Source organism: Myotis daubentonii, chromosome 11 (genome assembly GCF_963259705.1).
Source record: "Myotis daubentonii chromosome 11, mMyoDau2.1, whole genome shotgun sequence".
NCBI classification, from domain to species: domain Eukaryota; kingdom Metazoa; phylum Chordata; class Mammalia; order Chiroptera; family Vespertilionidae; genus Myotis; species Myotis daubentonii.
In genome coordinates this window covers 77,563,872-78,089,783 of record NC_081850.1, presented here as the reverse complement: position 1 = coordinate 78,089,783, position 525,912 = coordinate 77,563,872, and the positions used below count along the sequence as shown (strand labels likewise).

Genomic DNA, 525,912 nt, shown 5'->3' with positions numbered 1-525,912 from the left:
GGCCCCGCCAAGGCCTTAGGGTGAGTTAATGAAATGTTCGGCCGTATAGAGCAGGCTGATTTTCAAGCTGATCATTTTGCATGGCCCGCAAACGATGTTGTAAACACTCGAATGTGCCTTCGCAGGGAAAAGGTCCCCACCCCAGCTGATTTCCTGGCCGCGTTGATTTCCGCATCAGCACAGTGCCCGGCCCACAGGGGGCGCCCGAGGCTGTGAACTGCGAGCACGGCCCAGGAGGCAGCTGGCCCGGCTGAGGCGCTGCAGATTCCTCCTGCTCCAGCCACCAGTTCTGTGGCAGTACTGCCAGGTATGTGGCTACTATAAAGGTAACAATAGCATTCTATAAACACGGGAAAACAGAAAATACGAGAGGAAAAAACTACTAAATGTCGGCATAGAACACGACGATCCTGTCTCGTGCCGGAGACACAGGCCCGGTGGTCAGTGCTGGCCTCTCAGAGGAGGTGACATGGGAGCAGAGATGCCAAGATCTGGGGGCAGAGGGAACAGCAGGGGGAACGGCAGGTTGCAGCTCTGAGGCAGGAAGGAGCTCAGCGTGGGTGAGGATGCCATTGGGGTGGTGCCTGGAGAGCAGGGGAGAGGGTGCAGGCAGAGAACCGGGGAGCCCTGAGGGCCAGAGGAAGGCACGGGCTCAACTCTCTCCTCGCCCTGAAGGCACCACCATAATGATCCAAAGGACAGTGCCTGAGGTCCATGGAACTTTCTGGCAAAGAAAAGATCATCTCTCTTCTGTATAAGCTCTTTAGAGAGAGTTCCCTGCGGCAGGACTGGGTGTGACGAGGCCTAGGGTGCCAGTTTTACTGAGGGAGCCTCGACAACTGCTCCCGACAGGCCCCCCTCAAACACGCCAGGCCTGTCCCACCCCCGAGCCCCTGTCCTGGCTGCTCCCTGTGCCGGGAACACACTCTCCCATGGCCGAGTCCTCGCCCAGATGTAGCTCACATGTCAGCTTCATGAACGAACGACAGTCACTCCACCTGCATGGGCCTCAGTCCCCCCCCCCCCCGCATAATGAGGAGGGGCCCTCGATCTCAGGACTGCTCCAAACATTTTAGATAATTAACTCACTTATTCCTCACAATATTCCATTAACGTGCGACTATTATTACCTTCACTTTTCAGTTGGGGAAACTGAGGCACTGAGCAATCCCGTAACGTGTCCAAGGCCACTCAGCCAGGATGTGGGGGCTCAGGACCTGGACTCTGCAGCCCACCTGGCCACTGTGCTCCCTGCCTCTCCTGGGGGAGGCCCAGGTGTGAGCAGGGGAGGGCGCAGGGGCTCAGGTGGGCCCTACACCTGCGACTCAGAGGCCTCATCTAGGAAACGCCACGACGGGGCGGGTGGCTGCGAGGACGAAAGGAACAGGACGCATCTCTAGCCTCAGCTCCCGGTCTGAACAGCGGAGGGAAGACCGCTGGCCACGTCTGTCCTCTCGTGGGCACCGTGCTATGACCTGTACAGGAAATGTCCCCCCAACGCATCACCATTCCCGTCAGACACACGGGGGAACTGAGGCTCGGGAGTTGGATCCTTCAAGGTCCCTAGGATAGGAAAGCACAGCCGGGCTCTGGAGTCCATTCCTAAACCACCAAACTTTACTAGAAGGTTTGCAAACTCAGCCAGCTAACCTCCTTGCTCTCCTAACCATGCCCCCAACTCAGGGTCACCCTGTCTGCTCCACATCCCACAATGACTGAAAACATACCACTCTCCTCTGCCCGGCCCAGGGCAGGCATCACTAATCCACTACAGAGCTCATCAATCGCTCGCTGCCATCCTTTCCGTTTGCTCCCTGACATACAGCCTCGGCCAGGCGGCACTGCAGGCAGCCACTTCGGATTGATGAGAGCTGCCAGCCGAGAGGAAACCTGCTGGCCACCCTTGACCCCACCTAATCAATCACCTTGCAGAAGGGACTGCTGGAGCCAGAAAAGGGAAGAGGCTTCTCAAGGCTACAGGATGATCCAGTCACGAAGCTGGGCCTGGGACCCTGAGCCCTCACTGGTTTCTGGTCCCAACCGCTCTTCTTGATGAGCAGGGCCTGAGTTAACCCTTCATGGCCTGGTGGTCCTTGCAGATGTCACACAAGGCAAGGCGTCACCATCACCCATCCCCACGCCCCCAGCTGGTTTGGGTCCATGTCAGTGTGCCGTGGGCAATGGCTGCCTGGACAGGTTTGTGGGTGAGCCGCTCCCAGAGGCCCCTCCATGTGCCCCCATCCGGGGCAACGGGACTGCTGTCCCCGACACCCCACCCCCACCGCCACCCCCACAACATTTTGGGGAAGAGCAGCTACTCACCACTGCTGGACTTCCTTCTCGGTGACTGCAAGAGAAAACAGAGAAGGAGCCGTTTAGTTCAGGGAGGTGTCCCAGGGGATGGGCAGGCGCTGGGAGCCCCATTCCTGCCCTCCCACCCCACCCCACAGTCTGTCTGCCCGTGTCGGTGCACCGCTAGCTCTGACCAAGGACACACCCCGGGAACAGACCCAGTCAGGAGCTCTGTGTCTGACCGCAGAGCAGGGGACAGCACTGGCCTGGTTCCCCTGGGCTGCTGGCAGGACGGCCAAGAACAGTCTCTTAGACCAGGGGTGGCTTCTCCCTGCCCTCATGGGGTGCCGTGACCCCGGTGAACATGTAACATACATTCTTCCCACCTGGTGAACATGTAACATACACTCTTCCCACCGGGTGAACATGTAACATACATTCTTCCCACGGGGTGGACATTTAATACACATTCTTCCCATCTCTCAATCCCGGGGACAGCACAGTCAGAGAAGGTGCTGGCTTCCCCAGGCACTTGGCTGCCCAGCCTGCATGGGGGGGGGGGGGGACAGAGAGGCGGAGCCCCCCTCAGCCCAGCAGCACCCAGCACCTGCCCCCGTGGCCCGTCCCTGCCGCCCCTCGCAGTGGTCAGCCCCGAGTCCTTCCACAAGCGAGATGAGAACGGCGCCGTGAACCAAAAGCTGCAACGAGCCAAATCAAGTGGCTGAACCTCCCGCCAGGCCCAAATAGTCATTCTTAACTGAACCATGAAACAAACAAAAGAAATGTTTTTTTCTGGAAAGTACTGAATCAGTTCACGTTGGAACCAAACCAATGTTCTCTGTAAAATCACTGAATGAGAAGATCTAACCACTTTCCGCGAGGCTGACCTCGGGAGAGCAGCGCCGGCTCCCGGGCCTCGGTTTCCTCGTTTGCAAAGTGGGAAGAATAGGGACACGTCCCACAGTGACTGCCACAGGAGCTGTCCTGAGACGTCAATCAAAACAGGTGTGAAAGCTCCTGAATCCCGGCAGAGGGCCTGGGAACGTGCCCCATACAGGCTGTGGAATGAATGTGTGAGTGAATGAATGAATGAATGAATGAGTGAATGAATGAATGAGTGAATGTGTGAATGAATGAATTGTGAATGAACAAATGAATGAATGTTTGCGTGAACAAGTGAACACATGAGTGAATGAATGAATGAATGAATGAGTGAATGAATGCATGAACTAATGACTGACGGCGTGGACAAACAAATAGACAGGAAGGCAGGTGTTAGGTGGAGGTCGGGTGAGTAAAGAAACTGGAATCCTTCCCAGGGAAGGGGAAGAGGAGGCCCCAGGGGTGTCCCTGATCAGACTGGAGACCACCTTTCACAAACGGCTTAACGCACACTTTCAACAAGTGCCAAGGCCCAAGTGCCCACTGCAAGCCCAGGTCCGTGCAGGGTGCCCAGGGCCTTGGTGCTTTTGCTCGGCAGCCCTGATAACAGAAGCGGGAATGAGGGAAGAGAGCATTACTCTGGCCTGGCTCCAAACAGGGAAACTGAGGCACAAAGGGGCCAGCACGTGCCGTGGTAAGGAGAGGGTCTGAACTCAGCCGCCTGACCCACAGCCTGGAAACTTCCACTAGGCCTCTCCTCATCAGCACTCCTCTCCCACAAGCACAGTGAGAGACGGAGGCCTGGCCACCAGCAGGCCACTGATACAGGGAGAGGCAGGCACTGACGGGAGATGCTGGTGACCTGGAATGGCAGACCTGGTTAAAAAAAAAATTGCAATTTTCCAAGAAAGTTTTGGCAGAGGATAGGGGCTGGGTGGGGGTCAGGCAGAGAGGGAAGGCGCCCTGTTCTAACAGGGCGGGACTGCCGCCCACACCCGGCAGTGAAGGGCAGCAGGGGCGGAGGGACTAAAACTCAAAGAGACAGAAGAGACTCATCACAGCACAGCCAGGAGCGTAGGGGCCTGGACTCTGGAGTCAGACTAGACCATCTGGGTTCAAATCCAGCTCCACAGCTTACGAGCTGTGTGTCCTTGGACAAAGTACTTCCCCTCTCTGAGCCTCAGTTTCCTCGTCTGTAGAATGGGCTTATTGTAAAGAGTAAACTGCTTGGTGCTCTTCACCTGCACAAAAGGTATGATCCCATTTTCCTGATAAGGAGACTGAGGTTCAGATGGTCAGCTAACTTGCCTGAAGTCACCCCAGGTCACCCGGCCAGGAAATGAGAGGGCCTCCAGAGCCCAGCATGGGTGCCCAATTAAGTGCCCCCCTCCAACTTGAATCAGCCAGTGATCCGTGTGACCTTGTGTGGCCTTGTGTGACCTTGGCATCATGTGGCATAAACAGCAGGAGCTGGGTGACAAGGGCTTGGGTAGTGCGGCCTTCCAGGGGCAGAGAAGGCTTCCCAGGAATCGCCCAGCTCAGAAGTCCTCCCCGTCCCCTGAACCCACACCGTCACCCAGCAGCCTTCCCTCCTCCCCCAGGGGACATGGTTGGCCTGGGGGCAGAGCGGGAAGGTGTCCCTAGTCTAAAGGTGGGGACCTCCGCAGTTGAGGGATGCACAGCCACTCACTGCACTGTTATTTCAATGTTTCTCTTGATTTTTCCAAATCAAAAGTGGGGAAGAGATGTTTGTTCTCATCAGCACACAACCCGTGTGCCCCCATCCCCAGCGCCAGAAGGGCCGGGGTCCTGTCCAGGGTGCTGACCCTGAGCAGCGCCGACCACCACAGGCCCTGGGAAGGAAGAGGGGTCCAGGGACAATTGTGGGGTCCCTCTGCCTCCACCCTCCATCCAGACTCCCAGGCTCAGGCTTCCCAGCGAAACCTCACTGCCCCCCCTCCCCGCACCCAAGTCTCCATCCATGTGTGAAATTAACAGGCAGCATTGCCCTGGGCGGGTCCATGCTCCAGGCTCAGGGTTCAGGGCACAGGGCCGGGTGGAAAGGCAGGCCAGCCCAGTGCAGCCAGCGCCCACCATGTCCCCTGACCACCCCCAACCCTGCAACCCCTCAAGCTCCACTAACGAACCCACCTCCAGGCCTTGGTACCTGCTGTTCCCGCTGCACCTACGCGGCACCCAGTCCCCGCTCGGCACCCCTTTCCCAGGAAGCCCTCCTGACCCTGTGGCCCCTCTGGGAATCACTGCTTTACATACAGTCTGTCTTCCCACAGGCCCACCGCGGGGGGTCAGACAGGGCACTGCCTGGGGGTTGGGTGGGTGAGGTGGGGAGGGGGCAGGGGTAAGCAGAGCGGTCCGCAGGGCTGACTGCGGCCTTGGGTACCGACCCACAGGGCTGAGCCTTGGTTTGTTCATCTGCGAACGGACAAACCGCCTCTGCATCACAGGAGGGTGCACGACGTCTGGCACCGAGTAGGTCCTCATTAGAAGCACTTTTTGCCCTCATCGTCCCAGCTGGACGCTAAGCCCCAGAGGCTGAGCCACTCCCGGCAGGTCCTAGGGTCGCCCTCGGAGCCAGGCCAGCGTCCTGCCGCGGGAGGCAGGGAGCAAAGCCTTGTTGATCTCCACCCCGTCACCAAGCCACCAGCCGGGCTGGGCCACATCCTAACACCCGCATCTCACAACATGATCACCCTCAGTTACAACGGGCTCTGGCCAATTTCAAACACGAGCCGCCTTTCTCTGCACCCTCCGGCCTCCGGCAAGGCCCCAAGCTGGTTAGGAATCCGGGATTTAAGCGGATGTGGGCCAGCCTCTAGTGGACGGCCCCGCTCCACGTGGTGGCACCGTGGGAGGCTTGGGGTGGGCATCCTGTCTTGGCTATTTGTAGGCTGGGTGACTCTGAACAAGGTGCTTAACCTCTCTGAGCCTCAGAGTCCTCATCTGAAGGATGGGCTATGAACTCCTTCCAGGCAGGGCCATGGGAGGGGCTCTGGAGAGGTGGAGAGACAATTCCCAGCTGGGAGCAGGCACAGAGCCCGGAGGAGCGAGGGCTGGGCATCCATCCACCCCCTCCCACTGACTTCCAGAGAACCAGGGCCGGCTGCCCGGCCCGCGCCCCCAGTGCCCACCCCGAGCCCCTGAGGCCCATGCCCGCCCCTCCTCCCCCGCAGCCCGTCTGCCAGGAAGGAGCACGGAGCCGTCCCCGGAGCCCAGGATAAGCGTGAAGTCTGATTTTGATTTCCCCAGAGCAAAACAGCTCTCTCCTGAGTGCCGCTCAGCTCAGACTCGGGGAACAGACAGCAGGGCTGGCGCCCCCACAGAGGGGCTGGTTGCCGGGGACCCAGGGCAGACTTCGAGCACTTTCCGCCGCTTCCGCCACCCTCCTGTGGCCAAGCCAGACCCTGTTCCCATCTCTAGGGACAAAGACTACATCCAGGGTCAAGTGTCGTCATGTGCCCCCAACCCCCATCACAGCTCCCGGTCAGCAAGGGGGCTCGGGTCCGATTGACACAGAGAGAGAGGGGTGGCCACTTGGGCCCGGCCACCAGCAACCCCGTCACTAACCCCCTCAGTCTGAACACCTCTGACCACGGGCTGTCGCCCTTCCACAGGGCAGGGCCCCTCGGACACTGCTCCTCAGGCCCCAGGCCTCTTTGCTCAAACTCCCAATACTGGGGTCCTTGAGTCTCGCACGTGCACCCTGTACCCCTCACTCCAGGCTCCGCTCAGATGGCCCAGGGTTCCCCACACTCCACGTGCCCAAAGGGACGACACCCTCCTCAGCCCAGCCCTCCTCCTCCTGGGTCCCCCTCCTGTGGACACCCCTCTCCCTGCCCCACCCGACAGTCCCACCCTGACCACACCCCAGCCTCCCACCTGCATCTCCCCCTCCCACCTATTCCCCTCCCAGCAGCTGCCAGCACCCCTAGTTTAGTCATGTCCCTGCCCTTGTAGCCAAGCTGCTTCAGAGGGAGGGGCCCTGCGGTGGACCCCGAGGCACCCTCCGCCCCAAGCTGCCTGCCCCTCCTTCCATCCCAGGCACACTTGTTCCCCCCCCCCACAGGGGCAGTTTCCTGTAGAGAAGGCGGCATAGCATGAGGGTCTCACAGGACCGGGGTTCCAGGGTCTGCCATTCCCTGGCTGCATGACCGGTCACGTCCCCTGCCTCAGTTTCCCTGTCTGTGAAAGGGGGAATGGCTTGTCCCACTCACAGGGCACATTGCCTGGTTGTGCTCCCTGGGAAGTGCCGCACGCAGGCGGTGGGGGAAGGACAAGAATGAGAGTCACATGCCTCTGGTCCAGGTGCCCCAAGCTCCCCCGCCCCACATCACTCCCCACCCCCAGAGGCGACAGACCCTCACATCACAGCCCCAGAGGCGAGTCCCAGCAGACCCCACAGAAACCCACTGGTGTTCTGGGAGGGGCAGGGGACTCCAGGCTTCCCACCTCGGCCAAGCCCTTCCCCTCAGGACTGTAGACTCCTGCAATCTCCAGGCACCCATTGGGGCGTAAGACTTGGGGTGCACAGCCCAGCTTCTGCACCCCACATACTGACCTGCAAGTCAAGGACCAGGAACCCCACCTGCCTGTGCACCCCGCTGAGGACGCTGTGGGAGCAGAGGGTGGGTCACGCCCTGGGGCAGGCAAGCTGGGCAGCCCCAGATGCATGAGCGTTGGGTGACCTTGGATGGGTGACCTTGGACGGTGGTGGCAGGCTCATTGGCAACATGGAGTCCCCCGGCAGAGCTGCCAAGACCAGATATAACGCAGACCCTGCACAGGGGCCTCTGAGAGCATGGTCGCTGTGGCTGTGGTTTTTGAAAAATATATTTTTTATTGATTTCAGAGAGGAAGGGAGAGGGAGAGAGAGAGAGAGAAACATCAATGATGAGAGAGAATCATGGATCGGCTGCCCCCTGCATGCCCCCTACTGGGGATGGAGCCCACATCGGGGCATGTGCCCTGACCGGAATCGAACCGTGACCTCCTGGTTCATAGGTCAACACTCAACCACTGAGCCACGCCGGCCGGGCTACTGTTGCTGTGATTATTACGCGACGCCTCTGCCAGGGGGGGAAGGAGAGAGACAGCCCTCCCCGAGCCCCGTTCCCGTTTCCCATAAATGCCCAGCTGGAGGGTAGTGGCCTGCGTTTCATCAGAAAGGGGACCTGGCCGCCTGCCTAGAACCGCCTAGAACTCCCGGGTACTCGGGGCTGAGCGCTCCCCTCTGGGCTCCAGGCCCCTTCTCCCCACGCGGGAGGCAGCGGCCCCGCCTCCTTAGCCCTCACTGCCTCCACCGGCCGAGGGCTGGCCAGGCCCAGCAGCCGCAGGGAAGCGGGGTGGGGTCCTGCCCGCTGGGCTCTCACTGCCCCCCTCTGAGCAGGTGGGACCCGAGGACATCGGACTGCCACCCACAGCCCATCCCTGTAAGACCTGGGGGGCTGCGTGGCTGCTGGCCCCACCCCAGGCCCTTCTGGGCAGAACTGCACGGAGCCTCAGGAGCCCGGGTCCCAGCTGGGGCCGGCCGGGCCAGCGGAGTCCCCGCTGCTGAGACCTGCCCTCTGCCACCTGAGCTCGGGCCTGGCCACACTGCCAGCCTCTCTCCCACCGAGGCCTCCGTGCTAACGGGGACCACGCACACCCTCGCTGAGCCCTGGCCTCCTCCTCCGTCCAGGCCTGCTGGTAGCAGGAAGCAGGTCAGAGGCACTGGCCCAGCGCGCGCCGAGTCCTGGGCACGGAGACCCGGGCCACCGTGATGATGGCGAGGAGGAGAATAGGCTTGGGGGCAGCGGGAGAGGCGGGGCGGGGCTGTGGCACGAAGATGGGAACGTTCCTCCGACACTGAGCGAAACAGGTGTGAGAGGCAGCTCCGCGTTGCTGAAACCCCAACTCAGCCCCAGACCCAGGGCGCCCCGCGGCTGAGCTCCTGCATGCGCCTCTGCTGGGAGGCAGGTCCCCGCCAGTCCACGGGGCTGAAGGAAGTGGCCGTCAGAGGGGCATGGCCAGGGGTGGAGGAGAGGGGGGAGCCAGCGCCATCTGACCCCCGAGCCTGGGCTCAAGGAGGCTTGAGCCTGGAGATGACCATCCCCAGGAAAGGGGCCACCCACGGAGCCCCCGCAGGCCATGGCCAGCACTGGGGGGCATGAGACCCGGGGTGCACAGCCCAGCAGGGAACAGCGGCTCCTGCCTGCCTGTCATCAGAGCGCCCTGACGGCACTCCCTGGACAGCCCGGCCCCGGCCCATCGTCCTCCTGGGCGCGGGGACCCTCCTCACCTTCGGGTTTGCCGAGCACAGCTTGAATCTTTGTGGATTTCCCTGGCAGATGTGGGAAGGCTGTTCGCACCGACCCCCCCCCCCCACCACCACCACAGGTGGGCTGAAGGGCTTCATTCCAGAGAGAGCCTGGTGGCCAGCAGCCAAGGTGCCCCTAAAGCAGCCCGCAGAGCCCCTGGGGGCCGGGGCCGGTGCCCCCTGGAGGGAGGGGCAGAGACCCAGGCAGCCGCCAAAAGCAGGGCCTAGCTCCTGTCTGTTCTGGCGCAACTGCTCCCACACTTTTTGCCTTCTGCTCCACCCTTTACAGGTGTCTGCTTTACTCTAAAAATAGAGTTACAAAATACATCGCATTTAATTCCTACGACAGTTAAATAATTTCCCCCAAAATTCTCAAGGAAAACGCAGGACCACGCACTTTGTCTCGTGGCTCCAGGAGCAGCAACAGGAGGAGAGCTTAGGCGCTTAGCTTACCGTGTGCCCGTCCGGCGCAAAGCACTCTGCGTGCATTAACCCCGTTCCGCGCTCCAGGCCTTGGATTATCCCCATTATACAGATTAGGAAACTGAGGCTCCCAGAGGTGAAGCAGCTGGCCCAAGGTGGAGTCAGGTCCACAGGAAGGCGCTTTTTCTGAGCTGAGTCCTTCGTTAGCCCCGTGTGACCTTGGGAAGCTGAATTCGCCTCTCTGAGCCTCATTTCCTCATCTGTAAGATGAGGGGGGGCGGGCCTGACAATACCTTCCTTACGGGGTGGCTAGAAGGGGCAAACTGGATTTCTCACCCCTCCATCCGTCCAACAGTCACCGAGCACTCCCAGCGGGCCAGGCCCTGGGCTGGACTGAGGCTACATACAGGGGCGGACGCAGGTCCTCTCAGAGGCACCCAGACCAGGTGGGCCTCCAGCTGTGCAGGGCCCTGATGCGGACCCCGGCCTGACATCTGTCCGCCTCCAAACTGTGAATGCCAGAGGGGCCGGAAACGCTCCCGGCCAATCTGCCCCGTGTCCTAGCGCCTGTGGGCCTGGCACGAGACAGGGGTCCCACGAACAGGTGCGGAGTCAGGGAGTGAGGGTGGCCAGAGGGCACGGGGCCTCCTGCCCTCCGCCCACAGCTGGCTGGTCCTCCTTCCCCAGCCGCACAGGGAGCAGGGAGCAGGGAGCAGGGCCCGGGAGGGCCGCCGGCTCCTCTCCTCTGTCGTGACGGCTGCTCTTAGTTTTAATTGAGATCCTGTCCTGCTCGGGCCCAGCGAGGGCCTCCGGCACAGGCAGCCTGGAAACAATAACCGCCCGACGTGGGCACGTGGGCACGTGGGCGACGGAGCCGCGGAGGGAGGCAGGCCCGCGGCCGGCGAGGCTTTGAGCCATGGAGCTCCTGTCTGCCCGGCTCATACACCATATATTTTTGAACAGAAGGGAGGCATGCGCTTTCCCCCACAAGTGCCGAAAATAGCCCAGCTCCCGTCTTTGAACAGGAGCCTTTTGGTTCCTCAAAGAGACAGGAGCGGAGGGCCTGGGAGGAGGGGCCGTGCTGGCTGTGGGACCCTCCTGGTCTTCCCAGTCCTGGAAGGTGTGAGGGGCCTGGGGGCCTGGCTCGGCCAGTCCTGCCGGGGGCCAGCCACCCAGCACCTGACTCCTCAGGGCCCCCCACAAACCCTCCATCCGCAGCCCAGGAGGCAGGCGTGGGCTGGCGACAAACAGAAAGCCAGGACCCAAGATGGATGAGAAGGAAGTTCGTTAGCTCCTTCGCGGATGTATCCGATTTTTCATTCGTTCCAACAAATGGCACCAGGCTCTCTTCCAGGAGCTGGGACACAGCCGAGACCCAGGCTGCCCGAGCAGCTCGATGGGAAGGGGAGGGCTAAACATGTCCTCACCAGCAGGTAGCGGGGTCACTGGTACGAGGTGAGTGTGGGCGAAGGTGGGTCCTGCCCTCAGAGGGACGAGGAAATGGAAGGGTCCCCCAGGGCCCGGACCCCACTCCTCCCGGCAGCAGCACACAGGAGACGTGTCCCCCTGGCTGTGGAGGCCACCAGGGCTCTGAGCTGGGATTCCAGAGCCTTTGGCCAATGTCTTCACACTCATTCCACCCCCCATGCTGGGAGGCCGGGTTAGCATCTCTGCCCACTTAACAGACGAAGCAAGGGGGCTCGATGGAAAGGGCCTGGCCGAGGTGCCAGAGCTCACGAGGGCAGCGGGGGTTTGCGCCCCGACCCGCTGGTCCCCGAGCAGGACGGCCACACCACATGGCCGGTCTGACGAGCTGCCCGGTTCCGAGGAGGCTCAGAGTAGGAAGTGGTCACAGGGCTGCAATGTGGAGACTGGGGGACTTGAGCCCAGCCTGGCCGGCCTCCAAACCTGGGGACCCTTCTGTTCCCACAGCAGCTCCTCGGTTAGAAAAATAAAGAGGCCACTTTCTGTCCCCGAAAGGCCAGAGCGGTGGGGGAGGCAGAGGCTGCTGGAGAGAGAGAGACGGGAGCGGCTTCCTATGGAAGCCCGGCCTGGAACGAAAGCAGGGAGCTATTTCTGCCTCGGGTTAAACATTCCTCAAATCCACATTCCTCCAGCCTCCTCCTTCCCCTGCCAGGGAGTGCAGGCACGGTGGCCCGGCTGCCCGCCAGCTCCCTGGGCCACCAGGGAGACCAGGAATGCCACCGCCAGCAGCTGCCCTGCGTCCCTTCCCGGGCACCCCCAAGCTGGGCACCGCCCGCTGGGAGACACCGTCTCACAGAGAGTGGGACTCGGAGACGGGCAGCCGGAGGCCGCAGCAGGTCAGGCTAGAACCAGGACCCAGACTCTGACCCCCTGGCAACTCCCCTGCCCATCAGGCTGCAGGTCAAGGGCTCGGGTGGGTTCCATCTGGTCAGCCAAGGAGCAAAACAAAGCAACACCCGGTGGAGCACACAGGCCTGCCCTGTCGAGGCTCCCGGCCGGCGCTGCCCAAACCCAAATCCCCCAGGTGTGTCCCAACCCTCAGGGAGCTCACAGGCGCCCAGGGCACTGCGGCCAGACCTCCAGATCCCACAGCCCCACCCATCACTGCGCCCCGCACCCCCCATTGCACCCATGAGGACACAGACACTTTGGAGGCACCTGGGCCTTGCCAGGCGCGAGCAGGCAGGTCGGCACAGGACGGCCAGGGGCAGCCTCGCTCTCCACAGCCTCACCCTCGGCTGCCCTCTGCCTCCCAGCCCGCAGGCTCCCGAGAGCAGGGAGGGTGCCAACACTTCCTGACGGCTCACTCTCCTGGACTCACAGGCTGGGAGGACTGGGCGAGGCCGGCACAGCACCGGCACGAGTTTGGCACCCCAGGCTCTGCCGGGATGGGGCAGAGGCTGAGAAGGCCTCAGAGGCCCGAGTACCGGGCAGTGCCCACTGCCTGTTCCTGCTGCCTTCCCACAGGCGCAGCTCTGCCTCCTCCCAGAGAAAGCCAAGCCCAGGCCGCCCCGAATCCCCTACGGGAATCAGAGCACCCGGGACAGTAGGGCCCGGTGCTCACAGCCAGAAGGATCCCACCTCCCCTTTGGCCAGGAACCCAGGATGCTGGGCCAGTGTCTGCCGCTCAAGCAGCTGCTTGAATGCCTCCCGTGATGGGGCGCTCACTACCCTCAAAGCAGGTCTAAGGTTACAAGGCTCACGGAGGTCGTGGGAGGCAGGCAGGGGGTGGGAAGAGCATGGCTACGTCCAGATGAACATCAGAGCCTGAGCCCCAGCTCGGCCCCTGAACCTGCCTGGGCCCCTTTGCTTCATCTGTGAAATGGGCATATAGTCCCCACGCCCAGGGCTGTGGCGAGACCACACGGGGGAAGCTGTACTCAGGCCGCACTTGGTGATGGGAGTCGACATTATTGTCATTCCTCCCGCTGATATCTCCCCCTGCCGAGGGCAGGTGGGCTCCTGGCGACCAGCGAGGCAGGGCAGAAGGCAGGGAAGTGGCAGCCACGTCACCTGGCCCCCAGCAGGCAGCTGAGCAATCAGGTTTTTCTTCAGGCTCCCAGCCTGTCTGTGGCCCGCCCTCCCCCCCATGCATGTCTACATTCACAACCTACACAGAGCTGCCTGTGCACACACCGTGCACACGCTGGGCACAGACATGCCAGCTCACCCACTCCTGGCACATGCCATGACCCCGTCACTCACACTCAGAGCATGCCCACGGGAACCAGGGCTCACACGATTCTCAGCACCCCCCCACCGCACACCCACACCAGACACCCACACTCACGCTCCCCGCACACCTCCACAGCGGCTCCTCAGCAGCCCCCACCCTCGCAGGGCCCCTGGCCACCACCCAGGGGCAAACTCCAGCCGCACCACTCACCAGACGTGTGGTCTGGGGCCAGCTCTGGCCCCCTCCGAGCCTCAGTTTCCTCATGTGTAAAATGGGAACGACCCGGGGCTGCTGGGAAGGGTCTGGGATGCATGCACGTGAGCACTGAGCTGGGCCCGGATCACACGAACATGCCATGAAGCACCATGGTGACCGCCTCTGGCCCGTTCGCATTTGATCACAGATCCGGCGTCACCACCGAAGAGCTGAGGGGGGCACCCGAGACAAGCCACCATCCCGGCGTCTCTATGGCAGCGGTTCTCAGCCTGGGCTGCACATTAGAATCACCTGGGAATCTTTTTAAAATCCTGATTTCTGGGCCTCAGAATTTCAAGGCCCAGAAATCAGGATTTTAAAAAGATTCCCAGGTGATTCTAATGTGCAGCCAAGGTTGAGAACCGCTGCTGTAGGAGGTAATCCTGTCCCAGCTTGCAGGTGAGAAAACAGACGCAGGAAGAGACTGCGAACTGAGCCTGGTCACCAGGCACCAGGGTCCAAGCTCACTCCATCAGGGCCCAAGAACAGCTTCCCCCGGAAGTCTCACCATCTGGCAGCCTGAGCGTGTACAGAAAGGGAAACTGAGTCCCCGGGAGCCGGTGACTCTAGAACAGGGGTCCCAGACTTTTTAAACAGGGGGCCAGTTCACTGTCCCTCAGACCGTTGGAGGGCCGGACTATAGTTTAAAAAAAACTATGAACAAATTCCTATGCACACTGCACATATCTCATTTTGAAGTAAAAAAAAAAAAAAACGGGAATACAATATTTGTATTTGCATGTGGCCCCCGGGCCGTAGTTTGAGGACCCCTGCTCTAGAGTCACTATTTGGGCCGCATCGGTTCTGGGACTAAAGCCCAGGCAGGTGTCTCTCCAGCCCTCTAAGCCCACATCCACGCGGGACCCTAAAATCCGGCATCCAGAGCAGGCCCGCCTTCCCAACAGGAAGAGCGGGGGCCTGTGTGCACGCAAGCAGCCACCCACCGACACAGAGGCTATCCGCGGGTGCCACTCACTCCCCATTCAGCTGAGGGCCTGTGGCCGCGCACCCTGGGCCATGCACCTGTCTCCTGACTCCGAAGGCCAGGCCGCCTCCTCCATGTAGGAGCGTTAACTGAGCACCTACTACATGTCGGTCCCTCTGTCCACCTGTGGGAAAAGGCGCTCAGAGCGGGGAGGAGCTCGGCAGAGTCCCACAGCCAGGAAACGACCAGCTGGCCATCGAGCCTTTAGCACCGCTGCCCTGACCCTCAGCTGGGACTCCCACCCCCATTTGAAGTTACCTGGGACCTTGGCCGTGAACTTCTGACCGTCTCTTTCCTGCCAAATAGACCACACCCCAGGCATGCAGCGTTCCCCCTTGTAACGACAGCAAAAGGGACAATCTGTTTACTCCATTACCTGACAGCAAGCGATATTTAGGACCAGATGAGCCAGATCTGAAGAAGCGTCAATGACAACAGCAAGACATCCCCACCTCGACCCCAACGGCCGACCCATCACGGCGCAGTGGGGGCGCCCCAATGGGAGGCACCGCCCTGGGTTCCCGCTATGTGACTTGGGGGTGAGATTTCACCCTCTGGTCCTTGGTTTGCCCATGTGTCAAACAAGGGCCTTGGACTGCGTGATCCCAAAGCCTCCTCCAGCTCAGAGATCCTGGGATTCCACTTAACGCAGTGGTTCTCAACCTTCTGGCCCTTTAAATACAGCTCCTCATGTGGTGACCCAACCATACAATTATTTTCGTTGCTACTTCATACCTGTCATGTTGCTACTGTGATGAATCGTCATGTAAATATCTGATAGGCAGGATGGTCTTAGGCGACCCCTGTGAAAGGGTCGTTCGACCGCCAAAGGGCTCGCGACCCACAGGTTGAGAACCGCTGGCTTAACGGCAATCAAGGAAATGGGCCTGAGACGGTGAGCTGCCTGCTTCTCCCCCATCGCGTTGGCAACGACAGGGAGAAACAGTGCTGCTCGGGGCTGGCCAGGATGCAAGGAAAGAGGCGCCTCGTTTGCATTTGCTCAAAATATAAAGGGGAACACGCTTTCCGGAGAGCAAGTTAAGTTTCCAATCACATGCCTTCTAAGACGTCCCAGCCCTTCCACCCCCCACCCCCCCCCCCCCCGTGGCGTCCTTGTGGGGAATTTCTCTTTAAGAAGAGATACGTGCAGAGATGCTTGTGCGTATCATAAACGCAACTTAACAGCCAAGGCAGGGATTTAAGTAAACGTTTCGTTCACGTGCTGCACCATTTAAGGGTCATGCTTTAGCCCCGCCTGGCGTGGCTCAGTGGTTGAGCGTCGAGATCTCGGTTCGATTCCCCGTCAGGACACAAGCCCAGGTTGGGGGCTGAATCCCCAGTGGGGGGGGGGGGGTGCAGGAGGCAGCCACCCAATGATTCGCTCTCATCATTGATGTTTCTCTCTCTTTCTCTCTCCCCCTCTCCCTTTCTCTCTGAAATCAATTAAAAAAATGTTTAAAATAAAAAGTAAATAAAAGTCATTTTTTTAGATGAATGGTTAATGGCATAGGCACACAATCTCAGTCGTCAGGTTTTAACAAGTTAGAAAATGAAGAGTATATAATCCCAAATATACAAAATAATGAAACCTCTGTACGGCGTCCTATTTAGTCTTCCTCCTAAATAGACGCAGAATCTGTCCCTGGCATCATCGCCACCGGCACCATCATCACGCGCCTGGATCGCCCTCTCCTGCCATCCACCCTCTGGACCACAGGCAAACACCATCTCCAAACCCAGATCGGACATGTGTCCACACCCCCATCCGTGCCCCCACATCTGAAAACTGTCCAGATCCCTTCCTATGGGGCCTGGGCGAGGGGCGACATGAGCCCGGCCCCAGGCCAACTGCGTCTCCCACTGCCCACGACCGGCCCCAGAGGGGCTCAGGCCTGGCCTTGGGAGCAGAGGAAGCCGGGTCCAATGCCAAGGCCACGGCCAGGAGAAAGTGCCTTTACCTGACACGTGAGAGACGCAATGCCAGAACGCGCTGGGGCACCGGTGGACAGGAGGGGCCAGGGCACCTTTAACAGGGAGCTGGAGGAGGCAGGTGGAGCTAGGACAGGCGGGAGTGGGAGGCCTGGGCTCTGTGACCCCGGGCGAGTCCCTGCCCCTCTCCGGCCTCCTCCACTTCTCTCAACAAGGGGTCAGGCCGCAGACCACTTAGCCCGCTCTGCTCTGGAGGGCGGAGGACTTGATCCTAAAACCAGTTGCCACCAGGAGAGCTTATAGTTCCCCTCAGAACCAGGCTCCATGCTAAACTCTCCGTGTGCCCCGAATCCTCCCCATCTTTGGGGCCACTCTGATGCCCCCCATTTTCCAGAGAAGAGAAGTGAAGCTCCATGAGACGGGGCTCACCCAAGCAAAGGACCAGAACCCCTGCCCATCCGCCCCCCAAGCCCTCCTTCCACCCCCGAGGCTGCTGTCAAGCAGTCCCCAACTCCCCCCCCCCCCTTTTAAATTTACTGATTTTAGGAAGAGGGCGAGGGGCGAGGAAAGGAGCGAGAAAGAAACATCGACTTGTTCCACTTCCTGGTTGGTTCTTGCACGTGCCCTGACTGGGAGTTGAATCCGGAACCTTAACGTATGGGGACGACGCTCTAACCAACTGAGCTACGTGGACAGAGTCCCCCATCCCTTTCTGACCCACATCCTGGACCTCAAAGCACTCTCCCATTTGGACCCACGGAGTCACATGAGCAGGTATTACAGAGGCTCAGAGAGGGTGAGCGACTTGCCCGAGGTCACAGAGCCTGAGGGGGACCCAGCCCCGTTCTCCGGGATACTGAGTTCTTTCCTAACAATAGACCTGCTGTTTCCTGCCCAGATGCCCAACTGAGTGTCAGAGTCTGACCTCGATCCCTCTTGCTGCTGCCGCCCTGTTAGCCGTGTGGACGGGAAGCGGCCTCCGTGACCTTACCCCATGCACGCAGGATGACAGGGGCCCCAGCCCCGCCTCCCCCTGGGCCTTCCCTTTCCTGGTGGCTTACCCCTGCTCACCAGCCTCACCAAGGAGCTGGAAGAACGTGGGCCGGACCTCAAAAACACACCCAGCTGTGGGGCCCTCCACACCCCACCTCCATCATGTGTCCCTAGATGGGTGCCTGATGCGGCCTCCCCGCCAGGGCTGGTGGAGCAGAGCTGGGTGGAGGGAACGATGATCAGAGACTATTCCTTATCCGACACGAGGGGCCTTCCTGGGACCTCCCCAAAGCCAGAGACACCCTGGAGCTCAACCAGTGACAGACACCCCGCATCTCTCAACCCGATTCCTGGCCCCAAGCAGGGGTGCCGTTCTCTGCTCTGGGGTGCAGAGGCCTTAGCTACCGACTGAGGACGAAGCTCGTCTCCTCCACAACCTACCACACACCGGGACCACTCTGGGCATCGGGACAAAGGCCAAAGAGACTCACGGGAGGCAAGCGAGGCCAAGGCAGAGCCCGGCTGTCCACGCAAGAAGAAGGAAGTGGGTGGAGGGCCCTGGGGAGCACCGTGGGGAGAGGAAGAGGAGGGGAGGTGGGAGAGGCTTCTGCCTCTTGGGGAGGCTGGCTTGGGCCCAGGAGCCTTTAAATGGATGCAGCTCAGACCAAGGCAGACGGCTGGAGCGCTCCGGCTCGGTGTTTCGGGGAGCCCGGCTGGTTCCCTCCTGAGGGCAGGAACGACACCTCTGGTTCACGTCTCCCTCTCCGTGCCCAGCACAGAGTGAGCGTTCCTCAAAAGGCAGGTCAGGGCAGCCTAAAAATTAACAAGTGCCTGAGGCAGGGGGTGGGGGGGCCTCGGCGGACAAAACAAGATCCTGTTAAGATTCGGGCAAACTGAGCCCGGCCGGCCGGTGTGGCTCAGTGCTTGAGCGTCGACCTATGGACCAGGAGGTCATGGTTCGATTCCCGGTCAGGGCACATGCCCAGGTTGCGGGCCTTTTCCCCAGTGTGGGGTGTGCAGGAGGCAGCCAATCAATGATTCTCTCTCATCATTGATGTTTCTATCTCTCTTTCCCCCTCCCTTTCTCTCTGAAATCAATAAAAATATTTTTTTAAAAAAAGAAAAAGATTTCTACGTGTGCCAGGCACAAAGACCAGGGCCGTAGGAAGACTCCTCTGTGGACCGATGAACCTCGTCCAGAAGATACATCTAAGGCCAGTTCAAGGTGAAGCTGAATTGTGTAGTCAAAACAATATTAGTGACGGTCACCAACATGCCTCCTTGCACCTTTGACAGATGTTTGTCGTCGTTAAGGATGGCTCCTCACTAGGCTGTGTGTGAATTATCCTGTTGACGCTTACATCCCCTAGGTGTCAGGCACCTTGAGCAGACCCATTCTGCTGATGAGGAAACTGAGGCTCAGTTAAGTGAGGAGCTGGCCATAGTCTGGGCACACAGGGCACACATAGTCTGGGCAACAGTCTCACCAACAAGCTGGAAGAAAGGGGGCCAGACCTCAAAAAGACCAGGTTTCGGGCCACACTACTGCTCTGAGTCCCTCCGAGTGCTCTGCGATATGAACTGTGTGGGGAAGGGTGAGGACTGGGTTATAAGGCACTGACGACTTACTGAACCTTATCTGCAGAGGATAAAAATCTCTGCGGTGGCAGGCACGAAAGACAGAGGGCCATGGCCAAGCCGAATCCAGATGTGTCTAGTCAGGGCCACACAGCTGGAGCTTGCAGACCGTCTCCTGCTCCTCACACACACAGACCAGCAGGACAGTCTTTCCCAGGGGCAGGAGGTACAGCTGGACCCTCTGGGGGACCCTCTGGGCCCCAAGCGGTGCTGCAGCCAGCTGTGCTGTGCCCGAGGTGACCTTGGACACCAGGGGATGCCCACACACGCCACAAACCCCGGAACCAGTGTGGGTCTTCGTGGCGTTCCTGGGAACCACGATCTACATGACAAACACTTGTCAAAGATGCCAGCTGCTGGGCCCAGACCAGACCCAGAGACAGCGCGCGTGGCATTTAACAAGCGCTCCAGGAGACTCTGACATGTGAGCCTCCTTCCCAAGCGCTCCTCTCCTGACCCCACACACTGAGTCCCCTGAACAGAGAGCAGATGGCTCCACTCCACATCCAAGGAAGCCCATCTGGCTTCCGTTGAAGTAAGCGAGGCATGCGGCCCGCCGGCTGCGAGTTTGACATGCTTGGAGAGGCTGTCTCTGGCCTTCTGCTGGGAGACCTCTCATCCAACAAATACCTGTGGACCTACTAAGTGCCAATGCAACCAAACAGACCAGGGCCTGCACTGGGGGAGCTGTCATCGGCCAGGAAGACACACAGGAGACCAAGAGGCCACCACCAGTCCCCCAGCCTACCCCTAGGAAGGGCTCTGGGAAAAGAACCCGGCTAGCTCTCTCCCTGAGAGAAACTGTTCCATGTCTCCAAAGGCCGTTAAAAATAGCCCAGCCCAGCACCTCCAGGCCAGTTCCTAACGGATCCGCACTGACTCGACTTCAAAGGTGGCAGATGTGCCCAGAGAGAGGGGGGTCGACAAAATGACTGCCCAGGCCCCTTCCCATCCAGAATCCACCAACATGGCTTATAGCAGAAACCAGAAGGGGCACCAGGAAAAGCCCCCGACTTCCCGGCGTGAGCACTGAGATAACTTTGGAGACACGGAGACCTGAGTTCAAGTCGCGATGCCGCCTAGTACCTGGCCGTGGGGTCTTGGCATGCCACGCGCCTGTCTGAGCCTCGGTTTCCTCATCTGCAGCCGTGCCCAGGGCGGCATCGAGGATTCACTGTGTTACCAATGCAAAGAGCTCAGCGTGTGACGTGCCCACGAAGCAGAGAACCTGGCTCCATGCGGCTCTCAGGTGGCTTCCCTGCACCACCATGAGGGAGACACCCCGGTGCAACCCAAGCCACGTCTCCTGGCACAGGAGCCCGGAAGTCCCACCTGCAGCCTGCCTGCTCACAGGTGCTGACGGTGCCTAGAGAAAGGCCCAGCAAATCGCACAAAACAGCAGCCAAACTGGGAGGGCCCACCTCGGAAAGGGTAGGAGTAGCCAGGAGGGAGTCCGAGTCCTCGGAGCTCGCCCCTGAGAGGGGCAGCTCCCGGGATCTGAGCTCCTTGCTGCAGATTCTACTGGAGAGGGGCCAGGACCTGTCAGCAGACCAGCACCCACTCAGGAAAGCCCCTTTGTTCCAAGCACACCGGTGCCAGGGCCATGGACCTGAAGCAGGGGCTTGGACAGACCTGCAAACGTGCCCAGAAGGATGGAGGGGGGGGGAGAGAATGTGTGCGCGCACACGAGTGCGCGCTTGGGGAGCCGGAAGCAGAGGTTGTGCAATGCACCATCAGAACCTGCCTCCATCGCCTCCATCAACGCGGGCTGGCTGTCGATCTGCTGACTCCAGGGAGGGTGCAGAGGGGCTGGACCCACGCAGCTGCCCACGTTGGGATCTGAATTCCAACCCAAGCCCAGGGCCCCTGCACAAGCCCTACCAGAGGATGCAGCTGTCCCCCCTCCCACCGCCCCCCAAGAAAAGCCGGTGGCCAGGACCCCGTGCCATCAACCCCCAGCATGCCAGAGCATCCCCGAGGCTGCGGGAAGAGAGGAGTCTGTAGGGAGAAGCTGTGGCGTGCGGAGCTGCACAAGTGCAGAGAGACACTGGGGCAGATCCAGAGAAGTCAGAAATGGACAGACCCTCCCCCCAGGGGTGCTCCCAGGGGGTGAAATGCTGACATGGACCAGATCACCGGGGGCTGTATAAACCCACTTCCCAGTTTGGCAGATAGAGATAGAAGCGGGAGAGTGACACAGGAGCCAGAGAATTCAGCCGGAAAATCCAACAGGGCGCCCAGGACCCTCGGCCGCCCCCGCTGCCACCAGCTCTCTGACAAGTCTCCTCCCCCCACCCCTACCCCCCCCCCCCCACACACACACGATGGGGCCAGGGAGGGGGCGACAGGCCAACCTCGCAGTGGCAGCAGCAGTGGCATCGTGATGCATGAATCACCCGCCCCGCCGCGCTAGTGCCATCGGCTCGGCGCAGCCAGAACCACCGCGCCACCAGGCGCCCCCTGCTGGGACCACCACCCTGGCCCACGCGCGCCCTGCCCTTTCGGACAGCCGCAGAGAGGGGGCTGCGGGTGGGTTGGGGGCTCTCCCTCCCGGCCTGGGGGTGGCTCCTCGCACCCTGACAGGCGACATGCGCCCCAGGTGTCGGGGGCGGGATGCCTAGAACAATAGGGCCAGGTGTGGGGCTGGGAGCTCGGTCCGCGGGCTTCCTCGGTGGCCCCGGCAGAGGCAGGGCAGGGAACGACCGAGGGGAGGGTGGCGGCGTGGACGCGGTGGGGAGCGGACCTGGGGCGGGGACCAGGGCTTTGGGGGCGACCAGGCGTGCAGGAGGGGCGCTGGGCGGGGGGTCCCGGGCGCGCACTCACAGTAGGTCTTCCTGGTCAGCTCCTCCACAATCTCGGGCTTCAACTTGCTGTTAGATTTCCCCATCCTCGGCGGCCGCGGCCCCTGCCCCCGGGCCGGACCCGGCGGGGCGCCCAGCAGGAGCGGATCGGGCAGGCGCGGGCCGGGACGGCCGGGGCGGGGCGCGCGGAGGCCGGCGGGCGGGCTGGGCCGGGCCCGGGCCGCGCCTTTGTCTGCGCCGAGCCCGCGCGGCCCGGGCTGGGGGCTCCGCGCGCGGCGCTCCGCGGCCGGTGGCACCTCGCGGCCCTGGACGCCGCGCGGGGACCGGGGCGAGCGCCGCCGCTGGGCAGGCCGGGCCGTGGGCCGCCGCCCTCTCTGGGCGCCGCGGCGCGGGCTGCGCTGGGCTGGGCGCCGACGCGGCCTTGGTGCTGCCGGTCGTCCCTGGTTACTGGGCTCCGCGGCACATGCTCGCTGCTGCGCTGCCTGCGCCGCCGCCCCTGCTTCCCCGCCTCCCGCCCGCACCGGCGCGCCAGGGGTGGGCCCGGAGCCGCCACTCAGCGCTGGCGCCACCTCCCGCCCCCGCACCCCCGCCCCCCCGCCCCCCGCCGGGCCTGCGCCCGCGAACCGCGGCCCCGCGAGCACCGAGTCCAGGCGATGGAGGGGCTCCTCTCGCCTCGTCGTGTCCCGGGGCGGAAGCGGGAGGCCAGCCCTCCGCCCCCCTTAATCAATCTCGAGCGCTCCAGTCACCACCACCCCCCCAACACCCCCCCCTCCGCCACACACACCCCAAGGAGCCGGGCGGGGTGGGCCCTAAAGATCTGCCGTGAATGAGGCCAAGTCTCTCTCCGCCTGGCGGGATTCATTCATTCGACCCGGATTCGCTGGGCGCTGGGGACACGCAGTGAGCTGGACTGGACGGGCGCTGCTATGCAGGATGGCACACATTATGTGCGGCACCTACCACCGCCCGGGGGAAGGTGACCTCCAAGCCCTGGGGGCGGGAGGGGGCGGGGGTGGGAAAGTGATCAAGGTCCAGAAAACCGGGAGGAGGGAAGGAGGCCGGTGCCCACAGGGAGCGCTTTCCTGCTCTGAGCCCCCAGGGGCGGGCAGGTGAGCCGAGAGGCAGGAGAGAAGGGGGAGGGCCAGGGGCAGGCCTCCCCTCTCCCCCAGGAGCTGGGCCTCTGGAATTCCAGCTTTCCCTGCTTCCCTGGCCTCCATGTGCTGTGTGCTCCCAGCAGGCAGAGGCTGGGCAGGAGTTGAGGCCAGGCCAGAGGCCAGGGCTCCGCCTGGCTGGACAGAGACTAGAGGGCTGGGAGAGGTGTGGCCACCCCATCCGCAATGTCAGGCGGTGGGACTGCGCCCTGTCCCAGCTTTATCGCTTTTTCTCCTTAGCAACCAGCACAGCCTTCACAGCTTTCCTTCCTCCTGTGTTCGCGGTCTCCTCCACTAGAGCCCCCTGAGTGCAGGGATTCTCCTCTTATTAAGGCACCTGACTTGCAGCAGCTGCTCCACCAACCTCGGGAATGAGGGAGAAATGGCAGAGCTGGGGGGTGGGGGACAGGCGAGCTTGGGAGGAGGCAGGGCTGAGGTTTGCACAGGGTCTCGCTTTCTCCCCACGTTGGCACAGTGTTCAGACCTCAGGGGGTTCGGGAAGCACAGAGGAGCTGGGGGGGACCATGAAACTCTGCTTATGGCCCACAGTGTTTCTCAGCCCCCAAACGCTGCCCCCCTACCTCCAAACATACTCCCCCCCCCCCCAGCTTTCCCCCACCGCCTTGCCTGGGCCCAGCCCAGGCCCCAGGAGGCCTTCAGATGAGGGAGCGCCTACTGTCCCCCCAGAGCTCATTCTATAAAGGAAGTGGGGAGGGCACGGACCCCAGGAACCGGGGCTGGGCCACAGCTGAAGGGACCCAACTATGAGGACACTGGCCCAGAGTGGACACCAGTGAGGAACCCGCAGCAAGGGGCTCCTGGTTGGCCAGACAGCCTGAGCGCCCTGCCTGGGAAGAGGGGGAGCCTGCGTGGGCACCTGGCCAGGGTGACAGCGACCGCGTAGCATTGAAGACCTACAGAAATCAGGTGCTCCTGAGTATTTCTTGCCCACGCCCATGTGCCAGGCGCTGTCATGGCCAATGTGGCCATGTCATTGGAGAGCTCACAGGCCTCCCCGCTCCCCTTGGCCTGCCTCACTGTAGTCCCAAGATCACCCAGGTGACAGACTCCACAAGGGGAACGGAGAGGGCACCGGGGATCATACCCAGAAACACCTGTTGGGGGGAGTCAGGGAGGTTCCCCGGGCTGCCGTGGAGTTTACGGTTCATCCAGGGGAAAGCGAGGTAACAATAACCTGCCAAGAGTGTATCTGTAGGGTCGCTGTTGTCCTGTGCACCAAAGGATTGCGGTTCAATTCCCAGTCAGGGCACATACCTGGGCTGGGATTTCATCGCCAGTCGGGGCACATGGGGGAGGCAACCAATCATGTTTTTCTCTCACATGAATGTTTCTCTCTCTCCACCTTCCTCTCTCTAAGCATGTCCGTGGGTGAGGATTATAAACGAAACAAAAACACAACAATAACCAAAATGCAGGAGTAAATATAAAACGTCAGAGGTGAAAACATCCAAATGAATCAGGGAAGGGGGGCGGAAGTGCTGGGTGGGAGGGGGAGACGTTGAGGGCAGGAGGCCTCAGGAGAGACGCTATTGGAACAGGGACCTGAAGAGAAGGTGAGTCTCCACAGCTCACCAAGGGCCGCCTTCTCTCCCACCTCTCCACTCGGTTCCTCTAGGGCCCTGGTCGGCAAACCGCCACTTGCGAGCCACATGTGGCTCTTTAGCCCCTTGTGTGTGGCTCTTCCACAAAAGACCACGTGCGGGCGCGCACATACAGTGCGATTGAAACTTCGTGGCCCGTGTGCAGAAGTCAGTATTTTGTGAAAGAGCCGGTATTTTGTGGAAGAGCCACACCGAAGGGGCCAAAGAGCCACATGTGGCTCTGAGCCACGGTTTGCCGAGCCGCAGTTTGCCGACCACTGCTCTAGGGAACGCCTAGACCTGGGGTCCTACAGGAAACTCCCACGCACACGCACATGCACACACACGCGCACACTGTGGCCACTGGAATGTGACCAGTCCCTGGGCAATGTGCCGAAAGCATAAAATACACACCGGCTTTCCAAGGTTTGTACAAAATAAAGAGAACAAAAAATAGCTCATTAATATTTTTTAACAATTTGATTACCTATTAAACCAGTGATGGAGAACCTTTTGAGCTCGGCGTGTCAGCATTTTGAAAAACCCTAACTTAACTCTGGTGCCGTGTCACATATAGAAATTTTTTGATCTTTGCAACCATAGTAAAACAAAGACTTATATTTTTGATATTTATTTTATATATTTAAATGCCATTTAACAGAGAAAAATCAACCAAAAAAATGAGTTCACGTGTCACCTCTGACACGCGTGTCATAGGTTCGCCATCACTGCATTAAACAGATAGTTTTTTATATGATGGATTAAAGTATTACTCAAACTTATTCCACCTGCTTAATATTTTTTAAGTGCCCACTGAGCACTTAACGACACGTGTGGCTCCCCCGCATAGTGTGTCTGCGGGACAGCACTGTCTTAGACAAGTTTCAAGTCTCCTTTAAACATCACCTCCGTGGAACCTTCCTGGACCCCCAGGGGAGCTCAGGTCCCAGTGTTTGCAGCCACCACGGTCGTGGGGCTTTGCAGCACTTCCTTCCACAGACCTCCTGAGTCACATACAGAACAGAGATGTGGAGGGAGGCATGCCCAGGGTAGTCAGCTGCCAGGGGTGAGGTGGGGAGGGTGCTGGCCCCGTGGAGGGGGAGGGGAGAGGAGGACGGGTCCCACTGAACCCCCAGCCTGGAGCACGAGGCCCGGGTTTAGTCCGGGTCCTGTCCCTCTGCACTGTGTGGGTTTTGGCAAATCCCTTCCCATCTTCTCATGGGGAAGGGTTTATACGGATCTAGAATGCTTTGCACAAGCCACGACAGAGTCGATACCTTTAACCTAGTATGAACGCTCTAAGCTCGTAAGAAAAAGATGAGCCCTCGATAGAAAGTTGGGGAAGGGACCTGAATAGGTGAGACAAAAGCAAGTGTCCACAGGAGAGACATTCCTTACGAGTCAAAGAAGCAAATTGGGAAAGATGACAGCGTTAATGCTCAGACCCAGTATTGGCGAAGGAGCGCGAAAACGGGCATCCCGGCCCTGCCAGGCAGGGTGCTGTGGGTACAAGCTTTCTGAAGAACAGCTTGGCAGTAAATACCCGTGGCCTCTGACGCGGCAATTCCACTTCTAGGAAATTGTCCTCAGCCAACAATTAGAGATCTATATGAACGGACGTCAAGGCTCAGCGATGCTACTCCAGCAGCATTGAAACCACAGCAGCAAGTGGAATCGACCTACGTATGGGCAATGGGGGTGAGGCTGTCGTCCATGGCATCCTCATCCTGTCAGCAATGTTAAATACAGCGCGCCGACACCACGTCACCTGGCGTAGGTCCGTGTGCAGCACTGGAAGCGCAAAACACTTTCAAAAACCTACAGAATCAGTCCTGGCTGGTTGCTCAGTGGTTAGCAGTGGTTCTCAACCTTCTGGCCCCTTAAATACAGATCCTCATGTTGTGACCCAACCATAAAATTATTTTCGTTGCTACTTCGTACCTGCAATGTTGCTACTGTTATGAATCGTCATGTAAATATCTGATCTGCAGGATGGTCTTAGGCGACCCCTGTGAAAGGGTCGTTCGACCGCCAAAGGGGTCGCGACCCACAGGTTGGGAACCTCTGGGTTAGAGCTCGGCCCCTGGACTGAAGGGTCTGGATTCAAGGGCATGTACCTTGATCCTGGCCTGGGTCTGGGCATGTGCAGGAGGCAACCAGTCGATGTGTCTCTCTCACATCGATGTTTCTCTCTCCCCCCTCCCTCCCTTCCACTCGCTCTAAAAATCAATGGGTGAGGATTAACTAAAAACCTACAGAATCATCCCTACTATGTAGGGGGCGGGGGCGGGGATCTGCATACATCGCTGTGATTTTTTTAATATATATTTTTTATTGATTCAGAAAAGAAGGGAGAGGGAGAGAGAGATAGAAACATAAATGATGAGAGAGAATCATTAATCGGCTGCCTCCTGCACGCCCCCTACTGGAGATGGAGCCCGCAAGCAACCCAGGCATGTGCCCTTGACCAGGAATCAAACCGTGACCTCCTGGTTCATAGGTTGATACTCAGCCACTGAGCCACACTGGCCGGGCCGTTTGCTTGTTTTTTAAGTCCTCACACGAGGGTATTTTCCCCTACTGATTGCTAGAGAGAGTGGAAGGGAAGGAGCGGGGGAGAGAAACATCGAAGTGAGAGAGACACATTGATTGGTTGCCTCCCACACGTGCTGCTACCATGGCTGGGGGACCTGCAACCGCGATACATGCCCTTGGCCAGGAATCGAACCCAAGACCCTCCAGTCCGCAGGCCAACACGCTCCACCGCCGAGCCAATCCGGCGGAACCCACTGTTCCACCAGCTCCACTCACTCCCCTGGGAGGAATGATGTGGCGCAGTGCAGAGAGCATTCCCTCCAGGCAACGGCGAACCTGAGCCTGCTGAGGGCTAAGTGGGTGCAGGTGAAGCCGCTCGCCACTGCTGGAGAGGCCCTCCGGCGACCGGCTCCTCCGCCATCTCGGACGCCCCGCAGCGCCTGGCCCACCTCGGGGGTTGGAGAGCCATGCGCCCAGGGCAGCTCAGCTGGGCAGCCCTGCCCCCATGGCACGCCACCCTGGGCAGTGGATGCTGGGGTGTTGCGAGGAATCCGAGTCCAGCTGGGCTCAGCGGGAGCCCGGACACCACACAGACCTCAGTGTTTGCGTAGGAAGAATTCTCTGGTCTTTTCCGCCCATCTGGCCCACGGGGTGGCAGCTGCCTCATGCACCCCAAGTAAATCACTACCCACTCGGGCACATGGCGACTGGCAAGACCAAGCTCCCGGGGTGGCCAGGAGCTGGTCATCCTTCCACATCGGGCTCCCCACCTCACTGGGCCTCTGCACAGCCTGGTCTCCGAGGGGCCTGTGGAAGTGGCCCAATGCTTCCTCCTGTGGAGGGAAGCAGGGTGGGGCAGTGGTTAGCACAGGCCCTGGAGCTGGACCATACTAACGGGTCGTGTGGCCTTAGGTATGTTACTGAATCTCCTTAAGCCTCAGTTTCTTTATCTGGAAAAATGGGTGTAAGAAAAAAAGTGGGGCCTGGCCGGCATGGCTCCCTGTCCATCTATGAACCAGGAGGTCATGGTCAGGGCACACGCCTGGGTTGCGGGCTTGATCCCCATTGTGGGGCATGCAAGAGGCAGCCGATCAATGATTCTCTCTCGTCATTGCTATTTCTCTTTCTCTCCCTTCCTCTCTGAAACCAATAAAAAAATGTATTTTTTAAAAAGTGGTTGTGGCACCTCCCCACAGGGTCCTGATGAGAACTGAGGCGATGTATGTACAATACTTACCACTATTCAGTAAGTACCGGCTATTATTATCGGCGGATAATGTATTTGTCTTAATATAATTATTGTTATTGACACAGGAACAAAGAAATCACCTACTTGAACTCCCGAGTAAAGGCCCGCGGCCCGGAGCCTGCGCTCGTCCTGGCTGTGGACCCGGGGTCAGGCGCGTGGCCTCTCCGAGCCTCGGTTTCCTCGTTGGTAAGTCGGGACCTCGAAGGCCTGGGAGCCCGCTGCCTCGCGGGGCTGTTTGTGGGCCTGGAGGCCGGCTTCCCAGCTGCAGGGGGCGCAGGTATCACACGGAGCAGCTCGCACGGATTGGCGAATGAGACACAGGTGCAAAGCCCCTCGGCCTGGGCTCTCTCGGGCCCTGGGAGCGAGAAGGCATCTCCCGCTGCTGGAGCCTACGACCACCCGCTGACCACCCGCTGACCACCCGCCGTCAGCCCACAGCAGCGTCTGGTCCCAGGGCCCTCACTGCCCGGGGAGCCTGGGGAGACACCGCCTTTGACCCTCACCTGCCTCGGTGAGGCTGTTGGTGGGGTCCCAGCGTGGGCAGCTGGCCGCACCCTTCTGCTGTCCCAGCTGGAGACAGCGCCCCCCAAGGGCCAAGGGGAGCCGGCCGTGCTCTAGTGCTTGTCATTTCCAACCCCACGAAGGCTACTCTCTGGGTCGGAGGGAAGGTCGGAAACCCTTGCTTGCCCTGAGCCAGCTGAAGCGAAGGGGGGTGTATCCGAAGGGCAGGCGATGAGCCAGGGCACCCCTGGAAGGGCCGGCTCCTCTGCCTCGGGGGGCAGGGACTTGGTGATGTGCCTACAGAGTGCTCCTGACCCAGGAGTTTCCAGGAACCGCGTCTCCGGCTGCCTGGGATCGCCACTTCCTCCCTCTCTGCAGCCCTCGTCCTGGGAGGCTGCCTGGTGGCCATGCCAGGGTCTCGGCCACAGGAGATGGGGGTGGGCGGGCAGCTTGCCAGGCAGTTCCTCCAAGGCCCCTCCCAGTGCAGGAGGGAGCCCCCCGCCAACCCCCCAGACGAAGAAAGTGGTTGCTTTTCCCCACAGATTGGGGAACGAATGTCGGGGGAGGGACAGAGTCCTGTAAATGCCCATTTCCCTGCGGAGGGCTCCCCCTGAGCTTCCCCGGGCCTCCTGCCGCAGCCAGGGCCTCACATCCCGCCAGGTGCGCCCAGCCCGTCCTGGAAGAGGACCTGATTGGCCCAAAGGAGTCAGAGGTTTGCCATGGTCCAATCCGCCATGGCCCTCGAGGGTGAGGTCAGACACCCCAATACCAGTGACCACATAATTCGAGGGTCTTCAAAGCTGGAGCCAGCACTTTGGGGATCACCGATGTGTTCACAGGTGGGAGAGGACGACGCTGTGGCCGTGGCTTCTGCCAGGTGCATGGAGGGCTCTCCCAGGGCCAAGGTCAGACACGCCTGGAGCAGGAGCAGGGAAGAGGGCAGCTTTTCTGGAGGCCACGCCCTGGAGCCCATCACCAGCCGGAGGTGGGGGTGGGGGGGCAGGGAGCTCTCACCTGGCCTAACCCCGGCTCATCAGCAACGTGTCTGTGGGTTTCTGCGCCAGAACCAGCCCCTCCTCTCTCCAGGGAGGCCAGGGCGCGGACTTCCCTGAGACCCCAGGGTCGGCCCAGGGAGCCCTGCTGGCCTCCGGCCTGGCCCAGCTCTCCCAGCCCCACACACGTCAGCTCTGCGCCCACCCAGGGCCCCAGGAGGGCCGGGCAGGGGCCAGAGAGGCAGAATGAGGTAAAGGAGGCACCAGCTGAGTGTTGGGAGGGGGAGTTTCCTGGTCTCCCAGCCCCTCTCCTGGGGGCTTCATTTGTAAAGGAATGGCCTCTGCCCCCTCCGCTCAGCAATGCACCCAGAGCTGGGCTGCCTCACCCATCCGGTTAAACGTAGGCTGGGGGCAGGGCAGGGGGCACCCCTCCTCACTCCATCCCAGGTGGCCAGCGGGCAGCAGCTTCCAGGTAGGAGGCGGAATGTCAGCCTCTCTCACTTTCCCGCCCACCCGGGCCCCTGCTCCTGGGGCCCCTGAAGGAAACCTGCCAACCCCAGGCTGACCGCAGGGCCAGCGGCCACTGGTGCCCCTTCGAGGGAAGGGGCGGTGTAGCTTTTGGTTCCTTCTAAATGGTCTGGGGCTTGGGGGTGACCTACAGGCCAGTCCTTAGCAGCCTGTCTCTGAGGGCGGGAGCCAGTGCAGACTGAGGGGGAGGCCTGCGGCACTGGGCCCCGAACCCCTAGTGGCCCTGGATTCTCCCTGCTCTGCTGCGTTTCTCAGCAGGCCCCGCAGGCCCCTAACAGCACATCCAGCTGAGTGACTCAGGCAGAATATTAACGAGGCTGCGCCTACTCCTCTGGCGGGGCCTGCGGAGCGTTCACAGGCGCCTGGAGACTCCTTACGGGAGGTGAAACGGCTGGAGAGCCAGAGGCCACCTGCTGACGTGAGGCCTGGGCAGCACCAGTCAGGCCCACCAGGAGGGGGGGAGGGCACAGGAGCCCCCTGCCATTCTAGGCGGGGCAACTGGCCTCTTTCTCAAAATCATCAGCATCACCCCAGGCTCAGCGGGGAGGTCCTTCCTTCCAGTCAAGCCCACGGCGTGGGTGGAGAGGACTTGGCTGTGACTGCGCCTGGGCCCAGGTCCGGCCGTGCTGTGTGGCCGTGGGCAGATAGGTCAGCTGCCTGGGACCTCGCCTTGGAGGCCTCATCTGTGGAACAAAGGAGATGAGCTAATGGGGGCATGGCTGATTCGGCCCCTCTCGAGTTCCCAGAGCTGGGTCTGGTCAGGGCACCCCTGACAGGCTGGGGAGATCACACTTGGCTGCGTGCCTGGGGACTTGATGATGAATGACTCTCGTTAGCAGATTCTCAGGAAGGACACTGTGTATAAATCATCCCCTCCCTCCTGTGACAGCCCTGCTACTTCCTCTGCTACCTACCAGGAGCCTCTGGGACCCTCAGGGGAGACCGGAAAGGCTCCTCGGGCTCCCCTGCTCCTCTTGCGTCTGTCTGAGGGTTTAGCTGTGGACACACGAGATAGTGGCAGGAAACCTGACCTAGACTGGCCAGAGCAAAACAAGAACTTGTTGACCTATGTACCCAGGAGTCTGGCAGTACCTACTGCCTTCAGGCAAGGCTTGATCCAGGCGCACAGGCTGTGAGAGAATCCGGGTTTCCTCTCCCTGTTTCTGGCTCTGCTTCCTGGGTGTTGGGGCCGCTCTCAGGAAGGCTCTCCACTGTGGCTGCAGGCGGCAGCGCGGGCTTCCCACTTGGTGTTCGCCTCTTGCTGAAAGGGACCCACTTCCTACAACTCCACAGGAAAAAGCCCAATTCAAAGACGGGAGTGCTGAACACAGGCTGTGTGAAACAGGCCAGTCACAGAGACAAATGCTGTGAGATTCCACTTACACAAGGCATCTGGAGTGGTCAGGTGCACAGAGACAGAAAGTAGGATGGTGTTCACCAGCGGGTGGCCGGCCTTGACAGTGGCGGTGGGAAGAGAAGTGGGTGGACTGGGACCGCAAGCCAGCATGGGATGGGGGAAGGAAAACTGTGGAAGGCCAATGTGGCTGGTGCGGAATCGGGGCACTACATCCGGGGAGCCGAGGGTGAGCATCTGGATAGAGGAGTCCCACCGTGTCACAGGCTGCGAAGACACAGCAGGTAATGACCGAGCCAGAGTGGTGGCAGGTGACTGGCCAGCGGGAGCCAGACCGCAGGCGCTGGGGGTCCCGGGAAGCAGAGCCGCTGGAGAGGTGAGGCCTGTCAGTGGGGAAGGAGCTGCTGCTTCGGTGTTTTCGTTTTTTTTAATATATTTTATTGATTTTTTTACAGAGAGGAAGGGAGAGGGATAGAGAGTTAGAAACATCGATGAGAGAAACATTGATCAGCTGCCTCCTGCACACCCCCTACTGGGGATGTGCCCGCAACCAAGGTACATACATGCCCTTGACCAGAATCGAACCCGGGACCTTTCAGTCCACAGGCCGACGCTCTATCCACTGAGCCAAACCAGTCAGGCTGTTTTGTTTTTAATCTTTATCATTGAAAGTGTTACATAAGTCCCCCCCTCCCCCTGCATTGACCTCTTCCAGCCCGCTCCCCACTCCCCCACCCCCGCCCCAAGGCCTCACCACCCTACTGTCTGTGGCCAGGGGTTATGCTTATATGCATACAAGTTCATTGGTTGATCTCTTCTCGCCCAGGTTTTTTGTTTTTTAACGGGAAAAACTTGAACATGCTTTATTGCTGACGGGGAGGGGCCGTTAAAATGGAAAGAGTGAAAAAACAAATAAAATGGAAAGGGTGAGAGGGAAGGAGGAGAGGAAGTAAGTGGAGGCAATGCTCAACTCTTCCCCACGGCCGACGCCTCTCCCCACAGTGCACCCTGATATCGTCCTCCCACCAGGGGTGTGAGCCCGACTCACCACTGACGGATGTGCCCTGGGGACCCCAGCGTACAGTGCCGTGCGGCCTCAGCGCCAGGCTGGCTCGCAGACGCCCTGAGCACATGCAGGAGTGTGGGTTTGATGAGGAGCCTGGGCTCAGTCCCTGCAGATGTTTTAATGAGCAGATTCCTCATTTGGATGAAGGTCAGCATTCCCTTGCAGTGGGGGCATGGCGAGCTGTGAGGCACAGCTCCTGAGTGGTCACGTGGACCCCAGAAACCCAATCGCCAAACTGCGGAGGCAGCTTCTCTTTGTGGGGGGCAGTGCTGAGGGGCTCCCAGGAATTCTCGGAAATGCCCCACACGGCTCTGCAGGGAGGGCAGGATTGACAGCCGGGGCTGCCAGGCCAGCTCAGCTGCGGAAGTCAGCACTTTGCTCACTCACACCTCTTCCCAGCCTCATTGTCACGTAGCCCGAGGGAATGTGCAGCCATCAATCTGCAGACCTGACAGGTTCCTGGCCGGCCAAGGGCAGGGCACCCAAAGGCAGCTGCCCCCAGCGAAGGAGGTGAAGGATCCCCGTGGGCGCTGGGAGGGCTTGGCGAGGGTCGGTAGTAGGCCTGGAGGCTCCCTGCTCTCAGCAGGCATATTTGGGTCAGTGTCAGCTCCTGACTTGCCTGCTCTGCCATTTCATTAAAGAAACCTGCAGCCGAGTGCACTGTGGTCAAACTCACAGGCTGGGCCTTCCTAAGGCCGAGCCGGTCCTGGGCGGCTCCGTGGCCACAAGCTCACGTGGTCGCCCAGATGCTGCACCTCTCACTGGAAAGCTCTCGCTTGGCCATGGGGAGGAGGAAGCCAATGCTGACCACGGGGAGCAGGTCGGGCAGGTGCCCCCACGAGCCCATCTCGCTCCCTCACAGGATCCTTCCCCCCTGCAACTCCCTCAGGCAGGCCAGGGGCCAGGTGGAGTCTTGCTGAATGACTGAGCCAAGTCAGAGGAGGAAGTGGGGTCACATCAGTGGTTCTCCAAGTGCGATCCTGGCATCACCTGGGAGCTGGTGAGCAACGCAACTTCTCAGGCCCACAGAGGACCTCCTGCCCCCAGACGGGCTGCTCTGGGGCACGAGGCGGCTCAGGCTCGAGGAGCTCTGGGTGAGATGGTCCCCAGGACCTTCCTGAGCTGCCTCAGTATCCCTCACGCTGCAGCCTGGCCTAACTGCTGGGCTCCCCACTCCCACATGCCTCCTCCCAGACACCTTGGTGATGCAACGCCTCCTGCTGGGCAGGCGCAGTGGTGAGGCATGCCACCGACGGGCATCCTAGGCTGAGTTTGAGCCTCTGCTAGGGCGAGCTGAGGAGCACCCCAACATTAAATACAGCAGCAGTAACCAACAGAGCCCTGGCTGTACCGGCACGGGCCAGGCCCGACTCGATCCTCAGCAAGGTCGGAGTCAGGAGCCCAGGATTCTCTTCTTGGCTCTGACACTGAGCAGCTGGCTGACCTGGGTGTGTGCCTGTGTGCCTCACCAATCTCTCTAGATCACAATGTTTGTAGCGTTACAGCAGTGCTTCGGAGGGATACACAGCAGCAGTGCGCTGCGAGAAGCCGGACTCACGCCAGCTGCACGATCCCGGGCACAAGGGGGCTTGACGGGGTGATGAACACGTCCCGGGTCTATTACGGGGGAGGCTACAGACTGTATATGCATTTGCCAAAACCCACTCCACCGCACATTTAGAAAGGGGAGTTTTACTGTATGTAAGTTAGACCTCGATGGAAAACATTCCTAATAAAATAGGAGGTTGGGCTCAGATGACTTCTACAACGCTGAGTCTAAACCTTGGATTTCTGACTCTACATGGGCTCTTACGGGGCTATCTGATGAGTGCTGGCAGGCGGGGTGCATGCCAGCCTGTCCCAGTGTGGGCTCTTCAGCTGGCAGCGTGCCCGGTCCTGATTCGGAAGGGACTCCCTGCCCCCGGTGCAGGCAGGACATCCGCAAGCCACAACGGATGCTCGGTCTGCTCCAAATCGCAGCCTCTGGGGTGGGAGTCAGCGCGTTTCAGCAGCAGCTGCCACACACCTGAGATCCACGGAACTCCGCTAGTAGGTGTCACTATTGTCAGTGGGAGCGGGTGGGAGGCAGTTAACTAATTTAATGAACAAAACTTACAAAGAAGAAAATTACGAGAGGGAGGTGGAGACAGCAGCTGGAGTCAGTGACTCCCTGGATCACAAACATGCATTTCCGTCAGAGAATCTTTATTTTACGTGTCTGCATCACAGCGAGAAGCCATCCCCAACAGCACCGGATCGGAAGCCCCACCCATCCTGTTTACATAAATGCCCTTCAATGACCATTGTTAAAAAATACTGAAAGTGCCTTCTGCACCCCAATCTAACAAGGAAAGCAAATGATATGTACAGGCATTGTCTCCCCCAGATGTAACTTGATTCTGGATTCGATGTGTCTGACGTCTTTTGTGGTCAATGACGAGGAACTCCAATTCATGATCTATCAACACCCCTTGTCCGCACAGCGCCACGGCCTCTTTGGTTAATAAGCATCTTACATGCGAGGGGGCTGGCCCTCAGGCCCCATCTGAGCTGCGATCCCACCATGAAACCTCGCACCTTGCCTCAGAGCAGCTTACTCTTGGGAGTGGGTCACTTTTCCTATTTTGCTTGGACATTTACTGACTTTGTCCAGAACTCCCCCTTCCCAAAGGCCTGGGGAGTCTGGAGTGCTCAGGTCATTACATTACAGGCGGTAGCAATGCAGGTGGATCCCTTCTTCCAAAATATATTTTTACTGATTTCACACAGGAAGGGAGAGGGATAGAGAGAAACATCAATGAGAGAGAATCACTGATCGGCTGTCTCCTGCACACCCCACACTGTGGATCGAGCCCGCAACCTGGCATATGCCCTGACCGAGAATCGAACTGTGACCTCCTGGTTCATAGGTTACACTCAACCACTGACCCACACCGGCCGGGCACAGGTGGGTCCCTTTTAAAGACTTCCTGCCAAACACCCTAGAGAAACAGGCGCACAGAGCAGATCTGAGAGCCGCTGGCGTGTTCCCACGAACGCCTTTGTGATGTACCAAGAGGCACCGAGTCAGAGCCTAACTTCTTTAGTGGGGAAGCCATTGATTTAGTGACTCCTGAGGGGGAAAGCAGCGGGTCCCAGGCCCCCGGGACCCTGCACATTGTGAACTGGTTCAGAGGCCCAACGGGGAGCGTGGAGTGGAAGGGGTGGAGTTGGCAGTGGGCAGCATGGAGGCTCTGCTGTCCCCCAGGGGTATGGAGCAGGGCCAACCTCATCAGACTCTCTGATGGGCCCGGCCCGCTGGGAGACAACACTTCGGATGGGGAAATGGCCAGATGCCACTTGTAATAACAACGGGCATCGTGTCGCTCCTCTGTAGGCTGTAAGGGCCGCTCCTTGCAGTAGACTCGTAAGTGCTGGGACATACACCGGAATGCAGGCAGAACCCCACATCCGGGCCAAAGCAATGATACACGAGTTAGTGCGACCTCCTGGTAAAACTCTCCTGAGCTTCGCCAACTCATCCCTCCAGAGCTTCCGGGAGAAAACGCTGCAATGCACCAAAGCCTGCAGCCTGTATTCCCAGGACCGAGCCTCCCTGGAATCAATAGATGTGGGCGGGGGCGGGGGGTGGAGGAGAAGGAGAGGGGGAGGGGAGGCAGGCTGTGGAAGGAGAGCAGAGATCTTGATGAGACGGTGCCGCGGAGGAAATCCTGCCACGACAGACACGTGGAGTGGACTCACGAGACCTAAAGCTGCCTGGCTGGCTGGCCACGTCCAGGGGAGAAAGCGCCTGGCAAGTTCACGCAAGTGGTTTCTTGAGGGAAAGCTGGACTGACTCGGGCTGTGACCTGAGCAAGCACCTCCTGCACTCGAGCAGCTTCCCTGGCAGGACGGGCAGCGGCCTCCGGCATCGCTCGGCGGCACTGCGTTGCTACTAACATTTTAAAGTCTGGAGGGGCCAGAACTAGGCTGATGGCATCTCTGGCCACTGGTAAGAGCCAGGATTGAGAGACCAGTGACCTTTGTTGTGGTCCAAGAAGTAATTTTCTACAAAAGACACGGACTTTGTTAAAGGCAAACAGAGCCTGCACTTCCTGAACCTTCCCCGCAGCAGGGTTCCCAGTCTGCGGCAGGTTTCTGAAAGGAAGCCTGGATACTCGTGTGGGCAGGGCAGGGAGGGAGCAGAGTGAAGCTATAAACACGAGGGCTCTGTGATGTGCACCCGTCCTCCCTGCCCAGCCGAGACTCTGGGAGGCTCATGGAGCCGGGACCTGAACTCGGGCGGCAGGAAGGCTGTGGCTGGAGAGCCACTGTGCTTCGGACCCCAGCCAGTCACCCTGACTCACGTGCCTGCTGGTCCCAGCTGTGAAGTGACAGAGGAAGGGAAGAAATGTTCCCGGAACAGGACAGACAGCGTAAGTCATTCTGAGAAACTTCACCTACCACCTGCCTTCCCCGTCACGGGCTGGGTTTGGATGTTCCCTAATCGTCGGCCTGACTGTAGACCTTCCGTGTTACATGCAGGACACGGCAGATGTGCTGTGTGGTGGGAAGGCCGTGGCAGCCTGTTTCCAAACCACTGCCCCCTCTCCCTGTGCTCCTGCCCCGAAGGGCCAGCATGGAAGGGAAGGGGGCCCCGCAGGTGCTGCGAGAGCCCAGAGGCGGCTGGAGGTAGGCATGGGCTTTAAAGGACGCCCCATCCCACAGAAGCCAGCCCTCTGGCTCGGCCCGAATGTGGCTGCTGAGGATGGGAGCTGCGAGGGGGCAGGAGGCAGGCGCAGTGCGGGCTGGCCGCACACGTTCCCGTCCTCCCCTGCTCCTCACGCACTCGCTTCCTCCGTGGAGACCTTTCAGGAGGGAGTTTTCATCTCACTTTGGTTCTTGCCAAGAAATCTATGACTGAGTTAAGAACATCTGCTTGCAGGACAAGCAGCGAACCCCCCCCCCCCCCCCCCGCCCAGGGAAGCACCCTGAGCCTGGGTTGAGACACTTCTGCAGCTGGGATTGCTGGGACAGGAAAACAAAGCTTTAAAGATATTCCCATCTTCTCTACAACGCCCGGCCCCGTCACACAGCTCCAAGTGAAAAGAGAAAGAGAACTGACCCTCAGATGAATACTTAGGCTGTACTTCCGTCCTGGAGACGGGGAGACGCGTGGCCCCGCCCCGAGGACTGCAGAGCAGGACCAGCCCGAGGGCCAGGCCGAGCACAGAGGCCACTGAGAGTGCATGAGGAGGACGCTTCCTCCTCCCGGGCCAGCAGGAAGGGGAAACGGCACAGCAGAGGGAAAGCAACTGTTTTTGAGGAAAGACTTCAGGTTCCCAAACCTGGGATATGGAGCCACCCCTAAATCTTGTGGTTTCTGACCGACCCTCCAAGCCGGAGGTAAGCAAACCACCACCAGGGACTGTCCCTGTCCACCTGCCAGGAGGCCCCGCACGCCTGGCACCCGAGCAGGAGGAAGCCGTCCTGCGTGGGAATGATCACGAAGCCCTCCGCCACAACCGGCCTTCGGAGCGGCCCGGCTTCCAACCGCTTAGGTGCAATGCTGTTCCCTGGGGGCAGCGCCCGTGTTGGTCCCCACACTCGGAGAGTCCGCAAGGGAACCCGCGTTCCTGTGAGACGCCTCCCGGCCCTGAGCCTAAGCCGCCAGTCACACTTGCCCACACACTCCAGACGAAGGCGGGGCAGCTGGCCACCTGCTCTGTCTAGAACCCTCTGGCTTATGGGGAAAGCTTGGTGATGATGATCACACCTCCTTTCCTGCCCCAGCTGCTCCTGAAGGAAAGTTCCCCCCCTTTCCCCAGACTCCCATCACACCAGGTGGACACGAACCACGAGGAGAGGGAACTTTTCTGGATGTTCAAGAAAACCCTACAGAATGCTTTTGAGCTAAAAATATATTTCTGTCCATCCTTTAGGCAACACAGAACATCCTTCCATCACCATTCCCCCTCTACCTGCCCCCCGCCCCGGGCTGTGACACCCAGCCCCCCACGCAGAGCCCCTTGGATACAGCTCCCAGAGCTGCTGGTTCCTAGACCCTTTCAGGATCTGGGAGAAAGGCCTGAGCCACCTTTGGGGACAGGAGTTTGGGGCAGGCTCTGCATACTAATCAGTTTTGACCCTGCTTTCTAGAATCACCTAATTTCATTTGTTTTTGTCTCCAAAAGCTGTAGCAACCCTCTCCATCCCCTGTAAGCCTGTACTGTGATGACACAGATGTTGACTTCCTCCCCACCCACCGTCCATTCTGATGTGCTACACACTGGGGGTCACACTGCATATACCCTAAGAGCTCCCTCCCGATTAAAAATATATAAATCAAAACCAAGTCTTCCTTTTATTCTCCTCCTCGCTACACTCCCTCCGCAGCGTGCCCACCTGAAGGAGAAGTCCAGCTGCCCACGACCAGCCACAGATCAGTTTCCATAAAAGAGTAAAAAAGGGCTTCCGTGGCACTGCTCCCAGCGCGCTGTGGTGTCACTGTCGGGAAGTGCCAGCTGCTCTCGCTCACCAAGAGGACTATTAATAAATTAAGTGTCTTCTTTGCGGGGCCAGCCTCGAGCGTGCTCCATCACGCGGCGCACTCCCAGTTGCCCTGGGGCTCCACCGAGCCGTTGGTCACCTTCTTGACTTTCTTCATGTTCTCCATCACCCCCGACGTCGTCACGCTGCACAGGGAAACAACAAGGAGCGCGTCAGCGGGAAGCGGGGCCGTCTTCGCCACAGCACCTCCCAGGGGTGAAGGGCTGGCTCTGGAGTCAGAGCGGGGCTTGAATTCCGACCGGCTCTGGCCACTATGGAACCTTGGCCAAGGCACCTGAGCTCTCCGTGCTCCAGTACAAGAGCAATTCCCGCATCCCAGAACTACCGTGAGGGCAATGAGGCTCTCCAAGGCGCCCAATCAGCGCACGGCGGCTGTTATCGCTACAATCAGCGCCAGCCGGTCATGGCTCCACGGATTTCCACGTGGCATGCACGTCCTCTACCAGCCACGAGACTGCCCCGTTACAGTGAACTCTGAAAAGAAAGCTGGCCCGAGGCAGACACTCAAGTCACCAGCCACACGGGAGCATCCCGAGTCACGGGACAGGAGCCCGGGTGCGGCGGCCCTTCCAGGCCCAGCCCAACACTAGATCTTTCTGCAGACCCAGGCCCTGGTCCCTGCAGGCCGCGTCATCAATGAGCTCAGTCTCCGCCTCCCCATGCCTCCCGGGCAGGGTCTATTCTCTGTTGGTCCCTGACACTCAGGAGGGGCCGTGGAGCCCTTCACTGAATCCATGGATCAAAACTGGAAGCACGGCCCTAGCCGGTTTGGCTCAGTGGATAGAGCAACGGCCTGTGGACCAAAGGGTCCCAGGTTCGATTTTGGTCAAGGGCACGTACCTTGGTTGCAGGCTCCTCCCCTGCCCGGGCCCTGGTGCACGAGGCAACCAATCAATGTGTCTCTCTCACATCGATATTTCTGTCTTTCCCTCTGTCTTCCACTCCCTAAAAATCAATGGGAAAATATCCTCGGATGAGGATTAACAACAAAAAATGGAGGCAGGCTAGCCCTTCCCCTGGAGTGGAGCGCAGCCTCTCGTGTGGTGGGTCCATGGGAAGACAAGATGTGAGCTGGGCAGGTTCTACGCTTGTGTATCTGCGAAGGACACGGTGGCCCCACAGCAGGAGGCGTCGAGCAAACGTACTGAGCTCCTCCTGGCGGGACTGGTTTTAGTGCAGTGACACTGTCTGTATGACACTATTATGGTAGATACAAGTCATCACACATGTGTGCAAACCCCAGAATGCACACCGCCAGCACGGTCCCTAAGGTAAACTATGGGCTCCGGGTGACAAGGACTGTCAATCAGGTTCATCGGCTGGAACACATGCGCTGCTCTGGAGGAGCTGTTGCTAATGCGGAGGCTGTGTGAGGCCAGGCCAGGATGCTTATGGCAAATGGCTGTATCTTCTGTTCAATGTCGCTGTGAACCTAAAACTGCTCTAAGAAACAGCCTGTTAGAACAAACATGCCTGGCCCAGCATCTCCTAAGTCTCCTCTGTCCCCGTCCGGACCCACAGGAAGCTCCTGACCAATAAAATAAATGCAATCAATCAACTCAACCGACTCTCCGAGGACCCTGCCCATCCCCCCACCAACTACCCTCCACGTGGCACCCCCAGAGTCTGTCCAGGGGAGGGCGCCAGCACTGAGGAGTCACAGGCAGAGCAGGTGATGGGGGGTTGACTGTGTGACCTGAGGCAGATCAAGATGGATGGCAGTGATGCCCGTGGGCACAGCAGACCTCTGGGAAGGCCGGCCCGGCCGCTGCTGCTGAAGAGTGCGAGTCGTCCCTGGGCAGCTCAGCCACTCAGCAGAAACGGAGGCAGGAGGTCAGACTGACACCTGCGGCCGCCCAGGCAGGGGCCTCACAGCTGTGAAGGCACCTCCAGCACGGCCTCATGTTGATGCCAACACTGAAGGGGGGACAAGAGCTGAAGAGCCCCCATCGGCCCAGCCCTCTGCACGGAAACGGCTCTCAGAGGAAAGGTCTCTACAAGCGTGGGGAGCGATGAGCAGCGGGGTTTTCACCTAAACTCCCACTCGGGACAGGCACAGCCTCTGGAGATGCGCAGATCGCAGTCACCGCCACTCACCTCACAGGGAGGTCTCCAGAGGCGAGGCCTGCTCTTCTTGCCTCTGCTCACGCCTCCTCTGCCCATCTAGCACCTTCGTGTCCTGGCTGGTGACGTGCCCTTCTGTGGCTCCAGTGCACGCCTGGACCTCAGGACTGTCTACAGCCTGTCCCACTGTCCCCGCAGGAGACTGGGCGCCCGGAAGGCCGGGCTTCTGTTCCGGCTGGTGCTTCACAGCTGCCCGTAGGGCACACGGCCAGGCTGGCCTCTCTGGCTGCCCAGCCCAGTGCCCATTCCAGCAGGAGCTGTCCTGCTTCCAGTGCCTGCTCAGGGAAGTGCATCTCTGAGGCAGGTGGCCAGCAGCTGGGGAGCTGGGCTGAGGCCAGGGACCAGTGCTATGGCCCTAAGGCCGATGCTCCCTGTGGGATCAGTACCGGAGTCTGTGGAGGACTGGCAGGAGAGTGGAGCAGAGGTGCCCGAGACAAGGAGCAGGGAGCTCCGACAGAGGCGGAGAGAGCACAGGGCCTAATGCACACAGGCAAGAGGAGAATGTTGCTTTAGACACCCACTGCTCCCACTGCCACCCAGGTCACAGTCACATGTGGCGTGAGAAAGTGGCCCATGGACACAACTATTTCTTTAACCAAACTGAACCAGAAACTATAAGCAAACTAGCAATTGCTTTCTGCACTGGAAGGTGGAGGGGCCTGGCTGAGAGACAATCCCGTCATCTCCCATAGTCCTGTGCCCACGGTGGGTGCCGACCCCCTCGGGTGCTCACAGGGAGCAGTCCTAGGAACCCACACACACGTTTCCCACTTCTCAGGCTGACAGACATAATTCAGAGCACGCAGGACACGCACAGCACACGGGCAGCTGCTAAGTGCTGAAATCGCAGCCAATATTTAACATGTTGAATTTTGTATGATAAATTTTGTTACCAAAATTGGTCCAAAGAGATGTTGAAAGAAAGAGGAAAAAGACAAAGTCAGTGTTACCTCTGGTGCGCCCTCATCTTGCAGGTTCGGAGGGAGGAAAAGGGGTGAAGCTCCCAGCCCCACCCCCTGGGAGAGACTCACTCCCCAGATGCACTCGGCCCCTCAGCTGGGCCTCAGATGAAGGAGGTGAGGGCAGGGGCGGGAGGAACTCCCCAGAATCTCCCGGTGGCCGCTCCCGTGCTGCAGCGTCAGACCCACCAGGAAGAGTGTGGATCTGTTGGGGGCGGGGGCTTGAGGATACTACCTCCTAGAGGTGCTGTTCTGTGACAAGGTTCAGACCAGCTCCCTTCTTTGGGAAGCCCCTCCGTGTGGACGGCAGGGAGCTCCTGACCTGCGGGGAAACCAGGCGCGGGCTCGCTGCCTCTGGCTGGTTGTCTGTGGAGGGCTTAGGGGTACTGAGCACTCCCACTGCAAGTGGCGGAGGGAGACGACAGCCCGGGCGGCTGCCCTGAGCGGCTGCGATTAGCCTTTGCGCACCTGCAGGGGAACGGGAGGCAGCTGCGCCAGAGCGTCCGGCCCAGCCTGCTCTGCTGTCACGTCTTATAAATTCCTAGAACTCTCAGCAGCAGAGTCTTAGCCAAGAGAGAGCCCAGAACAATTTCCTTGCGGATTTAAAGGTACTTGACCTCAATCCGCTCCTAAACATCTATTCTAGCTAAACTGGGCTTGCGCTCCCAGGGAGTGCACCACCCTAAACAAACCCTTGGCTGGGTTTGCCCCCTCTCTGCTGCTACACAGGGAGAACCCATTCACTGGCACAGGACGGCTCCACTAAGGCACTGACACAGTGTGACCAGAGTACTGTCACCCTGTGACGGGTGTAAACGGAGGCAGCCCGAGGACATCCCAGCCTTCCCAAGTCTTACCAGAAAAAAGAACAGGCTCTCTAGCCCCCATAGACGGCGCTCTGTCTGGCCACGCCCTCTCCTTTCCTCCTGACTACAGCCCCAGACCCTCTGCAAAAAGACTACCCTGTCAGCAAATACTGTCAGCGAGAAACCAGAACCAAAACAGAACTCTGCCACGAGACAGACCTTCCCAACGCATCCACACTTCCAGACCAGCAGCTGGCGGGCGGGATGTGGGGACAGGAACTCTACATGGCTGGCGAGAACACCAACTGGGACAGCCATTTCAGACCACAGCCCAGTCAAGCGGAAGATGTCAGGAGCCAGCCATTCGGCTCCTAGCTGCCCACATCGGAGAACCAGCCAGGGTCCCCAGCAGGGATGGACAAATCCCCCAGACCTCGGGTTACTTCCTGCTGCTGCTCCTCACCAGACTGGCTCTCACTTGAGCCTCTTCAACCAGTCACTTGCTCAGACCTGCAACTTCCAGAAGAGGCACATGTGATGCTTCTCCTGCCTTCCCTCCAACAGGCATTTCTTCCTCTGCACAGGGAGGGCTGTTTGGAGCCCAACAGCAGGATCTGCCTTCGCTCCTTGTTCTCACAGTGGAGCTGAGCACCAGGAGCTCTCCCAGGCTGGCAGCCTGGCAGCCTGGCAGGGCCCAGTGGGCCAAGGCTCAGCCTTTGAACTGGGAAAAATCAAAGGCCACCCTGGCTGGAGGCAGTGCACCGGAAACTCACCCTCAGGCCAATCCTCAAACACAACCCGCCTGGCCCCTCACAGGTAACAGCACAATATTCCTAATCACTTCTCCAAAGTGACTGCCTTTCCCAGAAACAGCACCCTGGAGGCCCTCACCCTGAGACTCAGAAGCCGGTTAACGCAGATCTAGGTCAGTGGTGGTGCTGCTGCAAAGAGCCACTTGCTATCCGAGGATAAAGGACGTCTGACCTTCACTAGCAGGCTTATGAGATTCGGATGATCACATTTTCAGACACAGGCTCCCAACGGCAGGGGCCAGCAGGAAGAGGGCTTGCCCGTCCTCAGTAGTTTGGAACAGGCCCAGCATGTCCCCAAGTTCATGCCACCCAGTTACCGAGCGCAGTGTCCATTTCCTCCTGCTAAAAATAGAGGGCCCACCTCTGGGGCAACCACATGTGCAGCAGCTGCTCCAATTCACACCCTGCTGCTCTGTGTTAGGCAACGGGGCGAGGGAGGGAGGGGGGGAGGAGATTTCTTACACAGATTCCATTTCCAGGTCATCGTCTTCCTGAGAAAGCTGTAGGTAGGGGTTATCTGAAGCTGGGCGGAACTTGTACCCGGTGAGAACAAAGAACACCAGAGTGGCCAATTCGTCCATGAGCTGCAAATTAAAAACCCCAAACAAAGGATGAGCTCCACTGTTTTTCGGAAAGCAGTGGGACTAAACAAGCTGACCCCCACCCCCGCCCGGCAACCTGCCACTCCATAGCCACTCCTCACACCCGAGCTGGCTGCTAGAGAGCAGTTTCCTCCCAAGCTGTGCTGAGGCCTCAGCCAGGCATTCTGCCCAGAGATGACACCTAAGACTCCTGGCTTTACCTGGAGTGCCCACTGCTATGTTTTAAGGGTCATTATATACTCCCACTTCCTACAGTGCCTAACGCATCAAGAGTACTTAAGGGAACAGTCTCCAGACCATTCGATGGCCTGCCCTAGTAGCGAAGCCAGTTCTAGTCACTGCAAAGATACGTCACTACTGAAATTATAACCATGGGCAAAGGAGAGGAAGGTCTGCATTCTAAGCTACTCTAAGTCCTGTAACTGACGGAGACTGTCGCATCTGGGCTTTAATTGCAGAGAGTAAACCTGACTCTCTCTGCCTGAGGCTCTTTTCTTCAAAGACTCTTCGCATTAACGCTAACATCAATAATGCAATGACCTCCAGATTTCTCCTGCAACCCAGCAGCTCTCCTGGCCAGGAGCCGGAATTGCAGCCCGGAAGAGAACGAGGCCTCACCGGGCGCTGCCGGGTGCACCGTGACTTTAGGTTGCAGCCTCAGGCTGTCTCCGGGACCAGCATACCTGATAGAGCCACTTCCACTGGAACGGAACAGCGAATTTGAGGAAAAATGCAATGATCCTGGTGAAGTATATGTAACATACGATCTAAGAAAGAGGAAAGAAACAAGAACATCAACACAGAAACTTGGCACCACTTTCTTCCGACAATGTGCTTTCAAATTAACTACAAAACAGACACAGAATGACCCTGCTGGTCACCCTGAGAAGGCAGCACTTCTCGCTCTCTGGGTGCCCACAGTTCTGGAAACTGCCACCCCTACGGGAGGGCGAACATTTCAGGATGGCTGCTGATTCCAACACCCAGGGGGTCATGTTTTCCCTCCCTGGATGGGGGTTTTCCAGCAGCAACAGCAAAATAAAGCCACAGGAAGTGCTCACTTTGTCTCTGCAGCAGAGGCTGGGACGCCAGGGGTCACACAGCACAAATGCCAATAGTCCTAAGTCCTCTAGCGGGGAGGGGCCGCTGAGAGTGCGACTCACGGGCCACTCGAGTGTGGCCTGCTCCCCGGGACCAGGAAAAACATGTCCAAAGGGAAGACGACTCAGAAACTTTGTTAGGGGTCAGGAAGCAAACTCTAGAAGACCCATACCTTAAATATTCCAAGAAATTATGTTTCTAATAATCTAGAGTAAGTCCCGCCTTTGGTGCTAATGCTTGTATGAGCCCTTCGTGTTTGTCTCAGTTCTGTGTTTAGGTGTGACCCCATTTTTGTAAATGAATAAAAAAGTCCCATCAAAGGAGCATCTAATCCTAGGAGAGAACCTAGAGAAAGAGGCACTCAGCTGCCAACAGTGACCACCGAGGGGAGGAGGCTCGGGGTCAGAGAGGGCAGCGCTGTGTTTCTATAATCCTGCACTGTGAACACATCAAGCAGGGACTGCTTTTCTGAGTACGTAAAGCCAGATTTAAAACTAAACTTTAGAAAGAAGCAAGCAGACACTTAATTCCCAGACCCAAGGACACAACCTGGAGTGAAGCCACAGCCCCAGGCAGCACCCGCCTCGTGCACCCACCCTCCTGAGGAGCCCATTTGCTCTACTCGTTATGTACAGACTGAGGGGTTTTACTCACCAAGACGTAATAATGTCTGAAGAGTTTCAGCTTTGCTAAGTTAATAGCAGCTAGGGAGAAGAAAGAACAAAACAGAGGCTCGTTAACCTTTCTCAGTTAAGGGGCCGCGTCTAACACAGGAGCAATGCCCGGGCACATCTGTATTTCTGGAAATGCCACCGCTGGGCCGGACTCCCCCAGTCACCAGGAGTCAGGGATTGTGGGGACAGCAGGGGGGCCGCAGCTCCAGTGCACGGGCAAACCCGCACATTGCCCCAGTCCTGGATTCAGCAGCTTCAAACCGGCCATGCCAGTGTACTGACCCACAGAAACCAGCAGTCACTACAAATCAGGGCCCCTCCCCCCGCCAAGCCATCATTAAACATTTCAGCTCTGCCAATGTGGCTGACAGAGCTGCCCCCACTAGGACCAGTCTCAGCTGGGTCCCTGAGCAATCTGGGGGAACCTCCCACTAGTTCAGGGTGTAAATTCAATTAACAGGGGTGCATCTTGCAAATTTAAATTTCACTTAGATTTTCAGTAAGTGCCTTGTAACAAGCCCTTTAAATACAACCTCCCTGGCTGTGTCCTACCTTCATGCTCAAGGTCAGGGAGCCAGGATAGCTAACTTCCTGCCACTGCCTACGGCCATGAAATATTAATGACCGCAGAGGGTAGCCTGGCTCCCTCCCCAATGAGCAATCCTTTCATTCATCATAAACCTTCCTACAAGAGGCAAATTAATTTTGCTTAATAGCACTCAATTACTGGTTCCATTAAGATGGGCCTGTGTACAGTGGAGGTTCACATTTCCTCTTCCTCCCCACTCAGCCTCATGATTAGTGGGTGACAATCAAGCTTAGGCTTCCAAAAGAAATTCCCCGAATCCTAAATAATCTTCAAGGTGATTATCAGCTACCAGTGTCTGTATGAATCTCTTCTGAGAAACCACATGCACCGATGAAAGATCAGAAACTCGTTCCGGGAAACCCTGACTCCCCGAATGGGAGGCGATCACACCCACCTCGAGCCTGCAAAGGCCGCGCGCGCAGCACATTTGAAGAAGCTCCAGGAAAGCACGCAGATCAGCACAGGCTCTTAACTAGTGACTTCTCTGGCTGCCTTGTCATCTTTTAAATGAAATCTCTCTGGTTCTCGGCCATATTTCATTCGCTCTGACTCTGGGCCAGGCCCGGGATGCAACAGCGACCATGGCAGCGTGGGCTTTGGCCCAGGGCTGGCTGCCCTTCCTCAGGAAAGAGCCGCCACACCCCGAGGCACACACTCACTTAACACCAAGCGCGCAGAGTACCGGGAGCGTGTGCCATGAACAGGTGCTCGTCCTCGCCTGGGGGTGGGAGCGGAGTCGCAGAGGGCAGGTATTACACAGGGAAGTGTGGAGTAACTAAACTCCCAGAGGCTTAAAGCTTCACTCATTTGTAGGCTCGAGTGTTCCTTTTGTTTCTGTGTGCGTCTCCTGCTCCCCCCGGCAGTGGTCAATGAAACAGCCGCTCACCCACACACCCAGCCAGCCTCCGGGAACAGCCCTCCCCAATAAGCAAAACGGTTCTTGAACACGGACACTCAATCCTCCTCTTCGTGAAGAACTGAGAAAGAACAGCACAAGCAGACCATCTAAATAACAAAAGTGCTTTAAAAGTCTCCTGGGAATTTTGCTTGTTGAAATAAATCCTGACAAATGAAACTCCTGCCCTTGAAGGCTCACCAAGACCCATCAGCCCGAGGAGAGGGGAGGGAAGGGAAAAGGAGAGGAGGGCAGGGGAGGGGAGGGGAAGGAAGGGGGAGCGAGCTGCCCCCACTAGGACCAGAGCTTTCACTCCCAGATTTCAAGGTGCCGTGAGAGGAACATGCACGGCTGCCATAGCCACACGTGGGGAACGCGCCCGGACCAGGGGCACAGGGTGAAAGGGAGGGTCCCAGAGGAGGTCGTGTCTAAGCAGAGGCCTGAGCAGGGCTCAGTGGGGAACAAGAGTGGTGAGACCAAGTGGAGAGAATGCTCAGGAAGAGCCATCACCCACGGGGACAGGGCAGAAGCCGGGAGAGGCCAAGCAGCAGGGCTGGGCTGAGAGGAGGCCGGAACCGAATCAGCTGGCCCCCTTGTTGGCCAAGGGCCCCACAGAGCCTCTGAAGGGTCTGAAGCAGGGCAGTGCCTTGATCACACCTACACTTTAGAACACTCTCTCTGGAGAAAGGATGGACAGAACCAAAAAGGAGCCCAACTGAGGTCAAAACCCTTGGATTGTGGAGGCCCCTCCAAAAGGTGGTGAGGGATTTCTCCGTGCACAGCAGTGGGCGGGCGGGGAGCCAGGCTGATCCCGCCTGCTGGCTGGCTGGGGAGATGGAAGGACAAGGCGATGAGGCTGAGGACCAGAGAGAATTCTTCAGGTGAAGTCTGATGGCCCACTCCGTCACAGGGAGAGAAAGCAAGGGTGGGGAGAGAAAGCAGAGGGGTTCCAACAACGTGGGCAGTGAGGGAGGGAGTGGAAGGCGCTGTCCTAACATCTCCCTGGTGTCACATGTATCACGTCACCTGCAGGCTGACTGTGAGGCTGGCATGAACCACTCTGCACCCAGAGGAGTCATCAGCCCGGGCACGGATGTCACGCCATCCAGGACACGCGCTGGGACTGACAAATGGGCCTTGGGAACAACCAGTGTTGTCTAAGAAACGCAGCCACAACAAGCAGAGCTCCCAAACGCACCAGTGTGACAGTCACGTGCAAGACTTCTGTCTACAAGACTGTGGGCCTTGGGGTGAGGCTCCCGGGGCCCACATGGGTGTTGTAGTCACAGCTGAGGCAGTGAAGGGAGGGAGGTGGCTAACTCATTGCAGCAAGAAGCAGGAGTGGGTAACAGGGCAGGACCTGCCGCCTCCTGGCTGTCACCTCAGGGAAGCCTCCTAACCTCTCTGAGCCTGTTTCCTCATCTGTGAAACCAGAACACCAAGGCCTGCACTGGGGCTGCTGGGGCAGCACAGGGCGACCACCTGGGGAGTGGCTGAGGCCACAGGGTCAGGATTACATTAGGATTAACCGGATGGATCAAACACCAAATGTGGCGTTTACTGTGTTCCGGTGGCTGCCCCTAGGCACAAATCCAAGCTGGAACCATGGCGACCTGGGACTGCCAGCGGGCCGGGGGCTCCCCGGACGTGCCCGGGATGCCCGCTCCAGGAGGGACACTTCACCAGCTGACCAAACGGGCACTGACGCGGCAGGACACAGCCTGGGATCCCAAACCTCCCAGCTTCTTCCAGAAAAGCCTTCCCGGGAGCTCAGAACGCTGACAGCTGGCCGTTCGCTGGCCACAGCGGGCTGGGCCCGGGGAGGGAAAGGCTCACAAGTCTGGGCTGGCTATTTCTGACCCACCACGAGGAACAGCAAATATGGTAAAAGAATGAGCACGGCGAGAAGAAAATGCCTCGGGCAGGAGCCAGGAGCCCTACATTCCAGGGCCGGCACCAGCATCACACAGGGTGCGAGGCCGGCTGGCACGCCTCAGCAGCGTCTCCTCTTTATGGCAGTGCTGCTGCTGCTGCTTTTTTCTTTCTTTTTTTAATATACAGGCAGTCCTCAGGTTACATCGGACTCAACGTATGTCGTTTCGTGGTTAGGTCGCCATCTCCCATTTATTTATAAAAAAGTTTCGCCCTAACCGGTTTGGCTCAGTGGATAGAGCATCCGCCTGCGGACTCTAGGGTCCCAGGTTCAATTCCGGTCAAGGGCATGCACCTTGGTTGCGGGCACATCCCCAGTAGGGAGTGTGCAGGAGGCAGCTGATGAATGTTTCTCTCTCATCGATGTTTCTAACTCTCTATCCCTCTCCCTTCCTCTCTGTGAAAAATCAATAAAATATATTAAAAAAAAAAAGTTCCATCATTTCAACGTATGTACATATGTGCTTTATGTTTTTTATTATTTATTTACCACAAGTAAAAGTCAGGAATTGTTATCTTTCTTTTAAATTTTTTTTACTGTTTCACTTCATTACTGCTGTGTCTCTGCTCCATGTGAGTGACGTAGGTGCTTACGCAGGTGGGTTCCGACTTATGGCGAAAATCATGTTAGGTCGCCGTAGGAACGGATCTCCAACATAACCCGAGGCACCTACTGTATTTTAATTGATTTCAGAGAGAAAGGGAGAGGGAGAGAGAGATAGAAACATCAATGATGAAAGAGAATCACTGATCGGCTGCCTCCTGCACATCCCACACTGGGGATCGAGCCCGCAACCTGGGCATGTGCCCTTGACTGGAATTGAGCCCGGGACTCTTCAGTCCGCAGGCTGACGCTCTATCCACTGAGCCATAGGGCTATGGCAGTGCTTCTTAACCTCGTGAGCACAGAATCACCCACTTCACTGAAAACCTCCCGGGGAACAGGGAGGAGAGATGGGGCAGGGAGGCAGAGTATGTGCACCTGCTTCAGGAGCTCCTGCAGGTTGACCTGCTGGGGGATCCCTCTTCCTCCCACCACTCTCAAAAAAATGGCCAGATGGGAAAAAAGGGGACATATGTAATACTTTCAACATGAAGATTAAAAAAAAAAAGGATTTTTTTGCACATGCTTTTTAATGACGAGAACAGAACAAATGCCCACTGAGGCAGAAAGTGCCCAGCCCTTTTGAATGCTAACAAGTCAGTGCTCTCTCTGACCCAGCAGCAAAAGAGCAAAGACCCACCATCCAGGGGGGGTGCCTCCCCCTCCCCCTCCCCAGACTGCACCTTTCCTCCCTAAACCAAAGAGCAGCCCAGCAGGCTGGCAAGAAGACAGCCGCCATCCCCTACCTCCCAGCACTCCCTGGATGGTGTGGGAACCGTGACAATGAGAACAATGGCGCTGGTCCTCACCACCTACTAGGTGCTAACTGTGTGCCAGGCACCGGGCTGGTCACTGGGATTCATCTCACTAATCCTCACGCAGCCTCTAAGAGGGAGGGCAGCCGCACAGGTGACAGACAGAGGCCTGGGGTTAGGCAATTACCAGGGTCACACAGCTTATAAGTGGAGAGGCCAGTCCTCAAATCCAACTCGCCTACACTCTGGGCTAAGAGAAAGGCACCCACAGCTCTGTAATCCACTGGCTGCTCAGATGCAATCACGGCTCAAAATGCCAGGCAATGCCTAGGGGCTGCCAGCCATCCATCTCGAGGAGTTAATCCTAAGTGATTTATGGGACACAGAGCAAAGGCCCACAGCTGCCACTTAAAGGGTAAAAAATTTCCAAAACAATCTTTCCCTGGTGTGAGGAAAGCCTCGAGGCTTAAAAACATCCCTATTTACCCATCATCCTTTTCTCCTGCTTTCTCCCTGCTGCACTGCAGAGGGACTTTTCAATCAAACACAAACATAAAAGAAATGATGACGGCAAAGCAAATGGCATCACTGATTGCTGTGACTTGCTCCCACCCTCGGCACTTCCACAGTCTGCTGAGGCTGGGGCTCGAGCACACTGCACAGCGGGGCAGGCAGCTTCTCACGTCAGGGTCCAGCACAGCCCTGAAAGCTGACCTGGGACCACAATGGCCCGAAGTGTCCATTCCGGAGAGTGATTAGCCTACAGGGTGCCATCTGGCCTCCACTAAGAGGATACCCCACTAATCCATCTCACAAACACGGGATCCTGAGCAAATATGAAAAAGGCTGTGATAAAGGATAAAGTTTCTTGATTTTCAAACTGTCACATGAAAAGTGGTTCAAAATACATTTCCAATATACATTTAAATACTTATTAAAAATTGATTTCAGAGAGGAAGGAGAGGGAGAGACAGAAACATCGATGAAGGAGAAACATTGATTGGCTGCCTCCTGCACACCCCACACTGGGGATTGAGCCAGCAACCCAGGCATGTGTCCTGACCGGGAATCGAACTGTGACCCCCTGGTTCAATAGGTCGACACTCAACCACTGAACCACACTGGCTGGGCTTAATGCGGTAACTTCTTACATTCGTGTAAGCTTCACAGCTTTCAGAGTGTTCACTGGGAAGCTGGCAGGCAGCATCACCACACTGTCTGTGGCAGCCAGGCGTGGGCAGGCTCTCTGTAAAGGACTGGAGAGCAAGCGTTTTAGGCCTTGTGGGCCGACGGTCTCTGCCGTAACTCATCGACTCTGGCGCAGTAGCAAAAGACAACACATACAAACGGGCACGGCTGTGTCCCAACAGAACTATTTACAAAAACAGGTGGGGCACTTCTCCTTTCTCGTCAGTGGGTTTTTCATTAGGTTTGTTTCTATAAAAACATCCAAATAAAACGTTTTTTGGCATTAGCTGCACAGAACAAATGGATTTCTGAAATAGTCACAAGAACCTGACCAAGGAAGCTTGAAATGAGCTCAACAGCACAGGAAGAAAGGATGAGGCAGCCTTTCAGGCCCATTCATGGTCGTCATGACAACAAGAGACTCAAGATGCTTCATCCCTAATACATGGTTCTCAAACCTTTGGTCTCAGGACCCCTTCACACTTTTAAAAATTATTGAGAACCCCCAAGAACTTGTTTATGTGGGTAAAATCTATCAATATTTACCACATTAGAAATTACAACAAAATTTAAAAATCTATCCTAATAATAGACAAACATGGTAATTGACTGTACCTTCGCTATGCCCCCCATTGGCTAATCAGCGCTATATGCAAATTAACCAACAAAGATGGCGGCTAATTTGCATACCACAGGCAGGGCAGGACGGCGCCATCCTGCCTGCCCCGCCGCCATCTGGGCCTACTATTTGCGACCCGGGGCGGTGGGGCGGGACAGCGCCATCCCGCCTGCCCTGCTGCCATCTGGGCCTGCTATCTGCGACCTGGGGCGGTGGGTGTCCGTTTGCGACCCGACCCGGGACGGCCGGGCGGTGCAGCAGTGATCAGCCAGCCCACCCGGCCTCCATACGGGCATCCTGTGTGCGACCCGACCCGGGGCAGGCGGACAGGGCAGCAGCAATTGGCTGGCCCGCCCAGGCTTCCCATGTGTGACCCGACCCAGGGCGGTGCCCCAACCCCCAGATCGGCCCTGCCATGTGCGCAACCTGGGGAGGCGGGACAGGCACCAAGGGATCGGGCCTGCCATCTGCAGGTGGTTATCTCCTGAGGGGTCCCAGACTGTGAGAGGGCACAAGTGGGGCTGAGGGACACCCCCCCACCCCCCTCCCCACCAGTGCACAAATTTTTGTGCACCAGGCCTCTAGTATATATATAAATATATATATATATAAGCCTAAGTAACTGGCCCACTGCTAGCTATGATGAGCACTGACCACCAGGTGGCAGACGCTCAACTCAGGAGCAGAAACCACAGACATGGAAACATGGAACAGACTGATGAATCTCAGAGGGAAGGGGGGAGGGGGGAGGGGGGAGGGCAGGAAGAGTTTAACCAAAGATCTTATATGCATACTAGAGGCCCGGTGCAGTGGGGTCCCTTGGCCTGGCCTGCACGCTCTCGCAATCTGGGACCCCTAGGGGGGTGTTGGAGAACCGGTTTTGCTGGATCCCCACAGGCCAGGCTGAGGGACCCCACTGGTGCACGAACCCATGCACTGGGCCTCTAATATTTAATAATTCATTTAAAAGTGACAAAATTCATAAATAATATTTTTCTTAACAAATAACGGAAATTTTCCTGAGAAGCGTGGGACTGTTCCCCACTTTTGTCACTGTCTCTCCTGTCTGGCTGAGTGAACACAGTGGATTCCCAGTGTGCTGGGAAGGAGTGTTTGGTTGAAGGCGATGGAGAAAGTACGGCCTTAGGAGAGATGCAGGCCCTGTCAGGTAGCTGTGAGCAGTCTTTACACTAAAACTTGACAAATGGCAGGTGCTGAAAGATGGAGGGGACTCTGAGACTGTAGCCATGAACTTTCATGCTGTCACACTGACCCCTCTGGTCCATGCTGCACTCTGAAGGGACCGCTGGTGTTCACGCGGCGGTTGTGTGACATGCGCTGATCCGGTGAAGAATACTGTCCCACTGTGCTCGGCACATCTTGGGCACATGCAACTTTTAACATAAATACTTTCTTTACAGTCACTTTTGTTAATGTCAGCCCTGCCCCCGTCAGAAGTCTTTTAAGACCAGAGCTGTTGAGCCTGCAGTGGTGGACCCAAGTTTTCCTAAATTAAAAACTGTGCTTTCGAGAGAGAACTAGGTCACTGGCAACAAATACTTGTAGTTGTTTTCCTGAAGTGACATGCTTACTTTGATCATTTGCAAGAAAATGTCAGGTCCTTTGTGCTTCCTAAGGGTGACGATTGGGTGTTCACATCCTCGTGTGAGATGTGCCCCCCTCAAACCTTGTTACTGCACGGGCACATTACCCATCTGACGGAAAAGGAAAAAAAGTCTGCCAAAACGAAGTCTGGGTAACCACAATATGACTGCCATCATTCTTCCAAATACCAGAGATGTCCCAAGAGGAGAGTGGCCAGTGCAGCCTGCCACTCAGACCCCTGCCCAGGCTTCCTCAGATAGCCGCCAGCTGCGGCACGCAGCACAAGTGCTTCCCGCACACGGTCCGCCCATCACACAGGATGTGAGAAGACAAACTCATGCGGTGTCCACTATCCATCAAGGCCACTCTTGGAACGAGCCTTTCCCACCCCCTGCAGGCAGGAGGCAATGAAGAATGCACTGGCCCCTCACATACTGTGGTGCGCTGCCTTGAACCCCCCTCAGTGCCAGCTGTTTGACCCACTTCTGCTTTTGCACCATCGGTGCAAATGTCCACAGCGAAAAAGGCTGAGCATGTCTTATTAGAAAAGCAGTTTTGGCCCCAAGGACCCTCTTGTGAACTGCTGCTCTGACAAATACTTACGGCTACCGCAGCTCACAACCAAGCCTCCATAAACCCAACTAGCCAACTGCTATCGGCTTACATGCTTTGGAAGCTCACGTATAAAGGCTAAAATTTCTCAGAATATGTCCTCTAAATTTTCCTCAGAAACAAGGAAAAATAGGTGATCAGGAGCAGAAATCGTGAATGAATGTACAGTGCACACCCCCAAGCCAGTCCTCTAAGGTAGCGACACTGGAGAGGAGCTGACAGGGATGCAGGCGCAAGAGCAGTGCCAGCCAGGAAAGCCTGGCAGGCGAACAGCGGCCCACAGCTCGGTGTGCCGTGTGAGACTCAATTACACTTCCTCCCGGAGGACACAGCCAGCAGTGACTCAAAATGACAGGACCTGACAGAGGCGGTGTGTGACAAGAGACAAAGACACAGCTTAAGGACAGTGGGCAGCTTCATCCTTACGTTTCCCTCGGGTTCAGTCAAAAGGAATCCAGACACAAAGAAGTAAACAGAACCCAAACAAACAGCCCCTGCACGCCGAGTGCAGCCCCGGGCCCAGGATGACTGTACACAGCACCTCCCCTACTTGCAGTTAGTCAGCCTGGACTGCACTTACACTGAGTCTCACGCCCAGGTCAGTGTCAAGGTCACGCAATGAGTCAGTGGAATAATGAGCCTAAGAACAGGTTCCATGCAGCAACTGCTTCCAAATCCCGGAGACCTTCCTGCCCCTGGCCTTCACTTTGCCAGTGGCCTCTAGGATGGGCTAGACCTCGGGTGGGGTGAGCTGAGGGGCACAGCGGGTCGGCCACAGTATCCCGGAACCTCGGTCAGTCAGCCACGGGCTCACTCCAGCTGTCTGGCACCGCCTGCGCCTGTCCTGGAGTGGACGGACACACAAGCACAGCCACTCTGCAGTCATACTCAGGCTGGCTCCCAGCACTGGGGGGCAGGGTGGGGATGGATGTGTGCTGTTCCTGTGAGTTCTCTGCAGGGCAGACCTCAGCCTTGGGAACAGGCCGCCCTGACTCTGGAAGTGTCACAAGCATAAGCATTTTTCAAAGCACAGACTGAAATATGCATTTGCGGATTAGCTTAAATGCATCCCGTGGCCTAAATCAACTCAGAAGACATCCCTATTCTAATCTACTCTGTCCCCTTTCAAAGGGCTCGCGGTATTTGCTGATGAGGAATGGGTGCTTTAACAGTATGTCATCCTGAGAATGGTGAATGAGTCCTGGTGTGCTTGCGTGACTTCCTGTTTTCATATTCGCTCTCTGCTGTCACCTGGTGGAACAAACGAGGAGCTGCCTCATGTGCCCCAGGTGAGGACCAAAGCTTTCCTTTCTCTTTACTACAGCTGCTGGGGGACAAGACAGACCCATCCTGGGCTTCCCCTGCTGTGCTATCTACCCCGCCAGAGCTTAGTAAGTCTTCAGCCAATGACCAACCTCTCATGGAATGAACGGCCACAGAGACGTTATCCCCACGCCTTCTAAACGCAAGGTGGCGAAGGCAGAGACAGAGGGGCCAGAATGACGGAGGTGAGGAAGAATGAAGTGGGGAAGGATGAAGCCAGGAAAAAAAGCACAGATTAAATTTATCAACCAAAAACATTGCCCTTGGGATTCTCAAACATTTGCAGCTGAACAGCCAAACAGTCAAAAAACAAGTCCAAAATATTGAACTGTATAGAGATGACAAATAAAATGTCTCATATCAATATAATAAATTAAGAGAAAGACCTATTCATTAAGTTAAAAAAATAAAGCAACTTATAATGTGCATTAAAGAAGAAACAAAAAACAAGAATAGCTCCAAACTATAATTATACCCAGAAGGTGGGTTCTTATTTTCTGCTTTGGATTTTTCTGTTTGTAAGGTGCTTTACTTAAATTCTAATTTATTTTTTGCAATTCTCCTCTACCCCCTTCCCAGAAGGCAGGGAGGCTCTGGGAGTTCCATGGCTTGGAGGAAGGCTACGCAGCACGATATAAGCAGAAGACTTGTGGGTAGGCCTTGGGAGAGGGGCTCTGAGCACTGCCCAGGGCTCCCAGTCTAGGCAGGACCCTCACACAGCAGGCTGCGCTGAGCAAGAGCGTTACACGGGCCCGAGAGCAGGAATCGCAACAGAAGCTCTTTCGGCCAAATCAGGAATACTCCCGAATGCTGTGCCCTAAGAAACGCAGGATTGTGCCCAACACTGGTGTGAAGCCTTAATCAGGTTTCATTCACTTTTAAGAAATGACCTGACATTAATTGAATAGCAAATGTGAAATAAGATTGGCACCTACTATCTGTTTTCCACATTTCCTAAACGGAACCCACATTACTTTTATAATCAGAAAACAGATCAGCAACAAAACTTACATTTAACAACAAATGAATAATCTGCCTTAAAGAACATCACTATCAGCCCTAGCCGGTTTGGCTCAGTGGATAGAGCGTTGGCCTGCGGACTGAAGGGTCCCAGGTTGGATTCCAGACAAGGGCACATGCCTGGGTTGTGGGCTCGATCCCCAGTAAGGGGCGTGCAGGAGGCAGCCGATCAATGATTCTCTCTCATCACTGATGTTTCTATCTGTCTATCCCTCTCTGAAATAAATAAAAATAAATACTTTTTTTAAAAAAACTAGGAAAGAAAAGGTATAAGATCCTTAAAAAAAAAACACCCACTTGGCAACAAATATAAAATTTAAAAAAAAAATAGAACATCACTATCAGCGCTGAGTGGTGATCTCATGGACCCAGAGGCGGCTCCCACCTCTGAGAGCAGTGCTCCCAACCCCACCCCCAACACTGGACGGCCTGCAGTCGTGGACATTATTCCAACAAGCCCAGGTACACACAAGACATTTTCTCTGTGGCTTCTGACGTAGCAGGCGTGGTTGGAAAATCAAGGAGACGCAAAAGGGCCTTAATGGCACAACCATTTAAAAAGCAGAGTTTCATGGCTCTTTCCGGCAGCAGGCTCACTTTCAATTAATACCAACACGTCCACTTTGGAAACGTGTTAAGCCAGCAGGGATGGATGCTCCGCACAGAGCCATCCCATCCATAAACCACCGGTCTCACAGTGAGTGCTGCCTGCTCCTCCCAAGACAAGATTCCTCTTTCTGACGCAGTTTTGAGAAGGTGGAAATGACAGGAACCAGCTTAGAATAAGCAGTGGTCCCCCCCAAGCCTCCTCACCCAGCAGGGCTCTGCACTGTGCGCATCTGCGTCGTCTTCACCAAACATCCGTCGGCAGCTCTACAAGCCCCCAAGCTCCCCAAGCGGGCACCCCCATTCTGCTCCTGGGGAGACAGCCCAGAGACATGCCCTTCCTCCTCCACCTCCCAGCAGTGCCCAGGCGCGTGGTTTTGGGGAAGGCTGAGCAGCCGGAAGAGAGCTCCAGGGAACTTGCCTTTTCCATCTGTTGCCGATGCTTCTTGTAAATGCCTGATTGACCTAAAAACAAACATTTGGGGAACAAAAGGTTAGCTAACAAATCTGCACTCCTCTCTACTTCCAGGGCCAGTAACTTGAGGCCTTGAAATCCTCGATTATAAACTCAAAGGGTTAAAATGGACGATTTTAGACTCTTCCTAACCATGTGATCCTCGATCATCACCACTTCAGCACGTATGGTGCCTAAGCCTAAGGTACAGATGCCCTGCTGACCAAAACCTGTCTGGCAGAGGCCTGGGCATGAGGAGACAAACATTCCTGATCTCTCTAATCTCATTCCTACGACTACCCCCACCCCCCATCCCCCACTAAGACAATGGAGCATCATGGATCTCACCTGCTCCCTGGAGAGAATGGGTCTGAAAGTCTAGGTCTAGGAGCTGTGCACACGGCTTCATACAAACTCAGTCTGTCACTGACTAGAGATTTGTAACTTGGCTGAAAAATGCAGGCCCCCAGGGAGTCTCTTTTCCGGCTGGGATGTGCTGGTAACTAATGACCGTCATTACAGTTTTGGCAGGAGAACATTAAAATGATTAAAGAAACTGCAGATCAGAGTTCTAGGTAGAGTCCACCCAGGGAAAGACCGTCTTAAGGATGAGCACAACACAGGCAGCTATGGGCCAGGGGGAAGACGGTCAGACCCGACTGGAGTCCACCACTCTCCACTTGACGGTGAATGAATTACTTCTCCTAAAACCCCCGTGGTCTGCCCACTTGTGAGAACTGAATGGAGCAACACCTGAAAGTAAGTAGCACAAAGGTGACATCAAACCAACGCTGCTGGATTGGAATGTTTTGTGTGTTTTTTAGATATAGTAGGAATTTATAACTAGGATGCTCAAAAATGACTGATTTGAGACTCAGCATTTAAAAATGAATGTTTTTATGTGACAAAAATTAAAGTTAAACAAATACATTAGACATTAATTATGGTAAAGGATATGGTGTAAGAATGGGAGTAAGAACCATTTGGTTCCCAGTGGAACCACCAGCTCAGAAGATCTTAGTTATGATCAAGCAGGATGATGCAACCTCTGAGATAATTAAAAGTGAGTAAACCACGACAGGTGTGTTTCTCAAATAGTTTGCCACGTAGCTGTCCATGTCTGTTACAGCTACTGAGCAAATGGGTTGGCACGAATCCTTAATGTGTACATCAAGCATGTCAAACTCGTGGCCATGGCCATAGGCCTCGATTATTTAAACGAGGCATAATGAGGCATTAAGAGATCAATACATCTCATTTACTGGTAATGTCTCCAATTGATCTAGAGCAAGTAGCAAACTCTCGGCCCACAAGGAATATTTTTGTGGTATGTAAGAAATGTTTTAATAAAAATTTTATAACTTAATTTTCACAATATCGTGTTGCATTCATTTTCCTTATGTACCTTACGCACAGGCGCACCATTCTCTCCACTAATACTAGCAGCGAATATTTTAGCCCATTGCCACGTCATTAGTCTGGTATTGACTTGTTTGCTATGCACAACAGGAAATATTTCGCTTTCGGAGAACAAGAAAAATAGGTTTATTTGCATTTCGCTTATTAATTTGTGCAGTTATTCAGTGTCTGGTTAAGTTAATGTTCAAGAAAAAATATTAATTTTTATTAAAATGTTCTATTATTTTATGTTAACAATTACTCATTTACTTCAGCCCTTTGTGTTCAGCATGTCTCTACTGAAATAAACCTACGTGTCTATGAAAATTGAAGCTTTTGTCTTTTTGCGGCCCACAGACACTTAAACCTAGCTTATGTGGCCCGTTAGCCTTTGAGTTTGACATGCTCGCTCTAGAGCCTCCAGACCATCCACAACCCTTCCAAACACTGTGCACTTCATGTCCAAATATGGCTGCTTCTTAAATCTCCTCTCTGGTACTTGACGTTTCTCTTGCACAGCTTTTCAGAATATTTACCTGACAGAAGCCTGCCTGCGGCATCTGCTTGTTAGTGCTGTAAGGAGCAAGTGGCAGGCAGCGTGTCTGGGTCTCCCGTGCGCCCTTGGCCCTTCTACTTTGCTGAGTGGCAGGTGTGAGTAGTCTTACTCTGTTCCCGAGCAACAGGCTGCTCTCTTTCTTTCTTTTGAAATGTTTGTGTCTAACTGATGATATACGCTGGGGGACATGATCTCAAATGCTCCCAGGACACTTCCTGCCTGAAGACAATGCTGGCCACCTGGTCACAGACACCTGAGTTAACTTATTCCTGGGCAGGATGTGAGGAGGCTGCAGAGATAAAATAGCTCATTCGAATTCTCTTCTCTGCTCAATTATTACCTGTACACGCGTGATATATGGAATGAGGGTTAAGTACTCCCACGTGCTCTCTCCCACCAAGATGTCGTCTCTGTGCTTGCTCCTGAGCCAATTAAGAGTGAATCTAATTGGCTGGAATGAGGACTACACTCCACTGACACCATGTCCTAAATAATCAGAGTAAGTGAATGACCTATAAACCCAGGATCCTAAAAAATATTAACTTAAGTGCATGAGGCATTGCAGTGTGGAACACCTCACCTCTAATACGAAGCAGGAAATCTACTGTTTTTAAAGTTTATTCCAAAATAATTCATTGCTTTCAAGGAGCATGGAACTGGATCGTTATAAGGGGAATGTCTTATTTTTGCTAGCCTTTTCCCTCTACTTGTTTCCCAGTGGACCAAGAACTGCCTTCAGTTTGCATGAGGCTTAATGAGGACATTTTCTCACCAAGCGCTGACTTGGCCTCACACTTCTTTACAAGCTCTGCATCCAACGCCTGCCATTTCCAGGAGTAAAGCCACCATTCTTGAGGACGTCCAAAATGTTTACATGCTCAGAACTAGCACTAGGTGTTTTTAAAAAAAAATGGTTTTATTGATTCAGAGAGGAAGGGAGAGGGGGTAGAAACATCAATGGTGAGAGAGAATCACTGATCACTGCCTCTTGCACGCCCCCTACCAGGATGGAGCCCGCAACTGGCTTGATACCCAGTAGGGGGCGTGCAGGCCTGTGGCCCTGGAACCTGCTGCGCCTGGTTTACGAGTCAACCCTTAACCACTAAGCCACCTGGGCTGGGCACTAGCACTGGATTTATGTTAATGAACTTCCTTCGTTCCCATCTACCTTGGCAAGGAGAGCTTACTTATGGGCGTTCTTCAACTCCTTTCCTTCCAAATCCATGCCATTTACATTGCTGCTAAGCTCTCCTCTCCAGACTCTATTGCCAGCCTGCGCTACAAACCAGCCAGGCTGCCAGACTAGCTCCATCAGGATCCCCTGGGGAACCTGACAGGACACAAAAGCCAGGGTCCTGAGATGATTCAGATGGTCTGGGACCCAGAAAGCTGTGTGTCTTACACAGATGCCCGCGTGACTCCCAGTTTGGGAACGGCTGGCCCAGCTGCCGGGTTTGACAGACAAGCCTCCCCCCTGTGGGTACTCACCACACCACTGGGAAGAGGATGGCCCCACAGCACAGCAGGTCCACCAGAAACAGAGAGTCCTTCCACAAGGCGTACTCCGTGGTCCCCTCCTCGGTGGATTCTATGATGATGTAGGCCACGTTTGCCAGGACCTACAGGGCAGAGAAGTCAGTGAGGCCCCAGAACACCGGTAGATTCTCACAACAGCAGCCCCAACAAGGGGGGGAGGGGGCACTGGGGCCAGTAGACCCCCAACCTTTGGCCACAGCAGCACTCCCACTGCTCTCTCCCACCAAGACGCCGTCTCTGCTTGCTCCTGAGCTTGTGGCTGCTCTGGCCACCTGAGTAAGGTGGAGCGACGCCAGGCGATGTCCCAGGTAGGTCCAAGGACACAGCTTCTGCCTGGCTCTCTAGAGAGACACCTGTGGAGCCCAGAGCCTTCCTGTAGTAAGTCCGCCTGCCGGGAGTTGCCATGTTGAAGAGACCAGGCAGAGAGAGAAAAAGAGCCCAGGAGCCCCCGCCCCATGTGATCAAGTCTCTCCAGCCCAGAAGGCGGCAAGTGGCCTCTGTCTGCTGTAACTGCTGGGACAGCGAGTCAGACCTACCCAGCTAAGCCTCTCCCGACTGCCGAGCACAGAACGGAGACTGAATGCGGGCTGCTGTACAGCAGCGGCTACCCAGGCCGGGTGGTTTTTCCAGCACCCTAGGCCTCGCAGTTACCAGGCAGGCGCTGCACTTTACTCCTGTTCAGCCACGTGCCCAGGCTCCTCAGTGACAGTACCTCTGCTAAGTGCCAGGTGATGTCATCAGAGACCAGAGCGGCAAGAGTGGCGGATTTCAGCCACTGGCTGAGGAGCCACGTCGCCCTCCCAGGAGTAACTCCAGTCCAGGTCCTCTGTCCAGCTGTGCTTCCCACGGAGGTCCAGCTGCATCGGTGCTCTACTTCCATCCCCAGTCAGGGCTCTGTCTCGTGTGCTCAGTCTGTTGTTAAGCTCTCTGCGTGCTCTGAAAAGTCCTGCGGCTGCCTAAACTGAGACGGCAACACCTAGAAACCTGCGGTGTACTCAGCATACGGGGAACAGCCTAGGAGATGTTCTTTCAAAGACCACTGCTAGGTGTGGAGGCAGCGCTAATCCCACCCCCACCCCCCACGAGGCCGAGCTCCCAATCCTCGGCCTGACGTGCTGTTCGCAACGGTCATGTTCCACTTGAACAAAAATGCAAAATCCGCTGCGCGATTGGGAAGTCTCCAAGTGCAGTCTCTCTCTGTCGAGGACGCACGCAGCTCAATCACCGCAGAAGCATACACCACTGGACACTAACGCAGTGACCCCGAAACACCAGTCTCCCACGGACACGCAGCGTCGGGCTCCTCCCGAAGCCCAGTCTATCCTCGCACCTGTCTCTGAGGCTCCGTCTGCGAAGACAGAGCGGAGAACAGGCTTCCACAGCCTGAGCTCCTAACTGCACGTATCCTCGGCTTCCAGTCCCCGAGGTGCTGTGGGCAGCAACGGGCAATAACGCTCTTGCAACGCCATTCTGTGCAGCACTCACTTCTTACGCAGAAATGTGCAGTGGCTCCCATGGCCGGAAAGCAGCAGTTTTAACTTTTCAGGCTGCTGTTCAAGGCCTTCCTAGGCTAGTCTCCATGTTGAAATTGACAGTTTCTGGTTAAATGCCGTTTCTTCGAGTGACCTGCCACATAACCCTGTGAGCTACTCCTCCGGACAAACAAATGGGGGGCAGGGGGAGGACTGAGCCCGGCCACCACACCGTTAGGCCGGGAGGAAGTTCACACTGAAGGGGAGGGAGCGGCCACAGGAGGAAAAGGGGCTCAGGGGGCGGTGTGGCAGAGTGGGCAGCGGCCCGGGCTTGTCACTCACGAGCTCTGGACCCTGGCGGCTCATCAGCCAAGACCTGGGTACTCAGCACCTCCGTCCACTGGACAGCACCTCCTGCTGCTGCCACTGCCCCTGGGCCTCTGTCATCTTTGTCATCGTTCTTTCCTTAAGCGTCGAGGCAAGGCCCATCCGCACACAAAGCCTCCCAGGTCATTAGAGTCTGGATGACCAGTCTCCCTTGGAACCTTCAGTAACTGGTGTGTGCCATTGGTTTGGCGGTAACGTGTATCCCTTATTACTGATGTGAAGTGGCTTTGCTGCCGGAGCTGAGCGGGCTGGCCTGCGTGCCCGGGGCTGGCCTCTTCCCTCCCTCACCTGCCACATGGACAGTGTGCTCCGAGATGAGCCCGGGTGACGAGAACAACTTTATGGAGCAGGCGCACTTCGGCCGAGCAGAGCAGCTGTGCATCGCTGCTAGGACCGCTGTTTACTAGGGCCCTTTCCGCCCGGCTCTGCTCCAAGGCTCCTCTCCTGCGGGCTCACTGGTGAGGCCCCAAGAAATGTTTGCCAACATCTACCTTGTGGGAACTCACTGGTGTCATTCAGAATTTTAAAATAATTTAACATGCCGAAACCGGTTTGGCTCAGTGGATAGAGCGTCGGCCTGTGGACTCAAGGGTCCCGGGTTCGATTCTGGTCAAGGGCATGTACCTTGGTTGCGGGCACATCCCCAGTGGGAGATGTGCAGGAGGCAGCTAATCGATGTTTCTCTCTCATCGATGTTTCTAACTCTATCTCTCTCCCTTCCTCTCTGTAAAAAATCAATAAAATATATTTTAAAAAAATAATAATAATTTAACAAAATCGCTATGTACTGAGTTCCTCTGCTAAGAGGCCCATTTGGTTACAGGACACACGGGTGAGGAAGAGAAGCCAGCAGGTCCCCTAACTTTTCAGCAGCCCTCTACTAAGGGACAGATGTCCATGTGCTGGTTAAAGATGACTGACAGTCAAACATCTCCCAGTGCCGTGGCCTGAGGCCTAGGCCTGTCCACATTCAGAAACCGAACCCCCCATGGGGAAGCTGGCGTTTCTGTGTGGGCCACCCCCGCTCCCAGAAAGGCCTGGAGCGGCTAAGTGGGGGACAGAGCAGCACAGCGGAGGAGCGTCCCTCACCTGGAGTGGGATGACAATCATGAAGATCTTTTTGTCTTTATCGGAAAGGATATGCTTGATGAAAGCCCAGCCAGTGCCAATGAGCGCGATGGTGATGAACAGCAGGGCCCCTTTCAAACTGAAAAAGAAAAATGTCACAGACACAAATGGGTCTCTTTGGAGTCCCACCCTGCAAGTTAGACTCCACAGCTCATGCTATGGTTTCACGTGCTTCTTGCAAAAGACAGGTGGCCAAATCCAGGAAGTTCGTCTTAAGTGAGCAAGTCTTCCGCACACAAATAGTTAGCTATGCAGCCCACCACCTGAGCAGCCCCCTCCCAGGGGCCCGCAACAGCCCCGAGTTCTCAAGTGTGGACAGCTACCCGTCCACCACACCCCTTTGGCATGGCAGGAACCCAGCCAGGCTGCACAGGAGGGCGGGCCAGTCAACCTGAGCCAGGTCTCTTCCCCAACACCTGATATGTCACGTCCCGGTATGAGTACGTTACGAGTCACCCTGCACACTTACAGGTGAGTGATGTAGTACACGACAGCCCAGCCTTCCATGGGGTAGCCCTGGGAGGAGATGTAGTGGTAGTCGATCTGCAAGCGAACGGCATTTCAGAAAGGGCAATGGCCGGCCCCCGCCCAGTGCAGTCAAACGGAAATCCACAGAGACCTCATGATAAAGTGTCCAGTGACTCACTTGTCAATTCACAATAAAGCACATGAGTGCGCGAACAATGTCAACCAGCTTGAGAAACTGACACGTTTCAGTGTCACTAACGCTCAGCCTGGGTCCCTCTCTTGAGGCAGGTGATTCCCCCGGGGAAATGGCTGCCTCATCTCTTCTTTGCAATCTCCATGGTCCAAATGCCACAGGTCTTCTCAGTGTCCCACCCGAGAACTTTACCTCTCACCACCCAGTCACTCAGTAAAAACCTACATGGAATCACCCAGCTTAGAAAACTGTTTTTTTGGGGGGGAAGAAAGTCTGTGAATTTAGAGCTACCTGAAGCCAGCATCTCATTTTAATTAAAGGGGCACGTTTCAGAAGTGCACTGACATGCTCCTGGCAGAACTCACAAAGGGGACACACGTGTCTTACACATCTTTCATCCTATCATACTCGGCTACCTGGATATTACAGTCACTCAAGGATCCCATCACTCATCTACATGGTTCAAAAAAAAAAAAAAAAAATCAGCTCAGATCCAAATAAAAAATTACCCAGATACCTGTCCTCTCTTCAGACTAAGTGGCTATTGCTACTTTTCCCTGACGGCGTTGTAAGTGCAGCAGTAGGTAGTGCACATGTGGAGACTGTCACCTGCGGGTGCCTCGTAGGCCTACACACTGGGGAGCTGTGACCTTACTCTCAGGGGCAGGCTCATGGCATCAGCATCGGGGCAAAATAGTCAAAGCTCAGTTCAATGTTATGCCTGTGGGTAGAGCATCGATTTTCTCTCAAATAAGAGTGCCAACACTGGACTTGCAATCAAATGGGAGCACGGGGAAGGTCTGGAAGAGGGAGCTGTGGACACACTTCAGCAGGTGGCAGTCTCATCTCAAGAAATGACCCAACCCACCCACCCACCCACCCACCCAAAGAAATGAAAACAAGCCTGTGTCCGAGGGAAACTCCGGGCCTGCGCTGCTATCAGACGGTGCCTGCGTCTGGTACTCCAGGCTCTGATGCTTTACGCCCATGACCAGCCGCCCCCTCCCGTCAGAGGCTTCCTGAGAAAGGCGTTCTTTCCCTTTGGTTTCCCACGGATCTATCCCTTTCCCCAGACTGATTTTCCTGATCATACAGCATTGAACATCATTTCATAAATGACCCCAAAATACCCATACGTACTGCATGGAAGACCAAAGAAAGAGACTTGGTGAAAGGGAGGGCCGCCATCAACCAGTGAATTTTAAATACATCGTTCCTATAAAAACAGAGAGAAAAGAATGAAAGAAATATTCCATTCTCCCACACGACAGCTTGAAGCCTCGGGCATCAGACGTTTTTATAAGAAGGCAGTAATGTAATCTAAGCAAACCCCAAACGTGAAGCCTTTTTAAAAAGTCCTTTCTGTTGCAGAACAGGCCTTGAAGGAGCCCAGAGGCACCTCTACCCCCGAAGCCCGCACTGCAAATGGAACTGAGTCATGCACGGGAGCCTGAAGAGTCTGAGACCGCGAAACAGAAATCAGAACAGGCTTTCTCCCCAGAAACCATTGGGGAAGGCCACAGGAAGTGGACTGGATGGATCTGCGGACACTGAAACCCCAGTGAACAGAGGGGAGGAGCTACAGCTCACCGGGAAATGTGCAGCCCCGCGGAGGCGGTTCAGCGCCAGGTGACAAGGAGGGCTGTGCCCTCTTCGCTCCCCTTCAAGGCTGGAACCTGCCCAACACCCCAGGCCAGTGGGATAAAGCACCCACTTCCACCCCACCCCCAGGCTCACTCAGGTGCCTGTCCACCTTTGGGCTGCTGAGCACCACGTTCCACTACCCTCCCCCACCTCCCCCAGGACTTAACCAATAGGACACACAAGACCATTCTGGAGAAAAAGTTAAGTCTATTAAAGAACACAGACTTCAGTAAGAGCCACGGGAAACTCCAACTCGGGTATCAAGACACTCGGCAAAGCCACAGCAGTACAAAATGTGGACAGTGGGACATCAGACAAAAAAAATCAACAGAACAGATATCACCATGTGAAAAATGCTAATAATAATATCCATAGATAGTATAGTTTACATAAATTAAAAATACATGCAACATTGCCCTAACCGGTTTGGCTCAGTGGATAGAGCATCCGCCTGCGGGCTGAAGGGTCCCAGGTTCGATTCCGGTCAAGGGCATGTATGTACCTTGGTTGCAGGCACATCCCCAGTGGGGAGTATGCAGGGGGCAGCTGATAGATGTTTCTCTCTCATCGATGTTTCTAACTCCCTATTCCTCTCCCTTCCTCTCTGTAAAAAATCAATAAAATATAAAAAAAAATTTAAAAAAATACATGCAACATGAATAAACATTACTAATTTATAAAAGTGCACGAATATCAGAAAACACATAATAAACACTTTTGAGTGGTTGGGAAGGAATGAGAGAAGGGATAGGAAATGAAGGGAAACGAAGGAGAGGGCCTTGCAAGGATGATAAGGAGGGTGTGCCCTGAACTGACACATGCTGTTTCCAGAATGATTTCCTCTCCGGTAATTTCCTGTCCCAGTGCCCAAAAGTCAAAAAGGAAGTCAAGGCCAGAGTAGTTTGTCACTGTGAATAGCAATTAGATTTACCACAAGGCAAAACTGCCCAGTCACCCCGCCCCCGCCATCCCCCCACCCCACCCCCACCCCCCAGCAACCTCGACTAGCTAGCAGTCCTAGTTAAAACCTCCCTGCCTCCCGCCTGGGGCCGTGATGTGATAGAAAGAACACAGGCTCCAAAGCCACACAGAACTGGCTCCAATACTGGTTCTATTCCGATGACCTTCATCCCTCTAAACCTCAGTAACCTCTTCTAAAAATGGGGCTACACCTGCCTACCTCAAGGAGCTGTGGAACATTAGCTAAAATAACCACCACCAGGTGCCTGACTCAAAACGACCAGCTTCCCTCCACTGCCCCGGGGCTCTGGGCCCAAGGCAGACAGCACAGAGCTGAGAGGAGCCATGTATACACAGCAGGACATCTGGGTTCCAGTCCCAGCTCTGTAGCTGACTGCCCATGGCTCTCGCTTCCCCTGTCAAGGCCTCAATAAACCCAGGCAGAGATCTCTCAACTCCTTCCAGTGGGAGGGGCTGCAAGCCTCTGAAAGGCAGCGGCAGCCACGGAGTCACATCCTTTCCATGACTTAAATTTCCAACTTCACATGACCCGACCCGCTGTAAGACTCCCAGGGAAATAAGAGGATGGGGTGGGGGGCGGAAATCATACATTTTGTATGTATACTATACTTCAATAAGAAGCTTAAAACATGTACAAAGCAGGTCAGCCTCATTTACCACACATTTAAAACTGCTGCCAGTTTTTATGATTCAAGTGAACCAGTGCCCATGACTGTTGTATCACTAAGTAAAGGGAATGAAAGCACCTCCCATGTGCCTCACATCTGCAGAGCAGCCTGATGTGCAAACCCCTCCTGCATATAAATCTCCAGAGCTCAGCTCTCGGAGGAAGCCGGCGCAGGACTCACTGCCAGTTTCACAGCTGAGGGAAAGGACCGAGCGCGAAGCAGGCACACAGGCGGCAACAGCGTTCACACTGGCAATCAGCTCTTGCTCCCATTTCTCACTTTTCTAATTAAAGCAAAGGCAAAACTTTCTTTAAACAAAACAAAACCCTTCTATGGCCTAACTTCATAGGATTCTTGTCATCTTATTCACGGCTGCTGATCGTCTAGTCCAAGTGACTAGGTGGGGTCCTTCCCAGGTAAACAAAAAGCTCGTTCCGTCTGGCGGTGGCAGGGTGTTACAGCTGCTCCCCGCTGAGCATGTCCAGCACACAGGCCGCAAGAGATGTCAGAGGCATCAATGTCTGCCCCAACGCTCCAGAGAGGTATTTGGGGTCCTTGATTATTATATAAATTTACCTTAACCCATACTGCAATGCCATATCCACACGCCATCATTTACTTAGCTTATGGGCCTTATCCTATAACAAAATTGTATCCTTTAACTGAAAATTATATTTTGCTTCTCAATTTTGGGGGAGAGACAGAATTAAACATTAGCTCCACCTACATGCAGCTTGCAGCTGGTCTCCTCAAGAGCCAAGCACAGGAAGTGAAAGCCACAGGGGTTTCGGCAGAAAGGCCAACAGCCAGGCAGATGGGCTTTGAAGAGGATTTCTCCAGTGACAAGCCCAGGTCAGTATCGGAAGGTCAGCAGCTCTCCCAGCCCAGCTCTGAGCTGAGGCCTCTGTACGAAGTGGTAATTCATGCTCTCGGCCAGGCAGTGGGTCCCTGTCCCTCACCTGTTCTCAAGAACAAAGAGGCCCTGACTGGGACCAATGTGTTCACGTGGAGTGCTGCACTGTGATCTCTTCACTATGGAAACGCTCAGCTTATATACATTTTATTTTGCTTGTATATTATTGAAATCTCTGGATTTGCCTTTTAAGCAAAACAATGGGAAGTGAGCAAACACCAAGGTATGCAAAGCTCCTGCAGCGTCCTACGTTTCAGGGAAGATGCCCTTTGAAGAGAACAAAATGGCCGGTGCCAATCCTGCCCAGGTGCAGAAGCCAGCAAAGGTGAAATTGTACAAATACCAACCCACTCGAAGCTGAAGGACTTAAGGAAGTAGTATTTTACCGTCGTTTTCGAAGGATGTGAATCCAGATGGTCCCAGAAAGGAAAAAGAAAAAGGCCATAGAAATGTATAACTTAGGGAGAGGGATTTCTCCTGCAGAGAGATAGCTCTCAGGATTCTTCTCCGTGATCTCAATCTGAAACCAACATGAAATTTATTTTTACTTTTCAGGAACAGATCATTTCACATCCAGCACTTTGTAATCTTAGCTGTTTAACTTAAGCTTAAGAGTGAATACCAGTAGAGAACAAACACATTCTTAGTGCACTGGCTGAAATGTAAACACACCCAATTGCTTTATAGTCCTTGTTTATGAATCCTCTGCTAAAGTTCCTGCCCACTGGCCACACTTTTCTTTTACTTTGCTTAAGTGGTCTTAAGATCTATTCTTATAGAGAAACTAGAGGCCCAGTGCACGAAATTCATACACAGGAGTGGGGGAGAGGGGATGTCCCTCAGCCGGGCCTGCGCCCTCTCGCAATCCACTCAGGTAGGGTCCCTAGGCCTGGCCGGTAATCAGGGCCTATCGGGACTTTCCTTCCCCTGGCTGCTGGCAGCTGGCCCCGCCCCCACCACTGCTTGCCACCTTTGCGGCACTGCACACTGGCCCCCCCTTCCCCCCTGCCACCAGTCGCCTCCCTCTGCGGGCAACAAGCATGGGATACGATTGTTTGGCTGGCCTGGGCCTCCCTCTGTGGGGCGGTCGATCTTGGGGCCCCCAGATCGATTGCCCCGCAGAGGGAGGTCCCACCCACCTGCCGCAGTGCCACTGGCTGGGTAGCCTGGGCCTCCCTCTTTGGGGTGATCAATTGTGGAGCCTCCCATCGATCACCCCACAGAGGGTGGCCTGGCACCCGCCTTGGCTGGCCTGCTGCCAGTGCATGTCATACATAGCGTGGTTGTCCGGAAGGTCATTCAGATGGTCGTTCTGCTGTTTGGTTGATTTGCATACTAGGCTTTTATTATTATAGATAAATGTCTTCCATATTACACGGCTGACAAAACTCATGTGGAACAGTTTCCATATGGTACTCACATCAAGGTTGAATGAAAACTTGTCATTAGACTGCATTTTAGGTCCAGTGCATTTATGCAAATAAAGACTGTAGAGGCCTTCCTGCTCATTGGTGCTGATGTTAAAGGAAAACTGAAAAGTGAAGGAGAAAAAAATCAAAGGGTACCCAAATCCTCAGCTAAATTTTTAAGTCTTAGAAAGAAATCATGAATACTATGAATAGAAAAAAAGATAGCTTCAAGAAATCAAATTCTCCCAGAGCAGAATTTAAAGATGTTTTCTTGTCCTATGATTCCCTCCCAAAGTTGTTATAGCAACTTTCAAGCTAACAGAAAAGTTGACAAAATTATACAGCAAATACCTATATACCCACTACCTAGATTCCACAATGAACGTTTTACTATCCTTGCCTTACCACACATCTATCCATTGGTGATGGATTTTGGCAGAAGTCTTCCAAGGCAACCTTAGAAGATGCAGTTATCTAGTTTTCAAGCCAACGTATTATTTAGGTAAAAATACTCCTGACAACTGAAGGAGGTTCATTTAATACTTGACAAGGTAAGGAACCAATATTCCACCCTGGCTGATGTGGCTCAGTTGGTTGGGCGTCATCCCATGCACTGAAGGGTTGCCAGTTCGATTCCCGGTCAGGGCACATGCCAGAGTTGTGGGCTCAATTTTGGGTAGGGAATCTATAGGAGGCAGCTGGTAATGTTTTCTTTCACACTGATGTTTCTGTCCCTGTTCCTTCTGCTCTCTCTAAAAACCAATTACAAATCTTTAAAAACAAAACAATTTCCCTCATTAAAATTTACACCTGTGGTTTTAAGCAACAGTAATAAATGCTACATTTTCTATATTCAGACATGTTTTTCTTATATTTCATGTGTCCAAATGAAGTTTAAAGTAAATCAAAAGAAATCATACATGTATGTAAGATCATAGAAGTAACTCCTGAGTCTATCCTAGAGAATTTTTCTATAAGCCTAAATTATGTGGCTTAGGGCTACATATACAGATGGTAAACTATAAAGGAAGGTGAGGACATGATTATAACATTTTCTTCACAATCGGGGTTACTCTGGAGTTGGGAAGGATATGGAGTTTGTGAGGTACTAGCATGATTCCATCTCTTGTCCCAGTGATGGTTACAACGGTGATTACTTACAACTATTTGTATTCATCACCAATATAGGTACTAACACTCTCTTGTATATATACTATACCTTACAATTTAACAGGCGGGGAGGAAAAAGAGACACCTGAGAAGAAGCTGGAAATAAAAGGCCAAGAATATTCAAGTTGAAATTGTTAAACCACGTCCCAAACTCATTCTTGTAAACATCGGACATGTATTTTAGTCCACACAGGTAGCCAGAATAGAAAATGTTTCTAAACATATTAACTTCCTAGTTCTCAAAGACTCAGATGAAGTTAAGAAATATTTTAAAAAATCAATATAATTATTAAAGAGATCAGAGTTGGCACTTGACCCTTAAGGAGAAAACAAAAATAAAGCAAAAATGTCCATTTTAGAGTTGGAATAAGCTCCGACAGTCGCTTTCCTGCTCTGGGGATGAACGATCATCCTTGTTCTGCGGATGGAGCAGAAAGGTTCAGGTGACTTCACTGGGCAAAACGGGGAGAACACTGGGCAGGAGAACAGGAAGGAGTCACCTACGACTCCTTTGCAAGGAGAGGGGAAGCGGACAAAAGGCAAGCAGCCCGGAACTGCCTGTTTTATGCTTCCCGGGGACCCTACAAACTGGCCATTTCCACCCATGTTCTCATCAGCAGTGTCCGCTGCTTTGCCCTGACACTCACCTGACACACGCATTAGTAACTGACAATGTATACATCCGATATGCTTTCCTTTTGAATTACTTTTTAAAGGCTTTTTACAAAAACATTCAAACACTTATTTTATGAACAAGCATTTTAAAGTGAGGGAAAAAAGAGAGAAAAGTACCTTTTGTATTTTCTTAAGGAGGCAGTAAAGCAAAGTGGTTAAACACATGGGCCTTGGAGTCAGAAAAACCTGGGTTTGAGTCCTCCCCTTAGGCAAGTTACTTAACCTCTCTGAGACTCAGTTTCCTCATCTGTAAAAGGGGAATAATAACAGTACCTACTTCATAGAGTTGTTGGGAGGATGAACTGAGATAATGATAACATAAAAGTATTTAGCACAATGCCTGGCATTCATTCATTCATGTCCATAATTACTGATGGAGAGCCTATTAGAGGCCAGGTCCAAGGTTAGGAATTTCATATACATCAGTAATAAAACAGAAAATCCCTGCCATATGGTTACCTTCTACAGGGAGAGACTGACAAACATAGTAAGTAGTTACAGCAAGTTGGAAACAAGAAGTGCGAAGGGAAAAGAACGGAGTGGGGAGGGCGAAGGGGAGTGGCTGCATTTAAAACACGGTGACTGGGGAAGCTTTGCTGAGACAGAGGTGTTTGAAAGACTTGAAGGAGAAAGAAATTAATCAAAAGGGTTCCAAGGGACAAGTGTTCCTCCCAGTGGGGACAGTTAAAGCAGAGCCTGAGGCTTCATCTTTCCTAGGAGCAGCAAGGTGGCCGTGTGCCTGGAGCAGAGTTAGCAAGGGGAGGGGAGGGGCAGGGAACAGGAGCAGAGGATAGAAATGACAGCGGCCGACCTGTGGGTTTGCAGACAAGTGGAAGGACTTGGGCTTTCCCTCTGAGACAGCCGAAAGCTGTGGAGGATTTGGAGGTGGCTACTCCACAAGCTCTCAGTTAGCTATTAATACCAATGGCTACTAAACTTAACATATAAAAATTGTTAGGCAATATAAGCCGCTATAAACCAGAACAGAGGATGCAGGGGTGGGGGACTTCCACGGTGATAAAAGCAGAGCATCTGGCAGAGTGGATTACATGGCCGCCTGCATTTGTCAACACTGATTGAGCTGTACACTCAAGACCTGTGCACTCACTGTAAGCAAATTATACCTCAATTAATGAAAACGGGCTAGGAAAGAGGCAGTGACTTTTACAAAGTAATAATAAAGGTTATTTGCATAGCGCTTTACAGAGCACTTTAAAAAAATGATCTGCCTAGCAACCCTATGAGACGGTCCCACTGTTTTTCATTCTTAGATGATTAAAGAGCGAGGAGCCAAAGTGAAGTGTTGTCCAAGGTCACCAGCTAGTAAGCTGGTGCTGAGATCCAGTCCAACCTCCTACCACATACATGGGCTGTGATGCCGCCACAAACACTCACATGCAGTTAATGATGGTGACAGCGTTGCGGGTCACTCATGGCCTCTGAGTCTCAGCGAACTCATCTAAAATTACATCATCACCCTAAAGGATCACCCACGGTCCTCCTGGAGCACTCAGAATGGGAGTCGGCGTAGGATTAGAGGCAGAGTTGTGGGGACAGCCAGGCAGAACTGGGTTGGAATCTGGGCCTTAACACTCATATTGGACATTCGTGAAGTTATTCCTTCTTAGAGACTTATTTGCTACGCGGCGGGTGATAATATCCACCCTGTAGGTTTGTTATGAAGAGAGCTACTGTATTCAAGTGACTGATACATAGCATGCCTAATTATTCCTAAATTCAAAATGCTTTTGCTTTTAAAAATTCACTCTTTACATGGTAGAGATCAAGCTTTACTCAAAGAAGATACATACCCGAAATGAAAGTGCCCTGCCATTATTACGAACAGAAAAGGATTTCTCTTCCATTGCCTAGAAAGACATAACAACCTGCTTTAGGACACTGGCAGGAAAAGCAAGCTAATAAACATAAACATAAAGACTTAAACACGTTTTTCTGAAAGCCTACATTTGCAGACCTTTAAAAGCTTCCTAAAAATAACATCCACCATCCTTTCGATGTCTGAAATCCCCTTGCACAGAGAATGTTGGTTCTTCCTCACCCACTGCCTCTACTCAGCTGTCTTCTGCCTCTTCACTAACCCCACTCCTCACCCCGCCCCCCAACTTCCTGCTGGAGCACTTCTCTACTACTAAAGCTTCAGCAAGACCTAGGGTGCCAACCCAGGTCACACCCTGACCATCCCTGGACTCCACTCCCGATTTCAAGTGAGTAACAGGTTGCCATTGGTCCAGTGGATGAAGTAATGAAAAGAACTACTGACATGCAACACACGATGAACTGAGAATACTTACGCTGAGTGAAAGAACACAAAAGAGCACGCACCGCATAACCCATCTGCGCAGTTTTGTGAAACTAATCTACGGGGACAAAGCAGTGGTTGCCAGGGGACAGGAGCATGGCAACGGGCAGGAAACACTTTTGGGGTGATGGGTAATGTTCACTAACTTTATTGTGGTGATAGCTTCACAGTGTACACATAAACCAAAACGTATCAAATTGCCATTTTAAATATGGTCCTCCCTCCTGATCTGCAGGGGATACATTCCAAGACCCCCAGGGGGTGCCTGAACCTGCAGATAGCACCAAACCCCAAATATACTATGTTTATGCCTTTTCCTATACACCCATACCGATGAGAAAGTTTAATTTATAAAGTAGGCAGTTTCCAAGACAGGTTCATTCTTACTGTAGATCTTAGCAACCTCCCCACGGCTTTTTTTTTCTCTTTCCTTATTAAGTCAAGAATGTTCACCTCTTCACGTAAAGGAAGCTCCTCTTTGGCGTATCTGAATGGCCAGCACCACGACACTAGCACAATGGGGCCAACAGTAAGTGAAATAAGGGTGACCCGAACACCAGCACTGTGACACCGTGACAGTGGATCTCGTGAGACAGCTGTCTACGGCAGGAGCAGCATATGCAGCCAGCTCTGTATTACCTAAGATCCCTCTCTCTGCTCCCAAATATGTACCTTTTACTTCAAACAGGCCAGTGCTCAGCACCTGCTATGCTCATTTCCACTTCCAGTCTTTGCTTATGACAGTCTTCATCCCATTCCATCTCTTCTTCCCCAAACAAATCCAGCAAACTTCAAACCCTGGTGAAACTTCCTTCCAGAGGGTTCTCCAGATAGCTCGCTTCCCTCTCCACCCACTATCTGGCCCTTTAGCACTTAAGTGCTGTACAATGCAGCACCCAATTTCACTGTTAAGTTGTTTCAGTGTGCCAACATTATGTCTCCAAACAGAAGGCAGCTCCCTGTACATTAGGCATGTATATGAATGTACCTGTGTATGTGTATGTTTAAAAAGAGATCCATACATGCACACATATACAAACAAAAAAGCTGAGCACAAATGGGTGCTTAGTTCTTACCTTTGAATTCTCTGTACTTCTTTTAGACTTTCCACTCTCTAGAAGCAGAAATATTGAAAAGGTATTACTGTAGGATTCACTCATATGTATATCATAGCATCATTTTATGAGACTCTAGCTTGTCTAATATCAAATAATTCAAACAAACAAAAAAGGTGAGACCATATGCTATCTTGTGGACTGTCATCTCTCTTTTTTTAAAAAAAAAAAAGAAGCCGAAACCGGTTTGGCTCAGTGGATAGAGCGTCGGCTTGTGGACTGAAAGGTCCCAGGTTCGATTCCGGTCAAGGGCATGTACCTGGGTTGCGGGCATATCCCCAGTAGGAGATGTGCAGGAGGCAGCTGATTGATGTTTCTCTCTCATCGATGTTTCTAACTCTCTATCTCTCTCCCTTCCTCTCTATAAAATATCAATAAAATATATTTTTTAAAAAAGATTTTTTTTTTTATTGATATTTACAGAAAGAGGAGAGGAGAGGGAGGAGGACAGGGAGAGGAAGAAAAAGAAACATCAATTGCTGCCTCCTGCATGCCCCTGACAAGGGATAGAGCCCGAAACCCGGGCATGTGCCCTGACTGGAAATGGAACCAGCAACAATTTGGTGCCCAGGATGACACCTTAACAACAGAGCCACATCGGCCAGGGCTGGACTGCCATCTCTTTAAATCTCAAAATAATTCTTGAGCTGTAGAAGCAGCAAACTGGAAGTTATTATGTTATAAATGTATCTAATAAGTGAAAATATTCAGTACCAACAGGGAACTCATCTGATAATCTAGTGTATGTTACTGCCAGAGATGCCACATGGCCTGACTTTTCTAACTATCTAGGTAATTATGTTTGAAAACAGGTCACTGTTTGAAATAAATATATATGAGATCTATTTACATACATGGAAAAATTAACAGCCTAGCAAGAAGTGTTAAGATTGCTAATGGCTTCTTTCATGGACCAAAGAGGGCACCTGGGCCTTATTTTTACTTAAGATACTCTTCATGAGGAAGGCAGAATCCCAAACTCCCTGCAGGAAGGGAGAGGGTTTCAGAAGAAAAAGAAGGAAAGGAGTGTTTCCTGCTCAGGAAATGGTCACTGTGCATGAGGAAGCTGGATGCGGGGATGGTGCAGACATGAAACCACACCGTCACACAAATGCAGTCTTTCTGCAGGTCTTCTAGTTTGGGTTAGAGTTTTGACAAAGTAAAAAAAGAAGTGTAAATACAATAAATATTATTAATATTTATTAATAAATAAAATGCAATGAATATTAATTTGTTTTTAAAGACAAACCTGACAGTTAATAAAAGAGGTGGTAAATATAAATTGGTTAGTCAACATAGGAAAAAAGTGCAACCTAATAACAACAGCGAACACAAAAACAATGCCCTTTTGCCTTTCACTAACATTCACACACACCGTACTGGCTAGGACACGGTGATATGGGCACTATTCCCCCATGTTTTCTGATAGGAGTAGATAAACCCACACAACTCATTTGGAAAGGAACTAAAAATATGCACCAACAGACATATTCAGATCCTTTGAATCAGGTATTCCAATTCCGGGAACCCATCCTAAAGAAAGTTCTATTATCTGAAAAAAGTTTTACGAACAAAGAAGTCCAATGCAGCAATATTTATAATAGCATCAAAATGAAAATATGCCTCCTTAAAGGGAGAGGTTGAGTAAATTATACTACCCATTTAACAGATATGTGATAAGTATAAAATATCTTTAAGTGAACAGGGATGCTTAAAGTGGTACCTGTAACCGTGAATTTTAAATGTCCTCCACTTAAGAAACAACCTTAGGTAAAACATCAATTACTAAAATTTTAACACTGGGTGTACCGGTAAGGAGAAATGACTTTTCCTTCTCCACCTTCTCCGTATTTTCCACTTTTCTTTAATGATTATATATTTTACCATAAAATAATGCTTAGATCATGTTTGTTTTTATTTAGGAACCAAAAAGAATCGACCAAGCTGGGCAGTGAAGGAAAGGCTAGCTCCACCTCACGTTTACCTCGTCTCGTCTCAGTCTGGCTGCCTGCTGAAACCGGAGGGACACCAGCCTCCTGGCTCTCATCGCTGCTGAGGATGATCTTTGGTAACTGGGTACCAGCTTCTGGTGGAGATTTTATTTTCACTCTACAGTCAAATAAGATAGAAGGGGAAAGTTCAAGGTAATGCTTATGGACCTTTAAATGTTGTACATTAGGCACGGCTTCAAGCTCTAAATTCATTATGTCATGTAATCCTACGATGTAGATTCTATCACCTGCATCTTACAGATGCTGAAACGGAGGCTCGGGAAAGTTAAACACCTTGCCCAAGAGCAGTAAGCTAGTAGGGAGCTGGCGAGGATCCAGGCAGTCTCCCCCCCAGGGATGAAATTCTTGGCAACCACGCAATTCTTTTTTTTCTTGAGTTAACATTGCTTCTTTTTTGTTTGTTTGTTTGTTTTATTTATTTATGTATTGCTTAAAGTATTACAAAGGGTATTACATATGTGTCCTTTTTTAACCACGCAATTCTGATGTACATTTTTTCCCACTAAGTACCTGTGATATGGTCAATAAATTGGTGTACAAGGGAAACAGAATGAGATAAAACCAATGAAATGGCCTGGCTGCAGTGGCTCAGTGGTTGAGCACTGACCTATGAACCAGGAGGTCACGGTTCGATTCCCATTCAGGGCACATGCCTAAGGTTGCAGGCTCAATCCCCAGTAGGGGGCGTGCAGGAGGCAGCCAATCAATGATTCTCTCTCATCATTGATGTTACTATCTCTCTCTCTCTCTCTCTCCCTCTCTCTGAAATCAATAAAAATATATTTTATAAAGAACAATGAAATGTTCAAGTGAAGTCTAGGGAACTGGGAGCTGCACGCCTAGAATGCATCTCCTCCCTTCTCCTCCCTGAACAGACCCCACTGCTGTTACCCGCCCTGCACGGGGGCCAGTGAGTTTCCAAGCCTGAGTGACACGGGACCTAAACTGGACCATCCAGCTGAAGGGAAGCACTTCTAGTTCTGCCTGGGGAGAAGCCATCCTGTCCCTCCCTTACTGAGATGGGAGTAAGACCCCACTTTACGGAACACACCACACCATTTCGTGCTATTCTGCCTTGGCATTTACGTGGGAAATGTTCTTCCCTGCCTTATTCACTGGTGAAGTCTCCTCACTAGAAGGTGGGTCGGGCCCCAGTTACCTGAAGCCTTCCCTCTCTCCCACATCAGTCTCTCTGGCCCACCTCTCTGCTTTGCTGTGTTCACTGGGATGGCCGTTGTCTCCCTCGCCCTGTGGTTAATCTCCAGCACTCAGCAGTCTTTGGCAAATGGTAGATACTCAGTGAATGTTAGCTCAATGACCAAATTCCCCCCAACTTTACTCTAGGGTTTTACTGAAGGAATTATTAGAATTACTTACTCACTTCTGGAGAAGTTTAGGATTAGAAGGGGGACAGAGACAAACTGTTTCCTGAAAATACAGTAATTCACATCTTCATCCTAAGAAAGGAAGACCCAATTATACATCACCTTATTCATTCACACTAGAACAAGGAAAAACGTTTTCAGGAACAGGACAAACAAGGGGCCCCCCCTCCACTGCAAACAGCACAACCGTGGGTGTACTGATACCCGGGAGCCCCGGCAGCCGCCACCTCAAGAAAAAAGCCCACCAACAAAAGCAGTGCTCCCACCGGTGTCCTGAGCTGTAGTGAAGAGTGTGGCCAGTCACGCATTCAATGCTCACCAGGGAAGAAGAAAATCCGTCATTCTTGGAACGGTCGAGGCTGAATCCAATCTAAGAGGGTAAAGAGCATAGAGGTAAATGCCCACACGATGGCCTGGCCTCCTCTCGGTTTTCATGGCGTTCATTTGCAAGAAGAGTCACTAATTACTAAAATTATTCACGAATTACAATTTAAATGTTAAAAATAAAATTATCTGGTGCCTGTTCACAAGTTTTATTTTCTCCATATTCTGACACTTCTCACTCAAGTACGGGGCAAAGCTTTCATCTAAGAAACAGAGAAGGGCCAACCCTTGCTGTCCGGGGAAGACACTCACAGTCAGGTCCTTGTCTGTGGCTCCTTCAGTCACTGAAAGGCTGATGACATTAACCACCATGGACCCATCCTTGAAGAATCCAAAGGTGTTTAGATGAACCTTATGCCTCACGTCATCCTAAAAAGATTTGCAGAGGTGGAATTAGTAATAGGGAGAAGTTAACTTGATTATTTAACCTATTTGTTTGCTTGAAAAATTAGTCTAGTTTCCTGCTAGCTAACCAATGTTTCCATATACTTAGGAAAATATACAGCTGTGGTACCTGATCCTGTTTCAAAGCTGAAGATGACTCATCAGAAATGCATAAGATATCAACAGTTTTGCAGAAGGAAGCACATAATGGATACAATTCATTTTGACATATTTGTAACAGTCCTGACTAGGTGGTCAGTTGGAATGTGAATTCCATGGAAGGAGGAACAATGTTTTAAGTCATCCTCACATACTGCCTGCTAGTCCAAGGCCCAGCATCTAGTAGGCACTCAAAAAACATACTGGCCCTGGCTGGTGTGGCTCAATTGGTTGAGTGTCATCCAAATGCACCATAAGGAAACCAGTTCGCCCTGGCCAGTTTTTTTCAGCAGTTAGAGTGTCACCTCACTGACCAAAAGGTCTGGGATTCAATGATTGATGTTTCTCCCCCCCATCCCTTCCTCTCTCTCCAAAATCAACAAAAAACACATGAAGAAAAACATGCTGAAGGGGATGGGGGGAAGTAGCCAAAACTGCTCTAAGGATACGTTTTTATAAACCTGCTTATAAACTGTGTGCAACTGGCTCCTCCCACTGCAGGCTGACCGGGCACCCCTGCACATTACTTTTCTAATCTGTAATTCATTGTTTTTACATAGGTTCCTGTGAATCTAAAAGTTATGCTACACGATGGGTTTCAGGAAACAAAGCCTTATATGCAGAAGGAATCCCAGGAGCTTGTCAGGTGGACACAGGATCATCCTGAGGTTTGTTGAAACTGAACGACCTGGGCAAATGCCTTGCACACCTGCTTGAAATCGTCTCAAAGGGGTGATTTCAATCCCAACTAAGTCAATAAATTTTAAGGCTTATAAAGACTAACTGGAACTTTAGGCAAACAGTCAGTCAGGAGGGTCTATGGGAGGAGTTAGGGCGTATGTGGAAGTTCTCCCACCCTAGTAACTGAGAGACCCCTAAGGGAAGAATCCTATCTAATAAAAGAGAAACATGGTAATTGGCGTACGACCACTACCCTTCCCATTGGCTAATCAGGGCGATATGCAAATTAACTGCCAGCCAAGATGGCGGCCGGCAGCCAGGCAGCTTGAAACTAACATGAGGCTTGCTTGCTTCAGTGACGGAGGACTCCAACGTTCCCTGCCTGCCGCTGCAGGCCTCTGAGCTGCAATTCTAAGCAACTATGTAACAAATATAGAAGCTAAACAAAACCCCAGAAACCTGCCAAAACCGGTTTGGCTCAGTGGATAGAGCGTCAACCTGCGGACTGAAGGGTCCCAGGTTCGATTCCGGTCGAGGGCATGTACCTGGGTTGTGGGCACGTCCCCGGTGGGAGATGTGAAGGAGGCAGCTAATCGATGTTTCTCTCTCATCGATGTTTCTGGCTCTCTATCTCTCTCCCTTCCTCTCTGTAAAAAATCAGTAAAATATATTTAAAACAAAACAAAACCAAAAAAACCCACCAGAAACCTGCTTTAGTCCACCGGGCTTCAGCCAGCAGGATCGCAACATTGTAAGCAAAGGCCAGAAACCTACTTTCAGCAGAGGAGACCTAAGAGCTGGAGCCAAGCCTCAAAGCTAAAGCTGGCCCAGAATAAAAAAAAAGAAAAAGAAAAAAAGGAGTGGTTGGGAGCTTCAGTCACCCCCAGCCTGAAAACAGCCCTCAGCCCCTCACCCAGACTGGCCAGGCACCCCAGTGGGAACCCCCACCCAGAAGGCTGTGTGACCAGCTGCAAACAGCCATCATCCCCTCACCCAGGCTGGCCAGGCACCCCAGTGGGGACCCCCACCCTGAAGGATGTGTGACCAGCGGCAAACTGCCATCATCCCCTCACCCAGGCTGGCCAGGCACCCCAGTGGGGACCCCCACCCTAATCCAGGACACCCTTCAGGGCAAACCAGCTGGCACCCACCCGTGCACCAGGCCTCTAGCCTATATAATAAAAGGGTAATATGCCTCCCAGCACTGGGATCAGCATGACAGGGGGCAGCGCCCAAACCCCCTGATCGCCCTGCGGCTCTGTGTGTGACAGGGGGCGGGGCCATAACCTCCCCATCGGCCCTGCCCTGAGTGCGAGAGTGGCGGCACCCCAACTCCCTGATCAACCCTGCTCTGTGGGTGATAGAGGGCGGCGCCCCAACCCCTTGATGGGCCCTGCTCTGTGCGTGACAGGGGGTGGCGCCGCAACCTCCCCATCGACCCTGCCTTGAGTGTGACAGGGCATGGTGCCCCAACCTCCCAATCGGCCCTACCCTGAGCGTGACTGAGGGTGGCATCACAACCTCCCGATCGCCCTGCTCTGTGCATGACAGGGGGCGGTGCCCCAACTCCCCAATCGGCCCTGTTCTGAGCCTGACCAGGGGCTGTACCTAGGGATTGGGCCTGCCCTCTGCCACCCGGGAGCAGGCCTAAGCCAGCAGGTCGTTATCTCCCGAGGGGTCCCAGACTGCGAGAGGGCACAGGCCGGGCTGAGGGACCCCCCTTCCCCCCGAGTGCACAAATTTTTGTGCACCGGGCCTCTAGTTGTTTATAATAGAGCTCTATGGTTCTCCTTCCCTTAACTTTCTTTTCCCTTCTATAAATACCCCTCCATCTTGGCACAAAGGCCAAGTGTGCATGTGGCCTGCCATGTCTGCATGCATGGGGCTGCAACCCTTTCTTTTTCCTGAATAAATCCTTTCCGGTGAGGAAGCGCCTAAGCCAGTGGTTCTCAACCTGTGGGTCACGACCCCTTTGGGGGTCGAATGACCCTTTCACAGGGGTCGCCTAAGACCATCCTGCATATCAGATATTTACATTACGATTCATAACAGTAGCAAAATTACAGTTATGAAGTAGCAACAAAAATAATTTTATGGTTGGGGGTCACAACATGAGGAACTGTATTAAAGGGCCAGAAGGTTGAGAATCACTGACCTAAGCATATTATTTTTCAACTGAGAAGGCCAACAGACCATGGTATTGTTAACAGTGAAATGCTCGGTCTCTGGGACCCCATCTTGTTGGGCCTGTGCTGCTCCCATGGCCCTCAGGCTAGTTGGTTCTGCTGAGACATACTAATCATTAGAGGAATTCTGCTTGGGGCTTTAGTTTTTACAAAAACAGCTCCTTCCATTTCCCCTTCCCTTCACATAAAAGAAGCCTAAACTCTGTACTTCCTTACGATGGATTTGAGGAACTACAGGGCCTCCATCTTCTTGATTGGCACCTTCTCCATCAATAAGCTTTTCCTTCCTCCAGACTCTGATGTTTTGAGTTTTGGCCTTTTGAAGTGTTGGGCAAGCGGACCATGGGCCCGTAACAGTATTAGTGAAGACTCTACAAAGATAGCCACAAGTTTCACATTGAGAATTATCTGCCTAAATCAAATCGCCTTCACTAAGTTTGCAAGAAGCTAACAGTTATTACGTAATTGCTAAATGCTAAGCACTTTTCTAAAACTTACATTTGGTTCTTCCTCAAATCTGATAGTCTTTTTTGATAGTGGTTTTGCTTCTTGCTCATATTTTTAAATTTCATCCTTTGTTTCTTTCCATTTTAAATATCACTCTTTTACAACATACTGAGGTGTCTGGGGTCTAATTCTGCCCTTTGTCCTGGTCTCTGCTGATGTTCACAGCAGGCTGTTTCTTTGTGTGAGTGGTAAGTATTCATTCCTAGACTTGGATCTTCCGGATATCAGAGACAGCCTAACTCAGCGGTTCTCAACCTGTGGGTCGTGACCTCTTTGGGGGTCGAACGACCCTTTCACAAGGGTTGCCTAAGACCATCAGAAAACACACATATAATTACATATTGTTTTTGTGATTAATCACTATGCTTTAATTATGTTCAATTTGTAACAATGAAATTGGGGGTCACCACAACATGAGGAACTGTATGAAAGGGTCGCAGCATTAGGAAGGTTGAGAACCACAGGTCTAACTGCAAACACCAACGGCCTAGGCAAGGCCATGGAACAGATCTTCAGCAGAACAATCAGAAACCACCCCTCCCACCACCACACACACAGCTAGTACACACATCTTACTGCCATTTTATTTCCTAGCCCACTCTTCCATTCAAGCAACATAGCTCTTTCAGAGTCCCATATTCAGGGCTGAGGACAGGGACACAGTTCTAGCTCCACTCCTGCCTCGTTCTAAGGCTCTGGCTCCTCCTCCTCCTCACCAGCTGTTAACATCCAAGACTCTAGGGTCCAAGTTTCTGCCATGCTTCAGGGCAGCCCTGACGTGTGCTCTTTTACCCACTGGAGCTTCAGCCCCTTCTTGCCGCCTTTTTATTTTTTATTTTTGGCCCCTGGGCCTTTTCCTTATTTTCCTAGGAGCCCAGCTATGCATTTAAAGCATGTTGGCCAGACTTCCACTTCCTGGTAGGATGGAGTAACTTGCAGCAAATTAGCATTCCCAGGGAGAAGCAGAAAAGCCAGCTAAGATAATAGAAGTCATTTGCTGAGAGGCATCAGAGAGCAGAAAGACCAGAAAAGCTAAGGTTCATGACCTTCCTCAGGACTGTGAGAGTGATTAGCCCCTACAGAAAGTGATCTGAGTGACTATTTTCTCAATTCTCCCAAGGGTGTTACAGGGCTACTGCTATCTTAGAAGTACAGAAAAGAAATTAATTCAACTACATAGGATGGATGTCTTAGGACATATGAAAAATAATATAACTGGAGCCCTGGCCAGTTTGGCTCAGTGGACAGAGCATCGGCCTCTGAACTGAAAGGCCCCAGGTTTGATTCCTGTCAAGGGCACATGCCTGGGTTGTGGGATCGGTCCCCAATGGGGGACTTGCAGGAGGCAGCCGATCCATGATTCTCTCTCATCATGGATGTTTCTTTATCTCTCTCCCTCTTCTTTCCTCTCTGAAATCAATAAAAATATTTTTAAAAATAATAATAATATAACTGGAGCCACTGAAAAGTGGAGCTGGAGCTGCCATCCCAGGGGAACTGCCTTCTTGATATTGGTTCGAGTAATGATTTTTTTGGATAGAAAACAAAGGCACAGGTAACACAGCAAAAACAGAAACATGGGATTGCATCAAACTGAAAAGCTTCTGCACAGCAAAGGAAACAATTACAATAACACAGTGAAAAGGCAACCTACAGAATGAGAAAAATATTTGCAAACCACATATCTGATAAGGGGTTAATATCCAAAACACATAAGGAACTCAAACAACTCAACAGCAAGAAAACAAATGACATGACTTTAAAATGGACACAGGATCTGAATAGGCATTTCTCAAAAGACATATAAATGACCAGCAGGTATGTGAAAAGATGCTCAACATCCCTCATCAGGAGGGAAATGCACCTCATACCTGTTACAATGGCTACTGTGGAAAGACAAGAGTTGATGAGGATGTGGAGAAAAGGGAACCTTCTACACTGTTGATGGAAATGTAAATTGGAACAGCTGGTATGGAAAACAGTATGCGGGTTCCTCAAAAAATTAAAAATAGAACTACCATATGGTCCAGCTATCCCACTTCTGGGCAAACATCCAAAGGAAATAAAATCACTATCTCAAAGAAATAGCTGCACCCCCATGTTCACTGCAGCATTATTCACAATAGCCAAGATATGAAAACAACTTAAGTAGTTGTCACGGGATGAATAATAAGAAATACACACACACACACACACACACACTGGATTATTATTCAGCCTTAAAAAGAAGGAAATCTTATCCTTTTTGACAACGTGGCTGAAACTGTCTAAGTGAAATAGGCCAGACACAGAAAGGTAAATACTGCATGATCTCACTTACATGTGGAATTGAAAACTGTTCCTGAAGCAGAGAGGAGAATGGTGGTTACCAGAAGCAGGGGGTGGGAGAGGATGGTGGAGGGCATGGAGAGATGCTGGTCAAAGGGTATAAAGTTTCAGATATGCAGGGTAATTTCTCAGATCTAACATACAGCATACTGCCGGGGTCCAACCCCAGCGGGTCCAGGGGTCCCCAAAGGCGTAGACGGAGTCGGCGAAGAAGGAATGACACGGAGACGGCGTTCAGTTGATCAGCAGCCTAGCCAGGATCTCCAGCCAAGTTCTGGTCTGGATCTCCAGCCAAGTTCTGGTTCGGATCTCCAGCCAGGTTCTGTCCAGGTCCATGTTGTCTTGCTAGGTTCTCCAGCCAGGCTCCGTCCAGGCTCTCCAGCCAGGCTCAGTCACCAGGTTCTAGTCAGGTTCTCTTGCCATGTTCTATAGTTAGGTTCAGTCCAGGATCTTTTGCCATGTTTTCTCCAGCGAAGTTCTTCTGTCTCCAGGCTCCGTGTAGGTTCTGTCTTCTGAATTCTCTTCTAGGCTCTGTGTCTTTCTGTCTTGTTACATCTGTATTTATACCAGTTGATTCAATACCATCAATCTCTATTCCAAAGGTTAGGGCGTTTCTTATCTCCATTCCAGGGAGTAAAGATTATGTAGCTTAAGCATGATTGTTCGTAGTTAAAGTGATTAATTACCCGCCTGGCACTTAGTTGAGGGGTTTTATTCCCTCCCTAACTTCAGGGGAAAATCCCTACCTGGGGATTCAACCTTTCTCGGAGAGGTGACCTTGGTTAAAACACAGCGCCAAGAAGGTGAGCAAACATATTAAGAACCGTATGCCATATATGCCAGGTCCCTTGAAACAGCAAGGATGGACCGGCTCCCGGCAGCATACTGACTACAGTTAACAATGCTGTGTTGTTGTATACTTTAAATTTGCTTAGAGAAATCTTAATTGTTCACACACAAAAAAGTAGCTATGTGAGGTGATGATATGTCAATTGGCTTAATTGTGGTAATAATTTCACAATGTATATGTATATCAAACTATCACATTGTATATCTTAAATACATGCAATTTTTATTTGTCAATTACACCTCAATAAAGCTGGACAAAATATTAAATGCAAAGAGCAGAATCCAAACTATATACAGGAAGAGCTAAATTTGTAAAAAAAATTTAAAAATTAAAAGCCAAATATTTACATTTATTTATTTATAAAAGGTCTGAAAGAAATCCACCAAACTACCATTGGAGTGGTAATAATTTTCTAGTTTTTTATATTTTCTACATTTCTAACAAATAATTACCAAAAATCAATCTTTTTGTTTAAGTATTACTATTTGCCAGTAATACATGCAGGACCCTCACCTAACCCACGCCCCATGTCCACTTTCAGGTATCATGTCACCATTCCAAATAAGAGAAGCACGGAAGTGACTGCACTCCTCAACCGCCCTCCACTCCCTTCCGAGCAGCCTGTCCTAACTTCCACTGCTCTGTGATGCCGCCTCTATTGCACATCATGTTCTCATTAAGATGAGTTTCTCTATGTGCTTCCTATTCTGTCCCACCAGTCAGCCTGAAGTATTATATGGCTTATTGTTATGAAACTGGGTAAGGCAAGACCTCTCTCCTCCTCATTTAGATCTGTGTTGGCTATTTCAAACTTCTGGTGGCCAGAAGGGAGTACTAGAGGTGGGGGTTCTGGGGTGCTAGTAATGTCCTGTTTCTTGAGCTCGGTGCTGGTTACATGGTTGTAAAAAAAATTCACCAAGCTGCACACTATGAACTAAGAAACTAAAGAAAGGAAGGGCAATGAGACTAGAGAAGAGGCTGCTCACAGATAGACTGGCAGCGTCACGAAGGACTGTGAGCTCCCCCTTAAGGGGGAAAGGGTGCCCCTGATGGGTTCAAAGGGGAGTGGCATGACGGGATTGGGCTCTTAGGCAGATACTTCAGCTATAAAGCAAAATGTGAGCTGGAGGAATTCTGGGACACAAGTGTGAGGAGACTGCACTGGTCCATGAGATATAAGGATGGCTTGGACCGACGAGTTCAGGTGACGAGTTCAGGTGACGACAGAGCAGGGGACGGATTGGGGGGTGGGGGGGGGTGGGGGAGGGAGCTACTTAGAACACCCATCTATGAGAAGTGAAGAACACAGTTACTAAGACAATCTGGACGAGTATATAGGCTGAGAGTGAAGGGAGTGGAAGGGTGAGTTGTTTCTTAGGTGCTTATGCAACCCCTACGAGGAGATGCAGTTGGCAGTTGGATACACTTGCCCAAAGCTCAGAAGAAAGGTCTGATCTGGAGATGAAAGAAAAAATCCCTCAAGACAACTACAATTTTGGCACATTTTCTCCTTTTTCCTTAGTTTCAAAACAGTTGTTTTACACTGACAAGTCTGCTCTTAACTAAACAGCAGAACATACATACTTTTGCTTTAACTCCCTAAACAATTTCACATTAAATTACTTTAAAACAGGCCGTTCTTCTTGGGAGAAGGCCCATAGGCAGCAGCCATGGCGCCCAGCCGAAATGGCATGATCCTAAAGCCCCACTTCCACAAGGACCGGCAGCAGCGCGTTGCCATGTGGTTTAACCAGCCCACAGATGCAAGGCCAGGCAAGCCAAAGTGCTGCATCCCCCTCTGACCCATCCCCCTCTGACCCATCCGAGCCATAGTGAGATGCCCCACCCCAGGAACCACCCTTCAGCTTGGAAGGGTTAAGGGCGGCTGGCATCCACAAAAAGGTGGCCTGGACCACTGGGATCTCGGTGGGTCCCTGCAGGCCAACGTGCAGCGGCTGACAGAGTACCGCTCCAAGCCCATCCTCTTCCCCAGGAAGCCTTCGGCCCCCAAGAAGGGAGACAGTTCTGCTGAAGAACTCAAATTGGCCACCCAGCTGAGCGGACCAGTCATGCCCATCCGGAATGTCTACAAGAAGGAGAAAGCCAGGGTCATCACAGAGGAGGAGAAGAACTTCAAGGCTTTTGCCAGTCTTCGCCTGGCCCGTGCCAATGCCCAGCTCTTTGGCATCAGGACAGAAAGAGCCAAAGAAGCTGCAGAACAGGATGTTGAAAAGAAAAAATAAAGTGCTGTTGGCAACCAAAACTGTGGTACATCTACACAATGGAATACTATGCTGCTGTAAGAAGGAATTCTTACCATTTGCAACAGCATGGATGGAGCTGGAGAGCATTATGCTAAGTGAAATAAGCCAGTCAATGAAAGAAAAATACCACATGACCTCACTAATTTATAAACTGATGAACAAAAATAGATACAGAGGCAGAGCAGCATCGAACAGACTGTCAAACTATAGTGGGAAGGCTGGGGAGGGTTGGGGGGGTGGGAGGGGGGGTAAGAGACCAACCGAAGGACTTGTATGCATGCATATAAGCATAACCAATGGACACAAGACACTGGGGGTTAGGGGAGGTCGGGGCAATGTCAAGGGGGGGAAAAAAGGAGACATATGTAATACTTTAAGCAATAAAACAAAATAAAAAATTACTTTAAAACATAAAGCAAGTGGAGTAATGATACTTCAATTTTTCTCATAAACGGAACTTCAGAAAATAAATATGGTCGCTCTTTTAAATTTTATTTATTGATTTTAGAGAAAAGGAGGGAGAAAGAGAAATCAGTTTGTTGTTGCACTTATTTATGCCTTCATTGATTAAATCTTGCATGTGTCTTGACCAGGGATCGAACCCTCAACCTTGCTGTGTGGGGACACCTCTTGAACCAACTGAGCTACTCGGCCAGGGCTAAATGTGGTCACTCTTGACTGAACTAGCTGAAGGTCACATACCTGGCCACTTCCTTATTTTAAAGTTCACCCAACTGGCAGTCCACAGACTGTACTGGTACATGAATGTTTAGATGGGGCCAACAGTGTTTTGTTTTTGTTTTTTAATTTGAATTAATTTCTGGCTAACTTCACATAAAAGCCTAAATTTCTAGTTTTTCTCTTTATTTTTTAAAGAGATTTTTATTGATTTCAGAGAGGAAGGGAGAGGGAGAGAGATAGAAACGTCAATGATGAGAGAGAATCATTGATCAGATGCCTCCTGCACACCCCACACTGGGGATTGAGCCCACAATCTAGGCATATGCCCTGATCGGCAACCAAACCCTGACCTCCTGGTTCATAGGATGAAGCTCAACCACTGAGCCACGCCAGCTGGGCTATAGCTTTTCTTTCAAAAACAAAAACATAACACCACAAGACCCAGCACGTCTAGGCCACATTCCAATGCAGCCACAACCCGCTGGAACAGAGACGCAGCAGCCACCGCAGAAGGAAGGAGCTGGCCATTCTCTCTATCTCACACAGCCAGCTCAATTAAAAAGTATCTGCGTAGCTTCGAATAGCATCCATGGTTGTGACCTCAGTAAGCAAAAGTAACTTTAGGCATCCATGATCAGTTCCTCACTAACACAGGAACACAACAAGAATAATACCACCTACCATTTACTGACTGCCTACTATTCATGGTAGGAGACACTACCAAGGAAGCTTAATATTTAATTTCTTGGATCATTGTATATAGAGAGCAATTCACAAAATGAATAGGGTCAAATTCTCTTAGACAACAAAAATATGACAGCTTAAGCATATGAGGATAGAATTACAAAAAGCCTGAAAGAAAATGCAAACACAGAAGTCTGAGGTCCTGGCAATCAGGGCTGGCCTCTTGGACAGGCACCGAGGGCTGCTCAGCCAGTACAAGTGGTCGAATGCAAAGAACACGGATGCCAGGTTCAAAGTCGGCCTCCTCCTCTTATGTAACCCAAGTTCTGATTTTCAAATTTATAAACCAGGGATAACAGCATTTTTCTCAAGGGGCCGCTATGAGGAGCCAATGAATAAAAACCATCTACTATTTAGCATTTAAAATTTAGATTCTGTAGGACACCTCATTTTCCCCACGTGAGCCCAGAGCAGTTGTCACTGAACTGGTGGTCCCAGCCTTTCTGTGCACAGAGCAATCTCATATGCATACTAGAATTCTGGTGGCATACTTAAGAGGGATGCAAGATTTAACACAACACGGAGTGTGTCAACAGCATCTACCCCAGTGCCACTCTCCCCAGCTCTCTTCCTATCTTCACTCCGAGTTGCCCTGGGTGAGCTGTGGGCTGTCCTGCCCAAGCTCCTCCATGCTCACAAGGCCAAGATGCTGGGCTTGACCTCATGCTGCTGCAGCGGCACACTGCACCCTTTTCCAACTGCACAGACACAGCACACTCAGAAGACCCCCATCAGTAGCAAACATTAGTTTTACGTACTGATCAGTTTTGGAGACATGTCAAGGAGGCATTTGAAGTTTCCCAGGATGGACCAGCTAACAGTCAGTGGGCTTGAGATGAGGCACAGCAGCGATAATTTAATTTCCCAAAACTTTTCAGATATTTTTTTTTTTGGGGGGGGGGCTAAAATTCACAACGCAGTCTGTGCAGTGGAGCTGCAGGCACTGCACCTAAGGCCGGTGTGATCAGGTGGATCCCGATCTACGGGCAGTGCTTCTGGAGTGTTTTTACAAAGAGATATCTGATTTATCTACTTACAAACACCACTACATTGCTAAGGTATTCTCTAAAAGTTACTACTCAAAAACAAAGTAACACCATGTTACTACGAAGGCAGCGCTTTGAAGCGAAGTTGAATGTATATTGTATTAGTTTCCTAGGGCTGCTGTAACGAATACCCCCAGACTGGGTTGCTTTAAAACAACAGAAAGTTAGATTCTCACAGTTCTGGAGGCTAGATGTCCAAAATCAAGGTGTAGGCATGGCCGCTTCTACCTCTTTATCTCTCTCCCTTCCTCTCTCTCTGAAATAAATAAAAACACTTAAAAAAAATTAAGATCAGGAGTTCTGAATTTGGATTCATAAGCTTGAGGGACAGGGCCTTTAGATAAGTTTCAGCAGGATTATAAAGCCCTAGAAATTCCAAGAAAGTTTCGTCTAAGCAGTTACCTGCACTTTTCTGGGGGAAAGGTTCTATAACTTTTAGCATATTCTCAAAGAGAGTCAAGATTCACCTAACTGATTAAAAGAAGAAAAAAAAAACTCACCTAACTCCCTGCGGCTGAGAACCATTTCAATCAAGATCATGTGTATTTACAAACCCAAAGTATGGCCATGCTTTTTAGCAGATTCTGTATTCCTGAAACTCCACGTTCACAAATAGAACGTGTTTAATAAGACAAGTTTTCTACAATCCCACAGCTGCGTATTATGAAAATCACGCACAAGGCTTAGGGTCGTAATTTAGTTTCCTATTCTCCAGATAGATTAACCTGCCGAGCCGCCTGGAAGCACCTTTTATAGCCTTCGATGACTCTGAGTTGTGAGTTACGAAGCAGGGTCCCAGGGATCATTCTAGGACCAGCAAAAACCTCTTCCCTAGACAGACAGGACAGGAGCGACGGACAAGACAGGGTCTCGCATTAGAAACATAGTTTTAATGCTGGTTTTTAAGTTCTCGGTCCTATGTTTCAGGCGAAACTTGAAAATCCCTCCTCCACTTGGATCAGACCAGAGAGCGCCCTGAGCCGAACCCGGAAACTGCGACTAAGATTCCGGGTACCTTCTAACCGCCAGGCACAAGGGGATGGAAAAGCGGAGGCCGCGGACAAGTCAAGCCGGGGTAAAAGCTGGAGGAAGAAGAGCAGGCTGCTGTCAGCGGGGACCTCGGGACGCCAACGGGGGTTGCTAGCGCGGCCTTCCGGGTCCGCAGAGTTTCGCCGCAGTTCCGCCCCTTCCCCGGTCCGCCGGCGTCTCCCGGCCCCTCCCAGACGGCGCGAGGACCCGCGCCGTTCCCCAGCTCCCAACAGACCTCCCCACAGAGAGGCCGCGCCGGGGGGCTAAGGGGGGGGGCAATTGCTCAGAGCCTCCCCCGCCCCCCCGCCAAAGTTGCCTCCAGCCGGGGGGAGCGGCCTCTGCCTCCGCCCCCCGGCCCGGCCCCGCCCGGCCTTACCTTCAGCGCCAGATGGTGGACGCGGCCCAGGCCGGGCTCCACCAGCAGCTGCAGCAGCCCCAGTAGCGGAAGCCACCGGAGGCCCGCGAAGAGCCGAGGACAGCGGGAGCCCGAGGGGCCGAGGGGCGCCGGGGCAGCCATGTTTGTTCCAACATCACCAGCTGCTTCCGCTCCCTCCAAGCACTTCCGGGGTTAAAGGGCAGCGGCCGCCGGAAGGACCTGGAAGTAGAGGGCGGGGCGCGGCGGCCTCCGGCGCGTACCGGTGGCTCTCCTGCTGGAATGCGGGGCCGGGTCAGGCGCCGGGGGGCCGTTCAGTCGGCTTTCCCGGTGCGGATTTCGGTTTAGCTAGAAGAGGTGGGACCTCCAGGAGGACCCAGGGCGGTTGTCATGGGAACAACCGGACCACACCTACCTCCCGCCGAGCTTTGAAAGCGACCTGGACCTGCGAGCCCCGGACCGCGGGGGAACCCGGCTCTCCGAGGGTGGGGATCTCTTAAAGCGGCCGTGGCACCTTGCCTGGTGGTTCATTGGACTGATTTCACAGGCTGCATTGACTCGGTGGGAAATGCCAAGTTCCTGGCTTGTTAGAAGTCCCTTGATGGTTATTTTTTGGAGGCCCTTCACACTCAAATTTCAAACGAAATGGTTGCAGTAATATGATTTATTAAGAAGCCCTTATCAGGTACTTGGTTAGGCCTTTTGTCGGCATTATTGCATTTAATTCTCGGAACAGTCTAATGAGGTAGGCGGTAGGTGTAGCCCCACTTTACAGGTAAGCAAACTGAGCCTCTGAAAAATTAAGTCATTTGCCCCAGGTTGGCGGAGAACCACACGGCAACCTTTAACTACTATTTTATGTTGCTTCATGCTGTTTCATCCGACCACTAGAGTCAGAGTGTCAACATTTTTCTCTTAATTCTGTGTGGAAACTTTTCTTTGCTTTTAACCTGTGGAATTTATGGAGAGATCCTTTTTCTTTTAATCCTCATCCTAGATGTTTACTAATTTTAGAGAGAGGAGAATGGCGGTGGGATGGGGAGTGGAAGAGAAATATCGATGTGAGAGAGAAACCCAGGACCTGGGAATGTGCTCTGACCAGGAATAGAATCTGTATCCTTTCTTGTACAGGAGGAGGCTCCAACCCACCGAGCCACCCGGCCTGTGGAAGGAATGGAAAGATTCAGTAGTTGGTTCCCTCCTCTCACCATTTTTATTAAGTAGGTATAGAAGAACATGCTTATTAAAGTTGCTAATAGACTAGCCAGCTTTGTTTAGTTTTTAGATTTTTTTTTCCAGCTTGCCACACAAGTAATGCTTGCTCTTTGTGTGAAGTCATTTAAGCTAAAGAGGAGAAAATAAAAACCACCCAGAATCCCAGTACTGGGCGACTGTCAGTGTATTAGTGTGTTTCATGACAGAGTCAGATTCTTAAAAATTTTTAACTGGAAATAGGAACTGAAATTAACATGTTTTAATGGAGCTAAAGTGCTGCTGCACTCAGGTAAAAAAAAAAAAAAAATACCAGTTGGGAAAATACAGAATAGGTAGGGGTGGAGGGCTGGAGAAAGGAAGGAACCTAAATCTTTTAGCTGTGTGCAATCTTTTTTAAAAAAATATATTTTATTGATTTTTTTACAGAGAGGAAGGGAGAGGGACAGAGAGTTAGAAACATCAATGGGAGAGAAACATCAGCTGCCGCTTGCACACCTCCTACTGGTGATGTGCCCGCAACCAAGGTACATGCCCTTGACCAGAATCAAACCTGGGACCTTTCGGTCCACAGGCCGATGCTCTATCCACTGAGCCAAACCAGTTAGGGCTACCTGTGTGCAATCTTAGTAAAGTCATGAATTCTTCCCTTGAGTAAAAAACAACAACACGGTAATGTACAAGTCCTGTCACACCCTCTGCCAGGACAAAAGTAGGGCACTAATGTGGCTCCAGGAAGATAGAAAGGCAATGTTTACTAGGTGGTGGGTGGTGAAGAGTATCTGTTCTTTCTCCAACCTCTGGTCTTTGACCATATATTACTAATATGTAATCTTTCATCTTTGAACAGAATTTTCATCTGACCTTACTACCCCATTTTACAGACAAACTTATTTTGTGAATCCACACAGCAAGATAATCATAGTTAAATATATTTATTGAGTGGTTAAGTTTGCCAAGTATTCTGCTGGTACTTTATATATACACTAGAGGCCCGGTGCACGAAATTCGTGCACGGGAAGGGGGGGGGGGGGCGGGGGGCAGTGGAGTTCCTCAGCCCAGCCTGCGTCCTCTCACAATCTGGGACCCCTCGAGGGATGACGGGCCTAAACTGGCAGTTAGACATCCCTCTCACAGTCCAGGACGCTGCATGCACCAGTGACCATACTTTTCATACAGGTGAAAGGCATCTTGCTGTTGTATGGGCAGCTACATCATTTTGCCCTGATTATAAAAAGTAGTGCATAATATGATCCTTCTGAGGCAGTAGTACCAGGTAGATGGTACATCTACCACCTTATGAGTGAAAAAAACTGAGGCAGAGAGAAGTTAAGTAATTGGCATTGTCACACAGTTATAAGTATCAGAATCAGGGCTGACCACAAAATGTGCAAGCCAGAGTCCATGCATGTCATCACTGAATCATCCTGTTTTTTCAGTGTTAGAGTAGCCTTGCCAGGTTTTAATTTTTAAATCTATGAGACTATTCCCAATATATAGGGTAGGGTCCCTAGGCCTGGCTGGCAATCAGGGCCATCTGTGGGGCAGCCGGCAGGTGGGGCGGTGCCCCCCCCCCCCCGCTGGCACCCACCTTGGCTGGTGACCTGATTGCCCCCAACTGCCCTCCCCTGCTGTGACCCGCCTCCTCTGCTGGGACCTGCCTCCTGCATGCCAGGCAGTGGAGATGCCGGAACCAGCCTCCGCTGTCAGTACAGAGCCGCTGGACCTCCAGGCCACCGGGCCTCCTCTGTGCACACAGCCATCTTGTGGCAGCGTCACTTAAGGGTGTGACACCACCTAGGCTTGTAATATATAGGATAGGATAGGATTGTGTGATTTAACATCACAAAAACCTTGTAAGCTATTTCTTTTTAAAAGATGAGACTTGGTTAGATTAATTAATTCAAGGGTGTGTTGCTGATTTTTATCAATGACCCAGATAGAACTCTCATTCAGGACCCGCCCACAAAGCCCAGTACTGAATCGGTCCTGCACTGTGGCAGAAAAATCATTTGCATATTAGGCTGGAAGGGTCCCTAGACAACCAACAGATCCCTCTACCTTGTTTAACAGCCATGAAAACAAATCCGAGGGACTTCAATGACTGGCTCAAGATCACACATACAGCGGCGTAATTTTTTAAAATATATTTTTATTGATTTCAGAGAAGGGGGAGAGATAGAAACAGCAATGATGAGAGAGAATTACTGATTGGCTGCCTCCTGCACGCCTCCTGCTGGGGATCGAACCCTGGACCGTTTAGTCCGCAGGCTCACACTCTATCCACTGAGCCAAACAGGTCATGGCATAGTGGCATAATTTTTGGCAGGCACCTTTAGTAACCAGGACTGGAGCCTCAGCTGCTTCAGAGTTGGACCTGTGCTTCTCACACTATACCATGGCTTTCTAGTTCTTATCATTTTAATTTTTTCAAAAAGTTAAAAAGCCCAGAATCTGAGTAACTAATGTGTTAGCAAATAAAATTTTCCAGAAAGCATTTTAAAAATCAGCAGTCTGAAAGAACATGCTAGGAATGTGATCCTTTCTTTTATGTATCAAGAGAAATACCAAAGACAGTTAACTGATTCTCACTTCAGTATGAAACTGGTTGTTAAAGGGAAAGGTAGTTTTTAAGTGCAGTTTCATTTTTTTTTAATATATTTTATTGATTTTTTACAGAGAGGAAGGGAAAGGGATAGAGAGTTAGAAACATCGATGAGAGAGAAACATCGATCAGCTGCCTCCTGCACACGCCCTACTGGGAATGTGCCCGCAACCAAGGTACATGTCCTTGACTGGAATCGAACCTGGGACCCTTCAGTCCACAGGCCGATGCTCTATCCATTGAGCCAAACCGGTCAGGGCAGTTTCATTTTTAAAGGCAGTTTGCAATGCTTTGAAATATTGTTTACTTTTTAAGTGAAGTACCATTTTTGAGAATCCCTTGTTTTAAATTTGAATGTAATAATAGGCTTTTAAAAACGGAATGACCAGGAATAGTCTTAATTTCATTTAATAATATAATAGTGATCAAACACTTAAATAGTTTACAAAATAGAAGACTTCTGGCTTTTAGTTTCTGGAAAACAAATTTTAAGGGCTTAAAGCTGGTTCTTATTCCTTGCTTCTTTTCACTCAGAAATCATTATGTGAGTTTTACAGAGTTACATACCAGTGGTATCTGCGAGGTTGAGGAGGTATAGTTTTCTCAGGGGTTTGGTTGTGCCGGTCATTAGTTTGAAATTGAGAGAAATCAAAGGGGGAACACTAATTATACAGAGACTTAAAATGACGTACTTTTTAGACAGTTTTCAAATTCTGTGAAAACTGCTCTGTTGGTAATTCTGTTTAGACGCATGATCTGTTTCAAGAAAAGATCATTTGCATACTCCTGCTACTGTAACTGGAAACAGACATGTTCAGTAACAGAACAAGTTCTGCCTGCTTGTCCTAGGCAACATTTTCCAAGGGGCGTTACACTGTAAGGTATTGGCTGGAAAGGCCTGGAGGGGCCGGAAAAACTGTTCTCCTAAACCTGGCTTTCAGCCTTGTTCTCTTTAGTCAAGTGCATTTATTTTTTTTTCTATTTCCTCTAACTTTGCAGGATCCACCAAAGGTTGCCACTAGTAGCAGAATTTGTAGTTTGGACCTAATGTGATTAATAATATTGGGCATATTTTAAGTAATTAAAGGGTTAATATTCTCCAGTTGTAATAAGGTATAATTGCCATTTGTTTTCTTATCAAAAGAGTTGATATTTCAAACCCAAATCTCTATGAAGACAGTATAGGAGACTAGAGATCAAATTGGAGCCTAGCAATACATTTATTTTTATTTATTTAATTTAAAATATACATTTTTATTGATTTTAGAAGGAGAGAGGAAGGGAGGAAGGAGAGAGGAACACTAACCAGTTGATGGGTTGCCTCCTGTATGCACCCCAAACGCCCCAACGGGGGCTGAGACCTGCAAACCGGGTATGTGCTCTGACTGGAAACAAACTGGTGACCTTTTGATTCATGGGACGTCGCTCAACCGAGCCACACCGGCCAGGCCCTGGCGAAACATTTAGAAGTCAACTGTCACTTTCATTCTCTGACTAGAAATGTCATTCCTTGCAGCTTGGGGGAAGCCCATGGCATTTCCTTGCAGAGAGTGAGCTTCATGGAAAGGCTCGGCCCCGACACATCTCCAATCCTGGGGGCTGGGGGAAAAGTTAAATTTACTTCCCCTATTCTGTAACTTGTTCAGCCACAGGACAGCTGGGTTTTCCTGATTTTGTGCACATCTTTATAGACCTTCAGGGGAAGTCCATTATCAGGCTCAAAAATTGGTTGCAGTTTTAAAATTCTCCTCCATAGAGTCCCTACTTTTATCCCACTCCAACTTTTTCCAGTTGACTGCTTTCTTGGGTCCTTAGTAAGTAGTTCGAATGCTGAACAAATGGGAAATTTTAAGCTGAAACTGATGGAAGCTATTTGAAAAAAAAAAAAAATCCTGAGAATTTCAATAGGAATAATACTTCACCAATAGACAACAATCAATTGTAGTTTAATCAAGCTGTCTTGCTGCATCAAAGGTGCTTAAAGGACTGATTTCCTTGATGCAATAAGTAAAAATTCTCCAGAAAACAAGAGGAAGGGAAAGGGAACCAATACGTATGCCCTCTGTGCTAAGCATTTTGCATGGGTTTTTTTTCTTTTCATTTTTGCAGTAACCTTTGAAGTAAGTAGTAGTATTTCCATTTTATAGAGGGAACTGAAGATTAAAGCAGAAAAATAGTTCAACCAAAGCTCTACATAGCTATCTAAATCTAGCTAACACCAAAGCCTGTGTCCCCACCAGCTCCCTCATTTCAGCCTCATAACAGTCTATGACAGTGATGGCGAACTATCACAGACTCATTTTTTTGGTTGATTTTTCTTTGTTAAATGGCATTTAAATATATAAAATAAATATCAAAAATATAAATCTTTGTTTTACTATGGTTGCAAATATCAGAAAATTTCTATATGTGACACGGCACCAGAGTTAAGTTAGGGTTTTTCAAAATGCTGACACGCCGAGCTCAAAAGGTTCGCCATCACTGGTCTATGGGGTCCCCATTTTATGAACAAGGAAACTGAGGCGCACACAGAGGGTCTAGGTAACTTTCAGAAGGGGACACACCTAAAAAGTAGTAGAACACTAGGATCCCAGTTTAACAATTACAAAACCTGCCCGTGACCGCCCCTGAATTGGGTGTTTATTAATTGCAAGCACCATTTACAATGGCCAAAAAAGCCCTAATAGAATTGTTTGCCTCTAGCACCACAGCAGCCTATCCAGACACCTTCTCCCAGTGCCAGTCATGTCCAGGTGACGGGATTATTCCGTGGAAATTTCCGTTGTCTCCCACCAAGATCATAACCGTGTGAATCAGTGCTTGGTAGATGTTACTGACGTGAAGCAGGGGTACAGAGCCTGCCTGACCCCTGGTCACCCCAGCGTTTATGTGGACAGGGTTTAGAATCCCTCTTGTGAAAACTGATTCCTAAGCAGGTCAGGTCACAGTAATTTCTCAATAGTGGTTATTCCTTGTCTTGGAATCACTCCCTCTTGTTATTAGGAAAAGTGAATAGATCCAGTTCTTTCTAAGTAATACTGTGCTGTATTTATCTTTTTCTCCGCTGGCTTATTTCTCTTCATCCCAAACCCTGTTTGTTTCCATTGTTTCAAGATCGGTGGTGTTTTTCTCCTTTATTTTTTAAAGATTCTGACTATTCAAACCTTTTCGAGTTGCCACCCAAACTTAATGAAGTTAGATATTTGCAATGTGGTATAATTAGCCCAGTTCCATATGTCTGCTGCTGTGGCTTTTAATGGGTTTCTGTAAGTACTTCCTGCTTACTCATCTTAAAAGGTTTTCATCTTAATGTGGTCTCTCTTTCACTTCTGCTGGCCATTCCTCCTTTTCCCCTTTTCTTTTTCTTCTTTAGATCAGCAGGTTGTTTTCCTCCTGATTAGCAAATTGTACAAGTGGTCACTGTTTCTGAAGTCTCCAAGAACCCAGCTGAGAGATTGGATCATTGTATTAGGTCATAGACAGCCTGCTTTTTTCACTTCACAGTTTCCAGATAGCAAACTAAACTCTGCAAGGTTTTGAATTTCTAACCCCTCCAACTCACCCTCACCGTTAATCCGCTTGGGAGGTAGGTGGCTGGCCGTTCTGATTATTTTATATCTCGCAGTCTCGGGAGGAAAGAGTTCCTAGACCTGGTAACAGTGAGAGCAAAACATTTAAACACGCACAGTAAAAAAACGAGGGGGTTGGAGGGAACTTACAAAAGACAGACGCAGTTTTGACAGGTTACACGTATTCTCTGTCCAACCAAGGAAGTAGGCCTGGAGGTTCATCTACCAGTTTTCCAGCTCCACCCTTCCATGGCAGAGAATGACAAACTGGTTGCAGGTGGGGGGAGGGGGCGGTAGGTATCGGGAAGATGCCTCGGGAAATATTTCTAAAATGGGACCCGCTTTAGGAGTCAGAGTTACCCAGGAAAGTCAGAGCCCTAAGTGAGGGAGAGAGGGCCTAGTGATTCGGAGGGAAGAGCCGGAGCCCCTGTAATTCTCCCAGCTTGTCGAGAATGTTTGTGTAGGTCTTCGGGGTACAGGGAGAAGGAGACAGTGTCTACTTAAGAACGAGCTCGCAGTTTACCAGCACAGGCCTGGGGCTAGGTGCTCATCTTGGTCCTCGCCTTCACCCCCGGAGACGGTGCGCTACCTCCGTTTGGCAGGCGGGGGCTCTGCGCGCCTGGAGAGGTGGAGTCCTGGTCCCCGGGCCCTCCAGCGAGTGCGCGCGGGAAGCTGGGTTGGAACCAAACACTCATCTGTGGACCCAGGGCCTCTGTTTGTACCCACGAAGCTGCAACGCGATTTCACGTCTCAGCGTTTCTTGGCTGAACAGGTTGGAAACCACTGGTTTCAGATTAGAAATCACTGGTTGTGCGCCCCTGGGTTACCGCCCCAGCCACTCGAAGCTCCTCGGTCGCTCTCGACTCGACGTCCCTATCTGCACCGCACGCAGACATCACTACGCCGGACCCCACGCCCACCGCGCAGGGCTCCCAGGCTCCCCGGCGGTGCGGGAAGCGCATCCCGGGCGACCCCGGGTCGGCGCTCATGGCTGCCGGGGAAAAGCACCGGCAAGTGCGAAGCGGGGCTCCGCGCAGAGGAGCAGCCAAAGGCCCCGCAGGGCACCGGCAGTAACAGGGGCCGCTCTGTCCGAAGACCCGTGGCCGGCCCCAGAGCGGAGTGCGGTGGCTCCTAAGTCATTTTTAAAAATCGGCGGGGACACGCCTTCCGGACCCCTGGGCGACGGGGCCCCGGCGGCGGGCTCGGGAGGGAGGCGGGCCGGGCGCGTGCGCGAGCTGTCAGGAGGCCCCGCCCCCTCCCCTGGCGCTCGGCCCCGCCCCGCCCCGCCCCCTCCGCCCGCCCTCTCCTCCCCTCACTCCCGGGCGTGGGGCGGGCGGGCGCTGCGGCTGCCGGGGCTGCCGCTTCCTCGGGCCATTTTGCTGAGGAGCGACCGGGAGGAGGAGCCGCCGAGGGGACCCGGCGAGGAGCCGTGAGGCGGAGAGGGCGGCGGCGGCGCGGGCCCGGGCTTTCCTCGATCGCGGGGATCTCGAAGGGCGAAGGGATCGCCGGGGAGGGGGACCGGAGAGCCGCGCCCGCCGCGCGGCGCGCCCCTTCCCGCCCCCTGCACCATGAGCTGGGGCACCGAGCTCTGGGTAAGTGCGGGGCCGGGCCCGCGGGCTGCGGGGAGGGTGCCTGGCGCGCCGGGGCAGGGCACGCGGGCCGGGCCGGCCCGGGAGGCGATGGCGCGCGGTCGGGGTCCCCGCGGCCTGAGGGAGGCGCGGGGCCGGGTGCCCCTCGTGGGCCTCCGCCCGAGCGGGACGCGCGAGCCAGGCGGGGGGAATCGGCGGGCGGAGCGGGTGGGGGTCCCCCGGCGGCCTGAGCTGGGGGCGCGGGTCGGGGTGCCGGCGGCCGGAGGCCCGCGGAGCGTGGGGGGTAGAACCTTAGTCCCTCGGGTGAGCGGCGGGCGCGCCCCGGACCTGCCTCGTTGGGGGCGTGGAAGCCTCGGGTTTGGGGGACCGCGTTCTTTCCCGGGGCGCCCAGCCCCGAGTTCCTAGGGCTGCGTTCTCTGCGGGAAGGTGCGGGTCGACCGGCGCTCCTTCCGGGGGCGGGGCCGAGCCCCACGACCTGGGTTGGGGTCCGCGGGGGCGAGAGCCGGCGCCTGGCCTCCGGAGGCGGCTCGGGGCACTGGTAGTTCCCGTCGGGGCGCCCCCACCCTGCACTGAGGTGGCTGCGGCGGCGGCGGAGAGGGAAGTGGCCGGCGTGGGGGAGAGCCCCCCGAGGGGCACGCGCGGGGTGAATCTTCCAGCGGGAGGGCGGCGGGAGGGGCTGCACCGGATCCTCCGCCCGCGGTGCGGGGTCACCGGGGGCCTGGCGTCCGGAAGCCGGTGCCCCACCGGGGCGAGCCGGGAGGCCTGGCGGTGCCCAGGGTGTGGGATGGAGCTCGGCCCGGCCCCCTCTGGGTTCCTGGGGGATCACTGGGCGAGGGACGGGCAGCCCGCGTCCGGGGGGAGGAGGAAATCTCAGTCCTGCACTGAAATGTTCTAGACGAGGCACCTCCACGGCGCCGGGAAGGGCCCCCCTTCGGAGCCCCTGGTGGCGGGTGTGGAGCGGGGGGGGGGGGGGGGGGACGACACGGGGATCTCACCTCCCAGGACAAGGTTAGGGCACAGGCGCGCAGGCACCCTCCCTGCGTTATCTTTTTGACTTAAATTGTTCTTACATAACCATTTCGGAGGCTCCGAAGCAGCTACGGCTATTCACCAACATCCCGAGGGCAAGAGCCCCCTTAAATGAAGATGACTTATTCTATAAACATCCTCTGTCGAAAGGAACCCAAGATGTTGGCTGATGTTTACAAGTATTCAGTTTTAAAATAAAATAACAGATGGTTTAAAGTATGTGCACACACCTACCGAGGCAGAACCTGCTATTTTATACTTGGTGCTTGCCTTCACTTTAGACTTTAGAGCTAGTCCCGGGCATTTCTTTCTTTCCTCTTCTATTCCTGCTCCACTCCCGTCGGCTCTTTTCAGCTTATCTGGGGTGGGGGAGTAAATCAGAAGTAATTTGTATCAAGAGAATGGAAATATTGGCACGATTTTTTTTTTTTTACTTGTTCAAACTAGAGAAAGGGGTTCTGGGGGAAACTACAATGTATTTCTAGGTAAAATAGGGGCCGGTGGGCATTTATGTGCACTGGTGGGTGCTTCACAGTGCTGCTGGTGAATGTTCTCGAAGGTGATCCACAAGAGGGAGGTGGCTGAGAAGGGAAATGATGAAGGAGGCCCGAGTGCCTGCATTATTCTATACACTTCTTCTTTGAGGCGGAGCGGTGGGAGGGAAGGCCAAAACAAGGAGCTGTTGAAAATAAGTGGGAACTGGAATGTATATGAGTGACATGAAGTCTTGGATTTGCTTCAAAAGAAGTTGGGGTGGTAGTGGATGGGCGTGTTGATGAAAGAAAGGGGGCATGCGTAGGTCATTGTTGAAGCGGGGTGATGGGGACAGGCGGGCTCATGGATCTGTGCTTTCTACTCCACACACTTGAATTTTTCCAAAAAAAAACTGACTAGAAAAGATGTTTAAGGGAGGTGTGTCAGCTACTTGAAATTTTTTCACTTGGTAAGTTTATGAAGAAGAATGAGTCAGTGAGCAGTTGTATATATGCGAGTATATGTCGGTGAAGAGTTTTTGTTGCTAAAAGGCATTCCCTAGAACAGTGGTCGGCAAACTCATTAGTCAACAGAGCCAAATATCGACAGTACTTCTTCAAAATAGACTCGCCCAGGCCGAAAACCGACTTCTGCGCATGGGCCATGAAGTTTCAATCGCACTGTACGTGCGGGCCCACATGTGGTATTTTGTGGAAGAGCCACACTCAAGGAGCCAAAGAGCCGCATGTGGTGCGCCAGCCGCCGTTTGCCGACCACTGCCCTAGAGTATTGGCCTTTGCTCTGGAGTGGCTTAGAGTTCAATGGAGAAAAAGGAAAGAATTCACTTGTTGGCACTAAGAGGGGTGCAGAAGTTTGAGCTTTAAGATCAAGTGCCAAGAAGTATGAGGGCAACAAAATGTCTATTTTCAGTCGCCTTATTTTATTAGTATTTGAGTGGTTTTGTAAAATGGAATAATGAAGGGTTCTGAGAAACAAGCTCCAGTTCTCCAGTGGTGAGAGACTCGGGGCCGTGCGGTGTGTTGGGCCGTGTTGGTGGCCCAGCCCAGGGCAGTGATTGAGGGTTTTCCTTGAATGGTGGCTTCGGGATTGTGCACATGTGTAATGAGATAATGATGGGGCGCTTGAGCCTGACTTGGCAGAATTATGCTTCTGGAGAGTCAGAGCCCTGGTTTGGGTGGCCGTGAGTTATTTGGAACAGGTGGTTGCAGCTTGCATAGATCTTCACAAATTCCTCCAGGTGCGCACACATTTTAGGACGTTAGTCCAAGTCCACATAGGCTTTTAAAAACGGCAGGTTTCTGCCAAAACCGGTTTGGCTCAGTGGCTAGAGCGTCTGCCTGCGGACTAAAAGGTCCCGGGTTCGATTCCAGTCAAGGGCATGTACCTGGGTTGTGGGCACTTCCCCAGTGGGGGATGTGCAGGAGGCAGCTGGTCGATGTTTCTAACTCTCTATCTCTCTCTCTTCCTCTCTGTAAAAAATCAATAAAATATATTAAAAAATAAAAACGGCAGGTTTCGAATGTGCACTTCACATGAAAGGCTTACTCTTTAGCCACATCCTGCTTTGTAGAGGGAATAAAACCTCTGCACTCTCTCTCTCTTTCTCTCTCTAACACTGATATAGGAGTAAACTTTCATATTCTAGGAAATTTTTAGAATCATGAAATGTCAGGAAGTTATCATACAACTATAAAAATGAACTCAAAACCCATAATTTGTAATAACTTTATTTAGCTTAGTTTGTATGTCAGTTGGGGCTATTTTGTATCAGGTCAAAGTATAAGTGGCTACTTTAAGGGGATTAGGTCACAATAGCATGGTTTCTGTACAGCTCTTCATAACAATGCCTTTGCATCAAAGTTTAAAAGTTTTTATTGAACAGCTACTATGTGCAAGTTACCTATCTGAATCTAAGCCACATTATATACATTGAAGGCTAACCACTTATTTCAGTGCACACATGCAAAGTAGGTCTTAACTCTAGCCTACAACATCAGAGTCAAAAGAGGGATCTACATTTGTAAGAAGAACTAAATGAATGTACTCAAGACTTTGTTTAAAAAGTAAGGTAGTAGGATAAATAGGTTGTACTGATTTAATGACGTTGTGACTGGTCATTGGAGAAATGGCAAAGCAACAGTTTTTTACATTTTAATGTTGTTTTTCTTACCTGCTTATTTGAAAGAAGTGACAAGTTATGGAAGTGTCAGTTCAACTTTTACTGGCTTACTCATTAATGTGAAGTGTGAATAAATCTGTTGGAAATTTTAGCTTTCTGCATAATTATTCTACTCTTTGCAGCTGGCCAATTACTTGGTGACAGAAGTTACTTTTATCTCCTACTGCCCTCTCCACCATCTTTTTAAAACACTTTTATTTATTGATTTGAGAGAGAGAGAGAGGCATCAACTTGTTGTCCCACTTATTTCTGCATTCATTGGTTGATTCTTGTATGCGCCCTGACTGGGAATCGAACCTGCAACCTTGGCATATTGGGACAATGCTCTAACCAACTAAGCTACCTGGTCAGGGCCTCTGCCATCTTAATTTCTTTATTTTGGTGCTAATAAGAAATGAAGGAGCCCAAAGTAGTAAAAGCAAGAAAGTGAACAGAGAGACCTGAATAAGACGTGTTGGTTAACATAGTAAGAAAGCACCTGTGTTGATTGTATGTAATTTTTTTTAACCTGTGCTTTTAGGACAATGCCAGGCATACAATGCGCACTCAGCAATGTGTTGACTATGGTGACTGATTGTGGTGTGCACTTTTCAGAGGCAGCAGTCTCCCACTACTATACTGGGAACAATGCCTGACTCATATAGTAGGAGTTTGATAAATATTTATTGAATAAATGAATGAATCCCTTTTTCCTCCTTTTGTTTTAACATTTGCTTTTTTTAAAGTAATGGGGGAACAGTTCTCACACCTTCTGCACTTTGGGGGTTGTAAACATTTTGTATAATTCTAGGCACCTTTCCCTTCAATAGGCTTTATTTACTCAGAGGGGTTTTAGTTTCAGAACAAATTGAGTGGAAGGTACAGAGATTTCGCATAGACCCCTGCCCACGAATATTCACGTCTAGGCCCCCTTTACACCGTTAGAGTAGTGCTTGAAGACTTATTTCTTTGCTGTTGATCATGCTGCTAAAGCCTGCTATGTATGTATGTGTTTATAGAAGAATGTGTTAAAACTTGTAACTGATTATTTTTTAATCTTGAAGTAATGGACTATGAATAGTTTCCGGTTTGGGAGAATTACATCTTATTACATCTTCTTGCTGCAGAACACTGAACAGTGTGCAGTACTGACAGCAGTTCATAGCTCTCTCTGCTCTTTATTTTTAACACTTCAGAGATGTGTTTGGGATCAACACAGCAAGACCAAGAGGGGAGATAGTTACTCCTGGAACTCTGGTGAACGGAGCAAAAGAGCCTCCTCGGAAGATAGATTAAATCAAGTTTAATTCTGTCATCCCTCCCTCGCCATTGAAACAAGCTTGCACAGTTTTTTCTGGTTAGTGAATATTAAACCTAACCTGGGAGGTCTGGCGACTTTGTGGTTGATATTTACATATCAGTCCGTTGCCTTCACTTTATACTTTAGAGCTAATCCTGAACATTTCTTTAAATTGCCATTTGGGTAGGGAAAGCTATATTTCAAGCACCATGAGGCAGTTTTGTAAGTGTCTGTGCTTACTGGGTGACCACATTATAACTCTTGCTTTACATTCCTGTGACATGAAAAGTGCTTCTTTGAAGGACTGTTCAAGTATCACTCACTCCCTGGCTAAAGCTAATATTGTGTTTCCTGCAAGTATTACTCATACTTGTTTCGTCAACACCGCCCACGTTTAAAAATAAGGCTTTATTTTGACACTTAAAAATTGCAAGCTACCAAGAATACTTGAATGCCCTGGGAAATTAATCTAATTAGATTTTAGAATGTGGGTGTGAAGTCTTCTGGAATTAGTGTTTATAATAAAATATTTATTTCCTGGTTTAGTAATGTATACTCATACTAGCTTGAGCCTAATGATGTGTCTAGTTAAAAAAAAGGGGGGGGGCAAATATGTATATGAGAGAGTTAATTGAGAGTATACAAGTTTTTGTGTGTTTTTTTTTAATGGAAGAAGAGCTTTATTATTTTTAAAAAATATATCTTTATTGTTGAAAGTATTACAGATGTCCCTTCTTCCCCCCATTTTCCCTGCTCCTACCCCTCCTCAGGCCTTTAACACAATATTGTCTGTGTCCATGGGTTATGCATATAAGTTCTTTGGTTAAGCTCTCCTCACCTCTTTCCCTCTGAGATTCATCAGTCTTTTGCATGCTTCTATGTGTCTGGATCTATTGTGTTACTTTATTTTGTTCATAAGATTCCACGTATAAATGAGATCACGTGATACTTGTGAGTATACACTTTTTAATATTGATTGATCATGGTCTTCCAGTTGGGACCAACTTTTAGCTGATTTGTAAATTCTATGTTACGTTTATGTAAAGTGTAAAAGCCTCAATTGTTTAATATTAGAAATAGATTTAAACCACTACCACCAACCACCACCAACGAAAAGATGTAACTTTAAATTTCTTGTTGCAAAAGTTAGAATACCTGTTAACATTTAAACTATAATACCACATTAGCTTTATTGTGTGTTTTTTAATTTAGAGCATGCCATTCTAGAGATTAGAATGAGGTTTTCTAAAATAAGAATTAGTTCTTTGACTAATATCTGTGATTTTAGTGTATACATTTTAGCAACTGTGGTTTCCTCTCTACCTTGTACTTCTACCCATATATGGGTTATAAAAATAGAAATAGCTTATCATTACATAAACTCTATAGTTCTTGTAATATTTTCTTTCTTTTTTTTAATAGTCTTTATTTTTAGAGAGAGAAGAAGGGTGGGGAGAAACATTGATTTATTGTTCCACTTATTTATGCATTCATTGGTAGCTTCTTGTATGTGCCCTTACCAGAGATTGAACTGGCGACTTGGCATATAGGGACAATACTCTAACTAACTGAGGTACCCGGCCAGGGCCTACCTAGCTCTTATAATATTTTCACTTGCACCATGTCTTAGCGCCTTAAACCCTGTGGAATAATTATCATCAACACTGCTGATTATCAAGAGCCTGTCATGTCCCAGGTGCTGTGCAGAATTTTTCCACCCCTCAACCTATTTATTCTCTGCAAGAATCCAGTGAGGTAAGTACCCTGCAGTGGAAGTGGCAGTGACAGAGATGACGACTCTAAGATGGAGTTAGGAGCACTAGGCTTTATTGGGAAGTAGCACCTGGGAACAGAAAAGGGAGCAAGTAAGATTAGGCAGAGGGAGCCATCAGACCATCAGACCATGATGCAGCCTGTCCAAGTCTCTACTGGGCCAACCAGGAGGACCAGAGCAAAGATCACCCATTCAAGGAGTCTCACACTGGACAGAAACAGCCAGGCCCTGGGACCCCTCGCCGCCTGGCTCATTCATTGGCCATGGACAGTGTCTCCTCGTTTACCATCTTGCTCAGTCATTGGTTGGGGATTGCTGCAAGAAGATCATGCCCTTGGCTCAAAAGATGAGGCAGACCAAGAGGAGGATGTCTGCTAACCATACTCCCTGTAGCTGAGCAACAATCCTTTTTGGAAAGGGGATCTGAATGGCACATTTCGACACTCACCACACCATTCCCTTTCATAAGGGTCAGTGGAAGCTCAGAAGGTAAAATAACTTGTCTAAGTTCACAGAGTAGGAAGGAGAGATTAAATCCCAGGTCTTTGAGACTCTAGAGCTCCTCATCTTTTTTTTTTTTTTTTTTTTAGAAATTTTTATTAATTTTTAGAGAAAGAGGAAGGGAGAGAGAGAAAAACATTGATCTGAGAGTGAAGCATTGATCGGCTGCCTCCGGCATGCCTCTGCACCGGGAATTTAGCCACAATCCTGGCATGTGCCCTGACCGGGAAGCAAACCAACAACCTTTCAGTGCATGGGACGGTGCCCAGCCAACTGAGTCACACCGGCCAGGGCTCTCCTTATCTTTTTTTCAGTTAATACTGTCAAAATGTATTATTGTTTCAACTTTTTATTATGAAAATGTCTCAATATACTTAAAATAATATTAGGCGCCCTAATGTACTTACAACTCAGCTTTTAGATCATCAATATTTTAGCATTCTTGCTTCATCTGTTTGCCTCCACAAGGTTTTTTAGAGCCCTCAGTCTTCTCCGCCTTACATCCCGACGCTACCCCGCTTTCCTGAAGAATCAGGTGTAGAACCAAAATTCTCCCCCATTTTTTAAATGTTTTTTTAATTGATTTTAGAGAGAGAGGGAGGTAGAGACGTCATCTATTTGTTGATGATGAGGATCGAACCCATAATCTTGGTGCATCAGGATGATGCTCTAACCAACCGAGCTACCCGCCCAGGGCTTCCCCACTTTTTAAAATATGAAAACAGAAGAGAGCCAACTTGTTAAGTGCCTGTTGCACCTTTTCAGGAATTTCAATGCATCCTTTCCTAACTCAACAAGGATCCTGTGAGTTTCATCATTATCTCCACATTATAGGTGGTTCTCAGAAAAGATACCAGACTCACCAAAATATTGGGCGCTAGGGCTAGAATTTAAATACAGTTGTTTTTCACCGACACCAAATAAATGTAGTTTAAAAATGGCATCTCCTCTATGAGTTGTGTGCCATCCCTTTTCTCCCCATCACTTGCATTTCCCGGCACCTCTTTAGGTTTTGCTTTCTGAAACGTTTGATGTTCCTCATCCTGAGAATTGCTGAGAATCAATGACTCAGTGCTGAGTGCTGCAGACTCCACAGGAACTGTTATGAATGAAGCTTAGATTCTAGCAGGTGTTTCATGCCATGTGTAGTGACTCCCCCCATTCTTTCAAATCAAAGGTGTTCTTTTCTAAATTAATCTGTAAGGGTGTTAAATAGTAAAAGTGGTATCAAGTTTCTGATTTTGTGTCTAACAAAAGTATGTCTGGGTGCGAGTTTGTTAATGAATTGAGAAAGGACAAAGGAGATATTGACCACTTTGGGGTGCTCGGGCTGCCCCATGCAGGGCTTTCCAGCTTTGGGGTCTTGAGAAACATAAATCTGAACATGTCCCCTCCTGTCCATGCAAAAGAAAACCTGGCCCCTTGACAAGAAGCTATTCCCGTTGTACTTCTAATTGCACCACCAAAACCGAGATTGCATGGAAACACCCAACAGGTTCTTGGAGAAATGGTGTACATGCTCCCACGTGAGTGAGCCCGCTGGGAAGGGCCTGGCCCAGCCTCGCTGCTTGCCTAATCCAACTTTTATTAGTGTCGGCCACGTCCTCCCGTCTCTGTGCCTCGTCCAGCCGACCTATAACGCGGTGTGCTGATGCTCGCCTTCCTCTTCACCACAGACAGGAATGCCTGTTTGCAAAGTGCTTGGAGATTGTTGCATGAGGCGACAGGTCATGCCAATTAGGATAGTCATGGGGAGGATTAAAGGAAAAAAACCCTGTTCCTTGGGAACAAACTGCAAAACACTCCTGCTGCAGAACGAGCAGTTCACTGTCCTGGCCCTCTAGTTTTCAGTGAAGTCTTTGTCCCGTGACTTAAAGTTCTGTTTACAGGTTAACAAGAAAAGTAAGTAACCTAATAGTAGGAAAAGGTCTGGAAATCATTGCTTTGAAAAGGAACTCTGGATTTTAGGAGATCATGCATGTTTAGTTCTTTTTGGAAAAAAATTAAATGAACTGCAAAACGCCATGCTAGTTTTTAGCACTATACTTGGGCTTACATAAAATATAATTTTAATGTTCTTCGGGGGGTAACAGTTCTCTTTGGCTATTGTTATCACATTTTTAAAAAGTTTTACTGAAGTCACATTATTCCCCCCAGAAGTGGGGTATTGGCTGCTTGAGACATCTAATGAAGTATTCTGCATATCAGCTTAGTGTGAGATTAATTTCTTCTTAGCAAGGAAAGCGAAGAAGTTTAAAAATAGTTGCATTAGGATATATATATATATATATAAAATATATATATGTGTATATTTCTTTGGTCAAAGAAATTTGGATTTTATTTTATTTTGAGAGAGAGAGAGAGAAACATCAATCTTTTTTCCCGTACCCACCCCTGCCTGGGGATTGAACCCGTGACCTTTCAGTGCATGGGACGGTGCTCCAAACAACTGAGCTACACTTGTCAGGACAATACATTCGGATTTCATGAGTGTGTATGTGACTGTAAAATGACACTGACTTTCTACATTTAAATTTTACTTATGCTTAAGAATGGGTTATCTGGGATGCAAAGTACAGCATAGGGAATATAGTCAATAATATTATAATACCTGTATATGGTGCCAGGTGGGCATTAGACTTATCAGGAGGATCACTTTGTAAGTTATAGAAATATCTAGGCACTATGCTGTATCCTTGAAACTAATATAATATTGAATGTCAACTGTACTTTGAAAAAAATAAAAGCTCTTTTTAAATGGAAAAAAAAAATAGATCATCTATTTGCATTGCTCAACTTTCAAAAGATACAGAGGTGTACATGAAAAGTCTCCCTGTCATCCCAGCATAGCTTTAACTCTTCATTGTCATTACTGTTTTTGGCAAGAGAATTGGTGATGTTGGTGGCAAGTAATTATGACTTTAATGTATGAAGGAAATTATAAAATTTATATTAGACATGATAAGTATAATTGAGACTTCTATGTTTTGTGCACAATATCTACTTTTGGAGCATCTACTAAGTGCCAAGACCTGGTTTTTGTCTTCAAGTAGCTTACAGTCTAGTAGGGGTGCAGAAATGTGGACAAGAAAGTACAGTCCAGTGTGACAAGGACTAAGGTGGGGTAACTACATGGAAACATGTACTCAGTTGGGCTTAAATGGCACCCATGTGGATTCATGTAGTAAGTTATGCAGGTGAGGAGGGTGGTATAAGGGGACACAGAGCTGGAGAATGAGCAGAGCATGGAAAGGGGGCCTTGAAAGATAAACTCACCGAAAACCATGAGAGGGCTATGGCATCGCCCGGGGGCACACACGATACCCCTGGACTACTGAAAGCAGGAAGCTGCGGGCCCGGTGTTCAGCCTCACTACTGCAGTGTGAAGGTTGGGAAGGAGCAGGCCACGCCTGTTTGATTGGACTAATCGTGTGGCTGAGCGCCCCCGACATTTTTACATGCAGTGTACATCTTGAGCAGTGAGGCAGGGAATTGGGGGGAGGGATCCATTCCCTGTTTTAGCTTGTGGGTTAAATAGTATATTAGGCCCAGCTGGCGTGGCTCAGTGGCTGAACGTTGACCTATGAACCAGGGGGTCACAGTTCTATTTCCAGTCAGGGCACATGCCCGGGTTGCGGGCTCGATCTCCAGTGTGGGGGCGTGCAGGAGGCAGTCGATCAAAGATTCTTTCTCATCATTGATGTTTCCATCTCTCCCTCTCCCTTTCTCTCTGAAATCAATAAAAATATATTTTTAAAAAATAGTATATTAGCTTTAGGCCCTTTTTTTTCACCAGTTGGGCAGAAAAAATAAAACCTACTGTCACGTCTTTCTTGCCCTCTCTTTGTTTCAGCGTGAGTGGCACCTCCAGTATGCCCCGAGGTGACCCACACTAACCAAATTCCCAAGACTGATGAACAAGCCAGAAGTATATCCATTAGGAGACCAGCTATTCATACTTGCTGATCTGCACATTTTCTCCCTGTAGTCTAATCTATGTGGAAAGCTAAATTCTGGGCAAAGTTTCGTGGAGCGCATGAAATCAAAATGGATTTGGATTAATTTAATGGCTTATGACACCAAACTATGGAAGCCTCAGGCATTGATCTCCAGAGGGGTAGGTGTACATCAGGAGGGAATAGAGTCTACTTCATAAATGCTGTGTTGACAGTCCTTTTCTTTTAATGTATTCTTTCTTTAGACAGACAACAGGGTAATTCACTATGTTTAAACCTTTCAATTCTCTTCAATTTTGCATCCCTGAGATGATGTCCTGGTACCCAGTTTGAATCTTGGGTGTTCATCACCATCTCACTTTCCAACATTTTCCAAACTACCAAGTCTGAGAATCTGAACTTTGAAAAGCTCTCCCAGGTCATTCTGAGGTGGCTCAGGTAGCACTGTGACATTTTGATACCTTCTCATGCATTCCCAGTTTTTGCCCATTTTCATTCTTTGTAAGAAATGTAAAATCCAACAATATTTTGGAGCTACTTTCTTACCCTGCTAGCCACTTACCAACATCACCACCATTCTAAGTACCCTGTTCCTATGGTTGTCTAACTGTCATTTACTCGGGTACCCAGATAAGTCACCGTTCATTCATTCAACAAATACTATTTGCCAGGCATTGTTCTAAGCAAAGGGAACATGGCAGTGAACCAGACAGTAGAACAAATTGCCTTTCTGTCTGATCTCTGTAACATATCTGATCATGATAAATGCTATGGAGGAAAATAAGGGTGTGGGAGACAACTGAAGGGTTAGAGTTGATGGGGAAAAGAAGATGTAGAACATTTTGCAAGATGCCTGTTAGATAGCTAAGTATCTGACAGCTAGCACAGCAATTTTCAACTGCAAGAATTTTTAAAGCATGCAATACCTGACTAAGTTGGGGGTACTGACCTCTTTTCCCTTAGATTGTCAGATAAAGAAGTGATAACAGCCAACACAACAGTAGCCACCCAGTATGAATGCCCTGCCTTGAGCCATAAATATATAGGTCATTTAATAGAGTTGCATCTTATTGGTCACATTGCTTAATAAGGTTGCATCTGATTGGTTAGTACTTGGCACCAGAAATCCTTATATACAAGTATAGGCACCTGATTTTTTAAAAAGTCACTTTGGAGCAAAAGGGTAGGTAATTGTAAATCAAAAATTATACCTATTTTTTGTCAAATTGGCAAAAAATGTGTTTTTTTTGGTGTGCCACAGAATTTTAATAATTAGTTTATGTGTGCCGGGAGATGAAAAATGTTGAAAATCACTGAACAAGTAGATAGTTTAATGTATGCACCCGGAGCTTCGGGAACAGGCCCAGGCTGATCGGGTCTGGGTGGATCTAATTACCCAATGTAAGTTTGGGTCATCAGAAAAGCAAGAATTAAAAGGGTAAAATTCTAAGCCCTTGGGATAGTGCCGCTCCTTCCAGCCCTCTTATTTAACTTCAGAACTCTGTCATTCAGTAGTGACCCTGTCACACTAGGCTGCCCTTTTGGACAGTGGCTGTGCTCTCTGCTTGCCGAGCTGTTTATCTTACTGAGAATCATGTGAAACTTGTTTCCGATTGGGAGGGGCCTAGACTAGTAAGAGTTGATTGGTTTTGTAAATTGTCCTAAGAGCATAATAAACAGATCTTGAAGCCTTGATATGCTTAGAAGTAAAACCAGTATACCGATTCATCAATGGCAAAAAATAAATAAATAAATGGGCCACTGATGAGCGTTTGGTTTTTGGTAGTAATCAGAGATTAATGTCATGCGTGCATTATTTTAATAAGTGTTTGCAGACTATCTAATAGTTTCTACTCCTTTAAAAGCTGCCTGCCTGTGTGCTTGTTCTGACATTTGAAGATGAATAGAGAATATTGAGAATTATTCAAGTCACATCTTATTGACTGAGATCTCTGTTGTACCTGATATTAATTTTTCTCTTCATATTTTTCAGAGACAGCTTAAAATTGGTGACACTAGGTCACCAAATAAATAAGATTGGGGAGAGGGGGACTTATTTCATGTGTGTGACAGATTCTGTTTTGCAAAGTGGCCTCAACAATTTCTCGCATTCCACATGCTCTTTCAATGTGACATGAGACTCCACCCGTTGAGGGTGGAAGAGGGCTTCTGTCCCTTCCCCTTGAACCTTGGCAGATCTTTGTACTGCCTTACCTGATAGAATATGCTAAAAGTGACACCATGTTGTTTTTGAGACAGGATCATAACTATGCCATACACTTGCCTCACTCTTTCTGGATGCTTGCTCTTAGAACCCAACGCCATATTGTTAGGAAGCCCAACCAGCCCACATAGGGAGACATATGGAGAAGCCAACAGGACAGGTTCCAACTGACAGTCTGATTGAGGTCTCGGCTAATAGTCAATCAGCTGCCAGCCATATGAGTGAAAGGCTTCCAGGTGATTCTAGCTCCCATCAGTCGAGTCCCCACAGCCTTCTAGCCTTTCCAGCTGGGGCCTCAGCCATGGAGGAGCAGAGACAAGTTGTCTGTCAAATTTCTGACCCATAATAAAATGGTTCTTCCCAGTAAACTTTGTGGATAATAGGTTAAACACTAAAAACAGGAGCAATATCCTTGGATGTCATAGAGATAGTAACACTGTCCTTGGTCATTTATTAAGAATAGGCCTACCATGCACCCTTTTATTCTCGTCTAAAAGAAAAATGCGATCACTTTTTCTTTGAAGAAATCCCTTAGAATATGAAATTGAAAAGTTGGGGAACATTCAAGAAGTTTTTATACTTATTTTCTCTGAAGATGATGGGATAGGAAACTGAGAAGCTCTGATATAGTCTTATCATAGCAAAAAAGAAACTCCTTAAGCCAAGTTTGTGCAAAGGTTCTTGTCACAGAATTGTACACCTCGAATATGGTGATTCTGTGTCATTCTTTATAAAAACCTCAAGAGTTTTTACATTATTGTCATAACCATCAACCCACAGGGGAGAACATTTCATTGCAATTCCCTTTTGGAAGAAATGGTTTTTCCAGTCTTCTCCCCTCACCCCTAAAATTCATCTCTTGTTCTTTGAAAGGTAAACCATGCTGATCCACTTCAGAAATGTTTTAGAAATACCAAATAAAATGCAAGATTTTCTCTAGCTTTAGGTGTGAAATAACCACCCATATTCTGGGGGCAGTGGATCTGCCCAACGAACGCTAAAGCATGTGGCCCCAGCTGTCTGCTGCTCACTCACTCGGGGTCTTCACTCTCTGAGCGAAGCTCTCACACTAGACCAGTGGTTCTCAACCTTCCTAATGCCGCGACCCTTTAATACAGTTCCTCATGTTGTTGTGACCCCCAATTTCATTGTTACAAATTGAACATAATTAAAGCATAGTGATTAGTCACAAAAACAATATGTAATTATATATGTGTTTTCTGATGGTCTTAGGCGACCCCTGTGAAGGGGTCGTTCGACATCCCCCCCCAAAGGGGTCGCGACCCACAGGTTGAGAACCGCTGCACTAGACAGTCTCCAGTGGCTGCTCGTTTGAAAAGTCTTTGATTCTTAGAATATTTCTGCAATTTCGTTTGTATGTCGTGTTGTTCAAGAGTATGGGTCAGGAGCCAAACTCTTGGGTCATAGCCTCATGCTAACTAGCTGAGTAATCTTGGGCAAGTCTTCTAACCTCAGTTCCTTCATCTGTCAAATGGGGATAATAATAGGGCCTACATTATAGGGTTATTGAGACTATTAAGTGAGTTAATGAATACTCAGAGCAGTAAGTTAATGTCTAACACGGTCAGCTCGGCGAGCATTGGCTGTCATTACTTCTCTTCACATGTGGCTGGTTGTGTGGTTGCTTTGTCTATGTCCTGGATTCCACGTTGAAAAGGAAGCAAATGAGCACTTGTTGGGGTGTAGAGGGGTCAGTGAATTGGGTGGAAACTAGACTGCATGACCTCAGCTCCCTTCAACTCCAGCGTTCTAGAGTAATCTGAGTTCCAGGATCAACTGACACCGAAATGGTTGTCCCCCGAGTCCTGATTCATAATAAATGGAGAAGACGTCGACGTCAGTTATTGGAGAGCAGCTACTTGAAGGCTAGAAACTATTTAGACATTTTATGTACAGTTCCCACACTATAGCTCAAAGAAATGCTAATAATGTTAATGGTAGGCCTGTAGAAGATTCAAAAGGTCACAAAGTGGAATATAAATAGAACCATGAGGCACATTCTTTTTTTTTTTTTTTTTTTTAATATATTTTTTATTGATTTTTTACAGAGAGGAAGGGAGAGAGATAGAGAGTTAGAAACATCGATGAGAGAGAAACATCCATCAGCTGCCTCCTGCACATCTCCCACTGGGGCTGTGCCCGCAACCAAGGTACATGCCCTTGACCGGAATCGAACCTGGGACCCTTCAGTCCGCAGGCCGACGCTCTATCCACTGAGCCAAACCGGTTTCGGCTGAGGCACATTCTTGAAGCTGTCAGGCACCCTGTCCATGGATTGAATGTCTTGGGTGTGATTCCATAGGCAAAGAAAATCTGGGACTGTTTTGCTGAACAAAAACTTTTTGGCTGAGGCCTGGCAAGTGCGCTCAGTGGTTGAGTGGCGACCCAGGAACCAAGAGGCCACGGTTCCATTCCCAGTCAGGGCATATGCCTGGGTTGCAGGCTTGATCCCCAGTGGGGATGTCAGGAGGCAGCCGATCAATGATATTTCTCATCTTACTGATGTTTCTCTGTCAATGAAATAAAATAAAAAAATTTTGGCTAAGAAAGGTGAAAGGCTCATTGTTTAATTAATTTTCTCACTTTGGTAGTTCAACAAGGTAAGTGAAGAACATCTTTAAAAAAAAGCTTCAGGCAGTCAGGTGCTACAGTTCTAAATAAAAACAGTCATCTGCCTGGCAAAAATGGGACAGGATAGTGATGTCTTCTTCACTTTCTGGGACCCTTCAGTCCTTGGGCCAATGCTCTAACCATTGAGCAACCAGCTAGGGCTTGTCTGACATTTTTATTCTCGAGGATATTAAAACAGTGAGTTGTTCTATACTTTTGAACCCAAAGCTTTGTAAACTCATAGTAAATTTGTGTATTTTCTGGTTACAGTTGTGTAAAATGTGCCTAATTTGTATCTAAAGTAGTACTCTTAACAGTAAAAGTAAGATATTCCTTGAATATAATTTAACATCTATACACAAGAGCCCTAAGTGGCCTGTTTACTGATCTTATATTTTAAAGTATATCTGTGAAAACTGCAAGTTATCCATTTTTATGATGTCCATTTTCCAGGTTAATAGATTTAGTATTTATCAAACTTCTCATGGGAAGTAAATTTCATGAGGACAAGGTTTTTATTTGTTTTGTTCCATAATCTCTTCCCAGCACTTAGAATAGTACCTTGCACATAGTAGATGCTTAGTAAATAAGTGAGTTGCCAAACTGGAAACAGTCTTGGATTTTGCCCTCTGACTAGATACCAGTTCAGGCTCTTATCTAACTCATGTGACTTCCAAACACAGATGTAAAAAGTGGAAAGCGGGGTCAGCTTTAAAGAAAGTGATATTGAAAATTTAAATTATTTGTACTTATTGTTATGGCAGTGGGGAATAAAAGGAGATTGGTTTCTCCAAAGAAGGCATACCAATGGCCAACAAGCATAAGAAAGATGCTGGACATCATTAGTCATTTGGGAAGTGCAAATCAACACCACAGAAAGACACTGCATCACACCCTCTGGGTGACTAAAATCAAAGAAGTGGAAAATAACAGACGGAACATTGGACATTGCTGGTGGAAATGTAGAATGGTCCCGCTGCTGTGGAAAACCATCTGACAGTTCCTCAAAACATTAAACATATAGTTGCCCTATGATTCAGCAAGTCCTCTCTTGGGTCTAACCTAAATGAATTGAAAATAGTCGTTCAAATAAATACTTGTACCGGAATGTTCATAGCACCACTATTCACAATGGCCAAAAGGGGGAAACAACCCATATGTCCATGGACGACTGAATGGACAGACAAAGTGTGGTTCTTCCACACAATGGCGTAGTACTCAGCCAGAAAAAGGAAGGAGGTACTGATCCGCTCTACAATTTGAATGAAAACATTAAGCCTAGCGAAGAGAAGCTAGACACGAAAGGTCACGTATTGTGTGATTCTTTTTATGTAAAATATCCAGAATAAGCCAATCCATGGAGACAGAAAGCCAATTGTTCGCCAGGTCATGGGGGAGGCGGAGGTGGGGAGCACCTGCGTAGTGGGCACTACGGGATAATGAAAATATGATGGGACGAGATAGAGGTGGTAGTTGCACAACATTATGCACCTACTCAGTGCCACTGAGTTGTTCTCTGTCAAATGGTTAATTCTGTGTTATGTGAATTCCACCTTAATTAAAAAACAACAACAACCGATTTTTAGTTATCTCCAAGATGGCAAGGAGCTAATCTAGGAAGCTCCTTGGTCTTTGGAAATTGTAAATGCTGCATAAAACAATTGATCTTTAACTCTTCAGAAGGTTCTATAAATTTTCTCCCAAGTAATTAAAGGATGCTGTGTGGTGTTTGAAGTCTCCTTAATGATTATGAGTATTCTTGTTGCAACACGGGTTATAAAGGGTATATTAGGTGCCGGTTAAAAATACTCCCACAACATTGAACCACACTCAAAGAAGTAAGGGAATTGTTGTCTCTGCAGATGGATTTTCCACCAAATCAGTTGATACTCTACCTGCTAAAACCAGTGTCTGGTAGCTTTCAGTTGGGTTGGCTAATGTTTTTCTTCGAGCATGTGGGAGAGTGGAGCCAAAGTCGAAAAGACTGGAGTTCACAGTGAGCGGTCCAGGTTGACTTCCTTACCCTTTTACTGTAATTACAGTGTGTGTCTGAAAATAACTATTTGGTTCTTTTTTAAAGCCACTATAGTTAGCCTGACTACTCATTTTCCCTGGGTTGTAGCTCACCTCCAAAACATGTCTTGTGCAAGGCACTGAGCTGGGGCCGTGGGCGATGGGCTTGATGGCTGTCCTTAAGTTTAATAGGTGTGAGATTTCTAGAAATTGCTATAATAATTTTTCATGACCTAACAGCCCTGTCTGTTCTGAATGACCAGTTTTATGTTATCTTATAGCAGGAGGACTTTGCAAACAGAGCCAGCAATTGGTCACTGTTTCCGAGAAGCTCTTTGCTTTAACAGAGTGAGAATCTGTGTGTGTGAGATAGGTTTTAATGAGCCTCCGTCCGACACAGGATGTTCGAATGAACTGTGACTGCACGGCCCCCCGGGCCCCGCAGGGCCCCACCGCACTTGGCCCTCTCGTTCCTGCAGTGGGAACGGACGGCTGAGAGCGCTGCCACTCGAGGAGATGGCAGCTTTTCAAACCTCTGCAGTGCCAGCCCCCTCGAATCTGTGAAGGCCGTTCAGAGAGAGCCCAGGAACCTTCAGGTTTCAGGGGGCCGCGTCTCCGCTGAGCTGGCGTCGGCTGGTTAGCTTCTCTCTCCCTATGGGCGCTTTCAGGGGTGCTCCGACATGCCGAGCACCTCTGGGTTTTATGTTGACGTCAGGTAGTTTGTTGCAGAGGCAGTAGTTTTAAAGTCATGACTGTCCTCTTGATCTCAAATAGACAATACTCAGTAAACAAAAAGGAGAAAAAAGCCCTGGCCGGGTCGCCCAGTTGCTTGGAACATCGTCTCATGCACCAAAGGTTTCGGGTTTGATTCCTGATCAGGGCACATACATAAGTTTTGCATTCAATCCCTGGTAGGGGTGCATACAGGAGGCAACCAATCCGTTTCTCACATCGATGTTCCTCTCTTCCTCTCTCTTCCGTTCTCTCTAAAAATCAATAAGAACCTATCCTCAGGTGAGGATTTTTTTTAAAAGGGGGGGAAGGGAGATTGCCCAGCACAAGAAAAGTTGGCATATACATACATTCTCCACAGTGGCTACACCAGTTTCCATTCCCACCGATAGTGCACGGTGTCCCCTTTTCCGCACATCCTTGTCAACATTGTTTGATTTATGGATGACGGCCGTCCTGACAGGTGTGAGGTAATATGTCCATGTTCATGTGTGTTGCTGATGTGAAAATGAACATATGCCACACTGTCTCTTAGGCCGGCCCTGGTGCTGATGCATTTGCATATGCGAGGCTAGGGTTTTGACAGCCAACAGGAATTCCCCTCGTAGTGGTCTCATTGGGAAATGTGATTAAATGCGGTTCAGCTGCCTAAAAGGCAAATCATCAGAACAGCTTTACAGAGGACTGGTAGCAGTGGTTGCTTTCAAGTTCCGTAGGCTTTTCGTTTTGTTTTTAATCTCCCAGGGTCCTGTGTTTATATAGATAAAATCAGACAAACTCGGAGTTCCTCTCTGGCCAGCCCTAATTCCAAAAACCCAAACAAACAACAAAACAAGCAGGGGTGGCATTGTTTGTTTCTTTCCAGCTAATTCTTGCCAGCTTTGAATATGTGGCAGGTCTGGGTTCCAGATGGCGCATCCATGAGGTCTGTTTTGGAGCATTGATTTTTGCAAACATCAGAGCAAATTACAAAATGGATATTTTGAAATATTTTCTTCAATCACTCCATGCATGTACTTTCATCCAAAATCACTATGGATCCCACAAAGACTTTTTATGAAACCAGTGCAATCTAGTCAGTTTCATAAAAAAAAAATCAATTTGGCTGGCTTGTATTGGCTTTTGTCTGGGGAACAATAGAACAATTGGGCTGTCTTTTTTGATGTAATATTTTACTATTTCTATCTAGCAAAAGATGATTCTTGCCCTAGCCGGTGGCTTAGTGGGTTGCAGCATCGTCCCATACACCAAAAGGTAGTGGGTTTGATTCCCAGTCAGGGCACATACCTAGGTTGCAGGTTCGATCCTTGGTAGGGGTGCATACAGGGGGCAACCGATGGCTGTTTCTCTCTCCCTCTCTCTCTCTGAAAACCAATAAAAACATATCCTTGGGTGAGAATTAAAAAAAAAAAAAAAAAGGATGATTATTACTTGCTTGAAATAAAGTCCCCGCTTCAGGTTTTCAGGGACAGAATTTTCACTCTATAGACATTCTCCTAGTACCATTTAGCTACATTATATTCTTTTCCACTCAGCTTTGAGATATACCATTGTGTAAGTTTAAGGTATACAATGTGTTGATTTGATACACCTATACATGGAAAAATGATCACCCCCATGCCATACTTACCACTTCCTTTTTGTGGTGAGAACATTTAAGATGTCTTGGCAACTTTCAAGTGTATGAAATAGTGTTATTATTTATAACCACTATACTGTGCATTCGATCCCCAGAACTCATTCATCTTCTAACTGGAAGTTTGTACCCTTTGACTAAGTTTGTACCCTTTGATTAACATCTCCCCATTACAACCCCATCCCCTTCCCCCCAGGTCCCTGGGAACCACCATTCTGCTCTCTGTTTCTCGCAGTTGGGCATTTCTAGATTCTACCAATAAGTGATATCATAGTGTTTGTCTTTGTCTGACTTATCTCCCTTATTAGCATAATGCCTTCAAGGTCCAACTGTGTTGTCACAAATAACAAGATTTCCTTCTTTCTTGTGGCCGAGTAATAGTCCATCTTCTGTTTGCTGCTACCAGTATGTCCTCAGTTTTCAGTGTTTGACACATAGTAGGTAAAATACTGATGGATGAATGAATGGATAGATATGATTTTGGCTTAGAGTAGAAGCACAACATATGTTGCTTAATGTAATATTTGTGTCCGCTTACCCTTCATAAACGTTTTATTTGAGGGAAATTATCTATTTGTGTAATGATATGTGAAAAGTGCCTTAAGCTTTTAGACAATAATAGTCCTGGATTATATATTTTTTTTTAGTTTTTTTTTTCCTTCCCAAGCATGAAGTCTTTTTTGCAATCAATAATCAATTCATACTTCGGTATTAATGATGCTCTCTCTGAAGACCATTTTATATTTGTAATGGGAACAAAACAGGAAGTACATCAAAGAAACAGTAGTAGTTTAATACTTTGTCTAATAGATTTTTCTCTTGACTTTTTTTCTTTCCTAAATGCTTTATCTTCATTTTTGATCTCCAGTTGGCAGAGGCTCAGGTAATCTTAAGTTTCTCTTATGTTGAAGATTTTCCCATCCATCCAAATTTAAATCATTAAATATTATGGTATATTACAGGTGCATATATGAAAATGTATAGATATAGAGGAGAGGGGGTCACAGGACTGGGTGAAAAAGGTGAAGGGATTATGAAAAAATAAAAAACTCATAGACACAGACAACAGTCTGGTGATTACCACAGGGAAGAGGGTACGGGGGAGGTGGAAGAGGATATAGGGGCTGTAAATGGTGGTGGAAGGAGACTTAACTTGAGGTGGTGTAGACACAATACAATATACAGATGATACATTATAGAATTGTACTGAAGTCTATATAATTTTATTAACTAATGTCACCCCAATAAATTCAATGAAAAGAAAAAAAGAAAATGTGTAGGTATAGAGTGATGTGTACACAAACAGCAGTGAACTGAACACCCATGTCCATTGCACCCAGGGAAAGAACTAGAACATACTCTGCTCTCCACACTCCCTGTGGCCCCTTCCTGATCTCCCACCCGAATCAAGTATTACCCAGAATTTTGTATTAAAAATATTCTTTTGCGTTTTTTTGGTAATTTTTCATCACTTATGAATGCCTCAGTAGGTAATACATTTAGCTTTGCCTGTTTTGGGACTTTAGATAAATGGAATCAGGTGGGCAGTTGAGTTGTTTTCCTGCATCTTGCTGCTATGCCTCTCTTTTGGTGCAGGAGTTTCTGTCTGCGTCCTAGACCTTAAGATCGTATCCTGTAGAGGCATTGCTGGGTCACACAGGGGTGCAGGCAGCCTTACTGGGTAAAACCAGTCTGTGTCCCAAGGTCCCCAGCAGCTGTGGGCGGTCCCTTTGCAGCCCCGGCTTGGTGTTCTCTGACTTTAAAAATTTTTTCTAGGCTGGTGGGTGTGAGATGGCATTTTGTGTTTTTAATATGCATTTCCCTGATTACTAATAAGGTTGAATATCATTTCATACTTAAAACTCTTATTATTTTTGCCCCTTTTCCTGTTGGATCTTATTTTTTTTTTTTAAGAAAATTGGTATAGTGACGGATGTTTAATAGGCTTACTATGACCATTTTGCAATACATACAAATATTGCATCATTATGTTGTACATCTGAAACTAATATGTTATGTTACACATCAATTTAAATGAAAATAAAATGAATGTAAAGTTCTTTATTCTAAATACTAATCCTTTGTTGATCACATGTGTTACCAACATCCTCTCCTAGTTTGTCCTGTATCGTTTCTCATTCTTTGAGGGATCTTTTCATGAACAGAGTTGTTAGTTTTTATACAGCCAAGTTGGTCCCATTGTTTTCTGTCCTGTGCATGCTCTTTTGTGTCTTTAAAAACTCTTTCCTACGCCAAGAGCAGAAGGGCATTCTCCTCTAATATCTCCTGAAAGTTTTAGTCTTGCTTTGTACATTGAGGTCTTTAATCTACCTGGAATTAATTTTGTTGTTGTGTGTTTTTTATTGATTTTAGAGAGAGAGAGAGACAGACAGACAGACACATTGATTTGTTGTTCCACGGACTTATGCATTCATTGGTTGATTCTTGTATTTCCCCTGACCAGGAATCAAACCCACAACCTTGGTGTATGGGGACGACACTCTAATCCACTGAGCTACTCGGCCAGGGCTATCTGGAATCAGTTTTTATATATCTTAAGAAATAAAGATTTGACTTCATTTTATCCAATCATTACACAGTTATCCCAGCACGTCTTTTTGGAAGACCCATCCCCGTCGACCTGTGTGCTGATGGCAGCATTAACACTTACCGAGGGCTTACCAGGTACCAAGCAATGTTCCAAGCATGAGATAACGTGTTTAATTCTTATTGTCACCCTACCAATAGATCCTGCTTGCATCCCCATTTTGAGATTTAAAAAAACAACACCAGAAAGACAGAGTAAGTAACTTTCTTTTTTTTTTTAATATATTTTATTGATTTTTTCAGAGAGGAAGGGAGAGAGAGAGTTAGAAACATCGATGAGAGAGAAACATCGATCAGCCGCCTCCTGCACACCCCCCACTGGGGATGTGCCCGCAACCAAGGTACATGCCCTTGACCGGAATCGAACCTGGGACCTTTGAGTCCACAGGCCGACCCTCTATCCACCGAGCCAAACCGGCTAGGGCGTAAGTAACTTTCTTCATGTGACGTGGCTGGTATGTCAAAGGGCCAGTTCATCCAGCTCCAGACCCGGGGCGGCCACTGGAGCCCATGCCTTCCATGGCAACCTCTCTTCTCTCCCAAGAGTCTTCTTTTTGCAGGGCCCTGTTCCTGGCCTTTCTGGCCCTTGCATTTACAGTGGGGCCTTGACTTACGAGTTTAATTCGTTCCGAGACCGAGCTCGTTAAGGAGCTCGTTAACTCAAATTACTCTATCAACTCAATGCAAAAAATCAGCCGAGAGACAGCTGGTATCTCAAAAAACTCGTTAGTCGGGACACTCGTAAGTCAAGGCCCCACTGTACCTTGCTTTCTGTCCTGGCCAACATGACACAACCTCTTCATTAACTTTATAGTAAGTCAGCATCCGGTGTGGCACGAACCCCCACCTTGTTCTCCTGCATGAGTGTTTTTGGCTACTGCTTGACCCGTGCAACTCCATTTAAACCTCCGAGTTACGTTCTCCAAGAAAAACCTGTGGGGATTTTCATTGGCACTACGCTGAACCTCATTAAATAAATTTAAAACAGGCTGGAAGCCACAGAGGGGTGCGAGAGAGAAGGAGGGATTGTATTAGCTGGCAAACACTCGCCACCAGTTCTGAAGTCACCAGTCTTCTGCACTCCCGGCTGCGGCCTTCAAGGCCAATGATCGGCCTCCGCCTGTCTCCCCGTCGCACTATTCTTTTCCTTTGTCTTCACACTCCGGGTTCGAGGAACTGCTCTCATTTCCTTCCACTTGCAGCGTTCTTTCCTTCCGAGGGCCCTCACACATTCTCGTCCCTCTGCCTGGGATGTCCTCCCCCCTCACCTTCTACCCTCACTTCTGATTTGCCTGCTGGCTTTACCTATCCTCGTTATTTCGGCTTCGACATCACTTTCCCTAGTTCCACGGCTAGGCTGGGTCCCACACTCATGCACTCCCCCTGGCCTTTTATTTTACCTCCATTAAAACACCACTGTTCTCCACTCTGATTCCAGCGCCTGGCACAGAACCTGCTGAATTATTGCAGCTTACTGGAAAGAGACAAGGGTGTATGGGTTAGACTGAAAGCCACAGAAGACCCAAAGAAAAGTGGCTGAGATGACCAGGACACGTAGTAGCTCACATTTTGAGGAGTCCGGAGGCAGGGGGATTCTGGGATTGGTGTTGATGTTTAGTGATTTCATCAGAGCCAGGCACTTGCCAAATTTTGTTCCTGCTGTTCCGAGCATCACAAGCAGCTAAGACCATGTCAGGAAGGAGGAGGGGCGTGTATTAGGGAGGATAACCTTTCTCAGTGGCCACTCCCAGATGCCCCAGGCATCTAGTCGGCCACGCCCTAGCTGAAGGGCGATGGGAAGGTGATCTCCTAAGAGCAGAGGTGCTCTAACCACAGGACAGTGGGGTCTGGCTATTGCATGCTCAGCCAAGATGTCTGTTCCACAGGGTATCTTACCAAACCAGGGCTACAAGCGCGGGCCAGCCTCCCAAAGACTTGCCCCAGCCAGGGGGAAGCTCACAGGTGCACCAGCGTCACGCTGTCTTTCACCTGTGCTCAGCCTTCCTCTCTGCAGCCTGGGGCCTCCCCTCGTTTTCCATGCCCGGACTGATGCTCACCTCTCAGCCCCAGCGCCGCTTCCGGAGGCTTTCTCAGCGGCCCAGCCTCGCCTGTCATGCAAGTCCTTGAGGTCAGATGCTCGGTGGCAGTGGGGTGAGAGGTGGGATCCCTTGTCTTAAAAAGGGGACAATCTCCATGTGTCTGCTTGACCTTCTTTACTTAACATTGTGAGTTAATTGCTAAGTGTTTTTGGAAAATCCTTTCCACGGATGTTAACTAAGTTTCAGGTGCCAGGGCTTATACAATTATTTTTTCTGATATTTTTGTCATATTTTGTACCCCTACCCCTTCCCCAACACACACACACACACCTGGAAGTTCTTACAGAATTTAGAAATAAGTCAGATCTTCAAAAATCTGGCTTCTTTTTTCATTAAAAATCTGGCCTCTACACTGCTCTTCTTTAGTCTTTGGATCGCCTCCAAAGTTCCTCCTGGTGCTGAGTGTGGTGTGCTCCTCTCTCCCTCCCCCTCTGCTCTTCTGTCCTTGGGTTGGCCTTGAACTCTCGTGCCCTGGGGGAGAGAATCCCCTGCCGAGCAGTGTGGGATGTTTGAGAGACAAGGTTAAGTTCCCTGGGGCTGGAGGGCCGTGGGACAGCCCAGGAGGGGAAGGTGACGACGCCTTTGCTGACTGAGCAGGCTCAGCAGTGACCAGGTCTGACTTGGCCTCACCTGTCAGCTGACGCGCAGAAACCGGGAAGTGAATGAGCCGATTCCATTTCTGGGTGGCAGCCAGACACTGATGACACTGAATGTTTGCACGAAAGATATTCATCTGACAGTCACAACTTGACTAAGCCCTCCTGCATTCTGTCACCGGGAGGCAGAGTTTTTTCTTAGAAAGAGCGCGATTTTGCTTCTGTGACCGTGTCTATCTTTCATTACCATTGATCGGGCCACCACGATGGCAATTTAGACCCAGCTTTCTGAACCGGGTTTTTATAGCCTCATCATTCTTCAGACTTTCCCCTTCTGTTTAGGATATTTGACAATGCCTCTCTGAGGCGGAATCTTTAAGATCATTTGACAATTTAGTATTTTGTGTGTGTGTGTGTTTTAATGAAAAAAGAGTAAGCGCTCTTTAACATGTTTTTCCTTGAAACTCTTATGATCTTGTTCACTCAGCATATTGGGGGCAGTGACAGACATTTGTTTGTTGCTTTTACTGTATCCCAAGAAATAGAGAGGGGAACCGAGAGGGACTACAGTGTTCTGAGAACATTGAGGTAGGCCCGGAGTTTATTGCTGCTTCTCAAAGAAGGATGTTCCATAGCAGTTTCCCCTCCAGACCTCATCCACGCAGACTCCGGGATAGTCAAAATCTGGTGCTTTTTCTTCAAGTCCTATTACCCGCTGTTTTCAGTTTAGGCTGCGCTGTGACATCGCAGCTCAGTGAGCGGAGGGCATCCTGGGCTCATTAGCCCTGCATCCCGCCGTTTGTCGCACATCCAGCATCAGCCTCCTTATTGCCCTTTTACACAATATAGTTATTGTGATAACGCTATGGAAACGCAGCTTTTTATATCCGTGCGCCTCTCCACAGTCTTTGTATCACTGACTCCATCCCTAGGCTGTCGGCTATTTTGGAAGGTTTTGTGTGTATGTGTTTTTAAGCTCGTACATCGATTTCATCTTGGGTCTGTTTATGTTCTAACCTCTTGTGTTTAGAATGCCGTTCTTGGAAAGGATCAAGAACAAAGAATAATTTTTCATCTTTACAACCAAAACAGACCTGGTGGGACTGTGGCTAGATGCAGCGGCTGTGCCTGAATTTGTGCCTGTTTTTATGGCCGAGTTGCATGCAGGCTTGCATTTGAAAGGGATTCTGAGTGCAGTAAAACCTGTTTTGCTTGTGTTTCCCTTCAAATGAAAGCCCACGGTGTTAACTGAACTGTCCAACCGTGATGCCTGAATGTTGGAGCCCCTGTGTTGTCCATGATGTACAAGCTCTGGCTCTAGCTGGCATTTTCGTCCCAGGGAACACACCACCCTAATTCTCAGAACCTGTTTCACCAATAATAGACGAATATAACTTTACAGAATCTGCAGCTACGTGTACTGTCAAGGCAGAAGGGATCTGTGCTCCTCAAAATAAACCCTCGGTTCTTCCTTTTAGGTTTCATCAGCTCTTTCTGCAGGCAGCCAGTGAAGTCACCTTGGGTAATGGTTTGTCAACACTTTAAGGTTTGACACTTTTTATGTTGAAAATATACATGTAGGTATTTCTGCTTTTAATTCAGTGTATGAGAAAAATCCTTAGTTTGTCCATAGACATTAATTAAAGTCTTTGTTAAAAATTTGAGACCTAGCCTGGCTAGCATGGCTCAGTGGTTGAGCGTCCACCTATGAACCAGGTCACAGTTAGATTCCAGGTCAGGGCACATGCCCAGGTTACGGGCTCAATCCCCAGTGGGGGCGTGCAGGAGGCAGCCGATCAATGATTCTCTCTCATCATTGATGTTTTTCTCTCTCCCTCTCCCTCTCTCTCTCCGTTCCTCTCTGAAATCAATAAAAATATGTTTTTAAAAAATTTTGAGAACTAGGATTTGAGGTGGCATTGGTGATGACATAGTTTTGTTTCTAAAGTTTTATGAAACTTTTTTGGAGGGTTCTGTATATACAGCCACTTCAATATTTAGACCCAAATTGATCTTTTTAAAAACATTTTAAATGGAGCTTTTGTTGCATTTACTCTGGGTAAATCTATACCTTTTTGACACTTCTCTCTCAGATAAGAGGAAGCTACTACCAGTAATATCATCCCAGGGGAGTCTGTTTAAATGGAGCATTTAAGGTCTGCTTCTCAGAGTCCAAGTCCTTAGGAAAGTGAACTTACCCAAAATAAAGAGCACCCTAAAACCGTAGTCTAGACAGCACAGACAGAAGTGGGCCTCGTGATGTGGAGGGGACATTCCCTCCTAGGCATGGCACCCCGCTCAGAGGGAGGGGTTTGCTGTGCAGGTGAGCTGGCCCTTTTCTTGAGTCTGAGCCATTTGCACATTTACACAGGGGTAACTTTAGCAACTCAGTTTCTTACTAGATTGGCTTATTCCAGGGATTTTGAATTAGTGTCAGCTTAATACACTTTTCAATTACAGGATACCGCATTCAGAGTTGACCTATATTTTGGAGAAAAGCTTCTTGTGGCTGACTTCGGTCTCCTTATCTCAAAGTAACTAGCTAGCTTTTCTGACTGTAGTTCCTATGTCAACTCATTTGCATAATTTGAATTTAAAAGTTGGGTGTCAGAAGACTTCCTGAATAACCAAGAATAATCATTATCTACTGAGCTAGAGAGACCAGCCTGTGCAGTGACTGATGAGCGTATGTTGTTGGTATGTGAAGGCAGGATTTGTTGGTTGATCGTCATGGTTCTGTAGGAACCCTGATGAAGATACAAGGACCCGAGCAAATGCCATAGTTCACACTGACTTTGGTTCAGTCTCCAGCGCATGAAGGAGCTTAACCACAGCGGAGAACATAAATCCAGCCCTGGAAATCACTGAAACACAGCAGTTGTATAGGGACCAATGCAATTGCATTTTCCTCGCAGCTTAATCAGCCTCTCGGCACCAATCTCTGTGTGGTTTGAACCCAGTGAGTGGTGACCGGATGGGGGTGGGGGTGGAGGGTGTGAGGGAGGGTGTGGGGAAGGGAGTTTGAGGAGGGTCCTTGAAAGGTACCTGTCAGGTTGTAGCCAGCCGCTTGGGAACAGCATTGCAGTCCTCTTGGCCATATGCAGTTAATTGTTGAGTCTATATATAGTAGGCATTTACTAGTATACATTAAACATTATTTTCCATTAGCTCACATATTCTCGGCTTCCTTCATCTTTGGCGATATGCAGCTTTCAAATGGGAATTTACAATATGTGTCACAGGGTAGTGGTTCCTGAAGTGTGGTCCCTGGACCCCTGGAGGTTCTAGAAACCCTCTCCCAGAGTCCACAAGGTCAAAACTATTTTCATAATGACATTGTCTTTTTCACCGTGGGGACATTTGCAAGTGACGGTGCAGAAGCAGTGGTGGGTGAGACCATGGGCACCTTGGCATAACTCAGGCACTGGCTTCAAACTACAAGTTGTTATTGTGTTCCTCACTATTAGCTGTTAAAAAAAATCAGTTTTATTTAAAAATAGCTGTGATTGCCCTGACTGGTTTCGCTCGGTGGATGGAGCGGCGGCCTGCAGACTGGGGGGTCCCAGGTTCAATTCCGGTCAAAGGCATGTACCTTGGTTTCAGGCACATCCCCAGTTGGGGGGGTGCAGGAGGCAGCTGATCGATGTTTCTCTCTCATTGATGTTCCTAACTCTGTATCCCTCTCCCTTCCTTTCTGTAAAAAAATCAATAAAAATATACTTAAAAAAATAAAAAAAATAAAAATGGCCGTGATGAAACAATAGAGATAGTTACTTTTATTAAATCTCAACCCTTTTTTTTTTTTTTGGCCCTGACTAGTTTGGCTCAGTGGATAGAGCATCGGCCTGCGGACTGAAGAGTCCCGGGTTCGATTCCGGTCAGGGGCATGTGCCTTGGTTGTGGGCACATCCCCGGTGGGGGGTGTGCAGGAGGCAGCTGATCGATGTTTCTCTCCCATCGATGTTTCTAACTCTCTATCCCTCTCCCTTCCTCTCTGTAAAAAATCAATAAAAAATATATTAAAAAAAAAATCTCAACCCTTTTTTGGGTATTCAACTTTATTTTCCATTTTTCACACTAAAGAAAAATTAATACTATTTTTATTTTTATTTTATTATTATTTTGTTACTCCCCACCCAAGGACATTTTTTTCATTGATTTTTAGAGCGAGTCGAAGGAAGCAGGGAGAGGGAGAGAGAAACATTGATGTGAGAGAGACACATTGAATGGCTGCCTCCCGCACATGCCCCTAATGAGACTGGGGATCAAACCAGCAACCCAGGTACTTGCCCTTGACCGGGAATCAAACCCTTGACCTTCTGGTTGGAAGGCCAGTGCTCTAACCACTGAGTAACATGGGCCAAAAGAATTTCATTTTTTTATTACAGTTGACATTCAGTATTTTTTGTATTAGCTTTAACCCTTGAACATACATCTGTTTACTAGCATGTGTGACAAAATCAGTATCCTAAAACTGGATGCTTCGTGACTGTGCTGTGAGCTGAACTAGCCCCCTTTTTCCTGTGACACCATCTGTACTTCAGAGAAAGGTTGACAGACAAACCCTAGAGGATTTGGCAGTCATTTTCTCAGATGTGAATGAAGTGCGCCTGTCACTCCAAGAAACAACTGACATTTGTTGCCAATGATCAAATTCTAGCTTTTAAGTGAAAATGGGAATTTTGGAAAACTTGTTTTGCCACTGTAAGCTGGACGGCTTCCAAATAGTTTAAGACTCATCAGATCAGATAAAATGTAAACCAATGTGATTTTTAAACATTTTATAATGGAGCATGTCAACACTTAGGAGATCTGCATATACCAGTGAAATAATGTATTCTACATAAACAGAGCATGCGCGACACCGTCACACCCAGGTGAAAGATCTATTCAAGGCGTAAGGCTAGGCTAGTGCGTTTTATTGTAACCAAGTATGAAAAATTCATCGCCAGGGTTTCAGATTGCACATGGCAACTGGCCTCTAAGAAACCATTACTTGTCGAGTTTTGCCAGAGCACCAAATAAGAAGATCCACCATTACCTAGCAAGGCTATGGAGACTCTCCTCCGTTTCCTAACTGCGTATCTGCGTGAAGTCGGATTTTTTTCATGCACTTCAGCCAAAGTAAGGAATCACCGCAGATTGAATAGAGGAGCGCTGTGAGCATCCAGGGTCTTCAGTTAAGCCAGACACAAAAGAGGCTTGCAAGAATATAAATAGTGCCACTCCCACTGTTTTTCTTGTTTTGGAAAGTTCTTAAAAATAAAAATACATACATGTTATTTAAAATGATTTAATACATATTTTAAAAAGTCATGGGGTCTTTAATTTCCAATTGAGTAAAAATTGATAGCTACAACCCAGATAAACAAAGCTTATTGGGGTCCTTAATGATTTTTAAGGGGGCAGATGGGTCTTTGGAATTTCTGTCACATGACACATCAGGCAGGGGTGCATTTTGGGTAATGGCACCATCCAAAAGTAGCAAAGACTGTATTTTTTGGTTTTTTTTTAAGATTTGGAAATTTTTTCCCCCATTAAGTTTTCCACATTTTAGTCAAGAATGTAAGTGGGTTGATTAGTTTTTCATCTGTTTTGAATTTCCTCTTAGCTTCTGTCTAAAGAGTTCATGCTGTGGCGATCCACGTGACAGCAGCGGGGACGAGGCGTCGCCAGGGGATTTTCGTAGCGTAAGGAGACCCAGGCTCATCGGGAGCCAGCACTTGTGAACCTGGTACTGCCTGGGGTTTTATTGTTATTCGGACCCTGTTCTTTGCAGGTGCTTTATTACAGCTTGGGGTTTGGTCTTAGATACAGATAACTTTATCAGAAACACATGGCTGGTTTGAGGCTAGTAATTTTTAAGGTGAACTCAATTCAAATGCAGATTTTTTTAAAAAGGATTCAGTATCAAACCCTGTTGCTTTATATTGTATACATTAGGACCAAAGAGAATAGGGGGGGAAATATAGTTAGACTGTTGACCAGGCAAGAGTGAAATGGAAGAGCAGATGGTCTCAGCAGGTTTTCAAGGAAACACCTTTAACGGCTGAAAATAGCCCACGCTTTGGAGATGGTGGGAAATTATACGAGAGGGGGCTCTCACATGGGTGTGTGGAAAGGCGTTTTTAAATGAAGATGATCGCTGTGAAGCTAAATCAACAAAGTTTGCTGGTTAGCAGAGAGCTTTAAAGAAGCCTTGCTCTAAATAGCCAGGGATGATTTGGAATCCTGAGAGTCACCCCCCCCACCCCCCCAACCTTATCCGCGGGATACAACCCAAGACCCCAGTGGATGCCTGATCGCGGATAGTACCGAACCCTGCCTGTACTATGTTTTTTCCTATACATGCATGCCTATGAGAAAGTTTAATTTAGAAATTAGGCATAGTAGGAGATTAGCAATAACTAGCAATAAAATAGAATTATCATTAACAAGAAGTTGCAGTAAGAGTTGTGTGAATGTGGTCTTTCTCTCAAAATACCTTATTGTTCCATCCTCGCCCTTCTTGTGATGGTGTGAGATGACACAATGCCAACGCGGTGAGATGGAGTGAGATGGAATTTTCCATTTTAATATTTTCAGATAGAGATTGACCGAGAAGAACTGAAACTGTGGAGAAAGAAACTGCAGATGAGGGGAGACTTCTGTACTTGAACTGTTTGTATATTTGTTCTCTCAAGTAGTTTAAAGAGACCTGCAGTCTTGTGTTTACACTATTCACTGCCTGACAGCCCCTGTAGATAACATAAATAAAGAGCCTCCCTGAGCAAGCTTCCTGAAACGGAATCTAGGACTTTGTGAAATGACTGAGGAGCAAGAATGTATGGACACCATAAATATTTGTCCCTTATTTTTATGAGAATGTTAAAAATTAGTAGGTATAAAGATATTTTACAGTGATTATTTTTAATGAGAAAAACATGCTAGTAAAATAAAACGTTAGTTTCTAAGTTGATGTTTCTCAAACTGCTCTGTGGGCCTGGATGGGACTAAGGTTGAGGAAATGACTTTTCTTCAGAAGAGGGCTTCTCAAGTTTGGGAAAGCGAGTTTCTGACTCTGCCGCCTTGTCCGCTCCCGCCGAGCTGGACTCACTGATGATAGTTGGCACTGCTTGAATGGCAAGCAGAATCGAAGCACCATGATGGCTTAACATCGAAGGTGCTAGATTTCAGGCAAGCGGAGGATGATGCTAAATGTTCACTGTCAGGTTGCACTGGGCTGTGATCAGTTACATTGTAGTTTTGCATTTTTATATTGGACTGCAGGCCCGGTGCACGAAATTCATGCAAGAGCAGGCCTTCCCCCAGCTGCCGGCACCGGCTTCCCTCACAGCCCCGGCTTCATCCTGAAGGTCGTCCGGAAGGATGTCCAATCTAATTAGCATATTATGCTTTTATTATTATAGATTTGACACTTGACCATTGTTCTGATCCTCATCCAGTTCATGAAATTAGGCAGGGAGTACTCTGTGTTTGGTAGGCAAATGCCTGACACCTTGCGTTGTTCCGTGGCCTTTCTCTGGGAAGGAGCTGGGACTAGAATCCTCATCCTCTGTTGATGTTACCCATGGGAGGCAGCAAACTTTCCATCTTGGCCCATTGCAATCCCTTCTTCCTGGTAATGTTGAGCTAACACTCTCTACACTTTCATCGCACTTGCCAGGCCCTCTCTTCTGGGCCTTCCCTCCTGGACCCTCCCTCCTGGATCCTCCCTCCTGGACCCTCCCTCCTGGGACCTCCCTCCTAGATCCTCCCTCCTAGACCCTCCCTCCTGGCTCTCCCTCCTGGACCCTCCCTCCTGGCTCTCCCTTGGCCGCTGCTCACATCCACTAGCTCACTGACCTCCCTCCTTGAGCTCCAAATAGATCCGTTTCCAACTATCTTCTGCCATGCCACTCCCTCAGTCACCAAGTCACTTCACCCCCAACTGCCGCCCCTCCATGTGTGTCATCACAGGAAGCAGAAGCAGGGAGTCACCCTGGACGCCTCCCTTTCCTTCGTCCCGTCCCAGCCTCTTCACCCAGTCACTAGGCCTCGATTATTGTCAGTAAACTCCTCTCTCCTCCCATTTCCTCTCATCTGAACTGCAGCAGGCTCCTGACTTCAGTCTTCAGGTGATTCTGAACATAACTGGCTGCACCATACCCCACAAGCCCTTCAGTGGCTCACAGGTGCCCGTAGGAGAGCCTGCGCTTGGCATTCAAGGCCTTGGGTGAACAGGCCCGGACTTTGTTTTATCACCTGCCACCACTCATTTCCTTGCACCCTCCCCACCCTGTGCTCCAGCGGGCACACACACCCCTGCACCGCCCCCCCCCATTCTTCTAGACCAGCGGTTCTCAACCTGTGGGTCGCGACCCCTTTGGCAGTCGACCGACCCTTTCACAGGGGTCGCCTAAGACCATCCTGTGTATGAGATATTTACATTACTATTCATAACAGTAGCAACATTACAGTTATGAAGTAGCAACGAAAGTAATTTTATGGTTGGGTCACACACAACATGAGGAACTGTATTTAAAGGGCCAGTAGGTTGAGAACCACAGTGATGCTGAACCTCTGACACATTTTTTTTTTGGTTGACTTTTCTTTGTGAAATGGCATTTAAATATATAAAATAAATATCAAAAATATAAGTCTTTGTTTTACTATGGTTGCAAATATCAAAAAATTTCTACATGTGACACGGCACCAGAGTTAAGTTAGGGGTTTTCAAAATGCTGACACGCCGAGCTCAAAAGGTTTGCCATCACTGGTCTAGACTAAGAACCTCAAAGCACAATGCAAATTGAGCTATATTTCTGGTCATCTTGGTCCCCCAGCTCCTGGCACCATTCCTGGCACATGGGCTTGATATGTTCAAATAAAGTCCATGTGAGTTATTTGATCTGTTTGAAGAAAGCAGTATTTTGTGGCTCTTTGCCTTCCCATATCCTGGCCCCAAATTGCAATGAGCTGTTTTGAGGGATCACTCAGAGATAGCAATTAAGGTGCTAACAGTGAGAGTGAGTTAATGTGGGTGTGTTTACCTCAGTTTTCAGTATCCGATAGAGATTTTCCTTTGTACCAGGACGTTAATTATGTCAACACACTTGTTTCTAATAGGAATAGAGAACGTGAACAAATGGGGCAGATCAGAACCCAAGGCAGTTTCAAACCAAATTCGGTAATGTTGATTTAAAACCGCTCGACACAAGAGCACGGAGTACAATCATGGAAAATATCAGAACTGCGTTCTGCGTAGCGGGGTATTGTTGAGAGATCTGTCCATCGAAATTCTCTTAATCACAGAGAAAGATTATAAACTGACTCTCTGTTTTTGTTTTTTTAAACAGGATCAATTTGACAACTTAGAAAAACACACACAGTGGGGAATTGATATTCTTGAGAAATACATCAAATTTGTAAAGGAAAGAACAGAGATTGAACTCAGCTATGCAAAGCAACTCAGGTAAGTTGATACTGAGAAAGGTTGTTTTTCGTTAACTGCACAGTGGCTGTGAGGATAGTTAATATTTTTATTTTGTGGTATGCATGTCTAATCCTTTAAATCATGCTTTTCCCCAACAGTTCAATAGAAACAGTTGTTTTTTAACATAAAAAAGTAATTTTCTTAAAACAGAAGACAAAAACTAAATTATTGCTTTTGGGCTCATTTTATTTTTATTTATTTATTCATTCATTCATTCATTCATTCATTCATTTATTTATTTTTCATTCATTTATTTTTTGTTAATCCTCACCTGAGGATATTTTCTCCAGAGATTTTTTAAGAGAATGGAAGAAAGGGAGGAGGAGGGAAGGAGGAAGGGAGGGAGGGGGAGAGACAGAGAGAGAAAGAGAGACATTGATTGATTGCCTCCCTCACACTCCCGACTGACCAGGGCTAGGGATCCAACCTGTAACCCAGGTACATGCCCTTGACCGGGAACCCAACCCAAGACCCTTTGGTGCACGGGCTGATGTTCTAACCACTGAGCAACATCTGCCAGGGCCCTTTAAAAAAATATTGTTCCCCCCTGAATTTTGGAGCAGCTGATTTTTTCAGAAAACTTTTTATTGAAATAGAACTTACATAGAGAGAGAAGTGCCGAAATCACAAGTCACTCCCCACCACCCCCGGGAGACCGCACTGACCCCTTCCTGCTCACCACCCTGCCCCCGAGGATGGCCACTCTCCAGACGTCTGACAGCAGCAGGTTTTGTCCTCCCTATATTTTATAATTTTTATTCATTGATTTTGGGGAGGGGGAGAGAGAAACATCGATTTGTTGTCCTACTTATCTATGCATTCATTGGTTGATTCTTGTGTGTGTCCTGAAACTGGGGATCGAACCCAAAATGTTGGTGTATCGGGACGATGACCTAACCAATTGAGCTACCTGGCCAGGGCGAGTCTTGCCTGTGTTTGAGCCTTATGTGAGCATCTTCATTTGTTGGCAGCGTTTGTATTTGTCTTCATTGTTCTCCATTATGTTTGTGAGACTCAGTCATGTTGTTGGACGTGGTGGGAGTCGGTTTCTTTCCATTCGTTTCAGTATTTGGGTTGCACAAGTGCCGCAGTCCATCCATCCTTTGCTTGTTTCCTCCTTGGGGATAAAGCAAAGTCCCAGGAGTGGAAGGGTGGGTTGGAGGCTTTGTGGTGCTCAGTGTGAGTAGATGGGGCCAGACAATCTTCCAGAATGCTTCTGTTGATGCGCGCTCCCCAACAGCGTGGGAGAGGCCCCAAGGTAGCATTTGAAAAGCAATTTGGACCTCTTACATCTTTAATGATGAAATTACCCAAGAAATGTATGCCTTTATATAAAATGCTGAAAAGTTTTGGTAGAACTAAGCTTAAACTTGAAGTGGCATGCAAATTCTTGAATGATTACTGGTTTGGTTGAGTTGATTTGTGCAGATTGTCAAAGATCTAGATGACTTGGTTTGGAAATATTCCTTTTAATGCAAAGATAATCTGCACAAGGGGCATGTCACCTGTCACTGAAAGACTAGCTTCTCCCAGGGCTGCTGGTAGGACATAAGCGCCTCAGTGTTACTCCAGGCAGATTTTTATGGATGGCAAGTTTCGTTCCACGGAGGAAATAAAACGTAAGATGTTGCTCAATGAAATAATTTTTACCATTTGCTGACTCCAGATTGGTTCTAGTGCCCTGACTGTACATCAGCCTCATTCGTACTTGGAGGCTTTTAGAACCTCAAATGGGAATAGAGAATGAGCTGCTTCAATTTGGTCATTTGAATGTTGCCTTGTTGGTCATATTTTCTTTCATATGCAAATGTACCTACAGTTTTAGGCAAAGTAAGGTCTTGCTGTCTGGCTTTATCTCTGCGTTGTCTTTCTTCTTTTCCTATTATCATAGGCTCCTTTCTGCTGGCGCCTGAGTCCTCTCTCCTTTGGCTTTGGAGGGTAGTTATGGGATGTCATTAGGGATGCCGTTAGGTTGGTCCTCACAGGGTTCTTCATCGTTCTGTCATGAGGGGAGTGCTTTCTTAGTCACTCTCCTTCCCAGGATGTACCCGCCCCCTTCCCTTTCGCATCACTCTGGGGAGGGAACTGAGTGAGGTGAGGACTCAGGTAACAAAAGGGGAGGCTCACTCCCAATTCTAGGATAGGCTTAGGGTGGAATAGAACAACTCCCCACTGGCCTTGTACCCCCTGTGGGTCACATTTCATAACCTGAAACAGAGTATGGGGAGTCCAGCTATGATGGTAGCTCCGGGGAAGCAGTTTTCCTGGGATTTAAATGTTAACGTTTGTTTCATTACATCCCTGAGAGGCATCTACATTTGTGTTTGGTGGGAGATGTTGACAAAGAAAGGTTATGAGTAGTTGAATAAATGCTTCGGACAAGTCTTCCAGCCTCTGTGCTGAGCTCTCAGCTGGACCCTGCACGCTGACGCCCAATCGCACTATTGATCCTTGCGGCGTGTGTTCCTACTTTCCCAAGCGACTCTTTCACAGTTTCTTTTACATCAGCCCTGGACACCCCCGTCCCATCCCCACCGATTGCATCCTCCTTCACTGAGAAAATGGAAGAAGTCAGGAGAGACTGTCCTCACCTGCAGGCATCGTCCCTCAGCTCTGACCCTCCACGCCCTGTGCTCCTGTCTAAACCCAGGCCTCCTCTTGGGCACTGGGGCTCCCCACTCTCTTATTGCACAGCTCTGCCCCAGGTTCTCCTCGCTCCTCCCTCAGAGCTCTCGGCTCTCCTGGGCTGTTCGAATGAGCCCAGTGCGCCCTTCTGTTTGACTAAAAAAGCCCTTGAGTTCACCTGCCCCACCAGCTGCCACCATGTCTTTGCTTCCTTCCCTTTGCAGCAAAACTTACTTCTCAAAAGTGTCCTTAATTGCTGCCTTGATAACTCTCTGCTCACCAGCGCTGCTCCTCAAAGACACCAGTGACCCCATGTTGGTCATGTCGCCTGGCCTCTGTCCTCAGCCTCTGAGACCTCGGCCACTCTGACAGGGTGATGCCCCCGCCTCTTCATCGGGCGCAGGATCTCTGAGGCCATGCCTTGCAGATGCGCCTCCCTGCTGCCCTCTCTCTGCACTCAGAAAGAGGTCACATGAACTCTCCGTTTGGATGTCTGAGACACCTGAAATGCAACATCGGAAACCGAATCTCTCCACGAGAATCTGCATCTCCACAGCCGCGTGCTTAGCCAGAGCCCTAGAGTCATCTTTGGCTCTCATCTTCCTCTCAGGCTTGCCCAGCTCCCAGCCAGGCTCTCAGGAAGTCCCAGTGACACTCCTTCCCATTGATCCAGGATCCCACCACTTCTCATGACCTAGTGCCCAGCGCCTCGGCCTGGATCACTGTCCCCTAACTGGATCCCTTAGTCCACCCTTTCCCCTCCCGTCTGTCTGTCCTCCACAAAGAGCAGATCATGGCACTCCTCTGTGCAAAACACCAACACCTCCCCATTTCACTCAGAGGGAACCAGAATCCGCACGGAGGACTCTACAGAACTCTGCGTGATCGTCCCGTACCTCTGACATCATCTCCTTCCTCTCTCTTCCTGTGACCTCTGCCCTAACCATTCTGGCTCCTTGCTGTTTCCTGTGCACACCAGGATGCTTTCTCCCGGGGGCTTGCATTGGCCTTTCCAAGGAGAGGTCCCCTGTATGTCCTTCCCCCAGGATCCACGTGGCCAGCACCCCATCTCCCCCAGGGCTTTGTTGGGATGTCATCTGCTCGGTGACTGCTGTACTGTTCAGTGTTTCCATAGCACCCATAACTTCCCAGCATTCTATGTAACTTCATCTATTGTATTTGTTGTTCGTGCTCCTTCCCTGCTGGAATGTAAGCCCCTCCAGGGCAGGGCTCCGAGTGTGTTCACTCATGTGCCCCACAGTGTGGAACAGTGCCTGCCATCTCAGTGCCCAGTAAGGAGTTGGAGGGAGTGCATCGGCAGGTGCAGGTGTGAGATGAGCTACTTGGTCCGCAGCACTTCCGGGAGAATTATGTGTTTGCACAGGCCTGTGAGAGCCAGTGAGGGTTTCACCACAAACAGAACAACTAACAACGTGTCCACAGGGTTCCAGGGGGACTCTAATGAGCGACCCACAGGAAGTGCCTGAGCCTGAGGAGCTCACCTGCTCACTTTGGAAAAGAGGCTGCACGCAAATACACAGGAAGTAAATCACTTAAAGATAGCATTTCCTCCCCAAATAGGTAAAGCCAGTGATGCAATAGAGCATGATGCGGCCCGGTGACGTAGCTGGGCTGGCCAGGGAAAACCCACTGAGACCGAAGGTCGAGGAGGCAGGTGCAGTCGGGGAGTAGCTCTGCTCAGCCGGTAAAGGCCCTGCGGTGGGACTGTGGTCAAGGAACAGAAAGGCCAATGTGACTGGAGCACATTCAACAGAGCGTTGCTTGAACTACCGTATATGATGTTGAAAAATCCGCATGATCTTTTGGGGGAGACAGCATCATTAAATAATCTTTATTTTTTTCTGCATTGGAGGAAAAATGGCCAATTTATTTTAGACATAGATGATGATGATCGGGACTTCGGCTTCTGTAGGTCAGTGGCTGGCAAAATACACAGCCCTTGGTCAAATCCACCCACTGCCTGGTCTTAAAAATAATAAAGTTTCATTGGAATACAGCCACATCCATTCAGTTATGTATTGTCTATGGCTGCTTTTGCAAAAAACGATGGTAGTTGAATAGGTGTAACAGAGACCACGTGACTGTGACCTATTTGCAAGTCTAAAATATTTACTGATTGGCTCTTTACAGAAAAAGCTTGTTGACCCAGCTAGCGTGATTAAGGGTCCAATTCCTAATAGAATTTAAAAACATCTGTATCCTGTGTAAGAGCACCAACTATTGATTGCCCTTAGCAACTGTTTCTCTTTACTAAAAAACACACAAAAACTAAATTATTTGTTATGACCTGATAGTGAACGCATATGATTAAAAATCCAGAAATGCCAGAGGTACAAAATGGTGTGCAGGGAAGTGTCTCATGTGTTACCCCATCCCCAGGGACAGTACCTGCTATCAGTTTCTTATGTGTCCTTCCAGAGAGAGAGAACACACACACACACACACACACACACACACACACACACACACACCCGGCAAGGCAGTGTCTTCCTTGCGTCCCCAATGGCTCAGTGTGCCCAGGGGATTGTTCTGAGGTGCATTTTTATTTTTTGCAGCTTTACAGTGTCGTGTTGGATTGGTGGATGTGTTGATTGTTTCCAATTGTTTGCAACTCTGAACAAAGTTGCAATGAATAACCTTGAAGAATGCCCTTGGCCAAGCAAATCTAGAGGATAAGTTCCTAAAAGTAATACTTCGGTTGGTAGAATTTGCCAAGTTGCCCTCCTCAGAGGCTGTGACCATTAGCACTCCGTGGCAGCACTGTTCTCTTGACCCTCAGTGCTTCTCGTCACCAGTGCCAATTTGAAATGTAAAAATTGGGAAGTCTGAGTGTTAATGTGTGTTTGTCTTCGTATGAATGTGGTCGAGCATGTTTTTATACAGTTGAGCCATTTGTACTTTCTTCTTGATGAACCATTCATGTCTTGGTCAGTTGTTTTTTTTTGTGTTTTTTTTTTAGCTCATTGTAAATAAAGGGCAACTATGTAGAAACCATTTTATAAAGTGTTGCATATTGTATTACAAGGTATTACATTTAAATTGACTTTAACTGTAGAAAAGACATTAAAGTGAAACTAAAGGATTTGCTGAACTTTAAAATATTAAACAGACTCCTAAGATTTAGCAAAAAGATTTTGGAAACTTGTAGAATGTCCTTATTGTTTGTTTTTTTTTAAGCCCATGTTGTAATTTTGAACAGGTTCAATTGACTCACTGCTAGGAAGGACAAAAAAATGTATTTACATGTTTTGCTTCCTCTTCTTTTTTTTTTTTTTTTTTTTTTTTTTTATACATTTTATTGATTTTTTACAGAGAGGAAGGGAGAGAGATAGAGAGTTAGAAACATCGATGAGAGAGAAACATCGATCAGCTGCCTCCTGCACATCTCCCACTGGGGATGTGCCCGCAACCCAGGTACATGCCCTCGACCGGAATCGAACCTGGGACCCTTCAGTCCGCAGGCCGATGCTCTATCCACTGAGCCAAACCGGTTTCGGCTGCTTCCTCTTCTAATCAAATTATGTAATTTGGTCTGTAACATGATTTCCACAGTTAATTTATCTTAATTCTATATTTAAAAATAGATTTATGCTCACCACCATGGCTTCTGCCATAGCTTCTCCACTTGCTGGAGTCAAGAAAATAGGGATACGTTCCCCCTAAGAAAGCCTGTGGCATAATCCGGAGTTCTTTCTGGTTTGAGGAGCGCCTCTTCCCTTGACAACAATGCAGCCTGGCTGTTCTCTGTCCTACTTCCCTTCTCCCCAGACTTCGTTGCAGCTGCGTTTTGGTGGCAACACGTGGGGCAGCCAGGTTCTTTGTCTTTGTGGGTGACTTGCCCTTTGGAGGGCACCTGGGAAGGATTGTTTCGTTCCTCAGCAGTTTGATAGCTGCACGAGGCTGAGCCTTGTGTGGACCGTTCTGTCAGTTTTCAGGCCCTTCGTATGCTAGTCAATTCTTCATTGTTTTCGGGGGAACTTCCTTCCGTTGGATCTAATTATTTTTTTCGATTCTACTTATGGGTTAGATACTGCAGGGATACGAGTTTTCCGTATGTTCTTGTCCTCTTGTTCTTTGCCTGGTCTTTTTTCCCCTCATGATGTTAGCTGTTTTTCACCTGGTGAGTATCTCTAAACTTTCCTCTATGAAATGTGATAGCCAGCCTAGTTTATATTAGTTCTGTAATTGAGTGGTTTAGTTCTTCGTTCTTTTTCTTGCTTTGCAGTCTCCCCTTATCTGACTGTTTTATCCTATGATCTGAGGACTCTTGCTCTGTTGGCTTTGTGTTTTAATTAAGCTTGTCTGCAGTGGGGACTATTCTGGAGGAGTTTGGTTTAGTGTCTTTTCCTTGGATGTTTTCTTCCAGGCTGGGTTTTTCTCTGTTATCCACTTCCTCCCTCCCGTCTTCCCATCCTCCCTCCTTTTTCTTCTATATTACATATCTTCTCAGCTGGCTTATATTTAACATGGGCAGTTTAGTGGTGGTTCCGAGGACAGACTAGAGTCCCAATGCCTAGGATGCAGTCTCGATCCTTTCATTGATTTGGGGCAAAATACTCTCTGTGTTTTATCTTTTCATCTGTAAAATGGAAATAATACTAATTCTCTCCTTATAAGGTTGTTGGGGGGACTTACTGAGTTGAGCATGTAAACTGCTAGGCAGGTGCCTAAGCCTGCTTTTGTCATCACCAGAAGCATCATCGGGGCTCCTGATGCGGAGAGTGTCCATGAAGGTCCAGTACCTGCTTCTAGTACCTTCCGTCTTTCCCCCTGAGCTCCAGCACAGGGTGAGGGTGGGGGAAGGCCTGGTTAGAGGTTCTTTTGGGGGTTTACTTTATGAGGTCAAAGGTGTATCCTCTTTCTTGGAATCCTAGTTTGGGGTGATCTCCCCCTGGGCGGCCTGGCCGTCTTTTGTCACTGTCCCCAGTGCTTGCTGAGCCCTCCGTTCACTTCTGTTTGTGTCAGCATTCGGGGTCTCATGGGCTTACCCCTGTGGCAGTGAGGGTCAGGCAGTGTCCATTCTGTGCTGCCCCAGAATCCCTGTCCCCACCCAGCCCCCACTTTCCAAGTGTGCAGACTGGGGTTATGCACCTTTCCTTATTATTTATTTGCTGTTGTTGACCATATTCCTGGCTGTTAATTTTCACCTCTTGCTGTTGGGAACACACAATTCTCTGATCGAAGTTTCTTCTGCCAACTTTTTTCCAGAAATCTTGTGGGGAGCTTTTAAAAAATCAAAGAAAGAGAGAAAAAAACAAACAAAACATTCCTGGACCCAGCCCTGAGCCTTCCATTTCAGAGGGTCTGGGCTGGGGCCAACTGTCTCCTATTTAAAAGCCTTTCTCTGTGGTTCTTACGATCAACTGCGTTTAAATGCAGCGCCCTTATTAAAGGTCGTATATTTTTCTCTTACCTTTTAATTTGTCTCTCTGAAGAGCAAGTTAAGTATATAAAACACTTACAATTTTTCAGGAAGATCCATAAATTTAAAGATGCCTTTTGTGGTTTGTTGGCTTGCTTGTTTTTTTCAAAATAACCTCCTACAAATACGCCTGTCTCAGAGAATAGAAATGGAAGTTGATCTTTTTTTCTGTACAGTCCTGAGAGACATTCTTTAGACCTGGAGTTCACCTCTAGGCCTCTTAAGCTTTCAGTTTTCGGCTGGCCTTTCTGGGGTGAATTATTCATCGACGCTCTTAAGCGTTTGGATGCTTAGATGCTAACTTGGTCAGTGGCACGCAGTCACCTGACCCTGATGGTCCCCACGGGGTGTCACCCACCACAGTCTCCAAGCCTGTGTAGGGTTTGACTGTTTAATGGGAATGAAGAAAGCTGGTTTCACCTGGGTTTGTTCAAGTTCTGTTACCTTCAATTGGATGTAAAAATTATTTGTATGGCTGCTAAGGACTGGAAGCTAAAAAGAAAGTGAGGATTAAAAAGAAAACGCCTTGAGCCCAGCTGTGGTGGCTCAGTGGTTGAGCGTCAATCTATGACCCAGGAGGTCAGGGTTTGATTCCCAGTCAGGACACAACATGCCCAGGTTGCGGGCTCAATCCCCAGTGTGGGGTGTGCAGGAGGCAGCCAATGAATGAATCTCTGTCATCATTGATGTGTTTATCTCTCTCTCCCTCTCCCTTCCTCTCTGAAATAAATAAAAATATATTTTTTAAAAACAAAACAAACAAAAAATAAATCTTTAAAATAAAGTTTTGAAAGAATTTTAAATAGGTTTGAATTTAAAAGTGGTGTTTTCCATTGGTAAGCTATAACTAACAGAAGAAATGGTTAATGTTTTAAAAAACACACGTGCTAAAAGCAGCTCACATGCTGGGCTTTTTCAATACTCGACTCTCCCATAGACGCTGCTCTCAGTAAGTCTGGAGAAGAACCATTGGTTGTGAAGTCCTCCTTTGGCCCTGGGCTCCCCTGTGGCCACCTGAGGGGTTATTTTTACTAAACCTGCCTTTTAAGGAGTGGTGGTGATCTACCCAATTGTACTGTGCTTTCAACAGATTTCTCTCTTTCGCATTATTTTTTTCTCTAAGGCACATTCTTTAAGAAAATACTGCTTTTCCACATTTTTTAAAAAAAAATCTAGATTTATTAGACAGACTGTGTTCTGTATCCTGAGCATCAATAGAGAAAGCATGACACAGGTTAAGAGCAGCTCACGTGATAGCAGCTTCAATAAGTACATCCTTTCGTCGGTTTGCCTATAACGCTTAAATTGTTATAGATTATTTTTAATTAATTGCAGCAGTAGATACTCTTGGGTGTTGTATAGTCCCTGGGAATTTCCAGACTTGAAGTGAGCATAGAGTTCGTTTCACCCAACTACCTGGGACTCACGGATGAGGAACTGGGAGCGCAGACTTGCTGTTGACCTACCCAGGGTCACGCCGTCCAGGCTCAGTGGTGCCTGGAGTCCCAGAGCAACGTCCTTGTTACTGAAGTCCATGCCTCTTGTGTTAGAGGTGAAATCCCATTTCACTTTGCAGAATGTACCATGATCAAAATCGTCAGTTTATTACTGTACCTTTTTGTAGGCGAATCTGTAGATTCAGGGAAAACGGGAGAAATGAAGTGTGAGAAATGAAGGTAGCTACTAGAAAAGAGGGATAGCAGCACGCCAGAAACAGGACGTGAATGCTGAGCTACTGCCCAGGGGAGCCCCACTGTGGGCCACCCGTCAGCCTCCCGGCTGGTTCTCCCACTCCAGCTACCCGGCCGGGAGCCACGAGAAGCAGCTGGAGGACCGGTGCCAGCGCGGCACGGTGGTCCTTTCCATGATGACCTCTTGGTCTTTGCGTAAATCTAAGCTGAGTGTTGACAGCACTTGCATTCCTGACCTGGAGATGGGGTTAGGAAGAGACACTAAGGCGATATTGGCTCATCGGAGTGTGTTCAGTGCAAACCTGGGAGGCAGCTTCAGAGGTCTCCTAGGGTCCTGGCTGAGTAGCTCAGTTGCTTAGAGCATCATCCTGATACTCCAAGGTTGTAGGTTCGATCCCTGGTCAGGGCACATACAGGAATCAACCAGTGAATGCATGAATAAGTGGAACAACAATTTGATGGGTTTTTCTCTCTCTTTCTCTCTTAAAAAATCAATTAAAATTTGTTTGAAAGGTCCTCTAGTTAAATGACTTAGCATAAACATCACCCCCAACTTGTCTCTACTGCCTTAGAAGACTGATTTACTGGCTTTAGGGGGGAGCCGCCGCCCAGCCTTGACCACATGCTCTTGGCACTGTGATTCTTTTTTATTTTTGTATTTTTTTTATTCTTAAACATTTGGACACAGTGCATGTGCTTCCCTGGAATTTAGAGCAGTGATGCTCAATGGAAGATGACCCTGAGGGCGTGGTGGCCTGGTGAGAAAAACTGCCCTCAGCTCAGTGTTACATGGAAGCCACTGCGTGTACACACGTGGTCTGTGCTCTCCGTGAAGTCAAGTCGGCTGTCCACAGCCAGGAAGGGGCCAGCTGGCGGCCACCCCGCTCTCTCCGGCTCCAACCGGGAGCCAAGACGCGGCTGTGCGATCCTTCATCTCAGGAGCTGCTTCGCACACGGTCGGGGTTGGAAGGAAATTCATAGATTTCGGCTGTGGGAGTTTTGTGACTATTTTTTTAAACTTACAAATGAAAGAAAGTACTAACGTCATCTGTGACCCCTGGCTTCTCGCTTAGCCCTATGTGAGGTGACGTGTCCGCATTTTTGTTTCAGGAACCTCTCGAAGAAATACCAACCCAAAAAGAACTCGAAGGAGGAAGAAGAATACAGGTGTGTTCATCGATAATGACGCGGCACGCTCTGCGCCGCTGGTGGTGACCGTGAAGGAAAGGCGAGATGGAGGCCTACAACAAGTTGCATTCTCTTCTCACATTTGTGTCCGTTTTTAAACTGAGGGGAGAGAAAAACAAAAACCTACTCAAGGAACTTTTCTTGTGCTGAGTCACTAGAGCTTTTGTGGATGGTTCCAATGAGGGCAATTAGGAAAAGCTTGGAACAGAATCCAAGCAAGTGCAGGGAGTATAGATTGTACGTTCTACAGCAAGCATGTCAAACTCACGGCCCACAATGAATATTTTTGTGGCCCAGCCAATATAACACTATCTCAGAAACGTCTTAATAAAATTTTTGTAACTTAATTTTTACAATATCCTGTTATACAGGATTTTAATAACGAACAACAATGTTCGCTAATGACCGATTACTATAACCGTGTTGCATTCATGTCCCTTACGTGCCTTATGCACAGGTGCACCATTTCTCTCCACTAATACTAGCAGCGAATATTTTAGCAGCCGATGGCCACGTCATTAGTCTTGTACTGACTTGTTTGGTGTGTACAACAGGAAATACTTCGCTTTTGGAGAACAAGAAAAATAGGTTTATTTGCGTTTCGCTTATTTGTGCAGTTATTCAGTGTCTGGTAAGTTAATGTTGAAGAAAAAATATTAATTTTTATTAAAATGTTCTATTATTTTATGTTAACAATGACTCATTTATTTCAGCCCTTTGTATTCAGCATTTCTCTATCGAAATAAACCTACGTTTCTATGAAAATTGAAGCTTTATGGTTTTTTTTGTGGCCCACATAACCTTAAACCTTGTTTGTTTGGCCCGTGTTAGCCTTTGAGTTTGACATGCTTGCTTTACAATCTTGATTTGGTTTTGTAATGTCAAGAGTCTCATTCAGCCTAATTCATCCAAGAAATATGTCCATTTCAGCCAGCGACTAAGGCTGAACATGGACAGTCCCAAAGTATTATGTCTCTAACTTGGGGCTAAATAGCCATTAGGTTCATACATACAGCATGTATATGTGTTTTGGGTTATATTTGCACTATTTTATTGCCCTGCATAGAGCAGTTCAGTTTCCACAAAATGAAAAGAGTTTCTGTTGTAATTAATTCTGAACCGTTTTGATGAAAACACTTATGTGTAATGAATTGTCAGGATCCCATGGGGGGTTGATTTTAATGACTATTTCTCCGGCGTAATGCAGTGTGAGCACGGATGTGACCGCGTTTGAAAAAGGTTCCATGTGTTCTGTTCCACAGGTATACGGCGTGTAAAGCCTTCCTTTCCACCCTGAACGAAATGAACGATTACGCGGGGCAGCATGAAGTCGTCTCCGAGAACTTGACCTCACAGATCCTCGCGGGGTTAGCACGCTACGTCCAGGAACTGAAGCAGGAAAGGAAATCGGTACAAAGTTTGTTTTTTCTTTCAAAGAAGTGGACCAAAGATAAGGGCAATATCCCTAGAAACCTTAAAATTAAATAGAATCATAAATAGTGGGACTTAAACTGATTCCTTTGAGAATCGTATAAAAGATATGGACCTTATTCCTAGGTCTTTACAATTTCAAGGGCCCCTCAGACACTCTGAAGCACATCTGTGGGCCCCAGAATACCAATTCCTCTGAGGCATCTACACTAATAAAAGAGAAAAATGGTAATTGGCGTACGACGATACCCTTTTCATTGGCTAATCAGGGCTATATGCAAATTAACTGCCAACTATGATTGGCAGTTAACTGCCAACAAGATGGCGGTTAATTTGCATATGTAGGCACAATGCAGGGAGGCGAAAGGGAAAGCAGGAAGAAGCCCCCTGCCACTGACAGTGATCAGAAACCCAGGGGGGAGCTAAGAGCTGGGGGGCAGGGCAAAGGCGGCCCTGGGGCTGCCTTTGCCCTGCCCCCCAGCCATGATCGGAGAATCAGGCGCCTTTGCTGCCCTGGCTAGTGATAGCAGGAAGTAGGGGTGGAGCCAGCGATGGGAGCTGGACACTGTCGAAGCTGGCAGTCCCAGGAGCTAGGGGTCCCTTGCCTGGGCCTAAAGCGGAGCCCACGATCGCGGGGCCACTGCAGCTGAGGGTCCCCGCTGCCCGAGCCGGACGCCTCAGCCAGAGGCGTTAGGCCTGGGCAGGGGCGGAGCCTGCAACCGCGGGGAGCTGGGGGTCCCCTGCCCAGGCCTGACACCTCTGCCGGAGGCCTCAGGCCTGGTCAAGGGGCCGATCCGGTGATTGGTGATCGGAGGGTGATGAGGGTCAACTCCTCTGGCAGAGGCATCAGGCCTGGGCGGGGGGCTGAGCCGGGGATTGGGGGGATATGATGGTCCCCTTGCCCAGGCCTGAAGCCTGGGTCAGAGGCGTCAGGCTTGGGCGGGGGGTGGAGCAAGCGATCAGAGGGATATGGGGGTCCCCTGTCCAAGCCTGACACCTCTGGCGGAGGGGTCAGGCCTGGGCAATGGGCTGATCAGGTGATCAGAGGGTGATGGGGGTCTACGCCTCTGGCTGAGGCATCAGGCCTGGGCGGGGGCCAGAGCCAGTGATCGGGGGGAGATGGGGGTCCCCTGTCCAAGCCTGACACCTCTGGCGGAGGGGTCAGGCCTGGGCAATGGGCTGATCAGGTGATCAGAGGGTGATGGGGGTCTACGCCTCTGGCTGAGGCATCAGGCCTGGGCAAGGGGCAGAGCCAGCAATCGGAGGGGTCTGGGGGTCCCCTGCCCAGGCCTGATGCCTGGGCCAGAGGCATCAGGCCTGGGCTGGGGGCAGAACCAGTGATGGGGGGAAATGAGGGTCCCCTGGGCAAGGGGCCGATCCTGCGATTGGAGGGTGATGGGGGTCAACGCCTGAGGGCTCCCAGTATGTGAGAGGGGGCAGGCTGGGCTGAGGGACACTCCCCGCCCCCCACACACACACCCAGTGCACGAATTTCGTGCACCGGGCCCCTAGTTTAAATATATTTGAGCATATCAGTCATACAAGGATAAGCAGTATAAGATGGGGTGTGCTGTGTGGAATAAGTAGTATTAAAATAAATGCTTACAAGGACTTTTAAAAAGCAAGAAAGATGACCTCAGTTCCACCCACCTGATTTCTTGGCTCATCCGTTGCTATCTAATGAGTAGGACCTTTTTGCTCCTCTCGACACCATTAAAATCTTTTCATGGCTTTTATTGTGAACAAGAGAGAAAAATGTACGCTCACTATATTCATAGTCAAGGTTTTCCCTAAGAGATCTATTTTTAAGCCATGATTTGTATCTTTGAGCTTTGATCGCTTGCTAGGTGCATACTAATTTGTTAGCAGTAAAGTATGAAGTCGGCCAGTGACATGCTTTTTTTATGTAGATTTGAGCCCACAGAATTCTTTCAGTGCCCCGATGCATGAACCAGCAAGGTAGCTAGGGCTCCCACCAAAGTGGAGGAGACGGTAAATAGTAATGACCAACATCATTATGTCATTCCGTTCTGACCGTTGCCACAAGTACCAGATTTTTAGGTCTAGCTACTGTTTCTCATGGCTGACTAGAGACAGTGTCTTGCTTAAGTACCATTCTTAACCCTCAGTGCAATACCTTTTGGGCCATTTGATACAGTGGCGAAATCCTGTCTGTCCAAAGGAACGATTTCAGATTTAGAGCATAGAGCAGCGGTTCTCAACTTGTGGGTCGCAACCCCTTTGGAGGTCGAACGACCCTTTCACAGGGGTCGCCTAAGACCATCAGAAAACACATATATAATTACATATTGTTTTTGTGATTAATCACTATGCTTTCATTATGTTCAATTTGTAACAATGGAAATACATTCTGCATATCAGATATTTACATGACGATTCATAACAGTAGCAAAATTACAGTGATGAAGTAGCAACGAAAATAATTTCATGGTTGGGGGTCACCACAACATGAGGAACTGTATTAAAGGGTCGCGGCATTAGGAAGGTTGAGAACCACTGGCATAGAGTATTTCCAAGCTCAGTTCAGATCCTAGTAGAGAATTATTTTTCATCTTGATTTTGCCAGTTGAAAGAGATGAAGCCCTAACAAGAGTCTGCATGGTGAAATGGCTCACGCTGCAAAAGGAGAGGCTTCCTCCTTCCTGTGTAGACGTGAGAGGCAGTAGGAGAAAAGCAGGTAGTGGGAGGGATGGACATTCTTCTTGCCTTTGGGGCCATAGCATGACAGTGAGTCAGCTGTTTGATGTCGAAGCTTTCAAATTTCCAACCAAAATAGGAGAGTACTAGCTACTCATGCTTCTAGGAGAAAAGATGTTTTTTACGCAGCGATTTCCACCTGTGCTGTATTCATTCTCATATTACAGTGCTGCTCACTCACATAATAGTATGAATAACCAGTGTTTATCCTGATACACAAATCTGTAGGCTCCTCTTTGGGAAAATATATTGACTTTTCAAAGGTAAATTCTTAAAAAGACAATCTTGACTTGCCACCTATGAAAGCAGAGTGTCTAGGTTCTTTCCTGGCTGACGTCTGAGCCACACGTTTCTCCTCGGGAGCAGGAGTGTGGACGCTGGAGGCCGGTGCTGCTGGCCCTGGGGCTAGGCCTGGGCCTGGGCTCATCGGGGTCCCCTGCCCAGGGCCCAGATGGTCAGTGTTTGGTGAAGTTAAGCCACTGAGCATGGCAGTGGGAAGGAGGCTTTTAGGAACTTTAAACAAGTTTGCTGAGAAGGTATTTTTATTATAAATGAGTTTGGGAAAATAAGCCTTAAATCAAAGCAGAATGCGACTCCTGTCACGAACGCTCCTGGGTTTATGGTTTCGGACTTAAATGAGGGTGAAATGCTCCTTTGAGCCAGTCTGAAGGTGGCTCACAGTTTTCCTCCCAGTACACACATCTCTACCCACAGAGACTTAGCGGTGCACGAATTAACCCCGGGCAGGCTGAGAAGGGCCAGTGTTCAGACCCGCCGCTCTGTGGGTTTTGAGGAAGTTATAATATTTGTCACAGACATATTTTCTGGATGCTCTTTTTTTCTTTGCCCTTTTCAAGTCTTTGTGTTCCTTTGTTTTCATCTGTGGAATCTGAGTTTTATTTAAAATTCCAGATGGTTGACTGTCCTCAATTGAGTGTTTATTCTTTTTTTCCCCCCCAGTTTTTTTTTTTTTTTTTGAGTGGCTGTTCTCACATCAATGCCATATTTTGCTTTATTAAGGAGTTTTAGAAGTTAATGAACTATTATATTTATATAGAGAAAGTAAACAGCTGTTGTACCTAATTATGGAGTGAGAATAATAAACATTCGCACACTTTGTTCAGCCTAAGCATGATGTCTCGCAGAGCAGTACTCTGAGAGCTTTGTCACTGTAATTTTCTTTAGGTTAATGTGTGCTTATTTTAGCTTCCCTGTGATTATTTTATTTCAGCCACCCCTGGTCACTGGGAAATTTCTAAAACAGTCTTAAAGGATGAATGTGCTTGTGTATGTTTAAGGGTCAGCAAAAGCATTGACATGAGTTTAGCTGTCACCCAGATACCATCAGGCATTTTTGAAAGTCTTATTGTGTTTGGAGAGAAACGAAAGCATCTTATTCCAGGAGAGAGTGGGAGCCTGGCGCTGGGCCTGGGGAGCTGGCATTTCCTGTCTGTCCTCGGAGAGGAGAGCAGGGAGCTGCGATGACCTCACCGGGCCAGCGGAGCGCTTGTTATCTCCTGGAGAACAATCCCTCTTTATGAGGCCTCGGAGGCACACTTCTCAGTACACACTTGCTCACTGTCCAGAGAAGAAATGTGTTTGCCATTGCTTGTCAGTAAACAACAAACACATCTGGCGAGGGTGAGTTTAACTTGTAGCCGTTGAAAACCGCCGCTATCTGGGTCAGGCACGCATAGGCCCAGGGCAGGCTTTGGTTCCATCCGTCCGTTTCCTATGAGACCAGGCAGCAGCGACCGCACGCGCGCGCGCGTGTGTGGGTGTGTTTGTGTATGTGTGTGTGTGTGTGGGGGGGGTATGTGTGTGTGTGTGCGCGAGCGCGCGCGCGCCACATGAGGTTTTGTTTTTTTAAATATATTTTTATTGATTTTAGAGAGAAAAGAGGAGAAGGAAGGAGAGATAGGAGCTTCAATGATGAGAATCACTGATTGGCTGCCTCCTGCACACCCCACAGTCGGGATTGAGCCCGCAACCCAGGCATGTGCCCTGCCCGGGAATTGAACCTTGACCTCTTGGTTCATAGGTCAATGCTCAACCACTGAAGCACGCCAGCCGGGCAGCCACATGAGTGTTGGAGGGGCACATGCTATAAGGAACGATTCAAAAGAGATCACAGGCACCTGGGCTTTTCTCACATCACGTGAAGCCATGGGGTCACGTGTGTGGTTGGGGATCCTGCTTTCGTCTGACAGCTGTGGCTCAGGCGTCCTTGGGAGAAAGCTCACAGCAAAGTCAGGGCCCACACTATGCTTGAAAAGTAAATTCCTATTTATTCTAAAATAGTTGGATGAAGGCGCGGCAGGGTGGGGTTTCGGTGGGAGCCATCCCTCCTGCTCCCCAAAGGCCAGTGTCTGAAGACTGTGTCAGGGAGGATCCTGTGATAGAGCAGAGCCTTTCCTGAGGGTCCGCCACTCTCTGCGCGTCCTGTGCGTGCTTCCTGTCCACGCGGGGAGGTGCTGCGCGCGGAAGCCCGGAGCGGGGCACCAGCCTGGAGCTCGGCTCTGGGCACGGGGCTCGGGTGACTCCCTCTGTGTGGGTCCGTCTTTGAATCTCAGAGTGAAACTGGGGGGAATGGTGAGACTTTTCTGAAAACCGCATAACGCGGTGGGCCCTGCTCTCGGAATGGGGACGATCCTCGTGGCAGTTTGGGAAAGTTGCGTTTCTGGATGGACAGGGACTCGGGCTCGAAGGGCCTCGCTGGAAGGCACAGTGAGCCCGTCTGTCCCGGCCTGTCCCTCTGCCTCCCCGTCTGCCCACATCTCTTTCCCCTGAGCACCCCCTCACCACTGCTTCCCTCCGGTCTCGTAATAAGGGTTCTTTGTGGCTTCCAGAAACCTGCTTCCACTTTGTACTTCCTCCGAAGCTCAAGGCTTCCTAGCTCTGCCCGGCTCTAGTCTGACTCCCCACAGCCGTGACCCTGTCCTGCTGGTTTATTGCTGCCGTGGACTCGCTCTCTTTTCTGTCGCATCCCCGTGCTGTGATGAGGCTGGAAAGACGAAGCCCAGGGGCTCTCTTGGGTTCATAGACACTAAAAAGCGCTGGATGGACGCAGCTGGCTGTAAAGAGGCACTTACAACAGTGAACGTGACCTCACAGGAGGCGAGAAACAGTCCCTGTAAAGAAGCGCTGTCTTTTCCAAGAGAACCTGCCCTTCCCCTGCTCCCAGCCTCCCAGCGGTCAGCTGCCGCTTGTGACTCAGCTGAGCCTCGGTTCTGACAGGTGAGGTGGGACTCTGAGGCTGTGCGGAAGGCCTCTGGGCTCCTGTCCCTCCTCACCTGCCTTCCCCGCAGCACCCTCCCCTGCCTACCTGTCCTAGTCACTGAAGGGAGCCCATGGATTAAAGGGAGCGTTTAGGCCGCTGTGGAGAGGGGCCAGGAAAAGCCATCAGGGATGCTGAGCTCCACCGGCCGCTCCAGGAAACAGGTTAGCTCCAGGCAGCTGCCTCACCGGAGCTGCAGCCTTGGTCAGGGGACCCAGCTGGCCAAGAGCATCATAGCTGGGGGAGCTGCAGGCGTCCATTCCCGCCCTCTGATACGCCGGAACCTCTCCATGGCAACCCCAACAGAACCAGAGAGTGAGGAGCCTGCTCACGTGTCCAGGCAGGTCAGGACAACCTCGGAGTCACCCTGACATCTGAGCACATCACAGCCCACATCTGGTCCCATGCAACCGCACATCCCGGCGGCTTTCCTGATCAAAGGGCCCCAGCATCTGATCCTCTCCCACCACCTCTCCTGCACCCCGTGGTCCAAGTGTTTGTCATCTCCACGGGTGGAGAGAGCCTGCCACCTGGAACCTTCTTCACAGCATGGTGCTTCCGTAGTCCGTCACCTCTGCTCCCCGCTCATTCAGACAAGCAGCCCACAGACCCCCCCAGTCTGCCCCTTTCTTCTCTGACCCCTGGCTCCTAATGTTTGTGAGGCTCACTCTGGTCTAGTCCTCGGGTGTCAACACCAGGCACATACCTGCCCCAGGGCCTCCGCAGGTAGCAGGTGAATCTACCTTAAATTTAAAAAGTCCTAAGTAGTGGAAACATCTGCCTACTCAAAACTTTTACACCAATACTTGTAGCTGCATTATTCATAGCAGCCCCACACTGGGAACAACCCCCAAAGGCCATCGGCTGGTGAATGGATAAACAAATGGTGGCATATATCCATACAGTGGAATGTCACTAGTGATAAAAATGATCCGTGTGACACATGGATGAACCTTGGAGAGAGAATCTGCTCAGTGAACATTATGAAGTGATGAGAGCATTATGCCAGTCACGAAAGATAATGTTGTGAGATTCCATTTCTATGAAACATCTAGAAGCGGCGTATCTATAGAGACAAAAAGATGAGTGGTTGCCCAGACCTGGGGAGGATCTGGGTAAGAGAGTGACAGCTAAGAGGTCGTGGTTTCTTTTTGGGGTGATAAAAATGTTCTCAAATTGATTATAGTGATGGTTGCATAATTGTGTGACTCTAGTAAAAACCATTGACTTGTTAATTTGCACGTCTGAATTGTATGGTATGTGAGTTACATCTCAAAGCAATCAAAAATAAAGATCTAAGTGATTTTTGTCTTAAAACTTCACTATCACTTTTACAAGTTGTGTATATAAGTCTTAGAATTCAATTATTATAACATCTAAAGTTTCAAAGGCTACTCTTGGCTATTCTTGTTTTCATTTCCCTTCATTTTTTAACTCTTCGATTTCTTGGGCGCGCACATGCTGGGTGTTCAATATTTAAGTATTATTTTAGCGGGTGGCTTTTTCTCTCGTGTCACTATGAGCAGGAGGGTGCGCTGATCCCTGGTGTTTCTCGCTTGCAGCACTTTCATGACGGACGGAAGGCCCAGCAGCACATAGAGACCTGCTGGAAGCAGCTCGAGTCGGTGAGTGAGAAGCCAGCAGCCCGGGAAAGGCCTGGGCCGGTTTTCTAACTGGAATTGAATATCAGTTTGAATCAGTCAGTATGTTCAAAACAAACGAAAACACTAAAGAAAACGCCTTGAGAGATTTTTCTAATCTGAGTGTAGAGTGTTTCTAGAAACTTTTATCTGAAGTAAAATGTTGAGCCAAAAGAGCTCAAGGAGCGTGTTTTTTCTAAAAACCACGTGGAAAGAACAAAGATTAGGCCGTTGGTCCTGACACAGACAATAGCGTGGGGAAGGCCTGGGGTACGGGGTGGGGGTGAGCTGGGGGGGGGGGGGTCATTGGGGGGTAAAAGAGGACATACGTAATACTTTCAACAATAAAGACTTGTTTAAAAATAAATAAAGCAGCGTCCTGAGATTATGGCCCAGCAATCCGTTTGGGAGAAGAATGCTCTTGGGGGATTTGGGTAAAAGCCAGTGCTCAGAGGGATCTCCTGGTTTCGATAGTCACCCCTTTCCCCTCCACCGCTTTCCTCTGCTTCCAGAGCAAGCGGCGATTTGAGCGGGATTGCAAGGAGGCTGACCGGGCGCAGCAGTACTTTGAGAAAATGGATGCTGACATCAACGTCACAAAAGCGGATGTTGAAAAGGTAAGGTGAAAGTAAGCCTGTCTCTCGTTTCCCCTTTCAATGTTCGTCACGCACCCTCCCAGAGGGTCGGTCCCCAAGTTCTCCTTTCTGATGCAGCCACAAAAGGCCACTCAACGTGGGATCATTTTCCATTTGTGTCAGCTGCCATGGGGACCTGAAGCTGAAACTTGGGGGCTCGTGGGTGTTGGGCAGTTTGCTTATTCAGTCACCAGGATGATAACGCGGAGACTTAGACCATGACCGCGGCCCAGTTGTTGGTGTCTGGAGATTGTGGCTTTCACTAATGGCTTTTCAAAGAAAAGCCAACCTCTTGAAACCCAGGGCGGATGTGCAGCGAGAGCTTGGCTGCCTCTGGTGCTTCCGTTCAACAGATAAGGAGGCTCCCGCCCTGGCCTGCTTCTGAGTGAGTCATCCGGTCGCTAGCAGGTTGCAGCTAAGGCCCGCATGCACTGGAATTGGCAACGAGGAGTGTCAGAGAGCTTGCGCTGTGTCTTCTGGCGTTTGCTCTCTCGAAGCTGAATTTCCTTTTTATGACAGTTATCAATCTGGCGTAAACAGATCAGCCTGTTAAATAACAGTCTGCATTCGTTGCTGCCCAGGGCTGTGCTGGCGGCCACAGCCTCCTGCCTTCCCTGGGAAAAGCCTGTCTTTTCAGAGGTTTCTTTCATTTTTGCCAGGTTCGTTGCAGATGAGATGAGTTGGAAAAGTGTGTGTTAGCTATTTCATTATTTGCCCCTCCTGCCAAATTCCTTGCTTAAAGCCAAGATATATGTCAGTATGCCTTCCTCTAGAATTATCTACATTAAAATACACATTCTCATTTATTTACTTTACCAAAAGATATGCTAATATGCTGGTAAAGTTACTATAAATTACCATAAATTTGTCGTGAGTTCTCCTTAAACAGACAACTTTCCAAACTATAAAAAATACTATTAAATTACAATAGATTGACCCTGCTTGGCTGGTGTGACATGCTCAGTTGGTTGAGCATCATTCCGTGCATCAAAAGGTCCCTGGTTGGATTTCTGGTTGGGGCACATGCCCAGCTTGTGGGTTCAGTACCAAGTCGGAAACCTGACTAGGAATCGAACCAGGGACCTTTTGGTGCACGGAATGATGCTCAACCAACGGAGCCACACTGGCCAGGGCTCATTTAATTTCTTCTGACTTTATGTGTTCTCATTCGATATTATGTTTTTCACTTTATTCAGGTGGAATATAGAGCATGTGACTTTCATAGGTTACTATTAGAGCCCGGTGCCTTGCTAAACTCTTTTCATTTCTATTTTGACTTTTCTATAGAGACAGTCCTATCACCAACATAGAATGGCGGTTTTATTTCTTCTTTTGCCGTCCTAATGCCTTTTATTTATTTTTCTTATCTCGCTTTGCTGGTTTTGACCTCCATTACGCTGCTAGAAGCAGTAATTGTGGACTCCTTATCTTGTGCTTGCTTATAAAGAGGGCTTCAAATGTTTCTCCATTCGGCATGATTTTAATATGCCCTTTATCAGGTTAAGGGATTTCCCTTCTTTTCCTATTTTGCCAAGAAGTTTTGTTAAGCTTGACTTGGTATTGAATATCGTCAAATAAATTTTCTGCTTCCTTTCATCCCATTATTAATGGGATAGAGTTCATGGATCAATTTTCTTATATCAAACCAAATTGGCATTCCTGGGACAATTCCAACTAGGTCACCGTGTATTATTTCACTCAAGATTTTTGTGTCTGTAGTCATTGAGATTATTCTATAATTGTTCTTGTCTGTTCTAGTTTGCTTTACGTACTAGTTTTGTAGTAAGCTTACTCATATTTCTATATTCTGAAATAATATATGTGAAATGAAATTAACAGTTCTTAAATGTTTCGTGATATTGCATCGTGGGAAAGTTTCCCACTGCTGATTCGATTCCTTTAATGTCTGCTGCTTTGGTTGATCTTGGGGTAATATTTTTCTAGAAATATCTCCATTTCATCTTAAGGTTTGAAATATCTTGGCTAAATGTTGCCCATAATCTCTCACCTTAATTTTTGCTGCATATGTTGATTATTCCTAATATTGTTTATACTCCACCCCCCACCCCCTTTTTGGGGTCATTTTTCCAAAATCATTTTTATTATGATTTTCCAAGAACCACAATTTGTCTTGGTGCAACTTCTCTTTTCTACTTCTATTTTCTATTTCATTTCCTTTCCCTTCCTTCAACCTTCTCTGTCAACAACTTTGTTTGTTTTTTTGTTTGTTTTATAATCGCCACCCGAGGATATTTTTCCATTGATTTTTAGAGAGAGTAGAAGAGAGAGGGAAAGACAGAGAGAAATATTGATGTGAGAGAAACACACATCAATTGGCTGCCTCCGGCGTGAGCCCAACGAGGGCTCAGGCCGGGGAGGAGCCTGCAACTGAGGTACATGGGAATCGAACCTGGGACCCTTTGGTCCACAGGGTGAAGCTCTATCCACTGAGCCAAAACCAGCGAGGGCTCTGTCAATGTCTTTGGATTTCATCTATTGTCCTTTAAATGTTTCTTTCTTCAGATGCTTACCTCATTCCAACTTTTCTCCTTTTCTATTATAAGCAGTTGAGTAACAAATTTCTTATGTAAGCACTGATTTATCTGCAACCCACGAATTTTAATGTCTATTATTATTATTGTTCACGTCCCGATCTTTTTCATTTCTTTTACTTTTTAATCTCTCCTATGATTTATGTAGAAGCATGTTTTAAATTTTTCAATTGTATGACATATTTAAACATCTGTTTTTTGTTATTGATTTCTAATTTAATTGCATTGTGGTTGTAAAAAGCCAGAGTTTGAGTCTTTTCTGGTTGTTGAGGCCTCGCACTTGGTCAGTTTTGTTAATGTTCTTTAAGTAATTGAAAAAACAGTGTATTCTCCAGCTCTTAGTTGCAGAGTGTACCTATTTCCATCAGATCAGACTTGTTGATTGTGTCGTCCAGATCTTCCCACCACTAGGGATTTTGGGGTCGGCTCATTGTAACCTTTGTTGAGAGAGACATATCACTTCTTTGTGCCTTGCTTTCCTTGTCGGTACAACGGAAATACAGCGCAGAGGGCTGGTGGTTGTACTCGGAGTTAATGTGTGCAAGATATTCCCAGCCGATATGGCAGTGGCCAGTGATCAGTAAGCTAACTCGTGTGATGATAACAGTGGAAGGTTTGCCATTTCCTGTCAATTTGCTCTGCTACTGTGAAGTTATTTTATTAAGAAATACAGTTTAGAACTGTAATATCTTCCATGAGATTGAACTTGTCGTCAGTGTCACCTTCTTTCTACACTCATGCTTTATGCCTTGAAGCCTAGTTTACCTGCTTTGGGGGGTTAGCTTTGCCAGGCACATCTTTCCCAGACTGTCTGCCCCACGTGCTGTTGTGAGAAAGCTTCCCCATGGTTGCTCCCAAACATTCATGCGAAAACTTGCTATAGACTAGGGAGACTTCCCTGTCATACCATCATCGCCCTGTATTTCAGTCACGTAAGAAAGTGTAACTCCCAGCAGACAAGCATGTGAGAGAGACCCGTCTATGGGTGATTATCAGTGTGCATTGCTATGAATTTCATCTGTGGCAAACGTTCAGCGTGGGTTCTCCAGGGAGCTGGCAGCACCTGGGGTCACTACCCAGCCAGGACTGCATCAATCTAAGTTTTCCAGCTTGGGTTTGGGATCCACACAGGCTGTGTGAGTTCTGACCCTTTGTGGTTCAAAAATTTGCAGGATGACTTTTTTCTTTGATTTTCTTTCTTGGTTAGATCCAAGGTAGTTAAGTTATCAAAAGTACAATAGCTTACCCGGCCAGCGTGGCTCAGTGGTTGGGCATCAACCTATGAACCAGGATGTCACAGTTCAATTCCGGGTCCTGGTCAGGGCACATGCCCAAGTTGTGCGATAGATCCCCAGTGTGGGACATGCAGGAGACAGCGATCAATGATTCTCTCTCATCGTGGATGTTTCTCTCTCTCTCCCTCTCCCTTTCTCTTTGAAATCAATAATTTTTTTTTTTTAAGTACAATAGCTGGACCTAAAGGCAGTTGTGGGACTTGATAGGGACTGCCGATTGGATTGCTCTCCTCAACTTTTTAAATCTTTCCAGGGATGCGTAATTCTTCCTTGTACTGAGAGCAGTCTTTTGTTTCACTTACCTCCTCCCCAAGGATACGATAAATTACCCAGTTTTGGCATCACAAACACTGAAGCTGATAGAGCAGGGTCTACACCAGTGATGGGGAACCTTTTGAGCTCGGCGTGTCAGCATTTTGAAAACCCCTAACTTAACTCTGGTGCCGTGTCACATATAGAAAATTTTTGATATTTGAAACCATAGTAAAACAAAGACTTATATTTTTGATATTTATTTCATATATTTAAATGCCATTTAACAAAGAAAAATCAACCAAAAAAAATGAGTTTGCGTGTCACCGCTGACACGCGTGTCATAGGTTCGCCATCACTGGCCTCCACACTGGAGTCCTTAAGCTAGTTTGCTGATGAAGGTGACTCGAAGCGCTGTCATTCCCCAGGGTTTTGCCTTATCGTCTGTAAGGCCTCTGTCAGCATCCAGCCGAAAGGATGCAGGCTTTCGGTTCTTATCGTTACTTAATGTAATTTTCCATTTTGACTTTGGAAAGCCTTTGAATCTCATATAAATGTCTTTTCCCCAGTTTCTGCAAACGATTACATTACCTGGTTGTATTGGAAGTTGCTCGCCCTCCTTTTTCTAACAGCCCCGCAACCTTTGGAGTATCAGCCTGTGCTCACAGAGGTGTAACTGCTCCCCGAAAGGAGGGAGGACTGGCCCGAGTTGCCATTTGCGTTTGATGACGCGGTTGTTGTGAACCACGTGTGCACGTATCTTCTAAACTATAAGTTAACCGTCCCGCACAGGGACTAGAGCCATGTTTTTCATAAATGGCCTAAAACCCGCCTGCGTCCACGGGGGACATCAGTAGACACTTGCTTTGTGTTTGGTGTCTGTGTTAGCAGATGTTTAGTGATCAGCTTACACATGGGTGTGTGTTATCCTGGAGGAGCCAGTGTAACCAAAAGTAAATTCATACGCACGGCGTGGACATACGGAAACCCGGTCAGTTTTATCTCTGGGCCGGTGAACACATCTGGATGTTGCGAGGATGCCACGTTCCTCAGAGGAATGACGAGGCACGGCAATAAGCTCAGTGGGATGGTTTTTACTGGGGATGGAACTCAAGGAACTACACAGCCTTTTGTCGCCCAGACGCAGCTGTCAGAGTTTTAAAACGAGTTCCCCTGCTCTGGAACGAGTCCGTCTGGGCTTGCAGCAGGACCATATTGGAATAGGTCATCTTGTGGCTCATGACCCGTGTGCTTCAGTGGGAGGTAAAACCAGACTTGTTTCCTCCCTTGTACGAGATGGACACGGTAGTCCTTACTGTGTATAGTATTGAGAAGTTGAAGACCTGCAAGGGAACATGGGAAAATCCATCAACCGATGGTCTTTGGCTCCAATTCAACACCAGTGGACCCCCCAGTTTGGGGTGCTGTGAGGACACGTCGTTCATTGGAGACGGCTCAGTGTGATGCAGTGCGGCTGGGCGGCAGCCCTGGTCAGACCCCTCTCCGGCTACACAGTGTAACATGCAAAGAAGTGGGCAAGAGAGTACTTTCTAATGGGGTCAATATTTCAAGCCTAAGTTGGAGAGGATGTTTTAAGAATTAGAATTCTAAGTAACCATTCATTTATATTATAAAGTCTCTCTGGGAACTATTTTTCCTTACAGTTTGCTTCTGCTTGGTACAGCTTTTTATCCAACTAAATTCTGATCTGTTTTTTCTATTTCCACATAGCCCTCCACAAGAGTCACTCCATACTTTTTTTTTTCTTCTAATTTAAGGGACTTCCTCGTGGAATCATGATTTTTATGGTATTCTCATTTTTAAAAAACACTGAATTTGTTGGCGAATTCCTAAGTCATGTACTGTTCCCATTCATTGTCCTTCATTCCCTGACTCGTTATTCATTGACTGTGCTGGCGGGATGGGGGTGGCACAGACACCAGCATGTAATCACACAGCCCTGGGCTTTAAGGAACGTGCCTTTGTCTTTCTTTCTGGTGTTCAGTTCACTGTCTGGTGAAGGTTCCATTTGCCCCCTAAACAACTCTTGAATGGCATTTCGGTGACAAGGACCTTAACGTCGGGTTTTCTCTGTCCCTCTGCTTTGGCATAATAGCGGGCTAGACGAAGTTGGGTGAGGGGCAGCACCTGCGCCCTGGATTCTGGTGGTGCTGCCGTTGGTTAGTGTGGCGTTGGGATGAAAAAGGAAAAGGTTATCAAAATGAATGGAATGTGGACTAATATTTCCGAACAGAGAGAACAGTGTTTGCTAAATGCATGCATTAGACCGAGTTCATCCATGTCAGGCCGTGAATAATTCCCTTTCTCTAAGTCGCCCTCGCCTTGTGACTGTTAGTTAGCTCTTACATAATTTCTAAACGCAGAATAGGATATTGTTTAACTGAAACTGCAGTTACTGGTCACAAGTGGCTGCAGAAATGGTCAGAGAGTCCAAGTTATGCATTTTGAACTTTAGTACCAATTTCTCCTTTTCCTACAGGTCGAGTTTCCTTCAACTCGACTGGTTCCTTCACTGCCTGTCTCTTTGTGGGCAGTTGTTGACTATGAAACGGTTAACCTGGCTTCTTTATTCCAACACGTTGCAACTCTGAGTGTTGACTAAGCAGAAGAACTCTCTCTACAAAGTGAGAGGTTTCCTTGTTTGGCTTCATCGTGAGTTTTATTATATAACCCGATTTGAGGAAATGTTTTACAAACTAAATTAAATTATAATCCTAACCATGAGCACTCAGAACAGTCTATCGGTTTCTTAGGGCATTTTTAAATTCCATTTTTGTGTGTGACATTATGGCTTCTAAAAATATTTGGCTTTGAACATTATTAGCTTTTAAATTCTACATAGATGTCCCTAAGGTGGAGTAGAATATGAAATCCTGAGTCATGAATTAAGGTAGAATTCCAAGAGCTAAGTGATGAAACTTCACGTTTCTATTTACAATCCAATATACATGTGCTGGTTTTTTTTTATGTCACGTATCACACGGTAGAATATTTTAAAGAGAAAAATAAAGTTAGAATAAAGAATCTATGCCATTGTAAGCAAGTATAAAGGAATTGACTTGAGTGATTATCAGTTTGGTAATTGTCTTGATAAAACCAATGAATTGTAGTAGTTTTAGAGTTTGCTTCAGTTGGAATCAGAGTTGCCAGCTCTGGGAAGGCAGCCTGGCCAGGTCGGGTAGGTTCTGTGCTAACGGAAGCCAGCTGAGTAGCAGAGTGTTCCATTTTTTTACCATTTGGGGAAACAGCCTCTAGCAAGATGACTCCTTAAGTTATTGTACGAATAAGGAGTTGTACTATTCAATATTTTCTCTGCCCTTGCTGTAACTAGGAAGCTGCCATCTTTATTGAACATGTTAATGTCTTTAGTGCTTTCCCCAAATTTGCTGCATATAAAATGTCTGAAGGAATTGTTCATTGTAACAAGTTAGAAAACAATTTTTTTTTTAAAAAAAGAGGAAGTGGTTAGTATGAATACAGGAAATAAATTTTGCAACTACAGCTTGATCTTTCAGTTTAAACTGCTTTTAATTTACAGGAGACAATATAGAATTAAAAATGCACCGGAAAAAGTGAATGCTGTTGCTGACTATTCTAAGTGGATCAGTATCCAAATCAGAGATTCTAGAAAAGACACTTTTGTTAGTCTCTTGTTTATATCTGCCCTGAAAGAAGTTATCTGTAGGGTTTATGTTTTATTTACTTTGCTTCTCAGCATGTTTGTATTAAATGAACATCCTGAATGGCTTCTATTGTTTCATTCTTAATGTTTGTCCTGAGTAGTAATAGATATGTTTACTTCCTTTGACATTTCCCATGGGAAATAGAATTTAGTGGAAATTTTCTCCAATTATTAGATGTGGAATAAATGTATTTATATTTGCAAACAAGACACAACTTTGATCTATGTCATAAATGAATATTTGTAGGATGAGATTAAGAAAAAAAAACTGCCCTGACCAGTTTTGCTCAGTGGCTAGAGCATCGGCCTGTGGACTGAAGAGACCCAGGTTCAATTCTGGTCAAGGGCATGTACCTTGGTTGTGGGCACATCCCCAGTAGGGGGTGTGCAGGAGGCAGCTGATAGATGTTTCTCTCTCATGGATGTTTCTAACTCTCTATCTCCCTTCCTCCCTGTAAAAAAATCAATAAAATATATTAAAAGAAAAAACAGAAAAGGAAAAAAAAAAAACCCATGATGCTCATATTAGTTTTACCACTAAAAATGAAATTTGTGACAGGGATGTTGAAACATAAAATTACTTACTATGGTCAAATGCTTCACACAAAACTACTCTTAAAGTTGTAGCCAGCTCCCAGTTTCAGTTCATTCTTTAGAAGTTATTACTGTCTCACTTGTTAACCTTAATTTTTCACTTATTTGTCTTTGAAATAAGTGGTTTTTACACTAAAAATGGAGTTTGGTTAAATAAGTATCTAAAAAGAAACAAGAAAGCCAAAATTTTAAATCTCAGTGTATCAGATATGGGGGAGGAGGTGCTACCAGAAGTGAATTTATATAAAGACTAAATGCTTTCAAAAGCCTCTCCAGTGAAATATTCCCAGTATGCATTTCATCTGCATTAAAATGTTGACATGAGAATCTATCTTAGCTCTGCCTCAATACTCCTAAAAGCATAATCATTACCAAACCTCTAGTTAATGTGCAAAATACCAACAGAGCAAAGCAAGGTGATGGGTCCTTCTTATACCCTAGATCTGAAGCTAAAACTGAATTAAATAAAATATGACCCGAATACAAATATTTATATTACATTGGATATAGGGATATGAATCCTATATAATAAAAGGCTAATATGTAAATCAACCCAACTGCAGAACGACCGGTTGCTATGACACGCACTGACCACCAGGGGGCAGATGCTCAATGCAGGAGCTGATCCCTGGTGGTCAGTGTGCTCCCACAGGAGGAGCGCCACTCAGCCAGAAGCCAGACTCACGGCTGGTGAGTGCAGTGGTGGTAGTGGGAACCTCTTCCGCCTCCGCAGCAGCGCTAAGGACCCCTTGGGGGATGTCCAACTGCGAGAGGGTGCAGGCCAGGCTGAGGGCGCGCCCCCCCCCCCCCGCCCCCGTGCATTAATGTCATGCACCAGGCCTCTAGTAGGAAATAAAACTGAAGTTAAGTATTGTGTGTGTGTGTGTGTGTGTGTGTGTGTGTGTGTGTGTGTGTGTGTGTAGCTTTGAACACTTGGCACTATGTGCCCCTCTCTGTTCTAAAGGCTTTCCTATGGTAACTCATTGAATAGCATCTTAATGTTTACTGATAATAAATGGCCTAGCTTAGCCAAGAGCTTGTTCTTAATGTTAATCTTACATAGAAGTGGGTTCAGGTCCTGTTTCTACCAATCACTAATGGTGCAATGAGGAATTTACTTAATCTGAGACTGTTTTCTATTCTGTACAACAAGGATGATATACACCCTTCAAGGATGGTTGTGAGGCACCAGTGGTGGTGATGTGTGTAAAGTAGTGGCCAGTGTTTGGACTTCTGTTAACTGGTTGAGACTGGTATTGCCACTTGAATTTTGCCTGTTTGTGAGCTTCTCCTTGGATCACTTCTGGTTCCTCCCTCCTCAATTCTTCCCCCTTCAACCTACTGTGAATCAATTGAGTATATCTTGCACATTCTAGACATCTAGGCGTCTGCAGGAAGATCTATTGAACAAACAGTGCAGAGCATCAGTAGGATTGCCGTAGATGCCTTTCATGAGGACCCTGGTTAGCAAATGATGATGCCGTGGAGAGACCAGGAAAACCTGGGTCAGTGGGGAAGAAGAGTACCCTGTTACATGCCAACTCCGTGGTGAAGATAACCAGAGCAAAGCGGTGAAAATGATTGAGTTACATCATCTATGTAAGCACCTGGTCCTGTGACCAGCAGGTCCCAGGAGCTCAAAGGTTGTTTGTGGATGTTGCCTCTGAAAAAACTCCACGTGGAGTAGTTTGTTGGGATAGGTCTGAAGGAGGACTTGGGAGTGGAGCATGAAGAATGGGTAGAAGTTGAAAGGAAGGAACAGAGAGAGAGCAACTGAGGTGGCGGGAACTTCATCCAGGGCTCTGAGGGAAACACATTGCAGATGCTGACCTGCCTGATGGGGCAGGTGACGAGCAGGACCTAGCTGGAGAGGTCAGTTAAGAACGGATCATGATGCTTAAAGCAAAATGGCGGAATGAATGTGACCCTGATGAAACACTATGGAACCTACTGCTCAAAAAACTGGCACTGGAAAGTGTTTTATATTTTCTTTTCTTTAAAAAAAAATATATATATATTTATTGATTTCAGAGAGGAAGGGAGAGGGAGACAGAGATAGAACATCAATGGTGAGAGAGAATCATTGATGGGCTGCCTCCTGCACGCCCCCTACTGGGAATCGAGCCCACAACCCAGGCATGTGCCCTGACTGGGAATTGAACCCAGGACCTCTTGGTTCATGGGATGACGCTCAATCCACTGAGCCACCACAGCTGGGCTCCAACTAATTTTTATGTTAATCACATGGGCTTGGGATTCTGGGACCACCCGTATAATACATACACAAGTGTAAGGCTTTGTTTCTCAAATACACTCTTTCCCCATCCACCCTATCGCCTGAGACCTCAACAAGCTTCCTGGCTGTCCTGTCTGATCACTACACACGTTTTGCTGGGTGTCACCAGCTTAAAGGAGAGCCAAGAAAGCTAACACTGAGGTTGGAATAGAGGAAGGGCCTATGGTCTTACACCTTAAGCTCATTGGTAGTATTTACTGATGACACGTGAGATTTTTAGTATTAAACATTGCGGTTTGAAATCTATTGTGGCTTGGGTAAGAAGGGTAAACAGCTGCTAACTTAACTCCAGACACCTTACATTCCCTCAGAACTAGAAGTATAGTATTTCATTTATTTACCTTGGGGGATGTATTGGGAATAATTTTTTTCTCTTCTGTGGAACATATATTTTCTAGAACTAGGTTTACAAAGTGCTTTCAGTATTTTTGTTTTTCACAATAACTGCACAGCCATAGAGAATGGTGGTCATATAGCATTAACTTCCTAGAATCCAGCTCTCTTCAGCTGTATGTATATGAAACCTTGTGATTGTCGTGTTCTGTAGTGAGGTTATTTATTAAGGAGAGAAGGGGAAGAGAAAGAGATCATTTCAAACCCACATAACTGAAAGCTCAAGGCTCTTGCCAATGACAATGCAATTAGAAGCCAGGGAAGAGGAAGAGTCTTAGAGCCTCGAGCTCCTCCCAAATTTGTTCCCGCCAGCCCACCGTGGAGTGGTGCCAGTGCCCGGATGAACAAGGTCAGCACTGGCTTCTCTCTTAGCAGAAACTGCCACTCACCTTGGGGAAGCAGGTATTTCACATTCTACTTTTCAAATCAAGCATCCGGAATATAGGGGAACAGAAGGCCTTTTCTCAAAACTGTTTAGCAAGTGAATGGCCCATGTGGGATTGAGATGCTGGTCTCATTTGCTACTCTCCATATTCTCTCCTATTTCAGTGACTCTGCACCAAGGGAACCTACCAGGCTGGGGCTACCAGTTGTAAGGCTGTAAAAAAAAAAAATCAGGAAATTGCTGGAATAGTTCAAGCATATTTCTTTGGTTAACTTATTTTGAAGTTTTTCTCTGTTTTGTATTTTAGCTGCCTTTATAATTTATCAAAGACAGACTCATTGTTTTGGCAAGTTCCTGGCCTGGAAGGCTCCAACAAAAACTCCCAGCACTCAGTCTGAATAGGAATTTGTAAATGCATTCTCAGTCTTGAACTTGGAAATGTATTCTCGATGCAGCAGCGCTGGGAAATTTGAACAATGCCATTTATCATACAACAACATTGTTCCAGACAGAGACCTTTTTCATCTCTTCTATGTTGGTAACCCTCCTGCTACATTATCTTTTCAGAGCTTTTTGTTTTCTTTTGGGGCCTCAAAGGCAAGCCTTCAACCTTTCAGTTTCTAGAATTCAGCATTAAAATTTGTCTCTTTTACTAATCTTTTTAGCAAGATAAGATATACGCTCATCACTCTTACAGAAGTTATCATTATTAATGTTTTATATTTTTACAGTAACGGGGTTATGCTGAAAATACTGTTTTGGAAACTAAAAAAATTAAATTATATACAGCTTTCACATTCCTTGATCATAAAAATATTCTTTTTTTTTTTAATTGATTTTAGAAAGCGAGGAAAGGAGAGGGAATGATATGGAAACATCGATGGGCTGCTTCCTGCACTCCCCTCCTGGGGATCAAGCTGGCAATCCAGGCATGTGCCCTGGCCGGGAATCAAACTGGCCACCTCTTGGGGCATGGGTCAGTGCTCAACCAACTGAGCCACACTGGCTGGGCTAAATATTCTTTCACATTTTTTTTTCTTTTTAAGTGCTACACATTAGTGCATTAGCCCGGCCAGTTTGGCTCAGTGGATAGAGTGTTGGCACACGGACTGAAGGGTCCTGGGTTTGATTCTTATCAAGGGCACGTGCCTCAGTTGCAGACTTCATTTAAAATTATTTCATTAGGATCAATTCCCACCGGTAGAATTCTGGGTCAAAGACCAGTTTTTTTGTGTGTGTTTTTTTTGTGTTTTTTTTTTAATATATTTTATTGATTTTTCACAGAGAGGAAGGGAGAGAGATAGAGATAGAAACATCGATGAGAGAGAAACATCGATCAGCTGCCTCTTGCACATCCCCCACCGGGGATGTGCCTGCAACCCAGGTACATGCCCTTGACCGGAATCGAACCCGGGACCTCTCAGTCCGCAGGCCGACGCTCTATCCACTGAGCCAAACCGGTTTCGGCCTAGTTTTTGACAAATCCCAGAAAATCAGTGCAAGCTTCCAGGCGTTCTCAACAGGTTTTCTCTGATCTCCCTTGTGGGCTGTGAAGACTTGTGTGCTTCTCATCAACTGGCCTGTCCAGAAGCAAGGTGTCCACTGGTTGTAGCTCCTTGGTGACTCAGACTCACCACGTTTGCCAGCTGTTGATCAGGGATCACTGTGGTGTCATTTAGTGGTATCCTTGCAGCTGTATTTCTAGAACTTTCCAATCACTTGTCCCAGGCTGTTGTGCCTCCTTCGATGTTTTCTCAGACACTGCCCCCCAACACACACACACAAATTGCGAACTCCAGGCTGTCACCATAAATAGTGATTATCAGAGGCCAGAGGTGTGGGTACTTCTTTCTAAACCGTACAGCTCTGCAAATTTGAATTATTTTACAGCAAGCACTTTTTGTGATTGAGGTAGGAAAAAGAACTAAAGAGAGGATGGGCCAAATAACGTAGGTGATTAAATTCATGTGACTGATTTTGTCCACACTGTTGAGTCAATAGCTCAGGTAGATTGGAGAGAGGTAGGTCAAGAGCCAAGTGCCAGATTCTTGCTGCGCCTCAGGCCGGCCGCACACCCTGCTGGCGGGGTCCGGCCCTGCGGTCAGGCCATCTGCTGTGTGAGCGGAGCTGCCGCAGGTCACCATGCGGGCTAGTAACTTCAGGATGAAATCTCGGTTTCAGCCCCTTTCCCCTCCAGCCTAAAACACATTTCCTCTGTAAAATGAATGAAATGCATAAAATGAAGACATATCTGAGGAGTTTTGCTCTTTGAGGAGCAGGGAATAGAGTATTAGGAGTGGAGCACAGTGCAGTGAAGTGAGAGTGTTTGTATTGAATTTCCAAGATGGGGTGTGTTTGAGCATATTTTGTATTTATTGAAAAGACCCTGACCAGTGCAGGGAGATGGTACCTTGCAACAGCAGTTCTTGAGTCGGACATTGCAGCATCTTCCCTCATGCTGGGCATTCACATGAGAAAAGTTATTTAATAAGGCTCAGAGGAATACCAAATATTCATTAGAAAGACAAACTTGCTATATGGTAAATGTTCATAAATTGGAACCTAATTCCAGAATCATTGAATGAATAATAACTGAGCATCTGCCATGTGACAGAACATTCTAGGAACATTATGTATTATATTCCTTTAGATATGTCTTTACAATTTAATTATTAACTGATGTTATCATTAAATTATTGCCATTTTACAGATTGTTTCTATTAAAAAAAAAATTTCCTCTGATGATAATGAGGAAACACAGTATTGAGTGTACAGCTGCTTCAGAGAATATTTACTACTATTTGAGCAACCGGAGCTGTCAAATATTCCTCATTTGCTATCCCCAAATTTTTGGTAATAAAAAATAGGGTTTTTTCCTTCGTTATATTACATGCGAAGGGCAAAGGCGACTTCCCCGGCGCTCTGCGGTGAATGGTGTGTCCCTTAATGAACAGCAGGAGTCACATCCTGAGGCGGCTGAGGTCATGATAAGAAAGTAATAAAGCTCATTACTGCCCCTTCGGCGTGGCTCAGTGGTTGAGCGTCGGCCTATGAACCAGGAGGTCATGGTTCGATGCCCGGTCAGGATCCAGGAAGTCGAATAGGGAAGTCGCTTCACACGTTGTCCGTGCTAACAATCTAAATGCATTCCAATATTTTTATCTTAAGCCCATTCGGGTTGAGAAGCATCGGGCTGCAGTTCGGTTTCTAGTATATTGTTTCCTTTATTTAGAAACGGCAAGTCTGACCTCTTAGGCAGGAAGCTGTATTTCCATAGGATGTGGGAGTGGGCGGTATTGAGAATTACCCAAATGGTGACGGAAGGAGGCTTACCTCTGGGTGGTGAACACACAATGCAATACACAGATGGTGTAAACGATTGTGCACCGGAAACCTATATCATTTTACTAACCAATGTCACCCCAATAAACTCAACAAAAATTTTTAAAAAGAAAAAGAATTACCCAGTAATTCAACAATAAAGATAAATTTAAAAAAAAAAAAAAAGAATTACCTAGCAGTGAACTCATGCGTAAACAGTACATACTTCTATTTGGATTTATTTGGGGAGATTCCCAAGGGCTTGTCACAGAAATTCTCAAGTTTAAATTCAGTCTTTGTGATTGACAGTGAAAGTGGAGTAGGTCTTATTCAAAGATGTGTGTGACTTACAGTGTCCTGCAGTTGTGGTCATTCTGGGTTTTTTTCGATTATCTCTAAATTCTGTGACTCTGACTCATTAAAAAAAAAAATTAGAATGGAAATTTTAATTAATGGAACTACTGTACCTCTTTAAGATAATAGTGGCTATTTTTAGACTGACTTAAAAAGAAATGAGAAATAGTGGTGCTTTAACCTTCGTGTAGCATATACTAGTACATGAGGAGGTGCACTTTCTAAAACATCTAGTTAGTAATTGGTTACTTCAGATAATTTTTGAAAATACTATTAAAGATAGTTCTAAAAATATATCTGTTATAATTAGTAACTGATTGAGCTTGCTCTTTCCATCGTAAAATAAACACAACAGCTTACAAAACAAAAAAAGATTTTCCATATTAAACTTGGTCAGAACAATGGCACATTCCTGGGCTCGGGATTCAAAAGTGAGGATTAATTCAAAGCAGATGGGTGCGGGGATGGCGGCTAAGACAGCCCTGCCTTCCTGCTGTGACCTTGAAGAATTGAATGTACAACAAGGTTTTGCTTCCTTTAAGTGCTTCTCTGTCCTTTCAGTGGGCGAGAGGGAGGCTGTAGAAATGCATGGACGTGTGCCATCTCTGTCCAAGCTTTGGCACTCAAGAAAAGCTCCCAGGGAAACTCGCTTCTGGAACATCCCCATCCCCTCTGGCGGATGTTGGTCTGCCTTTTCTTCTGCTCAGCTGATACATGTGGCTGCTTATTTCGGTCGCTTCCACAGCTCACACTAGTAGTCCCTAGTTATATGAAAGGACATCAGGAAACTATTATGAGTTAATATGCTTACAAAGGCCATCAGATAGCCAAGGAGAAGACATCGCTGGAGATTCTGGGGAGGGAGGAGGAAGCGGATCACAGCCACTTCCTCCCACATGGTGCTGCGGGGCCTCCACAGGGCTCGCTCCCAGATCTCATCAGAAAAACATTCCAAGGCTGGCATGATGGACTTGTCCTGAGGACACGCTCATGTGGCGTGTGTGTGTGTGTGTCCATACGTAAATACATACATACATATATGTATATATATAGGGTGTCCCCCCAAAATGTATACACACTTTCACAGCTAGTAGCTGTTAAATGAAACGAAATGCATTTTAATTAACATAACTTATAACTATATTCTAAGTTTGCATGCATTTTGGGGGGGACACCCTGTATATAATAATGATGTACTGATCTCTGCTTCAGAACGAAGCTGTTTCTAAAATTCACCGAGTAGAATCATCTCTCCAGAACTAACACAGGGACTGTCCGTCTTCCTGCTTGTTATTCTTGGTTTCAGAAGTGGCGAGCCCTCCCTTGCCCCTGGGGTTTTTGTGTCTTTTTCTGAGGAAGGTTTGTGAATGAAATAGAGAATTTTTTAGACATTTGAGGCCTGGGAATTCCCTTGTGTTTTTTCATATTCGTAACCAAGTGATGAAGGTAAAGTCTAGGTGATTGAAAGAGTTAAGAGGACTTCGCGTTGGTGGCTGAGAGGGACAGATGGAGTGCGCGTAGGTGGGGAAGCGATTTAGCGGAGGAGGGCATGGGGTTGTCAGGGTAGCTGGGCACTTAGCATGTTGGGGACGGATTCTATGTTTACTGAGATGCAGTAGAAGCGGAAGCCAAGCGCAGCATATGGTCAGGACGGGACAGGATGGGCGGCAGAAAGAGTGGCAGCTGAAATACCCAAGGGGAGGTGAGAAATGATATGGTGGTTTTGAGGTACCTGAGGCCTCAAGAAACTGAGACACGTCGGGCAATAAGGAAACTCGTTTGGCTCTGCTGATGCTGTTACCTGGTGTGGGAAGTGTGTCTGTATGCATGGGGAAGGGAATAAAGGAAGCCTCTCCCAGCGACCACCTTGGGCCTTGACCAGTGCGCCTATGAGTCAGTGCGTCAGGAAGTGAGAATCAGGTGAAGCGTTCACGTCACAGGCAGGAAACCAGCAAAGCCCTGCGATGCTACAAACCAGCGGAGATGTTATCAACGACCAGCCAGGAAGGGATGAACAACCCCCACGTGTGTGCTTAGGGTTTACATTTGAACGTTCCTGTTCTTTTTCTTTTTCTTTCTTTTTTTTTTCTTCCCCCCCCCCGCCCCCCCAACTATTGGGTTCATAAAACAAGGCAAAAAACAAACAATCAAAAAGTTGCCTTGGTTATGTGGGAACAAGCCCTTTTCCTGTGGTGTTGTTGGCTCAGTGTGGCAGGCTTGCCAAGTCAGCTGCCAGCCAAGCCTTCTCTTCCTCTGGCAGCGGGTGGGTGTGGCCCCCCCCACCCACCGGGTCTCGGAGTTCCTGAGCAGTGTTATCTAGGGACCCTCCAAGTGCTGGGTGAGTGTAGGATGGATCGCCAGCCTAACTATCCCTGGGATCTGTGGATGACTTTACGTTTACACTCGTACTGGCTGGAGCTTTCACATCCATTCTGTAACATGTCAACACTTGCTCCTCCCCTGTAGGTATGTGAGAAACCAAAATATGGATTAGAAGAGGGAACAAATTGGTGAATTTTATTCTTGATTATTTAGGAGGGATGGAGAAAGCCCCCAAAATAGCATATACACAAAACATAAAAAGCACAAAGAGGGCGCAGGCTTACTGCTTCTTTACAGTATAACGACAAATAAATGTGGGGAGTTTTAGAAAGTCCATTTGGATCATGGTTCATATACCTTTTGGGTTCATGAACCCCACTGAGAATTGAATTTAAAAATGTATGGATTCCCTCATGTCCTCCTCCTTAAGAAGAAAACATATATGTACACAATGTTATATATTTATATTTATATACACAGAAGTTCTCACAAGGCCCATCCAGGCGACACAGATCTGTGAATCTGGCCAAGTGCAAGTTGTAGGCGCAGGTGAGAAAGAATGCTGACTCTGGTGTCTCCCTAGACAGGAATGCCAAGTTAGACAACAGAATGTTGAAGTTTGTGACAAATCAGAACACATATCCTTACCTAAAGTAAATTCAAATGCTAAACCATTTTTAAAAAATAACACCTGCTATGTTTTAATAGCCAAGATATGGAAGCAACCCAAGTGCCATCAGTAGAGGATGGACAAAGAAGATGTGGTACATGTGTGCGAGGGAATTGTTACTCAGCCATAGAAAGAATGAAATCTTAGCATTTGCAGCAGCATGGCCGGGTAGCTCAATTAGTTAGCGCATAGTCCCGCTATGCCAAGATTCTGGTTCAGTCCCTAGGCAGGGCACGTATAAGAATCAGCTGATGAAGGCATAGATAAGTGGAATGACAAGTTGATGTTTCTCTCTCTCTCTCTCTCTCTCTCTCCCTCTCTCCCTCTCCCCCCCCCTTCTTTTCTCTCTCTAAGATCAATCAATCAATAAAAAATAAAGATGCAAATTGGTAGTTACAGAACTCATGGGGATGTAACGTACAGCATTTGGAATATAGTTAATAATACTGTAATACCTGTGTGCAGTGCCAAGTAGGTATGAAATATCAGGGGAAACACTTTGTAAAGTGTATGATTGTCTAACCACTATGCTGTGTACACCTGGAACAGATACAAAATAATGTGGACTGTAAACTATAATCTTTAAAAATATAGCACCTGCTAAATACAACACATTTGAGGTAAATTTGAGCCCAGCCCCTCCGGTTCGCAATTCTAGGCTTTCATTTGATCTCTGTAAACATGGGGATATTCTCATTGTTTTGGCCCCAGGCACGACAACAAGCTCAAGTACGTCACCAAATGGCAGAGGACAGCAAAGCTGATTACTCATCGATTCTTCAGAAGTTCAACCATGAGCAGCGCGAGTATTACCACACTCACATTCCCCACATATTCCAGGTCAGTTTGTCTTTCTAAGAAATGTGTGGCTTTGGGATTGTGGTTGCTGGTTATATTCTAAGTTATTTATATAATTCTCAATTTCCTCTAATCCAAGTCATTTTGTGGAGCATTCCGACATAGACTCGCAGTAAAACGAAGTAAACTGTTCATCTCAAGATTCATCAGTAGCCTTGGTAGCTTCCTTGGTTTGCCCCACAGTCTAGAACTGTGGTTCTTTTCTTTTTTAATATGTTTTATTGATTTCTTACAGAGAGGAAGGGAGAGGGGGAGGGAATTAGAAACATCGATGAGAGAGAAACATCCATCAGCTGCCTCTTGCACATTCCCTAATGGGGATGTGCCTGCAACCAAGGTACATGCCCTTGACCGGAATCGTACCTGGGACCTTTGAGTCTGCAGGCCGACGCTCTATCCATTGAGCCAAACCGGTTAGGGCAGAACTGTGATTCTTAAATTAATGCTTCCTTTGCTAAAAGGACCGTTCTAGTTACCGCTCCCCCCCCTCCCCCCCCTAAAAAAAGCCAACTTAACTTTAGGAATCAATTAGCATTCATAGGTGTAAGATTTGAACAGGTGACAGTTCTTCGAATTGTTTTTCTTTTGACTCCTTTATGTTTTCAAAAATGGTATGAGAAAAGATATTTAAGCCTTAAAACAAAACAAAACAAAAAAGATACACACATGTCCTCTCACTTTGGGAATCTTTTACAACCTCAAGTGCAGTTGTAGAAAAAACAATAGCTCTTAGCTTCATAGCGTCTGCACGCACGCGAACAAGAGCCCCCCACCTCGCAGAAGGAAGCTGCGCTAGTTACACCCCAGCCCTGCTTGGGTTGAGACAGTTAACCAAATACTGTGCTTTTGGTAAAGGGTAAAGCAGTGGGTCCGAGATGAAGGAAATGTGTGAAATCTAATACCAAATGGTGTTAATACTAAAAGTACCTGAGTTTGAGATTCTTGCTGAAATAGGAGTGGAATTGTGTGAAGTATACATTTGGGCAGCCCACCAGTTCATAAAATGCATGTACAGGGAGCAATAACCTTACAGTTGCTCTAACTCTAACCCTTCCTATGGGCCTGTTTGCTTACTGAACAGTTGACTCATGGTAGCAGTGCTGCTGAAAAACAGCACCGTTAAATGACAGCCGTGGGCAGATGAATTTTACACAAAATCTGATGTTACAGAAAATACAGGAGATGGAGGAGCGGAGGATAGTGAGACTCGGAGAATCCATGAAGACCTATGCGGAGGTCGACCGGCAGGTGATTCCAATCATTGGGAAGTGCTTGGATGGAATAGTGAAGGCGGCCGAGTGCATTGATGAGAAAACTGTAAGTATGGGAGGTGACCTCATTCAACCTTCTCGTGACAGGCCGCTGCTCTCGGTGTCAACAGTAGCTGCTTCCGCGCTGTCTGGGTGTTCCATGTTTTGAGCGCCCCTCCCATTCTCCCATCACCACTGACCCTTTACTTCCATGCGTCTCTGCATCTGCAGTTCGCTCAAAGGCTTTGGGTGGTTTTCTGTGCCTGGCTCATGGACGGAAATCACGCCAGTCTCACGGATTAATCACCTGTGTACAGTGTCCACAGTCACCAGCGCGTCACTGTGCGGAGAGGGCCTTTCAAGGGAAATAGTAATGGTGGGTTTAGAAGTTAAGTCTCCAATCTTGACTTCCCTGAAGCCCGACTTTAATTTCTTACATTAGAAGCTCGGAAATGTCTTTTTCCTTGAAATTTTACAACCTCACAAGGTTATGTCAGAATGGTGGTTTCCCTTTTAACTACAATAACTACGGCTAATCAGTTGAAATCCTTTCAAATGATCTTCTCTAGTTTTTGTGGGTTTTTTAATTAGATGACCATCGAGCTAGAATGTTATTACCAATCACTCGTGTTTTTGTAATACTTTATCTGTGCATGGACTCCTTTATCTGGGGCACTGTGCTTGTAACTTTCTGAGCCCCCTGAGGACTTGTTGCCCCGATGTGCCTAGCAGAATGCACGCCGAGGAGTAGGCATCCGGTGCATTGATTTGTCCAGCACATTTTCATTGCACACCGGGTGCCAGCTAGGTACTAGGGATTCGGTGGAGCAGAAGGAGAAGAACTTACTTTCTAGCAGAGGAGAGACTGAGCAATATATACATGAAGTAAAATTATGTAATAAATTAGCATCACAATGAACCGAGAAATTAGAGAGGTCATCTACTCTTTGCTCTGACTTTGTGTATGCTAAATTGCTTTAAGAACTTCTGATAGGAAATAGATTTTTGTGTGACTGTATTTTTTTTCAGGGAATTGCTTATAATAGCCCAATTTCTCTGTTTTTAGCCAAGTTCTTTTATTTTTATTGATTTCAGAGAGGAAGGAAGAAGGAGAGAGATAGAAACATCAACAGTGAGAGAGAATCATTGATCGGCTGCCTCTTGCATGCCCCACACTGGGGATTGAGCCTGCAACCCGGGCATGTGCCCTGACCGGGAATCCAATCATGACCTCCTGGTTCATAAGTCAACGCTCAGTCACTGAGCCACACTGGCCAGGCTTGCCAAGTTCTTAGTTAATATTTGTTTTTCCAAATGCAGAAAATTGGTTATTGAAAGTATCTTCAAACCTCAACTCAACTTATAGTGTTACAAATTATTCTTTCTGCCAAAACCGATTTGGCTCAGTGGATAGAGTGTCGGCCTATGGACTGAAAGGTCCCAGGTTCGATTCTGGTCAAGGGCATGTACCTGGGTTGCGGGCACATCCCCAGTAGGAGATGTGCAGGAGGCAGCTGATGGATGTTTCTCTCTCATCGATGTTTCTAACTCTCTATCTCTCTCCCTTCCTCTCTGTAAAAAAATCAATAAAATATCTTTTTAAAAAAAGATAATATTAATGATATTAAAATACTGTTAATTATTTTAAAAAAATTATTCTTTCTAATGATAAAGTTATTACTAGAAAAAATGTTTCTTATCAATTAATGTAGCTTCCTGAGAATAACATCTATGCAGTAAACGTAATTCATTGTGTAAAAATCATTTGCATGTATTTGAATGTGTTTGTGTGTGATGGGTATAATTTCAGGACTCACAGCTGGTCATAGAGGCCTACAAGTCGGGGTTTGAGCCTCCCGGAGATATCGAATTTGAGGATTACACACAGCCGATGAAGCGCACCGTGTCGGAAAACAGCCTTTCCAATTCCAGAGGAGAAGGCAAAGCAGAGCCCAAATTCGGGGGCAAACCCAAAGGGAAGTTGTGGCCGTTCATCAAGAAAAACAAGGTACTGGCGGTTGGTACCTGGTGTGAATGAGTTTGATACAGTGTGCAGATTTTGATTTTATCTTCTAGTCTTAAAAAAAATACTAGGGTCCTAAACCTGTAGCTTTAGAATACCGGGAAAAAAAGGCCAGTGTGCTATTTTCTTTTAAAACAGTCTTCTTTCTGGTGGTGGTACCTTTGCCATGGCCATTTGTCCAATTTCAGATGCATTGTCACCCACACTAACAGATGCCTGACCTCACCATTTCCCATCACGCCTCTCGCTCTTTAGACGGCTGGTCACGTGGGCTGGAGAAGGGGAGGGTGCAGACTCCTGTAACCACTTATCGGCATCTCTACCTGCAACGGTTTCCGTGGGCTAATAACTTGGTTTTGAACTCGTGCTAACACTTGGATCCATGAACATTTTCCGTTTTCTTTTATAGTGTAACACGTAGGTGCATGACGGCATTAACCTGGGGATAAAATATGATCGAGGCAACATGACTGCTTTCCCCTTAAAATATTTACTCTGTAATTTGAAAAAAAAAACTATCTTGCTGTTTTTCCAGCCCTAGCATTTAAGGTCTTCCGTTTTCTCCCATCATGCTGTGTAAGTTTAGGTGGTTCCAAATGTTTACCCTTCTGGCTTACACTGGTCTAGAGTAACTGGTTAGAACTATAATTTGCATGTGAAAGTCCGCATGGGCTGCTTGTCAAAGATTTCTTGCTGTTCTTCTCTGCATTACTTACTAAAAACCCCACTTTCATCCTGTCCTTCATTCTGACATTCCCATGTTTTCTTTTGGACCATGGCCTAAATATTTAATTGTTTGTGTTTTACTTGCTTTGGATCTCAATTATTATTTGATGCTTATTTTTGTTTTGTGTCTTTATCTTCTTGTCTCTGATGTTTACTGTCACTGCTCCATCTCTTACACGTAGCTTATGTCCCTTTTAACATCCCCCCATCAGCCTCCCCCTCCTCCCCCTGCCTCTGCCTCACCCTCTGCTGTTCCCAACGGCCCCCAGTCTCCCAAGCAGCAAAAGGAACCCCTCTCCCATCGCTTCAACGAGTTCATGACCTCCAAACCCAAAATCCACTGCTTCAGGAGCCTAAAGCGAGGGGTAAGTCCTGCCCGAACCCTGTCTCTCGCGTGGGCTCTGGTTGCATGGTTTGCTCTGCGTAACTCGTTTTGTTTGTGAATGAACTCAGTGTGTTTTCCCACCACGGAAAGCAGTCAGGACCTGTGACTCGAGACAGGCAGTTAGAAAGAGGAGGAAGAGAGGAGGAAGGAGGCAGGGTGACTGGAAGGAGCCATCCCGCCCAGAGTTCTTTCTGTCTTCAGTGCATTCCAGAAGGACTTTTCTCCGCTTCCCTTTTAAAACACTTAGGTCATTAATATTTTACCCTGATTTTACCAAAAAAGGGAAACTCAAGATTCAGTTTCTAAAGTTAGCGCCCTGTGAGATGAGGAATTAGAACTCATTGTGTAGTCGGGATGTATTTCCTTAATAATTAATTACTGAAACGACGTGAGGGTAACAAGGACACCTCTCTGAGCCCTGCCTCCGGGTCCGATGGGGAGATACGGGTCCCGGTGGTTTCTTCAGCTCTTCTGGTGAACGGAGGAGATGTTGATAAAAATTCCCATAGAATGTCCGACTGGATAAGGCCTGATGTGGTATTTATCTTTAAATGGTGAAGTAAGAGCCACCGACATCTTTAAATGGTGAAGTAAGAGCCACCGACATCTTTAAATGGTGAAGAGCCACCGACGTTTACTGAGTGTTTATTACATGCCAGACTCTGTTCTCCACACTCGTTTACTTGGGTTATTTTACGAAAAATAAGAAAACTGAGGCATAAAAAGGTAAAGTTAGGAAGATGGACAGCCAGGAGTTAAAGCCAGGGGGCCTGTTCACAGGCTGGGGTTCTGTGACATCCGCACTGAGAGAGAACCTGTTATAACACTGGTGACTCCTTGCGGGGGTGGTTTAGACTCAGGTGGGCGGTCTCATTACGGCTGCATGTGCTTAAGTCACAGTAACCCAGAGGAGAGAGCAGTTAGAAAAGGTTGGAATGAAGTATTGGCGGCATCTGAATACATCTAAATTGTCCGTCCGAGCTGCCCCGCCTCCCTTTATACGGAATAAATAAGCATGGTTATCAGGAGTAACCGTGGGTGCCTCCGCACACCCAGCTGCGGCCCAGCGGCCGTGGGATGTTCCTGCACAAACATAAATCCTGCTGTCCCTCCTTCTGTGTAAAAAGGAGGGTAACTGTGTCATAGATAACTTAAAATAAGGGACAAAGACCACAGGGTTCTCTCAGTGTTCAGGAAAAGACCCAAGAATGTCAGTGATCAGTAACTGTAAGAAAAAGATGGCAAGAAAAAAATATAGCACTTAAGCACACACACAAAAACACAGTGAAATAGGGAACTGGTTATTTTGATCATTTAAAGGACCCCTCCTCACTCACTCTCTCTCTTTTTTTTAACCATAATTAGCACAATGAATTTTATTTTTTACCCCTCAATTCTATGTTCAGCAAACCTCTGTTCAAAATTTTCCTAAATGGTGAGTGTGTTTTCTTTTACACACACATGCACACACAGATTTTTGTTTCTCTGTATTAGTCGGGTCAGATTTGATGTCCCTTCAAATCTGAAGTAGCAGTGCAAAAAAAGAAAGCAAAAGGAGAAGGAAAAAAGATAAAGGAAATAGATTATAGAAGTGGAATTAGGAAATTCATAACAAAAAACAAATCTGAAGTTTGGGGGAATAAATTTGATTTTAAAGCAATTTCAGAACAGAAGGCACATGACTAGAATGATACAGTCCTTGCCACAATTTTGTGTTCTATTTTTGAGCGTGAAGACTACTCAGATAGGAAAGGTATCCTAGAAAGATGACAAATCTGTGACTTCAATGTGTCTTTTAATGTATCGTGTTTGCAGCTGTCAGATCCAGATTGAAATAGTTGCTGTACCAGAATGTATAAATCTTGTGCAAACACTTCTTAGCCAATTTTGCTTCTAAATAATTACACAGGATAAAATCTTTTTTGTTGCAAATCAGTGACAGTTGTAAGAAAATGTTGGTTCATTGAACATCTTTAAAGATTGGCATGCCCCTTGAGCGTTACTCACCATTATTTCATCTCTACCCTAAGTAGGATGTTCTCAATTCCCCATCGACAAAGTGTAATTTCATTGTCTTAAATTGGAATTTCTTTTTCCGGTCTGAGCAAAGGACTTCTAAATCTAAAGTGCGGACCTTTTTGTCCCATGTTTTAGAGTTAATTATATGGGGAAATGCCACCAAAGTTTGCTCAAATGATTTTGAAAATCCTTGCCCATTGTTTGTCAGATGTTACAATCCTATGGTTACTTGCAATTTATTCATTGTATCCTGTTCTCTTGCTGATTATTGGCAGACTGAGTCTTTCTGTTTCCACAAAGAACTCAAGAAGAGGACGATAGGGAGACCCACGTATGCTTTTGAAGCTAGGGACTATGTTGTAAGTGTATGTGATGGCCAGGCCCCGCAGTCCCGGCACAGGCACTAACCCCACTGCCACCACCAAGACCGGGGACCCAGTGCGCTCTGGTAGGCTTCCACCGAGAAATGAAAGTCTCAGTTGAGAGAGCCGGACAGCCGGGGAGAAAAAAGTCTAATTGTATAAATTCAGCCCCGGGCTACTTCATCCGGGAAACTTGTATGCAAAAAGGAACCAAACTTCCCAATAACAACGAAATCCTAAAAATGTCAGTAAGCGGAGCTTGGCTTTTCCCCTTTCCATGGAGGGTGACTGCAGCCTGAGAAGATGTTAGGCAGGATTCCCCCATAAACTGCAGCTGCCGAGCGTGGTCACAGGAGGGTGACGCTCCTCCAGATGACAGGTGTGTGGCCCGGTCATCCACTTCCACACCCGCAACAGATGATCCCTAAGGGAGTCACCCCATAAAGCTTGGAGAACCCCCTAAATCCGTGAAGCATGCGCAAGGTCAGAGGAATGGACTGACTTTGTGGCCCTCGCACACCTTGCTCAGGTGTTTATTTCCGTGGTCCCCTTTCTTGTACTTGAGGTTAGTACCTGTGACTGCCGGTAACATGGATGCGCTAGCTCTCTGTTCTCATGTGCTCTTGACCTCATGGCTCCCAGGCTCCATAACTGTCACCTGACACTGACAGCTTTTCAGTACTCCAGGGCCTCGCAACGCACCGTACGCAGCCTTTAAAACGTCCCCATAGCAGATGATTCGGTTTCTAATTGCAAAACATCTAACTGGCTGGCTTACAACGTAAGACCAAGAACCAAGAACCGGTTCCTAATCGTTTCAAGCAGTAGCGAGTACTGTGATGGCGGGAAAATGGAATGTGTCCCAGAATTTGGTACTTCCTATTTTTACTGGCATTTATTCTCAATCCTAACGACTTATTATTATGAAGTGGCAATATTCTTAGGCTATTTGTTTTGATGTTAGGATCCTATATTTTATTTAACTTACTTATTTTTGTTAATCCTCACCAGAGGATATTTTCCCCATTAATTTTTAGAGAGAGTGGAAGGAAGAGGGAGAGAAACATCAATGTGAGAGACACATCTATTGGTTGCCTCCTGCTCGCAGCCCAGAGTTGGGGAACATGCATCCGAGATACATGCCCTTGGCCAGAATCGAACCTGGGACCCTTCAGTACAGGGCCAACGCTCTGTCCATTGAGCCACACCGGCCAGGGCAGGATCCTGTATTCTAGAATGCTTAAGAAAGACTGTAACTTTGAAAAACAGAAGTAGCTGAATAGAAAGCAGATAGTTGCCGAGGTCCAATCCCAGGCTCTTTGAGGCAGCGGTGTTGAGCGGGAATGTGCGAGAAACATCCGTCTATGGCCGTGTGCTCTGTGGGGAAGGTATTTGCAGAGTTTCCCTCTGTGCACCATGAGCGTTGTCTGTAAAGGACTCAAACTGTGATGAGCAGGTCTGTGCCAAGTTCACAGGAGCGGCTCAGGGAGCCACCATCGCTGCCCACAGAACAGCCACGGCTGTCTGCACCTTCCCCCCAAGTTCTTTCCTTGAAAGTCTGCTTTTTCCTCCGACAGATGATCTCTCTGAAACACAGCCTGTTTACAGAGAAGTGTAGACATCGAGTTTGTCTTCAGAATAAGACTTTCTAAATCTGGTTGAGGAATTTGAACACCCTCCCGCCTCCTAATGGAAAGGAAAGGGCACTTTCTGTGAAACTTTGCCTCCGAGATAGTTTTGGGTCCCCTCCCCATTGCCTGAACCCCCAGGATTGGCAGCAGCTCAGAGGCACCGAACTGTCAGATTGGCTTCTATGGCCACAGAGCAGGTCTCACCTATTAATGCAGAACCAAGTGTTTCTTCTCCGAATTTTGAGAGACCTTTTTGTCTGTTTGGGGCCCAGTAATCACTACACCTTTGCTCACCGGCAGGCCCGGCAGGATGGCAGCTGCAGGCTCCTGATGACGGCCCCGGAGGCCCCGGCCAGGAGTGGCCTTGGCTGTTGAGACCAGTGGCCGTCTAGTTCCCAAAGCTCAGGTTCTAGAGCAGCTGCTCCTGCTCGTTCCCCAAGTGCTACGCACCCCCTGTGGGCAGGGCTCAGCGGATGGAAAGCCTGAGGCCACCCTGCCCAGGCGGCCGCCTCTGCCTCCGCCCGGCGCCCAGGCTTCCTGGCTCCTGAGGCAGTTTCTCAGAGCAGCTTCCAGTCCTTGGTTTGCTGCTCAGCAGCCTGAGAGTTTGCTCACGTGCCTATAAGAAACGCCAGCGTTCCTGTTCATCAGATTTCCTTCACGTGGAAATAGAACCTGCATGCTGTGGAAGTGACTGCTTCTCAGACTTCTAGTCTGCAGCAAGTTTGGTGAACAAAAGGCTGTCTTTTATGATCGTTACATGCCAGCGACTTATTTTCGTTTCTCTCCGGGCTGATGGGGCCCCACAGCACTACAAACAGAAACCCTGCCTTCCTATCTGTGCTCTGTGTTGGCGACACGGCAGCTAAGGGGAGGTTCGGTGGGGATGGCCCCTCTTGTGAACTTTGCACAGATCCGCTCCAAGCCATTTCCACGGAGCGGCAGGTGGATTTGCGATGTTAACGCGGTGGGGCTGACCACGTTCCTCTCCTGATGTGTTCTCTCTCTCTCTCTCTCTTTCCCCGTCACCCCCTTGAACTTGTCCATGAAGCTTTCTCTCAAGCTGGTAAGCACGATTGTCCCCTGCATGCCCTGGTCTAACCAGGTTTCCCCTGTGTGTCCTCTGGGTGTCCGCCCCGTGCCTCCTGCCTTCGCCGTTCACCCTGGCCTGTGCTTCTCCTGTGTGTGCTGCCGTGGCTCTGTCTTTGTTAGACTTAGACCTTCATAGCACGAAGGCTGAGAATCTAATAGATCTCCTAACAGATCTTCATCTTTCCAAGTTGCTAAGAAAATTAACGCTTAACTCCTGATTTCGGTTATGGTGTTTGTTTTTTACTATAGGAGCCTTAAAATGATGACACATGTTCTTTATTTAAATATGAACATACACATTGAGTCACGGGGAGTCTATGTATCGGCTCATTTAGAGTAAAAGTAAATGTAATCGTTGTAAGATGCTCCTCCCTGAGAGCCACAGAGCCCATGACAAACGCAGGAACGATGCCAGGCTCACACCCGGTCTGAGCGGCCCCCGGACGGAGAACCGTGACCTCCCCAGGGCGCTTCTTAAATGCGTTGGTGCCTGTGCTTAGCTGATTGGAGAAACCACCAGGTGATGTGTGGACCGTGCAGAGCCTCTGCCTCCCAGCTGATGGACTCAGTGTTCCGTGTTGTTTCTCCTTACTTGTACAGCCCTCGTGAACAAAACTAATCACTCCATGTACTAAAAGAGAATCTTAACCAACACAACCCACAGCTCCACGTCAGGTGTGTGTGAGCTACCTTCTCAAACAGTACCCTGACCTATGGCCAGTGATAACGGTGACAGCTCCGCCAGGAGCCAGATGAGCACTTGTGCTCTGCGGTTGCTAATGCGGATGCTGTTTCACGGTGATTCGTACATACACGCGTGTGTAAGTGTGTATGCATCTGCGTATATACAGAATTTTTTCAACCTGACTCAGTATCTGGCAACTGATGACACAGCCCTAAAGAAAATGAATATTTTATTAAGTAGAACATTTCTTGGGCTGAGATAAGAATCTTGAGCCAAGTCCTGATTAAGGACAAGAAGGGGAGATCCGGATGCACATGGGAACCGCGTTCCTCAGTGGCAGGCATCCGGGAGCGGCACCGGTTAACCAGGGCCTCTCGGACGCCGGGCCTCCTCGCCCTCACGTGCCCTTTGCTGCGGTGCCCCCAGCAGAAGGCCATCTGTCAGGCAGTCTTTCTGGTTTGAGATAGAAATCATTCTACCCACCTGGCATTGAGTTGCTGCCTAGCCAGTGGTCGGCAGACTCATTAGTCAGCAGAGCCAAGTATCAACAGCACTTCTTCCAGATAGACTCGCCCAGGCCGAAAACCGACTTCTGCGCATGGGCCACGAAGTGTCCATCGCACTGTACGTGCGCCCGCTCGTGGTATTTTGTGGAAGAGCCACACTCAAGGGGCCAAAGAGCCGCAGGTGGCTCGCGAGCCGCCGTTTGCCGATCATGGGTAGACCTTCACTTTGAAGCAAATAAAAAAGCGAAGTCACCCAACGTGGCTGGGGGTCCAAACCTCCAGCCTCAGGAAGCAGCTTGCTCTCGTCTGCTTGGGAGGAGTGCTCGGGGCACGTGTTCGGTCACGGGAGCCATAAACCAGGGTCTCCTCATTTAACATGCACGTGTGTGTGGCCCCTCCTTCCAAGACCAGTGCCCTGGTCCTCTGTACCCGGTTTTCCTGAGATTGCAGTACCTCTGTTCTGACTCAAAGCTGTAAATAGACACGCCTTCGTGGCAACAGGAATCCTAGGTCAGGGTATTGTATAAAGGAGCTTTGGACGCCTCATTGGGCAGAAGGGCTGCTAAGGTTTCCCGGGAGCCCTGTGTCTCCGGATCCAGAAGAAGCTTTGGCCTGAGCCTCCACATCAGCACCAGGCTTGTGGGAGCCATAGTGACCGAGGTTCGTTTTAAGTAACAACACGGAAACGTAGGCGATCTATGGAGGGGCCTCACGGGTCAGTTAGACTGACGCCTGATCCGCTGGGAAGAATTTACGAATTCATTATTGCAAGTCACAGGCACAGTGTGTTTTGCTTACACTAGTCTCTGCAGCTGTTTTCCCACCCATGCAAGTCTTGCACCTGTTCATCTAGGCCTGTGTCCCCAATATGGTGGCCACTCACACCCGGGGCTATTTGAATCTTAGCTAATTAGAATGAAATAAAAGTTTAAAATTCAGTTCCACAGTTGCACGGGCCACTCTCCACCAGCTCAGCAGCCACGTGCAGCTCCTGTGCAGGACAGTGCGGACACGGGCCATTCACAGCACCGTAGGCAGTTCTTCAGCCTCCGCACAGAGTCAGGCTCATGCCATCAGCGACCGCGGGTCGACCACCTGCTGGAGCGCCTGCCTTCTGATGCAGTGGATCCCACACTGCGTTCTGTTGAGGAACAAGACAGAGCAAACAGCGCAGACCTCGCTTCTAGGTCATGTGCTGATTTGCTTCACGTAAACTCGGCCGGAGAACAAGCCGCTGAGCTCTCGGAAGCGATGGAATCGCGCAAATTGAAAAGCAGGGTTTTAGGTGTTAGAGCAGGAGGGTATACGGGGAGGAAAAACAGCCGGTTATTTCATACTGGAGATTAGTTTGCTTCATTTTAGTTTTAGAGGTGAATTGAGTCCTTGATTTGGCATTAGGGAAGAGTCACTTCCATTGTGGTCTTACATCTTACTTCTCTCTCTCTCTCTCTCTCTCTCTCTCTCTCTCTCTGTCATACACACACACACACACACACACACACACACACACACACACACACACGGCTTTGAGAACACTAGCCTTTGTGTGGCCTGGTGCTGAACTATTTGCTGAGTCACACTTCCAGCCCCACAGCCTGGCCATTTAGCACAAGCGGCCTAGGAACCTGGGTCACAAGCCCCCGTGTAAGCCGCTCGGCAAACCCAGCTCGACTCGGGAGTGACATTATCCAGGTCCCTTCTTTCCCGCCCACTCCCCAAGCCGGCCTTGCCTTTGTGTGATCTGTTCCAAAGGAACATCGCTTGTCTCAAGCCCTTGGCGTAGCCCTGGTCATCGAATAAACTTCTCTTTCTTTATGAAAATTGCCTCTTTAAGTGAAAGGACTTGATAACCATCACTGAGCTTCTAACAAGCGAAGCGTATGTAAGTCTAGACGCTCGCTGCTGGTGTTTTCCCCTTAAATCGCACACACGGAGGGATGATAGCAGTTGTTTTCGAAAGGGAATCGAGATATGAAAATATGCTCAGACAGAGGAGAGCAGCTGAGGCCGGTTCCACACCCTGCAGGCGCTGATTCTGAGGCATGTCCCGAGGTTACCCTAATGATGGCCCAAAGGCGCACCCAGACCTCCAGGGGCAGAGGGCCAAGAGTGCATGGGGGGAGAGGAGGTTTTATTTTTAAAATAAACAAAACCCTTTTCACCCACATTCTCTGAGGAACTCGCTGTCCATGTCACTTTTCGGGATGGAAACTTTTGGCCTCGGCCTGGGGTCTGGGGGAGAGACGGGAAGCAATACTCAGACTCGGGGAGCAGTGCCTGCAACAGGCACTGTTTTCTATGAAGAAACCTGAACTTGAAACAGCCTTAAACTTCAGTGTGGCCACCAACACTGAGACAGAGGGAAGGTTCGTCTCAGATTGGTCTGGATCCTCCCCGAGTCGAGTCGAGTGTTTCCTCCGCCCTCCCCTCCTGCAGCATCGCTCTTGCCTTTGGGAGTGGCCGCGGCCTCGGAGCTCGGAGCTCGCAGTGGCTTGGGGACTGGTCTGCATGCACGGATTCTGCCTCGGCTGGTGTCATGGGAAAGGGCTGGGTTTATTTCACAAATGTCCGCACGCCCTGGTGTCTGGGGACCAGCCCTGCTGGCCACCTCCCCGTCTGTGTGCGAGGAGGCCCACCGGCCTTCCCTGGCCTCTTTCTGTTCGGTCTGCAGGGTGCAGCGCCCGAGGACTTCAGCAACCTCCCGCCCGAACAGAGAAGAAAGAAGCTCCAACAGAAGGTTGACGAATTAAATAGAGAAATTCAGAAGGAGATGGATCAAAGGTAGAGTGGATCGATATGGTCCTTCAGAAAACCAAGTTCAGTTTGGGAAGACGGGAAGTCCTAGCCTAGATTTTAGTAGAAGTGCTTGCTTCAGGCACATGTTGTGTCTGAGCTGGCCTGCTGGGCTACTGTTACAAACTGGGGCATGTTTTCATCTGTAGGTTTTTTCTGAGTTTGGGGAAGAAACTACATAGGATTATCTCTTTTATCGTGAGTGTGTAGGTGAGCTTTTTTATACAAATGAGGTTGAGAAAAGTGGCCTGACCCCACCCTCTCCCTGCCCCCACATCCTAGCTTTGGTCCAAAATGTCCTTGTCTTCCTACTCACGGTCAGTCACAATCAGCTTATCTTTGTAGAGCGCTGGATGGTGTCTAGAAAACAAATACAGTGCCTTAGACACACCCAGCCCTAGGGCGTCAGCGTGTCCTTGCTCTGGGGAGGCGCTGCTCCAGGCCCCCACTGTAGCGGCTCCATATTTTCTAGTCGGAAGAAACAGACAGTAAGCAATAAGCATAATTACGTGATGTTGGGGATGGTGCATGCTGGGAAGAAAAAGGAAGGAGAGCCAGTCAGGGGCTGGCAGTGCCGTGGGCCGAGGGCTCCAATGGGAGGTGGCCTCAGGGGGAGCAGGCGGTTCCCAGAAGCCCATGGGGCCGGCAGGATACCGGCTGAGGTGCGAGGAATTCTCTTCCCGATATTTCTGTGTTTTCAGTTAAACTGTTTCCCATGGCTCAGTCTTGTGTTGTATCATTGGCTTAGATTTCTCATTGCTCTAAACTGCTAACCACTCAAGCTCCACTGAGAGCCCCCTAAGCCAGAGTCCAGTTCCCCGAGCTCTTTGGTGTTGGGCAGAGCCCGAGCCGAGCATGCGTGCGCGTGTAGGCCCCTTGTGCAGGCTGCGGTGTGTGGTTCCCAAACACGGTCTCAGGAAGGTGTGGGGTCCACAGAATGCGGCTTTGGGGCCCTGTGGCCCACCTGCCATGGATACCAACTGTGGGTTCCATTCCTTTTTAAAAAAAAATTTTTTTATTGATTTCAGAGAGGAAGGGAGAGGGAGAAAGAGATAGAAACATAAATGATGAGAGAGAATCATTGATCAGCTGCCTCCTGAAGGCCCCACACTGGAGATCAAACCCACAGCCTGGGCATGTGCCCTGATCGGGAATAAAACCGTGACCGCCTGGTTCATGGTCGACGCTCAGCCACTGAGCCTCGCCGGCCGGGCTGGGTTCCATTTCTTAGTAGTTGAAATAGTGTGTAATAACATTTCCAAAGCAATAGCCAGGCTTCTTCGTGACGTGAACACTTTGCAACCCGCAGAACCAGGAGGCCAGCGACAGCTTCGGTTTGTAGGAGCGTTCGCGCGTGGAAATGCTTGGATTTTGTCTGGATTGACTTATATGTCTTACTGGCTGCAGGCAAGGGGAGGGCCCATCCCGAGAAGGCAGCTGGAGTTTTAATATCGGTCTCTGGATGACATGGACCCGGGGAGCAGGGTTCCTAAGGAGAAGTTTCAGGGAGGCTGACCCCAATGTTCCCTTCCCACCCACACTCCCAACCCGTCTCCCAGTCATGTGGTTTCCAGGGTGATCGGAGAATGTGACTGGCTGGTGGCATCAGCCTCTCCCTCCATCTGCTCCCTTTTTCCAGAGAGGCCATCACCAAGATGAAGGACGTGTACCTGAAGAACCCTCAGATGGGAGACCCAGCCAGTTTGGACCACAAATTAACGGAAGTCATCCAAAATATAGACAAGCTGCGGCTCGAGGCCCAGAAGTTTGAGGTATGAAAAAGCCGTTGGGAGGGTGGGTGGGTGGGAGGTAACCAACCAAAGACCTTGTATGCATATATGCAGAACCCATGGTCACGGACAATAGGGTGCTGAAGGCCTGCGGGGTGGGGGGGGGGGGGGCACGGGCTGGAGGGGATCAATGGGGGGAAAGGGGACATCTGTAATACTTGCAACAATAAAGAATTATTAAAAATAAGAAAGAAGGAAGGAAGGGAGGAAGGGAGGGAAGGAGGGAGGGAGAGAGGAAGGGAGGGAGGAAAGAAAAAGACACATAAAAAAAGACAAAGGGAAAGCTGATGGGGGGGGGGAAGCAGAAGGGATGGGTGTCGTGAGCTGCCTGCGGGTTCAGACACCAGCATTTTCTCATGGGACACCTGCCCCTGGGAAGGCGGGTGTCAGACCTGTGGTAAAGGGAATGCACTGTCCCCCCGAGCGCTCTGCTTCCCAGCACTTCCCATTATACTGTGTCCCTTTCCTGACACCGTTGGAAGGCGTTGTTTGGCTACAGTGTCGTTTTTTCATTTACGTGGTGAAGTTTGTTCCGCAACATCTCACATTGCCAGAGTGTAACTGGGGACAGACCCGCCCTCGTCCCAGGAAATCAGGACGGTGGATTGAGATATGCTGCTCCTTCAGAGGACCCAGCACCCCAGCAGGAAACACAAATGAGCAGGAAACACTGGCCTCTGAAAACACCGTAGTACATGTCTTAGCGAGAGAGGCACCCTCTCTAGGGACAAAGCCTTTTTTTTTCGCCCTCATATTAAAGACCTCAGAGCATGGAAAATAAGTGAAGAATGGATCCTTGCCGTCCGAATCGGTTGTGTCTGTCAGTGAGGGGTCAGCTGTGGGCTTTTATTGTTTCTAGAACCTGTCAGTCAGCGATGGATGTTTGCGTGTTTAGAACCTGGAAATGTCCATTTCTGGCCATTTGTATTCTTTTGCCTCATGAGCAGGGAACTAGTTCAAATGTCGCTGAAGGTAACTGTCCACTCTGATGTCCTATGTGCACGTTTCTTCGCTATGAAAAAATGACACTCGGAAAAACTGGGAAAGGGAAGTGTGGCTTTCAAATTGAGTCAGTGCTCAAGTGTGGCAGTTCCTCATGTTTCCCAGTGTGACCTCTGGGTCACAGAGGTTTGGGAACAGAAGGAACTAGAAGTGACTTATCCCAAGTCATAGGGCTGTTCACAGCCCAGGGGTGGGACGGGGTCCACCCCCCTCTCCCCCCCCACCCCCCCACCTAAATATGTTCTTTCCATTTCCGCTCCTTGGGAAGGGATGGAGCAGCGGCCTTGAAGTGCATATGTGGGGGCCCCGCCCATCCCTCTCCATCAGCCTTGGTGCCCAGGGCCACCGAGCCGGGCTTCCAGGTCCCGGGGTGGCCTCAGCCGGTCTCTTGTGTCTCTTGTCCCAGGCCTGGCTGGCGGAGGTGGAAGGCAGGCTCCCAGCCCGCGGCGAGCAGCGCAGGCAGAGCGGACTGTACGACGCCCAGCCGGCCCCGGCCGTCAACAACTGCGCGCAGGCCCGGGAGAGGTACAGTATCCGCGCGGCCCTGCCCTCGGGTGGGCGCAGCTGCACTGGGGCTTCTGATTCTGGACGCGAGCCTAAGCGCAGATCCCAGCGCCTCTGTGATGAGGGCCTGTGGGTCTCCCACGCACGGCCTCTGGCTCCACGGGGGACCATTTAAGATGGTCTTGGTTGCCGGCTCTGGGCCGCGCCGCAGGCGAGCGGCGTCCTCCCGCTCAGTTGCTATAGTTGCTGTGTGCTTGCTTTCTTGAGCAGCCCGGATGGCAGTTACACGGAGGAGCAGAGCCAGGAGAGCGAGGTGAAGGTGCTGGCCACGGACTTCGACGACGAGTTTGACGACGAGGAGCCGCTGCCCGCCATCGGGACGTGTAAAGCGCTCTACACCTTCGACGGTAACGCTTCACGACACCGAGTTCCCCGCTGTCCGGAGCTGTCCAAGCACCCGCCCTGTCTGTGGCTGCCTTTCTGCTGAGCCCCCCAGACCTTCCTCTCACTCCCTTTTGTTCTGAGGGTGTTATCATCATCAGGGTCCTGGCTGTGTATTTTGCCGTTTGGCCCATGTAATTGAACAGCCTTCGTGGAGCTTACCGTAACTGCAGCAGAGTAAGGAGTATGGTTATTTCCTGCATTCGTTCAATATGTACAGAACTCCTGTCCTGAGAAGACTCCCCAGGGGGTGGGGTGCAGGCAGTGCGGTGTGGGTCCACCCGGAGAACAAAGCAGAGTTGTGTCTAGGGGGCAGCTTCAGCCTCCGGGGAGGGGCACAGACGGCAGGGGCACTGGGGACCAGGCCTAGGAGGGTGGCTGAGCCCAGGTGTGTAGGTGGTCAGAGAGGAATGTAAGACCAGAGGTAGGCAGTGCCATGGGGGTGGGGGAGAGGAAAGGACACCTTTGGATTGTAGGCGGCAAACACTGAGGACGTATTGAGAGGATTTGGGAGAGAGCTTGCCTGACCGAGCTGGACCTGGGACATTTGTTGTCATGTGTGGATGAGCAGTTAGAACAGGATGATGGTTGGAAAGGGGAGCCGGCTGTCTGGAACTGAGGAACCGTGACCCAGTGTCTGCAGACTGTGGCGAAGCTGTGGGAGGGTGGAGTGAGATCAGTGGGGAAGGCCTGGCGTAAGCGCATTTTCCTTGTGACAAGAAAGGGAAGGGCCAGGTTAGGGTTCCAATTTCACTTCATGTCTGAAGCACCCACACCCGTGACCGCCCCTGACCAGGCGCCTTTCCAAGGGCTGTCGGCAGTGGTGGCTGGTCCCGGAGATTATCTTAGCGAACGGCCTTGGGAGCCTTGATGGAGGAACGGACGCAGAGATGCCGCAGCTAACACGCTGCTCAGACTCCTGGCTGATTGCAAGTGGGAGCAAAGCGGGAGGAAATCAAAGACGAGGCGTGAGGGACAAGGGAGACGCCGCTGAAATGGGAGAGGCGGGGGTGTATGAAGAGGGAGCAGCGATGAACCCAGGTCCGTCCGCTGTGTTCAGATTTCAGGACAACGCTAGGTGCAGATGTGCTCGGGCCGGAGTGGGAGCCTTCTCTGGGGACACAGCCAGACTGGGGAAGGCGGGGGGGAGGGTGGGGGGGGGGTGACCAAAGCCCTGGGAGTACTCTCCCCCGGAGGGAGGGAGGGAGGGAGGGAGAGGAGCAAGATGGGGGAGAGGCACGGAGAGGACCAAAGGCTTCCCGGGAAAGTCCCTGCGGCCTAGCCAGGCGGGAGGTGGCGCTCCTCGCCTTGTTGGAAGGGGCAGGACCGGGCACCTGCGGACCCGCCTCTACTTTCACTGCACCTGTCTCCTGACCAAGCTCCTGTTTGCCCGTAAACCTCATATATTCTGATCTTGTTTTCAGGTCAGAATGAAGGAACCATTTCAGTAGTTGAAGGAGAAACGCTGTACGTCATAGAGGAAGACAAAGGCGACGGGTGGACCCGCATTCGGAGAAATGAAGACGAAGAGGGCTATGTCCCCACTTCATACGTCGAAGTGTATTTGGACAAAAATGCCAAAGGTGCTAAGACTTATATTTAATACAGCTTTTTAAAAACTTTTTAAAAGCAATTGGAGTTGTTTCTCCCCACAACTGTGACTGCTCCAGGCAGTTCTTCAAAAGCCTGGCCGGAGAGCCGCCCGCAGAGCCTGGCTCCCGCCCTCGCGGCGTCGGGGCCGCTCCGAATTCCTTGGCTAGTCTTGACTAGTATCGAGTTTCGCTTGCTGATGGCATTTATGTGGAAAGCTGCCAACTGCCAGTTTACAGCTGTGTCATTTGAAGTCGGGTAAACACTTCTCCTTCCGGCAGCATCTGTAGATAACAACAAAAAGTTGCCTTTTAGCTTCTAATCAATATTTCCCAGTTTCAAAGGCCACACACCCCCTGGCGCAGCAGATCCAGCCCTCATTTGTATCTCGTGCCTGCCACCAATGGAACTACCATAGGAGGTTACATTCTGTAACTTAGTACATTGAACTATGCTAGTTTGTTACATTTTACAGTCATTCACTTTGGAGGAAGTCATAAATAAAAGCTCTTCCTCCTTGAATAAAGAAGCAAGTAGAAGATTCATTTATTGGTATCAAAAGTGTGTGATTCTACCTAAACCTGGTAAAGGTCACTGTTAGATCATCGAGATTATCCTATTATGTCTATTTGATCCCAAACAAGCAGCTGAAATCTGGAAAAGTTTGGTCGATTTTACCCAGTTGATTTTTTTGTTTGTTTGTTTGTTAATCCTCACCTGAGGATATTTTTTCCATTGCTTTTCAGAGAAAATGGAAGCGGGGGCGGGGAGGGAGAGAGAGAAAGAAAGAGAGAGAGAGACTGGTTGCTTCATACACACACCCCAACCAGGGGTGGGGAGGGAACCTACAACCCAGGTACATGCCCTTGACCAGGAGTCGAACCCGAGACCCTTTGGTGTGTGGGCCAACACTAACCAGCAGGCAACACCGGCCAGGGCCCCAGTTGATTTTTACACGCGACTCTCGATCTCCCCTCCGAAGTTGACAGAGCCGGTCAGCTTTGCCAGTGCCCTTTAGGGGAGCGTCTGTAAAAACAGCACTGGCTCTGCTCTGTCCTGTCGGAGGGTGTGTGGCGAGTAGAGCTGTGGTCGGCTGACCCTCCCCAGGTGTGGACACAGCCCCCATCCCTCACTTTTTAAAGGGGGGATTAAAAGAAATCATTGGGATCTTTAAGCCCCCAAGTGTGGGTGGACTGAAAAATTGTTTTAGAGTTGCTAGCTGGCCTCATTCAGTTAACTGTAGCCAGAATCAAATACACCGTTTCACCATCTTCCAAGGAAACTGGGTCACATGGGGATTTGCATTTCGAAGTTGGCAGGACAGGCGGTGAGTGTCACGTGCACAGGCGGTGCCAAGCCCAGTGTTCGTGCCCATTTCCAGAATCCGCCCTGCGATCATGTAGGATAGCTACAGCAGCTCAGAATGAAGGTGTGCATGCAGGTTCCCCTTTCGCTTGGCTTTGGAAAGTATGTGTGTCCTTTAAATGGGAAATGAGCTCCTTGCCTGGACACTGAGGGCTCCTTTAAAAAGCTCAAGTCAACTGGGAGCTGATTTTTAAAGCCACAGCAGCGCCCCGGGTGGGAGTCCAGGACCCGACTCCAGCAGGAAGTTCGCAGCCATTGCTCCCAAGGGCCACCGAGGTGGAATTTAGTAGCTTTTAGGTAATGACAGCCTGATTTTTAAAAATGCTTTTTATTTTTAAATACACAGACCCGGGAGCTTGCCAAGCTAGTGGGTCTTGTCACCCAGAGCCTCCCAGTGGTCATGGGGGACACACTTGAAATACAGTCTCAAAGGCAGAAAACCGATGGGTCAGCCTGAGTGTTTAAACAGAACTTTGTCATTCCAATTTCCTCAGAATTATTATACCGATCACGGCACGCAGCCTGAGCCCAGCCCTCTCGGGGTTCTCCCCGCTGCTCAGCAAGGCAGCGAGACACCAGCCGCCCCTTAGACCACGGCTGTGGCTTCATGGGCAGGAGGAGGTCACAGCTGAGGGCCTGTAACCTCATTTCCAGCCGATGAGCTACTGGAGAAAGCACCCTCAACATTGCAGAAGTCTTAAATGGGGCAAGACCGCTTAGCCTTTTACAAGCCCGCCCTGAACAGCGTGGTATTCCGTGAAGTTTCTCCCTTTGTTTTGTTTTTTGTTGTGTTTGTTTTTCCTTTAGTGGTATGCAAATTCGATTCAGAAAACAGCTCCCGTTGGTTTTCGGGAGGAGCGGTTTGGGTGCATAAATTATTAAGTTGTACCCTTTGTCTCAATAGCCCAGGAATGGATGTAATACTGACTCAACAGTGATACTTCGTAGTTTCAGTTCACTGGAGCAATTCCCCCAGGACCAGGAATGTCCCTTTCCGCCCAAAGCATACTTTTTTTTCTTCCCTAGTTATCTGCTCAGACAAAAGCAGCCAAGTCTCAGCTTGTTTATCAAGCTTTCTCCTCTTCCTTTAGCGCTTCTGTTGGTAACGTGTGTGCAGAAGCCATTCCCTCCCTGTTCATAGACCCACCCCGCCTCCCCCTGCCTCCCCCATGGCACCGCCCGCCCTCCACCCACCCACCCCGGGGCCACCCTTCTGTCTGCACTCTCGCCTTCGCGCATGTGTGGCGTCTACAATGTGACCCTTTAAAAACTGCCAAAATATTTAGACTAGAGTATCTCCCAGTGGGCCCCTGGATTGTGACTCTCGGCTCTTACGGTTTTGTTTTTGAAACTGCTTTCTGTGAAGTACGTCCATAAGCCCTCCCCCAACACGTGTGTATATGCAACTTAAAAGCTGCGAGGATTACTTGAATGCGTTGTTTTAACGTTTTGCTCTTTTTATCTGTTTGTTTTATTGGTGATTCCGCTGCCTAATGACCTTTTTGTTTTTGTAACCGCGGGGGAAGCCGGAGGACTGTCGGTAGCTAGGGTAGACGCTTGGGTTCTGAGTAAGTTTTGTTTGAATGCGGCCCACGTGACCGTTTCTCTCTCTCCTCGCCCTGAAAGAAGAGAATCTGTCTGGCTCCTCTCCGCTGTACCTGTACCGCCTCTAATAAACGGATTCTTCTCCGTGTTGTCCAGTGATTTGTACCTTTCTGAGAAAATGACTGTGCTCTCGTCCTCGGTCCTGGGAATGTCCTCGCCAAATGCTTCCTAAACATTCTGCCCTTGGCAAGCCCTTCCCCGACGACACCCGTGTCCACCCTGCGTGCACCTGAGGGCTGAGTCTGTCTCTGGTTTCTCTGCTCCCCCTGGAGATGAAGAACTTTCACTGTTTGTGATAAACATCCGGGATACGCTTCCTCTTCACTTGACGCTAAAGGACCGGGCACCGCGGTCTGAGAACCGGGCCTCACTTCCTGGCTTCATTCTGGGAGGCCGGTCACCTTCCTTCTCTCAAAACAGAACTTGTTAGAAAGATGAGCTGGGTGGGTGGGTGCTGCCACCCTCTGGGCGGGCTTCTCTGGAGGAAAGCGTGGAGATCAAACCGTGAAAGTTCCTTATCGGTGGTGTCGGTGGTAACCAATCCCTCTAAGGTTGCCCTCTCCCCCCCTCCCCCAGCGCGGTGCCCCGTGCCCGCTCCTGACCTCAGCCCCCCTCTCTAACAGCTTTTCTTTCTGTTTGTGTTGTAGATTCCTAAGGTGGCCAAGGAGCCAGAGCCGGGAGCCTTCCCAGGAGAAACCCTCCGGTCTGCTTGTCTCCACAGGCCTGGCTGTGAACCGTGCACTCGGGCTGGGCTGCGGAGTGGCCGCGTCTTCGGGCCGAAGGGACCCCCACGCCGTGCAGCTGCCTGCCTCTGCTTTCTTTTCTTTCCACAGCATGTTCCTATGGCCCGCTCCGCCCATGCCCCTCCGGCCACCTCTTGGGTCAGAGCTGTCCCCATCCCAGTCCCACCCCGAGCAGGACACGACAGCAGCTGGACACGGCTCCCTCCTCCCCCCACTCCGGCCCTGGCCTCAGTCCTCCTGGCTGCTCCGGCCCGTCCACGGTTCACACTGTGCCTTTTGTGAAAACCTTGCCACTGGTCTCCCAGGGAGACCGACAGAACCTGGACAAGAGGGTCGGACCCACCAGGCGGACTGCGCGCCCGGTGTCCGTGACGTGGTCCGCGTTTACGTTAGAAAAGACTCACCTTTGCCCAAGTCCATTGAGCCTTCGGTGGGCCTTTTCTGGTGACGGCTCCTCACCTCATGCTGAGTGTCGGCCCTTGCAACACTTCACAGCCTGAGAATGACAGTGGCGGGCACTGGGGCGGACACACACAATGCACACACACATACATGTACATGCATGTGTATACACATGTATGCACATTTTTGTTTGGGGCCCTGCCTTCAGTGGGTCCACACTGGAAGTCGAATTCCAGCCCTCAGCCCCACCCTGCTGTCCTGCCTGTGTCACCCTTAGGGGGCGGGGGCCGAGGGCCGTGTCCCCGAGAACTGTGGCTGTGGCACTTGGTGACCGAGGAGCACCCGCCACACCTCTGCATTAGCTCGTCGCAAAGTGAAAGTTCCCCTTTTCTTGGATTCCAAGATCTTCATCTCTAGGATTTAGCGCTTCCGTCACCCAAGGCCTGTGCTCTGTCCTTCGAGTGACCCTGCGGCTCCAGCTTCCGTGTCCGCCATGTGCTCTGGGCCACACGGACGCGGGACTCCCTGCCTTTGCTTCCTGGGCTGATTTCCTTCCTCTGCTCTCGGGGGAAACCGTGAGGCCGCGCCGCCACTCACGCCCAGGGCGGCGGGCTTCTCTCTGGTGCAGAGCAGCCGAGAGGTCACCGGCCGGGAGTTTCAGGGACGGCATCGGGCCTCTTCCTTCTGCTTGGCGTTGGGTTGCGAGGCGTCACCTCGAGCATCCTCAGTTCTGGACATTCATGAATCCAACACAAGGAAGTCTCCTAGGAGCCGGAGGGCGGGGGCGGGGGGCAGGTCCTGAGGGGTGGGCCCGTGGGCCTGTGGCCAGTAGGAAGATGGCTCCTCTCGGCAAACTAGGGGTGGCCACACAGCACGCTCTGATGACTGGGACCCTGAGCGAGCGAGTGCCTGGGGAGCAGGGCAAGAGAAAGTGGCTTCAGGTTTCGGGTGAGCGAGTGGCCAGCCTGGGCCCTCTCGCTCTTTCCTCCCAGAAGTGGGGCTAGACCCGGGCTCACACCACCTGCCCGGACCCTGCAGAGGGGGCAGCCCAGTGCAGCAAAGGCCAGGATGCCAAAGGTGAGAGGAGTCAGAACCCCCCGCATCCCTGCAAACCAACAGGTGCCTGGTTAACGGGGGCAGGCGGTCCAGCTCTGCCCAAGGCTCCGGGGCGGGTGACCTGGTCTCCAGGATCCACGAGTGTCACCTGTCTGCGGGCCACTCGAGGGCACACGGATGTGACGGCTCATAAAACCGATCCCAGGGCCTCCAGTGCATGTGCAGCGCATCTCCTAATGGGTCAGGACAGTCATTTCCTGCAGCCCAGGGGGAGGGAGACGCTGCAGCAACCTGTCCTTTTCACGTCTGTTACGCTCGGTGTAGAATACGCTGTGTCCTGTGTCCCCTGCCCCTATCTTTTCCGTCCGCACCGCCTGCGCCCGACAGTGGACGAGCGCTTTTCAGCAGTGACCTGGGTGCCTGCCCCTCCGCGCTCCGCTCAGGAAGGAGGTGACTGTCCGCCAGCCCGGGTGTCACTGACTCTGGGCCTCCCCCGTGGAATCGTCTGTTACGCAGGAGCGTCCACTTCGTGTAGGAGCTGGACCTCCCCACGTGCTGCCCGCCTCCCTCAGACCCGCTGCTGTCACTCCACCAACGTTAGATATCCTGTAAGGACGCATCTTTAAAGAGCCTGTCCCGAGAAGGACTTGAAACAGAGGGACATGTCCTTGCCCCGCTTGTCCCTCTCGGACGGAAACCACAGGGAGGCCGGCCCACGTGAGGGTTTCGTCTGGGCCTGGGAGCTCTTAGGTCGCCAGCGGCACGGAGGCCTCCCCTGCCTTTGGCAGCAGCTGTCATCACAGGAAGTTTACCGAACAGAAAACGTGATGTTACGTGGTCATGGCTCCGCCTCCTGTGCTTCTGTCACCCAAACCGTGACCCGAAGCTGTTTCACCCGCCGGGGCGCACCTGGCCACGGCTGGTTTGTGCTGCACTAACCCTGACTGTGGAGGCACCGCGGCCTGGGCACGGCCATTGCCAAGGTTCTGGAGATGGGATTAAACCAAATAAAGTTCCGCTGGAAGGCTTCTCCGGACCCTGTGCCTCCATGTTAGCCCTCGGTGTTAAGTAAGTCTCCCTGGGGCGGTGCGCGGAGTGCTTTGCTGCACAGAGGTGACACGTCACCCAAGCAGGCAGAGTCCCTGGGGCTGGGGCTGGGGCTGGTCCGCACCTCTCACCCCATTAACTGGGGACCCGGACTGGTCGGTCCTCCCGGTCTGCTGGGGGCGGGGCTTGTGGGCCAGCTCTCCCGCCCCCAAGGGGAAGCTGTCCCCGCACCGGGAGGCGGAATTCAGGTGGCCTGAGTCCACGGGTTTCAGGGAAGCTTGTGGTGACCAGGAAATGTTTCTTTGCAAATTCAGCTGCCGCACCTTTAGGGGTTCAGGGGCCCTGTTGTGGGGGTTGGGGCGTTTCATAGGCATCTGTGCCAGGAGCGCTCAAGCCCACCTGGGGGCAGCTTGGCTGAGAAGCCCTGGTTCCGTGAGGCTCCGCTGGTGCTGCCTGGGCCTGTCCCCACTCTCTGGGCCTCGGTTCCGGGTTGTGGGTGAGGACGCCACGGCCTTGGGAGCTGCTGTGGGAACAGGAGGCCGTCGGGAGAGCAGGCGGCGACCGGGCAGCAGCTGGCAAACGTTAGCGCTGATCCCAGCTACTCCAGGCACCGCCATGGCGTCCATGTCGCCGATGCACAGACCGGTCTCTGGTCTGAAATGTGCGAGCCCCTCTATTTTTTTTTTTTATGAACTTAAATTTAAGAATTAATTTCAGAGAGGAAGGGAGAGGGAGAGAGAGATGGAATCAATGCTGAGAGAATGATGGATCGGCTGCCTCCTGCACGCCCCGCACTGGGGATGGAGCCCGCCACCCAGACGTGTGCCCTGACTAGGAACCAAACCGTGGCCCTCTGGTTCCGAGGACACTGAGTCACACCGTCTGGGCTGCACGTGTCCGTCCTTATGCCCGACTTGGTTCAAGCCTTTAGGGGTTTGGCACCTCTCCCTGCCTCTGGTGACTCCCTGCCCGGCTGGGATTGGACACGGGCGGGGGCCACGCTGAGCCAGAGCGGAGGATTGGTTTTCTGGTTGACGCGGAGGTTCTGGACCCAGCAGACCGGCGGGTCAGGCTCCTCAGGGAGGTCCGGGAAGCTCCAGGCGCCAGGCCACACCCGGCCCCTCCTCCCCACCCGCCACACCCGGCCCTGCTGCTGGGCACACAGGGGCAGGGGCGCCCTCTAGTGGGAGAGGAATTCATGCTAGGAGAGAACTGGGTCCCCCACTGGGTGACGAGGAGGAACATGGAAGTGGGCAGAGGTAGGGATTCAAGGGGGCACCCCCATTTTGTGTTAAAGCAAAGGGGTCTCTGGAATTGTGAAATCCACGGGCAGCCCAGAGACGGAGAAGGAACCAGGTGAACTGCTGCTGCAGAGATGGGGGTGCGGGTCTGAGTGCGTGAGGGGCAGGGGAGGTGGGTGGCGTGAACGGCAGGCCTAGCTCTGGGGGTTGACGTCCCACATGTCCAGTCCCTGCCTCTGCCTGCTTTGCCTAGAGGAGGCCTCTCCTCTCTGGCTGCGACTCAACTTGTCTGAGAAGGGGAGGCGGTGAGCCAGGTGGCCCAAGCCCTGGGACCTGGGATTTCAGTGCAAAGGCGGCAAGCTGGCGCTCAGCAGCCACCCTGCGCCAGGACCTGCTTCTGCAGTGTCCCTGCCTCTGCGGCCGGTACACTGAGCGATTCGCCTAAACGACCTCCCATTCGCTGGGACAGCGCTGGGCGCCAAAGGTCCTGAGAAGCAGGAACTAGAGCCCCTGTGCCTTTGTCCTCAGAGCCAAGGGGCCAGATGCTTGGGGAGAAAACTCGGATTTCCTCCTCCCCTTCCTGCTCCTCTTCTCCACCCCCTCCTCCTCGGGTGGCCCCCAGGAGCAGGAATGCGGGAGATTCTCTGGGTCCCCAGCAGCTGCCCCCAGCGTGCCTGTCCTTCCCCCGCACAGGCCCAGACCTGCCCTGCCCTGCCCCGTCCTGTGGATCCTGGGCCCAGTTCCGGCTCCAAACACCCTCACCTGGCAGGTGTCAAACCCTAACCGTCCTGGGCGCTTTCCTGAACACACTGAGTGTGAAATGCTTGGGCTCCTTCCCGCTTGTCCTAAGGGCGTCCTGTCCCTCAGGGCTGGAGCCAGAGGCTCCCAGGGGCGTCAGGCCCAGCGGCGACCTCGGGAGAATGTGTTTGTGGAACTCAGGCTGAGGAGAGGGAAGGAGGGAGCAGGAAGGCCTGCGTGGGGGCTGCACCCGGCAGGTGTATTTCTGAGCAGGTTTTGAGAAGCGCAGGCAGGTGGAAAGGCAGGTACCGAGCAGCTGGACAGGCTCCCCACCTGCAGGGGGCACTGCGGGAGGGAGCCCCCCTCCCCCCGCCCCCCTGGGACAGGATGGAGGGACAGCGCGTGGGAGAAAGACCGGAGGCCTGGCCCCCGCGTTTCCTGTCTCCGCGGTCTGTGCGCTGAGCAACTGCAGGCTCCCGTGTTGTCTTTGGGCTCCGCAGCTGAGCTTGGCTGAGCCCCTGGAGAGCAGGGTATTTTAAGCGAAAATAGTAAGGAGACATTTTCAGGCCAGTTGGTGCCTAGTTCTTTCTTGCTCGCCTTCCTACAGAATAAGCCAATGTCTCCAACCCCCCAAACCACTCAGACAAAACGTTTCCATTCTCATCCTCCACGTCCAGCAAGAAAAGCCGAGCCCAACACACGCACGTGGATCCCGCACGCACGCTCAGGTGGGCAGAGCTAAGCTCTCGCTCAGGCACACGCTGTGGGAAAGCTAAGGGGAGGGTGAGGGCACGAGGCCAGGCGGGATCCCGCGGGGGGATGGCGGCAGGTGCTCCGAGGCTGGTTCCTCAGGACCTGGCGGCGGTGCACACCGGGCAGCACGGCCGCCCATTCCATTCCTGGTGTGAGCTTCTGCACATGCCAGCCCGACAGCATCTCACCAGTGACGTTTAAAGAACTCCCCCCGACTCCCAAATACCAACAAACCAGCCCCACCGTGGGGACTAGACTCCAGCATCGCTCACTGTCCGGAGCCCCAGTGCGGACACCGGGCCAGGAAAGGCACCCGGGCAGGGGGCCCTCAGGGTCGGAGGGTATCGCCTGCTGGGTGGCACCGAGTCTGTGGTGTGGTGCCAGGAGAGGCCCAGCCTGCAGACGTGCTGGCCTCTCCCCCCACCTCGCGCCCCCGCGGGCCCACTCCTTGGAGCCGGCTCGTTCCGGGAAAGACGGGTGCTGCCTTCTCGCTTCTGCAGCCTCTCCGCCCTGAGCCAGGCAGAGCCCCTCCTGCGTCCCATGTCCGTCTGTCACATCAGTCACCGGGGATGCCCGCCCCTCCCCCCCCACAGCAGGCTTCAGGCTTCCCTCCCGCGACAGAGACACAGCGAGGGCTGTGGGGAACGCGGGTGGGTTTATTATGCGTCTCGCACACAGACTACACGGCGCAGACGTGGGCCAGCGTCCAGCCCGCACCGCGGAAGCTCCGTGCTGGCGTCCCCGCGGTGCAGCAGCAGCGCCCAGACACCCAACGGGGCTGCTCTGCGATCCCCTGGGGAAGGCCCAGGTCCTGGAGAACGAGGTCGCAGGCCTGAGCCGCAGGGCTCTGCCCGGTGGGACTTCCGCCACATCTGCCGCTTCGAGACTGAAGTCCACGGTACTTGGGGGCTTGGGTCCCAGGACCCTCCCTCCCCCCACTTCACTTTGGCCCAACAAGGTGAGCATCGGGCTCAGCTGCGTCCTCCATGGAAGCTGTGCTTGGAGGTCGGGGCGCAGTGGCCTCACTCAGCATCCAGAACACGCTCCGTGTGACAGCTGCCCGGGCCACACCTCCAGCCGAGGCCTGCGCAGCTGGGCGTGTGCGGGAGGGAGCGCTTTTCTCTCATGGCCGCCCCCCCAACCCCCCCGGGAGCTGCATGAGCAGCAAATGACAGCAGCGAGAGCATCTGTTTCCCCACGGGCGAGTCCAGCCACTGCGGGCGGCTCACAGCACAGGGCGGGGGCCAGCTGCCTCGGGACACAGCCCCTCGAGTCCCAGCGCCCAGGCTCAGGAGCCTCTCTGACCACGAGGAGGGGCGGAGTGAGGCGGGCACTCGGCTCTGCTCTGCCGCAGGCCCCGGGGGCTGGACCAGGCACCCGTGGGAAATGCCCACAAAGCCACAGCCTCTCCGGCCCTTTGCCCCAAAGCCACGCCGCTGAGAGCTCGGGACAAAAGCCAGGCCTCCGCTGGCGGGAGGAGGGTTGGGGACCCAACGACAGGGACATGTGGGCACGTCCAGGACGAAGACCCGAGTAAACGCCGCTGACCGTGGTGCGGACCAGCCCGAGGGGGTGGCTCCCGTCCCAGCGTCTCACTGGGACCTAACGCTCTGCCTCTCACACACCTGGGCCCCCAGCACGGCCGCTCCCCAGGGCAAACGCAACGCCCTCCGCAGGGAGGAGGGCACAGGCCGGGCCCAGCCAGGTCCTCCCAGCGCCTCCTGGAGGTGCCCAGGGCCCAGGCTCAGGGACACGAGAGGGTCTCTAAGAAGGAGGAGGGGCTCACAGAGCGGCCCGGAGGTCACAGGGCCCGGGTCTCGGCTTCGATCTTCTGCTCCCCGTGCAGGCTGTCGGGGTCCGGCAGCTGGGCCACGCTCTGCCGAATGGCGATCTCGGGGCCGCCGCCGTACAGGCTGTGCAGGTAGGCCCAGGTCTCCTCGGAGATCTGCCCGTAGTCGGCGCCTGCGGGGCCCGGGAGGCGCCTGTCAGAGCGGGTGCTGCCCTCACACCCTGAGCCCCCGTGAACCACGGTCCCAGCCATGGGGGCTCCAGGAGGGCCGGGCCCCCAGGGCAGGAGGGCGACCACGGGCTTCTGTGCAAATAGCACAGCCTCCATTCTCGGAGGACCCAGGGGTGGGGCCCACAGGAGGGGCAGGCAGGCGAGGCCAGCAGAGGGCCGTGGAGGTGGGGTGGGGCGGAGGGGCCTCGAGGACCCATACGGAGGCCGGAGCCTCCGCCCATCTGCTGGCCGGGCCTGGACTGGGGTGGCCGTCTGGCCTGACGCAGGGGCTGGGGAAGGACGGGGCTGACAGCCCGCGGGCAGGGGGAGCGGGGCTGCCACCAAGACTCACCCGGCTTCAGCTGGATGTGGCCGCTGCCTTTCACCTGCGTGATCCTGCTGTTGTCAATGGGGCCGGGGGGCTCTGAGTAGACAGGGCCCGGGCTCAGCGCCGCTGCCCAGCGGGAAGAACCCAGTGCCCGCCTCCACCGTGACTCTCCCCAGGCGGGTAAGAGCGTGTGCCTCCACCCCTGGGACCCCAGAAGCCATCCTGGCCTCGGGGTCCAGTGTGAGTCCTCACAGGTGAGGACTAGGGCACCAGATGCTCACCCGCAGGCGGCTGAGAGGCCCCGGCCCCGCACAGGGACGTCCTGGGACCTCCCAGCATTCTAGTGAGTGAGATATTAAGCGAAGGACATTATAAATAGCCGATTGGCCCTTGGCAGAAAAGAGGCTCCCCACCCCTGATTTGGGGTAACAGAATCCCCAAAGGAGGGGGCGGGCAGGAGGGAGCAGCAGCCTCCTCAGGCATCAGCTGGAGAGGCGGGAGGGGAGGGGCAGAGCAGCCGGCCCCTGTGGGCAGCCTGGTGGGTGGGGCAGCCTGGTGGGGGGGCAGCTGCCTTCTCAGCGCACTCGGGAGGGGAGGCCGGCACCTTAAGGGGTGGCACCAAACACCTGCTGGGCCGGCACAGACCCGGGGCCCTCCTCCGTCTCCGGGACACGCCCACTCCCCGGGGGTCCGCAGTCCAAGGCCCCTGCCCCGCTGGTGCCGAGCCCTGCTGGACTCACCGTTGTCCTTCCCCTTGACAAAGGCCTCCCACTCGCGGAACCACTGCATGCTGATGCAGTAGATGACGCCGGGCGACTCCTCGGCCTGGAACGCCTTGTTCAGCTGGACGGCGGGGGCACAGGGGCAGAGGGGGTCAGCACGGACACCCCAACACCCGCCCAGCCAGCTTCACTCCCACACACCAGACACGCAGGGAGGAGACTTAAACTCCCAGATGTTGAAGGAACATAGACGTCCCCGGACCCGCTGACCCTCGGGAGAACCTCTTTTCCGTCACTTCTGAGAACCTCAGCGGAGACCACATGGCCGCGGCTGTTTCCCGCTGACAGAACTGGCTCTATTCCGACTACTCGGACCCTATCCTGTCTCCATGGCCACAGGCACGGTGCCTCAGCGTCTTTTGCCCAGCCCTCCACTGCTGCATGGCCCCGAGCCCCCACAATAAAGACCCATCCAGCCCGGCCGACATGGCCTGTGGCTGAGCATCAACCTATGAACCAGGAGGTCACAGTTCAATTCCCAGTCAGGGCGCATGCCCGGGTTGCGGGCTCGATCCCCAGTGAGGGGCGTGCAGGAGGCAGTCGATCAATGATTCTCTCTCATCATTGATGTTTCTCTCTCTCCCTCTCTCTTCCTCTCTGAAATCAATAAACATATTTTTAAAAATAAAAGAGAGAGAGAGAGAGAGAGAGAGAACCATCCAGCCCCAAACACCAACACCTCGTTCCTTTACCAGCTGCTTCACAGTTCACCAGGCAGATGGGCCTGAACTTACACCCAACCCCCTGCCAGTACGGCCTTCGATGCGGGCCTGGCCGGCCACTCTGATCCCCCACCGAGCACAGCCTCCACGCAGGGCCTCTGGCTTGTCCTCGAGTCCCCACGTGACCCAGCGCAGGCTGGAGGCCGGCTACCAACACCCCCATGCACCTTAATGAAGGTGTCGATCTCCATCCGCCTGCGCTTGGCCAGCGCCTCGATCTCCACCTGGCAGATGGAGCACACGTACAGGTGGTTCACAGCAGGCCCGCCCCCAAACCTGCAGGAAGGGGGAGGGGGAGGGGACACAGAGAAACACACAACCCTGAGGGAGGTCCCGGGGGGCAGGCCTGGAGAGTGGGTACTGCTCTCCGCTGGCCAGCCCTCCTGTCCTGGGAGCCCCCTGGCACTGCTCCCTGGGTCCCCTGGCCCAGTCTGTTTACTCCACGTGCCAGTGTGCCCAGTTCCCGCAGGGCGCCCGCCCAGGCCGGTGCGTCACAAAGACACACCAACGTCCACTTCCGCTCCTGGCCACTGGGCAGGGGCTGTGGGGCTGAGCCTGCCCGGCTGGACCCTGCGGGGCTGCAGGTCCTTCTGTAGGTGGGAGCACGGGTCCCACAGGATTTGGGGCGCACTCCCTGTGGGGTTCTGTCCCACCCACAGGGCAGGGTCTGCACCCGCTGCAAGTGGATGGGGCCCAGCCAGTCCAGCCGGAGGCCGGGCAGCCAGGACCCCTCGGCCGCGCCTTCCACACCCGTCTGACCCTCTCTCCAGGCCGTGGCACGTCCTGCCTGCCCGGCTGCAGGGGGGACCTGGGCCTGGGCAGGTCCTCAAAGGGACACAGGCTCTTGGTCTTGATGAACTTGAACCCAGAAGGCCCGGGCAGCACGAGCCCTAGGCCACCTGAGCTGGGCATGGGTGGGGGAGGGACCGGCCCGCAGGACTACCTGTGAGAGGCCAATGTGCTGGCTTCTGTAGAGCCAGGGTGGTGCCCACTAGAGGCACCTTTCTCAGTGCAGACATGGCTGCAAGGGAAGCCCTGCACGGCTCCATGCCATCTGCTGGGTGTGGGGGGCCTGGGCAGCCCTGCCCGCTCTCCTCTCCGGCCCAGCTGCCTGCGGGCCCACACGGGCCGCTGCCTGCAAGAGGCGGCCTCGGCTCCCTACCTGCCGTACAGGTGCTCCCACACGTTCTGGGGCAGGATCACCACCAGGTCGTCGATGTAGTGGTACTTGTTGGGCGGGATGCCTGGGGAGGAAGGCGCAGGGAGGTGAGGTGGGGGCTCGGCCGCCCGCCCTGCACCCGACCACCGAGCAGGCGCCCTCACCTCCGTGCGGGCAGAGGAAGGTGTGGTTGGTGATGGGCCCCGGCTCGGCGAAGGTGTTGAACTTGTTGAGCCATTCCCGGGACACGTAGAAGCGCAGCAGGCTGGGCTCCCGCATGGCGGCCAGGGACACCACCTGCTGCCGCTCCCGCACGGCCTCCTCGCTGCTCTTCCTGGCGGGGGCGACAGGAGCCGCTGTGCTCCCCTCCACGGGCACAGCCGCGTCTGTCCAGGGCTGTTCAGAGGCGCCCACCTCCCGGATCCAGCCTCCTGACTTTCACCGCCCGCACCCCTCGGCCAGCTGTCCGCCTCTCAGCCGCCCACCGCCCCGGCCGGAGTCCTGGCCACATCACCTCCACGGGGACCACACAGAAGACCCAAACCCCGTCTCCGGCTTCCCACGTCCCCGCAGCCAGGGGGCTCTTTCTCAAGAACTTGAATTCTTACCCCTGGGCCTTAAAAATCTTTCAGGCTCCACCACCACCATGTGCTCAGTCAAGCCCTGGGGAGCAGGGCAGGAGGTCCAGGCCCCCAGGCCCCGCAACGCCCGCCCAGGCGCACACCGGCCAGGCGCACACCTGCCCAGGCGCACACCGGCCAGGCACACACCCGCCAGGCGCACACCCGCCAGGCGCACACCCGCCACGCGCACACCCGCCAGGCGCACACCGGCCAGGCGCACACCAGCCAGGCACACACCCGCCAGGCACACACCCACCACACGCACACCCGCCAGGCACACACCCGCCAGGCGCACACCGGCCAGGCGCACACCAGCCAGGCACACACCCGCCAGGCGCACACCGGCCAGGCGCACACCGGCCAGGCGCACACCCGCCAGGCGCACACCCGCCAGGCGCACACCGGCCAGGCGCACACCCGCCAGGCGCACACCGGCCAGGCGCACACCCGCCAGGCGCACACCCGCCACGCGCACACCCGCCACGCGCACACCCGCCAGGCGCACACCCGCCACACGCACACCCGCCAGGCGCACACCCGCCAGGCACACACCTATAGAAGAGGACGTAGGCCTCAGCGCTCTGCACCACCGTCTCGTGGACCTCGGTGACGTACTGGTCATCGAACTCGTACCACTGCCCGTTGATCACGTTCTGGCAGTAGGCAATGTAGTGGCCGCCTGCGCGGGAGAGGCAGGCAGGTTATGGGCGCCCTGGGGAACGGGCGGGCCGGGGGGTGGGTGTGGACTCACTGCCCGCCGTGCCGTGGTGGCAGATGACCGAGAGGAGGTCGTAGGTGGTGATCTGGGACGTGCACTCCTTGGCCAGGAAGGGGCGCAGGTCGAGGCCCTCAAGGGGGAAGGAGACGTGGCTGCTGATCTTGAACGAGTACATCACCTCGTGCCGGAAGCGCTTCAGGTGGATGCACAGGATCTGGGGGAGCCGGAGGTTGGTCATCCCAGGGCCGACAAGGGCCCATCATCACCCTGGTACCTGACAGGGGCCCGCTGTTGCCCGCCCAGGTCCTGTCATCCGAGTAGGAACAGGAGAGCCAGCGTCTAGACCAGGGGTGGGCAAACTTTTTGACTCGAGGGCCACAATGGGTTCTTAAACTGGACCGGAGGGCCGGAACAAAAGCATGGATGGAGTGTTTGTGTGAACTAATATAAATTCAAAGTAAACATCATTCCATAAAAGGGTACGGTCTTTTTTTTTTTAGTTTTATTCATTTCAAACAGGCCGGATCCGGCCCGCAGGCCGTAGTTTGCCCGCGGGCCGTAGTTTGCCCACGGCGGGGCTAGAGCCTCTGAGGCCCTCGCTGGCGGTGCCCGTGGACTGGATGGGGAGGCCTCTGCTTGGAGCGAGCAGGGCCCGACCCCAGGACAGGCAGCTGTGCCGCGGCTCCTGCATGCAGAGGGCCGGCCGCCTGCCCGGAGCTGCCCCTGGCTGCCGACTTCCCTGCCCCAGCTCTGCCTACTCCGGTGGTGCCCTCCGCGCCCTACCCCTGCCTCGTGGTGACGAAGGAGGCCACACGGAGGGCACCGAGTCACAAAGGGAAGGTGAGCCCTGTCCACCTGCCAGGCCCCAGGGGTCCCTCAGCCGTCCCATCCCCACGGCCTTCACACAGAACCTCTGAGTCAGGGGGGCAGCCTCTGCCCGCCGCCGCCGGTCAGTGGAGAGGCCGCCGCCGGTCAGCGGAGAGGCCGGCAGGCAGTGGCGGGCAGAGAGGCTGCCACCGGTCAGCGGAGAGGCTGCCGCCGGTCAGCGGAGAGGCCGCCGCCGGTCAGCAGAGAGGCCAGCGGGCAGTGGCGGGCTGCTCCTCTCACCTCGGGCAGCCGCAGCACCTTGCAGTACTTGACCCCGTTGCGCAGCCTGGGAGGAGAGCAGGTGACAGGCGGTGACGGCCCTGAGGGGCGGCTGGGGGCCCAGACGAGCACCGCCCCGCCCCCCACCCCTCCACCTCTGCGAGGTCAGGATGGAACCTCCTGGGGAACCTGGGGGATGTGTGTGGAGCTGGTACCGACCGCAGGGGGTGGAGACAAGGAACGGGGAGGAGCCCCACACTTACTTTTTGCACCGCTCACAGCTGTACATGTTGTCACCTAGGACAGGAGAACACGACACAGGTCGGTGGGGAGGGCAGTGAGAGGCAGGAGAGCACCAGACGGCACACGCCTTCACAGGGTGAGGGGCACACGTCACGGGACCCTCTCGGTGGGTACAGAAACACCACCTGACAAATTTCAATGCCCATCTTTCCATGAACACGGATTTCAGCAAACTGGGCACAGAAGGAACACAACCTCAACGTAGAAAGGCCACGTATGACAAGGCCACAGCTAACATCAGACTCCACGGTGGAAAGCTGAAAGCTTCCTCTACAAGCAGGACTAAGACAAGGGCGCCCATCTCACCACTCCTGTTCAACACGGCCCTGGAAGTCCAGGCCACACTCAATAGGAAAATAGGAAAAGGACAGAAACGGGAAATTTCGAAATAGGAAATACTAACAGCCGATAGACTTGCGAAAACCATGTTCACGCGCAGCAATAGTCAAGGACATGCAGGACGAAAGCGTGGTATGGTCTTTACCACCAGATTAATAGGAGAGAAAAACAGGTGGGCCCCTGAGAGCTGCCAGGTGGCGGACGGGGAGGACATGCAGCCCCCGGCCCAGCCCGGCGGGCAGGGGTGGGAGGCTGGCAGGCAAGTCCCAGAAACCTCCAACTGGATGCTGCCCCAGCTGCCCCGCCCAAGCCAGCCGGCCGCTCACCCTTCAGCTCATCCGCAGCAAAGAAGGCAGCGAGGCAGTCTTCCAGGGTGATGACCGGCCCCCAAAACCAGCTGGGGGTACAGGATACCACAAACCTATGGGGACAGAAGAGGGGTGGTGGGTGCGACCAGGGCCTGAGCAAGGGTAAGAGCCGGGGACCTATGGGCTGAGGCATCTTGGCCCAGTGGGTGGAGCCAGGCACCTGGGACCACCAGCCAGCAGCTCTGTCCTGGGAGAGTGGCCTCATCTCGCCCTGAGCCTCGCTTCCCTCATCTGAGGGGCCCTGAGCCGCTGGCCATCCTGGGGCAGGGAGAGCAGGCATGGTCAGGGAACGCCACACTGCCCTCCCCCCGCTGGCCTCCTTTCTAGCTGCCGCCTGGTGGCTCCTGTCCTCACCTGCCTTCCAATCCAAGGGCCATCCCGGCGTGGACAGGGACACCCCCCGCTTAGCTGACTCCCACACATCCTTCAGCCTCCAGCTTCCTTCCGGACCCCACCCTCGTCCCTACAAACACCTGTGCTTTGCTGTTTAAGGTCTGTCGCCTCCCAGGCTGGGCGTCCCAGGAAGGCGGGGCTGGGGCGGTCTCGCGTCTCGGAGGGCAGCGGGGGCTTACCGGCGGATGTACTCCATGATGAAGGCGAGCCAGCCCTGGGCGGCGTAGCCGTCCCCACAGGAGCCCGGCTTGGCCGGCACGTTCTGGTAGATGGCCGAGTGCAGCTTGGCCAGGTCCTCCTTGCCCGGGATGGGCAGGGACAGGTCCTGGAATGTCTCCACCGTCGTGGACACCTGTGGAGTCAAAGGTCAGCCTGGGTCTCCACCTTCCAGAATCCCGCCCTGCTCAGACCAAGCAGAGTCTGCACCCGAGTCCCAGCCACCGGCTGGCAGGTGGGAGGCAGAGGGCCTGCTCCCCAACCCCTGGGCCTGGGCACCCTGCCCCTCGAGAAAGGCAGGGGCCTCAGGCGGGGAACACGCTCCTCACCCCAGCCCCAGCGCAGGGCACGCACCCGGTCACAGGTGAGACACTGCACGAGGCTGAGGATGGAGCCGTCGAAGATGTCGGAGATGACGCTGCGGTAGCGCTGCTCCTTCCGCCGCCGGCTGCCCGTGCTCGGCCCCTGGGCTGCGGGCACAGAGGGAGCGAGAGCCAATCCTGGGTCTGCCTGGGGCCAGGACTTGGCCAGGATGTGGGGTCAAATCTCTGTGTCACGTGACTAGGTCTGCACTCCACTCCTGGCGCCTGGCCATGATCTATACGATGGGGCTCCCCACTCATGTCCCAGTGGTGGGGGGGGGTTCAGAGTCGCAGCCCAGGCCAGCAAGGAAGGCTCGAACCCGGCGGCCACAGGCAGGACTCCCACTCCCAGCCCCACTGCCCACCCTCCCGCCAGCCCTCCACACCTTTCTTGAGCACGTAGGCCGGCCCCATCCTCACAGGACTCGCGCGAGGAGGGCTGCTGGCCAGCTTGGTGTGGCCCTCGTGGTGGTGGACGGGGCTGCAGGGCCGGGACACGCTGCGCATGTGGGCCTCGTTGTCAGGCTCTGTGGGCAGAGAGGGGACCGTGCTGGGCCAGGGCAGCCAGCGCCTCCTAAAGGGACTGAGGCCTGAACCCGCCGTGGGTCCCCCGTCTGTGCCCACCCACGTGACGTTCGCAGGGCTGCAGGGCAGGCTTTGAATTCCCCGCCAGCTTTATCAGCTAAATGAGTCCGGACCTATTATTTAGCCCAATTCTCACCCAGAAGTTGGGTCTTGTGGTAGAAAACCACCCCCAGGGTGGTAGGGACACCGAGTGTGGCAGTGCTTGGCGCACAGTAGGTGCTTGGCACACAGTAGGTGCTGGACAAACAGTGTGGTTTCCTGAGCAGCCGGCTGGTACCTGGTGTCCGGCAGGGGCTGGCGGACCGTGGTGATGGGGGCTGAGCCTCTGGGGGCCGGGGGTCAAGGGCGGCCAGGGCGGTGTCCACGTCCGCGTCCTCGTCCACCTGCTCTGAGCTCGTGCGCTGCTGGCCCCAGGAGAACTTGCGGTCCTTCATCCGCTCCTTCTCCGAGATGGCGCGGCCCGCCTCATCGCCCATCAGCAGCTCCGCCTCGGCCGAGCCGCCCTCACCCCGGCCCTGACCGCCGCCCTCGCCCCTGTCGCTGCTGGAGTCACAGGACAGGAACTCGTCCTCTGACGGGCTCCGGTCGCCCTCCCTCTTCTCGTCGGAGTCACTCAGGTCCGAGTCCCGGGATTCCGTCAGGGCCGCGGCCACCGCCACCACCGGCTCCTTGAGCTCCTCGTGCAGCTGGTCCATCAGGCAGCGCAGGAACTCCTGGGTGTCCTGGAACCAGGGGCCGTGTCACCAGGGCTCTCCCGGTGGGGGACCTGCCACAGCGCCTGCTGCTTCTGATGAGGCCGCCGGGCGCCTCCTCTGGCCCGTCCCGCTGGCCCCGGGCCGACGCACTGATGGCCCCTCAGCGGCCGGTCCCACCGTCCTCACCCCCCTTTGCTGAGCACACGCGGGCTGGGAGCGCCGGCCTCCCGGTCACGCAGCAGCTGTCAGGTGGCAGAGCCCAGATCCGTCCGGCTCCAGCTGCTGCTCTTCACCTGTCGCTCTGCTTCCCACTCAGCTGGGGAGCACAGGTGTCACGTTTAGCCAGTGGGGTCACCTTGCTCCTTAAAGGAGGGGACACCTGGGCAGGCGGGGAGCCCATGGAAGAAGGAAGGTGACAGGGACACACGAGGGCTCAGCTGAGTTCTGCAGGGAGCACCATCACGTGCAGGCCAGGCCTCTGGTGTCCCTGCTCTCCCAGTCCTGCCCCGGCCCAGCCTTCCCTGCGAGGCCCCGCCTCCCTGCGAGGCCCCACCCCCCTGCGGCAGGAGGACAGGATCTACCTCCTGCAGGGACTAAGTTGTCACTTCAGGTCTCAAATCACAGCATTGACGCTTCTATCCTGTCGCCAGCCCAGCGGGAAGCCAGGGCAGCAAGGACCCTGGCACAGCCTGGCCCTGAGCCCTGAGCCCTGAGCCCTGAGCCCTGCTGAGCAGCGTGCACACAGGAGGTGCTTTAATAGGTCTCAGAGCGGGTCGGGGAGGGGGCACTTGGTGCCAGGCTGGGTTCCTGGGTTCAGAGTCCGGTTCTGTCCCTTGCAGTCCCCCCGCACCCCCCAACTCCTGAGCATACAAGGTGGGCACCACGAGGTGGCCAGACCCAGCCGAGCACCCAAAGCCTCACGTGGGACCTGGGAGGGGCCTCATTCTCTGGGCTCCAGCAGGGAAGGGAGGGCTGGACGAGGCTTTCCTTGGTCAAAGTGCCAAACTCAAGATCAGAGACGCGAACACTACCTTGTCTCGCATTAGGGCGGGAGGAGACGAGTCCTGTGTCAGGGGCACTGGCAGGTTAAGAAGCAGGCCCTCCGCCCTAACTGGTTTGGCTCAGTGGATAGAGCATCGGCCTGCGGACTGAAGGGTCCCAGGTTCGATTCTGGTCAAGGGCATGTACCTTGGTTGCAGGCACATCCCCAGTAGGGGGTGTGCAGGAGGCAGCTGATCGATGTTTCTCATCGATGTTTCTAACTCTCTACCCCTCTCCCTTCCTCTCTGTAAAAAATCAATAAAATATATATATAAAAAAAAAAAAAAAGCAGGCCCTCCACACGCCACCTACTGTCCTGCCTTTTAACAGACGCTCTGTGCCAACATCTGGAGCCACGGGAGCATGGCAGCACCCCCCACCCCCCCAGAGCCCTCCGTGCGGCTATGCTTCAGACACAGAACTTTCCCGGCTCCGGCGGGTACCAGGCAGCAGCCAAGCGGCCTGCTCCACCGGGTCCTCGCTGAGAGCCTGAGGGCCAGCACCGCCGGTACCGCCGGAGGCGCCGAGGGAGGGGACGGCTCGGCGAGGCCTGCCCACCCTGCCACTCCGTGCTGTGGGGCCTGGGCGAGCTGCTCCATGGGGGTGAGGCAGGGCCCCTGAGAGAGCTCTGGGGCTACGTAGGGCTGCGCCTCTGTGGCCGGCGGTGACCACCTAACAAGAGCTGGTGTTGGGTTCTGTGTAGACATTGTCTCCAGGAAGGGTGGTGCTCAGGCAGCGCTGGGCTTCCCAGTCAGGAGCCTGGCGTGCGCACAACTGAGGGCGTGAGGAGAGGAGGGCCCAGCAGCCCGCGCCCTGGGAGGGGTGAGCGGCAGGCGGGGGTCTGAAGGCACCCCTCACTGCCCGCTGCTGCTTCTGGCCCCCTTGTTCCGGCAGCAGGAACAGCAGCCCAGACACGTCCAGCTGCACCGGCAAGCCCAGCAGTGAGAGCCCAGCTGTGGGCCCGGGACCTGGACCCCCACCGGCTCAGGGCTGAGGTATATATGTGGCTGCATCCTACTTCGTCTTTTTTTTATTATTTAATATATTTTTATTGATTTCAGAGAGGAAGAGAGAGAGATAGAAACACCAATGATGAGCCCCAGCTGGTTTTGCTCAGTGGCTAGAGCGCCGGACTATGGACTGGAGTCCCGGGTTTGATTACTGTCAAGGGCACATGCCTGGCGTGGGCTCACTCCCCAGCGGGGTGTGCAGGAGGCAGCTGATCAATGATTCTCATCACTGATGTTTCTATCTCTCTCTCCCGCTCTGAAATCAATAAAAATGTATATTTTTAAAAAATTATATTAAAAAAAAATAAAAGAAACATGAATGATGAGCCCGGCCAGCATGGCTCAGTGATTGAGTGTCGACCTATAACCAGGAGGTCACAGTTCGCTTCTTGGTCACACACATGCCTGGGTTGCGGGCTCCATCCCTCGTGGGGAGTCTGCAGGAGGCAGCCAATCAATGATTCTCTCTCATCACTGATGTTCCTATCTCTCTCTCCCTCTCCCTTCCTCTTTGTAATCAATTTTTTAAAAAAAATTTAAAAAGAAAAAGGAAACGTGAAACCCTGAATCGAACCCGGGATCCTTCGGTCCTCAGGCCAATGCTCTGTCCACTGAGCCAAACCAGCCGGGGCCGTTCTGCTTCATCTTGGCCCCGTGATTTTATGCAACAGAAGGTATCGGTTTCAAAGGGGTTCTTTAGATTTACAAAGCGTGTAATCAGCTGTTTACTTGAATAAACATGGGCCTTGCCCGAGGTTCGTGCTGCTTGAACGCAGGGCTGAGGCGGACTCTGCAGCTAGACCGCCTGCGCCCAAGTTCCCTCCACGCCTACCAGCCGTGGAACCCGGGCCAGTGCGTGGCCGAGCCTCAGGCTCCCCATCGGCCGCGGGGGGAGATCGGCAGCCGGCTGCTAGGAGGCTCTGGCGGTGAGAGGACCCCCCCACAGCGCCCTCCTCGCTGGTCCTGCTTCAAAGCCAGGCCCAGTAGATAATGGCCCTGGTGCCCGGGGCCGCGCAGATGCCTACCTGCTGGGCGTAGCCTCGGAACATCGGGTTGACCAACTTGATCCCGTGGGACAGGCTGGTGGGAACCACGTAGCTTGGGCTGCAGGAGAACCAGACCCATTAGTGCAGGTGGCCTGCCCGGGCTCCCGACCCTAAGGGGCGACAGGCGGCCAGCAGTGGGGGGTCACGCCTTTGGGGGGCGGTGACCCGCCAGGAGCCCTGAAGGCTCACACATCTCCACAGTCAAGAAGGAAAAGGTCGCCCGGCCGGTGTGGCTCAATGGTTGAGCATCGACCTATGAACCAGGTCAAGGTTCGATTCCCAGTCAGGGCACATCCCCGGGTTGCACATGCCCCCAGGGGAGGACATGCAGGAGGCAGCCAATCAATGATTCTCTCTCTCACTGACGTTTCTCTCTCTCCCTCTCCCTTCCTCTCTGAAATCAATGAAATATATTTTTAAAAAAGAAGGAAAGTATCAAGTCATAGCTACGCCAGGCTAAGGGCTCCTGGGACAGCACAGGGATACAGTAAATCTATATAATAAAAACCCAGTGGTCATAACGCCGCAAAGACCAAAGACCGGTCACCAGGAGGCTGCGTGCGTGGCGAGGTGCGTGCGGGTGGGCGGGGACTTGACTCTGGGTCCCAGGGCGCGCCAGGACTTGGGGGGCGGTCCCGGGTCCTGTACAATTTCCCGCAGGTCTGGGTCTCGCGTGATTTCGTGCACTGGGTCACTAGTAATGTAATAATTGGTGTGGTGCCAGGCAGCCTGTATGTCATATAAGCGCCTGAGCACCGTGTGTGCGCCTGACACTACTATCACATTGAACGTGAACAGTAACTGAAGAGTAACAAAGACAGAAAAATCTAAAATTTCAGGAAAGCCTAACCAGAAAACATGACCACCCAGAGATAACTACCATCAAGATTTCTAGATTTCCCCGCGAAAATACAGATATATACAAAATCAGCCGAAACCGGTTTGGCTCAGTGGATAGAGCGTTGGCTTGCAGACTGAAGGGTCCCAGGTTCGATTCCGGTCAAGGGCATGTACCTGGGTTGCGGGCACATCCCCAGTGGGAGATGTGCAGGAGGCAGCTGATTGATGTTTCTAACTCTCTATCTCTCTCCCTTCCTCTCTGTAAAATATCAATAAAATATATTTTTTAAAAAATCATATTCAATGTATATACTCAAACAAACTTGGCTTCTTAAACCCTGGAATCGTATTGCATCATACTGCTTTGTGGGTTTTTTCTGTTTTATATATTTTTTTATTTTTGCATCATATTGCTCTGTAACCTGCTTCTACACTTAATATATTTCTATTCTCTCATTTTACATTATTTCCGGTTTTGACTTTTCCTGGAGAAACGGGTCTAATCCAAGCTTCTGGCCTCTAAGTTCGTTTCACACGGAGCTAAAGCACCAGCTGCCACCAATGAGGTGCCTTCCACGTGCAGTCGTGGCTGAGACCTAGGCGGTTGCGATGGGCGTCTGGGCCTGGGCACCCACATCTGAAAAGGGGCTGCCGGCTGGATCGGCACCAGGTTCAAACTCTAGCTCCATCTCTCATAAGCTGTGACCTGGAGCAAGAGAGTTCAACCTCTCTGAACCTCGCTTTCCCCGTGTGTAAAATAGCTGGCCATGATTTCCGCCCCGGGGGCTGCCAGCAGCAAGAGAGAAAATCCCGCCCCCACACAGCTGCCCAAGTCCGGGCTGGCCCTCACCGCTTCCTGTGCCAGACCTCGGACACCAGCTTCTGGTAACTCTTGCACAGGGCGGGCTTCTTGTCCGTGCGCACCAGGCCGCCACACTCCAGGAAGAACTGGGTCAGCGGAGGGCTGGGGCGGGGTCAGGGGAGAGAAGCAGAGAGAAGCAGAGAGAAGGGGCAGCGGTGAGAAAGAGCAGGAGGAGAGGCAAGGGCCTCCTGGGCGGATGAGGAGAAGGATCCCGCCGGGTGTGGGCTGAACTGTCCCCAGATTTCTATGCTGAGTCCTCACCCCCAGCGCTCAGAGGTGGCTGTGTTTGGAGGGCCTTTTTTTTTTTTTTTTTAATATATTTTATTGATTTTTTTACAGAGAGGAAGGGAGAGAGATAGAGAGTTAGAAACATCGATCAGCTGCCTCCTGCACATCTCCTACTGGGGATATGCCCGCAACCCAGGTACATGCCCTTGACTGGAATCGAACCCGGGACCTTTCAGTCCGCAGGCCGACGCTCTATCCACTGAGCCACACCGGTTTTGGCTGGAGGGTCTTTACAAAGGTGATTCCGTTAAACTGAGGTCATCGGGCCGGGCCTGACCCGGTGACTGGCACCCTCCTGAGAGGGGGAGCCGGAGGCAGCACGCACTGGGGGGAGGAGCCCTCTCAGTGAGTCAAGCAGAGGCCGCGGAGAAGCCAGCCCTGCAGCCCCTTGGTTCGGGACGTGGCGCCTCGGCGCTGAGGGCGAGTAGCTTGCCGCTGCCCTGGCGGACTCATGCAGCCCTTTCCTCTCCCAGATGAGGGAGCCCCCCGGTGAGGGCTGGCTGTGTGAGGGAGCCCCCCGGTGAGGGCTGGCTGTGTGAGCGAGAGGAGCGGCACCTGCCCTCCCGTCACCCGCTCTCTGGAAACTCCTGAGCCTGAAGACATCTCCCCTGACCCCTCTCCTTAGGCTTTTAAGCTTATTTCATCCCACAAGAAGCAGACATTCCCCGAAGAAAAACTAGAAAACATGGGTCAGCAAACAACGATCATCGACCTGAACCCTCCCACGTGAGACAGCTGCTCCAAAGACGGGGGCACGTCCTCCCAGACTCCCCGGACCTTTAAGTTGTTGCCGGTAAATCATAGGGTGAGGCGCGTCCTGCCCACACCCCTCCCTCCACATCTGCTCCCTCCTTTCCCTGAATTCGGTAGCGGGATCACTGGGTCAAAGTGCATGCGTGTTTTTAGGGGTTTTGATGTGTATCCACATGCAGGCGTCCGTGGGCACAGGCAGCACAGCGTGGGGGCTGCTGCTGCTATTTCCGGGGTCCCGGGCACAGCTCCTGCCCCCTCGCAGGGGAGGTGACAGCCTACCAGTTGGACAGGGCCTGCAGGGCGGCGTTCATGTAGCAGGAGTTCCCCAGGTTCTTCATGCCCGTGAGGCCTGGAAACGTGTGGGGAGGGAGGTGAGCACCTGCCCACCAGGAACCCTCACATTCACGCGGAGATGAGCTGCCGGGGCCGCCAGAGGAGGACACGGGGCTGGTGTTCCGCCCAGAGATCCGCCAAGCAAGTTAATGTGGTCCCTGCTCGCCAGCCATGATGACCCGAGCGCATCGAACGGGACAACTGTGCCCCCACCCAGCCCTCTCCACCCACACAGCCCAGGCACGGGCCGTGCAGAGGGGCCACCCTCCCGGGACCACATGGGGAGGCGGGGCAGGAGGGCCAGGCCTCCAGGACTCGGCTGGGGGCTGCACGCCAAGGGAAGCCAGCACGCCATGCGGTGTCCGACCCTCCGCCCATCCCGGTGCATGCAGAGCGCCCTGCCCAGAGCGGCGGCCTGGCCCAGCCCACAAGCACCCTGTTCGGGCCGTTACCTCGAGGTTTCAGGTCATCGTCCTCTGACTCGGACTCCCCTTCGTCGGCCACGGCGATGGGGACGGCTTTCAGAGGGTGGGAGGGCAGCGGAGAGTCCTGTGTTCAAGACCCAGAAGGAGCGAAAGAGGGGTGAGGGGGCCGCGGGGGGGAGGGGGAGGCCCATGTGCCCCCGGGGAAGTCCAGCCGCCCAGCCTCCCCCGGGTCACACTGCCACGCCCTCAACGCGTGTAACCTACCGACGGGACCCCGCGGCACCCCTCACCTGCTCAAAGAGTCGGGGTGAGGCGGCCGGCGGGGGAGCCGCCAGCCGCTGCTCCGGGAACACCTCCTTCTCGCAGGCGTAACACCACACCCGGAAGGTGGTCAGGTTCACGGTCAGGTTGTGCTTTTGTGCCTGGAAGGCAAGATCCAAAGTCAGGCCCCAGAGGCACTGGCCCGAGAGGTGCCAGGCCTGCAGGGGGCTGCCTCGCTCTCAGTGCTCAGCTCTCAGCACAGGCCCTGTGGGGACAGCGGCCTGGAGCCGGGTCTGCTCACCCTCCCGTGGGAATGCGGGGCTGCCCGAGCCAGCATGAGCGGGCGCCGCATCAGCTCCTGAGTCTTTGCTATGATCACTCCCATTTTATAGGCACGGCCTCGGAGGCCAGCGCGGGCAGGTGGAGCTGGGAGGCGGCTGCGGCTGGGCTTTGAGCTCTGGGCCGTCTGACCAGAGCCCCTGCCCCGGCCGCCACTCACCTGCGCATGGATGGTGCTGTGGTCGGCGAAGGATTCTCCGCAGCCAACGTAGGGGCAGGCCACCTGGGAGAGGGGAGCAGCGTGGGTGGGGGCTGGCCGAGAGGGTGTACCAGCGTGTCCCCCCTCCGCCCAACAGGGAGGCCCTGCATGCAGGAACACGGGGGACACCCTCGAGCTCCCTGGAATGGCCTTGTTTCTGAGTGAGGCGGGCAGGGCGCCTGGGCTACTGCTCTCCCGCAAAAAGCCCAGCAGGGCCACAGCTCGTCCTGGCAGACCCTCTCTGCCTCCGTGTGCCCCCGTCCCATTGAATTCCTGACGGCCCGTTACTGGATCCACATTTCTGGAGGGGACGCTGGATGGATGGGCAGAGGCGGTGGGGCCCGCTGTGCCCCAGGTTCCCGCAGGCGAAGAGCTTGGCCCTGATGACCCTGCCTTTGCTGTGCCCTCTCCTCTCCCGAGTCAGTCCATCCAGCGAGGCCCAGTCCAAGCGCCTCTCCACCGGCTGCACCCAGCCGCGGCCGCTTCCCCACGGGAGCGTCTGGGGTTGGCCCCGTCCCCCGGGGTCAGCCCTGCACAGGCTGGAGAGGGCCTTTCCCTCACAGAGGAAGCGTGGGTTCCTGATGTGGCTCTGAACCTCTCTCTCTGAGGGCCTGGGGCTCCCAGGAGGTAGGACCGTGTCTCACACTTCCTGCTGCCCTGACCCCCGGCGCCCGGACCGGCCCCACAGTCAGCCTTATGCCGAGTGTCAGGACCTAAGGACGAGGCTGTAGTTCCGCGGGGACCCTGTCTCTGGGAAGACTTGAGCTGTTCTCACCCCTCAAGCTGCCTTTCTCTACTTGTATTTATTTTAAAGACATTTTAAGGAACAGTCATTTCAGTATGATTTTAAAATACCCACGTGTAGAAATTTAGAAAAATATTACAAAATTAGAGAAAAAATTAAAAGTGCCCATAATTCTATCACCCACTGAAAACTGTTAAGTCTTTATTGTTGAAAATATTGCATATGTCCCCCTTTTTCCCCCATTGACCCCCTCCAGCCCACCCCCACTGGAGCCCTTACCTGGAGACAGGCCCACAGGTTCGGCCCAGAAACACCGCACGACTGGCAGGCTCCCTGCGCAGGGTGAAGGAGAAAGGGCAGAGGTGACAGGCCGCGGAGACCCTCCCGAGCCCGGCCGCTCCAGCTGGGGGAGCACACCCCTGCCTCTGCGGACCCTCCCGCCCCACATGCCTCGGCTCGAAGGCTCTGTGCCTCAGCAGGGCCCTCAGCAGCCACTAGCCTAGATCGGTTCCCATTCTACACTTCAGTTCCTGCAAAGACACGTTCAGTGGCTGCACTTGAACCTCAGACCCCTGACTCTGCAATCCCATCACACCCTCTACTCTTCCCTTGCTCCCGTCTAGGCTCCGGGCTCCATGAAAAGGGTTGTGCCCTCCTGTGACTTCAGAGTCTGGAACAAATGAGGAGACCAAACACAGGTGACTGGTGGTCCGGGCGACGGAGCCTTCTCCCTGTCTCCCCGTGTCTCCCCTTCCGGCCTGAGTAACAGATGCGTGGATTTGGGCTGAGCACTCAGCCAGCCAGCTGCAGGCCTTCTCATCCCCACCTCCACCCCCATCCCCACCCCCAAGCCCGCGATCATGGAGCTCAGTCCCAGTTAATGGGATGCAGCGAAGTGACATGTGCTCGGCAGCTAATGGACAGAGCGTCCGTGCTCCCAGATGGACCGGGAGAAGGGACGGCTGACGGCCGCTAGGACTCGGCCCCGGATGGCGCCGGGAAGGCCTCCGAGCAGACGCCCGCCTTGCCTTTTACACAGAAGACGGGCGAGGCTGGTGGGAGGCAGCTCTGCTGCTGCTTCAGAAACGCTTGTCCCCAGAAATCAGAGGCCCCGCCCTGTCTGAGCCTTTACCTTAGATTTGAGCAGCAGGTCGTCTTTGGTCACCTCCCCTATGGAGTCAAGGTGAGGGCAAAGGTCCCTGGAGTCCCCCATTCTGGCCTGGTCTCACCTACAGGAAAACAGAGTCCCAGGTTAGACACGGCAGCCACTGCCAAAGGGAGGCCGGTCAGCCACACCATCAGCCGGCGAGCGAGGGGAGCTACGTAACTTCTCTGAGCCTCACTCTCCTTGCTGGGAAGTGGGGTGAAGCGAACACCTCCCCCTGGGCTGCTCGGGGCTTCTCCATGGCTGTGTGAGGAACTGTGGGATCCCAGTCAGCCCTGCAGCTGCACCGACGCCACCTTCCTGGCTGCTACTGAACTACAGACCAAAGGTGTGGTCCACGGAGCGGGGCTGGGTACTGGTTTACTGAAAGACAGGGGCCCTGTGTCCACTGGAGGGAGGTGGACTCCCAGCCAGAACAGGAGCTACAGGTGCGGATTGGATGCCAGGTACCAGATAAGAGCTTCCCACGCATCCTTTCCTTAAAAACTTCCCAGTGCCCGGCTGCTGTTGCTCAGTGGTTGAGTATCGACCTATGAAGCAGGAGGTCACGGTTCGATTCCCGGTCAGGTCAAGGCACACGCCCGGGTTGCAGGCTCGATCCCCGGTAGGGAGGGTGCAGGAGGCAGCCGATCAATGATTCTCTGATCATTGATGTTTCTATCCCTCTCTCTTTCTCTCTCTGAAATCAATTTAAAAAACATTTTTTTAAAAACCCAAAACCTTCCCCAGCAATCTCTGAGGTGGTGGTGGCCAGCCCAGTTTCACAGGCTAGGAATGGGCTCCTTAGTGTCCAGCCTCATGGGTAGGAGGGCGAGAGCCCAAGTTCGTCGGACTCTTAGGCGCCTGCTCTCACTCTAACTTACTGGGAACGCCAGCCCGGGCGGAGGTAGCGCACATGCACTCCCACGGGCCCACCACCAGCTCCACCAGCTCGTTCACGGCCAGCTTTGCTCTGCTTCCTCTCAGCCTCAGCTATCACATCATTTCATTCGTGTTTGTTTTTCTAAAAGAGGGCTTCAAAAAAGAAAAAAAGAAAAAGAAAAGCATAAACACAATTCCATTATTTTACCTAAAAAGAAAATTCCATCTCCCTCCTTGCTCTGTGCCTGAGGGCCACACCCGAGTGGGGGAGCCTGGGGCCTACCTCTGCGGACAGCGACACCCGCGAGCAGCAGCCGATCTCCACATTCTCTGTCGACAGCCGCCCGTGCTGGGCTGGAGCGCGAGGCCTCTGGCAGGGAGCCTGGGGGACAAACCGGGCACTGCAGGTAGCTTCACTGTTTTAAAGTAGCTCCGATCCCCAGTAGGAGGTGTGCAGGAGGCAGCCAATCAATGACTCTCTTTCACCATTGATGTTTCTCTCTCTCTCTTTCTCTCTGAAATCAATCCTATATAATAAAAGCCCAATATGCTAACTGCCCAGTTATCTGTCCAACCAATCAAAGCGTAATATGCTAATGATATGCTAAGGTTACTCAACCGCTCGCTATGACGTGCACTGACCTCCAGGGGGCAGATGCTCTGACCGGTAGGTTAGCTTGCTGCTGGGGTCCAGCCGATCAGGACTGAGCCCTCCTGCGTCCCTCCCCGGCCCCGATAGTGCACCGGTGGGGTCCCTCGGCCTGGCCTGTGCCCTCTCGCAATCCAGGACCCCTCAGGGAATGTCAGAGAGCCAGTTTCAGCCCGATCCCACAGGCCAGGCCGAGGGACCCCACTTGTGCACGAATTCATGCACTGGGCCTCTAGTAAAAATATATTTTTTTAAAAAAAAAGAAAGCTTAGGGTTTGTGAATATTTGTTTAAGTGAATGGTTAAAATCAGTTACAGGAAGGGAAAAGGTTGAGTGGGGTAACCAGAACTGTGGGTGCCTAATCCACACACAGGACCTGAAATACGAGTGCACCCGCTGCAGGGCCTGTACCTGACTTATCTCAGCTGCCTCAAGGTTTTCCTTTGGCTTATCTTGGTACCCAACCAGCACTGAGCAGGCACCTCCTCAGGCAACGGCTTGATGGAAAACAAGCCAGAGCCGGGCCCCGCCCTCCTGGGGCTCAGAGATCCATATTTCCACACCAGGGCACCTGCATGCAGCCACTGGGGGTGTTATAACACTAACTGTAGCCACCTTTTATCACGCTACGACCTGCCTGTTCTTTCCTGTACAGTAACGCGGAGTTGACTGTAATTACGGAGGACAGAGATAGAGACAGCTAGCCCTGCTTTCGGGTCCTCGCTCTCGTCGCTTGCAAGCTGTGTGTCTTTAGATAAATCACTTAGTTCCCAGTGTCCTCGTCCATGAAGTGGGACAATCACAGCCATAGGGTTACTGGGAGGGCGGTGAGTCGATGCACAGGAAGGGAAGTGACTTCTGACCCCGTGGATGTTCAGGGCGGCTCAGAGCTTGCATTCATCTGCACAGCAAGAATGCTCACAAAAGCCTGGCCGACGCGGCGGCTCAGGGGCTGAGCGTTGACCTATGAACCAGGAGGTCGCGGTTCGATTCCCGGTTGGGGCACATGCCGGGGTTGCTGGCTCGATCCCCAATGCGGGGCCTGCAGGAGGCAGCCGATCAATGATTCTCTCTCCCTCTCTGTCTCTCTCTCCTTCTCCCTTCCTCTCTGAAATAAATTAAAAAAGAAAAAGAATGCTCAAAAAATAGCACTGTAACTGTGTTACTGCTCATGCTTTAGAAATTAGGAAACGGGTTGGTTGGAATGTAAGTCACGTGCCAAAGGGCACCTTCCATCAGCTGTTCACTGGGGGCTCCACTGCCCAGGGCAGCCAGGCCGACCAGCCCCGTACCAAGCGTGACACCCAGCAGGTGGCTGGTGCATGGCGGTTCTGATTCTCCCGCCTGCATCCTAAGATCCAAGCTCACCTCCTAGAGCTTTTGACATCAAAGTAAAGCCAGGAAGCGGAACCCCAGGGAATGGAGCCAACAGCTGTCCTGTCCCTAGGCAGCCGGCACGTCTGCTTCCGACAACCCGATTCCCTGTCTGAACGCAGGCTGAGACACTGTTCCAGATAAAAGGCACCAGAGACAGGACAAAACTGGGTCCTGGGTTAGCGAGGTAAAGGGTATTAGCGGAGCAACTGACAAATTTGAATATGGGCCAGATACTAGATGACAGTGTTTGCAGTGGAATGAATTGTACCCCCCAAAATTTACAAGGTCTTTAAAGAGGCAATTAGGCTCAAATGAGGTCTTTAGAGTGGCCTGAATCCAGTCTGACTGGTATCCATCTAAGAGAAGGAAATTTGGACACACAAGGAGGCACCGAGGACAGACCCTGTGAGAACACAGCAAGCAGGTGGCCGACTACAAGCCAGGAAGGAGGCCTCAGAAGAAACCAAGTCTCTCTCTTAAAAAAACACAAACACAACTTTTTTTTTTTTTTTTATTGATTTCAGAGAGGAAGGGAGAGGACAAGAGAGATAGAAGCATCAATGACAAGAAAGAATCATTGATTGGCTGCCTCCTGCACGCCCCATACTGGGGATTGAGCCTTCAACCCGGGCCTGTGTCCTGACCAGGAATCAAACCGTGACCTCCTGGTTCATAGGTCGACACTCAGCCACTGAGCCACGCGAGCCGAGCACCAAATCTCTTGACACCTTGATCTTGAACTTTCAGACCCCAGAACTGTGAGAAAATACATTTCTGTGTTTAGGTCACCCAGTCTGTGGTACTTTAGGGCAGCCCAACAGACTAATATGGTATTATATGAACGTCCAAGTTTCTGAAGATGGAAACTATTTTTCTGGTTATATATTATAATGTCCTTGGTTGAAGATGATTGCCCCTGAAATATTCAGGGGTAAAGAGTCATGATACCTGCAACTTACTCTTAAATGAATCAGCAATAATAATGATGATGACAATGAGTATATGAATATATAGAGTAAATTGGGCTAACATATTAATAATTGGTGAATCTAGATAAAGGGTATAAATAGGATTTCATTCTATTATTTTTGTACCTTTTCTGTAAGTTTAATCTTTTTCTCCAAACAGGGGCTTTTAAAAGATTCCTTTTCTCTCACTTAAGGTGGAGCAGGGAGGGGTCTTTTAGAAAAGGTGACCCCAACTGAACAGCAGGAGCGCCAGGATCTAGCACCTACTCCGGGCCAGGTGCGATGCCCACCTACACTCTCTCAGGTGAGGACCACAGTTCCTCCTCTTACAGAGGAAGGATGGAGGCTCTGAGATGGGAAGCACTTGGCCAAGGCCACACAGCAAGGAAGGGACAGAGCCGGCAGTGAGCCGGGCGTGTCTGCCTTCACAGCCTTTCCCACCCGCCCTCTGTGCAAATAAATGGAGTGCACACAGTAGGCATTTAATAAAGACTGGAAGGCACTGCTAAGAGAATGGAGCCTGGGAACAGGCCCTCTTTTTTTTTTTGTTTAATGTAAAGTGACAGTGTGAAGGCTTTCATAGATATATACACATTTTTATCGATTTCAGAGAGGAAGAGAGAGGGAGAGAGGGGTAGAAACATCAATGATGAGAATCATTGATCAGCTGCCTCCTGCACGCCCCCTACTGGGGATCGAGTCCACAACCCAGGCATGTGCCCTTGTAGGGAATCAAACCCAGGACCCTTCAGTCCACAGGCCGACGCTCTATCCACTGAGCCAAACCAGCTGGGGTGGGAACAGGCCCTCTTGAGAGCAGCTGGTCGGCTGTGCTGCTGGGAGTCAGTGAGGTGCCTGCCCTAGAGCGGGTGCCCCGAATGCCAGCCAGAGGGGTGGCACCTTCACCACAGCGACCCCAGAGCACCTCTCCCTCCTGACCCACCAGAGCGGCCTGCCTCTCCTCTGGGGGATGAGAGAGCAGGAGGAAAGGAGGCAGGCTGGTAAGTCTGCAAAGAGCCCACCCATTTGGGGTGGGGTGAGGCTTCCAAGACGCTTGGTCCTGAATGAGGGCAGGCATTTCTTCCCCCAGGGCCTGCACTGAGTGACGGGGGAAGTGCCTCCCCAGGGACGCAGGCTGGCAGGCGGCACATCCGGGCCTGGCACCAGCTGCCGAGGCCAGGCCTCAGGTGCCCATTACTCATCATTTTCCTGGAGGTTCTGGCTACATCCTCCTCCCGGCCAGGAGCCAAGTTCCTCAGGACAGGAAAGGTGACGCTGCCAAGCCCCCCACCAACACAAGGACACCCCCTAACCTGGTCCTCACCCCATTAGCCATCCTTCAGCCCACACACCTGCACACCCCTCTGAACAAGTACCCTTTTTCTCCCTCCTTCCCTTTTTTCTCCAGTAGACTTCCAAGCAACTCCATTTTCCCTAAATCCCCGATACGTTCCTTCCTTTAACCCAGTCTTAATTCGCTGAGAGGCCACCGTACTTCTGGCTCTCAAAGCAGAACTGTCAGCCTCCTCCTGCCTTGGCGAGTCCTGCTTCCCACACACCTCCAAGTGACCCCCATGGGCCTTACCCACCCAGCCCCTGCCCCAACGGCCGCAGGTACCGAACTCATACTGACAGACCTCACTAAATCCTCATAACCACCCTGGGGGTGGGCAATATTGGAAGCTAAATCCATCTCCACCTCCACCACTAAAGGAAGAATGACTGAGGCTCAGAGAGGTCAAGTAACTGGCTGGAGGCCACACAGCTACTAAACAGCTTTAGATCAAAGCCAAAAGGCTGTTCTGAGAAGTCCTGAGTGCATCTGTCTCGGTCCAGGGAAGAGAACAACAATCTTAGAGGAGGCTGCTGTTCCAGAAAAAAGTAAGGCATCCCAGAAATGCTGCCCAGCCTCAGAGTGGCCTCCCAGGAGAGGGAACCCCAAACAGCCTCCATCAGCACCTCCCCCAGCCAATGGGCCGTAACAACAGCCCTTGCAGCAAACATTTACTGAAGCTCCTGTGCCAGGCGCCGTGCACAACCTGCAGAGGTGGGCCTGCGGCTGACCCCGGCTCCACCTTCCGGCTGGGTCCCTCCAGGCACACATCGCCTCCCCGAACCCTAGACTCTCATTTGCAAAATGAAAAACAACTGAATCTCCTTCATAGGCCTGTTGGGAGAGTTCAGTGAGATAATGCTTAGCCCAGTGCCTGCCACGGAGTGAGCGCTTAATAAGAGGTAGCGCTTTCAAAGGAACGCGCCGGCCTATAATGAGAAAGGAAAACTACTATTTAAGGGGTTCCTAAAGCCTTCAAAGCCACTACTTAGGCATTTAGTTATTTCCTACGGGCGTTGGCTGATGCCCATATTTGAAATAAACTTAATCCTCACAGCATCTCGGGGTGGAAGGGGCCAAGGGCAGAGCGACAGTCCTAGTGACAAAGGATGAAAACAGGGCCCCCTAAGGTCAAGGGCTGGCAAACACCGGAGGAGCCCTAAGCCTCAAAAAAAACAACAACAAAAAAAACCACATCATCAGTGGGTTCAAAGCATCAGACGTGCGTCTCCTCGGGAAGAAATGGCGGGGGGCCATCTTTAGCGGGGCAATCGGCGTGGGACTTTAATTCACCACCACTAATAAGTGGTCATCTTTTGTCCCTAAAGGAAAACATACGTCAGGGCCCAGACTCAGGGGAAATAAAAGTCAGCTCCCGAGACGCCACACGCATGCTTTCAACGCTGGATCAGCCCCTGGCCGAATAAAGGAGATGGCGTCCCCTGTCCTGGAGAAGCAACGAGTCCCCGGGGGCTCGATGTGGGGCGACGGGACCCCAGAGGGCCCCCTGGGCGCCGGCCGGAGGAGGGGAGAGGGTGACGGCGGCTGGCGGTTCCCGGGCTCTGCTCACCTGGCCGCGGCGTTTAGCGCATTGGGCAGGGCCAGGCCCCCAACGGCCAGGAGCTGGGCTGGGGTCGCCCCAGCTCGGAGAGGCCCGGCCCCCTGCACCAGCCGGCAGCAGCCAGAAACTCACCTGCCTTCGCAACCGCGCCACCGCAGCCTGTCAGTCAAACAGGCTGAGCTGTGCAGGGTCGAGGCGCCTGGCCGGCGTCGCCCCGCCTCCTCCCCCTCGGCTGGCCAATCGGGAGGTGGCTACGCCACCGGTGGGGCGTGGTCATGTGGGCGGTGCGAGACGGGTGGAGCCAAGAGGGCTCGGGGCGGGGCGGGCGCTCTGACGACACTGCTGCGCGCCGGAAGCGGACCGGTCCTCGGGGCAGCGGGGCAGCGGTGGGACCGCGGGTCCGGCGCGACCATGCCGGTCACCGGGAAGGCTTTCCGCCGGCGCCGGGTCGACTCGGAGTCGGAGGAGGATGAGCAGGACTCAGAAGAGGTTCGGTGCGTTTGGAACGGGCTTTCCACTGGGCAGAAAGCGAGAAGCTGGCTCGGGGTCTCACCGCCGGCCCGGCGCCTTGTTGACACCTTGGCAACCGGGAGCCGGTGGTGGTGTCCCCTTTTGCGGACAAGAAATGGAGGGTTCTGGGGCTGAGGCCGCCGTCCCCGAGGCCGCACAGTTAGAGGAGCTGCCCTCGGGATGGGCAGTGATCGGAGTCCCGGTGGGTCCAGGCGCAGGCTCGCCGTCTGGACCCTGTGCGGGCAGCTCAGCAGCCGGTTGGGTACGGGCGCTGCTCTGTTTGACTCTGAGTAACGCGGAGGGCCTCTCAACCTGCACATTGCCTTTTATTCAGATTAAAACTGGAGGAGACCCGAGAGGTGCAGAACTTGAGGAAGCGGCCCAACGGAGTGAGGTGGGTACCATGGGGGGCCCGGAGGAGGAGGAGGGGGTGGGGATGACTGACCGCCCCGGCGGGTCGCTGTCACAGAATATCTCCTCAGACATAGCTCCTTGTCTTTTATTGACTTATTTGTTTTTACTTTTTTATTTTTTAATTATTATTTTGTTGTTAATCATCACCGAGGATATTTTTTCCGTTGATGTTTAGACAGGATGGAAGTGGGAGAGACACAGAGAGAAACGTTGATGTGAGAAAGACACATCCATTGGTTGCCTCCTGCACATGCCCTGACCCAGTCAGGGGATGGAGGCTGCAGCCCAGGTACCTTGACTGGAATCGAACCCGGAACCCTTCAGTCTGCAGGCTGATGCTCAAACCCACTGAGCCTAACCGGCTAGGGCTTTAGCCCCTTTTCTTGACACACTGCACTTTCCACTGTACACCTGGAGGAGGCACAGCGTTCTTTGAAACGTTTACCCAGGAGATGGCCTGGGCCATGTGGTCTCAAGGTTTGCTCCAGAGGTACAGAAACAAGCCACTAACTCTTGTTTTCATTGCGTCCAACTAATTGTGAAAGCACATTGATTGTTGAGAGTTGGGAAAATTTAGAAAAGTATAATCAAGAAAATAAACAGCACCCATAATTCTTCCATCCAGAGGTAACCAGTGTTAACATTTAATGTCCTTTCCAATCTGTATTTTCTCCCTTTTGTAAAGAATGAGTGAGAGCTTTTGTTCTCTGCTATTTTCAACACATTATGACATTGTGGCTGTTCACTCACTTTGAAGAATATTTTTCCAAAGCCCTTTTTAATGGCTACATAGTACTCCACCACAGGCATGTACCACAATGTAACTTCATTCCCTATTTGAGGACCTGTAGGTCATTTTGTAAACTTCCATCAAATCAGGCGCAATAGTATTTTCCTACACTTGTCTTTAGCTTCATGTTCCCTGAAGGCAAAGAAAAATCTCTCTTAGAAGTGAGATTTCCAAGGCAAGGTAATGCCAACTGGCTTTATAGGAAGGCTTGCCTCTTCACCCATCCCCCAGCATCTGCAGCGCTTGTTGAGCCCCGTGTTATAGGCTTTTCCAGCTGGCTTTGGTGCCCCCCCCCCCCCCCCAAATCTCACCCTGCCACTAATGTTGCAATCTACAAACTTCCTAAACATTCTTTCTCATCTCTGAAATGCACCATTCTTCCCGCCCTCCTTTTAATTTTTGGTTTTGCTCAGTGCTGTGGCCCTGCTGGTGGGAGAGAAGGTACAAGAAGAGACCACTCTAGTGGTAAGTGGTGGGGTCCTCCCTGGGCAGTGGGAAGATGTGAGTGCTCTTCGGTGGATGATTGTGTTCCTTAGAAAAGAAAATTCCCAGCCAATTATGAAGCTGTTTCTTCTCAGCTGTCTTTGCTTTCTGCAGGATGACCCCTTTCAGATGAAAACAGGAGGCATGGTGGACATGAAGAAGCTGAAGGAAAGGGGCAAGGACAAGTAAGTGCAGGACCCGCTGGCACGGATGCCCCAGTGGCCCTGCCGGGGGCCGTGTGCCCCGGGGAGCTGGGGCCTGCAGCAGTGGCTTTACAGGGACATTTTCAACTATCCTCTGTGCGTTGTAAACTACGTATAGTTTAAAAACAAAGGAAAACAAAAACTCTTTAAAAGTTAGCTGAGAGAGATGTGGGCGCGGACAATAATTGCTTATTGTCTTTCAAATCCATGTGGAAGTTTTCTTTTTCTTTTTAAAGAAAACAAAAACACAATTATGAAAATAATGCATTCAAACAATACAAAAGTAAAAAATAAAAGTATCTGCCAGTTCCCCAGAGGAATCTCCGCAGGCCAACAGTTTGCTTGCTTATGTTTATTGTATTGACATCTCATATATTTCCCCCCCAACTGTAAAGAGGATATGACACTTTTTTGTTGTGTACTTGTGTTGTCGGTATCACGTAAAACTCGGCCTCCCTGAGCTGTGACTTCAAGGCCCTGCTTCTCTCTGCTTCTCTCCTTTCAGGATCAGTGAAGAGGAAGACCTCCACCTGGGGACATCGTTCTCCGCTGAAACCAACCGGAGGGACGAGGACGCCGACATGTAGGTGTCAGTCTGGCTGTGAGCGATCGGGGGTGGGCGCCAGCCAGACACATCCGAGCTAGTTCGTCACAGATGACATTTCTAGAGTCAACCAAAGACGTCAGTGCTGGTCCCTCTTGGCCCACCTCCCAGGCTGAAGAACTTTAAAAAAGTCTGAAAAGTTCTTTAAAAGTGGTTCTTGAGATTTTAGATTCCTTGACTAATAATATTTCCCCAAAACATTGCAGGGATAAACACTAGACTGCCTACTTCTTATTTTGGCCAATAAGACTGTTGAACAACTACCATCTCCCATTCTCCTTCCGTCTTCAAAGAACCTTACATAGAATAACACCAATAGATTGGTGGCAGGTTATCTCATAACATAGGTTGGTGCTTTAAGTGGTAAATTTTAACTTGAGAAAAAATTTTCAAGTTACTTTCATTTTTCTCACCTCTCCATGGACTGATGAAAACTTGCTCACGGACCGTCACTGCCCTGTGGGCCGCGTGGGGGCCACTCATTTCAGAGGTGCCTGTTGGGAGCTTCCTGAGACCTTGTTTCTGGCTTCAGGATGAAGTACATTGAGACGGAGCTGAAGAAGAGGAAAGGGATCGTGGAACACGAAGAACAGAAAGTGAAGCCCAAGAACGCAGAGGACTGTCTCTACGAGCTTCCGGAAAACATCCGCGTCTCCTCGGCGAAGAAGACGGAGGAGATGCTTTCCAACCAGATGCTGAGCGGCATCCCCGAGGTGGACCTGGGCATCGAGTACGTTCCAGACCCTCGCTGCACCTCTCCCCTGCCCCTAGGCTGCGGGGGGGACCGCTCTGCTTTCCAGTTAAAGGTTAAGGGGACTGTTTCTCACCTGTCTCCTAGGAAACCCACAAAACTATGTTCTCTCTGGTGGGCTGAGGTGTTGTCTCCAGGAGTTCTGAAGAGTTGGGCAGAGCAGCTAAAGACTCTTAGGGACCCTGACTGCTGAAAGCCAAAGTGTGTTTTCATTTAGCCTTTGTTCACAGCTCACAGCTCTTCAGCTGTTCTAGTCAGGCCCTGTGTTCTTCTGTTGTTGTTCTTAATATGTTTTTATTCATTTCAGAAAGGAAGAGAGGGAGAGAGAGAAACATTAATGATGAGAGAGAATCATCGATCGGCTCCTCCTGCACACCCCATACTGGGGATTGAGCCCATAACTCGGGCACGTGCCCTGACGGGGACTTGAACTGTGACTTCCTGGTTCATAGGTCCATGCTCAACCACTGAGTCACGCTGCCGGGCTATTCTGTTTTGCTGGAGTAGGAGCATTGTGAAGGGCTTAGCCACCCCATGAGCCTCCTCTCATTTTTACTACAGAACATCTGCTCTAAAAGGGGACTGTCATGGAGGAAATACAGTGGTCAGAATCCTCTGCGGCTGAGTAGAAGGTTGGGAGACCTCCGGGTTCTCACCTCTTTCCTGGCTTTCCAGCTCTGAGCCTTAGGCAGTTCTCTGTTCCTCTCGGAGATGCAGTTTCCTCTTGATCAGAAGAGAATAAGTCCCGCGTCTCCAGGCTGTGAGAGTGCCATGGGGGTGTGGCTGCCGGGGAGCCGGTAAACTGCAGAGCGGGGCCCCAGGAACGAGGACTTCCTTCTGCAGTGGTGGGCCGCCAGCCTCGCCGGTCACTCCCGGGACCAGAGGGGCGGCGGTCTAATGCGTGGCATGGCTCCTTTCTCCCCTCAGTGCTAAAATAAAAAACATCATTTCCACGGAGGATGCCAAGGCCCGTCTGCTGGCAGAGCAGCAGAACAAGAAGAAAGACAGCGAGACATCCTTCGTGCCCACCAACATGGCGGTGAATTACGTGCAGCACAACCGATGTAAGCCTCGGGGAGGCAGCCCCTCTCACCCCTGCCCCTCTGGTTTGAGGCTCCTGGGTCCCGCATTTTTTCTGACATGTCCCCTGGTCTCTTTGGTGCAGTTTATCACGAGGAGCTCAACGCCCCCATTCGGAGGAACAAAGAAGAGCCCAAAGCCCGGCCCTTGCGAGTGGGCGACACCGAGAAGCCAGAGCCTGACCGTGAGTACAGCAGTGGCCTCAGGGCGGCCTGGAGTGAGCACAGCACTCAGGGCCCATGGAGGCAGGTGGGAGCTTGGGTGTGGGGCCAGGGCAGCTGAGTTTTAGTCCATGTTCTGGACCCTGCCTTGTCCCTTCCTTCCCCTTTGCAAGCCTGTTTTCTCATCTACAAAATGGGAATCATAATAAAACTTACACCTGGGGCTGCTCTGAGGATTCACTGGGCTGTCAAATAGACTCAAAAATTAGAACATTTCAATAAGCAAAAATAAATGAAAAGTTATGCATTATTGCACCACCAGACAACCACTGGTAACATTTTTATGTACAACCTTTCAGACGTGTAAAAATACTCCCATATAGGAAACTTTGTATGTACCTAGAAGGGTCTCACAGCGCTTCACTCAGTAGTCCGCCCTGCATGTCTCCCATGTCAGTAAACATTTTCAAAGGCCATTTCATGTTCCATTGGAGAGACAGCTGCCGCCTCACCATTTCCCATTTCCCCTTTGAACGCTGCTTTGATGCTCATTCTTGACCACGTCATGCCCTTAGTTACCTTTATTTTTTAAAATATATTTTATTGATTTTTTTACAGAGAGGAAGGGAGAGGGATAGAGAGTTAGAAACATCAATATCGATGAGAGAGAAACATCGATCAGCTGCCTCTTGCATGCCCCCCACTGGGGATGTGCCCGCAACCGAGGTACATGCCCTTGACTGGGATCGAACCCGGGACCCTTCAGTCCGCAGGCCAACGCTCTATCCACTGGGCCAAACCGATCAGGGCACCCCTTAGTTACCTTTAGAGAAGTCACCAAAGGGTCCTCCAGGGGCGAGATGCTCATTTTCCTCCCCCAGCAGCCGACAGTGGCCCTTCCCACTCGCTTGCCTCTCCACGAACAATGGGATGATGCTAAGGAAATAGGAAATGTGCTGAGGCTTCTGAAAAGCCTCTTATTCTTTCTCCCTTGGGAAATTATTTTCCTAACGTCTTGGTTTTGTAGTTTTGGATTCCCAAAGAGCTTGGTGTGAAACACATAATAAGCAAGGACTTCGGAGTGTTAACGTAAAAAAAACCATTGAAACCTGTAAAGAATTGTTGTGAGTTTATTTGAGCCAAACTGTCGACATATGCCGGGAAGCAGAACCTCAATGAATTGAGATAGTGCTCTGGAGAATGGCAGCGTTACATCCGTATTTATACATGAAATCCATTGGTGACAGATTTAAGGAGGTGGGATTAATCGAAGCGGGGAAACCTCTGTGATAGGATAAAAAGTAAAATGATGGACACATACTTAGGTGGGTGCAGGATCAATCAACATGATAATGAAGGAATTTGTAGTATCTGCCCTGGCGCCCAGAACATTTGGTTATGCCCCAGGGGTTCCAGAAAAGGGGAAGTTACAAGTTACCCAGACACGTCAAAGGAATGTTATCTTAGAGGCAAAAAGGCAAATGGGCTCAGTAAGGATCAAAGTTGATCTTGTCAGTGAAGATCCCGGCCTAGGACATAACTGCCCACCATAACTGCTTTAAGTCAAAGTTTAATTTCAGACCATCCTTTGTGGTTATTTTAGGTCTCTGAGTCTGCTAGGCTGCCACGCAGGCCTTCCCTGAGCTTGTCAGGTCAGCGTGTGGCCCCTTTCGTCCACAGGAGTCACCAGACTTGGATTCAATGCTCAGCCTACCTTATCTGAACAAGTCACCTAACCTCTCTGAGCAGAGATGGTACAGTGCCCCTGCTAGGCTTGCTGTGAGGGTAAAAGGAAGCCATGGCTAGAGGACTTAGCACCGTGCCTGGTACAGTCAGACTCAATGAAGTGTGGCTGCTACTGTTCCCTTAGTGGGATGCTGAGGTCAGCATAGTTTGACTGGCACCAACTCTGTATGTCTGTTTTCAGTCACTCAATAACAAGTGTTTGCTGAGGCCCTACTATGTGTCTGTTCACCAGGGTAGCACTGGGGCTCCTGTGGAGACGTCCTTGCCTGTCAGTGACTTCCTGATGGCAAACAGCTTTTCCTCTTTTCCTTCACAGGGTCCCCCCCAAACCGCAAGCGTCCTGCTAATGAGAAGGCCACTGATGACTATCATTATGAGAAGTTCAAGAAGATGAACAGACGATATTGAGGGCGGCCAGAGGGGAGAAGTTGCAGAATGGGATGTAAATAGCACTGTCCCTCGCCCCAGGATAAAAGCCTTCTGGGACAGAACCCTGATCACTGGCTAGCAGACAGTTCCAGAAACAGACTCTACTAGTCTGGCTGCTTCCCTGCTGAATTTTTAGGCTCTAAATTTGTATCCTTTTGAAACGAACAATATGTGGTTTTCTTATTTGGGGGCAAACTATTCTTGTGAGCGTTATTAAATCTTGTTTGTAAATATGTTGACTTTTTCTTAATATATTTCCTGGCTCAGGAGAAAAGAGCTGTGTGTTCAGGGTGAGATATGCCCTTTAAATTGTGCTTTTATTGTTATATGTGTGATCATGTCTTCTACTTCCAGTGATCTGGAATGGGTTCAGAAATGCATCCTTCCGTTTCCAGTGGATCCGGTGGACAGTAGAAAACTCTAGAATGGGATCAAAGGGACACTGGTATTCTCTGACTTTTACAAAGTTACCTATTTCTTTGCATTAAGAAGGAAAAGTTACCTGTCTCTCTCACTTCCGCACTTCGGTATTAAATATGAAATGAATCTAGCCTTCTTGTTCATTTTGCGTCTCCTCACACCGATACTAGGCCATGTGTTCGGAGTCGGGGGTTGGGCAGCTCAAAAGCTGCTCATTTAGTTCAAGAGACAGACAGGCTCCAACCTGTTAGCTGTCGAGTTCAGTGCCACTTGTGCTGTCATTTTTCCTGAAGCATTTGAACAGCTTGGGATGAGGAAATAACAGGCCGGGTGACTTCTGGGCTGATTTAGAGCGTGCACTGTGCAAGGTGAAGGCGAATGCAGGCATCGCTGTCTCACCTGGGACATAGGTAAACCTCCAAGTGAGTGAATGAGTGTGAGCAACTTTACGGTAGAGGAACCTGAGGCCGGGAGCGCAGCCAGGTGATACAGGTCGTCAGTAGTCACAAGTCATGCTGGCAGTCTGCACCCCTGACGTAATGTTACAGAAATAGCACTTTTCCTCTGTACAGGACATGCACCCCACACCCATAACCCCAGTCTAACCGTGAGACCAACGGGCAAATCCCAATAGTGGGGCCGGGCGTCCTACGAAAGGTTTGACCCGTTCTCCCCCAAACTGTCAGGGTCATCAAAACCAAGGAAAACGTGGGAAACACCCACAGGCAGGAGGCTGTAAGTATAATGTGGTGCCTTGGGTGCGATCCTGGATCAGAAATAGGACGATAGGTCAAAACGAAGCAAATATCTGAACCAACTGGTATCAGTCTAGGTTCCTATGTAACAGGAAGATGTTAGTAACAGGGGGACCATGTGCCGGGGGGCGGGGCACCTGTGCCCTCTCTGTACTGTCTACTCAATTTTTCTGTAAAACTTTTCTTAAAACTTGAAAAAAATAAAAAGCGGCCCCATCAGCTGTGGGCGCCCACCTCCCGGAAGCAGGAAAGGGCGGTGCCCCTCACAAAGATGGCGCCGCCGGCGTCGCGGGGAGGCCCGCCCCCGGCAAAGATGGCGGCGGCGAGGGGGAGGAGCCGGAAGCGCGGCGCGGCGGGTCGGCAGGCTCGAGGGCGCGGGGCGGCGGGGTCCGGGCATGAAGCTGGGCCGGGCCCTGGGGCTGCTGCTGCTGGCGCCGTGGGCGGTGCGCGCGGTGGAGCCCATCAGCCTGGGGCTGGCGCTGGCCGGCGTCCTCACCAGCTACATCTCCTACCCGCGCCTCTACTGCCTCTTCGCCGAGTGCTGCAGCCAGAAGCGCAGCCTCAGCCGCGCAGGTAGGGCGGCGGGGCCCGAGGCGGGTCGGGCCGGGCGGAGGGCGAGCTGAGCCGGCGGGCCGGGACCCGGGACCCGGAGCCCGGAGCCCGAGCGGCCGGAGGGCGGGTGGGGCCTGGCGCTGGGCCACCGCCGCGGCGGCCGGACTTCGGTCGGACGCGGGAGGCGGGCTGCCGGCGGGGGTGCTTCACGCCGACCCGGGGGCGGCGGCCGCGTGGCCGGTGGTCCACGTCCCGCACCGCGATGCGCGCCCGCGCGGCCGGAGACAGGAGGGCGGCGGGCCCTTCCGGCGCGGCCCGGGGCCCAGCCGCGGCCTTTCCTGCGCGTCGCGGGCGGGAGGGCCAGGTCGGCCCGGGTGCAGCGGGCGGCGGGGGCGCGGAGCCGCGGACCTTCCGGGGCAGCAGCCCGGTTCGGGCCCGACTGTGGACGGGCCGCCCCAGCAGCGGGAGGTCCCGGCCCCCCCGCCGGCTCCGGCCCGAGGTGCTCGCCGGCTCCCACGGAGCGGGTCCCCGGAACCTTTCTGAATGCCGCCCCCGCCCGCCCTGCCGGCCCCGCCCTGCCCTTCCCAGCGCTGCAGAAGGACCTGGACCGCAAGCTCTTCGGGCAGCATCTTGCCAAGAAAGTCATCTTAAACGCGCTGACCGGCTTCATCAGCAACCCGAAGCCCAAGAAGCCGCTCACCCTCTCCCTGCACGGCTGGACCGGCACCGGCAAGAACTTCGCCAGCAAGATCATCGCGGAGAACATCTACGAGGGCGGCCTGCACAGCCACTATGTGCACCTGTTCGTGGCCACGCTGCACTTCCCGCACGCCTCCAACCTCACGCTGTACAAGGCAAGCGCGGCCGCGGCGGGAGCCCTTCGGGGGGCGCTGCCTTCGGGGTTCCTCGGTTGTGGGGTGGGGTTGGGGAACTGCTTGTTAAGATGAGGGAGCCCTGAAAATGGCCGCGTGTGGCAGCCACAGAGGGTTTCAGACGCACCATCAAACCCTGCGGTTTCCGGAATCAGGCCCAGTGTGGTGCTCGTTTCAGTACGTGGGACCAGGGGATTTTAGAAATGGACACGGCCAAATCCGGCTCGAAGATCATCAGGTCTAACTCATTCTGTAAAAGAGGGAGCATTTCTAGAGAGGCCTCAGTTTGCCTACCTGCAGTATGGCAAACAAAGTGCTTTTATTTTCTGTCGGCGGTTAGCAGCCTGGGCTTTAGCTGCAGACACACCTGGATTTGAGTCCTGACTCTCCCCCCAGCCGTGTGATCTTGGGAAGGTTGCCTGACCTCTCTGAGACTCATCGGTCTGTCACGTATGTGTCCTGGCACCTGGCACATGAGTGTTCAAATAAGCGTTAACTATCACCTTTCTTAATCTGTGTAACAAACCTGCAAGGTGGCAAGACACAGCCATTTAGCCCTCACCCTTGAAAGACACGTTTTCCCCTTCTGCTTGGGTGACCAACCGTCCAGGGTTCCTAGGATGTGGGATTTTCAGTGCCAAACCTGGGCAAGTTCCAGACAAACTGAGCCAGGTTGGTCATCCTGGTTAGCATTCAGGCTCCACTGCTTAATAGCTGTGTGATTTGGGGCAAGTTACTTAACCTCTCTGTGCCTTCACTTCCTCAGCCGTGAAACAGGGAGTGCAGCAGTGTTCAGTTGTGCACACATGTGATTGGTTTGGGGAGATCACAATAAAACGTGATGGGAACAGTGCTCAGAGCGTGGCTGACCTGTAGTGAGGGCTCAATACATGTTATTGCCTAAAGTCGCAGAGGCCGAGTGGGAGAACCAGCAGATCTGAGCGAGTCCTTATTTAAACAGTGACTTGCTTTGAGGCCACACGCTCTCCTGAGGTTCCTCTGTGAACAGAGACTAGTCCTCCTGTAGAGCAGAATACTACTTAGGTTAGATTCGTACCATGGGACGTTGTAACCCTGGTCGCTGTAGCCAAGCAGACACCAAAATCATAAGAAGTCAAGACCTCCAGAGTCTTGCTCAGAAAACAGCGCATTTCTCCTCTCCACCTTGTGAGGGAAATTTAGAAAGCACCAGAGCTCAAATTTCTGATTAAAAAGGTCTTTTCTCCTTAACGATTGCTTAGTCTTCTAAGAAGTACCTGAACATGTTCTTAGGGAGCGTTTCAGTTTGAGCACAGCCTCCGGGCCTTGTTCCAGAAACTCACGAGTGTTAGCTGGCCACACGCACGCCAAGGCGCCAGCTCCCGAGGCAGGTGCCCCGCTTAAAGGAGCCTGCACGCCTCACTTTCCCCATCGGGAAGCTGGAGCGCCCTCCCAAGGCTGTGCTAAGGACCGAATGGCAGCATGGGTCCCTCGGTCTCTGCTTTCTTTCTAGAAGGCTGGTGTACACAGGAAATGTGTGAACGTGGCCAGCAGTTCAATGCCATAGCATTGGGGTGACAGCTCAGCACAGGAATTATAATCGTCAGGCAGGGTGGGGTTCAGATCCCAGAAATTTATAATCTTGGGCAAGTTGATTAAGCGCTCTGTGCCTCTGTTTCCTCATCTGTGAAATGGGTATGATAACACCCACTCGGTGGGGTTGTGGAGAGGAACAAAAGAGCAGGTGTGTGTCAAGTTCTTAGCACGGAGCTGAGACTGCAGTGAGCGCTCCGTAAATGCAGCCTTTCGGCAGCAGCTGAGGCGTTAGTGGTGCCCGTGCTGGGGGTTGGAGCTGCGTCGGCTGAGAACTTTGTGTTGCTCCCCCTGTGATTCAGGATCAGTTACAGTTGTGGATCCGCGGCAACGTGAGCGCCTGCGCGAGGTCCATCTTCATATTCGATGAAATGGATAAGATGCACGCCGGCCTCATAGATGCCATCAAGCCTTTCCTAGACTATTATGACCACGTGGACGGGGTCTCCTATCAGAAAGCCATCTTCATCTTTCTCAGGTACGTTCCGGGCTGGGACACGCTGGCAGAGCTCGGAGCCCGAGCCTGTGGGCTGCGGGGAAAGCCCAGCTCTCATTCCCTGCGCTCGCTCTGCAGCAACGCCGGCGCAGAAAGGATCACAGACGTGGCTTTGGATTTCTGGAGAAGTGGGAGGCAGAGGGAGGAAATCAAGCTCGGAGACATGGAGCACGCCTTGTCGGTGTCGGCCTTCAATAACAAGAACAGTGAGTTCATGAGCCCGCGCCCCGAGGCTAAATCCCCGCATCCCCTCCCCTGCGCTGGTTACACACGCAGCTGCTGAGAGCTTCTGCAGGCCTTTCTGAGCAGAATCTGTTGGAGGGGGAAATGGTTCGTCCTGGAGCTCTTGAAATGAGTTCCTGTTTTCCTCAGCTCAGTTGTTTCCTTTGTTGAAGAAGAGCAGATGGTTGAGCAAGGACCGCTGCTGTGAGCGCCTCTGAAGGAGGAGATGGCCTGTTAGGGCTTTTCTGTCGGGTGTCCTGGAGCTCTGAGGTTCTGTGCCTGAGGCTAACAGCCAGGGGGGGGCCCTTGTTCTGTCCTGGGCCCTGTGCGGAGCCCTCCTCCTGCATCCTTCCTGTAATCCTCACAGTAACCTCGGGGGAGAAGCTATTCACTGCCATCCCCATTTTACAGATGAGGAAACTAAGGCACACGTCCACACAGCCTGTTATGTGACCCTGGTTCCAGAGCCCGAGCTTTAACTACCAAGCTCATTGCTCTTCCTGTGAACTTCACACCGTAGACCTTGAGCCCATGGAGGTGGAAAGCCACCATGATGGAGACTGGCCTGGTGGCAAAACCTGTGAGCCGTGCAGTTGACCCTGACCATTCAAGTCTCTGCTCTGCTTGGGTTTGTTCTTGAGATTACAGAGCAAAAGGTCTCTTTCGAAAGAGACTTGCCAAGAAATTCACACTTCTGTAGAGTCTGGGATATTTTATGTCCGTTTGTGCAACTGGAAGGTCACTGATGAAAGAGAGAGTATTCTGTAATATGTTCACTGGTTTCTTGGTGTGCCACAAGGTGGACACGTGCAATGGAAACTTCGCCCAGTTCTGCAGCAGGTGAGGCAGGTGCCTAGAAGGGGGTGCCAGGGCACAAGCTGAGCTTTGGAATCTGGCAGACCTGGCCCAGCTGCTTGTTGCCGATGGCCTTGGGCAGATGGCTGAACTCTCTCTCATTTATTTGACAAACATATATTGTGCAGCGACCAGGAGTCAGGCACTGAACTGGGCACACAGCAGTGAACAGAAACACAGAAGTCCTCACTCTCAGGGAATTTATATCCTAACGATAGCGAGTGATGAGGAAATGTGTCGGATGATGTGATATATCTGTATCTGATAGAGGTAGAAATGTATCCCTCCTACCCTCCCCCCAGGAGGTAGGAAGTAATTAAGAAAAGGTTTGGGGTGCTGGGACGAGGCTGGGCTGTGGTTTTAGATAGAGAGGTCAGCGAAGGGTCTCTGAGGGTGGCACTGAGCTGACCCGAGGAGTGAGGGATGAGCCGTGTGGACCTCAGAGGGGACAGCATGTACAGGAGCCCCGAGGTGGGAGTGCGCCTGGGTCACGGGAGCTGGCCCAGGGTGAGCAGAGGAGAACGGTTGGATTAGAGGGGAGACGGTCTGGGGGCCACAGCGAGGCCTTGGGTTTGACTCCATGTAGGGGAGGGAGCCCTGGAGGGCTTGTCGCAGACAGTGACGTGATCTCACTTAGTCTACAGGACTGTGCTGGCTGCTGGGTGGAGAACAGCCTGCAGGTGGCGGGGCCGGGGGCCACCCAGAAGCCACTGCGGCCCAGGGGAGAAATGCTGGGGGCCTGGAGCAGTGGGGTGGCAGTGGGGATGGGGACGTTGTGGGATTAGGGTGCATTTTGAAGGTAGAAACTAAGATTTCCTATAGGATTGTGTGTAGGAATGAGAGACAAATCTAGGATCTGCTTTAGCACTCCGAGGGGTGGACTGCCACGGAGGGGCACAGACTGGGAGCCGCAGGTTTGTGGGGAAGGTGGGAGGTGAACACAGACGCGTTCAGTGAGTGGTGACTCATTGGTGGCGTCCAGGCAGAGATGAGCTGACGGCTGGTTGTTCAGGCAGTTTCCGGGGCCGTCAGACTGAGGATGCACACTGGGGAGATAGACGGTTTCTGAAGCCACGGGCTGAGGGCACCTGTTCGCCAACACACGCTTCCTGGGCTCCGTGTGGTGGTTCCGTGCTCAGGCTCTGCCTAGAGCACACCTCTCTGCCAGGTCTTGCCTGACCGCGTGGCTGACTGCCCTGCTGCGCTGCGCCGCCTCATTCCCAGCCGCCCGCACTCCCTGAATTGTCTGTCCTGGCTTGCTGGGGGCTCGCGCTTGTGAACCGCGTGAGGGCCTGGCCTGGGCTCTGTTCCCAGGCCCCGGGCCTGCCTGGCACAGGAGGCTTCAGGAGGAGCGGTCCCACTGCTCCCAGGGTCGGTTTCGCTTTTTCCCACGGCCTCAGACTCGGCCACCCTGGCACAGAGCTCCTAAAACCCTGGAATTTCCTCCGTGAAAGACCTTGAGGTACATACATAACAAGTTCTTCAACCCCAACCTGAGCTTGTGTTAGTTAATGAGCTGATTTTTGGGAAGCACCTGAGGGCCAGGGCTGGTTTCCAGGGGAAACCAACCCTGTGATGAGAGGAGGGGAGGGGAGGGGAGGTTGACTCGGTTGTGCCCGTGTAGTGAATCCCAGATAAAAACTGCGAAGGATGGGGTTCCGGGAGCTCCCGGGTCGGGGAGCACTCGCAGAGGGCCTGGCAGCTGTCCTGCCCCCGGGCCTCGCTCTCTGAGTCTTCTAGTTACAGGTGACGTTCAGTGCGACTCTGCATTGGTGTCAGGTGTAAGATCATGTTAGACAATCATGTACTTTGCAAAGCGCTCCCCTGGCATTTCCAGTTCCCACCGGACGCCGTACAGTCACCACTGTATTACTGACTGTGTGTGTGAGTCTCTGCCATCTGGCTCTTCCTGAGCTCCGTCATTTTATCATAAGCTGGCAACCTAGTACGTAAGATGCTTCTCCAAGTCTGTGAGCTGCTCCAGCAGATCAATTGAACCCAAGGAAAGGGTCATGGGAACCTCTCTAGCTGGTCGGTCAGAAGCGCAGGTGACGCCCGAACTTGCAGTTGGCGGAAGTGGGGGTGCCGAGCCCTCACCCTGGTGCTGTCTCCGGGTAGACAGTGCAGAATGGACTGGAATGTAGGACGCCAGCTGGTGTGGGAGGATCGCCTCACGTGGGAGTTGGGGTCAGGCTCGGAGAGGGTGAAGGCCCGGAGGAAAGCAAAGCAAGGGAGATGCTGGAGATGCTGGGTGAGGTCCAGTGGGCGAAGCGTCGTCCTAGATGGAGCATGCGCTGGGTCAGGAGGCCTGGGCGGCCCAGAGGGGGAGTGACGGGGTGGGTGCAGAGCCGCCTGCAGCCTGGGGGCTTCCCACATTCTTACTCGAGGGGCCTGGTTTTTGGTCCCCCAGATCTCTGTCCGGACCTGCCGGCAGCGGCAGTGGTTTCCATGCTGTTGCTCATCCAGCTGCTGAGACTCCAGTGAGGGGAGTTCTCAGAATAAATGGGTATCTGGCCGCTCGCCAGGACTCCTGGCCTTTCCTTGAATCTGATTCGCTCCCTCCCCCTCGCCCTGTGGCTTTCACAGAAGCATCACAGCTGGCAGGTCATCCTCCTGCCTCACTAGACCAGCGCTCCCTGCGGCAGGTGAGGATCCGCCTGCAGCTTGGCACCAGCAGCAGCAGCAGACGGGCTGGGCGGGCGGAGGATGAACCGCACCCTTTCTCTCCCCAGGTGGCTTCTGGCACAGCAGTTTAATTGACCGAAATCTCATTGACTACTTCATCCCCTTCCTCCCCCTCGAGTACAAACACCTGAAGATGTGCATCCGTGTGGAAATGCAGGCCCGAGGCTATGACGTGGATGAGGACATTGTAACCAGAGTGGCTGACGAGATGACCTTTTTCCCCAAAGAGGAGAGGGTTTTCTCTGACAAAGGCTGCAAAACTGTGTTCACCAAGTTGGATTATTACTACGATGACTGACGGCCCAGGAGTCGTTGCCACGCTGGAGAGAACTCAGTGCTCGGACCTTTCCACCTACCTCCCCGCCCGCCCCGGAGCAGGAGTCCAGTGAATTTCTCCTGTTGGATGCGAGACGGGCCTTCCTTGGCGCTGTGTGCACCCAGCGGAGCCTGCGGGCCATCTCCTTACTGATGTCTCCTCGGAGCAGCGGAGCCTTAAGAAGGAAGTCGCCGTTCCCAGTCCACTCGGATCAGGGCTCATGATTTTTTAAAAATCATGTTTTAATGTCAAGTGTTTCTGTTTCAAGGAAGGACGAAAAGGTTTTACTGAAAATGGGATAACTTTATTTAAAATGGTTTTTAACAATCTGAGAAGCTTTTCAGACTCTCAGTGTTGGCTTTGTGTGGTTTTTCAAATTCCCGTCACTGCAACACCGTGATGTGATGTCTTGGCTGCAAAAAGCCCAAGTCCTCGGCGTGCGCGCTGGGTGGGGACAGGCTGAGCAGTGCAGTCTTTAGGTGAAAGGACGGACGGGAGAGGGCACAGGCATGTCACAGAGAAGCCTGCAGTGTCCTCCCAGGGGCTGTCATCTGAGTAGCACCGCGAACACTTGTTAGGACCTTCCCCAGAGCCCGGCAGTGTGGCTCAGTGGTTGAACTTCGACCGAGGAACCAAGAGGTCACTGGTTGGACTCCTGATCAGGGCACATGCTCAGGTTGCAGGCTCAATTCCCAGTGGGGGGCATACAGGAGGCAGCCATTCCATGTTTCTCTATCCCTCTCCCTTCCTCTCTCTAAACATCAATAAAAACATTTAAAGAAGAAAGTTTCCCAGGAAGGAAAGTGCTTGCAGCTTGTCACCTGCCAGCCAGTCAGCTATGCCAACGAAGGTCTCTGCCTCCCGTTCCCCAGGGAACCAGTGCTCTCTGGTAGGTCTGCCATGTTTTTCTCATTATTACTACTTCCTGAGTTTGATTAGAACTCCCAACATCTCACAGGAAAACTTAGCTGCCCCAATCCTTGAGGATGCTGAGAACAGTGCTTTTATTTTTAATATAATTTTAAAAAATGTTCTTGATTATTTTTAGAGGAAGGGAAAGAAAGAGAGAGAGAGAGAGACATCAATAGGCTGCTTCCTGCACACCCCCTACTGGGGATGGAGCCCGCAACCTGGACATGTGCCCTTGCCAGGAATCAATCATATGACTTCTTGGAGAACAATGTTTTTATTAATGCCAGGAGCTATCATCTATACTAATAAAAGGGTAATATGATAATTAGACCAGGAGACCTTCTGGATGTCCTTCCAGACAAAGCCATTGTGGCCGGGCTGAGGCAGAGTGGTTAGGGGGCGATCAGGCCAGGCCAGTGGGCTGTGGGGGGCAGTTGGGGGCGAGCAGGCTGGCGGGGTGGGGGGCAGGTGGGGGTAAGCAGGCCAGCAGGCAGAGTGCTTAGGGGCGATCAGGCAGGCAGGTGAGTGGTTAGGAGCCAGCGGTCCCAGATTGGAGAGGGTGCAGGCCAGGCTGAGGGACAACCCCCGCCCCCCGCACAAATTTCATGCAACAAGCCACTAGTTTTATTAAAAAACTGTAATTGTTGGACACAGTTTTTTTTTAAATATATTTTTATTGATTTTTTACAGAGGAAGGGAGAGGGAGAGAGAGTTAGAAACATCGATGAGAGCGAAATATCGATCAGCTGCCTCCTGCACACCCACCACCACCACCAGGGACGTGCCCACAACCAAGGTACATGCCCTTGACTGGAATCGAACCCGGGACCCCTTGGTCCGCAGGCTGACACTCTATCCACTGAGCCAAACCAGTCAGGGCTGCGGACACAGTTTTAAAGGAGAAAACCCCTCCCCTGCAGGCCTTGTGTGCTTAAGCTCTGAATGAAGACCTAGCAGGAGCAGCCTAGCCCGGATCACATGGACTCTAACCAGAGACCGAGGATCCTAGGACAACCTGGCCACTCGCCCAGCTGCATGGCGCATGGCCGACCATGGGGCTCATGCAGCTCCTGACACCAGCCTGGAGTCCAAGTCCAGAGACGCCAGGCAGGAGTAGGAGCACTGCTGACTGACATACCTGGTTACACAATCCGCACATGCGCCTACGGACAGGTGGGGCTCCTGGGGGGTGAGGCCTGAGCAGTGTTCGCAGGGACAGGTTTCAGCGGGCACAGTCGGGTTGGCAGCCTGGCTGTGGGCTGACGCAGGACACTTTGCCACCCAGGCCCCCTGAGGACGGCTCTACATGTTGGAAAGTTCTAGACATTGAGCCGATTCTGGCCTGTTGCCATGTGTCACAGATTGGGATCTATCATGCATTTGAAGATGGCAGCACCTGGGGGTCCCCAATTACAGAACACAGAGGTCCCCGACTCAATTTGTTGTTGTCTTTGTAGATGAGGCAGTCCAGGTGGGAGCCCGACCGGGAATGTCCGTCTCCTGGGATTTGAGCACTTCCAACTGAGAAGTGAGGGGTGTGGGGGCGATGATGGGAAAAGGGTTTGAACTTTCTAGAAAGTCAGCTGGCTCTCCTCAACTCTGGGGAAAGGACTGGTATTAATTCACTGGCAGATAAGAGGCAGGTAAGTGTGATTAAGCTGAGCTCTGGGTTACAACTTGCCGGGAGCCGGTCCATCCTTGCTGTTTCAAGGGACCTGGCATATATGGCATGCTGTTCTTAATATGTTTGCTCACCTTCTTGGCACTATCTGTTTTAACCAAGGTCACCTCTCTGAGAAAGGTTGTTTCCCCAGGTAGGGATTTTCCCCTGAAGTTAGGGAGGGAATAAAACCCCTTAACTAAGTGCCAGACAGGTAATCACTTTAACTGCGAACAATCATGCTTAAGCTACATAATCTTTACTCCCTGGAATGGAGATAAGAAACGCCCTAACCTTTGGAATAGAGATTGATAGGATTGAATCAACTGGTATAAATACAGATGTAACAAGACAACAGGACACAGAACCTAGACACAGAACCTACACAGAACCTAGAGACAGAAGAACTTCGCTGGAGAGAACATGGCAAAAGATCCTGGACAGAAACTGGCAACAGGAACCTAGAGATAGAACCTAGACACACAACCTAGAGACAGAACCTAGCGAGAGAACATGGCAAAAGATCTTGGACAGAACCTGGCAGGAGAACCTGGACAGAACCTGGCGACCGAACTTGGCCGGAGAACCTACAGAACCTGGCAATAGAACCAGACAAGAGAACCCAACCATGCTGATCAACTGAATGCTGCCTCTGTGTCATTCCTTCTTTGCCGACTCCGTCCACACCTTTGGGGACCCCTGGCCCTGCTGGGTGGGGAAGGTCCAGCCTCAGGGCCATATAAGACCCATGAAATCATTTGGTCCGGCCCTGCCAAAGCGTCAGGGGTACGTTAATTAAGTGTTTGACCAAATATATCAGGCTAATTTTTAAGTTGGTAATTCTCTATGGCCCCTGAATGATGTTACAATATCCAAATGGCCCTTGGCAGAAAAATGGTTCCTCCAATCTGAGCGTTCCTTACGTCACGTTGGCATTTCTAAAGGACAGTGTGATCCTCCATAAGGCCTTCCATGTCATAAAAATAGTCATTTACCACATCTACGTGAAAAGGCTGCACGTCCTCATTACATCTGTAGGTCCACCGCAACCACGAGCTAAACGCTTCACACGGGCGGGGATCGTCTGATTTCCCAGGGAGCAGGGCAGTCCGGCCTGGCACTGCCACAGAGGGCGTCACTATCAGATGACACCAGGAAAGCCACACTCCAGGCTGACCAATAATTACTTTGTTCTATAATTGTGACAGTACAGTACCATGCATTTGACAATAAATCATACCCTTTATTTTCAGATCATAGACCATTTCTGATCATAGACAATGATTCCATTGGTGTCCTTCCCATGTTTAAAATTAGCAACGCCCTACATTAGTATTCTCTAACATTCAGAAATACAAACATTATAAAAAATATACTCATTCTTGTCCTGGCTGGTTTCGCTCAGTGGATAAGCATTGACCTGTGGACTGAAGGGTCCCAGGTTTGACTCTGCCCAGGGGCACGTGCCCAGGTTACAGGCTCGATCCTTCCTAGGGGGTCGCATACAGGAGGCAGCTGATCAATGATTCTCTTATCATTGATGTTTCTATCTCTCCTCTTTCGCTCTAAAATCAAGAAAAATATATTAAAATGTGTGTGTGTGTGTGCATATACACATATGTGTGTGTGTGTGTGTGTGTATATTCATCCTGGAAAACTCCAGTGTTTCGAGTGTACGATACTTCCTCTTTGGCAATGCAGAGTCTGCAAGCTGACCCCATCTCCACAGGGATGACCGTGTTCTAGGATTTCAAATGGTTCTGTGGGTTACAGCAAGAGAGTGACCCAAGTGTACACTGTAACAAACATTTCCCCATGGGACCAAGGACTTGAAACTGAAACCAACGCTCCGGTTCCAGTCCGACTAGCAGTGGGGGAAGTGGGTGGTCACTGACGTTCAGGAGAAGTGCCACAGGGAGAGGCGAGCGGGCTCCCCGAGCAGCAGAGCAACGGCCAGGCGGCGATGATCTGTCCATCCGGCTGCCGCACAGATGAGGACCCCACGTGTCCTCCTGCCAGACGCGGCCTGCGCCTGAAGGCACCCCCGTTCTCCACTGAAAATGCTTCACGTCGGGACGCTCCCTGGGAAGGGAGAACCGGAGCGGAAGCCTGACTCCGGCAGGTGACAGCCAGTGCTCCCAGCTCGCAGCAGGCCCTGGTCTTCAGAAGGGACAGCAGCTTGAGGGCCACGGTCATGGGTCTCACACAGCTGTTTGAAGGCACTTCTGCAAAGTCAGTAGGAGGAGTGGGGGAGAGCGGGTTTTAAAAGTTCATCTTCCACTGCAGCAACAGTTGCACTGCTACCATGTTGCAAAATGACAAGTGCACTTGGCAGATCAGTGGCTCATCAAAAATCAACTCTTAGAAACTTCTAGATTCCAAAAGTCCACAGGTACAAATGTGCAAACCCTGACGACATCTTCAGAATGCTTCTGAAAGGCCAGGCCCTGGCTCCTGAGCTCCCAGCTGCCTCGGGCCCTGCTCGGACGGAGGTCACTGGAAATCCAGCCGCGACTGCACAGTCTTGCAGCCCCGGTCGGAGTAGATTTTTTCACCTTTGGGGTAAAACGTCATTTCCTCTGCCACTCTGGTGACAACGTCTTCGTCTATGGCGGAGCCGCGGGCCTTCATCTCTGCCCGCACACACATCTTCACATGCGTGTACTCCAGGGGCAGGAAGGGGATGAAGTAGTCAATGAGTCTTTTGTATATCAATCCGCTACGCCACAGGCCACCTGCAAAACAGCCCGTCACGGTCACCTGGCGAGCTCGCTGCTCTCACAGGGCCCGTTCTATCCCGACCACAGCACACCTTCGTGCCTTTACCCCTTGAGTCTTTTTGTCAAGCGTGCAACAAACCTAATGTAAGCATCGGTTGGTTGCACCTGCACACTGGCTTCTAGAACATGTCAACCTAAGACATGTCCAGCCCGGCCAGTGGGTGAGCATCAAACTATGATCCAGGAGGTCACGGTTCAATTCCCGGTCAGGGCATGTGCCTGGTTGCAGGCTCGATCCGTAGTGAGGGGTGTGCAGGAGGCAGCCAATCAATGATTCTCTCATCAGTGATGTTTCTCTCGCTCTCTCCCTCTCTCCCACTCTGAAAGCAGTAAAGACATATTAAACAACACACACACACAACAGAGGAAACACCTACACCTACAGAGAATTTTTATAAAAATGTATTTTGAGCCAGAGGACGTACCTAGAAGCATGATCTCAGCAAACTGGAAAAATAAAAAGCCTCCAGGAAGGACAGCTTTGCAGCTTCTTTTATGCATTTAGGATTCCGGAGGGAAAGTGAGGAAGATGAAATGAAGGTGGGAGAAAGCCAGGCGGGCTGGGTTCCTATTAAGACCATATGGGCTCCCTGAGGATATTTACACCTTTGAGGAGTCTGAGAAAGAGGCTTACTCCAGCAAATCAAGGTGTGTTAACCTAGATGCTCAGAGGCAAGGGACAGGGCTTGCTTAACCCATTGTTCCCCACAAGCATCCATAGATGCAAGCGGCAGACCTTCCCATACACCACTCGCGTCTATAAGAAAAAAAAGTGTTTTCCTTAAGTGGCAGCCCTGACCAACTTTAAAATCACTTTTCGTGAGAATTTTCAGCTGAAAATATTCAAGAACACCTGACTTGGGAGTAATGTATTTATTTTTATAATGTTAACTGAAAATTGATTTTTCTAATTGAATTAAAAATATCATGGCATGTGGGGATGGTTTCCGTTTTGGACAAGTGGTAGTAACTGGTCAAGGCAAAGATAAGCCTTTCACTAAAGAAGTTACATGCCGCCCGGCTGGCCTGGCTCAGTGGTTGAGTATTGACCTATGAACCCGGAAGTCAGTGCCGGGAGCCAGTTCCAGCATGTCAGCAGGGCTGAATCATCTGGAGATGGCTGAGGGCATTTCCCCAAACCTGAAAAGGATGCATAAAATGATTGCTTGCTGCCAGACAGCTGAGGGCATTTCAATCTACATGTTATTGCCTCCTACTGGCCAAACACCTGAACAGCTGTAGGCAATCCCTCCAATCTGACAATGGATTCTGTACCAAACCTGGCCTTTGATGTGTATCTACTTTGCCTTGGGACAATTTGTGTTAATAATAAGCAAGGGGTCCTGAGACAAGGGAGAACTTAGTTCCTTAAGCTAAGTCTCCTCTGGCACCCCAAATGCCTTCCAAAATTATGTTTCAGCTCTGGACTCTTTAATCATTTACACACAGTGCCTTCTCCAGATTCCAGAATGCTTCTAGATGCTGGATTAAGACCACCGGCAAGTCAGGGTTGATTCCCGGTCAGGGCACATGCCCATGTTTCAGGTCCGATCCCCAGTGTGGGGTGTGCAAGAGGCAGCCGATCAATGATTATTTCTCATCATTGGTGTTTCCATCTCTCTCTCTCTCTCTCTCTCTCTCTCTCTCTCTCTCTCTCTCTCCCCCTTCCTCTCTGAAATCAATAAAAATATATTAAAAAAAAAAGTTACATGCCTGAGGTATGACTCCCGATCAGGGCCTTCCCAGTTAGGAATTTATGATCAGATCACCCTGTGAGGTTACCTTTCATAGAACCCCTGAGAAACACCCTGAGAAAGCCCCTGGCCCGGCAAAGCCCCGGAGGCGAGCGGGTCCTGCGGCCTCTGTGAAAGGCTTGGAGGCGAGGACTGCCCCTGGAGACTCACTCTGCTTGTTGTTGAAGACTCCCACTGACAACGCGTGCTCCAGGTCTTTCAGCTGGATGTCCTCCCTCCTCCTGCCCACCCGCCAGAACTCCAGGGCCGTCTTCGTGATGAGGTCCCCGCCTGCATTGCTGAGTTTGCCCAAGAAACAAAGATTAAAACCACATACTAAGACTTCTGTGCCTAGGGGCTGGGGGAGGGAGAAGCGGGTAACGGGGGGATAAATGGTGAGGGAGGGAGACTTGACTTGGGGTGGTGAACACACAGATGATGTGTTAGAGAATTGTACCCTGAAACCTGTATCATTTTATTAACCAATGTCTCCCCAATAAATTCCATGTTAAAAAAACCAAAAAACTTCTGTGTCTAATGAGGAAACACACCTGCTCTAAAGGTTTATACTTAACCAAAGACTATAACTAAGTCATGCTAGACAAAACAGTGTCTGCCCTACAATCTTTGTTTAGAACTGCTATGTTTAGAACCTGCTACCCAACGCCACCACTCTACGTAGAAACATGTGCAGTAATGAAATCGCCTGTTAGCAGCCATATTGAACTCATCTTCTCCTGCCCCCTCTGTGCCACGCTGATACCAGCAACCCGACAGCAAAAGAAATCAGGAAGTCACTCTTGCCAGGCTGGCACTTCTGTTCCTGGGAAACAGGATGCTGATGGCCGCCGGACCTCATTCCAGCCCCGGGAGGGCGAGGGGCAAGTGTGTCCCCGAGAAACCACTTCCCACTCACCTGAGGAAGATGAAGATCGCCTTCCGGTACGACACGCCGCCAACCTGCTCATAGTAGTCCAGAAAAGGCTTGATGGCGTCGATGAGCCCGGGGTGCAGTTTGTCCATCTCATCAAATATGAACACGGAGCTTGGACAGGCACTCACGTTACCCCGAATCCACGTCTGTAACTGGTCCTAGACCATCCAGAAAAGAAATAGGGACGAGGAGGCTCAAAGGCTGGGCCAAGGGGTGCAGAAGTGCTCCCCTAGCCCTCGTGCTCTCAAAGGGGAAAACCACAACTCTCTGGGGTTTCACAAAGAACTCTCAGCAACTAACTACACCCTAACTTCCATTCGCCGGGGGACAGCTTTTCCAAAACGTTACCAATCAAAAGAGGAAATGACCAGAGAGTTTCTCCCGACTCCAATGACGTGCTAAATGTCACTTTTAAGGAACAGGACACATGAACCAATTCTCAATTCACTGCTAACCAGCCCACAGCCTCCTCTCCCTGTGGACCAAAGTCCCAGCCTCAGCAGGCACGCCGAGGCACAGGCACTGGATGAAGACTCGCAGTGCCCAGGGCAATGCCTTTTCCTGGTGCCCGAACAAAGGGCCAGATGACGCTTCACATAAAGCATTTGTTCCCAGGCTTTCTAGAAACAAAGACACCCGAGCAGCAGGCCCTCTATGGAGCAAGCAAGCACACAGCTTCCTTGTTGGCAGCCTTTCCCATCTCCCGCCCACCCGCCCGCGTGGCACAGACCCACTTTCATTCCCTCGCTCAGTCCAGCTTCTGTCTCTGACTCCAGTCCCCGCCTACCAGTAGGAACATTCTCTGAGGAGGAGGACACTCACTGGAATGGGAACCTGACCAGACCACGCACTGTCAGCACACGTGGAAAGAACACCTAAAAGGAGCCGTGGTGTGAAGGTTCAGCGTCTGAGGCTTCATCGGGAGAAGGAAAGCAACGCCAAGGACTTGAGGGCTGGAGGAGCAGGGGGCGTGCAGGCGGGAGAGGAGGAAACACGCCCTCTGGTCTGCGAGATGCAGGGCAAGCCCGCACCACGGGTGGGAGCCTTAGCAAGCCGTTCCCAGCACATCCTGCACCCTTCCAGACCACCCTCCTTAACCGGGGCCGGGAAGGGAAGGCTGAGCGTGCTCATTCACGGCAGAAAGTGGCTCCCCTAGAGACAGAAGAACTTTGCTGGAGAGAACATGGCAAAAGATCCTGGACGAAGAACCTAGAGACAGGGCCTGGCTACAGAACCTGGATAGAACATGGCAAGAGAACCTGACTAGAACCTGGTGACAGACCCTAGCTGGAGAACCTAGACAGAACCTGGCTGAAGACCCTGGCTATTGAACCTGGCTGGAGATCCTAACCAGAACTTCGCTGGAGATCCTGACCAGATCTTGGCTAGAGATCCTGGCTAGGCTGCTGATCAACTGAACGCTGTCTCCGTGTCATTCCTTCTTCGCCGACTCCATCCACACCTTTGGGGACTCCTGGACCTGCTGGGGTTGGACCCCAGCACCCTGCGACCTGGAAGTCAGCAGATTTGGGTTCCAGTTTCTGATTTGCTACCAGGTCACAAAGATTGTAAGCAGCAAGTCACCGCACCCCTCTAGCCTCCATCTTTTAACGGAAATATCATCTACGCCACTGTACTGTTTTGGAATCAAGTGAGGAAGAAGTTGTAGGAGAGCCCTGCAAATGGCCAAGCGTTACGGTGTGTGAGTGTCCTGAGCTCAGCAGGGCCGGGGCTCTTGCAGCGGGCAGAGATGCAGCGGAGGCTGGAGTGAGAAGACAGGCGGCCCAGAGGAGAGGCGGGTGGACAGGAGAGCAGGGTCCCTTGCCTGGTACAGCTTTATGTGCTGCTCGTGAGGGAAGTGCAGAGTCGACACAAACAGGTGGACAAAGTTACTCTTCAGGCCTTTTGCATGAAGATTTTCAGCCACAATTTGGCTCACAAAATTCTTGCCGGTGCCAGCCCAGCCGTGCAAGGAAAGAGTCAGTGGTTTCTTGGGATTGTCGTTGCTCCTGAAGCCAGTCAGGGCCTTGAGAATCACCTCCGCGGCCAGATGCTGCCCAAACAGCTTCTCCTTCAAATCCAGCTTGAGGGCTGCAGGAGCCAGCCCGGGAACAGAGAGAGAAAGGCACGTTAAACCTGCACCAGCAAGGCGGCCTCGTCCCAGCCGGCCAGAGAGGCACCAGGGCACGGGGCCAGCAGGGTCTCTGCCGGACCCCAGGCTGGTCCTGCGGGCGAACATGGGCTGCAGTCACATGGGGCCACTTGCAGGGAAATCACTAGATCCATGGTGGGCAAACTGCGGCTCGTGAGCCACATGTGGCTCTTTGGCCCCGTGAGTGTGGCTCTTCCTGAGCCTTAGGAGCACCCTAATTAAGTTAATAACAATGTACCTACCTATATAGTTTACGTTTAAAAAGTTTGGTTCTCAAAGGAAATTTCAATCGTTGTACTGTTGATATTAGGCTCTGTTGACTAATGAGTTTCCCGACCACTGCACAAGCTGGACGAGTGTCCTCAACACTCTGGGCTCTGACACGCAGGCCTCACGTGTCCCTTCATCCAAGGACTAGCCCTCTCTCCGCTGAGCTGCTCGCTTCCACCCCCCCCCCCCCCCCCCCCCCCGCCGCTTGTCAGAATGCCCGGGCCAGATGTGGGCAGCCTGGGTGGAGGCCACACACCAGCAAACCACTGAAGGTTCAGGTGAGTCAGAAGGGCTGACCAGCTGCTTTCAGTTTCTCCCTGATGTGATCCCAGGGGTCACAACGCCGACCCGGGCGCGTGGACAGGAAAGGGACCACGTATGACCTTGACCAGGTCAGCGAGGCCGGCATGGCAGGCCCTACAGACTCACAGTTCTTCGCAGGTTTGAATGTTCTCCCTTAACACCTTCTCCCGCCTCCCTGATCTATCACCAGCCAACTTCACGGGACCCCCTTCCGTCTTCCCCTCTGACTCTGATGCAGAAAATAAGCGGTAAAGCTGCCACTTTGGGAGCATTTCTCAAGCCGGTGGGATTTTGCTCGGTGGGGATTGTCGGTTTGTCTCAAACACATTCGTAAGGATCCTGACACGCGTGGACGTTCCTGACGTCGACAGGAGGCGCGGCTCCCAGGGCTGCGGTCCCGACCGAGGCCCCACCACCCTCTGCCTCCCCCACCTCGGGGCCCGGCCCTCGCGCCCCTCCAGCCCACCCGCCGACCCGCCTACCGGTCGCGTTGAGCGGACGCTGCTCGCCGCAGCACTCGGCGAAGCGACAGTACAGGTTCCGGTAGGAGAGGTAGCCGGTGATGACCGACGCGGCCCCGATGGCGATGCCCACGCTGATGGGCTCGATCGCCGCCACCGCCTGCGCCGCCAGCAGCAGCCACAGCGCCGCGCCGCTCCCGAGCCGCCCCGCCGCCCGCATCGCCCCGCACCGCCACCCGCACCGCCCGGCACGCAGCTCGCACTGCCTCGGCGCCGCCGGCGCGGCGGCCTAGGGACCGGCCGGACTTCCGGGTGCGTCACTTCCGCCGCACAGGCCCGCCCACCCCGGATGTCCGGCTCCGCGCCACCAGCTCTGAGTGGCAGGCGAGGTGTCCGGCGGCTCTTCGCTGGGGTGAGCCCGCGCCTGGCGCCTTCGGGGTTGTTTGCTCGCGGTCCCCGTTGGCCCCCGCCGTCCCCCGTCAGGCCCCTCGGGTCCCCCCACCGCCTTTCTCCCGGAAGCGGCTCCGTTTCCGCTGCGGCGCGGCCAGGCCCCTGGCGGTGCTGGGAGGGCGGCGGCGGGGCAGCGGGGTCCGCCCTCGGGGCTTCTGGCCGCGGGGGAGGTGGGCGAGCACCGGGCGCGGAGCAGGAGGCCCCTGTCTGAACTGAGAATTCGAGTTCGCCAGGTGCCGAGTGAGGACAGAGTGTCATCCCAGAATGAACAGCCTGATACACGCAAGGGGCAGTCCCCCATAATTGGTCTTTAAAAATATATATTGTTATTGCTTTCAGAAAGGAAGGGAGAGGGAGAGAGGAATAGAAACATCAATGATGAGAGAGAATCACCAATTGGCTGCCTCCTGCACGCCCTCTGCTGGGGATCGAGGCTGCAACCCGGGCATGTGCCCTTGACCAGAATCGAACCCGGGACCCTTCAGGCCACAGGCTGACGCTCTATCCACTGAGCCAAACCAGCCAGGGCTCATAATTGGTCTTGTCAATGCGCTTTGTCCTAGTGCCCATCGTCTGTTGCCCCCACCAGCCCCGTGCCAGGGACATCTGGGCCCACTCATCACCCTCCAGGTCAGCTGACCAGTGAGGATGCTGGCTTTGGCCACACCCACCCATCTACCTGCCCCAGAGTGCTCTGTGTCTGAGGACGAGTTGGAGTTGTCATTTCCACTGCATGTTTATGATAAAGATTGGACCTGTTTACATGTCTGTGGAGCAGTTCTTCCGTCTCCCAGTTCGGGGCAACCAGGCCTGCAGGGGAGGGCAGTTGGGGGTGACCAGGCCAGCAGGGGAGGGCAGTTGGGGGCGACCAGGCCTGCCGGGGTGGACAGTTAGGGGTGACCAGACCTGTAGGGGAGGGCAGTTAGAGCAACTAGACTGGCAGGGGAGGGCAGTTAAGGGCGACCAGGCCAGCAGGTAGGGCAGTTAGGGGTGACCGGGCCAGCAGGAGAGGGCAGTTAGGGGTGACTGGGCCAGCAGGGGAGGGCAGTTAGATGCAACCAGGCGAGCGGGGAGGGCAGTTAGGGGCAACCAGGCCGGCAAGAGAGGGCAGTTAGGGGTGACCGGGCCAGCAGGGGAGGGCAGTTGCGGGCGATCAGGCTGGCGGGGGTGGTGGTTGTCAGTTGGGAGCAATCAGGCTGGCAGGCAGAGTGGTTACGGGCAATCAGACAGGCTGGCAGGCAGAGTGGTTAGGGGCAATCAGACAGGCTGGCAGGTGAGTGGATAGGAGCCAGTGGTCCCAGATTGGAGAGGGTGCAGGCCAGGCTGAAGGACACCCCTCCCCCCACCCCATGCACAAATTTTGTGCACCAGGCCACTAGTTTTATAATAAAACTGTAATTTCTGGACACCGTTGTTGTTTTTTTACAAATGAGGCAATTTTATTTACCCAGCACTTGTTCTAATGCTTCTTGTTGGCAGCTGCCACCTGCCCTGCGATTCTGTCCAGATCTCTCTGTCCCTGAGGTGTCAATTTGCGGCCCCCATCCTGATCCTTTTCCACCATTTTCAGCCCCTCCAGGGCTTGGAGGAGCCTGCGGGCCTCGCTCTTAGAGCCTCTGCTAAAGTGGCTGGGCATGACACCGTTTCTCTGTCGTCCTCTGTAGATCTTGGTCATGGAGCCAATCCCAGGGCCTCCCCGAAGGTACAGGAGCTGGGCTGTGGAAACAGCTCGTGTGTAGAACCAGTGCTCATCGTAGGGAGCAAGCTCATCATGCTTGGCCAGCTTGACAGTGTCCACCCATGGAGGGACTTTCAGCTTCCCGGACTTTTTGAGGAAAGCTGCCAGTGCTCTGACGAACTCCTCCTGGTTCACGTCTTTTACAGGAACTCCGGGCATCGTGCGGCCTCCGCGCTGCCAGCCAGGGGAAAAGCTGCGGACACAGTTTTAAAGGAGAAAACCCCTCCCCTGCAGGCCTTGTGTGCTTAAGCTCTGAATGAAGACCTAGCAGGAGCAGCCTAGCCCGGATCACATGGACTCTAACCAGAGACCGAGGATCCTAGGACAACCTGGCCACTCGCCCAGCTGCATGGCGCATGGCCGACCATGGGGCTCATGCAGCTCCTGACACCAGCCTGGAGTCCAAGTCCAGAGACGCCAGGCAGGAGTAGGAGCACTGCTGACTGACATACCTGGTTACACAATCCGCACATGCGCCTACGGACAGGTGGGGCTCCTGGGGGGTGAGGCCTGAGCAGTGTTCACAGGGACAGGTTTCAGCGGGCACAGTCGGGTTGGCAGCCTGGCTGTGGGCTGACGCAGGACCCTTTGCCACCCAGGCCCCCGGAGGATGGCTCTACATGCTGGAAAGTTCTAGACGTTGAGCCAATTCTGGCCTGTTGCCAGGTCACCAGGAGTCACAGATTGGGATCTATCATGCATTTGAAGATGGCAGCACCTGGGGGTCCCCAATTACAGAACACAGAGGTCCCCGACTCAATTTGTTGTTGTCTTTGTAGATGAGGCAGTCCAGGTGGGAGCCCGACCGGGAATGTCCGTCTCCTGGGACTTGAGCACTTCCAACTGAGAAGTGAGGGGTGTGGGGGTGATGATGGGAAGATGGGTTTGAACTTTCTAGAAAGTCAGCTGGCTCTCCTCAGTTTTGGGCAAAGGGCTGGTGTTAACAATTCACTGACAGATTAGAGGCAGGTAAGTGTGATTAAGCTGAGCTCTGGGTTACAACTAGGGTTTCATTTCCAGTTCTGGGGGGGAGACCTGGCAGTTAGGTTTCCTGGTCTGACGTTGGCCTCGCTCAGGTTCAGAATGTCAGCTGAGCGTGGGCCTGCGGGTCCCAGGTTCGATTCCAGTCAAGGGCATATACCTTGGTTGCAAGCTCAGAGGCAACCAATTGATGTGTGTCTCTCACATCAATGTTTCTCTGTCTCTAAAAATAAAAAACGTCAGCCAGCCAAGTTGCGTTTCCCCATGTCTCAAGTCCCTCCACTCGTCTTAGAAAACATTGGAAGTCCAACGATCTTGATACTGTCTCCATCCGTGAACATGTGATTGGAGTAGAGCCCCTCATCCAATTTAACATGGTATTTGTCTGGGTCTAAGAGCCTGTAAGGTAAATACTGATTCTGTGTGATGCCGCCTGCAAACCACCATGGCTGGGCACAGGGAGCCCAACACCCGAGTTGCTGAGCCTTCATTCCAAGCTCAAACTTTTCAGTTACCAAGTACATAAACTAGGGGGAAAATCTGCAAATGACATCTCATATGATAAAATTCTGGCTTTATATTAGAGGCCCGATACACTAGGATTCATGCAAGAATGGGCGTTGCTTCCCCTGGCTGCCAGCACCGCCTTCGCTTCAGCCCAGAGCCGCCTTTCTGCCTTCGTTCTGTCCTGGAGCCACCTTTCCGCCTTCTCACACTGCCCAGATGCCGGAGCAGCTGGGGCAGTGGGGAATGCCTGCGTAGTCGCCATGGTGACAACACAAGTGCCCCGCCCTGCCCCTGACTGCTCAGCACCTGCAAACCAACCCGCCATCTTTGATGGGTTAATTTGAATACCCACTGCTGATTGGCTGATGGTCGTCATGAAGGTAGTCAATTTGCATCTTTCTCTTTTATTAGTGTAGATTCACTGGGTCATCTCAAGCTCCCGTGTACATTGTGTGGGGTGGGGGAGGCTGTTCCATGGTCAACCATGGCCTTTTCAAGTTACAAACCAGTAACGGTCCCATCTGACACCCACAGTCATTACTGACGATTCCCTAGGCTGTACTTTACATCCACGTGTTTCCTTTTATAACGGGCAGTTTCGACGTGGCCAACATATGCTGAGTTGACTACATCATCGTAAACCGGGGGTGGGGAAGGTCCAGCCCCAGGCCATATATGACCCATGAAATCATCTGGTCCGGCCCTGCCAAAGCGTCAGGGATAAGTTAATTAAGTGTTTGACCAAATATATCAGGCTAATTTTTAAGTTGGTAATTCTCTATGGCCCCTGAATGTTACAATATCCAAATGGCCCTTGGCAGAAAAATGGTTCCTCCAATCTGAGCGTTCCTTACGTCACGTTGGCATCTCTAAAGGACAGTGTGATCCTCCATAAGGCCTTCCATGTCATAAAAATAGTCATTTACCACATCTACGTGAAAAGGCTGCACGTCCTCATTACATCTGTAGGTCCACCGCAACCACGAGCTAAACGCTTCACACGGGCGGGGATCGTCTGATTTCCCAGGGAGCAGGGCAGTCCGGCCTGGCACTGCCACAGAGGATGTCACTATCAGATGACACCAGGAAAGCCACACTCCAGGCTGACCAATAATTACTTTGTTCTATAATTGTGACAGTACAGTACCATGCATTTGACAATAAATCATACCCTTTATTTTCAGATCAAAGACAATTTCTGATCATAGACAATGATTCCATTAGTGTCCTTCCCATGTTTAAAATTAGCAACACCCTACATTAGTATTCTCTAACATTCAGAAATACAAACATTATAAAAATATACTCATCCTTGTCCTGGCTGGTTTCGCTCAGTGGATAGAGCGTTGACCTGCGGACTGAAGGGTCCCAGGTTTGACTCCGCCCAGGGGCACGTGCCCAGGTTGTAGGCTCGATCCCCAGTGGGGGGTGGCATGCAGGAGGCAGCTGATCAATGACTCTCTTATCATTGATGTTTCCATCTCTCCTTCTCTTTCGCTCTAAAATCAACAAAAATATATTAAAATATGTGTGTGTGTGTGTGTATATTCATCCTGGAAAACTCCAGTGTTTCGAGTGTACGATACTTCCTCTTTGGCAATGCAGAGTCTGCAAGCTGACCCCATCTCCACAGAGATGACCGTGTTCTAGGATTTCAAATGGTTCTGTGGGTTACAGCAAGAGAGTGACCCAAGTGTACACTGTAACAAACATTTCCCCATGGGACCAAGGACTTGAAACTGAAACCAACGCTCTGGTTCCAGTCCGACTAGCAGTGGGGGAAGTGGGTGGTCACTGACGTTCAGGAGAAGTGCCACAGGGAGAGGCGAGCGGGCTCCCCGAGCAGCAGAGCAACGGCCAGGCGGCGATGATCTGTCCGTCCGGCTGCCGCACAGACGAGGACCCCACGTGTCCTCCCGCCAGACGCGGCCTGCGCCTGAAGGCACCCCCGTTCTCCACTGAAAATGCTTCACGTCGGGACGCTCCCTGGGAAGGGAGAACCGGAGCGGAAGCCTGACTCCGGCAGGTGACAGCCAGTGCTCCCAGCTCGCAGCAGGCCCTGGTCTTCAGGAGGGACAGCAGCTTGAGGGCCACGGCCATGGGTCTCACACAGACAGCTGTTTGAAGGCACTTCTGCAAATTCAGTAGAAGGAGTGGGGGAGAGCGGGTTTTAAAAGTTCATCTTCCACTGCAGCAACAGTTGCACTGCTACCATGTTGCAAAATGACAAGTGCACTTGGCAGATCAGTGGCTCATCAAAAATCAACTCTTAGAAACTTCTAGATTCCAAAAGTCCACAGGTACAAATGTGCAAACCCTGACGACATCTTCAGAATGCTTCTGAAAGGCCAGGCCCTGGCTCCTGAGTTCCCAGCTGCCTCGGGCCCTGCTCGGACGGAGGTCACTGGAAATCCAGCCGCGACTGCACAGTCTTGCAGCCCCGGTCGGAGTAGATTTTTTCATCTTTGGGGTAAAACGTCATTTCCTCTGCCACTCTGGTGACAACGTCTTCGTCTATGGCGGAGCCGCGGGCCTTCATCTCTGCCCGCACACACATCTTCACATGCGTGTACTCCAGGGGCAGGAAGGGGATGAAGTAGTCGATGAGGCTTTTGTCTATCAGTCCACTACGCCACAGGCCACCTGCAAAACAGCGCGTCACGGTCACCTGGCGAGCTCGCTGCTCTCACAGGGCCCGTTCTATCCCGACCACAGCACACCTTCGTGTCTTCACCCCTTGAAAGTCTTTTTGTCAAGTGTGCAACAAACCTGATGTAAGGATCAGTTGGTTGCACCTGCACACTGGCTTCTAGAACATGTCAACCTAAGACATGTCCAGCCCGGCCAGTGGGTGAGCATCAAACTATGATCCAGGAGGTCATGGTTCAATTCCCGGTCAGGGCATGTGCCTGGGTTGCAGGCTAGATGCCCCAGGGTGGGGCATGCAGGAGGCAGCCAATCAATGATTCTCTCTCATCACTGAGGTTTCTACCTCTCTCTCCCTCTCTGAAATTAATAAAGATATATTTTTAAAAAACACACAACAGAGGAAACATCCAAACCTACAGAGAATTTTTATAAAAATGTATTTTGAGCCAGAGGACATACCTAGAAGCATGATCTCAGCATACTGGAAAAAAAAAAAGCCTCCAGGAAGGATAGCTTTGCAGCTTTTTTTTTAAAAGAGCCCTTATTCTTTTTTAAAAAATATATTTTATTAATTTTTTACAGAGAGGAATGGAGAGGGATAGAGAGTTAAAAACATCGATGAGAGAGAAACATCTATCAGCTGCCTCCCGCACACCCCCTACTGGGGATGTGTCCGCAACCAAGGTACATGCCCTTGGCTGGAATCGAACCTGGGACCCTTCAGTCCGCAGGCCGATGCTCTATCCACTGGTTAGGGCTTTGCAGCTTCTTTTATGCATTTAGGATTATGGAGGGAAAGTAAGGAAGATGAAATGAAGGTGGGAGAAAGCCAGGCGGGTTGGATTCAGATTAAGACGATTATGGGCTCCCTGAGGATATTTACGCCTTTGAGGAGTCCTAGAAAGAGTCTTACTCTAGCAAATTAAGGTGTGTTAACCTAGATGCTCAGAAACATGGGACAGGGCTTGCTTAACCCATTGTACGCCAAAAGCATCCTTAGATGCGAGTGGCAGACCTTCCCCATACACCACGTGTGTCTATAAAAAAAGTGTTTTCCCTAAGTGGAAGCCTTGACCAACTTGAAAATCATTTTTTGTGAGAATTTTCAGCTGAAAATATTCAAGAACACCTGACTTGGGAGTAATATATTTTATAATATTCATTGAGTTGATTTTTTAAATTAAATTAAATTAAAAATATCATGGCATGTGGGGATGGTTTCTGTTTTGGACAAGTGGTAGTAACTGGTTAAGGCAAAGATAAGCCTTTCACTAAAGAAGTTACATGCCGCCCGGCTGGCCTGGCTCAGTGGTTGAGTATTGACCTATGAACCCGGAAGTCAGTGCCGGGAGCCAGTTCCAGCATGTCAGCAGGGCTGAATCATCTGGAGATGGCTGAGGGCATTTCCCCAAACCTGAAAAGGATGCATAAAATGATTGCTTGCTGCCAGACAGCTGAGGGCATTTCAATCTACATGTTATTGCCTCCTACTCAGGGGTGGGCAAACTTTTTGACTGGAGGGCCACAATGGGTTCTTAAACTGGACCGGAGGGCCGGAACAAAAGCATGGATGGAGTGTTTGTGTGAACTAATATAAATTCAAAGTAACATCATTACATAAAAGGGTACGGTCTTTTTTTTCAATAGTTTTATTCATTTCAAACGGTCAGGCCAGCGGGCTGTAGTTTGCCCCCGGCTGCTCCTACTGGCCAAACACCTGAACAGCCGTAGGCAATTCCTCCAATCTGACAATGGATTCTGTACTAAACCTGGCCTTTGATGTATATCTACTTTGCCTTGGGACAATTTGTGTTAATAATAAGCAAGGGGTCCTGAGACAAGGGAGAACTTAGTTCCTTAAGCTAAGTCTCCTCTGGCACCCCAAATGCCTTCCAAAATTATGTTTCAGCTCTGGACTCTTTAATCATTTACACACAGTGCCTTCTCCAGATTCCAGAATGCTTCTAGATGCTGGATTAAGACCACCGGCAAGTCAGGGTTCGATTCCCGGTCAGGGCACATGCCCATGTTTCAGGTCCGATCCCCAGTGTGGGGTGTGCAAGAGGCAGCCGATCAATGATTATTTCTCATCATTGATGTTTCCATCTCTCTCTCTCTCTCTCTCTCTCTCTCTCTCTCTCTCTCTCTCTCCCTTCCTCTCTGAAATCAATAAAAATATATTAAAAAAAAAGTTACATGCCTGAGGTATGACTCCCGATCAGGGCCTTCCCAGTTAGGAATTTATGATCAGATCACCCTGTGAGGTTACCTTTCATAGAACCCCTGAGAAACACCCTGAGAAAGCCCCTGGCCCGGCAAAGCCCTGGAGGGGAGCGAGGACTGCCCCTGGAGACTCACTGTGCTTGTTGTTGAAGACTCCCACCGACAGCGCGTGCTCCAGGTCTTTCAGCTGGATGTCCTCCCTCCTCCTGCCCGCCCGCCAGAACTCCAGGGCCGTCTTCGTGATGAGGTCCCCGCCTGCATTGCTGAGTTTGCCCAAGAAACAAAGATTAAAACCACATACTAAGACTTCTGTGCCTAGGGGCTGGGGGAGGGAGAAGCGGGTAACGGGGGGATAAATGGTGAGGGAGGGAGACTTGACTTGGGGTGGTGAACACACAGATGATGTGTTAGAGAATTGTACCCTGAAACCTGTATCATTTTATTAACCAATGTCTCCCCAATAAATTCCATGTAAAAAAACCTGAAAAACTTGTGTCTAATGAGGAAACACACCTGCTCTAAAGGTTTATACTTAGCCAAAGAATATAACTAAGTCATGCTAGACAAAACAGTGTCTGCCCTACAATCTTTGTTTAGAACCTGCTACCCAACGCCACCACTCTACGTAGAAACATGTGCAGTAATGAAATCGCCTGTTAGAGAAACCAACATGGCGGCATAGGTTAACTTTGCAGTTTGCTGCCTCGAAAACCACTTCAAAAATACAACTAAAAGACGGAACAGACATCATCCAGAACCACAGGAAGGCTGGCTGAGTGGAAGCTCTACAACTAGAAGGAAAGAGAAAAGCTTACCGAGACTCAGAGGAGGCGCAGTGCTGAAGTAAAATACTAAGGTGCGGAGTGCATGCCAACCGGGCTGGGGGCTGAGGGCGCGGTTGTCTGTTTCAATCGGGAGGGAGTCCCAGACTCTGAGCTCCAGATCTGGGCGAGTCTCTAGGGAACCAGACTCAAATGGGACTGTCTGGCTTAGGTTGGAACTCGAAGGCAGCTTTCTCTCCAAGGTTTGCAGCGGTTGCTGGGACTCTAAGAGGCAGAGCCCCTGGGGACAGGACTGAGAGCAGCCATAACTGCTCACTCTGCCCGCCCTGTTGATCCCCCTGAGACCCGCCCCGCCCCGCCCAAGCCCTGCACAGAGGCATTTGCCAGACAGCCTCAGGCAAAGGCTAGATTAGCACCGCCCTAGAGATCCAGCACAGTTCTCCCACTGCAGACACAGCTGATTCTCACAGCCAGTTGGCCTGGAGGTCAAATCCCCCCTTGTATTATCTACAGCAATCAAGGCTTAACTACAACTAGACTGCACACAAAGACCACAAGGGGGTGCACCAAGAAAGCATAAAAAATGCGGAGACAAAGAAACATGACAGAAATGGAGGATATAGAGCTCAAAACCACACTTTTAAGGTCTTTCAATAATTTTCTGGTAACTGCAGATAAACTTAATGAGATCTACAAGAAATCTAATGAGACCCTCGATGTTGTGATAAAGAACCAACTAGAAATTAAGCGTACACTGACTGAAATAAAGAATATTATACAGACACCAAACAGCGGACCAGAGGCGCGCAAGAATCAAGTCAAAGATTTGAAATGTGAAGAAGCAAAAAACACCCAACCAGAAAAGCAAAATGAAAAAAGAATCCAAAAATACGAAGATAGTGTAAGGAGCCTCTGGGACAGCTTCAAGCGTACCAACATCAGAATTATAGGGGTGCCAGAAGATGAGAGAGAGCAAGATATTGAAAACCTATTTGAAGAAATAATGACAGAAAACTTCCCCTACCTGGTGAAAGAAATAGACTTACAGGTCCAGGAAGCGCAGAGAACCCCAAACAAAAGGAATCCAAAGAGGACCACACCAAGACACATCATAATTAAAATGCCAAGAGCAAAAGACAAAGAGAGAATCTTAAAAGCAGCAAGAGAAAGAAACTCAGTTACCTACAAGGGAATACCCATAGGACTGTCAGCTGACTTCTCAACAGAAACTTTGCAGGCCAGAAAGGAGTGGCAAGAAATATTCAAAGTGATGAATACCAAGAACCTACAACCAAGATTACTTTATCCAGCAAAGCTATCATTCAGAATTGAAGGTCAGATAAAGAGCTTCACAGATAAGAAAAAGCTAAAGGAGTTCATCACCACCAAACCAGTATTATATGAAATGCTGAAAGATATCCTTTAAGAAGAGGAAGAAGAAGAAAAAGGTAAAGATACAAATTATGAACAACAAATATGCAATATCAACAAGTGAATCTAAGAATCAAGTGAATAAATAATCTGATAAACAGAATGAACTGGTGATTATAATAGAATCAGGGACATAGAAAGGGAATGGACTGACTATTCTTGGGAGGGAAAGGGGTGTGGGAGATACGGGAAGAGACTGGACAAAAATCGTGCACCTATGGATGAGGACAGTGGGTGGGGAGTGAGGGAGGAGGGTGGGGTGGGAACTGGGTGGAGGGGAGTTATGGGGGGAAAAAAGAGGAACAAATGTAATAATCTGAACAATAAAGATTTAATTTAAAAAAAAGAAAAAAAAGAAATCGCTGTTAGCAGCCATATTGAACTCATCTTCGCCTGCCCCCTCTGTGCCACGCTGATACCAGCAACCCGACAGCAAAAGAAATCAGGAAGTCACTCTTGCCAGGCTGGCACTTCTGTTCCTGGGAAACAGGATGCTGATGGTCGCCGGACCTCATTCCAGCCCCGGGAGGGCGAGGGGCAAGTGTGTCCCCGAGAAACCACTTCCCACTCACCTGAGGAAGATGAAGATCGCCTTCCGGTACGACACGCCGCCAACCTGCTCATAGTAGTCTAGAAACGGCTTGATGGCGTCGATGAGCCCGGGGTGCAGTTTGTCCATCTCATCAAATATGAACACGGAGCTTGGACAGGCACTCACGTTACCCCGAATCCACGTCTGTAACTGGTCCTAGACCATCCAGAAAAGAAATAGGACGAGGAGGCTCAAAGGCTGGGCCAAGGGGTGCAGAAGTGCTCCCCTAGCCCTCGTGCTCTCAAAGGGGAAAACCACAACTCTCTGGGGTTTCACAAAGAACTCTCAGCAACTGCACCCTAACTTCCATTCGCCGGGGGACGTTTCCAAAACGTTACCAATCAAAAGAGGAAATGAGCAGAGAGTTTCTCCCGACTCCAATGACGTGCTAAATGTCACTTTTAAGGAACAGGACACATGAACCAATTCTCAATTCACTGCTAACCAGCCCACAGCCTCCTCTCCCTGTGGACCAAAGTCCCAGCCTCAGCAGGCACGCCGAGGCACAGGCACTGGAGGAAGACTCGCAGTGCCCAGGGCAATGCCTTTTCCTGGTGCCCGAACAAAGGGCCAGATGACGCTTCACATAAAGCATTTGTTCCCAGGCTTTCTAGAAACAAAGACACCCGAGCAGCAGGCCCTCTATGGAGCAAGCAAGCACACTACTTCCTTTTTGGCAGCCTTTCCCATCTCCCGCCCGCCCGCCCACCCGTGTGGCACAGACCCACTTTCACTCCCTCGCTCAGTCCAGTTTCTGTTTCTGACTCCAGTCCCCGCCTCCCAGTAGGAACATTCTCTGACGAGGAGGACACTCACTGGAATGGGAACCTGACCAGACCACGCACTGTCAGCACACGTGGAAAGAACACCTAAAAGGAGCCGTGGTGTGAAGGTTCAGCGTCTGAGGCTTCATCGGGAGAAGGAAAGCAATGCCAAGGGCTTGAGGGCTGGAGGAGCAGGGGGCGTGCAGGCGGGAGAGGAGGAAACACGCCCTCTGGTCTGTGAGATGCAGGGCAAGCCCGCACCACGGGTGGGAGCCTTAGCAAGCCGTTCCCAGCACATCCTGCACCCTTCCAGACCACCCTCCTTAACCGGGGCCGGGAAGGGAAGGCTGAGCGTGCTCATTCACGGCAGAAAGTGGCTCCCCTGCGACCTGGAAGTCAGCAGATTTGGGTTCCAGTTTCCGATTTGCTACCAGGTCACAAAGATTGTAAGCAGCAAGTCACCGCACCCCTCTAGCCTCCATCTTTTAACGGAAATATCATCTACGCCACTGTACTGTTTTGGAATCAAGCGAGGAAGAAATTGTAGGAGAGCCCTGCAAATGGCCAAGCGTTACAGTGTGTGAGTGTCCTGAACTCAGCAGGGCCGGGGCTCTTGCAGCGGGCAGAGATGCAGCGGAGGCTGGAGTGAGAAGACAGGCGGCCCAGAGGAGAGGCGGGTGGACAGGATAGCAGGGTCCCTTGCCTGGTACAGCTTTATGTGCTGCTCGTGAGGGAAGTGCAGAGTCGACACAAACAGGTGGACAAAGTTACTCTTCAGGCCTTTTGCATGAAGATTTTCAGCCACAATTTGGCTCACAAAATTCTTGCCGGTGCCAGCCGAGCCGTGCAAGGAAAGAGTCAGTGGTTTCTTGGGATTGTCGTTGCTCCTGAAGCCAGTCAGCGCCTTGAGAATCACCTCCGCGGCCAGATGCTGCCCAAACAGCTTCTCCTCCAAATCCAGCTTGAGGGCTGCAGGAGCCAGCCCGGGAACAGAGAGAGAAAGGCACGTTAAACCTGCACCAGCAAGGCGGCCTCGTCCCTGCCGGCCAGAGAGGCGCCAGGGCACGGGGCCCAGCAGGGTCTCTGCCCGACCCAGGCTGGCCCTGCGGCAGAACACAGGCTGCAGTCACACCGCGCCACTTGCAGGGAAATGCACTAGATGGACAAGTGTCCTCAACACTCCGGGCTCTGACACGCAGGCCACATGTGTCCCTTCATCCAAGGACTAGCCCTCTCTCGGCTGAGCTGCACGCTTTCTCCGCCCCCACCCCCCGCTGGCTTGTCAGAATGCCCGGGCCAGATGTGGGCAGCCTGGGTGGAGGCCACACACCAGCAAACCACTGAAGGTTCAGGTGAGTCAGAAGGGCTGACCAGCTGCTTTCAGTTTCTCCCTGATGTGATCCCAGGGGTCACAACGCCGACCCGGGCGCGTGGACAGGAAAGGGACCACGTATGACCTTGACCAGGTCAGCGAGGCCGGCATGGCAGGCCCTACAGACTCACAGTTCTTCGCAGGTTTGAATGTTCTCCCTTAACACCTTCTCCCGCCTCCCTGATCTATCACCAGCCAACTTCACGGGACCCCCTTCCGTCTTCCCCTCTGACTCTGATGCAGAAAATAAGCGGTAAAGCTGCCACTTTGGGAGCATTTCTCAAGCCGGTGGGATTTTGCTCGGTGGGGATTGTCGGTTTGTCTCAAACACATTCGTAAGGATCCTGACACGCGTGGACGTTCCTGTCGTCGACAGGAGGCGCGGCTCCCAGGGCTGAGGTCCCGACCGAGGCCCCACCGCCCTCTGCCTCCCCCACCTCGGGGCCCGGCCCTCGCGCCCCTCCAGCCCACCCGCCGACCCGCCTACCGGTCGCGTTGAGCGGACGCTGCTTGCGGCAGCACTCGGCGAAGCGACAGTACAGGTCCCGGTAGGAGAGGTAGCCGGTGATGACCGACGCGGCCCCGATGGCGATGCCCACGCTGATGGGCTCGATCGCCGCCACCGCCTGCGCCGCCAGCAGCAGCCACAGCGCCGCGCCGCTCCCGAGCCGCCCCGCCGCCCGCATCGCCCCGCACCGCCACCCGCACCGCCCGGTACGCAGCTCGCACTGCCTCGGCGCCGCCGGCGCGGCGGCCTAGGGACCGGCCGGACTTCCGGGTGCGTCACTTCCGCCGCACAGGCCCGCCCACCCCGGATGTCCGGCTCCGCGCCACCAGCTCTGAGTGGCAGGCGAGGTGTCCGGCGGCTCTTCGCTGGGGTGAGCCCGCGCCTGGCGCCTTCGGGGTTGTTTGCTCGCGGTCCCCGTTGGCCCCCGCCGTCCCCCGTCAGGCCCCTCGGGTCCCCCCACCGCCTTTCTCCCGGAAGCGGCTCCTTTTCCGCTGCGGCGCGGCCAGGCCCCTGGCGGTGCTGGGAGGGCGGCGGCGGGGCAGCGGGGTCCGCCCTCGGGGCTTCTGGCCGCGGGGGAGGCGGGCGAGGGGCCCCGGCCGCCCTGGGCGGAGGGCGAGCACCGGGCGCGGAGCAGGAGGCCCCTGTCTGAACTGAGAATTCGAATTCGCCAGGTGCCGAGTGAGGACAGAGTGTCATCCCAGAATGAACAGCCTGATACACGCAAGGGGCAGTCCCCCATAATTGGTCTTTAAAAATATATATTGTTATTGCTTTCAGAAAGGAAGGGAGAGGGAGAGAGGAATAGAAACATCAATGATGAGAATCACCAATTGGCTGCCTCCTGCACGCCCTCTGCTGGGGATCGAGGCTGCAACCCGGGCATGTGCCCTTGACCAGAATCGAACCCGGGACCCTTCAGGCCACAGGCTGACGCTCTATCCACTGAGCCAAACCAGCCAAGGCTCACAATTGGTCTTGTCAATGCGCAGTGTCCTAGTGCCCATCGTCTGTTGCCCCCACCAGCCCCGAGCCAGGGACATCTGGGCCCATTCATCACCCTCCAGGTCAGCTGACCAGTGAGGATGCTGGCTTTGGCCACACCCACCCATCTGCCTGCCCCAGAGTGCTCTGTGTCTGAGGACGAGTTGGAGTTGTCATTTCCACTGGATGTTTATGATAAAGATTGGACCTGTTTACACGTCTGTGGTGCTGCTCTTCCATCTCCCAACGATACAGTAAACTTTAGTGTCACCCTGTGGGGTTCCCGTGTGTCCTGAGCCTTTCTGGATGGAACCACCGTCCTCCAGCCCTGTCTGAGGGCTTTGTCCTGGGCCTGCCAGGTCCCTAGCTGTGTCCCATAAAATTCTCTGATGTGAAAAAAAGAAGCAGCAGCAGCAGCAGCAGCAGAATACAGAGTGGCCCATGAAAATGTAAAAAATGTTGAGTGACTGAGGGTCCCAGGGGCGAGGGGTGTAGGCCTCAGAGGCAGGAGCTGCCAATCCCGGCCCCCCTTGTTGGGGAGAGAATCTGATCAGACCAACCTGGTCAGCAGCCACCAGCAGGAATGTTGCTGCCCCTGGCTTCCTGCCCCAGCCTGTTTCTTTTTAAAAAATATATATTCTTGCCCTAACCGGTTTGGCTCAGTGGATAGAGCATCAGCCTGCGGACTCAAGGGTCCCAGGTTCGATTCTGGTCAAGGGCATGTACCTTGGTTGTGGGCACATCCCCAGTAGAGGATGTGCAGGAGGCAGCTGATGGATGTTTCTCTCTCATCGATGTTTCTAATTCTCTATCCCTCTCCTTCCTCTCTGTAAAAAATCAATTAAAAAATATATTCTTGTTGATTTCAGAAAGGAAGGGAGAGGGAGAGACATAGAAACATCAATGATGAGAGAATCATTCATCGACTGCCTCCTGCGTACCCATCACTGGGGATCAAGCCCGAAACCCTGACATGTGCCCTGACCCGGAATTGAACCATGACCTCCTGGTTCACAGGTCAATGCTCAATCTTGGAGCCACACTGGCCGGGCTGCTTCTGGGTGTTTTGATCCACATTGGTTTTAAGGCTGTACCCTCGGACTTCATCAACTGTCCGAGCCCATGGTGGCTGCCATCGGCGTCACTGTCGCTGGAAGGCGGGCCCCTTCTCCACTGCCCGCTGCCCCCCCCCCCCCCGCCTTAGGCTGCTGTAGACAGGGCTCTGCTGTGGTTCCGCGGCTGCCTGAGACTTTCAGGACCAGAGACAGCGCACCCGGCTCTGCACCTGTTTCCCAGGCAGCTCAGGGCTGAGGAAGGAGAGGTATCCCCTCTCTGGTGGACTGGGAACGCGCCCCGGGCGGGCTCCCGCGGAGGGAAACACGAGTGGGTGCTGGTGAGCTGCTGGTCTGAGGACTCAGAAACGTGGGTTCAAATCCCGACTCACCACCGCTGACCTTCAAAAGGTCACACAAGTGACAACAGAAAACCTAAAAAGCCTGGGTGATTTTCAGTGCCAGCTGTGTGCACGGAGCCCCGTTCCCATCCCGGTCCTGCCAGTGTGTATGTTACACAGAGAGGCGCTCTTGTGCAGAGGGGTGCGTGGTAGTTGGTGTCCCCCTTTTCTCGTCTTGTACACAGTGATTCAGCGTTAATCTCTGTGAAATCCTGACGGATGTGGCTCACGGGCTGCCAACCTGCTTAATAAGCAAATCATCCGGGGGAAGGAAATCTGATGTGCAGAGGTGCCCAGGGGCCAAGGGAGGGACCTGAGTCAGGACCGGAGCGCCCGCCTGTCTCCCTCCTCCTCCTCCTCTCTCCCCATGTTCCCTCTGTGAGTCTGATCCGTTCTCCGCACAGCACCGGGCTGTCTGTGTTCTGGTCCAGACATCAGAGAGGCCACGCACCGCCTCTCTGCCTCCCCCCCCCTCACCCTCCAAACTCCCAGGGGAGGGGTTTGATTGGCCCAGCCTGGATCCCTCACCCCTTGATCCAATCAGCTGCTGCCGGGGTTGGGGGTAGCGGTCCCTGGGGTGAACATGGCTGCCCCCACTGCGACTGTGGCAGAGGAAAGGGCTGTCTGCCCTCCAGTGGATGCCCATGAGTTCCCTCCTCTAGGGCAGGCGACTGTGTGATAAATGCTCAGAAATACAAGCAGTCTTACCCACGCACTCCCCCATGCAGTCTCCATGGCGGCCACGCCATTCGCACTGCCCAGTGTACTGCTCGGCCCTGCTTCCAGCACCCGGTGTGGTCAGTCATTCACCCGACGGTGCCCGGGGGCAGGCGCTGGGGAAGCGGAACGAGGCAGACAGGGAGCTCCTCCAGGGCCTGGTGGACAGACAGCAAGCAAGGGACCCAGCCCTGGTCACGTGGACACTGCGCTCCTGTCCGGTGGTGAGTCCGCGGACACGTGCTTTAGCCTCTCTGAACCTCCTCTTCACCGCAAAGTGGTCCCCGCTGCTCTGATCAGGGTCCTCGGAGAAGCAGACCAGCCGGGTGTGTTTACTCCGAGGGACTGGCTGTTACCCGTCAGACCCTTCGACAGAAGCCGGGGTGACCTGCACTGTGGGTGGCGGGGACGGGGCTTGTGGAGAACAGCGAAGCTCCTCTGGCTTTGCCCGGCTTGCAAGCTTACAAGGCGGCCTGCCAGCCTCAGAGACGCCGCACGGACACGCGCCTCCCGGGCCGGAGACGGAGACCTTGTTTCCCAGGCACCGCGATGCCCATCCATATTTGTGGAACGGATAGATGGCTGGACGCTCTTCAGTCCTGAGCAGCATACCCGGAAATGAAAGTCGCCCAGATCTTTTGGGGGAGCAACAGCCTCCAGCGTCAGTCAGAGAGGTGAGGTGGCAGACAAGACCCGCTTGGCAATACCGGCAAGGCTAGAGCTGTGCGCGCCCGGAGTTCCCACTCTCCAAGCCTTTGTCATAGCACCTGAAGAAAAGCAAAACATGGTCCAGTCCGCTGGGGCTACTGGAAGGGCTACTGGACAAGGTGGCGGGGCCCAGGGCTCTGGCTGCCCCTGTTCCCACCCATCTTCCCACCTGGATCCCATTCATGGCGAGGAGGGTGCAAAGCCCAGCCCTAGAGGGACCCATACTTTTCTGTCCCTAGGGTAACGGATAAGCATTTAGTCCTACAATGGAATATTATATAGCAGATAAATGGGCTGCACTTGAACTCTATGTATCAATGTCCATAAATCTCAGGAACCAGAGTTGAGTGAAAAAGAAAAAGTAGCAAAAGGGCATGCATAATACACCATTTTTCCCCTTTTTTTTTTTTACAATATACAAAATCCATTACCAGAGTGTAGATTGCCGGAGACCATTCGTCGTCCTCACTAGCTGAGTTTAGACAGAGACCCCCAAAAGCTAGTAGCCCTTGGAAGTCCTAGTAAAGGTCAGGGCTGTGCACCACCCAGTTAATCTAGGAACCACTCAGTTAATTTAGGTAATAATAGTTGAAGCATCCCCACCTTAGTTCCCTTAATTCCTTAGATACTTATGTAGATTCTTGTTGATTATTGTTAATCAGATACCCTGCCTACTCCCGGAAACCTATTGATGAGCTAATCAGATACTTAATCTATTCCTGGAATTTGTCCGCTGATCCCTGTGTCATTGAAACCTCCTTATCCTAGGGCTACCCCAAACAAACCTCCTTACCCTAGGGCTACCCCAAATAAACCTCCTCACCCTAGGGCTACCCCAAATAAACCTCCTCACCCTAGGGCTACCCTAGACCAAATAAAAGGTTGGAACGGCCTGAGCATCAGTGGAAGTCCCTCTCCTTGAGTTGGACTTGCCCTCCTGGTCCCCCAATATTGCAAAATTATCTCGTGTCTCTTTCTCTCATTTGTTGTGCGGCTCCTCTTTCAGATACCGAACCCTACTCCACGCGGGTCGTGGAAGGAATCACCCGACAGTAGATACAAAGTGATTAGCCATTTACATGCAATAAACATTAATATTTTAAGAAAAACGATTTTAAATATAATATTACATGCAACTTTTTAAAATATATTTTTATTGATTTTAGACAGGAAGGGAGAGGGAGAGATAGAAACATCCATGATGAGAGAATCATTAATGGGCTGCCTCCTGCACGCCCCCTACTGAGGATTGAGCCCACAACCCAGGTACATTCCCTTGACCGGAATCGAACCCAGGACCCTTCAGTCCACAGGCCAATGCTCTACCCACTGAGCCAAACCAGCTAGGATATAATACACCATTTATTTACACATTGTTGATGGATACATTCATGTATAGTTAAAGTGGAAAGAAAACATGCAATGGCTGGCCTTGCACAGTGGTTAGAGCATTGGCCTGAGGACTAAAGGGTTCTGGGTTCGATTCCAGTCAAGGGCATATACCTCTGTTACAGGCTCGATCCTGAGGCCTGGTCGGGGTGTGTGCAGGAGGCAACCAATTGATGTGTCTCTCTCACATCAATGTTTCTCTCTCTGTCTCTCTCCCTCCCCTCCACTCTTTCTAAAAATCAAAGGGAAAATATCCTCGGGTGAGGATTAACAACAACAAAAAGAGAGCTGAGGGAAATATGGCAAAACGTAACATCTATTACTTCTGGAGTGTTATTTCCTTTGACGAAATAGTTTATAATTAAATAAAGGCGTTAACGTGGCTCCAGAGAGGTTCCTGATGACGCCTGGAGAATCTGGCCTCTGGTAACCTGGAGAGTGTGCTATTTTTGTCCTGAGACAAAGGCATTCATTTCCCCAAATCTTGTCTCGCCTGCTTTCAGGAGGCTGGTGTACTTCCCACGTGTAACCACTAGATGGCGCCAGCACACAGGGTTATAAATAGGAGCCCTTTTTTTTTTTTTTTTTTTTCCTGTTTTTTTTTTTTTTTTCTTTTGCCTCAGCAACTTGAAACAAGGAAAAGGCGATTTTTGCAAGACAGAAGCAGAGGCAGAGCAATCATTTGAGGACGTGAGACGCAGGTAGAGGTAGAAAACAGCGCCCAGATAGGAAAAGGACCCTTAGTAGAAATAGCAATACCATTCACAGGTGTTGATACAGTGCGATTTTCTAGTCCTTAAAATTACCCAAGATGCAGTTCTTAGGCATCAAGACAGATGCCAACAGGGGGTTCAGGAAAACTCCACTTCCCACGTCTGATTGACATCATTCCATTGAACAACCCAGAAGTGTGTGCACCCTCTCTCTGGCGGTCGGAAGGATTCGTGTGTAGTCTCCAGTGCCTGAACTTTGGCATAAAGGCCCAGAGTTCACATCCTGGCTCTGCTTCTGAGCTGTGTGACCAGTTGGGCAACGTCTTCACCTCTCTGGGCCTCAGGTTCTGACTTTAATCTAGGGGTCGTAACAGCACCTAGTCCAGAGAACTGGTGCAAGGCTTGAATGAGATTACTTATACACACGACGTCCCTGGCATACAGTAGGCCTTTGAGAAATGGTAGAAGCATTAGACCCTAATGCTCAACCTGCTCTAAAGTAAGCACTTCAGTGGTTGAGCATCAACCTATGAACCAGGAGGTCATGGCTCTACTGGTCAGGGCACAGGCTTGATCCCCAGTAGGGGACGTGCAGGAGCAGTCGATCAGTGATTCTCATCATTGATGTTTCTATTTCTTTTTCCCCTCCCCCTTCCTCTCTGAAATAAATAAATATATATATATATATATATATATATATATATATATATATATATATATATATATATATATATATATATATATAGCAGTTCTAGGGAGCAAGGTCAAGGTTTCAAACCAGGAAGGTGAGAGTAGACTTCAATGCCCTCCTTCAGGGTACAGAGTCCCAGATGCCCAGCCTGGGAAAGGAAAGTGCTGAGATATTTGACAACCGTGTAAAAGAAACAGCAAGAAACCCTGCCCCTTCTCCCAGGTGGGGGACACACCATTCCTTCCATCCTTCACTCATTAGACAAGTATTTAGAGAGCAGCTTCCCTGTGCTGGGGCCCTGGGACAGAGGGTGAGCGAGACAGACGCGGCCCTTCCCTCCCCTGGGGACATTCCGCTCAGTCAGAGCAGAACAGGTCCGTGGTGAGGATCGGAGCAAAGGAGGTGAGGGCAGGGATAAGATCTCGCGAGTGAGGATTAGGGGCCCCATGGGTCCCTTGGAGGGGGGCTAGCCTTCCAAGCATAAGGCTCTTTGAAAACAGCACACAGAGCAGTCAATACGTTCCAGCCCCCTGACATGAAAAAATAACAGGACGGAGGCACATTTGCATATCATATTGCTCACTTTCTAATGTGTGCAACTTAGTGATTTTAGGTAAATGTACAGAGTTATGCAACCATGAACATACGTAAACCATTTTTAAAACATTGAATCATCCCTTATGATCCCTCATGCACTTTACTCTTACTTCCTGCCCCCGCCCCAACCACTCAGGCACTTTCTGTCTCTGTAGCTCTGCTCTTCTGGATATTTTGTATAAATAAGACCGTACAGTATGTGGTTGCAGGTTGGATCCCCGGCTCTGGTTGGGGTGAGTGCAGGAGGCAGCCAATCTATGTGTCTCTTTCACATCGATGTTCCTCTCTGTCTCTTCCCCTCTTCCACTGCACTGAGGAGCAACAACAAAAAGAAAAAAAATTTTTAACCTACCGTCAGTGGGTGGACGGCCCAGCTTCTTGCCGGCTCGCTGATGTGTGTGTGTGTGTGTGTGTGTGTGTGTGTGTGTGTTGGGAGAAGTCCTGTGCTTATAACAGTGTCCAAGGGCACTGTGACCACCCTCCCCAATGCTGAGCTTGATTCTAGCCCAGGGGTGGGCAAACTTTTTGACTCGAGGGCCACAGTGGGTTCTTAAACTGGACCGGAGGGCCGGAACAAAAGCATGGATGGCGTGTTTGTGTGAACTAATATAAATTCAAAGTAAACATCATTACATAAAAGGGTACGGTCTTTTTTTTTTTTTTAGTTTTATTCATTTCAAACGGGCCGGATCCAGCCCGCGGGCCGTAGTTTGCCCACGGCTGTTCTAGACGGATGACGCTGGTTGGTGAAGTCCATCTAAACTGGGTGGAGCCACCTGTGGTGCTAGTCAGAGAGTGGGGGCCTCTGCTTGGGGGCGACGCTCAGAGGCTGCTGAGTGGCACCTGGAGGACAGTGGTCAGCAAGGCCAGACCAAGGACGCTGACCCGGATCCAGCTGTCCCGGTGGTGGGTCGGGGTGGCCGTCCTGCAAGTGTGCTGGTAGCGGTTCTGGGAACAGCATGGAGAAGCGAGGCGAGGCCCCCAGGCAGCCCAAGTGTCTGTTAACACATAGCAGGGGCCCTTGGCTGGGGGGGCCCGAGAGTGATGGGGGGGGTCCCCAAGCCCATTCCTAATGCAACAGAAAGCAAGACCCTCCTTCCTAGAAACTGATAGCATTTCATTTTGACGGGAAGAATGTTTCTGAACCTTCAGAAAAGTAGGAAGCGTGCTGCCCCAAGCAGCCTCCTGCCGCGACCACCGGCCTGCACTTTCCCACTGAGCCGCCTCGTTCTCCCGCTTTTACTGACCCGTTTGCACGCGCTTGGCGTTCAACGTCGACCCTAACCTCCTCGTCATGCATCTCCGAAGGTCAGGGACACTCCTGTGGCACCACAGCACCGCCACGTCACCCCTTTTCGCTTCAGGTCAGGGATCTTCTGTTGCACGGTCCACGGTCATGTCTCCCACGGACCCGATCACCTCCATTCCAGCTGCTTTTCCCCTCAGCCAGGAGCGGTCTCGGGCTAAGCCTCGCGCTGGGCTGTCACGGGGAACCAGACGCGGCCCTGAACCAGAATGAGTGAGGTCGCCAGTCTGGGGGAGAACTTGCACTGGCCGGCGGCCCGAGGAGCCCTGCACACAGCCCCCCACTTCACGCCCCACGGCCCACGTGTTCCCCGGGGGCGGGCAGCTGCTGTCCTTGCAGGGCGCAGAGGCGTGGGCACCTCAAGCACCTGGCCCTCAGCCCTCTGCCCGAGGGTGGAGGAGCCGGGATCTGAACCCCATCTGGCAACGCTGAGCGCCAAGACGCGGGAGTCCCCGCTCGGGCCCTGTCCTGGCGCCCACTGTACTCTGGCTCAGCACAAGCAGGGACCCCGGGCCTTGGTGAACCCCACGCCCGTGCGATGGGAGTTATCAGGCCCCGCCAGGTGGTCCGAGTCCGGGAGGTCCAGAGCTCAGCGCTCTGGGGGCCCCTCCGGCCCAGGCGCCCTGCTTGGGCTCAGCTGTTCCTGGGGGTGGGGTGGGGTGGCCTGTCCACCTCAGACCTCCCGGAGGTTTCGAAAGGCCCTGAGCAAGCGAGGAAGGTCTGACAGAGGGAGGGTGGGGGCCTCGGGCTGCTCCCATCACGACTTCTGACTGGAGGGTTTTGAAAAATAAGGACCTGTCATGGGTGTATAGATTATAAAACATTTTTCTTAAAAATTACAGAAACAGGCCATGTGCATGAAGAAAATTAGAGAATACAAAGAAGCAAAAATAAGCAAAAACACCACCACCCAGACATCATCGCTGTCCCCAAAGGATCCTTCTGGAACTTTCTCCAGCCACACACACGCTCACCCACACACACACTCACGAACCGAGATATCCGCCCACGGGTGTCATTGGAGAATGTTTAGTGTTCCCAGGAGGGGCTGATTTAATTATCTTAATGAGACTGCATTTGGGGAACAAAACAAAATATTCTGTTTCATGACCTGCTTTACCATCAGTCCGTGACTTCCATGTTTCCATTTCAGAGGATGCTCGTTTTATCTAAACCAAGGTTTTATTAAGGCTTATCTAGCCCAGCCGGGTGTGGCTCAGCGGTTGAACATCGACCCAGGAACCAAGAGGTCACGGGTTTGATTCCTGGTCAGGGCACATGCCCGGCTGCGGGCTCGATCCCCAATGTGGGGTGTGCAGGAGGCAGCCGATAAATGATTCTCTCTCATCATTGATGTTTCCCTCTCCCTTCCTCTCTGAAATCAATAAAAATATATTTTTTTTTAAAAAAAGACTTATCCAGCCTGGGCAGTGACCGTGGGAGACACTGACAGTGGCCAGATGTTCTATGGGGAGCCCCACCCTCTGGATTTGTCTCTTGCTGCCTCCTGGTGTCAGTCAACCTACTCCCCCACACCCTGTGTTGCCTCTAAACCGGAAGTCAAAGCCAGTGCAGAGGGTGGGAGCCAGGAGCCTGTGATGGAAACTTCCAACATGCAGAGGGGCGTGAACTCAGGAGAGAGGGTCTGCCCTCGCCTCTCCAGTCTTCTCCCCAGAGATGAACGCCGTCCCTGGCTGGGTGTCCCGCCTTCCAGGCCTTTCTCTCGGTGTATACTGTCTCTATGTGTGGATGTTTGGGGTTGACACAATAGCTGTAACGAAAAGTGACTGTGTGTTCTGGCCACCTCTCCACGGCTTAATAATGAACCCCTATCAGGGTGGCCTGAGGTCACCTTAGCTCTGGCCGACTACAAACCATGCTCTGCCTGGCCAGTGTGGCTCAGGGGTTGAGAGTCGACCTATGATCCAGGAGGTCATGGCACGTGCCAGGCTTGTGGGCTCGATCCCCAGTGTGGGTCCTGCAGGGAGCAACCGAGGAATTATTCTCTCTCATCATGGATGCTTCTATCACCCTCTCTCCCTCTTCCTTCCTCTCTGAAATCAATAAAGAAATATATTTTTAAAAAATCCCTCGGCTGCTTACAATTCTCCTGTGGTTCTCACTGCTCTTGAGATGAAGGTCCAACCTTTCGCCTGGCCCTGCTCCCCTGCCCTGGGCTTCTCGGGGCAGGACCTTCACATATTCTGTTCCCTTTTCTGGATGCTCTTCCCGACGGAGCTCTCTGCTGGACAGCATTGTTAGCGCTGGCTCTCTAACATCTTTCTCTGGGGGCAGAGGACAGACCAACGTGGGAAAATGTGTTTGGTCTGTGCACCCCTTCAGGGTTGACTAGAACAAGAGGGTCCTTTCTCCTGCACTGCTCCCTCGTCCCCCCGACCAGACTGGGCCCCCCCCCACACACACACACACACCAGACCTGGAGCTCCAGAACGGGGCGTGGCAGCGACCTCCCGGCGAACCAGTGAACGAATGCTGGTAGAAATGCAAATGGATAAAACCTTGTGAGCAATGCGAACTTAACAAATCTTAAAAAACATGCTTCTGCCGAAACCGGTTTGGCTCAGTGGATAGAGCGTCGGCCTGCGGACTGAAAGGTCCCAGGTTCGATTCCGGTCAAGGGCATGTACCTGGGTTGCGGGCACATCCCCGGTGGGAGATGTGCAGGAGGCAGCTGATCGATGTTTCTCTCTCATCGATGTTTCTAACTCTCTATCTCTCTCCCTTCCTCTCTGTGAAAAATCAATAAAATATATTTAAAAAAAACAAACAAACATGCTTCTATGCTTTGGTCCAGAAATTCCATCTGTAGGACTGTATCTGAAGGCACAAAGATGTTCATCTCAGCATTGCTTATACTGGGGAGGGTTGGGACCACAGAACTGTCTGGCAGTGGCTAAGCACAACGCTGGATTCTTGATCTTCCTCTCCCTGCCACCCCACTCCTCCCCCCCACCCCTGTCACCATTTCGTCCAGGCTTCCCAACGCGGCAAACGGCAGCCCCATCCGCTCAGCGCTTCTAGTCAGAGGCCTGGGCACTGGGATTTTTTTTTATTGAGATACAACTTACCTAAGTCGAATATACAAACCTTCAGTGCACAGCTCAATGATTTTTTTCTAACCTATGTAGACATCCCCATAACTACACCCGATGGAGACAGCATTTCTCAGCACCCAGGAAGTTCCCCATGTCCTAATCCAGGCAACACCCCCTCCTCCTGGAGTCCACGCCACTGTTTCTCTAACCCCAGCAGCCAGCCTGTGGCGGAGGCCTGTCCGTTCTGGCCCGTCACCTCGTATCTAGGCGACTGCATCAGCCTCCTCACTGGTCCCCTCCTCTCTGGCACCCCCTCCCTCAGCAGCTAGAGATCTGGCCAGCTCACCCTCCTGCCTGAGTCTCCCCTAAGGCTCCGTGTGCCCTCAGGGAAGTGCCAGCCCTGTGCACTGGGCACCCGGCTTATCATCATCTTGTCCTGGGCACCCTGGGTGCATCACCCCTGAGTCCTCACCACAGCCCAGATGAGGGGATGGAGGCCAGGGTTGCAACGGTGGAGCTGGGGCACACCCCCAGGTTGTGTGACTCCCAAAACCATGCTCTCACCTGCGCTACCACCTCTCCATGAGTGAATGAATGAATGAAGGGTCTATGACCAGGTTTTCCTTAAAAAAATAGATATATTTTATTGATTTCAGAGAGGAAGGGAGAGGGAGAGAGAGATAGAAACATCAATGATAAGAGAGAATCATTGATTGGCTGCCTCTGGCATGCCTCCCACTGGGGATTGAGCCCACAACCTGGGCCTGTGCCCTGACCAGGAATCAAACTGTGATCTCCTGGTTCATAGGTCGACACTCAACCACTGAGCCATGCCGGCTGGGCGACCAGGCTTTCTTTTTCAGAAATACAGATGCCCTTGGGAAAAATCATATGTCCCATCCCTAACCAGTTGAATTTGGCTATGAGGTCACTTTCTTGGTTGGAGATGAGGAAAAGGAGAGGGAGGGGTGGGGGGAGGAGAGAGGAGGGCAGAGGGCGGGGGACCTAGTGACGCAGGGCAGAGGGTGTCTCTGGAGCGGGGCTTTCCCCACTGTGGCACTTCCTGAGGACTGGCCGTGACCCCAGCAGAGAGCATCTTTATGTGCCAGCGTCTGAACCTCGACCTTCAGCGGGTGGAGAGGCCAAGGAGGGGCCCCGCCCCCAGGCTGTGGTTGGAGTGAAGAAAGCGATTGCATAAAAGTGGAGAGCCTTACCACAGCCGGGTCCTGCCCGCTGAGTCATGCTTGAGACGAGGGAGGAGAGAGCGAGCCCCTAGGCCCCCCGGATTCCGAGCTGCGAGGCCTCCAGCGTGACGTCGCTGAAGTCAGCACCGGATGAGCTCAGGCAGAGGCGCCAGGGGATGGGTAAGAGGTGGGAGTGGGCCCAGGCTGCCTCAGCAGAACTCAGGCCTGGGTTGGAGAGGTCACAGGTCAAGGCCTGCCTCACCGAGAGCTTCAAACCACTCCTAATGTCGGGGTGCTTCTGACATGACCCCTGTGTCCCTAGCACCCAGCACAGTGTCTGGCACACACAGCGCTCAGGGGTCAGGTGTTTAACGGATGAATGAATGAATGAATGAATGAGCGAGCTGGCGAGGCACCCCTGCTCTCCCATGTAATTCTGCGACCTTCAGAAATGGCTGTTCTGGGGCCTCACCTGCCCTTGGTTCCCGTGACGACTCGGCCTGGCGTATGGTCACAGGCCTGTCACTTTCACCTGCTTTTGGGGGGGCGTGGCTGGACTGTGGAGCACTGGGGAATGACTGACAGCTGGGTGCAAACCCGGCATCCAGCCTGGAGGGGGAAGCATGCCCCCTCTAGGATAGCGTGCAATTCAGGAGCCGAAAACTGTGCCGCCCCCAGCAAGGGAGGGTTTGTTAATGATGAGATAGGAGGGTCAGGGTCCCCGGAGGGTCCCAGGGGCTGCCTGGGTCCCGGGCTGCAGCTTGTGCCGGGGGATGGGAGGGAATAGCAAGGGACATAGCTGGTCCTTTCCAGGCTCCAAGCTCGGAACTTCTCCGGACCCGCTCTCCCCCACCTCCCCACCCAGTGCTCGGGCTGAGCAGCCGATGGCAGAGCGCATGATACCTGACCTCAGTTCTGAGATGACAGCCCAGCTTGGACACTCAGACCCTGGGAGGTCGGAGCTCCAGCCGGGCCCATGGAGATCAGCCCGAGGGCCTCCACCCGCTCCGGGCGTCAGCCCCTCCCAGCCAGGTGCCCTCGCCTGGGCTCTGAGGCCTTTCTCTCGCACCTGAGCAGCTATGCACGCGGCTGCAGTTAGCACAGAAACAGAGGGGCACCTCACTCCCCGGACCTCAATCCCCGCGTCTCTAACGTGGGGAGACTGATGGACCCACCTCCGAGGGTTGTGGCGAGAGGACCAGGAGCCCATGTTCGCACAGCCCTGGGCACGGTGTCTGGCAGGTCAAGTGAGCCATTCTGACCACCCATCTCGTCATATAATCATTATTCGGTTTTCACCGAGCTTCACGGCGGAAGCTGACTCTCGGCTGCCCTGGGGGAGGGGGGTGAGGGGGGCTGTTCTCTGCTGCCAGGCCTTCCCTCCTCCTGAAACCCAGCAGCCTGCTCAGCCCCGGTCGGCCCCTCCCCGAGGGCTGGGTGGTCTGTCCTCTCAGCTGCTGCCTCCAAGCTGCTCGACAGCGACACACCCCATCCCTGGTGGCCCCCGGGGCCAGGATCGTGCCCAGAGAAGGCCTGGCAGCAGACACGCAGTGAGGCGGGGCTGCTGGCTGCAAGGGGCTGGTCTGGGTCAGTACCCTGCTCCTCCGGGCCAGGTGAGAGCAGGGAGGCCTGCGTGGTGGTGGAGGCAGGGTGGGGGCGGGGCAGGGAAGCAGTGAGAGGCTGGCACCTGGCACGGAAGAAGTCTTCCCCCTGCGGTCCCACAGGACAGGCCGGATTGGAAATGGCTCCGTGGGGCCTTGGCTTCTGGTGGACGCGGAGCCCAGCAGAGCAGGCGGCAGACCGCGCTGACCGGTGGGGTGGGAGCAACGGGTTGTTGTGGCGTTGCTAGGGCGGAGCTCACCGTTGCTAGGGCGGAGCTCACCCGGGATAGAGGGGCTCGCGGTGGGGATGCCGGTGATGAGGATGCGGGGGTCCAAGGTGGAGCGTGGGGACGCGGGTGAGGACTCCGGGGCTGGCCAGGCCCCCGCGCGGATACACGGAGGGACTTGTGTGTCCCCCGCACCGCTCCTGGCACCGCTCCCGCTGCTCGCAGGGACCCCTCGGGCCGCTGAGCTCACCCTGCTCCCACCCCTTCTCCGCCCGCCCACCTGCCTCCCGCCCTGAGCGGCTTCCCCTCGCACCTGCACCTGCACCTGCAGCACCTGCTCGGCGGAGCTCTCCCAGCTGTTGATGCCATTGGCTGCTGGGTAGCCTCCTATTGGCTGCCTGTGGTCTGGTGCTCTCTGCTGTCCAATCAGTTGTGTCCGTGGGGGGTGGGCCCAGGAAATAGAGGAGGGGTGTCTACAGGTGTGTGTGGTGGAGGGGGAGCCCCCTCACCCCCTCAACGGTGCTCAGGCTGGGCTCACATTCTGGGCATGCGCAGTACACGCTTTGGCGCCCAACCAGCCAGTCAGGTTCCTGGGACCCAGCAACCTCCCACCCCTTTCTCCTCTGTGTTTCTCTTTGCACCTGGTACATACACATCGTGGGTCTCATTCTGTTGCAGGGTAATTAGTTCTTTTTAAAAATATATATAGATATATATTTATTGATTTCAGAGAGGAAGACAGAAACATCAATGATGAATGGTTGATCGGCTGCCACCTGCTGGCCCCACACTGGGGATCAAGCCCAAACCTGGGCACGTGCCCTGACCTGACAGGGAATCAAACCGCGACCTCCTGGTTCATAGGTCGACGCTCAACCACTGAGCCACCCCGGCCCAGCGCAGAATTAGTTCTTTGCCAGTCTCTACCCACAGGGGACTGACCATCGGTGGAGGGCGAGGAAACTTCACACGCCCATCCCCAGCCTTTGGGCTCCGTCGCATCTCAGTTGTTAAAACCAACACCAACAGCAGGGACAGTTGGCAATGTAACGCCAGGCACAAGGCTCCATGCTCCCTGATGCGCTCGGTAATCCTCAGAGCAAGCATGTGATCGCGCCCATTTCAGAGACGGGAAAAGCGAGACTCAGAGAGGTGGCGGATGGCATTCAGACAGAAAGCGGTGATGCCTGCAGTAACCAGGCACTGGCCCGGGCCTGTGCTCCTTCCTGCTCCCCAGCTGCTGGGCCGCAAAAGCAGCTTTGCTATCTCCCTGTACAGGCCTCGAGGTCTGGAAAGGCCTCCCTTTCCTCTGAGATCCTCATCACATCTGTGACCTTCGGGCCACGTGTCTTAAAGAAATAAAACACCGACGACAGACGTTTTCTGACAATGTCTGCAGAGCTGCGCTGTCCGCTGTGTGGGCCCTGAGCCAGGCGTGGGGAGCCCGCACGAGGCGTGCTATGGGAGGACACGTTGGACCTGGTTCTGAAGACCTGATATGGAAAACATAAACTAGCTCATTCGTCATGTAAAAGTATTGATTGATTACGGGTTAAAAGAGAACATTTTGGCGTGGTTCAGGGGTTGAGCGTCAACCTATGAACCAGGAGGTCACGGTTTGATTCCCGGTCAGGGCACATGCCTGGGTTGTGGGCTCGATCCCCAGTGTGGGGTGTGCGGGAGGCAGCCGATCAATGATTCTCTCGTTGATGTTTCTATCTCTCTCTCCTTTCCTCTCTGAAATATATATATAGAAATGTTCTCCTCCACGGGTGACCCGCTGGCCTCCCCCTCTCCCTGGCTCCTTGTCTGTAAGCAAGTTGTTGAATCAGGAGACACTTCTCACCGGCAGCCCCTGGGCTTCTGGGCGTCCAGGAAGGGGCCGTAGCAGCGGTTCTCAACCTGTGGGTCGTCACCCCTTTGGGGGGTCAAACGACCCTTTCACAGGGGGTTGCCTAAATACATCCTGCATATCAGATATTTACATTGTGAGTCATAACAGTAGCAAAATTACAGTCATGAAGTAGCAACGAAAATAATGTTATGGTTGGGGGTCACCACCACATGAGGAACTGGATTAAAGGGTCTCAGCATGAGGAAGGTTGAGAACCACTGGGTTTATTTTCACGTTGGCAGGATCTGTGAAGTCCATCTTCCGTCTTCGGTTGAATGATAGGAAGCCAGCTCTCCCTGGAGGGCCACCCAGCAGGAGCACGGGTCCCGCGGACACGCGAAGGCGTTCAGGAGCACAGGAGGGTGGCGCGTCAGTTTCCCAGGGCCGCTGTCGCCAGTGACCGTGCGCTGGTGCCTCTCGGCCACAGCCTCTCATTCTCCCGCGGTCCTGCAGGCCAGAGGCCCGAGGCCCGGGTGCCGCTGGGCGGGGTCTGCAGGGGTCAGAGCCAGCCCCTCCCCAGCCTGTGCGCTTTGGCCTGTGAGCTCCCTGTGAAGGCGATGGAGAGCCTGTGGAGGCCAGAGGAATGTTTAGCTCTCCAAGAATTTAAATGGGGGCCTTTTAAAAAGTAAAAAAAGTAACCACCAGAAATAACTTTTTATGACCCAGCTACAGGGCAGGGCAAACTTTTAATTCCGGAACATCTGCTTTTCTTATCATATTGTGAGCGGCTTCCTGCACCCCAAGGCGCCTTGCCTCCCCCTCAGCTCCAGATGCCAAATAATTCTCGTCTTAGCTTTGTCTCTGAACCGCTCATGTATGTGGGGCTCCCAGACGTATGTGTGTCATTAAATGTGTTAGTCTGTCTCATGCTGCTTTAATTGATAGACCACCCAGAAAAACCACCAAGGGCAGAAGAGCCCGCCTGGCCCCCGCCCGGCCCCCAGTTCCTTCCAGAGGCTCTGAGGGGCCCTCTCATCTCATCTCATCTCTCTCCTGGGGGCTGCTGGCAACCCTTGGCTTGTGGCGGCATCCGGCCAATCTCGGCCTCCGTCTCCCTCCACATGACCTTTCCTCTGTGTCTGTCCGTTTGACCCCCCCCCCTCCTTTCTCTTATAAGAACACCTGCCACTGGGTTTAGTGCTCCTTCAATCCAAGATGTTCCATTTCAAGATCCCTAACCTAAGGACATCTGCAGAGACCCCGCGCTGGTAGATGTCTGGCCGCCCCGTGGTGCCAGCATCGCCCATGGCTTCTGGGTGAGGCTAGTGTTTGAATCAGTGAACTCAACTTGCAGATGGCCGATGCCTCCTCAGCCTCTGTAGTTGCATGAGCCGGTTCTTCATGATAAATACCTCTCTCCCTCTCTCTCCCTCTCCCCCACCCTCTCTCTCTTTTTCTCTCTCTCCCCTTGACTAATTCAGACCCCATTTCCGAATAAGGTCATGTTCATGGGCACCGGGGGGTGGGGTTAGGACTTGGACATATCCTTTTGGGGGGATGCTATTCCACACCTACAGGCATGTGACCTGGGTGTTTGGTAGAGGCTAGGTGCAAGGGGCTCAGGGCGTGGGCTCCGCACCTGTGGTCTGGACCCCCAGCCTCCACGGGTGACCTCTTTACTGCGGTTGTTTTCTCTTCCCTGAGCCCCAGGAACCCTCTCTGGGAACTGGAGGTAATGGTGTTATGAGTACGGACTAGCTATGTGACTGGTAAGTCACTCAACTACTCCGTACCTCAGTTTCTCATCCATAGAATGGGAATAATGACAGTACCCACCTTAACCAGACGGTGTGATGAATACGTTTATATTTCCTGGGCACGTGATGAACATTATATAAGTGCTGTTTAAAAAGATATTACATGACCCCCTGCTGGCGTGGCTCAGCGGGTGAGCATCGACCTATGAACTGGGAGGTCACGGTTCAATTCGTGGTCAGGGCACATGCCTGGGTTGTGGGCTCGATCCCCAGGGTGGGGCGTGCAGGCGGCAACTGATCAATGATTCGCTCTCATCATTGACGTTTCTATTCCTCTCTCTCCCTCTCCCTTCCTCTCTGAAATCAATAAAAAATATAAAATGAAATAGATAATAAACACAACGATATTACATGAGGCCTGGCTTGGGGGGCGCACTCAGAAATGCGAGCTGCTGTTCGCGCGGGATTTGTGCGCAGATGTTGGCCCCCGTTGAGGTGGGGCTGAAGATTGGCCCTGTCACGCTCCGATGGCATCTCTCCCCTGGCTCCGCGAGGGCAAGCCTTTCTTCCTCACCTGGTGCTGAGTCACGCTGAGCTGGGATCTGGCAGGTTCCACGGCGTCCTGTGCTCAGGGCATGCTCTTGTCATCTTGAAACCCTTCACTTTTGAACAAGGGGTTTTGCGTTTTTCGTTTTGCCCGAGGCCCACACATCATGGAACCAGACCAGCTTAGGGTCACACTTCCTCCCGCGCTGGGATAGTGAGGGGTCTCCAGCAAGGGGTGAGGGCGCCCTCCGGTCTGAGCTGGTTCCCTGGCACGCGGGGCGGTGGCCCCTCTAAGAGGGACCTCTGCCAGCCGGGTCGTGAGGGCTGGAAAGCCTGGGACCCGAGCATACACGCTGACGGCATGGGAGGGGTGTGCCAGGAAGAGAGGATCTAGGGGGCACCCGGTGAGTCCTCCCGATTTCTGAAGCGCAGTGGGGAGGAGGAGGGAGCTTGTGTGCTCTCTGTGGCCACCAAGGGCAGATGCGGCTGGGCCTAAGGAAGGAATTTTGAACAAGGAGAATTGTGCAAGAGGCTGGCCGGCATCCAAACCTCGGCTCCTCCTGGGGGGTCAGAGCGCAGGCTCTGGCGTGGGACAGCTCCACCTCTGCCAGGTCTGTGACCTTAGAGAAGGTCGCCTGTAGCCCTGGCCTCCTTTTCCACCCACGAAGTGAACCTGCCACAGGGTGACGACGATGCTGACGATGCTGGCGATGCTGGCGATGCTGGCGATAAAACAGGCAGGTTTAGCAGTAAGGCACGTGTGGAGGGGCCTGGCTCCTGGATGGGGCCCCCCAGGACAGCTGCCGCCCGGCTGTTGTGATTGGCGTTTTTATTACTGGACGTGGTGAGCTCCAACCGGCAGGTTCAGGGTGAGAGGGACCCTGGGGGGTTGCAGATGCCATCTCGCCTCGCATCAGCAGCTCCAGGAGGAAGCACGCACCTCGCCCCCTGGCCATTTCAGCCTCTGGCAGATGTGGACGATCAGTTCCCAAACCCGGCCATCAAACCCTGTCTCTGGGACCAGGGCCCGAGGGGAGGGCGGTGCTCCTGGGGAACTGAGGAGGCTTTCCATCTTGGAAGCTGCTGAAGGAGTGGGAAGGTTCCCATCACTCCGGCCTGGAAAAGCCCAGCCACTGTCCCCTGAGCCCTTGCTGGCAGAACATGATCCCAGGAATGCGGACCTCCCCACCAGGGCCCCCTCGGAAATGGGTTCCTGATGTGGCTGGAGCTGGACACTGGCCTTGCCCCCGGGACACAGCGGCGGCGGTGGGGGGGGGGGGTCACGTGTGCTCGCCTGATGCCTGGGCAGCTCGGCAGGGAGGGTCCTGGCTCGCACGGAGCCCGGAGCCACTGCCTGGAACCACGCTCAGGGTGCCAGCAGCAGCTTCCCTGGAAAGATCTTGGCAGCCGGTTGTGCTGAGACAAACATTCCTGCTCTCCCTCCTCCCCCATCTGCTGTCCTTCCTCCCTCATCTGCTCTCCCTCCTCCCCCACCGCCTGTCGGGTCAGCTGTGTCATGTCCCCGCTGCATGCATGTCCAGGGCTCCCTGCAGCAGTGACGGGGCCTGAGGCCGAGTCCGGGAGCAGAGATGGGCTCCGTCAGATCCTGGGACAGCCACATGGGTGCCTCTCCCCTGGGACCGGGGACGGGTTGGGCACCTCACTGGCCCCAGAAATTCGCCGGCGTTTCATGCACACACTCAGGCTCTGGGCACACACCGGGTTAGCCGTGTAGATGCAGCCGTGGCCCTGGCTTCTCTCTTTTCGTTTCGGTGTAAAACTAGCCGTTTAAAAAGTGAGATTCGGTTGTGCAGCCACCCCCGCTGTCCAGATCCGGAACTTTCATCTTCCCCAGAGAAGAGCCCGTTTGCCTTAAAAGTGCCTCCCATCCCCCTCCACCACCACCCTGACAACCTCCAATCTGCTCTCTCTCTCCATGGACTTGCGGACTGCAAGCATTTCATGTAAATCGGATCATACAAGATGTGGGTTTTTGAAGATATTTTTTTAATTAAATCTTTATTGTTCAGATTATTACATTTGTTCCTCTTTTTTCCCCTCATAACTCCCCTTCACCCAGTTCCCACCCCACCCTCCGCCCTCACTCCCCACCCACTGTCCTCATCCATAGGTACACAATTTTTGTTCAGTCTCTTCCCGAATCTCCCACACCCCTTTCCCCCCAAAGAATAGTCAGTCCACTCCTTTTCTATGTCCCTGATTCTATTATAATCACCAGTTCATTCTGTTCATCAGATTATTTATTCACTTGATTTTCAGATTCACTTGCTGATAGATGTGTATTTGTTGTTCATAATTTGTATCTTTACCTTTTTCTTCTTCTTCCTCTTTTTAAAGGACACCTTTCAGCATTTCATATAATACTGGTTTGGTGGTGATAAACTCTTTAAGCTTTTCCTTATCTGTGAAGCTCTTTATCTGACCTTCAGTTCTGAATGATAGCTTTGCTGGATAAAGTAATCTTGGCTGTAGATTATTGGCATTAATCACTTTGAATATTTCTTGCCACTCCCTTCTGGCCTGCAAAGTTTCTGTTGAGAAGTCAGCTGACAGTCATATGGGTATTCCCTTGTAGGTAACTGAGTTTCTTTCTCTTGCTGCTTTTAAGATTCTCTTTGTCTTTTGCTCTTGGCATTTTAATTATGATGTGTCTTGGTGTGGTCCTCTTTGGATTCCTTTTGTTTGGGGTTCTCTGCGCTTCCTGGACTTGTAAGTCTATTTCTTTCACCAGGTGGGGGACGTTTTCTGTCATTATTTCTTCAAATAGGTTTTCAATATCTTGCTCTCTCTCTTCTTCTGGCACCCCTATAATTCGGATGTTGGTACGCTTGAAGCTGTCCCTGAGGCTCCTTACACTATCTTCGTATTTTTGGATTCTTTTTTCATTTTGCTTTTCTGGTTGGGTGTTTTTTGCTTCTTCATATTTCAAATCGTTGACTTGATTCTTGCACTCCTCTGGTCTGCTATTGGGAGTCTATATAATATTCTTTATTTCAGTCAGTGTATGCTTAATTTCTAGTTGGTCCTTTATCACAACCTTGAGGGTCTTATTAGATTTCTTGTAGGTCTCATTAAGTTTATCGGCAGTTTCTAGAAAATTCTTGAAAGACCTTAAAAGTGTGGTTTTGAACTCTATGTCCAGTAGTTTGCTTTCCTCCATTTCTGTCATTTGTGTCCTGTTTCTTTGTCTCCACATTTTTTATGCTTCCCTGTGTTGATAAAGTTGTTTTCTGTGCTAAGTGTCCTCTAGGGCCCAGTGGTTCAGCCTCCTCAATTACCTGAGGAGGACACTCTTGGTGCACCCCCTTGTGGTCTTTGTGCACAGTCTTGTTGTAGTTAAGCCTTGATTGTTGTAGGTATCACTGGGAGGAATTGACCTCCAGGCCAATTGGCTGTGAGAATCAGCTGTGTCTGCATTGGGAGAACTTCTGTGCTGGAGACACCCCTCCGGGGCAAGACTTGCTTCGATGGGGCTTTGGTGCTCACTGAGTCTGCCCCCTGAGTGTGTCCTTTATGGTTCCTCGGAGCTGCAAACTGGATGGTCCCACTCTGACCTCTGGGTACACTGGCCTTGAAAATATTTTTAAATTGATTTTGGAGCGGAAGGGAGAGGAGAGAGAGAAACATCAATGATGAGCATCACTGATCGGCTGCCTCCTGAACGCACCCACTGGGGATCGAGCCCCCAGCCCAGGCATGTGCTCTGACTGGGAATCAAACCGTGCCCTCCTGGTTCGTAGATCGATGCTCAGCCACTGAGCCACGCCGGTCAGGCAATATATGGGGTTTTTGTGTCTGGCTTCTCTCTCTCAGCAGAACGGCTTTCGGGTTAAATCCACTGACGCATGTCACTCCTGTCACTCCTCTTCAGGGCTGGGCCGTATTCCAGGTGCGGCCGTCTGGCCTCTTCTCGCCGCTGGATGTTAGGGCGGAGCAGCCCTGCGATTGCTCAGTCCCGAGAGGATGCGCTCCCTGGGCATTTCCCGACTCAGGAAACACGGTCAGGACATGACGCATTAAACGCTGCTGCCCCTCCAGTGCTTACCACGGGCCAGTTCCTCTGGGCCCGAGCCCACAGCCCATGGCTAGACCACTGCTGCCGCTGTGACGAGAACAGCCACCTTGACCCTCGGCAAATACCGCCACCAACCTGGCCCCAGGCCCACCTCTCCGCACCAGGTCTCATAGTCCTCGCTCCCTGGGGGGTGGAACACCACGGTGTCCCTGATTAGCCAGGTCGGGTAAGAGGGCAGAGCCCAGTGACCCTGAGAAATGGACAGCGGCCATCACCCTTTGCCCATGGTCTTTAAGGGAGAGGGCATCACCCCTGAGGCCATCTGGTTGTCTCAGATGGGCGTCGGGGCCAGGCCGGCAGTCTGGCATGTGGCCGCGAATCCGCCTGCTTCGCTGATGGGCAGCTGCCAGTCCTAACTCACCCTGAATCCTTATCGGTCAGTGTCAGCGCTGTGTTTCTACGCCGCTGGATGAGCGTCTGAGCTGTCGATATGCAAATTAACTGAATCTAAAATCTCACCTGTCTTTTCCAATCCTGGCTGTCAGAAGCGGGGCCCTGGCAATGCCCCAGGCATCTGTTCTGGTCCCAGCCCGGCGCCCAGCAGCCGGTCCTGCTCAGGGACACACAGGCCTCCCCCCAGGCTCTCTGTGGGTCAGGAGAGGTAGCCAGGCTCTCAGGGCATTCCAAGGAGTGGGGGCAGTTGGTGGGGGGAGCAGGACTCAGGGCCCAGAACAAAATTCTGGAGCTCACTTACCTTGGTCTAGACCAGCGGTTCTCAACCTGTGGGTCGCGACCCCTTTGGCGGTTGAACGACCCTTTCACAGGGGTCACCTAAGACCATCCTGCATATCAGATATTTACATGACGATTCATAACAGTAGCAACATGACAGTGATGAAGTAGCAACGAAAATAATTTTATGGTTGGGTCACAACATGAGGCACTGTATTTAAAGGGCCAGAAGGTTGAGAAACACTGGTCTAGACTCCTTTGGTTACAAAAGAAAAGAAAAGAAAAAAGAAATCCAATTAGCTTACTTCAATTCAACAAATGGCAGTGGTGCATGTATGTCAGACACAGGACCAAAGCTTGAGGTGCCCCAGGAAGCCAGGTGTCACACATAGGATACTAAACACATTCTAAAGTGTGTCAGCCATTGAGTGACTGTGCCCTGGAAAGAAAAGAGAAAGTAGAGGCAGGGAAGGGCGGTGGGGACCGGCCGCAGAACTGAGGAAGGGGCTTAGAGTGGTCCTGGGGGACCGGAGCCCCAGGCAGAGCCATCAGCCGGAGCGGAGGCCAGAGGAGGACAGAGTGTGGCGGGGCGGGGTGTGTGAGGACCAGCGAGGAGGGCCATGTGACTGGCTGACTGAGGGAGGTGGGGAAGGAGTGAGAGAGGAGCTCGGAGAGAACCAGATGGGGACCAGATGGGACAGGGCCATGAGCCGTTGTCCAAACTTTGGCTTTTCTCTGAGTAAGATGGGAGCCACTGCAGAGTTTGACGCAGAGGAGAGCCGTGACTTGACTGATGTTTTGTTTAAGCAAAAAAGGAAACTCCTAGATTCCGGGTGAGTCAGAGGATGGAGCCTCATTGTCTCCTCCAGGATACGGCCTCCTCCATGGGAGGAGGGGAAATGGCTGCACACAGCTCCGGGCCAATACTGCCCCCGGGCCGGTCCTGGGGCCAGAGGGGCCCATCAGTGTCAGAATAGAACCTCCCAGGGAAGGCCACTGATTGGCTGTGCTTGGACTAATCAGTGTCCGGAGGCCAGTAACATTGCAATGGGCTGGGCTGGGTCACATGGCTACCCCATCCTAAGAAAATGGAGAGCACCCATTGGCTGGCCCACCAGAATCACAGGCCATAGGAGTGCAAGTCCTGAAGGAAGGGTGTGATTCCCCAAAGGAAGGAAGGAGAGAGAGGTGAGCTGGGAGACAAAAACAACAGTCCTTCATGGAATGGCTCATCGGGAGGGGGCTGCAGGAGTCCCCCCTGGTGGGCCTCTGCCGGGGGGGGGGGGGGGGGGGCGGCGGAGCCGTCAGGACGAGCTCACCCACCCACGGTCGCCTCTTCCGTAGACCGCGTTTCCCAAACACCGCTTCCCGCAGGAGGGATGCTGCTGTGTGCTGACCACGAGACCAATCTGACCTACAAGTCACTCCCAGGACTTTCTTGTGTTTGGCTTCTTTAATCACTGCCGTTTCCCCATCCTTGGCTGGAGAAAGCCCCAGCGATACGCGCTGAGGTCAGAAGCCAGTGGGCGAGGGGGGCCACTTCCTCCCCTCTCCCAGCCTCCTCTGAAGTCAGACAATGACCGCCCAAGGCCCGGGTCTCCAGCCTCCGGAAATGCCAGGGACGGGGAGCGGGGGGCGGCTGCCTGGGCTTCTGACACTGCAGCTCCCGCTGCTCAGAGATGCACAGTTATGACGGCCGAACTTCTGTGGGCTTTTAAAAGATAGACAGCCAAAACCGGTTTGGCTCAGTGGGTAGAGCGTCGGCCTGCGGACTGAAGGGTCCCCGGTTCGATTCCGGTCGGGGGCATGTGCCTGGGTTGCGGGCACATCCCCAGTGGGCGGTGTGCAGGAGGCAGCTGATCGATGTTTCTGTCTCATCGATGTTTCTAGCTCTCTCTCTCTCTCTCTCCCTTCCTCTCTGTAAAAAATCAATAAAATATATTTTAAAAAAGATATACAGTAACACACACACACACACAAGAGATGCGAATATACATTAAGTAACGATTGAAGATAGAGCTGGGAGAATTTTACACATATCCCTACCTGTGTAACCTTGACCCAGGCCAAGACAGAAAGCTTGAGCCCCCCACACCCGCTTTAGGCCCCCTCACCCTCAGGCCAGGGGCACTGATCCCATTTCACAGGCAAAGAATGTTAGGAGCTCCAGGAAAAGTAACACCCCATCATCTCCACCAGAAACAGCAGGGCCGCTCCCCTGCGGGGCGGGCAGGCCGGTGGGCGGGTGGGCGGGCGGAGGGCTAGGGAAATTCCTGGCCAAAGATCAGAGAAGGGTCTGTCCTCCTTGCCAGGCCCTGGCTTCCAGGGCTGAGCTCAGCAGGCGATGAGGCGGAGATCCCTGCGGGGAGTCGGAGCATCAGTCAGAAGGGCTGCCCAGAGGCCCTCTGCTTTTGGCTTGAGCACGCAGGCCTCCTAGTCGAAGGAGGAATCCCCACCCAGGGTCCCCTCTGGGGCTGCCTCTGGTCCACCATTCTGGGGGTGGCACGGCCCCCAGCCCTTATAACTGAGCTTTTTATAAAATATCTTTATTGATTTCAGAGAGGAAGGGAGAGGAAGAGAGGAAGAAACATCAAGGATGAGAGAGAATCATTGATCGGCTGCCTCCGGCGCGCTCCACACAGGGGATTGAGCCCGCAACCCGGACCTGTGCCCTGACCAGGAATCGAGCCATGACCTTCTGGTTCATAGATCGAAGCTCAACCACTGAGCCACGCCGGCCGGACCTTAACAGCTTTTTGACCAGGAAGACAGCCTCCTCTGGCAGTTCCCCCGAGGTGGGGGTCAGGGCGGCCGGGGTCCTGTGTCCTCAGAAACATCCCAGGAGCAAGCCTGCAAGTCCCAGGTGGAGCAGGCACCAGTTTTCCCTCTTCCCCACTTCCCCGGGGCACCCCTGGCAAAGCAAGCGGTGTTGCAGAACAGCAGGGACAAGATCCCCACCTTGGCAGCGGTCCGCCCCGAGCCTGGGGAAGGGGCCAAGGTGGTCCAAGATGCTTTCTATGGAAGAGCTGTGACTCCGTGGAAGTTCCTGTAATGAGCAATCGAGCTGTTAGCTTGGGAGTCTCTTGGGAAACTAAAGCGATGGTCAGAGACATGGACGTGTGTGCATCTCCTGTGGCTGCTGTATGTGCTGGGCCAGCACAGCCAAGGGTTCAGTGAGCCTGGTGGGGAGGGGGCAGCGAAGAATTAAAGAAAAGACAGACACAGAGAATAAGCTGGGTCTAGAACAGGGGTGGGCAAACTTTTTGACTCGAGGGCTACAATGGGTTCTTAAACTGGACCGGAGGGCCGGAACAAAAGCATGGATGGAGTGTTTTTGTGAACTAATATAAATTCAAAGTAAACAAAATTACATAAAAGGGTACTTTTTTTTTTTTTTTTTTTAGTTTTATTCATTTCAAACGGGCCGGATCCGGCCCGCAGGCCGTAGTTTGCCCACGGCTGGGACTCTAGGTGGATCTCCTGAGAGAGAGACCTAGAGGGCAAGCTGAGCCTTTATTCTATAGCCAGAGGTAAACAAGGTAGTGGTCACCATAGTTACAATGTTCTTGTGAGTTTCACTTGTTTTGGCAGCACTTGCTGCACTTCCTGCAGCCCATTAGCTACCCAGATAGGATCATAAGGTCAAGCTTAATAATGCTAAGAGGGCTGTGCCCTCTAAACTGGGACTCGTTTGTGGCTTTGCCAACAGGTCAGTCTGAGGCTTAACCCTATAGACGCTCCCTACATCTCACCCTTCTTTTATTTTTAAGCTACTATATTGAAAGTAAAACTTAAACATCAAGAACAAAACTCTGGCTATTAAAACAATAACAAAACAATGCCAATGCAAAACCCAAACTACAGACATGTTAACATTTTAAAACTTAAACATCAAGAACAAAGCTCTGGCTATTAACAAAACAATGCCAGTGCAACACAGCAATAAGAGAGAAATCAAACTACAGCAACATTTTTCTACTAAATGAAAGTTTCTTTTGCTGATTTACTCAGAGTCCTCGGACTTGGCTGTGCAAGACTGGCAGCTGACCAATGCTAACAGAGCCAGAAACATGGTTGAGGGAGTAGCGTCCACTTCTTGCTTTTCTACCATCTGCTGGGCCTCAGTTGTTAACTTCTTCAGCTGACCCCATGTTGGCACCTTGGTCCCTTGCACAGCCTTCATCATCTTCCTTTTCCGCATCGCTGTCATCAGAGCAACTCTCAGTCTTTGGAACGATGGGACAAGGAGCTTCTCTGGGCCCTTTGTGGTGACACACGTAACGCTCTGGTACCCAAACTGGCTGCACTGCTCCTTCTGGAAAGATTCAAAACACAACCTTTCCCCCACATTATTACTGAATCTGGTAAAACTCTTTTTTAAAAAAATATATTTTATTGATTTCTTACAGAGAGGAAGGGAGAGGGATAGAGAGCTAGAAACATCGATGAGAGAGAAACATCGATCAGCTGCCTCCTGAACACCCCCTTATGGGGGTTGCACCCGCAACCAAGGTACATGCCCTTGACCGGAATCGAAACTGGGACCCTTCAGTCCGCAGGCCGACGCTCTATCCACTGAGAAAAACCAGTCAGGGCTAATCTGGTAAAACTCTTATCTGGTTTGTGCATCCTTCCACCGGGCTAAGTTGGCAGAGGCTATTGTACAGGAGGCCCGATGCCTTTCGGCCGCTGTACAACTCTCTGCATTGTAATTCAGAAAGTTTAACACATAACGTTCTTCTCCCCCTTTTTTTGTTTTTGTAGTTGCATTTTAAGAGTAGGATTGGTGCTTTCCGCTATTGCCTGAGTCCTGATCTATCACCCCAGGGAGAACTTGCCAATCCTGTGCTTCCCGGGGTGGCATGGTGAAGGTTTACTGAGCCGGCTGGAAAGGCTGCAGTGGGGTCAAGGATAAGGCCCCTACTGTTTGGTGGGGCTGGGGCTGGCCCCGCTTGAAGTTTCCCTGCATAGGGGGCACTGGATTATCATCAACATCAATCTTGGAGCGGCATTCATTTGCCCAATGCTTTCCTCTCCTGCATCTTGGACATAGTCCAGGCTGCTTGTTTCCACTCCCTGTAGCCTGTTGACTTCCATTCTTAGTATTACAGTCATTAGCAAAATGCCCTAGTTTGCCACAGTGAAAGCAGCCCCCTTTCCTTTTCTGCTGACCAGTGAGTAACATCTCCTTTAATGAGGCAGCTAATACTGCTCCTTGAACGTAGGCTGGTCCAATGCCAGCACATACATGAATAGAATACTTCCATAACAAGTAGTCTCCGGGTGAGAGACACACCTTTGAAACAATATTAAGCCTCTGGTAACCTTCCACTATCCGTCTCAGTTCCCCTGCCACATTCATCCACTCCCTTTCGGGAGTGGGCTCTAGGTAGTCCCGAATCAGGGACCACAGACTGAAAGTAGAGAGAGGAATTCTCCCTGGACTTTCAGCTATATAACCATCTCTAAGTTGTTTTCCTACCTTCTCCCATGTCTCTACATTTACCTTTCCTTCCTCAGGAAACCATGGGCAGGTTTTACTTACAAAATCCAACAAATCTAAAAGCTGTTGAAACCTCACAGAACAGCCCTGTGCTTGGAGCCTAGCCTGAAGCATGGATACATATAAGTTCTTTTCCTGCGATCCTGAATTTCCCATGTTTTACACCTAGTTATTACTAAACTTCGCTCCTTACCTTCCTTTTTACTTTCTGCATGTGCTTCACTGGAGCATCCTTTCACCTGACAACTGCAGTTTCCCCGAACTCAGGCCCCACGTTGGGCGCCACATGTGCCAGGCCAGCACAGCCAAGGGTTTGGTGAGCCTGATTGGGGGGTGGCGGGGGGCAGCAAAGGATTAAAGAAAAGACAGACACAGAATAATAAGCGGGGTCTAGGTGGCTCTCCTGTGCCTGGCTGAGGCCACAGAAGGAGACCTAGAGGGTAAGCTGAGCCTTTATTCTATAGCCAGAGGTAAACAAGGTAGTGGTCACCATAGTTACAATGTTCTTGTGAGTTTCACTTGTTTTGGCAGCACTTGCTGCACTTCCTGCAGCCCATTAGCTACCCAGATAGGATCTAGGGAGCTTCATAAGGTCAAGCTTAATTATGCTAAGAGGGCTGTGCCCTCTAAACTGGGACTTGTTTGTGGCTTTGCCAACAGGTCAGTCTGAGGCTTAACCCTATAGCCGCTCCCTATAGTGCTGGGATCCAACCCCAGCAGGTCCAGGGGTCCCCAAAGGTGTGGACGGAGTCGGCGAAGAAGGAATAACACGGAGGCAGCGTTCAGTTGATCAGCATAGCGAGGCTCTCTAGCCAGGTTCTAACCATGTTCTCTTGCTAGGTTCTCCAGGTTCTCCAGCCAGTTTTGGAGGCCAGGTTCTGTCCAGGTTCTGTTGCCATGTTCTCTCGCTAGGTTCTGTCTCTGGGTTCTGTGTCCTGCTGTCTTGTTACATTTGTATTAATACCAGTTGATTCCAATCCTATCAATCTCTATTCCAAAGGTTAGGGCGTTTCTTATCTCCATTCCAGGGAGTAAAGATTATGTAGCTTAAGCATGATTGTTCGTAGTTAAAGTGATTAACTACCCGCCTGGCACTTAGTTAAGGGGTTTTATTCCCTCCCTAACTTCAGGGGAAAATCCCTACCTGGGGAAACAACCTTTCTCGGGAGGTGACCTTCGTTAAAACACATAGCACTAAGGGGAGCAAACATATTAAGAACAGCATGCCATATATGCCAGGTCCCTTGAAACAGCAAGGATGGACCGGCTCCCGGTACTATAGCTGTAGCCAGTGACCACAAACTTGGTGGCTTAAAGCAACACAAATTTGCTATCTGGAGGCCAGTTCTGGAGGCTGGAAGTCCAAAATCAATGTCGGTGGCTGAAGTCAAGGTGTCCACAGGCCGACGCCTCCTGGGAGCCCTGGGACGCCTCGGTTTCCCAGCCCCTCAGCTGCCAGAGGAGCCTGCATGCCCCGGCCCCCCTGCCTCCTCTGTGGCTGGAGGTCTGCCCCCTCTCTGGCCTCCCCTCCTTCCTTTCCTCCCTCTAATGTGTCTCCACAGGACATCCAAACCTGTGGAGAGTTTTTGTAGGTTTATTTGAGCCAAACTGTTGACACCTGCCAGGGAGCAAGATCTCCAGTGCTCTCGGGAGAAGAACAGTTCTGCAGCCTCTTGGATGCATTTGAAATTAAGCAGAAACGTAAGGAAGGTGAAATGAAGGTGGGAGAGAGCCAGGTGGGGATCCCATCAGAGGAGAGTTAATGAGAGTATGTGTTCCCTGAGGGGGTTACGGCTTATCTCCAAAGTGTGTGGACAGGGCTTGCTTGAGGCAAGAGACATCTTTTACTAAAAGGTTACAGGCCTGGGGTGTGACCTGCCCCTGGGGAGTTAGGATCAGATCACCCTGTGAGGTTACTTTCCATAGAACACCCACTCCCCCCCCCTTTTTTTTTTTTTTTGCAAATTCTACTGCTGCTCTAGTAAGAGGACCTTTGTCATTAAGTTGGATTCACCCAAATAATCTATGGTCATCTCTGAATCACAATATTTTTACTTAATCCCATCGCGAAGTCCCTTTTGCCACGTTCGGTAACATAGTCACAGACTCGGCGGACTAGGACATGAAGATCTTGGGGGTCGCATTTTTTCAGCCTCCCACAAATAGCAAAGTCCCATTGACGACGTAGGGGTGGCTGAGGCTCAGGTGTGCAGGCTGAGAAGGGGCAGATGGCTCAGGGCTCTGGCCCACCACCTGCCCTGATTCTCAGGAGGTGAGCACAGGGCAGCGGCAGCGGCCACCTGTGGGGGTCCTGCCCGGTGCCCCACTTGGCCGCACCCACCAGGAGGGCGCAGCCACACAGACCCATTGGCAGGATGAGGAATGTCAAAGAGAAAGCCCCAGGCCCCGTATGGCATCGCTCATGCTGAAAAGCCCATGATGCCAAACCTGTACTTAATACCAATCTCAGCGCAGTGTGGCCTCTCCCAGGAGGCTGCTGGTCACGGCCCAGTAGAGCCATCTGTCTCGGGGCCCTCTCTACCCTCCTCACCCCCATGGAACAAAGAGGCAAGTCTGCCTGACAAAAGCCTTCCCTTTCGCTTCCCCCAAAGAAGGGATGTCCCCCTCAAAGCAATCCTTTCATTTCTTTCACACTTCGCTCCCTTGCCCGCCCCCCCCCCCGCCGCGCCCCCCTTCCTCATATAAACACCCTGGATTTTGTACAGCCCCTTCCCCCTGCTCCGCGGGAGGCTGCCGGATTCAGGAGTCCCTCCATAAAGCCAACTAGATCTCCAAGCTTATTCGGTTGATTTTCTTTTCTTTTCTTTTCTTTTTTTTTTTTTTTTAAACAGGAAACAAGTTTGAAAGTGCGTGAGGATTTGCCAGGGGGCGTGGACACACCCCCCAGGCTCCCCCCCGCCCGCCGGGGGTACCTGCGGTCAGAAGTTCTGCCCTTGGAGTGGGCGGTGCTGCGTGACGACTGGTCCCCTCGCCCGCCCGCCCGCCCGCCCGCCCGCCTCCCGGCTGCACCCGCAGCCGCCCGCGCCTCTCTCCGCAGAGCAGAGCGCCCGCCGCCGCGATGCCTGCCCCGGCCCTGGCGCTGAGCGGCCAGGTGCTCCCCGCCTTCCTGCTCTGCAGCACCCTCCTGGTCATCAAGATGTACGTGGTGGCCGTCATCACCGGCCAAGTGCGGCTGCGGAAGAAGGTACGTGCCCCCCGCCCGGGACCCCGCCGCCGCGCGGCTTCCCCTCCGGGGCCAGGAGTGCGTGCGCGGAGCCGGCCGGACCGGCGCCTCTCCCCGGGAGGGCTCTCTGTGGCCCCGGGTTTGAGCAGGGCCGCACCTTCCTGGCGTCGGTTTTCAGGGTTACTCACTCGCTGTGCCACCAGGTGAGTTCCAGGCACGATGAGACTTGAGGCGCTGGGAGTGCGCTGGGCTGTCAGGATGCCGGCCCAGGGCCCGGGGGGAGGGAGACCGCGCCCGTGCTCCCCCGACCTGGCGGCTCCCCGGGCAGATCTGAGATTGGGTTGGGGTGGGAACCGGCGAAATAGGGGCCGGGAGCTTTCCGTGGAAATTCCCAGCTCGCCGGCCAGGTCGCTTACAAACCGCCACGGGGACCGAGGCCAGGCGGGCTCTCAGCCGGGCTCCCTCGGAGTTTTCGGGAGGAATTTCTCCTCCCGTCCTGTCCTGAGCCAGACAGGAAAGCACGGGCGAGCGGGTCGCTGCTCACACTGGACTGCCGTCAGCCCAGCCGCCGAGGCTGGGGCACCTGCTGCTCACCCTCCCGGGCGCCTCAGTGAAGCCGTCTTCCTGGGAAGTGTGTCCGCCCTCAACCCTCTTACTAGAGCAGCAGTAGAATTTGCAAACAAAAAAAGGGGGGGGGGTGTTCTATGGAAAGAAACCTCACAGGGTGATCTGATCCTAACTCCCCAAGGGGGCAGGTCACACCCCAGGCCTGTAACCTTTTAGTAAAACATGTCTTTTGCCTCAAGCAAGCCCTGTCCACACACCTTGGAGATAAGCCGTAACCCCCTCAGGGAACACATACTCTCCTTAACTCTCCTCTGATGGGATCCCCACCTGGCTCTCTCCCACCTTCATTTCACCTTCCTTACGTTTCTGCTTAATTTCAAATGCATCCAAGAGGCTGCAGAACTGTTCTTCTCCCGAGAGCACTGGAGATCTTGCTCCCTGGCAGGTGTCAACAGTTTGGCTCAAATAAACCTACAAAAACTCTCCACAGGTTTGGATGTCCTGTGGAGACACATTAGAGGGAGGAAAGGAAGGAGGGGAGGCCAGAGAGGGGGCAGACCTCCAGCCACAGAGGAGGCAGGGGGGCCGGGGCATGCAGGCTCCTCTGGCAGCTGAGGGGCTGGGAAACCGAGGCGTCCCAGGGCTCCCAGGAGGCGTCGGCCTGTGGACACCTTGACTTCTTGGATTCTCAGACTCGCATCTCCTGTGAACATTCTCCAGGCCGACCTTGTGTCCAACCTTGTCTTCTCTTTCTGAGCACACACACCTGGTCCTTCCTGGTTTCTCTGACTGTGAGCTTCTCAGGAGCAGGGACAGCATAGCTGCTATCGGCCAGGCAGCTTATAGACAACAGAACTGGGTTTCCCGCCGTTCCGGAGGCTGGAGGCCCAAGGGCCAGGCGCGGGCAGGTCTGAGTCCGGCGAGGCCTGCTTTCTGGACCCTCGGTGGCTCCCGCTCTGTGTCTGCACATGGCAGGAGGCCCCACCTCCAAACACCGTCACCTTGGGGGTTACGTTTCCACATGTGAATGTCCAGGGACACAGACGTTCAGGCCATGGCGACCTTGTTCCCGGGGAGTCCCCGGCACTTAGCACATAGTAGGAGTTCATGGATGCCCGGGGAACGGACATGTAGGCGACCGGGCCGTCCGTCCAGCGAACAGTAATTCTCAGCTGGTGTATTTCAGGCTTTCGCCAACCCCGAGGATGCCCTGAGGCACGGAGGCCCCCAGTATTGCCGGGATGACCAGGACGTGGACCGCTGCCTCAGGCAAGTACTGCTGGCCTGAGCCCGGCCCTCCTCTGCACACGGGGGAGGCAAGGGGGGCATTCGGGGGCGGAGGCCCCTGCCTTCCTGACCTCCTAGGCCTGTTCTACTTTACTGGTTGATTTGATTTCTAATTGTGGGAAAGTAACACATGTGACGGCTCAGGATCACAAGGTTAGAGGAGGATGTTCGGTGAACAGCCAATCTCCGGGCCCCGCCCAGTTCTGCTTACGATCGCATGCGCTGAGCTTCGGCGGCTCACCCCCAAAGGACCGCCCTGTGCCCGCTGTCTGTGCCGCGCCTGTTGTCACAACCGCAGCAGTTGTTGCACATCGGCTGTCGAGGGCCCGTCCAAATCTGTCATCGCTCTGCTGAGGGGAGGACCCTGAACTGCCCCCCTAGTTCCCTGCGATGGGCATATAGGCTGTTCTCACTCTTTCTCTTGTGAGCAGACCCCTCATTTGCCTGTGTACATGTGAGCAAAACTAAGGATGAAATCAAATGGTAAGAAATGCTGCCCGGCCAGCGTGGCTCGGTGGTTGAGCATTGACCTAGGAACCAGGAGGTTATGGCTCGATTCCAGGTCAGGGCACATGCCCGGGTTGCATACTCGATCCCCAGTAGCGGGTGTGCAGGAGGCAGCCGATCAGTGATTCTCTCTCATCACTGATGTTTCTACCTCCCTCTCCCTTCCTTTTTGAAATCAACAAAATATATTACATATATGTAGACAAACACACTGCCAAGCACTAGGTGAAAATTTATGCCACATCTTGGTTTTATTTTGCGGTTCTCTTATTCCGAGTGAAGTTGAACATCTTTTCTTATGCTTGGTACCCCCAGTCACTCAAAAACAGTTTTTCTTATAAAAATCAGAGCTACTCATGCCGACAGTGTGGGTAATGTGACAATGCAGGGGGTGGCGGGGTGGGCGGGAAAACCACCCATGATTCTAATCACTGTTAGCAGTTTCTTCTATCTCTTCTTTGTCTTCTAGGTCTAAATGTTTTTCATAAAATTAGGCATCGTACACCTAATTGGGGGGTTCTGCTTTTTTCCAGTGAACATTATTTCATGAGCATTTCCCATGTCAGTAGATATTACTCAGAAATGATTCTTTAAAAAAAATTACTGTGTAAAAATTCCATCAGAGACTAAGGGCGAAGGGTTAATTTCATGTCACCAGTCTCAATGTTGGACTTCTGAGCAGTTTCCTCTCTGCTGTTTTACACGGGGAACTGGAGAGTGAGGGGTGGCCCTCCCGGGGGTGGGGGGTCCCAGGAGTTCCTTGGAGAAGTGGGCAGGATGGGGACAAACCCTCGCATAGGGTTTCTGCATCACAGGCAGAAATGGGTGGGACATTGTAGGGTAACAGAGTATTTTCTTAACAGAAGATCTGTTTTTTATTTTCTTATGATTTTCTTGGCCCTTGATAATAGTATACATACTTGTGGCTTAAAAATGACAGTAATGTGTAATGTAAGAAGTGGGATTCTCTGCTATTTTGCCTTTTCTAATGCAACTACAGTACGTGGTCCTTCAGATCTGTCTGTCACCCAGTCAACCCTTAATGAGCCTACTATGTGCAGGACACTTGGCTGAGACAGCAGTTGTGCTTCAGTGAACAGAAGCCTTACCCATCCTCGAACCCATCCTGGGACCCTTATTCCACCCTCACCCTAGGTTGGTTTGACCCCCTGGGCAGGGGAGGACATGAGCAGTCGAGGCAGCAGCTGCCACGGCGCGGTTGCCCGAGCCAGCTCACAGCGGCCACCAGGAGATGTTTGCTTCTCCCAGGGCTCGGCGTTCTAAGTAGCCAAGCCTACTTGTGGCACAGGAGATTCCATCGGCTCCCAAGCGGTTGGTGATGTTCACTGGCCATGATCGTGCCGGCGAGAGACAGTTCCACCCTCCCAGTTCAGTTTCTTCTCCTGGTCAAGATTCCCCACCATGTGGGTGAGAGTCCCCCCAGCACGTTTTGAGCACCTCTTAGGTCGCGATGGTCTATATCCATTTGGCGAGTATTTATTGGGGACCTGCTGTGCCCGCGCTGGGGTCCTGGTCCCCTGAGCCCCTCCTCGTCCTCATCACTTCACATAAATAACAGAGCTCAGAATCACGCATCCTGCGGTCCCCTACTGGGGAACCGGCTGAAACCAGGTTCCAGGAAGGAAGATGCCCCGGAGGTAAAAGCTGGTTAAATATTAGACCCGCCTTTACGCGGGCGGGCGCAGTCCCGTCACCCTCCTGCACAACAGGAAGGCCCTCGGGTCCGCTTCTCGGAGGACACACGTCCCTCGCAGACAGCGCGTGCTGGGGCCCAGCGTGAGCCAGCCCTGGGCCGCGGGGAGCCAGCCGTCACGTGCAGCCTCCCTTTCCAGCCAGTCCACCCCCGTCTCCGGTAATGTGCATTTTGGGAAATTCGGAGTGTGTGGGAGGCGGCAGTGGGGGGTGTCTGAGGGGCCCCAGAGAAGGAAGACAGACGCTTGACCAGCTTTGAGCTGTTCTGACTTTGGCGTGTGCAGACCTAATCAGTGAACTGCTTTGCCAGGAGATTGGCCCCAAATCTCACCCGCCACATTGCTTTCGGGGTGGTGACCGAGGCCCGGATTGGGCGGGAGCTCCTAGCCTAGGCCCCCCCTGTCCACGTTACCCGCAAACGTTAATTCATTCGGCCAAGGTGGCTGCGGGCGGTCAGAAGTCCGGCGAAACCCAAAGAGGGAGAAATTAGCTTTAACACGTGTGTCCACGTGTCCGCGTGTCCCAGACAGCACTGGCGGTGGTGACGAGGGCGGAGGAGGCAGCTGACTTAGCGGCTCCTGCTCAGTGACAAGCGCTTCACAGGCTCCAGCCGCTCCGCCCTGCGGGCACCTTCCCGGAGGGAGCCGCCACCTAGAGAGGAAGAAGGGGTTTGCGAGGCCACGGAGCTCACGCCGCCCACATGGTGCCCGGCTGGCACGGCTCTGCTCCTCTAGGCCTTCCCTCTGCCCGGAGGCACTGGACTCGGCCCTATACCCGCCTTTACCCCTAACCAGCCCTTCTGTCGCCTCAAACCTGAATTCAGGGAAATCGCCAGCGTGTATGGAGGGCAGGGCAAGGGGAGGGGGGACCTGCCGTGGCCGCCAGCGTTGCCCTTGGGGGTACCCAGGTCTCCCTCTCCCCACCCATCACGGTCACCTGATGCAGTCAGATGCAGCTGGTGCTGCAGGCTGCTCCGGGGCGCGGGCGGGCGGGCGGGCGGGCCTGGTGCTGCCGGGACCTTCCCTGCAAGTTCAGTCTTGCGGGAACGGGCCTTGGATGGCTTCTACCTTAAAATAGCGGTGATTCTTGGGATGACAGGTTTTGCCCAAGCGCCTCTGGTACGTGACTCCGTCCGTGTCTCGGTTCAGATCCCAGGCTGGGAGGAAGGGAATGGGTTTTCTTGCATCATCCCTAATTTCCCCGCGTGTCTCCCGTCTTTGGCACCACTGTGGTTTGAGACAAACCGGAGGGAGGAGGGAGGAGGGAGGAGGGAGGAGGGAGGAGGGAGGAGGGAGGAGGGAGGAGGGAGGAGGAGGCCACCCGAGGGCGGAGGGCCCCCGAGCCTCAGGCTTTTCTCAGCTCCCAGCCCCCTCTCCTTCCTCACCGGTGGCCTCAGTCTTCCAGTCCCATTGCTGGTGCCAGGAGTGGGGGTGAGCACCCACGGCATGGCTTCCGGCCCCTCCCCCTCCCCCTCCCCTGCCTCTCCCCGGTCCCAGGGGGCAGAGCAGGGCCCACGCCTCCGTGACCGGCTCCCCCCCTTATCGTCCCCTCACCTGCTCTGGGGGTTTGGCAACTCTTCTCTTCACTGCTTTCTACAAAGACTTACTGGTAAACTATAAATAGAGACTTTAAGGGAAAGTGAATGAATGGGTTTCAGGTGCTAGTGATGGTTCTCCTGTAGCTTTTAGATAAAAATACACGACTAGACAAAAGTATATATTTATCAAGGGGTTCAGAACAGCGTCCCCAGCAAAGAGACCCACTCGTGCGGATGCCCTTCCTTAGAGGATGTGTCCCAGAGCCAGCGAGGCCTGGCGCACGGCCGGCCGGCCGCGGAGCGGCCCTGACACTGGCCTGCGGGCTCATCTGAGAGGGCAGGCTCTCGAGAGAGGATGATGCTGCTGGGGAAAGAGGAGGTGGCGGGGGAGGAGCAGACCCAGCGTGGGAGGGACTGACTCCGAACAGAGGCCCCTGCGGGTGCTGAGCGGGGCCGTGGGTCAGGGCACTGGGCGGCACTCACAGGGTCGCAGGAGCCGAGCTGGCTCAGCGCACGTAGCACATGTGTCAGCAATACTCATGCAGGTGGCATCATCGTGTGGGCAGACAGACCACATGCTGGGACAGACACACTGACGTCATCTAACATGGGTTTTCCCAAGGTGTCCCTCTACCAGCGTCTGGGGGTGTCGGCATCACAGCTCTGTCCCCAGAGGGGGACAGAAGTGCACTCAGCCCCCTGCCTGTAACTCACAAGCAGGGTCAGGGAGGGAGCGCCCCGGTCCTGGTTCCCTCTCCCCCTCCTCCCTGCGGCCAGGATCCCGCCAGGCCTCTCTGGCACAGGAGGCCGGTCCCTGCCCGGCGGGGGAGACCTGCCAGCTGGAGGCTGCTTCGCTGTGGCTGGTCCCAGCTCCAGGTTCCAGGGAAGAGGAGAAGGCGGTCTGACCGCAGAAAGGCCCCGGCCCCGCTGGGCTTACGGGAGCTTGTGTACACGAGGTTGAGTCCCAGGCCCCTCCCCACTCGTCCTGCTCGCCTGCTCCCACGCACCACACTCCAGCCACGCTGCCCACCCGTCTGTGCCTTCAATATGCTGCTCACTCCCACCCCGGAGCCTCTGCTCGGCTGGACCCGCCCCTGGAGAGTGCCCCCTGACCCCCCCCCCCCCCAGGGCCCTCATCCTTCAGGCGTTGGTGCAGACCCCGCCTCTCCGACCCCCCTACCCCCCACAGAGGCCCCGACAGCGCTGGGTGGCCCAGAGCGCAGGTCCCCTCCCTGCCCTGCCAGCCCGGTCCCGTCAGGCCAGCCCTCCACTAAGGCTCCCAGCAATGGGAGGATGGGAGGGTGGGAGGGTGGGAGGGAGGACAGGGCGCTGCTGCCTGGGGGCTGGGCTGGGCGCAGGGGCTCCGCCTGGGGAGGGGCTCCTGCTCCTGAGTCCCTGTGCCCGTCCTGCCCTGCTGGGATCAGGTCTGCCCTGCTCCTGGGGAGGCGTTGTGGGTGGGGGTAGGAGAGGTCAGGGCCGGGCTCCTGTTATGTGAGCTCCCAGCATGCACTCTGGGCTTCGGTCACTTGCTCAGTCCCCAGTGCACAGGCCTCAGCCTCCCCACCTGCACTAGCAGGAGGCCGGGAAATGTGAGCCGCGCTCCCTTCCGCGGCCATTTATTCACAGCGGGTTTTACACAGGCCCCGCCCCCACGCCCTCACCCACGCGGTTATTTAAACAAAGAGGCGGGACCGCACGATGACACGGAGCCACCAGGGTGGGCAGTGGGCTGACTCCAGCCACGAGGCTGTGTTGCTGCTATCTCTGAGTGGAGGGGACTTGCTTAGGTTTAGGGCGAGGAGCAGGCGTGGCTCTCAGACGCCCGCCCCTGGCTCTCGCCCATCCTGCAAGGAGGGCCCAGGGCCCCGCATGTGGACAGAGGTCGGCCGCGGAGAAGCCTGGCCTGGTGGTGCAGGGCACGGGCCTGGGTCAGACCCAGCTCTCCCCCACCCCTCGGAACCCCAGTTTTCCCGCCTGGGGTCCAAGGCCAGCGGGCAAGATGGGGGACACTGGCAGGGACGGGGTCCTGGGGAGCCCCAGGCTGGGGAAGAAGCCCGCCATGGCTCAGCCTGTGCACGGGGCTGCTCCCGCAGGCGCCAGCTTGGGAGTCGCCGCTCACGTCTGGGGCAGCTCTTGCTCTGGCCACCAGTGGACGTGAGCCTGGCGCCCTGGAGATGACCCTCCGTGTCCCGGGCCTGGCAGGCAGAGGGCCCAGCGTCGGCGACGTTCCCCAAGCTGCCGCCCGGCTCACCGCACTCCCTTGCCTCCCCAGAGCCCACCGGAACGACATGGAGACCATCTACCCGTTCCTGTTCCTGGGCCTGGTCTACTCCTTCCTGCAGCCCACCCCCTTCGTGGCCCACGTGCACTTCCTGCTCGTCTTCCTGGGACGCATGGCGCACACCGTGGCCTACCTGGGCAAGCTGCGCGCGCCCATCCGCTCCCTGTCCTACACGCTGGCCCAGCTGCCCTGCGCCTCCATGGCCCTGCAGATCGTCTGGGAGGCAGCCCGCCACCTGTGACCGGCAGCGGACACCTCCGCGCCAGCCACCGGGGCCCGGACTTGGGGAACCGGGCGTCCCTTCGAGATGGGGACGGGCCCCGGGACCTGGCTTCTGGCAGCCTGCTGAGCGTGGGCTCCTGGACCCGTGGCCCATGTCTGTGTCCCTTGGATTCCTGGGTGAAGTGGCCAATTGGAACCGTTTGGAAATGGCTGTCAAGATTGATAGACAGTGTGCTCAGTGATTGAGCATCAGTCTCTGAACCAGGAGGTCACGGTTCGATTCCCGGTCAGGGCACATGCCCGGGTTGCTGGTTCGATCCCCAGAGGGGGGCGTGCAGGAGGCAGCCGACCAATGATTTTCTCTCATCATTGGTTTTCTGTCTCTCTCCCTCTCCCTTCCTCTCTGCAATCAATAAAAATACGTTTTTTTTGAAAAAGATTGATAGACAGTCAATCCCTCCGTTCAAATACCAGCTCAGCAGACAGCGCGGCCTCTCTCCCCCCCTCAGGCCAGGAGGAGACAGCTCAGGCTCCTAACCCTCAGGCCCTCTGGATGCAGAGCTATGGTAACGCCGACGTCTCAGACCCTCCCCAGAGATTCTGGTTCGGCCCGCCTAGAGGGGAACCTGTGCACCTGCATTTTGGGGCGCTACCCCCCGAGCCCCAGCCTTGGTCAGGCCTGGGAGCCACGCCGTTCCCTCCAGCAGCCCAGGGCCAGCCGGGGTGTGGCTGCCATTTCTCTCAAAGTAGGAGCTTGGAGAGTTGTGTGTGGGGGTTCCGCTCCTTCGTGCCCTGTGCTCCCCACATTCCTTTGCCGGACCCTCCTCCCCTCGGAGCAGGTGCCGGTGGGAGGGGTGAGGCTGTGGCTGCTCCGAAGGGCTGTCAGTCAAGGACGATGGGCTTTGAGTGACCAACCTCTTGAAGGAAATTCCTGGGTCCTTCCGTCTCTGCAAGATTTGAACATTGCAAATGTGCCCCCCGCCCCCGGGAATTATGGGTCTCTCCCAGGCTCTTGTCCTGGGACATGGGTGGCCCTGTTCTAACCACTGCGCCCCACGGCCTCACTTTCCCTAACCCCGTCCCAGCCCTGCCCTTGACGCCAGCACCTGGGAAGCCTCCCTCTGCCCCTGGGCATGTCCGCCTCCCACTACTCTGCAGCCTCTGAACTTTGCCCGGGGGACTGATGGAGTGGGGGTGCCTCCTGGGGGCACACTGGAGGCTCAGGGGGCTCCAGGCCTCATTGGAAATCCTCCTTAGCCCCTACCTCGCAGTGCTGGGAGCCAAGCTGGGAGCGGGTAACACTGCCCCCTGGTGGTGACATGAGCCTCCATCAGGCCCGCAGCTGCACATTGGGAAACGGGAAGGGCAGGATCATGTATTGAGTGCCTGCTGTCTGCCCTGACTGCCCACCCGGGGACTGGAGGGCCGGGGAGAGACGGGGAGGGGCAGGTGGCAGGAGCTGAGTGATTTTTCCCTGTCACATCCGGGGCAGACGCCGCCCTGCAGGATGGGACAGGGCTGGCAGTGGCCTCTGGGCAGCAGCTGTGCCTGCGTCTCCTCACGGGACCCAGGAGACGGCCTGTCTCCCGGCAGCAGAGTGAGCACAGCAGGTGAGACGCCTGGAGGCAGCGACACTCGGCCCCCCTCCGAGGCCACCTTGGGCCCTGCTGCCCTAGGAGCCAGCTGCTCCTCCAAGACACCTGAGAGGGGACCCTGAGGTCATGTCTGCTGACTTTGGGCACCAGTGAGTTCTGGCTTCATCCCTTCATCTGCATCCCACACTCCACCCAGACGTGAGCCGACCCCCTGGGGCAGCCTGGGGGCCGCCGGGCTGCAGCCCTGAGCTGAATGATGACAAGGATTTTGGGGCTGAGCCCAGGCCCGGGAGGCGGGCGCTGCCCCGGTGGGGCCTGGTGTCCGGGCGCAGCTTCTCCTGGGCTGAGACCACCCATAGCTGCAGGTCCCTGAGAAAAATCACTGTTCACGTCAGGACCTATAACTTTCCAGATTCTTCCACTATGCATAGTAAATATATATACATGTTATATGCATTGTGCATGGATATTTACATTTGTGCATGACATATGCAATGTGTATGCTATATTTATATGTGTGCATAAGACGTAGATACTTATACTGTTTGTACGATAGACACGTATGCATTGGCATGTCTATGTATGTCCTACAGAGAGGCTGAGGGAGGTCACATCGGCCCATGGTGCTCCCTGGGGGCCCTGCCCCATGGCCACCTGGGCCACAGAGGTTGCTCCTCTTGGTCGCTGTGCCAACCAAGACCTTGAGTAGCTTCGCTTTTTCAAGTCTGATTATGAAAGTAATAGTTTCCCCTTCCATGTTCCAATATAAAGTTGTAACATTGAATTGGTCTTTTCAACGGCTCACATCTCCCCAACCTCTGCTGTGTCTGCCGACCGGCCAGAACTTGACTGGGTTTTTAAGAGGTTGGCACTTCAGTGTAACCCTCCTTGGAATGCATCCTCGCTGGCGGGGAGGAGGGTGAGCGGGAGGGTGCTGCTGCCGGGACAGCGGAGGGAGGGACAGTGAGAATCCGGGGTAGGGGCCAGGGGGGTTGAGGATGGACAGGGAGAGCGGGTGGAGCCTCGCACACCTGGGTGGTGATGGAACCCTCCTGGGAGGGCCCTGGGAGCCAGAGGAGACTTTAGACAGGAGGGACTGATCGAGGCTGGGTTTTAGGACAGGTAATCTGTCGGCTTGTGCAGAAAGGCCCGGAAGGAGTGAAGACAGAGGCTGTGACTCTGGTCTGGCAGGTAATTGGAGCAGAGGCTTCACCTCCTCTGTAGAGGGTCTGGGGTTCGTGGGCGGAACGGGGCCAGGCCCACGGTGGGACCCCCAAGCTCCACGCCCACCGGGTTCGTTTTCTGTGCCGTGTCACAGTCGCCGCAAACACAGTGTCTGAAAGCAACACCGTTTATGGCCTTACGGTTTCTGCAGGTCCTCTGCTCGGGGCCTCACAAGGCTGAGGTCGCCTTGGAGCTCAGCGTCCCCTTCCAAGCCCATTCAGATTGTGGGCAGGATTCAGGTCCTTGTGGTGTAAGACTGAGGGCTCAGCGGGCAGCGGCCGCCTGCCCACAGCGGGCAGCTCACAGCACGGCTGTTTGCCCTTCAGGACTGGCAGGAGAGCACCCCTCTGCTTTGCCTCCCTTCTTCCAGGAAACACCTGGCCCTTCTGTTAAGGTCCCACCTGGTTAGGTCAGGTCCACCAGCATAACCGCCCTTTTGATTAAGTCGAAGTCAACTGATTAGGGACCTTAATGACATCCGCTCACTCCCTTCACCTTTACCACATTCTGTTGAGCCCCTGAGCCACGGGTGCTGGGGACCCTGGGCAGGGAAAGTGTGAGGTTCCCCCAGGACAGCGAGGGTCTTCCTCAGACTCCACCCTTGAGTGTGCTCTCCCCCCATAAACACCAAGGGCCCCCTTTGTGGAGGGGACGTGCCAGCAGCCCTGGGCAGTGGCTTAGGTGACTGTCTCCATTTGCGGAGCAGGAGACCGGGTCCAGGGAGGCGCCCGGCCCCAGGGAAACGCTGGTCTTCATTTCTCAGGCGGTGGGTTTCCCAAGAGCCAGGCTGCCTTTCCTTCCATTTCTCTCTCTCGAGTTCCTTTATTTCGAGCAAAAAGTAGCAGCAGATACACACCGCGCCCTCTCCCACACTCCCAGACCAAGGGCGGCAGAGGGAGGCTTCCGGGTCCTCCCAGCCTGGGACGGGCCTTGGGTACCTTCTCCTCATGGAGAATGATATCCGGGCCTGGTGCCCGGGAGCTCCCACACAGCCTGTGATGAGGCTGCAATGCGACAGCGATGTTTGCATATATCTTCTCTTGCAGGGAGGGCCCCTGGCCCCATCCCTCAGCGCCCCGAGCCACATGTGTAAACAATTAAGCGGGTTTGTTTTTTCTAGAGCGCTTGGGAGGAAATGACATTGCCATCCTAGCGCCCCACGGCAGGGCAGCGCCTCTGTGGGAACCCGCCCCCGGCTCTTTCCGAAGCTGGCATTCTCGGGATCTGCCTTCCAGGCCATAGCCGGAGGCCGCCCCCCCTCCCCCCGCCCCCCGCCCCCGGTGGGACCCATCCCTGCAGCAGGCAGCCCCAACCTGGCCGTGCTTCATGGCACCCTCCCTTTAGGCCGCACATAGAAAAACGAGGTGTGCCGCCCTCTGAGCCCCGAGTCTCTCCTTCCTCTGGCAGCGCCTGGGTGGGCCTGTCCACTCGTGCTCCCGGTTCAGTGCTCAGACACACTCCTTGGCTGGGCCCGTGTGCCAGCCCTTCGCTGTGCAAACCCCCTGGGTAGAGCGGGGTGTGGGGGCGGGGGGGGGGGATGGACGGGGGACGGTGAGCTCCTTGTGAGGGAGGACCCTGCTCAGACCAGGATGGCCCCAGGTCTTGTCTGGGTGGGAGGGCAGGCCAGCATCTTCCAGAGACTTTTACCGGGCAGGTCTCATCTCCAAGGTGACTTCCTCCTATGTGCCGAAGCCAGACCCTGGCCCTCTGGCCTCCGCCTGCTCCGTCAGCCCATCCTCTAGGCGTCAGCACGTGTCCCCCGTGTGTCCAGGACGCCACCCAGATCTGCCCCTTCTGCCCCCACCTGGTTCGGAAGGCTGCCCCTCCTGCCTGGACATCTGCCCCGGCCTCCGCACACACAGCCTCCTCCCCAAACGAACCCCCTCCGTGGCGCCCCAAGGCCAGGCTGACATCCAGACTTTTAGATCCGCCCACACAAGCCCCACTGAGGCCCTCCTGCGTCTCTCCTTCACGCCACACCCGGAGACCCAGCCCTGCAACCTGCCCGCAGAGGCAGCGTCTGGCTTGCCCAGGGCCTTCACGTTCGTGTCTCCTTAGCCGGAAACACTGTTCTCCCTCTTCTCTTTGTTTAACGAACTCCTCATCCTTCACCTGGACACCTCCTCCGGGAAGCCTGCCCGGATGCCTTAGCCAGTGGTTCTCAACCTTCCTAATGTGGCGACCCTTTAATACAGCTCCTCATGTTGTGGTGACCCCCAACCATAAAATTATTTTCGTTGCTACTTCATGACTGTAATTTTGCTTCTGTTATGAATCGTCATGTAAATACCTGATACGCAGGATGTATTTTCATTGTTCACGACCCACAGGTTGAGAACCGCGGCGAGAAGTTCGGGGCCCCCTGTGGTAGGTGTGGCCCCTGCAGCCAGGGACCCTCTGTCAGGTCTCTGCTCTCTCCTCGGGGCCTGGGGCAGGGCCTGCACACAGCAGGGGTTTCATAACGTTTGCTCCGTAATAAATGGCAAATGAAGGCCCAGAGAGCACTTACCTGAGGCAGAGGCCAAATTGAGAGAGAAAGCACAGCTCTGATGGCAGCCGCCGGCCGGCCAGGCCCAGGTCTCCCCCAGCTCTGGCCCTCACCCCACGGGTGCCCCACGCTCCCTGCCCACCAGAGTCCCAACCACCCAGCCACAGGACGTCACGCAGCGAGGTCCCCACGTGTCCGCACAGCGGAAGGGGCCGAGCTCCGCCACCAGGACTGTTTTCATGGCGGATTCATGGGGGACTACGAGGAACTTTCAGGGGTGAATTCGGGGAGGAGGGAGAGGGGTCCCCACCTCGCTCATGGCTACTCTCACCATTCCTTCCAGAGCAGGAATGGGGACCATCCCTCACGCAGGCGCGCCGTGTGGCTCTGACCTGCCTGAGGTCACCTAGATGCAGCCTGTGGGTGGGAACGATGGCCCTTGGGGGACACCCTGAGACGTGCGGCTGGCAGATAGGATAGCGACCCCTCGGGGCGTGACCACAATGTCACTGTGAGGGCCGCCCGCCCAGCGGGGCTGACCACTCTGCACCCTGTGGGGTCGGGCCGTGCTGTCCTTCCTGGGGCCGGCGAGGGGACGGAACCGACCTTGACCTTCCCTGCCGGGTGCGCCCCTCCGAAGGGGAGGCGTGGGGCCCGGGGAGGGGCCGCTTCAGACACCCCCCTCACCCCGCAGCTTTCTGCGGCTCCTCCTCATGGTGTCCTTGCTGGTGGCACGTGTGTCCTCTGCCACCCCAGTTACCATCTGCAAAAGGGTGGGTTCGGGGCCTGGGGAGAGGGCCTTCTGGTGGCCTTGGCTGCCGGGACCCCTCCTCTGTCCTGTGGGCCCTGGGACCTCCACGCTGCACCCCACCATTTGTCCAGGCCCCTCCCCCGTCAAATGCTTGGGGTCCCACGCTGTTAGTCTGCCCGAGAGCAAGGACGTCCATGTCAGCATCTGTCCCGTCCACCCCGCCCCCAGCCCCAGGGCAGAGGGGCCTCTCCCTGACCAGAGAGGGGAGGGGTCTTGCTCACAGCCGCACAAACCCCGGGGTGTCCCACTCCCCACCCCTGGGCTCTGCCGGCCGGCGAACGGGACTTCTTCCAGGAGCGGCAGACGGGGCAGGGCCCCGCGGGCTGGCCCCTTTTGTTTGCTGCCCGTATCTGCCCTCCCGCAACCCTTTGGGGCTTAAACCATTTTTATTTCTTAAAGACAAAAGCTATTTGGTTTTAATACACAAAGTAAGTGAGGTCCTTGGTGAGCTCCTGTTCACCTTCCGGCCCAACCCCTGCCAGGGTCGCGGGCGAGGGGCTGCGCGGGGCTCCGGTGTCTCAGCAGCCTCTCCGGCCGCGGTCTGGGCTGGAGGGAAGGGCCAGGAGAGCCGGCCGGGGCCGGGGACGGGGCGGGACCGGAGGCGGTCACTGTCCGGCATGTGCCCGCTCCTCGGCTGCCGACCAGGAGGCAGCGGCCCGGGGGGCAGGGCTCAGTTCACGGTGGGCACCTGGCTGTGGTGCAGGCTGAACTCCTTGGCCTTGAGGCGGAGGCTGGCGATGCTGTTGGCCATGTTGACCCCCGGGGCGGCGGGGCTCGAGCCTCCGGGGCTGTAGGGCGGCACTGTGCTGGGGGCGACAGAAGGCACAGGACCTATGTGGTGTGGCTGTCAGCCCTGGCCCCGGCCCTGGCCCTCCGGCCTCCCCTCCTTGCTCTCCTGGGAAGCCCTCTCCTGGGGTGGGGTGACGGGCGGTGGAAGCGCCCACGGCCAGCCCTGGGGCACGGAACCGCCGTGGGGATTTGTGGGAATTTCTCGCTGGACCAGGAGCTTCCTGAGAGTAAGGCCTGGGTCCCGTCCATCCTGGTGCGTGCACAGGGCCGGGTGCGTGCATGGGACCTGGTGCGTGCATGGGACCTGGCGTGTGCACAGGGCCGGGTGCGTGCATGGGACCTGGCGCGTGCATGGGACCTGGCACGTGCACAGGGCCGGGTGTGTGCACGGGGCCGGGTGTGTGCATGGGACCTGGCGCGTGCACGGGACCTGGTGTGTGCATGGGACCTGGTGCGTGCATGGGACCTGGCGCGTGCACAGGGCCGGGTGCGTGCATGGGACCTGGTGTGTGCATGGGACCTGGTGCGTGCACGGGACCTGGTGCGTGCACGGGACCTGGTGTGTGCACGGGGCCGGGTGTGTGCACGGGGCCGGGTGTGTGCACGGGACCTGGTGCGTGCATGGGACCTGGCACGTGCACGGGGCCGGGTGCGTGCATGGGACCTGGTGCGTGCACGGGACCTGGTGCGTGCACGGGACCTGGCGCGTGCACGGGGCCGGGTGCGTGCACGGGACCTGGCGCGTGCACGGGGCCGGGTGTGTGCATGGGACCTGGCGCGTGCATGGGACCTGGTGTGTGCATGGGACCTGGCGCGTGCATGGGACCTGGCGCGTGCACAGGGCCGGGTGCGTGCATGGGACCTGGTGCGTGCACGGGGCCGGGTGTGTGCATGGGACCTGGCGCGTGCACGGGGCCGGGTGTGTGCATGGGACCTGGCGCGTGCATGGGACCTGGTGTGTGCCTGGGACCTGGTGCGTGCATGGGACCTGGCGCGTGCACAGGGCCGGGTGCGTGCACGGGGCCGGGTGTGTGCATGGGACCTGGTGTGTGCATGGGACCTGGCGCGTGCACGGGACCTGGTGTGTGCACAGGGCCGGGTGTGTGCACGGGGCCGGGTGCGTGCATGGGGCCGGGTGTGTGCACGGGGCCGGGTGTGTGCACGGGGCCGGGTGTGTGCACGGGGCCTGGTGTGTGCACAGGGCCGGGTGTGTGCACGGGGCCGGGTGTGTGCATGGGGCCGGGTGTGTGCACAGGGCCTGTGCGCAGAGGACGGGGTGAGTGAGCACACGCCTGGGTGTAGGAGGCTTCTCAGTGAGTAAGGACGGGCAGGGAGGCACCCAGGAGACAGGCCGGCATCGCTAGGCCCTCACTACGCGCCACCTGGACTGCGACGCCACAAACTGACCTGCTGGGCCTCACCTTCAACAAGACCAAGGCTCCGGCAGAGCTGCTCACAGACCAAGGGGCGGATGGCGCCCCCTGAGTTGTGGGGAACAAACCCAGCTCCCCAGCGCCCCTCCCTCTTCCGTCTCACTCTGCCTTTTTCTAGCTGTGACCAGGGGAGAGCTGCCCCAGAACTTGGCCCTGGACCCCAGCCAGGCCCCCAGGACAGGGAGGCCATTGTCCCAGCCCTCCAGCCTCCGTTTCTGGCCGGGAGGGTGGGCACAGGGTGTGGGGCTCTCGCGCCTCGAGATCCCGCGGGGTTCCAGCTGCCTGAGAGCGACACGGGTTCTTCCTTCCCCTCCAGACGGGCCTCGTCGTCTCTCCCTTCCGCACATCCGTGTGCACATGCATGCACATGCACACTCCTGTGCACTCCCAGCCATGCACACACACTGATGTGGAAACGCACGCACTCATGTGCATACGTGCTCACACTCATGCAACACACGCGTACTCCTACAACACCCACACGTGCACACTCGAGAGCACACGTCACACACTTGCCCACCGACCACTTGGTGGGTCCCGGTGCCAGGGGATGCTGGAAGGAGCCGGGGCCCTACCACACCCTGGGGACCCCTGGCCACGCCCCTCCTGGCCGGAAGGGGGCTGGCCCTCACCTGTAGGGGGAGGAGGCTGTCCAAGAGAGATAGTCTGGGTTCAGGGCGGTGGGCCGGGGAGCCACGGGCTGCTCGATGGCGGCCTCCTGGCTGTAGGACTTGAGCAGCGAGGCGGAGCGGTTGGCGAGCATGGCCCGCTCATTCCGGCGGAACTTGGCCCGGCGGTTCTGAAACCAGACCTGGGGGTAGGAGAGAGAGGGGAGCAGGATGCGGCGGCTGTGAAGGGGACCAGGTCCTTTTGGACCCAGCATGTGCCTGCTCTGCTACCAACCCTGGACTGGCAGTTTCCCCTCTCCGAGCCTCAGTTTTCTCATCTGTAAAGTGGGGGTGCAGGGTGATCCCTGCTGCTGGCTAAGTGTGTGTTGGAGAACGGGCAGGCGAATGAATGAAGGATGAATAAATGAGCACGTGGCTGTTGTGAAGTTATCATGAGAGCTGCAGGCTGAGCGCTCAGCTCCGAGCTGGCACAGAGTGAAAACACGTTAAAAAGACTTTATCAAACCCCTTTGTGGCAGGCACTGCTCGAAGCACTTTACAAATGTAGTAACTCCTTTCTTAAAAAAATTTTAAGATGTAGTAACCCCTTTAATTCTCAGGAGAATCCTATAAAATACACCCACACGATCCTCGTTTTATGGGGAGGCACCTAAGGCACAGAGAGGGTGAGCAACTTGCTCTAGGTCACACAGCTAGTGAGTGGCAGGGCTCGGATTTGAACCTCAGCCCTCCTGGCCTCAGATGTTTCTGCTCTTAAACATCTCACCTCGGCAGCTCCCTACCCCTGAGTGGGTGGGGGCTGGGCGGCCCCAGGGTGGCCCCGGATGGCGGCGCTCACCTGGACGCGCGCCTCGCTGAGGTTGACGCGCCTGGCCAGCTCCTCGCGCACGAAGGCGTCGGGGTAGTGCGTGCGCTCGAACACGCGCTCCAGCGCCTGCAGCTGGCTGCTGTTGAAGGTGGTGCGGTTCCGGCGCTGCTTCTTCTTCCGCTTGGGGGCGCCGCCGCGCCCGGGGCTGGGACACTCGCCTGGGGGGAGGGCAGGGCCAGCAGGTCAGCAGGTCAGCAGGGCATGGGACGGCGCGGTGCGTGCCCGAAGCCCCCCAGACCGGCCAGGCCGCCCCTGCACCGGGAAGCTTGGACAGTCACTCGGCACCTGCTCAACAGTTTGCATTGAGTTTTTTGTGTTTTTTTTTTTTTTAAAAACATAAATAAATATTGTTATTGATGTCAGAGAGGAAGGGAGAGGGAGAGAGGGATTGTAGCATCCATGATGAGAGAGAATCATTGATTGGCTGCCTCCTGCACGCCCTACACTGGGGATCAAGCACACAACCCCGCATGTGCCCCGATCGGGAATCGAACCATGACCTCCTGGTTCATCGGTCCATAGGTCCATGCTCAACCACTGAGCCATGCCAGCCTGGCTTTTTTTGCTTTTGTTTTTTAAATATATTTTTACACTCCCTAGCTGGTTTGGCTCAGTGGGTAGGGCACCAGCCTGCGGACTGAAGGGTTCCCTTGTTCGATTCTGGTCAAGGGCACATGCCCGGGTTGTAGGCTTGATCCCCAGTAGGGGACATGCAGGAGGCAGCCAATCAATGATTCTCTCTCATCACTGATGTTTCTATCTCTCTCTCCTCTCCTTTCCTCTCTGAAATAATATATATATAATTTTTTTTACTTACTTCAGAGAGGAAGGGGTAAGGAGTGAGATAGAAACCGAGATGCTCTATCCACTGCGGCAAACCAGCTAGGGCTGCACTGAGCTCTTTACTTGGGTCTCCCTCTAGGGATGGATGGTCCAGGCCCAAGAGCAGGGGCACCTGCCTTTAATTCGCTCCTTCCTTCATGCGTCCATTCATCCATTCAACACATATTCACTAGGCGCCTACTATGTGCAGGCTCAGCGCTAGGGCCCAGGGGTGTCGTGGTGCAAAAAGGCAACCAGCCCCCTTCCCTCCCCCATCCCGTGGAGCCAGGGGACAGGCACCTGCTGCCATGAGGGACGACTGGCCTGGCAGGGAGGGTCCGGGAGACACGCGCGTGTCCTCAGCCCCGGCCAGGCTCCAGGCGTGGCGAGCCCTCCGCGGATTTTGTTGTTTAATTATAATAACACGTAATAAGAGCAGCAAGCGTCCCAGGTCACAGGGTGCGCTGCACGCAGGCTCTTCAGCGTCACAGGTCATTGGTGCTCAGAGGGATCCTGTGTCCAGGTGTCTTATCCCCATCACCCCACCCGACAGAGGGAAGGAAGGAGGATGCTTGGCGACTGCTCCCACATTTACCTCTTATCCAGGGGAGAAACGCTGGCCCTTCATCCCCCAGGACCCAGCTCACTGCCCACTCCTCCAGGGAGCCCTCCCTGACCACCTGAGTCCACATGGAAACCCTGCCCCCCCACTCCATCGAGCTCCCCCGGCACTTAGAACCAACATGCCCAGTTCAGCACTTCCTTGTGTATCTGACTTTCTCATTTAGAGTGTGAACTTTAGCCCCGGCCAGTTTGAGCTCAGTGGATAGAGCATCGGCCTGCGGCTGAAAGGTCCCGGGTTTGATTCCGGTCAAAGGCATGTACCTCAGTTGCAGGCTCGATCCCTGGCCTTGGTCCGAGCGCGTGCAGGAGGCAACTAATTGCTGTGACTCTCTCACATCGATGTTTCTCTCTCTCTGTCTCTCCCCCTCCCTTCCACTCTCTCTAAAAACCAGTGGAGAAATACCCTTCGGTGAGGACTGAAGAATATACATGTTTTAATAACAAAGTCATGTCGCCGCCTGTCACAGTAACCGACTCAAACAACACAGGAGGGAACAAAGTAAAACCGAATCCTTCCCTCTCGCCGCTCCACTCCCTACACTGTACAAGATTACAAACCTGTGTTCAGCTGAGCATCTAGAGCAGCGGTTCTCAACCTGTGGGTCGCGACCCCTTTGGGGGTCCAACGACCCTTTCACAGGGGTCGCCTAAGACCATCGGAAAACACATATATCATTACATATTGTTTCTGTGATTAATCGCTATGCTTTAATGATGTTCAATTTGTAACCATGAAATTGGGGGTCACCACAACATGAGGAACTGTATTAAAGGGTCGCGGCGTTCGGAAGGTTGAGAACCGCTGCTCTAGAACATTCCAGGCCCTGCAATGGACAGCACTCGATCCCTGTTTTCAAACAAGCTCTGAGGTTCGCCGGGTTTGCCGGCGGTTCAAGCTGAGGCTGACTTGAGACTGCAGTGCCTGTGGGGGGGCCTCTGGGGGTGTCAGGCAGGAACTGGCCCACAGCTGGGTCTGGGCCGGTGGTTCTCAGCCGCGGGCGGTCTGGCCTCCGGGGACACCTGGCAGCGTCCGGAGACGTTTTGACGGTCCGGCCGGGGCGGACCGGGCACGGGCTGGGACGCCCCGACATCCCCGTCCGCACCCGGGACACGGGTCCCACATGGCAGCGTCGGCCGGTCACTGTCCGCAGGGCTGAGCGCGAAGCCTCGGCGAGGACGCAGGGGCAGGAGTTTGGGTCAGAGCTTTTCTCGTGGGGAGCGCCTGCTTGCGGACACGCGGGACACGCGTGGGAGGGGCCGGCGTGGGGGCCGCACGGGGGAGGGGGGGGCCCCAGCGAGCGAATCCCCTCCCGGACTGGCTCAGGCTTCACTCCTCACCCCTTTCCTCCAAGAAAAGGCGCGGACGGATGGATGGATGGACGGAACGCCCCTCCCCGCCCCAGCCCCTCCAGCGGGAAGAAACCTTAAACCGAAACAACAAGGGCCCATGTGCTGAAAACTGGGTGATGATCCATAGGCCACGCGGGACGGAAGCTTCTGGAACACCAGCCGTTGCCGAGTCCACCTCCGCCCCCCTTCAGGCTTGGGCACACGCCCAACGCAGGAGGCATTTCAGCCAAAAAAGGAGACTTTTTTCGGGAAGTTTCAGAGCAATTCAAGACGAGGGTGTGTAAATGAAAACCATTTTGTAGCGCCCGCCCCGCCAAGTGGGCGCCGGAAGAAGCAGCCCCCCTCTTTCACCAAACTGTGCGGTGACGTGGGGCGGAAACTCTCACCCCAGAGCATGTACTGCCCCCCTCCCCGCCCCAGACGCACCTACAGGGCCAGCTGGCCTCCAGGGCGGTGGACCACACCCCTCCCCACCCGCCCCGACCGGGTACGGGATGTGCCCCAGAACAATTGGTTTGGGCAGGATCCACCCACTGAATCCCCCCAACCACCCATTTCACATGCGGGGAGACTGAGGCTGAGGGCGTGCCCAAGGCCATGCGGCTGGGGTAGGAATTCTTGTCCACTGGGAGGCTCAGCCCCTGTCCATGGGGGCTCCCCTCATCTGCCTCGCCCCTAAGGAAGGTGGCCGTGGGCCGGGGCGGGGTCTCCAGCTTCAGCATCTGGCTGGTGCGCAAGCACCCGAGTCCCCATCCCAGCCACGGGAAGGGCGCACTGGGCACTTTTTTAAAAAAAAAAATAACATTATTTTGCTTTTTAAAATTGTGATTGATTGATTTTAGAGAGAGTGGAAGGGGTGGGGAGAGAAAGAGAGAGAGGAACGTGGGTTTTGTTGTTCTATTGCTTACGCCTTCATTGGCTGGTTTCTGACCGGGGATTGAACCTGCCATGTGGGTGTATCTGGCCGATGCTCTGACCAGCTGAGCTGCCGGCCAGGGCGGGGCCCTTTGTTCTAAAGGAAGACCTCACCGCTGGAGCCCGAGGTCACACCCGGTCCCCGCCAGGAGCTGAGTTTAACTCGGTGTCCAGAGCATAGCAAGCGCCCAGGACATGCTCGCTGCCCTTCCCACCACACGTTCGCGTGCCAGCCGCGTGGGGCGTGGAGGCAAGGCCCCCCTGCGTCGCCCGAGCCCACCGTGGAAAGGGGGTGTGAGTCCCCGCGGCGGGCGGAGGAGAGGCAGGCCAGGCTGAGGACGGTCTGGTCCAGCAGCGTCTCGGAGGCGACGCAGGACTCGAACCCAGAGCTCCGGACTCAGCCAGGGCTCCCAGGCAGCCTCTGCTTCCCAGCGATCAGCTCCTGAGAAATGCACGGTGGTGGGCTCAGAGCATTTGGGAAATAAACAAATACTCTCTGAGCCTCGGGCTAGCGGGCACCCAGGCCTGCTCGGGCCAAGCCGGGCTGTGCCCAAAGCTCCCTTGCGCGCAATAAAAGTTCTGCTTTTCTCTGGGATTAAAAACGAAGCCCGAAACCGCGTCCAGATGATGGCGTGAGCGGCGGGATCGGGCGGAGAGAAACGTCCGGGCCTGGGGAGGCTGCCCCGCTCTCTCCCTCCAAGCCCCGATGGCTCCTGCGATTAAATTACAATGGAAAAAAGTGACTGGGCGCAGCGCTCTGCCATCACATTATTTCACACATACCAGTTATTTGGCTGACTGCGGGCCAAAGACATTTAAAATCTCTGCTCTCGGCCAGATGATCAAGTGTTCCTGGCTCCTCTCCCCCGCACCCATGGTTTTTCTTATTCCGTGTAATTTAAGGGCCTAAATAGTCTGGAGGGAATTAACGGCAAATTCTTCCCAAGACAAATAAACCCGCCTCTCCGCGCCGGCCTTCTCAAGCTGCCGAGGGACCCTCTCTATTTGCTTTTGCTTCAAATAGTCAGTTTGCGCCTGACCCCGGGGCCAGGGCGAGCTCCAACCCAAATAAATAACTTTTATTAATTAGCATTTATTCTGACCAAATCAGCCGCCTCCCCTCCCCCCAGTGCGATCTCTGCCAACGCGCTCGCAAAAATAAACAGCGGGTCCCCCGGACCTTGATGTGGATTTAACACATTAACACCGGCGGGGGGGAGCGGGGGGCGCAGGGGCTTCGGAGCTGCGGAACGTGCAGGCAGGACGGTCTGAGGAAGGAAGCGGAGGGGGGCCAGGGAGCCAGCAAGGGCTTCGCCCCCCTCCCCCCACCCCCCAGGACTCCTGGGAGAGGTTTGGGCTCCTCTGAAGGGCCCCGGGGAGCAGGGCTCAGACAGGAATTCTGCAAACCGCATCCTCAACCGCTGCCCGAGCATCTCTAAGGACCCAAGCGCTACTTGGGGAGACATGGGGGCCCCCACCTCCCCTCACAGTGGCTGGGGGTGCAGGAGGGCCCGGGTTAGGCACAGTGGCGCTGGGAGGACCCTTTAACCCCGCCAGCCTCAGGAATCTCATTAGAAGAAGACAGTAACATTTGACCCTCATGGGGGACTCAGCCCATTTCACAGAGCGGGAAACTGAGCCATGGAGACGAAGCCACATGGCCAGGAAAGGCCGAGCTGGGATGTGAATCCGCAGAGCAGCACAGCTCCCAGGTCTTACCGACTGTGGTGAGGGCAGCCGGCCCTAAGCCCACCCCACCTGGTCCTCATGCATGAACTTCCGGGCGCCTCTGTGGGGTCTTGGGGTGCAGGGAACCAAGAGGAGGGCTGCTGACGGCCACAGAAGCGTTTCTGGAGCTGGGGTATGCGTCGGCGTTCCCAGGCATGCAGGCCAGGGGGGCTCCCAGGAGGGGGACGCGTGTGGGCTGCCCACCCTGTGAGACCTACGAGGGCAGGACCGAGGGCAGGCCTGCAACGGAGTCGGGTCAGCATTTTGAAAGAAAGGAAGGAGGAGGGAGGAGAAGAAACACGGTCCCTAGAGGCCTCTAGAGCACGGAGCCTGGGCTCCGGGCTTCCCAGGAGGCCGGGCCACCCTGCCAGAATCCCACGCAAGGGGCTCAAGAGCTGGTTTCATCTCTGGCCAAGCTGACCTCAGGCCCAGACACTCGGGGACCAGGGACCAGGGACCAGGCGCAGAGGAGGGCTGGCTCCGTGCCTCTGCTGAGCTCGTACAGGCAGACTTCCCAGCCTCACCTCCCAGGAGGCCCCACAACCTCAGAGGAGCAGGCAGCGCCGTCTCCGCCTTACAGAGGCCGGAGGGAGGCTCAGAGAGGGGCCAGGACCTACCCAGCCTCACACAGCCTTTGCCAGCAAACCCTAGGCCCTCTCCTTCCTCGCCACCCGCCTGGTAGCCACCTGCCAGGGGTGAGGAGGGAGGAGGTACCCTGGCTGCAGCCCTGCCCTGGAAAAATCCTTGGTGATCAGAGCCCTTCTCTTGAGGGTTTTTCTGGCTCTACCCACTGGAGGGCGCCACCCAGGTCACCCTGGGTGCGGGCTTTGGGCCATCTCAGGACTGCTGTCAGGGTCCACGCCCTCTCTGAAATCAGTGCTCAAACCTCTCTGGGGCTTGCAAATTCTCTCCCTCCCCAGCTTACCTTCAGGTCTCAGCTGATACATCGCTTCCTCCAGGAAGCCTTCTCGGATTACACACACACACACACACACACACACACACACACACACACGCTGTCGTTGTCGGGTAAGTGTGGGGTCCTTTGTCAGGCAGGACCTGGAACTTACTGCTCTTTTTCTCTCTGGGACCCATCACAGAGCCTGGCCCAAGGTCAACTCTTCACCAATATTTTCCGAGCGTTGAGTGAATGAACGAGCAAATGAATGAACAAACAAGGAGGCACTGGCAGGGTGTGGAGGGACTACAGGCCTGCCCTGTGTCCTGGGCTGTCTCCGGGGCCCAGGTCCTCCTGACAGGGCCATAAAGGCCGCCAGTGCCATCCGTGAGAACGTGACCACGGGGCAGGAGGAAGGGGTGTGGGGCCGATGGGGAGAGTCAGCCACTGCAGCCACTGTCCCCTCCTCCTTCCAAGGATGTGTCACCTCATTAATTTCGAACAAAACCCAAGGTGCTAACACGCTTTTATAGCTACCAGTCTGGAGAAGGAGCAAACGCCTCGGGAAGGAAGGTGAGGAGGGACGATGCACGGAGGCCTGAGGAGTCAGCGGGGTTCCAGGGGCCCCATCCATGCTCCGTGGCCTCCCAGGCCTCCGTGAGCCACCCCAGCCTGGAACTGCTGCCCCCACCCCTCCCAGCCCTGAGGCCAGTGTGGCTGCTGGAAGGTCCCTGCAGGCTTGAGCGGACCCCGCGTCCGGAGGAGGCTGGGGAGGCTCCCGTGTGGCCCCTGGAACCTCGCAGGGCCCTGGAGGCAGCGGCGATGCATCTGGGTCTCTTCGGGGTCTGGAGCCTCTGCTGTCCAAAGGACATGGCATGCAGCCCGCGCTTCCACGGGGCCACTTCACCCCCCAGCGCAGGGGCCAGTGGGCCAAGGGGATCTGCCCTGCTAGACAGCAGGAGCTCCTACCTGCCTCAGGGCCTTTGCACATGCCGTTCCCTCTGCCTGGCGCTCTGCACCCCTTTTGCCTGGTGAATGCTTACCCAGCCTTTAGTCTGAGCCTGAATGTTCTGCCCTGAGAGGTCTTTCCAGACCTCAGTCCAGGGCGGATCTCCTTGTCATAGGCTCCTGGGCCCCAGCCCCGTCCTGCGCGTCTGTGATTCAGTCGCTCCTCTGTTTCGGTTTTCTGCCTTGTGCCGGTCTCTTCCAGCCGAGTCTAAACTCTAGGGAGGCGGGCACCGGGTTGGCCTTGTCACGGCTGCATCCCCAGGCCTGAACCAGAAGTTTGGTTTCAGAAATCCTTCGGCATGAATGACTAGATACATGAAGGAAGGCCTCGTCCCAGAAAAAGAGGTGAAGTCTCCACTTTCCCCTCAGAAGGGCCAGACAACGGTTTAGACGTGACACCCCAAGCCCAAGCAACTAAAGAGAAAGGGTAACTCAGACACCCCTGAAACCAGGCACTTTTGTGAACACCGCCAAGAACGTGAAAAGATAACCCACAGGAAGGTAAAAATATTTACAGATCACATGTTGGACAGGGCACTTGCATACAGAAAGCAGAGAACTCCTAGAACTCCCCCATAAAAAGTCAAATAACGCAACTTGAAAATGAGCAAAGGAACTAAAGAGACATTTCTCCAAAGACAGTATCCGAATGACCAGCAAGCACGTGAGAGGGTGCCCAGGGAGACGCAAATCAAAACCCCACGAGGTACCCCGTCACAGCCACCAGGACGGCCGGAATCAAGAGTCAGGTAACGACCAAGGTCGGCAAGAATGTGAGAAATCGGACCTCCTACGCCGCCAGTGGGATGTGCCGTGGTGGAGTCTCTTTGGAAAACAGCCTGGCGGTTCCTCAAACGTTACACACAGAGTCGCCATGTGACCCAGCAATTCCGCTCCTAGGTACACACCCGAGAGGAAGGAAAACATCCGTCCACACAAAACCTGTACACGAACATGCATAGCAGCGTTACTCCCAACAGCCAGCTGATGAGTGGATATGGGAAGTGTAGCATCTCATACAACGAACATTGTCCAGCTGAGAAAAGGAATGAAACGCAGATCGCGGTGCAACGGGGAGCCCCTGGGACACAGCGTGCTCCGTGAAAGGAGACGGTGCCTCTCACAAAAGGCCACCTTCCGTGTGATCCCACTTACAGGGAGGGTGAGAACAGGCGAATCTATAGGAACAGGCGGTTAGCAGTTGCCAGGGGCGGGCAACAAAAATATGTTTTTTTAAAAAAACCACACACACAGAAAAAGGGGGAGAGGTCAGAGAGAGACACAGGGGTTGGCAGAGAACGGAGACAAGGGAACCGCTGAGTGCTTGAGGGGACACAGGGAGGGGAGGACGGAGTGGGGGACGAGGGGCTGAGGCCCAGACGGCGGCTCAGTGATGCTGGGGCCCCAAAGCGGCTCTGGGTGGGGTGTTTGGGGAACCCTCAGTGGGAGAGCAGCCAGGAGGCGGCGTGGGGCACGGCAGGCCCACTGCGGGAAGCGGGGTTGGGGGTGGGGTGGGGAGGGTGGGCAAGGATGAGGCAAAAACTTCTGAGGCCCAGGAGCCTTTGAAAAGTGGGGTCATTGGGCCCAAGGAGGGGGGGCAGGGACGAAGCTACTGAATAGGGAGCGTGTGTCCTATTCTCGGGCACAGACAAGGGCCGGGAGGTCAAAGGCCAAGGTACAACGGGCCATCCCCAGCCTGCAGGGCTGACTGCTGTCCGCTCAGAACTCCAGGAGTCAGGGTTCAAGTTCCCAGGCCTCCGGTCACCTCTGGTCACAGCTGGTCATGTGAGCCCAGCTTTGCCTGCTCCCGAGACCCCAAATCCACGCTCCGGAAAGTGGGGGCACCTGGAGGAGTGGGGGTGCAGGGTGGGTGGGGGTCGGAGGCATTGAGGATGACAGCAGCTCTCTGCTCAAAATTTGGTCTGAGAAGGGGGTTAGCGTCTGGTTTTAATCTGAGGTTGGTGGCCAAATGCCAAATTTATTGTAAAACCTACATTTTAATAAGCGGCTGGGATCTGGAGGAAAGCTGCCCTCGTTAACCATTTCCAGACCGGGGTGAGCGGCTGCTGGGGCTCAGGGCCCCCTGCCCCCCCCTCCCCGGGGAAGAGCTTCGGCCTCTGTCAGCCCACGGCCAGCTCCCGGGGGGCTGGAGGCTGGGACAGAGACGGCCACAAGGAAACGGGTCGTCTCTGTCCCAGCCTCCCTGTGGCTCGGATCTGAAAGCTCTGGGTCTCGAGCTCACTGTCCTCATCTCCGGGACTCAGACCTGCAGGGATCTCACAGGGCCTCTGTCAAAGCCCCTCATTTTTAAAATATATTTTTATTGACCAGAAACATCAGTGATGAGAGACTCATTGATCGGCTGCCTCCTGCACACCCCACACTGGGGACCGAGCCCACAACCCGGGCATGTGGCCCGACCTGGAATCGAACCGTGACCTCCCGGTTCACAGGCTCAACCACTGAGCCACACTGGCTGGGCGCCCTCATTTTTGCAGATGGGGAAACTGAGGCTTGGTAGGGGACAGGGGCTGGGCCAAGGGCTCAGCAAGGCAATGGGCCCCCCAGTTAGGTCCGCTGAGATCCGAGCCCTGAGAACACACATGTTCCTCCTTCCTGCTCCCTCTCTGTTCCTGGGTTCCCAGTTGCGGTGGGTTTGGGGGGGTGTGTTCCTGACCCAGGGATACGGGGTTGGGGGCAACCAGCTGTCCACCCAGAGCACAAATGCCTGCCCCTCCCAGCCTCTGAGGATGAGGAAAGCATCCAAGACAAAGGCAGCGCCCACTGGCCCCTCTCCTGGTTGGCAGGGCCTCCCGTGACCCTGGCTCCTGGCTCCGGACGGCGCTGGCCTCCCCGGGAGGCGGCCTTTAGAGCGCCGCGGGAGGCTCTGACCCATCCGTGGCTCCGGGCTGCTGGAAACTGTGAGTCTGAGGCTCGCCCCGCGACGCCCCGGCCGCCTTGAGTGTTTCTGCCTCCCACCTCCCTCCTCCCTCCGGGCCAGCGCTCGGGCCTGTGGTGAGGAGAGGAGGGCCCCTCCTTCCCCACCCCCTATTTTGGCTTCAGTTTACTGAACGTTTATTATGAGCCTGGCACTGGGTTACAGAGCCCTGCCTTCCAAAATGCGGAAGGCACTGTGATTAAGCTTTGTTCTCAGCTGGGGACAGTGAGGCTCAGAGAGGTGCAGTAACGGACCCAGGGCACACAGCCGGGCAGGGATGGGTTTACGTCCCGTCTGTCTGTCCCCCAAGTGGCTGACAACTGGAGGAATGAGACCCTTGTTAACAATGTGCAGACCAGGGTGACGTTGCAGTTAAGGACCCAGGGTGGGGCTTACTCTCTCATTTCAGAAGCCGGAAGCCCGCAGCCAACACCTGCTGGAGGCAGGCGAGTGCTGGCATCTGGGCGCAGGGACCACCCCCCATTCGTGCAGCCTAGCTGACCACTCCTCTCCACCTAAGTCTGAGAGCTCTGCCCACACCCACACGCCAGGCTCACGGGTCCTAGTGCCCGTAAGTCGGCAGGCCCCCTGTTCTGTGTCCGTGGTGGTGTGGGGGGGGGGGGCTGTCTGTGTCCCAGCTCCCCAGCAGGGTGCACACTCAGAGCCTGGGCACCCAGCCACCTGCAGCATCCCCGGCGGGTTCCCAGCCAACCCTAACCCTAGAAAACTCCGTTCCAGTGAGCCATGATCCTCCCCTGGGGGTGTCCCAGTTGTCCTGGGTTTACACATTGGGGGGCCGCACACGGGGACTCTTCCCAGGGCCACCTCGCTAACAACTGAAGGCAGTCTATTCAGCTGGGAGCCTGTCCTGCCCCCTTGCCACCCTGGGGCCCCGTGGGAGGGGCTGACGGCAGGTCTCCCCGAGTTCTGGAAGGGATGTAGCTGACAATTTCCTTTGCAAGTCCTGGGAAGCCCCGTTAAAAGAGACGCTTAATGCCCTGCATGTGTCTGGGGGTGGGGGGGTCCCTCACAGATGCTTCTGGAGCAGCCCTGCCACCGTCACAGTCTGAACTGGCCTCTGTTCTCAGCTCCTGGCACAGTGTCTGGCACACAGTAGGTGCTCAGCAGACACTGAATGGATAAATAGCTGAGCGGATGAATGGGATTTGGGTCCTGATGGGGAGGTTTCCCACTTCTCTGCCTATCCAGACAGGTGACTCTTATGCGTCCTCGGTTGGTGGAAACTGTTAAAAGCTGCCACTTCTTCTGACCCTCCCATCTGTGAAACAAATTTCTAGATTGGTTTTTAAAAATTGTTAGCCCTAGCCAACTAGCTCAGTTGGTTAGCGTGTTGTTCCTATATGCCAAGGTTGTGGGTTCGATCTCCGATCAGGGCACACACAGGGGTCAGCCAATGAATGCATACAAAAGTGGAACAACAAATCGATTCCCCACCCCTTCCTCCTCCCCTCCCCTCCCTACCGCTCCTTCTCTCTCTCTAATCAATAAATTAAAATAAAATACAAATTAGGGGCCAGGGCATGAGCCAGGGAAAGGCTTCCGCTTGGCATGGCCGGTGCTCAAGGTCAGAGGAAGGGGACATCATTCTTCCCGAGGGGAAGGGGGGAGTGGAGGAGCCCTGGACGGGTCAGCCGAGGCCCCCGGGAGGGCAGGGAGGGCAGACGGGGCTGGGGGCCAGGCAGCTGGCCATCCTGATGCCTCTCAGCCGGACCCTCCCTCTGCCTCCGGAAGGTTTGGAGCCCACGGCCCTGCTCTGCCAGACTCCAACCATAAGGGGGTTAGAGCCCCAGCCCACGGTTGGTCTCCAGTGTTGGGGCTGGAGTCCCGCCTCCTCCAGGCTGTGGCCTCCAGCCTGTCCCTGCTCCTCGTCCGCGTTCGAGAAGCCGGCCTGTGGTTCCCACAGGATGACAGTGATGCGAGGGCGCAGCCACCGCGGCGCTGACACAGGCCAAAGCTCCGGCCGGGTCTCAGCCCTCCCGCTGCCCAGCCCTGGAGGGGGTGCCAGCCCCCCCCACCCCCGTGCCCCTGAGAGAGGCCTCACCTTCCAGTGCTGATGAGTATGCAGCTACACCCCCGGCCCCCACTCAGCATCCCAGCCCCCCATTTCCAGGACAGGGAAGGCTGCAAGGCAGGGAAAATCCACTCTTTCCACAAATCTTCAAAGGAAGCATGGGGGGAGGGGGGAGGGCTGTGGACCAAGGGGCAGCCTCAGCGCAGCCCTGCCCTTTGCCCTCCCCCCTGCTCTCTGCCTTCCTGCCACCTCCATAGCGGGACCCAGTGTCTCCTTCCCCAGCCTCCTCTGCTGGGAGTGGTCCTGCCTGGACACCAGAGCCCACACAGCGAGGCCTGGGAGTTTGGGGGGCCCAGCCCCCTTCACTTTACAGGACCCTGAGGAGGTCCAGAGAGGGAAGCAGCGGGTCCTCAGGAGTGGAGCACCCCAAGGCGGCCCTGGGGTGGGCGTGGGGCCCGCTGCTGCCCGAGCCCGGGCTGGGGGCCACCCTGAGGCTGCAGCAGTTTTGGTGCCGAGCTGGGTCGGTCCTCAATGTAACCCTTTCTTCCCCGGGGGGTGAAACGCCCCCTCCGAACCCAGGGTCCCAACGCCGCCAGCCCCCACCTTCCTCGCCCTGTCCCCCCCCCCCCGCTCCCCTCCCCCGCCCGGCATTGCTCAGCGAGGCCCAAACTTCATCTTAGGGAAGCTCTGACTCAGAACTTTAAAAATCTTACACACAAACTTAAGAAAACAAACTTGGGGGGGGGGGGCGGGAAGAGTCCCTGGCCCTTGTAAGGGGTGTCGGGAGGCTGGGCTTTCGGAGACGGGGTCTGCGGGCGGGGCAACCCACCCTGGAGCCCGGCATGCGCGGGGGGTGGGGGTGGGGGTCGGGGGTGTCACTGCCCCATCTGGGCGGGACTCTGCTAGCGCGCCGCTGTCGGGTGGGGGTGGGGGTTTCTTTTACGCACAAGCGGGTCTGGGGTCGACCCCGAAACCCAGGGGGTGCCCGGCCCGGCGCGCCAACCGCCGCCGCCCCGCCCGGCCATGTGCGCGCCAGCCCGTGCGTGCGAGCGCGCCGCTCCGGTGGCGGCCAGAGCGGCGCCGCGGCACATCTGGTTCCAGGCGAGCCCCTGGCGCCTGCCTCGCCGCAGACCCGCGGCCCAGACACACAGACGTTAATAGATCGGCGCGCCCAGCCCCGCGCGGCCCGCGCCCGCCGCCGCCCCGCCGCCCCGGGAGAGTGCGGGTGGGACAGGCGCGCAGGGCGGGGCGCGTGCGGAGGAGGGGGCGCGAGGCGCAGCCCCCCTCCCCCTCCTCTTCCTGCCGCCTGTCCGCCCTCCGGCTCGGACACGTCCCTCCCTCCCCCTCTCCCCAGTCTCCACTAGGTCCCGGGTGGCAACGGGGGCTCCCCCGTCTCTTCCTGGAAAACCAAGTTCACGGAAATCCAACAGGCGGTTCCCACGTGCCCGGCCGCGGGCCAGAGGCTGGGCTGGGCGCGCCGCACGCGCTCCTCCGCCCATAATCACCCTAGGAGTCAGGTACACTCGCATCCCCATTTCATGGTCGGGAAAACCGAGGCTGCAGAGGTCACTGGCCCACGGTCACACAGCCAGAAGGCCACGCGGCCGGGCTGTTGGACTCCAGCCCCCGCGCCGGCCCAGATGCGCCCCCTCCTAACTCCTAAGGCGCACACCTGGGACCCAAGGTCACCCAAAGCTGGCCCTAACTAGGGCCTTTCCCTGGGGCGCCCCTCCCTCCCCTTTTCAGACACCCTCCGCTCAGCTGCACCCTGACTCCCTGGCTGCGCTCCTCCCGCCCAAGCACCTGGGGGCAGTGAGGCTCCGTGGGGAGGCTCCAGGAAAGTGGGGGCGTCCTTGCCATTGGCAAGGTTCCAACACGGGGCTTATGCACAACTGCTCCGCATATCAAACCCTGAGCCCCGAGAGGGTGTGCGGGGCCCACTCCTGCTCCCAGCCCGCTCTGCGTGGAGGCTGCCTTCATTAGCCAAGGCCATGTGCAGTGATCCGCGGCGGGGCCTCCGGAATCACCCACGCGAGAATGAAGGCTCATGGCCTGAGTGGGCTACAGTGGGTCGCTGTTGTCCTTCCTCCCGCCATCCTTCCCTCCCTGGGCCTCTCCCTCCCTGGCTGCCCCCCCCCCCCATTTATTTATGTTTGTTTATTTCTGTTCCGGCCTTTAGCCCTATGGGCTGAGTGTGTGCTTGCAAACTGCAAGTAATTTGTTGGCTCCAGGCTAGGTTTTCACTGCCCCCTCCTCCCGGGACTTTATAAGGAAGCGGGCCCACATCAAAGTGCCATGCTCACCCTCCGCTGAGGGAAGAGCCTTTTTACCGAGCTGCTTACACGATGGAGAAGGAATTCTGTTTAGAACTTTCCCGTTAATACCCCCTGAATTCACTTGGGGGACTTGTTAACTCTGGCTGTCAGAAATGCCGGGTTTAGAACAAAACCACACTTTTAAAAAGTTCCCAGCCTGGAGGTAATAAGCTCCGTAATGGCCTCGCGAACGTGCCCAGGACCGGCCAGGCAGTCTTTCTGCCTTTCCAGCCGAGTCCCACATGAAAGGCTCGGGGCAGTGGGGACCCTGCTCCCCGCCCCCACTCCCCAAGCACGTGGGCCTGGGGAAGAGCAGCATGGGGCAGGAAGGGGAGACCCAGCAAACTGGGGGCTCCTGACCTCGCTCTCCCCTTCCCCAGCGGGCTCGGAGGAGGGAGGGCCAGCCACTGACCGGGACTAAGCAACACTGGCTCCGAGCGTCTTAACCTCCTAGCACGCGGTCATGGAGCGAGTGAGTGTGAATTTGGAGGGAAACTTGTCCTACGAGGCGCCTGCCACTTCTGCCTCCGGTTGCAGCGAAGGCAGTTTCTCCTGGGACTAGAGAGAGCCCGTGGCGGCTCCTGGTTCCCCTGCCTTTCCTTCCACTGGTGGCCTCCCCTCACTCCCTGAGCCAGAAAGCTCTGGAAGGTGCTGATGGCTGCACCCTCTAGGGCCCGGGTGGGGGACAGGGTCCTAGACCAGCCAGAACACCCCTGGCTGCAGAGGGGGTTCGCTCATGAAGGGATGGGGACTGAACCTCCCAGGCCAGAGGCCTGGCCTAGCCAGGAGGCCTTTGCTTGGCCGCCAGGACCATGTGCAGACACCGTAGTGCTGATCATGATTCTCAAAGGCGTTCCCCCAGCTGCCCTCCACGGAGCTCCCAATGTGCCAGGCACTTGACACACGGAATCCGCACCCCTGCAACCCTTGGAAGCAGAAGTCATTGCCATTCAGATGAGGGGAGGGGACCTGGGAGGCCTAGTAACTTCTCTAAGGTCCCACAGCCTATGAGGCGAAGGACTGGCAAGTTCCTCCGAGGTCATGGAAGTGCATTTGAAGAAAGCCCTGTTCAGTTCTGGCTCCTTTCAGCAAACACATGAGCAGCCACCTGGCGTGGCCAGAGCGCAAACCCTTGTCCAGGGCCCCGGTGGTGGTGGGAGGAATGATCCAACCTCCATATTTCACATAGGACGATATTCCACTTCCGGCACAGAAATACCACATGGCTAAGTCATGTTGGCAAGGCTAGTTCGGCCCCGAGAGAACAACTGTTTTTTAGACTATCTACCGTGAGAAAACTTTTTTAGCGAAATTTAATGATAAACAACCCGATTTTTAAAACGGGCCACGGACCCTAACAGACATCTCACCAGAGAAGACTCCCAGAAGGTAACTAAGCCATGAAAAGACCCTCCACATCGTAGTCATAAGGAAAATGCACGTGAGAGCAGCAGGGAGATACCGCGGCTCACCTATGAGAGCAGCCGGAACCCACAACACGGACAGCACCAAGAGCTGGCGCGGACGTGGGGCAACGCGACTCCTTCTCATTCGTTGCCGGTGGGAACGCAAACGGGGACACCGCTCTGGAAGACAGTTTGGAGATTTCCCACAAAAATAAGCCAGCTCATCTGCAGTCATACTTCTTGGTATGTACCCCAGGGAGCTGAAAACGCGCGTCCACCCAGAAAAGCTGCACACACACGTTCATGGCAGCGTCATGCACAACTGCCCAAACTTGGACGCAACCACGCTGTCCTGCGGTCGGTGGATGGGTGAACGGTGGTACCTCCAGACAATGGAATGTTACCCAACAATAAGAGAGCAACGACAAAGCCAAGAGAAGACACGGAGGAGCTTTAAAGGCACATGGCTAAGCGCACGAAGCCAGTCTGAAGAGGCTGCATGCTGTGTGATTCAACACGTGACGTTCTGGAAAAGGCAAAACTGTGCAGACAGTCAAAAGATAAGTGGCTGCCAGGGGTGGGGGGCAGGGGAGGGACGGAGAGGCGGGGCGCAGAGGAGCCTCTGGGCAGCGAAACTGCTCCGTATGATGCCATCACGGTGGAGAGCCGTGGACTTTGGCTGACTTTGGGTGACACTGATGTGTCCATGTTGGTTCGTGGATTGTAGCGACCAGATGGCTCGACAGGAAGGCTGTGCGTGTCTGCGGGGAAGGGGAGTGTGGGAACTGTGATTCTTGCCCGGTTTTGCTATGAACCTGAGACTTCTCTTAAAAAAAAAGGGGTCTATTTAAAAGAGAAAACAAAGATTAAATCATAACCCGTGTTGTGCTGATAAATGTTGAGCCACCAGTTCTCTGGGAGGAGGGACCCATCATTGATAATGTTTGCCAATGTCTGGGGTGTAAACATTCCCACCGAGGCCAACTTCCAGCTACCATGTGACCTCGGCGAAGGCAGAATTGGGAAGAGATGCGAAGCGCACCAGTACACAGTATCTCCACTGTCCAGAGGCCTTAGCCACAACCCCCAGGACCGTGAAAAAGAGAAGTGGCTGCCAAGAATGGGTGACAAGATGGCAAAGGGTGGCCGCAGTGCCTGCTGCCCAGGCCGCCTGGATGGGCTGGTTGAGACAGAGGCCCAGAGTGAGTTCCTGCTCCTCCACCCTGCGCTGGGTGACCTGGGGAAAGTTGCTTGGCCTCTCTGAGCCTTGGCTGCCTCATCGATACAGGGGGTGTAGTAAAGGCTCCTCGGTGAGGATGAGGTGAGAGAATACAGGGCCTCGCATTGCTCAGGAAACTCTTCCTTACAAATGGGAGCTCCCTTACAGATCCAGGAGCTACCCTTTGGAGAGCAGCCTCCGGCCACTCTGGGTCCAAGGGGTCAGGTGAAGCCCACCCACGTGGCCCAGCCCTCGGCCAATCAGCACACGGCTCCTCTGCGGCCACTGTGATTGGCTCAGAGGCAGGGCCCCAATCCTGGCCCTGTGAGAGGCTCTGGCCCCTCCATTGTGTAAGCCCTGGATCCAGTGGAGCCTGAAGTCCCACCCTGGACTTTCCAGCTACTAGTATGAATATGACCTTAATTTCGTTTACGCTACCTAGGCCAGTTTTCTGTCCCTCGGAGGAGACAGTCCTAACTAGACACTGCCGAGGCCCACCTGTCCCCGCACCTGGCCTTGCCCAGCAGCACTAGAGGAATGTGCCCTCCACTCTTGGACACCCGCCCCCCCAGCCCCACCATCTGGGTGAGCACAGCGCCAGGGGGGCTGTGGACCCGCCTCTGGAGTCCTCGCGCCCCGCCCCTGCGCCTGGGCTGGTTGTGGGCTCTCCCCCAGCTAATCTGAGATGTGGATCTTTGCAGCCTGTTGGGAGGGCTCTGGGGTCTGATCCCAGCTCTGCCGGGCGGGCGCTGGCTGTGCAGCCTTGGGGTGGCGACACCCCGTCTCTGAGCCCCAGAGGCCCCTGTGCTTCTCAACCTGGTGGAACCCATCAGCAGGCAATTAGATACCCGTTCATTGTCAGCTCACTGCCTGTCTCCCGTAAGCGGGACGCTCCTAAGGGCCAACTGGTGGGTGTCTGCCCAGTGCCTGCGCATAGTAGGGGCTCAGAAGTATGTGCTGAGTGGAGGGGCCCCTGTTTCTCACCTGTACAATGGGAACTGTGATAGCTTTCCGTGAAGGTGAGGGGGGAGCACACAGGTTAGCTCTCCAGGGGGGGGCTATTTGTTACTGTGATGAAGGGGGTCCCAGCAGGGGCTCCCTGTGGACAGTGACTTCACCCGAAGAGGTGACGTTAATGGTGGCCTGGCAGCACTGGCACGGCGGGTGGAGGGGAAGATGGGGCCACAGTCTGAGGTCTCCACAGTGGAGCTGGGAGCCAGAGCCCTGCCCTGCCCTGCCCAAGGCTGAGGAGCACTGTCCCCGGGGATGGATGGATGGATGGATGGATGGATGGACGGATGGACGGATGGATGGAAGGACAGATGGACGCAGTCCCTGCTGAGGGAGGCGGAAACACTGCCTTCATCCCACACGGCCCGCCACCCACTCTTCACTCCTTTCCATCCGGTCTGGCTCCGGGCGGAGGGTGTGGGAGGAGCTGAGAGTTGGGCCGGTAGGTCACCCCCATATGCTCACTGTTTCCTTGGCCCCAAGCTCGGTGCGCCTCCCTGAACCTGCTCCCCACACCCTGGCCGCCCGGTCCCCCCGGAAGCAGGGGCCACTTGGACACGGGGTCCTGGCAGAGAAAGAAGCCAGCGAGGGAAGGGGCGGGAAAGCAGCTTCGGATCAGCGTTCCCACACGTGCAAACACCACGCCTGAGCCAGCTGTGCTGCAGCCCAGGGATCCGCAGTGCGAGTGTGGGCATGTCAGTGTGTGCACGCGTGCACGTGTGTGTACCTGTGCGTTGTGTGAGCACATGTGTGCTGTTGTCGACAGGTGGCGAGAACCCATCTGTAACCTGAGGGAGCCTATCTGAGCCTCAGCCTTCCTCCTCACCCTCTTATCCACAGACCTTCTAGAAGCTGCAGTTAACCTCTCATTGGAATTTTTAACCTCAAATACCACAGCATAAAAATAACCGTGCTGTTGTACAGGCGGCGTTCGCCATGAAATGAGGCCTGGCTCTGTGTGTCCTGGGAAACGAGGCAGACGCTCACGCTGCCCGCCCACAGCCGGGGCCAGAGCCAACGCCGCCCTCCCAGAGGGGCCCGTCACCGGCAGGGCTGGGCAGCGACACCGGCGCCTGGATCCCGGGTGTGTGCTGGGGGCACCAGGGCTGGATAACTGTCTCCGTTTTGGAAAGCAAAGGTATCAGCAAAGGCCCTGGGGTCAGCTCCCGGAACCTGTTCCCACTCTCAGCTCCGCCTCCCGTGGGCCTTGGGGAACTCTCCCGCCTCGGTTTTTCCGCCTGTGAAGGGGGCTTGGCAGTCCTAACCTGCGCATCTCCTCCTCCTCCCCCGTGTCAGGGGCGTGAACGCGAGGACAAACGGTGTTGATCGAGCACCTACTGGGCCAGGGAGGCAGAGAGCTGCGCCCCCACCTGCGTGATGCCATCAGCTCCTCTGAACAACCCAAGACCCAGGGCCTCTCCCTGTGCCCATTTTGCAGCTGGGGAAACTGAGGTTCAGAGAAGTGAGACACTTGCCCAAGATCATCCATTAAGTGGGGGTGAGGGTGGGACCAGGAGCCCACAGCTAAGCCAGGCCCCTACCAGCCGCATGACCTCCCCCGAGAAGGCAGGGGGTCCCCTGAACTCTCTGGGGCCGACTCTTCTAAGCCGGTGCCACCATCGAGCTGCCTGGGGGGCAGGGGCTGTCCCTGTCCCGGGACGCTGGCCTCCTGCATGGCTGGAGGGGCGGCTCTGGTTTCCGTCCGGCGTTATCCTGTCTTACCCGCCCTTCCTGAGCACACCTAGAGGCGGGGGAGGCCAGGGGAGCACACTGGGGGCTCCAGGCCAGCGGGTGAGGCACAGGCGGAAGGTAAGGGCCTGCGGCCTGGTCCCGGTGCCCGCATGCACAGCCCATCCCTCTGAGCCTCAGACCCTCGTCTGGCAAATGGGGCCACGAGACTGCCGACCGCCTAGGCCAGTGGTCGGCAAACTGCAGCTCGCGAGCCACATGTGGCTCTTCCACAAAATACCGACTTCCGCGCATGGGCCACGAAGGTTCAATCGCACTGTATGGGCACGCCCGCACGTGGTATTTTGTGGAAGAGCCACACTCAAGGGGCCAAAGAGCCGCATGTGGCTCGCGAGCCGCAGTTTGCCGACCACTGGCCTAGGGAGTCAGGGAGGAATTTCCGAGATGATGCGCAGGGAGGGTTAGCACGCAGCGGGGGCGCAACAAATGGCCCAGACAGTGCGATGGCCATGATGAAGACGGACACACTCGAAAGCCACTCCCACCCGGCGCCCCGCTCCAGGGCCCTGACCGGGCCACGCCGACCCCAAAGCATCCCTCCCTCCCTCCCTCCCGCCCTCCCTCCATCCCTCCATCCCACCATCCCACCATCCCTCCATCCTACCATCCCTCCATCCCTCCCTCCCTCCCTCCCCCATCCCTCCCTCCCTCCCTCCCTCCCTCCCTCCCTCCCTCCATCCCTCCAGGGATGCAGGCTGCGCAGCCAGCGGCCCAATCCCACCTTCCTCATCCACCTTCCTCATCGTGCGCCGGGTCTGCTATGGACCTGCCATCTCAGGCTGCTGTGCTATGGCTCTGAGCCCTGGTGTTGGGTCTGTGCCTTTGGCACCGCCTTTCTGCAGGTGGACGGGCGACCCCAACGCTGGGCACGGAACCGGCCCTGCCTCTGGCTCTGAGGCCCTGGGAGCCTCCCCTCCCCGACTTGGCATCTTAGACCTCAGCGTGCCGGGGCCGGGTCTCCTTCGGAGAGGAAGGGACCCAGGAGGCTCGGGCAGCCGGACACCACTGCTGTCCCCAGGTTCGCCATCCACTTCCCACGACAGGGGACACTTCTAACCAAGAGAGCTGCTGGGGAGGGGAGCCTGGGTGCCCCGGACCCCCAGACACCCACAGGCGCGCCGAGAGCATCCCCATTGCTCTCGGTACAAAGCCTGCGACTCCTGAACCAGGCCTTGCTCACCGGCCCCCCGCGTGCCCCCGCCCAGCCCTCTGCTCCCGGAACAGCCACGTTCGTTCTCACCTCAGAGGCCCGCCGCTGCTGTTCCCTCCACCCGCAGCGCCCTTCCCACCTCTTCCTCTGGCTCACTCCACGCCTCCTTCCGGCCCCTCCTAAAAGTCCCCTTCCTCCGGGAAGCCTTCCCTGAACCCCAGACCAGGCAGGGAGGCCCATGATCTGTACTCCTAGCACCCAGGACACCTTAGCCGGGACCACACCTCCCTGGCTCCCTGGGGGACCCCAGCATTCAGCAGGCAGCCTGGCCCTGAGTATCTGTGGGAGGGTGGAGGAAAGGGCTGGGGGAGGCCCCCCTTTTTCCCTGCCTTGAGAGAGCAGCCAGGCCTGGAGAAGGCAGCCCCCAGCCCAGCTCTGCTGGGCCCCAGGTTTGAATTCTCTGCCACAGCAACTGTTTCTTAAACAAGGACTGGGCTCCGCTTTCGGCCGCGTTAGATCTTCGCCTTCTCTTGCCTCCTTCCCAGTGACACCAGAGCAGCCGTTTGTACTTCTTGTCTCCAGCAATTTCCCGCTGGAGCCCTGACACTCTCCTCGCCCGCCCACCCCGGTGTGGCTGCAGGGCAGCCCGCTCCCCGGAGGCGCTGGCCTTCCCTTCAACACACGCTGTCTCTCTGAAACACGAGATTCCCAATGGCCCGGTCATCCCAAGCCCCAGCCCCAGCCCCTCCGTCACAGCCCAGCCCAAAGCCTCCTGCCCCATTGCCCTGGGTCGGGCTTCGCAAAGGGGGTCCCTGGAAGAGTGGCCCCTTCCTCAGGGAACCGAAGCGCTTTCTAGGTGAGAAGTGGGGAGACAGGAGGCTGCTGCAGCTCCCTGACCAGGTGGGGGCCCTGCACGGGGAGGCCGGTGTTGTCCCTGGGCTCTGGGGAGTCACTGTATATCCCCCGGCTAGCCTTGGCTAAGTCATTTGGCCTTTCTGAGCCTCAGTTTTCTCATCTGTAAGATGGGGGTAATGCTTCGCTTCCCTGATGAGGACGAGCAGACCGCGGGGAGGGAGGCTGCCGTCCTGCTCCCCTCCCTGGTAGGGGCCAGGTCTCACCTGACCACACCTCTGAATGAATGCGTGAGTGGCCGAATTCATGAATCCCATCCGGTTTCTTTGGGACCAAAGAGCAAGGCCTATCTGGGAGGGGGAGGGGCAGGCACAGAGTCTAACACAGCGCCCCTCTGGGGAGACAAAAGGCCTGTTTTCCGCAGCTTCATCTTCGGAGGGAAGCAGGCAGCGAAGGGCCACTGTGTCCTTTCTCCCACCTTCGGGATTTTTCCGGACAAGCCTCCCTAGTCTGGGTGCCCGGGCCCCCGAGCAACGGGGACGGTGCTGGGTGCTGGGGAGACAGCACATTCAGAGGCCCCTGGCCTCCAAGTCCAGGGAGTGGTGGGGGGGGGCTTCGAGGGGACTCATGGCCCCAGTGAGGGGCAGGGGCAGCCCCCTCTCTCTCAAGGGTGAGCTCACCCCCTGCCACAGGCTCAGGGCAGGGCCCTGTCAGGCCCACCTCTGTGTCCACTGCTCCTTGCTGTTTTTAAAATGTGTATTTGTAGTGATTTCAGAGAGGAGGGGAGAGGGAGAGATAGAAACATCAACGATGAGAGAGAAGCGTTGATCAGCTGCCTCCTGCCCACCCCCTGCTGGGGATCGAGCCCGCAACCTGGGCATGGGCCCTGAGCGGGAATCGAACCGTGACCTCCTGGCTCATAGGTCCACACTCAACCACCGAGCCACGCCGGCCGGGCTCCACTGCCCTTTGGAAGGCCAGGAAGGGACTCCTCCACCTGCTGTGTCACCTTGGGCAAGTCACTTACCCGCTCTGAGCCTCAGTTTCCCCAACTTTAATCGTAACAGCAGGAGCCTTTGCAAGCCGTTCTCACGTGCTCAGCTACCTACTCTCCTCACCCCTGAAAGTCCTTACAACCACCCTCAAGCAGGTGCAAGTCCTCTCAGATGACGAACACCCTCAGAGCGAAGGAGAACCGGGTCAAGGCCCCCAGCGGGTCGAGGGGAGGCCGGGGTGCCGCCACCCAGGGGCACGGTCCCTGTACAGACTCACCTCGACGCCCGGGTCCCATCTGCGAGGAGAGAGGCTGCGTGATGAGGGGGAGGAGGAGACCCCAGGTCCACAGGGCGCAGGGGCAGGCCCAGGGGAAGAGGGGGGGTGCAGGCGCCCCCGAGGACCCTGCACCCCCCTGGGTGGGGGCAGGAGACCCCGAGCCCTGCACGGCCGGCTGCCCGCGGGCTGGACCAGCTGCCCACAGCCCATCTTGAGCGCATTAGGGGCTGCTGCTAACAGCTGTTTTCTGTTACGTGCTATTTGTTAGTCTAATGAAAGGAGGTGCGCTCGCTTTCAAGACCTGGGCGCTCCGCGGGCTTTTATATGGGAGGCCGCTCCGCTCGGGGCTCTGGCGGCCAGAGGAGGCCCCGGCCCCTGCCAGGCGCGCCCGGCGGCTCGGCTTTGATTCCGGGGTTTGCAGCCATCCGCGTGGTAATTCCAGTTCTGGTTAAATGTCATTTTTAATAACGCCATAAACCTCGGCGCCCATGGCAAGTGGGGAGGCCAGCGGGGGCTGGGGGGGTGGCAGAGAGGGGGCGGGGGTGGCGGTGGGCAACTGGGGCAGTGGACGCCCCAGCCCAGGGAGCGCTGTGCGGGGGGCGGGCAAGCGGGGAGCCAGGAGGGGCTCTTCCAGGAACAGGAGTGGCCGAGGCCCCCCTGCTCAGCAGGAGGCTTCTGCCCGCGTCCCCCCCCCCCCCATGCTGGCAGCTAGAGGTGTCAGGAGACCAAGAGAACCCCCCCCCCATGCGGTACCCTCTGCAGGCCAGGTCTGGGCTGCCCGGGGCGGGTACTCAGTAGGCGCTCAATGATGCTGGTGACTGCTCTCTCCCAGGCCCAGCAGCGCAGCTTCCTGCACAAAGTCAGGCCTCTGGGAATGCGGGGAACGTGGGGCTCAGCCTTGGGGCAGTGCCCCCACTCCCCCCAGCTGTGTCCTGGGCCCCTCCAGGCAGCTCCATGTGGCTCTCCACTCCCCAACTGAGGAGGAGGAGGGAGTGCGCGGAGCCCTCGGGAGTCAGGACTCTCACCCACTAACGACTAAATGCAGAGGCCCAGGCCGGGCCCTGGAGAGCCCCTGGGCTGGGTGTGGCCTATGAACATGCATTTTATTTATTTATTTTATTTTATTTTTTATATGTCTTCATGAGTGACGGGGAGAGCGATCGCGCTCCTCCTGTCTTTCGCCAAAAGTGCCGGGAGGGCTAGCAAAGCTTCGAAATGGCGTCCAGCTCTAAGTCTGCTTTTATTAGTGACGATGAGATTGCTAGATATGTCAGTGTAGTCAAGGTTTCCTTAAGTGTTTGAATATGTAACTTCATTGACTTGCGATTCATAATTTTTTCCCTAAACTGCTGTAAAATCAGCAAAAATGCCTTGGCAATTCTAGCATCGTTCCTAGGATATTGGTTGGCACTCCAAGGGTTAATCCTCACCCAAGGATTTTTTTCCATTGATTTTCAGACAGTGATAGGGAGGGAGGAGATAGGGGGAGAGAGAGAAAGGAACATCAGTGCAAGAGAGACACACCCCGTCGTGCTCCCATGGGGTTGGGAATTGAACCCGAAACTGAGGTCTGTGCCCTTGACCGGGAATTGAACCCAAGACCCTTCATTCGGTCCGAGGGCCTACACTCTCACCACTGAGCAAATCGTCCGGGGCTGCACATGCATTTTGACCAGCTCCCCGGGTGACGCTGGTGCATTGATTCCTGGGCCACAGGCTGACAAGCAGACGGTCCAGCCCCTCGCACGGGGACACAGGGCTCAGTGACTGGGGCCTAGGGCAGGGCAGGTCCAGTTTCCCGACTCCCCACCCCCTCCCGCCCCCCGCGGCCTTCTAGGCGGCAACGTCACCGAGGCCACATTCTCTCAAGTCGTCAGTTTCCAAGCAATGAAGGCGCTTGCTCAGCTCTGTGGAAGCTTCCAGGTCTCTGCCCCCCCCCCCCCCCCCCCCGGCCTCCTGCTCTTTCACTGCCTCCCACCCAGAACCTTCTGCAAAGGGGCCCTCTGCCACCCGCCCACCTCTCCGGCCTCGGGGTCCCAGCTCCTTGGCTTCTCTTAACGCATCACCCCCACTCCCGCCCAACCCCTCCCACTGCCCCCCCAATCGGAAGGTCCCAGCTGCCCATCCCACGCCCAGAAAAACAGGGCGGTCACAAAGAGGGCCAGAGCCGTGCCTCGCGGAGCCGCTGCATTCGTAGGTGCAGGAAGAGGCGCCATCAGCCGTGAAGGCCCATGCGGAGCGTGTCCTGTCATCAGGGGCCCTCGGAGCCAGGCTGGGAACAAGAGCCTCCCAGATGTGGGGGGAGCGCGGGGCAGGGCCCCAGAGCATCTGGGTCTTTAACGACCTCCCTGCCCCGCACATTGAGATGCCATCGGGCTGGTCCGGCAGGCTCTGCCCTGCGGCTCTGCGGAGGCCCCGGCTCTCCTGGCAGCCCCTCTCTCCCTGGGAGCACCCTGCACAGGCCCCAGCCCGGGGGGTGTCCCCCAGCTTCTGAGCCGCAGCCCCGGCACCAGCTCCTGCCTCCGCTCAGCACGGGGCTGCGACCACTCTCCCAGCTCCCCCTGTCTAAACAGGAAGCTCCCACGGTGCCCTCCTGCTCACCACCTCGCAAAGGCACTTAACCCCTGGCCCGGCCCCTGGCTGTGGCTCTCCCCTCGCACCAGCTGCCTGCGGCCACCCTGCGGCCAAAGCCTGGCCTGGATTTCTGGGCCGGGCGGGAGCCCTAGGATGCATGTGTGTGAGTGTGTGTGTGTGTGTGTGTGTGTGTGCAAGTGTGTGGGTGTATGTGTGGGATGTGTATGTGTGTGAGATGTGTGTGTGGGGTGTATGAATGGGGGGGCTGTGTGTATCTGTGAATCTGGGAAAGTCGGTCCACCATGTGGTCCCCAAATGCCAGCCCGTGACCCAGGTCCTCCCGGACCCACCGCAGGACGAGAGCTCGGGGCGAGGTGAGAGCTGCTTGCTGAGCCGGATGAAGTCCGTGCTGAGCCCATTCTCGACTGAGATGAGACGGGGAAAGGTTCTCTCTCGGATAAACAGATGGGCACCACGAGGGCAGCTGTGAGTGGATGCTGTCCTTGGCAGCTGGGAGAGCTGCCCACTCGCTGCCAGTTCCTCTACGGGCCTGGGAGTCCCGCCCGGGCTGGACATGGGCAAGGCTGGGTAGGTCGTAGGAGCTCAAGGCCGGACACGTAGTCGCTCAAACAATGATTGTTGGATGGACGGACGGACGGACGGACGGATGGGTGTGGGGCTGGAGGTGGACTGGGAATGTTCTTTGGAGTCAGGGACCCTCCACGTTCTCCCATGAGCAGCCTGCAGAGGGTGAGGGAGGCCATCGGATGTTTCTGGGTGGGAGGCGTGTTTGAACTCAGACCTTCCAACTTCCCAGAGCCGGGCAGTCCCCACGCTGCCAGGCCTGCCCCCCTCCAGCAGGCCCTGACCCAGGCCAGGCTGCTCAGACCTCAAGGAGACCGCCCCCCCACACCCCCGACTGCCTCATGGGGCCGAATGCAGCCCACAGCGCCTGGTGTGGGTATCCCTGGCTGGGCCACCCAGCATTCATGGGGCGCCAGGGGTGGCCCAGGACAGGGCAGGGTACGGGGCTGTGGAACAGAGCAGGCCTGGGCTGGAATCGCCTATTCATGGGGACGTGCGACCTTGGCAAGTGGCTCAACTCTGAGCCTCAGTTTCCCTCTGCATAAACTGGGGATAACGGAAGCACTGGCCTCCACGTTTAGTGGGTGGACAGTGAGGGGTGAGGCCCGGGGAGCCGACCGGCCGGCTCGCAGTAAGCGCTACGGTTGCCGTCACCCTGCCTCCCTTCCTTCCCCCAGCAAACCCTGACCCCACAGCCTGGTGCGGCTTCCCCTCCCCCGCGCCCCACGGAGCCTAAACGCTGAGCTGTGCGGGAGAGAGGGGCCAGGGCTTGGGATCCAGAAGCACATCCTACCCCTCCTTCCCAGCTGGGGGCCTTGGGCCAGTTGCGCTGCTCCTCTGGGTCTCCAAAGAATAGAGGTGCCCGTCTCTAACCCTGGCCGATTCACAGGGCTGCTGTGCGCGCCCCATGAGCCGTCATGGAGACCCCTTACTGAGCACCTACTGTGTGCTAGGCAGTCTCCCACGCCCACTCAAGGCTCACCACACTCCCGCAGATTTCACTGCCCATCATACCCTTCCATGGGGAGCAGCACCGAGCTCAGGGTGCTCCCAGGTCTCGGGGTGCTGTGCAAGCTGACGTGACTACTCCTGCCCCAGAATTACGGCTCAGAGCCTCTGGAGGGGACAGTGACACTCCGGCCCTGTGGAGCTGGGCCCTCAGGGAAGGGCCCTGGTGGGGGTGTAGCAGGTCCAGGCCCCTAAGCAGAGGGGCACGATCCCCCTGGAACCACGAACCAAGAACCAGAGACACAGACCGCTGCCCCTCCCAGCCCCCGGGAGACCCAGGCTCCCCACCTGAACCCCCGGGCTCTCAGCTTCCAGGCCCTCTCCTGGCCGCTCGCTCACCCTCCCTCTCTCCGGCCACTGGGCACGTGTTGAGGGACACCCTCTCCTGTCCGAGAGCCCACGTTCCTGGGGACCCCTCCCGGGCCTTTTCTCAGCCTGGATCAAATGACAATGGGGACCGGAGGGGCCTCTCGAGCATCGCGCACTGCCTGGCTCTGTGCAGGCGGGAAACGGAGGAGAGATGTGATTCTCCCAAGGTCACGCAGGGAGATGACAGCAACAGCCAGGACCCGACCCTGGTGTCCTGACCCCCCAACCAGTGTCCCTTCCCGCAGAGGGCTCTGCCCCCACCCCCACCAGGAAACGGATGGAGGGGAAGGAAGGGAGGAAGGAGGTGGAGGGAAGGAAAACAGGCTTGTCGTTCAAAGGCTCAAGGCTCGGTCTGGACAAACCCTTTGGTCTCTCTCCACCCCCTCCCGGCCCTCCTCCTATCAGGCCTGCTGGCTTTCTCCCAGCCCCCTGCTCCACAGCCCCTGGCCCCCCACTCCATCCCCGGCACCTTTCAGAGCCAGTGAGAGGGAGGCCAGTTAAATGGGGAGTCCATCATGGAAAACAGTATGGCGGGTCCTTAAGCAACTACACAGAAGGACCCTATGGCCCAGCAATCCCCCCTCTGGGTGTGTATGCGCCCGAAAGCATTGGCCGCGGGGATTGAACCGATATCTGTGCACCCGTGTTCACAGCACCATCATTCACAACAGTCAGAGGTGGAAACGACCCACGTGTCTCTGGACGGAGGGTGGCTACACAGAACGTGGTCCATCCACACAACGGAGTATTATTCAGTCTCAGTGAGGAAGGACATTCTGACACCCGCTGCACCAACCTGTGATGAACCTGGGGGACATGATGCCACGTGAAATAAGCCAGAAGAGCAATAGTGTGCGATTCCTCCTCTAGGAGGTCCCTAGGGTTGTCACATTCACGCAGGCGGAAAGAAGCTGGTGGGTGCCAGGGGCTGGGGGAGGAGGTTTTGTGTTTAACGGGACAGAGTTTCAATTTGGGAAAATGAAAAATTTCTGCAGATGGATGGTGGTGATGGTAGCACAACAATGGGAATCTAGCCCTAACCGGTTTGGCTCAGTGGTTAGAGCGTCGGCCTGCGGACTGAAGGTTCGATTCAGGTCAAGGGCATGTGCCTTGGTTGCGGGCATATCCCCAGTAGGGGGTGTGCAGGAGGCAGCTGATCAATGTTTCTCTCTCATCGATGTTTCTAACTCTCTATCCCTCTCCCTTCCTCTCTGTAAAAAATCAATAAAATATATATATATTAAAAAAAAAACACAATGTGAATCTAGTTAAGGTCACTGAACTGTAGGCTTAAAAATGATAACACTTGCCCTAGCCAGTTTGCTCAGTGGTTAGATCATTGGCCCAAGGACTGAAGGGTCACAGGTTCGATTCCGGTCAAGGGCACCTACCTCGGTTGCAGGCTCAATCCCCGGCCCCGGCCCGGGTGCCTGCAGGAGGCATCCAATCGATGTGTCTCTCTCACATCGATGTTTCTCTCTCTCTCCCCTTCCTCCCTCCCTCCCACTTTCTCTAAAAAATCAATGGAAAAATATCCTCGGGTGAGAATTTTTTAAGAAATGATAACTCTTAATTTAACTATATTTTACCACTATAACCACTCAAAAAATGGAAGGCAAGTTTCCTAGTCTCTGGAACCCAGTGGTCCCTCTGGGTCCTACACTCACAGACACTCGGCCCTGCCACCCATCCCTGGCCAGGGGAAGGGGCAGGTCTCCACCCCAAACAGGACGTGGGTCCTCAAAGGGATCCGCCTGAGGCTCCCCCACGCCCTGCTCAGCCCTCAGACTCCAGCACCAGCATCCTGGACCTTCGGGAGTCGGCCCTGCGAGGCCCTGAGGTTTTCGGGAACAGGTGCCAGGCCTCCTCCTGCCCGGCTGGGGCCTCTCCCCGGCTCCCAGGCCTTGTTTATTTTCACAGTGTGTCTGCATCTCTGTTTCCGCCCTGCCCACAGGAGGGAATGCTTTCAAGAAAATCTCAGTTATTAATGTGGTTTCTTTTGTTGTAAGTCATTGCAAAGGCAGCGCAGGAGGGTTTATTTTCCTAACGTGCTTGGCATAGCTCAGCGCCCCGGCGCAGGCCTCAGCGTTTGACTTGGGAGGAACCTGAGACCCCGGTTTGCTCTGAGTCACCGGCGAAGCCACAGCCTTCCAGCCAGTTCCGGGGGAGCCGAGTCTGGGAAAACCATTGGCAAGAAGACGCTGTATCTACGGTGGGCTTTGTAAAAACAAAAAAGTAAACGCTACGTGTTAAACACTGGCTGAGCCTGCTAACCTGGCAGGTTGCAAACCTAACGGTTTCTAACTCATGAGCTTCCCCAGGAACCCTTAGTTTCTCATGGGGCACCCCATCTCTTTGGTGGCGGTCCTTTCTTTGGACCAGAAAACAGCTGCAGAAACCACAGGAAAACCCACTTGCAAGCCTGTCTGAATCCTCAGTGAGACACAGCGCTCCCTGCGGCTTCAGGCCCTGATGACCGAGCCACAGCCCAGGGCCCACGCCTGCGGCCCCGGCCGGTGCCTGGGGGTTGGGTGCCAGCTTTGGGTCCAGGGATGTGGGCTGGGCTGTCAGGATGAAGAGATGAGAGGTCCCTTCTCCCCCACCTCTGGAGACATCGGACCTGGGAATTTGTAGTCAGTGGCAGTGTGTGCGGGGGGGGGGGGGGGGCGGGGGGGGCACGGGGGGGGTGCACCTGCCAGGGGAGGATGCAGACCCACGGACTGTCACGGGCCTGGGGGCAGCCACAGGGCACCCCACCCCTGCTCCAGAGTCTCTCCTGGCAGCGGGCACCCCTGGAACATGCCAGCTGGCTCCGGGAGGTGCTTGACGCTACATGAAACATTTGGGTTTCATGGGCTAGTGATTTGTTTTCAATCTGATGCATGCGTATAGAATTACCTCCTTTTAATTCTGCCAAGGAAAGACATGAATAAAAAACAATCTCCAGTTTTTATCCCCATTTCATAAAAAAAGCGTGTTTGAACCCCAAAAATGCGTAGGGAAGCTGTGATCCCAAGCACGAGAGCATCCTTTAAACTGGAATTCTTAGCTTCCTGAACAAGTCCTCATGTCGGCCAGGTTTGGTTCCAAGTGCAGAGGCCTGAGCAAACCGCTGTGGTCCAGGGGTCCCCAGCGGGACCCCGAGTCCCCAGGGGGGCAGCCTTCCAGGGCCTGAGGCCGACGTGAGCCCCTGTGGAGCCTGGCCCCACTCTGCCTGCGGCCCCGGTCCCTCCCCTCTGGGAGCAGACTGCCTGCTGCCCTGGGCCCCTCCCACCTGACCCCGCGCCCAGTGTGTCCTCTGTCCCCCAAACCTGGGTGTTCCCAGGTGCCGAAGCCCCCCTAGGAAAAAGCCCAGCCTCCCTGGCTCTTATGGAGAGCGGCCGGCCGCCGGGGCTGCTGGGGAGGCCCATTACCCACCCTGTACCTGGGGCTGCCATGGCCCTGTCCACACGCCTAGCCCCGCTCTCCCCTCCTCTCCCCTCCCCTCCCTTCTCTCCTCCCTTCCTTCTTCGCTTCACCTTCCACTTGCTCCTCCTCTCCACACCCCTGGGTCCCTGTCATCAGGGTGAAATCAGAGACCAGCTGCTCCTCCCAGGAGACCTGAGATCCCAGAACAAACTGAAGATGGCAGGGCTCCCCCTTCCACACCAGAGGGCACCCCACTTTACCCCGGGCCCAAACCAGACACCCTCCTTTCACTTTTCCATCAGGGACACCCCAGCTCCCAGGGGTGGGTCTGCCCGCCTCACGTTTACGCCGGAGGGTGAGGAGAGCTCAGCCCGCTGTGGCTGACGGGCGGGAGCAGCGGCCCCGGGGCACAGCTGGCACCGGCGGGCACTCGCTGAGCTGCAGGCACGTGTCAGGTGGCCCCCACATACACACATGCTCCCGACAAGGCTCCAAATGAGGCTGCAGGGCCCCCAACTTTCCCTGCACCTCCTCTCCTCCAGAAGCAGAGCGTGCCACCAGCAGGGGCTCCCCTGAGACCTGGAGGCTGGTGCAGGAAGTGGGGGTGCCCAAGGGCAGGTGGGAAGGTTGCTGGAATCAGGTGGGTGACCCTAGGGGCCAGCGCCTTCAGAAGGCCGGCCTGTGCCCCAGAGCGAAAGGACCAGTCAGTGGTCCCCGACCACCACCCCCCTTCAGGGTGTGGGTGAGCTGCGGGGACTTGGGGACCCCCTCGGGGGCCCGCCCAGGGCTGGACTTGTGCCTTCTCCTTCTCTTCTGCCCTTGCTGCCCCTCCCACTTCTTTCCGAGGGCTCAGGGCCCTCCCACCAGTGTGACTTTTTTCAAAAAGCCACTTGGGTGGGTTGTTTGTTCTTAAAGCCCCTTCCTGATGACCTTTAACCTTATCAGGAGCAGCGGCTTAGCTGGCTCTGAGCTGGGACATTCCAGCTAGGAAGCTGCTGGGGGGGGGGGGCGGCCGGGGACCCCAGCGGAGGCACCCAAGTCTTATTTTTATATATACTTTTATTCATTTCAGAGTTGAAGGGAGAGAGGTTGAGAGAGAAACATCAGTGATGAGAGAGAATCATTGGTCAGCTGCCTCCTGCACCCCCCACACTGGGGATCGACCCCGCAACCCCAGCCATGTGCCCTGACTGGGAATCGAACCCTGACCACCTCCTGGTTCCTGGGTGGAGGCTCAACCACTGAGCCACGCCGGCCGGGCAGCACCCAAGTCTTAAGAAGATGTAGCAGTAGCTGGGGTGGCATCTCGGAGAGAGGGGGGCAGAGTTTGAAACCCAGCGGTGGACTAGGCAGCTGTGCTCCCCGGCAGCCTCAGTCTCCCCGCTGTATGATCCCAGCCGCTTTCCCGGCTGCCGGGAGCACCCCTCCCAGCGCCCCTACGACGTGAGATGGCTATGGCCCACCGACGGCCCCTCCGGGGTCACCGCAGCCAGCTCCATCCCCAAAGACACCTCCACGCGGCCGCGGGGCAGCCCGGCAGGGAAGTCCGCTCCTCCCGGTGCCGGACCCGCAGCCCGAGCGCCCCGGGCGCATCCCTGCCGGCCGCGCGCGCGCTCCTCGGGCCACGCGAGCCCCCAGCCTCCGCCCGCGCGAGCCCGGGCCCCCCGTTCCGTTCCCACGCCCCGCACTCACCGTCCTGCGGCGCCGCCTCGCTGCCGCTGCTGCCCCCGGACGGCTCCCGCGCCGCGCCCTCCCGCGCCTCGGCCCCCGCGGGGCGCGCCGCCAGCCGCCCGGCCGCCGCCACCTCCTCCAGGTCCAGGAGGTGGCTCACCGAGAAGTTCTTGCGCGCCTGGGCGCAGTCGCCGGGCCCCAGCGCGGAGGGCGGCGGCGGGCCCGGGCCCAGCGCCGGCTTGTCCAGGGCGAAGGCGGCGGCCGCGCTGTCCATGGCCGCGAGCCGCCCCGGGGTCCCCGGCCGCGTCGCCGGCGGGGTCGCAGCCAGCGCGCCCCGCCGCCGCGCGCTCCCCCCGCTCCGACCGCCTCTGGCTCCGCGGCCGCCGGCCCGCCCGGCGCTGACGTCGGGGACCAACTTTCCTCCCTCCGCGCCGCGCTCGCTCCCCAGTTGCTAAAACCCGAGCCGCTCCGGCCACACGCCCCTGCTTGATGCAAACCTCGCCCGGCCTCTCCTCCTCCCCTCCCCGCCCCTCGGGCCGGCAGGGCGGGGGTCCCGCGCGGGTCGGCTGGCGGCTGGGGGCGGGGAGAGGGGGCAGGAGCAAGGGTGTCGCCCTCCGCACCCACACAGGGAGTGGGAAACTTAAGTGTTTTGTGGTTTTTCTTTTAATCCCCCAACACGTTTCTGGGGAGGTGGTAGAGAAGGGGTTAGCGGCCGCCCCCCTCCGCTTACCAATTCCCCCGCAGGGGTGGGGGAGCGACTCTCAGACAGTTGACAGGGGAGATCTGGACCCGCCAGCTCCCCCCTCGCTCCCCCCTCGCTCCCCCTGAGCCTTGACAGAGAGACTCTGACAGAGAGACTCGGAGGTCGCCTCGTCTGTTCCACTGGCCCGCGGTCTTCCCCAGAGAGCCCCACGATCTCGAGCTTATGGGATGTATGCACCCCCACACACACATGCACCCCCCCACCCCACACCCCACACCCTCCCACACACACACCCCACACACCCCTGGCACATACACACACCCCTGGCGCCCACCTGCAGGCGCTCCAGGCCCTCCCCAAGGGAAACCAAGCCGGGAGGAAAGTGTCCCTCCAGAATTCCTAGCGGATAGACAGCCAGACGACAGCCAGACTGACAGATGGGTGACAGGGCGAGAGAGAGGCAGGCCCAGTCTCCGCTCCTGTTTTTGTTTTGAAAGGGAAGCACAGAAAAGAGGCCGCTGGTGGCGGGCGGACTCTCAGCCCTCCGATGCCACAGGTCCTTCCTGGGGGGGGGGGGGGGGTTGGCGATTGCTGGCCCGACCGTCCTCCCTGCCGTCCTGCCATCACGGCCATCCTGCCATCCTGGCAGAGCCATGATGTCACAGCGACAAGAACAAGGCCGCGGGAGAAGGCCTCAGAGTGTCCCCTCTGGGCTCCCGCACACAGAGCCCACTCTGCACGCACCCCGCGATCTGCAGGCAGCGCCCGGGTTCTGCACAAGCTGGTTTTGCTCCTGGGGTCCGATCAGACCGTGCACCCCCTGGCTGTGGGCCTCAGCAGTCGACTTAGCCGCTGCTTCTCTGGGTGCCGTCTGCTCAGCGGGCTGGCAGAGGAGTAAGTTGCTACATGTGGCCGTGTGGTACTTAGCACTCAATGCGTGTTAATTATTATTCTTTCTTAACATCTATTTCCAAGAAGCCATGCAGGGCAGTGATGGCAAATTTGGACTTCGGAGCTGGTGAGATGGCTTCGAATGTGTTCACGCCGTTTACTAGCCGCGAGGCCTTGGAGCCGTGCGAGGGGAGAGCAAAGGGACCGACCCAAGGGGTTCAGGTGAATCTGGCATTCTTGCTGCTGCCCTTACCAATCCCAGCGGGGGGCGGGGTGGTAGAGGGAAGGCAGAGGGGGACACGAGGCCGGACTACTGTACCGAAGCTCACTCAGCCCTTGAGCCAGAGCCAGGCTGTCGCTGCCTGGATATGCACCCAAGGGAATGCCGTCACCCCAGCGAGGTCACGACTGATCGCCCCAAAGGGAACCGGCTACAAAACACACGCCGTTCTTGGTGACCAGATAAACCCCAGGATGCTAGCCCCACGTCGGGGTGAAGGGAAAATAGGATCCCAGTTTGGAACCTCTCAGTCCAACAGTTGTTTATTGAACCAAGCTCTGCGCCAGGCGGGGGGACGAGGGGGGACGAGGGGGGACGAGGAGGGACGAGGGAACAGAGCGGGCCCCTGTTCTCCAGAGAGAACTCGCGGAGGAGGAGCGGGCCCCTGATGGTGGCTCCGGAGAGACTGGGTCCTGGGCGGACCAGGAGTGAAGGTGCATATGTGCCCCGGTCTCAAACGATCACGTGCTAAAACATAAAATAAAAAGTGGACCTTATTGTGGATATTTTAGAAAATATAGTAAAATTATGAAAATGAAAATCCCATATATCCTACTCCCAGGGACCTCTGACACACAATAAGCATTCCATACATTTTTTATCCTCACCCTAGGAGTGAGGGTAGTTTTTCCATGGGCTTTCAATGAGAGTGTAGAAGGAAGGGAGTGGGGGAGAGAGAGAGAAAAAAACATCACTGCACAGGCTGACCATGCCTTAACCACTGAGCACACTGGCCAGGGCTCCACACATTTTTTTAAAGCTGGTTAATGACAGAGATTGGAGATAATCATTTATTTATTCAGTATCGAATTGGAGACCTAGAAAAAGCAATCACACAAGAAAAGGAACTTTTAGGCTATTCCTTTCAACTTTAGAGTATATCTTTCTAGCTTATATCTATATTCTAGATAGATGGAGAGAGAGCCACATGATTATGGAAGCTGAACCATGTGCTGCCAGCTTTCTAATAATTGCTTACTGCGTCATTAGTCGTGCCCACCACTGTGTTTTGTTTATTCAGTTGGTTGGTTTGGGTGTTTTTTTCTTTTGTTTGTTTTTTTAGATTTTAAAGTTGATTTTTAGAGAGCGAGGAAGGGAGAGGGAGAGAGAGAAATATCCATGACGAGAGAGAATCATTGATCAGCTGCCTCCCACACGCCCCCTAGTGGGGATCGAGCCCGCAACCCGGGCGTGTGCCCTGACGGGGAATGGAACTGGCGGCCTTTCAGTGCACGTGGGGTGACGCTCAAGTGACAGCCACACGGGCCAGGGCCACCCCCTGCTCTCAGTGAAGGCCTGGCGACACATTGCTCACTATTGCTGTACACCCATCATTGTTTTCTTTATAATAAATACCTAGAAATAGGGTATTTGGGCGTGGGAGGCAGGCGACGCTGATGGCTGGCTGCTCCTCCGCCACAGCTTTGCGGTTCTCAGAGGAAGCGTCGTGGAAACAGCCCCCAGCGCGGTCTGCTGCCCACCAGCGGCGTGGCTACTTCCTGCTCCTGGCACTGCACACGAGAACTCCCGGGAGCCGGGGGGAGCATGTGTTTCGTTTTCTTGCTGCTCCCGTCACCGCCGTCAGGATGGCGAACAGCCGCTGGATCTGCCCGCATCCTGCTGTCCGTGCCTCAGCTTCTGCCAGTTACGCTCCATTTTGAACGCGGTTCTCTTCGTGATGGCCTGAGTGGTCACGGGGCCTGAGGGTGCGTGATGCCAGGAGGAGAGGGCTGGCATCTCCATAGGCAGCGCCCAGGAGGAGCGGTCGTAACAGTTGATGTTTAATTTCAAAAGGCATTTCCGTGTTTTAATCTGCAAACCTGGAATCATTTCTGAAGGTAATTCTTGTTGTTGTTGTTAATCCTCACCTGAGGATATTGATTTTTAGAGAGAGTAGAAGGAAGTGGGGAGAGAGAGAGAAAGAAACATCGGTGTGAGAGAGACACATCGATTGGTTGCCTCCTGAATGCGCCCCAACCAGGGCCGGAGATCAAACCTGCAACCCAGGCACGTGCCCTTGACCAGGAATCCAACCTGCAACCCTTCTAACCACTGACCAGCGCTGGCCAGGGCTGAAGGTAAAGTTTTTTTTGGTATTTAATAGCCACTTGCATTTCTTATTTGTAATAGCCTATGTATATCCACTACTCATTTTCTACTGAAATGGTTCTCTTTATTTATTTTTGATCCTCACCTGAGAATATGTTTTTATTGATTTTTTTTTTAAGAGAGAGAGGAAGAAAGGGGGGGAGAGAGAGAGAGAAACATTGACCAGTTGCCTCCTGTATGCACCCTGACCAGGAATCAAACCCAAAACCTAGCTATGTACCTTGACTGGGAATCGAACTCACAACCTTCTGGGGTACAGGACAACACTCCAACCAACTGAGCCACTCAGCCAGGGGGTTCTCTCTATTTTTTGTGGAGTTATATTAGTGTCATTCTTTACCACAACAACCCCTGCAAGACACTTGACTGGCAATCACTCATCGACCAGGCCCGTTTCACAGATGGGAAAACAGAGGCCAAGCCCAGCGTGGAATCCTGCAGCCCCTCTGGCCCCCTGGTCACCACCATGGCCACACACCCAAGAGCCTCCGTTGAAGGAGACGGCTTAGCGGGAGCAGCACGTGGAGGCACACAGGCCAAATCGTGTTCTGAGGAGTTCTAAGCACGGAGGCCGAGGGGGCTCAGACGTGACCAGGCAGGACCGCAGCAGAGCACGGGGTTCTGTAAATATTGTGTCAGGCTGCAATCACAGCGGGGCTCCCTGCTCATCCCAGACCCCAGTCCGCCCTGTGGGAAGCGGAGGCGAGCTCCACGGGATGGGCCAGCTGGCGGTCTCCTCAGCTCTCTGCCCAAGCATCTCCCAGCCTCAGTTTCCCTCCTGGGGGTCTCCCGCTGCAGTGACTGGTTCTCAGCCCTTGGCGAGGCGTGGAATATTATTCCCCTTTGAAACATGTTTACTAGTAGTAGCAGGGGCTCTTCTTTCATGAGCCTTGCCGTAAGCCAGGCAGCGCCCCGAACCGCGTGACCTCACAACACCCTCCCGGTGACGGGCGAGGAGGGGACCCAGGCTCGGAGAGCTTCAGCTCTGTGCCCCGGTAAGCTTGTCGGGCTCCTACCCGTCACACCAAGTTGTTCCGGGAGAACTTAGGGCTGGCAAGTCATTTGTTTCTCTTGGGGAAAAAACAAAGAAAAACGAAATAATGAAACTTGAGCAACCCATTGCATTCCCCTTCTTGCCGGGGCCACCAGGAAACCCTTCGCTCATGTGAAGGCACGGAATCACAGCAACTCTGTCAGTCCAGGTGGCAAGTCTGGGTCTTAGCTTCTCTTTTCGTCTCCTACCACGTGACCGTTTTGTTTTCCCAGTTTTTGTTTTAAATCTTTCTGATGCGCTGGCTCTGCGTTTGACACTTTCCCGCAGCACGACATGGATTGGGTCACTTCACCTCTCTGGGTTTCCTCATCGGCAAATTGGAGGTAACAACGGCACCTACCTTGCGGGGTTGTTGCGAGAATCAAGCGAAGTAACCTGTGTGAACAAAAAGCCAAGCACAAGCTTGGAACGTAGGAAACATTCAATGAACATCAGCTATGGGTGTGGAAAAGGCGTTGATAAAGCCAGAGCAGAGAACCCGTCCCCAAAGGGAGGACTTGGCTGGATCTGAGGCTGGCCCGGCTGTGGACCTACTGTGTGACCTTGGGCCACGAACTTCCCTCTCTGAGCCTCAGCGTCCCATCTGAAAGCTGCCCGCTCTGTCCTTTCCCTCCTGTGTCCCAGAGTCTGCACAGAAGAAAGGAGCGGGGAGGCAGGGCCTGACCCGGCACACAGTAGGGCTGCATACATGGTTGTTCCAAGAGTGGATGGCTGGTTGAATGGCTGGTGATCAGATCCCCCTTTAGCCAGGAAACGCCTAGCCAGTGTGAACTGGGCCTGGGCCGGTGCCAGGGTGGCATTAAGGCGAGTTTGGGGTCTTGAGAACCTGGAGGGCTGGCCCTAGGTTTGGGTCAAACAACAAGCTCCCGTTGAGTACCTACTGTGTGCAGGTCTAGACATGTGACACCCCGACCCCCCCCCCCCAACACACACACCCCAGCTGACCCAGGGGACTTCAGGATTCACAGGGAGATAGATGGTCCTGAACAACTCATTCCACGCAATTTGCTGAGCACCTACTGTATACGGAGCCATCCTGGGTGAGCACCTGACCATAACCCTGATAGGATTCTCCAGGGAGGCGCTGCCGTCCAGCCCTGGTGGCCTGAGCCCCAGAGACTAAAGGGCTGGTCACTTCGTTGCATCAAAGACATCTTCCGAGCTGTGGGCTCCTGGGCCTCCTATTACAGGTGAAGAAACTGAGGCTCAGGGGGAAAGGGGCCCAAGCCTGGGACCCACCCCACCCCACAGCTCTCCAGAATTTTCTCCTGGGGAATTGCCCTACCCCCTCCCGCTCCGCCTCCCCTGGGAGTCAGGAAGGATGCTGGGGTGAGGGCACAGGTCAGACCTGGGGGAGCTCCCAGGCGCTGCCCTCACACCCCCCCCCCCCAGGGCCCGCAATATCTTCCCGGGGTTCCTCCGCAGGGAGTGGGCTGGGCGCCCGTGCTCTCCGAGGCCTCCCTGCACACAGCATGGGGGGGGCCCTCGGGCTGGGGACCAGGCAGGGCTGAGGGGCGGGGCGAGGCTTTCAGCTCACCGGCTTAATGGGGGATGTAATCGTTACGATTATCTGTAACGCGCTCTTGAACCCACGCCAGGAGCGTGTGTTCGCAGCCCGCCCGCCCCAGGCCGGCGCTAAGTAATTAAGGCGCGGTCCTAATCGGCGGCGAAACTCCCCCTGGGCTCCCACTTCCTCCGCTCGCTGATGGCTGATATTTTGGGGGTGAAATATGACCATTTTTACGATCAAAGAGATCAGAGCTCCAAAGGAAAGAAACGGAAAGAAAAAAAAAAGGGGGGGGTGCGGGGGGCTCCCCCAGGTTTCCTTCCCTGCGACTTCGTGGTCTGGTGGAGTTTCCTTAGACACGCGAAGATTTACACAGCGACCTGCAGGGAGCCTTGAGTTACTCCCGCGAACAGTAGGTCACTGAGGACTGAGCAGGCCTCCTCGTAATCGCCGCCGGCCTTTGAGAGGGGGTGTCTAATGACTTTTTTTGAAGTGGAGGTCAAGGTTTTTTTAAATAAAACAATCTGTGTTCATGCAATTTCCTCTGGAGCCCGAGCGTTGGATCTCATTTGGTTTTTACTTTTTGGGGGGCGGGAGGCAGAGGTGGGGAGGCACATCGTTTTTTCTCCCGCCAGACAGCGCGTCCCTAATGAGATACATTTATTTAAAACTCTGTATATCATCGCCCTGTCAGGGCCGCCGAGGGAGACCGGCTCCCTCCTGATTTGTTTGGGGTTCGCAGCGGCGTGCGGCTCGCGGAGGGCCCCGCAGCCTGCCTGGCCCTCTCTGCCCCCCGCCTGCCCGCTGCCCCCCTCAGCGCATCCTTGACCACGGGGTGCTGCGCCCCAGCCCCATCCGATCGCCCAGATCTTAGCACAGCCCTTTGGCTCCCGGTCCTCGCCTTCCCACCCGCCTCACCTGCCTCCTGGCTGAGTGCGCCCCTGGCATCTGCCCGGCCCGGCCCACAGCGCAAGTCCACCTCCAGGAGTGGCCTCCGGCACCATCATTACTGCGTCCCCAGGCCCAGAGCAGAGCCAGAGAGAGGGCAGGCCTGGGCCGGTTCCCGCCTTTTTTGTTTTAGTTTATATTTATTTTAATCCTCACCTGAGTTTATTTTTCCATTGATTTTTAGAGACAGTGGAAGAGAGAGGGAGAGACAGAGAGGAAACATCGATGTGAGAGAAACACATCGATTGGTTGTCTCCTGCACGTGCCCCAACCAGGGCCCAGGGAGGAGCCTGCAACCGAGGTACGTGCCCTTGACCGGAATCGAACCCGGGACCCTTTAGTCCGCAGGCCGACGCTCTAGCCACTGAGCCAAACCAGCGAGGGCTGGCTCCCGTCCTTTCTCCAGCTCGGCACCTCTACCAGCACGTTTTCACCCCGTGACTCCACAGTGCTGGGTCCGGGCTGGGCTCTGGGGGCACAGCGCCGCCCCATCCTGCAGAGAAGTCAACAGGCCAGTCTCCACGGAGAAGCAGCAGCGAGGTCAGGGGCCCCGGGGGGCGTGCGCGTGGAGGTGTATGGGGGGGTCCCTAGGGCAGGGCACTAAGCCGTTCTTGACGCTGAGCAGGTGACGGCAGCCGGGCAGGAGGCCCTGCGATGTTCAAAGGACCCGCGGAGCCCCAAGCTTCTCTGCCCCAAGGGGCCAGGGCCCAGCAGCAGCCCCTGTCGTCTCTCTGTGCCCCACCTTCCCTCCCCTCCATGCCAAGAGCTTGAATTGCCTCTTTAAACTGCCTTGAGGTCATGAGACATCCATCCCACAAACATGTATGTCCGGCCCTCCCTGGGCGGGCTCTGGCCGGGCCCGGGCCACCCTGGGGCTCACAGAGGAACAATGAACATGGATGTTCAACTCAGGCTGGGCTTCAGCCATGCCGGGCAGGGGGAGCCAAGGAGGGCCCACCCCCCCCGCTGTGCAGGCTGGAGGGCAGGAGTTGGGGCTTAGGGGAGGACGGGAAGCACCCCAGAGGTTGTCTGTCCACAGTGGAGGCCTGGCTGGTAGGACTCTTGGGAGCCCGGCTGGGCCTGGGGTCGGGGGAGGGGGGTCCTGGGCCCTGGGGGAGTGGCGAGCTCGGAGACCAGGGCCGGCTCGCTCACGTGCAGGAAACTGGCTGAAGGGGGATGAGCCAGTGTCCGTGGCTCAGCCTTGGTGGTCCAGGCCATGACCATGAGCACCTGGGGCCTGGAGGGGCTGCACCACCGGGCAAGAGACACCCCAAGGCCTCTGTGCCCACTCCTCTCTCGGCCAAGGGCTGCCCAGGCGGAGGGCCCACTTCAACCACCACTGGCTGCCTGGTCGGGCCGGCTTGTCCGGCTCCTGCTAGCACTCGGCACTTCCCGGGCCGCTGGGAGCTCGCTGCCTGCCTTCCTCGCTGCTGCCCCGGAGAGCCTCGCCGGGTGCCTGGCACACGGAGCGCGAAGTCCATGGCAGCCCATGGAGTGCTGGCAACGACTGGCCCAGCAGCGCGTCCAGGCAGAAGGGAACCCTCGCACCGTCTCTCAAGGGCTCTGTGACCTTGGGCAAGTCATTTCGCCTCTGGTCTGTAAATGGGGCTGACCACAGCCTCTGCTCCCCAGGGTGTGAGAGCATCCCCCCCCCCGCCCCCGCGATGCCATGCGCTGGGGCTGAGTCAGTGCTGGCCACCCGGGACTCTTGGCGGGGCGTCCCGTTTCTGGAACCCTCTGAAACGGACTCTTGTTCTGTGAAGTGGGCCCTTACCTCCTGTCACAGCTAAAGCCCCCACAGCCAATCCCAGGGCACAGCGTCCGGTGTCCCTCTGTCTGTCGGCCAGGAATTCCGCCCCAGAGGAACCAATCCCCCAGGGTCTACTGTGTTCCGTTCACAGTGAGCTGGGGAGCGGCAGCGAGGGAGGGGGAGGGGGAGAGAGGAAATCAAAGCCCACATATTGGTTCCAGATGTGGCCCTCTCTCACCGCCCTCCGCAGCAATTTAATTAAATTCCCCCAGACAGCCAGGAGGGTTTCTTAATGATCAAATTTCCCGGCTCCCTCCTCGCACAGCCCACTCCGTCTCCCTGACGGATGGCCGACGGGCTCTTCCTGCCGTCAGCTTTGCCAAGCAGGCCAGTGGGGATGGAGGGCGGCTTCCCGGGCAGCACAAAGGCCCTGCCCTGCACCCGCCTGCCCTCCCTCCTGCCCCCGGGGCTCTGAGTCCTCCCGGTCCTCCCTTGGCAGAGCCGACTGGGCCTCCCTGCCGCGGCTGGAGGGGGCCATGGGCGCCTTCCCGGCTCTGCCTCCCTGGCCCGCCAGGGACTGATGCCAAGCGGGGGCCGTGGAGGGTAGATGGGTCTCTGGGATCAGGACTCTGGGCTCACAGAGCAGCCAGAGAAGAGGCCGGCTCAGCCCTCCTCCGCCCCCTCCCCCTCCCATTCGGCAGCCAGAGAGACCAAGGCTCCAGAGGGCAAGGCCTGGGCCCCGATGACACAGCCCTGCTGGCCAGGAACCAGGGAGCGGGGGCCCTGACCAGCCTCGAGGAGGAGAGGACCTGCCAGGGGGAGGATGGGCATTAATTCTGGGGACGGTTCCCCCAGGTGAAGCTAAGGGTCACTCTCAGTAGCCCCCCCCCCCGGCCCCCGACTGCTGGAGGAGCCTCGAAGGAACCCTTTACTTGTGCGGCTGGTGCAGCGAGGCTGAGAGAGCACCCGCCAGAGACCAGGCCCCCTCCCTCCCATCTTGCGGTGAGGGGTCTGAGGGGCTCTGTAAGGACTGAATGTTTGTGTCCCCCAAATTCACATGCTGAAACCTGCCCTCAACATGATGGGATGAGGAGGTGGGCCTTCGGGAGAGGATTGTGTTAGATGATGCCATGAGGGTGGGGCCCCGGATGGGATATTAGTGCCCTCCTAAGAAGAGGAGTCTCCAGAGCGCGCCCTCTGGTGTGCACCGGGGGAGGCCACAGGTCACGTGAGCACACAGACAGCAGGCGGCTGCCTATAAGCCCAGAGAGGAGGCCTCCGCATGAAACCTGCCGTGTAGCACCGTGGTCTTGACTTTCCCAGCCTCCAGAACTGGGAGAAAGAAATGCCTGCTGCAGAAGCCGCCCAGCTATGGTCATCTGTTACGGCAGCCCGAGCTGACTAAGGCTCTCAGCGCCTTCTCACCCTGTTCTCTGGGCTTCTGGGGGCCCTGAGGACTCACCCCACCCCAAAGAGGCTGAGGGTCAGGCAGGGCCTCTGATACGGGCGCACAGGGGTGGGGGCGCACAGGGATGGGGGCGCACAGGGGTGGGGGTGCACAGGGGTGGGGGTGCACAGGGGTGGGGGCGCACAGGGATGGGGGCGCACAGGGGTGGGGGCGCACAGGGGTGGGGGTGCACAGGGATGGGGCGCACAGGGGTGGGGGCGCACAGGGGTGGGGGTACACAGGGGTGGGGGCGCACAGGGATGGGGCGCACAGGGATGGGGGTGCACAGGGGTGGGGGCGCACAGGGATGGGGCGCACAGGAGTGGGGGCGCACAGGGATGGGGGCGCACAGGGGTGGGGGTGCACAGGGATGGGAGTGCACAGGGATGGGGGCGCACAGGGGTGGGGGCGCACAGGGGTGGGGGCGCACAGGGGTGGGGGTGCACAGGGGTGGGGGCGCACAGGGATGGGGGTGCACAGGGGTGGGGGTGCACAGGGATGGGAGTGCACAGGGATGGGGGCGCACAGAAATGGGGCACAGGGTTGGGCTGCACAGGGGTGGCTGAGAAAGGGAGGTCCCTCGGTGACCTACCTGGGAGCTTTGCGGGGCCCAGCCCAGCTCACACCTGGCTCTCGCAGGCCCCAGACCATGGCCAGGCCCCGGGGCCAGCTGGCCGTGCCTGGGTGTGGGGGCAAGGGGTGTTGGGGAGGAGGCTGCCCTCAGAGCAGGGGGCTCTGGCCAGCAGGGGCAGTGTTGCTGGAGGGGCAGATGGCGTGGGAGGCCTGGGCCAGGGCACTGGGAGCAGAGGGCTGTCTCCCCAAGTGTGGAGATCCCCGAAATGGTCCTGAGTGCTCCCTAGTGGGCAGATGGGATGAGGGAGAAGATGGGAGAGTCTCCCTGGCCAGCCCATGCCCTGCCACCGCTCCTGCCCCCAGCCTCCTGGTCCCTCAGTTCCCCCTGCCCCCCCCCCCCCCCGGCCCCGGAGCCTTCGGAGGGCTGGGCCCCCGCAGTGAGGAGTGGGGGCAAACGGGGTCTCCTGGTCAGTGACTCGCTGGGTCATGAGGGGAGGGGCCGGGTGGGGCCAGGCTGAGGGGAGGGGAAGGAAGGAACGGGAGCCGGGCCTGAGGCGTAGAGGACAGTAGACGGGAGGAAGCCGCAGGGCCAGGGCCAGGGCACTGGAGGGGTAGGCACAGCCCCGCCTCCGCCTGGGTGCCTGAGGCCTGCCCTGGGCCTGTGTGTGAGTGTGTGAGTGTGAGCGTGTGTGAGTGTGAGTGTGAGCGTGTGTGAGCGTGAGTGTATGTGTGTGTGAGTGTATATATGTGTGTATGTGTGTGTGTATATGAGTGTGTGCGTGTATATGTGTGTGTGTATATGTGTGTGTGTGTATGTGTGTGAGCGTGTGTGAGTGTGAGCACCCCCGTGCTTTCCTGAAGGGGCCACTCAGGACCCCGCTTCTGCCCCTTGCTCTGTGGAGCTGCCCTGGGGCAGAGCCCAGCGGGGCAAGCCCTGCAGGCCAGCTCTTGTCGCTGCTGGAGCTGGAGAGCTGCAGAGCTGCACTTCTCTCCTACGTTTGCGGGCAGTGTTTCATCTTTGTGAGTCGCCTATGCAAGTCCTTTGCCATTTTTCTCTTGGTATTCTGCCTTCTTCTTGTTGGTTTTCAACAGTGTTTATAGCTCAAGGTTACCCGCCTCTGCACAGGACAGTCGGAGTGACTCCCAAACTCCCCGGAGAGGAGAAAACAGGGAGGCCGCGCCAGGCCTGAGCACCGGGGCGGCCCGGCCGGCCGCGGGGGAGCCTGGAGCGGGGCAGCAGGAGGAGGCCAGGCTGGCAGCGGCGGGGCCAGTGGCAAAGGGAGATCGGAGACGGTGCAGAGCTGAAGTCAGAAGCTGAGTGACGGAGGGTTAATGGGAGGCAGATGCAGGAAACAAGGCTGCCCTTGCCGACAGCAGGGGGGTCAGAGGGCACGGAGCTTTCTGGAGAGAGGAGCCTGGGCGACGGGCAGGCGGCAGGGCCGGCTCCGCGGTGTGGCACCCGCCCGAGGGCGGTGACAGAGAGGGGTCAGCTCCACCCTCCTGCAGGGCCAGACCCTCTCGGACCCAGAGCCAGAGGAGCTGCAGACCACGCAGCTCCCGGAGGCCAGACCTGGCCGTGCAACACCGGACAAGCACCCAGACCTCTCTGGGCCTCCGTTTCCTTGTTGGTAAAAGGACATGATACCATCAGCTACTTAATGGGATTGCAGGATGGACTGAGGTGAGGGTGCCAAGCATTTAGGCCAGGCCTGGCACACTGAGGGGCTCTGTGACTCGGGCCGTTACGCTCCTGGTCACAGACATGACAGGTGGCCTGTTGGCAGAGCTCCATATTGGCCCCAAGACTGACGGAGCTGAGGCCTCCAGCTCACAGGCGAGGACACCGAGGCCCCGGGACCACAGGGGCCAGGCCTGGCCTCATGCTGACAACGGCTTTAACTGTGTCCTCCAGAGAGATATGTTCAAGTCCCAGCCCCTGGGACCCACGACTGGGACCTCATTTGGAAAAAGGGGTTTTGTCAATGAATCGAGTTAAGAAGAGATCGTACTGGACTCGGGTGGGCCCTACATCCGATGGCTGGCGCCATTTAGAAGGAGCAGATTTGGCCATAGCCGGTGTGGCTCGGTGGATAGAGCGTCGGCCTGCCGACTGAAAGGTCCCAGGTTCGATTCCGGTCAAGGGCAGGTACCTGGGTTGCGGGCACATCCCCAGTGGGGGGTGTGCAGGAGGCAGCTGATCGATGTTTCTCTCTCATCGATGTTTCTGACTTTCTATCCCTCTCCCTTCCTCTCTGTAAAAAATCAATAAAATGTATTTTTATAGAAGGAGCCGATTTGGACAGGGCCGGTGAGGGGGGAGGCAGGAGAGGCTGGAAGGGTGCTGTCGCAGCCCGGGGATGCGTGGAGCTGCCAGGAGCCTTCCCTGGCCCCCTGGAGGGAGCATGGCCCTGCCGACACCTTGACCTCAGGCTTCTGGCTCCCAGAACCGGAAGAGGACACATTGCTGTTATTTCGGGCCATTCAGAGTTTGTGGTACTTTGTTCCAATGACCTTAAGAAACTCCTGGAGCCAGGGAAGAAGTGGGCCTCAGCCTTAACCGGTTTGGCTCCGTGGCTAGAGCGCCGCCCTGTGGACTGAAAGGTCCCAGGTTCAATTCTGGCCAGGGTCACATGCCCACATTGCAGCTGGATCCCCAGTAGGGGGCGTGCAGGAGGCGGCCAATCAATGATTCTCTCTCATCATTGATGTTTCTCTCTCTCTCTCCCTCTCCCTTCCTCTCTGAAATCAATAAAAATATTTTTTTTAAAAAGTGGGTCTCAGACCAGGCTGCCCCCCAGCTCTGCCCTGGACCCCCTTCTAGATGGCCTCCTCCACCTGCTCCCTGTGTACTCTTGGGCCAATCGGGCGCTTTGGTCCCCTCACCTCTGCTATGGACCACGTGACCCTGGATCAAAGGAAGGGCCATCCAGCCCCGGGTCACCTGTTGGCCGCCTGGCCATTCAGAACCTCGAGACCAATGCAGGGACGGGGTGTGGACCCTGAAAACAGGGGCAGCCATTCCCACCCCCCCAGGGAAACCCGTGGGGAGACTGAGGCAATCGGGAGCAAGGGCTCCATCCAGAAAGGAACTTGGGCCCAGGGGCCTGGCCTTCTGATTTGACGGACAAGCTGGGCATCTCCATTTCTGTGTGAGCAGAACTTCCCACTTGCAGTCAAGGAGCAAGAACCAGGGCTGAAGTGTGCAGGGAGCCAGGGGCCCTGTGGTCCCCGCTGACCGCCCTAACAGGGCTGCAGCCTGGGCCCACCCAGCCCTCCGCTCTTCTCGGCAATGGAAGGGGAGGCCACCCGGGGCGGTCTGAGCTTGGCGAGGTCTCATAGCTTGGCCTCTGATCTGCACAGCAACCTCGGAAATGGAACAGCAACAACAGCGAACAGCTGTCCAGCCTGCTGCCCGCTTGCCCCGCTCAGTGCCCGGAGCTGGCCTGGGCAGCTCTGGACGGGGTGGTCTTGTGAATTCTGTTTGACTCTGGGAGGAGGCTTATGCTGCCCATTTTAAACGTTTCATCATTAAACACATCGGATTCAATGTGACTAAACAGATTTCCCTCCCCCGGACAACCCTTGCCTCTGGCAGGTGCCAGGCGGGAGGCTCCCAAGCCCTCCCGGTGGGGGAGGGCGGTGCGGCCAAGGCTGGGACCTCCTCACGGCAGATGTTCCGGAATCAGAAGACAGCAGGGCCGCCGGGGCTCGAGGCTGGGGAGGGTCAAATGCTCGGCCGAGGAAGATGCCTAACCCCAGCACATGGTCCTAGGCTGGGGGGCGCCTGGGTCGGGCGGAGGTCACAGCCTGGGTCGGGCCGTGCGATGGGCGGAGCTCGGACGGCGCCCCGCGGCCGCGGGCGGGATCGCGGGCGGAGCAGGGGTTCGGCCGGGCCGGGCGGGAACCGGCGGGCGGGCCCCGGGCTGGGGTGAGGCTCGGCGGCGGGTCCTCGCCCGTCAGCCCCCCGGGTGGGTGCGCCAGGCCCCTCCGGCTCGGGCCCCGGGAGGCGCCGCGCTCCTCCGAGCCCGCAGGGGGCGCTGTCGCCACCACTCACTTCCGGGGCCGACGCGGACCGGAAGTCGGCCAGTCACTTCCGACGCGGAGCAGCGGGAGCGGCGGCGGACCGGCGGGCGCGGGGGCTGGACCGGCACCGCAAGGCCAGGCCCACGGCCGCTCCGCGCGCCCACGCGGGGCCCCTCAGCGGGAGGGCGGCCGCCGCGATGCCCTTCCTGCACGGCTTCCGGAGGATCATCTTCGAGTACCAGCCGCTGGTGGACGCGATCCTGGGCTCCCTGGGCGTCCAGGACCCCGAGCGCCAGGAGCCGCTGGAGGGGTGAGTCCTCCCGTCCCCCCCGGGCGCTCCGACCCGGCGCTGCCTCTTTCTGTCGCTGCCAGTGGGCGGGAGGGCACCTGCCCCCGCCTCACCGCGAGGGACCGAGGCCGCCGAGCGCCGGCTCCCGCCCTGCCCTGCCCTGCCCTGCGCGGGAGCGGGTGCGGGAGCGGGTGCGGGTGCGGGGTGCGGATGCGGGTTCCAGGCGGGCTGCAGGGCGGGCCGGCAGCGCCCCTGCCTCAGTGCCCACTGCGCCCTGGCGGTGCCCCCACCTGGGGTGCAGAGCAGCGGGCGGCATCCGCGAAGGCCTCGGTCCCCCGAGCAGTGCGAGCGGGGACTGTGCAGCCGAGTTAGCGTTTTTGCGGACACCAGCGGCCTCTCCGCGAGCCCGTGGCAGAGGTGAGGCGGCACCTCGGTGAGCCCAACAGCCACCAGCCTCCTGGAGCTCATGCGCCCGCGGAGAGCCTGGCCGTCATGCAAACAGCTAGTTCAGAGGAACGGGGTGTCGCGCGTGTTGGGGGGACCGGTTGGAGTGTCACACGCAGGGTGGTGAGCCCCTCCGAGGACTGGGGGGAGCGGGCCTTCTCCCGCCGTGGGGTCTCCGCGGCTGCACTGGGCGGGTGGGCAGGGCAGCTCCCGGCGGCTGCTGCTCGGCACCCATGGGCGCTGGCTCTCTGGGGCTGTGGGGATCCTGCCAGGCAGTAAGGGTCGAGCCTTGATCCCAACAATTGAAGAGGTGCAGATGGTGAGACTAAAGGGGGGCGGGGAGAGGGGGGCGCCTGTGGGGGAGGGGAGCGTGGCCAAGAGGAGGAGATGGTGGCCTGGGAAGGAGTTACCGGAAGGACTGTCCCCGGGTCTGGCTTTTGGGGACAGTCATGGCGGTTCTTAGTGGTCAGTGTGCTGGGGGGTCGCTGGGTGTGAAGCCCGGGAAAGCCGGGGAGACGGATGGTCCCGTGAGGAGGGTGAGCAGGGAGGGAGGGCTGCCACCTGCCCTGGCGGTGGGTTTCCTCTCAGTTCAGGGACAGTCGGTGCCTGAGGAAGGGGTGTGTGTCTGGCCCTTGCCCCTGGCCACAGGCCTCCCCTCCGTCCCAGCAGCCCAGGTGTGTGAGGTTCGTACCCCAGGCCGGACCAGGTCCTCTGCAGCTTGGAAGGAGGCTGGAGACATCCGGTCCTTCTCGGCCAACCTGCGGGGGCTGCTCCCGTTAAAACCTGGCTTGGCCCACAGAGCTTTTCCAAAGAGAAATTCTGCCCCAGAGCCAGGGCCCTGCCCCGAGGGGGGAAGGGAGGCGTAAGGACAGCAGGGCCCTCAACTGGCCCACCTCTCTCCTGCCCAGGCCCAGCTATGTGCCCAGCGAGGAGAGCCGGCTCCTTGTTCTCACCGAGCTTCTGGAGAGAAAGGCCCACTCCCCGTTCTACCAGGAAGGCGTGAGCAATGCGCTGCTGAAGATGGCCGAGCTGGGGCTGACCCAGGCGGCCGATGTTCTCCTGCGAAACGGGGCCAACCTCAACTTCGAAGGTCAGGGGAGCCCGTGGGGCTGGGGCGGGCAGGCGGCTTCAGTGCGGCCGCTGTGGGTGGCGGCCAGGCCTCTGGGCTCTGCCTGACTTCTCTTAGCAGCTTATTTCGTGGGCGCTGGCTACGGAACCCACACGGGGTGGCCTCCCACCTGCCGGCTTCAGATGGCCCTTAGCACCTCTGGCCCAGGAGCAGGCTTGTTGCTCTGCTACCCTGTGGTTGATTTAGCAAACCTTCCCAGCTCCCGCTAATTCCCTGCTTCCATCAAGGTGAGGTGCAGGTGCTGGCACTGTGCCCAGAGCTAAGGGAAGGTCATTTCCTGCCACTTACTCTTTTTTTTTTTTTAATGTACTTTATTGATCTTTTACAGAGAGGAAGGGAGAGAGATAGTTAGAAACATCGACGAGAGAGAAACATGCCCTCCCACTGGGGATGTGCCTGCAATCAAGGTACATGCCCTTGACCAGAATCGAACCTGGGACCTTTCAGTCCGCAGGCTGACGTTCTATGCACTGAGCCAAACCGGTCAGGCTCCTGCCACTTATTCTGAGCCATCTTGCATTTTCGTTCATCCCACAGGAAGAGGGGGAAACACGGCATAAGTCACAGCGGGACTGTGCTGGCTTCTGGCCTGTAGGTGCTGGGTGGGGGACGGGAGGTGAGGGAGCCGTTTTCCTTTCCTCTCTGGCTTTTCACCCACGAGGGCAGGGTCAGCCAAGAGACGTGTGGGGCTGACTTATGACCAAATGGCGGTCTTTGCTTTGACATAGGACATGGCCAGGCATGGCTCCTCTCCCCTCCGAGGACCGGCTCAGAGGCTGCAGGCTCCTGGAGGGTCAAGGAGCTGAGGCGGGGGGGGCGGGGGGGAGGGTGTTCTGAAGTCAGGCGCTTGGAGACCCGGCTTTGAGAACGTGGCTGCCGTCGCCAGGCTTGAGGAGCTGGCACTCTGGGTGTCCTCCCAGTAACCCGAGAGGAGAGGCCCTGTTGTGTGGTCCCATTTTACAGAAGAGGAAACTGAAGCCCAAACAGGTTTAAGTACGTGCCGTACCCACTGCAACACCCGGGACCCGAACCTAGGCCTGACCGGAGCCTGTGCTGTAGCACCCAGTGAGGACAGCTGTGCTCTGACCCCCGGGTGACAGCAGCCCGGGCCCGTCGGGGGAGGGGGCAGTGCGGGGACGGAGCTGCCAGGCCAGGCCCTGGGATTCTGTGAGAACGTGCTGCCAGGCAGGACTGACGAGCTGGCTGTGCCCTCAGACCCGGTCACCTATTACACGGCCCTGCACATCGCTGTCCTGCGAAACCAGCCTGACATGGTGGAGCTGCTGGTGCGCCACGGGGCCGACATTAACCGGAGGGACCGGGTAAGAGCCGGGCGCCTGCTCTGAGGGAGCGCAGTAGGGGCGAGAGCGGCCTCCCAGGCCAACCGACTGCTTTCTTGGCTCAGATCCACGAGAGCAGCCCCCTGGACCTGGCCAGCGAGGAGCCGGAGCGTCTGCCCTGCCTGCAGCGCCTCCTGGACCTTGGGGCAGACGTCAATGCAGCCGACAAGCATGGTGGGTACCGCCTCGGTGCCCCAGGGTGACAGGCGGGCAGGCTGCTGTAGCCCGTGTGCTGGCCCAGCACACCTGGTGCGCACAAGTGCACCTGCAGAAGCTTGAGAGAGTGCAGCCGGTGGCCCACACCAGCCCCTTGACGGCTGTCTGAGGGAGGACCTCAGTGTCTGCGCTCAGCTTCTCAGAGAACTGTCTCCTGTTGGGAGAGACCCAGCCAGGTCTCGGGTAGCATCCCAGGGTCCAGATAATCCTACCTTGGCCCTTCTGCTCTCATGTGTGTGGCTGGAAAGAATCGCCAGAAAGCGGTCACCCTCAGCCCTAGCTGAGGTCAGTCCTTTTCCAAGTTCATTTTCTGATCTGAGCGTCTCTCTCCCTCCTTCTCCGGGGCTGCCCTCCCTCGGCTCCCTGGCCTCCCCCCCGCCCCCCCTCCTCAGGGAAGACTGCTCTGCTCCACGCTCTGGCCAGCAGCGACGGCGTGCAGATCCACAACACCGAGAACGTCCGGCTGCTGCTGGAGGGAGGTGAGGCTTCCCCGGGCTGCCTGCCTCCCCCTCCCCCAGGGTCACCGTAGGGCTGAAGGGCTCCTCCCATCTTCTGTCCTCCCTGCTGGCTCTTCCAGGGGCAGACGTGAAGGCGACCACCAAAGACGGGGACACGGTGTTCACCTGCATCATCTTCCTGCTCGGGGAGACGGTGGGAGGGGACAAAGAGGAGGCCCAGCTGATCAACCGCTTCTGCTTCCAAGTCACGCAGCTGCTGCTGGCTCACGGGGCCGACCCCAGCGAGTGCCCAGCCCACGAGTCGCTCACGCACACCTGCCTCAAGAGCTTCCAAGTGCACTTCCCTCTGCTGCGCTTCCTGCTCGAGTCCGGAGCCGCCTACAACTGTTCCCTCCACGGAGCGTCCTGCTGGTCTGGCTTCCACGTGGTCTTCGACAGGCTCTGCTCCCACCCGGGCTGCGCCGAGGACGAGAGCCACGGGGACCTCCTGCGCAAAGCCGAGACCGTCCTGGACCTCATGGTGACCAATTCCCCAAAACTGCAGCTGCCGGAAAACTTCGACATCCATCCCGTGGGCAGCCTGGCAGAAAAGATCCGGGCCCTCCACTCCTCCCTGAGGCAGCTGGAGAGCTACCCCCCGCCCCTCAAGCACCTGTGTCGCGTTCACATCCGTCGCTACCTTCAGCCGTGGCCCGTGGATGCGAAGGTCCAGGCCCTGCCTCTGCCCGACAGGCTGAAGTGGTACCTCCTCAGTGAGCACAGCAGCCCCGCGGAGGCTGACATCTGACCGCTCCAGCCCGCAGGGACGGTCTGCGCCCCTCAGCCAGCCCGCTGGTGGACTCCAGTCCCAGCGGCCTTGGGGGAACCTTCGGTCCCGCCCGTGAGAAGGCGCAGGCTGGTACAGGAGAGCCGGCAGCTGCGGTCATCGCTGTGGGAAAGGCTGTGTCTTCAGGGAGACGGCCCCCTCCCTTTGACAGTGACCCAGTTCCCAACCCCCATGGGAGAAAATGACAGGGCTTTGATTTGGGACAGGCGTGAAAGGACCGGTGGGCATTCCTGAGCGCAGACTCCTGTGAGCTGCAAGGACAGAGCTGAAGCCAGAAGGAACTGGGTGGGCCTTTACTCCACAGAAGGGCTTTGGTGGGTGGGGAGAGCGGAGCTGCTTCCCTCTGGTGTCGCTGCCCCGCCCACCGGGGCACAGGACTGTGCCAAACCCACGTCTTGGGGACCATGCCTTCTGCTAAAAAGCAATCATGCATGACCGGGGACATTCCAAAATGTCTCACCTGAGGACGAAAGCTACCAGGACTGAAGGCTGACTCCTGCCTGGTGCTGAGCCTCACAGAGCTGTCACGATGGTCCTTGTGAATTGTGTAAATGCCTCAGATATAAGCTAAGGCAACTAAAAGCATATTTATATTACCCAATTAGACTGACTTCTCTGGTCTTAAAAGGCCCTTGATAACATCTCTGCCCCCCATTTCAGGATGACGGGCCTCACAGCGTCCTGGAAGAGGGGATCAGCACGAGCAGTCTGCATTAGGGCTCAAGTAACACTTGTCCCGTAACAAAAGCACCATCCAGACCGTGGGGCCTTCCAACACAGGGATTCACCCTTTTTATTTCTGACTGGAAACGTCCGCCAAGGAGGAACTACAAGGCACGGCCAGAAGTGAGCCGTGGGCCTCTGCCGGCTGCAGGCTGCTGTGACCACCACGTTAGGGACACCAGGGCCCATCACCAGAGGACTTGGAACAGGAACCTGCCACCAGCTGTGATACAGCGGCCGCGCCTCTCCCCGGAGGCCGTGTCCTCAGCCGGGGTCAGGGTTCTCTTCCTCTGGTCGCCATACCCCACAGACCCGCACTGCCCAGGCCCCACCCGAGGGCAGCGGAGCCAGGCGCCTGCCTCTGCCCATTGGATGGCACGCCTCCCGGTGGGTCCTGCGGTTACAAAGAGCCTGTATGGCCAGTGGATGGCGGGCAGGTACATTTACTGGCCTCACTCAGCTCCTGCAAACCGTCGGCATGAGCCTCTGATGGCACCTGGCTGCCAGCTGTCCGCCCCCGCCGGCCCCTCTTGCCCTGCGGCCCGGCTCATCTCAGGGCCAAGCTGTAGACATGGTAGATCTCGTCGGGGAGGTTCTCCTGCCGCTCCTGGGCGAGGAGGCTGAGGCCGGCGCTGCGGACGATGCCGTGGACCACCTCGAGGTCCCGGCAGACGCTGCTGTCCACATCGTCCAGGATCACGCCCTCCTGGGCCATGTTGTCTTTGATGACGATGATGCCGTTGGGGCGCAGGCCCTGCTTGCAGCGCCGCAGGAACTCGGCCAGGTGCTGATCGGTCAGGTGGCCTGGAAGGCAGAGGCGTGGGAACAGGATGGGGCGGGCACACGCGCCACTGGCTGCTCCTCAGCCACCGCTTATTCCACTTTGCACTTTACGATCAACACACAGGGCCAACTGCCCTCAACAGTCCAGGGGGGTCACTGAAGCCCAATTTGTGAAAGAGGAGACTGGGTCAAAGTCACCGAGCCACAGGCAGCCATGAAACGTGCAGCTGGGATTCCACCCTGACCGGTGGCTTCAGGCCCTGCCTGACACCTCGCTCCACATGCCACCCACCCTCCTAGGCCTGGACCAGGGCGGTGTACCCAGCAGTTCCTTCCCTCCGTTAGAACTCCAGACAGGCATTTTGGGACCACAGAATACAGGGCCAAGATGCAGTAGGCCCCACAGGGTGGTGCTGCCTGCCTGGGAGGGTGGCTGACCGCTGGCACAGGACATGATGGCAAAGCCGGCTCACTGCCAATAGCAGGGACAGCCAAAGCTTCAACCTTCCTCTTAAAAAAAAAACACGCCTTTTATAAAATCTGTCCATGTTCTTTCTAAGTTAGTTAATTGGACATTTAAATTTTTTCAACAAAAAACTGCCTCCCCAATGGGTCACAGCAGGTGCTGAGTTAAAACCCGGGGAGAGATGTACCTTTAAGGTAGCGTGCCCCACGGTCCTGGGGCAGGGAGGCTGGAGGAACCCCCGCTGCCCGCCTGGTGCTGCAGGAGCAGCTGCTACAGGCCATGGGGACTCGAGTCTGGGAAGCGGGACGCGCAGGAGAGAAGACGGCAGCAGGAGGCTCACCTATCACCCACTGGATCCAGATGACGTCGTAGGAGTTGGGCTCCGGGCTGAAGTCCTGGAGGCCGCAGCAGAAGTAGTTCCTCACCCTCTTGCCCTCCTCACCCAGGTAGGTCTTCGCTTTCGCCAGAAAGTCCTCCGTCACGTCCACCATGTCCACCGCCCGGAAGAGCGGCAGGAGCAGCCGCTTGGTGATCCTGCCAATGCCGGCGCCGCAGTCCAGGGCGCAGGAGGTCCCCGTCGGGTTGGGGCCTTCCTAAAACAGGACAGGCGTCAGGAAGGCTCGGAAAGCCAGAGGGACCCCCTCACTGCCCAGGGCCATGCCCCACAGCCCCTGAGGGACTCGTCTAGCCTGGACAGTGGGTGTGAGCACGACATTGTCCTGGGTCACATTTCTAAAATGAAAGCCAGCTTCCACCTGGAGGTGCTGAATTGAATAGGTGCCTTCATTTCACTCCTGAGACCCCGTTAAAACGGCAGCAGGAGCAGGAAGAATTCAGTCAGTGAGAGACCAGAAGAGGCCAGTCAATGGCACGGGACTGGAACAAACCTGGGGCGATAGCAGGTGGTGGAGAGACAACCAGAGCGGCCTCTGCTGCTCGCTAACAGACAAGAGGGGGCAGGGCCAGGAGGCTCCAGCCGGGGCAGGAGAGGCCTGGGCAGGAGTGACCAGGAGCTTGCCTTCTGCAGAACAGCCCACACCCACAGCCCAAATGCCCACAGACGTGGCCAGAGAGCCAAGGTTTCGTCCCTGGGAAGATGGGACAATTTAAAGGGAGACTACTCAGTTCTGGGACAGGGAACCCCCAGCATAACAGCCAGCGCCTGTCGGGTCACCTCGAGGCCCAGTCCACGGCCGCCCGCTGTCCTTCGGGCCGGGGCGGTGGACGGACACCGCAGGCCCTGCAGTGGCAGAGTCGGAGGAGGCGCCAGCACCTGCTCCGGAGAGCACCCCAGACCCGCCTACCCTCAGAAACCTCTGCAGGAACTTCCGGGAGCTGTTGATGTCGATGCTGGAGATGTGGCCGTACCCCCCGAGCATGCCGTCCACCGTCGGGGGGACATCCTTCCAGTACGTCTTGGCCTTGGAGTAGAATTGCTTCTCGTCTTCTATCACCTTGCTCGTCATACTGTCTCCCACTGTGTCTGCTGCAGCTCCGCAGTGGCGCCTCCTGCAGGAAAATGGAGTGAATCAGCCAGGCCGAGGGCCGTCTCATGTGCTGGGCTGGTCAGTCCTGCCTGACGCAGGGGAATGTCCGTGTCCCCGACCTGCTGCTGCCCCTCGGACGACAGTGCCTTATGTCTCTTGCATTCAGGTCACTTTACAAAGCGAACTTCACGTCAGAGGAGACCAGAGTCCTGGCTTCTAGTGCTTTCCTCACCCTCCCTGACACCTGGCTCCATGGCTTCTGACCCCAGCAGACAGAGAATCTGAGCTAAGAGAAAGGTGTGTGTGCCCTGGCCAGTGTTGCTAATGGTTAGAGCACCGGCCCTCGCAATGGAAGGTGGCGGGTTTGATTCCCAGTCAAGGGCACATAGCTGGGTTGCAGATTCGCTCCCAGCCTGTCAGGGTGCATGCAGGAGGCAAATGCAACCAGTCAATGTGTCTCTCTCACATCGATGTTTCTCTCTTCCCCCCTCCCTCTCTCCCACTCTCTCTGAAAAGCAATAGAAAAAGATATCCTTCGGTGAAGCAAGGAGCTCAAGCCTGCTACAGTGTACGCTGTGGGGGGCGGGGGTGCTGGACAGTCCCCACGACCCCCTCTCTCTCGCTGGTCAGCACAGAAGCAAGCTCACTTCCAGGTCCAGTCCTTCATCAACAACCAGGCATCGTGCTGTGAACGGGGAGACAGAAGACAGCTCGACTCCATCACCACTAAGGGCTGGGAAGTACAGGGCATAGAAGGGCACACCCTAGAGCAGTGGTTCTCAACCTTCCTAATGCCGTGACCCTTTAATACAGTTCCTCATGTTGTGGTGACCCCCAATTTCATGGTTACAAATTGAACATAATTAAAGCACAGTGATCAATCACAAAAACAATATGTAATTATGTATGTGTTTTCTGATGGTCTTAGGCGACCCCTGTGAAAGGGTCGTTCGACCCCCAAAGGGGTTGCGACCCACAGGTTGAGAACCGCTGCCCTAGAGGGACCTAACTCCGCTGGGGTCACGGAAGGCTCTGGGGAAGTGACCTCAGCTAAGACACGGCACCAGGAAGAGTTCCCTAAGCACCCGGGGCAAGGAGACTGCTCCAGGAAGAAGAGCGGGCACAGAGCCCTCGCAACTGGCAACTCAATGTCCTATGGGGTCACATTTGGCGGTTTAGATTTCACCCTGAAGAGCAATGACCTTGAACTCGCCAGGGCTAAGCAGGGAGTGACATGAGAAAATGGCTCTGGAGACTTGGCAGCTGTGTGAACTGCAGGGGCGAGAGCAAAGCAGACACCGACTGTCACGGCTGACAGGTGTTACCAGGCGGACGAAGGACCACAAAGCAGCAGCGGGGCCCCGGCAGCAGCGCGCAGGCCCACTCAGCCAGCGGCCACCTCGTGCCCAGGAGGGACCTCAGGGTCTCATCCCTACCCTGAGGCCCTGGCCCTCGTCAACACGTCCACCCTGGCAGGTGTTCTGGTCGCTGAGGCTTGTCAACATGAAGCCCGACCCCCAGAGAGCTGGCAGCCCAGCAGGAGACGGGGCAAAATGAAACCCACCCAGGGAGGGACCACGAGGACTCACGGAGCCAGAAGGTGCCGTGGATCTCAAGGCTGGAGGAGTCCTTTCTGAATGGCGGCCAGGGCGGCAGCCGGGAGGTGACACACAAGCGTACCACTGCGATGCTCTGGCATCCCGCGTGGCATTCAGCAAAACACACACTTCCCGGTAAATGAGCAGAATAAATCAGAGACCGAACCTTGCCTGGCTCTCCTCTCTCTCTGCCTCGCCGGCCCTCCGGGGTTTAGCTTCCCAGGCAGGGTCATGACTTTCAGCACCATTAGCCCAGCACCTGACACAAAGGTGGGTGTTTGCTGATTGGTTGTTGAATGAATCAAAGCATGAGCTTTGTGTGGCTACAGCCAGTTTCTACTTTTAAGAAAACCCCACATAAAAATCCGCCCATTCAAAACTGGTAACACTGAAGGCCATTACCGAATTATTTGCTTTACCAAAAGCTGTAAAAAGGATTCCTTTAAATGTCAAGGTCCCCTGAATAACCTAATTTACAAGAATTCCACTTACAAATTCTAGGAACAAGCCAGGGGAGACCCATCTAGGCCAGGAAACGGCAACTGTAACTTTGACATTTGTTCTAAGAGCGGATACATTAGTAAAAGAGACTCCGGGGCCCTGTCTACACTGCGCCTCCCGGTGTGGGCTGCGGGTCCCCAGGAGTCAGAGGGAGCAGGGCTGTCAATCAAACAGCAGGAAGCCCTCCCACACTCCCCAGATGGCAGTGAGGAGCTTCACCACTAGAGACGGATGGGGCCAGGGTCGGGCTGGGGACAGCCTGGCTGTGTGTGCTCTCGGCTCACTTGGAGGGGAAGAGAGACCCTTTGCTCACGGTGAACGTGTGCTCCTCGGCGGGGAGCATGTACCTGCCCCGCCTTCACGGTCATCGAGCCACCTTCTCCCCCTCCAAGGCGTTTAGGGCAACACCTGGATAGCTGCCCCAGCTCCTTCTCTGTCCCGGGATCACGGAAGAGAACGGTGTTTGAACTGTCACTGCAGTGCAGGGCAGAGCCACCCCAACCTCTAAGTCATCGTCTCTAGGAAAAGCAGGAGGCCAGAGCCCGTCTGAGTTACCTCCTCCTCCTCGCAGCCTGCGGGGCAGGGCCTGTTCTCCTCGGATCTGTGTGTCTGCAGTTGGACATAGGAGAATGGCAGGATGCTCTATGAAAAAGAAAGGGAAGAAGGGAGGAAGGAAGAAAAAAAATTAGGGGAAAATGTTAAAAACTAACAAAGGCTCTGATGAAATCAAGTGAACCAGGTGTGAATCCTGGCTCTGCTGCTCATCAGCTGTGTATGCTCAGCTCAGACGCTTAACCTGTTACTGAAGCTTCTCATCTATAAAATGGGAGCAGCAATACTGACTCTAAAAGCACAAAGGGGCCCTGGCCAGTGTGTTCAGTGGTTAGAGTTGTCCCGTACACTAAAGGGTGGTGGGTTCAATTCCCGGTCAGGGCACATATCTGGGTTGTGGGTTCGTTTGCTGCTCAGGGCACAGACAAGAGGCAGCTGAGTGATGTTTCTCTCTCTCTAAAAATCAATAAATTTTTTAAAAAGGATAAACTGACCCATACAGTGTGGGCACATGTTATCTCCAGGTTTGAAATCTGTCAAATGAGATGCCCGTCAGTTATCTCTGCCAATCCTGAAGCTCAAAGGAAAATGCACTGAAGTGCCCTATACAGTGTTGGACACACGTAGGGGTAACTGCCGTTATGCTGGGTGGTGGGCATTCAGCAGCCTCACACAGCTGAGCCTGGGGGGAGGGGGAGGGAGGAGGGGAGAGCTCCCCATCCCTGCGAGCACAGAAAGGCTGCGAAGATCGGGAGATGCTGTCTTTGAGACCGGCTTCTGGCCTCCGTTCCACAGCATTCCGCACGCACCGCCATTCCTGCCACAGCCCCCAGTTCACAGCCAGAAGAACCGTCCCACTACAGGAGCGATGCGCCTTAAAACACACAGCGAACCAGGAACAGGAGGGAACCCAGCCGTCTTACCCAGAGGCCTAGTCCTCCCAGGGCCCCGGGCAGCGATCCTATGCGTCCAGACCTCGGCACCCTGCCCCACGGCCTCGGGCCCAGCGGTGTCTTTCTGCCCCTTCCCTACACAGCCGGTCCACCGGGCCGAGATCCCAGCCCACAGCAGCAGAGCCGGCCTCTGACAGCCTCTCCTCAAGCAGGCTGACCTTGGCTGCAAGGTCTCCCGGCGGCGGGCCTGTCCGGCCAGGCCTGGGGCCGTGTCCAAGGGGAACGATGACAGCAACTCCCAGGTAACGGGCACGCCGTGTGCCGGCTCCGAACTGAGCGCCTCCTTACCCCGGCCTCTCGCGGGGGAAACTGAGGCTCAGAGAAGGAAAGGGATTTGCTACGGCCCGGCCCCGGCTTTGGGGACCCCGGCCACCCCCCCCCGACCCCCCACCCGTGGCCCGGTCCGGCCCGCAGACCTTCCCGGAGCGCGCACGTGGGGCCGGGGCCGGGGCGTCGCACGCCGGGTCATGTGACGAGCCGGGACCTCGGGGCGCGGAGGCAGTTGGGGTCTCGTGCTACTCACCCCGGGGGCGGCTCCCGGGACCCGAGAGAGGGACGAGGAAGAGAGGGCGGCGCAGCAGCGAAGACCTAGAGGCAACAACCGCCTGGATCGGACCTAACCAGGCAGACACCTCGCGGCGCGCTGCCTTTGTCCGCTCACGTCACTTCCGGGTGCCGGGAGGGCGGGGTCGGGCTGGCTCCGCCCCGCGACCGGGTGGCCCCGCCCCGCGGGCTCCTGGGCGAAGCCGGCTTCTGTGTCCCAGACCGAGAAGGGCCGCGGCGTTGACCCCCTCCCGGCCACCGGTGCACTGGGAGGGTCTAAGGCCGGACTTTAAAAAACTAGTATTCTGTGGCTTTCCCACTGGGTTAAAGAGGGGGCATAAAAGCCTTATTCCTCAAATCCCATCCAGAACAATTCACGTCTTAAAATCATATACAGATCCAAAAAGGAAAGAAGAAAAAAAAAAGAAATAACCTTGGCAGTGCCCAGGGGCTGCCACCCCAAATAAGCAGAATAAGCCCATGAAGCTTCCATTCCAAAAAGATTGCCCTCCCCTAGGTTCCCCCCATAAAATAGAAATTCTTCCAACGCTCTGAGGCTAGATCTGTGGGATATTGCACGGCAAGCCTTCGGTTTTGCTCTTGCAGCTGCTATAATGACAGTATTCATCGTAAGTTCATTTTCCTAAACTGACCTCCTGGCCTTAAATTGCCAGTTCCTTCCTCGGGGTGTTGCACACAGGAGTTGCTTAAAGTGTGTTTACTCTAATGAAGTGAAAACTACATGGGGGTGCTGAAAACCCCACCTGCGGAGCCCCCCACATCTGCCTATGTCCGTATTTGACATCCTCTCTAGAGTACTCAGGGCCGCACACAGGTCGGACGTGGGTCCCCTCCCAAGCTTCATGTCCCATGCCTCTGAGGGAAGGGGAGACATCCTGGGCACCGTCCATCTTATCTGGGGGCAGCTCTGAGGTTAGCTCTTTTAGGGGTGCCTAAAAATCCACTCCTACTTGACTTCCTGTCAACAGAAGAGCAAGTCCTTACCCTACACACGGACTCCAGGTCTGGCCAGCCCCCTGACCTCAAAGCCTCTTGCGTGTCTGAATTCCCAAACCTGGAGCCAATGTTCACAGCAGGCAAGGGCTGGAGGGCGCCTTGGACATCGTCTAGTCAGCCTGATGCTCCTCACCCATCAAAAAAACACCTCACATACCATTAAAATAAGTAAAAATATATTACCTTCCCTCCTCGATACCCTCCCTCCCCGAGGAGGTATGCCCTTCCATCCGGGGCTGAGGCGTATTTGCAGGCATAGAACACAGTCTCCCGGCAGACACCTGATCGTTTATTACAAAGTGGTTTTCTTTTCATTTTCAAATGGTAGATTACACCATGCCGGTGAGATTACGGGCCCCACACTCAGAGTTCCCTAATCGCGCTTGTGCCCTGGAGTCCGTTTTACCAGGGAGCCCTGGCCAAGGACACTTGTCCCGCACTGCACAGAGCATGGGCTCCAGCTGAGTGTCTTCGCTTCCAGGCCGCTGCCCTGGCGCTGCCAGCCTTCCACCGGAAGTTCTGCTGAGCCACCAGCCCCAACATGACCCACCTGGGCCTCCCGGACCTGGAAGGGGCAATCCCCGGCCCTCCGTTCCTGACTGGGGCCTGTCTGCCCTGGTCAGCGTTCCAAGCCCCCCCCCCCCCCCCCCCCCGGGACTGCAGGCTTGGCATCCTGAGCACAACAGCCCCGACCTCTGTGCCCAGGCCTCGGTGCCCACTGCTCCTCACAGGGCCTTGGGTGAGGGGCGGATCACAATGACCCCAAGAGGCCCTGGAGGCCGCAGGGAGGTGCCAACGGGAGGGGCCAGGCGGGGAAGATGGGCTCTCCCAAGCTCCAGCCACCTGCAGGGGGCGCTAAACTCCCTGGGACCTTCTCTGGCCCCGACCTGAAGCCCCACTAGGTGCGTGTGCCTCCAGGAGCCAGCTCAGAGCTGACAGCATCTGGAAGGGAGGTGGGGTAGGGAGGAGGCAGGCGGGCTTCTGTCTCCCGAAGGGAGAATTTGTTAACATACGTCTTGGCCCCACCGCGAACCTACTGGATCAGAACCCGGGGCAGCTGTATTTTCCAAAGCTCCCCACCCGGGGGCGGGGTGGCTGGGGCCCAGCAGGAGACAGGTGCCTCCTTTGGAGCTGGTTCCGTCTCCTGATTCCCAGCAGGGCGAGTGCTGGGAGCGGCCACAGCCGGGGTCACCCCGTTCCGCAGCGGAGGTCACCGCGCGCGCAGCGGGCGCGCCCCAGGTTACAGCCTGATCGGCACCTTATGAGGCTGAGACTGGATCCTAAACAATAAGCCCGTTCAGGTTGTCATCATAATAGCGACCAGGGTGTGCTGGGCACGGACGCCGCGCCCGGCGCTGCTCCCAGCCCGGTGCGCGCGCGCGCCCATCCGAACGTCACAGCAACCCGGACCCGCGGCTGCCCTCGCCGTCACCGTCCTCCAGGTGAGGACACAGAGGCCGGGCTCCAGCCTGAAGCCGCTCCGCGCCCGCGGGCCCGCGCGATGTTCCCCGCAAACCGCGCGGGGCGCCATGGCCTGGGGCCGGTCTCTGCCCTCCGCGCCGCGTCACCAGGCAACCCCCGTCCCCCGGGGTGTGAGGATGCCCTGAGCTGAGCGCCGGCCAGACATGCCCCGGCGGCACCCCGACTCCCGAGCCCAGCAGGGGGCGCCCAAGAGGTTCCCGGGCGAGGGCGCTCCGCGACGGAGGGACCCGCTGCTGCCCGGCTGGCCCCTGTGCGAACCGCGACCGGCCGCGGGCGCGGGGCGGCCGGAGGGCTGGCGGGCGCGGGGCGGCTCCGAGTGGTGGCAGGCCTCCGGCGGCGAGTCCCCCCTCCGCAGCCCCCCGCCGCGCATGCCGCCTCTGCCCGGCGCGGCTCTGCAGGCGGCGCGGAAGTCCGGGCTCAGGGCGCTGCTGCTGCCGCCCCGGTTCCTGGACAGAGCGCCCTGGACACGGGTGTCCCTGTGTCCCGAGCCTGGAGGGCACGGGAAGGACCGGAGGGGCGCGGCCAGGGAGGCCAAGGACTCCCAGGACTCCCTGGGCGCCCTGCTAGGCCAGTTCCTCCCCAGCAGGTTCCAGAAGTTCCTGCGCCAGCTCGGGACCCAGTGGGTGGAGCAGCTGGAGCGGCAGAGTGAGGCCCCGCGGGTCCCCGGGGGCTGGGCACGGGGCTGAGTCCTTGGGGGGAGGGCCCACCCCCTTTCTAAGAACTGGATGTCAGTGTACTCCACTGGATGGCGGCCACCCTGGAGGGCGGGCACCACTGCCCGTTGTGGGAAGGAGACGGAGGCCCGGGCCTAGAACAGAGAGCACCTTCGAAAGGGCTGTCCCCCAGCAAAGGCCCATAACTGTTTCGCCTCCTGGCTCCCAGCAGCCTCGGAACCGGAACCGAGCCACCAGAGGGGTGTGTCAGACCACTGGTGGGGACAGCCTCCTCCGTGTCCCAGCCGCTCCTTCCTTCCCGACCTTCGGTGAGCCTCAGTGACCCGCGGGTGGGGGGGGGGGTGGGGGGGACAGGGTTGCCATTGATGCTCCGAGGTGGGGAACCCTGACCACTCATGCCAGGGGTGGCCTATTTGTCTTCAAGGTGCCAGTCATCGAACCTCCAGAATAACCTCAGGAAGGTTTCGAGCCATCAGATACCTACCCTGGGGCCGCTAAGGAGAGATTGCACACAGTTCACCGAGGCCAGAAAGGCCAACAAGTGAGCTGTGGGAGCGTGAGGGAAGGGGGGAGGGCATCTTTCTTTTCTTTCCTCTGCCCTTCGCCCATGAACTTACCTATCTGTCCATCTACTCATCCATCCATGTGTCCATCCACCATCGGGTCTTCCACCAAAGCATCATAATCCATCTGAGTCCACCCATCCATCCACCCACCCACCCACCCGTCCACTCATTCATCATTACATCGCTCTATCCTCGAATCCGGCTTTCTCCCAACACATTCGAGACTCATCCATCAACATCTATGACTCCATCTACCCATTAATCTGGTCTTCTACCAACACATTCATAATTCACCCCTGAATCCATTCATATATTCATTCACCCATCCATCCTTGTATATATCTTATCTATGAGCCAGGTATTCTACAACCTATTCATTAATCCATCCTTCCATCCACCCATCTAGTCAGTCATTCATCTATTCACAAATTCCCACAGTTCTATCCACGAATCCGAGTTATAGATTAATTACCTAGAGATCCTTCTAGCCACTTATAAATCCAGGATACTATCCATCTCCAATCTAGTCATGAAGCCATCTACAAGTCTACATACCCATCTACATAATTATTCATCCACCCATTCATACATCTACCCATCCTCCTAAGCTCTAGTTCTTCCATTCAGATGTTTTAATTAATTCATCCATCAGTCCATCCATCCACCTACCCACACACCAGTCTTCCGTCCTTTTGCCCAGTCCACTATTCATTCACCCATTTCTTCTTCTACCATTTATTAGGTTTTACTATATGTCAAGTATTGGGGGAAATTAAATAAGGGATGGAGGTAGGAGAAGGGCCTGGGCACTAGAGCTCCCTGGGACTTAGAAACCATAGCTTGGAGGAATGGAGGGGGAAAGAATGCAGAAAAATCCTCCAGCTTAAACAGAGACAGGGGTGAAGGGTGAAGACTGCCCATGAATGTAAAGACCCAGGGAGAGTGAATACATGACTTACATACCATCCTTCCAACCCTGGACCCGTGGCAGGCAGTACTAATTGATCACCGCACTTTTCCCCACTGAGCCTCAGAACCCTTCCTGACACCACACTCCTTGCAGACACCCCTGGTGGATCAGAGTAGGTGCCAGAAATGAAACACATTGGCCAACCCAGGAACTTTCAATCTCTCAGGCCAGGTAGACACCCCGCTTATCATAAGAGATAAGAAATAAGAGCAGCGGTTCTCAACCTGTGGGTCGCGACCCCTTAGGGGTCGAACGACCCTTTCACAGGGGTCGCCTAAGACCATCGGAAAACACATATATAATTACATATTGTTTTTGTGATCAATCACTATGCTTTAATGATGTTCAATTTGTAACCATGAAATTGGGGGTCATCACAACATGAGGCGCTGTATTAAAGGGTCGCGGCGTTAGGAAGGTTGAGAGCCGCTGAATAAGAGTATGGCACTCATGGTCTCCAGTGTGAGGACAGCAGGGACGGACACATTCAAAGAGTCCCCTATTCAGGAGCTAATTAATCCCCACGCACCTTCCAGTGGGTGGGGCTCCCTGGTGGGCCCTGGGTTGGGGGGAAGGCCAGGGTGCATTAGAACAGGAGCGGAGAAGCTGAGGGTTCAGACTGTGGGCAGAGCTGGCTGTGACTCAGCACCGAGTGGGTGCTGATATGCCGACAGCTATTGGCTAAAGTAGGTCCAATGCCTGCAGCCAGGCACCGCCTTGCGCGTCTCCTGCTGGCCTGGCTCTTTAGTGGGCTGATGAGAAGCATCCCCGCTGGGCCCACACAGACAGGAAGATACGGTCAGATAAGTGGATGCAGGCATAATAATATGTACGTACTTTCGGTCGAACATGGCGTGTCTGAATAACAGAGCCATGGATGGCTCAGGCAGGCCTCTTACAGCCTTGGCCTTGAGGACAAAATTAATAGCAATACATGTAACAAGAACAGATCCCCTTTATGGAGCACAGAGCCTGGACTAGATGGCTCACCCAAGCTATTTGATACTCACCAAACTCCCGTAAGGATGCTATTATCGTGTCTATAATATGTAATATGTCATTTAAAGGGGAAAGCTGCAAGTGGAGACCTGAGGACAGTCTCCCCAAGATCTCACTGCTGGGTGGGGGGAGGCATGGCTGAGACTGACTGACAATAAGGACAATTCCCCGTTAGAGATGTTTACCTCCGGCCCTGCAGCCCCTGGCAGGCGCCTGCAGTCCACTCCACCTCTTCACAGCCCCGCGTGATGGGCGTGCCCGGGACTCCCTGTACAGATTAAAAACCGGAGCTCGAGCCCGACCCAGCGTGGCTCAGTGATTGAATGTAGACCTATGAGCCGGGAGGTCCCGGTTCAATTCCTGGGGGGCGTGCAGGAGGCAGCCGGTCAATGATTCTCCCTCATCATTGATGTTTCTATCTTTCTCTCCCTCTCCCGTCCTCTCTGAAATCAATACAAAACATTTGAAAAACAACAACTCCTACCTTCAAGAGTTTCCATTGAAACCCAGGACTGCCTGACTCCCAAGTTCACACCCGTCGTCTCTGTGCTGAAATGCCCTATGTGGGAGGATTCAAATCTTGCTTTCCATCCCTTACTGGCTGTGTGACCTTGGGCAAGTTGCAGGGCACCTCTGTGCCTTGGTTTTCTCATCTGCAAAATGGGAACAGTCGTTGTGTGTCATGGAGTTGTGTGGGCTCGGCGGGTGCTGCGCGCTACATGCTTGGCCCAGAGCCTGCAGGCAGGAAGTGCTCAGAGAGGCCGGCTGCTGTGACTGGCAGCCGGTGGAGTGATGTTGGGACGGAGTGGGGCTCAGGCCCCAGCCCGCCCCTGAGGTCTTGCCTCCTTCCACAGTCCCTGCGGTCTACCGGCCCCCAAGCTCAAGGCCGCACCCAACCGCAGCCCCTTGGAGGAAGCCTCGGGGCACAGCAGGCGGTGTAGCCCCTTCCGCGTGCGATTCGCTGACGAGACCCTACAGGACACAGCGTTTCGCTACTGGGAGCGGAGATGTGCACGTAAGCGGACGGGACTCCAGAAAGTTCCAGCCTGGCCCTGGGGGAGCAGAGGCTGTGGCCCTGGGTCTGGGAGTGAGGCGCCAGCTGCAGAGGAGGTGCCCGAGCTGGCGGAGGAGCTCAGGTGACCTTCAGGGACCAAGTCCGAGGTCCAGGAGAAGGGCCCCAAAGCCGGCGGCTCCAGGCAGAGCCGCAGTGCCGGAGCAGGAGACACTGGCTGCCAGGCCTCGCCACCCCAGAAGGACTGCTTGCTGCCAAGGGTTCCCACACGCCGCACCGGCCCCCCTCGGAACCGGCCCCCAGGCCTCCCGCCCCGCGTCTGGCCCCCACGGCCTCCGGGGGCTGGAGACGGTGGGAAGGCACCGGACCATCTCCTCCCCTTACTCGTGAAGGCCGACCTGGACGAGGAGGTGCCAGAAAGGTCTAGAAGATTCAGCCTCTCTCCTGGGAAGAGGGCACCCCCTGGTCTGGCCAGGAAGCGGGGAGCCAGCAGGCCCGGGTCCCCGGCAGAAGTTCGCTCAGCTCCTCGGGGATGAGCGTGGCCGTCTGCCGGTCTGGCCTGGTTTCCGGTGTTTTCTGGTGACAGGAGGCGGGGAGAACATTTCTCCTTGCCCTGGCAGACCCTTCACCAGAGCCCCCCTTTCCAGCTGCCCAGCCTCTTCTCTTCTCTTGGGATCTGTCTTTGTGAGCACCTACTGTGTGCAGTTCCAGGACACAGCTGGCCCAAAGCCTAGCTATAGGGAAAGCCCTAAAAATCAGGACCGTTACCAGTTCAGGGGGACCCTCCCCGGCTCCCCGAGGCTCACAGGGAGTTGCAGATAGAAGCGGTGATTTTGCCCAACCTCTGGTTGTTTGATGGGGAAGCCAAGGCCCCCAGAACAGATGACACAGCAGCCAAGAGGAGAAGCCAGAGGGGACCCGGCCACTGTGGGGATTCAGGGAAAGGAGGTGCCCGGAGAAACGGTTCCATGTAAATGGCATTTGCCTGGCATGGGAGACCTTCCTGGCCAGCCACCAGCCACAGCCACGGGAGCTGTGCCCGCACCCACGGCACCGGAGTGGGGCTCTGCGCTGCCTCCTAGCTCCTTCCATCCTCGGGGTCCCTGACCAATGGGAAGGGCAGCTTCTGGCAGGAAGGACTCCCAGCCCCCAGGACCCCCCCATCCCTGGAGGAGTGTCACACCCTCTCTCAGGTGTCCATGGTGGGGTGGCTGGCCTTCCCTCTGTGGAAAAGAGGGCTGTTTCGGGCTGGAGCAGGAGTGGGTGTGGGGCACGGATTGGGTAATGAAGGCAGAAACAGTCACACCAGGTAGTTTTAGAACCGGAGCGAGCGTCCTCTGGAGGCAGCCAGAGAGGGAGCTTTGGGTTTCCATGGTGACAGGCCCCCCCTGCCTGTCAGAGGGAGCAGGGGAGAGCTGGGGGGCGGAGGCGGGCAGTGCCCCTCCGGGTAGAGCTCTCATGGGGCCCATCCTCCCTCTAGTCCAGCAGGGCATCAACAGGAACCGGCCCGCCCGGCCAGCCCCCTCGTCGGACAGCTTGGAGCCCGTGTTTGGGAGCATCAGGAGGTGGTTGGAGAATTTGCCCAACACCCTGGACTCCAAGCCCCAGAAGCGAGCCGCGACCAGCGCCAGGGCCAGCTGGGACTGCCCCGGCCTGTGAGGCTCCCGGGAAGGGCGGGGTTCGCGTGCACTGCCAGGGCTGTCCCTCCTCACCCTGTAGATCGCCCCGTCCGCAGTGGGCAGGCCCGGGGTCTGGGCCCTTGAGGGCTCCGCCAGCCATGGGTGGCCCTGGGACTTGGGGTCCATTCGGCTCACAGGCCACTGTGCCCCTCAGACCCAACCTGGGGCGGCAGAGGCCCCTCTCTGAGGACACCCTCTCGAGCAGCACCCAGAGGTGGCGACGAGACCACAAAGCCTTCCTGGGCGCCCAGGACGTTCTCGACCAGGCGGGCAAATCGCCCTGCTCCTGGAGCCAGAAACTGGTGAGTGCCTGCGGCGCCCGGCCGCCTGGAGCCCCTGCCTGGTGGGGCGGGGGGCCAGGTCCAGCCTCCCTACACTGCACGCTTGGCCAAGGGGTGGCTCTCGGCTGGGCTGCCTGGTTCAGATCCCAGCTCCACATGTTTCCTCATCTGTAACATGGGGTGAGTGTCTGCCCCCAGCGCTGAGTGTAGAATCCGCCCTGGGTCCCCGGAGCCCTGTCTCCTGCCCAGAGCCCCCACCTGCATCCCGCGCCCAGCTGGTCCTCCCTCTCACTCTAGGAGTCCTTCCTGCCCCGCCTGGAGCTGAAGCGAGGCGGTCCTAGGGGGTACCAGCTGTTCCTGCCGTCCGCGCTGCAGTAGCGGGCTGGGTGACGCGTGGCCCCTGGACCCCACCCAGCCGTGGACACGGCCTGGGGTGAGGACAGGCCTTCCTTGCCCTAAAATAAATGTACATCCCGGGGGGCTGGGCCCTGCTGCCACGTCTCACCCGACAAACCTCTCCAGTGCCTGGTTGCTGGTCTCCAGGGTTCTTGGACCCGGGGTGGGGGTGGGGTGGGGGTGGGGGCAGGGGGGTGGGGGGGGCTGTGAGGGGTGGAATCACAGCTGAGATGAGGCTGATGGGTGGGGGGCAAGGCAGCCCCGAGAGTCAGGGTTTGTTCCACGTGAACCCCTCTTCTGGAAGGTGGGAGACCCTGCCACACACCTCACACCTGGGACCAGCCCACACCTGGAGCAGACACCTGCCCCGGCCTCTGCCCCCAGCGGCCTCCTTTGACGGAACAAAGGCTGCTCGCTGACCTCCCCCTCTGGCCCCTGGTCCTTGGCCCCTGGTCTCAGCATCTGGGTGGGCGGGGCCAGATGTTTCTCTCCTAGTGGGGGAGGGGTGGGCAGCGTTCAAGCCGGGTCAGGAGGTGGCGAAGCATTAGGTGGCAGGTACTGCCTGGCGTTTATCTGCCCGCTGCGCTGGCCCGGCAGTGCCCCTCCGCCCCACGCCTCCCTGCCAGGTGTGGCCCTGCCACACTGCGTTCCAAACCCCGGAGCCCCCTCCACTCCTTGTAGCCGGCCTTTGGCCCCAAGCCCCGGCCAGGCCCAGGATCCGGGTCTCTATCGCCACTTGCTGGCCGTAAGTAAACTGCCCGGGAAGGCGCACCCAGGCACCCTGCGGGGTAGATAAAGGGTAAAATTGGGGCTGGGCATGCGGTGGGGAGCTTAGGGCCAGCATAGCTCGTGGATGGGGGACCCCTGGTCTGAAGGGTGCCCTGGCTCCAGAAGAAAGGCGACAGGTCGAGGCACAGTTTGGACACAAGTGTGGGGATGGGCTGGGGGCAGTGCTCCTACAGCCTTGGGTGGGGGAGGTGGGGCTGGAGTGGGGTTCCACCCTCTGGGGTGACCTCTCCCCTCCACACCGTTTCTGGACTTTCAACGCCCCCCCCCGCGCCAGACACTCAGTATTTCCATTTCCTGGGCAGCCTGCGGGCCTCAGCGGAGGCCTGTCCCGCCGCATCCTTTCGGGGTGACCTTGCTTGCCCCTCTCGCCCGCTCCAGCCTCAGTGTCCCCCGCGCGGCCGCCGGCTGCAGCGCCGCGCCGCGCCCACGCGGGGGCAGTGTTGGCCTGGCTTTGGCGCCGCGCGGCGCGGCCGGGACTTGGCCTGGCGCTGGAGGGTCGGAAACTTTCCCCTCGCGCCCACTCGCGTCTCCGCCCCGCGCCGCGGCCTCCTGCCACCTGCCACCTGCCCGACGGCGGGGAGGGTGGCCGCCGCCTCCACTTCTCTGTTTCGCCTTTTGTTGATGAGCTAGAAGCTGCTAAGCTTGCTCCGCGCTGTCAGCAGCGAGCACTGGAAACTGAGTCCCGCTGCTGCGCGGGGGTGGGGGGGGGGTGCGGCTGCGAAATCCCCGCCGGCGCCTGGGGCCCCGAAGCCGCGCCCTTGCCCCGCGGGCGGCAGGGGCAGAGGGAGGGAGCGCCGGCGGGGACCTGCCGAAGGGGCGGGGGGGGGGTGCTGGCGAGGATGGGGGTCCGAATCCCAGAGAACGGAGCGAGGACCCTCTTCCCCTCCCCGACTCTCTCCGCCTCCCCGCCACCCCGCGCCTCCCCAGTGCTTCATTTCTCTCTCCCTCCCCGCCGCCCCCTCTCCTCCCTCCGCTCCCTCTCCTCCCTCCGCTCCCTCTCTTCTCTTGGACAAACGTGGATTCTGTGTCAAGAGGACCTTGAGCATCAGCTCGGAGCCTCACATCCCACTCAGCACAGACAGACACAGGGGAGGCGACGCGCACAGCGCACACACAGCAAACTCACCGAGACGCCGGCTGACACACACACACAAACACACACACACACTCACGCACTCACACTCACACACACACACACACACTCACACACACACTCACACACACACTCACACTCACACACACACACACACACTCACAACACTCACACACACACACACACTCACACAGGAACATCACACTCGGACCCGCACCGCGCACTAGAAACACCGCAGATGGCACAGTCAGGGCCTCCCAGGGACCAGCCCCCACCTTCCCGCTCCACCTGATGCCTGGGAGGCCACAGATGCCCCCACCCCGCCCCCTAGGTCCCCCCTCTCCCCAGCATTCCTGCCTCCTTGGGTCCTGCCGTCAGTCCCAGCCCTAAATGAGGGGTGGCCTGCACCTTCCGGGGGCTCTTGTCAAAGCCACCCAGTCCCTCTACAGCAGCAATATATGCTGCCGCCTCCAGGCAGCCCCGCGAGCCTCAGCGACCCCTAAGCAGGCTCAGGAAGGGGGTGGCCCTGGTGATGTCATTGTGCCATTGGGCCCATCAGCCCAGCTTTGGGCAGAGTCTGAGCCGGAAGCAGGGATGGGACCCAGGAGGCCGGGCTCTGGGCCCCTCCTGAATGGTGGCACTTGGACCCCAACAGCACCGGTTCTATTTCTTCGCCTTCATCCATTCACAGGACATATTTATTGAGCACCTACTGTGTACCAGGCTCTGTGCTGGTCCCTGTGAAAAAGACAGACCGCATTCCTGACTCAGGGAGCCCAGGGCTCGGGGAGGGTGAGGGGAGGGGCTGGCTTCACAGGTGTGTGCCGCCTACCCAGAGGGCCCTGCCGTGGGTTTAAGGCTCTGCTGGCGTCACCTTGAAATTCATAATTGATTTTGAACAAGGGCCCTGTTTTCATTTTACCCTGAGCCCTTGCAAATCGTGTAGCTGGTCCTGGTCACAGACGTTAAACTGTGGCAAATGGAGGCTGGCGGCGGGTCCAGGAGGGGCTGTCGGAGGCAGTTACAGACTTGCCTAGGAGCAGGCTTTGTCCTGCCCCCAAGTCCCAGGCCTGGGTCCCTGGTCCCTCAGGGCAGTTCCCTGGGAGCTGGGTCTGTGTGGGCAGGAGGGCAGGACCAGCAATGCTCCTAAAGGACTTTGAAATCCCCTCGCAGGGGGCTAGCTGGTGCCTGCAGCAGGAGTGGGAGGCACAGCCAGAAATCGGAGGAAGGAAGCCCCCCACCCCCTCCCCACCGGCCTGGCCCCTCCCAGTAGGTACCCTGTTTCTGAGCACCTTTCAGAGCTATTTTGCGCACATATGAAGAAGTATGTACACGCGTGCATTTTACATTGTAATGTCGGTTTTGCATGCATTCCTACGGCACTCACTTCTCTGCACTCAGTATCCTCACTTCAAAATCTAACTGGGAGATGGCAGAGGGCTTCTCCCAGGCCATCCGCGCAGGGTACCTGCGTGGTGCAGGGTCCCTCCGGGCAGACGCCTGCCACCTACTCAGGCCCCCACAGTCTCCCTCCTGCCCCACTGCTAAGACTGCTATGGAGGGAGCCAAAGCTCTATCCCATGAAGGAGGGACTGTGATGACCCCCAGTCCACATGAGGCTCAGAGAGGTACGGCCACCATCCTGGGGTCACACAGCACAGCCAAGATTGTAACGTGTGAAGAAGCTGCACTGCCTCTCAGGAGCGGGTTCACATTCCCCGCGGGGGTTGGGGGTGTCACTCCCCTTGCAATACACTCCCAACCTCCCGATGCCAGATGGGGAAGCAGGTGAGAACTGGGCAAAGATCCCTGCCAGCCTGACAGAGCCCCCAGGATGGAGCTGGCAGGAGTCCCAGCGAGGCCTGGAGGGCGGGGCTGGACCAGGTGGCCTGCGGTGGGCGGGGCAGGTGTGTGTGTGGGGGGGCACCTAGGCCCCAGCTGCACCGAGGTCCCCGGCCCGCCCCTAGGTGGCCCGTGCCTGTCGCAGGGGAGAGCTGGCGTCAGCTGGTTGCATGCGCCTGGGGCTGCGATTCAGCATTTGGGTTCAAGGCGTTATTTTTATTGGGTTTTGCTTATTCAAAGCTCTGCCTTTGAAATCTGTTTTCGCGCCTCCCATCCCCGGGAAGAGAGCTGGTTTGGATACAACTGTGCGACTGTGTGGTGTCATTTCAGCCTTAAAAATAATTCCCCTGAGTGGGGGCTCACTGTCCCTGAGCACACATGGCCCCACGTGGGTGTCTGTGGAGGGTCTCAGGGCTGCCACACCGCCCTGTCCTGGCCTAGCCGGCTGCCCCGCAAAACCTGCGTGGAGATGGGCCCTCCAGCGGGCGCTCCATCCCTGTGGCTCAAGGAGGCCCGGCTTCGGGGGGTTAAGACGCCCCGTGACAAAAGCTAAGGACCTTCTCTGTTCAGAGACGTTCTGGGAGCATCTAGGAGCTGAGCCCATCCACAGGCTCCTCCCTCCACTGCAGAGCCCCCGCCGGAGGGGTCCCGCAGCCAGCTTCTCAGAGAATAATCCGGCAGCTGACACGGGGCGCGTACCCCTGCTTCAGGGGCTGTGTGCAGTTCCCGGAGTCACTCATTTACTCCTCACAACAGGCACAGAGATGTCAGGTTACTCACCCAAGGCCACACAGCTGAGCGGTGGCTGAGCTGGGATCTCAGCCCGGCCAGGTTGCTCAGTCCGCACTCCTATCCTAACATATGCACATGGGTCCACACGCATATGCGCATGTGCCCGGTGCCTGGCCCCCGCGTCAACTGAGGGTTAGGCCCAGGGAAAGCCCGGGGTGGAAGGGCCCACGCGTGTGAAGTGCCGGGGTTTGGGGTCTGGCTGAGGCGATGACTGGGGACCAGTCCTTGGTGAGGGTGAGATGAGACCTGGGCATCTTCCTGGCCCAAGGCCAGCACAGGGCCTCCCCCATCGGGAGCTGATATTAGCGTAGGGGATGGAACAGAGAGTGGGGGTCCCACAGTGTAGACACCCCTTGCAGTGCCTGCCATCAGCACACAGACTCCTCCTCCTCCCCTTCTGCCTACCCCCTAACTTCCTTCTCCTCTCCTTCTTACCCTTCTCCTCCCCCTTCCCTTTCCTCCCTTCCTACTGTCTCTCTCTTCCATCCTCCCTCCCTCCTTTCTGTCTTTCTCCACCCCCAGCGCTCCCTCCCCCACAGAGAGGGACAAGGCCTGCTGAGCCTCCTATGGGAGACACAGCCTAGCCCCCGTACACCGCGCACATCTGAGAGCCGGAACCCCGGATGGGGAGCCACTGGTTCCGCCCGCCTCCTGTTTGCACGGTGGCTGAGCCCACAGCCCAGGCCCGGCCTCTGGGGCAGGGAGGACAGAGTGCGAAGCCCCGAGGGCCTTCCAGGCTGGGATTTCTGGCATTTGTGGAATTAAGACCCTAATACTCCTTTCCAACAGCTTTTGATGATTTAATAGAATTGAGGGTGAATCTAACTTGCAAATGTTCCTTTTGATCACTTTTTTTTTTTTTGCGCAACAGGACAGGGTTTGGAAGAGGACAGGAGCTCCCCCGTCTCCTGTTTCCAGCCAGGGTCTCCTGACGTCCTGGGATGCCTGGACCCCTTCCTGCTTGCCTCCTTTCCCCACCCAGCACTGATCTGGCCTAGGCAGGCTCTTCCTCTGGCAACCCCAAGGGCCTGTCCCCTCTGCCCTCTCCCTCCGTGCTCCCCCTCACTCTGCAGTGGGCTTCTGGCTTCTTTAATCCTCGGAGCCAAACTCCTCCGTGCCCCAGGGCCTTTGCATATGCTTCCCCCCTGCCTGAGATGCTCTTCCCACCAGCGTCAGTCAGTGACTCCTCCTTAATCTCAGGTCTCAGCTTAGATGTCCCCTCCTCAGGGAAGCCCTCCGGAATCAGAACTGAGCAATGATGACATCACTGCGCACAGAGACCACTGTCAGCAAACCCTGAACTCGCGGGGCACAGGGACTGAACAGGCCCCGCCCTGCGCTGCCACAGGAGGCCTCAGTAAGTGCTGGGCAAGGGGGCAGGATGCTCTCTGTGCGAACCCCCCTGCAGAGTTCTGTACCTCAGTTTCCCTGCCTGGGAGACGAGGGGGTGGGTGGCGTGCCCGCACTTGCCATGTGATGTTTCTCGGCACTCCCTCTGGGTTTCTGGCAAGGATCACACTCATTTCACGCTACTTGACTTCCTTGATTATCTGATTTTCCAGGGAGGAATTTTAAATCTCTGGGTTGGGGTGGCATCTGCCTGAGACCCAGGCCCCCGTCCCATCCCACCAGCCTGAGTGCACCTGGCATCCTGGGGAGGCCCATTAAAGCGGCCCCCCTCTAGGCAGAGGCACCCGCACAGAGAAACCCTACCCGGGCTCCGCAGCTGGGCGCGGGCGGCAGCGGTACCGCTCTCGGCAGCCAAGCTATGGAGTCGGCCACGGGGGCTCAGGACAGACAGGCTGGGCTCACTTCCTGGGAGACAGGCCGCCATCACTGCCTGAGCCTCCGCCTCGGCTGTGTTAGAGGCATAAGAGCAGCGGGGGCTCCTGTGTTAACGGCCCTGGTTCCTGCCTGGGCTCTGGGGTCAGAGGCCTGCCCTTCTCATCCCAGGGCCACTGGCTAAGCCTCAGGTCTCGGGAGCCCAAAGTAACCCAAGTCAATACATAGCTCTGCTCTTTAGCTGGTGGTGTGACCTCCTAGTGCCTCGGTTTTCCCATCTGTAATGTGGGGGCGATAGGTACGCCTGCTCTTAGTGGCCACCCACACTCAGTGCCTCGTCGGTGTCTGCCTTCACTCTTCCCAGCCTGGCCTCCCGCACGCCGCCCACGACTGTCTTCTGATGGATGTGGGGCAGCGGGTGAGCAGGGAGGAGAGAACCCCCGAGCCGCGTGCGTCTCCGCGCCCACTCTCCCAGCTGTGTGACCGGGGCGCGTCCCCCCTCTGGGCCTCCGCTGTGGCCTGAGAAAGCATGTCCAGATGTGAGCTCGCAGGGCACGGAGCAGACGGTGTGTGGCCACTGTCGTCATTACTGTCCCTCCGTCAGAATGTTCCCTCCCTCCACGCCCAGTCCACGCCCAGGCTCCCGGTGGGGAAACAGGCCGGCGGGCAGGAAGCTGCGGGGTCAGGACAGGAGGCACTTCCAGCGTCTTCCCCCTCAAGCTTCTAAGCCGCTGGGACAGAAGGGGAGGGCTGGCCGGCGGGTCTCAGGGGGCAAGGGGACACAGACAAAGGGAGTTTCTTGGACGCCCCTCGGGCGGGGGAAGGGCGCGATGGGTGTGGTTGGAGCAGGTACCAGCCCTGGCTCCCTGCTCGGGTCTCCAGGGTCCATCCCCCTATGTCCCTCCCAAGAAGCCCTCCTCCGGCAGAAGGCCCCAGCCAGGGCTTCCTGGGCAGGGAGAGGGCAGCCCAGGCACAGAGACAGACATGGGCTGGCCTGAGGTCACACAGCCCAGCGGCACTGCCTTGAGGCCCCCAGCCCCTGCCTTCCCCACAGGGACATGCGGTGCTTCCGGAGGTCTGAGCGGGTGGAGGCGTGACTCCCCAGCCCCTTCCAGCCCCTTCCGCTGGGATCGGGCTCGGGGCGCGGGCTCTGATGTCTGCGCAGTGGCCCGTCCCCCCAACCCCGTCCCCACCCCTGCCTCGGGAGCCTCAAGGAGACCGACTTGAAAGGGCAACGGTGGGGCCCTCTAGCCTCCCTGGGGCCCGCGAGGAGGAGTGTGCAGGGCCAGGCCCCTCCCAAGGAGCGAGGAAGCGGGGTTCCAGGCCCAGCGCTGAGTGCCTGTCTCTGCCACCCGTCGCCCCGGGGCCCTGGTCCAGACAGAACAATTGCGGTTCCCAGGGAATGGAGGCCCTCGCACATGCTGTTCCTCCTGCCAGGATGCCCTTCCAGCTTCTTCTCTGGCCTGAGCCAGCTCCTTAGTTGGCTTCCTGGCTTTCTGTGGGCCTTCCTGAATCGCGCCCCCAGCCTCTTCCCCTGTGCCCGCCTACCTGGCCCCTGGCAGAGAGGAGGGCACTGGGACCCTAGGAAGCCGGCCCCAGGCCTCTGGCTCCAGGTGGGCATCCTTGCACCCCCCCCCCCCCGCCCCCCGGGACCTCTCTGCAACCAGGGAGAACCTCAGTCACAGCCACAGTGAGGGCAGCTGTGGGGCGAGCCAGCCTGAGGGGTTCGAGGCTCCCAGAGTGCACCATGGGTCCTGGGGCACCAGAGCCTCAGATCATAATGCTGGGTGACCCTTCTCTGGCTCCAGCCAGGCCTGCCCTCACGGCACTGCATTCCCCCACCCCTTGCTGCTGTCCCCCCCCCACCCCCCCACGCTGCTGCCCCAGCCCCGCTCAACCACTGACAGTCAGAAAGCCCAGCCTGGAATTGTAGCCTCAGAGTCCCATGAGGCTCGGCTTCCTTGGGCCCCTCCCCCTCCTCCGGGACCGGCTGATTCCGGCCTCACCCAGCACCGGAGCAGCAGGCGGAGACAGGGTTTCAGTTCCGAGCTGCAGGTGGGGACACCGAGGCCCACAGAGCTCAGAGCTAGTGGGGCAGAGCGGGCGGCGTTTGGCCTCAGGAAAGAGCCCCGCCCCCGACTCCATTCAGCCAAGGCCCCCTGAGAGGGTGAGGGGCCCAGGCACCATCCTTTTGGGGGGCTCCCGTATACTAAACAGGGGAGCAAATTGGCCACAAGCCGTGGGTTCCAGTGTTAGGTCTCAGGAACAATTTTTTTTTATTTTTTAAAAAAATATAGTTTTATTGATGTCAGAGAGGAAGGGAGAGGAAGAGAGAAAGAAACATCAATGATGAGAATCACTGATCGGCTGCCTCCTGCACGCCCCCTACTGGGGATGGAGCCCACAACCCGGGCATGTGCCCTTGGCCGGAATTGAACCTAGGATGCTTCAGTCCACAGGCCGACGCTCTATCCACTGAGCCACACCAGCCAGGGCCGGGAGGATGTTTTGATGCGCACGCAGCACCGTGTAACTGGCTGTGCAGGCGCACAGCGCGGGAGCGGCCCTGAACTGGCCCCCGCTGCGTCCCCAGGTGGGAAAGGGTCAGGGAGGCTGGAGGGGGTGCAGGGAGGCAGAGGTGGACGTGCTGCCTGTGTGGCCCAAACCAGTTGTGAGCTTCGCCCCACCCCCAGCTCCAGCTTCCCTGCGGGCGGCCTCCCCAGGGTACTGGGTCTTCTGTGTCCCGCTCCCTACCCCCCTCCCATCGCCCCACCCACTCTCTGCTCGCTGGGGTCAGGAGGCAGGGAGGGGAGGGGAGAGGGAGTGTAAGGATCGCCCTGGGACAGCAGGCAGGAGACCTGACCCCCCCCCACCCCCACCCCCACCCCAGGCTAAGCTTCTCAGCCCGTTTTCTCATCTATCCTGGAGGGCTGGACTAATTTTCCTCCTTTCCTTTAACAAATGTTGATTGGCCCCTGCTACGCGCGTGGGGGAAACAGACACGAATCAAACAGACCCACAAATAGGGGCTCTCGTAGTGGGACTCCCGGCAGCTCCGAGAAAAGGCTCTAACCCAGTGGTTCTCAGCCTTCTGGCCCTTTAAATACAGTTCCTCATGTGGTGACCCAACCATAACATTATTTTCGTTGCTACTTCATAACTGTCATGTTGCTACTGTGATGAATCGTCATGTAAATATCTGATATGCAGGATGATCTTAGGTGACCCCTGTGAAAGGGTCGTTCGACCGCCAAAGGGGTCGCGACCCACAGGTTGAGAACCGCTGCTCTAACCCTACCCCAGGCCCAGGGAAGGGCTCCTGGAGGGAGGAGCATGGAAGAAGCGAAAGCAGTGGCCGGGGCGGGAGGGTGAGTGGTGGGAGGGGGGAGCGGAGGCAGAGGAGTGAGGGGCTGATGGTGTGAGTGGGAAAGAGGAGGGCAGAGCGGTTGGCCTGGTGGGGGCCTGGGGGCAGCGAGGGGTCTGGGGAGGGCCCTGGTTGAGCAGGGCCTTGCAGGAGCTGGGAACCCACAGAACGCCAGGCCAAGAAGCCCCCACTCCCAGGGACCTCAATGGGTGGGACCCAGAGAAGCAGGAGGGTTGAGTTGGGGTTAGAAGAAAATCCCAGCCTGGATTCAGACCCCACCTGGAATGGACTGGCCAGAGGCTGGAGAAAGACATGCTGGTCTCTGAGGGGGTGTGTGTGTGTGGGGGGGGGGGGGGCGGGGAGGCTGGACCGAAGTGGATGGCGAGTAGACAGGGCCGGTGACCCACTCCCCTAGCCTACCCTTCCCTACCTGGGTCAAACTCCCAAGGTCCTCAGGGCCCAATCTCAATGCTCCCAGATCCCCCAGGCTGCTCCCTCTATGATTTCAAAATCTTTACAAAGATCTTCTCCAACAACCATCTTCATGCAACACCTACTGTGTGTCAGGTACCGGCTGAGCATTTTGCCTCAGAGACAGAAACGGCTCCCACCGCTGGGAAGCGGCAGGGCCAGGCTGGGGGCCCAGGACCCCGACTCCACCCCACCTCCTCGTGGGAGGGCCCTTCTCCCGTCCCTGCTCCTCCCATCTGTCAGATCTCAGCTCAACCGTCCCTCCTCCCAGTTCCTCCACTTCCCATCCTGCTCTCCACCCCCTCCACCCATCTCCTTCCGACCTCCTTTCACCACCGCAGTGATGCAGTGATTTCCCTTCATTTCCGTGGGATGCTCCCTCTCCAAGTGTCCGAGGTTCCCGGAAGGCAGGGTCCCTGCATTGTGTTCACAGCTGTGCTCCTGTGTTAGAAAAGGGTCTGGTTGTGCTTCAAACACCAGTGGTTGAAACAAGGGAGAGGCGTCTTTCTTCTGAAGGAAATGCAGGCAGGAAGGGCCGGGATGGGCTCCTGGGCCCACGGGGACTGAGCTCCGAATGCCTCGCTGCTCTGCCAGCCCCACACGCAGCTCCAGCCTCACAGTGCACGGTGGCTGCTCCGGCTCCAGCCTCCACGCTCACATTCTGGGCTGCAGAAAGGAGACACACGGAGAAAGTATCAGATCCCGTCCTTTAAAGAAAAACTCCCAGGAAGGGATACTAGCCAACAGCCTATTGGCCAGAACTTGGTCACATGGCCATGTGTAGCTGCAAGGGAAGCTGGGAAATGTAGTCTTTAAGCCAGACGACCATGTGCCCAGCTAAGGATTGGGCGTTGCTTGTCTTAAGAAGAGGAGAGATCTAGCAGCCTGTGTCATAGTCTCCATCTCCAGGCTCCTCCTCCTCATCATAAAGGGTAGTACTAATAAGATTATAATAATAATGGCTGACACATATTCAGTACCTTACTTTGCAGGCATCATTTAACCCTCACAATAACCCTCAAGGTAGGGAAACTGAGGGGCAGTATTGGCTGAATCACCTGCCAAGGCCATCCAGCTGGTCAGCAGCGGAGCTGGGATTTGGACCTACACCACCGGGCTCCAGAGCGGACATTCTCTGCTCTCTGCAGAGCCCGCTAACTTGCTGCGGAATGAAGTACTGGCTCCACTGAATTTGCTTGTCTCCCTGAAAATGGACGGTTGCCCCTCGATGTGGCTTCCTCACCTGCTCCGTGGGGGGGCTCAGGGCTGGGCTGTGGCCTCCAGGACCGAGCCTGGCCTGATGCAAGGGACTCTGAGAGTCCCCTCCTGGGTGGGGTCAGGGTTTTTGCCACTGGGAGGAGAGGGGAGCGCGGGGGCAGCGCTGATGGAGGATTCTGGAGAAGGGGGAGAGGGTGGGTTGGTCATGGATGTAGCCTCAGGCTTCCTTGAAAAACTGGGACTGGATTAGTGTGAGAAGAAGACCTCTCCAGGGCAGTGTGGAGCCTGGGGTGGCTCTACTCAAGTTCCTGGCTGCTGGGGTGTCCTGATCCGGATGGGGGGTAGGTGAGCTCTTGCCTGGCCCTGCAGGAGCCCAGGGATGCGGGCAAGCCTGCGTCCGGTTCCCTGGGAAGGCGGCTTCCTTCCCCGGGTATCTGCCCAGGAGCTCCTCCTGGGGGCATTTTCCTCCTCCACCCACCTGGGTTCGGTGCCGAGATGAGGCCTCAGCTTTGGGGCAGCGTCCCTGCGGGAGAGGCCCAGACAACAGAGGGTGGGTCATCTCCCACCGGCCGCCCTGTCACCTGTCACTCACCTGCCAGGCTGGCGGGTTCCCCGCAGGCGTCCCAGCTGTTCTGCGGGCCCTGCTTCTCACCGGGTATCCAAGGGCCCAATTGCTTTCCCCGCGCTGGGCTGGGGTCATGACCTTTTCTGTGCCACGGACCACGTGGCATTTGGTGACACCTTCATACCCTGCCTTGTTTGTAAATGCATAACAAATGCCTCGAGTTACACAGGGAGCCAATTAATTTGAAACACAGCAAACAAGATTCTTTTAAAGCCACATTTGTGATGTCATCATAGCAGGTTGGAAACGGAGGAAACGGAGGCGGGGTGAGCGGGATGCTGCTGAATCTGCTTCCACTCTGATGTGAGCTGCAGAGACCGGTGATTTCTGCTGGGAACAGCCGCAGGCCCCGCCCACCGCAGGGGGTGCTGGGTGCGCTCATCCCTGGAGGAAATGCTAAACCCAAACCGTGGTTAAAGGGGAGGCAAAACCAAGATGCCATTTCTTTTCCCACCCAAGTTCATGAACGCCCTGAATTCTACCCATGCCACGTCCCAGGTTAAGGACACATTCTCTGCTCCAACAACTGGGGTGCAGGCCATATATCCCCCAAGCATGGAGCTCTGGGAGGGCCAGGAAGGGAGGTTGGGGCGGGACTGGGGAGGGGAGCAGGTAAGAGGCAGGAGTCCCGGATACCAGGTAGAATCGCCTGGCCCCATCACCAATGACATGCGGGTATCGAGGAAGGCGGAGGAGCCAGTGAGCTGGGGCCCTGGGCTCGAAGGCCCCTGAGAGCAGAGGCGGGTCAGGAAGGGGGCAGAGGGGGAGTGTATCAGCCCTGACTGGGTCCAGCTGGGGGAGAGAACGGAGCAGTCAGCTCCTGATTGGTTATGCTGAGTAACAACCAGCCTCCACATCACCTGCCTCAAAACCGGAAAATAAGATCTACTTCCTGCTCAGGTCAGAGGTCAGCTGGGCTACTGGACAGCGGCTCCACTTTCCCGTCATCTTCTCTCCAGAATCCAGGCCCAGGCGGTGCTGCTTTCATGGTGGAGGGAAGGCCCCGCGAAGGCCCATCTCACAGGTGTGTCCCCGAGTCCTGGCCCTTTCCTCATGCGTAGTATGTGCTCAGCCACCCGCACTGAGCCTCCACGCAACCCAGGTGTGGGGCCCCTGACACACTGAGTGAGTGAGTGCACGTGTCTGGATGCGTGAGCAAGGAGGCTGCCATCACCTGCACATGCATGTGCGTGCTTACTCAATGCGGGAGGCTACGCAGCGCGTGTGTTCCCAAAGTTAGTGACGGGGGGACAGTGATTTGGCCAAGGCTGTGCCTTAGGAGGGGGCAGAGCACTCCCCAGCCCCCCTCCTCTCCTCTGCCCAGGCCTGGACTTACTGAGCTTGCTCTGTGGTTGGAGGGGCGGGGAGAGGCCCCCAGCACATTGATGCTGACACATTCTGCTCCCACCTCTCCCTGATCTCCCTGTGACCTCCTCGCCCAGCCCGGGCCCCTCCACTGAATGGGGGAAGGGGCAGGGACCTCCCAGTGTCATCAGGGCATGTCCAGCCCAGCTAGGCTCCTGCCCCCCATCCAGTGCGCCATCCCCCCAGCTCCTGCCTGGGCCCTGGGAGGAACCTGGTCAGGCCAGCCTGGCATGGCTCCAGGGAGGCGGGGCCCAGACTGCCTGTCGTCCCTCACTCCTGCCTGGTGAGGTGGGTCACTCCACCTCCCTGACCCTTCATCCTGTTGTCTGTGACAGGGCCCCACCGCACTTCCCTGCAGCCAGAGCCTGTAGCGGTTCATGAGGTCCGTTTACAGAAGGCTTGCCGCAGCGCCTGGCAATGGAAAGTGCTCAGTTAGTGTAATTTTGTCATCCGTGTTAGCGTCTCCCTCCCCTGCTCCCTGTCTGCCTTCTCACATTGGGGCCTTGCAGGCTTGGCCCCCAACCCCGGTCCATCTGCTCAGCTCTGAGCCCCAGCCTCCAGCACAGCACCTGGCCTGCGGGGTGCTCACAGTGTCTGGTGTGGAGGAGCCGGCAGAGTTACTCGGGGTAAAGCCCTTCCTCTCTCGGCCTCAGTGTCCTCATGTGTGAAATGTGTCCGCAAACTAGGAATCTCCGAGGTCCCCCTGCTCTGAAACCAGGGCTGGATGTTGCGCGGCTGTGCTGAGGCTGGTGTGTGTGTGTGTGTGTGTGTGTGTGTGTGCATGCGTGTGTGTTTTCAATAATATTAATGTCATAACACATCCCAAGTCCTCCTACCTGGGCACAGGCCAGCCTCTTGCTTTCCTACCTGCTTCTGTGCTTTGACCTTATTCTCTATCACACACAGCTGGCGCTGGGGTCTTCAAATGCCAACCCCCACAGGGTAAAGACCAGAGCCTTTAACGTGGCTCACAGGGCCCTGCTCGGGCCCAGCCCTGGGAGCCTTTCCAGCTTCTTCCAAAAACCTCCACCAGCTCCAGTGCACAGGCCCTTTGCACATGCTGTTTCCTCAAGCTCTAATGCTGTTCCCTCCCTCTTCACCTGGGTAACTCCTCCTCATTCTCCAGAACTCTGCTATAGGGTCACCCCCTCTGGAAAGCCTTCCACAGCCTCTCCTTAGACTGGGTCAGATCCCCCCATTCCTGACAGCCAGAGCCTGGGCCTGCATCTCCCAGTGCCTGGGCCTTGGGTCTTCCTGTATGGAATGGAGACAATACTAGTCCCCACTGCAGGGGGTGTGAGCGGGCGAGAGCATCTGTGCACAGTTCATGGCCTGGTGCTCAGCACAGCGCCTTGCTGGGGCAGGAGGGCCCTCACCTGGGCCACAGGGACACGGGAAGGGATGGGGCATGGCCTTCAGGGGGCATCCCCAAGCCACTGCAGCTGGCCAGCAGCAGGCGTCAGGAGAGGCGGTAGAAGAACCTCAGAGTAGCTGCCAAAAAGGGCGAGGGTTGAGTGTGTGTGTGTGTGTGTGTGAGTGTGTGAGTGTGCGAGTGTGCGTGTGGCTGGCAGGGAGAGCTGTGGAGGAGGGGAGGCGGGAATGAGCTGGAAAGCCCTGCACTGCAGCAGTGAAGCCAGAGGCCCAGGGGTAGGGACCTGGAGAGGACAGAAGGGCAAGGGGGCCTGGATGGAGGGAGGGGCTTCCCAGACCTGGGAGAGGGGACTGCAGAATTCCAGACCCTGTGAAGACGCCCTGGGTCCCCTAGCATTCCAGGACCCCTGTTTGAATTTGGGCTCTGCCACTTATGAGCTGTGTGACCTGGGTGAGTCCTTTGTTCCCCGAAGCCTCAGTTTCTTTGGTTGTAAAATGGGTATAACGTATTGGCTCCGACGCTGCCATCACAAAGTACCGCAGGCCCAGGGGCTTCAGCTACAGAAGGTTATTTCCTCCCAGTTCTGGAGGCTGGACGTCCAAGAGCAAGGTGTCGGCAGGTGTGGTTTCTCCCGAGGCCTCTCTCCTTGGCTTGCAGATGGCCGTCCCCCCCTGAGTCTTCATGCGGTCCGTCCTCCGTGTATCTGTGTCTTAATTTCCTCTCCTTGAAAGGACAGCAGTCTTATTGGGTTAGGGGCCCCTAATGACCTCATTTCACCTTAGTTATCTCTTTAAAGACCTCATGTCCAAGTTCAGTCGCACTCTGAGGCACTGGGGTTAGGACTCCACATATTGGGGGAACACAGGACAGCCCACGACACCTGTTTTGCTTTCCCTGAAGGAGGCAAACTGAAGGCTGATATGGGTGCAGTTTGGGGGTATATTCTCAGGGCAGAGTGAGGGTGGAGGTGGTTGGGTTGGGGGTATATTCTCAGGGCAGAGTGAGGGTGAGGTGGTTGGGTTGGGGGTATGTCCTCAGGGCAGAGTGAGGGTGAGGTGGTTGGGTTGGGGGTATGTCCTCAGGGCAGAGTGAGGGTGAGGTGGTTGGGTTGGGGGTATATTCTCAGGGCAGAGTGAGGGTGAGGTGGTTGGGTTGGGGGTATATTCTCAGGGCAGAGTGAGGGTGAGGTGGTTGGGTTGGGGGTATGTTCTCAGGGCAGAGTGAGGGTGAGGTGGTTGGGTTGGGGGTATGTCCTCAGGGCAGAGTGAGGGTGGAGGTGGTTGGGTTGGGGGTATGTCCTCAGGGCAGAGTGAGGGTGGAGGTGGTTGGGTTGGGGGTATATTCTCAGGGCAGAGTGAGGGTGGAGGTGGTTGGGTTGGGGGTATATTCTCAGGGCAGAGTGAGGGTGGAGGTGGTTGGGTTGGGGGTATATTCTCAGGGCAGAGTGAGGGTGGAGGTGGTTGGGTTGGGGGTATATTCTCAGGGCAGAGTGAGGGTGAGGTGGTTGGGTTGGGGGTATGTCCTTAGGGCAGAGTGAGGGTGAGGTGGTTGGGTTGGGGGTATGTCCTTAGGGCAGAGTGAGGGTGAGGTGGTTGGGTTGGGGGTATGTCCTCAGGGCAGAGCGAGGGTGGAGGTGGTTGGGTTGGGGGTATATTCTCAGGGCAGAGTGAGGGTGGAGGTGGTTGGGTTGGGGGTATGTCCTTAGGGCAGAGTGAGGGTGAGGTGGTTGGGTTGGGGGTATGTCCTTAGGGCAGAGTGAGGGTGGAGGTGGTTGGGTTGGGGGTATATTCTCAGGGCAGAGTGAGGGTGGAGGTGGTTGGGTTGGGGGTATGTCCTTAGGGCAGAGTGAGGGTGGAGGTGGTTGGATTGGGGGTATATTCTCAGGGCAGAGTGAGGGTGGAGGTGGTTGGGTTGGGGGTATGTCCTCAGGGCAGAGTGAGGGTGGAGGTGGTTGGGTTGGGGGTATATTCTCAGGGCAGAGTGAGGGTGGAGGTGGTTGGGTTGGGGGTATATTCTCAGGGCAGAGTGAGGGTGGAGGTGGTTGGGTTGGGGGTATGTCCTCAGGGCAGAGTGAGGGTGGAGGTGGTTGGGTTGGGGGTATATTCTCAGGGCAGAGTGAGGGTGAGGTGGGTTGGGGGTATATTCTCAGGGCAGAGTGAGGGTGAGGTGGGTTGGGGGTATATTCTCAGGACAGAGTGAGGGTGGAGGAGGGAGGAGAGCAACCCCGGAGAGCAAAGAGCCAGCATAGACACGAATCATCGCGCTCACCCTGATGGAGGTCTGGGTGCCCACCCCCCTGGGCTTGTCTGAGATTCCTTATTAAATGCGTCTCAGGACCTCCTCCCGGGGCTCCATCTCCCCGGGTCAAGGGTTGGCCTATAGGGTGTTACAGTTGAGCCTGGTGACTGGTAGGTGGGCTCCTGGGCAGGGAGGGCATCACAGAAGCCCAGGGCAGGAGGCGCTGTCAGGCCAGTGCCTGGAGCCGGCCGCAGCCTGCAGGGGCGGTCACCCTGGCTGGCCCTGGAGGAAGAGGCAAGGCTGAGAGGTTTGAGAGAGTGCCCGAGAGTGTTCGGTGCAGTCCGCCCCTTGCAGCCTCAGCTCTGCCCCGGCCTCCACCGGGTCCAGTCCCTCAGAGCCCCTTCAGGGCTGGCCATCTGCGATCCTTGCGAGGATCTTACACAAGACGGTTACCTGCTGATGAGCTGGAGCGCCTGCAGCCACATCTGGGCCGATTACCACGCTGGTCGCTGGCAGAAGGACCCCCAGTGGTCAGGTGGCAGGCACAGCTCTGAGTTCAGTGGGACCCGAACCGTCACAGGTAACCAGGGTTATCTGACCAAACGAAGGGTGCGGGGATGAGACACACAGATTCGCTGGAAGTGGTTGGGGGTGGGGTCCTATTTCCGCCACTCATCCTGGCTGTGCCCCAGCCCCTGGGCACTCAGCACCATCGACTGGCTGTGAGCTCTGCACTCAGGGCATTGGGATAGGGTGTCAGCTCACAAAGCACAGAGAGGACAAAGGACCGGCCGAGGCCACTGGATGGGCCCGAGTCCCGCCTGGACTCCCAGTCCAGTGCTCCTTTGAGCAAACCTCCCTCGGAAGTGTGGGCATCGTGGGGAGAAGGGGCTGGGAGAGGTGGGACCTCAGGCCCAGCCCCTCAGAGCGCCTCCCATAGAGCCGGCATTTGCTAGATGTCTCAGTGGGTGGGTGGATAGACAAAGGGACAAGCAGGCGGGTAAGACCTAGCTCTGTATTCTTCCAAACCCCAGCCACCCAATCCCGTCCTTCGCTCCTCTTCCCACCTCGTTTGGTTGCTAGCCATCCATCTCACTCTCATTTCTGCCAAGTCACTGCTCTGGCCGGTGAGGCGGCCAGCTGGGTGTGCCAGGAATTTGGAGGGAAAGCAGACAGACAGGACCTCAGAGCCACCCCCAGCTCCATTTTCCAGATGAGAAATGCTGGGGAGATGCTGAGGTTTGCTCAGCCCAGAAAGCCCCCCCCCTCCCCTCCCTTCCCCTCCTGGGCAGCCTTGGGGTCCTGGCAGTGCCTGGCTCACCAGCCACCGTGGTCAGATGTTGGTAAATTGTGTGTGTGTGGGGGGGGGGGGGGGGGCGGGGTCTGGTCAGCAGATTGGATTCCCTAAGTCCCACCTGTCACCGAGTCCCCCTGCAGATGTACTAACACAGCCCATGAAGCGCCAAGGAAATTGCAGCTGGTCTCTGAGGCACCCCAGGGCTCCCCTGCCCCCTGACCCAGTGCATGGGCTGCCCCCCTACATGATTCTCTCCTCTCTTTTCTCTTCCTTCCCCTCTGGTGCCTCTCCCTCTTCCTCAGGATCCCGCCTCTGCCCCCACAGGTCCTGGGAAGGCCTCTGCCCGCTCTCAGCCCGGCTACCTGAGTCCCTTCTGACCCTGACCCTCCAGGACGCCGTGACCGGCACAGTCCAGCCCTCCCTTCTCCCTCTGTCTGCCCCCTTTCTCTCCAGCCCCCATCTGGCCTCTCTCTCTGGCCCCTATGGACTCCCTCTACCCCACCTCCCCTTCTCCTCCTCTGGCTCCCCCTCCTCCTGCCCACCCTCCTCCGAGATGCCAAGTCTGCAGGTTCCCGCGACCTTGAGCGCCAGCAGGCTGGAAGCAGAGCTGGCAGCTCAGAGCGTTGCGAAGGGGCTGCACTGCCTCCGCACCCCTGTCCCCAGCCTGTCCCCCGCCTGCTTTCTCCCCCCGGGCATGCCTCACCACTTCCATCCCCTCTCGGAACCCTCTCCACCGGGAGGCCTCTCTGCTGCCATCACGGCCCTGTCCCCCGCCCTGACCAGTGCCTGGGCCGGAGGCGCTCAGCGAGGAACTGGTGGATGGAGACTCCCCACTCTCGAACCACAGCCCCATGTCCCAGCGCCTCACTGTCCCGATCCACAGGTCAGCCGGCCCAGGACGATGCTAGGCCCCTTTGGGAAGATGGGGAAACTGAGGCTCGGACAGAGCCCGAAGGGAAGAGCAAGTCCAAGATCACGCCTGGGTAGTTGGTGGAGGCGGGATTCGAACCCACGCGTCCAGACCGCGGCGCCTGCGCTCTAAGCCCTTCCACCCACAGCCACGGGGGTACGCCGGTTTCTGGCCCGCGCCCCTACTGGCGGACTGGGGAAACTGAGGCACCCGCTTCCTCGGAGTCCCCGATCCTCCTTCCCAGACCCGAGTCGGCCGGCCCCGCTCCTCGCAGCCCGACCCGAGGCGGAGCTGCGCCCGCGCCCACCGGGAGCCGGGAGCCGGAGCCGGGAGCCGGAGCCGAGCCGGGGCGGGAGAGAAAAATGAGTTTTCCTGCCGCCCCGGTGGCGGTGTCAATTGATCGCGCGGGCGGGGGCCTCGCTCGCAGCTGCCGGCGCACAATTATCGGGAAAAAACTGGGGCGGCTGCTGCGGTGAAATTAGTTATCGATCCCTCGGCGGGGCCGCGGGGCCGCGCTCGGCGCTGACGGCAGCAGACCCGGGCCGGCCCCGCCGGGCGGAGGAGGAGGTGGGAGGGTGGTGGAGGAGGGGGGGTCCCTCCGCTCCTTCCTTTCCCATTCATCCTGCCGCCATCGACCCGCGGCTGACCCCGCGCACCGTGCGCCTCCCACCCCCGCCTCTCCCAGCCCCCGCCCCTGGGCTGGTCGCCTTCCCGGCGGCCTGGCACCGCGCGCCCCGAGCGCGGGGGATGCCCGGGGAACCCACGAGCTGGTGGGGGAGGGACAAATGCGGGGCAGGGGGCGGCTCCGGGTGGGGGGCAGCGGGTGCAGTGGGATCAGGTTTGGAGCCGGCTGCCGGGGACGGTGAGGGGCCTGCCTCAGTTTCCTCCTCTGTGAACCCCGCTGTTCCTGTGTCTCGCTGTGGAAGGGATAACATGAGAGGGTTAATCAGAAGTCGCCTCTCTAGTCGCTGCCCGGCGCTTATTGGGGGTTTATTTCGTGTTTAGACCACGGATTCCTCCCAGCAGTCCCAGGAGATGCCACGGCCCCATTTCAGAGATGAGCGCGCTAAGTTCAGGGAGGGGAGATGCCTGTGGCCGCGCAGCAGGGGTCTTCTCAGGGGGGTGCTGCCATGGCCAGAGCCTGGGCTCCTGTGTCGGTCAGGAGGGGGGCAGGTCGGGGACCCCCAGCCGGCCTGGCTCAGGGCAGCCTGGCCCTGCAGCCTCCAGGAAGGAGGGAGAGGGAGGGAGAGAGGAGGGGGAGGGAAGGAGGGTGGAGGGGGGGCCAGGCCTGAGAGCAGGGATCTGAGACCCATCCAGCCTGTGACCTGGGCAAGCCCCTCCCCTTCTACAAGAAGGATCTTATGTCCCCCAAGGCCCCTGAGGCTCCCCCCACCTTCTCTCTGCTCCCCACCTGCCTGCCAGCTGCAGCCTCCTTCATCTCTCCAGCACCTCCCCACAGGGCACCTACTGGGTGCCAGGAGCCGTGCTGGCAGCAGGGGACACAGCCGAGAACAAGACAGCCCGGTGACTGCCCTCTTTGGGCAGGATGGTGTTGAGATCATTATACAGCAGTAGGATACCCCGACAGGCTATGGCTGGGCCTGGGGGTGGGGGTGTGGGGGTGTGGGGGGTCTGCTGGAGAAGAGGAAGGGGAGCAGATGACCTTTGAGCTGAAACTGAAGGAGGAGTGGGAGGGGTCAGAGGCAGGGGAGACCAGCCCATGGGGTGGGGTGGGGGGGCAGCACTGGCCAAGGCTGGAGTCCAAACGGAAGTTGGAAGGTAGAGAAAATGGGAATGGCCATTGTGCTGGGGGCAGGAGAGGCGGTGAGGTCAGCAAGGTCAGCAAGCTCAGGCCAGCGAGGGCGTGGAGCTGTGAAGGCTAGTCCCTGTGGGGGGCTGCAGCAAGGGTTTATTCAGAGAATGGCAGGGTGTACTTAGGCCTGGCAGCTGGAAGCCTGGCCCGGCTCTGTTCTCCGCCTCCCTGAACCTCAGTTTCCTCATCTGTAAATTGGGGTAATGATTTCCACTGCTGTAGGAGCTGTGCACTTTGGAGTAAGTCAGTCCTGAGTTTGAGTCTTCCCTTAAAGTTGGGGGACCTTAGGTGGTGTCAACAAAGACTTGATCAAAATGGCGACCACCTCACCAGCGTGGCTCAGTGGTTGGTTGAGCATCTCGACCTATGAACCAGGACGTTACGGTTCCATTCCCAGTCGGGGCACATGCCCAGATTGCAAGCTCTATCCCCACTGGGGGGCGTGCAGGAGGCGGCCGATCAATGATTCTCATCATTGATGTTTCAATCTCTCTCTCCCTCTCCTTTCCTCTCTGAAATCAATTAAAAAATATATATATATTTTAAAAAAGGGCGGGCCAACATGAATCTTGGGGTTTCTGTGCTCCCCTTCCATGGCTTTCATGGCTCCCGAAGTGGGACTCCAGAGGTGGTGCCCGAGAGCTAGAACAGCCTTCAGTTAGACTACGATAGGCACGCAGGTCCTAGTGAGGACGTGTGTATCTGCACACACATCTTTGTATGTGTGCGCTGTGTACATGGCACGGTGCATGTATTGCTGAGTCTGCACATACATGTATGAGTATGAGTAGCTCTGTACATGCATGAATAACTGTACACGTTCATATGCACGTGCATCTTTGGTGCCTTTTTGTGCGCATTGTAGGTGCCCCTCGCGTGGGCCTCTGTAGACCTATTTGTGCTTGGCTTTCAGGGCACACCTGTGTGGGGTGGCGTCTCCGTGAATGTTAGCAGCACATGGCACAGGCATCTCTGGGTGCACGGAGCTGCGTGGATGTGTATGAAATGTCGTGTGTTGCCGAAATCGGTTTGGCTCAGTGGATAGAGCGTCGGCCTGCGGACTGAAAGGTCCCGGGTTCGATTCTGGTCAAGGGCATGTACCTGGGTTGCGGGCACTTCCCCAGTGGGGGATGTGCAGGAGGCAGCTGGTCGATGTTTCTCTCTCATCGATGTTTCTGACTCTCTATCTCTCTCCCTTCCTTTCTGTAAAAAATCAATAAAATATATTTAAAAAAAAAAGAAATGTCGTGTGTGCGTGTACACCTGATATGTAATTGCATTCTGGGTCACAGTGTGTGCACGCTGCCAGACATGGGTGTGAGTGCGCATGTTGAATGGACACACCTCCGTGTGTGCGCCCGCCGTGTCTGACTCCTTGCACACATGCACGTCGGCGCATTCCCAGGGCATGCCCATTTCTGAGGCTGCTTGTGCCTGTGCCTGTGTTTGTCTCCACACACACTCTGAGCACACATGCGGGTGCCCATGTATGCAAGCCCACACTCAGGGAGCACAGCACGCCGCCTGGGGAGGAGGGTGCTCCCATGTCCCAGCAGAGGACAGAGACAGGCGGGCTCAGCTTCCGCTTCTCTGTAGAGAAGCCAGCCAGGACCGCCCAGCTGCCCCCTGCACCCCGCTGGGATCCAGGGACATGGCCCTCCCCCCACGCCCCCCAGGCCTCCAGGCTGGCTGGGGGGATGGGGTGGGAGAGCAGGTGGCCTTGCTGAGCAGGCAGAGCCTCCCTGGGCCCCTTGCCAAGGGAGGCTCTCCTGAGCCCCTGAGCTTACGAGGCATGCCGCCGCCTGCCGCGGCCACCACGGCCCCCATGGCCCCACACCTGCGCCCGCCCGCCCGCCTCTCTGCTGAGTGTGGGCGCCGGTGGCAGGCTGTGGGCTTGGCTGCTCTCCTTCCTGCAGCCCCGGCTTCACGGCCCAGGCTGGGGCCGGGCCAGGCTCGCCTAGGGCTGCCTGGGAAGGCAGGGTGCAGAAGCACCTCTTCCCCAGCCGCCCCCTGGGTGGTAGCAGGGAGCCCAGAGTGCGGGAAAGCCACCCTCTTTGTCTCTTTGTCCCTCCGTCTGTCTTTCTTTCCCCGTGATTCCTTACCAAGCCTGTGATGCCCTCCCATCCACCACGACTTGCCTCTCCCTGACCCCCACCAGCTCCCTCAACCCCTCTGTGCTGGGGGTTCACTTGTGGTTCTGGCACCCCTGTTCCTGGGGTCACCTACTCACCCCTGGCACAACTTTTCTGTCCAGGACTTCGGGGCCACCAAGGGTCTGCCTCTCCTACTTAGAGAGCCCCTCTGGGCACTCCAGGGCCCCTGGCCAACATGCTGACCGACCTCTTTCCTCCGGCCTGTCAGCCTCAGGGACCTGGGCTTGGCCCCTGCACGTGGTCCACCCTGACCTGGTCATCGCTGCTCTGAGACTCAGCCATCCCACCAGCACAGCCCTCCAGCCCTCACTCGCCTGGGAAGGTCCTGACCTCGCCACCCTCTCCAGGCCCTTTGTCCCCCTAGGTCCCCCCTCCCCGGGGCTCCTCGTCTAGCACTTTCTGCACAACATCCTGAGACAGCCTTGCGCTCGGGTCCAGCCTTTCTCACCAGACTTCCCCGCTGAGTGACAGCGTTGCTGCGTTAGACCAGTTTCCCATCACAGCCTCTCCACCCAGAGGCCGCACTCCTTCTGTTCCCCTGTCCTCCTCCTGTGTGTCCCTCCTCAGGCTCCCTGGCTTTGCCTGGGTCTGCCCCTGGCCCCCAGCTCTCTCCTGTGCCCACCTCATCATGGCCTCCAGTCCATTGCCCTTTGAATGCCAGACCTCTCAATTCTTTTTTTTTTTAAATGTGTTTTTATTGATTTCAGAGAGGAAGGGAGAGACAGAAACATCAATGATGAGAATCATGGATCAGCTGCCTCCTGCACACCCCACTGGGAATTGAGCCTGCAACCCAGGCATGTGCCCTTGACCGGAATCGAACCTGGGACCCTTCAGTCCACAGGCTGACACTCTATCGACTGAGCGGAACCAGCCAGAGCCAGAGACCTCTCACTTTTGCTGCCCTTGGACACCTCCACGGCGTCCCCAGAGTCCACACCTGGCCCCCCCCCCCAGGCCTCCCCTCAGAGAATGGTCTCCAGCCAGGTCTCCTGGGACATCACCCTTGTTTCTTCTCCCTCGCCCCCCACAGCCAGCTGTCACCAAGCACCTGTGCTCGGGTCCACTGAGCTTCTCGGACCCAGGTTTCGTGAAGTTTGAAAATGGTCAGCCCTTAGTTTTTTCACTAGTTTTTCTGTTCCCTCCCTCCTTTCCTGTGGGGCTCCAGTCACCCACATAGGGTGCTGCTTGGAACTCTCTGACAGCTCACTGGTGCTCTTTCCTTTAAAAATTGTTTTTAAATTTTTATTTATTGATTGATTTTAGAGAGGGAGGGGGAGAGAGAAAAACATCCATTTGTTGTTCCACTTATTTACGCATTCACCGGCTGGTTCTTGTACGTGGCCTGACTGGGAATGGAACCCGAAATCTTGGTGTGTCGGGGTGACACTCTAACCAACTGTTTTTGTTTCATTTTGGATAGTTATTGCCGGACCTTCAAGTTCACGAATCCTTTCTTCAGCCTGGTCTAGTCTGCTATGAATCCCATTCAGTGCATTTTTTTTTTTTTTAATCTCAGACACTATAATTTTCAACTCTTAAAAGTTCATTTTGGATCTTTTTTATGTCCTCTTATCTCTTACATCGGAAAATATGAAAAACAGTTATGAAAACTGTCTTAGAATCCTCTGCTGATTCTAACATCGGTATCAGTTCCAGGTCAGTTTCCACGGAAAGGAATCATTCTTTTCTTTATGTGTTGAGCGTTCCTGCTTCTTTGCATGACTGGTAATTTTCGGCGGATGGCAGACATTGTGAATTTTTTCGATATCTGTGTGTTCTTATAAATCTGCTGGAGCTTTATTCTGGGAAGCAGTTAAGTTGCCTGGGAACCAGTGGATCCTTTTGGGTCTTGTTCTGTGATGTGTTGGGTGGGTTTTTAGCAATGCTCAGTCCAGGGTTCGTTACCCCCACCTCTGAGGCAGGGGCCTCCTGAGTCCTGTCCCCCTGTCCTGGGAATGAGTTTTCCAGTCTGGCTGGTAGGAACAGGCACTGTTTCCAGCCCTAATTCTCCCAGATGGTTCTCTCTTGCAAACCACTGTTTCGTGGATTTTTCCCCTGAAATATCTGGTTGTTCCAAGTGGGATGGTAAATCTGGCCTGTTATTCCGTCTTAGTCAGAAGCTGAAGTCAGTCACCAAGTTTTTAAAAGATATATATATTTGTATTGATTTCAGAGAGGAAGGGAGAGGGAGAGAGAGATAGAAACATCGGTGGTGAGAGAGAATCATTGATCGGCTGCCTCCTGCACGCCCCCCACTGGGGATCGAGCCCGCAACCCAGGCCTGTGCCCTGACCGGGAATCGAACCATGACCTCCTGGTTTATAGGTTGGTGGCTCACCTATGGAGCCACACCGGCTGGATACTCACTAAGTTTTGATGATTGTACATCCTAATAACTCTTGAATCTACCAGCTTTTCTCCCATCTCTGCCACCAATTCAGACCCCATTACCTCTTGCCTGGGTGACCCATGGCCTCCCAGGGCTATGTCCCTGCTCCATTCAAATCATGTTCCCTGAACAGCAGCCAGAGCCATCTTTCCAGCTGCAAAACCACTTGCTCCCATTGTCTGAGGTCCTTGTAAACTCCCACCTGTGGCTCATCAGATCTTGATACAGCCAATCAAACAGCTGCTTGTCATTTTCCCACGGGGTCTTTCTCCCCGTGGGGCCTTTGCTCATGCTGTTTCTCCTGCCAGGAGCTCCTGCCCCTCCCTTCTCTTCTACTCCTCCTCCAGGCCTCAGCCCAGGTGACACCTGCCCAGGGTGCCCACCAGGTAAGGGAACCTGCCCCTTAGCGTAGATTGTCCTGGTTTGTAGCTGCCTGGGATGGCTGTGTCCCCTAGATGAGCCTCCATGAGGGCAAAACCCTGGCCCCTCGTGCTGAGCCCTGCCTATCATACCCACTGAATGAATGAATGAATGAATGAATGAATGAATGATAAGAGAATGCTGGAGAGGAGGGAGGGCTGGCATGAAGGGGCCAGGCTGGGACTGTGGCTCAAGAGACTGGTAGCCTCCCGCCAGCCCTCCCCCACTCGCCGTGTGATTTTGAGGCCGTCACAGCACAGGGTGAAGTGTTCTCCAGGACCTTGTCTGGCTCTGAAGTCATGACACTCACCCATTTCCACAGCACCGTGGACTGAGTCCCAGGGCTGCTGACCGCCCTGTCTGGCTGATGGGGAAACCCAGGCCCCGAGTGGGGAGAGCTGGACCCCAGCTCGCTCCGCGTATCCGTGGCAAAGCCCAGGTCCGGCCCCTGTGACAGCTCTCAGCCCTGCGGTTCTGGGTTTGGCAGGGGTGTGGGAAAAGGGCCTCCTGGGCGGACTGCGGCCCCCAGGGTCGGGCCAGGACTGCTCTGCATCAGAATCCCCAGAAGGCAGGACCCACCACAGGGAGGAGGGGGAGGTTACTCTGAGCTGGTCACACAGCTGAGGAGGGAGGGGGCTCGCAGGGGAGGCTCAAGGTCAGCCCGAGGTCAGCCCCTGTCCAGCTTCATTATTCATTAGCCAGGGGAGCCCAGGCACTAAGTTAATGACCAGCACAGGCCGGGGAGGGCAGATTCTCCCCCCAAGGGTGGGCGTGACCTGCAAGGGCAGGGAAGCCGGTAAGTGACCAGATGATGGGAAAGCTCATTCATTCATCCATTCACTCGTTCATTCATCATTCATTCATTCACTCGTTCATTCATTCACTCGAGAATTTACTTCTTGTGAGCAGAACCCTTGCATGCCTGCTGGTGGTCAGTGTTTGGCAGGGGCAGCCCAGGGTCTGGGGAGCACAGAGGAGACCCCAGGCCAGCGGGGTGACATTGACGAAGTGGCTGGAGAGGGTGAGGTCCCAGAATAGACCCGCGGGTCTCAGGTGGCTGGACCACACCCCATGTTTGCTGTGGGGTAGGGGGGGGGCGGGGGGTGTGTCAGGCTCGGTAACATTCCTGCTTCCTTCAGGGAGGGCGCCATCAAACCAGCGTCTATCCCTGCTTTTCTACCCCAAGGAGTCCGAGTTGGAGATTTCTCCAGTGGTCCTGCCACCCCACCCCCGGCACCCGGCCCTCAGGCAATACTGATGGGTGGACTGCTGGGTGAGGAAGGGGCCTCTCCCTTGTCGGGGTCCAGAGGGTGCACAGCTGAGGTGGAGGTCCTGTGGGGGGAGGGAGGCTCTGTGGACAGAGTTGCTCCAGGGCGGATGGTCTTGTCCCTGGCACCAGGGGATGGCGGGGCCCGGGGGCCTGTGTGCCAGGCCCGGGGTCCAGTTGGAAGTTGGAAGGTGAGGGATGCAGCCACAGGAGGACAGAGGGAGGGCGAGGAGGGGTGGAAGGCGGTGGGTTCTCAGGGAAGGGGGGGCGGGGGGGGAGAAAGGGAGAGCACCGTGGGGCAGTGGGTGGAGCAGGGTGTGCCGTGGGAATGTGGGGGGACACTGGGGTTCATTTGTTGGGACCAGCTTGGAAGCTCTCTGGGGTGCTTGTGTGTGTTCCCATGTGCACGCTCATGCACGCGTCACTGTGAGTGTCACTGCACGTGTGCTGCTGGTCCCACACTGTCATACCCGGTTGCTGGCTCCCTCCTGAAGGCCCAGCCTCTGAAGGCCTGGCCTCTGCCTCTCCTGGGGAGGTGCCCTGCCAGGGACCCGCCCCCTGGCTCCCCAGCACCCGTAGGTGAGCACTGGGATAGTGAGCGCCCAGCCGTGCACAGAGCCTCATCCCATCCTCCTGGGGGGGGGGGGGGGGAGCTGTCAGAAGGCTCTGGGCTAAGGTGGCTCTTGTCATTGACACTAAACACAGCCCCCCTGGGGGGCGGGGCAAGGGAGGAGCGAGCAGGCGCAGGTTCCCCCAAGGCCATGGCACCTCAGGATTCAGTCTTGGCCTCCTGGGCTGCCTCAACTACACCGGTGGGGCCCAATCTGCAGCAAAAAAAAATGTTGTTACTGATTTTTTAGAGAGAAAGGAAGGGAGCGGGGTGGAGAGAGAGAGAGAGAGAGAGAGAGAGAGAGAGAGAGAGAGAGAGAGAGAAACATTGATGGCCGCCATGGGGGATGGAGTCTGCGACCCTGGCATCAACCAGCTGAGCCAGCTGGCCAGGGCCGGAGCTGCATTCCGACAGGTGGGCCCAACATCAGGGTCAGCATCAGGTTGGGGAGAAGGTGGCCTTGAGGGTGGAAACTGAGCCCCAGCCCAGGCTGGCAGAGGCGGCTCAGTGGCCCCAGCCGGCCCTGCTGGGCCCTCCCAACAAAGGCCCAGCCCCGGGGCTGGGGGTGGGGGCAGGAAGCAGAATTTCAAAGCCGGTTCGCCCTTTGTTCCCCCTTCCTGGCTCCACCCCCACGCCCAGGCTGCATTCCAGAACCAGAGGGGTCCTGCCCGGAGCCGTCCTCGAACCGCAGGCTCCGGTTACAGCCTGGTGGCCGCGAGGGGCGGGGGCGGGGGTGGGCCATCCCAGCCCGACCACCCGGTCCCACCCTGGGACCCCCTCCAGGCCCTGGGGAGGGAGAGGAGGGGGAGAAGGACACAGCCTGTTCAGCAGAGGATGGGGGGAGGGAGGGGGAGTCTGCGTTGTTTCTTCCCAGTGGGGGAGGGGCCTCTGGCTTTGTGCCTGGGCCTGACCTCGGACTGAGCTGAGGGTGGCTCCTGTTTGTGAAGGGCGCTGGGCGCTGAGCGCTGGGCGCTGGGCGAGGTGGATTCTTTCTTTGCGAACAGGCCGAGCTGTACTTATCCTATTTCCGGTACTGCCTTGAGGTGTATGTTACATGATATCAAATGCCCTAGTCTTCCACGTACGACTCAGGGATCTCTTACATGTGTGTGTCCCCGTGTGACTGCCATCTGAGCAAGAGACTGGGCATGGCTGTCACTCCAGCAAGCTTCCTCCGGCCGCTCCTGCCGCACCCCAGAGGGGCCGAGCCTGGCTCCCCCCAGGCAGTTCTGTCCTCAGGCAGATGCAGGCTTGGTGCCCGGGGCCTCCCTCCGCATCCATCCCGTCCGTGCCATTGCGTGTCGCTCGCTGTCCTTTTTCATGGCTCAGCGTGTTTCTTTCGTGTCCCCGGTCCTGTCAGTGGCCTTTCAGGCCTGTCTGCTCTCATACGCTGTGGATGGCGCTGTTCTGAACGCCCCCGGGCACCTGTCTTTGTGGAGAGGGGGCATTTGATGTGACACCTTTGTTTCTTCCTGGATTCTCCGCTGGAGCTACAGACACAGGGCCTTTGCACGTGCTGCCCCCCTGCCCAGGCGCTGTGCTCCGTGCCCTGCAAGACGGGCGCCTTCTCATCGCGGCGGCTGCAGCTGAAATGTCACTTTCCCAGAGGAACCCGCCCGCCCTGACCACCCCCGGGTCTAACCCTGCACCAGCCCTGCCTGGTGTCGTCTTTGGTTTATGTTGGTGGCACTTTTTTTTTTTTTTTTTTTACCACGTGCAGCCGTCTTATCCTGCCCCTGTGTCTTGGGTGCCAGGCCCCCAGACCCAAGTCACATTTCTGTTCCAGGGCAGAGCTTCTCACACTCACGGTCCGGCTGGGCGAGGCCGAGGAGGAGAGCCGGCTTCAGAGGCCAGGGCTTCTAGCCTGGACAGTTGGTGGACGGAGCCCTGCAATCTGCATTTTAATAACAATCCTGTCTTTGTTTCCTCTGGCTGCTGAGACAATGGCGACAAACTGGGTGGCTTAAAACAACAAGAGATTTATTCTCTCTCAGTTCTGGAGACTGAAGTCCAAAATGAGACGTACAGGGCTGAAATGAAGGTGTGGGCAGGATCGGCGCCCTCTGCAGGCTGCTGGGGAGAATGCATTTCTTGCAACTTCCAGCTTCCCGAGGGGCGCTGCATCCGTTGGCTTGTGGCCCCATCACTCTAATCTCTGCCCCTGTCTTCACAGCCCCCTTCCTCCTCTGTATCAGATTCCCTCTGCCTCCCTCCTACAGGACACGCCTGATTACACCAGGGCCCACCCAGTAACCCAGGATCCTCTCCCCATCTCAACGTCCTTCCTTTCCTCGAGCTGCAGCATCCCTTTTGCCATCTAACGTAACATTCACAGGTTTCAGGGATTCCAACCTGGATATCCTTAGGGGCAATTATTCATTCCCCCCCCGTCCCCCCCCCCCGCTGTCCCCCCTAGTGATTCCAATGTAGAGGGTCCAGGCACTCCTCTGAGAAACCCTGGTCTGAAGGTTTGTTTATTTAACGGGTGCTTCTCTCTCAGGATTCTCTGAGCTCAGAGAAATGGGACACCACTCGGCAGCCACTGAACAAGCTTTCGTGGAGCGCCCACTCCATGCCTCGCCCCGTGCTGGGTGCTGTGACACCGGGGGTGGGGGGGGTGGATCCAGCCGGATAGAGGGAGTATTTTGTCTGGGGACGGGTCCAACGGTTTCGTGAGTTTTTTTCAAAGAAATCAGTGATTCAGAAAAGTTAACAATCTGAGCCGGATAGAGGGAGCATTGGGTTCCTAAAGAACCACCACTCCGCCTGGCCCACAGGCTGCTATCTCATCGCCTTGCCTGTGTCATCCTGAGCCCTGGTCTCAGGCAATGCTCAGTTCATTCATTCCCTTCTTTGCTGTCTCTTCTCCACCAGACTGCGAGCTCCAGGAAGGCAAGGAGCCTCCCCGCGGTCCATCCCCAGCACGTGGCCCAGGGCCTGCGATCGCTCGGTGAGTGCCAGCCAGTGTGCTTGCTGCAAACCACACACAGACTCGCCGCGTGAACCTGTCTGCATGGAGCGCTGACCTTGGGCTCAGTCACTCTCTGAACCCTGTTGCCTTGGAGAGAGCACAGAGTGGGGCTATGGTGGGACCCTCCCCAGGCAGCTTTGGGTGCTGTTTACCGTGGTTGTAGGAGCAGAAGGGGAAGGGCAGGAATGGCGGGAGCAGGAGGCTGGGGTGCAGGCTGATCACGTCACAGGGGGGCCGGGCAGTCCTCAGAGACGCCCCAGCCCAGGTTGGACTCATCAGTCTGTCATTAGCTCATACCTCTCGCAGGTATTGACCTGGTTGTTTGTCTGATGTGATGATCCCCAGCCAGAGGTCAAGCCTGCCTCCTCCCCTGGACTTAGCACGCACCTGGCGCATAGTAGGTCTCCATGCATCTTCGTTGACTAGATCAGTTAATAAGACACATGGGAAGCGTCTCTAGGGCTGTGATTTCTACTGAATCCCTGACTTTGAAAAACTGATGAAACCTTTGGATCTGTCCGTGGACAAATGTGCCCAAAGTGTGCCTTATAGTTTCCGGGGTCTCATGGACACCCCCCCCCCCCACGCCCTCCAGGTCATCTATGAAGCTCCGCTGAAGGTCTTTGTAGGGCCTGGGGGAGGGGGGTGTCCAGAGCTGCCTGGGTGGCTGTGAGGAAGATGTTGCAAGAGGCACACCGTGCAGCCCCCCAACAGTCTGGCGTAAAATGGGGTGACTGAGCCTCTTTTCTCTTACTCTCTGGTCTCCAGGGGAAGGAAAGGAAGCGAGCATAAGGCCATCTGGCAGGAGGGCGGGGAGCGGGGAAACACAGGGCCGGGAGGAGAGGGGAAGGAGAAGAGGCGAGAATCGGAGAGCAGGCGTGATGGAGAGGCTCAGCTCCGGAGGGAAGCAGGGCGGCTGGGAACAAAGAGCGAGCGCGCGGCGAGGGCGCAGAGGCGCCGGAGGGAACGGGCCTGCGGCCGCCTGGGCACCGGGTTCCCTGTCAGCGGCTGATGAACGGGCCGCCTTCCAGCGCCGAGCGCCTCCGCGTTCCTGGCAACCCGCGCGCGGCTTCCCGGCGGGGGCGGGGCCCCGGAAAGGTTACATTTGCACAAAGTGCCTGCGCGGTGGCTCGGGGGCTGCGGGAGGGGGCGAGCCGGGCGAGGAGAGAGAAAAGGCGGCGGCGGTCCGTGCAGCCCGGGTAATGGAAACGTTCCTCTGGGGGCCGCGCGGAGAAATGCGTATCAGGTTACCCGCCAGCCGCACCCCGCTTCTCTCTCCGAGGGGGCGCCCCTGGTCAGCGCGCCCCAGCCCGTGCACCCAGCCCGTGCACCCAGCCCGTGCACCGCAGCTGGAGCAACTAGACTGTGCGCCCTGCACCGAGCCCTGCACCCAGCCCTGCACCCCAGCTGCAGCAACTAGCTTGTGCTCTCTAACCCTTGCAACCAGCCTCGCACCCAGCCCGTGCGCCCAGCCCGAGCGCCTCTTCCGCGCACCCGAGTAGGTTCTCCGGGGGCTCCCTCGCCTCCGCAGCTCCCCGCTCTGCCTCAGAAGCAGGTGAAAGGGCCCCGCTTTCCCAATCCCTGGGGTCCCGGCTCGTCCTCCTCTCTCCAAGGAGGCTGGTGTGTGGCTGAGCCGAGCCCTGCAGGGAGGGTGAGCGGATAGGTCAAGTTTGCACTGACTTGGGAAGGGGCTGAGTCCGTTCCAGCCTTCCCGCCAGGCTCGCCGGGTCCACCCGCCCGGCCCCCCAAGGATTGGCTGTTGCCTCTGGCCCCCAATTACATGGTGTGAGCGGTGTCACTCCCCTGCGCCCAGGCCGTCTGCGGCGCCCCATTACCGCCTCTGCTTCATTTTACACCCTGGGTCCTGTCCAGCAGGGGGGCGGGGTGTGATGTCAAAACTCCAGCACCTGGGGTCCCCCCTGTCAGGTTGGGGCTGAGGATTGAAGGGCTACTGACTGTCCATCTTGTAGGTCCCTCTCCTCCCTCCCTCTGCCCTCCCTCCCTCTCTCCCTTTCTGTCTCTCTTTCCCCCACCGCCATTGGACTGAGCACGGCAGTGAGCACTGTGTTTGTTCCTTGCCTACTAGATGGCAGCCAGATTCTGGGCCTGGCCCTGGGCCCTGGAGAAGCCTGGGCGGAACCAGAAGCAGCGCTGCCCTCCGGGGGCTGGGGCCCAGGCGCGGGGAGTGGAGGCTGCCCAGTGAAGAGGTGAAGAGCTGACCCTTGGAGTCCAGTAGATCTGGGTTTAATCTGACCCTCAGTTTGCCCAGCTGTCAGATGGGGATAGAATGGCAGTCAGAGTCCCCTCCTGGGGCTTGGCCGGTGGATTTAAGGGGGCAGCACCGGTAGCTCTTGGCACCGCGCAGCGTGGCTCTCACGCAGTGGGACATGTTGTGACTATGAGGTCCGGAAAGAAGCCGCAGTCACTGGAGCCCGGGCATGACCAGAGCCTCATCGCGTTCTTCTCTATCGACGTTCGTGCCTGCTGGGCACAGTGTCTGCTCGGACAGCCGCGCTAAGGCTCTGCCTGGGCCCTCAGGTCTTGTCCAGTCTCTGCCCTGTTGATTCTCATGCTGAGAGCTTACTAAGATAGACCAGGCGTGGCCAAAGGTTTTTAAAATACTGATTTATTTTCTTTAATGGTTATTGATTGATTTAGCTTTTTTTTCTTCTTCTTGAGTAAACTTTAATCATCTATATTTTTCTAGAAACTCTATTGTGTGTTTTCATATATAGCAGTATGAAGTTGCTCATGGCATTATGATTCTTACCCTGCTACTGTGGCCCTGGTTTCTTCCTCGTTAGATATTTGGCCTTCATCCTGCTTTCCTTGATTCATTGGCGAGGCCTCCGTCTACGTGATCGTCTTGTCCAAGAGCCAGCTTTGGCTGTGTGGCTCACTTTTGTGACCGTGGCGTTCCTTTTCGTTTATGCTCTTGTTTTCATTGTTTACTTCTTTTCACTTATTTAGTTAGCGGGAAGCTTTACTCATGCATGTTTAAGTAGTTCTGGAGTAAATGCACTTAAACTATATATTTCTTTATAAATGTCTTTGTAGTTCCATTCTACAAATTTCATTTTGTATTCTTTTCCCTCCTGGGTTCTGAACTGAGAGATAAGACGAAGAGTGGAAGGGTTGGGGAGGGGGAGAAATCATATATATAATCCTCACCTGAGGATATTTTCCTATTGATTTTTTTCTTTTAATTTTTTAAAATATATTTTTATTGATGTCAGAGAAGAAGGGAGAAGGAGAGAGAGATAGAAACATCAAAGATGAGAGGGAATCATTGATTGGCTACTTCCTGCACGCCCCCCACTGGGAATCGAGCCCGCAACCCGGGCATGTGCCCTTGACTGGACTCAAACCCGGGACCCTTCAGCCCGCAGGCTAGCGCCCTATCCCTGAGCCAGATTGGCTAGTTGGAAGGCGAGAGTAGATGTGACAGCTAAATGGGTTTCCCAATACTGAACATGCAGTCTTAACCTATAGTCACTGTGACGCTGGGGCTGGTGGGTGGGGGACAGAGAATGACCATAGCCTGTAGGTAGGTCACTCCCAAGGAGAGAAAAGAGCCTGGCTGGTGTGGCTCAGTGGATTGAGCATCGACCTATGCACCAAGAGGTTGCTGGTTCGATTCCGGTCAGGGCAGGTGCCCAGACTGTGGGCTCATTCCCCAGTGTGGGGTGTGCAGGAGGCAGCTGATCAAGGATTCTCTATCACCAATGTTTCTATCTCTTCCTCTCCTTTCCTCTCCATCTAAAAAATCAATAAAAACATATTTTTTAAAAAAAAAAGAAGAAGAGAAAGGAAGTTGGTAAGCCCAGCAAGCCCATTTATTCTCCCCACATTGACCCATCAGCCAAGTCACTCTCCCGCCCTGGGGCAGAGCGGGGTGGGGGGGTGGGGGGATGAGGGTGGGGAGCAGGGGGCTCTGGGTGGGGGTGTCACACTGATGGGCTTCCTCCTACGAGAAGGAAACACGGGGAAGAGGAAAGAAATGTTCCGATCCCAATTGCCTGTAGCATTCGTGAGCTCATTAGAGGCACGCTTTTTCGTTCTCGAAGATACGGCTGTTGTTGCCCCTTTTAACCTGCCTCTGTCGCTGCGTGGGCTTCTGACGTGGCCGCGCTGTGGGTGGAGAGTGTGGTCTGCTTCACATCCACCCCGGAACGTGTTCCGGCTTTTGTGTGTGACCCAAGGCAAGGTCAGTTTTCATAAATGTTTGTGTGTGCTTGGCAGTTGTGCGCCATAATTAGTCTGCCAGGGCCACCATCACAAAATGTCGCCGCCTGGGCGGCTGGCACGGCAGAAAAACGTTCTCACAGTTCGAGAGGCCGACGTGCAAGATCATGGGGTCAGCCCTTCTGGCCCTGTGCTCACCGACCTCTCCTCCCCTCCCCTCTGTGCGGCACCCCTCCAGTCTCTCTGTGTCCAAACGCCCCTGTGTGTCCGACACCAATCAGATCAGAGCAGGGCCCATGGTCATAGCCTTGTTTAACTGAACCCCCTCTTTAAAGGCCCTATCTCCAAATGCAGTCACATTTTGCATTTTGAGGTCCTGAGGATTAGGGCTTCAACATAAGGGGGTGGGGGGTAGCAAGTTAGCCTAAAACAGTGATGGCGAACCTTTTGAGCTCGGCGTGTCAGCATTTTGAAAAACCCTGACTTAATTCTGGCGCCGTGTCACATATAGAAATTTTTTGATATTTGCAACCATAGCAAAACAAAGACTTATATTTTTGATATTTATTTTATATATTTAAATGCCATTTAACAAAGAAAAATCAACCAAAAAAATGAGTTGGCATGTCACCTCTGACACGCGTGTCATAGGTTCGCCATCACTGGCCTAAACATGTATATAGTTTGTTGGTATAGATACATACGTTCATGCAGGATTCTCTATGGACTCACCACATCAGATTTGTTAATTCTGCCTTCAAATCTTTTATAGCTTGTTTAAATTTTCTCTGCTTGATCTATTAGCTTCTGGGGAGTCGTAAAATCCCCCATTCCTTTTGTGGATTTCTCAGTTTTTTGAAGTAGTTCTTCCAATTTTTGCTTTACTTATTTCAAGGCTATGTGGTTAGATACCAAACGCTCATAACTGTTGGATCTTCTGGGTGGATTGTTGCTTTAATCATCCTATAGTGTCCCTCTTTATCCCTATTAATACTTCTGGGTCTTAGGTGTGTTTTGTCCAATATTAATATTACTATATCAGCTTTCTTTTGGTTAGCATTTGCCTAGTATATACTGTATTTTTCCATTATTTTATTTTCAGACTTTCTTCTGCTCTAGAGTGGTTTCCTAACCAGCATGATATTGTATTTTGTTTTGATCCAATATGACATACTCTGTATTTTAAGAGACAAATAAAATTAATTTAAATTTGTGATGATTGTTGGTATATTTAGACTTACTTCTACCATTTAATTTTGCTGTTCTATTTTCCCTACCTTCAAAAAGTATTCCTCATGTTCTGTCATCTATTAAATTTATAGTTCTTTTATTCTCCTTTTTTCTTTGATAATTTGGAAACGATAGCTATACTTCTGTTTTTAACTGGTTCCCTTAATTTTTTAAAATATGTTTTTATTGATTTTAGAGAAAGAGGAAGGGAGAAGGTTAGAGAGAGAAACATTAATGAGAGAGAAACATCGATCGGCTGCCTGCTGCACGCCCCACCCTGGGGATGGAGCCCACAACCTGGGCCTGGGCCCTGACTGGGAATTGAACCAGTGACCTCTTGGTTCATGGGTCCCCGCTCAACCACTGAGCCACACCGGCTGGGCTAAGCTTTTAACTTGTGCTGCCTACGAGATACATTTTTCCCCTCGGAATGTCCCTTTTAATGAACATCCTGTACTTGTTGGATGTGTGCTATACCTCATGTCTTTGATGAATTAATGACTCCGCGTGCCTGGTGACCCCTGACCTCTGCGCACGGAGGACTCGCCGGAGGTGACCTGGCCCGGCTGTCAGGGGCTAACTTCTGACGTCACCGCCTGCAGATCTTTGCTCCTTGGTGCCTCAGATCTGCAGAGAAGTATGTTCCCCTCCTGCCCAGGTTCCTATGCGCCTGGCCGCAGCGGGGAGGATCCGTATTCACCGCGAGGACCTTCCCTCCATTCCTGCTTCACGCCTGTCCCCGTCCCGGTTGGACCTGCCCTGCCCAGTGCGAGCCCGTTCTGCCCACTCCAGCCACAAACCATTTGTCTTCTGTTGGGATCGGTTGAGGCGGTCACCTGGGGGGAGGGGATCTTGGTGACTGACTGCTCTTTAAACTGTAGTTCAATCTGCTTTTATCCCTCGACCATCAGCAGGACCTGGCACTCACCACCTGAGCCTTTGGGGGTTCTGTGTGTCCTAGACGCTCCTCACTGCCCGCTTAGCACTCAGTGTTTTGCACCCCTAAGTTGGTATTCACTCACTGGTCTGCTTTCCAATTTCAATAGGATCCCATTTTCTTTGCCATTGTAGTATTTTTAAAAGATATATATATTTTTTTAACTGATTTCAGAGAGGAAGGGAGAGGGAGAGAAAGAAACATCAGTGATGAGAGAGAATCATTGATCGGCTGCCTCCTGCACACCCCACACTGGGGATTGAACCCGCAACCCAGGCATGTGCCCTGACCAGGAATCGAACCGTGACCTCTTGGTTCATAGGCCAACGCTCAACCACTGAGCCACACCGGCCGGGCTGCCATTGCAGTATTTTAGAAATTTCTTTTCGACCACTTGAAAGGAGTTTCAGGAGGGAACAGGGATAAATACCCGTGTCTCATTTGCTGTCTCTAGCCAGAAGCCCTGACTGTCCTTTTTTCATTTTATTTAGTCCTTTTTGATAGCTCCCCAAACTTCTTAGCCATTTTGATCACAGCCACTTCGTGGTCTCTGTCATTTGAAGCTCCGGGGGGGGGAGGGGGCGACTCCAACCCTACTGTTGGTTTTGCCACAGACTCTCCTCTCGACTCCTTTTGTTTTGTGATTTTGTCTTCGTGAGCTCATCTGCGGAGACCTGTGTCCGCGGGAGCCCTGGGCGCAGGGGCAGGCCCTGTGTCCGCGGGAGCCCTGTGTCCGCGGGAGCCCTGGGCGCAGGGGCAGGCCCTGTGTCCGCGGGAGACCTGTGTCCGCGGGAGCCCTGTGTCCGCGGGAGCCCTGTGTCCGCGGGAGCCCTGGGCGCAGGGGCAGGCCCTGTGTCCGCGGGAGACCTGTGTCCGCGGGAGCCCTGTGTCCGCGGGAGCCCTGGGCGCAGGGGCAGGCCCTGTGTCCGCGGGAGCCCTGTGTCCGCGGGAGCCCTGTGTCCGCGGGAGCCCTGGGCGCAGGGGCAGGCCCTGTGTCCGCGGGAGCCCTGTGTCCGCGGGAGCCCTGTGTCCGCGGGAGCCCTGTGTCCGCGGGAGCCCTGGGCGCAGGGGCAGGCCCTGTGTCCGCGGGAGCCCTGTGTCCGCGGGAGCCCTGTGTCCGCGGGAGCCCTGTGTCCGCGGGAGCCCTGGGCGCAGGGGCAGGCCCTGTGTCCGCGGGAGCCCTGTGTCCGCGGGAGCCCTGTGTCCGCGGGAGACCTGTGTCCGCGGGAGCCCTGTGTCCGCGGGAGCCCTGTGCGCAGGGGCAGGCCCTGGTCCCTGAGTGAGTGTGTTTGCATTTGCTTCTGCCCAGTGCCCGGTGGCATTTCCAGCCGGTACCCCTTTTTGTGTTAAGTTCTCGCTTTCAGAGTCTCCAGGGCACCCCCGGGAGCAGGTAGTGTAAATGTAAATCCCAACCCCCGGAGGCTGCGTCTGTGGGACCAATTCCCAGAGCAGCCCTGTCCCCCCCATTCCCAGGCCTGCAGGTGAGCATCCGAGGGGGCTGTCTGAGCAGGGGTGGGGGGGTTGTTTTCTATCCCTCTCCGCCTTTTCCCTGAGAATATGACTCTGGAGAGTGTGGCTTGGAGACGGGTCTCATTTGTAATTCCCGGCTTGGGGGAGCCCCAGCCTTATGTCTGGCCCCCACGGGGGCTGTAAAGTCCAATCCCCAGGCCGCCGAGACCCACCGCGCCCGGCCCAGGCCCGCCCAGCACAGCCAGGCACCCGCCTCCTGATTCCTGCTCTGGTTTCCAGCTCCTGCTGTGTTTTTATCCCTGGGGAGCTCCCCTCCTTTCTTGCAAGCTCAGCCATGCATTTAAACGGATGTTGGTTATATTTTAGCCACCATTTCCAAGCAGGATTTTGTAGCAGCAGGGCTTTCTGCTGGGGAACTGACAATACCGCCGGAAATGGGAGTCCTGAGTTCTTTGTGTGTTTCTAATCCCCCCGCAGCAGAGCAGGCTCGGAGAGGATTGGGTACCAGAACGGCATTGCCATTTTCCACCTAATCTGTGGTCTTGCCAAGGGCCACAGCACAGCCAGCAGGTTCCTCTGGCCGCCCTGCCGTCTGGAGCAGGGAGTCCCAGAGAACACTCAGGACCCATCCTGGCCTGGACCCAACCTCCCACAGGTACGCTGGGTACCGTCTGATGCCCAGCCAGCCGTCCAGGGCACCCTGCCCTCCAGCCACACACCTGACCACAGCTCCCTCTCACCCTTCTTTGAACCTGCAGCTCCCACCCCCTGCCCAGGCGGGTGCCGCCCGGCCCTCTGCCGCCGCAGCCTGGAGCTTGCCTGGCTGTTTGCTCGCGGTTGGGCCTCCTCCACCGGACTTGCCCTCCCTCCCGGCGCGGCCCAATGTTTTCCGCCCTCTCTGCAGGCCAGCACCCTCCTGGTTAGGGCAGCCAGGGCGCAAACGCCAGGGCAGGGCGCTCGATAAATGTGTGTCTAAGGCGGGAACCCACAGCCAGCACTCCCACAGCCCGGCTCTGATTGGGGTTTTACAGAATCAAAGCAGCTGTTCCCCCTGTTCCCTGAGCACAACCTTCACCTCCCTCCCCCGTGACAGCCCAGCCCTCTGGAGGAGCAGAGCGGACCTCGGGCATTTTAATCGGGAGGTGGCAGGTCATGTGGGTTAAAATGGACTCTAATTAGCTCTCTCTAGAGCAGCACTGGGGCAGGGCGGGTGCGGGGGTGGGGGGGGGGTGGGGGGGGTGGGAGAGGAGTGACTTGGTCCAGGCTCCTCCACAGCGCCCCCCCCATCTCCCTGGTGGGTGGGGTTCCAAGGGCCCAAGTTTGGGAGCAATGTCTTTCCCAAGGGGAACTAGGTGGGTGTCTGCCCAAAGTTATGGCTGCCAGCAAGTTCGTCTGCCTGGGCTGAGGGCTGAAATGAAGGTCACGGTGGATGGCTCAGGGCGAGTTTACGAAGTGCTTTCCCTCCGACCTCTCTGAAGGAGAAGCACCGGGGAGGGACCTTGGCCGAGGTCAGGGGGTGGGGCGAGCCGTGGGGGCTGCACTATCCCGTTCAGCGGCCACTGGCCATGTGTCACCCCTGAGCAAGCACTTGAGGTGAGGCTAGTCTGAACGCAGAGGAGCCAAGTGTGAAATACACACCAGATCGCGAAGACTGGGCAGGAAAAAGGTAAATATATCCTTAGTGATTTTAAACGGTTATGACGTCGATGATAATACTGTGGCTACACTCGATTAAATGCCGATATTATTAGAGTGAATTCCACCAGGTTTATATTCTTTAACTTTGCGTCCAGGAAGCTACCAGAAGATGCAAAGTGTCCTAGCGGCTCGCATTTGTGGCTCGAGTCCTATTGCCACTGGGCAGCCCTGGTCTAGAGTGTGAGCCACGTGACCTCTCAGCAGACTCGCCTCCATGTACCGCCAGCGGCCACCACCAGGCCGCCGCCTGGCCAGGCAGCAGCTCTGCAGGCTCCGGTCAGACGCCGGGTTAGGTGTCAGCTGCACCACTTCCGGGCTGTCTGACCGTCCCTTGGGCAAGTCCCTCACTCCCAGCCCCAGTTTCTTCATCTGTGAATGACTCAGTTGTGCCCACAGGGGCACAGGGTAGTGTTGAGGATCTGAAGAGGACCCTCCCGCTGCCCGTGCATAGCCTTGTCACAGTGCTGCTGGGCTGTGAGCAGCGCCGGGCAGGGCGGGAGCTGGGCTGCCGTCTCCTGCACAGAGCAGGAGGCCAAGCGTTCTGTGCTGGATGAATGAAGAATGAAGGAAGGGAGGAAGGAGGGCTTGGTCCGTACCACTTACCGCTGCTGATCAACGAAATACTCGCTTGGCTGTGAAGACAGCCTTTCTCCGTCTATTGTCTGCGTTTGGAAGTGTATCATGTTTATGAGATGCAACGCCATGGCACAGGCTGATTTTGAGAACTGCCCGACCTCTTATGGGATCCCTAGAAAGCAGAGCCCGGGCTAAGTCTTAGGGTGACCCCGGGTGGCAGGAGAGCAAGAAAGGAGAGGGGGAGGAGCAATGGGTGTCCTTCCAAGGGGGTGGAGGGGGCCGGAGGCCATGGAGAACGCTAGGATATACCGAATCCCTCCCAGAAGGCAGGGGAGAGGACCTCTCCGGCTCCTGGCCGGCTCCTGGCCTAAGGTTGTTCCAGACCCTTTCCCCCCCACACGCCTGAGCTGCGCCAGTGGTTTCAGGAGTCCTTGGGGAAACCCCGGGGCGGAAACATACCTGCTAGGGGTGGCACCTGGTCAGTGCGAGTCGGCCCTGTCAGAGGCGGGACAGGGAGCGGACTGTGGCACCAGGGTCTCTTCCATCCCTGATGTTTACAGACACCAAAGGGAACTCATCATTGCTACGAAGGGACGAAGATCAGTAGCTGAACTTAAGGGCTGCGGCATCGACAGGATGGGCTATGGCTTACGGGCAATTCTGGAAAGCGAGCTGCAGCCTCATTCATTTGCTCATTCGCGCACTCACTCACTCACTCATTCATCAACCAGTAGTTATAGGACACTGCCTCTGGGCCAGGCCCTGGCCCGCCCAGGAAGGACGCGGAGAGAGAGGGGTGAGGATGTCATTGTATCAACCGAGTGGAACCTTCCTAATTAATAAATGAGGAAAGTCGATTGCAAGCGTCAGCCCTTTACCCTTCATTGGTAACAAGGTATCGACGCTGAATGTCACAACTACAAGCCCCGAGGAAGGCTCGGCCTGTTCGCGGGGTCCAGGACTTAGAAACGAACGCACCTTCCATCCCGCCTCCTTGCCTGCACTCAGCCTGCAGCCCCTCAGGGCCGCGTTGGTGCCAGGCTGGGTGCCAGTGCTGGGGGTGCAGTGGGAATGGGAGGGAGCCCCTGCCCTCGGGAGGCCATGGTCCGGAGGCAGCGCCAAGCCCGAGGGAGGAGGGGGGTCTTGGAAAGCTTCCTGAAGGAGGTGCAATTGAACATTCACCCCCAGGTCTCTGGGCCCCAGATGTGAGCTTCTGGCACAGACCAGACCTGGCTGAACCTCATAGCTGGCTGCTTGGCAGAGGATGTTGGCAAACCCGGGCTTGCTCTGGGCCATTTGCATATCATTTGCATCTATCTGCATATGCGGTGGCACAGCCTGGTCTTCTATGCATTTAAATTGCAAGTTACTTGTCTCTCTTTGAAAGCTCTCACTTTTTTCCCATGGGGGGTGGCTGGCTCCATTTCCCCTCCTTGTCCTTGCAGTGCAAGACAGTTGAGTCTACCCAGCAAGGTGCAAAGCTATAGATGTTGGGGTGTAATATGTGTTTGCTATGCTGGCTTTCAGAGTACTTTGCTGTTTTTAAGGGATCCATGCCAGCCTTGTACAGAAGGGAATATTGGGCATGTACACCCTGTGCTGCAGATGGGGAAACTGAGGCAGGGAGAGATTTTTAAGTGAGGTGCCCAACCTCTCTTGCCATGTTGGAGGCAGGACCATGGCTAGGGTTCAGGACTCCCGATTTCTGACTCCGGGTCTAGAGAGTCCTTCGCCTCTTTGTGTGGATGTGCGGAAGGCAGTCAGAGAGGGGCAGGGATTGGCCCACAGCCACACGCTGGGCCAGGATGCAGCGCTGACTCCCACAACTCTGCCTGGCAACCCTGAGCCTCTCTGTGAAGGTGCTTGTTTTGGCTGCTGTCAGCGGCCTCTGCTGTGCGAAAGGGTACCGTCCCCATAAACTCCCATCCCCATAAACTCCGCGCGTATTGACTTCTCTGTCCCTGGGCTGCCGTTTAATCTTGGTGAGTGAGTGTCACCAACCCAGCCCATCCTGTTCCATCGAGAACTGACTTAGCTCAGACTTGAGCTGGCAGGAGTCCTCAATGGCCCTCTGACTGGGGACTTCGTGCTGCCCAGGAGGCACAAGCTGGGCCATCCTAGAGGACCTAGGGTCCCCCCGCCCGCCCCCCCTTCTCCCCGCACTCAGCAGATCCCCGCTGACATGTCTGTCATAACTAAACTTGTGGATATGCTTGTATTTTTTTTAAAAAATATATATATTTTATTGATTTGAGACAGAAAGGGAGAGGGAGATAGAAACATCGATGATGAGAGAGAATCATTGATTGGCTGCCTCCTGCACGCCCCCTACTGGGGATCGAGCCTGCAACCCAGGCGTGTGCCCTTGGCCAGAATCGAACCTGGGACCCTTGAGTCCGCAGGCCGACACTCTATCCATTGAGCCAAACCGGCTAGGGCTCCGCTTGTATCTTAAGATGTATTAACAGAGTGGGATGGGGACTTCCTGAAGACCAGCTTTGGGTCCAGCTGGCCATCACCTCATGGGAGGCTCTTTGCTTGTAGGAGCCTGTGGTTCGCTGCTAACAACAACGCCCATCTACTGAGCGCCTTTGTGCAGGCCTGGTGCTGGGTTTCCTCTCGGGTCACCGCCATTTCTCATCCTGCAAGGCAGAGGCTGTTATTCCTGCCATACAAGAGAGGCCGCCGAGGCTCGGTGAGATGAGGACTTTGTTCAAGGTCATACAGCAAAGTACCAGGGTCAAGGCTCAACATCAGGGATGGCTGGCTCCAGACCCCAGCAAAGGGACTTCCACTTTCCACTGCGCCATATTACTTCCAACGTCAAGCCTAAAACTAGACCTAGCCTGAGCACTAACTTATACGTCTGAGGAGTGATTTACAAAGTGCAGACTTGCTGGTAGTGGAGGGGTGGCTTATGTCAGATTAACCTTCTGCTGGCAACAATTATAAAACCTGAGCAAAATATGTAAGACAGAATTGTTTGGCATGACCGGAGAGGGACTAAAATCAGGCAGAAACTGGAGAGGACGTGACCCTCGAAACAAAGAAACCCTACTGAGGAGAGACTCGCTGAGCTGGCTTCCCCCCTGAAGGCATGCGCTCTCCGGTTGATGTAGTGCAAGGGGGTTAGGACTCCAGCAGAACTTAGAAGCCTGAGAGGCTGACGAGTAGGAAATTGGAGCTCAGGGCCTCCAGACAGATGGAAATCGAGAGAGAAGAATCCCAGACAAGAGAGCTACCGAGGGAGAAACCGCCCCTCAAATCCCTGGCTGACTCTGGTGTGGGGCTTGACTCCAAGAAGACCAGGGAAAACACAGCTGGGCGGCCAGGAATGCTGAGCGGAGGCTTCTGCAGCGGCCTGACGCGGGGAGACGGGTTTTCTCCTTTAAGTCTCACCCGGTTAGAGTGGTTTGGTAAACATACCAGGTTCTTCACGGAGATTCTAGGAGACCAGGACGTAGGAATGAGGGTGGAAAGAAACCTTTCAGAACAAAGCCTAACACCAGGCCTCCGCAAGATTAAGGTGCGTGGCCAACAATTAAAAGAAGAATGACATGCGAAATTCTGCAGGGGAAGATGACGCAACTCAGAATCTCTCCATTGTATCATCAAGATGTCAAGCATGAAATTAAAAATTACTAGATACAGGAATAAGAATGTGACACATAGACAAGACTTTTTTTTTTTTAAGTCAGTAAAACAGGTTCAGGGAGAACCCAGATGTTGGAATTAGTAGACAGATGTTTAAGTCATTATGGTAAGTTTGTTAAAGGCTCTACAGGAAAAGACAATTATAATGAATAGAGACATGGGGCATGTTAAGAGTACGTTAGTTTTCTAGGGCTGCCAGAACAAAGTACCACAAACTGTACAACAGAAATTTACCCTCTTGCCATTCCAGAGGCTACAGTTCTGAAATGCAGGTGTTGGCAGGGTTAGTTTTTTTGAAAGTGCAGAGGAAAAATCTGTTCTGTGCCTCTCTCCTAGTTCCTGGCGATTTCTGGCAATCCTTGGCATTCCTGGCTTGTAGGTGCATCACTCCAAACTCCGCCTCCATCTTCACATGTTGTTCTCTCTGTGTCTCTCTCCCCTTCTTATCGGGACACCAGTCCTATTGGATTAAGGACCCACCTTGCTTTAGTATGACCTCATCTTAACTAATTGCATCTGTAATGATCCTATTTCCAAACGAGGTCCTATTCTGAGGTACAGGGGGTTAGGACTTCAACACATTTTTCTGGGTGGACATATTTCAACCATAACAAGAGGAGATGAAGAAACTTAAAAAAAAAATCAGATTATGCCTGGTTGGTGTGGTTCAGTGGTTGAGCATCAACCTATGAACCAAGAGGTTTGAATCTCGGTCAGGGCACATGCTCGTGTTTCAGGAAGCAGCCGATCAATGATTCTCTCTCATCACTGATATTTCTATCTCTGTCCCTCTTCCTTCTCCTCTAAAATCAATATATATATACATATATATACACATATATATATATATTTAAATCAGATCAAAATCTAAACTGAAAAATACACCACCTGAAATCATTCATTGGATGGGTTTAGACCCAATAAAAAAGGACCAGTGACTTTAAAGAAATTATCCACTCTGAAGCACAAAGAGAAAAATGATTGAAAAAATAAATGTAGCCCGAGTAACCTATAGGACAGGATTAAGCAGTCTTTACACACATGTAATTGGAATCACAGAGGAGGAAAGAAAGATAGTGGGGCAAAAAGTATATTTGATGAAATAGTGGCTGAGAATGTTCCAAATTTGATTGAAAAAATAATAATCAAGGAAGCTCAGTGACCCTTAATCAAGATAAATACAAAGAAAAACATACTTAATAAGCACATGATGGTCTGACTGCTGAAAACCAAAGATCAAGAGATAATCTGAGAAGCAGCTGGGAAAACCCCAAAAACAATTATATATAGAAAAACAGTGATGCAAAGGACAACAGACTTCTTATGGAAACAGTGCAAGTCAGAACACAATGGAACAACACCTGAAAAGTGGTGAAAAGGAATCTGTTCACGGAGAATGTTATCAGTAAAAATGCCTTTCCAAATGGAAAAATAAAAACATTCTCAAATAAATAAAACAGATAATTTGTTGCTAGGCTTAAGGGAAATGATACCAGATAGAATTTCAGATTTACAGGGGGGGGGGGGGGGGGATAGCACTGGTAATGGCAAATATGTGAATAGATACAAAAGATTATTTTGCTTTTCTGTAAAAAATGAATCGACTTCTTAAAACAAAATAACAGTGCCTTCTATAACACATATAAAAGTAAAATATGTGACCAAATTAGCCCAAAGGACAGTGGGGATGAAATGGAATTCTATTTTTGTAATGTCCTTGCAGAATCCATGAAGTGCTGTGTGTTTATTGGAAGGTACACTGTGATGACTTAAGAATGCATATGGTAACCCCTATGAGAGCAACCAAAAACTCTAAAGAGGTATAGCTAAAAACAAACAGAGAATGGAATGTTTTAAAATGCTTGATTAACCCAACGGAAGGCAATGAAGGAGGAACAAAGGCTCAAAGAAGAGAGGGGACAAATAGATAGCAAACAGCAAGACCATAGATGTAAAGTCCTCCACAGCAATAAATACATTAAAGGGACCAGACCCTCCAACGGAAAGGCAGTATTGTCCGATTCAATTTGAAAAACATTCAACAATAAAGATTTAAAATTTTTTTAAAAAAAGTATAGCCTGAAAAAGAAAGACAAGAAAAAGGCATGTCTGAGTTCTTGGTCTATAAGCAGAAGAGTGAAATGAACGTGTGTGTCAAATCTCTGAGCACAGGGCCTGGCCCACCGTGGCCACTTCTTTAGTGAAAAATCTGAACTTGTGAGGCCCGCTTTCCTGGAAGTTCTCCGTGAACTTCCCGTCGGGAGGCCCCGTCGGCCGTCCGCACAACAGCTGGCCTGGCTGAGCATTCATCCACCTGGCCTTTGTTGAGCAATGTGGATTATTTGTCTACTTTGGGGGAGCAGGGAGCAACCCTCCTCCCTTACCGGCTCCAAAGCAGAAGGGAAGGGAAGATGAAGGCACAAATCAATGCATCCTCGAAGCTGGGACTGCAGCTGAGTGTTCCTGAGGCTGGCTGGGTCAGCAGCTTGTGGCCAGTGTGGCTGCCTCATGCTGCCCCCCCAGCCCCCTTCTTCCCAGCGGCCTGCCCTAGGGCTGCTGGCACGGTCTCTTCCCCCAGGGGAGCTATGGCTCTGGTCGGAAAGGTCCGCTCCTTTCTTACCCCTGGCATCTACCCTCTCAGGCCAAGCCAGGGCCCCCAGCCTTTGGTCAGCAGGCTGTGGGCGAAGGACAATGAGGCAGCGCTGTGGGCTGGGAGAGGACAGGTTGCACTGGGCTCCGTCAGCCCTGGGTGGGCTCTAGCACTAGGGTACCCCTTGCTAGTTGGTGATCTGTGTGCATAAGGCAAGGGGGGCCAGGGGACCCTGACCTGCACCCCCGCGGGGCCTTCCTCTCGCCCCACATCTGGCCTCTCAGTTAAATTCAGAGCCTTGAGGACCAAAGTGCTGTTTCTAGCGACTTCCCAACTGTCCAGCCCCTCGGTCCCCCCTCCTCCCAACCCCCATATCTAACCCTCCTCCCACGGGAGGGTAGCTCTGTCTCAGTTCCTAACCCAGAGGCTATTCTTGCCTGTTTTGGTCCTTCATGGAAATGACATCTCTGGCACATGCTGTTTGAGTCTTGTCTGCGTTGTTGGCTGTGGCTGTAGATGGTCCGTCCTTAGGGCTGCCCGGTGGGCCGCTGCGTGGAGAGGCTGCCGCTCGTGCGTCCACTCTATGGCCGCAGGGCACCTGGGGCCATCTCAGTCCGGCTCCGACGCATCGTGAACGTGCAGGTCACGTCCTTCGGTGAAAACGGGGATTCGCTGCTGTCGTGTTCGTGCCTAGGACTGAAGTGCTGGGTCCGAGGGGCGGGCCACTCAGAGTGAGTGGATCCCCGCACACTTCCCCGGGGGTTGGACAGTGTCCATTCCGCCACAGCACGAGCCTTCCGGTTGCTCTGCGCGCTGTCCAGCACGTGCCGTGGCCAGTCCTCACGTTAGCTCTCCTGGGGGCCGAAGTGTAGCTCGCTGATGAGTCGCAGAGCTGAGCACCTTCCCACCGGTTTGCTGGTCGTCTGGATGTGTCCTCCGGTGACATCCTTTAACCCCAGTATTTTCTGTCATTTTTCTCTTGAGTTGCCTGCCCTTTTCTCCGTGATTTAAAAGGCCAGTCTGCCCTGCCCCGCGCGCTCAAAGCCGCAGTGATCGGGCCCCATTTGCACCGTAGCCGGTGACAGGGTTTACAGACAATATGTCGCATCAAAGTAATCCGATTTGAATTGATTTGGTATTTTATTGATCCATTTGTCCTGGGTTTATGGTATAAGAGCGCCTTCTATAAGAGCTCCAAAGAGTTTGCGGCTCATTTCGTGTTTGCACGTGCGTAGGTAACACCACAGTGAAAATCATCTCAGGCAACGTGAGGGCCCCCGAGATCCCCTCCTCCTCTTGGTAAGCACGAGGTTTTCAAAACACGACGCCAGCCTGGCAGTGCCCTGCGTGAGGCATCTCAGAGGCCCTGCTGCCTGCGCTCTGGCCTCCCGGGCTCACCGGGCACCTCTGCCTGCTCCGGGGTCAGGCACTGAAGCTCTTGCCTCTGTCGGAACCAAGGCCTCTCACAGCCCATCATCTCTGGGCCCCCAGTTCTTGCTGCTCCCGGCCTTGGGCCAGCCTGTGCTGTGGCCACCCGCTTTTCGTAGAGTTCGTTCCTTGCCCAGGCTCTGCTCAGTGGTCCCTTCGCAGGGCAGCCCTCCCTGTGGCCCTGGAACGCACGGTCCCAGCCGGCACTTTCCTTCTTTGCATAATCTCAGCTGCGATATTTGTTTATTATTATTATTATTATTATTTTAAAATCCTCACCTGAGGACATGTTTTTCATTGATTCCAGAGAGAGAGGAAGGGAGAGAGAGAGAAAAAAAGAAACATCGATGAGAGAGAGATATCCATTGGCTGCCTCCTGAACACACCCCAACCGGGTACCAAACCTGCAACCTGGCTGCATGCCCTGACCGGAATCAAACCCATGCGACCCTCCAGAGCGAGGGCGGGCGCTCTAACCCCTGAGCCACACAGGCCAGGCTGCAGGATTTAGTTTAAACGCGGCATTTCCCCTCCCGGTCCGCCAGTTCCGTGAAGGCAGGGACGCATCCTCCCCACCGTTCTCCCTCGGGGGTCCACGCAGGGCTTGGCCTTTGCGGGTGCTCATCAGAGGTTGTGAGTGACTTCACCGCCTGAGCTGGTGTCACCTCCTCACTGTGTTGGTGCTGAAAGGCCGGGAGGGCCCAAGGTCCCACGTAGCGAAGGGCAGAGGAAGATGACATTTCTAAGCGACGTGCTGTTATGCTCCCTGTGGATGGACGTGTAGCTGTGAGAATGACACAGAGGGCTCCCAGGTGCCTTACCGGGTCCCCCAGGGGATGGCTAGCAGAACCACAGGACAGCATCACGCGGGAGAGGGAGGCTGGGGGGTGGCGGTGACACCCCCCCCCCCCGACCCTCGGCCTCCCGCAGCTCTCCCAGGCTGACCGAGACTCTTCGGTGTGTGCGTTCAGTTCTGTACACTCTTATCCCAGGTTTGCGTTCCTGCACCTCAGTCAGAATCCAGAACACCCCCTCGCCACCAGGTCCCGCCTCCTGTTCTCCTATGGCCACACCCCCTCTCTCCCGCTGTCCCTAATCTGTCCTCCACCGCTAACATGTTATTTCAAAAGTGTTATCTAGTCCTAACTGGTTTGGCTCAGTGGATAGAGCGTCGGCCTGCGGACTGAAGGGTCCCAGGTTCGATTCCGGTCAAGGGCATGTACCTGGGTTGCGGGCACATCCCCAGTGGGAGGTGTGCAGGAGGCAGCTGATCGATGTTTCTCTCTCATCGATGTTTCTAACTCTCTATCCCTCTCCCTTCCTCTCTGTAAAAAAAATCAATAATATATATATATATATATATTTTTTATATATTTTATTGATTTTTTACAGAGAGGAAGGGATATATATATTATTGATTTTTTTTACAGAGAGGAAGGGAGAGGGATAGAGAGTTAGAAACATCGATGAGAGAGAAACATCGCTCACCTGCCTCCTGCACACCTCCCACTGGGGATGTGCCCGCAACCCAGGTACATGCCCTTGACCGGAATCGAACCTGGGACCCTTCAGTCCGCAGGCCGACGCTCTATCCACTGAGCCAAACCGGTTTCGGCAATAAAATATATTTTTAAAAAAAGTGTTATCTGAACAGAACAGCGAGTGTGTCACCTTTTGGGCTCCCCCCCCCCATCTCCCCGCCTTCCACAGCACCTCTTTCTGAGCCAGTATCACCTCTGCACGATCTCAGAGCCGCAGGCAGGGGAGGGGAGGGCTGTTATTCCCATTTTACAGCTGCGCAAACTGAGCCCCTGAAACTCCAGAGCCAGCACTCTGGGCGACCACCGCTCCCTCCCACAGCCGGGAGGAGGGCTCCTGTGGGGTGGTGGGGTGGTGGGCTGGGGCCAGGATGCAATGGCCTTGAGCCTTCCTCCCCCCGCTGTGACCCAGCCTGCCCTCTGTGTGTGTGTGCCCGTGGTCCCCTCTGTCCCTCCCAGCCCCTCCCCAGGGCTGTCTCATCCCTCCACAGTGAGAAGGGACTGGGGGCCGCTGGGTCCACTTCCGCTGGCTTGAAGCCCTGCTTGGCCCTGAGAGCAAGGTGGCCCCGGCTGCGGCCCTCAGGCTCCCCCGGGTAGAAGGGGGAGGGGAAGGATCGCACCCTGCAGATCCGTGAAGATGCAGTGAGGCAGCGTGCGAGGAGCAGTCGGTAAGTGCCAGGCGCAGAGCGAGCCCCCAGCGCACGCCGCCTGAGGCCCCATTTGGCAATGAATTATGTATGGCCTTCTGGCAGCCGCTCCCGGGCTGGCGTTCTCCAGGCTTCTCCCGGCCCTCTGCGTGGAGGCGCCGGCTCCCCGGTGGGGTGGCAGCGTCCTTTGTCTCCTGCAGGGCCCTGACCGGGTCTGCGGGGGGCTGATTTCTCTGTGCCAACAATGCCCGTTCCACAGGCTGGAGGACCAAGGCCTGGGGTCAACTCAGACACATGATGATGAGGAGGATGAGGAGGAGGATGGTGGCAGCAGCGTCGATAACAACAGTGATGGTGATGGTACCAGCTGGGCTTTATTGAGCCTTTTCGATGGACCAGGCACATTTAATGGACAGTTGTTCGTTTAAGAGAAATCGGAGCGCCCGCCCCGCCCCCCCTGCGGGCACTGTCCCAGGTGCTGAATGCTTGGGCGGCAGTGGAACAGCGTCCTGCCCGCATGGAGCTCAGGTTCTACTGTTGGAGAGCAGGCAGCGACTCAGTGAGCAACTGAGGGCGTTCTATGTCAGCTGGTGGGGGCCGTGAAGGAAGAGAAAGGGGGGTGGGGGTGGGAGGAGACAGGACCGTCAGGACAAGCCTCGCTAAGGAGGTGGCATTTGAGCAGAGCCACAGGGCCTTGAAAGGTATCTCACGAGATGTCCGGGGAAGGAATGTTCTAGAAAGGAGCAACAAGTGCAGAGGACTTGGGACAGGACGTGAGCCTGTGTCTGAGGCACCGCAGGCCGGCTGGTGTCATGGGAGGCACCAAATTCTCAGGGTAACCCTGTGAGCTGCCTCCTTTTCTTTCTTTCTTTGTTTTTACTTTATTTTTTTTTAAATTAAATCTTTATTGTTCAGATTATTACATTTATTCCTCTTTCCCCCCCCCCCATAACTCCCCTCCTCCCAGTTCCCGCCCCACCCTCCGCCCTCACTCCCCACCCACTGTCCTCATCCATAGGTCCACGATTTTTGTCCAGTCTCTTCCCAAATCTCCCACACCCCTTTCCCCCCCAAGAATAGTCAGTCCATTCCCTTTCTATGTCCCTGATTCTATTATAATCACCAGTTCATTCTGTTCATCAGATTATTTATTCACTTGATTCTTAGATTCACTTGTTGATAGATGCATATTTGTTGTTCATAATTTGTATCTTTACCTTTTTCTTCCTCTTCCTCTTCCTCTTCTTAAAGGATACCTTTCAGCATTTCATATAATCCTGGTTTGGTGGTGATGAACTCCTTTAGCTTTTCCTTATCTGTGAAGCTCTTTATCTGACCTTCAATTCTGAATGATAGCTTTGCTGGATAAAGTAATCTTGGTTGTAGGTTCTTGGTATTCATCACTTTGAATATTTCTTGCCATTCCCTTCTGGCCTGCAAAGTTTCTGTTGAGAAATCAGCTGACAGTCGTATGGGTATTCCCTTGTAGGTAACTGAGTTTCTTTCTCTTGCTGCTTTTAAGATTCTCTCTTTGTCTTTTGCTCTTGGCATTTTAATTATGATGTGTCTTGGTGTGGTCCTCTTTGGATTCCTTTTGTTTGGGGTTCTCCGTGCTTCTTGGACCTGTAAGTCCATTTCTTTCACCAGGTGGGGGAAGTTTTCTGTCATTATTTCTTCAAATAGGTTTTCAATATCTTGCTCTCTCTCATCTTCTGGCACCCCTATAATTCTGATGTTGGTACGCTTGAAGCTGTCCCAGAGGCTCCTTACACTATCCTCGCATTTTTGGATTCTTTTTTCATTTTGCTTTTCCCGTTGGGTGTTTTTTGCTTCCTTGCATTTCAAATCATTGACTTGATTCTTGCGCTCCTCTGGTCTGCTGTCGTGAGTCTGTATAATATTCATTACTTCAGTCCGTGTATGCTTAATTTCTAGTTGGTTCCCCAATATAACATTGAGGGTCTCATTAGTTTTCTTGTAGATCTCATTAAGTTTATCGGCGGCTTCTAAACAGTTCTTGAGAGACCTTAAAAGTGTGGTTCTGAACTCTATATCTTCCACTGACAATTTTGTCCTGTTTCTTTGTCTCCGCATTTTGTTATGCTTCCTTGGTGCACCCCCTAGTGGTCTTTGTTCGCAGTCTTATAGTTAAACCTTGATTGTTGTAGCTAATCCCAGGGAGGGTTTGACCTCCAGGCCAAGTGGCTATGAGAATCAGCTGTGTCAGCAGTGAGAGAACTTCTGTCCTCTAGGGAGGTGCTAATCTAGCCTTTGCCTGAGGCTATCCGGCATATGCCTCTGTGCAGGGCTTGGGTAGGGCGGGTCACACAGGATCAACAGGGTGGGCCGGAGAGAGCAGTTATGACGGCTCTCAGTCCTGTCCCCAGGGGCTCTGCCTCTCTGAGTCCCAGCACCCGCTGCAAAGCTCGGAGAGAAAGCTGCACTCGCTCTGACCGAAGCCAGACAGTCCCGCTTCTCCCGTTTGAGTCTGGGTCCCTAAAGACTTGCCTGTATCTGGAGCTCAGAGTCTGCGACTCCCTCCCGATTGAAAACAACAACCGCGCCCTCCACCGCCAGCCCGCTCCGCGCACTCCACACCTCAGAATTTGACTTCAGCACTGCGCCTCCTCTGAGTGTCCGTGTGCGTTTCTCTTTCCTCCTAGTTGTAGGACTTCCACTCAGCCAGCGTTCCTGTGGTTCTGGGTGATGTCCCTTCCGTCTTTTAGTTTTACTTTTGAAGTAGTTGTTCAAAGCAGCAAACTCCGGCGTTAACCTATGCCGCCATCTTGGTTCTCTCCTGGATCTCTGTTTTTACTTTAAATATGTTTTTACTTTAAATATGTTTTTATTTCAGAGAGGAAGGGAGAGAGAGGTGGAAACATCAATGATGAGAAAGAACCATTGATCAACTGCCTCCTGCATGCCCCACACTGGCGATCGAGCCCGCAACATGGGCATATGCCCTTGACCAGAACTGAACTCGGGACCCTTTAGTCCGCAGGCCAACACTCCAGCTGTGGGCAAACTACGGCCCGTGGGCCGGATCCGGCCCGTTTGAAATGAATAAAACTAAAAAAAAAAAAGACCGTACCCTTTTATGTAATGATGTTTACTTTGAATTTATATTAGTTCACACAAACACTCCACCCATGCTTTTGTTCCGGCCTCCGGTCCAGTTTAAGAACCCATTGTGGCCCTCGAGTCAAAAAGTTTGCCCACCCCTGCTCTAGCCACTGAGCCAAACCAGCAAGGGCTGAGCTGCCTCATTTTTGAGAGGAGAAAATTGAGTCCGGGTTTATTTATAACTAGAGGCCCAGTGCACTGGAGGGGGTGGGGGGATGGGGGGTGTCCCTCAGCCCCACTTGTGCCCTCTTACAGTCTGGGACCCCTCGGGAGATAACCACCTGCTGGCTTAGGCCTGCTCCCTGGGTGGCAGATGGCAGGCCCGATCCCTCAGTGCATGCCCCGCCTCCCTGGGTTGTGCACACGGCAGGGCCCATCAGGGGGTTGGGGCGCCGTCCCGGGTTGGGTCACACACGGGACGCCCAGCCAGCGGCCGGGTGGGCCAACGGATTGCTGCTGTCCCGCCTGGCCACCCCAGGTCAGGTTGCACACGGACGCTTGCTGCCCCGGGTCGCTGATAGCAGGCCCAGATGGTAGCGGGGCAGGCGGGATGGTGCTGTCCCGCCCTGCCTGCAGTATGCAAATTAGCCGCCATCTTTGTTGGCGGTTTATTTGCATATCATGCTGATTAGCCAATGGGCGGCGTAGTGAAGGTACGGTCAATTACCATGTTTGTCTATTATTAGATAGGATCTTTGTCCATATGCATTGCTGCAGACAGATTTATGTCTGATTACAGGGGCTGCCCCATGCGGCAGTGGGGGACTAAGGAATGTGTGGCATGTGTCTTTCCACAACTGGAAATGTTCCGAGTGCGGGAACTGTCTGCCTGCCAGGGATTTGGGGTCAGGGATGGGGAGCTTGTGTGTGTGGGTCTTCGCCGTTCCTGCTATGGACCGTCCACCTGCCTGTGTCACGGGCTGCTCTTGTTTCCCTCCTTCACCGGCCCGTAACCTCCCAGGACAGCATTTCACCGCCCACAGACAGGAGGTGCTGTCTCTGCTGGCCCACAGCCCCCCTCCCCCCGCCATAGGACCATGCTGGGCGTTCAAGTCAAGTCAAGGCCTGGGGAGCCTCGACACAGGGCCCTGGCCGCAGGGCCCCGAGGCAGGCCGCGGTGGCGGGCACGGGGCTCATCCATGGATCTGCCGGACGGGCCGTGGCGGCTGAGAGATGCTCAGGCCCAGGGGCTTGCGCTGCTGGCATCTGCCTCGATGGCCGGGTGATGAATGAATGGCGAGCATCCCCCTTCCATCTCTGACTGGACGTGAGAGGTTCGTGGCAGCCCCGGAGCAGGGAGGAGGCGAAGAATCAAAATGGCTCTGCAGGGGGAGGAGTGGCCGGAGGGGAGGACGGCTCTGCTGGGAAGGAGGAGCCACTCGCAGGGGCCTCCTCCCAGCCTCCTGGCCTCCAGGTTTGCTTTCTAGACCATCCTGCAAAGGTTCCAGATGATTCTCCCTCGGTATTCCTCCTCCCTGAGCCGCCTGTGCCGGCCTCTGAAGGCCCGCTTCCTGCAGGAGGACACCGGCTCCCCCACCTGCACGGCTGGTCCACGCGTGGCCCGGCTGGCTCTTCCTCATCCTCCCGGGCCGGGCTGGCTCCTCCTCCTGCAGAAAGACTTCCTGGACGCAGGCCCCTCCCCTGACTCCCCGGCCCTGGGTCCCTGGCCTCGGCAGAAGCCCCTCCAGGTGGACACTGGCTGACGGGCCCGCCCACTCCGGGCCGTGATCTCATGGACAGAACGCACGTTGGCTTCTGTCTCTCCCAGCCTGGCCGGGGCGTGTGCCAGGAAGGGCTCAGGGAAGCCCGGGGGCGCGGGGGAGTGGGATGGCAGCGTTTATTGAGCTTCTACTCCATGCCAAGCCCGTGAGCGGAGTTAGGTCCGCCTCTGGCTGCACCCGCCGCCCTGGGCTGTTCTCTTCTAACCTGTACAATGGGCGCAGCCCTCGGTCCTTTCCAGCAGTGCTGTGAGGACAAAGGAATGGTTCCTGCCAAGGGCTCCTCTCAGCCCCAGGCACGCAGTAAGCATTTAGCTGCTCCTATTACTGGTGGTTAGTGGGGTTCCAGAGCCAGCCTCTGTGGCTTCAAATCCAGGCTCCTCCACTTACTGGCTTTGACTTTAGGCAAGTTACTTAACCTCTCTTGGCCTCAGTTTCCTCATCTGTAAAATGGGTCAAATCATAGGCTTCTCTCTCTCTCTCTCTCTCTCTCTCTCTCTCTCTCTCTCTCTCTCTCTCTCTCTCTCTCCTGCCCTGCCTCCCTCCCTCCCAGGGCTGTCAGGAGTATTAAATAAGTGGATATGTGGACGATTTGCAGTGGTTGGAGCTGGAAAAGGGCTGAGCAAACACTGGATGTTATCATTACTGTCTCAGGATCACTCCAAGGGCCTCAATTCTGACAACAGCGAGGAGACTGGAGCTTCTGGGGAATCTTCCAGAATTGCTGATGTGAGTCGGGGCAGGAATGGGCTTTAGAACTTGTGAACATTGACCTCCCACCCCTGTATCTCCTGAAACTGCTCCATCCATGTCTGATGGTCTTTGTCACCAGAAAGTTCTTCCTTGTACTGACCCTAGGTCCCTCCGGGGCTGGTTTCTCCGGGTTCCCATCCACGCCTGGATGGAAAGAATCCCAGAGCCTCCCAGCTCAGCCCACAGTCCAGTGAGAGTCCCCAGCCCCTGGGATGGGGGGGGGGGGTTGCTGGGCTCAGTCTCCCCAAATTTCTCCCAGCCAGAGCCAAATGCAAAGACACCTTTGTCCCCTGCATTTCAGGCCTTGGGGATGGACAGGGTGAATGTGCGCCTGAGGGTGGGAGCGGGAGAGGGAGAGAGAAGTGAGGGTCCTTGCAGGAGGGAGGCAGGACGGGGGGACAGGCAGCCCAGAGGGGAAGGGCTGTGGGAAAGGGAGGGTGTGGGGCAGGCCACAGGGCTGGGAAAGGGAGCCAGGGAGGCCTGCGAGCACCGGAGAGGGAGGCTCATACCAGACACTGTCTAGACGCAGCAATTATTGTCAGCGCAGAACACCCAGGCTCTGCCGGCTCAGCTGAAAGGGAGCTTAACAAAGAGCTGAGCGAGGAAGAAAGCAGGAGAAAAGCGCCCGTGGAGCCGGCTCCTCGCCTGGGGGGCTCTTTCTCTGCCTGGGGACCCCCCTTTGTGCTCCACAGAGATGCCCCATCAGGCCAGGGTCACGTGTGGGCTTGGGGGCGGGAGAGTAGGGTGTCCTGTGGGGGGATGCCTTTTACACTCGCGGTTCATGGTTTAGAGGGTCGTGGCAGCGGGGACCAGGAGAGAGCAGCCAGGGTCTCGGAAGCCCAGTCCTCCTTCCCACTGCTGTGTGGCGCCGGCCAGTTATCCATTTTTCTGAGCCTTGGTTTTCTCATCTGCAAAATGGGCACAATAGCACCCGCTGGCCTGTGCAGAGGTGGTGGTAAGCCGACTGCTCTCCAGTCCTGGAGCCCATGCCCCTCGCCATCCCGCAGGGCCCCAAGGGACAGGCCACTTCCCTCGCTCAGGGCCTGACCGCCAGCCTTTCTCTGTCTCAGATGAAGAGACTGGGGCACACACAGGCCAGAGCTCGCGGCCAGTCGGCAATGGGTTTGGACTCAGGTCCGGTGTGAATCTTAGCCATGACTTTCAGATGTGCACCTGACCCGGGAGTGGGAGGGCTAGTGGTAGGTGGCAGGACTGATGCGCAAGCCATAGGCCCAGGTAACCCACGAGCCTGCAGGTGGGGTCAGAGCCGCGGGGGCCAGGCCACTACCCCAGTGCTGTCTGGGACCGGGCCTCTGCCAAGCCACTGCGCCCTGGGATGAAGTGCAGCTCTGGGCTGAGCAGACCAGCCCTCCCATCCCGGGAGGGGACAGACCGGCCCTGAGAGGGAAGTGGGCGTGCTGGCCCTGGGATGCTATGACCAGGTCTCTCCGTGCCCTGCAGTAGTTACCGGTACAGACATTGCCCTCCGGCCAGTAACCCGGCACCGCCCCTGGCTCCTCGGGGTGGGGTCAGATTGGCTCCGGAGCCACAGGGTGAGGTGTGAAAGCCGTGGTGCTGGGTGGCTGAGCAATGGCCGGGGCTGTGGCCACATCCAACCACATCCTCTAGTCTGGCCTGGTCAGGCTGTTCCTGGTCCTGGAGGGGTTGGGTGTGACCCTGGGTCCTGCCTCAAGTGAAGGGCAGGACACTCTGTACAAGGGACACACACTCACTGTCACACACTCACACCCGCAGGCTGCCCCCAGCTGGGCCCCTGACATCCCAGTCATACACATGCCCTCTCTAGCTTTGGGGTGCAGGCACCGGCTGCCGAGACTGAGTGCCACCCCTACCCCTGGCCCCAGCCACCCATTTGCTGAGCTGTGTCCAGTGCTGGAAAGTACCCTCGGTGCCCACACCTGCAGCTCAGCAGTGACCCCTTTGCCTGCAGTCAAGGCCTAGCATGACCCAGACTCAGCCCCTCTTTCTGGAAGATTCCACGGTACCACAGGTGGGTTCCTTTTGCCCTTCTCCTCTCTGTGCCTTGCTCAAGCTGTTCCCTCTGCCTGTGCCCCCCTCCCCCCAATGTCCCAACACAAATGCCTGGCCTATCAGCCTGCTCCCCTTGGCTGCCCTGGGCAGGGAGCTGGTGCCAGGATCCCTTGTTGGGCAAGCCAGAGCCTAGCACGTCCACGATACCTCCTCCGCCTCCTTCAACAACAACTCCGCCCCCCCCCCCGCCCCTCCCCGCACACCATGGCACACAAGCTCCTGTCCTCTGTACCTCCCGCATCGCATCGGGGCCAGGCCGGCCTCCCTCTATCTCAGAGGCCACAGCCGGAGCCAGGCTGCCTTCTCTCTCCCAAGACCTGGGGGACCACCTCCCTGCATCCAATCCTGTCCCCTCCTGTGCTGAGTGAGCTTGGCAGACCTGGTCTCCCCTCTCTGCTCTGGAAACTCTTCCAAAGCTCCCAGCTGCCTCCAGGGCACGGGCCACAGTCCTGGGCCACACCCACCCTCTCTCTGATCCTCTCTCAGGCTCTCGGGACCCCATCCACGCTGTCCCAGCCCCTCTTCCCTCATTAGCCGTCCTGGTCCTCAGGTCCCCCTCCCATAACCCTGCGGAGGTCAGGCCCCTGGGACCAGCCTTCCCAGCCCTGCACGGTCCCCTCCCAGCCGGATGCCCACTTGTCCTGATTTGATGCATTATTCATGAAGCTTGTGCAGGACTGCGAGCCCCATGTGGGCCGGCTCTTGTTTGTCACTGTGTCCCCAGCACCCTCCCTCTGGCCCCCTCTCCAGGCTTGGTTTTCAGCCCCACTCCACCCTAAGGCAGGAGAAAGGGGGCCCCATCCCTAGGAGGCCATGGGGCTCAGGACTGCCTGCCTTGCTCCTCCCCCAGGCGTCCCCACACAGGCAAGGCCGGGTCTGTGCACAGGCTGCAGGCTGGACAGCAAGCTAGGGCAGGGCTGTAGCTGCCTTGTGCTCACCCCCCCCCCAGGACCCCCCAACCCCACTCTTCAAGCCCCAGTGCCGGCCAGAGCCCTGGGCTGCTGGTGCCCAGCAGGGCCGTTCTCAGCCCCAGCACAGGGCGGGTGGGCAGCCGGAGGTGGTCCTGCAGGAGAGCTTCACAGAGGGTGCAGGGAGGGGCAAGGAGGGTGGCAGCGCCCCCTCCCATCCAGGCCCCTCCCAGAGACCCTGCCAGCTGCCTCCCCAACTCCAGCAGGCCCTGCCTCTCCTTCCCTCCCCTCCATCCGGCCTCAGCCAGCCCTCTCCTCCCTGCCCTTCCCCCTTCCCTCCACTTCCCTCCGCTCTCCTTCCTTTCCCCAGTCCCCCCTCCCCCCTCTCCCCCTTCTCTGCTCTCCTTGCCTCCCTTCTCCTCTCCTCCTCTCCTCTCTCCCCGAGTCCTTCTCCCTCGCCTCCTTCCTTTCTTCTTCTGGGTTAAAAATAATCAACTTTCTGGGAAGCAGCAGCGCCTGCTGAGCGCCCTCCCCACACCGGGAGCCCCTGAGAATAGCTTTCTGCGGTTCTCAGCGCCAGCCCCTCCTCCCCTGCGCCCCTCCCCCTCCCCGCGAGCGAGCTGACTAATAAGCCGGCCGCGGCCGCCGAGCCAGCTCGGCTGGAAAGACATTAAACCGCTTCTTGTCCAGACTGCGGCCGGTGCGCAGCCCTGCGGGCCGGCCCGGAGGGACGCGCAGCCCTGGCCGCCTCCCGGCCTGGAGCTAAGCCGCTCGTGTCAGACGCTCCATCAATATTGATGGTTGCATGAACCCTGCCCTCTGCCCACCAAGCCAGCTGCTTCTGCAGCTCCTGCGGGGCTCGTGGCAGCGAAGGGGCATCCGGGGAGCGTCAGGCGCTCACGCCCAATGGATGGGGAGAGGCTGCGGCGTCGCCGCCACGTGGAGGGTGTGGCTGCCGGGAAGCCTCGCTGCGCTGGGCCCGGAGCTCCCAGCCCATCCCGCCCCACCCCCGGGGGCGCTGGGCACCCCAGGAGGGCCAGGGCCGCGCCATAAACGTGTAGGCCAAGGGCAGGGAGGGACCCAAACTGTCCTGGGACCCAAGGACGCCCACGCTGGTCTGGCCTTCCGTGATCATCGTCGCACATCTTGCAAACAGGGAAACTGAGGCGAGAGGAGGCAGCTTGTCTCCGGGTTCCTGCCGCAGACTAAGAGGAGACCTTAGAAAGGAAAAGGGAAGGACGAGGCCCTAGGTCCCTCCCGGGGGCTGCGGGGTGTGGGGGGACATCAAGGTCGAAGGTGAGGAGTAGGTGGGGGGAGTGGGTGGGGGGAGAAGGACCGCGAGCACCGCCAGTCCCCGCCGGCTCCGCCCACCCCGCGCGGCCGGCATTACCTCACCGCCGCGCGCGCCCATTGGCTGGTTCTCCCGGAGGCCGGCCCAATGCGGCGGCGCCGTTAACCCTCCCCGCACTGCGGGCTCGCCCGGCGCCGCCGCCCCACGTGGCCCAGAGGCCACGGACACCCGGGAGACGGAGCGCGGAGGCGGGTCCGCGACCGGGGAGCCCAGTGGTCTGCGCACTGGCTCGCGCAGCCGGGCGTGGGCCTCGCCCCGGGACGGGCTGTGTGACCTTGAGCAGCCGGCCTCGCCCCCCTGAGCCTCCTTCCAGTGTTTTCTCAGCTGGAAGAGGGGATGATGTAACGCCTGCCTCCCCGACTCCTTCCCCGCTCTCGCCAAGCGCCCGCACACGTGGGCTCCCGGGACACGCCGAGAGGCACCGTTATGATTATGGGTTTTCAGAGAGGAGGCCCCTCAGAGCAGCAAAGCCGCCTCCCAGGGTCACACAGCCAGGAAGCCACCGAGCTGGGATGTAACCCCAAGTCTGTGTGGGTTCCGAGCCTGGACCCAGCTCAATGCAAGATCCTGCTTCTGCCGCTGGCGGGGACTGCTTCTAGGAGCTTCCGGTCCCGTGCCAATCAGACCACCATGCACCACTGCGACCCAGTGACACCTGCGAGCCAGGGCCTGGAGGGAGGGAGGGCTTCCTGGAGGAGGAGGAGCTGCAGTTGAACCTTCAAAGGGGGAGGCAGACAAGGACCGAGGGACCGGACAGACACGTGAGGGCACATAGTGGGGTCCGGAAGCTCTGAAGGGAGCCTGCAGGATCCCCTGGGGTCAACCGCTGGTCAAGGGTCAGCCGGGGGAAGCTGAGGTGCGGCTCTGGAAAGCTCCTGGGGTAGCCCTTGGGGGCAGGAGCACAAGCAGAGGCTCACACGCCGCATGTCTGAGGATTTGAAAGTCATAAATCAAACCAACAAACTGCTCAATAAAGTGTGTTCTGACCTCCGTCTTGACAAATTCGCCTTCCTGAGGACAGATACACCTGGAGGCTGGGGTTGTGCTTAGAAGTCTGGGCTCGGTGCTGGAAGCGGCAGCGGGGAGCGCGGTGACCCTGCCCGCGGCCTCCCTCCCGCTTGGCAGCCGTTTTCTCTCCGCCCCAGCTCCCATCCTTTCCCCAGAGGGGTTTGCAGTTCAGGTGTGGACACTCCAGCCTGTGAGTGCGGACTGTCCACGCCCCTGCCCGCAGCCACTGCTCGGGGCTTAGGGGCAGCTCAGACCACCTGCAGGAGGAAGGACCCAGGAAACGGATGGGCCATCGAGCAGGGGCGTCCAGGGGCCCGGTTGTGCAGATCACAGATCTAGTTGGGCATGTCTCCTTAATCCAAGGATTCCGGCCCTCATGAGGCAGGACATGGTGCGAGAGGGCCAGAGTGTGCCCGCTAAAGCCTAGACTCAGGTCCAAGGGCGCTGCTGAGGTCCCCGGGGCTGTGCAGCTGGGAGGGGGGCAGGGGGCGGACTCAGCTGGATGCAAGATAAGATCTCCCTTCCTCCTTGAACTTGCTCCCATCATCACATCCAGCCCGGAACTCCAACCCTGACCTGATCCTAGGTGCCATCCCCCACTCCTCCTTCCCAACCCCAGCCCAGTACTTACCAAGACCTGAGGAGTGACCCACCGAAAGAAGTCAGCTCCCTTCACCCCCTGCCCACTGCCCGTGCCACTATCCAGACTGGGCTCCCAGGCCCCACTCTGCCCATCTCTCTGTCCAATGTGTGCTACCTGCTGGCCAGACAGACCTTCGTAAATGCACGCTGACCGCTGCCTTCCCACTAACCATTCCCGGCTCTCCAACTCCATGTTTCATTCCCAGCTCTGGTGCCTGGCTCCCCTCAGCCTCTCCGCCCCCTCATCCCCTTCGGTTCTGCGCTCTGGTCACGTGCACCTCCTCTCCGGTCTGGGCAGCATGTTCTGTCTGCTCCCAGGTCTGCCTGCATGTTATGCCCTCTGCCTACAACAGTGCTTTCTGCTCCCCGTCTTGCCAATCTCAGCCTAAGTGTCCCCACCCTGGGGCACCCTCCCTGGACCCCTGGGCCAGCAGAAACCTGTGGTGGGTTTTCTCAATATCTGCCCAAAAGGTGTCTTGGCACAGGGAGGGTAACAGTGTGGCACCTAATGAGCTGACTAGCTCTGGGGTTACCTGTTCCAGATGTGTCTCCCACCTGGGCTGTGAGTGCCAGAGGGCAGGCCGTCCGTCTTATTTGCTGCTCCATCTTCAGTGTTGGCACTGAAGGTTCCCTGGACAGAAGCCAGGCGACAGAGGACGGTCCCCGTTAGTTGCATGCTCACCGCTCAGGGCCCCCTTTCTAAGCGTATGTGTGGAGTCACTCACATTTCTCACAACTACCTTTGAAGTAGGAACTATCATTCTCTCCTTTCTACCGAATGAGGACACCGAGGCACAGGAGAGTTCGGAGACTCGGCTCACAGCTGGCAAGCAGCAGATCAGATTTGAACCTGGGCAGTTCCAAATACCACGATGGGGGTGGGGGGAGGTGAGAGGCAGTGAGCCCGGAGGGGCGGCACTAACGCAGCTTTGACGTGTGCTGTATGGTCTCTGTGTGAATGTGTGTGTGTGTTGTGTGGTCAGGGTAAGTAAGGTGTGTATTTTGAACGGTGGATGTGATATATGTGGGGTATGTGTGCCTGCGGCCCATGGCATATGGAGTACATGAGCGTGCATGTGTGCGTGTGTGTGCATGTATGTGTGCGGTGTGATCTGTGTGATGTGGGAGTGTGTGTGTGTGTGTGTGTGATCTGTGTGATGTGGGAGTGAATGCTGGTGTGTGTGTGTGTGTGTCTGTGTGTGTGTGGTGTGATCTGTGTGATGTGGGAGTGAGTGCTGGTGTGCGTGTGTGTGTGTGGTGTGATCTGTGTGATGTGGGAGTGAGTGCTGGTGTGTGTGTGTGTGTGTGTGTGGTGTGATCTGTGTGATGTAGGAGTGAGTGCTGGTGTGTGTGTGTGTGTGTCTGTGTGTGTGTGGTGTGATCTGTGTGATGTGGGGAGTGAGTGCTGGTGTGCGTGTGTGTGTGTGTGTCTGTGTGTGTAGTGTGATCTGTGTGATGTGGGGAGTGCTGGGGTGTGTGTGTGTGTGGTGTGATCTGTGTGGTGTGGGAATGAGTGCTGGTGTGTGTGTGGTGTGATCTGTGTCATGTGGGAGTGAGTGCTGGTGTGTGTGTGTGTGTGTGTGTGTGTGTGGTGTGATCTGTGTGATGTGGGAATGAGTGCTGGTGTGTGTGTGTGTGTGTGGTGTGTGGTGTGATCTGTGTGATGTGGGAGTGAGTGCTGGTGTGTGTGTGTGTCTGTGTGTGTGTGGTGTGATCTGTGTGATGTGGGAGTGAGTGCTGGTGTGTGTGTGTGTCTGTGTGTGTGTGGTGTGATCTGTGTGGTGTGGGAATGAGTGCTGGTGTGTGTGTGGTGTGATCTGTGTCATGTGGGAGTGAGTGCTGGTGTGTGTGTGTGTGTGTGTGTGTGTGGTGTGATCTGTGTGATGTGGGGAGTGAGTGCTGGTGTGTGTGTGTGTGGTGTGATCTGTGTGATGTGGGAGTGAGTGCTGGTGTGTGTGTGTGTCTGTGTGTGTGTGGTGTGATCTGTGTGATGTGGGAGTGAGTGCTGGTGTGTGTGTGTGTCTGTGTGTGTGTGTGTGTGTGTCTGTGTGTGTGTGGTGTGATCTGTGTGATGTGGGGAGTGAGTGCTGGTGTGTGTGTGTGGTGTGATCTGTGTGGTGTGGGAATGAGTGCTGGTGTGTGCGTATGTGTGTGTGTGTGGTGTGATCTGTGTGATGTGGGGAGTGAGTGCTGGTGTGTGTGTGGTGTGATCTGTGTGGTGTGGGAATGAGTGCTGGTGTGTGCGTATGTGTGTGTGTGTGTATGTGTGATCTGTGTGATGTGGGAGTGAGTGCTGGTGTGTGTGTGTGTCTGTGTCTGTGTGTGTGTGTGTCTGTGTGTGTGTGGTGTGATCTGTGTGATGTGGGGAGTGAGTGCTGGTGTGTGTGTGTGGTGTGATCTGTGTGGTGTGGGAATGAGTGCTGGTGTGTGCGTATGTGTGTGTGTGTGTATGTGTGATCTGTGTGATGTGGGAGTGAGTGCTGGTGTGCGTGTGTGTGTGGTGTGATCTGTGTGATGTGGGAGTGAGTGCTGGTGTGTGTGTGTGTGTGTGTGTGTGGTGTGATCTGTGTGATGTAGGAGTGAGTGCTGGTGTGTGTGTGTGTGTGTCTGTGTGTGTGTGGTGTGATCTGTGTGATGTGGGGAGTGAGTGCTGGTGTGCGTGTGTGTGTGTGTCTGTGTGTGTAGTGTGATCTGTGTGATGTGGGGAGTGCTGGGGTGTGTGTGTGTGTGGTGTGATCTGTGTGGTGTGGGAATGAGTGCTGGTGTGTGTGTGGTGTGATCTGTGTCATGTGGGAGTGAGTGCTGGTGTGTGTGTGTGTGTGTGTGTGTGTGGTGTGATCTGTGTGATGTGGGGAGTGAGTGCTGGTGTGTGTGTGTGGTGTGATCTGTGTGGTGTGGGAATGAGTGCTGGTGTGTGCGTATGTGTGTGTGTGTGGTGTGATCTGTGTGATGTGGGGAGTGAGTGCTGGTGTGTGTGTGGTGTGATCTGTGTGGTGTGGGAATGAGTGCTGGTGTGTGCGTATGTGTGTGTGTGTGTATGTGTGATCTGTGTGATGTGGGAGTGAGTGCTGGTGTGTGTGTGTGTCTGTGTCTGTGTGTGTCTGTGTGTGTGTGGTGTGATCTGTGTGATGTGGGGAGTGAGTGCTGGTGTGTGTGTGTGGTGTGATCTGTGTGGTGTGGGAATGAGTGCTGGTGTGTGCGTATGTGTGTGTGTGTATGTGTGATCTGTGTGATGTGGGAGTGAGTGCTGGTGTGTGTGTGTGTCTGTGTCTGTGTGTGTGTGTGTCTGTGTGTGTGTGGTGTGATCTGTGTGATGTGGGGAGTGAGTGCTGGTGTGTGTGTGTGTCTGTGTCTGTGTGTGTCTGTGTGTGTGTGGTGTGATCTGTGTGATGTGGGGAGTGTGTGTGTGTGTGTGTGTGCACGTGTCTGTGCGTGTGTGGTGTGATCTGTGTGATGTGGGAGTGAGTGCTGGTGTGTGTGTGTGTGTGTGTGTGTGCACGTGTCTGTGCGTGTGTGGTGTGATCTGTGTGATGTGGGAGTGAGTGCTGGTGTGTGTGTGTGTGTGTGTGTGTGTGTGTGGTGGTAACTGGGACACTCCCCAGGGGAAGCGCTAGGCGAGATGGAGGAGATGTTAACCAGGAAATGGGAGAGGAGAGACAGTGCTCTGGTCAGAGGGGAGGGACAGCCCTTGCAAAGAGGCGGCCTGGCGCACTGGAGGACTTGAAAGGGTGCAGGAGACAGGCAGAGGGAGGGGGAGGCAGGGATGTGGGGGCGGCAGGGCAGGCCCTTCTCTGTTGGCTGCAGGGTGCGGGGGCAGGGCTGCGGAGGAGTTGAAAGGGGTTGAGCCGCACTAACCAGGGGAGGGGTGGTCCCGGACCAGGGCCAGATGCCGCCTGGGCCTGGGACGCAGCATCCGGGAGGCGTGTGGTCTAGGACTCCAGACCTGACCAAGGGTGGGCAAACTTTGTGACTCAAGGGCCACAATGGGTTCTTAAACTGGACCGGAGGGCCGGAACAAAAGCATGGATGGAGTGTTTGTGTGAACCAATATAAATTCAAAGTAAACATCATTACATTAAGGGGTATGGTCTTTTGTTTTTTTAGTTTTATTCATTTCAAACGGGCCGGATCCGGCCTGCGGGTCGTAGTTTGCCCACAGCCTAGTCCCTGCTCAGCCCCTGAGAGCAGTAGGTTCTTAGTTTCCCATCTACAAAATGGGTCCCAAGATTATGTGCCAAAGGCCCAGGAAAGAGGCAGGGAACTGCAGGTGTTGTTGGCGGACTCCCTCTGGGCCGCTCTGGCGAAGGGCTGGGCAGCATTTGCTAACAAGTTCCTAGCACTCAGAGACCGGAGGCTCTGGAGATGGCAGGCCTGGCGCAGTGCTCAGCTGTTGGCACTCGCTTACACACACTCCTGTTAGCACAGGCGGGTCAGGGGATGAGGAGGGGAAGGGCGGGGCGAGTGGGAGTCAGAATTTGAACCCAGGTGACGGCCGCCAATGTGACAGCAGTTGCCCAGTAGCCTTCACACTGCAACGCGCCTTTTCTCCTCTGATCCTCTCCCCTCACAGAGTCCACGCGGTTATTATGCTGGATTTCGCTCCTGTTTTAGAGATGGGAAAGCTGGCCGGATACCTCTGGCCCGGCCAGGACTCCAGCCCAGGCGTCCTGCTCCCGCTCCCAGCACTCCACCCCCTTGAATGGCCCGTGGGGGGTTTCTCAGCATATGCCCTCAAGGTGACCTGGCTCCTGAGGGGTAACAGGGCGTGGCCCCCAGAAAGAAGGGGGAGCTGGGGGCCCAGCTCTAGCGCCCACCTGCTGTGTGGCCCCGGCTCTGGGCTCACAGTTCGCTTCAGTGGTTCTCAACCTTCCTAATGCCGCGACCCTTTAACACAGCTCCTCATGTTGTGGTGACCCCCAATTCCATGGTTACAAATTGAACATCATGAAAGCACAGTGATTCATCACAAAACAATATGTAATTATATATGTGTTTTCCGATGGTCTTAGGCGACCCCTGTGAAAGGGTCGTTCGACCCCCAAACGGGTCGCGACCCACAGGTTGAGAACCCTGGGCCTTAGGGAGCCTGGGCAGGTTGTTTTGCTCAGTGGCAGATGCGGACACTGAAGTCCTGAGAGCTTAAAGGATTTGCCCCGGGTCTGCCCCTCCTGATCAGGTGACCGGGATTCTGACCTGGAACCCAGGGTGTGCCCTGCACTGCGGTCGCCTCCCCGGCCCCCTGGAGCGACGTCCGGTCCCCAGCGGCCGCCGCGCCTGGCCGGCTGCCCCCCGCGGTTCCTGGCCCCGCCGGTTTGACGTCAGGCCGGGCCAGCGGGGCCCGGAGCTGCACAAACAGACGGCGCGGCCCGGCCGGGGGCGGCGATGACTCAGGGTCCCGAGACGCGCCGGGAAGCGGAAAGTTTGGTGCCGATGACATCACCGGCCGCGAGGGCGAGGGCGGGAGGGGCCGGCTCCGGGAAGCGGCGGCCTGGCGGGCGGCCCGGGGCCGAGGCGGAGGGGCGGAGGGGCGGGAGCTGGAAGCCGGGACCGAAAACGACCCCCCGCCCAGCCCCCGTTCCCGAGCCGGCCCGGAGCCGGAGCCGCGCCTGGAAGCGCCGCGCTCCCCAGCGCTCCGGAGGCGCCGCATCCAGCCTGCTGCGTCCCTGCATGTTAATTACCGCCACATTAATATTCATGAGCCGGGACTCGAGGGGACCGCGGGCTGTCACTTCCCTCGCCCGCGCACCCCCACCCTGCGCCCCCCTCTTCCCGGGCTGAGTCGTGGATTTTTCCCTCCTGCTCCCCGCCCCGCCCGCGCCAACAGTGGGTGCACAGCGGCTCCGGGTTCAGGAGTGTGAGCAGGAGTGTGAGCCGGGGTGGGTGCCGCGGGCCAGGGCGAGGCGAGCTGGGGGACTGGGACACAGGAGGGCGCTGAGTGTGAGTGTGGGATGTGCCTGTGGCCTGTGTGTAAACAAACCCGTGTGTGTGTGTGTGTGTGAGTGTGTGTGTGTGTGTCTGTGTCTGTGAATATTTGCCTGTGTGGGTCTGTTTGTGTGCACATGTGTGTGTCCCTGTGTCATGTGCTGTGTGCACACATGTCCCTGTGTGAGTGTGGGTCTGTGTGTATGGGTATGGGTGCCAGTGTGTCCAGGCAATCCCAGGAACTGTGTGCAGATCTGGCCTGGGCTTGGCGATGGATCAAGACTGTCCGGGTTAGCAGGGCCTGATTCTGCAAATGGAGACAGGTCTGGAGAGAGGCTGGGGCTTACGTAGTCATCCAATAAGGGAGTGGCACCCCTAAGCCAATGGCACAGTGGCCCCCAAGCCCGGCTGGCTGATGGGCAGTCCGGTCCACCCCCCACGTCCTCCTCCCCCTCCGCGCCCTCCTGTGCTGTTACCTACAACAATGGCAGGGAGGACATGGTGAGCTGGTGCCTGGCATGCGACCTTCCCAGCAACCCGGTGCAGCAGGTGGTGCTATCAGTCCCCTTTACAGACGGGGAAAGTGAGGCAACTGGTCCAGTTAGTGAGGGGTGGAGCCGTGCTTCCCCTGTGGGATTGTGTGTGTGGGTCCCCACTGGGGTGATCTGGGGGTCCCTGAAAGTTCCTCAGGGCTCCAGGCAATGCCCGTGCCCAGGCACCAGAGGGGGCATTTCCCTCCCGAGTGGAGCTGCTCGCTCGGCCTCTTGCCTCCCCACCCCAAAGCCTGTCCCCGCCAGCCTGCACATCGGAGGGAGGGGGGCGTCCACGGGAGGCTGGAGGTCTCGCTGCACAAAGGAGCAGGCGCCTTCAAGGCTCTTGGTCCCCCTCCCGGGCTGGGGGCTGGGGGCAGGCGATGCCTCATTCATGCATTTGTTTCCCCCGGCACAGGCTTATGTACCAGTCACTGTTCTTGGCACTGGGGATTCTGAGTTTACTAGGAGCCCACGCCACTCTTCCCAATTCTGGGCATCTCCACCCGGGGTTCTAAAGGGTTCTTTTCATCTCTTTGTGCACCTGTGCAGTAGGTGCCGGGGGTGAAGAGGGGCAGAAAAGAGCGGTGCCCCCTTCGGACTGGGGGGAACCAGCCAGGCTGTGCTGGGCAGCCTGGATCTTCGCTTCTCTCTCCTGCTAGAACTCGTCCTCCTCCAGCCCCTAAGCCAAGTAATCCCAAGGGCTGGTCGATCCATCTCTCCCTGGGTTGAGCCAGGCCATCCTCCCTCTCATGTCCATCCTGCCCTAGGCCTGCCCAGAACAAGCGGATCGCTCCCCCCTCTCATGTCCCAGCCATGCCCCCCCCCCCAGCCTCTCTTCCCCTCCCAGGGCCACTCCACAGGAACTCGGAAAAGGGGACAGGAGGTACAGTCCGGGACTCTCTGCAGAGGAAGTAATGGTTTCACTGGGCGTACCCCGTCCAGCTGGAGTGTGTGTGTGGATGGTGGGAGAAGGGAGGAGAGGATCCAGGCAGAGGGGGGACTGCAGCCCCTCCTCCAGGGGCCAGAGGGACACGGGCAGACATTTCCCCTGCAGGGCCTGAGGCAGTGCAGCCTCGAGGTCAGGACTCCCAGGTGCGCCCACCTTCGGCAAAAATCCCACTGCCCCCTTAGGGTAAACGCTTGGGGAGACCACTGCGCCCCCATTCTCCACTTGTCAAATGCTGAAGCCAACACTTTTTTTTTTTGCTTGATTATATTCAGATGGAGACACTGTCATAAAGCGCCTAGTACAGTGCCTGGCGCTCCACGTAGGACAGCGGTCTGTCCTCAGGGACATGGGGAGGCTGTCCCCGACAGGCTTAGCCCAGATGGGGTTTGAAGATCGGCCTGTGTCCTGCAGCCCAGCCCGTGGGGAGGAGTGTGGGGAGGACAGACTTCCTGGGAGGAGTAGAGACAGGCGGAATCTGTCACCTGCCAGACGGCTAAGGATGGAGGTAAGAGGAGGATCTCAAAGACCCCACCGCCCCACTGGCTGCGAGGTCGCCCATCACTCAAACAGCGGGAGAGCCAGCAGCCAGAGGGGCACCAGGCTCACCATCTTGGCTGCTTCCTGCCACAGCCTCCCACAGCTCTCTGCCTCCCGCTCCCCACTTTCCTTGGAAAATTTCCTTTCCTTTTTTTAATGTATAAGGCCATATCTATCTATCTATCTATATATATTTTTTTTTTTTTAAAGAAAACACTATAGAAGTTCATGCAGTGCGTCCTGGCCCTGTCCTTCCAGTTGTGGTTTGTGTGTTTGTGTTTTTTGCGTGTGTTTTCAGGCCATTTCTCTGCTCAGAGAACTGTGTTTCTAAACCTCCCGTAGGGTAGGATGACGTCCGCCTCTGCTCAAAGGCGGCGACAGCTCCCCATTTCTGTCGCGCAAAGGTAGCTTTCTACGGCCTTGGCAGCCCAGCCCAGCCTGGCACCGCCACTGCTGCCTCTCTCCCCATCGTCCTCCAAGGCCCGAGCATGCGACATCCTCTCCCGCCACCATGGCTTGGCCTGGCTGTGCCAGCCTCCAGGCCTGGCCTGTGCCCTCCACTGAACTCCCTTGTCATTGCTCAGGACCGGCCTTCCCTGTTCCCCGTGTGCCTCCCCTCGCAGCTCCTGCCTGCCCTGTTCCCCACCCTGCACCCCCCTCTCCCGGTGCCCCCAAGTCACGGCTAACGTTTTACGTGGCACTTTTCACATCAAACTTTCACGAAGGTCTCCCTGCAGTCTTGTGTTCTCAATTAGGAGCGTCTCAAAGGGCTGGCCCTGTGTCCTGATTTTGTTGCCACCTGCCTTGATGTCTCACACATAGTAGGTGCTTGAAGTGCTTTATTTATTTATTTTAATATATTTTATTGATTTTTTACAGAGAGGAAGGGAGAGGGATAGAGAGTTAGAAACATCGATGAGAGAGAAACATCGATCAGCTGCCTCCTGCACACCTCCTACTGGGGAGGTGCCCGCCACCAAGGTACATGCCCTTGGCCAGAATTGAATCTGGGACCTTTCAGTCCGCAGGCCGACGCTCTACCCACTGAGACAAACCGGTTAGGGCAGAAGAGTTTTATTTTTAAAAACATTCAACTTGCTTTTTCTTTAGGGATTCAGGCTCTAAGCCAGCCGATCAGGGTTTGAATCCTGACTCTCATTTCCTAGCTGTGTGTCCTCAAGGAAGTGAATTGAACTCTCTGAGCCCCAGTTACTTCATCTGGAAAAGAAACAAAACCTCCCTCAAGAGCAACAGGGAGAGAGGTGGCTGTGGAACCCCAGCACCGCCTGCCACAGAGGCGGCCGTGTTCTGTGCCCTCATTAGTGCTGCTGCTCCGTGTTTTCGGCCTCGGACTCGCCCGGGTCACCTGTCCAGTTCGGAGCAGTGCAGGGGCTCGACCCCGGCCCCTCCCACTCCAGCGCTCCTCTGAGTGAGGGCCACAGGCCAATTTTGCAGACAGAGCACAAGGGCCAGAGGTCCCCCCAGGGTCACAGCCCCCGGTTGAAGCAGGGGTCAGCCTGCCGGCCAGGTCTCCAGGCCACTCAGGACAGGGACTCCACAGCCCAGCGCAACCCTCCCTCCTAACTGGGAGCGCTCGCTCCCCCCATGGCCAAGGAATCAGCTGAGTGGGCCCCTTGAGGGCCTGGTGACCCCCACAGCTGGGGCAGTCACGAAAGCAAACAGCCCCCACACCGTGACCCTGACCTCATCTTCCGGGGGTGCCCAGACTCTCGGGGTCCCGGGCTTGCTAAAGGGCACGGTCGCAATGCTTCAGCCACAGCCCTCCACTGACCACCAGGGACAGGGCTGTGCTGGAACCGCTCTGGGGCTGGAGCTGGAGGCTAGGGGCTCCCCAAGGCCTGGAGTGCCTCCTTGTCCCCCACAACACCTGGGGGCGCCTCCCCAGTCCTGGCACCGCAGAGCCTGCCCAACTTCATCTCTGAGCCGCACCCAAACTCTTCCCAGCTTTGCCAGGGAGACTGGAAATTTCTGCTCAGCGGCGGCTGGGTGATTTCAACGCCGCTGGGGGGGGGGGGGGGGGGCGCGGCTCCACAACAGGTCTGGGTTCACGCTCAGCATTCTGCTCAGGGAGGGGCTCTGCTGGGCCTCCCGATCCCTCAGGAATAACAATAAACAACCCGCTCCAACACGGTGGCCTGAGTGCTCAGTGTGGGCCAGGCCCGGTGCTAGGTCAAGACTAGCATGGCCTCCACCTTCCAGCACCCCGGCCAGGCTGGCACCGTTCCTCACCCATCCCACCGCTGCTGCTGCGTTGTGAAGGCAGCCACCCCAGGCCACACTGCCCGGAGCAGGCAGGGCTGGGAGGGGCCTGTGCTGGGCCGCGAAAGGAAACGGAGGCACACGGAAATCAACCATGGCCTGACCCCAAATTCTGCAGTCCAGGGGAAGGCCTGCTTAGAGCTGGGGTCTCTGTTAGCATCTAGAAGTGTCCTCCGGGGGTACACTGGTCTCGCTCAAGGGGTCTGGAAAGTTCTCTCTACTACTGGCCCCCCTCCCCGCCCCCGCCCGGCTCTGGGGTGGGGGTGTCTGGCCGCGGTCAGGGGGACAGGCAGGCTCGCTGCCCTCCTGCGGCTCCTGGCAAAGCGCCCTGTCGAATGCCGCCAGTGGCTCAGGTGCCCTGCTGTGTGCCCGGCTCTGAGCTCCCAGGGCCGTCACCAGGCCCACAGGAACCCCTGGGGAGAGGGGTGCATGGCGAGTCTCGGGCAAAGGAATGGAGGGGATCCGACACTCTGGGCGCGGAGCCCAGCGACCCGCAGCGGTGACCCTGGCTGGGCTCAGATCCCGACTCGATTCACCCCCCCCCCCCCCCCGCCGTTAAGTGGGCCTGGCGACCCCTACCCTCCAGGGCGGCTGAGGGTTCAGTGAGCCTCTGGGGAACAGCGCAGGGGCAGAGGGGCCACCCCAGGCCTCGCTCCCGCTCTCCTTTGCCCCCACCCCCACCCCGGGCGCCGAGGGCGCTGCGTGCTGGGCGCGGCGCGGGCCCAGGCGCCCGGTTCAGCGGAAAGGAATGTCTTGCTCGGCGGGGGAGGCCGCGGCCGCGCAGCCGAGTGAACCCGCGCCCTCCCCGGGCCTCATTTAGGCGGCTCTGCAGCCGCGCGCTCCGCCAGCCGGGCCGCAGCCTGACTCATGCCGCCCCCGCCAGACCCTCGCCAACGCGCGCCCAAAGTTGGGGAGCGTCTCCCAATGGGGGTACGCCTGGCCCTGCCCGCGGATCCCCCACCCCCGTCCCCGCGCCGCCGCGGAGCGCCCTCCCCTCGCGTCCTCTCCCCTCGCCGCCCGCCCGCCGCTCCCTCCTCCTCCTCCCTCTCCCCCTCCCTCTCCCTCCATAACTCAAAAGCTTGTCAAGCTGGTTCCAGACTCCTGGCGCCGGGCTCCGCTCCAGGAAAGAAAAAAAGGAAAAAGAAAAAGGGAAAAAGCCGGCGCGAGGGGAGAGCCAGGCCCGCGGAGCGACACTGCGCTGCCGGCGCGCACGGCACGGCGGCCCCGTCCCCACCTCGCTCCCCACCCCTAATGGGGAACCCCGCGCCCTGGGGGGCAGAGAGCTCACGCAACGCAGATCCATTATTTATGGTCGAATCAATTATTCAGCTGCCCCGGGAAGAGGCGAGGCGGGGAGGGCCCGGGAGGGGAGGGCGGCTGCGCAGCTCACCCCGCCCGCGGTCGCCACGCTCCCGAGGGGCCTCGGGGGTCGGAGGCGTCCCCATGCCGGGGGTCCTCCGTTGTGAGAAAGCTGCCTCGGGGTGGGCTCCGGGAGGAGCGCGGGGGAAGCTACGGAAGCGGGAGAGACTCTTAGAAACTCCCCATTAGGCGGGGGGGGGGGGGGGGGGGGGAGCCGGCGGGGGGCTGGGGCCGTGGGAAGAGCCTGGCCTGGGAATCCTTTGCTTCCTCCCTTCATTCGTGCCCATGTTTACTGCGAGCCCACTACGTGCACTGCGCCCACAGCGGGCGGATGGGCGGCAGTAGGAGAGGGTGAGGGGCAGGCATGTGCGTTAGGGCTGCGCACAGTCCCGGGTTGTCCCGCATTCTCCGCTGCTGTGTGCCCCTGGGCCGGCCTAGCCTTCTCGGAGCTGCCACTTTCTCCTCTGCAGCATGGAGACCAGCCGAGTGAGGACTGAGTGACATGGGCCTGGCACAGAGTGGGGGTTGGGGGTATGTCCTCTCCTCATTTTGAAGGGAACATGCCCAGGCCCCAGTATCTCCCCCTCCCCCCACCCCCGCTCCCCTTTTCAACTGTGGGTCCTGGATAACCTGTATCCTCCGCGGATATACACATTTGAAGGTCATTATCAAAGCCAAGTCAACCCCAAGGCCTCTGCCCTGGGCCCTTATTTCTGGCTGGCTTCTCACCAGCCTGGCCCTTCAAAGGGTAGTGCATATGGCAGCCAGAGGAGCCTGCCTGAGGCTCCATCTCATCTCCTGCTTCCCGCCTTCCCTCCCTCCTCCCAGGCTCTCTCCTGCTGCTTTCCTTCCCCCGCATCCTCCGTTCTCCTTGCAGCCTGCTCCTCCCTGCTTCCTGTTGGGGCTGAGGTCCTGGGGACAGGGGCTGTCAGAACAGGAGTGGGGCTCGGCTCTCCGGCTCTCCGGAGACAGACTTCGCCACTGTCCAGGTGCGCTGTTCTTCCCAGGCTCAGAGCTCAGGAGGCTTCTGTTTTCAGACGCAGGTTTCCTGTCTTCTCACCAAGTCTTGCAACAGCTGTGTTAGTGGGCCTGGGCAGATCCAGGTTTTGGGGGGGGTGGTGGGGGTGGGGCTGAAGCTCTTACAATCTTGGGGACCCTCCTTACGAAAAACAATGCAAAGTTAGGGATACACAGTTAAGCCCGGGGCCTTGCCGCGAGTCCCTGGAACTAGCGCTTCCTTAGCTTCTTGGTAAATCACCCCGTGTGTGTGTGTGTGTGTGGGGGGGGGGTGTGTGGGTGTGTGTGTGTGTGGGGGGTGTGTGTGTGTGGGTGTGTGTGTGTGGGGGGGGGTGTGTGGGTGTGTGTGTGTGTGGGGGGGGTGTGTGTGGGTGTGTGTGTGTGTGTGGGGGGGGTGTGTGGGTGTGTGTGTGTGTGGGGGGGGTGTGTGTGTGGGTGTGTGTGTGTGGGGGGGGGTGTGTGGGTGTGTGTGTGTGTGGGGGGGGTGTGTGTGGGTGTGTGTGTGTGTGTGGGGGGGTGTGTGTGGGTGTGTGTGTGTGTGTGGGGGGTGTGTGTGGGTGTGTGTGTGTGTGTGGGGGGGGTGTGGGTGTGTGTGTGTGGGGGGGGGGGGACACAATTGTTGTCCCTTCGGAGAGGGGGAGGCAGAGCTTAGGAAAGGGGAGCCACTGGCCGAAGGTGACACAGCCGGAAAGGACAGCGCTGGGCCGAGCCCAGGTCCGCTCTACAAGCAGCGCCTGGAACTGCATCCTCATCTCCTCACCACCTCGCACCTGTCCCTCCGGGCTCCAGCCTTTAACTCCAGCCCAGCCTGTGCCCTCCCTCCCAAGGCCGTCCTGCCCCAACGCTCCAGCCCGGGAGACAGTCTGTTTGCGGCAACAACCACACAGAACCAGGAAGAAGGTCTCTTCTGACCTTTTAATTCCCACAGCTGTCCTTGCTCATTCCCGATCGCAAGCTTCTCCTGACCTGGAGGGAACACCCGTCCGGTGGTGAGCTGCCTGGGGCGGGGCAGTTCTGTCTTCTATGGCGCAGCGTTCCCGCTCTCAGCACAGGGCGGGCACAGAGCAGTCAGCGCATTGAGCCGCAACACCTATTCTCAGGGTGCGGTGGGGCTCAGTGGAGATTGTTAAACTGCAGGTTCCTGGGGCTCTCCAGATCCATCGACTCGGGCTCTCTGCATTTGGAGAGGTTTGGGGAGACTCGTTTGGCCTCATAAGATAACTCCCTTGGGTACATCTCAAGCTCACGAAACTGGAGACTCACTGACCCAGGAGACAGAACTGTGTCTAGACCAGCCGTGGGCAAACTACGGCCCGTTTGAAATGAATAAAACTAAAAAAAAAAAAAAAAAAAAAAAAAAAAAAAAAAAATACCGTACCCTTTTATGTAATGATGTTCACTTTGAATTTCTATTAGTTCACACAAACACTCCATCCATGCTTTTGTTCCGGCCCTCCGGTCCAGTTTAAGAACCCATTGTGGCCCTCGAGTCAAAAAGTTTGCCCACCCCTGGTCTAGACCAAGCCCTTCTCACAAATATCCCCCAATTCTGGCAGATATTCCCAGTGCACCAAGTTCATCTTCCAGCTGAGAGCCAATCATTTCTAACACTGATTAAACACCGACTGTGTGCCTGGAACTGGATCTGAGGCTTGGCACACTCACAAAGCCCCTAAGAAGTAGAGATGATTATTGTCCCCATTTTACAGATGGAGAAACTGAGGCCTGCAGCAGCAAAGGGACTTGCAGAGGGACATGGCGCTGGGAATGAGGAGGCTGCAAGAGGAACTCGGTCTGCAGCTCCACTGACCTGAGAGTGTACGTGGCAAGGCTCGTGTGAGAACACCCAGAGGCGAGAGCTTATACACCAGCTTGTGCAGGGCTTGGAGAAACCAAACACACTGCAGTCACTACAGGGCCTTCAAGCTAAGCTGTGCAACCAAGTTAGGCAGCAGACCCCAAAGAAATCTAATCAAGAGGCCTCTTCTCCCTGATATCTTTGGAGTTAGCTGTTTGGTAGAAGGGCTTGATGTATTTGCTTCCGGCAAATCTTGGCCTTTCCTCTGGCCACAGTTCTGCTACAGAAGGGAAGGGGCCAGCAGGGCTGGTGGGGGGCGGACGGCACTGCAGACCCAGGGGCTCCCTGGGCTGATCTGCAGGGGGTATCACGTGCTTTTCCTGAGCCCGAGCTGTGTGCACACGCAGACTCACTCTTTCCTCTTCCAGGAGGGGGATCGAGGCAGGGGGAGGCGTTAGGTGGGGAGGAGGGGAGTTAGTGCCACTGCTCTTGGTGCAGAGGGGTAGCCGAGACAGAGAGTGCGGACTTGTTCTGGGAGGACCGACCCAGAAGGCAAAACCAGGGGAGGCCACGCAGAGAGATCAGTAAGATAAACTAATAGGACGGCGTGGTAGGCAGTGATGGCCCCACGTGGGGAGGTGTTCAAGGACAGGCAGTGTGTGTGTGTGTGTGTGTGTGTGTACACACGCGTGCGCCTTTGAGAGCTTTTTCAATGCTGAGACGTCTAACTGCTGGCCAGCCAGCCCAAGTGGGGACAATGGGAAAAATTAACAGGTGAAGCTGCCCAGACCGGGAACCCACAGACCCAGGAGAGGCGCCCGGGGCACCTGACCAAGCCCCCAGTCCTTGGTCTTTCATCAGAACTGCCATTTCTTGACATTCAAATGTGTTTCTTTCTCTTGTCGTCATCTGTAAATGCCCATTATCCCTTCATTATTATGATTAATAATAATATTACTGGTAACTGACAATCAATAACCATAATTCCCATAGAATGAACTAAACACTTACCGAGACAGGCTCTATTCTAATCGCTTTATACATATAAATGTATGCAATTAACATGACAGTCCCATGAGAAATATCCTTACTTTGACTGCTATTCCCATTTCACAGATAAGGACACTGAGGCTCAGAGAGCTGACAGGCAAAGCCCTAGGACTCAGAGCCAGGCTCAGGAAGGAGCTGGGAGATGCTGGCAGAGGCCCGCGGAGAAGCATGCTGCCCTCCACCACGGGGGCAGTGGCTGGGGACCCACGGGTACCGGGCAGCAGAGCCTGGAATGGGGATGGGGATGGGGAGAGGGACCATCTCCTCCAACTCCCTCATGTTACGCCAGGGAAACATAGAGGGGAAATGAGGTCTCAAGGTCTTCAGCAAGTTCAATGGCCGCTGGGTCTCCTGAGTCCTCCCACAGGAAAAGCAAGTGGCATGAGGGGCCCAGAAGCAATCCGTTCTTCCAGGGTTAGATCCTCCCTGGAAAGCCCTGGCTGCCGTTCATTTATTCATCCACCTGCCCCCGGGTCACATACTGAGCATCTGCTGAGTGTGCGCAGGGCGTTCAGCCCTGGCTCTGGGTCAACTGCTCCCAGACCTGGGTTCAGGCCTTGACTTCACCGCTTCCGAGCTGACCACCGACTTCCCTGTTGGAGCCCAGTGTCTCTTAGGACACAGCCCAGCTTCTCCAGCAGAACCCAGGGAACAGCAGTCAGAGAGAGAGGGATTGGCCGGTCGCCTTCACGTTTCAGTCTAGGGGGCTCTGCTTTGGGAGCCAATCCAGGGCCTGGGCTCCTTGTGTCTCTCCCACCCCGTGAGGGACTGCCTCCATCCACAAGGTCGATGGACACCACCTCCCCCTGCCCATTCTTCCCCATGTGCTTTGGGGGACCAAGGAGGTGGGAACCAGTGCTTCCTTTCCATGGCAAACTGGAAAATGCATGGGGCGCCTCTCTCGTGTCCCATTGGTCAGAACTGATCACATGGCCACGCTAGCTGCAAGGGAGCCTGGGAAATGTAGTATTTAGCCTAGCAGAGGTGCGCCTTATTAAAACTCAGGAGGGGAGTTGAGTTCTGTTGCTAAAGGGGAGACGGCAGGATGCATACTGGGCAACAGCCAGCACCTCTGCCATGAAGCCTTCAGGGGGTTCCTCTGGGGAGGCGCTCAGCCCAGGGCGCTGCTATCGTTGGTACCACAGGTGAGTCCCTTACACTTTCCCAAGGGATGCAGGGACCAGCTGAGGCCCAGGCGTGGGGCTACCTGGCTGCTGCATGGGGGCCTCCATCCCATGCCCTGCGTCCTGTAGGTGATAAGGGGAAGCATGGAGAGACGCAACCCCCAGCCCAGCCCACAGGGCCCACACCCCGGGCCAAGGGGGATCTCGGGCCCACACCCCGGGCCAAGGGGGATCTCGGGCCCACACCCCGGGCCAAGGGGGATCTCGGGCCCACACCCCGGGCCAAGGGGGATCTCGGGCCCACACCCCGGGCCAAGGGGGATCTCGGGCCCACACCCCGGGCCAAGGGGGATCTCGGGCCCACACCCCGGGCTAAGGGGGATCTCGGGCCCACACCCCGGGCTAAGGGGGATCTCGGGCCCACACCCCGGGCTAAGGGGGATCTCGGGGCCCACACCCGGGCTAAGGGGGATCTCGGGGCCCACACCCAGGGCTAAGGGGGATCTCGGGGCCCACACCCCGGGCTAAGGGGGATCTCGGGGCCCACACCCCGGGCTAAGGGGGATCTCGGGGCCCACACCCCGGGCTAAGGGGGATCTCGGGCCCGCTCTGCCTTCAGAGAGAAGTCAGGAAACCAGCCTTGTCTTCTGGGCTTGGGGCCCACAAGGAGAAAAGGGTGACATCGGGGGCCTTGCAGCCCCGCCCTGCTGCTGCCTCCATGGAGCATGGCAGCCTCTGCACCCGCCCCTCCCCCCCCCACGCAGGAGGCCGGGCCACCTTGCCCCGCTCAGGCTCCCAGATGCTGGTCGGAAGCCGTCTTTGTGGGCGTTTTTGCTCCTCATGCAGCTCCAGCCGATTAGAGCTCAGACATGTTCCCTTCCTAGATATTCCCTCAGGATCCAAAGCCCTTTCTGGCCCAAGGAGAGCTGGTGGGTGACACGGGAAGGAGGAACGTGACCTCCCGTGGGCGCCATGTCCCTGCGCGTCCAGCTCAGACCCAGCCACTGAGCAGGAGGATCTCTTCTGCAGACACGGGGTTCAGGGTCAGGAGCCGAGACCCCGCATTGGACAGGCCCTGGCTCTGCCTCTCCGCAGCGGGGGGAGCCACTCTCCCCAATTAGGCGAGTAACGGGCTGACGGGGGCCCCTGTGCCCCCCTCTTATTGTAAAGGTTTAAACAATCGTCCGCGCAAGGTGCCTGTGGAGGGGAAGGCCTCGGTGAGCAGGGTCTGCTCAGATCCGGATTGTGACTTTCTTCTTTTCTCTTTAAAATATATTTTTATTGATTTCAGAGAGGAAGGGAGAGAAAGATAGAAACATCAATGATGAGAGAAAACCTTTGATCGGCTGCCTCCTGCACGCCCCACATTGGGGATCGAGCCCGCAACCCGGGCATGTGCCCTGACCGGGAATCGAACCGTGACCTCCTGGTTCGTAGATCAATGCTCAGCCACTGAGCCATGCCAGCTGGGCTGACTTACTTGCTTTCGTTCATTCTGCAGTCCTTGACTGTCTGCCTCCTATCCATGGCCCCCTGCCAGCGGCGCCTGCCTCCCACCGTGCGGTCTGCACGCTGAGCCTTTCCTCAGGTCCCCGGGCGGCCCCTGCATATGCTAGCGGTGCCCCCCAGCTCCGTCCTTCCCAGCACTTTCCAGGAGGAATTGATTATTGGGTGGAGCGCTGCCCTCCCGATGAGGAGTCTCCTGGCAGCAGGGACTGTGCTGCTGTCATGCATGGCGGTTGCTAGTGTTCAGCCCAGGGCGGGTTCTAGTCATTGCTTGTGGCAGGAAGGAATGGGTCAATGAAGGGCTGGATGGGTGAGTGATAAGACATCTTGCCATCAGCCTGAGCATGTGCATCAAAGAGCAGAGTTTACAGACTGGAAAGGCTGTGATTGGAATCTCAACTCTGTCACCGGCTTGCTGGGTGACCAGGAGCAAGGCTCTTCTTCTTGAGCCTCAGTTTTCTCATCTGTGAAATGAAGCTGTCAGCACCTTCGTAGAGAGTGGCAAGGAGTCACTCAGATACGGGGGAACGGTGCAGAGCTATTGAGCACCGGGCATGTAGTGATTGCTCAGTAATGCCAGCTGTAATAATAGCCATGGTTATTGTTAATATTCTCCTTGAAACAGCAGGGAAGCTTTGCTCTGCACTTTTGTGTCAAAATCCCCTGGACTGGCCACTCTTCTTGACTGTCGGACAGGTCAGGAATGGCTGATAAAAGCATTCATTCATTCGTTCATGCATTCATGCCCACAGTGAACCAACACACATTTTCTGAGTGTCCTCTGGGTGCTGGGCCCAGGTGGTTGGGGGCAGAAAGGAGGGTCCTGCACTGGGGACAGAGGGTAAAACCGTCAAGTCCATCCTCAGTGCAAAGGAAGTGCTGAGCCCTCTGCCGCATCCTGTCATCCCCCACCCCCGTGGCTGGTCCATCTGTGTCCTTTTCCTCTCACCCCGGCCTGGGTGTGACTGCCCCACCCCTGCAGCCATTTCCTGCCCTCTGTCCTCTGCCTCCTCTTGTCAAGAGACTCTGAGAGTTGGCAACCCAATGGGCTGGGCCTGGCCTCTGACCCCACGGAGCTGGGGTCGAAGTGGGCTTCTCTTGGGATGCTGCTCTGGGAGGATCCAGAGAGATCCTCTGTCCTGCGGTCCTGGGGGCCTTTTCCTCCCAAACACAGAGGTAGCCAACCATCCGTCCGTCCATCCGTCCATCCATCCATCCACCCATCCACCCACCACCCACCCATCCACCCATCCATCCACCCACCCACCCATCCCCCCACCCATCCATCCATCAATCCACCCACCCACCCACCCACCCACCCATCCACCCACCCACCCACCCACCCACCCATCCACCCACCCATCCATCCATCCATCCACCCATCCATCCATCCATCCATCCACTTACTCACCCATTCATTCACTGAGTCACACGGGCACAATGTGGGCAACAGAACCCACAGGTAAGCAAGAGAGGCCCCGCCTCTGTCCTCAGGGGGCTCCTGAAGCACAGCGAACACACAAGCTCAGGTTAAATAAGCGATGAAGGCTGGGAGGTGGGGGGAAGGCAGAGGAGTGAATGGGGTGTGGACTGGGGCCTCCCTGAGGAGGTGAAATCTGAGCTGAGACCTGAAGGGTCAATAAAAAGCCCCCAGGAGTGCTGGAAAAGGGGCTTCCAAGTATCAGAACAGCAAGTGCAGGGCCTGGAGGAGGAGAGGTGAGCCCTGGGAGAGGGAGGGAGGTGACTTCTGCAGGGGCTGTAGGTGCATGGGGGTCCAATGCCCTTCTGCGTGCAGGGGGAAGTCCCCGGGTGGACGCAGCCAGTCTGGTCTTCAGGGGCTCCCCGGGCAGCACTGAGGGGAGGGGCGGGTGGAAGCAGGGAGGCTGGAAGGGGCGGGTGTGGCTGGAGGCTGCCAGGCTGGGCTGGGGTGGCCGTGGGAGGGAGCGTTCTTCCTCTTCAAGCTTTTGGACCATGTCAGAGGGTAGGCAGTCATGCTTCTTCACGTGTTCGGTAGAACCCACCGGCGAAGCCGGCTGGTCCTGGACTTTTGTTGGGAGTTTTTGATTACTGCTTCCGTTGCATTGCTAGTCATCGGGCTATTTTATCTCTTCCTGGCTCAGTCTTGGTAAGCTATATGCTTCTAGAAGTTTCAAGGGCAGGGTGAGAGGATTGCTGGCTGAAGGATGGAACCAGGTCCAGCTCAGGCACCCTGGCTGCATGTGCAGGGGAGGATGAAGGGGGCCCCTGGAGCGGCTGTTGCAGCACACGTGACCCCCCGTCTACAGGGCTCCAGCACAGGCCGTGAGAGACCTTGATCCGTGGCCCGTGGACAACAGGAATGATGGTGACAGTCCGTGCCCTGTGCTGCGAGCGCGCTCGCTTCAGCTCCTTCTGTACCTTAACCACCCCCATCTCACAGATGAGGAAACTGAGGCTCCTTGGGGTGGAGTGACCCTCAGCAGGGCCTGCAAGATGTCACATGATGGGGCCTTCTGTGCCCTCTTGCAGAGACCCTCCCTGTGGAGTCTGGGAGATCCCTGCTCCCGCAGCCCCAGGGCCTTTGCACGTGCTCACACCTCTCTTCCTCACGTTGTAATTGTCAGGGTACGTATCTGTCGCCCCGGAGTATATGCCCAGGAGGACGTTAGGGCTTGTTCCTCCCTTGGCTACCCGGGGAGCTGAGTGATTTACCTTCTATCAGAGAAGCCGCACAACCCTCCGGTGAGGTCGCGGCTGTACTGGCCCCAGTTCCTGAGTGAGGCCTGGGGAAGGGAGGTGGCCCACCAGGGTCACTCGGCCAGTGAGTGGCAGAGCTGCAATCTTCTCCACGTATCGAGGTAGAACGGACACCCGGTGACCGCGCCCCTTTAAATGGCACAATCTGGTGAGCTCTGGCACAGGTTCACCCCCATGAAACCATCCCTGCCACCAGACAGTGGGTGAGCCACCACCCTCCAGAAGTTTCCCTGCGCCCCTTTGTGAGACCCCCTGGCCCCCCACCTCCCCAGCCAACCGCTGAGCTTTCTGCCGCTATAGGTTAGGTTGCACTTCTAGAATGTTCTATAAATGGAATCACACCGTGTGCATGCTTGGCTCCTCTCACTCAGCACCGTGACCTTGAGATTCCCGAGCGGCTGTGTCCGTAGTTCATTCTCCTCACTGTGAGCGCACCCAGTGCAGGGATGCACCCAGCCTGCAGAGGGACCTGGGCTGTTTGGGTTCTGCCTGTTGCAGAGAAAGCTGCCAGGGACATCGGGAAAGTTGCTGGAGCCCGGGTTTCACTTACAAATGCCGAGGAGGGAGCGGCCGGCAGACCCTCAGTGTATGTTCCACTTCTTTCAAGGCTGCCAGTGTTCTTCAAAACAGCAGAACCACTGATTCCCACCAGCAGTGGAGGGCGCCCCAGGCCCCTCAACACCGAGCCCCGCGCCCTCACTGCTGGCCCCGTGTCCCCCTCACCACCGAGCCCCGCGCCCTCACTGCTGGCCCCGTGTCCCCCTCACCACCGAGCCCCGCGCCCTCACTGCTGGCCCCGTGTCCCCCTCACCACCGAGCCCCGCGCCCTCACTGCTGGCCCCGTGTCCCCCTCACCACCGAGCCCCGCGCCCTCACTGCTGGCCCTGTGTCCCCCTCACCACCGAGCCCGACGCCCTCACTGCTGGCCCTGTGTCCCCCTCACCACTGAGCCCCGCGCCCTCACTGCTGGCCCTGTGTGTCCCTCATTGATGGCCCTGTGGTCTCCCAGCCAACGCTGCCTGGGCCACTGGCAGGAGGAGCCAACAGCCAGCCTGGGGCTGGGCAGCACCCACCCCGAGGAGCAGGCGCCTCCCGACCCCAATGCATCAGCCAGCAGTCCCCCTTCCTCCCTGAGCCCAGTGCTGCTTCCCAAGGGGCCCAGCAGCTGCGGAGGGCAGGGTTGTCACGCAGTGCAGGCCGGTGGCAGTGTGCGCGGGGCCCATAGAAGTGTGTGAGGGGCCCATAGCGGTGTGCGCGGGGACAGAGCCAGTGTGCGCGGGGCCCATAGAAGTGTGTGAGGGGCCCATAGCGGTGTGCGCGGGGACAGAGCCAGTGTGCGCGGGGCCCATAGCAGTGCGCGCAGGTTCAGCCGCTGACCTGACCGCGTGGACCCCGGGCTCTGGCTGGGAGGGGTCCCCCAGGTCAGCGCCAAGGCTTGCGGAGGGGCTGGGGCTGCGGGTGTCCTGGGCTCCTGCCGGCTGTTGAGAGGTGAGAGTGTGTCCGTGTGCCCTGGAGGCCGGAGGAGGAAGAAAGACGCCATCAGACCCCTGGCAAACGGGGAGAGACAGAGATGAGACGGAGACCCAGAGAGGGAGAAGCCGCCCAGCCTGGGGGGGGGGGGGCTCCCTTTCCAGACCCCAGGGAGGGGAGGCAGGAGGCGGGGAGGGTGCGAGAGGGGAGCAGGAATTCTTCATTAAAAATGAACCCCCGGAGCCGGGCCCGCGGCGGCGCAGGAGCCGGGCTGCCAGCCGCCCTCGCGCAGGAGCGCAGAGGCCCGCGCCGGCTCCAGCCGCCCGCGGCCGACCTCGCGCGTCCTCAAAGCCAGCCTGTCCCACTTCCCCCGCCGGTTGCTACAGCAACTGAGCTCTGAGTAATCAGCTGCACGGTGACCTTTCTTCCCCCGGAGAGAGGGGGGAGGTGAGAGGATGGAGGATGGAGGGAGAAGGGAGGAGGAGAGAGGAGGGAGGGAGGGGAGAGGAGGCGGGGAGAGGAGAGAGGAGAGGGAGGAGGAGAGGATGGAGAGGGGGAGAGCGAGGGGGAGAGATGAAGAGGAGGAGGGAGGGAGGGGAGGAGGGCGGAGAGAGGATGGATGGAGGAGAGGGATGGAGAGGGGGGAAGCTGGAGGGGGAGGAGGAAGGAGGAGGAGGGAGGCTGAGCGCCGGTCAGAGCGGTGGAAACACTGCAGCTGGGGTCCGGGGCTCTGCGGGGAGGAGCTGGCAGTCAGAAGGCGGGAGCGCAGGGCGCGGGCAGCCCTGAGCGGCGGGAGGGAGGAGGTTCAGCGCTGGGGGCGGGGATGTGACCAGGACAGACCCCTGCCCCGCACCCCCTCTCCCAGCGCCCACCCCTCCGGTGCTGCCCCTGCCAAGCCTTCTGGGATTGTCTGTGTCTCTCTGAGCTGTCTCCATCCCCCCATTCCCCAGATGGAAAAGTGAGGCCAGGAAGCTCGTTTAGTGTCAGGACTCAGGTCCCGACCTCTGTGACACCCTCCTTCCGCCCGCGCCCAGCTGCTTTTGCCGGGGAGACGAAGTGCACCCAGGACCAGGCCAGACCAGGTCAGGGGTGAGTCCTGGTCCAGTCCCAGCTCGCCCGCTGCCCGGCTTTCTGCCCCGGTTCCCCTGCTCATAAAGCAAAGATGCCCGCGGCCAGGTGTGTGCTGCCCCGGGAGACATCCCTTGCTAGAAGGTCCTTGGAGCCGCTCACACCCGGGCATTGATTTGAAATTCTGGAAGCGCAGGAGAAGCGAGGCCAGGGTGTGTGTGTGTGGGGGGGGGGGGGGGTGGCTGGAGGAGCCCGGGAAGCGGTGGGTGCAGATGGGAGACAGCCACAGAGGGAGCCCTAGGGAGGAGGGCTCCCCCGCGGGAGGGCATGCAGCCCTCTGGGTACCTGGCATCCTGGCCTTCCACTCACAGGCTCCTCCCCCAGAGCGAGCACCAGGCCCATCCCCCACCTGGCCCTGGGAACCCCCAGCCTCCTGTTTACAAGGCAAGCCAACCTCCCCCGCCCCAGTCACAGCCCCTCCCACCGCCCACAGAGGGAGGAGGGTCGGCAGATGGTGGGGGTGCATTTCCAAGGGAGTCTGCAGCCAAGGGGGGAGGGGAGGAGGGAACCCAGGGCCAGAGGGGACCTTGCCTTGTAGCTGCCCCAGTCCCTTTCCTACCGCTCCAAGCCCTGGTCACGTGGGTCTGCGGGGGCACCTGACCCCAGGCACTTGGGCTGCCCCACCCATGGATTCTGTGGGGGGCCCTTGGGTCTTCAAGGCAAAGTGTTGGGGGCCCCCTGGGGGCGGGACCAAACAGCAGTCTCTCAAGGCTCCACTGAGAGGGGGACCTCCCTCCCCATGACACCCCCCCCCCCCTCAAGCTCATAGCCAGGACCCCGCGATGCCCAGGACATGCAGGGCTGAGGGAGGAGTGGCAGGCAGGATGGGCTTGCTCAGGGAGGTGGGAGCCACCTTTGGGTTTGGGGGGGTCTGCGCTTTTATCCCAGCTTCTCACAGGCCCCTCCAGAACCTGCCTGGACCTTCAGTGGGGAGGGTGCGGCCCACCCGCCTGGCGGGCGGCCCCAGCTTTTACAAATGAGGAAACCCAGGCTCAGAGAGGGTGGCGGGCCCAGGGTCAGCAGCTGGTACAGGGAGCGGGGCCAGGCCCAGGTCTGCGCTGGACGAGATGCATGTGAAGCCACAAAGCAACCACATAGAGTTGGCAGCAGAGCCGGCCGCCCCGGCTGTGAGCCGCCGGTACCCTTGGTTCGTGACTCCCTGAACTTCCCCGTCCCGCACCCCTGCGTGCACCTGGCCTCCTCCCACAGGGTCATGGGTCCAGACACCCTGCAGGCGGCCCTCAGTTCACCACGGAGGTGAGAGCAAGGGTGGCGGTGCCTCCCTGGGCCATCCCGGGGCCCACGCTGGTCAAGCACCCACGCATGTTCCATCACAGAGCCTCCCGGGCGCCCTGGGAGGTGGGTGCTGCTCTTACCCCAGTTTTCAGGGAAAGCGAGGCTCAGAGATGCCGTGACTTCCTCCGGTCCCACACTGAGCGCAGAGCTGGGAGCAGGACCCACCTCTAGACCTCGGAGATGGCCTCTCCCTGTATCAGCCAGCCTCGGGGACGTGACAGTCACCCACGGCGGCCAGGCTGGGCACCACACTCCCTCGGCCTCTATTGGGAAAAGCTGATGGACACTGCTCAGAGGGTCCCTGGGAGCAGGGCAAGCGGAAGCTGTCACAGGAGAGTCACACGGGCAGGGGGAGGCTGGTCAGTAGGGCTGGGGAGGCCATGGTACCGGGGGCACGTGCAGCCCGGGGATCTTTCTGATCACCAGACAGTGGGGAGCAGGGACTGCTGTGCCCCATTAGACAGATAAAGAAGCTGGCCTTCCTTTTAAGAAGGCAGATGACTCACAAGTCCCATAGGGCATTCGGGTTAAAATCAGAGAAAAGGCAAGAGTCTCTGACCCCCAACCAGTGTGCTCTTTGCTGTATGCCCTGCTACCTCTACCCACCCACTGACCCCATCCACCTGTCCTCTCATCCCTCCATCAGCCATTCTACCTCTGCATCCACAGATGCATCTACCCAGCCACCATCCACATACCCACCTACCCACTCACCCACCTACCCACTCACCCACCTACCCACTCACCCATCCATCTTCCCGTCTACCCAGCCACCATCCACACACCCACCTACCCACTCACCCACCTACCCACTCACCCACCTACCCACTCACCCATCCATCTTCCCATCTACCCAGCCACCATCCACACACCCACCTACCCACTCACCCACCTACCCACTCACCCACCTACCCACTCACCCATCCATCTTCCCGTCTACCCAGCCACCATCCACACACCCACCTACCCACTCACCCACCTACCCACTCACCCACCTACCCACTCACCCATCCATCTTCCCATCTACCCAGCCACCATCCACACACCCACCTACCCACTCACCCACCTACCCACTCACCCATCCATCTTCCCGTCTACCCAGCCACCATCCACACACCCACCTACCCACTCACTCATCCATCTACCCAACCACCACCCACATAACCACCTACCCACTCACCCACCTACCCACTCACCCATCCATCTTCCCATCTACCCAGCTACCATCCACACACCCACCTACCCACTCACCCACCTACCCACTCACCCACCTACCCACTCACCCACCTACCCACTCACCCATCCGTCTTCCCATACCCATCCGTCCATCCACCATTTCACTTATCCACCTACCCATCCATGAACCCATTCACCTATCTTCCCATCTACACCTCTGTCCACTCATCCATTCACCACCCATCCATCTGCTCATTCACCCACTCTTCCATACTCCTTCCATCCACCCATTCATCTACCTATCCACTCACTCATTCACCCATCCATCTTCCCGTCCACACATCTACCTCCTCATTCATTTACCCACCCACTCATCTATCAACCATTCATCTGTCCATCCATCCACTCATCTACTTATTCATCCACTCATCTAGCCATCACCCACCCAACCACCACCCACCTACTCATGTATCCATCCATCCACTGACCTACCATCCACCTATCCATTCATTTAATTTTTATTCTATAAACATTCTGAGCCTTGTTCCCACACCTTTGAGTTCGGAAACATATGCTTATGTGAGCTGGGTGCTGATTCTGAACTCCGTGGAAGCGAACCAAGTCCCCACCCCCCAGCTCAGCACTCCAGTCCTACTGGTCCCATCAAGACTAACGCCAGTGTGAGGGGTCGGCTGGCCCTCGTCCCCGCCTGCTCCGCTCCGGAGGGAAGCAGACTCTGGGTGCTACTTCTCCTTTTCTCTCCCGAGTCACTTCACCTCCCCACTTGGGTATTTCAGTCACAGGAGAGAGGCCTCAAAAAGTGTGCAGAAAGACCACGCCGCGGGTACGAAGGTCCCTTTCATCACCTCCCCCTCTGCAAAGGACACTGACCGCCAGGGGACTGGGACCATGCTCTGGACACCAGAGGCTGCCATGGTACCAGCTGAGACCCACCGGTCCAGGGACCAAGGACGGGCAGGAGGGTCTGGAGCAGGACCTGAGCGGCCTCTGCTCCTGCCTCCACCTGCCGTGTGCCACTGGGCAACTGAGAGTGGGAGCAATTGCCCCTGCCCCGAGGGTGGGAGGGAAGGACGGAAACGCTAGAAAAGGCGGCGGCCCTGCACCAACTCCATGGGGAGTTTTGAAGGGCTTAGCAGGGCTCAGCCTTTGAGGCAGACTTCTCTCAGTACTCACACCTTCCGGAAAGGTCCTTAGATTCTGCTCAGACCCGCTCACCATCTATTCATTCATTCACTGATTCGGCGCCATCCGTGTCCCATGGCCTGTATAGGACTCCGGGGATCTAGAAATCAATAAAGACATTTCCTGCCCCTCGAGAACTCTGCTGACCCTCGGCCTGGAACAGAAATCACGGTCATGTTGCATGGGTGCTGGTTCAGTCCCGGGGGAGCTGAGGGCTGTCTGGCTGGGGGGGGGGGGGGGGCGTGGGGAGGGCTCCCCGAGGAGGGGAACACTCAGGATCTGGAGGGACAGGAGGCAGACGTGGAGCAGGGCCTTCGGGCAGAAGGAATAGCTAGTGTGAAGCTGCAGGGGCAGGGGCGGGGGCGGGGGGAGGAAGGGGACAGACCCCCTTGAGTGCTCCTGTGTGCCAGGCACTGTACCCAGTGTCCCATCTCATCATCTCACGAACCCGCCCAACAGCCTGGCACGGCCAGCATCCCATTCCCTTGGACGTTTCGCTGATGATAAAGCTGAGGCTCAGAGAGAACCGGCAACTTTCCCAAAGTCACACAGCTCCCACCTGCCCGATCCGGGCCACCAGCCCAGGCTGGAGGGCCTGACTCCGAAGTCTGCAGCCTTTCTCCACCTCCCCTCACGCTGGAGGTCACCCCGCAGCTGAGGGGGGGGGGGCGAGGAAACATCCCATCAGAGCATGCCTCTTGCAGGCACCTTAGGAAGCACATGCATTCATTTGGTTACCAAGTATTTATTCACCCTCCTCTGGCCAGGCCCTGTGCTGGGCTCCAGGGTAGAGCAGTGACAGGAGGCCCCTCCCTGCCCGCCTGGGGCTCGCTGGTAGGGGAGACTGTGGGGATACCTCAACTCCAGGCAACACCGTGTTTCAGGCTGAACATAAACCCAGGTGCTGTCCAGGCCCAAAGAGTGGGGGCCATGGACTCCCAGAGCCCGGCTGGGAGGCAGCCGGCAGAGCTGTCAGCTCCAGCAGGCTTCTCTCATCAGCATGGGGCCCAGCTTCCTGCTTAAAGATCGCCTCGGGCGTCTCTTAAAGATGCTAACGCTGCAGCTGACATTTGGGAGATACTGGCAGGCGATCAAACCCGAGCTGAAAACCGGAGCTGCCGGGCGGGGGCGGGCACCAGGCCGAGGGGACCCGGCTGGTTGGGGCCCAGGGCACCGGAGCTTGGGCAGCCTTCCCTGGGTAAGGCTGGGCTTTCAGCCCCACCAGGCTGGGTAGCTGGGCACCGGCTCCTGCTGGGAGGATGTCGGGGAGGAAGGAGGCAGAAGGCGCTGAAGGAAGTGGGCGGACAGTGGGTATGGAGAGACCCTAAATCTCTTAGTTCATCCCAAACTCCAGGTCTTTGTCAATAATCAGACCAATTGGCAAAAAGAAAAAAAAAAAATCATGGGGTGAAGAGTTATGGAAAAGAGGTAAGACAGAATTACCTCGATGCCAGTGGCGTCTCGGCTGCAGTGTCCAGAGCTGGGTCCCTCCCAGTGGAGGGAGGGGAGTGCTCTGAAGAGGGAGGGCGCGGGGGAGGGGTTAAGGGGGGATTTTGGAGAGAAGGATACCCGCTCCCCCTCTGCCTTGCACACTCTCGGCCTTGCACAAACTCCAACATCGCCGAGCCAACCTTGTCTCCTTTCCCTTCCTTATATACAGGCTCCTTCCCACCCACCCACCCACCACCCCCATCCACCCCCTCCCCCACTTCCCCACCTACCCATTCATCTGTCCTCCCCGCTGCCTAACCAGTCCACCCGCTGCTCACAATCCATCTGTCTAGTTAACCAGTTATCCCCTCACTCATCCATCCCACCCCCCGCATTTATCCAAAGAATATTTCTTCAGCACAGAAGAGGCACCAGCCCACTTTTGGGGGGCCAAGAAAGGCCCCAGGAGGAAGACTTTCTAAGCAGAGACACGAAGAATGGGTAGGAGGGGTCCAGGGATCCACTAAACTGTGGAGGGAGCGACTCCCCCAGAGAGACAGAGCCCTCGGGGTGAACATCAGCGAACACGCTGGTTGTAGCTTCAGAGAGAGGCGCTTACCAGGGAGCCAGCCGGGAGAGACCGGCTCGGGCTGGAGGGGGAGCAGGGCCAGGGCCGAGGCTGGGACACCTGGCCTGGCACAGAGCCAGGCTCAACGGACGGTGGGAAGAGAAAGAAGTAGAAGAAACAGAAGGCCAAGTATTGGTCCGGCCGCTGTTTACCACTGACCCCTCCAAATAAGGCCCTGGCGCCCCTCAGCCCTCCCCCACCTCGCCCTCCTCTGACTCCCAGCCGCTCCCTGGGACACCCCCACAGCCAATTCCAGCTCCTCTGGGTCAGGGCTGGGCCTCATCCTTCTGGGTGTCCTGTCCATGGTACTTGGCCAAAGCTCAGAAAATACTCACGCGATAAAAAAATTATGTGCCCTTGGCCGCTGCCAGGACCCCGCCCCCAGGGAGGACACGACCCAGCCACACAGAGGAACTCGCAGAGGGGTCCGCGCTCCAGCCAGCAGGGACCCGCAGGGGACTGTAAACTGTCTACTGGAGGCGCGAGCTCCGATACAAGCAAGAAAGGCCTGACCGAATGTGTGCCTCGATTTGGGGGAGTTGCAGGCCCGGCCGCAGAATTAAAAGGGATCCGGTCACCGGAAGATGAAGGGGGTTTGGACTTGTGCTTTTCAAAGACAATGCTCGTGTGGATAAGGGTTTGGAACCGAAGGAACACAAACTGGGTGGCAAACTGATAGGAACCCCCCCCCCCCCCCGCAAAGGGCCAAAGCTTTAAGAGGGAAGGAACCCCAGCAAGGACTCTGGGGGCGACCGAGCGCCGGTTCTTCCTAAGGACCCATGAAGGAATGTTTCGGAGCCTTCGGAGAGGGACTGAAATAGTGGACTTCCCCGGGATGCAAAAGCAAGTGAAAGGAGGGGTTCTGTTTGATCCCATGTGCAGCTGAGGGGCCCGCACAGACACGGTTAGAAGCAGGTAGCGGCACCCTGGCTCTGGGGAGTGGGAACTCGAAGTTGCCCAGCGCTGGGAGCGGGAGGCAGCACCCGCAGCTGGAAGGAGCCGAGGCCGCCGCTGGTGGGCCGGGTGGTACCAGGGGTCGTGGCCGAGGTCACGGGCAAAGCTGGCACCAAGGATGTAATAAGCATTAGGATTAAGCGTATGAAATTCACGATGTGCCTATGGTGGCGATCAAAACAGCAGTGGCCACGGTGGCTGCGATTCTACCGGGTGGACCTGTGGGAACTGGATGTGGACCAGATACACAGGCTACACTGGCCAGCGGGGCGCTCACGGCGGGGGCGTGGCGACCGCCAGAGCCGCTCCAGCCGCCCTAAAGGAGGACCTTGGGGAAAACGGGGAGGAGACTAAAGTGCCCCTTCTTGGAGGACGGCCCTGAACACTGGCCTGCTGCTGACCTAGGATGACTGTTCTGTGAAAGACTTTCTCGTGAACAAGACACCTCTGTGTTCCCCGGACAGCGCCGAGTGCTGGTCTTTTTTTACTTTGTCTTTTGCCATCAGTGTGGATTGGTGTTTATACAACTTTTATTTGTATGATTTCATGTTCAACCTCAAATAAATGCTTCCTTACGTGGTTGTTAAAAGTATATGTATCTGCCCTGGCCGGTTTGGCTCAGTGGATAGAGCGTCGGCCTGCGGACTGAGGGGTCCTGGGTTCAATTCTGGTCAAGGGCACGTGCCTGGGTTGTGGGTTCGATCCCCAGTAGGGGGCGTGCAGGATGAAGCTGATCAATGATTTTCTCTCATCATTGATGTTTCTATCTCTCTCTCCCTCTCCCTTCCTCTCTGAAATCAATAAAAAATAAAAAATATATCCTTCCTCCAAATTCTTTCTTTCTTCCTCTTGGGGGGACGCCTTCCATACACCCCATCACCCTGCCCTGAAACCGGGAGACCATCCTCATCCCCTCCCTCTCTCCCTGGTGCCCCCACCATGTTCAGTCAAACACCCACACCTGTCAGGCTCACTGCTGACACCTGCACCTGCTCAGCCACAGCCTGGGTCAGAGGAGCAGCCGCCTCGCTCTCTCTGGCCTCCAGGCTTGCTCTCCATCCAGGCCATGTGCACGGTGCAGAGAGACCTTCCCCAAATATACGCCTGACCACTCTCCTCTCCCGCTTAAACCTCTCATGGCTCCCTAGTGCCCTTCGAATTGAGTCCTAAACCCGTCATTGTCTACAAGGCCCTTCCCAAGGGGCTAATGCTGACTTCTCTGGGCTCCAGGTCCCTCCCTCTGAGATGTGAGATCCGCCACGTACACTGCTGTCCATGCCGGGTCTCCTAAGCCGCGGTCCTGGCTCCAGCCACCGGACGGCCAACTCCCCGCTCGTCCCCGCACTTGACCCCTAGGACCCCACAGCCAATGCCCGGCTGGCCCTCGGGTGAAAGAAAAGATGGCCGAGAGCTGCAGGAGTATCTGCGTTCACCCCGGACCCGCCCTGCCCAGCTCTGAGCGTTTCCAGGTGTCATTTGTGCCCCTTCTCTGCCTACAAAACATTTTTGCTGATTTTATGGCGACAAGAATGTTCTTTCTGTCCTCACATTCACGGGAAGGAGAGCCCTGGCCCTGACTCCGAATTGATTCTAGCTGGAGGCGTCCTCCCGTGGCAGGCTCCAGGGAAAGGGTTTATCTGTTTGTTCCATGACCTTGAGCGGGAGCTGAGGCGGCTAGAAGGAGGAGAGACAGCCAGGAGAGCTGGGGGGGAAGGAGGGAAGAGCTGGCGCGGTGGCCCCAGGACCAGCGCTCTGCCCGAGGGACCGGCCAGGTGACGGGAAGTGAGGGGAGCGGGAGGGGACAGGCCACGCTGCCTGCACAGCTCGGCCACGGCCACGGCCGCCTCATTGAACTTGGTCCTCCGGGGTCCCCGGGCTGCCCTGTCTGTCTGTCGCCATCCCTGGTTCCCCTGGAAACTGAACGGACAAGGCGTTCAGAGAGCTGGAAGGAGATGTCAGCCACCCGGGCAGAAACGGAGCTGCCGTCCACACGGGGCCCACCGTGGCCGTTACAGACCCAGCCCGGCGCCGGCCTGGCCCACGGGAGCCCGCAGACAAGGACGGTGGGCAGGGGCAAGCGACGAAGAAATAAAGAAAAGAGGCCTCTTCAGGAAGGACCCCCCTCCCCCCCCCCCCCTCCTGGGGCAGGACTGAGATTTAACCCGAACATGTGTCGGGCATCTTCTATCTGCCCGTGTCCTGTCTCTCCATGAGCCAAGCATCTCCTCTCCGACTGAACTGGGGGCAAACTTACAGTAGGGATTGTTCATTTCCTCCCAAATAACCTCTTTTTCTTTTTTTTTTCCTTCTTTGTTTTGGTTAATCCTCACCTGAGGATATTTTTCCATTGATTTTTAGGGAGTGGAAGGGAGGGGGAGAGACAGAGAGAGAAACGTTGATGTGAGAGAGACACATCGATTGGTTGCCTCCCGCATGCACCCCAACCAGGGCCAGGGGTCCAGCCGGCAGCTGAGGTACGTGCCGTTGGCTGGAATTGAACCCGGGACCCTTCGGTCCGGAGGCCTAGTCACTGAGCCAAACCGGCTAGAGCCCAAATAAGCTCATTTTTAATACAAAATTAAAACACGCTATTGTTATTGCAGAAAATACAGGGGAGCTCAATGAAGGAAATAAAGCCATACTTCATGCCGTCACGGTGGGCATCTGGGTGGACCCCTCTCCCCCCCGCCCCCCAGGGCTCCCAAATGCGACCTTTGCCCTGAGTCTTACGCACAATAGACATATGAGAACGACTTTGTGTCTGATCATTTACCTGTTGGTTCATTATCCATTCATTCTAAAACGATTCCTGGGGCCCTCAGTAGGGACCCATTTGGTGGCGCTTTAAATTCTTGGGGGGGGGGTGCAAAGAGAGGTACAGAGACCTGGGCAATGCAGCTGTAACCCACATAAAGCCAAGGATCCACATTTCCCGAGGCTCACCCCCCGACCCCCGAGACTAGATAACCAGCACTCAAAGGGGTCTCACACAGCACTGGCTCTCACAGCCCTTGTCCTGTCACCCCGTTCTCTCAATGGAAGCTGGATGTCCGCACCTGCCTCAGTCCTGAACCCTTTGATGTGTCTGTGGGACTTCCCTGTCACCCTTACTTCCCAGATGTGATCCTGGACGATACTCAGGGCGCCAACCTTCTCTGCCCCTCCCCCCGGCGGAGGGAGTGGTCGAGACCCCCATTTCTGAGTCCAAACCCCGGCCCGTCGCTCTCCTGCTCTGTGGCCTTTGGCCGGTCCCCTGGCCCCGTGCTTCCCAGAGTGGGGGCCGCACCCTGGGGCTGGTCCACGCACTGTTTGTTGACATGACGAGAGAGGCATGGAAACCGAGAGCAATTAGACACGTTCGTTTCCGCTTGGCAATCGACGTGCAACTGTGACTGTGTCTGTGGCAAAAGCATCATTGCTGACAGATTGGCAATGTTCTCTCCAAAAGTGCCTTCAGCACAGGCAGCTTGAGACGCAGAGCCTTAACCTGCCCCGTGCCTCGGTTTTCCCGTCAGTAAAATGGGAAGAATGGTGGCCCCTGGGCTCACCAGGTTCCTGGGAAGAGTAAATGAGTTCATTTGGGGAAGGCTCTCAGGATAGTGGCTGGGCATTGCAATCCCTCAGTAAATGTCAAGGTCACTATGATTTTTGTATATTGTCCCTATTCTGCATTAAAAGCACTACATGCTCCACTCCCCCCTCCCCCAACACGCCCATGCCTCTCCCCTCGCCATTTCCCAGGCACATTACCATTCGCTTCCTCACGTCCAAGCTCCAAGGCGCTTTCTTTACCTCCATAGCTTGTTTCCTAAGCCCATTTCTTCCAGGAATTGCCTCTTCTGCCTGTAACTTCCCCAGTCAATGTTCTCCTACAGTTTGGGTCTTGCTCTGAATTCTTCCCTAGCCAGGACCCAAGTACGGAGGTCGCTGCACCCAGGTTCAGTCTGACCCCACCCGTCAGACACCTGATACCGTTCCTGCCGCCAACAACACACTCGGTGCGAGGACTTGGGTTGTTTCATCACTGGTGACAAGCCCACCCGTACGTGTCCAGGGAATACACCTCTAGACGCCATCGCCACCTCCTGTGCCGGGCCTCCTCGTCCCCTGACAGAGAGCAAGAATCTCGGGCTCTGAAGGAGACGGTCGCCCCTTTCAGCCGGAAGCAGCACAAGAGACTCTGCGCCCCTTTCCTCCGAGAGATTTCAGAGCCAAGATCCTGGACGGGAGGGTGCTGTAAGCAGTCAGACCTGAGCGAGCGAGCGAGGACGAAGGGCCAGGTTGCCAGGATGGAAAGCCCGGGGGCCTAGCGAGGGCCAGTCGACGGCAGGGCGGGACCTCGCCCCCGGGTGACCTCCTCCCCAAGCACATCACTGGTCATGCGTTTGGACCCGCTGACCTTTCCTCCCCAGAGAACCTCTAGGCCTCAGTTGTATTTCAGCTCCAGGCCCAGAGGAGCCACAAAACCAGCCACGGCTGAGGTCACGACCAGCTGCATCGGATAACGGCTCCCTGCCCTGGTGCCGGCCAATCAACCCGCGGCGACCACGGCCCTGAGTGGACACACCTGGAAAGCGACTGCACGTTCTATTAAGATCTTTCCCCTAAAATCTCCGCCCTTAAGACCCTCAGGATGGAGGACCCAGCGTGCTCCCCCGCCCGGGAGCACGCCCCGTGTCTTTCCCCCCACCCCGCACCCTCCAGGCACGTTACCATTAGCTTCCTCACCCCCAGCTCCACGGGCCCTTCTCCTACCTCAGCAATTTATCCAATAAATGTTCTCTTACGCACACACACAAGCACCACATTCTCCTCTGAGGGTAAGAGAGGAGAAGGTGGGGGGAAGTGGACCCAGGTCAGCGCATCCCACGCCACCCTCCGTCCCTGAGACCGAGACACCCCTGTGATTGGTTGCATTTTGAGTGCCATCCCCCAGTTTGTACGGCGAAGACCTAACCCCAGCACTTCAGCAGGTAAAAGTTTGGAGAGAAGGCTTTACAAGAGGTAATTCAGTTCCGAAGAGACCATGGAGGCGGGCCCTAATCCGGCGCGACGGACTCCCTATCAGAAGAGGGACACACAGAAGACACCAGACACGTGCATGTGGGCACACAGAGAAGAGACCATGGGAGGACACAGCAAGAAGGCTGCCGTCTGCAAGCCCGGGAGAGAGGCCTCAGAAAAAACCAGCCCTGCCGACGCCTTGATCTTGGATTTCCAGCCTGTGAGACAACAGGTTTCTGTGGTTGCAGCCACGAGGCCTGGGGCATTTTGTGTGGGGGACCTGGCACCCAGTCCCCGGTGGTGGAACAGGAACACGATGACCTACTCTCTTTAGAAGGGGAGGAATGGAGGCAAGTTGCAGGCCCCAAGCACAGCAATCCTGCGTCCCCCCAGGTGGACACCGTGAGGGCTACCTTCTCCCAGGCGAAGGAAAGGCTCTATTTTTAAATTATGATTATTTTTAATCCTCACCTGAGGATATTTTTTTCCATTGTTTTTTTAAAAAGAGTGGAAGCCCTAACCGGTTTGGCTCAGTGGGTAGAGCATCGGCCTGCCGACTGAAGGGTCCCGGGTTCGATTCCGGTCAAGGGCATGTACCTGGGTTGCGGGCACATCCCCAGTGGGAGGTGTGCAGGAGGCAGCTGATCGATGTTTCTCTCTCATCGATGTTTCTAACTCTCTATCCCTCTCCTTTCCTCTCTGTAAAAAATCAATAAAATATATTTTTAAAAAAATAAATAAAAAGAGTGGAAGGGAGAGGGAGAGACAGAAAGAAACACTGACGTGACTTCCCACAAGCCCCCGACCAGGGCTGGGAGTCAGGAACAGAGCCATATATATATTTTTATAATATATGTTTGTTTTTTTTATTTTAGAGAGAGAGGAAGGAGAGGGAGAGAGAGAAAGAAACATTAAGAGAGAGAAACATTGATCTGCGGCCTCCTGCATGCCCCCAACGGGGATCGAGCTGCACCTGACCAGGAATGGAACCGTGACCTCCTGGTTCATGGGTCAACGCTCAACTGCTGAGCCACACCAGCAGGGCCAGAGCGTTTCTTAATGGCATTTTCTTCTTCAGTCTAGACCAGTGGTCGACAAACTGCGGCTCGCGAGCCACATGCGGCTCTTTGGCCCCTTGAGTGTGGCTCTTCCACAAAATACCGACTTCTGCGCATGGGCCACGAAGTTTCAATCGCACTGTACATGCGCGCCCGCACGTGGTATTTTGTGGAAGAGCCACACTCAAGGGGCCAAAGAGCCGCATGTGGCTCGCGAGCCGCAGTTTGCCGACCACTGGTCTAGACCACTCTTTATTGACTATGTGTGATCACCCACTTTGAAGAGTCTCTACAGAAAGTTTAAAACTCACAATTAGATGCCTCAATCAGACATTTCTGGGGACAGAGACATAGTTAAATTTAAAATTCCTATCTCCTCCAAGATCATATCATGTATGCCAAACGCCAATATGTCAGAAGTGTTACTAAAATGTCATTTGTAACTCAAATTTTGCAGAATCAACTGCCTGCCAGTGGGTCAGGGACCGTATCTGCTCTGCCCACTTGTCATGCGAAGAGCAGGCTGTTCCAAACTGGCCCTGGGTTCTCCCTTGTTGTCTGCGAGACAAGCTGCTGGGGCGGGGCGGGGCGGGGCTACCACTCAGGATGGGGTGTTCCTGTCCAAGCTTAGCTTCCAGCCAGCCGGCCGGCGGGCAGGGGCCTTCTCCTCATGGCCTCCCTGCATCCTCCATAGGCCCAGAGTCTCGCTTCGTTTCTCTCTCGTTGGAGGGGGATGAGAACTATTTGCATTTTTCAGCCCTGCAAATCCAAGATTTCTGGATTTTCTCCTTCCCTTTCAGTCCCTGGTTGCGGACGGGCTAATTCCCAGTGGCGCTCACCTGTGGACAGCAGTGCAGTGTATCCGTTGGCTAGGGCTGTTGTCACCAAGGACAAAGGAATGTGTCGTTTCCAGTTCTGGAGGCCAGAGGCTGGACCCCCAGGTGCCAGCAGGTTGGCCTTTTGCAGGAAGGATTCGCCCAGGCCTCCCGCCAGGGCTGGGCGGTGGCTGCCTCCTTCCTGTGTTTTCACGCTGCCTCCCTCGGTACCTGCCTGTGGGTTTGTGTGAACATTTCTGAGGAGGGCACCAGTCACACTGGGTTAAGGGCCCCGACAACCTCGTTTCATCTTAATTACCTCTTCAAGGACCCCATTTCCAAACATAGTCACATTCCGAGGTCCGGGAGGTGAGGGCTGCAACATGTGACTTGGGGGGGGTGCATGATTCAGCCCAAACATGCAGCGAATAGCAACCAAGACATGCCAGACATTCCCGCTTCCCACGCCCTTCAGCAAAAGCCAGGAGTGCAGTGTAGCATCCGCTTTGCAAGTTACCGCAGACAAGAATCTTCCCATATGTTTCCCACGAGATCATGTGGGTCACCGTCTTTTCAGGTAATGGTTTCCTTGTGGCCTGGTACCTGCTTCTAGAGCCGATGCTACATATTTGTTATTGTAGCCACTACTGCTAGGTACTCATTTCTGTATTGGTCAGATTTTGCTCAGTTATGCTACATAACAAGCATCCCCTAGGTATCAGATTGCCAGAGCCCAGGTTTGTTTTCATGTTTGCTTGCCACTCTGCTTCACTGGGGGACCCAGGCCGAAAGGGCAGCCTCTATCTAGAATGTGGCGACCAAGAAGGGAGTGGCAAGAAATATTCAAAGTGATGAATACCAAGAACCTACAACCAAGATTACTTTATCCAGCAAAGCTATCATTCAGAATTGAAGGTCAGATAAAGAGCTTCACAGATAAGGAAAAGCTAAAGGAGTTCATCACCACCAAACCAGGATTATATGAAATGCTGAAAGGTATCCTTTAAGAAGAGGAAGAGGAAGAGGAAGAAAAAGGTAAAGATACAAATTATGAACAACAAATATGCATCTATCAACAAGTGAATCTAAGAATCAAGTGAATAAATAATCTGATGAACAGAATAAACTGTTGATTATAATAGAATCAGGGACATAGAAAGGGAATGGACTGACTATTCTTGGGGGGGAAAGGGGTGTGGGAGATGTGGGAAGAGACTGGACAAAAATCGTGCACCTATGGATGAGGACAGTGGGTGGGGAGTGAGGGCGGAGGGTAGGGCGGGAACTGGGAGGAGGGGAGTTATGGGGGGGAAAAAAAGGAACAAATGTAATAATCTGAACAATAAAGATTTAATTTAAAAAAATAAATAAATAAATAAATAAATAAATAAAGTTAAAAAAAAAAAAATAGAATGTGGCGACCAGAGAGAGAAGAGCCAGAGAGCTGGGTAGCTTTTCACTCTTCTGCTGGGCACTGGTATGTGGTCAGTTCTGCCCACATCGCCTTAGTCAGATGGCGGAGCAAGTCACATGGCCGAGCTGATGTCAGGGGGTGTGCAAGTACCAGGTATGCTGGACCCATGGAGGTGCGGAGTCGCTGACCCCGGGGCCGGGAATTCCTGAAACAATGGCGCCGTCCGCCACCATTGTCACCGCGGGTTAAGATTTGCTGTGTGGGGCTTGGCGCCAGCGACTTCACATCATCAGCTCCCTGATTCCCCTTCCTGGCCCCACTTGAGAGGTAAGAAAACGGAGGCTCCGAGAGGGGGAGAGACTCGTCCAGTGTTTAAAGGAGATCTGTGAACATGCGTTGAAAAGCCCTGAGTGTCTACACTCAGGCCAGGTCTCGCTCCTGGTACTTCTCTTCTCACAGCCGCGTGGGGGGAGAAAATGCTTGGTGAGGAAGGGCTGGTGCATTTGGGGGGGAGGGGGGAGCCACGAGCCAGCTGCACACCCTGCCAGGGTGTTGTTGGAAGATCTGTTCCTTGGGGAGCTCACACCCCACCTTTCAGCTCAGCTCTGCCTCAGCCCCCGGCCCTGTGAGTCCAGGAATTCTGCCAGAGCTGTGCAGGCTGGGGGAGGGCAGGGGTTTATGGAAATAAATGCGCTCCCCTCAGAGGAAGGGGGAGGTGGAGCTGTCCCGGCAGCCCCTGCGAGTGTCTGTGCTGGGCAGAAGCTCCTCCTGCTCCCAGTGCCTCTGGGCTGAGCACCCTCTGGTTTGTTCGTTTGTTTGAGGGAGGGAAGGAGGAACCTCAACATTTGTACGATCTCATTATGCTTGTTTTACAGGTGGGGAAACTGAGGCCCAGAGAGGTTAAAGTGATTTCGTGCAGTCAGCAGTGAAGGACCCAGGAGCCAAACCCAGCCGGATGGTGGCAGTGAGGCCAGAACACAGGCCCTCGTGGATCTGCACTCCAGCAGGCTGCGAGGCAGGCCCACGGGGGTGTGCTTAGAGAGCGGGGTCTCCCCTGCTCCCCTGGGCTGTCCTTGGGCCCACGGGGGTGTGCTTAGAGAACGGGGTCTCCCCTGCTCCCCAGGGCTGTCCTTGGGCCCATGGGGGGGCCTGCTTAGAAAACGGGGTCTTCCCTGCTCCCCAGGGCTGTCCTTGGGCCTTCCCAGGCCACCCATGGAAGACGTGGGTGCGATGGTGGTTCTCAGGCTGAGGGACATGTGTAGGGGCCCGAGGTAATGAGGGAGCATCTGGCAGGGTCAGAGGGCTCTGCCCAAAGGGTGGTGTGAGGAGGACACCCCAACATACACAGGACACACAGCCACACCCCCCACAATCACACCCCATACACACCACACTCACACCCCACACACACCCCATACTCACCACACTCACACCCCATACACCACACTCACACCCCACACTCACCCCATACTCACCACACTCACACCCCATACACCACACTCACACCCCACACTCACACACCATACACACCACACACACACCACACTCACACCCCACACTCACACACCATACACACCACACACACACCACACTCACACCCCACACTCACACACTACACACCCCATGCTCACACCTCACACTCACACCCCACACTCAACCCCACGCTCACAGCCCACGCTCACACCCCACGCTCACACATCATACACATCACACTCACATACCACACTCACACGCTACACTCACACCACACACTCACACCCCACACTCACACACCATACACACCACACACACACCACACTCACACCCCACACTCACACACTACACACCCCACGCTCACACCCCATGCTCACACCCCACACTCACACACCACACACACCATGCTCACACCCCATGCTCACACCCCATGCTCACACCCCACGCTCACACCCCACGCTCACACATCATACACATCACACTCACATACCACACTCACACGCTACACTCACACCACACACTCACACCCCACACTCACACCCCACACACACCATGCTCACACCCCATGCTCACACCCCATGCTCACACCCCACGCTCACACCCCACGCTCACACCCCATGCTCACACCCCATGCTCACACCCCACGCTCACACATCATACACATCACACTCACATACCACACTCACACGCTACACTCACACCACACACTCACACCCCACACTCACTCACACATCATACTCACGCACCACACACCACACACTCACACCCCACACTCACTCACCACATGAAAGCCCCACGTTGCTGCAGGCAGAGCTCTGGGCTCCCGCCAACCCCGCCCCACTGACTTCGGCTCCATGTGGGTTGAGGCGGGACGCCTGCCGGCTCAGGAGGCAGCGTGGAGGGAAGGAGGGGCAGGCAGTGGGGGCCACAGAGGGTGCAGGAGGGCCAGGGGCCTAGCTTGCCGCTGACACCCCTTCACCTTTGGAGCACAGACCACGCCCACCTCCTGGGGACGGGGCAGGGAGGACTGGCCAGCCAGACTGGGTCCTGTCCTAGAGGCTTCAACCCCCCAGGCCCCTGGGTGGCCAGGTGGGGGCTTCCCCTGGGGGCTGGGGCTGGGACCCGGGGACCCTGGTTTCCTGAGGCCATTGCCCAAACCCTCAGGGTCCCAGCAGGGCCCCAGCCAGCTCTCCCTGCGGAAGGGGCTGAGCTTCCAGGCTGCCCGCTGCTCCCCTGCAGCAGCCCCTCTGATGCCAGCCCCGGGCCTGCCCACTGCTGCCCCGAGAGGGCGGGCCGGACACCTTATAAAAGGAAGTGTGGACTCGCGCTGTATTGACAGTTCACAGTGAATGTTCACACTGAGGCCTGGGGAACAGAGTGGGGAAGTAATTTTACTATTTTCCTTCTATGTTAAGCACCGTAACAATGAAGGCAACTAATGTTTTAAATTAAAAAGATAAGCAAATGGTTGGGGGTGCCGGTAAGGAGTGGGCCCTCAAGTCTCTGAAGACATCAGCACTTACTTCCCAGCCTCAGGTCAGCTCTGTCCAAGGGCCCCGACTTTCTCCTCTCCGGCCTCGTCCTCCCCAGCAGGGGCAGCCCTGGGTGGGGGCGGGGGCGGGGGCGGGGTGGCCTCACCCCCTTGGCTGGGACCAGAGCATCTGAGACCAACTGCGGAAGCCTCGAGCCCGTGGGGCAGGCGGGCACAGAACCACAACATGAAAGCACCACTCACAACAGAACACGGTTCCCGAGGTCACCGAGCTCAGGGAGGGTCCTGGGGCGCAGTCTCTTCAGGGGCAGAGTCGCCCAGCCGGGGAGCCAAGTCACGCCCAGGAAGCACAGAGCACCAGGCAAGAAAGGTGGGTGCGGTGGGCACAGGATCCTCCCGGGGGCCGCCCCGCCCCCACGTGCCCAGCGCATGGCGTGCTTTGATGTGGTCCTCACAGGAGGAACCCTGGGCTCCATCTGCAGGTCAGAGAAAGGTCATGGCCAAGGTCACCCGCCAGAAAGCGCCATGGCCAGCGTTGGAGCCCAGGTCCATCGAATGCGAAGACCTCCTGGCCCCGCGCCCGGCCCACTGCCCAGCGCTGTCCAGAGCCCCGTCCTCGGGGCCTGCACAGAGCTGGGCCGCGGGCACACGGCAACCTCCTTGTTGCGATCCTGCCAGCTGTGACCTTGTCCGCGTCATGCTCCGTCACGGGGGCCCATTCCCCTATCCGGGCAGAAAGGGGGCTGCCCTGGGGGTGTCCTAGCCCCCCTGCAGGGCCAACACGACAGAGGAGAGTCCACAGATGGCCCCCCGCACCCTGAGTCCAGCACCCTGGCCAAGCGCGGCTCCCACCTCCGGGCCTTGGCCACCGGAGCCGGGCTGGACCGGGTTCGGGCCCCACCCCCTCCAGGCACGCAGACACCCTCGCCTCTGGCTGGGGCAGCCCCACCCCAGCCGGCACTCCTTCCCCAGCACCCAGCCCCGATCTTCGCGGGTGCAGAGCGCGAAGGGGAGCGAGGAGAGAGCGAGGGAGCCGGCAGGCTGGCGCGAGGGAGAGAAATGCAAATGGTTTTTATCCTCCTTTCTTTTAAATGCTGAAACCAGCCCTGACAGCCTCTGAAAATAAATGGCACTGACTCGCTGGGATTTCAAATTCCGTGATTAAGGGCTGAAGCAAATACTTTTTCCCTCCCTCCCTCCTCCCGCCCGCCGCCCCCGCCTCCCTCCCTCCCTCCGTGGGCTGCGGAGCGGCGGCCGGGACGCTCTGCGCCGCCAGCAGCTCTGATCCGCCGCCGCCGCCCGCAGCGCCGCTGCTCGGCTCCCCGGCTGTTTATCAGGGCGCTCAGCTCACGCTGCGGCAGAGAAAGCAGCTCAAATCCCCTCCGCCGCCCGCACACAGACATGTGGACACAGCACACACAGGCCTGTTTGCCCAAAGGCACACGCGTGCACGCACCCTCGAACGCACATGCACGCGGCACAATCCACACGCACGCCCATGTGCACCGTCACCCAGCCCAGCTGGCTCTCCGCCTGCTGTTCAGCCGAAGTTGGGAGGATGAGAGGAAGAGGGGAAAAAAGGAGGGAATGCGGGGGAGGGGGAGGGGCCAGGAGAGAGGCTTGGGGGGGTGGGGGGCCCTCACAGTTTGCAGGGGTGCCTTCCCCCACGAGTCCTCCGCTCCTTAACTGCCAAGTGCTCCCCACCCCCAGCTCCTGGCGGCTCGGTCTTCCTCCTGCTCGGATTCTGGGGCCCCTGGGGTTGCACCTCATGGGTTTGTATTCCCTGGAAATGAGGGGCTGACAGGAGGGGGGCCGCAGTGTGGCCACCAGTGCTGTGCGCCGCAGGGCACCAGGCAGAGTTGGGGGGCAGCGCCCCGGATCTTCAGCGAGGAGGCTGCTCCCGGTTCACAGGTCGGAAAGCTGGGGCGCAGCAGCCGGGAAGAGGGACGGTCAGGGTCACAGTGTGTAGCTGGGGGTCGGGGGTGGGCAGAGAACCTCCCCTGGCTCTGCAAGGGCCGCCTCTGCTCAGAGTCAACACCCAAGGGACTCCCCAGCCGGCTGCTGGGCGACACTGTGATGGAGGGGCCACCAGGCGCCCAGGTGCCGGCTAGGGGGCTGCACTCCCCTGGGCGGTCATTCCTGGGAGCTGACCGCGGGCATGGGGTGTGAAGCAAGGCCTCCTTTGGGGGCCCGCTGCCTGCTAGCAGCTCCCAGCAGCAGGCAGGTGGGCACAGCCTTCCTGGGCAACCTCTGGCGGGCACCAATGGCGGGCCTGGCATTATGCCTGGGTGCGTGGCAATGCCAGGCAGCCGGGCCGGGATTGGGTTGGGGGCGGGGGGGGGGGGAAGCCAGGCCAGCTCTGCAGAGTTGGACACCCCCGCACTCCCCTCCACACACACTGAAGCCTGCGCCTCCTAGGGCAAGTCTCTGCCAGGAGAGAGGCAGGGCAGGCGGGGGGGGGGGGGGGGGGGCGCGGGGGGGGGCGGGGGGCGGGGTATGAAGAGTAGCAGGGACGTGAAGACACTGATCCTGCCGGCGGCGCCCAGTGCGAGACTCCACACACATGCCCATTGTACAGATGGGACACGCTGAGGCTCGGGGCGGGGACGTGACCTGTCCAGGTCTCCTAGCTGGGAAGAGGCAGAATCAGGATTCAAACCCGCGTTTCCTCATTCTGCCCCTCAAGGCAGTGATGTCACAGAATCTCGTTCGTTCTTTCTGTGCAAAATTATTAGGCTGAACTGTGTGAAAGTGCCGATATTCAGCCATTTTGACCCATAGAATCCTCAAAACCGCACAGTTTAACTTGAGAGCAGGGCTAGTACATCTGCTCGCTTCCTGGTCGATAAGGCTCCAAAGCGAAGCAGCGCCAAGTACCAACGGGCCGTCCTGTTCCTCCTTCGTGCACAGAAGCTCCGCGCTCTCCTGTGCCCCGGGATGATCTGGCCCCGCGGAGGGTGGGAGCGTCAAGGCGGGTGGCCTCCACCCAGAGATGGCGATTCTGGAACCCAGAGCAGCTACATTCCCCAGGCCACACCCCGGGGGTTTAGACCTCCCTGGAGTCTCGCCCTCCCGCCTCCTCTCTACAGAGGCCGAGATGCTGGGGGTCATGGCCAGGTTTAACTAGTGAAAGCACAGGACACCCAGTTACATTTACGTTTTGAATGAACAATGAATGACATTTTAGCTTCAGAAAGCCCCACGCAAATACATCTGGCAAAAAATTATTATTCCCGGTTTGTCTGAAATTCACATTGAACTGGCTGCCTGTATGCTCTCTGGCAACTCGATCCGGGGTGCTTCTAAAATCGGGCGCTCTCCCATCCAGAAACCTAACAACAGGTAGGAACAACACTGGCATCCCTGAAGCTGGGGCCAATCTGGATGGATGAAGAAGCTGGCGACCGGGGCTGAACTGGGCTCCCCAGATTGTGGCTTACGGTACGAGGCACTGGGCACCACAGTCAGCCGTGAGAGCCCGGGCTCCACGCAGACTGAAGGGTGGGATGAAATGAAACGAAAGCTGAGACTTTCCAGAAAACTAGGTGTGCAGTCTCCCAAACACCCTTTCCTCTGGCCTCCCTCTATCCCAGAGTCCAGAAAATCTAAGTACTCAGTTTCTCAGCCTCCCTTGCAGCTAGGGGTGGGCATGTGACCCAGTTCTGGCCAATGAGAGGAAGGCAGGAGATCCTGGGGAAGGTTTCCCTTCTTGAATGAAAAGGCAAACATTTCCAGGAAAACTTACTTCGCCCCGCCCCTCCTCTTCCTGCCTGGGATGTGGATGTGATGGCCAGAGGTGGAGCAGCCATATGACGACCCTGAGACATTCCCAAGTGCCCCGCTGGGGACCGGCGCCTGGTGCTTGGCATTGGCAAACCCACCAGGTCTTACAGCGTAAGAGACAGTGTGACATCTTTAAACCCTCCTTTTGGGGGGACGACATTCCTTCGTTAGAAAATCATGTCCTTCATACTGTGTGTTTCAAAATGTAATTATTTCATAAAATGAAGTGATCATTAATGCTGGGATTCTTAGTGCATATTTTTGGTTTGTTTGTTCTCCTTAACATCCTTTCCTAACAAAATTAAAAATTAACCCGGCTGGTGTGGCTCAGTGGTTGAGTGTTGACCCATGAACCAAGAGGCCACTGGTTTGATTTCCAGTCAAGGCACATGCCCGGGTGGTGGGCTCGATCCCCAGTGGGGGGCGGGGGCATGCAGGAGCCATCCAATCGATGTTTCTCTCTCATCGATGTTTCTATCTTTCTATCCCTCTCCTTTCCTCTCTTCCTAAAAAATCAATAAAAAAAATGTTTTAAAACATTTAAAAATTAGCATCAGCCTGTCAGTCCCCCAAGTTTTCTTTGGAAATTGTATTGGTCTCTTAGACCCAAAAGCTTGGGGAATGTGCCCAAGAACCCCTCAACTCACTCCTGCCCTGGGCTCCAGTGGGAGAGGACACACAGAGAGGAGGCGGGCCCTGCCAGGCCCTGACGGCCCAGGGGCTGCTGTTCCAGGTCCCTGCGCTTCGGACCCCAAGAGCTTGGCTTTGGCACCCCAAGGGCCTGGCACTGGGATTGGTTCCCAGCCGGCCCTGTGCCTCCTGCTGCCCCCTCCCCAGCCGCGGAGCCGTCCCCAGAGGAGGGGGCAGCTGGCTCCAGCTCCCCGGGCAGGTGGCCCAAGCACGCCGTGTTCCCGAGGCCCTGGGCGTGTCTGGCTCGGGCGAGTGGGCCGTGTGCGCACACCTGCTCCGAGGCGGGCGGCCTGGCAGGTCCCCGGCGGGCACAGCCACACTCAGACCAGCGAGGCCCCAAGGCGGCCGGATAGGAGCTCCTGGGAGAGTCAGGCCACCGAGGGGCCTTCGAGAGGCGCAGAAAACCCTGCTGAACCCCTCACCCCCCACCCGCACCCCCAATCGGGAGAGAGAGGACCCAGGAGAGAGCCATGGCAGAAGCCGCGTCGGAGAAACTGCTCAGCCAGGAAGATAAAAGGCGAACCGTGTGCTACACTCGCAGCATTTTAAACCGGCAGCTCCCACGATTCTGCCCTAATGAGAAGCAGGAGGACTGCGGGGGGGGGGGGGGGGGGAAGGCGGGTGGTTGGGGGGGGTGGGAGGGGGAGATGGCAGAGTTCAGCCCGGTCGCATGCCCTGCTGCCCAGGGGACCATCCTGTTCCACATGGACCCCCCGGATTGCGTTTCCAACCAAACTCCCGGGCTGTGTCGGGCCCGCTCTAATGATGCAGACAGGAATGCGTGCAAGGGCTGACCACGCGTGGGACATGCAGGGGCACAGCTGTGGGCGGTGCCCACGGTGCCAGCCTCATGCCCAGATGGTCCCGAGGCTGTTCCAGCAAGACCAGCGGCCCCTGTCCCAGCCCCCAGATGCGGAAACACACAGCTGGTTCTCAGGTGGGAGGGGTGAGGCTTCACCAACTGCACATGCCCGGGCTGGGTGTCCCGGCCACCCCTTCACCGTGCCCGAGTCTCCTAGCCTCAGCCCCTCCCATCCCGGCCCCAGCCCCTGCCCCTGCCCCAGCCCCAGCCCCAGCCCCAGCCCCAGCCCCAACCCCTGCCCCTGCCCCAGCCCCAGCCCCAGCCCCAACCCCTGCCCCTGCCCCAGCCTCAGCCCCAGCCCCAGCACCAGCCCCTGCCCCAGCCCCAGCCCCAGCCCCAGCCCCAACCCCTGCCCCAGCCCCAGCCCCAGCCCCAGCCCCAGCCCCAACCCCTGCCCCTGCCCCAGCCTCAGCCCCAGCCCCAGCACCAGCCCCTGCCCCAGCCCCAGCCCCAGGCCCAGCCCCTGCCCCTGCCCCAGCCCCAGCCCCAGCCCCAGCCCCAGCCCCTGCCCCAGCCCCAGCCCCAGCCCCAGCCCCTGCCCCAGCCCCAGCCCCAGCCCCAGCCCCTGCCCCAGCCTCAGCCCCAGCCCCAGCCCCAGCCCCAGCCCCAGCCCCAGCCCCAGCCTCAGCCCCAGGCAGCCTCTAGCAAGGCCGAGGAGAATGTCAGCTAAAGGTCTGGCATCAGACAGTGCTGAGTTCAAAGCTAGCTCTGGTTTGCCAGTTAGAAAAATGGCCTAATTCCTTCCAGAAGTTTCCAATGTTTTCATGGAAACGGCTCCTGGGAGATACCCCAACCCCCCCTTTCAGGTCTCACCATGCACGGAAGCATGGGCTCCACTTGCATGAGAGAGAATTTATCCTATTTTTGAAGAAGTTGCGGCCACTTGGCAATCAGAGCCCTGGAGGCTGGAGCAGAGAAGATGCTGGGGAGGGAGTTAATCAAGGCGCCTTAAGCACATGCAAATCAGGAGCACGCTGCAGCGATGGGGAGGACAGCGGGGCCCAGCCTGTATCCCAGGCCGAGAGGGAGCCAGAGGCCTGGCTGGGGGCGGCGGCCAGGGCGCTGGTGGAGGCCACAGGAGAGACAACCACGCAAGGGAGGGCAAAGGTGGAGAGCAGACACGGGTCCCGCTGGCTCCTGGCCCCTTCGGCGGCAGTTTGGGGTGCTCTGGCGGGACCCTCTGCCTGGGGATCAGAAACTGTCACTGGGAGAGGCCTGCGCAGGGACCGTGGTGTCGGCAATCTGGCAGCGCCTACGACGGGCTAGATGACCTCCCCGGCGTGGGCCCGGGGCCCCGCACCGGCCTAAGGAAGCAGGCCAGCGTGGGCTCACGGATGCGCTTTCATGAGAACCTGGAGCCAGGGCCCAGCAAGGGGACCACTGGAGCTGGGAACGGGGGTGTTTGCCACGGAACCCCGTCCCCCTGAAAAACGATGCCTCAGGTGCGGGAGGAGGCGCGGCAAACTGTCCAGTGACGGGGGAAGCGGGTGGCCAGACCCTGGGTGGGGAAGCCCATCCTGGACAAAAAACCAACGAGAGACACATCTAGAAATTTCCGGGAGGAGGGTAGTCAAGACAGGGCAGCAGTAGTTACTATGGAGGGTAGTTTCAGGCTACCGCTCTCTCTCCTTTTGTGTTAATTTTTATAATGATGAGCATATGTGCTACTTAAAACAAAGCTGTTTTATTCTTTTTTTAAGAAAACGCCCCTGTTGCTTGACCCTCACATGGCCCCCGACCCATTTCATGTGAAATTAAATATCCGAGTAAACGGTGAGGGACACCCACCAGCCTCCTGCGGCATCCGATCAGGGAGCCCCGTTCCCCCTCGCAAGGAGCAGGCAGCCAGGGCCTGGGGTCACCGTCAGGCCCCCCCCCACACCCCAGCCTTGGATGGGGCAGGAGGAACCGGGGCGGAGGCATGCCCTGTACAGGTGTAGGCGCAGGGCCTCTGTCACCCCAAATCCTTCTCCGGAACCCCTGGGCCCAAGGCACTGGGGACTCCGAGCTGCTGCTTTGAGCTGGTGCATGCAGTGTGTTAGGTCACCCCCGCAAGGCTGCCCCCCCACCCCACACACGTATCTCTGCAGTGAAACGTCCCCATCCAGGGGAACAATAAACCAGAGGGGCTCCCTGTCATCTGAGGTCTGATTTTGCCTCCAAATGGATCCGCCACCATCTCATCTAAGAACTTTGGGTTTCAGACCTTTGACTGATTTCAGAATCCCACCCAGCACAGGGCTGGGGCAGGCCGGGGCCGGGCACGCTGTCCGCGTTCTTCCCGCCTGGTGCCCCCGCCGGTCGGGCGGGCCTCGGGGACCTCGGGCCCCCGCCTGGTCTGACGCTGTTTCGTCATCTTGGAATTCTTACTACATGTTGGACAAGGGCCCCTGTGTTCCTTTGGCACGGGACCCTGCAGACCCCGTGGCCTGGCTCATCAGTGCTGGTTGAAGGGAGGGAGGGAGGAAGGAATGTCATCCCTGTCCCACCCTCCGCGCCGCCCCCCCTTTTCCCACCAGCGGGGACCAGCGCTCACAGAGTCCTGAAAGGCCGGCTGGCTGGACAGCTGATGCCCATGGAGATTTTTAGGGCGTCCAGACCCTCATTCAAAATCTGACGGGGCATATGAGTTTCCGACTTGCACCCCAGCGATCTGCACACCCAAGATATTGGGAACCCACTGACTGTTTGCTTTGAGGGCAGCCTTGCTCTCTGTCCCTCCTTCTCTAGCTGTGTGATCTTAAGCAGGTTGCCCAACCTCTCTGAACCTCCTACAGCGGGCACGGGGTCAACTCCCACCCTCCAGACCTCCCGGGCAATGGTCTGGAGATAAGCCCCTTCCTGCCAGTTCTCGGGGAGCTCGCTGGGGGCGGGGGGCAGTCTTGCCCAGTGAGTCTGGCTGGCTCCCTGAGAGTCCCTGGCACCCAGCTTTGGGGTCCAGGCGTGTGAGGGGCTCGGGAAAGACTTCCTAGAGTGCAGATGGGCAAGGAGGCCAGTTCCCCGACCTCCAGGGGCTGCGTGAGGGTGAGCAGGGCGGGCAGAAGGCTAGGTCAGCACGGGCTGGGCACACAGTGGGTGCCACGTACATGGTGCTGTGGTGATTGGTCCCACACCCTCCTCCTGGGCTGTGGCGGCTGCAGATGAGCCCCGCTGGGGCCTGCAGGCTGCGGCAGGAGGGGAGGAGGCAGGGGCTGGAGGATGGAGTCCAGGCACGTCCTGATACCAATTAAGGCAGCTCTGCGCAGGGGGGCCTCCGCGGCATTTATCAGCCTGCCCGGGAGGGGCTGGCAAGCTGTCCTCCGGCTGACGGATTAGACAGCGGACAATTAGGTTTCAGGCAGGCGCTCTCTCTCTCTCTCTCTCTCTCTCTCTCTCACACACACACACGCACACATGCACACACACGCATATCCCTTTCTCCAACATTTTGCAAGGCCCATCCACAGAGCCCAGCTGAGTGCCTGCCCAGCCCGCAGTGCTAGGGACAAAACAGACACAGAGGCCCCACCCCTCTAAGAGAATAATCAGGGACCCGCCCCCCAGCCCTATACCCACGAGACCACGACTCAAGAGCCCAGCCTGCACCCCAAGCATCCCGTGCAGATGGAGCCGGCACGGGGACCGGAGCGCCATGTGCAGGAGGCAGCAGCGATGATGTGCTTTTAAAGCCGGGTGGGGACAGACCTGTCACCCTGGGACCCCCGCTTCCTGAGAAATAACCCCTTTGCTCCATGGGACCCAGGGGAAGGAATGTGAGCAAGGACAGGGACTGTGAGGCCTTTGTAAACCCAGAGGAAAAGTCTCCAAGACTCCAGAACGTTCTACGCTGCAGACCTGAGAGGCGTCAGGAGCACCAGAAAGGACAGCCAGCCTGATTCCTTCTCTGGGAGAGGCGATCGGGCCCCGCCCACAGCTGCAGCCGCGTCCCTGTCCTGGCCTAACGGTGTCCCGGCCTCTCCCCTGGGCCTTGGACACTGGCTGCAACGTGGTCTCAGGACCTGACACTCACCAAGCTCTAAGCTGAGCTCGACGTCCCTGGATGCTCCACGCTGGCGAGTGCATCGCTGGCGCCCCACGGACCATCCAGAAATCTGGTTCGTCCTCTCCCCACCGGACTTGACCTCCACAGCCGTAATCATCAAATCGGCTCCTGCCTCCTCGCCAGCGCTCAGAGCACCCCTCAGTCCCATGGCCACCCCCTGACCCCAAACCCCATCTCCACCGCCCCGGTCCTAGTCCTTCCTCCTCCCTCTGTCCCGGCCACAGAGAAGCCACCCACAATGCCCTTCACCCAGCAGCTCCCGCTCCTGCAGCCTCCCCCCGCCCAGCACCCAGCACCCCGCACCCCAGGGGCAGGTCTCAGCCTGGTCTTCGCACCTGCCCGGCTCCCTGGTTCATTTACTCTGCACCCTCTGTGATGATCTGTTTAAAAACTGTTTAAAAATTTATTTGAGAGAGAAAGAGAGGGAGAGAGAGAGAAACATCCATGTGAGAGAGGAACATCGATGGGCTGCCTCTTGCAGGCCTCCCACTGGGGATCGACGCCGCAAGCCAGGCATGCGCCCTGAGCAGGAATTGAACCAGCAACCTTTCGGTGCATGGGACGGTGCCCAACCCACTGAGCCACCCCGCCGGGCCCTCTGTGGCGATCTTGTTCCTTTATCTGGTTACCTGGCTGATGTTTGCTCCCCGGCCTCTCCCACTGGCATGCACTTGGGGGGCCCGGGGCAGGGCCCAGCTCGGTTCTGCTCGCCCTCTCAGCACCTGTCACCTGGCAGGGACTTCTGGGCCTGGCCTGGTTCTGGGGTATGAAGCTGAACACACAGACTCGTGCCTGTGCTCAGGGACTGGCGGGTGGCACACGGCACCTGGCACTGCCAAGGGCACTGAAGGAGACGGGCAGGTGCTGCCGAAATGGACGGCCCCTGGGCTCGCCGGGAGGTCGGGGCAGCCTCCCCGGGCGGCCACATGGAACCCCCCTGAGGGTGACAGGTCAGCGGTGAGGCTCAGGCAAACCCTGCACTTCTCCAGCCTCCGTTCCCACACCTGTCACATGGCCACTCGCCAGAGACGCTGCACACAGGCTAGGGAGCTCGGGGAGTCTGCAGATCGAGGCCGGGAGCTGGGTCTTTTAAGAAATCGGTGCTGACTGATTCCATTAACTCCCCCAATGGGAGGGCATCATAGGCCAGAAGGAGTCAGCGCTGTCTATACCCAGGACCCGGCACATCACGGCACCGGCCAATCCACACGGTCAGACCCCCAGGCCTGTGGCCCAGAGCCGTCTCCTCCCAGGCCGCCTGGCTTTGCCCCAGGTGGGCAGGGCCTCAGCCCTGCCCTCACTCCCCCTTCCCCCCTCCCCCCTCCCCCCTCAGGACGGTCCTCCCACCATCTGAAGGGAGGATTCTCAGCCCCAAGGCCAGAGGCCTGTGGTCCCCGAAAGTCCCCTCTTGGACTGGGGGTATCATTCTTGTTTGATCACAGCCTCCCCCCCACCCCCCCCCCCACACCAACAACCCCAAATGTGGAGCCTCCACAAAACCCCTTAAGAAACTGGTCAATCTTCTGCTCATTAAAATAAAGTCCGTGCCACCTAACAGGCCAGTTAATTTTCAGAGCTGCCTGGAAGCGTCGCTTGTAAAATGTGCGCCCCTGCCCCCCCGCCCCGCCCCCCATACACACACAGAAAAGGGCCGCCGTGCCGCAGGCGGCCGGAGGGGCGTGTGGAGCACATGCTTCCAGAGGGTGGGGCGGCAGGGGTGGGCGCAGCGACCCCGCTGGCAGGCCGCGCTTCTGGTTCCCGGAGGGACCCTGCCGGTTCAGCCAGGAGCTCCGGACCCCATCCCTCCCCAGGACCAAGACCAGGTCTCCCAGGCCAACCCCACAATGGTTTGCGAAACAATGGGGTTCTGAAAGGCTTGGGGTCCCTGTGCCCTGAGGTTCCCTCACCGAGCCCACGGCAGCCCTGAGGGAGGTGCCTTTGTGCCCAGTTTGCAGATGAGCAAGCTGAGCCACCAAGTCCCTCTCCTGAGGTCACGGCTTCCAGGGGCGAAGCAGAACGTCCCCTGACTTTTCCCAGCTAAACCTGCCGCGGTTCCTTTGACAACGTTGAGGGTTTCTTCACGACGGTGTGAAGGGCAGGGACTTTGTCTGCACGAAAGCAGATTTCATCGGTTGCCTTTGCTCAGGGCAGGTGTATGCTCCCTGCTCATCAGGAAGCGCCTGCTTACAGAGAGTCTGAAAAGCGCCAGGAGTCCGGCCGGCCACACCCCGCACAGCGGGCACCTCCCTGAACCCTCACTGGCGCACCAGGCTCAGAGAGGTTAGGTAACACGCTCAAGCTCACGCAGCCTGCCCACATCTTAGCCTGGCAACCTCCTGTCGCTAAGGTCCAAGTTTCTCCATCTCTGCAAGGTCAAAGCCAAGGTCTGTGGGTCTCCTCTCCTGGCCAGGCAGTGAGCCACAGAAAAGACCACTGGGTTCCCTGGGTGACCTTGGACACGCCTCTTTCCCTCTCCGGGCCTCAGCTTTCTCATCTGCAAAATGGGCGGGCTGAGCTCAGCACTCCCCGGGACCCAGGGGCCCTTGGCTTGGGCCAGTGGCTGGGAGCAGAGCATCCAGCCAGATGGTAGCAGCAGCCATTGCCCTGCCAGGACCGGGAGGCCTGGCCACCTCCAAGTGAGTGGCAGGAAGTGGTCAAGTGGTCTAGTGGCCAGACTGGACACAGTGGGAGAAGTGGGGACAGGGGCCCAGCCAAGCTGCCCCGCACTGGGGACAGCTCACAGGGCAGTGAGTGGAACATCCTCTCTGACCCCAGCAGCTCCGCTGTCCATTCCCCCCCCCCCCCCCATACCGAGACCAGGCCTCTGCCCAGCCCAGAGGCCAAAGCAGGGGAGGGGTGGGGTGTGGGGCTCTGACTTGAAGGCCCAGCATCTCTGGAGGGACTCCCCAGAGAAGGGCCTCCTGTTTCTCCTGGACCAGGAAGGGGCACGGGAGCAGGTGGGCTGGTCTGCTATCTCCCTGCTGTGCGCTCCCTGCCTGGGGACCGTGGCTCCGCTCATCCAGTCCCCACTGAGGAGCGCCCATGGGGCAGGCACGGTGCTGGGCACCGAGGGCAAACAAAGGAATCTGCCTGGGTCCTCGCTCCTGCCTGTCACAGGCGGAGGGGAATCCGACGGGGTGTAACGTGACCGCCACACGGGGACGACCGCCACCTGCCCGCGTGCACAGGGTTCCTTGAGGTCACAGGGAGCTGAGCTGAGTGGGTCTGCACAGCCATCACAGGCTCTCCCTCTCCTCTGGCGCCCTGTGCATGTGGAGCTAGAGGTTCAGCTAGTGACCTTTTAGAATTCGAGGCCCTTGGAGGGAGGGACCCTCAGCACCTCATGTATGGCTTGGCTTAAGATGGCACTCAGTACACACTGGATGGGAGGGAGGGAGGGAGGGAGGGAGGGAGGGAGGGAGGGAGGGAGGGAGAGGGGGAGGGAATGAGTAAATTGATGATCAAGTGGATAGCTAGAAGGATGGGGAGAATGGGAGGAAGAAAGGATAAGTGGATGGATGGACGGATGGATGGATGGATGGAAGGAAGGAAGGAAGGAAGGAAGGAAGGAAGGAAGGAAGGAAGGAAGGAAGGGAGGGAGGGAGGAAGGGAGGTTGGTGGATGGATGAATGAAAGGAAGGAAGAATGGGTGGACGGAGGGAGTGATGGGTGACTGTCCTCTACACCAGTGACTCAGGCTGGGAGGGTGAGAGGATTGACTCTGACAGATGAGCAGGCAGTTCACCTCATGGCCCCGCTCTCCCCCACCGCCCCTCCCCCAGCATTTCATTAGGACGCATCTGCTGCACCTGGCCCTTGGCCCCTGCCCCAGGAAGATACAGGCGCCTCTGCCGGGTTATGAGGGACCTATTACCCGGTGCCTGTCAGGCCTGGCTTAGGGGAGCAGCTCGGGCAGGGTTAACAGCCCCAGGGGGCTCTGGTAAGGAGGTCGGGGACCTGGGGTTACAGGGGGGGCTTCAGAGCCACTGGGCCTGCCTGGTTTAATCTCAGGGCTCTGCTAATTGGCTGTGTGGCTTTGGGCAATCAGGTCCCTATTCCGAGTCAGCTTCCTCACCTATAAACGATGGAGCAATGAGGGGCTTGTCTGAGGATGCCCTGAGCTAATGCGTGCATCACCCAACACCGAGAGCACTGGCTGGAACCAGTAACACCCGAGGACCCTCAGGGAGCCAGGCGGGCGGAGCTCTCACACGTCCACCGCCTGACACCATGGGACAGGCAGGTGCTGCGACCCTGTGGGAATTTATGGATGAGGAAACCGAGGCTAAGAGGGAAATTAGGTGCTTGGCCCAAGCCGCTGGGCCAGGAAGTGATGGGCCATGATTCCCATGTAGGCAGCGGACGCCACATCTGGGCCGTTTCCGCCTGGCCACCGAGTGGGGACAAAGCCTGGACAGTGGCGGGGCGGGTGGGGGCCTCTCCCAGCAGCGCCTGGAGGGGACGGCACAGCAGAGCAGAGGGGAGCTGGACAACAACAGAAATGTACGGCTTCCAGCGTGATTACCGGCACCATCAGAGGCCACGCACCCACCTGGGTGCACTAGGGACCCCAATCCTTCCACGGGAACAGTAGGGGGGTCAAGGGGGTAGGAGAACTGTCCTGAGCTGCCGGGGGTTGACCAGCAGGGACTGTGTGGGGCTCACTTGGCTCTCCTCAAGCCCTCGACATACCCCTGAGGGTACCTCCCACCGCAAGAGCTAGGTGCCCCCACCCCAGTCTCAGAAGTGTCCAGAATGATTGAACCTCAGGGTGCAAATGCAGAACAAAAAAGGCCAGAGGGTGAGCGGGGAGAGTGGAGGCGATCGTAATACAAACACCATGACGGCCGCTCTCTGGAGGGGGACACTCAGCACCTGACCACCTTGTGGCCCTGACTCCCCAGCAAGGAACTTCACCTCTGTGAGGCTCTGTCCTCCCGTCTGTGAAATTGGGGTCATCCTGGTATCACCTCTTAGAGTTGTTTTGAAGGTTAAATTAGACAAGGAAATTGCACTGCCTCAGCGTAGTGCCTGGCACCGTAAGTTCACCATCAGTGGCTGTTGTCATTATCGCCCCAATTGCCAGATGGGAAGACTGAGGCCCAGGGAAGGTAAGTGTCTTGCCTCAGGTTGTTCAGCGGGTTGGTGGCTGGATCTATGCCAAAGAGGGTGGGCCTGCCTTGGGACATAGCACCACTCAGAGGCTCAGGGCCCCAAGGCAGCAACCCTGGGCCACCTCCCTCTGGCTCCGGTAGCTGCCAAGTATTCTGAGCGCTCCTGCGTGCCAGGCGCACGCTCAGAGCTTTTACGCATCCCCTCGCGGAACCACCACCGTCTGGGAGGTGCGCGTCGCACGGTCCTCACTGTCCAGATGCGCAAGCTTGGGGGGCCGAGCGGAGTCACCACCAGGACCGCCTGGTTCTCAGCACGCGCTACTGCCCTCTGGGCAGAGGTGGGGGCTTGTGTTTATCCCAACAACTCTTCCCAGCTCCCTCCTCCCCAAGATGAGCCGTAAATAAGATGTCAAGTGCGCCATGGTGGACCCGCAGTCTCCTAGACATCAGACAAGCTTCCCCTTGAGAGCTGGGCACCCCTGCCCACGTCACAGGGGAGGGGGCTGGAAGGAGAAACACCACCCCAGCCCCGCCCTCTCTCCTTGGCCCTGCCGAGGCTGAGTGGCCAGAGCTCTTCAGGCTGCACAAGGCCCCGCTGGCGCCCGAGCTGGTGGGAGGCTGGGGGCTAGTCTTGAAGCAGCACTCCCCCTCCCTCGCACACATGCTCCCTACACTCCCATCTGGCCAGCCTGGCTGAAAGCTAAGTCTGCCTACAAAACACAAAAGCATCTCGTTTCCATTCGAGAAAACCCCCGAGACTGGGCTGCTCTGCCTGCCTCCCTCTTGGCCGCTGTGGTTAGGGCAGAGCCGGGAAATGGCAGCTGTCCTGCCCAGGGAACGAGGACCTGGAGCCGCCGGCCGGGGTCCTCTTTGGGGCCCCGCAGGCCAGGGAGCAGCCTGGTGAGCCTGGCATCCATGGACGCCCCTGGCCTGGCCCCTGCTGGCCGGGAGCAGCGCCAGATGGGGAGGCTCTGGCTCGCGGCCTCCGCCCAGCCCACAAGCCCCCTGACCTGTCCTCCTGGGACTTCCCGGTGTCCATCTGAGGTGACCCGTCCTCCTTCCCCACAGACGCCCAGACCTCTGACCCTTATTTAAAACAAACCAAGCGAAGTCGGGAAAGAAACCGTCACAAAGAGCTTCAGAGATGATCGTGTCCCCGACACACACACACACACACACACACACACACACACACACACACACACACGCCCCAGACGTGCAAGGCTGCAGCCGGGCTTGCACACAAACAAGCTGCTGGAGGGTGACTTTTGTGTATGAAACATGCAGGCTCCCTCCACGGGGCGGGGGAGGGTGTGGGGGGGCTGTTTCTCAGTTTTCTGATGAACAGGAAGTGCAGAGGGAGCTGGGGGGTTGGCAGACTTCATCCCCCTGTGCTCTGTGCAGGTTCGAATCTGGGGAAGGGGGTCTGCGGGGAGCCTGGGCATCACGTGGGAGAAGGGCCCCCCCCCCAACCCGGGGAGGTCAGCGCCAGAGCGGGTTAGACCCCCCAGGCCGGGTCCCGGGAGGCGGGGTCTGCCGCCCGGCCGCGTGCCCTCGGGTCCTGGACGCGGCCCAGCGCCGGGCGCTCAGGAAACACCGGACCCGAGGCTGCCGCGTCCCTGCCCCTCGGCTCCCGCCTCCGCGCCGGGAAACCGGCGAATCCGCCAGGCACCAGGCGGGGCTGCTTCCCAAAGGCCAACAACCCCCCGTTTTGCTGCTGCTTTTCTTTTCTTTTCCTTTTTTTCACTCCAGCGGGCGGTCGGGCAGGTTTGGGGACCGGGCGGCGCCGGTACCCCCACGCCGCCCACGCGGGGCAGGGCCGGGGCGCATGCGCGGGCCGGGACGCCGGGGGCCGGGGCCGCCCGCGCAGCCTCGCTCGGGCCGGTCTCCGTGGCAACGGGCTCGCGGCGGGGAGGGCCCGGGAGGCGCGGGCCGCGGCGGCTGCTATTTCTGCCGCTTCCTGTTCCTCGCGGCCACGTCGCCATGGCAACCGTGTTACTCAGCGCGGCGGCTTCCCGGCTGGGCTGGCGCGCGTGACCCCGGCCGCCCGCGCCCCCGCGTCTCTCGCTCGCCGCGCCCCCCGCCCCCGGGCCCTCCTCTCGGGCACCCCGGCCCCGCCCCGCGCGCCCCGGCCCCGCCCGGCCCTGCCCCTCCCGGTGCGGCCGGTGCCCGCCGCCGGGAGGGAGGAGGGAGGGAGATTGATGGGGGACGCTTATTAAAAAACATTGTAACCGTTTCCGTTTTTATTACGTTGACAAGGGAGCGTTATTTACTGTTATTGTTTGCCGAGCGGCCCGCCGGAGCGCCGGTGGCCGGGGCTGAGGGGGTGTCACCTTTGCGCGGGGCCCGGGGAGGTGGCGGCTGGGAGGGGAGGCGGGCTCCGCAGGGACGGGCGGGCGCGGCGAGGGGTCGACCCAGCCCCCGCGCCCGGGGTCCCGCTGCTCGCCCGGCAGACCCCGTCGGGGAGGCCGCGGAGGCTGGAGGCGCGGGTGGAGGGAGGAAGGCTGCAAAATGGAAAGGACAGATGACCTCGCTCTCGGGAAGGCGCTGTCCTGCGCGGACCCGTTTCCTGGGGGCTGGGGCGGAGCAGCCCCGCAGCCTTTGGAGGCACCTAAACCGACACCAGATAAAGACCAGAACCTTCTGGGCCCGGCCTGACCGCGCAAGGGCAGGCCGGCCGCGCGGGAGCCCAGGGTGTGCAGGGAAGGGGCCAAATTCCTCCCCCGCTGAGGCCTGGCTGCCAGCAAACCTGCCCACTTAGTCTCCGGTACCGAGGGCGGGCCACTGCCCGAGGCCTCACAGCCGGTGCTGTCCGGCTCCAGCGCCTGCGGGAGGAACCGGCGGGCCCAGCGGCTGCACGAGGAGCCCGGGAAGAGGGGAGGCTCAGCTGGAGCCGGTGCAGGGGAGAGTAACTGGGCAGGTCTGAGCCCCGCTGGCCTGGGTCCTGCCTCCTCCGCCGCCGCCCTCGGTGGGGGTGGGGGTGGGGGTGGGGGTGGGGGTGTGGGAGGTGTGTCCAGGGGATCAGATGGGCCTGAGGATGCCCCAGCCAAGCCCCTGCTGGGGTGCCCCTCTCACCCGGCTAATTCAGCTCCCCGCTCTCGGAACATTATTAGCTGAACTGCAAACAATGCTGCTTGGGGCGTAGAAGCCAGAGGGGAAAGAGAGTTCCCACTATGAAAAGGATTTTAAGGAAATGTTTACACTTATCAACAAACACTCCTAATGGACAGACCAGGCTTTGGAAACAGAGCTCCCCCCTTCGCCTGTTTTGTGTTTCCTCCCTTCCAAGGAGGGCTTGGTCACCAGGGCCTCTCCCAGTCTCAGATGGTCAACAGGGACTTCCCAGCCCAGAATCGTCTCTCCAGACTTTCTGGAGTCGAGCAGACAGGCGCGTTTCTAGCCCAGGCCTTTGGGTCTGGGGCGTCACAGCAAGATAAAGCTATCTTCCACTCTGTTCCCGGCACCTGCCAGCTCCTAGCTGCGGACCCCTCCCTGCATGCATGAACCCAAAGTCGGGCTCCAACATAAGAGCACACCCCCCTCCTACACACACACACAGTCAGCACCAGCCCTTTGCCGCCAGCTCTGGGATACGGAAAGACACAGGGAAAGGTGGTGCCTTCCACTCCTGTTACCAGCACTTACCCCAGGGGCTGGCTTTCCAAGCAAAACTCATCCTGGCAGCAGGTTTAGAGAGTTTGATTGCCCGGCCGGCATGGCTCAGTGGTTGAGCATCGACCAGAAGGTCACAGTTTAATTCCGGGTCAGGGCACATGCCCGGGTTGCAGACTCGATCCCCAGTGTGGGGCGTGTAGGAGGCAGCCGATCCATGATTCTCTCCCTCTCCCTTCCTCTTTGAAATCAATAATATATATATTTTAAAGAGTTTGATTGATGTGAGAGCCGTGCCCCTCGGCAGCCTTTGAAGAGGACTGAGATGACAGAGGACACCCAGGATCAAAGAACTCCAGAGCTGGGAGGACCTTGGAGATTATCCAGACCAACCACACCCGCCTCCCCATTGTACAGGTGGGCAAACCGAGGCCCAGAGAGGGGAAGAGACCTGACTGAGATCTGCTACTGGTTAGTGGCAGAACCCAGGCCAGGATCCAGGCACCTTGCCTCTCTCCAGGGGCTCATTGCCCACTCGGACTCTTCTATGGCATTCTTGTCTGCGAGCAGACGATCAGGAACCGGGGTGGGGTGGGGCGGGGGATAACTCTGGTGAGGCCCGAGGCATCGAAGTCAGACTGCCTGGGTTCACACCCTCACTTCTAATGAGAACGTGGACACGCGAATTCTCTCTGAGCCTCAGTTGTCTTCAGTGTTCAGTGGGTATAATAGCACCTGCCCTAAGTTTGTCTTAAGGAATAAAGACGATGGTGCAGGAAAATCATCTGGACCGATGCCCGGTCCATACTGGTATTTACCTAATGCTGGCAATGATGCTGGTGCTGGTGGTGCTACGAGTGGTGCTGCTGGTGGTGCTGATGCCTGTGGTGGGTTGAATGATGCCGCCTCCCCAAAAAGAAGGATCTGTTCATGTCCTAATCACTGGAACCTGTGAACATGACCTCATCTGAGGAAAGGGTCTTTATCGATGTAAAGGACACGGACATGAGGTCACCATGACTGCCCATGTTGAGCCTCAATGCCATCATAAGCGTCCTTACAGGAGACAGGAGAGAAGGCTGTGTGCAGCCTGAGGCGGAGCTGGGAGTGATGCAGCCACAAGCCAAGGACACCTGGAGCCACCGGAAGCTAGAAAGGCGGGAAGGATTCCTCCCAGAGTCCGGAGGGAGCGTGGCCTCTGGCCTCTGGACTCTGGAAGAGTAATCGAGCGTAAGCCACCAGGCGTGTGGTCATGTGTTATGAAGCCACGAGAAACCAGTACAGTGGCGAGGCTGGCTCTGCTGCTGGGATGATGGTAATGATGGTGGCGGCGGGTGGTGATGGTGATGCTGACTGTGAGTGAGAGTTTCCTGGGGCTCTGTGCTGGTCCCCTTCATGCTGTCGTCGCTCTGTGGGCGTCTGTCTCCGCCTGCATTTCCCCCCTTTATACGGACATATTGGAGTGGGACCCACCCTGAGAACCGCATCTAAGTGTGATCACCTCTGCAAAGGCCCCATTTCCAAATCAGGTCACATGCTCAGCTCCCGGGGATTAGGGCTTCAACACGAGTTTTTGGGGGGACACAATCCCCCCTAACAGTGGAGATGGAGACGATGGTGACCGTGGAGATGGAGACGATAGTGCCAGGGGTGGTGGTGCTGACAGAGACTCTGCAGGGGCCCCCTGGGAAGCAGCCATCAGCTCACAAGGCTTTCCCAAGATCAGGAGCCCATTCCCGCCGTGAAGAGCCGGTCAGAGCCTCCAGCTGCAGGAGCAGAGATGGGGAAGATGGTCCCAGGACACCATGTGAGTGTCATGGAAGAGCCAGACCCCCTGGAAGCCCTGCCATATTGCCAGTGTGAGGCCTCAGCAAACCTTTTATCCTCTTGGCTTCGGGCTGGACCTGATGCCAAGGACCTGCTCTGCTCAGAGGAGCTGTGAGTCTGGGATCCCTGTGAGTCTGGGATCCCTGTGAGTCTGGGATCCCTGTGAGTCTGGGATCCCCTGCGCTGAAGTAGGAGCCTGGCCAGCGTCAGGCCAGGGCAGGGTCTCAGGGAGACTGGGCAGAGGAAGGAGGGACAGTATGCTGTGACCACGCTCCTGCTGGCTCCCTGTGGGCGGCCTCCTCCTTCTCCTCCTCCTCCTCCTCCTCCTCCCCTTCCCCCTCCTCCTCCTCCTCCTCCCCCCCTCCCCAGGAGCAAACACTTGCTATTTCTGTACACGGCTAAGTCAGTGCTTGTCTCCTGGCCGTCCCAGCTGCCAGAGCCTCCCTGAGGGCAGGGACCATGGCTTGCTCATCTGCGAGGCCCCTGGGAGCCTGGCCCAGCCCCCCACACGTGCGGATTGAGTGTGGACTGTTCCAAAGCACAGCAAGTCCCTCCCTTCTCTTTCCATCTGGGCTCCATGGAGATAAGACAAGGCGGGGTGGCCACCTGCTTCTGAATGGGATCTTTCTCCCCCAGACCCAGGCCCCGCAAGGAAGCTGTGCGGCACGCGGGGCAGAACAGCAGGCAGCCTGGCCGCGCCTCTCCTGGAGCCGCAGCGCAGGCCACCGGCCCTGACCAGGCCACCGGCCCTGACCCCGGAAGCCCGCTGGTCGCCGGCAGCAGCAGGCGGGGTCAGGCGGCTGCCGGATTTCTTCTCGTTCGACGCGATTCCAGGAACTCCCTCCCTAACCTGTCTTTCTCCAGCTCTCACAGGCCGAGACTGGAATAATAGTAGCGCCCATTCTCTGCCAGGCACTGCCCTAGGTGCCAGGAGACAGTGGCCGGCAAGACCAGGTTCTCGCATTTGTGCCGCTCACATGGGAGGGAAGAGAGAGAAAGAACAAAGGAACAGCTGATACCAGGATCCGGGGAGCAGGGTGCCTTTTAGAGGAAGTGAAGGCGGGCGAGGGGCTGCACCGCAGAACAAAAGGGCCGGGTTTGGAAAGGGAGTCCCCGTGGTGACGGGGTGACCATGGAGCGAGCCCTGTGGAGAGCTGGGAGGGAGGATGAGGGCAGCAGAAGCAGCCAGTGCAAAGGCCCTGAGGTGCCCTGGGGGGCAGGGAGGGGAGTGCATGCAGGTGTGGGGGAAGTACGGGGCTTTTCCTAGGGATGCATGATGTCACAAAAGTGGGGAGGCAAGAGCCAACCAAGGGCCAGTGTGTGTGTGCAGAGGACCCCTGGTTTCCGAGTGGAGCACTCAGAGGCCAGAGGGAAACGGGAGAAGTTAGAGGAGTTGATGGAGTCCAGGCAGGAGACGGTGGCGGCCTCATGGGGACACCAGCAGCGGGGGAGGTGAAGTGGCTGGATTCAGGGTGTATTTTAAGAAGAGGCACCAGGATTTGCCAAAGGATGGGACGCGGGTGTGGAAGAAGGAAACTGCCAGGGATGATTGCAGTGTCATGAGTGGGAGGCACCGTTTCCTGAGGTGAAGGAGACCTCAGGAGAAGGGGGGGGGGGCGGGGGGGGAGGGGCTTGAGCTGGCATTTGGACGCGTGATGTCCGCACAGCCTTTTGGATGTGGATACATATCATGCACTTCGAGCGCTCAGCAGCTGTCCTTTAACCCACCCGGTGGTGGCTATACCCCTGTGTCAAGACAACCACCCTAGGAGGTAGGCCCTACTATCACCCCATTCTACAGATGAGGAAACTGAGGCACAGAGCGTGGGAGCTGGTGCAGATACAAATCCAGGTAGTTTAATTCCAAAGCTCATCCTGTTTGTTCAAGAGTCTGTTTGTCCGTTCATTCATTCATTCACTCACTGTCACGTGCAGTGTATACCAGGCCTCGCTCTGAGCCTGGTGATGTGGAGTCTAGCACGCTGTGCACGGCGCAGGCACTGGGCAGGCAGCGAGCAAGCCAGCCAGGCCCGCCCTGCGTGCCGCTCACTTTCCAGGGAGGAGACAGGCAGGGGATGAGCAGAGAGAAACACAAGGGCCACATGGTCGCAGGGAAGGGCGGCGAGCTGACGCCAGGCAAGGAGAGGGGCGCACACTGCGAGGGCTGGGGCTGCCTGGAGGAGGGGAGACTCCTCAGAAGCAGCCAAGCCCGGGGCCCGAGGAATGGCACCCAGCAAAGGGGACAGGAAAGCAGAGGCTCTTCATAGGCCATGGGGAAGGGCGAGGGCACCAGGGCACAGCCAGGGGCCGATCGCCCACAGAAACCAGCCACAAAGAGGAGGCGAGAGGGTCAGAGGCTCGTGAAGGGGAAGTCACCCAGGCAGGGGGGAGGGCCCTCACCTCACAGGAGAGCCCCAGCGGCCCTGGGGCTCCGAGGACTGACCCCCAAAGCTGAAAGTGGGAGTGCAGGAGAGGGTGGGCCAGGCCCAGGCAGGGTACGAACCTCCCTCCCGCCTCCCCCTTCCTCTACAGCAGTGGTTCTCAGCCTCCTGGCCCTTTAAATACAGCTCCTCATGTTGGGACCCAACCATAACATTATTTTCGCTGCTACTTCATAACTGTCATGTTGCTGCTGTTATGAATCGTCATGTAAACATCTGATCTGCAGGATGGTCTCAGGCGACCCCTGTGAAAGGGTCTCGACCCACAGATTGAGAACCGCTGCTCTACAGGAAGTCAGCACTGAATCCAGCCGACTCCACAGCCAGGTCTAAAGCACCCGGCAGTCCCAGCCCCGGCTGAGCTGCCTTTGACCTTCGAGGAGACCGAGGAGACGACACAGCAGCATCCGCCCTCTTGGGCTGATCGTCTGGAAAGAGCCCACCTGAGCCCCAGCAGCCCGAGGCATTCACCCCGAGAGCACCTGTGGGCAGCTGTCAGTCACTCCTGGGCGCACCCTGCTTGGCAGCAGTGAGCAGGACCAAGGCCCTCCCCCCCTCCCCCGGGGCTGAGGCCACAGGCAGACGCAGAGTCAGGCAGAGGGAGGTCGGGTGCGAGGGGGAGGAAGGCGGGTTCACAGTCATAACCGGAGGGCAGCGCCAACTTTGGGGACCAAGCCCTGTTGGATGCCCCTTCAGTCTAGGGGTCTCCCTGCCTCTCCTGGAGACAAGAGGGCCCCCCAGGACATGGGCAGGCTCCTCGTGAAGAGGGAGCAGAGCTCCCAGGTTCCAGAACCTTTGTTCCCCTCCCCCCTAAGCTGGCTCTCCCTCTGAGCCCCGCCCCTCCTGTCCTGGGTCAGCTGCCAATCCGGGCACAGCCAGGCTCCAAGCAGAGCAGCCTCCCAATGGCCTGGGCCTGTGTCAGAGCTGGGGAGGGGCTCACCGCACAGCCCCCAGCCCCTGCTCAGCTCCTGCAGACCCCTCCCCCATCTCCTCCTGGGCACACAGGGCTGAGGGGGACAGGGCCCCTGAGCCCCAGGCTTCCCGTGGGCTGGAGGGCAGAGGTAGGGCTGAATATTTTTTTCAAAAAAGGTGCCCAGCAGATAACACAAAACAGCTACCCACAGCCCACTCCCCTTTAAACCCTCGACACGCTGAGCTAAGAGTATCCCTGGGCCATCTCAGGGCAGCCTCCCACGTGAGGGTCCCGCCCTCGCGAGCCCCACTTGATGGAGGAGGAAACAGGCTCCATGGGCCCAATGACTTGCTCGGGCGGTAGCGCCAGGACTCCAGCTCCGGCAGAATGGCAGAGACCAGCAGGCAGGGACCGGCTGTGACACAGCAGCTCCCACAGGCCCCACCCCCAGGGCAGGCAGCTGCTTCCCCCACAGGTCACAGGTGAAGAAACCAAGGCCCCAGGAGGTCAGTCACCCCCAACATTGCAGAGTAATGAGAAGGGGCAAGATTCGAACCCAGGACTGTTGGACCCCAGGGCCCAGGCTCCCATGCACCTAGGACAACAGGAGGGAGGGATGGGAGTAAGGACCTGAGAACTCAGGTGCGGCGCCCTCGGCACCGGGCCTGTGTCCACGTGGCGCTGCAGACCAGGGCATGGGGGGCACACACCCCCAGGCCTTCCCCGCGGGCACCAGGAAGACCAGTGCCCAGCTACTCTCTCCTCCAATCCCCTCAGGGCCCCCATCTCTGCTGCCCAGCCAGACCCGGCCCTGCAGTGTGTGACCCCTGGGAGGGGACTGGGACCCTGGCACCACAGCGCTGCCCGGTCAGGAGTGCCCTTGCCCCGCTGCCTCAGCAAATGCAGCTGCTAAGCCCCGGAGTCTACCCAGCCCCAGCCCCGGCCCACGCGGGCTGAGCTTAGGATCAGCCAGGAAGGCTGGGGACAAAGGGAAGGGCCATGGGGGCCCTCCCACTGCCTCCCCCTGGAGCAAGCCCTCACCCATCACTGCTACAGAGGCCCATGGGCAGGGGTCTCTGTGTGTACCTCTGTGTGTCTTTGTGCGCCCGTGTGCGCCTGTGTGTGTGTGTGTGTGTAAGAAACTGGGATGGGAGAGGGAGGGAGGCGAGGAGTTACAGACAGAGCAGAGAGCTGGGGTGACAGAGAGAGGCAGCCTGGGAAATACCCAGAGAGAAGGAGGAGGCTTGACATACAGCTGCAGAGAGGAGCTCAGAGCGGGAGACAACAGAAGGGACAGAGGGACCCAGCGAGGGGCCAGCCCACAGCAGATCAGGGAGGCAGAGCCCGAGGAGCTGCTGTGCAGAGAACGGGAGGGAGGGAGGGAGGGAGGGGGGAGGGGGCGGGGGAGGGAGCCCAGAGTCCAGCTGGGGGCCCTGAGACTGGGGGATGGGGCCAAGGCCGGGGTCTTTGATGGGCGAGGCGGACAAAGCCAGTGCCTTCTCCGCATAATGTCAGAGACATCCTGGGTCAGCAGGAGACAAAAGGGGGCTCCCGCAGCTCCCCCCTCACCCCTAATGGACCTGGGAGAGGATACCAGCCAAAAAAGGTGTGATGGGTCCCCTAAGACCTCAAGCTCGCTGCCTTTGAGCCCCCAAACCTCTCTTCTCCCCGCACCAGCCTGGGCTGTGTGACCTTGGGCGCGGACTTTGCCTCTCTGGGCCCAGGCCCCGGAAAGGAACTGAGCTTAGTGTGGGAGTAGGCGCTGGGGGCGGGGATGCAAGGCCTGGGCTGCGGGGGTCAGGCCCACGGGCCTGGGGCTGGCGGGCGGGCGGGCGGGTGGGCATCTGTGCCGAGGCGCCTGGCCCCTCTGAGCCGGTGCCTCCTTTCTGGTGAGGGAGATAAAATCTCTGCAGCCCAGAGTTGCTTGGACAGAAACGTGTAAATGGCCAAGTGCTGGGGACAATGGGCGCCTGTTTTAAATGGTCAGTCACAAAGGTAAGGGAGTTTGTGCCAAATCGAAGTTCCGGGAAGGATGGTGCATTGAGAAGAACAGAGCATCTGCATGGGGAGGGTCTACAGCCTGGACCCTCGGGGCCCCAGGAGGAGCAGGGCTATCCCCGGGCTCCTGCCTGGACCCTAGGGAGTCCTGGAAAGGCAATGAGCTTCCAATGCCCGCCCCCCAGGCTAGCCTTGGAGACAGGGCTCCAGGGACCCCCAAGCCCAGGATTCTCACCACCCCCATCCTGTGTCCAGGGGAGGTCAGGCCAGGGGGCTGGGCCCTTCTAACCTGGGATTCTTCCCGTCCCTGAAGGCCAGGAGGAGCGGGGCCAGGAGAGAAGAGGGGGCGTGGAGAAGGGAGGCAGGAAGAGAGAGCAGGGAAGGGAGGCGAGGAGAAACTGCCAGGCAGCCGGGGAAGGGAGTAAATGAGAGGAGGAGGAAGAGCCGCGTGCGGGGCTGGGAGCCGTGCAGCGGGCAGGTGCTCCCAGGCTGTATCTCCCGGAGACAAAGGCCCTGAGGCAGAGGAGGGAGCTGGGAGGGGAGGCCCGGAGGCAGAGGGAGAGGCTGGGACTCTGCCCTCACCCAGCTGAGGCTCTGACCCGGGAGAGGGAGCGAGCTCCAAACTTAAGAGGGAGAAAGTCTGCCAGCTGCCCTTGGGGCTGTCACAACAGATAAAACCTCATCCAGGCTTCACCAGGAGCGCCTGCACACGGATGCTCAGCAGCAGCTAAAAATACCGGCTCCAGCGGGGAGGGAGGAGGAGGGAGGAGGAGGAGGGAAGAGGAGGAGGAGGAGGAGGAGGAGGAGGAGGAGGAGGAGGAGGGAGGAGGGACAGGGGGGAGGAGGACGGGGCTGCAGGGCTGGGCGCAGGCAGCCCAGGTTTCCAGGGCGGCTCCCAGGGCGTCCTAATGGCCCAGATGTGCAGCTGTGGAGAGTGGCTGCTTGGGGACCTGCCAATCACTGGCCCCTGGTGGCTCCTCCCCTGGACAGTGAGCTGGGGAGGGAGGACCTGGAGAGAGGGAGGAGAGAGCGAGGGAAACCTGAGAAAGAGGGAGATCTGGGAGAGCAGAGCTCTGAAGGGCAGGGGTGGGAGGGTGAGGGGAGGGGCAGGGGTGGGAGGGAGGGCAGGGGTGGGGAGGGAGGGAGGACAGGGTTGGAGAGGGTGAAGGAGGGGGGCAGGGGAAGGGGAGGGAAGGAGGGCAGGGGTGGGAGGGGTAGGGAGGGAGGGAGAGGGAGGGAGGACAGGGAGGGAGGAAAGAGGACAGAGAGGGAGGAGGGGATGCAGGGAGAGGAAGGGTAGCAGGGAGGCGGTGGAGGAATGGCCCTGGGGCTCAGCACAGGGACCTCCAAGGGGGACCAAACCCAGAAGCCAGATCTCTGCCCCGGGCCCTGGCCCTGGACATTGGGGAGTGTGGCTGGGGGCCTGGGGTGAGCAGGTAGCACCCCCTTTGGTCAGGCCATTGGCTGGGTGGGCCAGGCTGGGGTGTGGCTCCTAGAGGAAGACCTGCTGGTGATGGAATCCCAGCCCATCCAAGCCTCCGCAGCGGTTCTCAACCTGTGGGTCGCGACCCCTGAAAATACATCCTGCAGATCAGATATTTACATGACGATTCATAACAGTAGCAACATTACAGTTATGAAGTAGCAGCGAAAATAATGTTATGGTTGGGGGTCACCACAACATGAGGAGCTGTATTAAAGGGTCGCGGCGTCAGGAAGGTGGAGAACCCCTGCTCCAGAGTGTCATGCTCAGGCCTGAGCGGGAGGGACTGTGTTCCTCAGGCAGCTATTGGCACCTGCTCGGGCCCGCCTGGGCTGGGTGCTGGCGCAGGGGAAAATGAGACAGTGCCTGCCCCGCGTGGACAAAGCCATCCTCAGCCCCATAAACACGAGAGAGAGAGAGAGAGAGAGAGAGAGAGAGAGAATGAATCTGAGAAAATTTGAGGGAGAGAACCAGAGAGAGAGAGAGAACAGGGGGTGGGGGGAGGGCATGGGGAGGCTCATGAAGGCCTGTCCTGTCCCCGGTGATGACCGGGACCCTAAAACCTGAGTGGTAGGAGCCACCAAAACCCAGAGGCATGTCCCCAAGAGGGAAACTGAGGCTGTGAGACAGTGAACCCACTTGTCCAAGGAGCAGAACAGGGTTCAAACGCAGGCCCAACTGATCCACCCAGGCAGGTGCCGTGTGAGCTGGGGCTGGTGGGCCGTGGCGGGGCAGGGAGGCTGAGGGCCCCGGGCCCCGGAGCTGTGGGAGCAAGAGCTGCGGCTCCCTGGTCCCTTAGCTGCCTGGGGCCTCAAGTCCCAGCACGCCGCAGCCTGCAGGGCTGTCCCTGCGCGGGGGCAGTGGGTCAGTGTGTGTGACCGCTGCCGCCAGGCCTGGCAGGGCCGGTGACCAAGGCCTCTTTCCTCCCATCCGTGTGTTTTTCTTCCTGAGTGAGGAGGCGCCCATGGCCCTGTGGGGAGGCCCGGGAGGAGGGCTGGGCGCTGGGCAGGCTGAGGTCGCCCCAGCCGCTCGCCCCGCCAGGAGGGCTCAGGCCTGTCCCTTCCCGGTGGCCTCAGTCTCTAACCTCCAGCTCAGGGCTCCAGGGAGGTCCTGGTGAGAGGCTGCCTACAAAGCCGGGTGCTGGCCCTCGTCACAGTCAGGTGCCGGCTCAGGAGCCCTCCCCAGAGGGGCCGCCCAGCCCCTCCCTGTCACCCTCCTGCTGGCTGGCCCAAGCGGTTCTGACCCAGGGGCGGGCAGTGGTTTCCATCTGGCTGCGGAGCTCGGCCATTGACTTCACTGTCTGTGCCTTACCCTCCCCGCCCCGCCCGTGCCCAAGGGGGTGGTGGCCACATACCAGGTACCATTGGAAGCTGGGCGTAAGTTATATTTAGTTATATATAAAGTTATATATATATAACCTTACGTTGTTATTCTGCTCTCTCAGTAACCATTTGATGTGGCCCTGCACTCTGCTGGGTGTGTGTGTGTGTGTGGGGGGGGGTGTTTGGGGCTGGGGAGTGCGCCCTTTCCCCCAGCCCAACGGGGCGGGGACAAGCACCCTGTCCCCAGCACCAGGGCCAGCGGGACTGGGCCAAGGTGACGGGGGCTGGCAGGGCCCTGTGGCTGTTTGCTTGATTCCCCGACTTCCGAACTAGTTGAAATGACACACCAAGCATCCGTTTAATTAAGTTTTCCGGTGTGCGGCATAATTAGTAAGACACACGCCTGGAACGGGGCGGGGGGCGGGGGGCGGGGGGGCGGGCGGGCCCATTCCTGCTCCGGCCCGTTAGGATTCTCAGCCCTCGGGCCACAGGAGATGGCAAGTTGTCGCACAGGATGGAGGGGACCGGGCCGGCCGGCCGGCTGCCGCTCACGGGTCCCCGGCTTCTGTCCCCACACGGGAGCCAGGTGGCGGGCCTGCCTCACAGGGAACCGACCGCATTCCTGGTGCCAGATGCTGGAGCCCATCACGGCCGCGGGGACCTCAGAATCGGGCACTGCTGATCAGAGGGGCCTCGTTCTCGCTGTAGGATCAACGGGGCACCTGTGGGTGCGTGTTTCAGGACACGGTCGCCCAGGGCTGTTTCAGGGCCCTGCCTGGCCTCTGGGCCACCATCAAGTCGCAGATGGACTAGGCCCGGAGCCCCGTCGAAGGCGGTGGACGTTCCCCTGTGGGACCCTAACACCTTCCTCTCTCCCATGCCACGCTGGAGGCTGGACCGAGGGAGGGCAGGCCGGGGCGGCTGGCGTGGCTCTAAGCGGGTGGGAAAGGCGGCCTGCGATGGCGGCCCGCCCAC

The 525,912-nt window shown here is 55.2% G+C and overlaps 14 protein-coding genes, 4 long non-coding RNA genes, 1 other non-coding gene and 1 pseudogene across 55 annotated transcripts in view; 10 read left to right on the top strand and 10 right to left on the bottom strand.

Annotated features, from left to right (window-relative positions):
* The window catches only part of NCS1 (neuronal calcium sensor 1), a 38,087-nt gene extending 15,409 nt beyond the window's left edge, over positions 1-22,678 (bottom strand). Inside the window, exons 1-2 of the mRNA XM_059658328.1 lie at positions 22,195-22,678; positions 2,323-2,347 (exon numbers count right to left, since the gene is read on the bottom strand). Coding sequence (XP_059514311.1) covers positions 2,323-2,347; positions 22,195-22,258 — 89 coding nt within the window. The 5' untranslated portion in view covers positions 22,259-22,678. The remainder of the gene's footprint in view (positions 1-2,322; positions 2,348-22,194) is intronic.
* A 16,795-nt stretch (positions 22,679-39,473) lies between these two features.
* Positions 39,474-94,213, bottom strand: GPR107 (G protein-coupled receptor 107). 3 transcript variants are annotated; one of them, XM_059658326.1, is made up of 18 exons: positions 94,028-94,213; positions 81,045-81,161; positions 80,728-80,778; positions 80,401-80,480; positions 78,996-79,120; positions 76,973-77,010; positions 75,388-75,444; positions 71,743-71,853; positions 70,709-70,842; positions 67,257-67,332; positions 65,925-65,998; positions 65,417-65,534; positions 62,421-62,551; positions 58,946-58,989; positions 46,757-46,806; positions 45,685-45,768; positions 44,862-44,983; positions 39,474-39,823 (listed from the first exon to the last, which is right to left on the bottom strand). In XM_059658326.1, the coding sequence occupies exons 1-18, from the start codon at positions 94,166-94,168 to the stop codon at positions 39,727-39,729; spliced, it is 1,650 nt and encodes a 549-aa protein (XP_059514309.1). In that variant the 5' UTR covers positions 94,169-94,213; the 3' UTR covers positions 39,474-39,726. The 3 variants fall into 3 exon arrangements, with proteins under 3 accessions (XP_059514309.1, XP_059514308.1, XP_059514310.1); XM_059658325.1 differs by having other exon boundaries at positions 78,990-79,120; positions 94,028-94,211; XM_059658327.1 differs by lacking the exon at positions 39,474-39,823 and adding an exon at positions 40,366-40,643 and having other exon boundaries at positions 78,990-79,120.
* Positions 54,977-55,079, top strand: LOC132212924 (small nucleolar RNA U13). The gene has a single exon (XR_009447859.1). It is a non-coding gene; the product is annotated as a small nucleolar RNA U13 (small nucleolar RNA).
* Positions 89,527-90,139, top strand: LOC132212827 (large ribosomal subunit protein eL13-like; annotated as a pseudogene).
* A 3,294-nt stretch (positions 94,214-97,507) lies between the features above and the next one.
* LOC132212482 (uncharacterized) lies at positions 97,508-102,656 on the bottom strand. Its single transcript, XR_009447752.1, has 3 exons — positions 101,980-102,656; positions 101,404-101,491; positions 97,508-99,292 (listed from the first exon to the last, which is right to left on the bottom strand). It is a non-coding gene; the product is annotated as an uncharacterized LOC132212482 (long non-coding RNA).
* A 68-nt stretch (positions 102,657-102,724) lies between these two features.
* FNBP1 (formin binding protein 1) lies at positions 102,725-202,864 on the top strand. Of its 19 annotated transcripts, XM_059658306.1 has the most exons (18): positions 102,726-103,002; positions 138,089-138,204; positions 149,095-149,151; positions 150,435-150,582; positions 158,161-158,223; positions 158,751-158,855; positions 177,722-177,850; positions 179,039-179,185; positions 180,929-181,126; positions 182,050-182,232; positions 184,547-184,630; positions 187,313-187,327; positions 191,216-191,325; positions 192,977-193,109; positions 194,536-194,654; positions 194,901-195,040; positions 196,499-196,657; positions 200,282-202,864. In XM_059658306.1, exons 1-18 carry the CDS (start codon positions 102,979-102,981, stop codon positions 200,287-200,289), a joined length of 1,938 nt encoding a protein of 645 aa, XP_059514289.1. In that variant the 5' UTR covers positions 102,726-102,978; the 3' UTR covers positions 200,290-202,864. The 19 variants fall into 19 exon arrangements, with proteins under 19 accessions (XP_059514307.1, XP_059514289.1, XP_059514293.1 ...); XM_059658310.1 differs by lacking the exon at positions 200,282-202,864 and having other exon boundaries at positions 182,137-182,232; positions 196,499-197,209; XM_059658307.1 differs by lacking the exon at positions 200,282-202,864 and having other exon boundaries at positions 182,080-182,232; positions 196,499-197,209.
* Positions 202,865-206,250: 3,386 nt separating this feature from the next.
* USP20 (ubiquitin specific peptidase 20) lies at positions 206,251-232,574 on the bottom strand. 9 transcript variants are annotated; one of them, XR_009447750.1, is made up of 27 exons: positions 232,481-232,574; positions 226,744-226,842; positions 226,463-226,613; positions 225,567-225,663; positions 224,714-224,767; positions 223,651-223,713; positions 223,181-223,312; positions 222,918-223,014; positions 222,412-222,481; positions 221,080-221,193; positions 219,369-219,447; positions 215,875-216,319; positions 215,399-215,539; positions 215,005-215,120; positions 214,614-214,786; positions 214,000-214,094; positions 213,295-213,328; positions 213,053-213,098; positions 211,979-212,159; positions 211,780-211,906; positions 210,769-210,938; positions 210,608-210,689; positions 209,613-209,721; positions 208,682-208,784; positions 207,966-208,037; positions 206,814-207,576; positions 206,251-206,736 (listed from the first exon to the last, which is right to left on the bottom strand). XR_009447750.1 is itself a non-coding variant. In XM_059658296.1 (26 exons), exons 4-26 carry the CDS (start codon positions 225,645-225,647, stop codon positions 207,416-207,418), a joined length of 2,745 nt encoding a protein of 914 aa, XP_059514279.1. In that variant the 5' UTR covers positions 225,648-225,663; positions 226,463-226,613; positions 226,744-226,842; positions 232,481-232,574; the 3' UTR covers positions 206,251-207,415. The 9 variants fall into 9 exon arrangements, 7 of the variants coding, with proteins under 7 accessions (XP_059514279.1, XP_059514281.1, XP_059514280.1 ...); XM_059658296.1 differs by having other exon boundaries at positions 206,251-207,576; XM_059658298.1 differs by having other exon boundaries at positions 206,251-207,576; positions 226,539-226,613.
* A 106-nt stretch (positions 232,575-232,680) lies between these two features.
* On the top strand, positions 232,681-240,065 carry C11H9orf78 (chromosome 11 C9orf78 homolog). 2 transcript variants are annotated; one of them, XM_059658293.1, is made up of 9 exons: positions 232,681-232,837; positions 233,193-233,252; positions 234,476-234,527; positions 234,660-234,730; positions 235,254-235,331; positions 235,885-236,082; positions 237,031-237,167; positions 237,269-237,367; positions 239,407-240,065. In XM_059658293.1, exons 1-9 carry the CDS (start codon positions 232,818-232,820, stop codon positions 239,496-239,498), a joined length of 807 nt encoding a protein of 268 aa, XP_059514276.1. In that variant the 5' UTR covers positions 232,681-232,817; the 3' UTR covers positions 239,499-240,065. The 2 variants fall into 2 exon arrangements, with proteins under 2 accessions (XP_059514276.1, XP_059514275.1); XM_059658292.1 differs by having other exon boundaries at positions 232,683-232,842.
* Positions 237,390-239,400, top strand: LOC132212479 (uncharacterized). The gene is made up of 3 exons (XR_009447749.1): positions 237,390-237,906; positions 238,152-238,433; positions 239,035-239,400. It is a non-coding gene; the product is annotated as an uncharacterized LOC132212479 (long non-coding RNA).
* Positions 240,066-241,013: 948 nt separating the features above from the next.
* Positions 241,014-282,907, top strand: TOR1A (torsin family 1 member A). Of its 2 annotated transcripts, none has more exons than XM_059658291.1 (5): positions 241,014-241,267; positions 241,835-242,100; positions 243,993-244,168; positions 244,265-244,392; positions 282,864-282,907. In XM_059658291.1, the coding sequence occupies exons 1-5, from the start codon at positions 241,090-241,092 to the stop codon at positions 282,890-282,892; spliced, it is 777 nt and encodes a 258-aa protein (XP_059514274.1). In that variant the 5' UTR covers positions 241,014-241,089; the 3' UTR covers positions 282,893-282,907. The 2 variants fall into 2 exon arrangements, with proteins under 2 accessions (XP_059514274.1, XP_059514273.1); XM_059658290.1 differs by lacking the exon at positions 282,864-282,907 and adding an exon at positions 247,996-248,615 and having other exon boundaries at positions 241,020-241,267.
* LOC132212478 (uncharacterized) lies at positions 252,176-264,637 on the top strand. Its single transcript, XR_009447748.1, has 2 exons — positions 252,176-252,277; positions 264,518-264,637. It is a non-coding gene; the product is annotated as an uncharacterized LOC132212478 (long non-coding RNA).
* Positions 252,378-259,786, bottom strand: LOC132212473 (torsin-1B-like). Of its 2 annotated transcripts, XM_059658288.1 has the most exons (5): positions 259,491-259,784; positions 258,109-258,374; positions 256,266-256,441; positions 255,521-255,648; positions 252,378-253,571 (listed from the first exon to the last, which is right to left on the bottom strand). In XM_059658288.1, the coding sequence occupies exons 1-5, from the start codon at positions 259,687-259,689 to the stop codon at positions 253,330-253,332; spliced, it is 1,011 nt and encodes a 336-aa protein (XP_059514271.1). In that variant the 5' UTR covers positions 259,690-259,784; the 3' UTR covers positions 252,378-253,329. The 2 variants fall into 2 exon arrangements, with proteins under 2 accessions (XP_059514271.1, XP_059514272.1); XM_059658289.1 differs by lacking the exon at positions 252,378-253,571 and having other exon boundaries at positions 255,579-255,707; positions 259,491-259,786.
* On the bottom strand, positions 261,351-263,282 carry LOC132212477 (small ribosomal subunit protein eS19-like). Its single transcript, XM_059658295.1, has one exon. It carries the CDS (start codon positions 261,814-261,816, stop codon positions 261,379-261,381), a length of 438 nt encoding a protein of 145 aa, XP_059514278.1. The 5' UTR covers positions 261,817-263,282; the 3' UTR covers positions 261,351-261,378.
* LOC132212472 (torsin-1B) lies at positions 264,299-273,669 on the bottom strand. Its single transcript, XM_059658287.1, has 5 exons — positions 273,446-273,669; positions 272,290-272,555; positions 270,803-270,978; positions 268,153-268,280; positions 264,299-265,788 (listed from the first exon to the last, which is right to left on the bottom strand). Exons 1-5 carry the CDS (start codon positions 273,642-273,644, stop codon positions 265,547-265,549), a joined length of 1,011 nt encoding a protein of 336 aa, XP_059514270.1. The 5' UTR covers positions 273,645-273,669; the 3' UTR covers positions 264,299-265,546.
* Positions 282,908-305,506: 22,599 nt separating the features above from the next.
* On the top strand, positions 305,507-314,223 carry PTGES (prostaglandin E synthase). The gene is made up of 3 exons (XM_059658286.1): positions 305,507-305,702; positions 307,435-307,517; positions 313,565-314,223. The coding sequence occupies exons 1-3, from the start codon at positions 305,577-305,579 to the stop codon at positions 313,812-313,814; spliced, it is 459 nt and encodes a 152-aa protein (XP_059514269.1). The 5' UTR covers positions 305,507-305,576; the 3' UTR covers positions 313,815-314,223.
* Positions 314,224-320,280: 6,057 nt separating this feature from the next.
* Positions 320,281-357,165, bottom strand: PRRX2 (paired related homeobox 2). Its single transcript, XM_059658285.1, has 4 exons — positions 356,558-357,165; positions 323,603-323,790; positions 322,768-322,946; positions 320,281-320,719 (listed from the first exon to the last, which is right to left on the bottom strand). Exons 1-4 carry the CDS (start codon positions 356,808-356,810, stop codon positions 320,584-320,586), a joined length of 756 nt encoding a protein of 251 aa, XP_059514268.1. The 5' UTR covers positions 356,811-357,165; the 3' UTR covers positions 320,281-320,583.
* Positions 357,166-359,157: 1,992 nt separating this feature from the next.
* Positions 359,158-366,652, bottom strand: LOC132212469 (uncharacterized). The gene is made up of 2 exons (XR_009447747.1): positions 365,803-366,652; positions 359,158-361,948 (listed from the first exon to the last, which is right to left on the bottom strand). It is a non-coding gene; the product is annotated as an uncharacterized LOC132212469 (long non-coding RNA).
* Positions 366,653-371,881: 5,229 nt separating this feature from the next.
* ASB6 (ankyrin repeat and SOCS box containing 6) lies at positions 371,882-377,119 on the top strand. Of its 2 annotated transcripts, XM_059658279.1 has the most exons (6): positions 371,884-372,131; positions 373,463-373,644; positions 374,899-375,005; positions 375,089-375,197; positions 375,632-375,718; positions 375,817-377,119. In XM_059658279.1, the coding sequence occupies exons 1-6, from the start codon at positions 372,019-372,021 to the stop codon at positions 376,482-376,484; spliced, it is 1,266 nt and encodes a 421-aa protein (XP_059514262.1). In that variant the 5' UTR covers positions 371,884-372,018; the 3' UTR covers positions 376,485-377,119. The 2 variants fall into 2 exon arrangements, with proteins under 2 accessions (XP_059514263.1, XP_059514262.1); XM_059658280.1 differs by lacking the exon at positions 375,632-375,718 and having other exon boundaries at positions 371,882-372,131.
* Positions 377,120-377,288: 169 nt separating this feature from the next.
* On the bottom strand, positions 377,289-384,251 carry NTMT1 (N-terminal Xaa-Pro-Lys N-methyltransferase 1). Of its 4 annotated transcripts, XM_059658282.1 has the most exons (7): positions 384,110-384,251; positions 383,745-383,895; positions 382,637-382,723; positions 381,747-381,839; positions 379,800-380,004; positions 378,836-379,088; positions 377,289-378,050 (listed from the first exon to the last, which is right to left on the bottom strand). In XM_059658282.1, the coding sequence occupies exons 3-7, from the start codon at positions 382,702-382,704 to the stop codon at positions 377,794-377,796; spliced, it is 876 nt and encodes a 291-aa protein (XP_059514265.1). In that variant the 5' UTR covers positions 382,705-382,723; positions 383,745-383,895; positions 384,110-384,251; the 3' UTR covers positions 377,289-377,793. The 4 variants fall into 4 exon arrangements, with proteins under 4 accessions (XP_059514265.1, XP_059514267.1, XP_059514264.1 ...); XM_059658284.1 differs by lacking the exon at positions 381,747-381,839; XM_059658281.1 differs by lacking the exon at positions 383,745-383,895.
* A 2,505-nt stretch (positions 384,252-386,756) lies between these two features.
* On the top strand, positions 386,757-393,302 carry C11H9orf50 (chromosome 11 C9orf50 homolog). 2 transcript variants are annotated; one of them, XM_059658278.1, is made up of 7 exons: positions 386,757-387,273; positions 387,514-387,610; positions 387,727-387,843; positions 390,692-390,852; positions 392,330-392,504; positions 392,683-392,830; positions 393,107-393,302. In XM_059658278.1, the coding sequence occupies exons 1-7, from the start codon at positions 386,772-386,774 to the stop codon at positions 393,185-393,187; spliced, it is 1,281 nt and encodes a 426-aa protein (XP_059514261.1). In that variant the 5' UTR covers positions 386,757-386,771; the 3' UTR covers positions 393,188-393,302. The 2 variants fall into 2 exon arrangements, with proteins under 2 accessions (XP_059514261.1, XP_059514260.1); XM_059658277.1 differs by having other exon boundaries at positions 387,511-387,610.
* Positions 393,303-525,912: the final 132,610 nt, after the last annotated feature.

Coding starts and splice junctions, on each gene's coding strand:
- ASB6 (XM_059658279.1), top strand. CDS start 372,019: ATGCCCTTCCTGCACGGCTTCCGGAGGATCATCTTCGAGTACCAGCCG. Junction 373,645..374,898: donor GGCCAACCTCAACTTCGAAG/GTCAGGGGAGCC, acceptor CTGTGCCCTCAG/ACCCGGTCACCTATTACACG. Junction 375,006..375,088: donor ACATTAACCGGAGGGACCGG/GTAAGAGCCGGG, acceptor TTCTTGGCTCAG/ATCCACGAGAGCAGCCCCCT.
- LOC132212477 (XM_059658295.1), bottom strand. CDS start 261,816: ATGCCCGGAGTTCCTGTAAAAGACGTGAACCAGGAGGAGTTCGTCAGA.
- PTGES (XM_059658286.1), top strand. CDS start 305,577: ATGCCTGCCCCGGCCCTGGCGCTGAGCGGCCAGGTGCTCCCCGCCTTC. Junction 305,703..307,434: donor AAGTGCGGCTGCGGAAGAAG/GTACGTGCCCCC, acceptor GGTGTATTTCAG/GCTTTCGCCAACCCCGAGGA. Junction 307,518..313,564: donor GACGTGGACCGCTGCCTCAG/GCAAGTACTGCT, acceptor TTGCCTCCCCAG/AGCCCACCGGAACGACATGG.
- USP20 (XM_059658296.1), bottom strand. CDS start 225,647: ATGGGGGACTCCAGGGACCTTTGCCCTCACCTTGACTCCATAGGGGAG. Junction 213,099..213,294: donor AGCTGTGAGCGGTGCAAAAA/GTAAGTGTGGGG, acceptor CTCTCCTCCCAG/GCTGCGCAACGGGGTCAAGT. Junction 211,907..211,978: donor CCACCACGGCACGGCGGGCA/GTGAGTCCACAC, acceptor TCTCCCGCGCAG/GCGGCCACTACATTGCCTAC.
- PRRX2 (XM_059658285.1), bottom strand. CDS start 356,810: ATGGACAGCGCGGCCGCCGCCTTCGCCCTGGACAAGCCGGCGCTGGGC. Junction 323,791..356,557: donor CGAGGCGGCGCCGCAGGACG/GTGAGTGCGGGG, acceptor CCCTCCCCCCAG/GCGAGTGTCCCAGCCCCGGG. Junction 322,947..323,602: donor TCAGCGAGGCGCGCGTCCAG/GTGAGCGCCGCC, acceptor TCCTACCCCCAG/GTCTGGTTTCAGAACCGCCG.
- GPR107 (XM_059658325.1), bottom strand. CDS start 94,168: ATGGCTGCCCCGGCGCCCCTCGGCCCCTCGGGCTCCCGCTGTCCTCGG. Junction 77,011..78,989: donor TGAGACGAGACGAGGTAAAC/GTGAGGTGGAGC, acceptor TTCTGCTTCTAG/AGAGTGGAAAGTCTAAAAGA. Junction 71,854..75,387: donor GCAGGGCACTTTCATTTCGG/GTATGTATCTTC, acceptor TTCACTTTTCAG/TTTTCCTTTAACATCAGCAC.
- LOC132212472 (XM_059658287.1), bottom strand. CDS start 273,644: ATGCGGGCGGCGGGGCGGCTCGGGAGCGGCGCGGCGCTGTGGCTGCTG. Junction 272,556..273,445: donor GCGTCCGCTCAACGCGACCG/GTAGGCGGGTCG, acceptor TGGCTCCTGCAG/CCCTCAAGCTGGATTTGGAG. Junction 265,789..268,152: donor AGTCTTCAACAACAAGCACA/GTGAGTCTCCAG, acceptor GCTGTTTTGCAG/GTGGCCTGTGGCGTAGTGGA.
- TOR1A (XM_059658290.1), top strand. CDS start 241,090: ATGAAGCTGGGCCGGGCCCTGGGGCTGCTGCTGCTGGCGCCGTGGGCG. Junction 242,101..243,992: donor CCAACCTCACGCTGTACAAG/GCAAGCGCGGCC, acceptor CCTGTGATTCAG/GATCAGTTACAGTTGTGGAT. Junction 244,169..244,264: donor GCCATCTTCATCTTTCTCAG/GTACGTTCCGGG, acceptor CTCGCTCTGCAG/CAACGCCGGCGCAGAAAGGA.
- C11H9orf78 (XM_059658292.1), top strand. CDS start 232,760: ATGCCGGTCACCGGGAAGGCTTTCCGCCGGCGCCGGGTCGACTCGGAG. Junction 232,843..233,192: donor CAGGACTCAGAAGAGGTTCG/GTGCGTTTGGAA, acceptor CCTTTTATTCAG/ATTAAAACTGGAGGAGACCC. Junction 234,731..235,253: donor AAGGAAAGGGGCAAGGACAA/GTAAGTGCAGGA, acceptor CTCTCCTTTCAG/GATCAGTGAAGAGGAAGACC.
- LOC132212473 (XM_059658288.1), bottom strand. CDS start 259,689: ATGCGGGCGGCGGGGCGGCTCGGGAGCGGCGCGGCGCTGTGGCTGCTG. Junction 256,442..258,108: donor AGCACATAAAGCTGTACCAG/GCAAGGGACCCT, acceptor TGGATGGTCTAG/GACCAGTTACAGACGTGGAT. Junction 253,572..255,520: donor AGTCTTCAACAACAAGCAGA/GTGAGTCTCCAG, acceptor GCTGTTTTGCAG/GTGGCCTGTGGCGTAGCGGA.
- FNBP1 (XM_059658304.1), top strand. CDS start 102,979: ATGAGCTGGGGCACCGAGCTCTGG. Junction 149,152..150,434: donor AAGGAGGAAGAAGAATACAG/GTGTGTTCATCG, acceptor TCTGTTCCACAG/GTATACGGCGTGTAAAGCCT. Junction 158,224..158,750: donor GCTGGAAGCAGCTCGAGTCG/GTGAGTGAGAAG, acceptor CTCTGCTTCCAG/AGCAAGCGGCGATTTGAGCG.
- NTMT1 (XM_059658282.1), bottom strand. CDS start 382,704: ATGTCCAACTGCAGACACACAGATCCGAGGAGAACAGGCCCTGCCCCG. Junction 379,089..379,799: donor TCCTGCAGAGGTTTCTGAGG/GTAGGCGGGTCT, acceptor GTCCTGTTTTAG/GAAGGCCCCAACCCGACGGG. Junction 378,051..378,835: donor CTGGATCCAGTGGGTGATAG/GTGAGCCTCCTG, acceptor TCTGCCTTCCAG/GCCACCTGACCGATCAGCAC.
- C11H9orf50 (XM_059658277.1), top strand. CDS start 386,772: ATGCCCCGGCGGCACCCCGACTCCCGAGCCCAGCAGGGGGCGCCCAAG. Junction 387,844..390,691: donor GAGGCCAGAAAGGCCAACAA/GTGAGCTGTGGG, acceptor CTCCTTCCACAG/TCCCTGCGGTCTACCGGCCC. Junction 392,831..393,106: donor GCTCCTGGAGCCAGAAACTG/GTGAGTGCCTGC, acceptor CTCTCACTCTAG/GAGTCCTTCCTGCCCCGCCT.